The sequence below is a fragment of the Tursiops truncatus genome, chromosome 13 (genome assembly GCF_011762595.2).
Source record: "Tursiops truncatus isolate mTurTru1 chromosome 13, mTurTru1.mat.Y, whole genome shotgun sequence".
Lineage (NCBI taxonomy): Eukaryota > Metazoa > Chordata > Mammalia > Artiodactyla > Delphinidae > Tursiops > Tursiops truncatus.
This window is the reverse complement of record NC_047046.1, coordinates 1664090-2240805: the sequence shown is the minus strand read 5'-3', so window position 1 is coordinate 2240805 and position 576716 is coordinate 1664090. Positions and strand designations below refer to the sequence as shown.

The following is a 576716-nucleotide window of genomic DNA, read 5'->3' as shown; positions in this document are numbered from 1 at the left end:
GCGCCCGCCCACCTCCCACCCTCAACGCCGCAGCATCCCGCGGGTCTGCAGCCCAGGAGGGAGCAGTCGGGCAAATCACTGGCCAAATAATATAAATACCCGACGAGCGAATGACTTCCTATAATAAATAAACCCAGCCGCCCAGAAGAAATCAGCAGCCCTGCCTGGCGCGAGGCCCCTCAACTCCGCGGCGCTGTCGGGGGCGCGGGTCCCTCTGCTACACGCCAAGCCCCCCACGGCCCGAGGCGGCGGGGGGGGACCTAAAGAGCCCCAGGAAGCTGCCCGCCCCTCCCCCTCCTCCTCCCCCTCCCCGCCTTCTCCGCGGAGACCGCGGAGGAGCGGTCCTAAAATCTGGATTCCCAGAGCCCTTCCCCCCCGGCCCTTAGCTCTACTCTTTGAAATTTCAAAGAGACCCCTCCCCGGAGCCGGAGACCCGACGCAGGCCTGGTAACTCCGCAGCCTCGGGAAGATGCGAGCAGGTTTACAAGCTAAGGGGCCACTTTATGGCCGAGGCCATAAAACGCAAATCCCACCTCGCTTTGAAAGCGCCCTCCGCCCAGGACCCACCATAAAAACCAGGGGCGACGCGCCCCCAGCCTCGGCCGCGGACCAGCCCGCCCCTCCTCCGGCCAGGCTCCGAACTCCCAGTCACCCCGGCGTCCTTGGGCTGCGGGGGACGAGGCCGGGGGCTCCCCGGGAAAGGGGGCGCAGGCGGGGAGGCGGCGGGAGGCCAAGTTGGAGGCCGGCGCAGAGGGCGAAGGAGCGGCGGGAGGGACGCACGGGAGGGCGGCGGCGCGGGGCCGGGGGCCGGGGGCCGGGGGGCGGCGGCGGGAGCGGGCGGCCCGGAGCTGCGCTTTCTCATGCAAAGCAGCGGCGGGGCGGGGCGGGGCGCGCGGCCCGGGGGCGGGGCCTGTCACCGCTCGGCTGTTTCCCCCTTTGCCTTTTCGCTCGGCGGCTCCGGCCGGGACCAGATCTCCGAAAGGCTGCGGGCCGGGCCGGGCAGAGGCCGGCGCGGGGAGGGCGGAGCCGCCGCCAGCCGCCGGCCCCCGTGCGCCCGCGCCGCCCGCCCTCTCCGCGCGCTCCCACGAGAGGCCAAAGTTGGCGGCGGCGGCGGCGGCCCGCGCGCCGAGAGCTCCGGGGGTCCTGTCGCTTCCCGGTATTGTTCGCAAACTTTGCTTGTCTCCTCCGCGGCCTCACCTCGGCGGAGGCTGCGCGCGGAGAGCGGGGCCGGGGGCGCTCCGTGCGCATCGCTCGGGTTGAGCTGGGCGGGCATGGGCGGGGGCCCGAGCGGGGACGAGGAGCCGGAGCCGGCAGCCCGAGCCCCGGAGCGGCGGCTCTGAGGGCGGCCGACCTCCCCGCGGGGACACCTCCGACGCCACCATGCAGCGCCCGGGCCCCCGCCTGTGGCTGGTCCTTCAGGTGATGGGCTCGTGCGCCGCCATCAGCTCCATGGACATGGAGCGTCCGGGCGACGGCAGGTGCCAGCCCATCGAGATCCCGATGTGCAAGGACATTGGCTACAACATGACCCGCATGCCCAACCTGATGGGCCACGAGAACCAGCGCGAGGCCGCCATCCAGCTGCACGAGTTCGCGCCGCTGGTGGAGTACGGCTGCCACGGCCACCTCCGCTTCTTCCTGTGCTCCCTGTACGCGCCCATGTGCACCGAGCAAGTCTCCACCCCCATCCCCGCCTGCCGGGTCATGTGCGAGCAGGCCCGGCTCAAGTGCTCCCCGATCATGGAACAGTTCAACTTCAAGTGGCCCGACTCGCTGGACTGCAGCAAACTCCCCAACAAGAACGACCCCAATTACCTGTGCATGGAGGCGCCCAACAACGGCTCGGACGAGCCCGCGCGGGGCTCGGGCATGTTCCCGCCGCTCTTCCGGCCGCAGCGGCCGCACAGCGCGCAGGAGAACCAGCTGAAGGACGGGGGACCCGGGCGCGCCGGCTGCGACAACCCGGGCAAGTTCCGCCACGTGGAGAAGAGCGCGTCGTGCGCGCCGCTCTGCACGCCGGGCGTGGACGTCTACTGGAGCCGCGACGACAAGCACTTCGCCGTGGTCTGGCTGGCCGTCTGGTCCGTGCTCTGCTTCTTCTCCAGCGCCTTCACCGTGCTCACCTTCCTCATCGACCCGGCGCGCTTCAGGTACCCCGAGCGCCCCATCATCTTCCTCTCCATGTGCTACTGCGTCTACTCGGTGGGCTACATCATCCGCCTCTTCGCGGGCGCCGAGAGCGTCGCCTGCGACCGGGACAGCGGGCAGCTGTACGTCATCCAGGAGGGGCTTGAGAGCACGGGCTGCACCCTGGTCTTCCTGGTCCTCTACTACTTCGGCATGGCCAGTTCCCTGTGGTGGGTGATTCTCACGCTCACCTGGTTTCTGGCTGCGGGCAAGAAGTGGGGCCACGAGGCCATCGAGGCCAACAGCAGCTACTTCCACCTGGCCGCCTGGGCCATCCCGGCCGTGAAGACCATCCTAATCCTGGTCATGCGCAGGGTCGCGGGGGACGAGCTGACCGGCGTCTGCTACGTGGGGAGCATGGACGTCAACGCCCTCACCGGCTTCGTCCTCATCCCGCTGGCCTGTTACCTCATCATCGGCACTTCCTTTATCCTCTCGGGCTTCGTGGCCCTTTTCCACATCCGGAGGGTGATGAAAACGGGTGGGGAGAACACGGACAAACTGGAAAAGCTCATGGTGAGGATAGGGGTCTTCTCCGTGCTCTACACGGTGCCGGCCACCTGTGTGATTGCCTGTTACTTTTACGAACGCCTCAACGTGGAGTATTGGAAAATCCTGGCCACGCAGCACAAGTGCAAAATGAACAACCAGACTAAAAACCTGGACTGTCTGTTGGCCGCCTCCATCCCCGCGGTGGAGATCTTCATGGTGAAGATTTTCATGCTGTTGGTGGTGGGCATCACCAGTGGCATGTGGGTCTGGACATCCAAGACTCTGCAGTCCTGGCAGAACGTTTGCAGCCGCAGGTTCAAGAAAAAGAGCCGAAGAAAACCGGCCAGCGTGATCACCAGCAGTGGAATTTACAAAAAAGCCCAGCATCCCCCAAAAACCCATCTCGGGAAATATGAAATCCCTGCCCAGCCTCCCACCTGCGTGTGAATGGAGGGAAGGCCGGCGCGGAAAACTTTCCCAGGGAGGATGCAGTGGCAGAGTCAGAGCCAAACATGGTGCTTTTCTCCGTCGGTTGGTTGCTTGCTTGTTTTGTTCTGTTTTTTCTTTTTTTCTTTTTAAATAAAAGTAAAAGGAAAAAAATAAAAAGCTTTTACCCTGAAATTCAGGATGCTGTGATAACACTGAAAGTCAAAATGTACTTAAAGGGGTTTGTTTTGTTTTTGTTTTCAGTGAAGGAGAACCCTCCCAGTTAAGTAGCCTCTTGTGTAACTAATTTGTGGTAACATAGTTGATTCAGGCCCCCAGAAGAAAACTTTTGTTTAGAACCTTCCATAAATATACATCTGTGTGTTTGAGTTGGCTTTGCTATCCATTTACAAATCAGAGAAGAGATAACTTCTTTGCAAATTAAAGAGCCTCTGCTGAGTTTCAAAAAGGGAGAGAGAGAGAGAGTCACTGTCCGGCAGGGGAGCCCAGGGCCACCCTCAGGAAGGCTGCGTGTAGACAGCAACTTCTGTGCCAACAGGAAGAAAGAGAAAGCCTGACAACTCAGTACCCTCCAGTGGATTTGGAGTCACTTAAAAGAGACTCCAGCCTCCACAAATGGTCTTTCTCCGACATAGAAACTTCCACCAAACCTCATATTGGTCAATGCCAACGATGTGCAATACATTTTTTTTTCTCTTTACGTGAAAATCAAAAGAGAAAAAGTATTTTGCTGTACATAAAGACAACAAAAGAAATCTCCTAACAAAAGAACTAAGAGGCCCAGCCCTCAGAACCCCTTTAGTTTTACAGTTCGTGGCTTTTTAATGGAAACCAAGCCAATGTGACACACGTTTGGACTGATTCGCGGAAGGGTGGGTGGAGAGGGGGGAAGGATCCTTCAAAAGTGCCCAAAGGGCTCATTGACTCTTTCTATTGTTAAACAAATGGTCTCCATGAATAGACGCGGGAAGCCATCTACCAACCTTGGAGTTTATTCTCCTCACCAGGAAACGCCAGGAAAGAGTGGTCCTGCTGGTGTCTATCTGTAATATATGATATTTTTCATGCTTCACTATTTTATTAAAAATAAAAGATGTTCTTTAGTTTGGCGCTGCTCCCTTGTGCGTTGTTAGGTGACCCTTCTCAGTGCGTGGAGAGAACAGAGAAAACTTTCTCCTTCTGTTTGCTTTTCAAGCAAATCCTGCGTGTGCATCTCTGTCTAGAGGTCATTGGTTATCTATGTGAAATGGCAAATGGACGGATTCCAAAGTGGGCACAGGATGATTTAATTTCAGGCTTCCTCCATGCAGGAAGCGGCTGTGGTTGGAAGTTGTCTCTTGAGCGGCAGGATGCAAGGGCTCGGTTATAGCACAGTTCATTAAGGAGCAGCTTGGGTACCAAGCGGGGATACACTCGTGCCCCTGCACTAGGGTCTGGAGAATGGAGCCAGCCAATTAGGAGAAGTAAATCAGAGTAGGGCTCAGTTGACCTGCTGGGGTCAAATTGTACTGAGATAGAATGGTATACAGCCGTCCAAAGGATGCTGGCTTTACAGCAACTCCTGGACGCGTTTACAAAACAGACTGTAGGTCTGGACAGGATAAACTATCTGCTAAGAGTGCTGAGTCATCAAGGAGAAGTTCGTCTACTTTGCACACCCTCGTACTCGCTTCTCCTCCCGTGTTTGCTGTCTGAGTTGTGTGCTGTAGACCTGAAGTGGGCCTGGGTTCCTCTTGTCAGAGGCACCGCTAAACTCAAGTTCGAACCCAAGGGCACCGTTCAGACCAACTGCCCTGGGGATCTGGTAGCACAAGCCCAGCCATCTGTGGGTCATCCTGATGCCAAGGTCCAGGTTGAACAAAGAGCTCTTAAGCATTTTGAGCATTGATTAAACACTTATCAAGGATGGACAGAAGCCTGAAGGACAGGGCAGCCTGTTTCCTGCAGATGGTGTTTAGGAATTAAGCCTGAGGACCCAGGCCACCCTTGCATCAATGACACTAGAATTGAACAATGGTATCAATCTTTTTTTTTTTTTTTTAGGGGGGCTCGGAGGGGGGTTTGCTGTAGCATATACAGGAGCAGGGAACTTGGATGATTTGAGAAACAGCAACTAGGTAGGTCAGGTAATTTAAGGTTAAATCCAGAATAGCCTTCAGTGCATTAAAAAAGAAAAAACGTTTAAAACAAAAATGCCCACAAAGAGAAACCTATTTGTCGACTGTTCCCATGTAGCTCCCGAAAAGACTAAAGATATTTACGTACGTGTGTAAGTATGTCACGTACCCTTTCTGTAACTCCGAGGAAAAATAAAAAGGACATTTGGGGAGCTCGGAGAAGTCGAGGAAGGTAACTGTCAGAGCACTGCGGTGAGAGTCCAAGCTGGGTACGAGCTTAAAATACTCAGTTCTGAAATCATTAGACTAATTGGCGGTTTCGGGTCTGCCCGTGTTCAGGTACGTAGGCTTTTGACGGTGGGTCCAAGGGAAGTCAAGGCATCCATGAGAGCCTTTGCTGTTGTTTAGAACAGCGGTCCCCAACCTTTTTGGCACCAGGGACCGGTTTTGTGGAAGACAATTTTCCACGCACGGGGTAGGGGGCGGGGGCACGCTTCAGGCGGTCATGCGTGTGAGTGACGGGGAGCCGCTCACCTCCTGCTGTGTGGCCCGGTTCCTAACAGGCCACGGAGCCCTGGTTTAGAATGTGCAGGATTTCCAAAAGGACTGTTGACTTCCTTCGTTTGGAGACCTCCCCGCACCAAAGGCTGCGTGCGGCCTTTAGCTCCAGGAAAATGGAAACCTGCCTTGGGTGACAGATCGGAGGGGTGAGGTCCTGGTAAGAAGAAGCTCAAAGAAGGTGATGGGCCAAGGTCACGCTGCTGGCCACAGCTGTCCGCTCATTCTTTGATTCATTCCGTTATCCACACGCAGGTATCCACCACCCAGTGTATATGCCAGGGCCCGGGAAACAGAGAAGCAGGCTTTGGCTTCAAGAAGGTCACAGCCTGGTAGAGGAAACCTGCGTAGCTATAACGGGCGCTTGGGCACGACGCATCTTATATGTACTTATATTCTGAGTCAGGGACGCATCCCAGGGGTGGCTCGAAATTCACAGAAGGCAAAAGACTCCACTCGTATAATTTCACTGCAGGGTGAAATTGAAGCTACGTGTTGATGGTTGAGTTACACACAGGGAATAGAAAACTGCATGAGGACCTAGACTATGCCCGGCACCTCAGAGTCGTAATAATAACTACAACAGTAACAATGATAGTCACAGTGTAGCAGACCTTTCAGAACACTTCCTGTGTGCTGAGTGCTTGACAGTGTTGTGTCATTTAATTATCAGGACAATCCTTTCAGGTAGGTACTCTTATCAGCCCCACTTCATATATGGAGACCCGGAAGCACAGAGAGGTTACGTAAACTCCCAGCGTCATACAGCAAGCAATCAGAGCCGAAACAGGAACCTGGTAGTATGATAATAGATCGCAGTTCCGTACGTAATTGTTGAATGGAATGATAGCTTAGCCCTTTTTTTTTTTAGCTTAGCACTTTGTACCAGCTACTACGCGAAGCACTTTACATGCACTCATTCAATTCTCTAGCAAATTTTGGTAGAGCTATTCTTATCCCCCGTATTATAGATGAGGAAATTAGAGCACAGAGAAGTCAAGTCACTTGCCCAAGGCCACAGGGTAGCAGGCAGGGAGCCCAGAATGGGAACCCTGGCTTTGTGCCTCCAAACCTGCCCCTCTGACCACTAGGCCCTCCTGCCTCTCTCGGTGGTTCTGAGGACTTGACGTGGATCAAATCATTTCGTCTTCACAGCAGCCCTCCGTGCCTTTGCTGCAGGCAAAAGAGGCCCAGGATCACGTTGGCGAAGTACAAAGCTCCCTTCGCCAGCATGGGAGGATGGAAAAGCAGGGGGTGTGACAAGCCGCCTCTCTGCACTAGTCCTGAAAGTGAGCTGAGGACATAGCAGCGGGGATGAGGAGAGGGTAGATCGAGAGGCACTTAGAAGGGAGACGCAGCAGGGCTTCACTTTACGCAGAGAAGGAGCAAGAGGAAGTGGATGGTCAGGGAGGACCGTGTTTCTGACGTGGGTGGTCAGGGGACCAGCGTGAATGTCCCCGGGACAGGAGGAGATAAACAGAAGAGAATGGAGCGAGGCGTGTGATGAAGGAGGAAAGATGAATGCGGTGTAGACACTTGGAGCGTATCTGATACCTCCATGTGGACAAGGCTGTGATGGGGGTGTCACACAGGTGGGTGTCCAGAGATGGTCTGGGCTGCAGGGGAGAATAGTCAGGCGGGTGGGGGTCTCTCCAGGGACAGAGGAGGGAGGAGGACAGAGTGCAGTCAAGCCTTGACTTAACCCCTCAGGCTCCAATTCATTTTTATAGTAAAAGGATCGTAGGAGATGATGGAAATGGTCTCATCCAGAGTCAGCATATGTGATCCAGATAGAGATAAGGGGGAGTTAGGGGGCTGAAGGCCTGAGACCCCTCCTCTCTTACCCGCCCATGCCTGGGGCACTGCCTCTTTCTCTTTAACCCTTGGGCCACCCGAGCAAAATGGACGTGAGCCCCACAGGCTGGCATTCTTTAATCGTCGCACCTACTGAGCTGCTCCAAGACGGAAAACCAGAAAACAAAAATCAAGAAGTATTATCGAGACAATAGATATGATGCTATTGACCATATGATTTTTTAGAAGAGAGAGAGAGAAACGCAGCAAGGAATAACAGATCGGAGTGCAAACTGGCATCTTACACTTAAAGGACGTGGGGCTATAACACAGTTTAGGATTGAACAGTATCTGGCTCCAGCTATGCCCTGGTGTCCAGTCTGACGCAGCCCCTTGGGAAGTTGCTTTGCCCAAATGGAGGTGATAGTGGACCCCCTCCCTGGGCTGTCACTCCCTAGGTGCCCAGTGGTTTTAATAGCTCTCTATGCATTAATCTGTCCATTCCTCACCACAGTCCAGGAGATATGAGATTCAATAAAATCATATGTGTAAAGTGCTTCGAAGATTGTCGGCATTGAGTTCGTCTCAATAAACACTATTATGATGTTTATTTCCCCTCCCCCAGAAAGTTCAACCCGGCGCGCTAATAAGTAATGATCTTTAAAGAGAATGAGTTTTTGTTTTGTTTTTCTTAGAGAAACACTTTTTCCAATGCCCGTGTTCAGGTTCCACAGAATACCCCGCTGATCTTTCAAGTTTAAAAGGCAGGCACAGTGCCTCTGCAGCGGTGGAAAATATTCTCTGTCTTTCTCTTTGAACACATTCACATCATAGCCGACTTCCCAGGAAATCAGACCTCACGCGCGGACGACGCCTCTGTACGCAAATGGATAAGATGGCTGTAATGTGGAGATGGAGAAAAACGGCCAGACTTCAGGGAAACTCGCTGAACACACTCTGGCAACATAGTGTGGAGTGTTTTTTAATGTTTTATTAAGAGTGTGAAGGCCAAGCTGGAGGGAGGAGGGAAGGAGATGCGTTTGAAATCTGCAAAGAATAAGTTTCAGTTGCCGAGGTTGTAATTGGGGACTTAAACAGTCCCACCCCTACGAAGATGATGCTGTTAGATCCTGCACAATGGCCACAGCCCAGTCGGACTTTTCCAAAGTCACTGAGTTTCACTTTGTTATTTTAAGACATTTTTGGGGGGGGGGGGCGGGGTACCAGGCTGGCATTCAGGGGGCTTCGGTTTATAGGAAGGGATTCATTAAAATCCATGCTTGGAACACACCCACCTCCATCCCACCCAAAGGAAGTTTTGCAGTCGGTGGCTTCAGGGGTTCTGTAATGGTGGGAGAGGATGTTCTCAGGGGGTCTCTGACGACAGGTGGTGTCTCGAAACAGATGTCCCCAAAGGGAGCAATTTGTGGCATTTTAGGGACTATTTGCACTAAAAAAACAAAAACAAAACCCTTAAAAACCTATTCTAACAAAGTTTTCAATAGTTTAGGCAGAACTACAAAGTCATCAACCTGACAGATGATAAATCAGTGTCTGCTTTGGAAGGTGGGAGCCGGTGATTATGAGGTGCAGGTGCCGACTTTGATCAGAAGTGACAAGCCCTGGGGTTGGGGCCACTCTTCTCCCCTTCTCACCCCAGGGCAGAACAGCCCCTGTGTACCTTCCAGGGCCACCCCTCTCCTAAAACAGTTGGATTTTGTTGGCTTTGAGTAAGATACTTCATTTGCAAGGTGATTTTCTTCCTGCAGCTCATCTGAAGCCATATTCCTGAAGCTGTGTCAATATCATGTAGGTTTCATTGGCTTCCAGGCTCATAGCAGATGGCTTCAATTTGAACTAAATTCAGAAATAGTTTTGGCCAACTGAAATGTTGTTGTTGTTGTTGTTTCTGAAAGGGACTTTATTTAAAAATTGAGAAAATAAAATCCGCACACGGCATAAAGAGAACATGAGAGATTTGTGAGGGGTTTGTACTTCTGATTTTGCTATAATGGTGACACAGGTCGATGCGGACCAAACAAAAACAATATGGAGGATAGAAAAAACCAATTATAAAGTTTGCCATTCTTTTATGGGTGTCATGATTGCAACCCTTTTTTCAGTCAGCAAAACCCAATATGCAGCAATGCTCAGAGTATTGGGTCACATCTCTTGGGTAAACAGAGGATATTAGAAAAAACAGGAGAGCATCAAACAAAGTTAGATGTGTCATTTTTACTTTCAACCCACCTCTCCCTTCTAAAGGTTTTATTCTTACCAAGGCAAAATTTTCCCACGTATCCCAGGGGATGAACCAAAATTATCAATACTAAATCAGGTAAAATAATCCCACTGGATTAGGGGTGTGCATGTCACTCAGACCAGTAAGTGAGATGTAAGATAAGTTCTCCTGGTGGGATAGAAGAATGGGAATGTGCAGGTGGAAGTCAGGGAAGATTCAAGGAAAGATTCTCCTAGATGATAAAAAGACAGATGTTGAGGAAGCCTGTCGTTTTCCTCACAGAATGTGGAGTGTGAAAGCCGTATGTGGAGCTACTGCAATCATTTTGTGACCATGAGGCAATAAACTCAATATTCAAGCCCACACTCCAAGGACGGTAGGTGCAAAACAAGAGCCAACTTTGTGATGACTCACTGAGCTACTGCACTTCCAGGCTTCTTGTTATTCAAGGTAATTAACTGCCTATATTCTCTGAATGTCAGCAAGTTTGGTGTTCTGTGACTTGCAGGAAAATATATCTGTTAGAACCAAATAGTCCAGTGCTTCCCAAACCTTAATGTGCATACAAATCACCTGGAGCTTTCACTAAAATGCAGATCCTGATTCCATAGGTCTGGGTGGGACCCAAGATTCTGCACGTGTAATAAGCTCCCAGGTGAGGCTGACGTCGCTGACTTTCCTGACCCTACTATGATCTACTAATAACCACCACTTGGGTGTCCTATCTTGGACTAGCTCTCAGTTTTGTTTTGTTTTTTAAATGGCAGTGCCACACTTTTTTTAAAAAAAAATTAATTTATTTTTGCCTGCATTGGGTCTTTGTTGCTGCACGCGGGCTCTCTCTAGTTGCAGCCAGTGGGGGCTACTCTTCGTTGAGGTGCGCAGGCTTCTCACTGCGGTGGCTTCTCTTGTTGCAGAGCACGGGCTCTAGGCACATGGGCTTCAGTAGTTGTGGCTCGCGGGCTCTAGAACTCAGGCTCAGTACTTGTGGCGCACGGGCTTAGTTGCTCCGCGGCATGTGGGAACTTCCCAGAGCAGGGCTCGAACCCATGTCTCCTGCATTGGCAGGCGGATTCTTAACCACTGCACCACGAGGGAAGCCCTAGCTCTCAGTTTTAAGGCATGTCTTATATTGAGTCAAAATCTGCTTCCTTATGACTATTTCCTACTAGTTCTACTTTTATGACAGTGGTCCTCCTATAACACATCTGATGCATTTTCCATATGAAAGCACCTTATGTCTTTGAAGTTGGGTGTTATGTGCTCTCTGCATCTATTTTGATTCTTAAAACTGCTGCCCAAATAACTTGGTTCTCCCTTTGCTGACTGTCCTCAGAGTGTGCTTACCTTGGTCTAAGCCCTTGCTAAGGAAGATGCCCACAAGTGGATGCAATTCTCCAGGAATTGTTTGACAAGGATACGATAGAGTGGGATCATTGGACACCCACAGCAAATATTATACATAATAATGGGGCACTAGACGCATTTTCATCAAAGCTGGAACCGAACAGGGCTGTCAACTATGATTCGATGTTACCCTGGCCATGCTAGACCATGCAGTAAGGCAAGAAGTGGTGAGACAAGGTAAAATCATTGGAAAGCGATTGAAAGGAGAATTAGCCAAAAGTGGAATGGATGAGAATTGATAAGGAGACTTAGACAAAACAGATCTACAAAAATCAGTAGCTTCCTTGTATACCATCAGTAGCCAGTTGAAAATAGAAACAAAATAAAAGACCACCTTTACAATAGCTACAAAAACCATAGGTACTATATATAAAATAGGTAACCAACAAAGACCTATTGTATAGCACAGGGAACTATACTCAATATTCTGTAAGAACCTATAAGGGAAAAGAATCTGAAAAAAATATATATATATTTCACTTTGCTGTACACCTGAAACTAACACGAAATTGTAAATCAACACTTAAATTTTTGAAAAAAGTGTAGGCAGACTACCTAGAAATAAACTTAACAACATGCAAACTTTTTGAAAAACATGTTGCTATCTTACTAAAAAGCATAAGTAATTGGAAAAATTATGCCATGTACCTGGTAATATGTCAATTATCTGCCAAATTAATTCCTAAATATAATGCAATTCCAATTTTAAAAGCTGTAATTTTTGGAACTCTACAAAATGGTAGGAAATCCATCATATTTGAACAAATACCCAAGGGGGGGGAAAAACTGTAAAAGTGATGAGCAAGGGCAAAATCTATTAGATAGTGAAATGCACTGTAAACCTACAGTAACTAAAAGAGCATGGGACAGGCATTAAAACAGACAAATTAATGGAACAAAATATGGTGACCAGAAAGAATTGCAACTGAATTTGGAACTTTATTTCAAATAAGAAAGAATGGATTATTCAATCACTAGTGTTGAGGCTTGTTTTAGATTTGGGGATATTTTTATATTAAACCTTTACCTCATGCCTTTTATCAAAATACATTTTGGATTGTTAAAAGAGTTACATTTATAAGATTTAAATGTAAAAATAAGACTACCAGTAGGGGGGAAAAAAGTTCTCTAAAATCTTCATTCAGTAGAAAGGAAAGGCAGGTGAATACTTTTATAAACTTATCAAGAAGCAGTTTTCTGGGCTTCCCTCGTGGCGCAGTGGTTGAGAGTCGATGCGGGTTCGTGCCCCGGTCCGCGAGGATCCCGCATGCCGCGGAGCGGCTCAGCCCGTGAGCCATGGCCGCTGAGCCTGCGTGTCCGGAGCCTGTGCTCCGCAACGGGAGAGGCCACAACAGTGAGAAGCCCGCGTACCGAAAAAAAAAAAAAAAAAAAAGAAGCAGTTTTCCTAGCATGACATCATAGCCAAAACTATTTTTAAAAGTCATGATTTGGCTACATAAAAATATTAAAATTCTGTATGACAAAAAGTTAATAAATAAAAAATTTAAAGATGCAAAACCTCCATTACAAAAAAAGCAAAAACTGTAGTTTCCTGTCTGGGTCTGTGCATCACCAATTCAAATTACAAGAAATACTACTCACCCATAAATCTGCAGAAAGATATTTAACCTCACTCACGATAATCACAGGATACATGTGTAAAAACAAGATTTTTGCCTAACAGATTGGTACTTTTTTTAAAGGCTGTTAATACGTAGATTTGGCTTGGGTGTGGAGAAACGGGCTCCTCATACCATGCTAGTGGGAATATAAAATGGATCATCCTTTCTAGAGAGCAAATGCAACATGTAGCCAACATTTAAAAAATATATATGTATCTTCCGACCCAGCAATTCTACTTCTATTAAATGTGTTGAAAATCAGGAACAGCCTAAATGTACCCCAGCAGGCTGACTGTTCAATTACAGTAAATTCTTAGAAAACTGTGTAGTCATTGAAGTAATTATGTAGAACCATGTTATTAACATGGGAAAACGGCGACCACATTTTACTGAGGCTGCTAACGTCAGCCAGGACGGACCAGCACAGCCCGCTGGCTGTTTACGTTTGGCATGTTTTCGGATTTGTTCATATCTCTGCCATATCAGTGGTTAAACATTTTGAATATTATCCCTGTTATAAGTTGACAAAGCAGGTTATATAATGCATTCTGTGTAGCAGCATTTCAGTTTTTGGAAAATGTGTGTATGTACCTGGACAGGCATAAAACGTTTACAAAGGATGTTTGGTGCAATTCATGGATAATCTTTACCTTCTTCTTTATACTTTCTCAATTTCAGTTTTTGTCAATAAACATGTATTAGATAGATAGGTAGATAGGTGATAGACAGATAGATAGATATAGTAGATAGATTAGATAGCTAGATAGATAGAATGTTAGATGAGAGATGGATGGATGGAGAGAAAGATGAGAGAGAGATTGCAGAGCATTAAAAAATAGTGGAATAGGGCTTCCCTGGTGGCGCAGTGGTTGAGAGTCCGCCTGCCGATATAGGGGACCCGGGTTCGTGCCCGGGTCCAGGAAGATCCCACGTGCCGCGGAGCGGCTGCGCCCGTGAGCCATGGCCGCTGGGCCTGCGCGTCCGGAGCCTGTGCTCTGCAACGGGAGAGGCCACGGCAGTGAGAGGCCCGCATACCGCAAAAAAAAAAAAAAAAAAATAGTGGAATAACAAGGTACGACTGTATAGCACAGGGAACTATATTCAATATCCTGTGATAAACAATAATGGAAAAGAATATTTGAAAAAAGAATGTATATAAATATATATATATATCTGAATCGCTTTGCTGTACACCAGAAATTAACACAACATTGTAAATCAAATATACTTCAATAAAATAAATTTTAAAAAATAAATAATATTTTTGATGCAAAAAAGTGGGATAATCACCTACTTTCTTCTAGATCAGGGGATGCAAATTAAAATATCTATAGGGGCTATAGGAAGACAGTGCGTGAAACAGTATCAGACAATAGACAAGGAGTGTTATAGGGACTATGGGATCTATGTCTAAAAGGGAACCTACAGCTAAGTTCCAGACCATTGTTGCCATTGAAGATTTGAGAGCTTGGTGTTAATAGAAATTCCGATTTTTCTTTTTTTTTTTTCTTTTTTTTTTATTTACGGTACGCGGGCTTCTCACTGTCGTGGCCTCTCCCGTTGCGGAGCACAGGCTCCGGACGCGCAGGCTCAGCGGCCATGGCTCACGGGCCCAGCCGCTCCGCGGCACGTGGGACTTTCGCGGACCGGGCCACGAACCCGTGTCTCCTGCATCGGCAGGCGGACTCTCAACCATTGCGCCACCAGGGAAACCCTAGCATGCTAATTTTTAACTCAAGGTTTTATCCTTGAAAGAGGCAGCTTAGGAGCGATTTTGTCAACCGTGCTGACAGGTTTGGACTCCGGGTCTGTTCACCAGGCCGGTGAGGGACATTTTTTGTGGGCTGAGTTTGTTTACTTCTGGAAAAACTTGGCTTCCTGTTTCTAAGGGGGAACAGGTTTAAAAGGCCTCATAAAGAAGGGCTCTGAGCCTCTAACCATCCAATGGCTCTTAGAGAGCAACACTTGATGAGTTAAGTGTAAAGGAATCAGCAACATAAGGGTTGAATTTCCTCGCAGATACACAAAGGTTATAAATTAAGGGGGGAAGAGTCATGTCAAAACATGTTCCAGCTCGGAGCCAGAACTGAAAACATTTGGAAATTGATTTGGAGATGGTGGAGGGACCCGTGTCCTATCTCAGGACATCCTTCCTGGTTTGTAAGATTTATTTATTTTTTACAGAAACGGCACAGGAGTTTCAGACACAGGGGCGGTTCTCGTGTAAATCACCAAGGTTTTTTGTTTTGTTTTGTTTTTTCTTCCTGAAAGATGGTCCTGCACGGGGGCGCTAAGCATTCTTGATTCGTGTTGGTTTTAACTGAGGTTTCAAACAAAGGACTGTAGCTTTGGTAGCTTTCAGTGTGTTTCTTATTTCGATGAAGACCTCAGGAAGCATAAGGCTCGTTAAATTCAGGGCTCTATCGGAGTGACTACGTGGCCTTTCTTTCACCTGTTGTCAGATTTATTCATCGACAACCTTTACATTTGATTGTGGGTAGAGGAGATTCTCTCACTTGGCACGTGAACGAAGAAGAAGTAGAAACCCCAAGACTGAGGGGGCAGATGCCCATGAAAAGAGAGATGTGGGAACTTCTGCTTGAGACGATATTCCTGGGAAATGGTTAATGATCTAGGACTGCAAAGACATGAACACATTATTTTTTTCTTTTAAGATTTTTATTTAAAAAAAAAGCTTTGAAAATCTCACTGTTATGAAAAATGGATATGCTACTGCTGTCCAAAGTGGACTTTTTAAGCACATACATGTCTAGCGTGCTTACATAATTTCTTGAATTCATTTACAAAGGGTGGTGTGAGCTCTGAGCAGATTGAAAACAAAGCCAGGATACCAAGGGGTCCACACCAGAGACATTTGTTTCCCTCCCATCTTTAAAAAATAAAATTGGCAAGAAGAATGTTTTCCTAAGCCACTCCACCTACTAATTATGTCGCACCACCAGCTCCGCTCAGCAGAGACCAGAAAGACTGGTCACCAGGACCTGAAAAACAGCATAGACTTGTCCTCCTAAACCACCTTCGGCCAAGGTGCTGGCCGGTAAGATGCTCGCGATTCCTAGAACTGCCTGTTAGTTCCTGTTCACAGGGATGCCTAGCAGGGATGACACAGGGCACAGACGTCGTCACGAGTGCAGCTGAGTTCCTTAAAGTGGCAGGTAATTATTTGTCACCGGCTGGATACCTTTGTCCATGCTTGGTGCTGTAAATATAAGAAGACTAGGGACTTCCCTGCCAGTCCAGTGGTTAAGGCAGTGCACTTGCACTGCAGGGGGCATAGGTTCAATCCCTGGTCGGGGAAATAAGATCCTGCATGCCTCGTAGCACAGCCAAAAAAACACACACAAAAACACAAAAACCAAGAAGAATGGAAGGAACCACAGATGATGTAGGCATCCATCACTAACTCTATCTGGGTTATTTGGGAAGGTCCAAGTCCCTCTAAGGACCCCCCCCCCCACACACACACACACATTCTCTGCTGCTTCTCCATTTGCTCCTTCAGATTCACTCTCCTCCCTCTCTGTTCCCTGGGAGGCTGACCCCTGCTCTCTGTGTCTCCCAAGGCTCCTTGACCTCTGGGTTGGGTCACTTTTGGCCAATGGGAGAGCAGAGGATGGGAGAAGGGTGTGCCCAGGTCCAGCGTATTTCCTCTTCATCCTGGCAGTGGAGGGATTCCTTGCCCTACAGCCCCACTCCTGTCTGGCTGCGGGTCCTCTTCAGGGCTCCATCCATTGCAGGGTGCCCTTGCTCACCTCTCCTCTGCCCCATCAGACCAGAGGCTTCATGGAACCCCTCTTGGCGGTTCTCTCAGGGCCCTGCCATTCACTTTTGGTTCTTTTAAGCGTTGCCACACTTCCATCAAGAATCCCTCCTTGGGCTTCCCTGGTGGCGAGGTGGTTGAGAGTCTGCCTGCCGAGGCAGGGGACATGGGTTCGTGCCCCGGTCCGGGAAGATCCCATATACCGTGGAGCAGCTGGGCCCGTGAGCCATGGTCGCTGAGCCTGCGTGTCCGGAGTCTGTGCTCCGCAATGGGAGAGGCCACAACAGTGAGAGGCCCGCGTGCTGCAAAAAAAAAAGAATCCCTCCTTTAAACTCTCCCCAGGTAAACCCTCTCTTAGCTCAGGCTGCTATAACAAAATACCATAAATTGGCTGGCTTCAACCACAGACATTTATTTCTCACAGTTCTGGAGGCTGGAAGTCCATGGTCAGGATGCCAGTGGATTTAGGTGCAGGTGACGACGCTCTTCCTGGCTTACGGATGGCTGCCCTCTGGCTGTATCCTCACACAGCCTTTCCTCTGTGTGTGCAGAAATCTCTCTGTTTTCTCTTCTCATAAAGGCACTAATCCCATCCTGGGGGCTCCACCTTCATGACCTCATCTCAACTGAATCACCTCCCAAAGGGCCCTCCTCCAAATACCATCACATTGGGGATTAGGGCTTTAACATGTGTATTTTGGGGCGACACGAACGTTCAGCACATAACATCCTCTGAGTGCCATCCGTCTTCTTCAGAAGCTTTACTGAACCGCGTCTCCTTGCCATGTAAGAATTTAATTCATTTCCACATTCATTGAATGTCTATCTGTGGGTAGGCATGGGAGAAAAAAGGCAAAGCTTACAACTGAATGTGCGTTAGGGTTATAAAGTGTTTGAAAGACGTGATCTCCTTCCGTTCCCACAGAGATATGGTGTTATCCCCATTTTACAGGAGGGGAAAATGAGGATTCAAGAAAAGAAGGAGAAAGAAAGGACACAAATAACAGAGCAGTCACTGGTTGCCTAAGAGCTCCTGGCATGGGCTAGATCGGCTCAGTCAATACGCAGAATGTTTTGAGACAGCAAATACACGGTAGAAAACGGTGAGTGGCGAGAACTGGGGAGCCCTTCCCAGAAGTCAAGAGAGAACAAGCATTTGGTTCAGGCAGTAAACGGATCTGCAGTGTCATCTCCTAAATATAGCGCCGGCAGCCAGTTGCACTGGGGCTGCTTGCAGTTTGCAACCTGATGATTTCAAGGCTTTTGCCCTGGAGGTGGAGACAGTACTCCTGCCAGGAGGGGTCTGTGTTTCCCCTGAGGTGTCACCTGTCAGAGCGGTCTGCAGCCATCCGCACCTGCCCTGCAGAGCCCCAGGTACGTGACTGCAGAGGTCAGGCTCTCCCCAGCTCTGCAGCTCGGGGGGGACACCTGGTCACCATGGTGGTCGCGTTGACGGATCTCCTGGAATTCCTGGGTGACCCGATTGGTCCCACTGCACACTTGCTTCCCTCCCTGCTTCACTTTTAGGTGGATTTTTCTTTAAATAATTATTGAGGTGAAAGTCACATAACAGAAAATGAAGCATTGGAAGTGTACACATCAGTGGCACGTAGGGCATTCACTGCGTTGTCCAGCCAGCACCTCTATCAAGTTCCAAAGCATTTCCGTCACCCCCCAAAGAAAAGCCTTTCTATTTAGCAGTTGCCCCCATTCCTCCCCACCACCCCCACCTCCTGGCAGCCAGCCATCTACTTCCTGTCTCTGTGGTTTCATCAGTCCCCGATATTTCACATAAGTGTAATCGTATAACATGGGGCCTTTTGTGCCTGGCTTCTTTCTTAGCATTATGTTTCCAAGGTTCATCCATGGCGATCAGAATTTCCTTCCTTTTCAAGGCTGAATAATGTTCCAAGTACGGACGGGCCACCTTTGTGTATCCACTCACCAGTTGGTGGACCCTTGGGTTGTTTCCACTTTGGGGATACTGCGAATAGTGCGGCTGTGAGCATTTGCGTACGAGTTTCTGTGTGGACGTGTGTTTTCATTTCTTGTTAGGTTGATATTTTAATCCAGTTGGATGGTAGGTTTGTTTCGTGTAGAGATTAGATGGTTCCAGGGAGAAAGTTTGCAAAGAGGAGGGAAGCATTTCTCTTACTTTAGGACAGATGGGCTATAATAGAAAACCACGCTCTCCCACGCTGGCTGGGCCCCTTCTGCTCCTCTGGGGTCTTTCTAGCCCCTCTGATTGGCAGCCCCGTGTCATGGAGTGTCATCCTCCCCAGACCCTGAGCTCCACCGGGTGCTCACACGCTCATCAAGACCAGCCACACTCCTCCCTGCAAAGCTCGAGGGCATGAGGCCGCCGTGGATCCCAATACGTGACAACTGTCATCACCCTTCTCTCACTCCTGCCTTAAACCCAAGTCTGTGCCCTTGCCTAAGGTGGATCCCCCATGTGTTCCCTCGTTCCCAGCCCCTCCTGTGTTTCTCACGGTTCATTTCTTTCATTTCCCCGTCCCAAACGGAATGAATAAACTCCCCTGGAGGGTTTTGAATTGGGTCCTTCAGAAGACACGTCTGAGTCCTGACCTCTGGTTCTGGGAATGTGGCCTTATTGAGAAGAAAAAGGTCTTCTCAGATGTAATCAAGTTAAGGATCTTGGGATGTGATCATTCTGAATTTAAGATGTGCGCTTAGTCCAATGACAGGCGTCTTTATAGGAGAAAGGAGGGGACTTCCCGGGCGGTCCAGTGGTTAGGACTCTGCGCTCTCACCGCCGAGGTTCCTGGTTTGATCCCTGGTCGGGGAACTAAGATCCCGCAAGCCACCCCCCCGCCAAAAAAAGAAAGGAGTGGGAGATTTGAGACGCAGAAACACGGGGCAGAGGACCAGGTGAAGATGGAGGCTGAGATTGGAGTGATGTGGACACCAGCCGAGGAGCCTGGCATCACCAGGAGCTGGAGGAGGGAGGAAGGAGGTCCGTGGACAGAGCACAGCCCCGCCCACACCTTGGCCTCACACTTCTGGGCCCCTGAACAGTAAGAGAACAAACTTCTGTTATTTTAAGCCATCGACTTGGCGCTCATTTGTTACGGTAGCCCCGGGAGGCGGAAAAACAAAGTATGTTTAACGAGTGGCTGTGACGACACAGATGCTCGAGTCGCCCGGGCTGAGTCCAGACCCCGCCTCCTGGTATCCACGGGCTGCATGGCCTCGGGCGAGTCATCGCACGTTCGCCGGGCTCACTGGAAAATGAGGACCCGTGGCCGTGCTTCTCGGGGCAGTGAGGACCGCAGTCCGTGCACCTGTCCAGAGCATCGCCTGTGACTCAGGGCCAGGGAGACTGGCAGCTGCGGTCCACCCCTGCCGTCTCAATCCGTGAATAGCACATCCTTATCCAAACCCAAACCCTTGGCCACCATTTTTAAAATGCGAGTATCATTGATTTACAATGTTGTGTTAATTTCTGCTGTACAGCAAAGCGATTCTGTTATACATACATACATATATGTATATATATTCTTTTTCGTATTCTTTTCCATGATGGTCTATCACAGGATATTGAATGTAGTTCTCGATGCTCTACAGTAGCACCTTGTTGTTCACCCATCCTATATATAATAGTTTGTATCTGCTGACCCCAACCTCCCACTCCATCCCTCCCCTAACCTCCTCCCCCTTGGCAACCGCCGGTCTGTTCTCTATGTCTGTGAGTCTGTTTCTGTTTCATAGACAGGTTCATTTGTGTCCTATTTTAGATTCCACATATAGCTGATAACACATGGTATTTGTCTTCCTCTGTCTGACTTACTTCGCTTAGTATGATCATCTCTAGGTCCATCCATGTTGCTGCACGTGGCATTGTTTCATTCTTTTTTATGGCTGAGTAGTGTTCCATTGTACACACGTACCACATCTTCTTGATCCTTGGCACCATCTTGAATCCCTCCTTCCCTGTCCCTGTATCCAAGGAATATCTGTTCTGCACTGGTCTGTAAGAGCGCTCTCCTGCTCTGCTTTTCCGTGAGCCACGAGCCGATTTTTCAACCCCCACCCACCATCTGGACCAGTGTACTTGCCTCCAGATTGGTCTGGTTGCCAGCATTCTCTCCCGCCCCAGTGCGTGCAATGGAATTTGCCCCTCAGGGATTTTTGGAAAGGCAGTGAGTGTGGCCTTCTCCCAAGTCCTGCTCCCATGGGAGGCACGACCCCATGTATTTTTTTGGCTTAAGAAATGTGAAATCTGGGCTTCCTTGGTGGCGCAGTGGTTGAGAGTCCGCCTGCCGATGCAGGAGACGCGGGTTCGTGTCCCGGTCCGGGAAGATCCCACATGCCGCGGAACGGCTGGGCCTGTGAGCCATGGCCGCTGGGCCTGCGCGTCCGGAGCCTGTGCTCCGCAACGGGAAAGGCCACAACAGTGAGAGGCCCGCGTACCGCAAAAAAAAAAAAAGAAATGTGAAATCTGTGGGTACAATGATCTGAACAGGGTGAAGAGTGGGGCTCAGAGAAGCACCCTGGGGTGGGCACAGAGCCTCCAGGTGGTACCCAGTGCACCTGGGATGGTCCCAGGGGACATCTTTCCTGTCTTCCCCCCCCAGCCCTCCCAATGGCAAGTCACTCTGGGGACGAAGGGCTTTCGCTGTGTCAGCCAGTTGTAGCCACTTCAGAGACACAGCAGAAGCAGGACAGCATCAGGAGGTAATGGGTGATGATGACCTGCTCCCAGGCCGGCCACCCTAAACCCTCTCTCCACGCCGCAGTCCCTCTGGGAGCAGAGCGTGGAGTCTTGTCACGTGACATCAAACAAAACAGTCACCAGGGTCCTGTGGCTTCAGGATTTAGGCTCTGAAATGCAGGGCATGTACCGCCATGTGCCGCCTGTGTTTGTCTCGGGGTTATCACGTGTCTGCATCTTCTGGAGAGATCGCAGGGGGCTCTGCCTGCCTGGTCCCGCCCTGGCTGTCTGCAGTCTGGGGGGGCGGGGGCTAGAGGGGGGGCTGCACCTGCTGAGGGTCCGTTGATGGATGTGGTCCACCCCGCGCCTCCCTTTTTCCTGGACACGGGGCAACCTGATGATTGAAGGCACGGAACACGGAGGTTCGGTTGCTCCAGAATCAAGGAGGCAGAGCTGTTTCTCCAGTGACGTCATCTTCCCACGGACTGCGACCCGAATTCCAGATGAAACGCAGCAGACAGAGCCGGGCCCTTCCCCCTCCCCACCCCGGCCACACCTCGTGCTGACTCAGGCGTTTGGGGACAAGCAGGCAGAAACAACTGCCCCCGGGCCTGGAGTGAAGCGCCGGCTTCAAAAGTCTCAACAGCTGTTTGCCGGGACCTGGCTGCTCGACCCCACCCCCCTCCGAGCTCGTCCAGGGTCGTCCCGGCCAATGCCTGGCCCGCTGGCCGCGGAGCAGAGTCTGGGGGACATCTGACCATCCTGCGTCCAGGAAAGCAGAGACGGCGACCTTAGGTCATTTGTCATGATTTTCAAAAATCCCATTCTGCTGGCCAAGCCTACCCGGCTGCCATCCCCAGGCTGAGCCGGGTCAGAAAGGACAGGAAGCTCTTTGGGCTTCTGTAGTGGGGAGTAGGTCTCCAAGACAAGCTCTCAAGAAGGCTGAGGGATGCTTTCTTAGGAAAAGAGGGCTGGATGGTGGTAACCCCTCCCCACGAGAGGGCAAACCTCAGCGGTGCGGCACAGCGCATCCTGGGAGACACCCAGGAGGGCAGTAAGTAAGCGTGGGCTGGCCCTAACTGGGCCACGGTGGTATTTTCCTCTCTCTGTGATGCCGGGCTCCACCTGAGAAGCCCTATATGATCCAGGCGTCTATGGGTGTCTCCCCTCCCCCTCCACACCTCCCCTGCCTGGCCTGCCTTCAGGGGTCTCTGCAGAGGGCAGCCCAAGTTCACGCAGCTGGGGCTTGGGGTGGGTCCGTATCTGGTAAGAGACGGGGCCTCGACACAGGCTGGCCTTACATCCTGGGAATAGGCAAGCCAGTCCCCTAAGAGAGCGATGGGAGCCCTCTCCCCTGCTCCGGCTCAGACTGCAGCCCAGCAAAAGACACCAACCTGGGGACTCTGACCTTGACGCGGCCTTCCCAAGTGCAGGAAGCCGGGCACCAGACACCCGATCCAGCTTCAGGCGGATAAACAATGCTACGTCCTGAGCACGCGCTTTTCTCCCCGGCGGCATAAGTCACCGCAGAGATTTCCTCTCTGACCGGTGCCGGGATACCTAATAGGTCGACTAATGACGTGTCTGAGATGCCAAAAAAGTGGGGCCGCCAAAAATGCAACTTTAAGAGTCTGATATTTCAAAGGGAGCATTAAAGACCAGTCTGCATGGGAAATCCTGGACATTCGCTGGACCTTTACTTACCTTTTGTTTTGAACTGTGTCCAGGGGCAGGGGGTTACTGTAATGTTTCCCAGCGGTAGACATCTCTGAAAACCTATCCAGCCCGGCTCACCAAGAGAAGGGCCAGTGAGACTTCACAGCGTGACACTTGAAGCTGATAACAAACTTCTTCTGTTCTCCCCTCGTTGGGGCAAAATTAGAAATTACTTTGTTGTGGTTCTTTGCTTTCCGCGGGTGAAAATTCATTTGGCTAAGTTTCCACTGATGTTTAGTTTTCCTGCAGCTGAGACCGTCCGCTGACTTAGACCCCTGGTTCTCAAAGTGTGGTCGCTGGGCTGGCAGCATCAGCATCGCCCAGGGAATTGGGTGCACGTAGAGAACAAGCCTCACCCCAGACCCGCCAAATCAAAGACTTGGGAATCACTGACTTACGTAAAATAAATCGAGAAATTTATACACCACTGTTTATACACCACTGTATAAATGTATAAATGTATAAATGTATACATTTATACACCACTGTATCTCACAAGGATAGCATTCCTCCAGTCCACACAGGCCACTCACTTCTTCCTAGGAGGATCCCAGCCACCCTGGAAGAGGGGCTGGTAAAAGAGGAAGCCGATAATAATTGCATGGAAAGTTTTTATTAAAATGCGTTACTTTTTAATGAATTTGGCTAGTACTGAGAGCTTTACTTTATTCTTCCTGAAGAACCTGTACATTTATTGAGGTCCTTTTTAGATGAGCCTCAGAAAAATATTTTAGTTTTCTTCCTGGTTTTATACGTTATTCCTGGAAAACAAAATAAGAACAACAAATATATAAAGGGTGTGTATGTGTTGTGTATTTTTAAGTATATTTAGAAAATGTTTGGGTTTCTTTTATCATCGATTTGTTTCTTTTACTTCGATTTATTTCACCTTTTTACTTTAATTATTTTTCATATTTGCATTTATTCCTCATTTTATTGTATTATATTCCTTGGAGAAATATGTGTGTATATAAATCACTTTGATATATTATTTGTTACCTTTGTTAGATTCTTGATTTAAATGGGTGTCTCTGTTTTGCTCTTTTTCTCTGAAGTATTCTTTCTTTTTTAAAATATTGAACTAATTGGGGATTAGTAAAACTTCCCGTGAGATCAGCTTTGGACATATCCAATACGTTTTAATATTTCATGTTTTTGTCATTATTCTTCTTATGTCTCTAATTGAAACCCTGTTTCCTCTACTCCTCAAGAGACTTTTAGAAGGTACATTTTTATTGTTAGAAAACTGGGTTTCTTATTTAAACCTTTATAATTCCTCTCGCATTCTGGTCAGAAAACATGGCCAATGTCAACACTTTCTGAATGTATTAAAGCTTCTTTGTACCCAGTTGTTGTTTCGTCACTGGTCCACAGGTACATGAGTGAAGGTCTATTTCCTGGGGGGCAGAGAGTTATGGCAGTGAGTTGTGGTCAGTCTTAGTGTTGGATGTTTCCTCTTTTCCCCGTCTTCTAGAATTTAATTGGGAAGTCTGGGGGAGTCACAGGGGGTTGCTGCCAGTGCTGTTTTGAACAAGAGGGTCAGCAGAAGGAAGACGAGGGGCCTTGCTGCTGGGATGGGTTGATGCATCTAAACAACACCTTAACTGGAAAATGGGGAGAGGAGGAACAAAATAGTATTAATAGTCACATGTTTTTCTCATCAGTGTAGCTATTGTTACTTAAATACCTACAGCCATGCCATGTTGTCATCTGAGGCAGTGACTTTATGTACTAGGTGGGCAGGAACTGTCTTCATTCAAGGAGGCATTTCACGGGGAAGCTGCGGGCAGAGAAATCTCCACCTGCTCTAAAGGAGAAAGTCAGACACGACTGATCGTGTGTGTGTGCGCGTGTGTGGGTTGTGTATGTGTATACGTGGGCTGTGATACAGTGAACAGAGAAAAGCAAATCCAAGGTGTTTCTGGAGACGCTTGACTGACAGTAACACTTCTCAAACTTTGGGTCTCAAGACCTGTTTATACACTTAATAATTACTGAGGACCCCAGAGAGCTTTTGTGCATGTAGGCTATATTGTATACCTTGTTGGAAATTAAAACTGACAGTTGTTAAAATAATTATTTATTCATTTAAAAATAACAATAATAAAACCATTGCATGCTAACAAAAATAACATTTTGTGTTACAAAAAACATTTTTTTACAAAAAATGTCATGTCAACCCTTCTCTGCCATGTGTGTGTCGTGAACACATTGTGTGGTTTCAGAAATAAAGCAAGACGCGGCCAGAGGCCCCAGATCATATGCATCCAACCAACAAGTGCCTGCTGACTATACTTTCCTGGGAGTAAAGCAGAATTATCCAGGGCCGTTCTTAGTTTTTTCTATATTTTAGTTAGGATGCAGGCAAAGCTGCAATAAGAGGCAGAAGTATACTGACTGATGAACATTTAATTTATTTCTGCCACTTGTAGAGTCACAGAGGTGGGTGGCCCAGGGTGGGCAGGTCTGTCTGCTCCACGAGCTTATCCAGTGACCCAGGTTCCTTCCGTCTCATGGCTCTTCCAATCCCTAGAGCCTCACCCACATCTGCCGGGTAGCAGCTGTTTCACCAGCACCCCATGGACGCTCAGCCCGCCGGAAGGGGAAGAGGCATAAAGGATGAGCAGTTAGAGCCCTTCCTCAATACCGGATGGCTCCAGAGCTGCACACGTCACCCCATGTGCAGACTCTCCCTAAGTGTTCACTTCAAACCCAGGAGGATCTATTTCTACAAAGAAATAGGGAATCGGGGAAGAACGGATTCTTGGGAGCCTCTGCCACATCCTGAGGCCTTTGCAATTTTAGTCATTCTGCCTTTGGCCTTTTGCCCTGGGTCCCAGGAACCCATCCCAGTGGTAGGCAAGGTTTAATCAATATGGTCATTTGTTTCTGAGAGAGGCAACTCATTTACTGAGTGCCTTAGTGGGTTCAGGCTGCTACAACTAATTACCATGGGCTGTGTAGGTTAAACTAGAAATATTTATTTCTCACAGTTCTAGAGTCTGGGAGCCCAAGATCAGGGTGCCGGTACCGTCAGGTTCTGGGTGACAGCCACGCCTCACTGTGTCCTCACTTGACAGAGAAAGCAAGCTGGCTCTTCTTTTAGGGCACTAATCCCATTCATGGGGGCTCCACCCACATGACCTGATCATCTCCTGAAGGACCCTCCTCCTAATACCATCTCACTGGGGATTAGATTTCAACACTGAGTGTTGGGGGGACACAAAGCTGTGCTTAGCAACATTCCTCTTGAGGTGACTTTCTTGATCAAGAAAGGTGGCTTCTGGTGGAACAAGGCTCTTTTAGAAGATTTTCCCCATTTGGTCTGGTTTGGTTGGACTTTTTTTGGTTTCCATATTTGGTCTCTGAGACCTTTGACCTGCCGTGCCTAAAATCTCCATTCTCGTGTGGTCGCCTCCTTGTGAACCAACACAATATGCCATCTCCAAACAGGGCAAAGCAAAAACAGAACAAGACAATAACCCAACCCCTGCATAATCACGTCGGAGAACACCGAGCGTGGTCTCGGTCAGCTCACGTTCTGATTTGTCGTGTGGCCTAACCAGTATTTCATTGCCAGGAGCCGCCTCAGAGTGTCTGAATGGACAGGCAGCTGCACACAATGAAAGCGGCTCCTTAGAGCTATTTTTGTCACAAGGAGTCTGCAGGAGGCAGCAGTGCGTTCATCCTGACCCACTTCCCTCGGTCCCCTCCCAGGTGCACGCACAGCCAGAAGACATCATTGGAAAGGATTTCCCATCAGCACCTCACCGGCTTCCCCTCTTCCCCTGACTGCCTGGGATGGAGAGGCTGCCTGGCTCCTATTAGACTTTCAGGTTATTAGACAGCCTTCCTAAAAGTAAGGAACGGGACGTAGGGACACTGGGTGCTTCACAGTCTTGCTAACCCTGCTGGCTCCTGCAGACGTATATCTCCATTTACGTCTCAATCACGTTTCCCCGTCTCACATCTATGACCTCAGCTCAACACCTTCACTGAAAGGCTAGTTTCAGGAAGGAAGATGCAGAATAATTTTGGGCAATGAGTTGAAGTGCTGAGAAGGAGGGAAGAGGAGAGAAGAGCATGAGAAGAAAGAAATAGTGCTCAGGAAATAGTTCCACACTCTTCTAGAAACAGAGGCCACCTCAGAGGATTTAGAGCATGAAACAGGCATGCAGCACAAAAACTAACAATCTCTTAGAAAATCCGTTGTTTAGGAAGTCGGATAAAGTACAGAGCCTCCGAAAACCAAAGGAGCATTAAGATGTTACATAGCCCATGCCGCCGTCTTTGAACAAAAACTTGTCCCTCCTCGAAATACAGCTGCTTCCAGGAAATACTCCAAGGGCAGGAGTCTATAACTTATCTCGGTCAGGTGCTCATTTCTTGAGACCATATTGTTGATAAGCTCTTCCAAATGTATATTTCCCCTGTTCTGATTATAGTTTGTGATGATAACAGAGGACCACTCCTAATCCGTTATTTCACCAGCTTTAAGGTGGTTAATTAGGTCTCCAGACCCACCCTGTTAGATACTTCCCAAACTCTTCCAATCAAAGGGCTACTTTATAGTACAGCAAAAGATGCCTCCCTGCCTCACGCTGCCATAAAATAATAATCATTAATTGGAAAACTATTGCTCTTGATAAATGAGTACTTTATTAAATATCATAAATTTGATATGACATTTATTAGAAATTATAAATAAAATGTTATTTCATGCCAGCACTGGAGTGTAGAAATTACTGTAAACATTATCTTGTCAAAGGAGCTAACATAGTAAGATGATACATTGGGTTGATTCGCACTCCATCTGAAGGACTGTCACGCTGCTGTGTCACCCACGCCTTTAGTTATCCCATTGGAAATTTTAACTCAGAACCACACTCCAACCCCTTCATAATCATGTCAGAGAACACCGAGCATGGTCTCAGCAGTAATTCCTAGAAAACCGTTCTCCAAAAGTACTTGCATAAGGGCACATAGGTGTGAGGACAAAGAGGTTCCTTGCATTATTTTTGTAATTGCAAATAAAATAAAATAAAAAGGAAGCCAGATGTTCACACGTGGTTAACGAACGTATTTCATATTTCGGATGAGTATGGAGCCATTAAAAGAACAGCTAAGGTTTACAGAAGCTCACAGAAAAGTCTCCAAGACGTATATTTAGTGGAAAAAAGCACGGAGCCGACAAGCAAGCAAATCACGATCGTACTAGTACAAAAATAGACGCGTGTGTTCATTTACTCGCGCGAATATTGGGTTGAGGAAATGGCGGCACACACGGAAATCTTAATAATGGTAACTTTATGGCACAGGGAGTGACAGTGAATCTGTGTGGGCGTAAGCTGTGTAAAGAGGGGCTTTTGGTCTTTTCCTCTGTATTTTCTTCTGTTTTTGTTTTTGGTTTCATATTAATGATACAAAAATACAAATTTATAAATGGTGGGAAAACCAACAGTCTTTAACAACAACAAAAAAACCTTCAGCAATAATTGAGGAAATTGAACACAGTCTGGGTATTATATTAATGAATTACTGATCATTTTGTTGAATATGACAGTGGTATTGTGGTATATTTCAAAAAAATGCTTATCTGTTAGAAATACATAAGTATGTGCAGATAAAGTGGTACATGTGGCTTTAAAAACTCTCTCTGAAAAGGAGCCCTCCTCCTACACTGTTGGTGGGCATGTAAACTGGTGCAGCCACTGTGGAGAACAGTATGGAGGTTCCTCAAAAAACAAAAAATAGAGCTACCACAGGATCCAGCAATCCCACTCCTGGGCATGTATTCAGAGAAAACTATAATTCAAAAAGATACATGCACCCCTGTGTTCACTGCAGCTCTATTCACAATAGCCAAGACATGGAAGCAACATGAATGTCCATTGACAGATGGACAAGAATGAAATAATGCCGTTTGCAGCAACATGGATGGACCTAGAGGTTACATACTAAGTGAAGTAAGTCAGACAGAGAAAGATAAATATCATATACTGTTTATATGTAGAATCTAAAAAAAAAAGATACAAATGAACTTATATACAAAATGGAAAGAGACTCACAGACATAGAAAACAAACTTACGGTCACCAAAGGGGAAAGGGGGGAGGGATAAGTTAGGAGTTTGGGATTAACAGATACACACGGCTATATATAAAAGAGATAAAAAACAAGGACTTACTGTATAGCACAGGGAACTCGGCTCAATATTCTGTGATAACCTATATGAGAAAAGAAGCTGAAAAAGAATATATATGTATAACTGAATCACTTTGCTGCACACCTGAAACTAACACAACACTGTAAATCAACTATACTTAAAAAAAGTAAAAAAACATAAAAACTCTCTCTCTATATATACGTACATATATACATGCGTAACATGTATATAATCTACAAAAAGTAAATAAAATTATATTATATAAAATTTGCAACTATTAAATAAGTATTTTCAAGATGACCAAATAAAGAAACAAACAAAATGCTATGCAGTTTTATCCTGAGAAGGGGCAGAATTACAAGAGCCTCCAGGAGCCAGGCAGGTGATGACAAAGAGGAACTATCAGGTATGAGGTCACAGCGGGTGGAGGGGTCCCCGCTCCATTTCCAGGGCCAGGTCCACCTCAGAGCCAGCCTCCGGGTCCACGTGAGGATTCTGGCCCCATGTGGTCAAACCTTCTGAGTTCTCAAAAGAAAGTCGACGTCCAGACACTGGGGTCTGACTCAGGGGAGGCTGCGAGGGGCTTGGGCTGCCAAACTGAAGGCGGCATCACTCTGGGGGCTACCCCACCCTCGCAGACCTCAGACTGAGCCCCACTCAATGATGTTCCAGGCTTCCGCTTGCCCCCAAATCAGGCCCTGTCCAGGCAGGGTATTTACATCCTAATACGTAAATACTGAAGATGAATACAATTCTGTGTGTGTGTGTGTATGTGAGTCTGTATATGTGTGTGTGTATATGCGTGCATGCCTGTGTATGTATATGTGTGCGTATGCGTGTATATGTGTGCATGTGTATATGTGTGCATATATGTGTGTGTATATTTACATGCGTGTGTCTGTGTATGTGCGTGTATATGTATATGTGTGTGTATCTGTGTGTGTATGTGTGTATATGTATGTGTGTGTGTGACTTGTGTGGTGAAGGAGACCGTCTCTGAGGGCAGTAGAAGACCAGAGTGACTTCTCAGCTAAAAGAGTCCCTGTGAAGGGGCCCTTCCCTCCCACAGGGAATGAGACCCAGCAGCAAGTGGCTGGGTACTCAGGACCAAGCAGGTGGTTAAAATTTTGCCCAGAGCTCCTATAACCAGTGGCCAGAGGGAAAGGTCACTTCCGACCACTTCAAGGTTGGTCTGCACTCATCTCGTCTCTCTAAATGTGTCCTTTGCAAATATTCTGTTCAACAGAAGCGTTTCTTACCCCAGAGACAGCTACCCCATCCAAGTCACTCATGTTTGAACCCCCTTACTGGGTATAAATGCCTTTATAATTTTTTTTTAATATAAACTGGGGACATGGTCCCAACACTTGAAACGCTTTCTGTTACCTCTTCTACAATCTGAAACCTGAACATCTAGGCCTTGTCGGATAAACCTCAGGGGAGAAAGACACCTTCAGTTTGGAAAGAGACGTGGCCTTCGAGTGGACCCAGTGGGAAATTACAACCCAGGATGAGTGCAGGCATGTGGGGCTGTGGGCCCTGCGGGGGACAGAGGTGCACTGGGACCATGATACAGGAATACCACATCCCATGCTGGCCAAGGGGCTGGTTTGCCATCGTTCAAGACTCAGTTTCCTGAGTGCACGGGACAGGCACCGTTCTAGGCACGGAAGATGCCACTGTGAACAAGACAGAAAAGGTTGTCCTTTTTATCATGGGGATTTTAATCTAATAGGGCTGCAGAAAATACACGTGGAAAATACAAGTCCACAAGGAGATAAGCTAGATCATCCCAGGAGGCACTCAAAGAAACTGAAACAGTCTCGTGTGAGGGGAAGTGATGAAAGGCTGGACCCAGGGCAGAGTCAGAGATCTGGGGGTGGAGGGGAGAAACGGTCCGGTGCTCTGCCCTTCTTAGTAACTCCAGGCTGAATCCCCTCTCATCTGGGTCACTGCCACGTATGCCATCGACAAGGAAAGTTTCTCTAGTGCACGGGGTGCAGGATCCGTAACAAAAATCCCTTTGCACTCACCCCTTCTTCCCTTTGCTCTCTGATTTTTTATTTCCACCCTCATTTCTCTCCTTAACTTGCTCAGCTAACTGGCTTCCGTGCTTGTCTTCTGCATGAAAAAGATTCGGGCTTATGTTGCTTGCTGTGTTTGGGGCAAAGCGGTGAGAACAACGTACCTTGGGATGGATGTCCACGTAAGTTGAGCAGGTGATTGTGTTCGATTCTGTGACACTGGAGCAATAAAAAAATCTGCCTCATGCAAAACGAAGGGGCTTTTTAGACGCGCAAGCAGGTGGCTTCCCTTTTTCTTTAACTTTAGGCTTGGAAAATGCTGGGGGAGGGGCGCCTTTGGAAAGGTGGGGAAGCCTTTTACCTCAGGTTTGCCTGAGTAAGAGGTTCCCGTGGAGACACTTGAAAGCCCGACAGACACGTCTGAATTTATAATACACCCTTGAAGTGTTCATTCATAATCCTGAAGGGATTTTCAAAGCCATGAAGAGGATGGATGACTTTTGACCGGCTCACGTGTTGGGGAGTGTGTCTACGAGGCTCTCAGTGCAATGGTATTAAACAGATTTGGGGGAAAACGGCAGCCCTAGCTATGAATACTGAAAACTCCCTGGCACTTCATTTGATTCAGATACTTAGTGTGTGCTGTCTGTGGAGTACAGATTTAAAGAGGGCAAGAAATACTCCGAGGTGCATGTGACTCAGTTCCTTATCTGAGTTGGAAGGAGCATCGGATAATCTTTCCATTCTCTCTGTATGTGTATGTGGTCCCTGCTACGTCCAGAGCTCTCTGCTGAGCGCTGGTGTCCAAGAGCTTCCCACCCGGGGAGTGGAGAGGAAGATGCGTACTAGTAAGAATGCTGATAACTGCTTCTTACAAGGGCTGCCATGTGGCAGGCTCCGCTGGCGGTGGCTTACTTACGTTACGTCATATAAACAGATCATTACAAAAGAACAAGGTGTGTGAATGGTAGGAATATGAGTGAGGTATTATGGAAACATCAAAGAGGAATTCCAGGGCTTCCCTGGTGGCGCAGTGGTCGAGAGTCTGCCTGCCGATGCAGGGGTCGCGGGGTCGTGCCCCGGTCCGGGAAGATCCCACATGCTGCGGGGTGGCTGGACCCGTGAGCCATCGCCACTGAGCCTGCGCGTCCGGAGCCTGTGCTGCGCAACGGGAGAGGCCACAGCAGTGAGAGGCCCGCGTACTGCCAAAAAAAAAGAGGAATTCCAGGTTGGGGTGAGTGTGGGCTGGGCTGGGGTCAGGGAAGGCTGCTTGGAGGAGCCGATTCTTGTGGGAAAAGGCAAAGGACTGAAAGAAGTAAGTAATGCTAAGAGGAAATTCATTCCACAAACACTCACTCAAAAGGTTATTGAGCCTCTATTATGTGCCATGTGCAGTTGTAGACCCTGGGGATAAATGAGTGAACAAAACCTGCTATCATGAAGCTTACATTTGTGGACGGGTGGCATCGATGACCAGATTGTATGTAAGCTACAGAATTTGTTACTGATGAGTGCTAAAATGACAAGGAAAAAACAGGACAAACAAGGCTGGGGTGTCCCCTTTTTAAATAAGGTTGCAAGGAAAGTTGTCACTGAGCAGGTGGGATTGGAGTCAAACCCTAGAGGAGGTGATGAGGTGAATCGTAGGAATGTCAGGGAGAGGAGTGCTGCAGATAGCAGACCAGATAGTGCAAAGGTCCTGAGGCAGGGACTGCCTATCCAACAAAAACAGGCAAGAATGCAGAATGAACGTGGGAAGAGGGATGGAAGAGGAAGTTATAGACGGGATGGGGGATCCACCATACTGAGCTGTAGTGACCACTGAAAATTCTTTGGTCTGCTTTGAGGGAGGTGGGAATTGTTGAGGTTCTATGAGCAGATATTCCTGGCGGGATTGGCTGGCCAATTAGATGTGGGATTTGAGAGAATGAGAGATGTGGAGAATGATTCCAGGGTTTGCGGGGGGGTGAGCCAACAGAAGGCTGGGATTGCCTTATGTTGCCATGGGGGAGACTGAAGGAGTGACGGGTCTGAGGCTCAGGGCAGGCACTTCAGAGAGTTCATTCCGTACAGACGAAGCCACGGGGATAAAGCAAAGCAGCCAGGATCATGCAGTCATGTGCGTGGAGGGCCACAGCCCCTGGAAATCACAAGAGCAGCCGTGGGCTGGGTGAGGTCAGAGGTGCCATTCCATCCACCCCAGCTTGGAGTGTTGCTGGGCAGGTCTGGCAGGCAAGGGCCATGCAAGGACTCAGGGATGCTCCTGAGAATCTGTGTGTCATCCCATCTACGACGGCATCAGTGGTAAGACCTGTCACTATTTTAGGTTCCTTTAAGAAAGAAATGATGCCAACACTTCAATTGTGGTCTGAATACTGTGTTATCACGTAGAATGTGCATTTTGTGCATAATACATGCATATTAAAGGCACTCTTTCAGACTTATTTACATGTAGAGATTCATATCATCTCTCTCCATGTGCATATGCAGAAAAGGAAAACACAAAGTTGGCGAGGGTGTTTGCGCACTTCGTCACATTCAGAGTTCAGCTCCACTTCGTCACATTCAGAGTTCAGCTCCACCGAAACGTTTTGAGACCAAATCATCAATTTCCAGGTTTTCCCACACACCTGGTAACCACGTGTGATTGGGGGCAGTGGGTGAGGCTGCCTTTCTGGAAAGAGTTCTCGACGATGGTCTCTGCTTTTTCCCCAAACCACTGATAGCCATCCTGCAAGTGTTAAAGCTTTGTAAGTACTTGCTTCTCTAGGACAGATCAGGAAGAGCAAATACATCACTGTTGCAGCTGGACACAATCAACTGTAAGATATCCTGAGATCAGAGATGTTAAAATACAAAAAGTACACATTATGGAACCAATGGCATATGGTTGGAACCAATGGCATATGGTTGGAACCAATGGCATATGGTTGGATCCAATGCCTGATGAGAGGGTCCAGACTAGGAAGGGGAAAAACAGAACTCAGAAGAAATGGATGTAATGAAGCAGGTCTTGAAGTTGTGATCCGGCTAAGTGCAGTAACGTGCAGCCACAGACCTTCGCAAATCCCGGTGACCAGCAAGCGTCTGTGGCTCACACATCTGGGGTGGTCCGTGGCCAAGTGACTCTGGGGGATTCTGCCAGGCTGGCTCACGTGGGTGGGCTGGGTGTTGGCTGATGTGGGCTGGCCTTGGTTCCACGTGTTTTTCACTGTCCGGCAGCATAGCTCAGGCTTGTGCCCTCATGGTCAGGACCACCAGGGAGACCCAGTGGAGACGCACAAGGTCTCCTGAGGCTTGGGAGTAACACACTATCACTTGTACCACATTCTATGGTCCAAAGCAAGTCCTGGGGCCAGCCTAGACTCAAGAGGCAGAGAAATCGACTCTGCCTATCTCATGAGAGGCACTGAACACTCACATGACAAAGGGAGTGGATACAAAGCTGAAGAAGATTGGGAGTCATCATTCCCATATGTCACTATAAGGTTGAAGAGAACTTGTACTTGGAATAACATTGTGACAAGTGCAGGGTAGAAGGACGCGGTCAGACTCAACAAGGTTCTGGGGTGAGATTATTCCAGGTGCTGCTAAGATGAGGGTGTGTCCCTTGGTGTGGGTGACTGAAGCAAAGTGGACTTAAAGGGGAGTCAAAAATCTCTAGCTGTGACTGTTGGAAGGGTTGTCTTCCTGGAAGGTTAAGTCTCCTGGGATTGTGGTAGGATACAGGATGGAGAGGGTATTAGTGTATTAGTTTCCTGCAGCTGCTGTAACAAAGTACCCCATGCTGGGTGGCTTAGAACAAGAGAAATTTATTCTCTCACAGTTCTGGAGCCCAGAAGTCCCAAATCAAGGCTTCAGCAGTGCCCTGCTTCCTCTGAAGGCTCACAGAAAGGGTCTGTTCTGTGCCTTTCTCCTGGCTTTTGGTGGTGGCCGGAAATCCTTGCCTTGTAGGTGTATCACTCTAATCTCTGTCTCCATCTTTACATGCTGTTATCCTCTCTGTGTCGTGGTGCCTCTGTCCTCTTCTCATAAGGACACCTGTCACACTGAATTTAGGTCCCGCCCTCATGCACTAACTCATCATCACAAATTATATCTGCAAAACATTATTTCCAAATAAGACTGCATTCTAAGGTTCTGGCTGGACGTGAATTGGGCGGGGGGGACATTATCCAACCCAGTGCAGAGAGGAAGACTGAGTCGGTTCTCCAAGTCATCAGTGAGAGGGAGGGATGGAACAGGAGGTTGGTAGATGACAGAGATGTGAGAGGAAGAAGTAGTACGAAGAAGTAGTAGTGCAGGCCGGATGCTAGGGGGCCTCGGGCTTGGTGATGTCACAGATCCCCTCTAGTCACTGGCTCAGCCTGAACATCCAATTAAAATGCTCCATTCCCTCCATCCCATCACCTTGGTGAGCTCAAGATGCTCCAGGGCACTGGGGCTGGCTGGCTCTCTGCTGCCACCCCTCCGTGTCCACTCCAATCCTTGCTCTCCGAACACTCAGAGGATCGGTGCTTCTGACCTTCCCTTGATTCCTGGACCATCCTTGCCCAGATACAGGCTCTAGCCCAGCATCCCTTGGCAGAGCTCCAGGCACACTTACTGCTCAGGAGAGAATATTACACATCAAAGGAGTATGAAATTTCACACGAGAGGAGAGGAGAAATGGTCCGGAATTGACGATGGAGACCAGGGAGATGTTCATTCCCAGCTGTCCCTGGATCGAGAGTCGGAACAAATGATGACATCTGAGGACACAGCTCCCTCATCTGTGAATGCTACGGTCTGGTTTAGAAGACCGACCATTAAGGGTACCTTTATAGCTAACATTCTATCAGTTTAAAAGCAGGAGTGGGCAAGCGAGGCATTGGACAGGCATTTCTGATTCCTTGTCTGTCTTTACAAAGAGTATTTTTCCCGCGACGGCTTTAATTACTCACCTCTTCTGTGGAAGTAGCTCTCAAATCTACAATCTGCAGGCAGTAACTCGGTTTAATGAATTCTACAGGAAAGAGAAAACAGCTAGTATAGCATAGATGTTTTAAATTCCTCTGTAATTCAGTTTCCATTTTATTGGCACGCTAGTATCACTAGTTTTGTATATACAGGTTGTGGGCAGGATAATGAAATTATGGCCCCCTCCCAAAGATGTCCATGTCTTAACCACAGAACCTGTGGATATGTTAGGTTATGTGACAAAGGGGAATTATGGTAGCAGATGGAATTAAGGTAGAAAGCATCTGACCTGAAATAGAGCATTCTGTATTCTCCAGGTGAGACCAGTGTGATCACTCAGGGCCAATCTGACTCTATGTACACCTCCATCCACTTTCCCTGACCCTTTACTCTTTTATTCATAAGTATTTCAGAGCGTATCTCTAAAAGATAAGGATCCTTTCTTTGACATAACCATGATACCACTGTCTTAAGATAACAATAAGTCCTTGATATCATCAAAAATCCACTCAGTGTTCAAATCTCCACCTGCCTCCCCTACATCATGCGTCATCCAACCACATCTCTATGATTTTATTTTTTAATATTATGTGTTTGGTTTGAATTAGCAGCTGAAATATCTCCTCACATGGCTGCTGGTTCCAGTATCTCTAAAGTGTCTTTTAATCCCTACAGCCTCCCTCCATCTTTTTTTTTCCTTTAATATTTATGGAAAAACTATTTTGTTCCTTTTTATGGCTGAGTAATATTCCATTGTATATATGTGCCACATCTTCTTTATCCATTCATCTGCTGATGGACACTTAGGTTGCTTCCATGTCCTGGCTATTGTAAATAGAGCTGCAATGAACATTGTGGTACATGACTCTTTTTGAATTATGGTTTTCTCAGGGTATATGCCCAGTTGAGTTATTTGTAGTGAGGTGGATGGACCTAGAGTCTGTCATACAGAGTGAAGTAAGTCAGAAAGAGAAAAACAAATACCGTATGCTAACACATTTATATGGAATCCAAGAAAAAAAAAAAGGTCATGAAGAACCTAGGGGTAAGACGGGAACAAAGACACAAACCTACTAGAGAATGGACTTGAGGACACGGGGAGGGGGAAGGGTAAGCTGTGACAAAGTGAGAGAGTGGCATGGACATATATACACTACCTAACGTAAAATAGATAGCTAGTGGGAAGCAGCCGCATAGCACAGGGAGATCAGCTTGGTGCTTTGTGACCACCTAGAGGGGTGGGATAGGGAGGGTGGGAGGGAGGGAGACGCAAGAGGGAACAGATATGGGAACATATGTATATGTATAGCTGATTCACTTTGTTATGAAGCAGAAACTAACACACCATTGTAAAGCAATTATACTCCAATAAAGATGCTAAAAAAAAAAAGATAAACTAGTTTCTTTCATCCCACAGTGCTTCCTAGTTTGGCTTTTACCAATTACGTCTTCGTGGTACCCGTTTAATAATTTTCTCTGTCTTTTGTGTTTTCTGTAAACTGGGAGTCAGATCGACAGGTTTGATCAGTTCTGATTTGAATTTTTGGCAAGAAAACGACCCAGGGCATGTTGTTCCAGCAGGAGATCAAAGTCCAGCTGTCCTTCCTTGAATGATGTCAGGAGACACCGTGTGCGATGCCGGGTCCATTATTTCAACAGGGGTTGCGGAATGTTAATAATCTGTTCTTTCTTCTTCCTCTGTTTGGCAGAATAACTCTACAAAGAGAAGATTCCCTTCAACTGCTCTTTGGTTATTCATGGCCAACCTTCTTAGAGTTGTTTTTTCATGAACAAACATCACCAACAAACTTAAGGTTTGCTCTATGTGTGGAGCCTGAGGGCTCCATGTGTTGAAGACTCATAGCTCTGGCTCCCTGACGAATTCCAATACATCACTCATCGTCATTGGGTCATTGGTTGGGGACTGGGAGATAGCGGATAAGGGGATGACCACTGTCCCTTTGAAAGGTCCTCTGCCTCCAGAGTTTTTCTTCCTTAAGACTCCTCAACTTTTCCATCTTGGCTTGTGTTGAAGTGTGTCCCTCCTCCCCCCAAATTCATGTGTTGAAGTCCTGCCAGATGAGGTCACATGGGTGAGCCTTAATCCAATATGTCTGTCCTCCTTATGAAGAGGAGACATTTGGACACAGACACACACATGAGGAAGGTCACGTGACAGGAAGGCAGAGTTTGGAATGATGTATCTACAAGCCAAGGAATGCCAAAGATTGCCAGCAACCACCTGGAGCTGTGACAAAGGCAAGGGACAGATTCTCCCTCAGAGTCCTAAGGGACCGGACCCCAGCACAGTTAATTCATGGCAGTGTTTATGGACAAGATAAGCTATACCTACATCTCTCTGCCCACTTCTCCTCACGCACCCTTGTTGCATCTCCTGCTTATATAGCATTTTGCATCTACACAGCATTCACTCAACAATATTAATCCAACAAATATTTATGGAGATCTTAGGTGATGCTACTGAATGATGAAATCAAGCATGTCCCCTGCCTCCATGCTGCTCACAGAATGCTTGGGAAAATAGGCACATAAATAAATATACGCCACGGTCACTCGTGACTCCTGCATTTTCATGTGAGCGTGAGGAAAGGACGATGCGCCGGGTCTGGGAGGCAGGGTTTGGAGATTTGAATGGGGGAAGGCTGAGAAGAGGGAGGGGGTGAGACTCCAGGGTCTGCAGCCCAGGTGCTTGGAGACACAGAGGTACCAGCCCCCAAGATGGAACTACAAGAGGAAGAGGGGTTCAGATTCAGACTTGTTGGGCTGTAGTGCCTGAAGGATATCCAGGTGGAGAGCTCTAGCAGACACCTCCATAAATGAATCCGCAACTCCAGGGAACAGGCTGGGTGAAGCTCTGGAATGAGGCCCCTTGAGCCAAGGATGGAACCCTGGGGACAAAAACCTCTTAAGAGCATTCTTTTAACTTCAGAATATATTAAGGCCGGGGGTGGGGGGATGGTATTCAGATGATTCAAAGACTTCCCTGTGGTTTCATGTGTCAACTTGTAATCCGTTAAGGGAGAGAATATTAAGTAAAACCCCTGTAGTCTCAACAGAGCTCCTGAAATTGGAAGAGGAGCCAGGCATGATTACTTTTCCTGCATGAGCTGCCTAGTTTTGCTTTTTGTTTCTCCCGTATTCCTTTCCAATACTGGGATAGGAGTAAATTTGGTAGCAGCCGTGGGCACGCCACCAAGCCAAAACCACCAGCAGGAGAGCAGCGGAGGAAGAAAGAACATGGGCTTTGCAAGTAAACAGGGCTGAATTATCATTCCATTCCCATCACTTACGAGCTCAGTTTCCACATTTGCAAACTGGAAATAATCACAGGGACTTCATGGTCTCATAAAGAGCGTTACATTAGACTAGGTTATGCCTAGCTCCAAATCATTCCTTCTTCTCCTATTTATATAACCACCCTTACCACATTACATATATTTTTTTCCTTTACCAAAATTGGGAATAAGAACACAAGGGTCTGTGAAGACGAAAAGTGGTCTGAGGTATTTGCTGACGTCCAAAATACCAAGCTCCCAAATGAAAGAGCGAAAGGGACCCTCTTCATCTTGTGTCAATCAGAAAAAAAAACACTAAATTTTCATCAGAGGACATCATCTTGCTTTGTGGCTCAGAAGTCCCAGATTGTGTGGACGGCGTTTGTGTCCATATCGTAGTTTCTAGATCCACTTAGAAATGCTTCAGATAAAGTTCTCAGGAAGCAAGGAAAGTGGAGGCGTAGTTTCTGTTCTCACAGCTAAATATATTGTGCCTAATAGGAGAAATATGTTTAACATATGCGAGCTGAAGCACGGCTCCCCATTTGTCCACGTAGCTCTTTTGCGGAAATCCCTGAATTCTCGCAAATTCTCCAGGAAAGACTGGTCATGGTGGAGGAGAAAGCACGTTCCTGGCTTTGGGTTTTTGTGGGGGATTTTTTGGTGGTGGCAGAACGAGACGTGTTGGAGAAACACAGCACACGTGAGTGTGTAACAGGGAAGAACAGCTCTGACTCCATATTAGATCTGCTCTGTTGCCTGTGCTGAGTCGTGCTGGCTCCGCCCCTTTTGTAAAAGAATGTTGCCTTTAGCCCGAAATATACAGGAGAGCCCATTCTCAGGGCTCTGACCTTTAAGAGTTGATTCATATAGAGATAAAAAGTTGCAGAACAGAGAAGAATACTTGTTTTATTGGAGGTTTACAGGAACATCATGACCTGACCTACGTGCACAGCTGAGAGAACAAAGGATTCCCAACACCAAGAAGTTAGCAGCAACCAGCCACAGCCCTGCCCTCACCTGGCCTTGAAAAGTGTTTTGCTGAAACCCTTCGAGGAATTTGAGATTTTTTTAGGCATGAGCCACCGGTCTCCTTGCAGGGCCCTGCAATAAACCTTTCTCTGCTCCAAACTCTGACATTTCGGTTTGTTAGGCCTCGCTGTGTGCCGGGCACACGAACTTGGGTTTGTTGACAAGCGTAGTTGGGAGAAGGGATGAAAGGGCTGAGATGGCCCGGGCAGCACAGCTTGGTTGACAGGAAGGTAAAAGGCCCCGTAAAAGTCCAGTTGCCTGAAAATAGTTGATAAAACTCTGTAGTACGTGATGTCATGCTGTAAACACGCAGACCTCTGTAAACATTCAACACGGACAGGAGAAAAGCCCAACGTTTTGTTTGGAGCCTGCTAATTACATTTAACCCTCCTTCAGGACTGGAATATGTGGGAGGGGTCCTGCTTTGTCAGAATCAAAGCAGGTGTCCCGAGTGTGAAGGCTGTCTCTGCTTCCTGCACACTTGCAGTGATGGGCAGGCAGTGAGGCTCTTGATGGAGTCCAGGGAGGATATACTGAGTAGAACATCCCACAGCTGGTAAATAGAGCATCTGAAGAGAGGTGCAGTCTGGGGCTGGCCCAGTGGGCCCGTGGCTGCCGGGAGGGACACGGGGAGAGAATTCTGTGGGCAGAGTCTGCATATATTGGACGTCCCTTCCAGACTCCAAGCATTCAGCTGGCTGAACCCTCTCTGGGAAGGACTCCTTCCAAGGTGGGAACCACAGGGCTGTATCAGAAATGGTGCCTGTTTAAAATAAAATGCAACCTCCACCAGGGGTTCCTACCTGAGCTGGCATGTGCAGCGAGGGTGGCCATTCACCCTGGTTTGCCTGGAACACGGGTCCTTTGGTACCCGAACCTGGCAAGTCACCCTACCTGGGACCACCTCTCCTGTGCACTGCCCTCACACACTGGGGGCTTTGGGCATGTTTCTGGAACACTGGCCCTTGCTCCTCCCTCTGTCTAGAACACTCTCGCCCCCTAGTCTTCGAGTAGCAACCTGACTGTTGTCATCCAGGTCTCAGTCCAAAAGTCACCTCCTCTGTGAAGCCCTCCTGGATGCCCCCACCCCCTCCTCACTCTGCTTTACTTTTATCATAGCAGTTGGTTATCTCTACCGGGAACGACTTCATTTAGGTGTTTGTTTACTTGTTTAATGTCTCTGTAATCCTCTAGGAGGTGAGCTCTTTGAATATTCAATGAATGAATGAAAAGAATAAATGAAAACATAAATCGGAAGTAGTATTTTGGCTGGTATTGAAGTGAGGGGAAGGGACGAGGGGAAGAAAGAATCGAAGAAACCCCAAGCCCTCAAAAGCACAGGTTTCCTTCGTCCCCACTGGTACCCTGCACACGCAGGCACGCCCACAAGTGTAATTGCACAAAAGCGGGCTGGCAGTCACGCATGGGGGGTGGGGGGATGGTGTTTTTAAGTGTTTGCATTTCCTGTTTGTGCCAGGGCAGCTCTTCTTCTGACTGCAGGCTCTCGGTTTACAGTTTCACCGTCCTCCTAGCTCTTAATGCTATTACATCTTTATTTCCCAACTGGGCTTTTTGAGATTTATATCCACCCGATGGCATTTTTAACCACCACCACCATCCCCTTTCTGTTCTGCTCCCTCCTGCTGGCAAACCCATCCCTGCCCCCCCCCCCCCCGGTCTCTCCCACTCTGCCCATCCGACCCATCACCTCTTCATTTGCTCGATTTCCTCCTTTTCTCCAAAGATAACTTGGGCTCTAAAATGTAGGTCTCAGACCCAAAATTTGCTTAGGTTTAAAAAATTTTATCAGTATTTCTTTTTCCTTTTTAAATAGGCTTTTTTTTTTTTAAGAGCAGTTTTAGGTTCACAGCGAAATTGAAGGGAGGATCCACAGATTTCCCGTATCCTCCCTGCCCCACCCATGCACAGCCTCCCATTATCAACATCCCCACTGGAGTGGTGTTTGTTACCACTGATGAGCCTACAGTGATACATCATCATGGCCCAGAGCCGTAGTTTACATCAGAGCTCACACTTGGTGTTGGTTGCTCTGTGGGCTTCGAAAAACTGTGTAATGACACGTATCCACCATTATAATATCACACAGAGTAGTTTCACTGCCCTAAGAACCCACTCCTCTCTGCCTATTCATTCCTCCCCTCTAACCCCCGGCAACCACAGATGTTTCTACTGTCTCCGTAGCTCTGCCTTTCCCAGCATGTTGTATAGTTGGAATCATACAGTACATAGTAGTCTTTTCAGATTGGCTTCTCACACTTTGTAACATGCATTTAAGGATTCCCCATGGTTTTTCATGGATTGGTCCTTTCTTTTCTGTTTTTTTTTTTTTTTTTTTTTTTTCGGTACGCGGGCCTCTCACTGTTGTGGCCTCTCCCGTTGCGGAGCACAGGCTCCGGACGCACAGGCCCAGTGGCCATGGCTCACGGGCCCAGCCGCTCCGCGGCATGTGGGATCTTCCCGGACCGGGGCACGAACCCGTGTCCCCTGCCTCAGCAGGCGGACTCTCAACCACTGCGCCACCAGGGAAGCCGGATTGGTCCTTTTTGATTTTCTCCCTATACCGTTTGTCCTCTCATAGAGCATCTAGATAACTCAGCAACCCGGATGGGGTACAGACAGACTGCTCAATCCAGTGCAGTCTCAATCCAAGGAAGTGAAGGAAGAATCCTGGAGCTTCAGAGTCTGAACCAAAAGGATGTTTTGGGAACTTCCATCCTCTCGCAGGTCCTCACTGGATGAGCCTCCGTCCCCAGATTCTCGTCTCACTCACAGTCACCCCCCAGCAACCCATCAAGTCCCATAAAAATACCAAACGAGAAAGTAAAATTTCTCTCCGTTTTTCAAAAGCAAATCTTTAACGAAGGGTCTTTGATCCACAAATGTAATTAGCATTAGAATTGGAGATGGAAAGGATATTTGTCTAAAAGCATTAATTTAATTCCTGGCCCAGTTTTTTTGCTTTTTTGTCTTATCAGTGCTCTAATTCTAGCAGCGCCTGTGGCAGAATCAGAAATCAGAGGGAAAGGACAAGTGGGTCTTCACACAGCAAGAACACAAATAGAAATTACATTGAAAATATTTTCCAAATCAAGACAGATGGGGGGACCCAGGGAAGTGAGTTGATCTTGCATATTGTCAACCCCAACTTGCTCCCAACATATGAGTGACTGAGCCGTGTAACTGTCTTCATACTCCCTGCTCATATTCAACAAGTTCGAAAATAGAGCAAGGAGGATGCTAAGGACAGAAGCTTCAAGCTATTGTCCGTTGGCCCCCAAACCCATGTGCCCCCAGGTTTCTTTGGCTGGAATTTTAGGAGTCACTTTGATTTATCATCTAGAGTTTACAGGCCATTATCTTACAGCCCAGGTTGTAAAGTTCCAACGAGGATTGGGGGGATGGAAGATGCTTTTTATTATTTAAAGTGGAAATACATGTGAATTTAAAATTCAATTCTTCTAGCCACCTGCTGTATCACAAAATATCACAGACATTTATTTTTTATTTTTGGCTGCGTTGGGTCTTCGTTGCTGCGCGCAGGCTTTCTCTAGTTGCGGCGAGCGGGGGCTCCTCTTCGTTGCGGTGCGCGGGCTTCTCATTGCAGTGGCTTCTCTTGTTGTGGAGCACGGGCTCTAGGCGCTCGGCTTCAGTAGTTGTGGCTCACGGGCTCTAGAGCGCAGCAGGCTCAGTAGTTGTGGTGCACAGTTGCTCCATGGCATGTGGGAATCTTCCCAGACCAGGGCTCGAACCCGTGTCCCCTGCATCGGCAGGTGGATTCTTAACCACTGCACCACCAGGGAAGTCCTCACAGACATTTATTGTCTCACAGTTCTAGGAAGTCCAAGGTCGAGGTGTGGGCAGGGCTGTTTCCTCTGAGGCCTCTCCCCTGCGCTTGCGTGGCAGCCTTCTTGCTGTGTCCTCCCATGGTGATTCCTCTGTGATCACCCACCCCTCCTGCCTCCCCCTCTCATAGGGACACCAAGGGCATTGGATTAGGGTCCAGCCTAACAACCTCCTTTTAACTTAATCACCTCTTTAGAAAACCTCTCTCCAAATACGGCTGCATTCTGGGCTCCTGGGGGTTGGGACAAATGAATGTTCAGCCCATAACATCCGCTCAGACGAGCATCCTTCAAGGCCCAAGTACGCGTCTCACCAGCAGGAAACCCATTTCTGTCTCTAACTCATGAGTCCTCTCTGTGAACCTAAGTTCATACAGTACAGGGGGAAATGCAGAGTGTTCACAGCCAGCAGAGAAGCCAGAAGCCGCCCCAATTAAGCCACCCATCCTCTGCCCATCTCAGATAACCGACCGCTCCCTAGAAGCTGGAGTATGTGAACTATCCCACGTATTTACACCCAGTTTTCCTTTGCTCCTTAGAACGTACTGCAAAGCCTGCAGTTCAGCCCTCATCACCCTGATGTCTCTCTCCTTCGGCTAGAGGATTAACGGTTTTTTAAAGGTTAATAACTTGTAGGTGTTTCTCCACTCCCTTGATGGTGTTGTGTCATCTTCCATCTTTTTTCATTTCCTAAGGAGGAAAATAACTTTGGCGGAACAAAGGCTGAGTGACTGAGCCAAAGGCGGCCCTCAGAACTGTATCAAAGCCCCACCGAGTGGGAATAATTACTCGGGCTCAGCTGGGGGTGCCAGTGACACCATCTGAGCACGAGGATCTCTCACGCCTTTCAACGAGGAGAAATTAAAAAGAAAACACAGGAGAGATTCTGGGGAGCGGCCAGCTATTCAGAGACAACCGAGGCTGCTGGTGGTCACCCTCCCCCGAGAGCGCCCCACGGGCCCTGTCGCATCAGCTCTAAATGGTGTTTTTTAAAAATTGTAATATGAGAAAGAAAAAGGACAAAATCTTCCTTTATCTTCCATCTTGAAATCAGAAAATCCAAAAGGTTGACTGGTGAGGACATTGTGGGTTAGTTGGAAAACTTTCCCTTCTTTAATAATTGGTCAGGCAGCTCTTCAGAAAAGTCGGCTCTGATTCCACTTTTATTTCAAAAAATGTATAAACTTGTGTAAGAGGACAGCTTGAAGCCCTCTCTGGAAGTCATGGGGTCCACCTCCAGCCCCCAGCTAGACCCTGTATTAATTTGCCAGCACTTCGACCAGAGGATGGGTTATGTAAGTCCCCACATCAGGTCGTGCTCGAAGGCAAATGATGTCACATCCCTCCATCCTTTGAAATCTCTGTCCGAGGGGCTGCACCCCCAGAAGAGCACGAGATGTGAGCAGGGACCCTTAGATAGAGACCTGGGGTGTCACACTGGGTGAGGGCGAGGGCCAGAGTGTCTGTGCATGAGTGAGAGTGTTTGTATGAGCGAGTGAGTGTGTGCACGTGTGCACACAGTGTGTGGGAGTGAATGTGTGCGGGTGTGTGCGTGTGTGTATGAGTAAAGTGTGCGTGTATGTGTCTGAGCGTGTGCACACGTGTGTGCATGTGTGAACATGCATGTGTCTGAGAGGGTGGCACACATGCATATATGTGTGTCTGAGAGTGTATGCACACACATGTGTGTCTGAGAGTGTTGCATGCATGCATCTATATGTGTGTCTGAGAGTGTATGCACACATGTGTGTATATGCATGTGTGTGTGAGAGAGCGTGTGCATGTAAGTGTGCACAGGCATGTGTGTGAGAGAGTGTGTGTGTACGGTGTGCCTTCCACCTCCACAATCACTCTGGACCTGACGGTCTCAGCGCGGGTAGACCCGACGGCCTTGTCCGCGGTGACAGCTCCTCTCCTCTTCCGGGGCTGGTGACGAGCAGCCAGCGAGCAGAGGCCGGTCTCTCTTCCTCGTGCTTTGTTCGTGTGGATAATGACCCTACCGCTCATGGAAATGAGTCCCACCCGCCTCTCGGATTCCCACTCCTCTGGAGATCAAAAGCCCCGCGTAGTGGGCTGCACAAAATGGCAGGGGAACTGGGATGAAAGTCACAGGGAAGAACCTGGGAAACGGCTGGACGGTGGACCTGCTCTGGGGCAGCGACGTAACCACTTGCTAAAGGGGTCCCTGGTCACTACCCTTAGAGATCTGGTCAAACAGCCGACTGCCAGCATGACGAGAGAGAGAGGGCTCGCAAGCTTGAAGGGTGGACGGTCTGACCTGCATGCAGAGAGAGGGAAAGGCGTTTCCCTCCCAGGAGGAGGCACCCCGTTCTGCAGGAGGGGCGGCCCCTGGGGTTGCGCATCCCCAACCTGGGGGCCACGCAGTCGCCAACGTCCAGCATCTCCATTCAAAGCTGAGCAGCGAGCGCCCTCTATCGCACGGCTATCTGAACTGCTAGAATACAAAAAGATCTCTGGCTATTTCGTAATCCCTAAAGAATAACAAAATACGGTCCTCGTTCTGATAAAGACAGGCGAGGGGCAGTCAGGGAATACGTGGAACGAAGCATCTTTTCCTTTTCACACGCAGCCTTTGTAGCCAATGTAGACAAACCCAAGGCAACTAGAGAAATGGTGGATTACGTGGGCAGGAGAAAATGAAGCGAGAGTTCCTTCAACCAACGCTTCTAGCCTTTGCCTACTTGTGGAAGGCGCTGGATGAGCCCCTGTGGCCCATCCTAGGTTCTGCTTTCTGTCTTTTGAAGTGATCTAACGGCAAGGCTCACCGCACGAAGGCAGGTCTCAGGTGGTACTTCAGAAGGGGGCTTCCTGCGGAGGTCGGGGTCGTGATAAAGAGCAAAGCCCACGCAATTGTGAGCTTGGGACGTGCGCGGGATGAAGACTTCCTTTCTGGAATAAACAAGTTGATGGCTCTCCTCCCGCGTCCCCTCGGCTGCCAGTCTGCTTAGATTTTCTGTAACAGAAATAGTCCGTGCAGGGCACGTGTTCGGGAAGGCTGGTAGAACCGTTTTCCAAATGAGTTGAGTACCAGGGGGAAAAGTGCTCTCCATTGTCGAAAAGAAATGGTTGGTAGGGCTTTCATTTTTTTTTTTTTTTTTTTTCCCTTCAAAAAAAGCAGTAGCTACTTTCAAAGTCAGGAGAGGCAATTTTTTTTTTAACACAAAGAAAGAAATAGTCACAGCGGGGTGTTGCCTCACTCTGTCCCTTTAACATTCCAGCTGCAGGAGATGCTATTAATTTTCTCCTTTCTCTTCTGGCATGAGGTTGTGAAAAAGGCCCGTGGTGCTTGCAAATCTCCAGGCAAATTATCTTAAGAGGGCTTCCCACGCTGCATAGGGAAGGGGGAGGAATTCCTTCACCAGCTGCCCCCTGCCCCAGGCGCTGGGCACCCCAGTTCCACCCCAGGGGTGACTGGTGACCACATGGCCCGAATCCTGCTGACTCCCCCTTACAAGAGCAAATGATAAGTTCTGTGTCCGCTTTGCCCCAAGAGGCAGGGATGTGTCACGCGGAAGCAGGTCAAAGTGCCAAACATCAATAACCACCATCCCGCCTAGCTACCCACCCTCTGCCAGGAATGTAAACTGCTGCAGTGCGCTGCTCACCTTTGCCCCCTGCCAGCCTCATGGCTCCTCCCTTCAAAGGATGCTCTTCACGGGGAAAACGCTTTATGGAGAAAACAATGGCCATCGCTACACCATTATTTTAGAAGCTCGACATTGTATTTTAACGGAGGGCAGACGGCCTGGCTGAAGTCTGGAGGGCTTTCAAGATTGAGATCTAAATCCCGAGGTTCAGAAATACGCAGGTCAGAAGTACAATCAGCCCAACGTAGGAAGCCTATTCTTTGCTCCTTGAAATATATTAAATTAAAGACTGAGTCGCGGTTTGACAACTCACCTCACCGTTTTCAAATAAAGAGGACAAAATCCCAGTGCTAATGAAGGCTTTTTTTTTTTTTTGAGAGTTGGATTACACTGATGATTATTTTACAGCTCTTCGAGCCTTCCAACAACAGGCACTTTGAAATGTCGGCTGTGCCGGGAGAGGAGGCTGTTGACCTCTCTGTACGGGGATTTCTCTTCTGGATTTCACAGCCTAACCCTTTCCTTGGTGAAGTATAATATGAAGATGCTACATGTCAGCTTTGCAAAGAGGAACATGGAGGACAGCCCAGAGCAGAGAAAGTGAACGGCGCAGAATCAAAGGTACCGGTGGGCTCAGTCCCGACATCACCTGAAGCTCAAACACGTCATTGGGGAAAATGTTAATTCAACAGGAGGGTTACAACAGTAACCACAGTAGCACGCCGTACAAAATGGGATCCCACAACTCAAAGAACCCACCTGTCACCTAAAAGAAAGCATCCAAGGGAAGCCTCCAAAGAGAGATTTTGAATGATTGAGTAAAAGAACGAAGGAAGGCATAGAAAACACAAGCGAAACCAGGGATCTTCTCCCGTGAAGCCAGCAAGAAGCACATTTTAGATCAAGCCTTTTGAAGGATTTTGCTCTCCCAGTTCTATTTTAAAAGATTATCTATAGAAGTTGGAACAAATGCTTCTTTTTCTCTTAAAAATTTCCATCAGGATTCTGGAATGGGAAGTGGCATGGCACTGTTTTTAACTCTCAGAAGTTCCTCGCGAAAATATACAGAGAGATAGGAAAACCAAAGGCTCATGGTAAAATCTACAATAAAACCGATGATGAGAAAAGCCCCACGAACCTCAGAAGACACACGGGAAGCACGCATGGGAGGGGGCAGACCACCAAGAACTACCATACGTGTCAGCAGCCGTGCAGGAGACAGAGAAAGAATGGAACATCTGATGGACCTGAGGGTTTCCAAAGAAACTGGAAATCTTGGAGGACTAACGAAGACAAGACGCTGAAACAGAGGGATTTTGCTCCAAGAGGAGGTGAGTTCAAGGGGTCTAAGTGTTACCGAACTCAGGTCCGGCTGCTAACTGCTCAAAAGCCAATCATCTGAGGGCTTCCCTGGTGGCGCAGTGGTTGAGAGTCCGCCTGCCGATGCAGGGGGCACGGGTTCGTGCCCCGGTCCGGGAAGATCCCACATGCCGCGGAGCGGCTGGGCCCGTGAGCCATGGCCGCTGAGCCTGCGTGTCCGGACCCTGTGCTCCGCAACGGGAGAGGCCACAGCAGTGAGAGGCGCGCGTACCGCAAAAAAAAAAAAAAAAAAAAAAAAAAAAAAAAAAAAAAAAAAAAAAAAAGGAAAACGGGAGGAAAATCTCAGGGAATCGTAGAGGCAGGAGGGTGGGTTCTGCATCCTATTCTGTTGTGTGCAGATTGGCTGACTCTTCAGATGTTATTTTGCCCACGTGATCCCCTGCAGGATTGCCAAGGGAACTGCTGGGGGTAGAGGGCTAGTCTTGTTTAACTACTTAATTCTTCATTCTGACTTCTTTTAATCTAGGAAAAGAATCAACAGGTTAGGCAAGGCATGAGTGCATTCAGGAGAGAGCACGTCAGAGTTCAGTTAAATTGCCTAGTGATCTCTTTCCTATAATTAGGTTCTTTTAAGGTCAGAGGGGAACAGAAATGTACAGACAGGAAAGAGGCAAACGTGCTGCCTTTACAAGGAAGGTCGGAAGGGACAGAATCACACTGGACCCCACGAACTCTTGAAACTTAGAACTCCCCTACAGGGCAAAGCTTTACACCAAGAAGAAACTTCTGGAAATAGAATCCAAACTGGGGGCACTGGGACACTACAGAGAAAATGAAGAGGGGTCCGTCAAAAAGTGTGCTGGAGAACAGGAGACATGTCATCTCAGAAAGTAGGTTGCCGTATAGTTAAAAACAGAAGAGAGAGCTCGATAACTTGGCGCTCAGAAGAGGGCCTCTAAGACATGCCTCCTTCTCAAATTTTAAGAAAACTATGTTCCCATGACACTGAGCAATAGAAGGGATTGGGATTAAATCCTATAAACCGTTAATATAAACGAAGACAGAAGAGGCAGAAAAGTAACCCTACGGACAGTGAAAGCACAGTGTAAGTCAGAAGAGAATGTGGCTCTTTTAAAATCAAATGACACAAGACTTTTAAAAAAGAACAGTATAACTCAGAAATGAGATGAGAGAATTTAGGAAAGAATTATAAATAAAAGGCAATATTATTTTAGTAATGAAAACCGTACTAGAAGGAACACAGAGTGAATAAATACATCAGGATGCCTTAACGGATATGGAAGTGGAAAGGAGGACATTTTTGAAAATTAAAACGGAATGAAAGAATATTTAAGAAAAAATATTTTCGAGAAAGTGACAAATTTAGAAGACAGGTAAAGCAGATGCAATCAACATAAAATTTAAGTCCCCAAAGAAGAAAATCCAAGCAAGCGAAGAGGGTCAACACTAAAATCATGAGGCAACAAAAACATTCATGAGATAAAAAATAAATAAATGAAGTGATGTATGGAGAGCACACATCCCTTATTTGAGAAATTTGCCCCAGAACATGAAGTCACTTGTAAAGAAAAGTTAAATTGTCATCAAATTTTTAAATGCCAACATTCCTTATTCAAGAAGAGGAAATGTAATCCAAGGGTTTTAGATCTCCCCCGTCGACTTTTCAGGAATAAAGGTTGCCGTCAAATTGTTGTCACCCGGTAAGAACTCAGGCAATATCACTCTGCTGAGTCCTTCTTGAGAATCTGTAAGAGTACAGCTTCAGACGACCAAAATGGTTAGAGAGATGTCAGTATAACTGGTGTGACCTATGAATATGTGTTTATTTGTAGGTGAGACTAATTAAGGGTCATAAGAAAGTATAGTACGTAATCACTGCACGTGCTGACAAAGTTAACAGAGGACACCCGTGCAAATCAGGAAGTGGACGGGAGAGCAAAGACAAAAGGGTTTTACTCTCTTCAGCGGAGGGGGTGTTTGCTTCGTGTTTCTGAGACTCATGTGTGTGATGTGGGATAAAACAAATAAATAATTACGTGATACACTTATCTGGGATTGAGAACCAGGGTCATCTCTGTGGAAGGTACGTGAGACAATGTAAAATAGAACATGTTAAGTTAAAAACCTACAGTCCTGAATTTGAACTGGACGGATCAGTATGAACGCGGGAGAGAGTTTTTTTCTTTGCAGAGCTAGATATGGAAACATACAGTTCCTAACTCTGTCCATTGAAAAGGCCTAGAATTAATGAACAGACTCATAGAAATGAGCCTAGAATTAATGAACAAACTCATAGAGATGAGCACCCTTCGTGTCCAGATTGTGGTTTCCAGGACGGGGGCAAGATAAGTAAGGATGAGCCTGGAAGGTCTTGCCATGCTAGTCGGCAGTGAAGGTGTGAAAGTCTTCTAGAGTTAAGTAAAAATATCTCAAAAACCAACGTGAAGAAATCCCCACTAACTAAAGGTGAGAGAAGTTGAACATTAATAAGAAAAATAAGTGCAATGAATTGAAACCTATGACGCATGTTTAAATCCATGAGTTCATAACGATGCTCTGAAAATAGAATTGGTTGTCTTTGAACGTTAAATTAACTCATTATTTTGAAAATAAGTAGCAAAAGAGGAAGAAGACAGTACTATATGAATTGTCCTGTAGGAGACGTATCACTAGATAATCCAATAATAGATGAGGGAAATTGCCTTCTTATGAAATGATTCCTGCTAATAAAGAAAAAATAATAGAATTAAAATAGCATCATTGTGCTACTTCTAATAAATGAATGGTTCTCGGCACCGAGGATCCATGTCTGCTGACATCAAAACAAGGAGACAATCCGTTATCATGTCTCCTGATGGAGAACCACCATGCCACCTCTGAAGTAGTCTTACTGGAAAAAAAAAAAAATTGAACCAGAACCTTATTAAGTTTATGTATTCCACTACTCACTTACAGGAAATACAAAGAACAGAAGAACGTGTTAGATCACACCACAGGGGTGCTTTCAGGAATATTCCAACCATGGGAGTAAAGCATGTCAAACAACTTGGTTTCTTCAACAGATAAATTACATCGAAAAGAAATAAAAGAGAAATCTATAGGTTTTTTTAAAAAGACTTAAAAGACATATTAAAGCGGACAAAACCAAACTACGGTGTTTAGAGATGCACACTAGAGTGATAAAATTATAAAGGGAAGTCAGGAAGCGATTATCACGTGATCAAGGTGGTGGTGATTTCCAGAGTGGAAGAAAGGGCTGTGAGTGGGCCAGTGTGTACAGACCCTCGTGGGATGGGTGGGGGACAGGGGAAGGGGGAGGCAGCAAAGTTCTATTTCTTGTCCTGCACGGTAGCTACAAGGTTTCAGTTATAATATTTTATTAGGCTACATGTTTTCTTCATGTAATGTTCTGTGTCTATTCTATATTGTATACTACACCGTAGACAATAAAAAGAAAAAAATTTCACATAACAAACAAACATGTTCAAATTTATTCTGCAAATTCTAAAGCTGCACTTGAAAAACATCCTGTGATTCTCTATTGATAACACCCTTAGGATGTGTTTAAAAAGAGACCATTTTGCTAGTGAAGATGGTGAAAAAGGAAATCTAAATGAAGAAATATAGTGTGAATAGTGCTGTAAGTTGTGAAATGGTAAAAGGTAAGGAGTGAGTGTGTGCGTGTGTGTGTGTGTGTGTGTGTGTGTGTGTGTGTGTGAGATCAGTCTGGTGAAAACTCCCAGTAAGAAAGAACAATTAACTACTCTGCTGCACGTATGTCTAGTCTCAAGGCAATTTATTTATTTAAGGTGTTTTGTCTTCATCAGAAGTATTATCGCAGGAGCATATCTGATGAGCCTGGCTTCCTGATGTACAGGGCAAGAGCTGTTATTGTCAAATACAAATGTAAAGGTTGGGCGGCTTCATTCACTAAAGGAAGAACTCTTTATTTAAGTCAATATATAAACAGCTTTGGGAATAAAAGTATAAATAAAATCTGTGAATGTAGATGAATAAGAGTGAATAAGTGCTATGAATATTAATCAGGGCATTTCCAAGACTAGCTATGGGACCTTCAGCCAGTTTTTTCCTTCGTCTTAGCTGTAAAACGGGACAAGAGTACCAACTGTGAAAGGACATTTTGAGCATTCAGTGAGACGATACATTTCCAGATGCATGGTAGATATTCTTTGAAAAAGCCTCCTAGTGATTCTGATGCAAGTTACTGGAAAAAAAGATGAGCTGGAGGGAAAATAAATTTCTACCTGGAGATAGATTCAGGGCTGTTGTATCAGTGCAGGCAACAGAGTGGTCCAGGTGCAGGAGGTGAAAGAGACAAGACTTGACATCCAAGCGGATAGGATTGGGAGTCACTGACATCAAAAATGACCCAAGAGGAATCAGACTTGGGTCATGGGAGAGTGAATTTAATAGTAGACTTGTTACATTTGACATACCTAGATACCACTTAGAATGTGACATTCAGGAAGCACTTGGGAAATAGCATTGGCTCAGAAGACAGGCTGGGGTGCAGTAACAGAGTTCACAGTGTGGTAGCAACTCCAGGAGCAGATGCGATGCTCAGGAATGGTCTGCAGAAGAAAGAGGCAGCAGACTGACCAAGAATGGGACTCAGGGCAAATGTGTCTGGGGACAGGAGGGATGGAAAAGGAGTAGCAGCCAGATGGGCAGAAGGATAATCCCCCAGAAATCAAAGAGAGGAAGAATTTTAAGAGTTGGATCATCACAGTGTCAAAAGCTCCTAGGAAATCCAATAGGATGAGAACTGAAGTTACACATGGCACCTGATCATCAGAAGGTCAAAGGGGACCTTCACAACATCCATTTAAGAAAACTCTAATTTGAAAGGATACAGGCGCCCCTAAATTCACAGCAGCACTATTTACAATAGCCAAGACATGGAAGCAACCTAAATGTCCATCGACAGATGAATGATAAAGAAGATGTGGTGTATATATATACAATGGAATAGTACTCAGCCATAAAAAAGAACAAAACATTGCCATTTGCAGCAACATGGATGGACCTAGAGATGATCATACTAAGTGAAGTAAATCAGACAGAGGAAGACGAATACCATACGATATCACTTACATGTGGAATCTAAAATACGACGCAAATGAACTTAGTTACAAAACAGAAACAGACTCACAGACATAGAAAAACTATGGTTACCAAAGGCAGGTGGGGAAATAAATTAGGAGTTTGGGATTAGCAGACACAAACTACTATATATAAAATAGATAAACCACAAGGTCCTGCTGTATAGACAGGGAGCTATATTCAATATCTTGTAATAAACTATAATGAAAAAGAATATATATATGTACACCTGAATCACTTTGCTGTATACCAGAAACGAACACAACATTGTAAATCAACTCTACTTCAATAAAAAATTAAAAAGTCCTGCAAAATCTCAAAAAGAAAAAAAAACCCACATCAATTTAATTAGAGGACACTGGGAATGGAAACCAGGCTCGTCACGGGTTGAGGAGTGAACAGGAGAATGGGCGTTTGGGCTGCCCTAGGTGGAGGGTAGTACCCGCTTGACAGGAAGCAGCAAACAGGGAAGAGTTTATTTAGCTCAGAAGCAGGTGGAGGTACATTCGGTGCCTGAAGGGAAGCAAGGGCGTAACCATAAGAGCATCAGTGGGGGGATAACATGAGGAAAGAAGAGGTATTTTGTTTTTCTCCGAAGAAGAGATTGGGTACCACTGTAGAAGTGTTTATAACCAGAGGATGCGGAAGTAGGGGGGCATTTTGGCTTGAGGACCTGTATTTTCCCTGCGAAGGAGAAAGTCGAAATAATGGATTTTGTGGGTGGCCAATTTGTACAAATTGGGGGCAGCCACCCCGAAACACACAGAGAAATGGTGTCTTATGAATCCATCTTTAGGGTGAGCTATATGTGTTCTTTCTTAGAAGATGGGGGTGGGTATTTTGGCCCCTGAGGTCCATTTTTACCTGCTGATTTGGGGAAATGCCTTTTAAGAACTCTGGAGAAAACAGGATTAAAGAAAATGGGGCTGGTACTGTGAGGGCCTATGGCCCTGGGGTGTTTGGTGCTTTATGGACGTAACTAAAAATTCCACTTCTGAAAATATGCCAACGCTAAACTCAGGAAAAAGAAAACGCATTTGTTGACAAAACTGACTGTTAGACACTTTAATTTGGAAAATATTTTGGAGTAGGGATTTCCTTTCTGGTCCCTTAAGAGGTAATAGAGACAGATCTGAAACATCTTCCCCCATGTTCTGAAACAAGGCTGAAATGCTTTCATCGTTAATTGGATTGTGGTTGGGTTAACAAAGAATGCATTTTGGTTTTCTCTCTCTCTCTCTCTCTCTCTCACACTGTGTGTGTGTGTGTGTGTGTGTGTGTGTGTGTGTGTGTGTGTTTGCGCGCATGCGCACACACGCTTGCTTCTCTCTTCTCTCTCTTTAGAAAAGGCATATGCCCCAACTTTATTATTCATTAGACATTTTGCTTCATCCATTAAATTTGCTCATAAAATGTTTCTGAGATTCTAAAATGAGACGAACACATGCATTCTCCCCATTCCCCTCCCCTACCTCCTTTTCTTCCTTTCCGGGATCACAGCTTCCTTTCACTTCAGTCCTGTTTGCAATCCTTCCTCCTTTTGACACTGCACATCTTTGCAGCTACGGTGTCTAGAAAAGGGAAAGCATTCCAAGCTGAATTCAACTCAGCCTACAGATTTTAGCATTTAACCGCTTCTGGAAAAGCAAAAAAAAGAGTCAGGAGAGGTTAAAAGATGAGTGAGATGAGAAATAGATGGGTCCCACAGCAAAGAGGAGAAGGAAGGTTGAAGGAGGACCGTACTCCGGTTTTGACTCTTTTCTGCTGGAGAAACAGGTGGGTCTAAGGGCCAGAGACAAACACCTACTACGTTCTGGGGGAATCTAAATAGGGCAGGTGGAGGAGGTGGCAGAAACAGAGTCGTGAAGGTGATGAGCTTTTTCATTTCAGAGCACTAAGCAGAAAAGAACCATTCAGACAGGTAACATCCACCTATGAAGATATCTTATGAATAGAATTGTCCTGGGGAGATGCGAAAGGACAGGTCATTCCCACCAAACCTGAAGGCTATTATGAAATCAGGACTCTTCCAGTCCAGGCTGTGGTCTGGCCATATTTTATATTTCATCTGCACCAAATCATCTTTGTGTGTATAGAATTTCTGCCCCCAAAACATTCCCATGAAAACCTAGAGGTCAGACCGAATCAAGTGACAAAGTGTAAAGTGAAAGTCACCTGCCCAGCCAGTTCTCACCTTGGTGCCTTTATTTCTACTCCCTGGTGGTCACTCCTCTGAACAGATTGCACATATCTTTCCAGAAACTTCCTAGGCATGTGCGAGCATGTATATAATATGGATATCCTTTCTTTTTTTAAATTGAAGTGTAGTTGATTTACAATATTGTGTTAATTTCTGCTGTACAGCAAAGTGACTCAGTTATACATATGTATGTATAACTGATCCACTTGGGAGTTATTATCAAGAGTCCAGAAGAAAAAGAAAATAATATATTATTTTAAATTACAAAGTTTTACCTACATATGTAGGTATCCAATATCCATCCATCCATCGACACGTCTATCAATCATCTGTCTATCTATCCGTCCATCCATCCGTCCATCCATCAATCAGTCAGTCATCTATTCGGCCATCCGTCCATCAACACATCTATCAATCATCTATCTATCCATCCATCCATCCATCAATCAATCACCTATCTATATAATTGAAATGACATAGAATTCAACAGTGCTCACTTCCACTGCCACCCACTGGTCCAGACTGCCTTTATCTCTCACCTGAATTATCACAGAAACTCTCTGACTGGTTTCGCTGCTTCTGCTCTTACTAACTCCCTCAGTTTATTGCCCATACAGCAGCCAGAGTGACCCCATAAAAGCCAAAGTCATCACTCCTCTCCTCTGACCCTTCTAGGAATTTTCCACCTCACTGGGAGTAGAAGCTGAAGTCCCTAACACTTCTCCGAGGCCTTTTGTGGTCCTGGTCCTCTTACCTCTTCAACTTCATCTCCTGCTCTAGTCTCCACACATCTTCAATGGTCCATGTTTGCCCTACCTCGGAGCCTTTGAATTTGCTGTTCCCTCAGCCTGGGATGCTCTTCCTTCTGATAGCCACTTAGCTCCTTCCCTTTCCTCCTAAACTCTCTGCTCAAAGGCACTAGGTCTCTTCTGGAATCACTGTCCAAAGTTGCAGCCTGTAAGCCCGGCACTCCCTACCTTCCTTCATTGCTTTATTCTTTCCACACCCTTGTCACCATCTAACACACTGTATACGTTAACTATTGATCTTATTTAACCCCTGTGTCCACCCACTAGAAGGTTAGCTCAGGAAGGCAGCCCTTTTTGGTGTGTCTTGTTCACCACTGTGTCCTCAGCATTGGCAACAGTGTTGGCACATAGTAGGTGCACAGTAAATATTTTTTGCATGAAATGAATGGATGAAATTATAATTTATAAATTGGGTTTATAAACAAAGTGAAGTCATGATAATAGATGAGAAGTTTCTCTTTTAGGATAAAATAAAGATGGTGCATTCAATGGACTTTTGTGAGCTTAGCACCCCAGGGTGCTGAAAAACCAAATAAAGAAATGTCCTGTTCCTTTACGTACCGTCTCCTTTTAAAATATCATCAAGAATCCTGTTATTTGGGGAAGCTGGAAAGTTCAGACACTTTGATCGTGATCCGTTCATTGATTTTTCAGGAAGAACTTTAGGTGGGATTTTGACTGTGTTTTATGTACCTGATTAGAAAGTGAAGGCTCTCCCACCTAAATTTCTGTTTTAAAAGCCTAGATCTCTATGTAGATGCTCACAGAGGTGTATGCTGCAGACTTCAGTGGGTTCATCCAAGGATCAGGTTTTGTTCATTTGGAAGGGAACAGCATCTAAAGGATTTTGAGATTCACTCCCACTTCTTGGCTAAATTAATTTTAGAGTCAGCCCTCTCTAGTCTTGAAGGTGGGAGATGTCTTCCTGCATCTTGACTTAGAGCTATTCTTAGCTGGGGCATAGTATGGGTACCTTTGAGCAGAATCCTATATTTTTCACTCTGCAGATTGCTGTGGTCATGGGGTAATGACCCAGGTTTTCTCATCCTCTTTGGGCTCTTTCCTCTTCCTGGGAAATTGTCAAACAATCCCTGAGAGTCAATTACTATTATTATTCCCAACCTACAGATAAAGACAATAAAGTTCAGGGAGTGTAAGTAACATGCACAAGGTCATATGCTAAAAAGCACTGGAGATATTGAGGTTTTTTTAACGCATAGTCATATTTTAAAAGAAACTGGCGAAATCACCATTTGGCAAACTGCAGTAATGATCGTTTCAGACAAGAATCATCAACGGATGCTAAAATTAGTGGGTGAAAGTTTGATGAGAAACAGCATTATTCATGTAGTTTCAAAGTACCCTCCTCATAAGATACTTATTACTTACAAAGGGAAGAATAGTAACTTTACAGGAGAGAAATCTGGTCGACCCCATCTTACAGTTGCATTATTCATTCATCCAGCATTTACTCCCTGCCTCAGAGGATGTAAAGTTGAATAAACCGCTATCCTCGACTGAGAAGTCACCGAGAGTAACAGTCGATCATCTCTATCTTTCTTCTGCTGTAAAGGATGTTTGAGGTCAAGGCAACTTTTATTACTTGTTGAAAAGATTAAAAGAGTAAGTGTGAAGGGTGGGGGCCAATGCTTATAGGATGAGGTTGTATAATGAACATGTTGTATGTCTCTACTCCCACCAGGCACAAGTCAGTAACCTGGAGAGAAAATCCAGTAAAGTCGTGTTTATGTCAAGTCCTTCTTCTGTGAAGAGTTAAGCAAACAATGAACTGTCCTTTCACAGAATGCACACATTCACAGAGAATTCCATGTTTCTCCCACCTATAAAATGTGAAGATTAATAACAAGGACTACATTTTAATTATCTCTGTGTCTTGACGAAATGGCACATGGTATTTGGTGTCCTATAGACTCCATGACTATTTTTGAATGAATTGATTGATAAAATCATAGGTGTTCCCTTAATTTTGAATCTCAGCTTCTTAATAACGACTCTTGTTGTGGGAATGTAGATATCAGCCATTATTTAGGATAATAAAATGATGTAGTAAAGTTGAATCCAAGTAATCGATTTTTATTTAAAAATGCACAGAAAGGGGCTTCCTTATACTAGATCGTTAAAATAGAGCAAGACGCTTTTCAACTGTGTTCTATGAAACCAAAAGGTGTTTTGGAGGACACCAAGTCATCCTGTCTGGGTATTTCACTAGTGGAATGAAGTCTCCATACTTTAAGTGTTTTGAAAGCCTAGTTTCCAGCCCAGTTTCTTCCCGCCTTCTATCTTCAGGTTACCTTCTCAGGCTTAGATTGTCTCCTCTGCAGCATTCATTTGTAAACACCTCCTAAGCGCTGACTCACTTATTTATTGAGTTAATGCTTACTGAATGCCCACTCTGCCTCAGGCGTGTACTGGGCTCTGTGGGAAACCTTAGTAAAACCAGGTGAACCTGCTCACGGGAAGCTTAAAGTCAAGAGGAGGAAACAGACGTTGGATAAGCGATGGCAAATGTGAGGCATTGGGCCAGGCAGGAGGCACAGGAAACGCCTGGGGAGACATCCAGTCGCTGCTCCCCAAGGGACTCAGGGATTCCTCCTGGGTAAAGAAAGGAACAATAATCATGACACTAGGAGGAGACACCCAGCTATATGCCATTTACAAGCGACACATTATAGATATAAAATGTGTGAAAATAAAAGAATATAGTAAGAGTGTAATATTAATATTAGACAAGTAAATTCTCAGGGAGAGTCCAGAGAAGAAAACGGTAACCTTAGATTATCAAAGGTATAATGAGTAAGAAAATGTGACAACCATAAAATCTTAAGCCCCAGAAGTTATGGGCCAATCTTGCACGTGAATATAAACACAAATTTCCTAGATAAGTGTTAGCATCCCGGGTCAGCAACACATTAAAAGGGTAACACGTCGTGCCAAAGTTGAGTTTATCCCAGGAGTCTTTAAAATGGTGAAAGAAATAAAAGAAGGAACGAGAAAACCAGAAACGAATAGGACACTTTTTGTTTGTTTGTTTTTTAGAAAAGTATAGATTTGCAAAAGAAGCCCATAGAGATTCCAAGGTGAAAAAATACAGTGATTGAACCAAAACACTTCATGGATGGATTGAAGAGCAGATCGGATTCAGCTGAAGAAGGAATTATGGAACTGGAAGATAAAGCTGAGGACATACCCACAATACACCATGGAGATAAAGGGATGGGAAATGTAAGAGAGAAGTAGAGTTGTAGGATCTGCAGGCACATATACAAGTCTGGTCCTTAGTCTGATGTGACTTTCCGTTCTTTTATATTGCTCTGATCTCCCATCTGCCCTTTTTCTCATTCCAACCTCTTTGCACCTCATAGCTTTCTATGTGCTGTTCCCTGTGCCTGGGTCTCTTTTCTCCTGACTCTTCACAGCAATCATTTCCATTTTGCAGGCGTCTGCTCAAATACCACTTAATTCACCCAAAAAATATCTGCTCTGTACCTACTGTGGTCCAGGCACTATGGATACAGATCCAGAGAGCGTCCTTGTTCTCATGAAGCTTGCATTGAAGATCTGGAGGTGAGGTGGGGAACAGATAATGCACAGAATGTAAATTAGGAAGTACAGTTTAATTTGTGATGAGTGAATGAAGCAAATAAAACAGGGCCTTTTCAGGGAGGCTTTCCTTGCCCATCTGATCTAATGTGGCCCCACTACTCTCTAAAACATTAGCCAATTTACTACATCTATTGAATAATATCTTAATACCTGATAATTCAGCTCCCTGAGAGCAGAGACCTCAGCACTCTGTCCATGGCTGTATCCCCAGTACTAAGAATGCACTATGTGCTGGTCCAACAAAGGAACTTTCAAACCAGTAAATGACTTTCTGGCTCTCAGATGCAAGTGCTGGCTTCACGTGGCTACATTTTAGCCCAAGCACCTCTTGAGTCATCCATCTCCCACCACCGGCCCCCAACATGGCCAGTGTGGTGCTGGTAAATGTTTAACAACCAACTCTTCAGAGAAACAAAGCAACAGCAAAAATAAGTACATTTTAAAATAACCTTGATTTACAACGTTTGCCAATTTCCATGGTTTAAACACTCCCACCTTGGTCAATTTCAAGACACCAACAGGACATCACCAATTAGAGCTAGAAAGAGATACACTGCAGCCCTGCATCAGGTAGCACTCCCTCCCTAGGGATAAACCAGACGTAATTAACCTCAAGAACATAGGTCATAGTAAAATACAGCAAAATAATTAGGAACTGATAAACGTTGAGGATTTACCACCTTTGTTTCTAATACACTTTACATAATTGTAAATATAAAATTAAGTTTTTAATAATGGCTACATTTAACAACTGGCTTACAAAATTCCTGAAAAGTAACAATCAGTTCTCACGAGCCAGCATGAACTGATTCCATCACACCACTGCCTAATGCTGAGAATTGCCAGAAATTTAAGAGAGTTGAAGAGAAGAAGCCAGGCTGTTAACCCTCGTATGGCTTAATATCAAACCACACGAAGCATCTTCATTCACTGACACAATGAAGGGCAAAGACACGTTTTAGTACAGAGGAGGGGTGCAATATGCCATTTGATTGTATTAATGGAACCCAAATGGAACCCAATGGAACCCAAAACCTCCTTTTGTGAGCCCCATTCTTGCAGAATCTGAAATAAATGGGTTCCGTCCTCCAGAATCCCAGCTAATTCAGCTAATAGGAATGCAAACATTGATCTAAACTGAGGCCCAAGAATGGTCTCTTACATCTTCCTCGCCCCGGGGGGGATGAATGGGAAAGATTACTTGCGGATTATAATTGCTTAAAATAGGTCGTGATGTAAAAATCTAATCCCGTCTCCTCTTCAGTAGTAAAGTTCTACAGACAGAGAAATTATGCTTAATGCCAGTGTCTTGAAGGTAAAAAGAAAATTCTGTTCTCCCTCTGGGGGATGAGAAAGGACATCTTTTTAGAGCTGTCAGAATTCACAAGCCATAATAAATTATTCTTTTTCATTACTGATTTATTAAGCAGGCTGCTTGGTGTAAAGGCAGAAAATTTCTGTTTAATTTTCAGAGTATTAGACTACTGTGATTCCTGATCTGAAATCAGCTTGAGTTATTAAAATAAGGGAATGTACTTAACATGATGCGTTAGGGTTTGTCTTTACTAAATTCTTCCAAGTGCAGGGTTTAAGCATTTATGTAATACGGTCATTGTTTGGCTGGACGCAAGGCATCAGCCGTGTTCTTGGGACAGTCTCCATCAGGTGTGAACACCTCAAGACTCTGCTCTTACAGTGACTGGCAGGTAGATCACCTATAAAATACTAAAAGTGTGTCTGGAAATCCCAAGGCAAAGAGTCCTAGGAGCCAAAGAATTCTCATTTTCACTGGAATTAGAATTGTTTTTAATGACAAGCGATCGACGACAACGTTAGAATCATGTAGCTAGAATTTGGGTAAGTGTAGGATGTTTCAGAAAACTTTCAAATGCATACATAAAATTATAATTATGTGAGCAATGTGTGAAACCATGAGAATCAAAATTTATTCTGTTTCCCTGTATACATCGCCTCTGCTGATGAGATGGTCTCAGACTGAATTTTCTTCCTTCCACTCACAGATCTTCTATAAAACAGCATTCACCAAGCTCTTACTAAGGAATGCTCCAGCCCACCAGGAGGTTTTGAAATATCCTGGGGAAGACGGCTGTGTATAGGAGGTCCAGATGACATACGAGCTGTACAGGGCAGGTGTGGGGAGGCGTTGAGGAATCAGTGACCCATACCCCCTGGGAGGATCTGCTGATTCTCACTCACCAGGTGCATCGCAGCTGTCTTTATGGATTTTGTGGAATTTACCTGAAATGGAAATTATAAATAAATCTGGTAGCTTATTGCCTTTTTTTTTTTTTTTATTGCGGTACATGGGCCTCTCACTGTTGCAGCCTCTCCCATTGCGGAGCACAGGCTCCGGACGTGCAGGCTCAGCGGCCATGGCTCACGGGCCCAGCCGCTCCGCGGCATGTGGGATCTTCCTGAACCGGGGCACGAACCCGTGTCCCCTGCATCGGCAGGCAGACTCTCAACCACTGCGCCACCAGGGAAGCTCTGGTAGCTTATTGCCTTTTACAATGAGACATAACTATATTTTACTGAACTGGCAGAATGACTGAGTAAAAGGGTACTATCCTATTCCAGATAGTATAATTTCTAGATTGTTCTACCAGGGCTCATTTTGTAATCCACCTCTAAATTTGCAGAAACTGGTCAGGTATAAACTAAGCGTATGATTGTATCCAACTGAATGAACTTGGGACTTTTAACCACATTTTAAATATTGCCTTTGGGTATGCACGAGAATATTCACCTTTTTCTGATTTAGTTGGCCAAATGGTAGAGACCGTTCCTGGCATCCTCTATGGTGCTCTGCTCTTGAAACAAACTTTAAACATGATGCTCTTAAAAATTGAAGTATAGGGCTTCCCTGGTGGTGCAGTGGTTGAGAGTCCGCCTGCCCATGCAGGGGACACGGGTTCGTGCCCCGGTCTGGGAAGATCCCACGTGCCACGGAGCAGCTGGGCCTGTGAGCCACGGCCACTGAGCCTGTGCGTCCGGAGCCTGTGCTCTGCAACAGGGGAGGCCGCAACAGTGAGAGGCCCGCGTACCGCAAAAAAAAAAAAAAAAAAAAATTGAAGTATAGTTGATTTACAATGTTGTGTTAATTTCTGCTATACAATAAAGTGATTCTGTTATATGATCAAGAAGATGTGGTGTATATATATATATATATATATATATATATATATACAATGGAATACTACTCAGCCATAAAAAAGAATGAAATTTGCAGCAACATGGGTGGAACCAAATGATGCTTTTTTATTACTAGGGCCACACTGAGGACAAATACCACTCATTCTCTATGAACAGGGGGACTCTGTCTCAATCACTGTGGATCACTCACCACCTAGAAGCATGCCTGGCACACAGGGAACATTCAAGAAGTAAACACTGGGCTTCCCTGGTGGCGCAGTGGTTAAGAATCCGTCTGCCAATACAGGGGACACAGTTTCGATCCCTGGTCCGGAAAGATCCCACATGCCGCAGAGCAACTAAGCCTGTGCGCCACAACTACTGAGGCTGTGTGTCACAACTACTGAAGCCCGTGTGCCTAGAGCCCGTGCTCCGCAACAAGAGAAGCCACCGCAATGAGAAGCCCGCGCACTGCAATGAAGAGTAGCCCCCGCTCGCTGCAACTAGAGACACCCCGCGCGCAGCAACGAAGACCCAACACAGCCCAAAAATTAAAAAAAAGTAAACACCGAGTGAACAATACCATCTGGGCGCCCAGTTTCCTGCAACGTGCGCTCAGCGGAAGGAATTGGCTCACCCACAAATAAGTTAATTCAGGTAAAGGTAAATGCTTTGAAAAGAATAAAATGAAGAGATAGAGAGGAACATCGTGCCAGACGATTGGGTGAGGGAGGAGGTGCGTACATGGATCCGTGAGGGCTGCGCTTGGCCGAGGCCCAGCTGAACAAAAGGGCCGGTCTTTGAAGAGGGATAGAGACAGCAACCAACATGGCGCCCGGCGGAGAGGGTTGGCCGAGCAGAGTGCGTGAGAGCTGGGCAGGCGCCAGGCCATGCAGGGCTCTGCAGCCACCCACTAAGGAGTCTGGATTTCCTTCTAAGAGAAGTAAGGAGCCACTGAGGGTTTAAGCAAGACAGTGATGTGAGCTTCATTTTAGAAGGATCCCACCGGCGGCAGAGTTAGGAGGGCCAGAGGATAGGAAAGGGAAGGCAGGAGACCCTGAGACTCAGGTTGTCCTCCAGGCATGAGATGAGCCAGCCAGGACTTGAGCGGGAGTGGACAGGAATAGAAGTGGTGTCCTTGGGACATATTTTGGGGGTTGAAACAACACATCTTCCCGACTGGCTGGATATGGGTGAGAGGGAGGGGAAGAGTTAGTGTCAAGAATGACCCCTACATTTTGGGGACATGACACTGGTGGATGGACTTGCCGTGACATCGCATGAGGAAGACAGAGAAAAGAGCAAGGTTTGGGAAGGGGTGGATAAGGACGGAGGAATCCCCTGCCTGTGGGATGATTCTGTGCTTGTACTTTTCTGCCTCTGACCAGCACGATCCCCTGGGCCCGGGACGTGTAACCACCGCATCGGTCCGTGGCCGGTCTCCCAAGATGGTGCCAAGAAACACAACAGTGAATCTTCAAGGAAAGAGAGACGTTCCCTGCCAAGGAATTCCAGGCCGTTTCAGAGGAGGTGAGGTTTGTTTGAATAAAACCCAGTCCTCCTGGGTTGCCACCATCTGTCTCTTCCCCAGGAGCTCCGCCTCCGTGGACACCTGGATGCTTTGGTCTTGGGGTAGGTGGTCGAGTTTGCAGATGGCGGAGAAGGGGTAGGAGTTGTATTCACAAAACCCAGCGATCCAGAAAACCATTGTGAGGCAGGATTTTCAGTTTCAACAAGGGTGGGGGGGAGAAGAAGCAGAAACAAAAATAACAAGGCCATTAATCTTTCATTAAGTTAAAGGGATGAAAAGGAACTCCTTTAAAGTATCATTCTTCCCTTGCACCACAAGCATGTTGCCCCCTGCTGACTTCAAAGGCCCTGACGAGAAGTTGGTTAATGTTGTTGGCACAGTATCAGGCCGTGGTTTACTTTTGCTTAAGTATGATCTTTTTTTTTTTTCCTTTTCAACAAAGAAAGCGTCAGGGTCGGGCACTCTGATGGGAGGAGGCCCACCACGGAAAAGATGCCTTTGTGCTGCGTGCAGAGGCCTTCCGAGGTTGGCCCTGCCGACACGTGCTGTTTGCACACTGTCTGTCACAGACCCGAAAAACTGCCACACACATACACACAAAGGCCTACCAGAAAGAGCACAGAGAATAAGACCATTGTCCTCGTTCACTCTCCGCTTCCTGCCTCTGGAGAGTCAGGCCTGTTCCCCAGCTCGGCATCTGGGCTCCTGGTGGCCTTGATGGAGATGCAGTCTGCAAGAAAGCAAGCCAGCAACCCCACTGCTTCTCAGCCCAGCATCTCTCACCTGTGCGGGGGCAGCGGGGAGGGACCTTTGCTGCTTTGGGAGGCTGTATTTTTCTCCAGGGTAGCGCTGTTTGTACTGAAAGCGAAGCTAATTGGCGGTGAGTGGCAGGGTTCCGTGGTCAGGCCCTGGCTCTGTGCTGCCAGTTGCTGAGCGTTTAGGGCAAGCTGTCCTACCTGGCAAGTGCAAATGCCCTGGAGCAGCAAGAGGATGAGGAGGGGGTGTCGGGAGGGTCTGTGACCTGCTTGAAGACTCCATTGCTGGAAGCCCACCAGAGGGCTCCTGCGATGTGAGGAAGTTGTTTCCAGGCCCTTTTCTTTTTGTTTTCATGAGAAAGGCAGGGAGAGCATGAAGGAAACCAGTTGCTTGTCTTTTTTTTTTTTTTTTTTTTTTTTGCGGTACGCGGGCCTCTCACTGTTGTGGCCTCTCCCGTTGCGGAGCACAGGCTCCGGACGCGCAGGCTCAGCGGCCATGGCTCACGGGCCCAGCCGCTCCGCGGCATGTGGGATCTTCCCGGACCAGGGCACGAACCCGTGTCCCCTGCATCGGCAGGCGGACTCTCAACCACTGCGCCACCAGGGAAGCCCTTTTTTTTGTTGTTGTTGTTGGCTTGTCTTTTAAGAAAGATTCTGCAAATTTGATTCGCTAAGTGCAATGTTTGTTGGGTGCCATTGCAGGTAAGCGTTAAGTCTTTCAGTCCCAGAGAGGGAGAGGTGACCAGTGGTCCCAGTTTTCCCAGAACTGTCTGGAATACACAGAATTAACAGTCTCTGCAATCCTCGACTTTCGCTTTTTGAAGCACCTTCCCCCGGAGTCAGATTAAGCCGGGTGGGATCCCGGCTCTGTCCTCACTCCTTGTGAGATGCCGAGAAGGCTCCCCACACTCCAGCCCTGCTCTCCACTTGGTAAAGGGACAGTAACTGTCCCCAGGGTGACCGTGAGGACCGATGGGGACAGAGTGCGTGAAAACAGCCGGCACCTACACGGGGTTCAGTGAGTGTGGCTGGTTCCCGCCATCATCACAAACATCGACTGCCCCTGCTGAATGCCCGTGCGAAAGGGCACAGCCCGTGTTAACTCTGCCCCCAAATATTGACTTTAGAAAAGGGAGGGAGGGTATGGTTTGTTCTTTAAAAATACCACACGTAGAGGCTTAAATAGGATATCATGACAGCTCCCCTCTGCACAGAGAACCAAAGAGGGCACCGTGGGGAAGCAGAAATAAGCTATGGGGGAAGGGAGGGGTGGAACAAAGGTCGATCCCACCGCGCGGGCTAGGGATGCAGCATCGGAGCCCGCAGCCACTTGGGAACCACACGCGGCAGGCTCCTCCCAGGGCTTTTGTGAACAGAGGCCAGGGCGCCTGCGCCCAGCACCACTCAGGGTGAGCGGTTCACGTCATCAGCACTTTTAATAAGGGAGCTGACCCAGCTCAGGCCCTTTGGAGCAGAGAGCTCCTAATTTGGAGTTCTACGGGAGGTCTGGATTATTACCATTTAAAAAAATTTAAAAACTTTTTTAATGTAAATTTTTTTTAATTTTAAAAAAAATTTTAAAAATTGTAAACTTTTTATTGGGGGGATTATTAACAGCAGCACGGTGAGGAGTCCTGTTCTGCTAGGTCCCTTTTTTCCCGCTGGAATCCCCGACCAGCGTATCCTCACATGTACGGCTTTGCCGTTGGGATTTTCAGGGCAGAATCAGAAGCTGAATGGGGGTCTCTCTGCCCCGGTGAATTCTGACCTGCTGCTAACTTTCTGCACCGGGTCGAGCCCTGGTTGACCTTTAAAGGCGCTCCAGCTGTCCTTGTGTCTTTGCCTGGTGTCTTCCTCCTTCAGCTGTGTCCGCGTGCCGTGTCCTCACCTGGATCGGATGGTCAGTAAACATTTGATCCATCGGGCTTCAGCAGGACAGTCTACCTGGGGCCGAATGGAAACAACCAACACCGATAGGCAGGTGGGTAGGCAAATGGGTATGGGCGTGGGTATGGGCATTGGCATGAGTATAGATATGGGTATAGATATGAGTACGGGTATTGATATGGTTATGGGTGTAGATATGGGTCCGTCTACAGATATGGGTATGTGTATCGATAAGGGTATGTGTATTGGGTACGTGCATGAGTATGGATGTCGATACAGATATATAGATATAGGCATAGGTACAGATACAGATATATGGATAGAGATATAGATACAGATGTAGATATAGCATGTTTTTTTCAAAACAGGCCACTGGTGGAGAGTCAATAGCCTTCCAAGGCTCGGGGGATGCTGACAAGAGAGGCATTTGGAAAGCACTGAGCATTTGAGAATTTTATAAATAAGCGATTCCAACGCTGCTAGTAAAATAGGCATTTTTTTAAAAACCAACTTTCTTAACTGCCGGTTAACTTCTCTTCCTTTCAGTTTGGAGAATGGAAGTATTTCCCAGCCCAGAGTGTCTGTAAGATAATCACCGAAATACCGAATTCCCCACCCCTAATCCCGGACGCTATAATTCAACCATGAGCATCTAGATCTATATTCACATCTGTGTGTCTGTCGGGATAGGCTAGGTCAATTGCACTGATAAACAACTGCAAGACCAAAGTGATGAAAGAAACCAGGTTTCTGTGTCGCTCAGGCTCTGAGCCCATCATGGATCTCTGGGGGTCCTGCTTGTCTCGTCCCCAGTCGGGGTGCAGCTGAAGCATCCACCACACAGAAAAAAGCGATGTGAGGAGACCTGAAGGTGACCCGGGGCCTGGGAATGACCCACACTGTTTCTATTCAACACTCAAAGGTCAGAACTAGACACGGTTCCACCCAGCTGCCGGGGTGGGGGTGGGGTCAGGAAGTGCAGTCATACCCGTATGTAGCATCCGGTGTACCAGCCTCAAGATTCGGAATACTACCGATACCCAAACACCACCAGCACTCCTAAATTCATCCAAAGTCATTTCTCCAGGCTGAACCTCTTCCCCGAACTCCAGACTCACATATCCAACTGCCTTCTTAACATCTCCATTTGGATATCTTCAGGGTAGCGCTGTTTGTACTGAAAACGAAGCTAATTGGCGGTGAGTGGCAGGGCGGTGAGTGGCAGGGTTCAAAGATCTCAAGGGTAACATTCCAAAACCCAAACCTCTGGTATTTCTCTCCAAACATGCTCCTCCCACAATGTTCCTCAATTCAGCGGATGGTAATTCTATTCTTCTAGTTAGTTGTTCAGACCAAAACTCTTCAGCTCATCCTTGACACAACCCTTTCTCTCAAAACTCACACCTAAACGATCAGCAAATCCTGTAAGCTGTCTCCTCAAAATACCCAGGACCTGGCCTTCCACTGCCCCTGGCCTGCTCTGAGACACCATCTCTCTTGCCCAGATTATTGCAATAGCCTCCAAACCAATCTCTCTGTCTCCATCCTTGTAAATCTTCAGTCTAATTCCTGACATGGCAACAAGATGGTCCCTTAAAAGATAAGTCAGTCCAACACCTCTGCTCCAGCCTGCCAAAGGCTTCCCATGATAAATCAGAGTGAAGGGTTTTGTGTTGACAATGACCTTCGAGGCTCTCCATGTTCTGGTCGCCTGTTACCTTCATAACATTATGTGCTCTGTCCCCCACCACTCACTCCTCTGAAGCCACACTCTTCTTTACACCCAGCAGGCACTCGTCCACCCAGAGGCTCTGCGTGTCCTGTTTCCTTTGCCTGGTGTCTTCCTCCTTCAGCTGTGTCTGAGTGCTGTGTCCTCACCTAGATCAGATGGTCAGTAAACATTTGATGAATCCAAGAATGAATGAATGAGCGAAGGTTTATGTTCACTGGTAGTTGAAGCCTGGGCCATAGAAGGTGCAATTTAAGAGTCAGCGTTAAAACTACTAAATCTTTCGAGAAGCAGTATGTATTCGCCACCGTCCCCTAGAAGGGGGACAAGCGATTGTGCCACATGAGGGCAAACTCTGATGGAGAGGAAATGAGTGAGCTTGACACACAGTGTGGAGCACAGGTGACTCAGGGGCTGTGCACAGACTGCTAAACGATTTTATCCCCAACTATCCCCCAGTTTTACGTGGGCACGTGACCACCCACCTAGAGACGCTATTCTGTGGCTCTTCCTGCAGCTTCGTGTGGCCAGAAGCTAAATTCAGATCGATGGATGTGAGCAGAAGAGGTGGAGGCAATTTCCGGGTTCTAACCTTCCAAGGAGAGCCGGCGGACGGGAGGCTAGTGCAACCAGCTTGGCCCCGGGATAGAAGGCATGTGTCCAGGTCAGCAGAGCCCCGTCCACCCCAGACTGCCTCTCTGCACTGAATGGTGAGAGAAAGAAGCTTTGTTCTTGTCTCGTTTGAACCGGTCTATCTTGCGGTCCCTTTGTGATTTTGCAGTTAAACCTATATACCCTTAACCGTATTAATACAGAGCTAGGGGCAGGGCCAGGGTTGGCCTTTCAGTGACAGTGGCGGATAAAGAATGAGGGTCACCAAGGGGGAAATCATGGCCTAGGAAAGTGGACATTGTCCCCTAAAGTGTGCTGAGAGATATTTTATCAAGCACACATATTTTCAGAACAATTAAGAGACCACGGTCTTTATGTCAGCAGAAAATAAGAAGAGGCAATACATTGAAATTTGGGGGAAGATAACCTTCTAAGAGTTTTAGCACAAGCTTTCCTTCACCTAGTTTCCTCGACTGGCCTCAGGTTTTACATGAGAAAGGCCTTTGGAAGGCAGAACAAAGGAACTGTATGCCTTTAACCTGTGCATTTACGTATCTATATACTTACACATTTTCCCCTTTACCCCGTAGCCCATGTTACTAACTTCAGATGTTTGTCCATTTCAGAATTTCATAGATCTGAAAATTGAAGATCCTACATATCTTTGTTTCCTGGTCTGGTCACTCTATTCTAGAATAATATCTTCCCCGTTATCGAAAAAGCATTTCTTTGAAACTGTCTCCTTAGAGAGTTGGCTTACACATGAAGAACTGTGCGCATACCTACCGGGCTGGGAAAGGCATTAGGGTACAGAAGTGATATTGCATTAAAGTAGCACAGGAGAGTGGGGTGTCTTGAAAATCACAGAATCAAAGGAAAATGAGCCAATATTTCAAACAAAATCACGTCTCGTGTATTTCTGCTCCATTACAATAGGGTAAGTTAGATCTAGTCTTACAGAGGCTGCTATCTTAGACGTGGAACTCTGTAAGTGCTTGAAATGTCTTCTATTTTATTACATATACAAAGGAGCTCTTTAATACAGCCACTGTCTGTGACACGGAAGTCATATCTCAATTTTCTTTTTCAACTAAAACCACTCTAAACTGGAAAGCTATCCCACTACTGAAGAAGTTATCTCCCCAGTATTCCCCACAGGCGAATAGGCAATACACCTTACCCTTTCTTAAAAAGGAAACTGTTCATTGGCTGAATTATCCAAATAGTCATATGTGAGTTGCATATTTTTATGAGTTTTAATATCTTCAAAATATTTTTTGGTCAAAACTTAAATCTGCAAAGTAAGCGTTTTCTCTAAAATTAAAAAGGAAGCCCTTTGTAATTATAAATAGTTTTTCCCCTCTCTTTGTTAAGCTTTGAAGAAACTTAAATGCTTAATGGTTTTAGAAAGTAAACTTTCGGGGATGTAATTACTTTTTCATAATTTATCCATAAGCAGACCGTCATAAAGGCTCACTGTCTGCTCCATAAAAACAAATCTAAAGTTAATGAACTAAAAAAATGTTGCAAATCTAAGACCAAGTTTATGAGACGCATGACACATGTATCCTTATAAATGACTAGGTTTATGCCCACACTCTGACGATCATGGCTTTGGTCGTCCTCAAATATATCAATACAGGAAGTAACATGCAGCAGCTTTCGAGAGCTGGCTATAAAAACGTGGTGTGGAATCTCAGTCTTTTCATATTCATTCAACGTATGCTTATTGAGAATCTGCTATGTGTTGGCAATAACACTGTCTCTGTTCTCATGAAATCAACCATCAAATGAGACCGACCACGAATAAACATGTGTAAGAGATCTGACGGTCCTGCACTAGATCCCTTTTTACTGGAGGAAGCACAGAGCATCATGGGACTGTATAAAAGGGTACCTTGATTGTGATGTTGGGAAGATTTACCACAGAAATGACATCTAAACAGATTCCTGAAGAAGACGTATGAATTTTCCAAACTAAAAGTAGAAGTTACTTTCACCACACTGAGCAGAGGAAATAGCTTGAGAAGCAAGAGAGAAGAGCAATTTCCAGGGACTGAAAAAATTTCGGTGTGGCTGGAGTGTAGGCCATGAGCCAGGGATGATGTTAGAGAAACAAGCAGGGGACAGGCGATAAAAAACTGAGCACGCCCGTGGGGATGGAGGAGCGACTGCTGTGAGAGGTATTTGGGTGTTGGGATAGATAGAACTAGATGCTTGGTTAGACAGACGGGGGGTTGGGGAAGAACGGAGAATGACACAGATTTCTGGATGGACAAAGACAGGGAACCCAGGGGAGGGAGGGAGAAAGTGAGTTCCAGTTTGGATCTGTTGAGTGAAGGTGTCTGGAGATCTCTAAGAGAAGATAGACAGTTCCCAACTGGGCACGTGACTCTATAGCTCAGAGACCTAAAAGTCAGTGAACTGAGTACCATCACCAGATGGGATGGTGCCCGATGTGATGAGAGACAGGCTTGCTTCATGTGCTAACCAGGGAACCCAAGAGGATCCTTTGTCATCTCATCATTTAAAGGCTCAAAAGATTCTGAGATGGGAGACTGTAAAATAAGACAAGACGAAAGTGATGGAACCACGAGGGTAGACAACCTCTAGCAGATGCGCAAAGAAAAATGAGTCAGCAAAAGGGACTTGGAAGGTAACCAAAATCTAGGAAGCGGCATCTAGAAAGAAGGGATAGATTGGACACCAGGGAGCAGGAGGAACAGGGACCAAGGGTCATCCATCAGGTAAGAACAGGGACAGGACAGCAGGGAGGAAGGAAAGCAGGTGGGATGAAAAAGGAGGAGGAAAATCTACCCTGCTTCTCGAGGAGTTTGCTGTGTGGGGAGAAGAGATTGTGCAAAAGGGAAACTGTATCGCAGGAGTGTTTTGTTTTCTATTGCTTTGTTTCATTGTGTTTTAAGACGGGAGGGACTGTAAGTCTTTCAACTCACGTCTGTGAGATTCCACAGGTGAAGGTATTTTACACATGCATTTCCTGTTCACTGCATTTTAGATCCTAGTTACTCTACAGAGCCCCCCAGTGAACTTACACGTCTCAGTATGGAAACTCACCTTTAACCATCCAGGTTAAGTTACTACAAAACCCTACCCAGGAATATCCAGGCAGACAAGGCATCAACTCACTCACCCTCGTCCCTGTGCCTGTTGCCGCTGTTTCACTTTTTCTTGCTTTTTAACTGTATTTTGTTAGACACAGGCTTTGTCGACTCCCCATTAGAACCATAGAAAACAAGCTTTGTAAGAAATCTTGAAAGTTAATCTTCTCCAACATGTATATCCTTCATGTAACCCCATCAAGGAGCCCCCCAACCTCAGCCTGAAAATCTCTGGCGACTAGCTAGTCACAATTTCCAGAAGCAGCCTGGTCTGTCTTGGAGCACGTATGACTTCCAGAAAGTTCTCCGTTACATGGAGTTCAGACTGGTCTCCTGACAAGTTTCTTCTGCTTGGGAATGATGAGTAGAAACTTTCACGTCAAACTTGATAGTTTCCAATTCCTGCTCTGCCAGTAACGGGTCATGTGACTTGGGCAAGAAACTTGACGTCAGCTGCCTCAGTGCATTCATCTGTAGAATGGGCGTGAATGTCAGAACCAGCGTCACAGGGCTTTTGCTCAGAGGAATCCAGGTGGTCCACGCAAAGAGTCTGGACCTGAGCTCAATAAATGTTAACCATTTAACATTTGGTTTAAATGTTAATTAAAATTTTTTTAAAAAATCCAATAGCCTTGATATGCCCTAACCTTTGAATTACTTCAAGGAGACTTCTGTCAACTCTGCATGTTTCACTTTTAAATTCCATGAGTTTCTTCACATCTTCTCATCTGACACAGCTTGACATGCCTTCACCATCCTGCTGCCTTTCCTCTGGACACTGGTTTATTTATAGCCCCTAAATCCAGTTTATTTATACCCCTCCCCTCAGAGAGAGCAAGGGCCTGGAATAGGATCAAATACTCCAGGATGGTATGTCCTGAGCAAAATGGAGAGAGCTTATCACTTCCTGTTTTCTTTATGCTGAAGTGCTATGAAGGGCACCCGAGGTGCCCTTAGCTTTTGTTGTTGTTATGGTCACGACACACAGCTGATGCCTGTGGGACTCGGTACTGAGTCCACTGTAATCCCCGAGCATTCGCACACGTGCTGTGCCTGTCCCAGGTGCAATACAGAGCAAACTGGGGCAAGTCCTAGCTCCGTCCCACCAGCTGTGTGCTGGTGAGCGCACTTTCTGTGCCTTAATTTCATCATGTATAAAATGGTATAATTATAGTTTTCTCCGTATATAGGCCCAGGAGTGGGATTTCAGGATCATATGGTAAGTCTATGATGATGCAATCCCACTCCTGGGCATATATCCAGAGAAAACTATAATTCAAAACGATGCATGCACCCCAATGTTCATTGCAGCACTATTTACAGTAGCCAGGACATGGAAGCAACCTAAACGCCCATCGACAGATGAATGAATAAAGATGTGGTACATATATACACCATGGAATATTACTCGGCCATAAAAAAGAATGAAATAAAAATAATGCCATTTGCAGCAACAGGGATGGACCCAGAGATGATCATACTGAGTGAAGTAAGCCAGAAAGAGAAAGACAGATACCGTATGATATCACTTACATGTGGAATCTAAAATATGATACAAATAAACTTCTTTACAAAACAGAATGAGACTCACAGACACAGAAAACAAACTATGATTACTAAAGGGGGGTGAGCAGATAAACTAGGAGTTTCAGATTAGCAGATACACACTACTATCTATAAGACAGGTAGACAACAAGGACCTACTCGATAGCACAGGGAACTCTACTCAATATGTTGTGATAACCTATAAGGGAAAAGAATCTGAAAAAGAATTTATGTATATAAATATATACACGCTGTACACCTGAAACTAGCACGACATTGTAAATCAACTCTACTTCAATAAAACTTTTTTTAAATGGCACGATGATAACTACACCGACATCACAGAGGCCGTTGAGATCGAGAAGGGCTAATACATGCCAGTTCTTGGCAGTGTGCCCAGCAGACAGTAAGCCCGGCACAAATGTTAGCTATTATTATTGCCCTTTAAATTAGGTTTTCTATCCCACGTGTAGGATGTTACAGAATTCTGCCCTAACGCGTGTTTCAAAAATACAAATTTGTTCCCGCGCAACTGGTGTATTAGGGGACGATTTGAACATAACACGGAACTCGTATTTGCTCAGGGGCGATCTCGTCTTTGAGAAATGCTAGGGGAACACAGAAAACTGCAGGCAGCTGAATCAGGCATGGAGAAGACACACAACGCACACACGCACACACATCAAACACCCACCGGCGACCCCAGCTCTCTGAGGTTTCGTGAGGCACTCCTGACCTACCGGCTGACATCTCTTCCTTCGATTTCAGGGAACCCTTTCCACCATTTCATGGTAACTCACCAGTTACCACGCTTCCGAGGCCACAGGCAAACGTCAGTTCTTTTCCCAGGTAGAGTGCCACAGTCATTGTAGTATTGATGTGTTTTTTAACCATTTAACATGCATAAAAGCATGCTGGCATTTTTACTCTGTTCTTATTTTTTTTAAGCGTCACTGACGAAGTTTCTGAGTGCTGTGTCCCAACCCCATTTTTCTAGTAAACCGTGAGATTTTTCATAGCACCGTGGTTTCTCGCTAGGCATATGACCCGTTACAGCAGAGCTGCCTATAATTCTCTCTGCTAAGATTTGCAAACTCTCAAAATCTTTAGATCCTGATTTTGCTATTTCCAGTCTTCGTGTTATGCATGAATTTGATGTGACTATAACACCAAATATCTGTAAATCATCGAAGGGAGAGGCTATGTGCTGGGGGAGAATCTGACAAAAAAATGAAACAGGCATTTCCTGCGGGAGAAAGTATTTTCAGGATAATAATGAAGCTTAAAGAGTGTTATCAAGCACATAAGCTATTCTCCAATTTAGCTTGAAGAAGGAAAATCTGAAAACCTCAAGCCCTGTGGGACTGGACTCTGGATGGCTCATGAGGAAACATCTAGTCCAAATCTCTTTGCTCGAGGTGAGTCAGCGTGGCTCTGGGAAACGAACGCCTTGCTAAGTTCGCCCAACTTTACTGGTGGTGATGGAGCCAAGTTTCACGGCTGTTCTTACGATCCCAGGCTGACTCCCAGTTACATGTTGTACAACTTTATATCCTTGTAATAACACGACAGCTTATCCCAAACCAGACCTACCCATTACCGCAAGGATGGTTTCGTACAGTAGGCAGCTTCTCAGACTGTACGGGGAGCAAGAGAGGTGACAGCCTTCAGAAGAGGACAGACAGCCTGATGCTGCTAACTGGGCAGCCATATCCCTGCCCACGCCATCTGCCGGGGGTGGGGCAGTCGCCCCAAGACGGAGCAAATGCTGGCATTAGAACCTCAAACCTATAAAATGAGGACAAACCCAGCTCCTCCAAGTAAATCTCTTCAATTTCTTCCCCTGTAAATCGGGTTCGTCCTTTTTTTTTATGAATTTTTTTTTTTTTTTTTTTTTTGCGGTACTCGGGCCTCTCACTGTTGTGGCCTCTCCCGCTGTGGAGCACAAGCTCCGGACGCGCGGGCTCAGCGGCCACGGCTCACGGGCCCAGCCGCTCCGCGGCATGTGGGATCTTCCCGGACCGGGGCACGAACCCGGTCCCCTGCATCGGCAGGCGGACTCTCAACCACTGCGCCACCAGGGAAGCCCTGGGTTCGTTCTTTTCGAATCACTGGCTTGAATTGTTCATTCATTCGCTTGTTTGTTTGCTTAGAAGAGGTAATGCCTGCACAAGGCACAGATTTTAAAGGTATTAAAGCATATACAAGGAAAAACAGATTACCTTTCATTTGTCAGCTGGAAAAAAGAGAGTACGCATGCTCTATTGGTGTTGCTTATAAAATGGTAGAATAAAATCAGACGCAATGACCTCAGTCACTTTCTATAAGCATACCCTTGTTTTTACTGGAATAATTCGGATTAATGCTATGTTTATACCATCAGAGTTAGTTAAGTGATTAATCTCTTTATAAATCTATTAATAGAACTTGTAGGGGGCCTCAGCAGAATATCTTAGCCATTCATGTACTTGTTTACTGATTCATTAATTTAGCTCTTCACTATCTCTGGGAAAGCTCCTGGCGTGAATTATCCATTCATTCATTCGTTTGTTTGATTACAAGAGGTAGTGTGCACACAAGGCATATGATTTAAAAGGCATTAAAGGGTGCACAGGGCATAAGGGGTCAGTTTTCCTCCCCTGTTTCCCCTTCATACTTTCTACCAGATGAGAATTTTGTGTTCCTTTCAGGATGGTTCCTGCATTCACAGTTGTGTGTGTGTGTGTGTGTGTGTGTATGTGTGTGTGTGTGTGTGTGTATGTGTGTGTGTGTGTGTGTGTATGTGTGTGTGTGTGTGTGTGTGTGTGTGTATGTGTGTGTGTGTGTGTGTGTGTGTGTTAGAGAGAGAGAGAGATGCAATATACTATATATACATGTCCCAGTGGTCTCACCTGGGGTGGCTCTGCCTCTCAGTGACATTTGACAATGTGTGGAGACATTGTTCATTGTCACAACAGTAAGTGGGCTGTCGTTGGCATCTGACGGGTAAGAGACCCGGACGATGCTCGGCACCTACAATGCACAGGACTCCCCCCAACAAAGGATGGTCTGACCCAACGTGGCAGGAGTGCTGAGGTTAAGAATATCCCGCTTTTCTCACACCGGTCAGAATGGCCATCATCAAAAAATCTACAAACAGTAAAGGCTGGAGAGGATGTGGAGACAAGGGAACCCTCTTGCACTGTTGGTGGGAATGTAAATTGATACAGCCACTATGGAGAACTGTATGGAGGTTCCTTAAGAAACTAAAAATAGAACTACCATATGACCCGGAAATCCCACTACTGGGCATATACCCTGAGGAAACCATAATTCAGAAAGAGTCATGTACCAAAATGTTCATTGCAGCTCTATTTAAAATAGCCAGGACGTGGAATCGACCTAAGTACTTAGTCTATCAACAGATGAATGGATAAAGAAGATGTGGCACATATATACTATGGAATATTACTCCGCCACCAAAAGGAATGAAACGGAGTTATCTGTAGTGAGGTGGATGGACCTAGAGACTGTCATACAGAGTGAAGTAAGTCAGAAAGAGAAAAACAAATACCGTGTGCTAACACATATATATGGAATCTAAAACAAAAAAGAAAAGAAAAGAAATGGTCAGAAGAACCTAGAAGCAGGACGGGAATAAAGACACAGACCTACTAGAGAACGGACTTGAGGATATGGGGAGGGGGAAGGGTAAGCTGGGACAAAGTGAGAGAGTGGCAGGGACATATATACACTACCAAACGTAAAATAGATAGCTAGTGGGAAGCAGGCGCATAGCACAGGGAGATCAGCTCGGTGCTCTGTGACCACCTAGAGGGGTGGGATAGGGAGGGTGGGAGGGAGACGCAAGACGGAAAAGATATGGGGACGTATGTATATGCATAGCTGATTCACTTTGTTATAAAGCAGAAACTAACACACCATTGTAAAGCAATTATACTCCAATGAAGATGTTAAAAAAGAAAGAATATCCAGCTTTTATTATTATTTTTACTTCTCAAGCTATTTTGACTACTGTTCCTCTAACAATTTAGCCACAGTTTTCCTCGGAGTGTGGAGAGAAGCAAGTTTTAAAGTCGCTGGAGAAGAGAAGCTTAATTTCGTTTTTGGACCCCCAGCATCTGGCGGAGAGCTCGGCTGTCAGTGAGTATACTTTGAATGCATAGATGATTAATTCGTTGTGGGTGGAGACCTTTGAAATAAAATAAAATAAAATAAAAAAATAAAATATCCCGTAAACTGTGCTTTCTTCAAATCTGAAATACCCACTTGCTCCGGAGCATTGATTAGAATTTGACTCAAGTGCCGCAGAGGACGTTGCAGCTCTAGAATATTCTTTGGACCCTGAGAAAACAGTGTGGGTTCCAAAGGAAAGTTTCTATTTTGGAAACAAAGTTTGGAGAAATTAGCTGCCTCATCGAAGCCCCCCGTTCCTTCCCCTGTCCTCATTTACAAAGACAAGTTATTAAAATAAACAGAAAGCTTGCCTGACTTTTTAAATGACGAGGCCAGCCAGCCTCCCTAAAAACGTTAGAACATACATCGCTGAGAAGGCAGAAGGTGCTTCAACTTCATCAAAAGCCTTGAAAAGGAGGACATCTTTTGTATCTGTGCTTTCGAAAGTTTTTCAGGGCTGATATTTATTTTAAATCAGAACCACTTACAAAGCGAACCTCCTTCACAAACGGCGTTGGATGGAGTCATCCTCGAGATGACCTCTATCATTCGAGGCTGGACGGAAATATTATTTTTATAGAAAAAAAGAAGGATCTCTTTAATCAGCTTTAAAAAAACATTGTGAACAGTCACTTCTCTTATTTAAAAGTTTAACTTTACTTTCATCAATTTATAATCAGAGTTCCTCTGGTATGTTTGATTCCTGACAAACAAGGATAAAAGTCTTGTGCCCCCATTGCTAATGAGATGATAAAACAGCAGGGATCAAGTTTTTAATTACTACAGGCAATGCACTGGAGAGGTACCGATGATATTTTCTATTGCATGTCTAAGTTGTAACTTCAGGCTTATGACAGTCCTGCTGTGCTCCACTGCCTTTGATGATCACTCGTTTTTGTCTCCTGAGAGCACACAAAAATTTCTGAGCTAGGATCCTGGGGGGCTGGTAATTATTGGCGTAACCTGGTGCAGGTTCCCCTCTTCAACCAGGATGTTCAGTAAGGATCCAGGATCTTAATGCAGGCCTTTATCCCAAAAGGGAAATTGGACATTTGAAATATCTGTGAACTTTCCTACTCAAATGATACCCATTCTCATTCTACCAGCATGGGCTTCCCATTAATAATAAAATGTTTAATTGAATTGGGAGATTTCTAGTACGTACATTTTCCTTTCTTTTCAAAGTCATGCTTGAAATTTTTTCAAAAACCTTATTTTCATACACTTTTGTAGACGTGTATTTGTCACTGTAAGCTCTTTCAACACATTTCTGACAATGTTCTCTTTGTTACTGCAGACAGTTGATAATTGACATTTTTAATGGTGTCATTTGCGATCAAGTGTGTGTCACACCAAGGTCACATGCTCTTATCCTGATGGAAATGGATTCCATTAATTCTCAGTTTCACAAGACACACACACACACACGCACACGCACACACACACACATCCCTCTGAATGGCCATAGTATTGACAAATAAAGCTTGCTTTATTTTTAGCTATAAAAACTAGAGCAGAGAATTAATCTGACTTGGGGATAATCACTAACCCAATCTGAATCCAACTAACCAGCTTATCAATCAGCTACTCAGAGGGTCAAATAACTAATCTCTGATCACTCAAGTCATTTCTAAATCGTAAAGTAAGATTGAGTGTCAGAATCACAAGCACTGACTGAATCTACCAAGTGGTTTAAACTTCTAAGATTTTGAACCGTAAAGATAAACATGCGGCCTCAGCTCCTACATTGGGAAAAGCCCACAAATGAAAAGAGATTTCCAAATAATAAAAGTAAATGGACCTTCTTTTGGGCCAACACCTCTCAGAATCAAAATGAACCCTATCCATTAGAATTCCTATTTTTATCAATATGACTTACTTTGGCCTTTAAAACTATCATATATGTGAAATGTAAAGGCCAGATACTTGCAGTTTATTTTCTTCTCAACAAAGAGCAGTTTAAAATGTTCTGATTGTGTAATTTATATGGAATACAGGATTCATCTTCCTTGTATGAGTCAGGATGGACCAAGTGTTGAAATGAACAGTGCAGAGCCTCAGGGGCTGAACACAGTAGATGTTTGTTTGTTTCTCTTTTTTCCCGGAGTTTGTAATTTAAAAATTTTTATTGGAATATAGTTGATTTACAATGTTGTGTTAGCTTCAGGTGTACAGCAAAGTGAATCAGTTGTACATATGCATATATCCGCTCTTTTTAAAATTCTTTTCCCATATAGGTCATTCCAGAGGACTGAGTAGAGTTCCCTGTATTATACATTAGGTCCTTATTAGTTATCTATTTTATATATAGTAGTGTGTCTATGTCAATCCCAATCTCCCAATTTATCCCTCCTCCTCTTTCCCCCTGGTAACCATAGATTGTTTTCTACTTCTGTGACTCTCTGCTTTGTAAATAACTCATTTGTACCCTTTTTTTAGATTCCACATATAAGCGATATCCTACGATCTTTGTCCTTCTCTGTCTGACTTACTTAGTACGACAATCTCTAGTATGACAGCCGTCCATGTTGCTGCAGATGGCATTATTGTGTTCTTTTTTATGGCTGAGTAATCTTTCATCATCTTGCTTCTTGTTTGTGGACGTCCATGTGGATGGGCCTGGCTGGGCAGTGTTCCTGGGCTGTGGTCCCCAGGACCAGTTCCTCCCATGCAGTAACGTTCCCGTCTTCTCAGAGGGCAGAGCGCGATGCTGGAATCGTTGTACTGACTGGCAACAGAGGAGGGGCCGGTTTGAAGACGTCCCGTGGGCTTTAGGAGCCATGCCGAGAAGTGGTGGTTTTCCTTTGCCTCCCTTCCATGGATCGGAAGGGGTAGCAAGGTGTCCCTCAGGTGGAAATGGGCCCAGCAAGAAAATGAATTGGTTTGGCAAGCAAACTTAAGGGACTTTTCTGCATTAATTATGGTGATACATTACCTGTAGTAGGATGCTTCCTAGCTGTTGATAGTTTGATGCTAACTCATTTTATCTTCAGAGTCTTGGAAACTAGCCTTGGAAATTATCTATTACTACTTACAGATAAGAAAACTGAGGTTCAAAAATATTCATTTTCTTGCTAGAGGTCAGACAGCTGCTAAGAGTTAGAACCAAATGCTGGTTTTCTTATTTCTCTTCTCCTTTGATATTTGGTATAACATTTGCTCACCTTGATTTAGGAAGTCTATTGTTCTTTAGAAATAGTTATTATAAGGCTATCAGAGATTCAGATAAACAGTATCAAAAGACATTTAATCCTCTGCATAACATAGCTTGTTGTGAAATTGACCATAAAATTCTAGTAATCTAAGCTACAGGAATCATTCTCGTTTTTAATGTTCTACCCATTCACGTAATATGAAGACTACAAAATTTGGTAAAATGTGTACACAGAGAAAATAAGTAACCCCAGCTATCGAAGTGATGTATCTTGAAATTTTGTTTACAGATCTTACGCTATTTAGGACCATATCAGTCTTAACTAGTGCGTGGCTAACCTTGGCATAATTCTAGTGACTGTGGTGTAGTTAAACCTTCATATTCCTTTCATGATGTTAGGCGGACCAGAGAACAAGGGATAGATATTTAAAGTAAAACAATGATCTAACATAATGGTCGGATTATTCATACAGCTGACTAAGGTGGTAAAAACATGAGTGGAGACTCTTTCTGAGAAGTTTTTCCTTTGGAAACACATAGGTCAGAGCCCTGTAATTAGTCAAACTGCTCAGCTATGACAGTATTTTTAGCAAAACCGTTTATGAAGCAATTTAGCTTTGGGGCAGGTAGGAAGGTTAAAGCAGATCATTGCTGGGATAGTTCAAAACCGGGGTTGAAACCGTGAATGCCCCAGGGTGTAGCGGTGATGCCAATAATCGTAGACATTGACTGACTCCTGCAGAACGCCAGCCACCGTACTCAGAATCCCATGCACGTTATCTCGAGAACATACAACAAAAAGGCAAGGTAATAGTATTATTCCTCTCCTCTTTCTTTGCATCAAAGCCACACGAAGGGAAAATGATAGGTAGAGCCTTATTTCAGGTCAGATCTGGCTGGTTCCAAAGGCTGTACTGGGCTTATCGAAATTTACAGTACAACTCTCAGCAGGAGAGACAACCCTGCCACGTGTCTCTGCTGCAGAGTGGCCGTACAGCCCAGTGGTTAGGGGTGTGGGCAATGGTGCCAGACCTCTGGGTTCAATTCCCCCCCGCCTCCTGGCCAGATGACTTAACTCTTCAGTGTGTCAGTTTGCCTGTTTGCAGAGTGGGGGTGATAATATCTCGTTGTGTGGATTAAATGGGGAAGATGCACATGCCAGGTACAGAGGAACCAGGCTGGCTCTTACTATTATGCCTCCCGGCTCGCCAAAGTTCACCAGGAGATCATGAGTCACTTCAGGGGCGTGTTCAAAGCACCACCACCAGCTTGCACATCGGTCCTTGGAAATCCGAGGAAATCGCATCATCATTTATGGACTCACATTTTCAGCAGCCGGCAGTGTCCTCATCCGTCCTCCAAATAAAGATCAACTTTGTTCACAGCGACAGATATAAGCAGTCCACTCCTATCGAGATGTCGGTCGGGACCAAAGTCGACCTATGACGTCAGAAAGGAAAGCTCTTCCCAGTAGGGTTCACATTCACTTAACTGGGCAGGTTCTCTTGAGCCCCTTCCTGTGTACCAGACCCGGTACTCGTCATCAGGAGCCTGGTGACCTCACACCCAGCAGAGATGGCAGAAGCAATTGGAAGTATGTCTGCCTCACATGCGTGGATTTGGGTAGAAGCTCACTTCGTATACAGTTGGCGCCGAGACACCCATACCTGGTCCCTGTCACCCTTCTGTGCATTTAATCCACGCAGGGCTCGATTTGAACAGGAGTGAATTCAGGGCAATGGTTCTGAACTTGCCGAATTTGAGGCACGGGAGAGAATCACATCCTTGGTGTAATTTCCTGATTCCCTCTCCCCACCCTGACTATAAAGGTTGCTGTCTGGCCCACATGCTAAGTCCCCTCCTCTATCACCCACCTCCATCCCCTCCACTGGAAGGTGGATGAGGCTGTAACATGGGACTTGGGCATGAAACCATTTCCAAGCCAGGAGGCCATCGGTTTAAAAATGTTAAAAAGTACTGATTTCCATGAAATATAAGCTATGAAATTGAAGGTATCAATAAGCCGCCTAGTACATAAAAATTACTATACCTGGCTACATTATAAAGTTCTCTACCATCTCTAAGGATGACAGGAAAACATCTTCTTTATTTGATTTCTTTTTGTAATACAAAGTTGACTAAGTAGGTACTCCCAACAATCATATTTGTCCCTAATATTATAGATTCAAGAGGAAACCACTTAAAATATCTTTGAAATATCTTCTATGGTGTGATGGCTAATGTTGCCAGCCAGTTGGCTGGGCTAAAGGATGCCCAGAGAGCTGATAAAACATTATTTCTGAATGTGTCTGAGAAGTGTTTTTGGAAGACATTAGCAGTTGAGTGGTAGACTGAGTAAAGAGGTCCCTAACCCACATGGGCAGGCATCATCCAATCCTTTGGGGGCTTGAATAGAACACCCCGCCCCCCCAAAAAAAAGGCGAAGGAAAGATGAATTCTTGCTCTCACTTCTTGAGCTGGGATGTCCATCTTCTCCTGCCCTTGAACTTCGGAGTTCCTGGGTCTTGGGCCTTGGACTCTAGGACTTAAACCAGCATCCCTCCACCCGCCCCCAACCGGCTTCTCAGGTCTTCATTCTCAGACTGGAAGAGACACCATAGGCTCCTCTTATCCCCAGGTCTTTGGACTCAGACTGAATAATACCACCAGATTTCCTGGGTCTCCAGCTTGCAGACAGCTAACTGTGGGACTTCTCAGCCTCCATAACCACATAAGCCATTTCCTACTTTATATATACCTCCTATCAGTTCTGTTTCTCTGGAAAAACCTGACTAACGTTTATGGTTTACAACATATCCAGCCCAACGTCCTACATTTGGTCAGAGCTGCATTATGCCTCACGGGTGCTAAGTACTTTTGCCTTCATGGCCTCTTTCTTCCATTAAAAAACTGATAATATTTGTGATTGTACTGGTTTAAAGACTAATGTAATCCAGACCAGATTATATTCATTTTTTCCTTCTGATTTTAAAAGAAATTAAAATATTTCTGTGGGTTTCTAAAGGAGTCAGGGGTCTTGTGCCTACTGTACATATGGCTCAGTCCACTCTGTATCTGGCCCTTAAATATTAGATAGCAAACACTGTCACTGAAAGTAATAGCCCTCCAGAATTAGAATGTTTAATAGTTAAAGACCTGAGTTATTCATTACCTGCATGTAATAAAATAAATGCTTTTCTAGAGCTTACTGGGTGCCAGGCATTTTTCTAAGTGCTTTTATATTTGCAAAGTCTTTTAATGGTTGGAGCTACGTTATGAGGTGGTTGCCATCAGCATCATGATCACCATCACCACCACCAGGCTCACCACTGCCACCATCTCCACCATCATCATCACCACCTCGGCGATCGTCACCATCTCCACCATCATCATCATGATCATTATCATCATCATCATGATCAGCATCACCACCATCAGCATCATCACCATCACCATCATCACCATCATCATCATCACCACCATCATCACCATCACCACCATCACCACCATCATCACCATCACCATCATCACCATCAGCATCACCATCACCACCATCACCACCATCACCATCATCACCATCAGCATCACCATCATCACCATCATCACCATCACCATCAGCATCACCATCACCACCATCACCACCATCACCATCATCACCATCAGCATCACCATCATCACCACCATCAGCATCACCACCATCATCATCATCACCATCATCATCATCACCATCATCAGCATCATCACCACCATCACCACCATCACCACCATCATCATCATCACCATCAGCATCACCATCATCACCACCATCAGCATCACCACCATCACCATCATCACCATCAGCATCACCATCATCACCATCACCACCATCACCATCAGCATCACCATCATCACCATCATGATCATCACCATCATCACCATCATCACCACCATCACCACCATCAGCATCACCATCAGCATCACCATCATCACCATCACCACCATCACCATCAGCATCACCACCATCATCACCATCATCACCATCATCACCATCATCACCACCATCACCACCATCAGCATCACCATCAGCATCACCATCATCACCATCATCACCATCATCACTATCATCATTATCACCATCATCACCACCATCATCATCACCACCATCAGCATCACCACCAACACCATCATCTTCATTTCTGTCGTCATCTCCATTTTACAGGGACGTAGAGTGACTTGTCCAGGGTCACACACCCATTAGTGGCAATGAGGTGGTTTAAGCACAGGCCACGTGACTGCAAAGTTCACACTTTGAACCTCTCTGCCACACCACCTCTCATTCGCATACTACTTGGTAGAAACAGCCAAAGTAGACTTATTATTAATATCTTCCTACTGTAAAGTGTGAATATTTAACAGAAAGACATTGCATGCAAAAATAAACAAGGAAAATACTTCAGTCATTGGGTTATGATCAAGAATTTTTCACTTTAATGAGAAGTTTAAGATATATGCAGAACATTTTGTAGAAAATATTATTTTAATAAATATCAACTTTATCTGTGTTCTCTTTTTGTACTATCTTGTTAGACTTACAGCAAAATATAGACATAATTTTTCCTGCTTTTTACTCCTTAATGTTACTTTTATGCAGTGTTCTCCTATAATAATATAGCTGCTCTACAAGAAAATCTGAATATTTATATCGTTTTCAATCTTTTAAAACTATTTTATTGAAGCATAGTTGCTTTACAATGTTGTGTTAATTACTGCTGTACAGCAAAGTGATTCAGTTGTGCATATATATTCTTTTTCATGTTCTTTTCCGTTGTGGTTTATCACAGGATATTGAATAGAGTTCCCTGTGCTCCACAGTAGGACCTTGTTGTTCATATTCAATCGTATTGATAAGTGATAATTTCCCTGAACTTTCCCCAGTTCTTTTCCAATTGATCACCGTTATAAATACTCAGGCTATAAATACTCTGGATAAAATATTTTGAGATGAGTGGTTTCCTGGGTTATATTCCACAGAGTGGGATTTTTAGGTCAAACGTTTTTGGGTCAGGTTTTTAGCTGCTTTTACATATCTCCTTCTGAGGGTGTTGATTTAAGTTTTCTAGCATATGGAATATACAATTTAAAATGACTTTTACAATGTAATTATATCAGTTAGGATGCCTTCAGCTACAAGTAACAGAAGACTATTCAAGATGACTTAACAAGACATTTGAAGGAAAAAATAGTATCAGATATCCGTTGGAACCCCAATTTTTCCCACCTCTCCCTCTGCCATCCTTTATATGATGGTTTGTCCTTTTAAACTGACTCTCATCGGGGTCCCAAGATGGCTGCCAGAGATCCAGAAGCAGAGCAAGGGGTTGGAGGGGAAGCATGGCATCTGGTTGTCATCACCAGCAGCCTCTATAGCAACAGTTTAGGTGAAAGATCGTTGGTGCTCAGGCCAGAGTGGGAGCAGTGAAGAAGTAGTCAAATTCCAGAAATTTTGTTTTTTTGACCACACCGCGCAGCATGCGGGATCTTAGTTCCCCGACCAGGGATGGAACCCGCGCCCCCTGCAGTGGAAGCGTGGAGTCCTAACCACTGGACCACCAGGGAATTCCCTCTAGAAATATTTTGCAGACAAAACGGAGAGAATTTTCTGATGGTTGGATGTGGGTTTTACGGGGGAGGCATTGAGTAGGATTCCGAGATGGAGGTGGTCCACCCGGGCCCCCAAGGAAAGACCAGCAGGGAAGATTGTTACATGAGAAAACAAAAGTCCCAGACAGCACCTCTCTATGGTTGTGTTCACACAGATCTAGGCAAATAGATAGAAACAAATATGGAGGCAGATGACAGAGCAATGACTGCCATTACCCTTGGGAAGAAAAGTTGGACGTGGGTGTGGGAGGAGGGAGGGAGATGAAGGACTTAGAGTTTTTACACGGTATATTTTGCTCACATGTTTTGCTGCAAACATTAATTCCTCTACTACCTACGTAATGTTTTAAAATGTTTGAAACGATTTCCAGAAATTAAAATTTCAGAGTATGCATAATAAAAAAATAGAGAGCAATTCTAGGGTGAAGATGAGCTTATACTATGATGCTATTGGAGTATTTTTTTAAAGGACACATCTGCAGAGACAGACAGATGGCCAGAGATGATCTCTGGGAAAGCCCAGAAGAAACTGGTAAGAGGACAGCCTCAAGGCAGGGGAAGCGGAAAGTTCCAGGTCTGGGGTGAAATGAAAACTTCCTTATACTTGGTACCATTTGAATGTGCACATATTAGCTATTTAAAGTTAATTACTTAAATGTTAGAATAAAAGATAGAAAAATGTACATGCCCAAGTAATAAATTAACACACATAAAACAAAAATGAAACCATCCCAAGAAAGGTTAAGTTCCTGTGGTCAATATCATTTCTTGAGATTGGTGAAGTCTGAGTGAAAAGGTGAATAGAATAGGTAGTTGGGGAAAGTTTCCATGAGCCTAAGATATTCTATAATCTCTCTCTTTTTTTTTTTTTTTTTTTAAGCTGCACACAGGCCTTTCACTATTGTGGCCTCTCCTGTTGCAGAGCACAGGCTCTGGACGCGCAGGCCCAGCGGCCATGGCTCACGGGACCAGCTGCTCTGCGGCATGTGGGATCTTCCCAGACCGGGGCATGAACCCGTGTCCCCTGCATTGGCAGGCGGACTGTCAAACACTGCGCCACCAGGGAAGCCCTATAATCTCTCATTTTAAGGCATGGTAGAAATTGATTTGGATAGCTCAATTCCTAAGTTAAAAGAGGAAATGGACTAATTCAAAAAGCATCCAATCAACAAAGATCAGTACATATTTACTGAGCTATGGCGCTGAGTTAGGCATTTGATTGCTTTCTAAGGGGAAAGATGTAACACTAAGTTATTTTGGTCGAAAATAGAAAGAAAACACTTCAAGTAACAACAGTGACAACAAAAACACCAATGGTTTCCATAACTTGGAAAACAATTTGTGTTGTTCAGGATACAACTCTTTGCCTACAAAAGGACAGCAGAGGATCTAGTAATCGCTATTACCTGGTGGGCTTGTAATTTCTGAATATGTTTAAATGTTTGCCTCTTTGGTTAGAAGCGCTACCGTCGGTCTACTTGCATTTGGTTTCTCTTCTTATGAAATCACAGATTAATCCTCCCGTTTCCCTTCAGCATTACTGAGAGCAGCTATGTAAGAGATGAGAAGGAAAACTATGGTTTGGTAAGAATTGCCACAAAACTACGGTGGTGCTGGTGAATGAAGGAATCGGGGCGAACACCAAATGATTCACATTTCAACAGTCTGAGATCCTTTAGAAGCAAACTTGTGTGCCAACGGCCCAAAAGCAAACACGGAAAAATCCATCTCACGATAAGGGGAGGGAAAGGGTTAAGCTGTTGACAAGATCTTGGCTTTCCTTCCAGATTGGACTGCGGTTTGTATGACATCAACACCTTCTGAATGGCAGATTAGTCAACAATTTCAAAAAAATATTAAATTATCTAGTTAGCAAAAGGTCTGGTGTACAGACACGGGTCAATCTACCCCAGGGCTAGGAAGATGAAAGCGCTTTTCCCAGCCATTTGCAGTGGAGTTAGCACATTACTCCTGTCTCTCCATACCCGCCCGATATTCACACACAGTGATGCTCTGGAGACAAACGCGAAGCCGTGTGATTTCCCCCTGCTATGTTAAAAATGCTTTTCTATTTTTTCAAGCGTGCTTCCGTGAAAGAGGGCACATCTGTTTTAAGTCCTCTTTTATGAAAATTACTAAGCTTCCTCAGTGTGCTTATCTTTTAATTTTGAAATTCTTTGTAGCAATAACTTGAGAAAATAACCAACCATATTTCTGGTCCCTTTACAAAATAAAGGGTTGGAGGCGGGAAGGAAAAAAAGAAAGCACGAACGAGCCATTTTAGAGCTTTGAACTCCCTCTTCTAATCCTTCCCCTTTAGGCCTGGGTGGAAAGGGCCCCCCTCATCTGCGTTTAGAATGGCTGAGTCCCGCCTTGATGGCTGTCGGCTCGGTCCCCCAGCCAGACCCAGGCTTATTCATCAACTCCCCGGCAGGGGGGAGCGCTTCTCACGCCAGCGCTTAGCCGCCAAAGTTCAGCTTCCCTTTATAAGCTTCTTTATTCCTCCCTTCGTCCACCCAAAACCGTTTTTTACAAAGTTTCTCACCCTTTCCCTCCCTCCGGAGGGGTTCCTTGAATGGACAGGACGCTGGGTCACTGTTTAATACCTCAGCCTCCCACCCCCAGCATTTTTGTTTTGAATAGCACATAATAGACAGGGGTTTATTGGCCATATGGCTTTCTGCTTTTAAACTGGGGTTTAAGGCTCAGACATAATCAGCGATGGAGCAGAGAGTTGGATCCAAAACCTTGAGATTCCTCCTCTGGACTTCAGGTACCAATTCTTTTCCTTGCTTTTGCTCTAAGCAGTGATTCAAGGAGAGGTTGGAGCGCACGGTGGGAAATAGGACAGGACGTGAGTCAGGCAATTAAAGAAGAGATGGGGCATCCTGTAGGTGTCTGTTCTGTGGCTGACCCACTTCTCGGCTTCAGTTTGATGCCTCTCTGCAAGACGCACAGTGAAATTCTCGGTTTTCCTCCCTGTCAGGTGAGGCTGATGACATGATAATACATCCAACAGTCTTATAACAGTCTTATCATCCAAAGCAAGGGATTCCTGAACAGCCAGAAAGTTTTCCTGCGTGCTCTGTTGAGAGGCTGAAGATTAAACAAGAGGAAATAAGAGGTAATTGAGCGCTTCTTGTCCGCCCACTTAGCGAGCCCAAACACCTCCGTCCCGGAAGCCCTGGATCGCGTTGCAATATTCACGTCCACGACATTGACTTGGAAGTTTCCCGGCTCCTTGACCACATAAGGCAGGAGATGTTGGTCCCATTTAGAGAAATTCTATGGCGTTTGATGTTTTCCTCCTCCCGTACAATGTCAGGGTCTTTCCATCCTTATCTTGGAGGAAAGGGTCAAAAATAGAAATGAAATCTAAAATTATTAGTTCTGCTAGGTGAGCAGCTCTGATGACCAGTATTTGAACGCGACTGGTGGTAACTTGTGGCTTCCGCTCACAGCACTTACTTTGCTTCATCATAGGATGTCGGATGTTAAATTTATACACTATTTAGAAAATGAACTGAGTCAAAAAACCTTGCTCACCATAAATAGCTATTTATTGTGCACCTACTATATACAAGAAACCTCTAGGCTAGGCACTCAGGAGAAATGCAAACCAATAGAGAGATGGTTTCTGAAGACTCCAAATCTAACAACAAGGACCTACTGTAGAGCACAGGGGACTCTGTTCAATATCTTGTAATAACCTATCATGGAAAAGAATCTGAAGAAGAATACGTATATAACCAAATCACTCTGCTGTACGCCTAAAACGCTGTAAATCAACTATACTTCAATGAAAAGAGACTCCAAATCTAGTTGGAGAGAGGAGGTCTGTAAAAAGAAAAAGTACAAGCCCTAATTCAGGATATTATTTGATCAATGTCAAAAAGAGGTTCAGGAGGGCTTCCCTGGTGGCGCAGTGGTTGAGAGTCCGCCTGCCGATGGAGGGGATGTGGGTTCGTGCCCCGGTCCGGGAGGATCCCACACGCCGCAGAGTGGCCGGGCCCGTGAGCCATGGCCGCTGAGCCTGCGCGTCTGGAGCCTGTACTCCACAACGGGAGAGGCCACAACAGTGAGAGGCCCGCGTACCGCAAAAAAATAAAAAATAAAAAAAATAAAAAGAGGTTCAGGAGCATTTATTCGGAAAATAATGCACAATGTTATTCTTGGTTCTGGGAATATAATAATAAATAAGACATGCAACATTTCTGGTGTCATGCAGGCTACATACTAACTGGGGAGGAGGGTGAGGATAGACAGTAAACATGCAAATAAATAAAACAATAATTTCAGATAGGGATACAAGGGATGAAAGAAATAGAGCGGTGTCATGAGCTGGGGGGTGGTAAGTGATACTGCCGCCACTTCCGGGAAGGTAACACTGAAGCTGGGGTCAACCAGATGAGGAAGCAGAGCCAGCAAGGTAGGAAAGTCAGTCAGCCAGGTGAGGAAGGTAAAGCTGGGAACAAGCTAGAAGAAGAGAAGAGGCAAGGAGGTTGGAGAGAGGCAAGGGCTGGATCATCTAATGCTGGGTTTTGCATGCTTTGCTGTGCCTATGAATCGCTTGGAGACCTTGGCCAAATGTGGATCCTGATTCAGGAGACGTGTGTTTCAGGGAGGGTGAGATTCTGCATTTCTAGTGAAGTGATGTGATGTTCCCCTCCAACCACACTCAGAGTAGCAAGGACCAGAGCCTTGGTCTTCCACCTGGAGAGAGAGAGAGAGAGAGACAGAGAGAGACAGAGAGAGAGAGAGGGAGTGTTCACAAGACACAGGTGACTGTGATGAGCATCCCGGCTGGGCTAAGTGTGAGGGTTGTATTGTCTCTGCCACTGGAAGGGCTAAGAGCCACCCACTGGCCTCCAGAGAAGGTTTTCAGCGGTAGACCAGAAGTCTAGTTTGAGCTAGACCATGACAGGTATCACGTTCAAAGATGTCCATTTGAAATGGATAAAATGCATAACCAGGTTTCTCAACTTATGCATTATTAACATTTTGGACCACATGAGGCTTTGCCTTGGGGGCTATCTTTGTATGGTAGGATGTTCTCAGCATCCCTGACCTCTACCCACTAGATGCTAGTAGAACATCCCCTCTAGTCCAGAAATAACTAGAAATGTCTCCAGACATCGCCAAATGTCCCCTGGTGGGGAGGTAGACCCCAGTTGAGACTGGCATGAACAAAGATGAAGAGTCAAAGGTACACCCATCATCTGACCGACGTTCAATAAATATTTGTGGTTAATTGTTCTGGAAAGCAGTGAGCTTTGGGAGTAAGTCCCTCTCTCTGAAGCCAGATGAAACACATGTTTAGGGCATCAGCAAAAGCAAAAAATTTTAAAAGAAAAAAAATTGACATTGAAAAAGGAAAAAAGGCTCCCAAGTAGACAATGTGGGAAGAATCAGAATTCTGCTAGTCTTCTTTATACTGACTTTATGCTTTCATAGTTCCTTATTTGAAAGAATGAGCTACACGCAACAACGTGGGTTCATTCAACAATGTTGAGGCCAGACACAGAAGTAAATCATATTTGAATCCATGTACGTGAAGTTGGAGAACAGGCAAAAGCAATGTGGGGTTTTTGAAGTCAGATTTGTGATTCCCCTGGTGGGGTTGGGGTACTGACTGGGATGGGGCCCAAGGGAGTCTTCTGGGTGCTGGAAATATTTGCTGTCTGGAGCTGGGTGGAGGTTATACAAAAGCATACGGATGTAAAATTCACTGAGTTGAATCCTTGAGATCTGTGCCCGTGATGTATGGTATATGTACATAGAAGACCTCCTTTTTACTGAGCTTAGAGCTCCTCAAGGTATTTCCCAGTCTGACCCAGGGAACGCCTGGTTTATTTCTGGCTGGATGAAAAGAGCTACACCATATGGTTGTTAGCTGGGTGCAGAGCTTGGTGGAGGAAGCTTATGATGAAAAGGCCAGTGTCAAGACGGGCAACACTGTCCAACCCATGAGGGTGGCTGGACTTCTGCTGGGGAAATACAATGCACTCTTCCAGCCACTGGGATGTCTTACCCCAAACAGGCTCGAAGGAGATATGTCTTCAAATCCTCTCCCTGGCAGAGAGCAGCTGACAGCAAAAATTAGGTTCTTGGCATCAAAAAATAGAGATGGATTGATGGATAAATAGAGACATGGAAAGACAGGGAGATTGAGGATTTTGCAGATCTATCCTCAATGTAGCACCTAGGACGTAGGCACTGGGTGTCCCCTCTACAATTCTTCCCATTATTCTACATGTTTGAAACATTTCATAATGAAATCTTGGAGAAAAAAATCAGACCCCTTGTCTTTCTGTTTCTGCCAAGCGAAAACAGCCTGAGAGCTTATATAATGGAGCAAATATCATTTTAAGACTCCATTATCGTTTTTAAACCGTTGTTAAAATCACTAGCAATGAGGTGATTTAGGGACGTAATCTAAAACAGAATATCCAAATACATTTCTGGAAATACATTTCTTTTTTCATGTGGAGATGCTTTCTCAAGAAAAGACTTTTGCTATCTCCTTGGGGGCAATATATATAATTCTTTGAATTCAGTTGTCTGGAAGAAAATGCCCAGAGTCTCCTTCCTAAAGATGCCCAATTAAGGATGAAATGAATTGCTGTTTTCTTTCCTTGCACAACTTTGTTATAAATAGCTGAGTTGGGATGAGACCCCTGTGCTGGAGCCGCTGGGAGCCTGTGAGGTCATTGGTGAGAGTGAAAAGAATCTGACTGCCCTCAGGTGTTGGGGGACTCTGTCCTCTTGGGAGGGGGATTTAACAAAGGAATACATTTCAAAGGAGACACTGTGTTTTCCACTCTTTTTCTGAAGTGTTTTCAAACACATTCCCAGCTCAAAATTCTTAGAAGTAAGAAAAGGAGGCAGCTATCAGACGACCCCTGAAGCAGCTGACAATTCAGAGAGAAAGAAATAGGGTCAGATTTGAGAGACGAGAATCCCAGTACATTCCCACCGTAGGAGGGCTTGATTTATTTTTGCTCCACCCACTGGGGTCTCAACTTTGAAATGCTCAGTACAAAAGATTTTTACTAATGCCCTACTTGCATGCATTCTCTTCTAAAATGTGACACGTCTTACTTCCATCTTATCCCAAGCCGGCGCACAGCATCTTTATTATAAAAAGATGTTGCATCCGCTTAAACTCACACACCTCTGGAAGGTGACAGAGAAGGTAAATTATAAAACAGGTTTGTTTCTTGTTCCATGGGTGTGTGTGACGTGTAAAGCAGTACACACATCTCTATTAAAAGAAATCAAATCAAACATTTTTAAGGTAAAACGTAAGATTTCCCCCACCTCTGATCTTTTCTCCCTTCTGTCTCTTTCTCTGGAGATAGCGGTTGGGTGTGAATATTTTCGGATGTGTAGGAAGAGAAATTAGCTAAACTGGATTTTATGCATGTGCATGTGACTATTTTAAAAGAAAGTTTATAGGGCTAATGTAATGGAAAGCATTTTTTAAATTTTATTTATTTATTTTTTGCTGCTTTGGGTCTTCATTGCTGTGTGCGGGCTTTCTCTAGTTGTGGTGGGTGGGCGCTACTCTTCGTTGCGGTGCGCGGGCCTCTCATTGCGGTGGCTTCTCTCCTTGCAGAGCACAGGCTCTAGGCACGCAGCCTTGCGTAGTTTTAGCACGCGGGCTCAGTAGTTGTGGCTCGCGGGCTCTAGAGCGCAGGCTCAGTAGTTGCGGCACATGGGCTTAGTTGCTCCGTGGCATGTGGGATCTTCCTGGACCAGGGCTCAAACCTGTGTCGCCTGCATTGGCAGGCGGATTCTTAACCACTGCACCACCATTGAAGTCCCAGTGTAATGGACAGCATTTAAATTAGGTTTTGGCATGAAAAATACCTCTTGTTCATGATTCATCCTCAGACTCCTGGGTCTTACAAAGGGGTAGAGATGATGCCTGATAGGTTTTCAATTTAACTGGTCTTTACTCGCTTACATTTTGGTAATCAGTTAAATTTTTCATAATTTAAATATATTTAAATCTTGCTTTCATTTATAATATTTAAAATCATATGTACAGTTTATACAATCTATATAATATAGGTTTTACATGGTATAGTATGTAACATTAATCTATACTATATATAAGAGTACTATTATATTATTAAATAATCTATTATTATATACAGTAAAGATGATTTGTGATGTTACTAACATTATCAAGCCAAAAAATAACCTAAAATATTCAGACTTAGGATTTCGAATTACCGATGTTTATAGCCACCAAGGTAAGGCAATCGTTTCTGACAATGAGATGGTCTCAAGCTTTTATTTTGAAAAAACCCAAATAATATTCCTCCAGTGATAAACTTTTTGCATCAGCAAGATGTCAACTTGCAGGACAGGTGTAACTCGGTCACTAGTGTTTCCCAAACACCACCACGCAGTGTGGTTGCCCATTTTCCTAGAATAATTGGAACAGAGACTTATGCTTGACCCGGCGCCTTGAATTTCCACCAAGTGTCCAAAGCCTCCACCCCAGTATGTCGGTCGTGGGAGCTCGGACTTCATTTCTGGAAATTCTCTGTCAGAGAATCAGACGTTCCGATTAGCAGTAGTGTGAAAGCCCGCATCCCCTGTTACCCTTTCTGTTGTCCTGGAGAAAACTGAAACGGAATAGTTTTGATTCTTGCATGGTGTTTGGCTGAGATAGGAAGCACACTGCCAGGAAGATGAACGCTGACATGCATGAGTTACATTTTATTAAAAAAATCTACCTAGTTTGATGCTCCCTATGTTTCTGTATTTTTCCACTAGTCCACTCCAGCTAGCATTTCCGTGGCATTCACTATACGGCTGTGCTTGACATGGATGGTACCTTGACCCTTCTCCAAACTCCTTAGATATGTTTTGAAACTGGGGTTTTGAAACTGGGGTATGTTTTGAAACTGGGGTAGCATATTGTAATAACTGTTTTGAAACTGGGGTAGCATATTGTAATATGTTTTGAAACTGGGGTTTTGAAACTGGGGTATGTTTTGAAACTGGGGTAGCATATTGTAATATGTTTTGAAACTGGGGTTTTGAAACTGGGGTATGTTTTGAAACTGGGGTAGCATATTGTAATAACAGTAATATCTCTACTGTGGCATTGTGTGTGTTCACACTGTGTAATATCCTGTGTAAGGCTATAGAGAGCCTCAGTTCTTGTTGCCAAATGTAGGGTTTCTCTTTGGATTTAGGCAAAGAGAGAATTATGGGTTTGGATTAACTCATTTAACTCTCAGAACAGCCCTATGCAATAGATACCATTTCCACTCAGTGGATAAAGAAATTGAGGCACTAAGAGAGTAAGTTATTTGCCTGAGGACACATGGCTGATGAGTGGTGAGGCTGGGATGTGAACCCAGGCGGCCAGTTCCAGGCTACATGGTCTTCACCACTATACCACACCACCCGGCACTTTACATATATTGTTATCTGTGCAAAAACCAGAAAACAAAAAAACCAGAGAATTACCATATGACCCAACAATCCCACTCCTGGGCATATATCTGGACAAAACTATAATTCAAGAAGATACATGCACCCCTGTGTTCACAGCAGCACTATTCACAACAGCCAAGACATGGCAACAACCTAAATGTCCATCAACAGATGAATGGATAAAGAAGATGTGGTACATATATACAGTGGAATACTACTCAGCCACAGAAAAGAATGAAATAATGCTATTTGTAGCAATATAGATGCAACTAGAGATTGTCATACTAAGTCAGACAGAGAAAGACAAATATCATATGATATCACTTGTATGTAGAATCTAAAATGTGACACAAATGAACCTATCTATGAAAGAGGAACAGACTCACAGACCTAGAGAACAGACTTGTGGTTGCCAAGGCGGAGGGGGTTGGGGGAGGGATGGAGTGGGAGTTTGGGGTTACCAGATGCAAACTATTACATGTAGAATGGATAAGCAACAAGGTCCTACCGTATAGCACAGGGAACTATATTCAATATCCTGTGATAAACCACAATGGAAAAGAATATGAAAAAAATATATACATACACAACATTGTAAATCAACTATACTTCAATAAAAAAAAATAACCAATGCACAACAACAACAAAATACCCCCTGCGTCTTCAGGTCTTTATTTTAATGAGCATCACATTATATTGTTCTGTGCAGTTTTTGTCAAGCTGTCACATTCACCCAGACATATATGAATGTAAATGTCATGTGATGTGAATATAGTGGAAAGAAAAATTTGATGGCAAAATGACATATTAGACTTTAGAATCTCTCACCTCAATGTGTATGAACGTCAATCAATTTGTCCTTTGAATTCAAAAGTACATTCATGGCAGTGTTGTTGTAGATGTGTTACAGACACTCCTGGGCTACAACCTTGTCCGGGTAACTAAAAGTATTTTGTAACACACACACACACATGCACACGCACACGCACACACACACACACATGCCCACACAAACTATTCTCTGCAGATTCCTAAAAGAGACAGCCTGGGTCCAAATTCTGCTCTAATGTGAACCCACATGTTCTTGAGTTATCTATACAGTATTTCTATGCCTCAGTTTTCTCATCTGTGAAATTGGACTAGTACCTGTATCTAGATCATTGTTATAATAATCACACAGCGTTTTCTCCATGGCTTTGACGTCTGCACCTCAGCCACTTTCGGAGAATTGACTACAGCCGTATGCCTGGCTTCATGGGAATGTGCCTTCCTCCAGTTTATTCAACCCTGGAAGCAGGACCATGGGAAGTGAGACAGAGATTTCCTGTCCAGGTGCAGGCTGCCCTTTCACCTCCAAGCTCACACTGCCAGACCACAGCCAGTGGGCAGTCAAGGACCCCTCCTGCCATCCTCTCATTGTTTCTTTTTGTCCTTCTCTCTTGAGATAAGGACTCTGGGGGCATAGGAAACATGCCACATTCGAGGGTAAATGAGGAAATTCTGTAAACCTCCCCAGGACCCTAATGATGAATCCTAAACCAATAATCTGCTTTTAAAAGGGTTCCCCTAAGAGCAAACAATGCCTGACCTGTATGAGCCAGGTCACTGCCAGCAGACTAGCCGACAACACTATCACCCAGTTCAGACAGACAAGTTGCGTTCCACGAACTTGGAGCAAGTTCTTACTGAAAACAGTTTAACAATTTCAAAATCTTCTGCTTTCTAAATTGGGGAGGAGGGTCATTAAAATACTATTATTACTGCTCCTGCTAACACTCATATTGGACACTGAATTAATCATTTGGAATAAGTAGAAATGACATTGCTCAACTAACATTTCTTTACCAGGAAAAGCTTATTTTTAGCAGTTTTCTGTACCACTGGAAGCTTACACTATTCATTTGTGATTCCTTTGGGCTCCTGTATCAGTCAGGATGGTCTAGGTTATGCTGCAGTAACAAATAAGCCCCGATTCTTAGTGCCATAAAAGAACAAGAGTTTATGTCTTATTCTTGTTGTGAGTCCATTGGGAGTTGGCTGCAGCCACACCAGAACCTGGTAGCGCAGCCCTCATTTGCGTTGGAGACGGGTCTCTAAAGCAGAGAGGAAGAGGAGAAACACAGGGGACCAAGCCTGATTTGAACGCCCTCTGCAGGAAGTTTCATGTGTCTCTTCCACACTTCCTTGATGAAAGCCTGTCACAGGGCTGCTCTCGATCTCTAAGGAGTGAAGAAGTACCTCCTACCACATGCAGAAGAAGGAACGTGAAAGCGTGGGGTGAATAGCACAGATCATCACATAGTTATCCCGCATCTTCAGAACCCCTGGCTGAGGTCTGAGGAATACCCCACTCGATGCAGCAAGGACCCACCTCCCACTACGGATGCCAACAATGGCAGATACACGTGTCCTCAGACTCTCCTGCAGGTAGGTGACCCAGGCTCTGACAATCAGGGACATCCACCAGAGATTTGGGATCTGCTGCTAGCGTCGCAGAGAAGGAGAGATTGCATGCAAGCCACACTGACAGAGAGGGACGGGGCAGCAGTGGGATGCAGCCTCCAGAGGCCGTACTGGTGATGATATCATCAGGACACACTGCGGCATCCACGCCTAGTGATGGCTTCAGCTCTGCAGTGGAACCTGCACTGCACCCCTGCCCGTGGACCTCTAAGCCTCATGCTTTGGCTGTCCTAGAAATTCTAGTTGCTATCAATATCCTTTTTAAAAAACTGGGGTAAGATACAAATAACATATACCATCGAAACCACTCAATGGCATTTAGTACATTCACATTGTCATGCAACTGTCACCCCCATCCATCTCCAGAACTCTTTTCACCTTGCAAAACTCCATACCTCTGAAGCAATGACTCTCCATTCTCCATTCCTCCAGCCCCTGGCAACCACCATTCTCCTTTCTCTCTCTGTGGATTTGTCAATATCCTTTTAGTAAATCCCTTTTCTGCTTAAATTATCCCGAGTGGCTTCCGGTGCTTAGAGTGAAGAACTGGAGTGGTGTTGACTGTAAGTGCCCAGAGGGCAGTGGTTATATCCCTGTCCTGTTTGTTTCCTCGCTGCCTGGTAGACAATTGTTGAGCTGAACAGTTGAAATGATTAGAAGCCCATCATTTCAAAATGAGGCTGCTCGAACAGGACGCTGAATAATCCACTTCAATGCTGAACACATAGCTTTTATGTTCTGCCTGTAGGATTAAAAAGAAAAATCCTTTTTTTTTTAATCAAGAAAGGCAAAGTGAACAGTTAATAAGCATTTGGCTTTCTGAAGAGATGATACATGAGAAATAGAGAATATATGTCCTTGTGATGTATTGATGCTTTTAAGGGACTTCAAAATAAATCTATTTGGCATAATAATCAGGAATGTGGGTATGAACAGCTGGTGTATTGCCTCATTCGAGCTATTGCTGTCAGATTCCGCACTGGCTTCACAACTATTGAATCTGCAGGGAAATGTCATTTGATCTGAGATGCATTCTTTTTTAAAGAGGTTCAAACATCCAATAGAATCAATCCAACAACTAAAGAAAAAATGGGAAGGAATACTGAATGTGCCATTCAACAGAAATCCCTAAAAAGAAAGAGGGAGAGAGAAAGAACCTGCTGTAGATTGAAATATGTCCCCCCAAATTCAGATGTTGAAGCCCTACTTCCCAACGTGATGGTATTTAGAGTTGGGGTCTTTGGGAAGTAATTAGGGTTGGATTAGGTCATGAGGGTGGGGCCCTCATGATGGGATTAATGCCCTTGGAAGAAGAAGAAACACCAGAGAACTTGCTCACTCTCTCTCTCCACCATGTGAAGAACCAGCAAGAAACTGGCCATCTGCAAGCTAGGAAGAGAGTTCTCACCAGAAACTGACCATGCTGGCACCTTGGTCTTGGACTTCCAGCTTCCAGAACTATTGTTTACAACCCCCAGCCTCTCGTATTTTGTTATGGCAGCTTGAGCTGAGAACCTTTATATGTATCTTTTCTGATAATGGATCAGAAGCCTAACCATGGGGGCCATACATGACACTGAAGGAGTTCTACACCTTGGTCTATTGATACCTTGGGCAGGACAGTTGGTGGCCATGGACGAGAGTCAACCCAACCTGTAGACTAGCTCTTGTCCAGGGAGTGTCTCAGAACAACGTAGCTGTTGGAGGATTTCTTTCCTTGCTGATCACCTGAGCAGGTGGCATTTTTCTCATAGGTGGAAATCATTTGTCCATTCAAGATACATTTATTGTGCCAGGCATTGCCCTAAGGGCTAGGCATGTAGCAGCGAACAAGTCAAAGCAGGTTCCTACTCAGGAAGCTTGCACGTATGTATTTGGGTTGCCCAAAAAGTGCCTTTGGTTTTTAAGTAAAAATAAAAGACACATTTTTCATTTTCACCAAGAACTTTATTGAAAAACATATTCACCCTTTTGTTCCACTACCTTCTGACATTTTTCAGGCAACTTCATAATTCCATCTTCCCAAAACTTTTTATCTTTTTGAGCAAAGAACTGTTCCAGGCGCCTTTTACAGTCTTCCAGCGAATTGAAAAATTTTCCATTAAGAGAATTTTATAAAGATCTAAATAAATGGAAATCCAAAGGTGCAATGTCTGGTGAATACAGCAGATGAATCAGAACTTCCCGGCCAAGCTGTAACTGTTTTTACCTGGTCATCAAAGAAACATGCGGTCTTGTGTTATCCTGATGGAAGATTATGCGTTTTCTGTTGATTAATTCCGGATGCTTTTCACCGAGTGCTGCTTTCAGTTGGTCTAATTGGAAGCAGTACTTGTTGGAATTAACCGTTTGGTTTTCTGGAAGGAGCTCATGATAGAGGCCTCCCTTCCAATCCCACCATATACACAACATGACCTTCTTTGGTTGAAGACCGGCCTTTGGTGTGGGGCCTGTTGGTTCATTTCGCTTGCCCCACGATCTCTTCCATTCCACATTATTGTACAGAATCCACTTTTCATTGCCTGTCCCCATTTGTTTTAAAATGGAATGTTTTCATTACATTTAAGTAGATAATCACATGCAGAAATATGGTCAAGAAGGTTCTTTTTTGCTTAAATTATGTGGAACCCAAACATCAAAGTGACGAACGTAACCAAGCTGGTGCAAATGATTTTCAATGCTTGATTTGGACATTTTGAGTATGTCGGCATCTCCCGCGTGGTATAACGTTGATTGTTCTCAATTAATGTCGCAATTTGATCGCTATCAACTTCAACTTGTCTACCCGATCGTGGAGCATCGTCCAGTGAGAAATCTCCAACACGAAACTACACAAACCACTTTTGACACATTCGCTCAGTCACGGCACCTTCTCCATACACTGCACAAATCTTTTTTTTGCAATTCGGTTGTGTTTTTGCCTTTCTTGAAATAATAAAGCATCATATGCCAAAAATGTTGCTTTTTTTCCTTCCATCTTCAATATTAAAATGGCTACAAAAAATTCACCAATTTTGATAAGTCTTTTATTAAATGCACGCTGACATGACAGCTGTCACATACAACCTAATAAAATTGCTTCGAATTGGACTTCCCTGGTGGCGCAGTGGTTAAGAATATGCCTGCCAATGCAGGGGACAAGGGTTCGATCCCTGATCTGGGAAGATCCCACGTGCCGCCCGTTCACCACAACTACTGAGCCTGCGCTTTGCAGCCCGCGAGCCACAACTACTGAAGCCAAGTGCCTAGAGCCTGTGCTCTGCAACAAAGAGTAGTCCCCACTTGGCTGCAACTAGGGAAAGCCTGCGTGCAGCAACGAAGACCCAATGCGGCCAAAAATAAATAAATAAACATTGCTTCAAATGAAGTTAAAGACAACTGAGTGCTATTAGAGCATTATTACGGACAAAACCGCATGAACCTTTTGGCCAATCCAAGTGGAAAGTCGAGGTACGTGTTATGGAAAATATTTAGCTGCGAGGGGAAAGAGAAGGACAGAAGGACGTTATTTTAACTGGGCCGTCAGGGAGGCCACTCTGTGGAGGCATCACTTGAGTGATGTATCAGTGTAGGTCCAGTCAAGCCACAGAAACTGCAGCAGACACTTCCACAGGTGGGATTCGATACAGGAAATGGGTAACATAGCAGGGGTTGGGGGCTGACAAAAGTCAAAGGCACATGGAGGAACCCAGCAGTTGCAACTGCAGAAGCCACTGCCATGCTAGGACTGGGGACCGAGAGAGCAAGGTTGGGGTGATCAGTACCCAGAAACTCAGAAGAGGGGGCGCTGCCCAGCTGGTGCAGGTATATCAGAGCCTGCAGGAGGGACTCTGCTGCTGGAACACGTGGGGCCGCCTCTGGGAGTACAGAAGAATTTCCGGTAAACCAACTGCTTCTGTGGGGATGAAGGGTCCCCAGCTGGATGCAGTGCCATGGCTGGGGGAGTCTGACCATGACAGCAAGCAAGCAGGGAGGAACAGGCTCGTCTTCCTCCTGGCCACCTCCCTCTAGCGCTGACCCCCTCCCCCTCACTGGCTGAACCAGCCAGCAAAGGAGAAACACACTCGAAAGGGTCCCAGCCCTGGCATCACTGGGCAGAGCGTGGCAGGAGTGTTTGCAGCTGATTGAGGATGGCTCCGTAACCAGCATGAGCAGAGATCCAGATGAAGTGAGAGAATGGACCATGTTGATGCCTGGGGATAAAATATTTCAGACGGTGCAAGACCCAGAGAGGGGAGTACACCTGGTACCTTCAAGGAATGGCTCATGTGGCGTGACCAGGGGTTACTTCTCTATTTTCCTTATATGATGGCTCACGTTTGCCAGGTAGAAATGCAAAGTCATATTTCCTTCTTTATTCCCCAAGTAAATTAGCTGAGTCCCGCTATTGTCTGATTCTCTAAAGAGTTTCTTAGAACCTGTCATTAAGCAATGATTATACTAGTCGCCTACATTTTATGGCCCTCCTGAAGATGCTAAACACTAGGTGTGGGTTATTATTTTTTTTAATGTCAAAAAGTTATAGAGACTGATACTGCCATAAGCGCTCAGTTTCTAATTTATCTCTCATCTGGGATCTTCTTTCTCTCTCCTGCCTGGTACAGATGCAAGTCCAGACCATTGGCAGCCATCTTGCAACCATGAGGTAACCATGGAGATGAAAGTCACTCTCTAAGGATGAAGGAGCCGGAAGATGAACAAAGGCTCAGGAACAAGTTAAATCATGGAGTGAAGCATCGCCTTGGCTTTCCTCTCTCTCGACTTCTTGCTATCTGACCAAATAGATGATTGTTGATATTTTAACTCAGTAAAGTTTGAAACTGGTTTGTTAGCTACTAAGAAAGAAAAGTCCTGCCAGATAAAGTAAGGCACAAAGAGTTCATGATAACCTCCTGTGACACATGAAATGGTTGTATCATCTCCTCTTGGCTGTGAAACTCCTGTCATCTCTTCAGACAGATTTGCAATCCCTTTTGCCATGAGCTGCACTGCTTGGCGTGTGGTAGCCAAGCCTTTTGCTCTTATCTCCGCTTCATCTCTGTGTGGGTGTCTTCTTTACTTGGATCCCTGAAAGCACTCGGATGTTGCTTGGGAAGAAAAATGTGGACCTGGAGTCCTTCCTCTAAGACAAATATTTGTGATATCATATCTAGTCTCACTTTCCAAAGCCAAATCACAGTGTCGTTTTGTCGATAACATTTCTACCACCGCTAAACTCAACACAGGGAGAGTGCTGACAACGTGCGGTAGTCAATGCAGTAGTAAAAGGGTGAACAGCTGCAACCAACTTTGAGCCCAGGCAGGAATAATGACAACTATGTCACAACTGCCATCTGCCCCCCTCCCCTCCCCTCAACTCCAAGACACCCTTGAGCACAGAGCAAGTGTAGATTTCATGGATGACAAATGTGTCTTAGAATCAATGAAATACAGACTAAGTCCTTAATGAAGGTTGCTCTAACCATTGAAATTGTTATTTTACCACCACTGAGGGCAGTTGTGTGACTATTTCATGACTGAATTTGAGATATGCTTGAAAAGGAAAAACCAAGAGTGGGTCTTTAAAAATCTGTTAGACTAATTTGGTTTTTTTCTTTGTAGAGGTACTTTGTTATTTTTTTCAACTGAAGTATAGTTGATTTACAATGTTGTGTTAGTTTCAGGTGTACAGCAAAGTGAATCAGTTATATATGTATTCTTTTTCAGATTCTTTTCCCTTATAGGTTATTACAAAATACTGAGTAGAGTTCCCTGTGCTATACAGTAGGTCCTTTTTATTTCTCTATTTTATAGATAGTAGTGTGTGTATGTTGATCCCAAACTCCTAATTTATCCCTCCCTCCCTTTTCCCTGTGGTAACCATAAGTTTGTTTTCTTTTTTTTATATAAAGCTATTTTTTATTGGAGTATAGTTGATTTACAATGTTGTGTTAGTTTCTCCTGTCCAGCAAAGTGAATCAGTTATACATACACATATATCCACTCTTTTTTAGAATTTTCCCATATAGGTTATTACAGAGTATTGAGTACAGTTCCCTGTGCTATACAGTAGGTCCTCATAAGTCTGTTTTCTATGTCTGTGGGTCTAATTCATTTTAAATTAGCATTCATACCCCCAAAATTGGGCGGGGGGGTATTTGAGTAGGGTAAACAACCTAACCATGGGTAAACCAGTCAATGAAATTACCAAACGCATGAGAAAACATTTCAGCTGGTTACATGGATTCTGTGGAATTTGGTTTTGAGGACAGGGCCAGGGCCACCTGCATCTCCGTCCTATGACCTTGTCACTCATCTCTTGTTCACTTCTGCCCCCGCGTGCTCAGCGACCAATTCTGAGGTCCCTCCGCCGAGACCCTGACTGTCCATCCAGGCTTTCCTTCCTGTCCCCCTCCTTTGCGTTGCTGCCCAGGTCTTCCTCCATCCATGTCGTCTTCCCTGAATCACACACCCTGCGTGGCTCTGTCTGCTGCTCCCAGCACCACCACTCCACACCCATGTGGGATGAGCAGTTCGACCCTGCCCAGCACCCCCACTGTATCCTGGCCCCCCCGCTCTGGGCCCTGCCCATCTGCCTCCCTCTAGCTCCTCCGTGGACTGTGGCCCGTCCTCTCCCATACGTGCGGTGCCCTCGGGGGACCTGCGCTGCTTCTCCCCCTCCCCCTGGGGCCATGCTTATTCATCCTCGAAATCAGCGTTTTTCAAACATTTCTGACCACAGGTTTTGGTCAGAGAAGCACTTGATGTCATAATTGTATAGCATTTGACCTATACATATATCACTCTGACATGCCCTCTGATATTATGATATTTTTCATTCTGTTTTATTTATCTTGATAAAAATGTATTAATTAAAAAAAAAGACTTCTGGGAGGACGGCTGACTACGGCATGGAGTCAGCATGAGAGGTTTTTTGAACCCACTGGATACTGGTCCAAGCCACCTGCAATCCCCACCTGGACAGTAACAATGGCCTCCCCTCCTGACTGGCCTCCCTGCCTCCCTGCCCTCCCCCCAACCCTCACTCACTCTCTTCTCAGTACAGTGGCCCTCTGTGTTCTTGCTTTCACTCAGCTTCGGAGCCAAAGTCCCCACTCAGCCGCAAGGCCCTGCCGGCTCTGTCTTCCCCTTCTGAGGGCAGCACCCACACTCCCTCGTCCCCTCCACTTATCCGCAGTGCCTCCTGGGGGGGGCTCCGAACCCACTTCTGCCTGGAGTTTTTTGCATTTGCTCTGCCCTCTGGCAACCGCGTGGCTGGATTTGAAAGCTATTTAAGGAGGTTAGTAGCTAGGACTTGGCTATGAGTGAGAGTGAAAAGCTGCTCCGCCCCACGCGTGGGGTGGAGGGTGCAGGGCCATTTTCTGCAGTGGCACCACTGGACGAGGCCCAGGCTGGGCGGGGTGAGACCGTGACTTCAGTTCTGAACGTGTTGAAGTTGAGATACCTGTGAGTCATCCAAAAAGAGACAGCAAGGAAGCAGACAGATATTCAACGACATGACAATCAGAGGAGAGGTCCGGAGGAGAGATGTGAATTCACATCTGTTTACTTACGTGACCTCCATGCGGGCGTTAAGTGAAGCCAGGTGGGTGGATGAGATGAGAAATAGTGTAGTGAGGTGGCCAAGGACCAGCCTTGAAGAACTGCGAGAGAGTGACCTTGAAGAACAGGATGAGCTTACAGAGGAGAGGGGGAGAGAGGCCCGGCGCGGGGTGCCGAATCAGAGCGGAGGGTGGATGAAGGAGGACGTGGCCAGTGGGGAGGGAAGCAGCAGACCTGTTTCACAAGCTTCCCCATCTTAGGTGGAGATGGACAGTGCCCACTTTCTAAGGTTGTCTCGGGAAGTCAATGAAACATGACATACGCTAAGGGTCAGCATCACGTGTGGCACATATCAGAGGCTCTTACATGGAGATGGCTCTTCTGATGGGCGTGTTCCCTAGGACTAGTGTAGCTATTCATCCCAGTTTGCCCAGAACGGTCCTGGCTGACACCTGCGGTCCTGGTGTCATTGCGAACAGTACCAAAGATCCCCATTTGGCCTGTAAATGATATGTTCGCCCCACCTATGATGTGGACCATTAGAAGCACAGGGATAGCACAGCTTAGATGAGTTACAAAATAACCCCCAACAGGAGGATCCCATAGAGAGCCTGCTTCAGGACCAAGAGTATCAAGCCAGGCTCCCAAATGAGACATTCCCAGTTATCCACGCAATAAAATAAATAAAATCCAATGTCAAGGTTTTAAAAACAGATGACATTTTTTAGCCTAAAACCACCTACAGATATTTTCACATTTAAATAGCCTTGTAAATGAAATTCCATTGTGAAATGCAGCTTTAATAGTCTAGCCTTGGAGAAAAAATATCCTATCTTGGAGATTTCTTTCCACTCGTAAATGAGACATGCATTTATGGAGCATGCAGACTTTTTATTTTTAATTTATATTCCTTTGATAAATAGCTATCTATGGTGACGAATATTCTATCCCTTTCTCCAGAGCCTCAGAGATCACATCCTTTTCACAGGATGCGATGTTATAGATCATCTTACACGGATTGATTAATTCTCAACCAGACGTATTAAAAAAGATTTATAGTATGTGAGAAGCATAAAATTGTTTAAAAAGAGCCTTTGATGTTTACAAACAAAAATACTTTATTTCATCGCTGAGAGGTAATTTTTTTTAAAGTTGAGATACTAGGACATGTTTAAAAGAGGAGAGAAAACGAAGATGAGAGTGACAGCATTATTCATTTAAAAATAATTTGTTACATTTTTTAAAGAAATTTGACCATTGTGCAAAAAAAGGAGACATCTCCCCCGCTGAGGACACCCCACCGGAAAATAAACACAACTGACCCGACTTAGAAGGATATAAATTGTGTGGTAAAGTGACAGTAATATGGGTTGATTCTCAAGGGAAATTCCAAGACGGCCAAATAATTTTGTTAAAATATAGATTTTTTGTTTTACAAAGATCTTGGCAAGATCTGAAGAAAATAAACTATTCTCGAGGATCTCGAATCTTAAAAATAAATTTATTGAGCTGTCACTCACAGGCAATAAAATTCAGCCTTTTTAAGTTTACGATTCAGTGGGGTTTAGTATTTTCACAGAGTTGGGCAACCATCACCACTATCTAATTTTAGAACATTTTCATCAGCACCGAGAGAATTCATATAACCATTAGCAGCCACACGCCCTTCTATGTCTCCCCAGGCCTAGGTATCCATTAACTTACTTTCCGTCTTTGTGGTTTTGCCTATTCAAGACATTTCATATAAGTGGAATCATATACTATGTGGTCTTTTACTCCTGGCTTCTTTCACTTAGTGGAATATTTTCAAGGTTCGTCCATATTGTAACAGGTATCAGTATTCTATTCCTTTTTTTTTTTTTTTTTAGTTTTGTGTAGTTTATCTCTTTCATATCATGTCTTAACTTTCAAAACTTAAAGAGACAATACTTTAAAGAATATTCTTTGATTTAATTATTTTTTTGAATTTCATTTTATTTTTTATGCAGCAGGTTCTTATTAGTTATCTATTTTATACATATTAGTGTATACATGTTAATCCCAATCTCCCAATTCATCTTCCCCCCCACCCCCGGTTTCCCGCCTTGGCGTCCATATGTTTGTTCTCTACATCTGTGTCTCTATTTCTGCCTTGAAAACCGGGTCATCTGTACCATTCTTCTAGATTCCATATATGTGCGTTAATATATGATATTTGTTTTTCTCTTTCTGAGTTACTTCACTCTGTATGACAGTCTCTAGGTCCATCCACATTTCTACAAATGACCCATTTTCGTTCCTTTTTATGGCTGAGTAATATTCCATTGTACATATGGGCCACATCTTCTTTATCCATTCATCTGTTGATGGGTATTTAGGTTGTTTCCATGACCTGGCTATTGTAAATAGTGCTGTGATGAACATAGGGGTGTATGTGTCTTTTTGAATTATGGTTTTCTCAGGGTATATGCCCAGTAGTGGGATTGCTGGGTCATATGGTAATTCTGTTTTTAGATTTTTTTTTTTTTTTTTTTTTTTTTTTTTTTTGCAGTACGCAGGCCCCTCACTGCCATGGCCTCTCCTGCCGCAGAGCACAGGCTCCAGAAGCGCAGGCCCAACGGCCACAGCTCACAGGCCCAGCCGCTCCGTGGCACATGCGATCCTCCCAGACCGGGGCATGAACCCGCGTCCCCTGCATCGGCAGGCGGACCCCCAAAAACTGTGCCACCAGGGAAGCCCTAATTTTAGTTTTTTAAGGAACCTCCTTACTGTTCTCCATAGTGGCTGTATCGATTTATATTCCCACCAACAGTGCAAGAGGGTTCCCTTTGTTTATAGATTTTCTGATGATGCCATTATGTTGAGGTAGTTTCCCTCTATGCACATAAATGGGTGTTGAATTTTGTCAAAAGCTTTTTCTGCATCTATTGAGATGATCATATGGTTTTTATTCTTCAGTTTGTTAACAAGGTTTATCACATTGATTGATTTGCATATATTGAAGAATCCTTGCGTCCCTGGGATAAATCTCACTTGATCGTGGTCCATGATCCTTTTAATGTGATGTTGGATTCTGTTTGCTAGTATTTTGTTGAGGATTTTTGCATCTATATTCATCAGTGATAGTGGTCTGTAATTTTCTGTTTTTTGTAGTATCTTTGTCTGGTTTTGGTATCAGGGTGATGGTGGCCTTGTAGAATGAGTTTGGGAGTATTCCTTCCTCTGCAGTTTTTTGGAAGAGTTTGAGAAGGTGTTAGCTCTTCTGTAAACGTTTGATAGAATTCACCTGTGAAGCCATCTGGTCCTGGAATTTTGTTTGTTGGAAGATTTTTAATCAGTTTCAATTTCATTACTTGTGGTTCATCTGTTCATATCTTCTATTTCTTCCTGGTTCAGTCTTGGAAGGTTAGACCTTTCTAAGAATTTGTTCATTTCTTCCAGGTTGTCCATTTTATTGGCATAGGGTTGCTTGTAGTAGTCTCTGAGAATGCTTTGTATTTCTGTGGTGTCCATTGTAACTTCTTTCTCATTTCTAATTTTATTGATTTGAGTCCTCTCTCCCTCTTTTTCTTGATGAGTCTGGCTAATGGTTTATCAATTTTGTTTATCTTCTCAAAGAGCCAGTTTTTAGTTTTATTGACCTTTGCTATTGTTTTCTTGGTTTCTATTTCATTTATTTCTGCTCTGATCTTAATGATTTCTTTCCTTCTACTAACTTTGGGTTTTCTTTATTCTTTCTCTAGATCCTTTAGGTGTAAGGTTAGATTGAGATTTTTCTTATTTCTTGAGGTAGGATTGTATTGCTATAAACTTGCCTCTTAGAACTGCTTTTGCTATATTGCATAGGTTTTGGATCTTCGTGTTTTCCTTATCATTTGTCTCTAGGTATTTTATGATTTCCTCTTTGATTTCTTCAGTGATCTCTTGGTTACTTAGTAACGTATTGTCTAGCCTCCATGTGTTTGTGTTTTTTATGGTTTTTTCCCTGTAACTGATTTCTAATCTCATAGTCTTGTGGTCAGAAAAGATGCTTGATATGCTTTCAATTTTCTTAAATTTACCAAGGCTTGATTTAGGACCCATGATGTGATCTATCCTGGAGAATGTTCTGTGTGCACTTGAAAAGAAAGCGTAATCTGCTGTTTTCGGATGGAATGTCCTATAAATATCAATTAAATCTATCTGGTCTGTTGTGTCATTTAAAGCTTCTGTTTCCTTATTTATTTTCATTTTGGATGATCTGTCCATTGGTGTAAGTGAGGTGTTAAAGTCCCCCACTATTATTGTCTTACTGTGGATTTCCTCTTTTATAGCTGTTAGCAGTTGCCTGATGTCTTGAGGTGCTCCTATGTTGGGTGTATATATATTTATAATTGTTATATCTTCTTCTTGGATTGATCCCTTGATCATTATGTAGTGTCCTTCCTTGTCTCTTGTAATATTCTTTAATTTAAAGTCTATTTTATCTGACATGAGTATTGCTACTCCAGCTTTCTTTTGATTTCCATTTGCATGGAATATCTTTTTCCACCCCCTCACTTTCAGTCTGTATGTGTCCCTAGGTCTGAAGTGGGTCTCTATTAGACAGCATATATAAGGGTCTTGTTTTTGTATCCATTCAGCCATCATCTTCACTATCATTATGCTGAATTCATTTTCTGGGAGGTTGTCTATCTCCACTTCATTTAGTTGTTTTTCTGGGGTTTTATCTTGTTCCTTCATCTGGTACATAGCCCTCTGCCTTTTAATTTTGTCTATCTTTCTGTGAATGTGGTTTTTGTTCCACAGGCTGCAGGACTGTAGTTCTTCTTGCTTCTGCTGTCTGCCCTCTGGTGGATCTCCCTTCCTTTTAATGACTGAGTAATACTCCATTTTATAGGCATACCACATTTTGTTTATTCATTTGTCCACTGATGAACATTTCGGTTGTTTCCACTTTTGGGCTATTTGGTACAAGTTTTGAACTGAACATAAATTTTCAATTCTCTTTCAGAATGTATCCTCTCACAATTCAGGAGTCCGGAAGTCTGAAATCAAGGTGTCGGCAGGGCCAGGGTCCCTCCAGAGGCTCTAGGGGAGGACCCTTCCTTGCCTTTTCCAGAGGCTGGTGGCCACCAGCATCCTGTGTTCCTTGGCTCCTGACTGTATCCCTCCCTGCCTCTCTCTTCCCACAGCTTTTCTTTCTGTGTGTCTCTTTGTTCTCTCTTCCTGTGATAAGGACACCAGTCATTGGATTTTGCCCCACCACCACCCCCAAATCGAGGATGATTTCATCTCAAGATCTTCAACTGTGTAGATCTGCAAAGACTCTATTTCCAAATAAGGTCACATTCTGAGATTGTGTGTGGATACGAATTGTGGTGGGGGGGGGCGGATATTACTTGATCCGCTGGGTGGCATCACCCAGGCCTCCTGTCTGACTGCTTTTGAGTTGGGTTCAGTCAATGGGGCACCGGCCAGAAACCAGCGGGCAGGAGGAGATTAGGGTGTGGTGTTCCTTTCTACAGCCTCTCGTCTCTGCATCCTAGGGGTTTGGCAGTGGCTGTGTCCCCGCCCATCTGCACTTCCTCCGACCAAGCCCACCTCAAAGGCTCTAGGCCCCAGTGGACCCTGCCTCTCTCCCCCTCTTGCCCCTGAAGGTCTGGGGTGGTAACACTCTGTACTGTTTTGTGCCCCTCGGTGGCCCCCTCTCTTCTGCTGTTTCCCTTAACCCTAGGAACCTTTGTAGGAACTCCCTTTGCTAAAATATCCTCCAATGAACATCTGAACCAAAGAAATTCTTTTCCTGCTGAGACCCTGACTGATACAAACATTATATTTACTTACTTTTCCCAGAGGAAGAGATAAAGATCATCCTTACTGGGATGAGTGACTTTTTTCACTTTATCTACAAAATAGCAAAACGTGAGTGTGCTGTGCTCAGCTCTGCACTCTAGCAATACTTCTAAATTAGAGTTAGCTCTAAAAAAGGGGAGTCTTTTTTAAATTTTTATTTTATATTGGAGTATAGTTGATTAAAAATGTTGTGTTCATTTCAGGTGTACAGCAAAGTGATTCCGTTATACATATACATGTATCTATTCTTTTTCACATTTTTTCCCATTTAGGTTAACACAGAATATTCAGCAGAGTTCCCTGTGCTATACAATAGGTCCTTATTGATTATCCACTTTAAATATAGCAGTGTGTATATGTCAATCCCAAACTCCCAATCTATCCCTCCACCCACCATTCCCCCCGATAACCATAAGTTTGTTCTCTATGTCTGTGAGTTTGTTTCATTTGTATATTTTTAGATTCCACGTATAAGTGATATCATATGATATTTGTTTTTCTCTGTCTGACTTACTTCACTTAGCATGATCATCTCCAGGTCCATCGATGTTGCTGCAAATGGCATTATTTCATTCTTTTTTATGGCTGAGTAGTATTCCATTGTGTATCTGCACCACATCTTCTTTATCCATTCCTCTGTCAATGGATGCTTAGGTTGCTTCCATGTCTTGGCTATTGTAAATAGAGCTGCAATGAACACTGGGGTGCATGTATATTTTCAAACCATGTTTTTCTCTGGGTATATGCCCAAGAGTGGGATCGCTGGATCATATGGTAGCTCTATTTTCAGTTTTTTTAAGGAACCTCCATACGATTCTCCATCATGGCTACACCAATTTACATTCCCACCAACAGTGTAGGCGCATTCTAAAGAAAGGGGTCTTAAAGGACAGATGTTTTAGTTAAATCAGCTATGATTTTCACTCTCTTCCCAAGCTGTTTAGTTCTTCGGTGTCTCTCCCATCCTGGGCACTATCTTCCCCATCAATCCTTTTGGTTTGCTTACCAAGCACTGTTGGTGTCCTGTTTGGTAATATCCCTCTGAGGAACCAATCCTACAAACCGTCCCTTTGCTGCCACTTTCTGCCATGCTCACTGGGCCTGGAAAAGGGAAGGAGCTCTATGATTCCAGTTGTGAGGCCTGGCTGCCAGAGACCGGAGCACACCCATCTGGGAGACACGGATTCATTTCTGAAGGAAGAGGGTCTTATATTTATAACCCCCTACGGAAGTTAAGTGAGGGAATAACCGTGCCTGAACCAAGAGACCGACAGATACCGTCTCTCCCAGAAAAGTCATTTCAGAAAGACACAGCTGAGAACGAGGACCTCTAGAAAGGGGGCTGTTCATTACCTGTTGACAGTATGATACTGGCCAGACAGTTCCTCAGAATGATTGGGTAAATCATTCATATGTATGCTGTTTGCTCTTATATGTCACTTTTTTTTTCATTAAAAATGTACTCTGACCTTTTGACAAGCCATGAAGGATCCTTTTGTGACTTATAGATAATTATTGCACAGATTTCCATTCAATGTCTTTTATTAATTAGCCAGTCACTTCTCATTGGGCATCTGACTTGTTTGCAGATTTTCAATACTATGGGTAGTGCTGTAACATCTTTGTTACCTGTACATTTTTGAGCTTATTTTTGGCTGTTTCCTTAAGCCGAGTTTCTCATGGTAGAATTCATATGTGAAAGGTTTGCATGCTTTTCATTTTGATATACTTTGCCTAAATGCCCTCCGGAAATATTGTGCTAATGTAGATACTCACTAATGGGTTATTATCTTTCTAGACTTTGCAGTGTGATGAGTATAAAATGAAATACCTTTGTTCTTGCATTTCTTTGATTACTAGTGAAAGTTACTATTTTTTTTTATATTATTATTAGGCATCTGAGTGAATATCTATTCTTTTTTTTTTTTTTTTTTTGTGGTACGCGGGCGTCTCACTGTTGTGACCTCTCCCGCTGCGGAGCACAGGCTCCGGATGCGCAGGCTCAGCGGCCATGGCTCACGGGCGCAGCCGCTCTGCGGCATGTGGGATCTTCCCGGACCGGGGCACGAACCCGTGTCCCCTGCATCGGCAGGCGGACTCTCAACCACTGCGCCACCAGGGAAGCCCTGAGTGAATAGCTACTCTTTACCCGCCTTTTCTATCGGGTATATCAGCTATACTTTGTTGATTAATAAGAAGTGTTTATATTTTCAAAATTTTAAACCTTGATCAGAAATATTTTTCCTTGTGAGTCATTTGAGTTTTCAGGTTGCTCTTAAAATTCTTTAATTTTATGGAAAAGTTTAAATGTTTATGTGATCATGTCTATCAATTTTTTCTTGATATCCTTTGAGAGAATTGCCTTTTTTATCCTTGGAAAAGTATTCTTCCCCATGGAAACACAGATATATTCATGTACTATTGTGTCCTAGTATTTCCTCGGTTTCATTTTTTACATTTAAATATTCAGACCATCTAAACTGTATTTAGAGAAAGTTATAAATTGGGGGTTTCCATGAATTAATGTTGTTCTAAATGGTTATCTAATTGTGCCAAAACAAGTTATTAAGTAATTCACCCCTTACCTCTGATTTGAAATGCTATCTTTATCCTTATTTGGTCTTGGTCTTGTGCTTAACTTTGTATCCTGTTCCAATGACTGTTCAAAACCTTGCCAGTCCCCCTCTATCTTAGTTACTAAAATTAAAAAAAAAACTCTATCTCTATCTATCTACCTACCTATCTATCTATCTATAAAATCAGTGATGTAAGTTCTTCCTTGTTATTCTTGTGCAAAACACACTTAACTTTGTAACAGTCTGTAAGTAATATGGACCTACTGTACAGCACAGGGAACTCTACTCAATACTCTGTAATGGCCTGTAAGGGAAAAGAATCTAAAAAAAGAGTGGGTATATGTATATGTATAATTGATTCACTTCACGGTACACCTGAAACTAACACAGCATTGTAAATCAACTATACTCCAATAAAAATTAAAAGAAATAGAATAAATAAATAATTTTGTATCAGTCTGGGTATAATCAGGAGACAGAAACTGCACCATGATTTAAAGAAGGAAAGTTTAATATGAAGAATCATGTAATTATGATAAAAGATTGACTCTAAGATACAGAGTACCTTAGCACTGCAAGAGAAAGGGCAAGGAAGGACCCATCAGAGGGCCCCTCCTTAGCCTGGGCTCAGACCTCACTGGAGAGAGTGCAGGGGGAGCTCTTTGGATGACAGAGAGGTTGCCTGGTTTGCAGAAGTTGCGAGGCCAGTCACTGGGGTGGCAGGAAGCCCCCTGCTGAGGCACAGGTGAGTCCCAGCCGGTGCCCAGGTACACGGCATGCAGAGAGAGGGAGATGCCAGTACAGGCAGGAGACTGGAGCCCACAGTGTCTATGCCAATGGTTGTGGGAGCTGATTGCTAGGTTGGGCCAGGGTTCAAGGGTACTGAGGAACCGTGTTCTGGGGGCATGGCCGAAGCAGGATGTCACTACCCATTACGCCTTGTGCCATGTTATTCTTCTATATGCAGGTTAGAATCATTTTTATCTAGTCCCAAAATTTATCCCATTGAAATTGAATTAAATATTTTCATTATTTTAGAGAAATTGATGTCCCTGTAATTCTCAGTATTCTTGTCCCAGAATACATATTTCTCTCCATTATTTTTATAGCCATCAGCAAAAATTCAGGGTTTCTTCTTGTATATTGTTTATTCCTTTTAGTCTCTTCCTTTTTGCTACTTATAGCTCATTTCTATTTCTTGTCTTCTTGCATTAGCTAAAGCATGATCAAATATGAATAGTGATATTTAAAATCTTTGATTCTGATCCTATGGGAATGTCTTCACCTTAGTTTAAGGTTAATATTCATTATCATGTCAAGGCCGTATCTCGCTGTTCCTATAGCTTCCTCTGTGTTCTATCAAATGCCTCTCTAGCATTTATCGGGCTGATCAAGTGGTTTTCCTTCTTTTACCCATTTCATGTGATGAATTACATTAATAAGTTTCTAAATAATGAGCTATCCTTGTTCCATCAAATTCAGACTTAATCGGCCATGCGGCATGATCTTTCAGCTTAGTACTGATTTTGATTTTCTAATATTTTGTTTGGGATTTAGAGATCTTTCCCTGTAAAGGGGAATAATCTCTATTTTCTTTCCTGAACTGTTAGGTTTGGGAATTGGGATTAGGCTGGTTTGTGAAACAATCTGGGAAGGAGTCCATCTTTTTCTACGTGTATAAACGAATGAGTTTTCAAGTTTTGGAATCTGAACTCAACAGTCTTTCCTATCATTCCCTCTTCCCAATCCCTGTGCACCCTCCTGCTTCTGGTCCATGCCACCTCAGATTCCTAAGCAGTGTCTCTCAGCCTCCAGTCTCTGCCCCTGCAAAGCTCACTGTAGGCGTTACGCTTCAAAACCTGGCCCCAGACCCATGCCTTCAGTCACCAACCTGCACGAGGATCCCGTGTCCAACAGTGAGTTTCAACTGCCTGACCACAAACCCTGGCCCTACCACTTGCTGTGTGACCAAAAGCAAGTTGCATAACCTCTCTGTGCCTCTTTCCCGATTTGTAAAAGAGAATCATAGTAGCCCCTTTGTGTTCATTTCCTGTGGGTTTATTGCGGAGAGATGAACACAGAAATTACAAGTAAGCATTACAAGTAAGCATCACTGCTGTTGGACAGTGTTGCTTGCTGACTCTAATTTTTTAAATTGAGCTTGTATTTTGTATATCTTTGTTTTTCCCATTTCACTTTTCTGGGAATTTATTTTTATCCTGTTTTACAAAAGCAGCAGTCTGTTGCACATTGGAAGTAAACACTTACACAACGTTCCCCCACTATTGATAGTGTGGGAAGACTACTTTAAAGAGCCTGGGCAGTTCACCTCTCCGGAAACTCCAGAGTCCTGCGGCTCACGCTTGAGACAAAGTCAAGACCAGCAGGGCTGTGCTTACACTGCTCGCCCATCGTATGTGAAATACGTCACATTTAAAGGATCTTGTTAGGTATCCAACATCCTCAACGCCAAACTGAGGCTTAGACATGTATTTGCATAAATCACATGAGGGCTCAGATCTGCGAAGCAGCAGAGACAATTCAAACGTGGAGCTCTCAAGTGCTGAAACACACACTCTTGCCATGTGACTGGTGAACTTGGCGGGGGGCAGCGGAGGAGGGACAGGAAACAGGGTGGAGATGGGAGATGATCTGTCTTGATGACTGACGAGCAGATGCCGCTCTCTCCATCGCCAGCCTTCTTCTCCGGGCACAATTAGATGGACTCCTCATCTAGGCACAGTGAACCCACAAGCGCCCTTTTTTTACAAAACCAGGGCACTATCTCAAATATTAAGTAAGAATCAAGAGGTGTTGAGCCATTCCGTCAGCCCACAACCAAAGCACCAGAATGATGGTAGTTAGAAAAAGCAACCTTTCAAACCTTATCCAGGGTGCCAGTCATCTTTTTATTTTTTTAAAAAAAAAAATGACAAAATGTAGCTCCAAGATCCAATATTTCAGATGCTCCGATTCATCCTGAGCTGCAAGACAATATTTTCTCCAGCATAAGCCTGTCTGCGGATTAAAGGCAAACATTTCAAAAATTATTCTGTAGCTTAAGAAAACATACTTCAACAATTACTGTTTCCTTTTCCATGTAACCAAATTCACTGTACATTACAACTTTAAAGCTGAGATCTAAGGTTTTGATCAGCCCTTTAATCCTGCCTGTGGCTTCGAGTCCTTCCTGCTCTTTATGAGAAGGGCTCCAGGCCAGCAGCTGTCTGTGAACTAAAAAAAAAAAAAAAAAAAAAAAAGGAGAAAAAGAGGGGAAAAAAAGAGGAAGAACTTAGCTGACTGGGAACAAATTTCTAAGGCATTAAAAAAGGTTAAGCCATGGCATTTAAAAATCTGACACTTGAAGAAGACGTAACTTAATGACATGACTCCACCTCTGTGCTCTTCAGAGAGCTTTAGGTCAAATGAAATCACGGAAGAGAGAAGTGGCATTGAATCTCCTTCTTGTCCAGTAAGTTGAAAACATTTTCCATACCAGGACCACCTAACATCGTTTTCAGAAATTGAATCTGCGTTTGTCTTTATTTGGTATGCCACGTTCCAGATTTACCCAACTTTTCTTCTTTTTCTTCATTCATTGCTCTTCCTCTAGGTCAGCTTAGTTTCACTCCTGTGTATTAAGACGATGCCATCATGGGGGGCGGGGCGGGGGATGGAACCCAACAAGATTGCTGAAATCGTAGCTCATGATTCAATGCAGATGCTTCATAAAACACGGATTCGTGCACAGGCATTTGAATTACGACTCATAACTTACTAGTACGTGACCTTGAGCAAGTTGATTTATCTCTCTGGGCTCTCCACGCTACCATCAGTAAACTGGTCCCAGGAATATCTACCTTGCAGGATGACTAGGGAAACGAAGTGAGATGAGAAAGGTCCAGTGCCTACACCACCACCTAGCACTCAGGTTTTGCTCATGACACGTGTTGTATAGACCAGGGCTCCATGCTTCAAAGTGCAGCCGCCAAGTTTATTGCCACTCAGGCAAAAATTTGCCTTAGAAGCTCCATAGAGAAGGAGACTTACAGAGCCAGACCCTCTTAGAAAAAGAGAAAATGCCCTGATTCTACATCTGTCCCTCAAAATCTACCTTAGGGAGTCAGGAGACTTTAGTGTCAATTGTACCAGCTGAAAGAGGAAGTTCAGGTTCAAGGGTGTCCTGAGAAGTCTCTCCCTTTCCTTTTCCTTATTCCCCTCCCACTTTCACACCATTTGCATATTCATCAGAAATGTTGATTTCCTGCTCAGGATGTTCGAGAATGGATTTAACACAAAATCTGAGACCATGCTGTCTCCCAATAAAAATCAAGTGAGTAACAAGATTACGGTTCTGAAACAACTCCTGACATCCTAATGCCAGCCTGGTCCTGTTATATGTTCCAGATTTTCTTAAACAGGTCCAGGCCGTGTCAAAACACGGCAACATGTAAAGATTCTCAAATGAAGGTCAACCCGACCCTTAGCAGCTTGGGAAGGTCTTCCATTCCTGCGCCTTCAGCTCAAGTCATCATATCTTACAAATCACACAAAGAGGTGGTGTTCAGACCTGTTCAAAAGTCCATTTCTATTTACCTGAGCTAACGCCTCCTGGGAAATCTGAATAAACCAGATGCTCGCTGGATTCTGCTAATATAGATGTAACTTAAAATAGAAAAAAGAAAAGGCAGAGTTTTCCTCTCACCCTCTCCTGCCCTGTAAGTCCTTCCTGTACAAATCCACTGACGGCCCCATCTCCCCAGAGCTCCCGACTACACGCGTTAACAGCTGTCTACCCAAGCTATTCCGGTCTCCCCAGGCATCTCTTTTCCTGTTTATACTTGTACATCAAATGTGCCTTTGGAAAATTCCCTGATTTCTTTTGTCCTGTTTTCTTTGTTCTGTTTCCATTTGGAAATGACATGTAAGGGAAATGGTTTATTTCAACAACTGGAGATGATGGAAAAAGCCATAAGAGTAGGCAAAAGAAAACGCACACACACACACACATACACACACACACACACACACACACACACATACACATACACACACACATACATACACACACATACATACATACACACATACATACATACACACACACACATACATACATACACACACATACAGACGTACAAACACATACACACACGCACACGGAGGCTATGAGAAAGCAAATCTCCAATTCAAGCCTTCCTAAGTAAGCACTGTCTGCTGCTCCTTACATAGGATCAGGTATGATAAGGTGTGGACTCCTTTCGGAGGAAGTTTGTACAAAATGACATAAGAGCACAAGCTTCTCTGGAACTTTCAGCTTCAAAACTACTTTGTTTCTGCAGATAAACAAGGTCCTACTTTATAGCACAGGGAACTACATTCCCTGTGATTACAGGGATTGTGACGTGATTACAGAATATTGAGCCTAAATGGGAAAAGAAATTGAAAAACAATAGATGCATGTGTATGTATAACTGAATCACTTTGTTGTACACCTGAAACGAACACAACTTTGTTAATCAACTGTACTCCAATATAAAACATAAATTAAAAAAATAAAAGGTGAAAGAAACATTTAAAAAATCCTGTAATGGAAAAGAATATGAAAACGAATATATATGTATATATAACTAAAGCACTTTGCTGTATACCAGAAACTAACACAACCTTGTAAGTCAACAATACTTCAATCAATCAATCAATCAATAAAAATAACCGCAGTTAATTATTTAGCATTTAACCTTTAAGACCTTAATATCTTAACAATGTTTTACCCTTATAAAAATATACCCTTTTGTTTTGTAAAAAAAAACTAGTTTGTTTCTGATTATCACCAGGCGAACCTAAATACCAGGCTGTTGGATGCTTCCAGATACCCCTTGACTTCCGGTCTCTTTGTCCCACAAGAAGACCTGGGTTCACAGCGTGCAGACAGCCGTGATGCTAAAAGATGAACGACTTGGCAGTGGAGGGAGGGGTTCATCCTCTTCAAAGTCACCCCAGGGACTTCCCTGGTGGCGCAGTGATTAAGACTCCGTGCTCCCAAAGCAGCGGGCCTGGCTGGGTTCGATCCCCGGTCAGGGAACTCGATCCTGCATGCATTCCACAACCAAGAGTTCACATGCCACAACTAAGGAGCCCGCATGTGGCAACTAAGGAGCCCGTCTGCTGCAGCTAAGAGAGGGCGCAACCAAATAAACAAATAAATAGATAAATATTTTTAAAGAAAAAGTCACCCCAAATGAGCATTAACACTGAAGTTTTTACTTTTTAGGGCTTTTGCTTCCTATGCACGGGGGCAGCCCCGCTGCCCCCAAACACATGGTCATCCCTGATCGAAAGGAAAACGGGGAGCTGTCACCTTTTGCTCCAGCGCTGTGACAGTTGAAATCCCTAAGAACATTCGCAGACATTTATTTTACTTGGTAGAGTTGAACAGATTAGGGAGCGGCCAGGAGAAGACAACCTGGAACACTTCCAAACTAAAGATAATCCATGTTGTAAATGTAACTTTGGAGAGTGGCGTTTAAAACCCTTAATATTTCATGGAAGTGATACTGGTGCTTACAGGTTTGGTTTTGATTAAACTTCCCAGCCCTGCACCTCTCTTCCCTCTCCCGTGGCAGGGCACTTAAAGAATATTGTAAAGAAGGCTTTGATAATCTTCCTGTTTATCTTTGCAACAGAGCTGAGCTCAGATGATTCACAAATCATATTTCTGCGGCTTTAGCCCCCTGACCCCCCGCGAGAGCTCGGCAGGCTGCCATATAATAAAATTCCCCACTGTGAGGAGAAGAGCCCAGTGCAAGTTCAGCGCTAATCAGGAGAGGGCATGCCTTGCATAACTGTGCTCTGTTTTGATGAAATATTCATCTATATTGATATCGAAGCAATAAAAATTAGGGTTGAAAAGTTCCATAACCTCTTTGTGAGCTCAGTCCCGACATGTGAAATGTCATCCTTTCCAAGGGTCACCGAGATCGTGATTTGGTGCGATCCGTTCCTGACCTTGACAATGAAAACTAACCCACAATTGAACCCTTTTGAGCCGCTAGGGTAACGTCAGTTGCATATACGGTCTGATTTTCTTTTTAATGGAAAGAAGCTGCTGTTTTTATCATTTTCAAAGGAATGTATGTCCACAAAAACTCAAGAAAATGTGTGTGGTAGGAAATAAAAATGGTGTATGCTGTCAGCATCCAGGAGATCTAACCTTCCAGACTTAGAGACTCACATGCAACACACACACACACACACACACACACACACACACACACACACACACTCACAGGATGTAGTTCTAAACGTATGGAGAGAAAGAGAAAGAGATAAAGGAGAGTCAAGAGCAGAAGGGAGATATACTAAAGAGAGGTCATCTTGCACGGAACTAGCTTTTACCAGTAACGATGAATTGTGTACGTTTTTTGCATGCCAGGGAACATGGGCCTGCACATAATTTTTAACAACTCTGTAGATACCCTCCATGCCGTAACTTATTCAAGCATCTTCCACTAAAGGCCATTTCTGTTAGTTGTCGCTTGTTCTCTGGAGCCTGCATTTCAGGACGTTTGTTCTTTATGGTTTTTAGGTAGAGGTGGTTCACACCAAACTCTTCTTGGAGCGCATGAGGAAAAGTCATGTTTGAACAGAACGATCAGTTATCTCATTCTCAGCTGTTACCAGCTTAGTGTGTAGGAATCGTTCCCTTAGTTTTTTAGGTCAGATCGCCTCAAGGAACCAAAAGGATTGGCATAGAGAAGACATGAGCCTGATCTAAAAGAGAAGAATAACGACAAGAATGAATGAGGCCGGATTTGGGAACCACTCTCAGAGCCTAACAGGAGTTGTATATATAAGTACTGTAAATATATCGATAGAATGTACATCTATAAAATGGGTGTATTTTGTATATGTTAATAACATTGTCAACCGTCTTCTTCATTACGGTCTCATATACCTCGAAAGTGTTTCATTTTTTAAAACTGTGCCAAGCCCCCAATCCAGCCATTTGTCTTGAGAAGCAAGGAGCACACAAGCAACATTAATTACTTTATGTGAATCTACAAATATCTTTTCTTTGTATTAATAGAATCATGCAGAACTTGATGCCCATCAACTATTACACTGAGAATTGTGTCAACATGGTTGTAATGTCTTGATGTGCTGTGCACTGAAATATGCGTGTATTTATTTAAGCAGATAAATACAAACACATGTTCGAGCTCTTTGTGCTCAAAAGGATGTATCCCTCAGCCATTGAGAGCATGCGCTTTAGGCGCAAAGAGACACAGACTCAAACATCTCCAGCTGCTAAATATGTGTCTTTGGACAAATTATTTCTTGGTCTGTAAAGCAGAGATAGTAACACTGCTTACCTGGCAGAGGAGTGCTGAGAAGTAAATGAATAATGTTCTTAAACCACTTAGCATAGTGCCTGATGCAAAGCAAACATTCAATAAAAAATACCATACGGTAGGGCTTCCCCGGTGGCGCAGTAGTTGAGTGTCCGCCTGCCAATGCAGGGGACGCGGGTTCGTGCCCCGGTCCGGGGGGATCCCACATGCCGCGGAGCGGCTGGGCCCGTGAGCCATGGCTGCTGAGCCTGTGCATCCGGAGCCTGTGCTCCGCAACGGGAGAGGCCACGGCAGTGAGAGGCCCGCGTACCGCAAAAAAAACCCAAAACAAAACCAAAGAAATACCATATGATCATGATGGTGATGATGAAAACGATGAAAGCATATTTTAAGTGGAAGCCAATGATAATAAATTCTGGACACGCTGAAAGATTTTCAGGTGAGCAGTGACATGGTCCATCATGTATGATCTAAATGAACTGAAGTAAAACATGTATTGGAGTGCCACGTCCTTCTTTCAGATGGAAAAATTAAACCTTATAAAGATGTCAGTTTCCCCCAAATGAGCATGTAGGTTTCTTCCATCACCAATCACAATAGGACTTTTCCAGGAGCTTGATGGTGGTAGTAGCATCTTTACTAGTCATGGCTGTCCTTTAATGAGAGTTCAGGATATACCAGATACTGTACATTTCTCTACATTATCTCATTTTATCTCCACCACAGCTTTGTTGGGGTGCCATACAATTTGCCCATTTAAAGTGTAAAATTCAATGGTTTTTAGTGTATTCAGAGTTGCAAGATCCCCACAAGTTTAGAACATTTTCATTATCCCCAAAACGAACCTTGCATACATTAATGGTCGCCCCCAATTTTACCTCGACCTATTGAGCCCTAATAGATAATCTCCTTTCTGTCTCTATAGATTTGCATATTCTGGACATTCATATAAATAGAATCCTATAATTCGTTGTCCTTTGTGATTGACTTCCTTCATTTAGCATCATGTTTTCAAGGCACATCCACAAAGTAACATGTGTCTACGCTTCATTCTTCATATTCCCAGATAATATTACATTGTCTGGATAGACCGCATTTTGTTTATCCATGCGTCAATGGATGGACATTTAGGTTGTTTCCACTTTTTGAGTTTTGTAAATAATGCTGTTATGAGTATTCCCATACATGTTTTTGTGGGATATTTTTTTATTTCTCCTAGGTTTAAATCTAAGAGTAGGATTGCTGGGCCATGGATCCCTCCATGTTTGGCCTATTGAGGGAATTTCAGACTCTCCCAAAGCAGCTGCACAGTTTACATTCCTGTCAGCAGTGTATGAGGGGACCTGTCTCTTCACATCCTCATGAACACTTGTCTTGTCTATTATAATCATCCCAGCGACTGTGAAGTGGTATCTATATCTCATTGTGAATTTGATTTGAATTTTCTTGATGACTAGTAATACTATCTTTCATATGCTTATTGGCCATTTCTAAGTGTTTTCTCTGTATCTTCTTTGTCCATTTTTAATTAGATTATTTGTCTTTTTATTACTGAGTTGTAGGAGTTCTTTATATATTCTAGATACCACTCTTTTATCAAAAATACAATTTATAAATATTTTCTTTCATTCTGTGAGCTGTTTTTTTTTAACTTTCTTGATGGTGTCCTTTTTTTACATAAATTAATTTTATTTATTTATTTTTGGCTGCATTGGGTCTTCGTTGCTGCACACGGGCTGTCTCTAGTTGTGGCAAGCAGGGGCTACTCTTCGTTGCAGTGCACGGGCTTCTCATTGCGGTGCCTTCTCTTGTTGTGGAGCACGGGCTGTAGGTATATGGGCTTCAGTAGTTGTGGCTCGTGGGCTCTAGAGCGCAGGCTCAGAAGTTGTGGTGCACAGGCTTAGCTGCTCCGCAGCATGTGGGATCTTTCTGGACCAGGGCTCGAACCTGTGTCCCCTGCATTGGCAGGTGGATTCTTAACCACTGTGCCACCAGGGAAGCCCTTGATGGTGTCCTCTGAAGCGCAATTTTTAAAAAAATTTTGATGAAATTCAATTTATCTATTTTTAATTGTGTTTGTGTTTTTGGTGTCATAGCTAAGAAACCACGGCTTACTCCAAAGTCAGGAAGATTTACTCCTATGTTTTTTCTTAGATTTTATAGTTTTAGCTCTTACATTTAGGTCTTCAATCCAATTTGAGTTAACTTTTGTAAGCTGTGTGAGATAGGGGTCTAATTTCATTCTTTTGCATGTGGCTATCCAATTATCCTAGCATCATTTGTTGAAAAAACTATGCTTTCCTCATTGTATTGTCTTGTTAACCTTCTCAAAAATCAGCTGACTATATATGTAAGCGTTTATTGCTGAATTCTCCATTCTATTTAATTGTCAATGTCTATCCTAACATCAGTAAAAAAACAATGTCTTGATTAGTGGAGCTTTGTAGTAAAATTCGAAATCAGGAATTATAAGTCCACCAACTTCGTTCTACATTCTCAAGACTGTTTTGCCTATTTGGGGTCTCTTGCATTTTCATGTAAGTTTTAGGGTTAGCTCGTCAATTTGTGCAAAGAAGACAGTTGGGATCTTAATGGGGATGGTGTTGAATCTGTAGATCGATCGGGGGGTATTTTCATCTTAACAATATAAGTCTTCTGATCCATGAACATTGCACGCCCTTCCATTTTTTTTTAGATCTTCTTTCAAAAACTATAATACTTTTTAGTTTTCAGAGTATGTATTTTGTACTTCTTTTGTTAAGTTATTCCTAATTATTTTACCCTTTTTGATGCTGGTGTAAACAGAATTGTTTTTTAAATTTCATTTTTGGTTTGTTCATTGCTGGGATATAGACATAAACTGTTTTTTTGTATATTGATATTGTATCCCATCACTGTGCTGAACTTGTTTACTAGTTCTAATAGTTTTTGCGGGATTCCTTAGGATTTTCTATGTACAAGATCATGTCATTTGCAAATAGAGATAGTCTTACTACTTTCTTTCCAATCTGGAGCCTTTTGTTTCCTTTTATTGCCTCATTACCCTGACTAGAACTTCTACTACATCGCTGAACAGAAATCGTGAGAGCAGAATTCCTATCTTGTTCCTGATCCTGGAAGGAAAGCAGTCTTTCACCATTAAATCTCATATTAGCTGTGGGTTTTTCATAGATACCTTTTATCAGATGAAAGAAGTTCCTTTCCATTGCTAGCTTGCTGAGTGTTCTATCATGAAAGAATACTGAATTCTGTCAAATGCTTTTTCTCCATATATTAAGATGACCCTGTGTTTTTGGTTCTTTAATCTATGGATGTGGTATATGACATTAATTGATTTGTGGATGTTAAATCTACCTTGCATCCCTGGAATAAATCCCACTTGGTTGTGGCATATAATCTTTTTTATATGCCCTGGATTCAGTTTGCTAGTATTGAGGATTTTTGCACCTATTTCATAAAGAATGTTGGTCTATATTTTTCTTGTGATAGCTTTGATTGATTTTGCTATCAAGGTAATGCTGGCTTCATTAAACACACACACACACACACACACACACACACACACACACACACACACACAAACCTCGGCAAATGTTCCTTCCTATTTTGTTTCAAGTTTGTGAAGAATTTATATTAATTCTTCTTTAGGTGTGTGGTTAAATTAACCAGTAAGGAAAATAAAGCAAGTGGGTAAAACGTTTCATCAGATATTAAAATACATTAGAAAACAATAGTAATTAAAACAGTTTAGAACTGACACAGTTTTATATACAGTTTATTGGAAGAGATTCAATAACCTGGAATACACGCTGACATATATTTATTAATATATGATTGTAGTGGTTGGAGCAGATATTGTCCCTGGCCTAACCAGCATCCCCAATACCCTTTTCCCCCTGCCTAACAGAACCTGAATTTGTTCAAGACTGTACCCACCTCCACCCCACCCGCATTGGGCTATGGACCTCAGACTGGCCTGATCTTAGGGAAATGTCACATCCTTGCTAACAATTGGTTCATAAAAGCATGTGTCACACATTTCTGGCCGATGAGACATGAAGAAAGGTTGCCACTACCTCTGAACCAATGGGTCTTCAAGATTACACAACCACTGTGTCTCAAGACCTCCTTGAATTATCATCCTGGAATTTCCCTAAACTATTATCCTATCTGGAACTTTCTCTTTCTTGGTTCATCCCTTTATTGTTTTGGTGAAACGCATTCTGCAGTGGCTTCCTGAGAAAGGGAAGTAAATTATTAATTCCCTGCATTTCTCAAATGTCTTCATTTTATCCTTAAACTTGATCCATGGAGAGAGTTAGTAGAACATTCTAGGTTGGAAATCACTCTCCCTTGGGATGTGGAAGACATTCTTCCCTGACTTCTAGCTTTCAGTGTTGCTATTAAATAGTCTGATGTTATTTTGATAAAAGCAGTTCTTGATTTGTGATCTCTTTTTCTTCCCTATAGATACTTTCTTTTTATCCCTGATGTTACTGTCTTTTGCATCTTACTACTTGAGAGATTTAACATCTTATTGGCCATTTTAATGCTCCTTCCTGAAATATCTATTCATATCCTTTTCTTGCTGTTCTAATGGATTGACGAGTTCTTCATATGTTATAGCTGTGAACACTTTGTCATCTGTGTTCCAGATTGTTGTCCCCAAATGTCATTTGTTCATGTGCTTTATTCATGGTACCCTTTGCTGTACAAAATCTTACATTCTTAAATATATATATATATATATACACACACACACACACACACACGCATACTTATACATACATAGTTTCTGGGTTTTCTAAGTTATAAAGACCTCCTTAACCCATAGGCTGTAACTTGCAGTCTCCCAAGTTTTCTTCAAATATTTGTATTGTTTATTTTTTACGTGTAAATCTTTAGTCCATCAGTAATTTGATTTTGTATACACTGTAAGCTAGAAATGCAATGGGGTTTCCTCTAGAATCTGTGTTGGTTGTGTCAGCCATTTATTAAAAACCCTTTTTCTTACCAAATTAAAAAATCACCTTTGCTCTCTCAAATTCCATTTATACTGGGATCTATTTCTTATCACCCATTATTCTCACTGGTCTATTTGTCAATTCCAATGTCAATACCATATTGTTTGGAATCAAGTCTTCATACTTGGTAAGAAAAGCTACTGCCTTGTCATTATTTTCCTTTTTTATGAGAGCTATTCTAATTTATCCTCCCATACAAATAATAAGACCATTTAAAAAATCTCCCCAATACAAGCTTTAATTTGAATACTTTCAATTTATAAATTAATTTAGAGGAAATGACATTTTAAATTTTCTTCCCATCCTAGAACGTGATGTGGCCTTCTATCTATTCAGATCTTTTTTTTTATGCCCTTCAATGTGACTTTATAGTTTCTGCATGTAGATCCTACATTTTTTGCTGAATGATAAAACCCAGCACTGGAGAGGATGCAGTGAAACTTCCATCTACTTGGCTAGTGGCAATGAAAAGTAGCCCAATCAACTCTTTTTGAAAAGCAATTTTACAATATACAAAGGGCCCTAAAAAAAACGAACATTTGATTGGGAGAGAATACATGGATTAGAGAATTTATCCTAAAGGTATTTCTAAAAGAAAGAAAAAACTACATGTGGGGTGAGACATTGTTTACAATGTTGGAAATTTAGAATCAATATAAAAATGAAGTCAAAAGGAGATAGTTTTTCAACTTATGACAAGCCCACCTAATAGCATGTCATTAAAATGGCATGTGAAATTTACATTTCGTTATAGGATAAGAGGGAAATGGGATATAAAATTCAATGCATAGCTACAACTGAAAGAAACATACATATAATCATAGGGGAAAGCACAGATTAGAACACACCAAAATGTTAAACGCATTATTGGTTTCTTGAGATGATAGATGAGCTTTTCCTACTATTTTCCAAACTTTCAAAACATTTTATTTTTAAAAACATTAAGTGTTACAAATCAGGATTAAATGGAAGAGTAACAGGTTTGATTGGAGGGGGGAAGGAGTTTTGGAATGTTTTCTTTAAAAGGCAATTTGACTAATTTTAAACATACATAGCAACAAGGATAAACTGCTAACGATGAGTTTACAAATAGAGGTTCACCTCAAACAGATAAAAGTAATGTACTAGAAGCAGTTTATATGCAATACATGATGCAGTTTGAGAACAGTTTTCTCTCTTAAGCAGGTTAAATCTGCCTCTGTAACCTTGCTCACACCACTGCTTTGCATCTGACACCCTCCTTGAAGTTCAAAGATAAACTTCAACCCAATTAAGACTACCTTATCCCTGGTTCTTATTAACAAAATTTAACATAGCAAAAATTTCTCATGCATCATCACTTATCACATGAATAAGGTTTTGTGTTCATTAAAGTAAAACCAAAGTACTGTAACTTTGTCTACCTGTAACTCTGATTTCTAGGTCCCCATTCTCAGCCCAGCACTAAGATCTATTGTGCACCTGCACTATATGAGGAATGGTTTTAGGCGTTTTAAGTATATTATCTCATTTAATTTTCATGATGATCCTATGAGGCTGGAATTGTTTGTTCTAATATAATAATGAGACACTGGGTATCAGAGAGCTGTGATTTTCCCAGGGTCACACACCCGTAGATATGTATTCCATCATTTATTCATTCAACAGATGTAAACTGAGCCACTATTATTTTTTAATTGAAGTATAATTGATTTACAATGTTGTGTTAGTTTCAGGTATACAGCAAAGTGATTCAGTTATACATATATATATATATATATATATATATATATATATATACATATATCTTCATCAGATTAATTTCCATTATAGGTTATTACAAATACTGGATATAGTTCCCTGGCTATACAGTTGGTCCTTCTTTTTTAATCTTTTTTACATAGAGTAGTGTGTATCTATTAATTCCTAATTTATCCCTCCTCTCTCCATTTCCCCTTGGTAACCATAAGTTTGTTTTCTACTTCTGTGAGTCTATTTCCGTTTTGTAAATAAGCTCATTTGCGTCATTTGTTTTAGATTCCACATATCAGTGATATCATATATTTGTCTTTCTCTGTCTGACTTACTTCACTTAGTATGTTAATCTCTATGTCCATCCATGTTACTGCAAATGGCATGATTTCATTCTTTTTTATTGAACCACTAGTTTTGTGAGGTTCTAACAGTGGCAGCAAATGGTGGCGGTAAGGGAGGGCTTAGCTACCCCCATAATCTATCAACCATGACCCAAGCCAGCTCGTGTACATCTAAAACTTAGTCGCAGCAGTGTGCTTGCCATGCAGACGAGCTTCCAGACGAGGGCCCCAGTCCCCTTCCCCTCCCATTGCCCCTCCTAAATAGAAATGCTATTGGTGTCACTAGTACAGGCTGGGCACTTAGGATGCAAAAATACCCAGTGTATTTGGGCTTCCCTGGTGGCACAGTGGTTGGGAGTCCGCTTGCTGATGCAGGGGACACGGGTTCGTGCCCCGGTCCGGGAAGATCCCACATGCCACGGAGCGGCTGGGCCCGTGAGCCATGGCCGCTGAGCCTGTGCGTCCGGAGCCTGTGCTCTGCAACGGGAGAGGCCACAACAGTGAGAGCCCCGCGTACCTCAAAAAAAAAAAAAATACCCAGTGTGGTCAGCCTAGCCCACAGCCAGAGTAGAGCTAGGGATTCATTAGGGTCCAAAACATCCTGAAAATGTGTGGGAAATTGCATGCACATTCACGTATATACATGTGAGTTTCTAAAACCAGGTCCACAGCTTCCAGAGTTCCAAAGGTTTGCAACCACTGATATCATATACTCAAAGCAAGGTCTGTCTACTGCTAAAGTCCAAGCTCTGCTCACCGTATGGTACAAATCGCCCCAAACTTACACTTTCAGTGTAATTCTCTATGACCCTTCTGACCAATGTAAGAAGAAATCCTCACCACGTGCATTTCTTCACAATAGATCAGTGATGCCTCAGGTCACAGAGCTCAAGCTAACCGATCATAATTTTGTAGCAAGCAAAACTGTAAGGGTTTGGTTTTTGCTCTTTGAATTGAAGAGAAGACGGATGAAATGAAGAGAAGATGGATGAAATTTCAAAGGGACCAATATGTAAATAATTAATAGTATAGATTGGGTTGACCCATCATGACCCAAATCATTCCTGCCTCTGCTACTGGTCGGTTCATATGCTAGAGAGAGAGACGTATTTATACTAGTTAGAAAGAGAGACGTATTTATACTAGTTAGAAACCCAGAGTAACTATACTATTAAACATAGGGAGAACCTGAAATTTCTACCAACAAATTTAATTATGTGTATGTAATTTTATTATTGTTATTCAAGACAACCTGAACCTTTTTCTGAATGATATTTTTCAAAGTATTCTCTCACACGTGGGCTCCACATACTACAGATGCTGAAACGTGACAATTTTTACTAACATACAAAGTAACTTGGATATCAGTGGAGGTAGACGTTCAGCTTTATTCGGAATAGAGATTAATGAGCAATGGATGAATATAACAAGAGCATATATTTTAGGGTCGTTGTTTACTTCAAAATAGTCACCCTTGAAGTTTACCAAGATAGGCAACATGTTTGTCAAAATGGGATGTTTTCCCAACTAAATTCTAAATTTCATTTCTGCTTCAAAATTTACTCAAAAACATAACTTGGATCCCAGAATTTGATCTTATCTACTGACATGAGAATCAATTAGAAAGCCTTCTAAAATTTGAAATCCCTGCAATCTACAGGCGCAGTTCAATTCTATAGGATCATTGTTCAGGCTTGGAGCTGGGACTGCTCACATGCAAGTTCCTTGGGAGCAATGACCCACGTTTTGGGGTGGGAACATCTTGACTTAGGGTGTCTTGGGCGGCAAGATCAGCTTGACATCCTTGATTCAACTGGCTTCAGCCCTGAAGAAGAGCTCTCTCGCGTTATGTTGCTTGGACCAGCAGCTCTGGACATCATCTACTTCAAAGTCTGGAGCCAGGATGGATCATCTCTTTGTTATGCCTTCTTTTTATTTCTTTTTTTTAGTGACCCCAGCTGACAGCCTCTCATGGGTCTTTGGCCAGAGTTGTTTCACATGCCAATGTCCAAAAGCATTCACTGGCAAAGGTTTGGGAGTCATCATAAGTAGTTGAGACTAATATAAAACGAAACCCAAGTTGCTGGGGGCGGGGTTATGAGAGCAAGGAGGTGGGAAATGGCCCTTGGGAGTCCCAGGTATGAGGAAATTGCACTTAATCTAATTTGAGAGTAACACAGCCAGTTGTTACTGCCACTTCCAAACAAAACAGCACAGCCCAAAACAAAAAACCCACAGCTATTAGCAAAAGGAAAAAAAAAAATGTTCAGAGAGAAGGACACGTTATTTGAAGGAGAAATAAACACACGTGTTAGAGAACTTAGAAGCCAACAGTAAGTGACTTAGACCCTCCGGCTGACTTCTGAAAGGCACATGAGAATGGAAATGAGTAAGGTGCCTAAAGGCTTTCAGTAAAGCCAAACATTGCCAGCTGGGCTCATTTATTCAAGAAACATTTCCTGAGTTCCTACGCTTGCGGGAACTGGGCGACGTGAAGTTGAGTGACTCGGGGATTCTGTCATCAGTGAGAGTTCAAAATAATGAAGGAAACTAACATCCATGCACTTCATTGACAGTACAGAGTGGTGAGCGTGATCCTGGATACATCACAGAGACGAAGGGCTCCGGATAGGAAGATGCTAATCCAGCGGAGAAAAATTAGGAAGACACCTGGGAGGCGCGCCTCGGAGCTGTTTTGAAGTTCATTGCCACAGGAAGTCAGAGCTGGGTCGTGGGAGAGCAGTGGGAAGGGACAGAGCTGCACAAGCAGCCAGAGGGCAGGTACACCAGGCTGCAGATGTGGACCTCAGCTTGCAGCCCAGTGGCCTCCAAACACGCACCCATAACAGCAAAACTTGGAGCATGTGTTTATTTATAATACACCATTACACATGTTTACAATATACCACTACGTTAGGCACATGATAAAATACACTCCAAAATAAAGATCAAAAATTAAAATCTGGATAAAATATACTCCGAAATAAAGATCACCTTTCATCTTAAAGATGAAATTTTTATTTAATAAAAGCTTTTTATCACTGAAATAATTATTATTAATAATAATATTTGTCAGGAGAGCAATGTGATTGTCAAATCTGAAGAATTCAGCATTTAGGACTGCCAAGAGCTTTGCACCATGAATAGAAGTATTAGCTCTACGACGCTTTTGTTGTTCCCTTATGTTTGCATTTTTTTTTCTATTGTTGTTTTTGGCTTCTTTTATTCAACATCATTTTTTTAAACAACTTTATTGGAGTATAATTGCTTTACAATGGTGTGTTCGTTTCTGCTTTATAAGATAGTGAATCAGCTATACATATACATATATCCCCATATCTCCTCCCTCTTGCTTCTCCCTCCCACCCTCCCTATCCCACCCCTCTAGGTGGTCACAAAGCACCGAGCTGATCTCCCTGTGCTATGCGGCTGCTTCCCACTAGCTATCTGTTTTACATTTGGTAGTGTATATATGTCAATACCACTCTCTCACTTCTTCCCAGCTTACCCATCCCCCTCCCTGTGTCCTCAAGTCCATTCTCTACATCTGCATCTTTATTCCTGTCCTGCCCCTAGGTTCATCAGAACATTTTTCTTTGTTTTTTTAGATTCCATATATATGTGTTAGCATACGGTATTTGTTTTTCTCTTTCTGACTTACCTCACTCTGCATGACAGGCTCTAGGTCCATCCACCTCACTACAAATAACTCAATTTCATTTCTTTTTATGGCAGAGTAATATTCCATTGTATATATGTGCCACATCTTCTTTATCCATTCATCTGTCAATAGACACTTAGGATGCTCCCATGTCCTGGCTATTGTAAATAGAGCTGCAATGAACATTTTGGTACATGACTCTTTTTGAATTATGGTTTTCTCAGGGTATATGCCCAGTAGTGGGATTGCTGGGTCATATGGTAGTTCTAGTTTTAGTTTTTTAAGGCACCTCCATACTGTTCTCCATAGTGGCTGTATCAATTTACATTCCCACCAACAGTGCAAGTGGGTTCCCTTTTCTCCACACCCTCTCCAGCATTTATTGTTTGTAGACTTTTTGATGATGGCCATTCTGACTGGTGTGAGGTGATACCTCATTGTGGTTTTGATTTGCATTTCTCTAATGATTAGTGATGTTGAGCATCCTTTCATGTGTGTGTTGGCAATGTGTATGTCTTCTTTGGAGAAATGTCTATTTAGGTCTTCTGCCCATTTTTGGATTGGGTTTTATGTTTCTTTGATATTGAGCTGCATGAGCTGCTTGTATATTTTGGAAATTAATCCTTTGTCAGCTGCTTCATTTTCAAATATCTTCTCCCATTCTGAGGGCTGTCTTTTCATCTTTTTTATGGTTTCCTTTGCTGTGCAAAAGCTTTTAAGTGTCATTAGGTCCCACTTGTTTATTTTTGTTTTTATTTCCATTTCTCTAGGAAGTGGGTCTAAAAGGATCTTGCTGTGATTTATGTCATGGAGTGTTCTGCCTGCTTTCTTTCTTTGTGATATCTTTGGTTTTGGTATCAGGGTGATGGTGGCCTCGTAGAATGAGTTTGGGAGTGTTCCCCCCTCTGCTATATTTTGGAAGAGTTTGAGAAGGATAGGTGTTAGCTCTTCTCTAAATGTTTGATAGAATTTGCCTGTGAAGCCATCTGGTCCTGGGCTTTTGTTTGTTGGAAGATTTTTAATCACAGTCTCAATTTCAGTGTTTGTAATTGGTCTGTTTATATTTTCTATTTCTTCCTGGTTCAGTCTCGGAAGGTTGTGCTTTTCTAAGAATTTTTCCGTTTCTTCCAGGTTTCCATTTTATTGGCATATAGTTTTCCTCTAAGAGTTTGATAGTGTCTGGCCTTACACTTAGGTCTTTAATCCATTTTGAGGTTATTTTTGTGTATGGTGTTAGGGAGTGTTCTAATTTCATTCTTTTACATGTAGCTGTCCAGTTTTCCCAGCACCACTTATTGAAGAGGCTGTCTTTTCTGCATTGTATATTCTTGCCTCCTTTATCTAAAATGAGGTGACCATATGTGCATGGGTTTATCTCTGGGCTTTCTATCCTGTTCCATTGATCTATATTTCTGTTTTTGTGTCAGTACCATACTGTCTTGATTACTGTAGCTTTGTAGTATAGTCTGAAGTCAGGGAGCCTGATTCCTCCAGCTCCATTTTTCGTTCTCAAGATTGCTTTGGCTATTTGGGGTCTTTTGTGTTTCCATACAAATTGTGAAATTTTTTGTTCTAGTTCTGTGAAAAATGCCATTGGTAGTTTGATACGGATTGCATCGAATCTGTAGATTGCTTTAGGTAGTAGAGTCATTTTCACAATGTTGATTCTTCCAATCCAAGAACATGGTATATCTCTCCATCTGTTTGCATCATCTTTAAGTTCTTTCATCAGTGTCTTACAGTTTTCTGCATACAGGTCTTTTGTCTCCTTAGATAGGCTTATTCCTAGGTATTTTATAATTTTTGTTGCAGTGGTAAATGGAAGTGTTTCTTTAATTTCTCTTTCAGGTTTTTCATCAGTAGTGTATAGGAATGTAAGAGATTTCTGTGCATTAATTTTGTATCCTGCTACTTTAACAAATTTATTGATTAGCTCTAGTAGTTTTCTGGTAGCATCTTTAGGATTCTCTATGTATAGTATCATGTCATCTGCAAACAGTGACAGCTTTACTTCTTCTTTTCTGATTTGGATTCCTTTTATTTCCTTTTCTTCTCTGATTGCCGTGGCTAAAACTTCCAAAACTCTGTTGAATAAGAGTGGTAAGAGTGGGCAACCTTGTCTTGTTCCTGATCTTAGTGGAAATGCTTTCCGTTTTTCACCATTGAGGACAATGTTGGCTGTGGGTTTGTCATATATGGCCTTTATTATGTTGAGATAAGTTCCCTCTATGCCTACTTTCTGGAGGGTTTTTATCATAAATGGGTGTTGAATTTTGTCGAAAGATTTTTCTGCATCTATTGAGATGATCATATGGTTTTTCTCCTTCAATTTGTTAATATGGTGTACCACATTGATTGATTTTCGTATATTGAAGAATCCTTGCATTCCTGGGTTAAACCCCACTCGATCATGGTGTGTGATCTTTTTAATGTGCTATTGGATTCTGTTTGCTGGTATTTTGTTGAGGATGTTTGCATCTGTTCATCAGTGATATTGGCCTATAGTTTTCTTTCTTTGTGACATCCTTGTCTGGTTTTGGTATCAGGGTGGTGGTGGCCTCGTAGAATGAGTTTGGGAGTGTTCCTCCCTCTGCTATTTTTTGGAAGAGTTTGAGAAGGATAGGTGTTAGCTCTTCTCTAAATGTTTGATAGAATTCGCCTGTGAAGCCATCTGGTGCTGAGCTTTTGTTTTTTGGAAGATTTTAAATCACAGTCTCAAGTTCAGTGCTTGTGATTGGTCTCTTTATATTTTCTATTTCTTGCTGGTTCAGTCTCGGAAGGTTGGGCTTCTCTAAGAATGTGTCCATTTCTTCCAGGTTGTCCATTTTATTGGCATAGAGTTGCTTATAGTAATCTCTCATGATCCTTCATGTTTGCATTTTTCATTGGGTTTTTTTTTTTTACCACCCATGGTTTCTTTGCAGTAATCTTTTCAAGCTGCTTTTGCAATTCGTGAGGGTTGGTTCAGAGAGAGTTGGAAAATGTAACCCGAGCCGCTGCCCGCCGGGCCACACACAAGCTGCAGCCCATCAAAATAGTCTGACAACAGGCGGGAGATGGGATGTCTGTCACCCCCTGCATATGGTGCCTCACGTAGAGATACAGGCACCCCAGAGGGCACCAGTGTCATCTACATCTTAAACATTATTAAAGTTTAATTTCTCTTTTTATTAAAAAAAATTAGTTATAAGTAGAAGCTCTTTCCTTACCTCCTACAGCTGTCCTGCAAATCCTGCTTACAAGACCACTGCCAAAGCAACTGAAGACAGGATTAGTTCAGACAGAGTAACTGCTACTAGAATATACTAATACAAAGCTCAGGGGCTGAACACAGGCTTGACACAGACTTCATGAAGCTGAAGAGATCATTTGATGTCATGGTACCCCAAAAGAGTGAGACACCCCAAAAGACTGAGAAAGGTGGTAAGCTTAACCCCTTAGCCCACTGGTCAGTCCAGTGGTTCTCAAACTATGTGGTGAATTGGAATCAACTGGAAGCCTGGTTAAACATAAATTTCTGGCCCCCCACCCAGCGTTCCTGATTCAACAGATGTAGGGTGAGATCCAAGAACTTGCATTTCTAACAGGTTCCAGGTGAGGCTGATACTGCTGACCTGGGGGCCATATATTGAGAACCTTGGTCCTCATTGATATTTAGGAGACGGGCAGAAGAAGAAACTCGCATGAATCATACAAAGAAAGACCAGCCAGGGCTTCCCTGGTGGCGTAGTGCTTAAGAATCTGCCTGCCAACACAGGAGACACAGGTTCGAGCCCTGGTCCGGGAAGATCGCACAAGCCGTGGAACAACTAAGCCCGTGCGCCACAAGTACTGAGCCTGTGCTCTAGAGCCTGCGAGCCACAACTACCGAGCCCGCGTGCCACAACTACTGAAGCCCACGCGCCTAAAGCCCGTGCTCCGCAACAAGAGAAGCCACCGCAATGAGAAGCCCGCGCACCGCAACGAAGAGTAGCCCCCGCTCGCCATAACTAGAGAAAGCCCGCACGCAGCCACGAAGACCCAACGTAGCCAAAAATAAAATAAAAAATAAATAAATTTATTTAAAAAAAAAAAAAAGAAAGACCAGCCAGAGTGGAGGAAGAGAACCCAGATCAGAGGAGGCAAGGTGGGATGTTGTCAGGATAGACGGAGCCAGCATCCCTCTCAAAAGGTACCGAGAAGACAGGTTGGTCCGACAGGTGTCCACTGGATTTGGAAACAAGGTCTCTTAGAGAAGCTAAATCATACTGTGGGAGGGTAAGAAGTGGACGGGAGGCGATGGGCCAGAAAGAACAGTTCTTTCAAGGAGTCGGACTAGGAAAAGGGGAAAGAGAAAGGAGCAGCGATAAGGGTTTCTTTTCTTTTGTTTTGTTTTGTTTTTTTTTTTTTTTTTTGCGGTACGCGGGCCTCTCACTGTTGTGGCCTCTCCCGTTGCGGAGCACAGGCTCCGGATGCGCAGGCTCAGCGGCCATGGCTCACGGGCCCAGCCGCTCCACAGCATGTGGGATCTTCCCGGACCGGGGCCCGAACCCGTGTCCCCTGCATCAGCAGGCGGACTCTCAACCACTGCGCCACCAGGGAAGCCCTGTTTTGCTTTGCTTTTAAGATGAGGAAGACTCACGCCAAGGAGAAAGCCCCAGTAGAGAGGAGAGCTGAGGATAAAAGTGAGGACTTGTGATAGAGAGAAATCGTGGAGGCAGCAGGAAGGGGGACCCAGAGCACAGACGAAAGGGTTCAGCTGGATGAGGCTGAGGGAAGTCTGACACTCAGCTCTCATGGCCCTGACCTCACCTTCCTTGGAGCAGTAGAAAGGCCAGTGGGGTAAGGACTGTGGGGGGGGCTTGTGGAGACTGTGAAGGTTCGTGACAGCCCAGAGTGGGGAGGCAGGTGGAATTAGCCAGGAGGAAGGGGAACACGATGGTCAGTGACGATGCCGAGCTGAAATCCCTACTGTTGGAAGAAGGACCACAGAGCGGAGATGCTGAGGGCACGGGGGCAACAGTGGGAGGAGTGATTGCACCAGGGTCTGGCTACTGTTGGAGTAAAGGGCGGGACTGTGGATTGAACTCATTCATTCATTTATTCATTCATTCATTATTTCGTTAACGGAGATTCTTACAAAGCTTGTTGGGTGCTAAGCACCGCTGTGGAAACTGGGAATATCCGTGTGGATGCAGCCCATTCCCTGATCTCATGGAGATTTTATTCTATCAGGCTAGACAATAATAAATAAGCCGGTAATGTCAGGTAACAAATGACCTTGACAACCAATAGAGCAGGATGTAGTGGGTAGGATAGTGTGTCCTAAAAATCCGTGGCCATCAGGAACCTCAGAATGTGACCTTATTTGGAAGTAGTATCTTTAATTAATTTGTTAAGCATCTCGAGATGAAATCATCCTGGATTTAGGGTGAGCTCTAAATCCAGTGACTGGTATCCTTCTAACAAGAGGAGAGGACACAGGGACACAATCAAGGAAGTCAAATGAAGACAGAGAGCAGAGACTGGAGCAAGGTAGCCAGAAGCCAGGGAGCATGTGGGGCCACCAGATGCTGGAAGAGGCAAAGACGGATTCCTCCCTAGAGCCTTCAGAGAGCATGGCCCTGACAACCGACACCTTGATTTCAGACTTATGGCCTCCAGAACTGGGAGACAATAAATTTCTCTGTTTTTAAGCCACCAAGTCCGTGGTAATTTGTTACAGAGTCCTAGGACCTGATATGCAGCGTGAGGGTTAGGGTGATGGGAGGTGGGTAGAGGGACACTCAGGGAAGGGCCCTGGGAGCAGGGGACATTTGTATGGAAAGCAGTGACAATCTAGGGGAGAGAGCTTCCAAACAGAGAAATGGGAAGTGCAAAGGCCCTGTGGTAGCAGATGAAGGAATGGACTGGAGAGTGACTATGTGGGGAGGGGGGCCCTGTGGATGGGTGTTCAGGGAAGGGCCCTCTGAGGATGGGGCATGTGAACAAAGACCTGGATGAGAGAGGAAGCCAGTCCCTCCTGGAGGCAGGTGCCCCTAACAGAAGGAAGAACCAGGTTAGAGCCCCAAGCAAGACTGAGCTTGGCATGTCTGGCCCCAAAGGCCAGTGTGGCTGGGTGAGGTTGTTTGCAGAGGTGAGTGGGGGACGTCTTGTGGGCTGGGGGCTACTGGTACTGACTCTGACCGAGAAACTTGCTGGGGTTTAAAGCTGGGCAGTTAGAAAATTTTTAACCACTTGGGGGAGCCTGGAAGCAAAGATGAGACCACCGAGGGCACTGTTCCCACGCCAGCACCTCTCAGCCGTAAGTGGCAACAGAATCACGAGGAAGGCTTATTAATGCAGAGCCCCGGGCACCGTCCCAAGGATCCCGTTCAGCAGGTCTGTGCAGGGCGCGCCTGAAAATCTGCATTTTGTACAAACTCACAGGTGGAGCTGCTAGTCCACAGACGGCACTGTGAGAAGTGCTGGTCCAGGCCAACGCCCCCTTTTCTAGAGTGGAGGAAACTCAGAGAGCTTAAGTGGTGCCCAGGGCCACTCCTTACAACAGAATCGGGCCAGTTTTGTAGACCCAGGTCAGTGCTCTCTTTTCCCGACCCCAAAACATCCCACCTGTGGCCAGACTGTGATATTCATTAAAAATTTGAATTTAGAAAACAGATAAACTCTGGCCTCACCCATCGCCCTCCCTTACAGTAAATATCCCCAGGTATTCAGTGTGTGTGTGTGTGTGTGTGTGTGTGTGCGCGCGCGCACGTGTGTGCATGCTTGTGCTTGTGTGTGTGCGTATGTGCTTGTGTGCGCTGTGTGTACATGTGTGTGTGTGCACGTGTGTGTGTGTACCTTGGGGCACACACCCACCTTTCCATTCTGCTCCTCTGGGTAGGTCAGGTACCTAAGGAGGTGAGAAGCTGGACAGTTCTGTAATTCAACAGAACCAGATCAGAACCAAGATAAATATGAAGGGAGGGGACAATTGCTTTAGAAAATTACGGTTGAAGAATTCACGGTAACTTGCTCTGAGTTTTTTTTCTTTTTCAAAGGCTTCATCTACCACTTTACCTAAAAAGTCTGGATTATGATTTTAAAGAGGTTTTGCCATCTTGGAATGAAAGGAACTAGGTCAAAAAGTGCTCTGATTATGTGGTTTTCGGCTTTAAAAATTTCAGAAGCTGATGGGTTACAGAATACGGTCGACAAAACTCCTGCATGTGGCGCTTGGGACTCACAATGACTGACCAACTTTCTTTTCCAGCCAGCAGTTTCTGACGTACCTGCCACCATCAACCAAGACCATATTTACCAATTTGTACCTAAACTAACTTGGGATTTTTCTGTCTGTTTCTCTCATTGTGTTTCCTTCTACTGGAAAGCTCTTCAGAGCAGCTGTCATGAACTTAATGGCCGTGGGCTGAACAGGAATCCACAAAGGTTCCTGCTTCTCTGTAAAAACATTAGACCCATCCTTTGGTGGATGAATGGATAAACAAAAGGTGGTCTATCTGTACCATGTAATATTATTCAGCCATAAAAAGGAATGAAGCGCTGACACGTTCTACTACATGGATGAACCTTGAAAACATGATGCTGAGTGAAAGAAGCCAGACACGAAAGGACCACATGTGATTCCATTTATATGGAATGAACTGGCTGGATGAATCCATAGAGACGGTAAGTAGATTCATGCTGGCCAGGGGCTGGAAAGGTGCGGGGCGTGGGATGGGGAGTGACGATGTAATAGGAACAGGGTTTTATTTTGGGGTGATGAGAATGCTCTGGAACTAGATAGAGGTGTGGTTGCCCAGCACTGCAAATGTACTAAATGCCAATGAATTCTTCACTGTGAAATGGTTAATGTTATGTTATGTGAATTTCCCCTCAACGGAACAAAACAAACAACCACAATGAAATCTCATTAGACCCAGCAAATCTGGTACCTCATTCCTCTTGGTAAGGATGGCCTGGGACCCAGAAGTCACTGACCTTTTCAGGTACTGTTGTTTAGGCTCTCGTTTGCTACAGCTGCTGCTTCTCCTCCTATTCGGCGACCGGCCCACCTCTGATGTGTATTCCAGATGGTCTGGCCTTAGCATCATCAACAAGAAGACAGAGTGTATTTTATTCACAGCAGCTAGCAGGGTGCACCCAGCAGTCAGGATGTTCCGTTTTTGTTACTCACCTTCTAGAACCTGGTCTGTCCCTTCAGTGGCATCACCTGTCACATCACCATCACATGTCCCATCACTCCTGCTGGACCAACTGCAATTCCCTAACCACACTCTGTCCGTACTTTCCCCATGGCTCCCTGCAAACCCCATTCAAGACTTTAACAGCATCGTTTCCACGAAGCATCTTCCAACCCACCCTCCCTCCAAGCACTCAGAACATTTTTTGTACTCTGCTCACTTTCGGTGTTGATTCGCCCCCTTGACCCAGCTCCTGGGAGGAGAACCTACATCCGTTCCGTTTCCAGTTTCCAGAAGCAGACACATACATCGCTGTTCCCCAAACTGATGCCACTGGGGTCCTGGTCGTGCTGTCAACATAGAAACCTAAAAGAAACAAAATTTCCCAACCCTTCTCTCTCTGAGCTTTTCTTTTTAAGTTTTAGGTGAGCTTTGTGAGATGTGATGTTTGCAGCATCAGAAGAATGATGGGCTTTGCCTCCATCTGCTGTCTCACTTCTTTAGAAAACAGTTTCATACATTGCACACACCAAGACGCTCAGTGGTATTTCAGACAAGCACTGTATCTTCAGCAGTTCCAAGAAGTATCAGGCATATAGAGAAAATAAACAGAGGGAAAAGTGTCACTTCTACCCTCTAATGTCCATTGGCGATATTTTTCTCCCCTACTTTGAGTTGAGGCTGTAAAGATGTATTTCTTGTTCTACTGCGCCATCTGCTGGCAAAACGTCACAGAACATCTTTCTACTAAGATTTTACGTCCTCCCTGGGAAAGTTAAAGTTCATATTGTATTCCAAATTGAGCCCTTAAAAAAAAAAAAAGGTGAAAACCTTTGTGAGGCCATTTCTCCCTCCAAACTACTCCTCGCTTCAAGTGTCTTGCCTTTTCTCATGAATTCTTTTTTTTTTACATCTTTATTGGAGTATAATTGCTTTACAATGGTGTGTTCGTTTCTGCTTTATAACAAAGTGAATCAGTTATACATATACATATATCCCCATATCACCTCCCTCTTGCGTCTCCCTCCCACCCTCCCTATCCCACCCCTCTAGGTGGTCATAAAGCACCGAGCTGATCTCCCTGTGCTATGCGGCTGCTTCCCACTAGCTAGCTATTTTACGTTTGGTAGTGTATATATGTCCACGCCTCTCTCTCACTTTGTCCCAGCTTCCCCTTCCCCCTCCCCATTCTTTAAGCATCGGAGATGTCAGGATCACAGAGCTTGCCCCACATTTCTCAAACTTCTCTGAGCATAAGAATCACTTGGTGTTACTTGTTGAAAGAAAATTCCTTGCTGCCAGCCCGAACTTACAGAATCAGGGTTACCTGGGAATGTGTGTGTTTTCAGAAGTTCCCCCAGTGGATTTTTTAATAATCAAGCTACTGTGGGAAACACTGAAATCCAGCCTGTTCCTTTCAGCTCACGGATGAGACTGCAGCCCTCTCCAACCCCCGCCTCCGCCGAAGTATACCCTCTTAATGAATAAGAAACAATATTTTTGCTGTATAAACGCCCCATTAAAGCCAGTCCCTAGACGCACTACCCCTACCCCCCATTATAAAGAAGTTATTGAATTATTACTGGACTTCACTAGTCACCTGGTCACCAACCGTCCCACTTCCCAGCCTGACAAATAATTCCGTTCTATTTTACAATATTTACAGCAGCTTTAACTGTGTTGATTTTTGCCCAGTGAGGAAATGAACTCCTGTTAAGGGCATCTAGCCTGCTCAGTGCCTCTGCTATCAGCGCAGACGCTGGACCACCTGCATCAGCATTTTCTGCAGTTTGTCAGAGATGCAAATTAGTGGGTCCCACCTGTGGAACCTGCTGACTCAGAGTCTCTAGCGGAGGCAGCGGCGCGATCTGTGGTTTAACCAGCCCTCCAGGTGACCCTGATGCAGGGCAAGTTTGAGAACCACTGTCATCCACAGGAACACCATGCCCTCAGCACCCAAATGTGTTGACGTGGGAAGTTAAATGCGTAGGTACACACCCGCTGGCATTCTGGCTCTAGAATGCAGTTTTACTTCTTTGGGGGCAAAATTCAAATCTCATTTTCTTATTTGGTAAATGAAGTACCTTATCTTTTAAGGGGTCAGCCCAAAATTGAGTCCTTTTTTTTTTTTTTTAAACAGTAGGCCTCAAAACACACACTTGGTCACAATTTCACGGTTTACCGAGGGCGTGCTGAGTGCATAGACCTGCTCCACGAGCAGGAACGAGCCGAGCACACCTCAATCCTCGTCCACACCTTGTCACAGATGCTCCAGGTACAACGGGAGGCTCGGGCAAGGAGTGGGCGGGGTCTGGCGAGGCAGGGGCGGAGCCTGGGCGGGGCTCATCTGGCCCTGCCTCTGCCTGTGCCCCACTGAAACCGCCATCCGCGCAGCAGCCAATCAGCGCGCAGCGCGGGCCGCCACCCGCCTCGCCGTTAGCTGGGCGTCACGTGCGGGGCAGTTTACCCCTTGAAGTCAGTGTCCATCCGCCCAGAAAAAGAGGATCCCGCCCATTTCCGTCGGCTCCCGCGCCCCGCAATCGCCCACAGCGGACGGCGAGGTGAGAGCGGGCGGCGCGGCTCCGTGGTGCCGAGAGGCACCGGGGTCCGTTTGGTCCCGTGTCGGGGCGCCAAGTCTCAAGTCCCGGCGCGGAGGGATCCGGCGTGAGATAACCGTTGGCAGCGCGGCGACAACTGTTAGTGCGGCTGGGGCGTTGGCGAGGCGGAGGGTCCTGTGAGGGCGTTGCTGCGGACTGGCACGGCGGTTCCTCTCCCGCTCCAGCCTGTGGGCCTGGTGAGGCCGCGGACCTGCGGAGGGGTGGCCTCCACCGTGCGGTCGCTCAGCCCATCGGCGGCCGGGACTGCGGTGGCCTCTGCCCTCCTTGGGCCTGGGTGGGGGCGGGGTGGCCGGGCGGGCTGGGGGGCAGCGGCGAGCGGCTGCGCTTTTGGGGTGGACGCTAGTGTCCTTGCCCCCGGGGAGGACGTCGACTTGACCCAGACGTCCTTTGTAGCTGGTGCGGTACCTTTGAGCACCAGCTGGGTTTCTCACTTCCAGGTGGTGGGGTAGCTTGTGGTCCAGCCTGGGGGATGCTGAAGTGGGGAGGACGCAGCTGAGCCCCGCACCTGTGCAGCGGGTGGCATGGGGTGGTCCTGCCCGCCCCGGCTTTGATGCCGTGGGTAGCGTCCTCCGGGGTCCTCGGGCTCAGCGATCATCAGAAGCCCCTGCAGCCTGCTGAGCACGGGCTTCTGGCTCAGGGCGGGGCGTGGGACCCCCGTCCCGTTCGCGTTGGCATCCCGTTCCAGGTGTTGCCCGTCAGGGATCACGCTTTGAGAACACTGCTGCACTGGTTAGAAAGAACTCGCTCTTGGGGCGGCAGATGAGCTCATTACTGGGTTTTTCACACACACCCAGTCACTGCTGGGTTGCCCGCTCTGGGCTTAGGTGCGAGGGGCTGCACTGATGAGCCGCCAGGTGTGGAGGAGCTCTTGAAGTGTGTGTGAGGGAGGGAGGGAGGGGGAGGCTGATCTCCCGTGCCGTGCGGTTGGTGTCATCCGCGTGCACCCAGCTTGGTCCTTAAAGGATAAGCTGGGTTCTTCCATTTTAGAGAGGAGGGTGAGGCGCTTCAGCAAAGGATGTGCGGGGGGGACAAAGTGAACCGTGGAATTTATCATGGCTGCTGAGTGGAGGAAAGCCACGTTTGCTAGCGTCTCAGGCAGAGGCCTCCGACTTTGATTCTGTCCCCCAGTAAGAGACCGGCATGTATGCCAGTGTGCTCAGCGTGTAAGTTACGTATGTATAGCCGCGGTCATGGTCTACGTAGTACAAATACAGAATACTTTATAATGGTATGAAAAACTCGAATATGCTGGTGCCTCCGCAGGTCATATCGTGGAACCTTCTTGGGGAGTTGCTTGACTTGGGTTGGTTTTTACAGTGCGGTGAGCTAATGTATTTTTAGTCCTTTAGAACATGCTAGGAAGTCAGAGAGGTCTTTGAAGAGACAAAGTGGAGAGTGTCGTTAGATTTGTCTTTCTAGGAAGCTTGCCGTGGAACAAAAACTTTCAGAAGCTGAGAAAACAGACAAAAAAGATACCCTGACTTAAAGCAGAGTGATCTCAACTGTAAATAATGTCATAATCTGCCCCTGTTTGGAAGCTGCAGTAGTCTCACCTTGAATTGAACATCAAATCCAAGCTCATTACACTTCAGTCACACTAGGCATCTTTCCTTTCTGCAGACAAGCCGAGCTGTCAGCACTTAGTCACGGGTTGTCCCCTCTTGTCCGAAGAATGGAACCACCTACCTTCCGGTTCCTAGTCCTCCAGTGTTAGCTTCATCGCAGACAGGCCTCTTCAGTGTGTAACTTAGCTTCTGCTTTCCTCTTTGTAAGAACATGCTTCTTAGTTCCTTTGTTAGACTTAAGAATTTGTAGTTTATCTGCCTTTTCCACCGGGGCTCACATGGGTGGAATTCTCATGGTGTGCCAGGTATTTTGTGAGCTGAGCCTTTATGTGTGTTCTCATTGAGCCGCACAGTTGACCTGTGTGGTATAGGTTGTTACAACTGTTTTACAAATAAAGACGTGAGTTTTGGGTTATGTGATTTGCTCAAGGTCACTTACATGAAGGAGTAGCGTTCAGACAGTCTAGCTCTGAGGTCTCTCCTGGTGATAACCTGATGATACTGCTTTCTGCCCTGTGGTTGGGGGTGACTGGGTGGGGAACCTCTATACATAGTACTAACAACATATTTGATGCCTGACACAGATCCTGGCTCACATTAGGTACTCACTCATTACACATGGTGGTGTTGGGTGTTGAAGAAATGGAGAGAATTGTTGATCAGATGCGGTAGGCGGAGTAAAGGAGTAGTCTAGAGACGAATGACTCAGTCGATTTTCTTTAGAGACGAAGTGGATGCCCCTCACCAAGAATGAAATTATGGGACATAAATGATGTGGTAGAAAAGATTAAGCTACACATGGAATTGTGGGAAGATCCTGGAAGATACAGTAACGTATGTATAAGAATTATGTAAAGAGCCTGGCATAAAACTTGCCATTGGTGCCCTCTTTCATAGTAGGTTACACATCCAGATGTGAAAGAAAGAACTAGTCACCAGCACCTTCAGTCTCTTAACAGTTTTATCCTCCTAAATCTCTTTATAATAAATAATCCAATTGAAAAATGAAATAGCGTAGTAGGTCTTCCACTTCAGTGCCACCACCTAGCACAGGAGCACTTAAGTTTATCGAAGGTGGGGATATTGCCTTTGACTGTATGTTAAGAGGTTAGAAAAGTATGGGATTACCCGGGAGCTTATTTTAGAATCTCAACCAAATCCGTTTAAAGGTAACGTTGTAGAAACACTCAAATATAACAGTGAACACTGAGTATTGTCTTCATGATTATTTCCTCTCAAGAAAAAGAAGAATGACTGGGAGAGCCAGAGCGAGAGCAAGAGGAAGGGCTCGTGGTCAGGAGGCGGTGCAATGCGTGGGCGCCGCTGCAGTGAGTGCTTTCCCCTGTCCTAACTGCGGAGGCGTCTTAGACACAGTGTTCTTAATCCTTCATCAGCTTGCACTGGCAAAAAGGAGGTTAAGAACCGTGTCCTGTGAAGGGATAAGGGCTGAACCAGGAAGCTGACGTTCTGTGTCCTGTGGATATTGGAAGCTGGGGCTTGCCTTCAGTTGGCGACCCTTCTTGAAGAAATTTTTTTCTGAGGATAAAATATTTGATTACTAATTTAGATCGGTTTTGGTTAAATGCCCTGGACTTGTTTGAGTAGTTATTGCCTCTGATACCTGTAACCTTTTGACGTGAAAAGAATGCTGTTCTTCATTTGCATATAACTGCAGAGTCAGCAGCCTGGTTATATTCAGCCTAGACTGCAGCCGCCACCAGACGAGGGGGAGTTAGTTGGCCGCGGACGACAGAGAGGAACAGTAGGAGCGACAGCCAAGCCACAAGGTGAAGGGAGAGTGAAGGGGCTGCGTGCGTGCATGCGTGTGTGTGTGCGCGCGCGCGTGCGCACTGGCAGCGTTAGATGTGCATGGCGACCAAAGCTCTGTATAAGGAGAAAGGACCCCCAGCAGTCCTTGAAAGTGTAGCCGCATCTCCCGCAAACCGTGCAGCCTGCCCCTGAGTGCAGGGCCACAGGATTGCTTTCCTCCTTGGAAATGAACTCCAGCCTACCAGAGCCCCACACTGGCTGTTCCAAAGCAAATTCTAAACTGATTACAATTTGCTTATTATGCATTAATCATTTTAGAACATTCTCTTGGCATCTTTAGTGACTTCATCAAAGCTGTACCAACTTTTACATTTGTACCTTTGACTTAGAAAACATATTTTCACATGTGTTGGTTCTGTTCATCCTGTTTCTCAGTTGCAAAAACTGAGGTCAAAGTTGTGACAGCCAGTAGAGTCAGAACACCGGTTCTGATTCCAAAACTTGTGCTTTTTCACTGCATTGTTGCGAAAACTAATTAATTGGATGCTTGGTGTAAGATTCTGCTACAGTTACTAAGTTTGGTTTTGGTATAGGAAAAGCAGACCCATGTAGACATAGGGAGAATTAATATAGTCACATTGGCTTTTAAACCCTGGGATGGGCGTGGGAAATGGGCAATAAAATAGTGTTGACGCAAAGGGAAAACTAGAAAACAAACCTGGTTCCTTGCTTTATGCGTTCCATGTACTCTGAATATTTAGTCATAACCAATGAAATCCATAAAATTAGAAGAAAACATGAATGACTCTAAAATGAACTTGAAGTGGTGTGAATCAAGCTATGACAAATAACGTCAGTGTCAGAAGACAACCTGGGAACTTAACTGAAATGATGGAAGAGCTCATTTCTCTGATACACAGAGCAGTCTTATGAATCTGTGATATTAACAAGCTGCTGGCCAAGTGGACAAAGGAAAGGGCAAAGCAGTGAAAGATACAAAGGCCAGTAAAATGTTAAGCCTTATCATTAAGTTTAAATTAAACTGAAACATTTTTTTAAAAAGAATAAACATCTGTTTATTCTCCATTTTACTTTTTGCCAATGTTGGCAACTGTGAAACTGGAATTTGTGCTCCCCGTGGGATTGTGCTAACGTTTGGATGGCGTTTTGTAATGTGTAGCAGCAGTACGCTTCTATTAGCAGTACATTCAGGGTAGTGCACCCAGACCCTGGAAACCCCTACCCAATAAGGGTAAAACCCGCTGTGCTTTAACAATAGAGTACCCTTTAGCCATTTTCAAGAATGTAAAAACTTGACTGAAATGAAAGCAGCTTGTAAAACAGCTTTGTGTTTTTAGTAAATACGTGTTATGTGTGTGTATATATTTTCTGTATAGAAAATTTTGGGGAAGAATACATCAGTGGTTAATAGTGCTTCATTTGAAGAATCTATTAGAAGACAAGGGGCCTTTTATTTGTTGCTTTATGTATCTAATTACGTCTGTTGCTTTTGTGGTACTACAGGATGTTTCAGACTTCAAAGTGCCTGATGACAATTCTTTTATGGGAATTAATCTCCTTAAATTTATAGGGTTTTATCCAGTCACTTTGTCTAGATGCCTCAGTTCTTTCTTTTTTAAATTACCCATTGAATCCAAAAAGTGAACAGGGGGGTACAATCTGTTCTATTAGAATAAATATATCACAGTAAATTACAAATGTTTCTAATATTAGAAACTTGCATGCGTTTTAAATATACAAGCCAAGTGAGAATTCTGTATCCAGCATTATAGCAGGCTAGATATCCTCCAACTAAATACCTTTAATGTGCTAAATATTAAAATAACTTTTTAAAATTCATCTGATGTGGCTAGAGAGTTGGAAAATCTTCAGAGGCCAGAAATGACAAGAATAAATCCAGAGTGGGAGTCAAGTGCTGAAACCAGTGACTCCAAAACTCACCTCTAGGTCACTTGCTTTTATTATTTTTACCCAGTTTTATTGAGGAAATAATTGACACACATCACTGTCTAAGTTTAAGGCATACAGCATGATGGTCTGATTTACATGTATTGTGAAATGATTACCACATTAGGTTCACCTAACACCCACCTTCTGATAAAGATACCATCAAAAGAAAAGAGGAAAAAATGTTCTCCTTGTATGAGAACTCTTTGGATTCACTCCCATAATAAGTTTCCTGTATGTCATTACAGCAGTGTTAGCTATAGTCATCATGTTGTGTATTATATCTCTAGTACTTATTTATCTGATAACTGCAATTTTGTACTTTCAGACACTTTCCTCCAACTCTCCCTTCCCTTTCCTCTGCCTCTGGTAACAAGTCTGATCTCTGTTTCTATGAGTTTGGTTTGGGGTTGTTTTTTGTTTGTTTGTTTTTAGATTCCACATATAAGCAAGATCATACAGTAATTTGTCTTTCTCTGTCTGACTGGTTTCACTTAGGATAATGCCCTCAGGGCCCATCCATGTTGTCACAAGTGGTCGGGTTTCCTGTTTTTATTATTTCCTGAATAATAATCCATTATATATATGCACCACAAACTCTTTTATCCATTCATCCGTCAATGGACAACTGAAGTTGTTTCCATGTCCTGGCTATTGTCAGTAATGCTGCTACCAACATGGGGGTGCAGATATCTTTTTGAGTGAGTATTTTCATTTCCTTTGGATATATTTCCAGAAGTGGGATTGCTGGATCATATGGTGGTCCTATTTTTAATTTTTTAAGGAGCCTCCGTACTGTTTTCCATAGTGGCTGCACCAATTTAAAATGCCACCAGCAGTGCACAGGGATTCTCTTTTCTCCTCATCCACGCCAGCCTTTGTTATGTTGTCCTTTTGATGGTGGCCATTCCGACAGGCGTGAGGTGACAGCGCATTGTGGGTTTAATTTGCATTTCCCTAATGACTAGTGCTGTTGAGCATCTTTTCATGTGCCTGTTAGTCTTTCATATGTCGTCTTTGGAGAAATGTCTGTTCAGGTCTTTTGCCTGTTTTTTAAATTGGCTTATTTGGTTTTTTGCTATTGAGTTGTATGAGTTCTTCATATATTTTGGATATTAACCCCTTATCATGTGTAAAGTTTGCAGATATTTTTCCCATCCTGCAGGTTGTATTTTCACCTTGTTGATGGCTTCTTTTGCTGTCCAGAAGTTTTTTATAGTCCCACCTGTTTGTAGTCCCACCTGTTTATAGTCCCACCTGTTTGTAGTCCCACCTGTTTATAGTCCCACCTGTTTATAGTCCCACCTGTTTATCAACTATTCTGTTGCTTGTGCTTTAGGTGTCATGTCTTAAAAAAAAAAAAAATCATTACCAAGATGCCGTGTCAAGGAGCTTTTCGTTTTGTTTGTTTTGTTCTAGGAGTTTAATGGTTTCAGGTCTTACATTTAAGTCTTTAATGTATTTCAAGTTAATTTTTGTAAGTGGTGTAAGATAGGGGTCCAGTTTCATTCTTTTACATGTGAATATCCAATTATCCCAGCACCGTTTATTGAAGAGACTGTCTTTTTCTTTTAACATCTTTATTGGAGTATAATTGCTTTACAGTGTTGTGTTAGTTTCTGCTCTGCAACAAAGTGAATCAGCTATACATATACATATATCCCCATATCCCCATATCCCCTCCCTCTTGCGTCACCCTCCCTCACACCAGTCAGGATGGTCATCATCAAAAAATCTACAAACAGTAAATGCTGGAGAGGGTGTAGAGAAAAGGGAACCCTCTTGCACTGTTGGTGGGAATGTAAATTGATATAGACACTATGGAGAAAAGTATGGAGGTTCCTTAAAAAACTAAAAATTGAACTACCATATAACCCAGCAATCCCACTCCTGGGCATATACCCTGAGAAAACCATAATTCAAAGAGACTGTCGTCTTTTTTTCCATTGAATATTATTGGTTCCTTTGTCAGATATGAGTTGACCATGTATTCCTGGGTTTATTTCTGGGCTCTTGATTCTGTTCCATTGGTCTGTGTGTCTGTTTTTGTGCCGGTATCATACTGTTTTGATTACTGCACCTTTATAGTATAGCTTGAAATCAGGAAGTGTGATGCCTCTTGCTTTGTTCTTCACAGTTCTTTTGAAACTTAGAATATTTGACATGTTCAGCAGTGTTCAACAGAGCAAAATTTCATTGAATTAAAACTCTGGGCAAAAGGATGCGCTGAAGCTGTTTTTTAAAAAACATATCCTTATTATTGTAGCATTAAAATGCAAATAAAATTTCTGGAAACACTTAAATCTAAACATTCTTTGTATTGATCTTCACTAATACTTTTTTTAACAGTTCTTATGAATTTAAATTTAATTCTGTGAAACTTAGTTCCCTACCTATGAAAAGGTATATATTGCATCTTTATAGCTGAGGACCACTGTGAAGATCAAGTGATACTCAGGGTCACAAATACAAGGCCTGACTTTACCGCCTTTCACTGGTCTTGTAAGTATCATATCTGAGAAGTGCTTCTCACAGTAAATGTTCAAGTATCTACTATGTTTTAGAGCCCGTTAATGAGCCCTTGTTTGAGACCTCGACTTTTCACTCTGTGAAGGGGGACAGGGCTCCATTGCAGGACTCTTGAATGGAACAGCAGCGTGATCGATGGGATCCGTGTTTTTAGTAAAGCGCTCTGGCAGCTGCCTGGAAGGGGAATTAGCAAGGTTTCCAGTTGTATCCATTTTGAAATGTGTCATGTTTCTAGATTGACAGTTAATCAAGTTTTGGCTAAAATGTTAATAATAGCGGTGCTATATGTAGAGAGGGGAGCAAACTTCATCATTGTTTATATTCAGAAACTTGCAATCAGGTTTTCACATCCAGAACTGATACTTTTTTAAGAGAAACTCAATACCTGACCTTTGCTAGTGTAATTAATCCATGGATACCTTAAGCTGAAAGACTTCGGGATAAAAAGTTCACTAAGGGAGACAAATACAAACAGTTGCATATTAAAAGGCTTAAAACAGAGCCCCTGAAAATCAGGAGGCACCAGAACCAACCCATTTAACAGGACCTTTAAAGCGCCTTATAAACGGAGTTCTCGTTTAAAACTTACTACATCCTGTAAAATTTATTATAATCAATTTTTCAGGTGAAGAAATTGAAGCTCACATTAAACTAACATATGTTTTGTTTAAGCTGTGTTACTTCTCCTCCAGAAGCTGGCAGTTCTGGGCTAGTTCTGGCATTTGTTGTCAGAAGAGAACTGGGCTCTCATCTTTTTGTTCTCTCCTGCCAAGTCCATGACCTCCGTCATTAAGACTTAGGTTTTGTTCAGAATGTCTGCTTGAGCTCCCTCCTGCCATCACATCCAGATTCCAGGCAAGATTGGCAGCTAGGGGCCTGGACAACAGAAAAGCCAGCTATTGACTCCCCTGTGGCGCTTTCCCTGACATTTCATCCGGTAATTTCTGCATAAGTCTCTTAGGCCCTCCTTACCTGCAAGGAAGGTGGAAATTCTAGTCTTTTAGCTGTATTACTCCCCAAATAAACTTTTAAAATAAGAATGAAAGATTGGTTATTGGGTAGTCAGTAGTCTCTGCTACACAAGACAACATGCCTATTAACTAAAAGCTAGAACTTAACACTTGACTACAAAGCCCATGTTCATTCTTTGGCCCACAGCATACTATTGATATGAGATACTTCATAATATATTTCATGCAAATTAAAGGACTTAATAATTTAGGATATTTTAGCCACAGCTTTTACAAGTAAGCATGAACTGATGGTTAACCTATCCCAGTAGATGTGTGTCATGACCACAGGATATACACAGGCCCATCCCATCTGCTCTGCTGGTCCGTAAGGGAAATTAGTGAGGAAATTACATTTTAGACTTAACGTTTTCTAATCCAGGTTGCACATTTAAATCATATGAACTACCAATTCCTACAGCTATAATTACATCATAAAAATTGTGAAAAATACTGATATTAAGGCCCACAGGTGGTTATCAGACCTAGAGACAGAAAAATAATTACCCAGTCAATACACATGTGCTCCTAAGTTCTTGAATCACTCCAGTTGTCTTGATCTTGTAGAGGTATACATGTCTTGTGAAGGAGCTGAGTTTGCCTAGGGCAGTGACAAGAAGGGCTTCACGGAAGAGGTATGGCTGAGAAGCTGTTCTCCTTTGGCTGGCAGTTACCTGGAACATTCGGATGGGATTGTTACACTCTGTCTTTAGCACCTCAGGAGCCTTTGGGTTTCAGGTAGTAGAGTACTTTGGGAATCGTCATGCTTTATTTCATGCTGCATATTACTTAGATGTATAATTTTTTTCTTTTTTTCCTTTTTTTTTTTTTAAGAACTCCAGATATCTGCTGGATTTCACGAGTTATCATTAGCAGACAGAGGAGGTCGTCGTAGAGACTTTCATGATCTTGGTGTGAATACAAGACAGAACCTAGATCATGTTAAAGAATCAAAAACAGGTAGGTTAATTACTAAGAGGACAGTTTTCAAGTGCACAGGACAGTGAATTGAGGCACTTTAATTTCGGTATTTATTTGTACGATGCATTACTAGGGTGAAGGAGCACATTTGGTCAAGGATTTTGCATGGATGGCTTTTGCATTTTCCTCTCTCCCTTTTGGTTTTGAAATAGGTTATAGATGTCGTTAGCTGCACTGAAATGTTGTTTTATTACATAGATCACTTTTTTCTTTTAAAGCTCTTTGCTGTAAAGAGATTTCATTGGTTCGGTTGTAAATTACTCAGTCTAGGGAGGATTTATTTCTAAATGGATGCTTTTAGTAATTTACCTAAGTGGAACAGTCTCCAGCGTCAGATGTCTGAGGACTTTTGTGTTGTCTGCTGCTTTTAACCCCTTGCTTACAGAACTGTGTCTGCCTTGTCATGGCAGTGAAGATTTCAAGGAGGAATAAACTTGCTATTTCACTAATTGAATGTGACTGACTTTTACAGGTTCTTCAGGTACTATAGTAAGGCTGAGCACTAACCATTTTCGATTGACATCCCGTCCCCAATGGGCCTTATATCAGTATCACGTTGACTATAACCCGTTGATGGAAGCCAGAAGACTCCGCTCAGCTCTTCTTTTTCAACATGAAGATTTAATTGGAAGGTGTCATGCTTTTGATGGAACGATATTATTTTTACCTAAAAGACTACAGCACAAGGTTATTTCAGTTGTCGGGTTGGGGAGAGGGAGATGGGGAGTTCTACCTCAAAGCTAAACTGCCACAGTCTGGGGTAGCTTTAGAGAAACCCCAGTGGTCTCCTGTCTCTTAGGACTTGTAATACACCCATGGGTGTATTTGGCATTATTATACCATCCTCAGATCCACCTGAGTGACTTAACGATTACAGTCAAGTAATAAGAAGGCACTTGATTGCTCTTTTCTCACGCCCATTCTCTTACTCTTTTCTCATAGGCATTCTTTTTTTTTTTAATCTAAAACTTTTCCATACTTTTCACTGTTGCCTTATTCAACAGGCTTATGTGATTGGCCCTATTTTAACAAAATTAAAAGTTTGGTTTTCCACCACTCTGGCTTCAGGTTACCGAAGTTTTTAGTCAGACCCGAAATGGAGAGCATGTGAGGATAACTGTCACCTTGACAAATGAGCTCCCGCCCACATCACCAACTTGTTTGCAGTTCTACAATATTATTTTCAGGAGGTATGTTGGCATTTTTAAACATTGTATTAAGAAATCTTAAACATAATCAGAAGTTGAAAGACATGTACAATAAGTACCTGTATACTTAGTACCTAGATTTTACAATGGTTGGCTAGGATCACTGGGTTACCCTGAGTTTTAATCGTTTTTAGGTGCAGTGTACTGGTGTAAGTCTCATTTATTTGCTTCAAGCGAGCGTCATGTCTTTCACTTCCCTGTTTGTGTTGAGATTAGATCTTTCAGATCCCATCTGAGCTTATGTTAAGAGCACACGTTCTCTCAGCACTTTAACTTTATATTCCTTCTGTCCCACAGGGGGTGCCAGTTCAGAAAGCAGGGCAGGGTTTAGGTCCGTTCCGATTTACTTCTTCCATCGTAGGACACGTACAGTGCGTGCTCCACGATTGGCCTTCAGTGTGGGTGCTGTGTTTTCCAAACCCAAAGTTGTTGGGCACAAGTTCCGTGAAGGCCCCCCGCCCCTGCCGTCCCCCTGCTGAGTGGGAAGCAATCTGGATGAGCCTGAGCTTGGCGTGAGCATAGTGAGACGTAATTCTTGGATTTGTAATTTACCTAAGTTGGTCATGAGATAACTTGTCACTGACCCATTTTGGTGGATACTTGTTTGAATTAATGTAATGGAAGATTTATTTTTCTGTAAATGATGGGTTGGCAAACTTTTTTTTGCAAAGGACCAGATAGTAAACATGTTAGGTTTTGCAGGCCATGTGGTCTGTGTCTCAGCTATTCAACTCTGCTGTTGGATCACAGAAACAGTCATTGGACATATATGATCATGGCTGTGTTCCAATAAAGCTTTACTGATGGACACTGAAATTTGAATTTCACATAATTCATGCATCGTTAATCTTTTGATTTTTTTTCCAGACCTTTAAAAAAATGTAAAAAGAAAAAATAGTTCCTAGGCCATACAGCAGGTAGGCTGGATGTGGCCCCCTATGAGCCATAGTTGGCCAACTCCTGCCCTAAACAACATGCCATTGTGACTGTAGTGTCAGAGACACTTACCAATATTCATTTCTCTATTCTGACCTTTCAAATTCTAGGCTTTTAAAGATGATGAATTTGCAGCAGATTGGACGGAATTATTATAACCCAAGTGACCCGATTGATATTCCAAATCATAGGTTTGTATGAAGTGGAAAGTTTCTGTTCCTTAGGTTTAATCACAAACTTTGATAGTGATGCTCTGTTTTGAAATGATCAGATTTACTCTGGCCGCTAGTGGTACCCATCACATTAAGTGGACATTTAACCTGGCTTAAATAATGAAGGAGACATCCCAGAATTTTTGGATTTTAAAAAATCATGTGATATTTATTTGTCATGGGGGAAAAGCATAAAGACTTATCCAACACAAAGTTTGTATTTGCTCTCAGGTAACAAAATTCATCAGCTAGTGACGATTGCTTCAAAAGTTACTGCAGTGTATCAGGATTGCAGCTCAAGTGGTTTAGGTTTATTATAATAAATGTAGATGCTTTCAATTAGAGTTTTCAAGTCTTAGATCAATATAAGTAATAAAATTTAATAAAGTTAGTATATTAAATTTAAAATGGAACCTATAAAGTTATTATATTATTATAAACATTCATTGTTGAAGATCTTAAAAAGATCAGTCTTTATCTGGAACCCTGTAAAACCTGAAGCTAAGTAAATGTACTCAAAGACTTGTACTTTGACCCAGTTAATAATGTGAAAACCATAACTTGATACATACAAAGCACGTTTGGATATTCATAGAGGTCACTTCATGGCATTCATCGTCTTTGACAGGTTGGTGATTTGGCCTGGCTTCACTACTTCTATTCTTCAGTATGAAAATAACATCATGCTTTGCACTGATGTCAGTCATAAAGTCCTTCGAAGTGAAACTGTTTTAGATTTCATGTTCAACTTGTTTCATCAAACTGAAGAACATAAATTTCAAGAACAAGTTGCTAAAGAGCTGATAGGTTTAATTGTTCTCACCAAGTAAGGCTTTTAATAATGCAAAATAATTTTACAAGTCTGAAGATATTGAGGCTTTCTAGTCCTATAATGTTAGATGGAGAGAAAGTAGGGTTTAAGTTGAGAGGTGGGAATAGCACAAAAACGGGAGGGATATTTATAACCTTTTTCTCAAGAGCAAAAGTTTTGGGGGAATATACTCATCTTAAAAGGAGAAATAGCCAATGATTTCTATTCTTTTTAGTTTTAACTTTATTTTCTAATAGTTCAGTTAACTTCCCCATCCATCTAGTGTATAGCATAGTCTTTAAGAAATTATTTTCCCTTTATCTTTCCATAATATTGTATATTACCAAATGACTTGAAATTTTATTTTTTAGAGAGTACATAGTGTCTAGCCCCTCTTTTTAATAACATTTCTACATATTTTAATCAAATACCAATAAAATCTCAACTCCATAGGTATAACAATAAAACATACAGAATAGACGATATTGACTGGGACCAGAATCCAAAGAGCACCTTCAGGAAAGCCGACGGCTCTGAAGTCAGCTTCTTAGAGTACTACAGGAAGGTAAGGTGCTACTGTGCACTCTTATCTTCGTACTGGGAAGGGCTGAGACCTTAGGAGAAATCTCTACAGGAAGGTGAGGTGCTACTGTGCACTCTTATCTTCGTACTGGGAAGGGCTGAGACCTTAGGAGAAATCTGAAGCATCTTCAGTAGAATTTTCTAACAGGTGTGCATATGGAACACGTTGCCTTTGAAGCTGTCTATAAATGTTACTAAGGCGGTCACGGCATAGTTAGCTCGTTAGCAAATGAGCTGTGCCCGGTCCTGGTTCCTTTTCTGCAGTAGAATACAAGGTTACATTTGAACTTCGGCACGTGGAGGGCCAGTAGGAAAACAGTGCAAGTTAACAGTTTAGCATATACTGTGTCTTACTCTGTAGCCAGCACTTCTTTTAAACTTCATCTGGCGGCGTGGGCTAGAGATCTTTGAACCCTTAGCATCCGTTGTGATAAATCTGCAGATGGGTTAACTCTTACTTTTGTTTTACATGCTGACAGAGTGAGACAGACTTGTCTCATGTGGGCTAGATCAGGTTATTGGGTGGCCCCCAGCCCCAGTTTTATAAAGATGATTCTTGCTGTTTGGCACAGTGATCACTAAACTGACAAAGACACGAGAGACAAATAGCAAGAAAGAGCAGCCACTGACTAGAAGAGAATAAAATGTTTCTCCAGGAAGGCATCGGAACATTGCTGTAGCGTTCAGAGAGAAGCAGATCTGCCCCTATATCCTTAGAAGGTCTCATCCCATTTGATGTGCTCTGTTAAACGTGCAGGAAAAGTATTTAAAGAAAACACATTAATTAAAATCTTAAAACCTGTCTTTGAAGGGCTAAAATTTATTTCATTTTTTCCTACTTTCTCTAGATTATTTCCTTTTTCTAAAAAGTGGAGTAAATGAACTATTATGTGTTTATATTTTGTGTCAAAAGTACACATCCGACTAGTGACCTTTGAAATGTCTTTTTCCTGAATATCTACTGTTGCCTGATCTTCAGCTGCTCTCCTGTGAGTGAGAAGATCAGATACCACTCTGGAGGAAAAGGATTCTCTGAGAAGTCCCATTAAGAACTGGTCTTACTCTGGGCAAAAGGAAAACAGGCCAAGGGTCATTTCAGCTTGATTTCCCTACTGCTGTTTTCAGCCTCTGAAAACTCCTTGAGGAATCCAACCATGTTTGACCTAGATTCTTCTGGGTGTCAGAGGTTTCTATGAGAAATGAATTTTGGCATTTTTCTGTAGTTCATTTTAATAATCATGATCAGAGATGGGAATAATTGGTATATACCAACAGCAGATATAAAGAGGACACAGTTGAAAGTTTGATTTAAACCTGAAGCGAAGTCAGGGAAGATTCTCCCCTCCTCTGACCAGTATTGAACCTCACATGCCTGCTTATTCTCCCTTAAGGGACCTTCTAAGTGCTGGCATACTTAAGGGTTCTGCGTCAGCTCCCCAGTTACTGTACATGTACACTCTCCAGGTGATCTCCAGTCTATGTGAAGACTTCACACATGACGTGTTAGCAAGTCTCAGGCTTCTATCTCTAGCCCTAGGCATGCCTCAACCTACTTGTTCCGAATACTTGGATGTCTCAGAGATGCCTTACCTGTGACCAGCACTGAACATGTGATATCCCCCTAACCTGGCCCTGTGCGGCGCTCTTCATCAGAGCAGGGAACACCACTTCCACCAAGTCAGGGACTTTATAGTTTATATACGCCCCAGTGCCTAAGTAGGCACTCAGGTATTTGCATGAACAGGTGAATGATGGATAATTCAAACCTCAGATCACCATGCTTTGTATAACTTACCTTGTATAACTAATTGTCAGACCCTATCACCCTACCTTGCTTATCTGAAGTACCTTCGTTTTCCTCCTTTTCTAAGTGACTGCCACCTCCTGTCTAGGCCCCATTTCTCTCTCTCACTCAGCTGGTCTCGTAGTTTTCATTTCTTATACTTCTGATCCATTTCAAAACTCATACAAATCTGATGTTACACTTTCTACCCAAAGTAATTAAGTGGCTTCCTGTTGCTCCTGTGTCTTGTTAGGAAGCACATTTTTCCTTATCCGGTGAAACCCTGAATGATGTAGCCGCTATGTGTCCTCATCTTGTCACTTGCCCAGCCGCCTTATCCAGCCACGGGGCTCCCTCTGCCTGCCAGCGCTGGCTCTGCACGCTTGACTCTTAGGGTGACATCTCAGCTTAGGTTAACTTCCTCAGGGAAGATGTCTGTCACAACCAGGTGTCTAGTAGGTGTCTAGTAGACCTAATTAATCCAAAGGGGTGGGCTTGAAATATTTGAAAGAATCAAGGTATTCTTAGAACTTCCTAGCAGAAATGGAGTTCGAGTAGTAAGTGATGGCTTAGTTCTTGTGTATTGAAGATAATGTCTAGGAAGCACTCAGTGGGAGAGAAGGGCCTTTGGAAGGGAAGACCATGGTCCATCACTTTTAAAAAGAAAAGGTTTAACAGTAGTATTGAACAAATGAAAGTGCTAGTTTTTCATACGTAGGGGAAAATGTTAAAAGAACTGGCGGGAAATCCCACAGCTCTGTAATTAAGAACTGCATTGAAAGCCCTTTGGTGAAGCAGAGAATAGGAACGCTTTGAAGTTACTACCACGTTTCTACCTGTGTATGTGCCCAAGTGAATGACGTGTAAGCAGGGTGACCGTTAATAGACCCGTAATAAAGTAGTGGGACAGATAAGTGGAGCAGAGGTCAGATACGCATGTTCTACTTGGAATTTTCTTGTCTGAAATGAAAGCGTTTCTGTGGGTGGTTGGTAAAGAGTTGAATGTAGGACAAAGTCAGTGACAAGCTAGAATTCATGGTCTCTTAATTCATGATGATAGATGGCCAGGACCTTGACTGTACGATAGGAATAAGGAACGGTCAGGTACCGTAGTCTCTTGAGAGACCGGGACTCATGAAATGGCCATGATGGTATTACTGTCCTGTATGCTTAGTGGAGATGTGGTTGTTTTAAAGATAAAAAGTTAGAACTAAATTAACCAGGTTAGTAAAAGATGGTAGGGGAGGATACAAGAGATGATGGAAACAGGGTCTTTAAGACACAGGGCCAGGAGCTCTAGGGAAGACAACTTGTGACAAGTCTGCGCGGTCTCGAATTGCAGAGCTGAACTGGAGGCGGGAGAGCCGGTCTCGCACGTTTGTTAGACTCTAAGCGTCAACATTTTTGGTCTCTTTACGGGTTGTAAAAACTTACCCTAGATGGTGATTACATGTGGGGAATCTTAATAGCACTAAATGGAAGTTCAGCTTCAAAGGAGAAACTTTCCCTAATGAAAAATGTCCCGTAGTGTGCAAACCCCCTCCTTCCACCGTTTATTCTCATAGTGAGGCGACTTTCACAAGCTAGTCCTCGCTATAATAAGAGTAGTTTTAGAGGAATTACACCGTGGTGAAGACTTGGAGTTACACAGACTGCTGTTTCTAAACCAAGAAGTCAAAACATGAAGTAAATAGAACTGTGACTGAAAGTCAAAACTTAGAGCCTTACTGTCCTTGACCATCTAAGTTTTTAGGAGAAAAGATGAGGTACTCAGCAGAGCATATAAATCACAACCGGGTTTAGTAGGATTAAAAAGACAATTTTTATACTTGGAAACTGATACTAGCCTTGCTGTTGGCATCAGTTCTTAATTAAAAAAAAAAAAACTTTTATCGTCCATTACAAAATGACGTGTGACTAAAGGCATTTACTGTGAACAGTGATACTTTCTTCCCTTGAATAGCAATATAACCAAGAAATCACCGACTTGAAGCAACCAGTTTTGGTCAGTCAGCCGAAGAGAAGGAGAGGCCCCGGAGGCACGTCACCAGGCCCTGCGTTGCTTATCCCTGAGCTCTGCTACCTCACAGGTACTGCTGACTTTTCTTTACTGGAATGAAACCACAAAGCTTATTTTCCCCGTCTGTTCTAGAAGTCACTAAACATTCCTTCACACCCTCCGTCCCCTCAAAAGCCCTTAAAGCTGCTTTGTCTCCTCAGAATTCTTTCACTCACCACCACCTGACACTCCAGATACTTAGACACGATTCTTGTTTCTTTAACCGTATCCCTTTAAACATTTTGTTTAAAGGTCTAACTGATAAAATGCGTAATGATTTTAATGTGATGAAAGACTTGGCTGTTCATACAAGACTAACTCCAGAACAAAGGCAGCGTGAAGTAGGAAGACTGATTGATTACATTCATAAGTAAGTCATCTCTGCTCCACTGGGATGCGGCTTCAGTTCAGTTCTTTATTTTCGGGGGTTTGGAGGAGTGACAGAAGGTAACTTTGTTTCGCTCTGTATTTGCAGTATTCGGGGTGGGTTCTTCATGTTTCTAAGTGAGGCTGCTGTTTGTCAGGGAATAATTCAACCTTGTAGCCTGTGGTATTTCTAATTCTTCCGTTAGAAAAAGAATAGAAGAGAAGGCAGAATTGTTTGGGACAAGTCTGTGTTTCTCTTTGTTATAACGTTTTGTTTACTTTGAGGAGGAGATAGTTTGGGCATCAGGAATTTTACATGAAAGGATATCATGAAGGGAAACATAGCTGGGAGGAGAGAAAAATAGATTGTACGTCTGGGTTTCCTAGCGTTCTCGGCGGGGTTTTAGTCCTGAGAGAAATCTGTTGTAGGTTGCAGCGGGTCTCTGTTTGCTTGTGTGCGCTAGTTTTCCTTCTCTCTCTTTACACTTAGAGGCATATGTAAATATGTTAAATTCACAGAGATGATAACGTGCAGAGGGAGCTTCGAGACTGGGGTCTGAGCTTCGACTCCAGCTTACTGACCTTCTCAGGAAGAATTCTGCAAGCAGAGAAGATCCATCAGGGTGGAAGAACAGTAAGGCAGTTCTTAACGTTGTCCGTCCATCAGATTTGGGTTAGACTCCCAGCAGAGCGAGCAGGAGTGCACACCCTAGTTCATGCCAGGGCAGCCCTCTCCTCCCCCGCACCTCCACGGTCCACTGACGTGAGCACAGAGGGGGTGAAGCCTGCAGCTTGGTCCTCAGGCCGTCCGTGAGGCTTAGCTAAAAGGTGGCTTAATTTTTTAGAATGAGCTAAGTTACTTAAATTAAGGTACAGTAGAAGTCTAAGTATCTGAATGGGTTGGTATTTCGTCTGCCACTAAAGTGATCTTTTTACAGGGAAAGCTCCCAATTTATTTGGCTTCATTTTTGCATGGACCGCTTGTTTGTTAGGGATCTATATTAAATATTGTGATGGCTTTTATATTCTGTCTTCAGAAAAGGAAGGCAAGTATTCAAAAAATATGTTTTGGTGTCACTGAAGCACTACAAGTACCCAAATTGTAAAAAGCTGTGCTCTTCTGTCTTCTAAATGTTCTCTGAATAACAACCTAATCATGTAGCTTAATACTTTAATTGCAATTGTTTTTATTACCCTTTGTAGTTAATATATATTCCTGTATAAGGGGTGTTGCGGAGGTGAGTAGGACATGTAAAAAGCACTGGGTTTTTTCCTCTATGGTCAATATTTCTAGGGTCACTGTGCTTTGAGTCTGTGAGCTTTCTGCCTTGCCGTCAGATGTTTTCACAGCGTGCTTTCGGTATCCGACACCTCAGTCATAAAGTTGCTTAGCTTATAAGGCCTCATTTTTTAATATCTTTATCATGAGGGAAATAACACTTATCCTTGTAAGAGTGTAGAAAGGTTAAGAAGACCGCAGCTTGAGATACTTAGAGTAGTTGGTGCAGGCAGGTAGGCACTTGAGTGGCAGCTGTTAATATGAATGTAGTTTAAATAAAGTTGACATAACCCTTTGAGTACATTTTTGTATCTTTTTTCCCCTCACTAAGGGCATTTCGTCTGTCACTGCAGTTCAAATTTAAGAGTAGTACTCCGAGGTTTAGACTATGCCACGGTAGAATTGTTGAAGACTTTCTGGCTTTATCACCGAGAACTTACAATGGAATTTACAGTGTCTCTGAACTTTCTTCTAGTTTGATTACAGTCCACAGTTTGCAGATTGGTCAAAGGAAACAAGAGGTGCACCATTAATTAGTGTTAAGCCACTAGATAACTGGCTATTGATCTATACTCGAAGAAATTATGAAGCAGCCAATGCGTTGATACAAAATCTATTTAAAGTTACACCAGCCATGGGCATACAAATGAAAAAAGCAGTAATGTAAGTTTATCAAGTCATTTCTACTCTGAAAATTGATTAGCAGTCATTTGGAGGGTGTGGGAACTCAAACTGTTACTAAAGCTATCAGAAACATGAGATGATCTTAGAGGTCTGATACAGCTCCCTGTAAGGTGGACGCAGAACCGTACCTGAGTCACTGAGGGTGGAGGGAGGATGGGCCGGACTGTCGCTCAGACTCGCGCTCCTGCGAGTTAGAAGCAGCCTTTTGACTGCACGGCTGCGCCTGGTGTTTTATTTCACGTTTTATACAGAAGTGTTTTGTGTGTTATAATCTGTAGGAACCTTTACCACACAGTACGGTTTTTGTTTCTTTCTGAATGTTGATCACGTATTTCCATTCCAGGATTGAAGTGGACGATAGAACTGAGGCCTATTTAAGAGTCTTACAGCAGAAGGTCACGTCAGACACCCAGATAGTAAGTAGCTACGTGATGCGGAGGCAGTTGACCTGGAATCAGTTGTTGTAAGTCTTAGAACTTGAGTCCGTTGTTGTAAATGTGATAATTAGGTTCCCAAACCGGTCAGGAAATACGTGCTTGACCTAAGATGGCTGAGTTAATGCGGCTCTACCTGTGCGCCTAGGAGCTGTTGTTGTGCACTGTGAACAGTGAGCAGGGGGTGGAGAACAGCAAAGCCATCTCGAATTTACCGGGACTCAGACGCTTCAATTATTCTAGAAAATCTGGGGGGAGAAAAGGCACAAGAGTGAAAAACAGTACCTAGCTGTTCAGCACACACAGTATAGTTAGGGTATCTGTGGTTACACTTAAGTATAATGAATGAGGTGGCAAAGACAAATTTAATGATAAACAGCATATCTGTGTTACTTTAAACCCAAGAAATGAATTGGCTTCTTCTAATGGATTCCTTTTAGTCCTTTATCTCATACTTAAACGCCACAGGCAAATTGCTGTCAGGTTGTCTGGAATAAGAGAGACACCTAGGGTAGGAAAGTGATTTTATTGGGGGCCATGGAAAGAAAGATAAGAATCTGAGAATATAAATTGGAGAAGACAGCAATGAGTTAAAGAGCTGGATTCAGCTCCAAAACGTAAACTTGAATCCTCAGAATTTGGGCAGGTGTGGGTGGCTTGGTTGGTTGGTTGGTTGGTTGATTTTCCAGCTGTTTTGCGATGTACTTGACATGTAACATTGTGTGAGTTTTAAGTGTACAGCGTGATGACTTGATACGTGTACGTATTGTGAAATGATGACCACACAGGGTTAGTTAACACCTCCATCACCTCACATAATTACAGTTCTTTTTGTGTATGTGGTGGTAACAGTCAAGATCCACTTTCTTAGCAACCTTCAAGTATATAATACAGTACTGTTAACTGTGGTCACCATGCTGTATGTAGAGTAGATGCTCAGAGCTTAGCGTTTAGCTGGAAGCTTGTGCCCTTTGACCAACACCTTCCCGTTTGGGGCAGGGGTCTGCTTAGGTCAGGTGCTTCAGCTTCCCCAGCAGTGCCCATGGACTTCCTAGGAAGTTTCATAGTTTGATCATATTCTCAAGCCAGAGCTTTAAAAGTTTAAAAGCCGTGATTCTCGGTGGGTCATGAGTAAGAAAATCGTGAGCATTTTAGGAAATCTTTTATTTGTCCACCTACAGGCTACCACTAACTTGTTTTGCCCTATTCCCTCCCCCTGCAGTGTTCCAAGCTGGCAGTAGAGCATTTTTAACTAAGTTCTCCAGTTTTGAATGATTGGCTTAACGTGCTTTCTTTATTAGTATCTATCACCTAGTTGAACGTGATGGGCATTAGCTAAAAGTTAATGTCATACTTACTAGCTACATGGCAGAGATGAATAGTAAAGTCAGTGATTTTGTGGGTTTGGTTTCCTGTCTTCTTCCTTGAACTTAATTATCAGTTTCCTAATTCTTTGTAATGAGGGCGTTTTGTTCATGTTTAGGTGGTTTGCCTGCTGTCAAGCAGTCGGAAGGACAAATATGATGCTATTAAGAAGTACTTATGTACAGATTGCCCTACTCCAAGTCAGTGTGTGGTGGCCCGAACCTTAGGCAGACAACAGACTGTCATGGCCATTGCTACAAAGATCGCCCTGCAGATGAACTGCAAGATGGGAGGAGAGCTTTGGAGCGTTGATATGCCTGTAAGTTTGATTTAATTGGTGGATAAAAGTTTTCATTGTTATTTAAGAAAAGTGGATTTTTTAAATACTGCTGGTATTCTGTTGTATCTAACATTACGATGTTTTTGTTGAAGCTGAAGCTCGCCATGATAGTTGGCATTGATTGTTACCATGACACCGCAGCTGGACGGAGGTCAATTGCGGGCTTTGTAGCAAGCATCAATGAAGGGATGACCCGGTGAGTGGGCTTTGGTAGCCGCAGATTAACTGTAGACATACGCAACACAGCCCACGAGTCCAGGGGCCAGTGTCTGGGGAGGACAGGGGTTGTGTTAATTCTTTACCCTGATTTCTCTTACGTTAGATCCAGTAAAAGAGAAAAGTTAGAAAAGGAAACCAGTTATTAGCTACCCTACCATTTTTAATGTCTTTCACTGGCCCTTAACCTGATGTAGCGGTCAGATTGCGTTTCAGGTTATTTTATTATTTGTATTTGCGGGGAGGATGCATCTCTTTAAATGTGACTGTCTCTAAAAACTTCTTTAATAATTTTATTGACCACTGAATGTAATTTCAAGTTGTCATGTTAACTTTATTTTGGAAAACCCACTTGAGTTTACCCAGTCACTTGTATTTCAACATAGTGAAATTATTTTTCAGTGCTTTTCTTAGAACTAATAGAATTGCCAAGAATAGGAAGAATGAAACTTGAAGCATTGATGTGTTAGCGTTACTAATGGGCATATTTCAAGGTGTTTTATCTTTTAGAAAAGTATCTTTTATCAAGAGTATAGTAGTAAGAGTGTGCTTCTGTGTTTTTTTTTTATAATATTCTTTTTTTTTTTAAACCCCACATTTGTTTATTTATTTATTTTTGGCTGTGTTGGGTCTTCGTTTCTGTGCAGGGGCTTTCTCTAGTTGTGGCGAGCGGGGACCACTCTTCATCGCGGTGCGCGGGCCTCTCACTATCGCGGCCTCTCTTGTTGCGGAGCACAGGCTCCGACGCGCAGGCTCAGTAGTTGTGGCTCACGGGCCTAGTTGCTCTGCGGCATGTGGGATCCTCCCAGACCAGGGCTCGAACCCGTGTCCCCTGCAGTAGCAGGCAGACCCTCAACCACTGTGCCACCAGGGAAGCCTGTTCTGTGTGTTTTGAGGTGTAAACTTAGGAGGCAGCTCTGGCTTAAATTTTATTTTCTTCTCAGTGATGGAATTATGGGACTGATTTATAATGAAAGAAAGCTTTATGAAGATTTCCTGTATCTTGTAACCCTTCTGCTTAAGATTTCAAAAAGGAAGTTAAAGAACATGAATGGCTAAGGGTAACATAGATATAGCATGATTCAAAAGTGAAGAACTTCTAGACAGTTGCATTCTCACCACGGCCATGTTTTTTCTCTGAATAGCTGGTTCTCTCGCTGTGTATTTCAAGATAGAGGGCAAGAGCTAGTAGATGGGCTCAAAGTCTGCTTGCAAGGTGAGTCTCCTGTTGTGGTTTCCGTCTGCCCTGTGAATTAGAGTCTTCAAGAGATTGTCTTAAAGCTATGTTTCCGATAAAATCCTGTGCCCAGAATTTGGTAGAAGCACATTTTTGTTCTGTGTTATTGTAGTTAACACTTGTCTGGCTTTCTTTCAGCTGCTCTGAGGGCTTGGAATAGCTGCAATGAATACATGCCTAGTCGGATTATCGTGTATCGGGATGGCGTAGGAGACGGTCAGCTTAAAACGTTGGTGAACTATGAAGTACCACAGTTTCTGGATTGCCTAAGATCTGTTGGTAGAGGTTACAAGTAAGCATGCAAAATGTAATCATTTTCTCTTTATAAAATTACTCTTTCGTATCTTTGAAAATAATGTCACAGGGTAAACCGGTGAGAATCTAACCTTACAGGTGCGGTCAGGCTTGAGGTAATGGAAGAGGTTTGGGTTGGGGGGGTGTCTTGTGGAGAATTTTTCGTGGAGGAGGGGCAGGCTGGAAATGTAGAGCGGGAGCTCCTTCAAGGAATGACGCATGGAGATGCCTTACCGATCGTCTGCCGCCGCCTTTTCTCTCCTAGAGCCTTGAAGTACGAGGGTCTGACTATCCCAGTACAGCCGTAGGCATCCACAGAATTGGTTACTGGAATATGTATTCCAGATAGTCTTAACTTTGTTTCTACCTCATTGTACCATGAACGCTTGTTTGATTTCTGTGTGAACTCAGCTGGACTGGTGCTTGGTGGGTAAGATGTTGGGCGTGTGTTTGGTGTCACAGGGGAGATGGTTCCACTTCGCCCTGTTAGGCGGCCTGCAGAACCCAGGGCAGCTAGTGCTCCTCGTACCTGAGCGCTGCCCGTGTCCTCCTTTGAAAGCGGTACTGGGCTTCGCCTTCCTCTGCTCTCCTACAGAGGTCATTGCTCGTGCTATTTGGCAGTAAACTGCATACCATCTCAAGACAGCTGTTTTAATAAGTTACGTTGTTTAACTTTTGCTGTTTTCTTTATCAGATTGTAAGGAAGTCCAGATCAGGGACTGTTTAGTAAGAGCTGAGCGCATAACGTATTAAAGATTTGTGGATTTGATTTTTAAGGATACTTAGAAAATCCAGGAGACCTGTTTATATGTGCTTGCACGTGCATGTTTAAACACTGATTATTTTTGCCAGACTTTTTCAGCCGGTATTTGTTATCATTATAAAAAATGAGGGATTTTGAAAGTCATTTGGCTGTACTTGGGCTCGCTGTGATTTATAGGCCCATGGGAGGAGCATAAGAGCTTGTTTCTAGCTGAATTGCAGAGTGCTTCCAAGTCTTCTCTGGCCAGATTCTGAAAGGCCCCTTCTAAGTGTTGATTCTCCACGTTTCTCAAAATGAGATCGTTATGCCAGTAAGTTCTCAGAGCATGTCGGGGGTGTTTTTTATCTCTTGTGAAGTAATTGTGTTTCAGATTAAAATGCTAATAGGCATTTTTTAATACTTTGTAAATGAAGGTTAATGTTCTTTCCTGTCATCTTAAAATCCCTAGTGCTTGTATTTTCTCATTAAAATAATGGTATTTATTTTATTTTGGTTTTTGAAGTTTTATAAGCCTTAAATTGTGTTTTTTCCCTTAGATTTTCTGTCCTTCTGGGGAGGGGTGATGTGGTGGAAGGGAGTAGAGGAAGGGCTCAGATGGACCACTGCTTTCTTAGGTATTTTTTTAGTTGTTTACTACTTTAGCACTCAGAATTTTCTAGTCTTAGCTGCTTTTTTTCTCATATCTAGAGAAAAAGAAAATTTCAAGAAGTGAAGAGTAGAGGTAATAGTGCAAGTTCATCTTATTTCCTTAGGCTGAATATTTGGGATACTGGGAACATAACACTGTTGTCCCTGCTGGGGCCTGCATCTCTGGTTCTTTGAGTCTTTTGAGCCCTTTGGGTTGGGTCCCAGAAGGACTGGCAGCAATAGTTCTCAAAGAGGAGACTCTAGCCCTATAAGTGAGTATCTGTGAACAGGGTCCTCCTCTACAGGGGGGTGGAACTGGGCCTGAGGAGGCTGGGATTTCCTGCTCAGCTTCCCTTTAGCGAATAGGAACCCACGTTGCAGGGAAGGAGGGTTTAGATCGATCGCTTGGACTAGTGTGTAACAGACGGTTGCACGAAGTAGGTTTCACGGTGTGCATCGCGCCGTTGTTTGGCGGCTGCAGAGATCAGTGGTCAGGAGCCGTATGTCTGAAATCAGTCGGGTTAATCCCAGCTTTGCCTTCACCTGTGAAACGGGCGGCAGCTTAACCAAGGTTGATGAAAGGAGTAAGTCAGGGTGTTTAATGTACTTCACACAGTGCCCAGTAAGCGCTCAGTAAGCAGTAGGTGATGCATCTAGAAACAAGTTTGGAGCTGTCTGCAAAGTAAAACAATACCCAGGAATTGCTCCTCACTTCGAAGAGATGCAGAGTTTGGGCTGTAATGTTTGTAGTTACCTTTTTGTTTTTTATCCTTTCTGTTTTGTCCTATTTGTTTTTTAATTGAAATGTTGATGTTAACTTTTTATAAAGATGCGTCATGGATTAGTTGATTTAGAATGTTTGGTATAGGAGCAAATCAAAGAGTCACTTTAGTATACTTTGACTTTTTTTCTTTTTTTTTTTTTCGGCTGTGTTGGGTTTTTGTTGCTGCGCGCGGGCTTTCTCTAGTTGCGGTGAGCGGGGGCTACTCTTCGCTGCGGTGTGCGGGCTTCTCATTGCGGTGGCTTTTGTTGCGGAGCACGGGCTCCAGGCACGCGGGCTCAGTAGTTGTGGCGCACGGGCTTAGTTGCTCCGCAGCATGTGGGATCTGCCCACAGCAGGGCTCGAACCCGTGTCCCCTGCATTGGCAGGCGGATTCTCAACCACTGCACCACCAGGGAAGCCCCACTTTGTCTTTTGATTCCTGAGACTGTGGCTCTGTTATACCCAGATGTGCTGTAGCTGGGCAGTGAGAGGTCTATTGTACATGGAGATGGTGATATTCCTAAAAACTTCTTCCATTTACTTAAGTAGAATCGCCTTCCTGCCCCTTGTATATTTGGTTACTTCTACCGTGAAGGAGCACATTAAGTTTATGACTGAACAGAAGTTCCCATCTGGGGATCTTTCAGACCATCAGTCCAGACAGTGTGTTGTGAACGACCTACCCAAGTCAGACATTACCAGCCAGGTCCATACCGCATGTGAAGCCCTCTGCTTCCCAGGGTTAGAATACAGTATATTTATGCTCTTAAGGAACTAATGTTCTAGCTGGAAAAAGAGCACCGGAAACTTGAGGTGCTGAAAATCATAATAGTCGAGGCTTATTACGTGCCAGCACCGAGCGAAGTGCTTAACGTGTTCTAATTCAGTTACTCCCAAGTGGATGTGTGTATACAGTGTGACTGTGTCAGACAGTGAACTTGAAATGAACCTTTAAGAGATGGATAGGAAGGGTATTCAGGCTGAATGCATACTGGCAGTTACAGGGCTGCCCTCAGGAGAGTCAAAAGGCTTGTAGAGGCAGTGGATCGAACGTGACACAGAGCTGAAAGCTCCCTAGGCCAGAGGAGTTCAGTCTTGACATGGGAAACCACCTGCAGAATTGGGCTGGGGAGGGAGGGGGGAAACGGCAGTATTCTGGTACTGCTGTGTGGCGGGCTGAGGAGTGGCTGAGCCGGGAGAGACAAGAGATCCCCGATATGTTGTCAGCCAGTCATTTTGAAAGGCAGGAAATTAGGCTTTGAGACTGCTCAAATTAGCTTACCTGTCAAAGATTTGAGAGTTAATATCTTACTTTCTACATAGAAGAAAATGCCCACCGAAAAGGCTTTCAAACTGTTAACTTTAAAAACATGCTGGGTTTAACATTTTCGTGAGACAGGTATGTCATATGCTTGGTTTAATGATGAAACATCTACATGACCTTGAGTCACAGGGCCCAAATATGCCATTTTATTTTCTACTCACAGTATTTTCCTGGCCGTAACTCCACGCCCTTACAAGTTGTGGAATCTTCCTTCACAACTGGGATAGCTAGTATGCCCCAAGAGGGATGTGCGTTTCCTTTTAAATGGAGTGTATGAATGTATGAATGCTTCAGTGCCCTGAAAATATGACTGACTAAATGCAGTTACATTCATCACCGTCTTAAGCCCAAGACTAACGGTCATTGTGGTGAAGAAACGAGTGAACGCCAGATTTTTTGCTCAGTCTGGAGGAAGACTTCAAAATCCACTTCCTGGAACAGTTATTGATGTAGAGGTTACCAGACCAGAATGGTAAGTTCTGTATTAGATGAAGATTGGTTTCTGTTTTGTTCTTTAGCATAGCCTCTGTACTTTATCACCTTTAACACATTTACTTGATAGTTCTTATATTTTATTTCTTATAAATACTAAAGTCTTTCATTAGTTTGATCTAATAATGCCCATGATTTACTTAGTCTCTGAAATGGTGAACAGAGGTTTCTGTGCCATCTCTCTCTGGGGGAAGCGGGTTATTGTTTGTGGTATTAGTTATACAGCCTGAGTTTAAGAACAGCTGCTCTAGATTGCTTTTGCATTTTTTTTTTTTTTTACATATGTAACCTCATCCATAGATGGTTGTTTTCCAATCAAAATTTTTAGATCTGTAATGCACTTAGTTACCCACAGGTCAGAAAGTGTCATCTGAAACACAGTTGCAGGTAGAAAAGTGGCTTCTGAGCAAACACTTTTTATGTAACCGGGAGCTGCACTCTGCTGTAAGAAAGCCAGCTAGAACCTTCAGGGGCACACGGTAATGATCTTATTAGCACACGAGGGTTCAACTGTAAACTCACGAAATTTGGTTCCTCGAAAACCCCTTTGTGGGGAATGGAGTACAAGGCAGCAAGTCATGTTCACGAAGGCAAGTCATTGGTCAGTCCACATGAACGCCCTCTTCATGAGAGTGAACAGCTGTGGTGCTTTTGTCTTCATATATACATTTTTGGAGCTCTTTTTAAAAAGGGCAACTTTAATCAGGGTAAAGTGTCAGCCTAGGTGCAAAGTTTAAATGTGGAATGCTTCTCCTGTATGAACCTTAGGTAGATGAGGCGTTACTGTACTAAATTTATGTAGACAAATGATAATACAGATTTTGGTTCTGTTTAGTCCTGTTATCTGACAATGTATAGACATTTTTATTTCAAGATGCATTATCTTGGATTGTGTCTTTCTCTCAGGCAGGTGTTAGTTATCAGAAGGATTCTAACCTGTTGGGGAAAATCGTTGAAGGAGGAAGACAGAATGGCTAAGATAGTAACTAAGATATTACAATTTCATTTCCTGTAGGATCTCTTTAATGATTCAGAGTGGCCTCATGATACTTCTAACATTACTACTACTCTGATAACCAAAGCTCAGGTGTAACATTGACCTAAAGACATAATTTTTTTTTAACAATTTGGGTAAAATCCAAGTTGAACTATAAAGTATGAAAAAATTTGATTACTTTTTACTAGATTTTTTTTTTTTTTTTTTTTTTTTTTTTGGTGATACGCGGGCCTCTCACTGCCGTGGCCTCTCCCGTTGCGGAACACAGGCTACGGACGCGCAGGCTCAGTGGCCATGGCTCACGGGCCCAGCCGCTCCGCGGCATGTGGGATCCCCCCGGACTGGGGCACGAACCCGTGTCCCCCGCATCGGCAGGCGGACTCTCAACCACTGCACCACCAGGGAAGCCCTAGATGTTCTTTAAAACTTAACAGCTGCCGTTACTACTCAGATACTTGGCGAAGCCCACTTTGAACGATAATAACGTGCTTAAACTGGGAACAGGTTTTGATTCTAGCTCTTTTGTGATTTGTCTGTTCTTTTGGGCAAGTCATTTAACATTTCTGAAACCCTCATTTTGCTAAATAACCGTAATCTGTTGTAGATCAATTCTGATTTTAAAATTTGTCTAGTTTCAATGGACATAATAAATTACAGTTAATTTCTTAATATCTGTATCAGGTCAGATTACAATATCTCTGGATTGATGTTTAATTGGTACCAAAAAAATGAAAAAACAAAACAAACAAACAAAAACCCTGATGTTCCTTTACGTTTGCACTACTTGGTTCTTGATTCTAGAGCCTGTTGCTGTGCAGTCGTCTCCCCCAGATGTGGAGTGGAAACAGTGACCCGGCACAGTGGCACCGTCATAGTTAGCAGCCGTGTCAAATGTTTGTTAATGCCCCGAGGCATCAATGATAGATATTTAAAAATATAAATAATAGTAGTATCTTAAACCTCTTTCACACACAAGCATTCCAAAATGGTTCATGAATAACAAGTTCTGAATTCAAGGAAGCATATTATGTTTTGAGAAGATTAGGTCACATTTTAGTATACCGGATCTTTTCACTGTAAGAAACTTGAATCATCTTAATTTTAGCTTTCAAAAAGATGAGCCTTACACCCGTGTGTTTCTTTCTTTTGTAATTTCCAGGTATGATTTCTTTATCGTGAGCCAGGCAGTGAGAAGCGGCAGTGTTGCTCCCACACATTACAACGTCATCTATGACAGCAGTGGCCTGAAGCCAGACCACATACAGAGGTTAACTTACAAGCTATGTCATATCTATTATAACTGGCCAGTAAGTATTTTTTTAATCAATGTTTATTCACGTCAATGAGATTCATTTTTCAAAATGGAATTGCTATGTTGTCTAAGGCTTTTACAGTTTAATACCGAGGTTTCAGTTTAGAGAGCTAGATTCAGAGTAACAGAACCTTTTCTTTTCCCGCTGAAGGGCATCATCCGTGTTCCTGCCCCTTGCCAGTATGCCCACAAACTGGCTTTCCTCGTTGGCCAGAGCGTTCACAGAGAGCCCAGCCTGTCACTGTCAAATCACCTTTACTACCTCTAACCTACAGGAAGAAGACAAGATGTAGCGGTTTGTTTTCTTTGTGAAATTATAACTTTGGGATTTTTTGAAGCTTTTATTTTTTAACTGTTATCTTTCCAGGTGAAACTTGGGAAGGAAATTAGGAGATCTAGAGTCTTATTTCTAACAGTGCTATTAACTGACTTATTTTTATTTTATAGGTAAAAATTAGGATTTTATATTTTATCTTGTTTGATTCTCATAAATAGGTTGTGAGGATTTTTTGTTTTGAAAAAAAATGTGGATAAGATGCTTTGTATTATTAACAGACTCTTAAAATATTGGAAAAGTTGGGATTTACTTGAAATTGCTTTCAGGAGTGAGCAAGTCCTACTTGTAAGGCTATATTAACCTTATTTTTGAAATATTTATTTTGAATTTAAAGGAGAGAAAAGGCATAAAGTGGAGGCTCAGTACAATCGTACGGTAGGATTTTATTTGAGCGTCTGATGATCTCATTTTAAAGAAGAAGCTGCCATTAAATAACCTATACAAGGTATAGGGAAGGCGTGAGACTGTGGAGAAATAGGCTTATTTTTATTTCATTTTTGGGGCTAGGTGTTATGGGGGTTAAAAAAGAAGATAGTTGAGGGCTTCCCTGGTGGCGCAGTGGTTGAGAGTCTGCCTGCCGATGCAGGGGACACGGGTTCGTGCCCCGGTCCGGGAAGATCCCACATGCCGCAGAGCGGCTGGGCCCGTGAGCCATGGCCGCTGAGCCTGCGCGTCCGGAGCCTGTGCTCTGCAACGGGAGAGGCCACGATAGTGAGAGGCCCGCGTACCACAAAAAAAAAAAAAAAAAAAAAAAAAGAAGGTAGTTGAAAGTTTTAAATTTCTGTCCAAAGATACATTTTAAGACTCCTTAATGAAAGAGGCCAGTAGTCTATATAAACGTTACTTTTTGTTTTGCAACTGGGACATCACGCCATTTGTTATAAAATAAAATTGCAGTGATTGTCATCTTATTTGAATATAACAGTGAGTTTTTGTTTTTACTGAAAGCATATGCGTTTTCTTTCCATTTATTATATTTTTTAAAACTGCTGGAGAGTACACTCAGAGGACACAATTCCATTTATAAAAGCTAAATTTGGGTTACTTACGAACTTCAGAGTAAAACTGTCAGGAAATGCTGCAACCTCAAAATTAACAGTATAAGACTGGAAATCCTTAACTTGTAAGAAAATGCAGACTAAGAAGTCTGTGTTTTTGTGAAGTTGATAATTGTAATAATTCACATCTACACAATTGTAGGACTTTTCAGGGAATTTTGCAAAGAGCAGGCTCGAAGTTAATGAGTGATTGTATGCCATGAGAACACCTTTACACGTTGCTTGCAAGCGTGATGAGTGTAAACCTTAGTGATCATACACGAGCTACAGGAACTATGATTTCAAGTGATGCCATTCAGTAAAGTTACTTGTCTTACCATTATTGTGCTTGTTCTTATCAAACAACTGCCTTTGGATTTAGCCTTATTAACATATTATGAGTGAAAACCATTTCATTTTCCCTTTAGTTCTTTGAGCTAATAACTGTTGTTAACATTGTTTTTGGCTATTAGCCGAAGTTCCTTAACCTATTTGATTTCTAGACGTTAGAAGGAATGAAACACAGGAGATTGTGACGTTTCAGAAGAATGCCAAATAAAGACAATAAAATCGATGACAGTTGCCAAATGTTGTCACAGTATTAAGGAACGTAAGGAAGTCTAATTATACAACTGTAAAAGGTTGATTTGGGGCATCTTTTATTTATGGATTTTTAGGGCTAGTCAGTAACTTAAGTCATTAAAGTCTCATACTTGGCAGGTTTTAAACTATCCTTTAAAGTTGAAAGGCTTTAATATCTTTAAAACTATGAAAAAATGATAAAGGTGGTAATTCCGGGAAAGGTGCAGTATTCAAAAGACCCTCATTATATCATAAAGACTTTGGTCTGCAAGGGGCCGAAACAGCCTCAAATTAACTTCAGCCAAAAAGGGCTATTGACTGGCTTTCTCAAGTCATCCTAGGCAGTGGTTCCCAAACGGAATGTTACACGTGACCTTCTTTGCTTTGAAATAACATAGACCACTGGGCTCCAGACCAGATCCAGGAATCAGAACTTGTAGGGGAGAGGCCAGGTGAACTACTAAACGCATCCCAGGTGGTTTGTCCGGGAATTTGGGCAAATGCCGGTTGAGAAGGTGTATAGAACCTATAGCTGATGGAATGCTATCGGGGATCTGTCACTCGCTCTGCTTCCTTCTGGGTTGGTTCTAATCAGATAGGATTACAAAGATGGTCAGAAAGCCTAGGTTTATGTCTCAGCCCCACTGCAATGAAAGGAACACCTCGTCCACAATGGTTGCAGCAAAACTCAGGCTGTCTACACATCCTTGAACCTGAGGGACACACTGCCCTGATGGGGACTTAATAATAGCTGTTGGGTCAGATGAGGCCCATCTAGGAGTGGGTAGAGGAATGGTTCCCCGAAGGAAAACTTAGGTGCTAAAACCAGAAGATGGAACAGACAAGTGAACACAGTGGATGCCGACTGGGTGTCTGCTTGTTTAACAGCAAGTCAGCTTGTGACGGAAGTCGGAGTTGCCCTGGTCGCTAGAGGGACAATTACAACCGAGCACCTGTACGGGAATTGATTGCAGTGCTTCCAAAGAACACAGCCAAAACTCTGAAATCCAGGTTTCTCCTTAAAAGAGCAACATGCACACCCGAGTGCTACTTCTGAAGGCCTCAGCATTAGGGACGCTTCAGGTTCTCCCTTCTCAGTGCCTGGTCTGACCCATCCAACCTGGCCGTTCCTCAGGTGATGAAGCAGTTTGTTGGGGGTGGTCCCTCAAGTGCATTACGACGGGTAATCTGCCCAGTTTTTTCTGGGTACACGGGCTTTCTTTCCCCTCAAAACTCCAAAAACGTGCCCCTCATTGAAGCTTTCTGTTAGTTTTACGTGCTGTTCCTTAGAGCTCATAGAAATCTTGTTTGAGGATTCCAGAATTTCTGTCGGGAAATAGTGTCTTTGTTGTCTCTGGGTTGAATAGAAAGTCTGTTTCAAATTCAATTTCAGCCTGATGCTATGATATGAATCTTCAGAAGTTTGTGGATTTTTGAGGTGTAATTCTTTCATGTAGCCATAATATTGTCATTCAGATACAGTATTTCAAGGGCTTGGTTTAGGTCTGTTTGCATTCATCATTCCAACCCAGTTAAATCGTTTAAAAATCCAGGGTGAAAAAGAGAAATGTTAAAATTCGGAAGTGGTGAAGTCAGTGGAGAGGCCACGTGCCGCTGCCTTGTAGCACGGTGGTGGCTCCCTGGGCCGCAGCGCCTCTGCTCCAGGTCACGCTGCCCCTCCCAGCACCCTGTGCTGCCTGCGGCCGAAGTCCCGTGGGAGCTCCAGCCCGCAGCCTCTGTCTGAGACCCCCCCCCGCTGCCTCCCGGGGTTCTCAGTCTCTCGCTGGTTCTTCCTGGTCTCCCTAACTTGAGAATGTTGGAGTGCCTCCAGGCTCAGAAGCAGGGTCTCTGAGAAGCAGGAAGAAAAGAGTTTCTTTCTACTCCTCCTCCCTCGGGAATTCCATTCAGTCTCATAACTCATTTCTGTCAAAATGCTGCCAATTCACATCTCCAGCCCTGGCCTCCTACAGTCAGATGTGTCCGAGTGTCTGATACAGTGGCTCTCAAGCTCTTTGGTCTAAGGACTTCCTTACCCTCTTAACTTGCTGAGGACCCGGAGAGGTTTTGTTTATGTGGGTTATATTTATTAATTGTATATTAGAAATTGTATTTTAAAAACGATACAGAAACCCACATTCCATTAACTGTTAGACTGATGCTGTCGTCATGTCATGAAGCCTCTAGAAAATACTGTACACTCGTGAGAGAACACGAATGAAAAAGGCAGATGGCCTCAGTGTTAACAAATCAGGTCCTGTGGTCCCCTACTCTGGTCCTAGCCCAGCCAAGACCCTCTGCCTTGGCAGGGAAGGTGCTTTTCCATTAGGGTTCACACAGCCAAAACCAAAACTGAACCTGAGATCGGTGCAATGCAAGCTTTATTCAGTGGCCAAAGAATGGAGAAGTGGGAATTTAGTTCACAGGTCAACCTCTCACTCACGCTCACGTGGCGAGGGGGATTGGACTGTAAAGAATAAGGACGGTGCGGGGAGGAGCGAGGCTGATGGTGGGGAGGCATTTGCATTGTTCTTCTGGGGGAGGGGCGGGGTTTCCCTGAAATGGGATGCCACCCTTTTTCTGTCCTTTTTTGGTCGGCAACTTCCGGTCATGGCCGCTGGTAGGTATGTCACTTAGTAGCTGATGCAGTAAAAACAACGTAGATGAGACTCCGGGTCTGTTGAAGGTCACATTCGTTGCCATCTTGGTTCTAGCTGGTTCTCGCTGGGTTTTGTTTTTCTCTTCATGTCGCTTCGTTACTTTGTTTGGGACCCTGTGACTCAAAGAGACATGTTAGTTCCTGTTCAAGGGAGGGGTTGGCAGCCTTTGGGCAAGAATCTGGAGTCAGCTCTGGCCACAGCAGGAAAAGAGTTTTGACCACAGAACCCTGGAGGAGTCGCAGAGTACCCCAGGGGTCCCCTGGCCACACTGTGAGAACCTCTGGTTGAATCATTCAGTATGCCTGGAACTGAACTGTGATTTCTCTCAGACCTGCCCCAGTTCAGTTAATTGGAGCTCCGTTTTCCCAGATGTTCAGACCAAAACCCTTGGCATCTTTCCTTGAGTCCTGTCTTTCTCGTGTCACACTTTGGGTTCCTCGGTAAGTGTTACAAGCTCTGCCTTCAAAAGATCATGAATATCCAGCCACTGTTCCTGTCCCCTCTTCCAGGCCACCACTGTCTCTGAATCACTACCACAGCCTCCTAAAGTGGTCCTTTTGCAACAAAGTGATCAAGTCGCACACCTGCTCGTCGTGCGGTGGGTTCCCACCTCGGGAAGACAGTCGTTGCCAGGGTGTGGCGTCGTGCCGCCCAGGTGCCCGCGTCCTGCCCCGGGACCTCTGCTGCTGCTCCGGGCCCAGACTTCCACATGCTCCTTCAGGTCAGCTAAGATGTCACCAGCAGAGGGACCACTTTCTAAATTTTCAGCATCCCACAGGCAGAGACATAGCCTTTCTGCTCTCTCCAGCTTTGCTGGTATCAGTAGCATATTACTTGTTGTGCTTTTTCTACTCTGCTCCCCCACTAGAATGCAAATGATTCCAGGAATCCAGGAGGGCAGGAATCTTTGTGTCTTGTCCACTGTTGTCTCCGAGCGTCTTGATCAATGTCTGGCACGTAACAGGCTCTCAGATATTTATTGAAAGGACAAATAACTAATGTAACTTAACTCAGTCAGCCAGCCCCTGTACTTCTTATGCATGTTAATGTCAAGGGAGCCCTGTATACTCCGCAGTGGTTCTCGTCCTGGGCTGTGTGTTCTGGTCACCAGAGGGCTTTAAAAGCTCCTAATGGCAAGCCCCCACCCGGTTCTCATAAGTGAGACTCTTGGCCTGGGACTTGGACATAGGAGCACTCAGCAGTCTTAGCAACAGCTGGAGTAATACTATACGAGGCAAAGAAGCGAAATCATCCATGTGGGTAGCAACCAGTCAGGCTTCCGAGAAACCTGGATCCTAAGTCCCAGCTCCTGGCCGCACCTCAGGACCAGATGTTCTGCCACTGGATTCTTCTCTTCGTGGGTGCCTGGAAAAGGAGGTCCTGCCCAGTCCCTCTTTGCCCATATGCTCCCTGTGCGAGGCCTGGTCAGGTGTGGCAGGAGGGAGCCCTTTGGAGGGGGCATGGCCTCAGCTGTGGTGCGGCAGGGCTGCCCTAGCACAGGCAGGCACTTGGCTCCTGGCCCTGCGGTGAGCAGAGACTGCACCTGCCCAGGAAGCAGCCAGCCCGTAGGGGATCATTCCTGGGCTACGAGGCACCTGACTGAGGAGTTGCATGCTTTCACCCTTTCTGTTGGGGGTCAGCCTCTTCCCGTCTGGCCTCAGGGGCCTGTGAGGCTGGGGGATAGGGGTGGTATAGATACCTTCTTTCTGGACGACACACGAGCCTTTGAGCACTCGAATCCTGTTTCCTCCTATCCAGCTTACATGCCATTGTTCTAAATCAACTTTATTGTGATTTACATGTAAGTGAATGCAACTTGATGAGCTTTTGACCATTTTATACACTCCAGTGTCTCTGCCACCATCGAGATTTAGAAAAATGTCCATTCCCTCCCACAGAAGGTTCCTTCTTGCTTCTTTGCAAACAGCCCTTCCCACCTTTCCCCCAAGCAGCCACGGTCTGCCTTTGACCTCCTCTGGTCTCGTGTGAACGGAATCCTACGGTGCGTGAACTCCTCTGCGCCTGGCTGCTTCTGCTCTGAGGGCTTCAGCAGTTAACCTGTTTAATTGTCTGGTTGGTTGGTTTGCTTAAGCAGGGTTCCACTGTAAGGTCGTACTTCACATTGTTGATTCACTGTGGACGGATGGGTATTTTGGATGCTTCCTATTTGGGGCTATTATAAACTCTAGAAAAATTCTGTTCAGGCCTTTGTATGGACACAGTTTTTCTTTCTTTTGGGTAAATACATAGAAGTAGAATTGCTGGATCTGCATGCTAAGTGTCTCTGATTTTATAATTAGCTGACAAGCTGACAAGTGACTGGACGCTTTTCTGTTCTCCCCTCCAGTGCATGAGAGTTCCAGTTGCTCCACATCCTCGCCAATCTTTGATGATGTCAGTCTTTCCATTTTAGTGGGTGTGTAATGTTATCTCACTTGGATTATTAATTGCATTTCCCTGCTGACTAATGATACTGAGCATTGTGTGTGTGCATATTAGCCATTCTTCTAGCTTCTATGAAGTAGCTGTTCAGACCTTTTGCATATTACCTTTTAAACTGGTTGGTCTTATTGAATTGTAAAATTTCTTTGTGTATTCTGGGTAAAAGCCTTTTGTCAGATATATGCACTATGAATGTTTCCTCTCTGTTGCTGGCTTCTTGTTTTGCTTTCTTAAGTATCAAAGAGAAGATATTTTTAAATTCGATGGAGTCCAGTTATCAGGGGTTTTTTCTCTTATAATTTGTGCTTTTCGTGTCCTGTATAAGACATCTTTCTAGCCAAATTTCTCCTGTGTTTTCTTCTAGAAGTCTTATAGTTTTAACATTTTCATTTAGGGCTGTGTTCTGAGTTAAATTTTGTGTATCATATGAGGTAAGAGTCAGTTCTCCCTCCTATGAATCCCCCTTCTTTCTGCAGAATTTCTGGAAAATACCATATTTCCCCTGTTGAATTGCTTTGGCACCTTTGTTGAAAATGAACTTACTGTATATGTAAGCATCTGTTTGTTCCACTGATTTATATGTATCTTTATTTCTATATAGCTGTGTTTTACATGCAAACACCACTGCCTTGATTACTGTGGCTTTACAGTAAGTCTCAAAATTAGGCAACGTTAGTCTTTCCCCCTTGTCCATCTTTTTCAAAATGGGTTTGACTATTCTAGGTCGTTTGCATTTCTGTATAATTTTTTATTCAGTTTATCAATTTCTGGAATAAGCCTGCTGGAATCTTGACTGCCATTTCACAGAATCAGTAGATTTACCGGGAGGAAACTGGCATTTAACAATACGAATCTTCCAAGCCATTAACATCTCTTATATCTCTATTTAGGAGCTTTTTCATAGTCTTAGGCAATGTTTTACATTCTTCAGTATATAAATCTTGTATGTATTTTGTTAAATTTGTCCCTAAGAATTTCATGTTTTTGATGCTACTATAACTGCTTATGTTGATTTCTTCCTTTATTTTATATCAGTTATATCTATATTTTAACTTCTGTCTAATTGTTCCCTGCTGGGGAGAGTGATACAAAATATGCAGTTTATACAGAAATACAATTGACTTTTGTATGTCGACCTTGTACCCTGTCACCTTGCCAAATCCACATATTAGTACTAACCGCGTTTTGTAGATACCCCTTAACATTTTCTGCATAAAGTCATGTCATCTGCAAATAAAGACTGTTTTACTTCTTCCTTTCAAAAGTGTATGACTTTTCTTGCCTTATTGCAAGGCTAGAAACTCCAGTATAGTGTTGAATACAAGTAGTCAAGTGGACGTCCTTGTCTTGTTTTTGACAGAAAGGGCAAGTGGTCAGTCTTTCATCGTTATGTGTGTTGACTGTTAACTTTACCAAGTTGAGGTAAATTCCTTTCTTTTCCTGGTTTCCTGAACAGTTGTTGATTGTGTCCAGTGCTTTCCTTGCATTTATTGAAATGACTGGGTAGCTTTTCTCTTTTGTTCTGTTAATACAGTAAAACACATTGATTTTTCTTCAGCGTGTTCAACCAACCTTCATTCCTGGGTTGAACCACAGTTAAATATAGTGTATCATCCTTATATATTGTTGGATTCAATCTGCTAATGTTTGGTCAAGGATTTTTTTTTTTAATCTACATTCATGATGCTATTGGTCTGTAGTTTTCTTACAATGTCTTTGCCTAGTTTTGGTATCAGGATAATGCTGGCCTCATGAGTTTGGGCATTTTTCTTTCTTCTCTCTTCTCTGGAAGAATTTGTGTACAGTGGGCCGTATGTATTCCGTAAATGTTTCATAGTATTCACCAAAGCTAATAAGTCCAGTTCATGATCACTTTGGGCTTGCCTACATTTTCATATTTTAGGAAATTTGTAAATGTGTTCAAAACATTCAATCCTGGCTACTTTTACTGGTTTTACTTTATTTTATGTTTTTGGAGGAGCTGTCATGAATTGCTTTTTCCTGTGGTAAAGTGTATGTAACATGAAGCTTCACCATCTCAACCATGTTCAAGTGTGTAGTTGCGCTAAGTACATCCACACTGTCGTGTGGACTTTAATTTCTTATACTGGTATTTCTTAAGCTGGAATATTTTTAAATTAAAGACATTCCATTTAATCTAGCATTTCAGCTTTTTTTTTTTTTAACTTAAGATCTCCAGAATTGATACCATCTTGTGTAACTTAAACTTTGTGCCCTTTGACCCACATCTCCCCATTTCCCCCACCCTCAGCCCCTGGCAACCACCATCCTACCCTCTGCTTCTAAGTGTTTTTGACTGTTTTGGGTTCCACGTGTGAGTGAGATCATGCAGTATTTCTCCGTCATCAATTATTCAAACATAACCTTTTTTGTAAATGCGTTAGGGGAAAACATAGTTCGCCGTGAATGACGTTATGATAGCAGTCATTTTATGTGCTTGCATACAGTTCATAAAGTTATGCGTTTGAATTATATTTTCACCTTGCACGTTGGTTTTACCTCTTAATGATAACAAACCCTATTATTGGGAGAATTTTAAAATAATTAAGGATTTCAGGAAAATGCTTTGTATTTGAAAAATTAAGTTGTGTCTTATTATATTTAGCTGGTGTAGCTCTTTACTCAGATCATTTGAATTCTGGAGTTGCCAAAGGGAGATGTTGTGAATATGGTTTGAACTCACTCTCGACATCTTTGCTGCACGTGAGCATTTCACAAGAAACACTCGGGCGCAGCACCTTTCTTTTGCCACTGAGTGGATCGTCACCAACAATGCGAGAGCGACGGCACTTTGTAAATGACTCCCAGGTCAGAATTGCTTTAGAACAAAAGTACTGCCAGAAAAGGTAACGTTATAGAGTTTTTCTTGTACGTATAGGAGAAAGGAATTCAGTTATGCTGCTATGATTTAAAAAAAAAAAGCGTTCAAAACACAGAATAAATGGCGTTGTATAAAATAAGAAATTTTATTTCTATAAAATATTTTACACTAGCTGTACACATGCACACACCCACACAGAACTTAACCACACACTGGGTAATTTCCTTTTAATAAATCTACCACATACTATTATATTACAATTTACAATATAGTTTTTGAAGACACAATGGGGAAAGCGTCATCATTCATTTATAAACCTCCCATAAATTACAAAAGAAAGGCAGTCTGAAAAGTATGTATAAAGAGTAAAAACAATTTACAAGTGGACAAGAATTACAAAATAGTAACCATCAAATACATCTGCCAGCAACTCTGTAAATCTTTGTTGTTGTTGTTCGGGTGCCAATGGTGAAGACTGGTGTGGAGTCATTTTGAACAGACTTAAAGTTAGTATGTTTTCGGTGTGGCTTATGTGGATTGCTTTACGTGTAGGCTGTTCATTGTTGATTATCTGTGTATGGCATTTTGACAAATGATGAAAGTAACGTAAGTCCATATGCCACAAAGTGTAACACTGAAAGCAATGAATATTACCAGCTTTTTGGCAGGTTGGAGTAGTGGTACTTTACCAAAGTTACTTCCTCTCCTCTTTTTTAAATGATTTGAATAAGTAAACATCTCCTGTGTGTCGCCTGGCTTGCTTCGAAAGACAGAAAACCAGGATCTTATCATTGCACAGCCTGTGCAACTTGGTCTCAAAGCACTGTGTCTGTGAGGGTGGAGGGCACTGAATGCACAACACATACAACGTGTACACCGTAGCTTTTATTGGACAGTACAGATCACTGTGCATGTATAAGGCAGGACATCAAGGCGGTTAAACTAGGAATTTCAAGACCAGAGTTCAAGTGAGAGTTATGCGTCATGAGGCAAGCATTTCTGAAAAGGGAGCGAGGTTGGAATCATTCCTTCAAGGGCAGATGACAAATGCACAAAGGCTGGGGCCCCAGGTAGGGAGTGAGCTATAAAGAGCTACTGGCCGCCCTGTGTGCTCACGAGACAGCCCAGCTCCCGCCAGGGCCCGGCAATAACAAGAGCGATGGGCGCGGAGGCCCGGCGGGAGTACCAGCAGCTCTGTGTCCTGGCGCTGGGTTTAAAGTGGACGGTAGTGCAAAGAGCATTTCTCTACTGGTGTCAGGGGAGAAGATTGGTTTTTTAGGAAGTACTTGAGTCATGAAAGCCCTAGTTTGGAATTAAAGAAAATTACATAGATTTGGAAGTTGTCCGGAAGCACGTGAATCATTTCACTGCACCCAGCTTTTTCAGCAGTTTCTTGCCTTTGGAAAGCAGCCCCTTTTTCTTTCTCGAGGACATTTCCCTGCCTCTCCCAGGACTACCAGTACCCATAGATGACGTAGGTGGCCCAGAATGGAGATGGGCTGTGGGAGATGGTACTCTCCTGGCTGTACCTGAACCCTCAGGAGGAACCTAGTAGGCACATTGGTACAGGTCACTGAGTGCGCGAGCGCCGGCAGCACCCCTCCGCTCGCCGCGCGGCATCAGTGACGCCACACGGCCCCGCTTCCCACCAGGCAAGGTGAGCGTGGTTCGTTTCTTCTCTGAAGGGTTGAAGTATCCCGTGAGAGGCACACGGCCCTCCCACGGCATAGCTCAGAGGGGGCGGGTCTGAGGGCCCCCAGACAGAGGGCCAGCAGTGTGGGGTTTTCGGTTTCTTTGTGTTCGGGGGAGGGAGTGGCCATTGCTCTGGCAACACAGAGCTGGGTAATCATTGACTTTGTAACTTAAGACCAGAAGCAGGAAGGAGGAGTCATTTTGAATTAGGTTGAGAGTAAGACTGGCTGAGTACCGGTCAGTAATCTTAAAAGCAAAAGTTCTTAAGGGGAATTTCGAATTTGAAAACTACTTGGGCATGTGAGATCCTGACGTTGAGTACATTCCTGGGTTAGTATACTAGAGAGATACTGGAGATGGCGCACCGGTTGAAAGAAAAATAAATAAAAAAAATAAAATGAACCTTAATTTCAATCAAAGAAAGCTTAAAGGCCCTTATTGTACGCTCTCATCATTTCCAAGGTATTAAAGGTGCGTTTTTGTCGATACAGAGCACATGGTAGGGTTTCCGTGCACTGGAGTGCTCCCCGGTGCCTCGCAGGAGCGGAACTGTATTCTAACGCGGGCATGATGACGTGGGCTCACCCGCGTTTACGGTCTCATGCATGCCTGCGATTACATAACACCACCTTTCCTCTTGCTCCCCTACCCCACCAGAGCAAAGCTCTTTCTAATACGAGGACTCGTTATTCATCAGGCAGACAGGAGCCCAGGGGCTTCAAGCTTCCTTGGATTTAAAATCAGGGTCTAATTCTAATGGAGAACACCTACTAAATCATCCCAAAGTACACCTGAAGATACCATCTATTCCATCTAATGCAATCATTTGAGCTGCATGTTTCATTAAACTTGGTATTGCATTGGTATACCAACAAAGCAGTCTTCCAGCCAAACGCCTGCGTGTTCAGGACACTTGCTTGTGCTTTGAGGAGACGCATCAGCTCTCCCGTAAGGTAGAGGGACGGTCACTTAAGAAAAAGCTGCCTGCCATTCCAGGCAGCATGGGGAGCGTTCAGAGGCAACTCTAGATCACCTCGTGTTCACTACTCATCCGCTCGATCTTGAGTTGCGGGGTTTTTTTTAGGTAAAATTTCCAGAGGAAACATTTTATTAGGTTGTGCTTTTCCCAAGAGTGGCTAACAATGCAATATGCAGCTTGAATTATGACTAGACATTGGAACACTGTGTAAACAAACAATTAGCCTGTTAAGAAATATGTTCCCAATGTTGGCCTCTTCCAAATATTCTTAACGTAAATCGTAGGAAATGATTATCAAAGCTGATTTATTTCTCTACAAATTCAGTTGCTTTACAACTGAGACCAATAACACTTTAGGTCCAGTGAGTTTTTGAGACATATTTCTTCTTTTTTTTAGCCCCCCAGTGAAGCCTTAAGTCTACCGCATTGGTCCACTGCAGGTAGCTTAGGTTGCTATGTTTACAGGTATCTTCAGTTGCTCACTTACGTGAAGGCTACATTGCCTGATTAAGGGGTGAAATGCACACTCTTCTTCTGTTTCCAAGCAGATGAGCAAAGAAATAAAATATATATAAAAATATAATATATAAAAACTCGCAGTGATGAAATAAAATAAAAATGAGACACCAAACAAATGTAATCTGACAGTTATATATGGCTGAGAAGTTCTTTGACCTTTGTTGAGAAGATCTGTTAAAACCCTGACAGGGCAAATAACCATTACTGCCCACCGAGTCTAAGGACTATCGCCATCCCCGTTTCACTCTTAAACTGGACTGTGCGTCTGTGACGTAGGATGGCAAGTTCCTTTGTGAGCAGAGCAGACTGATTAGATTGAAAGGGGCATTTTGGTGAAACAAGTAAACTTGATTTGGAATTAGGAATTTTCAGGCACAACCCCCATGGGAGGGCAGAGGAAAAATTCAGGGTATCTGCTTTTCGACCTAAGACATAAAAAGCAATGCAGAGACTGCAGTAGACCGTCTGTGGCGGAGTGGGACAGGGGTTAAAAGTGCTGAACACACGTGCTTACCCTTTTCGTCTTCGAGCGCGTCGGCGTGTCCTGCGGGTAGTGGGGCGGCGCGTCAGAAAGATAGACTTCTACGTCATCGGGTACTTCTTCTAGGAAGTTGGAGGGTACGAGGCCTTTCTGCCCATTAAGCTCCCCCTAAAAACACAGGGGTGAGAAGCACAATTGACTCTCTTTTTCCAGAAACCTGCTTCTTGCTTCAGGTAAAGGAGTACAGCTCAGAGCAGCGAGTTTCTTCTGGCTCAGAAGTGGCAGACAGACCGGGACGCCAGTGCTCCCGGACTCCCCCGACCACAAGAGTGAGCTCGGCCACGTGCTCGAAGCGCAGGGTCCCGGCGCCTGCCCTGAGGTCTCGAGCTGGCCTGTCTGGAGCGGAGCTGAGGACCTGTTTTGGCCAAGGGGCCTGGGTGGTTCTCAGGGTCAGGCACGCTTAGGAACAGTCCTGGGGAGCACCTCACTTAGAGGTCCTCAGCCCTGACCAACCTCTGAGTCCCACGGGAGCTTGCACAAATAGCGTTGCCTGGGTGCACTGAGAGAGGGGAGTGGGGGGCGGGTGTCACATGCGGGGGCAGGATTGAGGGGGCCGACCGGTTCCACCTGGTATCTTTCATCCCGTGCGTCGCTACAGCCTCGCTGTAAGAATGCACCCAAGAGGGGAAGGTGAAGGCGTTGGCACCTCCTCGAGGTGACTGCTTCAGGTCGGTATATATCCTTCCGGACCTGTCTACGCAGTCACGTGTCCGTGCATGGAACACAGTTCCAACTGCCCACTGGACGTCAGTCCCGAGCAGCTCACAGCCCACCACATCAACCCCCCCAGTGCCACCTTGCCCCACAGAACCCAAAACCAAGCTCAAAACTGGCCCCAGACAACCTGGGAGTGTGTTTCTCTGTCCAGTAGGTGTAGGAGACGGTGGCAACTTGAAAGAGACAGCCTACAGTATCAAAATGAAAAACTGTGCATCCAGGAACGTGATGAACAGAGTGAATGGGAGAAAATGCTTGCAAGTCATATATCTAGTAAGGGGTTATAAAGGATATATAAAGAACTTCTACAACTTAACAAAATAAACAACCCAATCAAAAAGTGGGCGAAGGACTTGAACAGATAATTTCTCAAAAAAAAAAAAAAAAAAGACAGATGGCTAAGTAGCACATACAAGATGCTCAGCATCACTACTCATCAGGGAAACGTAAACCAAAACCTCAAGACACCACCTCACATCCATTAGGATGGCTACTATAAACGTATTTTAGTGTTGGTGTAGATGCGGAAGAATTGGAGCCCTCGTGCACTGTTGGTGGGACTGTGAAACGGTACAGCCACTATGGAGGAAACAGTACGGTGGTTCCTCAAAAAATTAAAAATAGAATTACCATATGATATGATCCAACAATTCCACTTCTGGGTGTTTACCCAGAAGAACTGAAAGCAGAATTTTGAAGAGAGAATTGTGTACCTATATTCATAGCAGCATTCTTCACAATAGCCAAAGGATGGAAGCAACCTAGCTGTGCATCGGCGGGTGAATGGATAAACAAAATGTGGTACAGTGGAGGGTTATTCAGCCTTAAGAAAGGAAGGATATTCTGACCTATGCTACAACAGAGACGAACCTTGAGGACACTATGCTAAGTGAAGGGTCACAAGCAGACGTATACTGCGTGATTCCACTTACATGGGTCCGGAGAGCAGTCAGAGTCTAGAGACAGAAAGGAGAAGGGTGGGCGCCAGCGGGAGGGGACAGTGGGGACTTGGTGTTTGATGGGGACAGAGTTAACCTTGCAAGATGGAAAGAGTTCTGGAGATGGATGGTGGTGGCGGTTGCACGACAGTGAGTGTACTTAACGCTGTTGAACTGTACACTTAGAAGTGATTAAGATGGTAAATTATGTGTATTTTCTCACAATTAAAATTAATTCTTTTAAAAGAGGCAGGTCCAGGTACCCCCCACGCCTTCCTGTGCGATAATCCCTCCTGAGCCCGACAGCCACGTGCCCAGTCGCCCACCAGCTCCTTCTGCCTAGACCCTGAAGATCCCGCCCTCCTGTTTACCTGTGGCCGCTTCAACCCTTCTTCCTCAGGCTCCACTGTTAGCTTGTCTTTCTCCGTTGGTGTTACTTGGGCACTCTTTCTAGGACAGCTTTGCTTTTTGCTGTACATGTCTCCCTGGTGATTTCTTCCACACCAGCGCTTGCAGACAACATGTATATATGCGAAGGCGCTGGAACGTCTGTCCAGTCCAGACCTCTCAGTAGGTCCACCAGCCAGATTTTCCCTCCAGCACCAGAGGTAAGCACCAGACGGAGCAGCTGGCTCGTGGTGGGGGCTACATTCTATGAAAAGGCACAGCTTTACACACACATCCCCATCAGCACCGTGTTCACATCTCAAGAGGCACCTGTGTGAACCACGACCGCCAGGGGCCTGCGTGTTCAGGCTCCCGGGCTGAGCCCTGCCCTGGGCTCCCCGATACAGCGGTGGAGGGAACTGCCTGTGCTCTTCATTGTCTCCTCTCTTCTCTCGAGCCTCCCAGCACAGTTCTGCTAAATCACACGTCAAAAGTGCACACGACACGACTTCACTGTTGGCGTCCACCGCCACGTACCCCGGCACAGGACGTGGTCGCTAGAATCATGCTCCTGCGTGAGTCCCCCTCCACGTTGGAGAGGCTCTGTAGCCCCAAGCTCAATAGTTTCCAAGCCGTGTTTTCCTCGCTACCGTGTCCTCATTTCTGTGTTCCCAAGGGCACCCATCGGCTGCGGCAGAATCTGCAGACCCTCCTGGAAGATGTCACAGCTACAGATCTGAGCCCTGCGCGGCCTCGAGCCTATCTCTGTCAGCCTCCCCCGTCACCGTCTCAGTGCAGGCCCTTGCCCGTCACCTGGGCCGTTCCATCGCCCGTCGCCTGGCCTCTTGGGACTCGCACCTCCCTTACACGGTCCACTTGCGAAGCCCTTGACCATAATAACATCTCCCCCACTTGCAGACCCTTCACCGTCTGATCTCTGCTCCTCCTCAAGCCTCACTTCTACCGCTTTTGTGTTTGAGGCCAGATATGAACCGTGTGAAGACCTTACAGTTCAAACAGAATTGGAATCCGCTGGGCTGGGCTGAGCGGCAGAAAACGTTACAGTCTACCCGGCCCCTTCTTCCCCATGCCCAGTCAGCACGAGGCCCCATCACGCTCACACACTTCTCCTCCTTTGCTTCCTTTAATACTTTAGAATGCTACTGTACGGCCTGCTTCCCTCTGACCTATCGAAGTAGATGATCTAAGAGTTTGGGTGTTGAAACACTGGGCGGTGCAAGCGTCTGGCTAACACAGCGTGAGGGTTAAAGCACTGTGGGGTGCTGGGAGTCTCAAATGACTGGAGACAAGGCAGGGACTTCACTGGGGATGCCGTGAGTTGTGGAGGGGAAGGCCCAGGTAGACAGCAGAGGCCCCTCTGTCTACACTCTGTTCACTATGGGAGGTGGTGGAACCGAGGAGAGACTAGAAGACATGACAGGACGAGGTCCCATGAAAGAGCTGCAAGTCAGCTCTCGAGAGCTTTTAAGACTGCACGTGATGTCAGACAACGCAAGTGTGGCGAAATTTAAGATGTTTGATATTAAGTTAGGTATCCGCGGTTCTTGTTTACCAAATAAAAAATAACTGCACTGGGCAGTCTACTCAGCAAATTTGACCAACAAAATAATACTAAAGCCATCTGGTGGAAAGAACTAAAACGTGTGCAGATCAATTTAGATCTGATTCCTACTATCATATAAACCTTAGGCAGGCTGTTCAAGAAAATAAAGTAGATAAAACAGTGTAGGAATGGGAACATGCAGATCATATTAGAAAAATATGTTTAAATTACCAGAAAATACTATGTCCAGTTTTGTCTATATGTTTGAAAATCTAAATGAAAGGCATGGCTTTCTAAATATATATAAAGTATTAAAAATTGACTCAATAAGAAGATAATTATTTCAGCAAGTGAAAACTTTTGTACAACTGCATCCTAAAAAGACACTGAACCTATAAGATTTTTAGGTAGGTTATAATAACCTTCATGTAATTGTAGGACCTTAACTATGTCCTTTAATCTGTTCGGAGCATGAAAAATACTGGAAGCTTACCAGTTCATTCATAATTCTAGCATAATCCTGATACCAAAAGCCACAAAAAAAGATACTCCAATAAATATAAATCAATATAATTTCTGGAATATAAACATAACTTCTGAATAAAATGGTAGCAAATCAAATCCAGTGCTTTAAAAATAATTGTAAAAAAAATAGTTGTACACCATGGTCAGTAATTTACTGACAAAAAAAAAGGTAAGTTCAGCAAATGAGAAACAGGATGCTTAACATGATAAAGACCACCTATCTTTATCGATAATCTAGCCTAACACATAACAGTGTAAAGATTAGTGATATTCCTACTAAAATACAGACTGTCAGGGATCCCCTGTCCCTGTCATTCAGAATTGTTTTCAATGATGCAATAATAAGACAATAAAAAGAGATGACTGATAGATACTGAAGAAAAGACAAAATGTCATGATTTGGGGAACCCGAGAGAACCAACTGATGACAATGGATATAAATGCATTCAGAAAAAAGATTTGCAGGGGATCATAAACACACATGCACATAAATAGGCACACAGTGCATACATATGCATGCATGCAAACATGCACAAACATACATACACACACGTGCACATACATAGGCACATGATATATACACATACACCCACATGCATACGCACACACACGTGCACGTGCATAGGCACGATATATACACACACATGCACATGCATACGCACACACACGTGCACATACATAGGCACACGATATATACACATACATGCACATAAATAGGCACACAGCACACACACACATGCACACACATGCATACTCGCGCACATACATAAACACACATGCACATAAATGGGCACACAGTGCACACACATGAACATGCACACGCACACACATGCGTGCACACGCAATATACACGTGCACATACGATTCATGTACACGTGTACATATGCATGTACACATGCGCACACACGTGTACGTTGCACACATACACACATACATACACACATACACACACACACATTTCCAACATATTCTCTAAATAACCAGTAAAATATATACCAGAAAAAAATCATAACAGCAAGAACATAAGAATGAACTTTGAAAGATATATAAAAGGATGTGCAAGAAGAAATTCATGAACCTTCTGACAGATGAAAGGGAAAACTTAAAAAATGTCAGACACACCATGTGTCCAAATCAGAAGACAATATTATGTCAAGTTCCCCCCAGTTTAACCTAAAAGCTAAACGCACCTCTGAACAAAATACTATGGGTTTGCTGTAGGCAGGCTCTTTACAAAAACGGTTCCTCCCAAATATGAAAATGAATTATAAAAATACAATAATTGAGATAGTGTCAAGTAGCATTGAAGTCCAGAAACACTCTAGGTAGGACTGCAGTTCATAGGAGAAAGATGGGATCTTTAACCAGCGGAGAAAGGTCGGATTATTTAGTAAGTGGTGTGGGGACATTAGTTTCTCCAATTAGAAATCAAAAATAAAGTTAAACACTTGAGATTTACATGTGAAAATGAAGCTATAAAAGTGAAGAACCAAAGTAAGATAACTTCTATCAGTCGCCTTGAAGGACTTTTTAAGCATGACTCCCAGGGGCAGACGAAACTGACTACGGACGCATTTAGAACTCCTGCTTCAGAAAGGAAAACAACGTTAACAAAACTACACACACACAAGGAAAAGCTACAAAGCAGACAATGACCTAGAAAAGAACGATCTGCAACATACGGGACAAAGTATCGAGACAGGCTGGGACCTGGGACCTGGGACCCTTTGCTGCAGGGCTTGTACCTGGACAGATGTCATCTCCTCAAGCAACAAAATACAAAGAAACTATAAGGGACTAAGAATAACCGCTTGCATGCACAGTTGGGGCAAATTATGGACAAGGTACAAAAAGACCAAAAAAAAAACAACCCAACTGCCCCTTCTCAAGAGCTGGGAGCAAAAACAGGGTGTCAGGAGCAAAAGCAGGGCACTGCGCATGCCCCCCGCACTCAGCACCACCAAAGGGGTGGGCAGACCTCCTAAGCCACGCCTCCAGCCCGACCCCTGGACCCACCCCTACCCTCACCCCATAGAAGGAACAAGCTCGCAGCCCCTCAGGGAGCGATCAAGGGAACCTGTTACTGGTTCTCGCTCCCCCTGCTGCAGCAGGGGCCCCAGTAAAGCCTTGCCTGAACTTCTTGTCTGGCCTCTGATCAATATCTATTGATTAAGGGGGCCGAGAACCCTGGTCGGTAACGGTATGAATAGTCTCACTAAAAACTATACTCTTAAAACTCAGAAACTGCGCAGAGGAGAGAGCTTTGAAAGGCCACGTGGGCCTGAGTTTGTAAAATCCCTTTGACCCCAAGGGAAACCTGCCATAGAGTTTCTCAGCTACTTTGATTATTTTAGAAAAAGAAAAGAAAAAGGAGGAAGGTTGGACTCTGATGCAAGACGGTGACCCCACTCCCAAGGCAGGGGACAGCGGTGGGTGTCTGGCCGGGCAGGAGCCGCCAAGATGACCACCTTCTCTTCCTCGGGGATTATCGGGAGACCGGCTCCTCCACGGGAAGGGGAATGAGAAGGAAGGAGGCTGGCGCCGGCGTAGAGCCAGGACTGCCCCCCAGAGGCTGGGTCCACAGGGCTGCGCGAAGGAGGTCGGCGAGGAGGCTTTTAGTTAATTAATTATGCTGCTTTGTATCTCTCCCTTTTCCTATTTGAAAATGTATTTATGACCTACGCAGTAAGTCATCCAGAACATTACACTGTTTGGTAAAGGTCTGGATGGAGGAAATTTTAAGTGTAAACATGTGAATACCCTCCCTTTGCTGACAGCTTGTATACGTCAAAAATACCCCGATTAGAAAAGAAGGAACCGTGACGATTGCACGACTGCCGTCCTGTAGTGTATGTCCTCCGGAGGGGAGACAAGCCAATTAGCCAACCCGCCAGCAAGCCATGCAAAGTTCATACGTGATTTCAGGGAAGACAACAGACAAACAAAATTATATATATATATACTCGACGCTTCAAAACTTACATAATAAAATCCATCTTCATCAATTTCACCAAAAACAGTAATAATATCTCCAGTGCAAAATGTAAGTTCAGCCTGTAGAGATAGAACATAAAGTTAAAAGTGTTCTCCTGGAGACAGAAGCTGCTTTTTAAAAAAAAAAAAAAAAGTTCTTCATGATTTCTGGTATGATTTCTCTTTTTCTCTTATTATTTTGGTATGAACCTATTCTTTCAGTCAAATAAGGAGGAAAGGTACAAATCTGATGAATGCCTCTGTCCCTAGCCTCTTAGAAAGTAAGGATATGTCATGATGACTCCAGCCTACAAGAAAAGGGCTGCCGGGCTCTGATTCTCGGCCAGAATTCAAGGTCGTCCCCATGTTCTGACGGCGGCACATCTTTAGAACCAAATAGTCAACTTAAAAAACCCGGAGCCTCAAGGAGATGTTCTCTGCAGCGTAGGGACCATTGCACAAACAGCCTTTCAGTGAGTGTAAAAAAAAAATCAGTAATTAAATGTCTATCTATTAAGTGTCTACTCTATGCCAGGCTCCAGGCTAGAGGTGGGTGCATAGAATCCAGCAGAGGATACCAGAAAAAACTGCATTTTTATCTCTCGACGCGGAAAGAGGGACTAAAGTTCACACGTAAGAGCCATCAGGCATCTACGCGCATCGAGCCTGTAGAGATGTGAATACACCTGAGCTCTGAATCGGAGCCATGAGCTGCTCGCCCGTCAGGCGGAACAGAAATACTGAGGACCAGGGATCGGTACACAGCTCGCCATCTAAGAAAGCGGCCCCACGGACTGGAAACCTAATCGTTCATTTCTGAAGGCAAATCCTTTTCAGTTTTCACAAAGTTCCTAGGACCCCAAAACTACATGCACGGAGAACACCCATCCTTTCTTCTCTATCTTCCTTGAATGTGTGTGTGGCGGCCATGAGGGTCAGCGGCCACATGCAGGGGACTTTGCTTTCTCTCTCCAGGACGACCCATCACCACCAGGTGTGGGTCACAGGGCTTGCCCGGCGCTGGTCCAGGGAAACCCAATGTCAGTGGCTGCCATGTCCTGAGCGTGTCACCAGGCTCACGACCTCTCTCCTGCCTGCCTGGGTCCCTATTTACTGGTCGGGTAGCCCTGCCCTCGGACGGGTCCAGAGAAGGCAGGGAGGCAGCAGTGCTGTCAGCAGAGGTGTGGGGCGCTTGGCCGGTACCTCGACATCGATGTTGGGCGAGCTCTCCCTCGGGTCGTAGTCGTACAGGGCAACCATCCTCCGCGTCGCCACCGAGGGCTGCCTGATGCTCCTTCTGTTTCTCTCTGTTCCCGTCACAGGAGAAGAAGAAAGACACCATGAAGTGATTTCAGAGCTGGGTCACAGATGGCCAGTGTGGCCGAGGCGACCCCTGGGCACTAGTGCCAGCAAAGCCAGGGCAGCTCCCACCCCTTTCTCCAGCACATCCGTGAACAAGGGACACTTAGACTGATCCTCTGCAACAGTCGATCTAAACCGTTCTGGCCGGCACCGGGTGGGTGCAGCACGGGCAGGACCACCGGGCTGGCTGGAGGTTGGCAGCTCGCTCGCAGGAAGCCCCGCAAACGCCGGGTCAAAACTGCTGCCCGTGTAGCTGCCGTGAAGCCACAGAATCAAGTCATTCTCGCTCAGACCAGAGGCACGGCCACCGGCCTGGCATCAAGAGAAGCAAGAGTCCATAGAAAGGGGCACCCTCTCTACCCATCGCAAGGGTCCCTCCCACCGCTTTCCCCTCCAGCGCCCTGCCACTGTGCTTTCAACAGCTGCCCCCGAAACGATGCCGCCTGTGGGGAAGGCTCTGGGGAGGCCCCTCCCCTTGCCTGGCTGTGATCTGCCACAGACGGAGCCCCAGGGCACTATCCCAGCACACACGGCAGCACAAGCCGGGAGGGGAGAGGAAACCCCGAGCAGAGCAGAGGCGAAAACTCTGAAAACAGCCGTTTATAAGAAGGGTCCGTGGAGAACCGTGGGATCTGGCCCAGACTGTCGAACTCCCTGGCAAACCCGCTGTTGTTTGCAGTTCTAAATGGTATTTCTCCTGGAAAAAGCCGGCATTGAAGCATTTCTTCTAAACACAGCTGCTTTTCACCTACAATGAATTTTTGGAATTCAAAACATAGAAATGAAAACTCTCAAAGGCAGGTGTTTTGAAAGCAACTAACGTTAGTTACGTGGCTTTGCAGTGGCTTGTGGCAGGGATAGGGCCTGCAGTGGGTGTGCAAAATTCAACCCTCAGCTCCTGGTCAAGAATCACTGCTTTCGGGGCTTCCCTGGTGGCGCAGTGGTTGAGAGTCCGCCTGCCGATGCAGGGGACATGGGTTCGCGCCCCGGTCCGGGAAGGTCCCACATGCCGCGGAGCAGCTGGGCCCGTGAGCCATGGCCGCTGAGCCTGCGCGTCCGGAGCCTGTGCTCCGCAACAAGAGAGGCCGCGATAGCGAGAGGCCCGCGCACTGCGATGAAGAGTGGCCCCCGCTTGCCACAACTAGAGAAAGCCCTTGCACAGAAACGAAGACCCAACACAGCCCAAAATAAATAAATAAATTTAAAAAAACACAGAAGAATCACTGCTTTCATTTAAAATAAGCAAGCACACCTTTGCAGGACCTGCAGGACATATGTTTCCTTGAAGCAAAGTATAGTGGTAACCAGAGGTTAAGTACAGTGCTGCTAAATATTGCGGATTTCACGGGGGATGTTTTCTGCAGGGATGAATTTCTGAAGGGGGCAATAACAATATGCATGTTCTGTACTGAGGCGTAGTTTACATACAATACGATTCACTCTTTCTAGTGCCCACTTCAGCAAGTTTTGATAAGCTCACGCGGTCTTATAACCACCACAGCCGTCAAGATATTGAAGCTCCGTCACCCCCCAAAATTCCTTTATGCCCCCTTGTTGTCACCTCCAGCCTGGGTAACCACTGGCCTGTTTTCTGTCCCAACAGTTTTGCCTTTTTCAGAATATCGTTTAAATGTCATCACACAGATGTAGCTTTTGGAGACTGGCTTCTCTCCTTTGGACAATGCATCTGAGATCCATTCATGTTACTGCACGGATCAATAGTTTGTTCTACTTTTAGCGGTGAGTAGTATCCCGTTGTATGGAGGCACCATAGTTGTTTTATCCATTTACCAGCTGGAAGACATTTGAGTTGTTTCCCCTTATCAGTGATTATTAGTCAAACCACCATAAATACTCACGTACAGCCTTTTGTGTGAACGTGTTTTCATGCCTCTTGGGTAAGTATACGGGAGTGGATAGGATTGGATTGTAAGTGTAGGTTTAACTTTAGAGGAACCCACACCTGTTTTGCAAAGTGGTTGTAGCATCTTACACTCCAGGGAAACCGAGCAGAACCCTACAGGGCCTTCCTGGGGACAGACCCCACCCCCTGCCACACGGTGTCCCCTGCCTCTTGTTTGTAGAAAAGCTATAGCCTCCTAGGCCTTCCCCAAGTTCCAAAGAGCAAATGTAATCAGAAATGCGAGAAAATGTGGAAACAAGGGAAAAAGGTCAAGCAACACAAAATAACAATAGTTTAGCCAGAAAACAATGTCAAGGATCCTTAGTTCCTCCTCAAGGTTATAGGTACTATTCTGAGAGCTGTTTTACAGATACTAAAACCTCCACCAGGTGGAAGTAGTTAACTGCAGACCACCAGCACGGACCCCAGACTGGTTGGAACCAGAAGATTGATGATGTTGATTCCCAATTACCTCACCACCAACCCATCAGAAGACGGTCCACAAGCTGACCAGGCACCCTGAAGCCCCCTCCCTCACCTTGCTTCAGAGACCCTTCCCTGAAAGCCACTGGGAGTTTGGTTCATTTGAGCATGAGTTGCCTGTTCCCCTCGCTTGGCACCTGCAATAAATGCTGTACTTTCCTTCACCACAACCTGATGTCAATAAATCGTCTTTGCTGCACATCAGGTGAGTGGACCCAAGTCTGGTTCAGTAACACCGCAAGCAAACGAGAGTTCCAGTTGCTCCACGCTTGCCAACACTTGGTATGAGCAGTCGTTTTCATTTTAGCCATTCTAGTGGGTGTGTTGGTTTCTCATCATGGCTTTATTCACTAATGATGTTAAGCATTTTTCCATATGTTTATGTACCATCCAAATATCTTCTTTGGTAAGGGATCTCTTCAGATCTTTTGTTAACATTTTTACTGGGCTATTTTTTTATTTGTTAATTGATGGTTTTATTTATTTTTTATGATAAAATTTTTTTTAAAATTTTTATTGGGGTATTAGTTGATTTACAACGTTGCATTATTTTCATGTGTACAGCAAAGTGAATCAGTTAGACATATACATATATCCACCCTTTTTTTTTTTTTTTAGATTCTTTTCCCATGTAGGCCATTGCAGAGTATTGAGCAGAGTTCCCTGTGCTCTACGGCAGGTCCTTATTAGTCATCTGTTTTGTATATAGTAGTGTGTCTATGTCAGTCCCAATCTCCCGATTTGTCCCTCTCTCCCCATCCCCTGGTGACCATGAGTTTGTTTTCTACATCCGTGACTCGACTTCTGTGTATTGGGTTTCTTTTTATTGTCAAGTTTTGGAAGTTTTCTCTGTATTCTAAATATAAATCGCTTTCTGCCGAGTTGCTCGCAAATATCTTCTGCCAGCTTGTGGCTTCTCTTTTCATCCTCTTAACGGTGTCTTTCTAAGCTGAGAAGTATTTGATTTTGATGGCGTCTAACACAATTTTAAAGATACATCATATCAAAGAAATGGTTGCCCTATCATCACAGGTTTTCTACGTTTTCTTCTAGAAGTTTTACAGTCTTTGTTTTCATATTTAAGACAGTGCTCCGTCTTAAGTTTTTTAATATGGTGAGACTATGGCTTGCGATTGATTTTTGGCCCGTGGATGTCCAACAATCCCAGCACCTATTATTGAACAGACTCTCCTTTCTCCACTGAACTGCATTTTTGCCTTTGTTGAAAATCAACTGACCGTGTATGTGTTGATCTGTTTCTGGGCTCCATTCTGTTCTGTTGATCTGTGTGTCTGCCGTTCTCCAATACCACATGGTCTTGATCAGTTTGCCTTTATAGTGAGTCTTAAAGTCAAGTTACGTTGAGTCTTCCACTTCTGTTCTTCTAAAAAACTGTTTGAGCGATTTTAGTTCCTTTGACTTTTCATGAAAGATTTAGCTTATGGATTCTACACAAACCTTTGCGCAGACCTTCATGCAGTTGCGATGAAATCTATAGGTCAGTTTGGGGATATCTGACAACTTAATATCTTAGCAGTATTAAGTCTATGAGCATTCTGTCTCTATTCACTCAGGGACTCTTTGATTTCTTTCATCAGTGTTTTATAGTTTTCAGCATACAGATCCTGCACGTATTTTGTTAGATTTAACCGTAAGTATTTCACATCTGCATTGTGTTACTGTTAAGCGGTATTACTTTTAAAATTTAAATCTCAAATTTTTCATTGCTAACCTGTGGAAATACCATTGCTTTTGTATCCATTGGCCTTGCTAATCTCACTTGTGAGTTCTAGGAGCATTATTTATAGATATGTGAGATTTTTAAAGTAAAGTTTCATGTCACCTTTTCCTTCTGTGTACCACTGCTTCCTGGCTCTCCCCGTACTGCACGCTCTGCGTGATGCTGGAAGGAAGAGGTGAGGGCAGACATCGCAGCCTTACTCCCAGTCTTGGGAGGAAAGCGCTCTGTCTTTCACCATGAAGAAGGCTATTTCCTAATAATAGAGGGACAAGCAGATATCTCAGCGTGGTTCCCTCAACTAGTCATATTTAGAAAACTAGAATGGAATAAAAAGACATTTAATCTAACTGATCACGTAAATCAAGTTTCTGTTTTTTAGCAGATCACTCCTAGGCTCCCTGGGTCTGTGGTGCGCAGAGCCCGCTCCCTCTATGAACACTCACTGTCCACTTCAGGAAAGAAGACAGCAGTGCAAGGGAGTGGATGGTGTGAGGGGCTCAGAGAGCTGCAGTCTCGTGGATTTAATCTGGGCAATTTAATCATATGAAACCTCGACTATTCGACGTGGATCGTAACTTGAGACCATGAGCTCATTAATACCAAAAAGTCTGAGGCGTTTTATTTGATTTTGTGTTTATCCTTAAAACCATGCATATTCTTTAACCACTGAATTTTGTCTTTGGAGTGTCATTTAGAAGTGAATCTAACGTTTTGAAGTATTAAAACTTTAAATATGAATGACACAAAACAGGTGTATCTGTCTACAGCTATTTAGAAAAAGTAGAGGCCTTTTGAATGAGGAGATTTTCCTTGCACAGGGGAAAATTTAAAGATCGTAAGTGTAATGTTGCTGAAAACAGTTTTGCTCTTGGTTGGCTCACTGGTGCTGCAGAGTGGTTCAAGATAAACGAAGGCATTTAATATCCAAATTAAAGGGTAAAAATCTTTTATGCCTTTTGGATAAGCAAAATTCACCTGAAGAATGGAAGGCATAACACTACCCCATCATCCTTTGAAATTTATCATAGATACGCAACGTTCAAAGTATATTACCAGTGTCTTAGTCCATTCAGGCTGATATAACAAAGTGCCACAGACTGGGTGGCTTAGACAACAAATATCTATTTCTCACAGTCCTGGAGGCTGGGGGTCCAAGACCAAGGTGCTGGCTGACTTGGTGTCTGGTGAGGACCTTCTTCCCGCCTTCCTGGCATACAGACGGCTTACTTCTCACAGTGTCCCCACATGAGGGAAGGGGTGAGGGGCCTCTCTGCGGTCTCTTCTATAAGGGCACTAATCCCATCCGGGGGGCTCCACCCTCATGACCTCATCACTCCCAAAGGCCGCACCTCCTAATCACACTGGGGGTCAGGATTTCAATGAATGAATTTTGGGGGGACACAGTCAGTCCAGAACAACCCAAAAGCAGTTGTTTATTTTCTAGATGTGATAGACCTTTAGTAAGCAAGGCTGTACTTCATCTTCCCTGAGAAGACCATCTGTGGTTTCATAAATACTTAGATGCCTATACGTCCGTATCGCAGCAAGACTATTACAAGCCTGGTTTACCGAGTGGGTTTTGCCCAAGAAAAGCCAATGGTTAACACTCGGATTTCCCTTGACACATTCAGACGGTGCAGGTGGGATCCTGCGCAGCGCGGTCTCCTGCTCTGAGCTGGTGTTTTTGCTATGAAACCCTCAGGAGGGCAGGAGCCTCGCAGCCTACAGGTTCATGGGTGAGCCAGGGGTTGCCTCTTACCTATTTTCTCCACAGGTGTGTTCAGGGGGAGGAAGCCTTGTCTGAGGAGCTGCTCCATCACCTCTTCATCGTCTGCCTGGATTTCAGAGACCATGTTACAAGGAATAAGGCCAAGCCGGGCGCAGGTTTCCCCGCGGTAGAATCCATCAGCGTCTTTATCGCCGTAGACCTGGAGCCATGGGAAGAAGTTAAGGCATTGGGATGGGCTGGTTCAGAAATACATCAGCTCTACTCACGGTAGAGTCACACCTGTCAGAACCAGACTTGAAGGACACGGCACGCGGGTGTAAACGTGTACACGTAGCGCTCGCCCTACACATCTCTACCTCAAGAACCTGTTTCTCCTCCAAGGTGTGGACAGCCCCTGGGCCTCCCATCAAGGAGGGGGGCTGCTAGCTGAGGCCAGGTGATGAGACCCCACCCCACTTAGAAGTGCAAATGGTTCTTCCATAAGAAGACAGTGCCTCTGTCGGATATTCTAGAAGTGAAAAAAATCTCAACAGAGATTCTGCGGGTACCATTCTGTGGGGTAAGCATCACCATCCTTTAAAGGCCCCGTTTTATCAGACAAACATTAGGACCATTTTCAAAGGCGAGTTGTCAGTGCCCTTTTGGAAATTTGCAAACTTAGGACTCAAGGCTCTTTCCCCTCTCCTGGGGAGCATCCTGCTTCTTCGTTCCGACTGCAGACTCAGGCCCCCCTCCTCTGCTGAGAGGAAGGCTGAACGTCGAATGCAAAAGAAAGCAGCTTGTCGTGTGATGTGTGAAGGAACTTGGGTCTGGCGAGAGCCCCTCCCCATCCTTCCCCCTTACTCCCCCCCCACCGTGCCCTCCCCATCACCCCCAGCCATGCCCCCACCTTGATGATCTGCCCTTCTTTAAAGGGAAGCTCCTCTTCCGCAGCATCTGGGTTCGGGGACATGGTGAGGGGATCGTAGTCGAAAAGAGCCACGAAGATCCGAGGTGGGAGCTCCTCCGCCCCAGGGTCCGTCTCCGACTCTTCGTAGAAGTCTGGAGAAAGCCGGTTCCGCCCACCGTACTCATCTGGGAGCGTGTGGGATAAAGGACAGGGTGCTAAGTAATTCCCGCGGCCACCCCCCAGCTTTACCCAGAAACATGAGCTGTTACAGGAAGTGTGGTTTTAGAAACGCCCACACTTTGGGAGGCTGTGGCACCTTAACTTTTGTCTTTTTAAAAACATGGGTAGCTTGGTATGCAGGCAGAAGTGGATCATCTCAACAGAGATGGGTTTGACAAGCAAATAACTAGCACACAACACAGGCACCAGCATGACCCTAGGTGTGCTGCGTGTGAAGACGGGGAGAGAGATAAAGGACTTTGTGTCAAAGACCTCCCTGCAGGGCAGGCCTGAGCGCCAGGGGCGGCAGGTGGGCGAGCCCTTGGGATTAGGACGCGGCCGCACAGGCCTGTTCAGGGGCCAGAGACCCGGAGCCCCTCTGTGTGTTTCCGTAACAGCCGAGCCAGAGTACCTGGACGCTGAAAGGCATCTGTGTATTAGTCCAAGTTTGATATAGGTGACCAAGCTGCTCACTTAGCCCCAAATAGCTAACTGGCAACAAATGCATTACAGCAAATTAATGACTTCCTAGCGGGACTGAGTTTCAAGTCTACCTACCATTGAGCTTCTAAAGAGAATTCTTTTTGAAATCCTTATATGCACACGTATTATTAGATATCATCATACATGTGCACATATCTCACTACATATGCACACGTTTAAATAGATATATAGAGAATGAACACCTGCTGGTAAATTATACTGTTCTGGCCACACAACAGGGCTCAGAACACCAGCGTCTCTCCATGAGTGGCTGTGATGTCGCTGCACTGTTTCCTCCAGAGAACGTATACTAGAGGCTGTACGAGAATCAGACCTCATGGGGAGAGAACAGTGGCCTCCGTGGAATGTGTCCATGGAAACCTGTCTTCTCAGGGACCAAAGTGGGCGACCGAGAGGTCCTTCTCTTTCTTGGTGGCAGGCTAGACTCAAGGAAGAACTTATCTCCAGCTGATGGTCTGACCTGGGAGTGGGCGCTCCTCCCTCTGCCCCGATGTGGAATGTCCTGGCCCGGGGTGGGAGGGGGTCTTTGTCAGGAAGGAGGAAGGGTCCGCACGCCACGTGCAAAGCCGGGGCTCGTGACTGGCCCCTGTCGGCTCCCGAGGCCACCTGTGCTGCAAATAAACATCGTCCTTTACAGGTGAACTGCTTCCCTCACTACCCGACCAAGGGCACTGCTTCCACTGTCACTTCTACGGAGGGAAAGGGGGTCACCTATGGAACATACTTTACAGCTGTTCATCTTCTCCTTGCAGGGAAACCAGGGAGAAGAGTCTCCTTTCTAGAGGGCCAAGTTTTGTTTCTTTAGTTATTCATTTTTCTCATCTGGACACAGAGAAAATGCGTTCCATTTCCTTCTGCTCTACAAGGTCAGTAGCCAAAATAACTGGGGAAAATGGGGCGGGGGGGGGGGGGTGGAGACCTGCACAGTCGGTCAGCAAGAACAGAGTCCTCCTGTTTAGAATGGTATATACCCTCGGGCCTTTTCACCTGACAGGTAAATAACTAGATAAATGCAAAGACGAAACATGGTAGAGGAAGAAACCAAACCCAGTGAAATCCTCCTTTGGGGTCATTGATCAAGGTTATGAGGCCTTCCTTATGCTAATTACATGATTTAGAATTTATTAGATGTGGAGCTATGTAATTTTTATCTTTTTAAATCAGAAGGGGCATTGTTTTCTTAATTTAGGAAACCCGGGGTATATTAAAAGTATGGTATATTTTAACTGTGACTGCACTGCTTATTAAAAATATACTTAGGAAGCATATGGTCTATAGACTTCAGTTCCTCTGAAAAAGAAAACGGATGCTCTTGGAGTACGGCAGGTTTCTAAAGTATTAATCGCTGACATTTGCACAAGAAAAATATAACTGAACAGGTGAAACAGAGCAGGGCCCTATGGTCCTTGCCCGCCCCGCCATGTCCTCCGCCTGCCTTCTGTCTGCGGAAAAGCTTTAGCAAAGAAGAAGTTTAATCAGAGAAGTGAGAAAATGCGGAAACAAAGGAAAACAAAGGAGACCAAATAATAATAGTTCAGTCATTAAGCATAATCAGGGACCTTCAGTTCCTCCTCAAGAGCTATAGATCATATCCTGAGCCGTGTCCTGGGAGCTGTCTTGTAGACTCGGAAACCCACACCAGGTGGAGAAGTGAACTACACGATGACCAGGCTGTAGCCATGACATGAGCTGCCACAATTCCGAGAACTGGCCTCAAGGAAATGGGAACAAACGGACCCTGGAACTGAAGACTCACTGTACCTAAAACCATCAAGATGACGCTGGTCAGACGACCGATGACCAAGTTCAAGATGCCTGTCGGGGCTGCCTGTGCTGGTTCTGCACGGAGCCCCCTCCCTCCGTCTATAAAAGCACTTGCCCCCGACTGTCGGGGGAGGGGGGAGTCGGCCTTTGGACAGGTGTCCCCCGCCACCACCTGGTTGCCAGCTTCCAAAATAAAGCAAACTTTCCTTTCCACCAACCTGGCCTCTTTATTGGCTTTTGAGCAGCGAGCGGCTGGACCCCACTGCCGGTTACACAGGGACTAGATCTAGGAAAATAGTCTGTTCACACGTCACTGACTGTTCACTTCCTAGGGTTTGGGGCATGATTCTCTTCTTTTCTGGTAGCTGCTGAACACGATTCACTTTTGTTTTTTTTAAATAAATAAATTAATTTATTTTTGGCTGCGTTAGGTCTTCATTGCTGGGCGCGGGCTTTCTCTAGTTGCGGCGAGCAGGGGCTACTCTTCGTTGCGGAGCGCAGGCTTCTCATTGCGGTGGCTTCCCTTGTTGTGGAACACGGGCTCTAGGCGTGCAGGCTTCAGTAGCTGTGGCTCGCGGGCTCAGTAGTTGTGGCTCGCGGGCTCTAGAGCGCAGGCTCAGTAGTTGTGGCGCACGGGCTTAGTTGCTCCGCGGCATGTGGGATCTTCCCGGACCAGGGCTCGAACCCGTGTCCCCTGCACTGGCAGGCAGATTCCTAACCACTGCACCACCAGGGAAGCCCCACGATTCACTTTTGTCTTCTGAAATTATAATAGGTTCTTCAATCTGTGTATGTATATATGTGTATGAATATATAAAGTATTTGATATTAATTACGCCTTTTACATGATTTCTTGCATTTCTCCATGATGAGAAATCAGGTACAATGAAAGCAACTGTATCACGGATTTATTTAACATGTTTTGAATTCTATTATTAACAGACCTTTTGGTTAAGCTGTTACCACAGCACTACTCTGTTTTTGCCAACGTAGCTAGTGTGTTACCGAAATTAAGACACGTGTGCAGCCTTCTGCATTCTCTACCTTAAGACAACACTGACTGAGTGAGTGTTAGAGACTCCGATGGGGAGGCGGTGGGTCCGCCGAGGTTTTCCTTGACGCCCCTGCCCAGCTGGGAATTTGCAGCACCGTTATTTTCAGTCCTGTAGACTCTCCTTCTCCATCCTAGGAGACCGGAGTAGGAGACCCACGGGACGTCCTGCAGAGCACACCCCTGCCTGGTGCCGCGGCATTGATCTGCAGCCACGGGAAGGGTGGCAGCTCACATGATGAGCATTCACTCGTTAAAGTCACAGTCGAACGAGGACTCAGGAACCAAGCTAAACAGGAAGAACAGTCTTGAACTGGTCCCCACCTCGTTCCTCAAGACAGTCAGTCTGGACAAGTCATTTACCTTGCAAGCCAGGAGCACCTACCTGACCTCTGTAATTGCTACGGGGGAATTATACACACATCAGATGAAGTTCTGAGCGACGTGGCCGCAGCTTACAACACTCGAAACCAGAGTGAGCTCAGTACACACAGAACGCTGCTAGTGCGTCTGCAGTAAGTGAAACCGGCGTTTTCCATCTGATTTTGTTTATATTTCGGCTTATTTTGCTATTTTTCAGCTAAATGAATACGCTCCGTGTTTTCAAAGGTCGGTTAACAGTCTGAAATTTTTTACTGATAAAAATAAAAACATTCTAGGGCTTCCCTGGTGGCGCAGTGGTTGAGAGTCCACCTGCCGATGCAGGGGGCACGGGTTCGTGCCCCGGTCCAGGAAGATCCCACATGCCGTGGAGCGGCTCGGCCCGTGAGCCATGGCCGCTGAGCCTGCCCGTCCGGAGCCTGTGCTCCGCAACGGGAGAGGCCACAACAGTGAGAGGGCCGCGTACCGCAAAAAAAAAAAAAGAAAAAAAAAAAACAAAAGAAAAACATTCTAAAAACTGTAAAGATGGAAAAGGAAACTTTTGTTTCCCTATTGTTTGGACTCCATGAGAAAGAAACGCCTGAAAGAAGGACGAAACTTCAGGGGATCTGTATTGCTGTATAAAGTCTTTAATTATTTTTGGCTGATGTGAACGATGGTCTTTTAAACCTTAGCTATTTAAATGTGATTGGGGCTGTGTTTTCAGGTGTCTGGACCTCCATGGGTGGCTTTCCTTGAGCCTTGTCTCGCCAGATCAAGATGTTTTGCTCTCATCTACTTCTGTTCCATGAGTGGGTCTCTTGCTTTGTTTCGTGTGTGTGTGTGTGTGTGTGTGTGTGTGTGTGTGTGTGTGTGTTTTCACACAAAGCTAGTTTATTTGTGCTGATTACCAGATTCCATTATCTTGTGCATAATACTTTTTAGAATTGTTTTGCCGGGGTTCATTCCAGTAGTAGAAAGATTCCCATCTGACCTTCAGCCACGTTCCCCTCTTAGCGGACTGATCAGAATGACTACAATGACAGCTTTCAGCACGGCTGGCTGAATTCCAAAAAGTAATTAAGAGAATGGAATTGGATGCCAGAGGATGACTCATGCACAAGGAGGTGACCAGATGGACGGGGTCAACACACAGGTCAGGGCACACATTCAGGCCTCCTGGCGTTTTTCATAACTTTCAACCCCAGTTGTCCAAGGGTTTCACGCATACAGATAACCCTCCTTTGACTCAGGGCTTGTTTAGATATCTGGAGTTCGGCCACCATCCCCGCCTCTGCTGCTTTGACCATGAGCAACTCACGAGAGCATGACCTAGGAGGTGGGGAGGTGGCCCGTCACCATCTCTTCAGTGCCTACCATGGCAGCCTCTGCAGTGAAAAAAGAAAAACTGGTAGGGAGAAGATTGCTGTCAAAAGTCAATATATTTTGAGAATACTTGAATTTCGGTTATATTTATCTTGTGCTGTTTCTGCCTTCTTCTGCCATAAATAACCGAGGGTGTTCTGTATTTAGTTGAAAATGCTATTCCTAATGACTTTTTTTTTTTTTTTTTGGCAGTACGCGGGCCTCTCACCGTTGTGGCCTCTCCCGTTGCGGAGCACAGGCTCCAGACGCGCAGGCTCAGCGGCCATGGCCCACGGGCCCAGCCGCTCGGCGGCAGGTGGGATCCTCCCGGACAGGGGCACGAACCCGTGTCCCCTGCATCGGCAGGCGGACTCTCAACCATTGCGCCACTAATGACTTTTTAAAACTATTTATATGGAGGACCAAGCAGCCACGTGCTCTGTGCTTAAAAGAAAGAGGGAGGCCTCCATCAGGCCCACTAACCGGCAGACGGGACCATCATTGGCCGGGACCTGTGGCGGCTGGCACTGCCGTGGGGAAACCTCCGGCCCACGTGATCCACCCGATCAGCCCGTCCAGCAGTCACCGGGTTTCCTAAAATCTAAAGACAAAACAACAACACAGTCATGAGGCTTGCCAGCCGCGGGAAGGAAAGAATTGTCAGCCAAATCAGTTCAACTTAGAAGCAGAAGCTCTAAAGGCAACTAAACTTAGCTTTTAACTGAAAGGTTAGCTGAATAACCTGGAAGAGGAAAAAGGGCTCACCCCAGGCACCCCGTCTTCTACAGCACACGGGTAGGGGCGAGAGAGCGTCCCTCGGGAGGCACCTTTCTGTTGCTGCTACTGCCGCTGACGCCAAATCTTTTGAACCACAGTGAGAGTGGCTCACAGACGACTCATCACACCTTCAGCCCCTCTTTCCTAGTCTCAGCACAGCCCCTCCAGAGACCACAAAAGCGGGGGAAACACTGCGTTTCCAGATGTCCCGCCTGGGCAAAGTTGCATGTGAGGTTACCGAAAACTCAAAGACAGAAGTTTCTGTGTGTAATCAGCTTGGAAGCTCATGGCAACGTCTTGGCCCTAATGCAAAGACACCAATCCCATTCCAGGGCTAACCTGAACGGCCCTCCTTTACGGGTAAGTCGGCCTCTGATTCACACTACAGGTTTGCATCGCATCATGTATGAGAATCAAAGCAAAGCCTCCAGCTCACTGGTAATTTGAGTCAGGAAGTTTTCAGGGACACAGGGAAGGAACCGGGGTTGGGAGTGACGGAAATTAGTCTGTTACAGGCGGGGAACAGGGAGCGAGCTGCAGTTTGCTGGTGTCAGTGGGCTGTGGATCGGCGCCCTCTAGTGGACATATCACAAACTGCACCGGCTCAGACCCAGGGCCTGGAGCCCCGGGATGTCTCACCTGTGTTTTCATGGAAAAGTTCAGCATGACAGGAGCAAGTGTTCTGAAAAGAGGACACAATATAGAGATGAATGAAGCCTTGAAGGAATCCCTACTCTTGAAAACCACTCACAAGCCTGGAAGACAAGGCAGGGGGATGGGTCTAGAGCTGATGATGGAAAAGTCATTCTGAAAACTGGTCGCAGGAAAGAAACCGGGGGAAAAAAAGAAAAAGAAAACCTTTGGAAACAGATGCAAAAACGGATCTCTTCAATCATTGTTCCCTATTTTTTTTCAGTTATAGGTGAAGGCCAAAACCAACCACAACCAAAAACCAAAACCACAACGAGAGAAAAACTTTCAGTAATACCAGTAAGTCATAAGTAAGTCCCCACGGTTCGCTTTGCAAAGTATGTGTTGCCAAACTTTTGGAGAATCGTAGTTCAGCTAACCCTTAATTAAAATTTAGATTCAGTTGTCCTTTAATTAAAGCAGCCACACTCATCACTGATTTGGGGGTAGGCGGTCATCATTCTAAAGCAAAGTAAAGAAATCATCAGCGTGCTCCAGACTGGGAAGCTGCATAGATCAAAGATGCATGGAAAATGCAAGAGAGCCAGCAGAGAGCGTGCCCGGGATGGACACCAAAATAAAAGAAGGTGAAAAAATGAAAACGGATTGGTTTGGCAAGCGGATGTGAGCGGGAGGTTTACTTCACACACCAAAGGACCGTCTGCAACCCGGGGAGGAGGCTGGGCGTGTCGGGCACTGGCCCTACTGTCGGACATTTTTATGCTTTTCTTCCAGACATCCCGGAAGTCCTCCTGGCCCGCGGGCTCGCCCCAGCTGCACTTGCTGGGGGTGGACCGCTCCGGGCTCGGGCGGGCCTCACTGCTGCTGACGACATGGCCGGGCTCCGCTGGCTCCCCGACATCTTCTTCGACGCTGCTCTGCCGGGTCAGCGTCCGGCGCCGGGCCAGCAGGGGCCTCAGGCTCCTCCTACAGGGACAGTGCCCGGGGCCGGGGCTGCACTGGGCAGCGGGGCTTCTGAAACTAAACCGTATCTCCTCCTCTTCGCTCCCACAGTCCAGGCCGCTGTCCGGGCTCCTGGTGGCCGAGCGGCTGAACCGACAGCCTCTGTCTTCGAACACGAGGTCCTCGGCCTGGGGGCCCCTGGGTCTGGCAGGGACCCGGGAGCCAAGCGGGGCCTCGTGCCCCTTGCAGGGCCTGGCGGGCTTGGGCTCTCTGGCCAGCCGGGTCCGGGCCCTGAAGCCCTGCTTGTACAAGAGCTCACAGGGCTCTCCATCCTCCTCGGCTACTTCAGGGATACTGAAAAGCTTCTTACTGTGCTGGGTCTGCTGGGGATTCTCGGGCAGCTCCAAGAAAGCACGTTCAGTGGTCCTATTCTTAGAGCACTCCTTAAGGGGGTGGTGTGTTAGAACAGGTGCCGGGAGTCAGTGTGTGATCAGATATGAAGTGGGGCAGAGGGAAGGAAAGAAAATACAGACAGAATTAGTCTCCGAGGCCATGAGGGACAGAAAGCATGCTTGTAGTCGTGGCGGGAGGGGAGCGGAGGGGAGGGCGGATGGCATGCTCTGGCCGGGGCTCTGGAATAAGAACAGAATGGGTTAGACGGATGGGGCCGGAGCAGGGTGGGGTGGGCAGAGCACACGCAGAGCGGCCTGACACCCTCAGGACCAGCCATGCAGCCCCAACAAGGGAAGAGTGGCAGCTGGGCCGCGGGTGCAGGGAGGATGGTGGCAGGAGGCCTCACGCTGACCGAGGCGCTAGGATCTGTGACACGGCTACACCCAGAGGCAGGGACGTCTGAGTCCGCTGGCTGCACCTTCAGAAACTCGGAAGGCAGCTGCCGTGGGCCGCCGGCAACTGGAGATGATTCACAAAACGGGGACCCCAACCCGGCCACGCCACTGGACTCCGCACGTCCCTCTAAGCTCTCAGCACTCTCTGAAATCCATCCTCATGCGCAGTAACCTATGGCCTCTCTCCCTGGCTCAGATCTCAGGCTGTGAACGTGGGGACCTTGGAACCGGGCGCCCCAAAGTCACGGCTCTGGGGACGGTCTTGCTCTGTCCGTATCTGCAAAGGCTGCCTGTCTCTCCGCCAGACCCCGGACCTCGAGGCCCCCAGCGAGGAGCCGCGTCCCCGCCAGTATGGTGGCTGGCCCACTCAGAGGGGCCTAATGGACATCGAGGGGCGGACACCCCACGGCCACCGTCCCGGATGTCGGTGTCTCTCCGGATTTGCCCTCAGCCCCCTCCTCTGGTCCCGCTGAACCGGCCCGCTGGGCGCCCCTCCCGGGACACTCCAGCGACTCCACGAAGCCGTAAGCCCACCGTTTGCCCTGCCACGGGCCTCCAGGGGTGCACGTTAAAGACGCCTCCGCGGGGGAGCACCGGATTTGCTTCCCTGCCCCCAGCCCACCGGCCTGTGCGCCCCTCGCGCACGGGGACCTAGCGGGGTCGACTCAGGGCCACGTCTGCCGCAGGTCTGGAGCCCACGAGGGCCAGGCGAGGAGGGCGTGGCACACGCTTCGCTCATTTGCTCACAAGCGCCCCACGGAGGCCGTCTACTCCGGGGAACACGGAGGTGGAGAGGGAGAGCGAGGAAGCAGCGACCCAGCCCCGGGCGCCAAGCGGGGCGCACGTGAGCCAACAGGGCTGCCACGTGGGAAGGTGAGCCCGCGGGCCGGATCCCCAAGCTAAGTCTTGGAATTTCTGAAAAGAAACTAGGAGTCCAGATCGCTGAACTTGCCCTCTAGGCCTTCTCCCCGGGAGCCATGGTGACCTTTGGTTTCTCTGCTAACGCGGCGCAGGAAGTACCATCCCAGAAGCGTCATGGGGGAGGGGAGGGGAAGGGAAGCAGATGCGCTTCGCCGGCCCAGCTCGTGGGGAAGCATGGGGAGCGGGTCAGGCTGGACCGCGGGCAGCTTGGGACCTTCCTCCAACAAGAAAGGTCACGGTGAATCCTGCTGGACGGCGGCCCAGGGCGGGGAGGAGGGGGGCCGGTGGGGGGAGTAGGAGCTGCAGCCGTGCGGGGTTTGCACAGGCATCTGCAGGTTCTCCAGCGACAGCGTCTCCGGGGCCCTGCGGGGGGCCTCTGCGGGGAGCTCGTCAGGCAGCCTAGTCTATGCAAGCGGGCACTGAGCGGGTAGTCAGATCTGGGAGTTGCCTTCCGTCCACCATTCAAAATGCGTGGCTCTGTGTTCCCAGAGGAAGGCCGGGGTCGGGCGGGGTTTTTCTCTCCGAGGCCTTTTTCACGTGAAAACCCCACAGCGGCCCGACCAGCTCTCCAGCCCTTTGTGTGTCTCCCGCGCTGGGCTGGGAGCAGCTGGAGGTCGGAGGTCATGTCCATCCTCATACCCCAGCCTGGCGGAGGGCCTGGCGCACAGGGGCGACCAGCTCGTGCCGAGTGAACAGATGCTCAGCTGGAACGGGCAGCGGCAGCAGCAGGACGGCTCCTGGTGCGTCCCGGGGCCTGGAGCGCGATCTTGGTCAAGGTGACCCCGCGTCAAAACCTTGGCTGACGGCTACGCCAGAGGCGGAAGCAGAGGATGCCGGGGCCCCGGGTGGGAGGTGTCTGAGAAGGGGCTGGTGTGTGGACGCCGCTGTCCTCCAGGAGGGAGGACCCTCCTCTGACCTCCTCTGACAGCCCCTCTCCCTGGCCCTCCTGCGGTCCAGCAGCATCCACCGCGGTTGAGAATCTTTGCGCAACTCGCTCCCAGTCTCCAGTCTGCCTCGGAGGCGGACTCGCGCCCTCCCAGGCCCTGCCCGTCTGCGGATGGCCACGGAAGCCAGGGCGTTGGCAGGGTGGGAATCTTCTTTGTTCTATTCTTTCCGATTCAGTTCTTGATGCAGAGGTGGGTGCCCCTGGGGGTGCCCAGTGGATTCTCCCAGACTCCTTCACCCAGAATTTGGGGAAAGAGGAGGGACAGGAGACCCCGAGCGCAGACTCAACAGTGAGCGAAGCCCGTGCGAACCTGTGGACTCTGCTTGCAGGACCAGGTGCTGCCTCTGGAGCCGGCCTCGTGGCCTGGCAAAGGGACAGGGATGGGGCGGCTGTGGGGACGGCGGGGAGGGGCCTGGTGCCCCGGCACTGACCTTGAGGGCACTGCGGGCCGCGCCGCCGGGCCGCCTCCGGGCCGCGTCCTCCAGCTGCATCTCCGAGCACAGTTCTTCCTCGTCTTCCTCCATGATGTCCGAGAGGTCGGACCCCCGGCTGCTCTCCGTGTGGTACTCGTCTCCATGGCAACAGTGTGGCTGGGCAGGAGAAGGGGATGCAGATGGAGGGGCAGCTCCAGCACGCGGGAGTACCCGGGGCCCCTCCTGGCTGGCCTCCCCTGCTCTGCCCACTTCTGAGCTCAGAGTCGTGTCTCGGTGTCTGGGTGAGGTGCTCACCCCAGAGGTGAGGGAAACACAGTCCCCAAGCCTGCGGCAAGCTGGGATGGCAGACAGAGGACCAGCCCAGGCCTCCCAACTCTAAATCCAGACGGGCCCAGGCAGAGACCCCTTGGGCTCTTGGCAGGACAGAATGCCAGGGGGCTCACAAGACACACAGGAAAACATCGCTTTTCTGGGTACCGTCAGCCTCTCCAACTTAGTGGCTGGACAAAGGCTCAAGCGACAGGTCGTAAACTCAGGTGGCAGCATGACTCGAGGCCCCCCGTGAGCGTGCAGGTTGCATCTAGGGGCAGGGAGCAGAGAGTGCTGGGTGGCAGGGGTGCAAATGCACCATTAAGGGCGCCTAAGAGTTTTAAGAAAACCATGCAGTCTGAAATTCACACACGTGCACACACTGGGTTGTCAAAGAACAGCCCGGTCCGGGCAGGGTGGGACCCCCCACTGTGTGGTGTGCCCACTGTGTGCCCAGTTTGGTCACTGACACCAGAGAAGGCCCGCTGCTGGGGGTGCTTGGGGAGGAGTCTGGGGACGGCGGAAAAGGGTCAACAGAAAAGCAAGGAAAAGTAGCTTGCTAACATGTAAACTGAACCACCAGCAGCCCTGATGGGGTCTGGGGATTTGGGGGCTGGTCCAATTCAGCGGTCCCGTCCCCACCCTCGAAGCAAGCGCCCATTATTCAGCGTCTCGAGTATTTGCAGCAACTCAAACTGCACACCCTACGAGCTCAGACTTATGAGCCCCAAACATGCATAAAGCTGTTTTGTTTCTGCTGGATGGTGTCCATTAAGAGCAATTTCTTTATTCTCCTGGTGGGCGACCAGACAAGTGCCTTTAATAGCATCTCGAGACATGCTTATTAAAAATACCCCAGTTTCAATCACTCCTCTAGATAAAGACATGTCAGCACCTGAGTGGCACTAAGTTCCTGGCCCGCTGATGGGAAGGCAGCGTGAGTGCCCAGGCTGGGGGTCCCGACCCAGCTGAGCCCTCAGAGAAGTGGCCCAGATGCTCTCAGCCTGGGAAGTCTGTGTGTCAGCATTTGAGCTGCTCCAGCCCTAATTCTTTCTATCAGGCACTGCAGAGAAGACGTAAAGGTGAACTGATTTTAAATGAATAAACAAAGATCAGGTTGGTTTGAAAGAGGTCTCCCCAAGGCAAATGGGAAGGAACTCTCCTCGAGAACACAATCTCACTGGATTCAAACCCAATGATGAGTTAGTAATAAACCCGTGGGATGGAAGGAGGTGTCTGCTGTTTGCCAAATACATCATGGATAAGCCATTCATAGGACTCCTATTCCTCTCTTCTGCCCAGTGAGATGTCACGGGGAGTCTTGATGGAGCTTCTGGAAAAGATTTTTCTACCAGTTAAAAGAGATGTGCCTGAGAAGAAAGCCCCCCTCCTTTTTCCCTTCCCTCCCTCCCTCCCTCCCTCCCTTCATTCCTTCCTTCCTTCCTTCCTTCTTGGGGTGCTGTCATATGAAAGTGTGACGACTGGCGCAATGGCAGCCACCTTGTAACCATGAGAGAAAGGCTAAAAGAATGGAAGATTCAGAACCTAGAGCCAGGACACCACTGAGCAGCTGAATCAACCTTGCAGCCTCCTACCTGAGACTTCCTGCGATGTGGGAGAATGAAATGTCTTTGTTATCTTAGTCATTATTAGTTGGGCATTCTATTTCTTGTGTTTAAATGAATGCAGATAGACTTACTTTAATCTTTTAGATAAAGAACCTGATGGTTGGAGAAGCTGAGTCACTTGCCTCCTACTAGCAGTGACAGAGCCAGGAAATGAGTCCAAGTCTGTGAGATTCCAAGGCCTCCTCCTGGCTAGGCTGTGGCACTGCCTTGCTGCAGAGCTGTGTGTTGAGGGGCTGGAGGATCTGACATCTGAGGGGTCTTCAAGCTCTGACACCTCAAGATCTCAGGACTCTCCAGGCCCCACTCTTCCTGTTGCCCAGACTTAGGTCTTGACACCATTAAAGAACATTCCCATTAGAATACGCATAATCAGAAATTGGAGACCAAACCCACATTGGATGGATTTGTCACTTGTGAGCCCGGTCTGGGACAAGAAGCCCTGACATTTTTGTCCCTCCAAGGGTGGGATGCTGACCGTTTAATTTCTGAATCTCCCATGATGCTTAGCACTTAGCAGACGCTCATCACACATCTGCCTGATGAACGAAAGTAAAGAAACGAACGGTAGGTTTTGCCTAAACTGAGACCAGGCGGTTACCTGGAGACTCACCTGAAACACAAAATCAGCCCATGAACGGATACTCATACAGGGCAGTCAGGGAGGGCAAAAACCTCACATTCTGACTTTTGAAACTGTCCCCCGTGAGGTCACAAATACGCAGGCACTGTGCAATCTAAACTTTCCAATGGACTGTGACTGCTGTCACCCGGGCCTTGGGGCCATGCACCCAGGAGCTGCACTCACCGGCTTGCCTAGCTCCGAGCCTTTCAGAAACTCGTCCACCGACGCGCCCCTCCTCTTGGCGTCGGGGGACTCGTAGCTGTCTTCCTCGTCCGAGTTTGCGTACTGCCCACTGCTCCTGTCCAGGAAGACGCTCCTTTTCTCTAGCTTGGAAGAGAAGAGGGGAGGTGTCAGGGCAGAGGCCGCCTGGCCCTGGGGATGGGCACAGGGGCAGGCGGCTTCCAGGCCCGACAGGGCTCCATCCTTTCCTCTGCCTCCTCGGAGCCACTGTGCGAAGGGACTTGGGGTGAGTGACCCGCACAGGCTGGCGGGCGTTTTCTGATGCTGCCCTGGGTGCCCGCCGCCCCTCCCATGCCCACCAGAACTCGCTCCTGCCTTTGCAGGAGGTAACGCGTGGGTGCTGAGGAAAGGCTCCTCTCCCTCTGTTTGCCACCCTGGCCCGGCTGTTAACGTGACCAGTTAACCTTTTCTTGAATATGGAAGCTCAGAGCTTTGCTTTCTCTCCACACCTTCTAAAAGCGGAAGGCAGGCCGGGGGGAGGTGGGGAGGTGGCGACTGTCCCAGGCATTCCTGGGCCCAGCCTCTGGCTCCAGCCTGCTCTCGGGGGTCCTGTCTGGGAGCTCAGGGTGGTGGGATGCGTGGCTGCTACCTGAGAGGGCGGGGGGGGGGGGGGCGGTGTGCAGAGCTCCCCGCCCCCCAGCCCCTTCCTACACCAAAGCACCTGGGCTTCTGCTTTGCGGGAAATCAGGGCGGAGTGCCAGGGTGCCCGTAATAAAGGTGCACATTCTGCGGCATGTCCTTTAGTCAAGGGTACAAACTGCTGTGTAACTATTAACAAATCGGGAGATTCCACAGAAAGCCTGGATTTCCAGTTTCTCAACAGGCACTGAAGTGCTGTCACGGTACCTCTTACCCCTCCCGGTTGCCTGGCCGTGGCCCGCCCACCTCAGCTCTGACCTCTAGGGGTCTGGCCTCTCCTCAAGTTCCTGACCCGGCCTCCAGCCCGGAGGGGGCCTGGCCTGGGCCCGGGGATGCCCAGGAGGTGAGGGTCTCCCGGCACCGACATGGATGTCTCCACCTGCATCTCAGAGAAGGCACTGCCAGGGGCTGCCGTCCAGGAGAGACCCCCATGGGCTGGCTGGGCAGAGCTGAGAAGACCACTGACCACCACTGTCCCCTCTGCCAGGGCCCTGACCTCGGGCTTGCAGCAGACAAGCTGGGCGCCCTGGTAGACAAGCGCACCCAAGGGAGAAAGATGGGGGTTTGGCCCAGGCAGGGAGGGGCCCGCGGCCTAGCCCAGGTCCACACCCTCCTCTCCGGCATCACTTCACGGCTGCTTCTTACACTGTCTCGGCTCATTGCACATTTCCTCTGGGCAGTGGCCACACGGTCATGCGAGTACTCATCCCCACGGTCCAGGCGATTTCTAGCAATGGGCATGCAAATATACTGATGTGCGTGCATTTCTACGCGTAGGTATCTATGTATACATATGTGTATATAAATGTGTGCGTGCATGTATGTACACGTACGTACATGTCTATCCGTGTGTACACACACACACAGGCACATAGCCACATGCGCAAACACACACACACAGCTAGAAGTCTGAAGTGAGCCAGCCAGGAGGTGACCCTCGTTTAGGAAGATGTGCCCCAAGCCCACTCCCAGGCGGCACCTCTCAGATCCCCGGACACAGGCCAGAGCCTGGTTAGCGGGCTGTTAGCTCGTCTGCTAAGCCAGGCTGGTGGATAACCCTTTCCTCTGGTTATCTGGGTCTGTATCTACGCAATGGAAACACACGTTGATTCCGACAGGCTCAGGCCTGGAATGCCCTGGAATGCAGCCCTAGGGGAAAACTGGCGGATGACACGGCATCCTTCTCCCCACGTCAACGCCGCCACTCTGGGTGCTGAGAGTTCGGGGCGCGTCTCCCCGCCGACTCGGGGTGCCGTGGAAGGTCCCATCCCCGCTGGGCTGCAGGGACGGACCGCACGGCACGGGCAGCGGTACCGGCGAGGAAACGCCCAGCCTTACCCTGCTGCTCTCGGCCACCCTCTGCGCGGCTTCCCGGGCCATGGCCTTGGCGACGGAGGTGGAGACCGGGGCGCCCTGCGGCTGCGGAAGGATGCGGCTGGGCGAGGGCGACCGCCGCCCCGGGCCCGAGCCCTGCAGGCCGGGCGGCTCCAGCAGGTGCCCGTGGGCCGGAGCAGGCGCCCGGCCGAGCTCCCAGGCCTCATGCGCCGCGGCGTGCGGACCCAGGTGTTCATCTTTGGTATCGGGGGCTCCAGCATTTGCTAATGGCTTCGGTGTGGGAGCAGTTCTCAGGTGGGGGGCAGGAGGCACCAGGAGGTCGGGGGGGATGGCAGCGGTGGCAGAGTCTACGGACTCGCCCTGGGCGGAGAGGGTCCGCACGGTCACACCCTTGGCTTCGAGGCTCCGCAGCCGCACCAGCTCCACGGCCGTGCTGTCCGCCGTGGGAGAGATGATCTCAGCCACCTGCGCGCAGAGAGAGCGGGGTCAGGGGTCAGGGGTCAGGGGTCGCCCGGGCGCCTCTCCAGCAGCCAGGGCCCTGGGCCCCGCCTACATCCCCCTCAAACCACACCCCCCGGCCCGGAAACCTGGCTAGGCGGCAGCCCCGCCTCCCGCCCGCCGCTGGAGGCCTGCGGGCGCCGCTGAGCACACCCTCTTCTTCCGCGTCCACAGCCAATCCGGGAGCAGCCGCGGGGGCGTAGAGCAATCAGAATGCCGGGCGTGTCACTGCCAAAGCGTGGCCCCGGGGCAGTGCCGGCGGAGGCCAAAACGGGCTTCCGGCCGTGGGGGACACGTGACTGCGGCCCCTCCGGGCCCTGCCTGCGGGGCTTCTGCGGGGAGCTGGGAGGAGAGAGGGCCGTGCAGCGGCCGCTCTCACGGGGCGAGCTGGGACACCGCCCCGCGTCTGATGCAGCAGCCCTGGCCCTGGGGCTGCGGGGAACACGGTGGGCAGTGGAGAGCAGGCAGAAGCTTGCTCCAGCCCCGCCTCCCAAGGGCAGCCGTGTCTGTCTCCTGTGCCCGGACCGGCTGGGGCTTGAGATTGCGGGCTCCCCCACAGCGGGCATTAACACTTCCCTGCAGCGTTTCCGGGGCATTTGGACTACCGTCTCGCCAAGAATCGTTTTGGTGGAATCTACTGAGTGGGCCCTGATATCGTGGGGCTCGAAAGATGTGAATTTTTGGTACCCAGGGGAGAACAAGAAAGGTCCGGGGCAGGACAGGTAGTCACTGCGGGAGGAGAGCAGAGAGCACTCTGGGCAGGAGGACGGCGCAAAAAGGATGGAATTCTCCGTGTCCTGCAGCCGAGCCCGGGATGGCGGCGCAGGGGGTGCTTAAGTAGCTGCTGGTGGGTCTTGGGGGCTGAGAGGGAGAGTCGCGCGTCACTGAGCGGAGAGTGCTGGGGTCTCTGGGGCGAACACTGCCCCCGCAAGGACTCACCCTCTGTCCTTTGGCATACACGCCGTAGCCGGTGACGTTGGCTCCATTGGACAGCCCCGTGGCCGTCAGCGCGGGCGGCTTCCAGGAGACCTGGACAGTGGCTGGGGTGGCCGCGGCCTGCACGGCAATGTCCTGGGGAGGGGCGGGAGGACCTGGGGGACAGAGCAGAGGGGCTTTCAGGACGCGGCCCTCTGGCAGAAGAGCTGCTACCACGCCCGGCTGGGGGCGCCCGGAAACGAGATCTTCTGTCAAAGCCTCCAGGGGTCGCGGGCAGAACATGAAGCGTGAAAGCAGGGCAGGAGGGTGAGGAGGTGGCAGCTACCGGACACGCGCGGTGCCCTCCTGGAACCCCGCTCACGGGTGCCCCGTCCCCAGGGGAGCCCGTGACCCGGGCCAGGCCAGCCGGCCACGAGGACCCAGCGTTTGGCAGAGGAAAGAAATCCCTGCCGCCTCTCCATCCTCTTCCGCGCCCCTCCTCCCTCCCTCTGTCCCTCCGTCTCTCTCTTCATCAGACTTGGGGGCAGTGAGCTGGACCGCACATTCCCCATCTCACCGCCTTGCGGGACAGGACAGAACCGGAAGCTGGAGAGAGACGGTTCTGATGAAGCCACCCGGCCCTGGACACCGGCTCTGCACACACACTGCCCGGCTGACCAGCTGGGCCGCTTCCTTTGCCCCCGAACCGTTTGAATCGCGCTCACCATGGAAGTCTTGAGTAGCTACTTCAACCAACAAGGAGGCCAGGGTCATGTCGCTGGTCCTTCCAGGTGGCCCTTGGGGACAGCAGGACCACCTGTCTGCCCTGTAACCCACAGGCAGCTCCTTTCCCCCCGGGTCTGTCTGGTGCAAAACCCCCATAACTAGCGTTCTATTTGGAAAGGAACGTGTAGCTTTCCGGAGGAAGGTATGCGCTTCATCCTCCAAGACGCGGCTCCGGCCCGTGCATTTCTGGGGGGGGGGGGGGGCAGTGGCTGTTTGCTGAGGATTTTGTCTGTGCAGCTCATTCTGCTACTCACTTTGGACTCTTTACATCACTTGATCCGCACAACAGTCCTGTGAATTCAGCGCATCCTTGTTTTGCAAATGAGGAAGGTAAGGTTCGAGGGAAGCTGCTGGGCTATTGTGTGTTGGAGGCGCCGGCGGCGTGCAGCTCAGTGCAGCTCATGAGAAGGGCTGATGCAAGCCACCCTCAACACACTGCAATATGGGGCTTCTGAACTTCCCTACAACCGGCTTCAGAAGTTAAATTCTACCGGGACGGTCCATTCAAACATGACAGATGGGTTATTCTTCTTAAGGGCGAAGGTCAAGAACTGAAACTGGCTTGGGAGTTTGCTGGGTGCCCACTTCTACCACAAGACCAATGACAGCGGAGGGCCGGGGTTTTGTGGGTGCGGAAGACTTGTGTAGCTGTGACCTGCCAGCTCCAGCCCATCCCTCCAGTGGCTGAGAGGTGAGGGGGTCGCACTGACGTCCATCACGTGGGGACACCTGGTCCAGCCACGTGCCTGATGACGCGCTCACGCTGAACGAGGTTCAGGGGCTGCCCTCCCCACGCCTCTCACTTGTGACATTTCCACAGTCCAAATCCTCCTCTGCCTGGACAGGCAAAGGCACTAGTCTGCTGTGGACTGCATGTTTGCGTCCCCCCAAATTCGTATCTTGCAATCCTAACCCCCAAGGGGATGGTGCTTGGAGGAGGGGCCCGTGGGAGGTGGTCAGGTCGTGAGGGGGGAGCCCCCATGAGCGGGATTCGTGCCCTTATCAACAAGGCTCCAGAGAGCTCCCTCACCCCGTCCTCCAGGTGAGGACACAGTGTCTTCACCGTCTAGGAGGCAGGAAGTGGGCCTCGCCAGACACTGGGTCTGCCCACGCCTTATCTCGGACCTCCAGCCTCCAGGACTGTGAGAAATAAGCGCGTGTTGTTCATAGGCCACTCAGTTTACGGCATTTCGTTACATCAGCCGAGCTGACTAAGACAGCCAGGAATTGGGCGTGAACCCATGGGAACAGGCCCCCCCTGGGCTCAGCATCTTCTCCTGGTCCCTCTCCATCTCGACCTGAGCTTCTCCACAAAGACTCTCCCGGCTGTCCCAACGTATGTGCTCTTGCCTCTCCTCGGAGGCCCTGGGGTCTCTGGGTTTGGTGTCTCTGGTTTCTTCACCCCCCAGCACTGACCACAAGACTTCCCACCAGGAACCAATGAAAAGCTCAAGTCCTCACTCGCCCAATATCCACGATCTGACATCCCGATAGGCAGGCAGGAAACCCAGCATCACCTTACAAGATGAATGAACTGACCCTTCATAAATGAGTTCCTACTCAGACCTGCTTCCTCCTCGAAGTAGCGTCTGTCCCGCCTGCCCCTGACCTTGCTGCTTTGTAGGTCAGACTCTAGTTGATGATGGAGTTCAAAAAGACGGGAGAGCACCATGGAATTAAAAGCAAATCCAGTTAGCCGGAGATGGAAGGCTTTCGGCAGTTAGTAGAAATGATCCTGGAGAACCACTGGATTATTTGTCAACCTGCTGACAAATGAGGTTGGGCAGAGCTGGATTAATTAATCACAGAAGACAAATCCGAGGAGAGTGACAGGCATTCTGAGGGAATTCTGTGAACATCACAGGACTAAAATAAGCCCTCGAGGTATCAGAATATGCCCTCACACATCTTTGCAGACACAACCTTTGCTCCAGGAAGGCTGCTCTTCCCCAGGTGTTCGGGCTCCCATCCTGCGCACAGCTGCCTTCCTCGGAAGGGCTGCCCTGTACGCGAGCCCCAGGCGAGATCAGCATGACGGAACCTCGTGGAGACGGCGGTGACGGCTGCCCCGTGGATAAATCAGAGGATGTCCATCTCAACCCATGTCTTTACAGTTTCCTGGGAGAGAGTGGGGGGGGGATGGGAGAGGGGTGCATTCCTCCTCCTGTTACAGCTGGGAGTGCAGGGAAGGAAGCCAAGATAGCGTCCACAATGGAACTTCACGTCTTCGCAGATTCACCCGCATGTGTGAGATATATACGCGTATGTGTATGTACAGCAAAAGCAGACATGAGAAGAGAGAACAATTCTGCGAGTGCTGTGGGCGCCCCTCCATGTTCCCCTCTGTGAGCGCACGGCCAGGAGTGGGTGACACGGGGGAGACGGAACCCTCCAATGGCCCAGGGTGCTCTCATTTCCTCCGGTTTTCTGTAGGACGAGCCTCTTACAGACGCAAGCGTTAAATATTTCCGACAACACGGCCCCTGAACAGAATCCAAGCTTTCTCTTTCCCTCTCACACACACAGAGGCGTGCGTGGGTGTATTCCGTGGTCCCCGGCTGATGGAAGGATGCTCCGGGACGGCGCCGGCTGTCGGCAGCGGCTCCCCTTCCGCTCCCCCCGCCCCTCCCCTTGCACAGGGCGACATCCCGGCATCCCCTCCCTTGGGGACTACCTCCTCCCCGACCCCCCACCCCGGGAGGACAGCTCACCTGCCGGCAGCGTGGAGAACTCCACGAAGGCCTCCTTCCTCTCCCTCTGCTCCAGGGGCAGTTGCCAGGGCACCTGGTGGGGCTTGGCCAGGACCTTCACTTTGTAAGCCGCGTTGGGCCTGAGGTTGCAGAACTGGTACTTGTAGCTGGTGGCCCGGACGACGTCCAGCTCCTGCTCGTTGAGGAAGATGACATGGCTGTAGTTGCTGTTGGTGGGCATCCAGGAGAGCTGGGCGGAGACCTGCGTGATGTTGTCCACACGCAGGTGGGATGGTGCCACCACCACGTCCTTGCCCACCAGCAGCGTGCAGCGCAGCCCGTCCGAGCTGCCCCGGCTGGTGGCGCACTGCACGGAGATGCGGTAGGTGCAGGCTGCCGTGTCCAGCTTCTCCACCAGGGCCTTGGTCCTGCCACCCAGCGCCAGGCTCAGGCGCGTCTCTGCGTCCACCAGCACATTGTAGGTGCCCACAGTCCCCCAGCCCGGGGGCACCGCCGGGGGCTCCCAGCCCACAATGACACTTTTGGCAAGTTGTTTGATGAGGGTGATTTTCCGAGGGTAAGGCACGATGTCTTCTCCGATGTCATCGATGTTCATGTCCAGCGTCCCCGCCCCGTGGTCGGAGGGGCCAGAGTCCGTGTGCGTCGGGGAGTGGAGGTCCAGGATGCGCTCCCCGTCCGAGCCGATGCCGGCATGGTTGATGAAGTTCTGATCCTGGTCTTTCCCCAGAGTGCTTGCCAGTCGAGACTCGTCCTGGACAAAATCCACGAAGTTGGAGGGCACCAGGCCCCTCTGCCCGTCCAGGAGCTCGCCTGTGGGGTACGAGGACAGGGTTACCGCCCAACTGTCCCATGGGGGCCCGAGGGCCTGCAGTGGAGTCTGCGCCTCCCCACAAGGGGACTGCTGTACGGAAAGCAGCAGGGTCACAGTGGATTCCTCAGCCCTTTACAGGAATCACTCCAGCATCACCTCTTCGGGACCCCCGCCCCTGCGTCAGCACCCCGCAACCTGCCATCTGCCACCCCACCAGTGAGGCTGGCTTCCCCCCTAGCGCCCAGCACACCACGGCCAGCCACCCGCGTATGTGTGTCAACGCCCCCCTTCCAACGGGGACGAAGCTCTGGGAGGACAGGAACTCTGTTCCCTGCTAGACCTACAGGCACACCTGGCACAGAGGAGGTGCTCAGTAAGAGTGTGTCAGAAGGACAAACAACATGCAAACTGCGCGGGTTTGGAGGCTAAAAAAATTACACACCTTACTCTGATTCTTGATTAGGCGATCACACAAACAGGAATTAAAAGGTGAATTTCCTCCCCCCGCCCCTTGCAGAGCAATGTGTCTGTCTTAGCGAAATTCCCGACATGTGTCCGTTTGGTGAGAAACGATCAGTTTGGTCCCAGAACCACCTGGAGGCTGAGTGGCCCGAAGAACGCCACCAAACTAGCTCTCGTGGCTGCGGGCAGTCACAGCGGGGACCACTTTTTATTTCATGAAATAGATCTCGTGGCTGCGGGCAGTCACGGCGGGGACCGCTTTTTATTTCATGAAATGGCTCTTGTGGCTGCGGGCAGTCACGGCGGGGACCGCTTTTTATTTCATGAAATGGCTCTCGTGGCTGCGGGCAGTCACGGCGGGGACCGCTTTTTATTTCATGAAATGGCTCTCGTGGCTGCGGGCAGTCACGGCGGGGACCGCTTTTTATTTCATGAAATAGCTCTCGTGGCTGCGGGCAGTCACGGCGGGGACCGCTTTTTATTTCATGAAATGGCTCTCGTGGCTGCGGGCAGTCACGGCGGGGACCGTTTTTTATTTCATGAAATGGTCTAATTTCTTCGCGTTCTCTTTACTCGTGGGGCTCGGAAGCTGCTGAGAGCAGAGCCGTGGAAAACTGAGAAGCGCTCGGAGGAGCTTCAGAGATGACACCGTTTGGGTGATCTCGCGACACCAGCGGGAAAGGGCTGTTTCCCCTGGCGCGTCGCAGAAAGGGCTTGACTGGGGGTCCGGGGACCCGGGAGGCTGGGCAGCGTGGAACGAAGGGTGGGGTCTGCTCCCAGTAGACACACGCACACGTCAAGGGACGTGCGACGGGCCCGGGCGACAGGGATGCTGACCACTGAGTCAGTCCCGAGTCTCCCAGGATCAGTGAGGATCTGTTTCTGCTCCTGTCCCCAGGGGCCGGGTCTTGAGACGTCAGTCTTTGCCTCGAGGATGCTCGGAAAACAGCGTCATTTGACACAGGGAACGCCGAGAAGGAGGAGGGTGGGAGTGACAGCAAGTCCTGTGTACCAGGCCGCGTCCTCAGACCCCACGTCTGCTTCCTCATTTATCGCCACAGCCGCCCCTTAAGGTGGCCACCGCGGCCGTCTGCATAGCGAGGGGAGGTGAGCTTGCCACTGTCACGTGGACAACGGAACGCTGAGCTCTGCCGCCTGCCTTCCATCCGGCCTCTGGAAAGTCTATGTGAGCACAGTGCCTGGCGCAAATACTCTAGAGAACTCCAACAAGGGTTACCTGGCAGCCGCCTTGGGCACACAGTTCTCCCCTGGTGCGCACGTGGGTGACGGCAATGTGGATTTGTGTTAAGAGTTCCAGCAGCTTCGCCACCAGTTGTGGTGAAATTTCTCGGGGGGCCTCTACCCACAGCTGTGCCACTGTTTTTCCAGTAACTAATGGAAACCAAGAATTTCAATGACCCCAGGCTCTGGCACCTTCAGAAAAAGAGCCCAGGCTGGGCTGCCGCTCACCGACCTCAGCGGAGGCCACCTGATCTCGGAGCCCATCAACCCCAGGACAAGAGTCAAGAGTGTGGCCATCAGCTCCAGGGAAACTCCAGGAGGTCACGCTAGTTTAGCAAGAAACAATTTTTTTCTGCTCAGAGGGACAGGAGGAAACCGAGACCCTTCTGTTAGGGCAATGGGAGAGTTTAGGGAACCGAGGAATCTGGATTTATGAAGCTCCTGGGGATGTCCCATGTTCATCCTCTAGCTACAAAAGTGACCAAGGTTATGAGTTTTGGGCAGAGGAATTCCCATTTCCTGATCTCACACTGCGCAAGGTGCAGGAAGTGGTCAGGCAGGACACGGGGCTGGACCACCCTAGGTTAACAACAGAGGCTGAAGGTCAATGGGATCGCTGTGAACCAGACGAGGTCCCCTGAAAGGGTCCCCGGCCCTGCCTCGGAGAAGGTGCTGGGCTGCAAGAGAGGCGGGGAGGAGAGACCCTCATCTGTCAGCCCCACGTATCTGCGGGAGCTCCTGGGAAGCTCTGTGAACGTGAACATGAGAAGGTATCCACCCCGTGTCAGAGGGCTGCTTGGGGCTAAAAATAGGAAACCCCACTCAATCAGACAAAAGGGGAACAAACACCTCGTAACTCCCGAGGGCAGGAGGGTCAGAGCAGAGGCTGGGGCGGCCGGGAGTGATGGGCGGCCCGGCCCTGGCCTGGCCTGTGTGCGCCACCTGCCCACCACGCTCTCACTGACCTTCATAGAAGCCATCCTCGTCCATGTCTCCATAGACGTAGAGGTACTTCCCCGCCGTGAGGGGCAGCTCAGCCTCTGGGTTCTCATTTGGCCCGTCAAAGGGGTTGTAACTAGAGAGAGAGAGAAAACCCATTCAGTGATGCTCTGGATGGAGACCGACCCCAGCCCGTCCCTTGCAGAGCTCGGGGCCTCCTCCCTGCTGTCGCCAGGACGTTTTAGACCCACGCGATGGTTCGGTGCTCGTGGATGGTCAACGCACTGAAAACTCAGGCCATCGGCAGCTCGACTCACACAGATTCCATGCTCAATGGCAGTTCTGGAAGCAAGCTCTACACTGAGTCCTTTGTATCAGATGACATTTAAATGACTCCAAATTATATTTTTAAATAAATTTCCAAATCAGCAAGCAAATGAAAAAGGAATTAATCCTATCATTGTTCAAGATATATTATTGATCACAGGTAGAATCATATGACGTATATGCTTCAGTCACCTGCTTACTTTTTACACTTTGCAATATGACATGATTATGTTTCCCCTCATGAAATATTCTATCATATCCTTTTTGATGGCTGTATAATACTCCACTGAAGAGATTAACATACTTTATTTAACCAATTTCCTATGTTGGGCATTGATATTTCTTCAAACTTTTGGCTGATATAATCAGTGCTGCCTCCAGTATCTTTATCAACGTATGCTGCACACCTGCCCACTTTCTTCCTAAAGATAAGTCCCCAGGTGGTATATTTGTTTGGTCAAAGACCTGCACGTTTTAGAGGCTTAGGTGTGTGCAGCCAGAATGTCCTAAAAATGGACGTACGTTTTATCTTCCCCTCCCCACTAGGACTGTAAAATGCCCGCTCCTCAAATCCTCCAAATATTGGAATTAACATTTTTTTTAAAGTCATGTCCAACTTGCAGATAAAACATGTGAGATGAATTTTTGATTTTCTAGTTAAAGGGTCAATTAATTTAAAATAACAGGAAAGGACTCAACAAGAAAATCCAAGTGACATCAGTGATCGTGGGAGATGATCACGTAAACAAAAAGAACAAAGGGTGTCACTCAGTGTCCTGTCACACAAAGGGTGAAGCGGCAGCAGTTCCCCTGGGGGCCAGCAGCCCCGTGAGGTACCAGCACTTTCCTCTGTGTGTTTTATCTGATCCCCACCGAGGCTCAGTGAGGAGAGCAGAGATGATATTATTTTCATTCCCAATTCTCACGGCCAGCTGAAGTGCAGTGACTTGTCCAAAGCCACACGCTCATTAGGAGGTGTGGGTGGGAGCAGAACGAAGGTCTGCTGACCCTCACCCTGCGTGGGTTTAACCACACCGCGTCGCCCTGTCCCTCGGGGTCCAGAGGTCCAGGGACACCATCCAGCGCCCTGAGGGTTTTACTGAGTCAGTGACTGCTGGGGCATCTGCATCGGGATGGAAGGCCAAGCAGACGGATGTACGATGTGAAAGCCCAGCGGCTGGAGTGAAGCCAAACGTGGTTTCTGGCAGAGGGAATGGCACGTGCAAAGGCCAGGAGGATGGGAGCGGGGTCCCCTCAGCTGCTGGAGAAGGACGGGTGAGGGTGGGAGCGCTGGGGGCCGTGGGTCGGAGGGGCCACATCAGTGTGGATTTAACCTCCAGAGCTAACAGCCATCGGGAAGGAGGCGTCACCTACGGAGTGACGTGATCGCATTTGCATTTTGCAGAGGGGTCCCTCTGATGCCGTGTGGATGGGGTCTAGCTGGGCAGGGAGTGTCCTTAGAGGAGATGGAAGGGGGGCTGCCTGGGTATGAGGGCAGGGGTGCAGGGTCCCGGCGGACTCGAAGCTTTCTGGCCTCATGAGGTGCAGATGTGTGTGCAATTACTGGGCAGGGGCTGGCGGGAGCGGGGCTGGATGCGGGGAGACGGGAGGCCCAGGGTCCAGTTCCAGGCGCCTTACGCTGCCTAGGCTCAGAGAGGCTGTGGCTGCAGGTGGAGCCTGGAGTGGTCCACGTGCAGAAGAGGTTGCCCAAGCGGGGAGGATGGAGCAGGAAGACAGGGGACGGGGCCCAGGCTTCAGGAGGCCGCACATCACTCTCAGGAAGAGAAGTCTCAGCTGGTGGGAAAGAGGGTGGAAGAGGCCAGCATGGGGAGGGGACCGTGGGCACCAAGGGGAACTGTGCACCGACGACAGGGTCCACATCCATTGGGGGTTGATGGATAAAATGCAGTCTCCCCGGGCTTCCCTGGTGGCGCAGTGGTTGAGAGTCCGCCTGCCGATGCAGGGGACGCAGGTTCGTGCCCCGGTCCGGGAGGATCCCACGTGCCGCGCAGCGGCTGGGCCCGTGAGCCATGGCCGCTGAGCCTGCGCGTCTGGAGCCTGTGCTCCGCAACGGGAGAGGCCACAACAGTGAGAGGCCCGCGTACCGCAAAACAAACAAACAAACAAACAAAAAATGCCATCTCCCCGAAGTCCGCTGTGATCCGGGTATAGAAGGGGACAGAGCTGCAGCGGGTGAGCCTTGATGACACAATGCTAAGATGGGAAGGAAATGTCCAGAACGGGGAACCCACAGCGACTGAAAGGTTAGTGGTTATTTGCGGTGGGGATGGAGCGGATGGGCTGACACCTGAAAGGGACGGGGGTCTTGGTGAGCGGACAGGAATGTTCTCAACTTGACAGTGGCAAGGATGGCACGTACTGTGCGTTGCATCTAGAGACCGTCATACAGGGTGAAGTAAGCCAGAAAGAGGAAAACAAATACGGTGTCATATCGCTTATAGGCGGAATCTAGAAAAACGGTCCAGATGAACTTATTGGCAAAGCAGAAAGAGAGTCACAGACGTAGAGAACAAACTGACGTTGACCAAGGGGGGTCGGGGGGTGGGACGAACTGGGAGATTGGGATGGACACAGACACACTACGTAAAACAGAGAACTATCAAGGAGCTACTGCAGAGCACGGGGAACTCTGCTCAGTACTCTGTAATGGTCTAATGGGAGAAGATTCTAAAAAAGAGTGGGTACATGTATATGTACAACAGATGCACTTCGCTGGGCAGCAGAAACTAACACAGCATCGCAAATCAACTGTACTCCAATTTAGAAAAATGGGGGGACTGTAAGGTATGTGACCGACCCCTCAATAAAGCTGTTTAAAAGGAAGGGTGCGGGAGGCCTGCATCGGGTGCCTGCAGAACTTCTGGAAAGGGGCCCCCTGGAGCCTCAGCGGGGCTCGTCCTGCTGTTGGGGGAGGGGACTCCGGGCTGAAGAGGGAGCAAGAGATGGGGAAGCAAGGCCGCTCCACAGGCGGCTCCTAGAGCAGAGGTGGGAGGAGGGGACGGGGCCACGGGGAGCAGGGCTTCTCCTGTTTCGAGTTTGGGGAAACTTCGAAGCAGGGTGCTGAGTAAGGACAGTGTTTAGCTCCGGGGGGGAACACCCCCAAACTCCCCTTACCTTCGAGCCACTCCTCCAGGGATCCGCAGGGTGTTTGGGGAACTCAGATCCGCGCGACTCTGTCTGGGACTATTGTCTGCGCTGCTCACCATGTGGTTTGATGTGGCTGGGCGTCAGGTGGAAAACACCCAGAGCGCCAGTGGAGGATGGAGGTGGGGCTCACCGAGCGCCCTGGCTGGGGACCGCGCTGTCGGCCATACACCGGCTGACCGCCCAGGCTTTCCCTCTGCCTGCTTTCACGCTGGCTGTGGATCCAGCCTCTGGGTGCCTCCGCTCTTGGGCACCTTCCCCAGAATAAGGTCTCGTCTCCCCAGGAGAGCGGAGGGAGGGCGTGCCCAGGGAGCAGGGGGCCACCGCAGCCTCGAGGGACCAGGCTCATCGCTGGGAAGGGCCCAGCTGGCGAGGGAGACAAACCTGGAAGGCAGATCGGCGTCCCGGCCGCGGCCCCAACTGGCCGGCCCGGAGGGCTCTGCCTGAACAGCTGTGCCAGCCCAGCTCCACACACACAGAGGCGGAACCGCCCTCCCAAGAGACATGGGGGGGGCTGAGGCCTCCTTCCTGGGCCCCAGGACTGGCGTCCTCAACGCTCTCTCCAGTGATGTGGCGATGTCCCCATGGACCCTATGCAGGCGGGGGCATGGGGGGGGCCCTCCTCAGGGCCGGCTGGCGTCCTCATCCAACACGCCCCAGCCCAGGGCGGCTACTCCACGGGCTTCCATTATCTGGACGTCAGAAGTGGGTTTGCATTGGTGAAATTAGTGGATCAGCGGAAAATAATCCACGGACAGGCAGCATAGTTATTAGAAACGGTTCTCACTGGAGAAGGCACACGGCACTGAAGGTGCGCAGACGGGCTCAAAGGAAGCTCACCCCACCTCCTCCACGCGGACAGATTCTAAGGAGCTAGTGAGGGAGGCATCCACCCTCGGTGACGGCTCCTGAGGTCTGATTCCTCAACAGCTCTGTGCACAGTCCAGTCCCCTCACGGGGGACTCTGGTTGCCCGTCGCCCACTAAGAGGGCAGTGGCGTCTGCCCCCAGAACACTGCCCTTCCTGCCCGGCCAACCCAGGAGGCAAAGGGTCACTGGAGCATCTGGAAACACAAGAGCCCAGGTCCTCACTGAGCATAAAATACAGGAGGTCTGACTGTTTTATGTCTGCTTTTGGTGACTATTCGATTCATCCGTGTCTGCACACCCGGCAAACTCTGGGCATTATAACGCCTGTCGCATTATAACCAGGCAGGGAAGTTGCAGGGAGGCGGCTACCTTCATCCACCTCAAAGTGTTCAGTGGTAACACAAAGAATCTGCGGGCCGTGCGTGAGCAGCCCGGCTCACGGTGGTGGACACAGACACCCAGGTCCTCCAACGGGAGCTCAGCTCTGCAGCTGTAACAGCTACGTGACGTGGCCCAGGCACCGGGCGGACAGGGACGAGGCCGGAAAGGCACCGAGCAGGGGGCTCTGGGCAAGGGGCCCCTCTTTGAGTTTCAGCTTGCCGCCTGTCGTGGGGTGAACTGTGTCCCCCCAAAGAGACGTTCAGGTCCTGGCCCCCGTGGAGGTGAGCTTATTTGGAAATAGGGTCTTTGCAGGTGGGATCACGTTAAGATGAGGTCATACTGGAGTAGGGCGGGCCCTAATCCAGGGACAGGGGTCCTTATAAAAAGAAGAGGGAACACACAGAGACCCACAGAGAAGAAGGGCACGTGAAGACGGAAGCAGAGATTGGAGCGGCGAGTCTACAGCTGCGGGACGTCAGGGACGCTGACAGTCAGAAGCTGGTCGTCCCCACACCCTGATTTCCCACTCCGGCCTTCCAGAGCCGGGAGAGCACGGGTTTCTGCTGCTTTTAAGCAACCCAGTTGGTGACAGTTTTGAATGGCAGCCCTGGGAAACTAACACGCTATCCAAACGCTTGCTATCAGAACAGACAAACCCTTGCCACCCTCCAAAGCCCGGATGAACTGGCCGCTTTCTCTCGGCACCTGGGAAGGGTCCCCTCAGCTCACGGAGCGTTCCCACCCCCATCACCCCACTGCCCAGAGGCTGCCCGTGCTTCCGGATCTCAGAGGATGTGGAGGGGACCGTCGCTCTTACCTATAGCGGGCGACACACAAGTGGACCTTCCCCGAGTATCTCTGCTTGGCGGTACTGGAATTCCATTCATTATCCATCTATTGGAGACACAATGGACGTGCAGGTCACTGAAGCTGTAGGCGTCACATTTCATGCCGGAAGCACGCAGGAGATCCCTTCCACGGTCCCCCTGGGCTTTTCAGCCTCAGATGGTGGGACCCCCGTGAGATGCGGCCACACCCGGGTTCTTGGTCTTGGGTGTGACCCAGAGATGGGGGCGGGGTCCTTCCCTTCGGGCTTCTTGGTCTCACAGAGGACAGTTATAAAGAACTTGTCTCCCCCAATACCGTATGATCTCACTTCTATGTGGAGTCTAAAAAATAATACAAATGAAGGTATGTGCACCACAGAAACAGACTCACTGACATAGACGACAATTTTGTGGTGACCAGAATGGGGGAGGCGTTAGGAGTATGGGATCAGCAGCTACAAGCTACTCTCTATAAAACAGATCCGCAACAGGGAACTACAGCCACTGCCTTGTCATAACTTACAATGGAGTGTAATCTGCAAAAATACCGCATCACTATGCTGACACTGACACAGTACTGTAAGTCAACTATACTTCAATCAAAATTGATGAATTAATTAAAAGCTACTTTTAAAAAGACCTCATCTTCCCACACCCAGATTGGACTCAAGGTAAGGACCATCCCCCAACATAATTTAAGGCCTGAGATGTCACTGCCCCAGACCCTGCCAGGCTCCTCGGAGGACACATCTAGGTAATGCTTTGTGCCCTCAGCCCTCAAGGGCTCCGTGCAGGGAGGGGAGCACGCGTGGATGGTGCCCGGTGCCCCCGGGAATCCTGATCAGGAAAAGGGACACGGGGGCTGCTTCCTCCCGATACGCCCCCGCCCCGCCCCGCTCCTCTCTGCTGCCCGAGTCTGCCGGGCACCGGGACGCTGCCTATAGGGGTTTCCTTACACCGGCTACAACTGTCTTGGGGTCGGGGAAGGGAGGAAAGGGCACCAGGGGAGGGTGGGAGTGACCATGAACCCCGCCCACCCCGGGAGAAGGCCGGGTCCCTCCTGACACTCCCGCACCGGGGAGAGGGCTCTCCTGGGGGTCACAGCACGGCACTCCCCGTCTCAGGGCCTTCAGTGGTTCCCCCTGAACTTGGACCAAAAGTCGAGAGCTTCCCTGAGGCCTCAAGCCCCCTCCCCAGCTCCCAGCTCCTCTCCAGCCCCAGCGGGCTTCCCCTGGGCTCCTTCTCACAGATAAACAGACCACGAGTGGCCAAGAAGGGCCGCCCTGTCCTTCACCCCGTCCCTCCGGGTCACCGGCTTGTTGGGTTCATGACATTCGCTGTTACCCGACTTTTAGGTGTTGACTTACTTATGGTCATTCAGCCCATGAGAGCAGGGACTCCCCCCACCCCCATCTGTAAAACTGGGGCCACACGTCCTGGCACATAGTAGGTGCTCAATGAACGGGGGTGAAGGCAAGAAAAAGGGGGGCTGGGGAGAGAGGGGAGGGCCGCCAACACCCACAGCGCGCATCACGCGCTGGGGCAGCTGCCTCAGCCAGCACAGGACTCACGTCGGCTTCAAATCTGCATCTTGGGCCACCAGGTCTCGACAGAAAGGGGGGCTTGATGGGCAGAGGTTCTGGCTTGTCACCTGGGAGCGGGAGGGGCCGGATAGATTCACCGATCACAGTGCGGCTTCCAGCGGAGCTCTCCTGACCTGTACACCAACATCGGAGCAATTTGAGAGAAGACACGAAGGAAATAATCAAAGTGCACTGGTCACTTGCCTTCCCTGTGGGTCTTTCCCTGTCTTTGGCATCAGTCCTGGACTTTTATTTTGGGACCCACCCATCTCCCACTCTTAATCTACACCCCCGGCTCTGGGCTGTCCATCCGGCAGAGTCCACGCCTGGCTACACCAATTGTTTGGTGGAGGTGGTGGTGTTGCACATGAGATGGGAAGGTCCAATCAGAGAGAACTTCGTGGGAGTCATGGGCAAAGAGGCTCTCTTTTTCTCTGGCTTAAAATGGAGAGGAGATGAGACTCAGTGATACTGCAGCCACATTGCCACCAGGAGGAGGAAAGTCCATCTGAGAATGGAGACTGCTCATAGAAGGAGGAGCTGAGACGGAGAGGGAGGAACTGGACCCCAGTGGCATGGCTGGAGCCCCTGAATCCAGCTGTACCTGAGGCTAAACCCAGGCTCTTCACCTACTCTATGGGATAAACAAATTCCTTTTTGCTCGCACCAGTTTAGGCCGGCTTTGCTGTCACTTATGACTGAAAGAGACCTGATTTATACACAAAGTGGCCAAATGGTCAGGTTTATGGCTAAAAATTATTCTTGAGACTCACTAGGACCAGAGCAGATCTGCCCACCCTGTCCTCATGGGGCTGCTGAGCCCCAGCCCAGTGACATGTGGCAGGGCGGGGAGAACTGAGCACCTTGACCAGTGCTGGCCCGGACTGTCGGGTTAAGTCAGGCGTGTTTCCTTAGGACCGGATGTGAATTACAGAAGCAACCATTTCCCTTCCCCACGTTCTCACTGCCTGGTGGCCTGCGGATGCTCCTTTCTGGCTCTGTCTAGTCTCTGGCTGGCTGTGGCTCTCCCATCACAGGGACAGCTCCACTGAGGAAGACGACGCGCTGAGCCCAAATCAGGAAAAACATACAGGGTGAGAAGTGCTCCCACAAAGGCTGTGTAGAAGTCACCCCCAGAGAACCCCCACTCCCCTAGCTGATTAAGAGAACTGAGAACCTTGGGGGACCATCACTGCAACAAAGAATTGATGCTGCAGTGGACCCGGGGTCCCCGCTAGGAGGCCACATCTCAGAGCGCAGCGGCCTGGCTCTGGTCACTGCCCAGGACCCCTAATGACCACAGCAGCCAGTGCTTGGCATAGAGCAGGTGCAAAGTCAATATCTACTGAATTAATTGACTCCCTCTGAAAGCCGGCGGAGGGCGTGGCCTGGCTGCAGGGTGCTTCAGTGCTGCAGGGGAGGTGTTTCACCCCGACACAGGACTCGCCCAGGCCAACGAACTGTGAGTGGAAGAGACGTGTCCTGCTTTGGGGCAGAAGCCTTTTTGAGCCAGTGTCTCATTTGTTATGCTTCCTTTCCCTTGCGATGGAACATTCCAGATGGGAAAGGCTCAGCATTCCCCAGTGAAGAGAGTGTGGAACCCACTCCCTGAGCCAACCTGAGATGGATGTGCAGTGTGATCGAGAACAAGACTTGTTCTCTTTCGAGCCCCTGAGATTTGGGGATGTTTGTTACTGCAGCTGAACCTAGCCCATCTTGACTGATACACTGCTGCCGGGAATAGCAGGGGGCGACACCACCAGCAAAGGTGAAATGAGCATAGTAGAGTCATCTCATATTCACATTTTAACTTAAACAAATCCAGTTGTCTAGACAAAAATATTTTGTTGCATGTGGCATTTTACCTGCCCTTCTGCTCTCTGAGTGGATGTGAGATTAGAGACAAAATCATGCAGTGCCCTCAGCGGCACGCCCCTTCATGCTCCGCGTGTTTCAAGATATGCATTTTCTGGAAAATATGGCCACTAAGGTCAAATCAATGACTTTATCCAGTGTTTCACCAAAACCCAGCTCCAATACTGGAAGGAAACTGGCTGTGTAGGGGCAGCCCTGGGAGATGACATGCCCCCTTCCTAGGAGATTTCTGGGGATGATTCTGTCCCTGTGTGATTTCTGCCTTGCTGGTTGCAGATGTGACTACTGCACAGAAGGCGAGTCCCTTAGGGACTCACGGTCAAGCGGTCCTTGTCTTCCTCAACCTTGGGCGGACCCAGCCTCAGGCAGGAGGCCCCCAGGGGATGCACGGCACACCTGCCGGGTCCTGCTCTGACCCTGCACTGGCCCTGCTTGCTCCTCTGCCCGCCCCACCCTCCCCTCCTGCGTAAGGAGGAGAGGCCAGCCCAGCGGCGAGTTCCCTGTCACTCTCACCCTTAAAGAGGCCCCTGCCATCTGCCGTCAAGGAATGGCTTTGAGGGGGGCTTCAGGCCTACCAGGCACTCCTCCCACGGCCAAGCGATGCTAGCACAGCAAGGATGCGGCAAGGAGGCGGCCAAGCCTGTCTGGCTTTGCCAGCAGGGGGCCCCCGTGGGCGAGGTAGCGCTTATCAAATGAGCTGGTCTGTTATCACGATGGCTCTTCCACGGGGCTGAACGGAAGCCTCGGTGCAAACCTATTCTTCTGCCGGGATCGGAGACAGCGTCCTGTTTGGGTTTTGTTGGTTTTGTTCTCAGCATCCATCTTCCTCCGTCGTGAATTAGATCCTTTTTTCCAGATCATCGCAACACCGACTGAACCAGGTCACTCACTGCTCTCCTCCCCACCCCCACTGACCCACGAGCTCGCCCTGGACTAACACATTCTCACGCTGTGCTGCAAGGAATCTGCGTAGGGGGCCCCTGGCTGCCACTTTTAGAAGGGCCCGCTTGCAAGCTGGGCTGGGCTGTATCCGGGAACACAGCTTCTGAAGTGTTCCTGCACCAATAGGAAAGGCTCCCTAAGTGACGGGGTGCTTCCCTGTAACCAGCCTGTTTGCGCCGCCTGGTGTGTGCCGGGCGCCTGCCTCGCTCTGGGGGGCCTGGGGTTCCGGTGTGTGCCGGGCAGAGGTGCCCACGTGACCAGCCCCCAGTGCACCCTGGAGGCTGCATCTCTACTGGGCGTCCCTGGGCCTCACCACCGCACGGGGTGGTGCTCGTGGGGCGCTCTGGGTGGTCCTCCCAGAGGAAAAAGGTACCGACTGTCTGCACGTGGATCCCCCCGGACGCCCGTCTCTGCGGGCCCACCGTGTGTCTGTCCTGTGCCGCCGGAACAGTTCTGAGCCAGGAGGACACGACGTTATGCTGAGTCCCGGGACTTACCGACTGCTTGCGACCCGGGGACCCTGAAAAACGTGCATGGCCGAGATCACGTGAACCGGCAGCCCCAAAGCTTCTCACCCCGTGGGAGCTGGAGAAATGGTCTTCTTTCTGGGAGGCAACCTTCTCTGACCACCCCGTCTAAGTGGCCCTGGGTCACTTGCTCTCTTGTCACCTGACCTCCCGCGTCTGTCTGAGTGGGAAGCTGCCCAGTCACTCATCTGTCTCCTTGTGCTCCCCCCACCCAGAGGGGCTCCACCCAGGGCCTGGCCATCTGCTCAGCATCGCGGCCTGGGGGGGTACCCTGTGCTCAGAACTTGTCTGTTGGATGGGGTTGTCCCGACCCCCCTCTCCTCCTGTCTTGTGTTTCGTGGCCACTTAGCATTCTCCTACCGCATGAGCAGCGCGGGAAGGGAGCAGGAAGCCAGGAAACATGATTTATCAAGACACAGGCAGCATCACCTTGTTTTCAAAATGAAAAGCGTCCAGAGAACTTACCCTACGTTCTGACAAGACCCAGGAGAGATGTGGGAATTCTCTCTCTTTTATGGAATTCCAGAGTGAATATCTGACATTCGTCTCCAGTAAACTTGAAAACATCGACTGTTTTACAGGAGGATAAAACTGGGCCTGCGACCCGTTCCACCTTCAGTGGAGAGAAAGTTCCCTGACTGAGCAGGGTATTCTGTTGCCTACACTGGGAACCTTCCATGACGTTAAATTCAATGCCTCTGGGATCAACATTCCCCTCAACCACGCAAATTCAAACCTCCCTGCCCCCCACCTCTGCATCCTACACACAAATGTGATGGGAGGGCATTGAAATGCACCGCTGTTAGTACCGCGGCCTTTGTCAGAAGGGAAGTTCCAAGTACATCACAATGTCAACGAGAGGCCACTGGATGAAAAGAGGGGAAACGAGGGAAGCTGAGAAGCCCACCTGGCAGATCCCAGCGTAGACCCCAGAGCCAGACCCCTGGGGCCGAGCCCCGGCTCACCGCCCGGCTGGGCGACCCACTAAGCCCCTCCACCCGTGTTGTCTGTAGAACGGGGCTCAGAAGGTGTGCGGAGCCACGCTGGTCGGCACCGTCAAGGGCTGAGGACGAGGTCTGGAGCGTGGGGTGGACGTGGGAGACGCCGGCTGGCCTGTACCGCCCCAAGGCCTGCTAGGCTGGTCACCGCCCCAGATGTGGTGAGATGCTCTGTCACACACCTCCACCCCCGACCCTTGCCAGCGCCCCTTCTCCATCCCGGCTGCCGTGCGAGGGAGGGAGGGAGGGAGAGAGGGAGGTCGGTCGGTCCAGGCGCTTACCTTTGCCAATGGAGGGAGCCAGTCCGTTCATGAAGCTCCGGAAGGGCTTGCCGGGGGACGAGGGGACGTCCAGGGAGCTGCCTCCCTGCAGGTCGATCTCGCCCGCGTGCTCCCGGAGCCGACCCAGGTCCCGGGACAGCAGGCTGAACTGCTCACTCTGCGCGCGGCATTTCTCCTCTAGCTCCCGTGCCCTGCGCTGCGCGCGGAGACCCGGACCCGCGGTCAGCAGGCGGCCTGGCCTGCTGGGGCCCCGCGTGTCTGCGCACAGGTGTGCGTCTGTGCGTGTGTGTGCACGCGTGTGCACAAGAATGCATGCCACGTGTGCATGGGGGGATGACAGTGCGTGTGCGTGTGTACTGTGTGCATGTGTGTTGCATGGGTGTGCACAGGACTGAGTGCCGTGTGTGCATGTGTTAATGACAGTGTGTGTGTGTGTGTGTGTGTGTGTGTGTGTGTGTCTGTGTGTGCAGGAGGGCTGCCTCTTTCCTCCACGCGAGAACGGTGTCTGAACAAACTAAGCTTCCTGTGCACCCTGGCCGTCGGCCAGGTTTCCTCTCAGGGCGAACGTGGGAAAGCACAGGAGCCGAGAAACCTTGCAAACACTCAGATCCCAGCAGCCAACTGCGGGTTGTTCCGGGCTCTGTGTACAGCCCAGGCACTTTGCGGTTGGCACGCCTCACTGTAGCTGCTTGAAATTTGGAGCGTGAGGCGGTGACACAGCCCAGCTTTGCGGACAGCTCAGTTGCTAACCCCTGGATGCAGTTTTCTTGTAAGCTGCAGAACCCCAAAGCACCCCGCTTTGGCATTAAAGGGAAGTGCTGTTTGCTGGACTGGCTTAGCAACATCGCTGCCATTTGCAGACATCGGAGACATCTCGGGAGCACCAGGGAGCTGGGAGCGTCCCCTGGGCACACGCGGCAGGGAAGGGTGCCCTGGGCAGCTCCCCCCATTAACCCCCAGGGAGCTGGGAGCGTCCCCTGGGCACACGCGGCAGGGAAGGGTGCCCTGGGCAGCTCCCCCCATTAACCCTCATCTCTGCCTGCTCTGGGTTCTCAGCTGGGCAGGTGTGACCCAGCCACTCTCCTCTCCCTGGGGAACCATGGTGCACACTCCCTACACCTCCTCCCCTGGCGCCCTTTCTCCTGCTGTCAGAACTCCCTGCCCTGGGCCACCGGAGGAGGGGCACAGGGAGGGTCCGCTCTGCCCCCTCCCCTGCAAGCTCCCTTCCTGGCACATTCCAGTAGCTCCCTGATTACTTCTCGTCTGCCTCCGTGACTAGATCATTTATGCGCCAAGCTTGTGCTTTCTGGTTCCCTGAGACACCCACGACGCGCTGCATAGCACTGGCACGTGGCAGGTGCTCCGTAACTGTTTGCTGAGGCAGAGAAGAGGGGACCCCCTGACTTGCAGGCATCACGTTCCTAGAGGCAGCAGCTTCTTTCATCTGCATGGAGGTCCTGCCTTGTCTCCCTTCCTCAGTCTGTGGTAAGTGGAAAATCCCATCTGCTGTATTATTAACCGTGGGCACCGTCTGGCTTCCTCCACTAAAATGTCAACTCCACGAGGGCAGGAATTTTTGTCCGCTTCTCTACCGCTGTGTCCCCAGCACTCGGACTAGAGCTTGGTACCAAGTCGGGGCTTGAGAGATGTTTGGTCTCATGGCGGTGTGCACGCAGGGATGCAGGACAGTGGTAGACCGATGCTCTCTTCCTCTTCCCGTCCCCCCCTCTTCCCTGTCCCTCCTCCACTGGTGTTAAGCTTTTCAGCTCCTTAGGCCAGAATGAAGTGCTGTTTATGTCTGAGATCATGGAATTCTAAAAATAGATCTAACAAATCCCAAACCAATAATTAATTTCTTCAATGCATTTAACAAAATCAGCAGGATTCTTCTCTTAAAAGGCTGAATGAGCTTGGCTACGATTGCTGTCACCACCGAGGAAGGCACAGAAGTGACGCTGGGCGCCCGTGGGCACAGGTGGGGACGTGGCGAGATCCGCCTCCTGCCCGGGCACCCCCCATCGGGGAGACGCGGCACCCGCCCAGGAGCAGCGGTGACCCCAGGATGGCGGCATCAGATGCCTCAAGGCCGAGGGTTCTGGCTCTCCCTGCTCAGCCCTGAAGACGAAATGTTTGCTCCAGGGCTGAGCGACAGGTCCTCAGGCAGGGAACAGTCGCCAACAACCCAGCCTCAGGCAGGAAGGGCATCAGAAGAGCCCTGAGCTCACCCGTTCATCCAGGTGTGCCGCCAGGTGCCCTGGTGGCGTGTGTGGGAGGGTGTCAGGTGAACGTGGAAGAACACAAATGCCACTTAGATGGCCACATCCTCATTGTAATGTGCACAAGAAAAAGACAACTGGTAATCAGGTCCTTCATGTCACGCGGTGTGTGAAAAGTGAACCAACCCAAAAAGCAGACAGATTTTTCATTGATGTAACATTCGTGAAATGACGAGACTAAAGCAGTGGAGAGCTGATCAATGGTTGTCAGGGTCTGGGGTTGGGGGGAAGGTCCGAGTACTAGGAATTAAGATGAGGGCGTGTCTTTGGGGGTGGAGCCATCTGTATTCCCGGTTGCGGTTCATGAATCTATATGTACCATCAGATTCCACAGAACTAAGCGCCAAAGGAAGGGCAAAGAGTGAGTCTCTGTGGTTTGGTTACTGATAACTGTGCCTGCGTCAGCTTCCTGGTTTCAACAATGTACTCTGGTCACCTACGACGCTGTCCTTGGGGAGGTGGGTGAAGGTACACAGCGACCATCTGTGCTTTCGTAACTTCTCGGGAGTCTCAAAATTATTTCAAAATAGAGAGTTCTAGAAAGTGAATGGATTTAAAGAAAATACGAAATAATCATGGAGAAAATCTCCAAGGCGGTACATGAAAAGCTGGCGTTGTGGGAACATCAGATCAGGAGCCTTGAGCGTTAGAGCGGCCGAGGTCTCAGGAGCCCACGTGGAGGTCGGGCATCCGAGGCGCCTGGAAACAGGCCCCTGGCGGGAGCTCCTGATTTACTGGGGCCAGGCGCGGGCGGCACAGAGAGGGAGGAGGGCAGGCTGTGTGCTCCCAGCAGGCCCTGTGGGACTCAGACCAAAGCAGAGAGAAAGGTCGGGGCTCACGCAGGGGTGCTGAACCGCTGCACGTTTTAGGTGCTACGGTGAACCCCACCTCCTGGGCGCCACTGCCGGCCCGCCAGGACCCCAGCTCTTGGAGCGCCTCCTTCCAGGGACCGTTTCTTTGTTCAGGGTCCCCTTCACTGATGGGGACTGTGGCAGGCGGTTCTCCCCGGCAGCTGGCACAGGACGTGCCTGTAGAAAGGGGGCCGGCTCTGACGTGAGTGATGAGGGGAGGGTCCTGGAAGTAGGTGGATCGGAGCTGGCGTCAAACCGTCTTTAAATTGAACATCCCCGGAGGTGGTGGGAGATGCCCACGAGAGGAGGAGCGAGGCAAACCCCCAGGATCTTGGGGACCAGGGGGCTGGTGGAGGAGGCTCCTAAGGGGCAGGGAAGAGGGATGTGCCTTCTCGTCAACAAGCGTTTCGTGACACACGTCTGCACACGTGCGACAACTGGGCTTGAGACTTGCTTCCATTGTGACCCGGGAGCGAAGGGGCAGGGCCAAGCCTCTCCCACCCGGCATTTCTACCCCAAAGATTCTACGAGTCCTGCGTGATCACACCTAATTCTTTGCCCCTCTCTTATCAATTCCTTGCTTTGTTTCTCCTCTGGGTATCCGAGGACACGGCTTCAAGACAGCAGGAGGACGATTCCCCAAAGTCAGGCAGCTTCCAGATGCCTCTTCTCACTAATTTCAGGGGGGAAACGGTCTGAACAACTAGGAGATGAGGCGTAGGGACCCGTTAAACCGGAAGAACATCCCACAGGTGAGCGCTCCCTCTGGAAAGTTCACCAAGCTTCCCTGCTGTTGCCCCCTTCCAGGAAGGAAGCAGGTGTCCCTTCCAGAGCCTCCACAGACACCCTCTCCGGGCCTGGCTGCAGCTGGCGGCGGCTGGGTCTCTGATGCTGAGCCCGGCCGCTGGGGCTAAGTGCCTCCGATGGTCCCCAAGCTGCTACCAGAAGGAACTGCTTCCAAGTGATGCAGAAAGCAAACAGCAAGCTCACTGCTGGGTCCGGCCGGCTTACTGGGGTGCCAGGATTGATTTCAGGATTCAGGGCACCATCAGCTCCTGGCTGGGTGGCGACACCGGTGGGGCAGAACCACGCCCGCTTGAATTAACCAGTCTGCTTGAGTGTCGCCATCCCGGTTTGTCCCGGCCCCGCTTCTCCTCACCCTGACCCGCCACCTGAGCATCGAGAGCGGAGGGCGGCTGCACTCTGACCGCAGCGGGGACAGACGGCACCGTCACCCGGCAAGTAAACCCCGACTGGAATCAACAGCAGAGACTTGCAGATGTGGCTGCGGGCATTTATAAAGACGAAGAAAACACGTTCAAAGATGCACCTGCCAGCATTCCCAAGGTCCTCCACTCTGTATGTTTCATCTGCTTTTGTTTTTGTTTTGTGGTGCGCGGGCCTCTCACTGCTGTGGCCTCTCCCGTTGCGGAGCACAGGCTCCGGACGCGCAGGCTCAGCGGCCATGGCTCACGGGCCCAGCTGCTCCGCGGCACGTGGGATCCTCCCGGACCGGGGCACGAACCCGTGTCCCCTGCATCGGCAGGTGGACTCTCAACCACTGCGCCACCAGGGAAGCCCTGTATGTTTCATCTGACTTCCAGGCTTCATAAAGGGGAGCAGATGAGTACTGTGCCCTGTAATTAGTGTCCAAGCCAGGACAATTTTGAGGGTCCAGGGATGCTGTGAACACTCACGCTAGCACAGCCAAGCCAGGGGCGTCCTAGGCAGTGCAGGAGGGATTTGGAGTAAGTTGTTCTGTGCGGTGTCTTTAGGGGTAAACAAGATTTGTGGTGCTATTTATTGCTTAGTGAGTACCTACTGTGTGCCAGGGCCTGCCAGGGGCTCTCTACGCACGAGCGCTGATGGCCAGAGAGACTCCCTGGGGTAAGTTGGTGTGAGCCCGTTGCATGGCTGAGGAAGACCAGGCCAGATGGACTAAAGACCAAGGTCACACACCCAGTAAGTGGCAGGACACACCCAATCCTCTCTGACTCCAGGCTCTGGGCTGTGTCTAGATCCCAGACCCCCGCCCCCACTCTCTCACTCACTCAGAGGGCGTGGAGGAAAGTCACATAAGCTCACTGGGCCTCAGTTTCTTCATCTATAAAATGGGAGAGAAGCTTCCTTCCAGAACTCTGGAAAATTGTAAGTCCAGACTCTGGCGGGCATGGTAGGGGCCCCATGAGCAGAAACTAAGATCTTTTGTCCTCTGCGGGCAACGGACAGCGCCAGAGGGATGGCTAACTAGTGAGCCAATCACCCTCGCCTCTCAGACGGCCGAACTTCTGCTTTCAGCAAAGGTGATGGTGCATTTCAGCCCATGCAGGTAGATTAGAATCTCCCCACTTTTTATCATCAGCGGGAGACACGGAGAGTCTCTCCATACTCTTTTACGGTGATTCCCAGTTAAGAATTAGCCTCCACTGCCAGGTTAATACCCACACCCGCGCCCAGCTCTTGCCTGCAACTGTAATGTACACAGAAAAACCCCATCAGTTCATCTGAACCGGCTCTGAATTCCAGGATCTTGACAAATAATTGCTCTGAATCTTTACAGGACAATGCCATCCTGATACTAAAATGTAACAAAGTAATAACCAAGGGGAGACTTGGGCGAAGGTGACTTTTTACTTAATGTTTCGCATCCTTTAATGTGTGTGGAGTCAGCACTATTAAAACACAAGTGTCGTAAACGTTTGCTTTGGTTCACACGATTAATGCCTTTATCGAATTGTCCAACCAAAGCACAGTGAGTTCTGCTGCTGGTGGGTCTGGGTCGTTTGAGTCTTCTGTTTCTGTGTAGACGAGCATTAGTCGCAGAGGCGCCCTGTGCGCAGATAGACGCCCTTCACGGATGAGACGTCAAACCCTGGGGCTTCCCGTTGACCGCAGCTTTCGTCCTCCCAACGGCGGTCGGGAAGGGGAGCGTTAGGGAGATAAAGCTGGAGCAGAGGTAGTCCTGGGTGGCTGAACCCCCAGACACCTGCCCCAGTTCCTTTGTCCCTAACAACCTCGTCCTCCAGCTAAGACTCATGGGCGCAGGGTAGCCAAGTCTACCCTAGGGAGGCAGAGACCCCATCCCCACAATTCCCGGAGGACAGAGAATTCTTAAGAGATTTAAAGGCAGAGCATTAAGTATAAACTTCTTTATCTGTGCACGTCTCAGATTCTCGACTTAGCTAATATTCTGTCTGTCCACTTTAGTATCAAAACTGCATTGCTCTGTGAAGATTCGAGAATTCAGACGTGGCAGAGCCATGCCACCAGGCCCCCACCCAGGGAGACTGCACTTCCCAGCCTCCCCTGCAGCGAGGCGGGGCTGGGTCACTAGCTCTGGCCAGCGGCCTGTAAGCAGAGGTGACACCCGTGCCTTCTGTAGCTGAGACATGGAAGAGGTCTCCCTGCCGTGGTGACCAGGAAGCCGTACGCTCCGGATGACACAGCCTCAAGATGCAGGGAGCCTGGATCCCTGAGTCACCATGTGGAGTGGAGCTTCGTGGAGTGTTCCTATATCTGCACTGGCAAGAAATGAACCTTTGTGCGTTGAGTGTGAGACTTCGGTGTTTGTTACTGCAGCACACCCTGGCCTACCCGAACACATGCACCAGAGACCAAGTTCATCTGTTTGATGGGACCAAACATACTCATTTACTCACAAGCACGCTCCCTTGCCAGATGGTCACTGAGCATCTTAACACAAGCCAGGCAGCAGAGGGTACCTGAGGCCTTGTTTAGGGACCCACAGAAATGGTTTCATTTTAATTTCCTTTAAACTCAGAGGAAAACTGAATATAACAATAATGAATCCAACCTGGATTATATTCGTCTTTGCACCTAAGCAGATGTAAAATATAATTTTTATGTTTTTATGGAAGAAGGGACCCATGAAAGCAAAAGGAGCCTGGGGACCAGGAGAGTCACCGTGCAACTCAGATGCTGGACCCTTGCCTCCAGATGAGCCCTGTCTCCTTTCGAATGAGACTCAGGGATGAATGGAGCCTGTTCAGGCTCGTCCTGGCATCGCCCGCAGGTGGATGCCTTGGTCCAGGAGGACGGCAACAAGTGCTGGGAGTGAGGCCATAAATACCTAGGAAGGAGCCCTGGAGAATCAGCCACAAAGCATGTGAGACGCACATGCGAAGCACTCAGCACTGACACGCTGGCGGGAAGCAGCTCACCATGGGCGAAAGTCCCCTGGCAACGGACCCCAGAACTCGCTGCCTCCTACCCAACAGGATTTAGGGTTCACGGGCCCCACAGTCACGGGCCATCTCTTCTCTGCACACTCTTTTCTCAGTGACTTGCGATGGTGTTACCCGTGGACCCTCAGGGCCTAGGCTCTGCTCTTAGAAGCTGTGTGTCCTCGGCAGGTGGCTCAGCGTCTCTGTGCCTTGGTTTTTGATCAGCGAAATGAGGAGGTTGATACCAACCTCCCTGGGTGGTATTAAAAGGATGAAATTCCATCACTCTTGTCACTTGTGGCCGCGTGGCGTGCGTTCCTGTCTCTGCTGCTGCTGGGGAAGGGCAGCTGGGCTGCTCGGCCAGCGTTTCCAAGCCTGGCTGCTGCGGGAGCTGATCCACCTTTTGGTACAGGTTTGCTGGCAGGAGACCTGACCCCACCTCGCAGGGAGGTCAGGATTCCGAGATCAGAAGATGCTGCCGTGCAGTGGTGGAGGGTTTGGATTCTGACGCCAAACTCCTGGGGCTTTCGCTCCTGATTCTGCTCCTGACTAGCTCCGAGGCTTTGCGGAAGTCATTTCTCCTGCCTCGGTTCCCCTGGTTGTCATGGAGACTGAGAGGGACAATACGTCCGTTATCTCCTAGGTAACCCGCAGATGCACCCTTAGAACAGTGCCCGGCTCAGAGAAGGGTTCAATAAACATTGCTGTTGGCACCGTTGCTGTTGTTATAACTATTTTCTTTTGCTTCTTTGTCTTAAACTCACTCCCTCATAAAGTGCCAAGGAAGCTATGTAGCTAGTACCTGCTCTTAGGCTGTTAGGTCTGCAAACAGCAAACCTGGATTCTGATTCCGGATTCTGAAAAGCTCTGTTCTATTTTCAGTTGACTCCTGACCCCTGTCTTTGCTCAGCCCCCAAGCCAGCCCGGATCGGTCCTTGGGTGTCCTGACCAGGAATAAAGACACCCCACCCCCCCATCTCCAAACATCCTGGCCAATCGTTCATCAGCAAACAGCACTGAGAAACATCCACAGAACCGGATGTGCGCGTGTAGGTGTTTTGAGGGGTTCACCTAACACGTCTTCCGGGGCAGCCCTTCTCCGTCACTGCATTCTCTCTAGCTGCGCAAGGAGGTGGGTTGTTCTGCTCGGTAGAATATCTGACTAAAGGAAGTCACCAGCCTGCCAAGTAGGAGACACAGAGAACGAGAACTTCCAAACGAAGACTACACTGCCCCCTAGGGATGCTCGGAGGATCGGCGGGCGGGGTCGCACTCGGGTTATTCTTGGTCAACAATTCTGGTTCCTAAGGTGCTGAACCAGGATTGGCCAAGAGTCCCAGGGGGCTTACCCCTCCAGATATAGTTCTTCCTGTAACCAGCCTGGCACTCTCCAAACAACGCTTCTCGAAGTACCCGGAGGGCTGGTTAAAACTCAGATTTCGGTCCCCCACTCCGGGTTTCTGACTCAGTGGGTCTGACAAGCTCCCCAGTGATGCCGATACTGCGGGTCCCAGAACCCCGCTTTGGAAACCACCCAAGAGTGAGAAAAGTCCTTGGTTCTACAAATTCACGGCCAAACTCAGAGTTTTGGAAAAGGCTCAAAACCCTGTTTGGAGGGACAGCTCATTTCTCTTCTTCCCCAGGCGGACGCCTGTGAGAACAAGCAAGGGTCCCCAGCTGCTGGGAGGGTCGCTGCCCTCACTCGACACAGAATGGGAATGGGACCGCTCAGGTGCAAGGCTTGAATTCCGATGACGGACCCACCAAATTCTGGGCTCTTGGCCGGGCTCGAAAGCACGTGGCTGACCCAAGGGTAGAATCATCCCGACAATTCTCCTCCCCGAGGTCATCTGAATTCACAGAACGTTCTTCCAGCCTGAGAATGGAAGCCGGCTTTGCTGGCCCCGCTCATCACTTCAGAGGACAGAGCCCTGGGCCTCAATGCCCAGAATAAAGCATCTCCCTGGGGTGGAGCCCCCAGGGGCAGCTCCTCGGCTGCCCTGGCCCCAGGGAGCCCCAGGCACCCAGGACCGACCGCATCAGAAAGCTGCCCATTTTCGGAAGAAGGGGCGGATGGAGCGGGCCCAGGGGTGCGCGGCTGGTCCACGAACGGGGAAGCAACACCAAACACACGGGGAGGGGGAGGGGCAGACATCACTCCCTAAAATACCTGCATGCTCTCCAGCGTGTTCTGGGTGAAAAGCAAAGCGAGACACAACGACAGGAAGATGTTGTGAATAAAAGAAGACACAGATTCTCAGTGCATCTGCACTGCCTTTTCCGTTTTTCCAACCGAAGCACGTTACGCCCATCCCCACGTGCCGGGGCACGCACGGCCGCCAGCGCCGGGGGACATGACCTCTGCGGGGCTGTCACAGAGCGGCAGCTCAGAAGGCGGATAAAAACAACACGGACGATCAGATCGATGGGCTTGGGGTGATGGGAAAAGAGAAACTGCACTTCCAGCCAGGAGACTATGTAAATCAAAGTGCGGTGAGTGATGCTGGCGGGGGAATGAAGTGATTTTTCAGGGAGATGTACGGCCCTTTGGAGGCCTGTTCCCAGTCTCCTGGGTTATATATTTCCCACTCTGCAATTTATTACTCTCAGCTCTCCAGATATTCATTAGCTAATGGACGCTTTCAAAAAATCAATTTTAATACCTATGACCGCAATGATGAAACCTTTTCCTGGGGGAGGAATAGATTTTAAAAAGCAACGCAAGAGATGAATATATTCTGTTTTAAGTGGCCGCTGGTCCCCTGGGGACGAGAGACAAGGTCATCTTTAAGAGGACAGGTGCTTCCCATGTGCGGCGGTGGCAGCCCGGCGGAAAGGCCCTTTTGGCCTTTCCTGATGGGACGGAACTAGGGGAGGAGGCCTCGTGGGGCCACCCCAGCTGTGCAGACACAGCCCGCTGCCGTGTCTGTAGTGAGGAGTCAGGAACTGGGTGACCTCTGTCTTCGGCAGGGACACTCCTTACGTCCATTTATCATATGCATGAGGAACGCAGACGGCAAAGGCCCCGGGGTGATCCCAGGAGTTCCCCCTGCTCCCGAGGATGCTGGCAGCAGGCCATCAGCCAGGGACAGAAGAGTGGTCCAGACATGCCCCCCACTTCCGGCCAAGCCCCCACCACCAGGGCCAGTGAGAAAGGCCTCTGGGCAGCTGGGGAGGGTCGCTCCCGCTGTGCTCACGGGGACGGTGCCCGTGGCAGCACCTTGACCGTGTTCACTGCTGTGATTCCTGCCAACGCCCCCCTCAGATGCCAAGTGCTTCCTTGGGCTTAGTGCTGTCACTTACAACTCCCCCATTCATCTGTCACCCATAGGAATGGCCCATCCCCCGACCTTTCTCCTCGAGGAAATCACGCCCCCCAAGTGAGCGGGCTCACCCTCCTTGCTTTCCATCCAGGAGGAGCCAGCAGAGGAGAGCAGACCACCTCTGAGACCCACAGTTCTGATGCTGGCTGTGTGGCCACAGGAAAATTGCTTAACTTCTCTGTGCCTCACTTCCTCACGTGTAAAATGGGAACCATAATGGCGCCTATCATATAGGCTGCTTGAGTAACCGGTACCCAGCGGGCACTCAGTAAAGGTTAGCTATTGCTTCCATGAGGCATTAACGCAATATCCCCTGACCTCGCCCACCCCCAGGAAGAAAGCCGTCATGGCCGGTTCGCTTACCTCTAGCAGCTGCACTGCGCCTTCGTGTTCTTTCTTAGCTTCAACCTGAGCCTTTTTTGATGATAAAAAAACAGAAGAGTGAACGTTTAAAGGGAGAAAAAGAGAATTAAAGATTAATGTCTAAATTATCCGGGAGTGTGGGTCATTGCTTTTTATTCCTCTAATAAACCCCTAAATTCTAAGGGTCTAAAGCAGTTCTCATTTGTCTCTCCCTTTGGGCAAGAGGAATGGATTCGGGTTTGATGCTCTTTGTAAAAACTGGAAAGCGCCCCTGATGTGGCAGAGAACAGGGAGGCAGGTGGGATGCAGCTGGTGCAGGAGGGGAGGAGCCGGGTTCTATTCTTGAGAAGGGGCCACACACACGGTCAGAGGCTGAACCCAGACGGCAGGATCATTCTTCCCAAAGCCTCAGGGAGCACCATAATTTTCTCAAATGTCCTTAACTGCTTGAGAAATAAAACACAATCATGCGAACTTGACCCCTAGATAAACGAAGGTCTGCTGAAATCCCACCAGGTCCTGAGAAGGAGCTGCCCGGGTGGTCCTGAGCGCCCAGGCTCTCAGCTGTAGCAGGGGGGCTGCCTTCTTCAAATTATCTGACACAAAGCCATCAGCTCCACAGAGTAAGAAATTGTACAAGTTTCACCAAAGAAATTTCTCAGGACGGCTGCTGCCCAGGCCACACGGTAAGTTCACGCAAACCTGAGATGCAACATCATTATTTCCTGTCCTCACGGACCCTGAAGTTCTAATACTGTGATGACAGTAAATATCTGTCGTGTTTACCTGCCTGGAACTATGTCCTGGGAAGAGGTCCTGACTTTGCTGGGGATGCACTGAGTACATGAGCAGGGTTCTAGACTCACAGTGATGGGTTAGTGGGTGAGTGCATGATCCAGTTACAACAAAGAGACTCTGCCTGGGAATGCTGGGAGGAAGGGAGGCCCCTCGCCTTTGGAACTTGAGGCCGAGTGGAGGAGAGTCTGGAGCAGCTGCAGCCACCTTGCCACCATGAGGGGCAACCTTGGAGCAGCCAGGGGCCTTGACGTGGAGACCAGAAATGAAGCCAAGGGAGAGCAGAGGCAGGAGAGCCACGGAGGTCTGAAGGGATTCGGGAGGTGCTGGGTTCAACCATGCCTGAAGCCAGCTTGATCTGGGCCCTGGACCCAACCGCACCTGAAGCTAGATTTTCAGTTGCGTGTACAACCGAAATTCTCTTTTTGTGTTTTTTTGTCACTTGAAACCAGGAGTCCTAATGAGCACAACTGTCAATTGCCGAAGGCACGACACTCCCCGTTTTAAAGTTGGAGACACCAAAATTTAGTGAGAGGGTGCGGGTGTCGTAAGACGGAGGAGGAAGGCCTGTCCCCACATCACCACCTTGATGCCTCCCATCAGACTGGTCTCCCAGGTCTCACAAACGTTTAGAGATGCTCTCCTGGCGCTGTAGGGTAGCTGCCTCTGAACACTGAGCACTAAGGGAGAGTCCGTATTTCAAACTGAGACTCACAGTTAGAATTCTCATTTCTGGGGGTATACTTTTCTCCAGGTGCCTGGAGAATAATGAGGAGAAGAGGTCACATCATAAATAAGCCAGTGAGCGCTATCTTAACAGCTTCTGCTTCTCACTTGAAAACTTCCGTGAGTCGGAAAGAGGGAAGGGCTTGGCTTCTCCAGCACAGACTAAAAGCGAAAAGTAGCCTGAGATTTCCATAGAGTTCATTCATATGCATTTCATTCTCACATATTTCCAATGAGGCTGTTAAGAGCTGGGGAAGTGAACAGAACCCAGCAAATTAACTAGACCATTCTTGAATTCAGCTCCGTCTTCAAAGGCTCAAAATTATTCCTTTCAAAGCAAAAACAACAAGAGGGACAATAAATCACGAAATAGGAAAAAAAGACAAACAACCAGAGAACGTACAAGGATTATATAAATAACACCATCATTGAGCCACTTGAGTCAAAGATAGTTTTCAAATGGCAGAATGAAAAACAACTAAAAACGCCATCGCAGGCTGTTAAGACAGAGCCAAGCTGGCAGTGACAACTTCGTTTCTGGCTTCAAGTGAAAGTCAGGAGTTCGTTTTTGTAGGCTACTTGCAAGCTGGCCATTTGGGCATCAGAATAGATGGTTAAAATTAACAGTTAAAACTGGCAGCACTGAATCCTTGCAGGATCTAAGCAACAGCCTAAGCAAGGCTCACTTCGGGGGCCACTGCCAGCGCACAGGGGAAGCTGAGATCTTCACGCAGACACGGTTTCCTACGGAACACGGTGAATTTGAGAGGGACCATGACTCCTAGGGAGGCCCGCAGTCCTGCTGTCAGAAGAAGGGGCCCGTCATCCAGGGGACCAAATGTCCAGGGGGTGGGTTGACACCGCAGCGCGCACATTTGTTTCAGGGGAGGCATAGCTGTGTAGAGGGGATGTAGCTTTCCCGCTGCCAAAGCTCTGGACATGCGGCTCAGACAGACTGGACACGTAATACTCAGAATAATAAGGACCCAAGCACCTTGGTGATGGGGTTGGGAGTGTGCATGCTGGTTGGTATGAGCAGGGGGACGGTCATTTTTGGGTCCTGTTAATCTCAGCTCCACAGAAAAGTGAACACGATTCATGGACTCCAGACTGAGGGCTATACAGACCCTCAACTCAGGTCCCTGAGTTCCACAGAGCTGAGGAAGCCATGAACCAATATTCCAGGCATGTGTCATAGGAGAAAACAAGAACTGAATGAACTCGGAGGGTCAGCCTGCGATCCCCCCTCCCACCATCCACGTACAACGACTAAATCCAACACATCCAAGGGGAGCACTTGCCATGGAGGCAAAGCGCTCTTACGGGATGTGGGGGGAGTCTGGCTTCTTTTAGCAACCCACGTGTCAGTAATGGCCTTAAACCTGGAGCCTTCATTTCCCACATGGGAGGAATTTGAAAGGACAGTCACACTGATCAAATCTGCAGACGAATTTTAAATGTGGAAAAACTCTTTTGCTCATACATCTGGATTATTATAGCTGCTAATTGTAATAAGACAAAGACGTAACCCGCACGAGAAACTGGAAATCCAAAGCAGCTAAAGCAGCTGGACTCCGGTCGCCGTTTCCCTAGAGACATCGGGGTCGGAGTCAGGCCTCCAGGTCCTGCATGTAAGGGGACCCGCATCCCACAGGTTCCGGGTGACGGCTGACCGCTGCCACCACTCATGCATTCAACAGACATTCATAGAGGATTGCCTAGAACTTAACCGTCAGTTATCCTGGTAATTTCATATGACCATGAACTACATCAGTGGATGGAATCTTACTAGGTCTCCCATTCGTTCATCCACTCATTCATCCAAAGTTCCCAAGCATCTCCATTTATTCACTCATTCATTCCCCCAGTAATTCATCCATCCATTCATTCATTCATTCAAAGTTGCTAAGCATCTCCATTTATTCATTCATTCATTCCCCCACTAATTCATCCATTCATTCGTTCAAAGTTCCCAAGCATCTTCATTTATTCATTCATTCATTCCCCCAGTAATTCATCCATTCATTCAAAGTTCCCAAGCATCTCCATTTATTCACTCATTCGTTCCCCCAGTAATTCATCCATTCATTCATTCAAAGTTGCCGAGCATCCCCATTTATTCATTCATTCATTCCCACAGTAATTCATCCATTCATTCATCCATTCATTCAGTTCCCAAGCATCACTTGTCGAGTACCTGCTCTGTGGCAGGCAATGTTCTGTGAGCGCAGGCAATAGGCAAACAGGTACATCAGAGAGCAAGTGGCATCACTACACGGGCTGAGGCGGCAGAGAGCGGCAGCGCTGGCGGGAGGCCAGGTGGAGACCTCAGTGACAGCAGTAAGCCAGCTCTGCCGTTATCTGGGGACCAGGCATTCTGGGTGGAGAGTGACACAGGACAGGAGGAGACAGAGGCAGGCGGGGACTTCAAGATGGTGACACGTGCATTCCAGGTACTGGGCCCAGAGCGTGCTGCACTGAGAGCAGATGTTCACGGCGTAGCTTTTCGTATTACCGCCATGGTGCACGGCCTACGTGCGCAGCCTCGCGCACGCTCACGGCTGTGCCTTAGCCCCTATGTGGCTGACACAGGATGCTCAGGCGCTCTTTCTGAATGAATGGAAGTGAGGATGCTTGCCTCAGCCCCTGGCACCCCGATCTCCACGAGCAGGCGTCCCGTGGAGAAGTCCTCGTAGATGGGACTCGCTCTGCTTGGACTTTGAATTTTTAAGCTATGCCTCCACCAGCTACCAGAGATAAGGGGTGGCTGATGGCCCTATCTTACCCTGATTCCCATTAGAATAGCCGCGGGCAGTTTGATCATTCGTTCATTCTTTAACCGAACAAGTGTTTCCACTTGCACATTCCTTCACCTGCTTCTGCCAACCACCGTATTGAGCGGAGGGATGAGCTGAGCCTCCGGGGGGAGAGGCTCCCTGGGGAAGGTTCCGGGCGCCTGACCTTCCAGCTGGCTGAATGCCCAGACCTTCCTTAGGGTGGCCAGGTCCAGAGGTGAGGCTGAAACCACAAAGGGATCTCCAAGGAGTGTAAAATGTCAAAAAATCCACCTACATTTCGTGGGAAAACAGCTTCCTTAGACACATCCTGTATATCAAGAAAAAAATATATTATGGGATCCAGGAAGCAGCGGATCCAACAACGTACGGAAAGGCGTGAAGGGAATTCCCAAGGTGACGGCGAAGGGCATTTCCAGGCCCAGCTCGCATTTGGCCTCCGGAGCCACCAGCCTGCACAGGAGGAAGAGGCCGGGCTCCAGGCAGGACGTCTCAGGGGAAATGGAATTAAAACGTCCCCTGGAGCAGGACATGTCGAGAGGAATTCTACAGCTTTGGCGGAAGGTTTAGGAACAGGGGAGTGATGGGTACACAGAGGACTGAGCAAACACACAGAAGGAGGCAATTCACTCCAGGGAAAAGGAAAAGCGGTACAAAAAGGAAATGCTGCCCTTTGCAGAGCCTGACAGGTCGTGTGCGGAGCACGCGTTGCGGAGGATGGAACAGAATTCAACTGGGGACATGACGCTTGAGATCGTCCAAGCTGGATGTCTAGCTGGACAAAAGAAGTGGGGTTCAGAGGCAGAATGTGACTTGGAGAACCGAATCTGGCGGCTGGCACACAGGTGGCATTCAAACCCACGGGGACCTAGCGAGTGTAGGTCAAGAAGAGACGTGGTTGCGGACTGATTCTTGGGGATGTTCAGAGGGCGTCTGTGGGGAAGGAGGAAAGCTGGAAGAGGGTGGGGCCCTGGAAGCCTGGGGGGTGGGGAGGTGGACCCCCTCAAACTGTGCCTCTGGATCAAAGAGGATGAGGGCAGGGCACTAACCACTGAGCAGGACGTCCCGGGTGACTGAACAAGAGCCACGGCACTGGGGAGATGAAGGTGGGGCCCATGGGAGTGGGTTCAAGAAATATGGGGATTTTCAACAGCACGGATGCAACTACAGGTGATCATACTAAGTGAAGCAAGTCAGACAGAGAAAGACAAACACCGTAGGACATCACTTACACGTGGAATCTAAAATACGACACAGATGAACGTATCTGCACAACAGAAATGGACTCACAGACCTACAGAACAGACTGGCGGTTGCCAAGGGGGAGGGCGTTGGGGAGGGATGGAGTGGGAGGCTGGGATTAGCAGAGGCAGGCTCATCTATGGCGTGGGTGAACAACAAGGTCCTACTGTAGAGCACAGAGAACTATATCCAGTATCCTATGATAAACCATAGTGGGAAAGAATATTAAGAAAAAGAATGTGCGTGTGTGTAGCTGAATCACTTTGCTGTGCAACAGAAATTAACACAACGATGTATATCAACTATACTTCAATTCAAAAAAAAAAGAAATAATGGGAGTTGTAGTCAGAGAGAATAGGCGGCCCCTTGGAGATATCTCACACTGTGGTCTCATGAGAATCAAATTGGAACTCAGAGAGCTCTGGTGACTTTTACTGAGGTGGGGGGACAAGGGCTAGACTGTCCTTCCATACGACGTGAGCACTTGCATAACGGGTGTCAGCCACACATTTCAACTTCACCCCATCTAAAGCCGTTGCCCTCATCAGTCTCTCACTTCATTCATTCTCTCATTCATGGGTTTTCCTTCATGCATTTTCTTGATCTGAACTTATTGAATTCTTCATGTACTTGTTCACTTACTCTCACTCTGTAAGGCAGAGGTCTTGTCCTACCCTGAAGGAAGGAAGGAAGGAAGGAAGGAAAGAAGGAAGGAAGGAAGGAGGGAAGGAAGGAAGGAAGGAAGGAAGGAAAGAGGGAAGGAAGGAAAGAAGGAAGGAAGGAAGGAGGGAAGGAAGGAGGGAAGGAAGGAGGGATCAGGGCAGCAGGTGCAACACGAGGGCCATCCGTGCTGTAAATCAAACGGACGCGCAAACGCTGGAGAGAACTCATCGGTCTTTGCTCCATTCAAGTCTCAACCTTTCTCTTCTAACACTTTTTTTAAAAAGAAAATCAGAGCTCTAAGAAATTACGAAGTTGACACATTCATCCTTCATTAGTTTTTCTTCCTGTGCTCCCCCACTGATGAAGCATCCGAGTGTCCAAAATAGAGACAAGGATGAACACAGGGGGAAAATGAAGCACAAGAAGCTGGACGGTGCTCAGGGGACACTGGGAGCTGAATGACGGACCTGGCTCTAGTGCACTGTCCCCGGCATCAAGTGCTTCGTAAATAAAACTCCAAGCTCGTGGAAAATGATGCTCTGCTGAGAAAATTCGACCTGTCTCCCTTGCTGGACAATACTTGTATTTCTGTCGGAGTATTGTCTGTCCTAGAAATTCCCAGCCTGGGGGCATGGCTTCTGGGGAGGCAGTGAAGGAGCGCGCATACCAGGCAGGTCTCTCCAGGCACCGAAAGGTCCCTCACACGTGGCGGGAGAAGGTAAGAGTAACATCACTGTCTGCATCTCCCAGCAATACCCTTTCTGGATAGCATCTAATGAAACACTGCTGCTCAGCGGGCCAGCCAACTCGCTATGACAGGTCACAAGGACTGCAACTGTGTCCATCGCACCGGCCCGATGAAATCTATCCTTAGTGCGAGGTCTCCGTAAATGATAACAGAAACAGCATCAGAAGTTACCTGCCCGATGCCACACGCTCCGCTAATGAACTCGGGAGCAGAAAAACCACTCTGACAGATAGGGGTCACCACCCAGGCAGGGTAAGCCATCGTGTCCTTTATTTGAGATCAAAGACCTGGAGGGACTGTCGGGGGATGGAAGGACCCACCGACTGGAGGAAGAGGTGTCTGCTGCGCATCCCATCTGGCGCCGGGTGGCGTCTGGGACCAGCACCTGTGCCAACGGTCACACTGTGCCCTGGCTGGAAAGACCGGCTGCCCTCCCACGGGTGGGGGGCACCGGGCTTTGGGAAAGAAACGTAGTGAGAGATAGACACAGGGACCCAAGACCCATGGCTCTGAAAGAGGAATCCTCAGACGCATTTGGAGAGGGCCAAGAGGACCGAGGCCTGTGACTAAGGATGGGGCAGGAAGGAACTTTCCTGGTCCCCAAACCATCACAAGTGACATGGGGATACACATTCTGAACCGCTCAGTGCCCCAATCCCCTCCCCGCCTCCCTCCCTCTGGTTTCTGTTCTTTCGTCTTCCTCCCCTCTTCTCTCTCCTTATTTCTCTCCTTTTCTTTCTTCTTTCTGTGTTACCTGTCTCTCTCTTTCTCTCCTTGTCTCTCTCTCTCTCCCTGTCTCTCTCTCTCTCCCTGTCTCTCTCTTTCTCTCCCTGTCTCTTTCTCTCTCCCCGTCTCTCTCTCTCTCTCCTCGTCTCTCTCTCTCTCTCCCCGTCTCTCTCTCTCTCTCCCCGTCTCTCTCTCTCTCTCCCCGTCTCTCTCTCTCTCTCCCCGTCTCTCTCTCTCTCCCCGTCTCTCTCTCTCTCTCCCTGTCTCTCTCTTTCTCTCCCTGTCTCTTTCTCTCTCCCCGTCTCTCTCTCTCTCTCCCCGTCTCTCTCTCTCTCTCCCCGTCTCTCTCTTTCTCTCCCCGTCTCTCTCTCTCTCTCCCCGTCTCTCCCTCTCTCTCCCCGTCTCTCTCTCTCTCTCCCTCTTGTCCTTCGTTCATGAGATCATGCTGCACATATTTCTCTGAAATTTGATTTGCTCACTTAGCAGACTGTGATGTAAACCTCCCCAAGAGAGCAGCTGCAAACCAAAATGATTCCTCCCAAGGCTGTCGCGCCGCTCTGTGGCATGGATGCCCCGCGATTCACACAACCACACCCTGGGGTGAGCATTCGATTTAACCCCGTTACCTGTGCCCACACTGCAGGACTGCAGACCAAACCAAACCATCATTGTGAACGGGTTCCTGTGTCTCTTACAGGGCATATTCGGCATATCCCCAGAATGGAAGGTTGCAGGGTCAAAATAGACCTGTGTTTTTAGCTTTCATTGACGCTGTCAGGTTGCTTGCCCCCAGAGCTGAAGCAATTCATACCCTTTTCCATAATCCACAGGCGTGCCATTTTCCCTACAATTTCGCCAGCATCGACTGTTAGAGCTTTTCCTTTGATTTTTTTGCAGTTTAGAACATAATCGCAAGTCAACCTGGGAGCAACTAGAGAGCACGGGGACTCGTTCCGCGCCAGGAAGGAGAGGCAGGCGCTCCCTAGCCTGCGAGCAAGGGCTCAGGAGAGCAGCCAGCCACCCGCACCCAGGCCCCCTCCGCCGCCCGCGTCCTCCCAGCCGCCAGCCTCAGCCCGGCTCACCTTCTGCAGGAGGTCGATTTCCTGCTGCTTGGCGCTGAGGACGGCCAGGGCTTGTTCATGCTCCAACTGCAGCTGCTGCCGCCGTTCCGCGGCCTCTCGCATGTGCTGCGTTGGGGGGAGGGCAGGTCAGGTCAGCCCAGCGCCCGGCAGGGAGCTGCGTCCTGGGTCCCCACGGCCGGCTCCCCACTCTGACTCACCGCCTGCATCCCCGGCTTCTCCCGAGGGCAGCAGGGACCAGCCGGGGAAACCCTCACACCCACAAGCCTCCCTCCCCCGTTTTCACATTTTCTAGTTTACATGCCAGGAGCACGTGAGCAGAGCTGCAGGTTCCCGTGCTGTGGAGGTGAAGCTCTCTTCTTCCTGTTTGGAAAAAATCCTCCCTTCTCTCCGTGTTTTCCCCCCAGGTCTTCTGCAAATACCAGCCAAGACCTATGGACTTTTCCCTACATAGGGGTACTGTTCCAAGCTGTTTACTACCATTTAACTCATGTCATCCACAATAATCGTAGGAGGGAGGTACTGTAACTAGCCCCATTCTACAGATGGGAAAACTGACACACCAAGTTTTCCTTGTTTGTCACACATGGTGAGTGGCCGTTTGGGATTCAAATCGGACGCCTCCGTGGAGCCTCTGAATCTCAGGGTTTGGTCCTGTCCGCTCGCCCTGGGGAAGCGGGGTGCTCAGCCCCAGCAAGTCCAAATGCCCCCTCATTTGTCCCTCTGCAAAGGTCCCACCGAGGCAGGGAGTCCCAGGGCTGGACCCTTCCTCTGATCGGAGCATCTTCTCCCCACCTCTGATGATTTCTTGTCACCCAAAGTCATCCCCCAGGAGAACCCACCAGCAAGCATCCCAGGACACCGGGACCTCCCCGGCCCTAACAGCGACCACCTGTGAACCCTGGTGGGGAGGAAATATGAGAAATGACACCATGTAGAAAAAAGGCGTGGGTGGGATAGACTTTCACACAGGCAGAATCACAGGGAATGCACAACATTTGGATTCAGCTTCCTCCCCTCCCTCCCTCCCTCCCTCCTTCCCTCCCTCCCTCCCTCTCTTCTTCTTTCTTTCCTATTTCTTTTTTATAACGAGATCTATGCCAAAGATGGCTTAGCAATCAACATTTTAAAAATCTGGATCTTTTCCCAAAAGTTTTAGCGATGTGTCCCACCCGGAAGGGCTGGCAGAGGCTGAGTCAGAGCTGTTCCCTTCCCGAGCACACGCCTCCTTTTTGCCGCTGTCCCTGCAGACCCAGTCTCACCTTCCTGTGACCTGACATCTGAGGGCATGACCCCTGTTATACAGACAGGAGATACCTTGATATAATGGGGAAGGGACCCTAACATACCTTCTTCCTTAGGTTGAATTTGTTGATGACTTCTTATTATTACTTCTAAATTTTGTTTTAATTCTTTTACTTATTTTTATCCCCCAGGCTGGGGAAGGGGTCTCGGAGAGATAAGGGCAGAGAGGCAAATTTATTCTCTTCACCATTTTTCCCAAGTCCATCCCACCCACTGCCACCAAAAGCTCTTTCCTTCCGGGAAAGATCTTGGCACTCAACACTTTTAACCACAGATGGGGAAGCTTTGCAGGTTCACATCCCAAAGTTCTACTTTTTTTTTTTTTTTTGCATTAAAAAGTGAAGTCTTCCTGCAGCCCGTGTTGCACGTGTTACATGCGTGGCGACATCACGCTCTGGCTTTGTCTCCAGTTTGGGGCTAAACAACCTTGCAGCCCCTCTGCTGTCTCACTTCCCTGGGAAGTTGCAATTTCTTAGCCCCTCGGTGGACGAGTGCTGGTTTCACTGTTGCTATGGAAACTCTCACCAGAACCCAGGATCCTGGAAAGTTAGAACCCCTCAAACATGAACCAAATCCCCTGAAAAGGTGGAAATGGGTGTGTTTGTCAGTGACTATAACCTGCCCCGAGCTGGGACTGGAATGGGCCATTTGTGTCTGTATGTGGGCGGGAGGAGAAACAGCACACATGCAACTTCTTGCGTCTGCTCCAGTCTCCAGCCTTCCTGGTCTGACTGCGCCTCGCCTTCCTGGACAGGAGAGGGGTTATTGCTACGTAGCTTCCCAAGAGCCAGTCTTGAACACAGCTCTCCCGGCCCTGCGGAGCTCTGATTACCAACTTGGGCCTAGCAATTTCTAATGACCTCTTGTGGCAGATTCGACTCCCCCCTGCCGACCACCAACCCACCCTGATTCCCCGACCGGTGGCCCAAGGCACCAGGCATTTTCAGGAACACTAAGACGAACCCCCAGAGCCTTTAAACATGTCAGGAATTCTCTGAGCTTCCAAGAAGCTTTGGAAATTCTTCCACAAACACTTCTCACCGACTCAGAGGGATATTACTTTTGTCTGGTATTGGGTTTCTTCTTAAGGGCACTAGAGTTCATTAGTACTTATCCTCCACCAACTTTCATGGGGTTGTCAGAGGGTCGATGGGACCGTGTGTGTGAGGCTTCTCGCTCTAGAGAGGAGTATTTCTGTTCCATTCCTTCATTCATTTACTTCTGTATATTTATTCATTCAACCAACATTTACCGGGTACCTGTCATGTGCCACGACGCTGGGCATCAAGAACAACAGGGTCCTGCCTCCACGGATGGACATTCTAATTGAGCGAGCGGGTAAGAAAGGACATAGCAAAGCAAATAAACAAGGAAATGTCAATTGCAACAAGAAGCGTTAGGCTGAACCACTGAAGTTGATATGCAATCATTCTGACCTATAAGACTGGCTATTTCACATAGCCTAATCCTGTGATGAAATGCCAATCCAATACTATAATGAAGATTCACTCGCTCACTCATTCATTCATTCAACAAACAATTACCAAGTACTTGTCATGTGTCAGTCACCACCCTGGGTTCTGAAGGTGACGGCAGTGAAGACAAACACACACAAAACCAAGTCTCTTGGAGTTTACACTCGAGAGGGAGAGACAGACCCTACCCACGTATATTAAACAATGTGGAGTGTGTCAGGTGGTCCTAAGTGTTAAGGAGAAAAATACGGCGTGGGACGGGGGGCTACGGAGCTGCAGGTGTAGCAGAGGCTGGCAGTATTCACTGAAGTGGCCGGAGCCTCCCCAAGAAGAAGCGGAGACCAGAGGCTGGTGACGGAGCTCCGCCCCGCTCCCCGAGGAAGGGCTGTGGGTGGAGTCCAGGCGTGGGAACAGCATGGCGCCTGGATGCCGCCCATTCCCACCGAGCCGAGGCACTGAGCCAGGCTGCTAACAGGACTGTGGAGCACGGAGGCTGCACTGAGCTCCTAGGAAGCTTCCAGAAGGTTCCCTGCTCCAGACACCGCTCTCTGGTGCGGACAATGTCCCACAGGAGGGAAAGGGAGCCTTTAATCCTCCATCACTTCAAGGAGGAACGTCTTTCCAGAGTGTGCCTGACGATTTCCCCTTTGGTCTTTTTGGCCCAAACTGGCCAGATGCCCACCCTGAGGCCAACCCCTGGCCGCCACAGGCTGAGGGGTCTTTGCACCCAGAAGGTGGGTCGTGCCCCTCCTCTGCTCAGAGCCCCTCAGTGGTCCTCATGACACAGAGTAAGACCGCAGTGCTGCTGTGGCGGTGAGGCTGCACTCTGCCCGCCTCTCCCGCTCTGCTACACACACCCGGGCTTTCCTACTCTTTCCAAAGACCAGGCAAACTTCCACCTCAGGGCCTTTGCACATGCTGTTCCCTCTGCCGGTCACACTCTTCCCCCATCCCCAATACTGGAAGCGCTTGTTCTCTCAAAGTCCAGGCTTTGCCCAAATACCACCTTCTTGGTGAAGCCATATTTAAAACTATAACCAACCCCCCTGCAGCATCCTTTTCTCCACCCTGCTTTATTTCACTCCAGAGCACTTCTCACCATCTAATATATTTCACACTTTACTAGCCTACTGTCTGCTTCCCCTCCCTAGGATGTAAACAGGCTCCTGTCTCAGGCTGTGGTCCCTGCCCTGGACAGGTCACTCAGTAAATAAGCCATCCGTTGTGATCTTCCCTCATGACTCCTTGGACTCAGCTCTGACCACCCAGTCTGTTCCAGCCACACTGGCCTCGGCCCAGCTCCGGGAATTTTCTGAACATTCCCCAGCAGGTGCTTGCAGGGACAGTGATGGTGGAGGTGTGTTTCCGGTATCTCAGGTCAATAAAAGTGCAGGGTGAGGTGATCAAGAACCAGACTGCCTGGGTTCAAATCCCAGCTCTGCTGCCTCTAGCTAGTGACTTAACCTCTCTGGGCTTCATTTCCTTCTTCGGGATGAACTGTTTATTAGCATATGGATCAACTTTTCGATGGGTAGTTAACAATGTTGATTAGTTAATTAGGAATGAACACCTGCTTCGAAAAGGGGTTCTGAATATGACATGACTTAGGGTAGTACCTGGCATCTATGAAGCCTATTACCTTTCACTCTGAATATAAGAAAACCCCTTCCCATGGACCTCATGCAGTATCATGTAAGGCAGGACCCTGTAATGCAGCTTCGTGTAATAAAGTGTCATGTGATACAGTACCATGTGGTAGAGCATGATGTAATTTGGCATCGTGTAACAGAGCATCACGTTATGAAGTATCACGCAATTCAGCATCACGTAACGCAGCATCATGTAATGCAGCATCATGTAACGCAGCATCATGTAACGCAGCATCATGTAACGCAGCATCATGTAACGCAGCATCATGTTATGAAGTATCACGTGATGCCACTTCAGTATAAAACTCAAGGTGCACGGGGCAGGGGGGTCGGGGTAGAAGGTATTCGGTGACCAGGGACTCTACCAGCAAGGCAGTGAGTGACTAGGATGATGGCATTGGTAAGATGGTGCAGTTAAACAAAATGTGCTACCATTCAGTAAGCACTTACTGAGTACCAGGCCCTGTCTCACCCAGTGCTGAGAGCTGTGTGCTGTGCTCACCGTTACAACAGGCCACAGACTCAGGGAAGCTGAGCGCCTTGCTTAAGGCCACACAGGGTGCTGCTGCAGAGCCTGGAAGCCATCCCAAGAACGGCAAACCACAGAGCCAGGGTCCGCCCAACCACTGACCCTTTGCTGGCCTCAGGCCACTTCTCCTCCATGGCCATCTTCACCGTGAAACTCTACCAGGGGCAGATCCACTTTTTCAGGCTCCCAAAGAGCGAACCTGGCTGGGATGGACAGTTAGGCAGCCGTTCCAGCTAATCTTTGCGCTTCTGTTTATTCCGGAAGTGGTCAGTGCCAAACGCAGCCTGTGTAATCTTTATTTAGCTTTGAGGGAAGTTATTAGTGGAAAGAAGGAAACCATCTTCCTTACGAGGATTCATTAGAAAGACGAACTGAATACAAAATTGCTCCAGGTGTGCGGTCCCAGGCATCGGGGTCACTGAAGGACAGAGGGGCCACAGGCACTTAGCGGGCTCCTTGCTTAGAGGCAAGAGGGAGACGGGGGTGTGTAGGTCAGGTGCATGGGAACAGCTGGGATGGAAATAGCTGTCCTCGGGCTGAGGGACCAAGTCAATATAAAGTAGTTTTCAGGAAAGGAAAGTGTGTAAAGATCTATGCCCCTCGGGGGTGTTACAGGTCAGGGTTCTCGGCGCTCCTTAATTAACAGAAATTGATAGAAGGCCCGACGAGAAATTCCCGCAAGGCTCTAGTGGGGCCTCTGCTGCAGCAGCGGGGAGCGAAAAACGAACAACAGGTTCCCTTGCCGGCTCCTTATCTGGGCGAGGGTAGGCGTGGGTCCAGGCGGCTGGGCAGAGGATAGCTTAGGTGGTGTTGAGGGCGGGGGCCCTGCGCAGTGCCCTGCCTTTGCTCCTGACACCCTGTTTTTCCTCCAGGCTCTTCAGAAGCAGCAGCTGGATTTTGGGGGGTCTTTTTGTACCTTGTTGTCCATAACTTGCGCCAACTGCAGACGCGCGCAGTTATTCTTAGTCCCTTACGGCTTCTTTGTATTTTATTGCTTGAGGAGACATTTGTCCAGGCACAGGCACTGCAGCAGAGGGTCCAGGTCTCAGCCTGTCTCAGAGGGACATGGTGTTCGAGGTTAATTATGATGGGCGTCGCAGCTCGGGGGACAAGATTAGCTGGGAACTTTTTTAGTTTCTTTTGCATCTTCCCACATCCTACCTGTCCCTTCAAAGCCATGTTCCCCTCCAGCGGCTGCCCATGTATCTGCTTCTTTTCTCAACACACTGCTTACGGGGTGTCTCTCTACTCACTGTCTCCACGACCTCACACCCCACTCGCCCTTCAAAGCTTCTTCACCTTGGCTCCCCTACCACCACTCAGCCGGCAGCCTCCTGCCAAGATGACCAAGGGGCTCCCTGCTGTCCAAGCCAGCGGTCACTTCTCTGCCCAGGGACCCCATGTCTCAGCAGCATGTAACATGTAACATGGCGGAGGGTCATGAAACACCCTCCGCTCCTGGCCCGGGGATCTCCACGCTGGCCCGGTGTCCCCTCTTCCTCTCCACTCCTGTCTGATCTCTGAACACTGGAGTGGCCGCTGCTCTGTTGACATTCTTTCTTTACGGGATCTTATCCCACATCACAGTTTAACTGCTGTTTACAAACTCACGCTGCCAAATGAAATGTTTCTCTCTACACTCATATCCAACTGTCCACCCCTCACCTCCACGTGGACGTACAGGAGGAAGCTCAGACTCAGCCTGTCCAAAATAGACTTTGACCTTCTTTCTCCAGCCACCTGTGTCCCCAGCTGCCCCGTTCCAGCAAGGACCCCACCAGCCACTCAGTTCCTACAGCCCAAAGCCAGGAGTCACTCTTGCCCCCTTCCCTCCTTTGCTCGGCGTCCAAGGCTTTAGAAAATCTTGCATTTGCACCAAAACCCTTCCTGGATTGGCTCCTTTCTCCGTGTCCACTGCCGTCACTGCCCGACCGGCCGCTATCACCCCTCGGCCGGACCATAAGCAGACTTGGAGTTGGTCTTCCTGCCATCGGTCCTGCTACCTGACAGGTCCTCAAGAGAGGCCAGGGTGCTCTCTCCCAACCACGGCCATCTGTGATGGCTAATTCTCTGTCAACTCACCTGGGCTGAAGGATGCCCGGAGAGCTGGGAAAGCATGACCTCTGGGTGTGGCTGGGAGGGTGCTTCTGGAAGAGACTAGCATTTGAATTGGGGAACTGAGGACAGCAGATGGTCCCCACCCCACCCCCGTGTGAGAGGACACCATCCCATCTGCCTAGGACCCGAACGGAATGAGAGGCAGAGGGAAGGAGGGATTCACGCTCTCTGCTTGAGCCAGGACATCTATTTCTCCTGCCCTAGGACATCAGCCTCCTGAATCTCATGCTTTGGGGGTCAGACTGGGACTTACGGCATCAGCCCCTGAATTCTCAGGCCTCTGAACTCGGACTGAATTTACACCACCAGCTTTCCCGGTTCTCCAGCCTGCAGCTGGCAGGCAGATCGTGGGATTTCTCGGCCTCCATCATTGCACGAGCCGATTCCTAGAATAAAGCTCCTCTTGTATCTCCATGTCTCTCTCTGTATATGCGACTGGTTCTGTTTCTGGAGAACCCTGACTAATACACTGTCTTCTGCTTCCAGCACTCAATGACTGCCACTGCACTTAGAACAACGTTCAAAATCTTCGCTGCAGCTGATGGGTTCCTCTGTGATGGGGCTGCTTCTCTGCCTAATCCCTTCACTACGCCTTAGCCATGCTGGCCTCTGGTCAGCTCCACTGTCACGTCAAGATCATCCCCACCCCCATGTCTTAGCATATGCCATTCCACCGCCTGAAATGCTGGTCCCTGCATCTTCACATGGCTGGCCCTTCACAGCATGTATCCCCTCCAGAGATTATCTTGTTTATTTATATGTTTATTTATTCTATGTCTTCCCTCCCCCTGCTAATCTGTGAGATCCACGAGGTTAGAGAACTCATCTCCATCTGCTGATACGCCCCAGGGTCTAACACAGTCTCTGGCACACAGTGGGATGGCATAAATGACAGGACAGTGAAGTCCCTTATGCAGAACATTTCCCCGTGGCTCCAGCCCACCCTCACCTCTGGTCTCTCCATCACTGATGGTAGCTATCGTTATTCTGCATGTAACAGATGTACTGTCATTATTATTATTCTGCATATAATGTACGCATTATTATTATATAGGCACTATTATTCTTCTTCTGCATATAGACTATAATCGGCTTTGCTCTGTTCTGAGTTATTTTGTGTAACTCTCACTTTCTCAGTTGGACTCTGAATGTCTCTTCCATGCCCACACTCCACAGGCGGTAGAAGCCGGATTCACGTTTGCCAAATGGAATTCAACCAATGCTTATGGATGGAAGATCCACCCTGAGGCTGTCAGGAAACTAGATTCTGCCTTTGGAGAGACTAGAGGAGATACAATTCTCACCACATTTTCACCAAACTGTGAACCAGATACATCAACTAACTCTCCCGGAGGGAAACCATGCCGGTAGGGTGAGTGTCACCCATTTGTCCAATGTCCTCTAGGAGGTGGGCTTTGAAGACTGAGGAAGAGTAGAGTTAAATGGATGGTGAGAAAAAGTGTAAACTCAAAATAAGAGAGAGATTGGTTTTTAAGGCTGAAATCTGTGGAGTTAGGTGGACGGTGGAGAGAAAAAATTAACTCAGGCGACGGATGGGGTTGGACCTGCGAGCTGAACATTAGTAAGATCTGTGAACCAGCTAAAGCGGAGAAACAGACAAGCCTCAAAAACACACGCACGCACTCAACATACTCATATGTCCTGGCATAAGGATATGCTATTGCTTCGTCCAGTACAGCACTGACTTTCCAAATAGAGCCAGCAGATATGCCTACGTTGAAACACACATAGAAAACCACAGCGTTACAAGGTTCATATTTTTGAGATATTAATATTTCTTTCTGTCTCTCCTTCTATTTCTCCTCCACTCCTCCCCCACGTCCCAACCAGATGGCAGGTCCATTCTGCACTCATTGCCTCAGGGAGGGTGCACAGGGTGAAGGGCAGAAAAAAGGACCCTCCCGGGCTTTGGTGCACAAGCCCTACACCGATGAACTACTTGTGAGAACGACCTGAGACTAGAACGTCCCTCCTCACCCGCAGAAAAACAGTGCTTCATCGGAGGTTGACAGACAGGCTCACACGTGCATAGACACTGGTGAATTCCGGAGAGAAGGGCTTTGGCTCTGCTTTCTGGAAAGTTCCAGAGAGGTGAGACCCTAGAGAAGTTATGGCTAACAGGTGAGTCCAGAAAACAAAGCTTTGAGCCACCCGGCAGAGGTTTCTGCACTACACTGGCATAACCAAGAGTCAATATGAACTCATACGACTGAACAAGTGATCTTTAGTCCTTTTGTTAATTATACCTTGCAAGTTGCTAAGAGAGTAGATCTTAAAAGTTCTCATCACAAGAAAAATAATTCTGTAACTATAGGTACAGTGATGGATGTTAACTAGACTTACGGCAGTGATCGTTTTGCAACATAGACAAATATCAAATCATAATGTTACACCTGAAACTGATACAATCCTTTGGTCTCGTATTTTACAATGATGTCATGTAACTTTAAGCCTTGTCTCCAAAATGATGGGAAAAAACTGTTAGACTGTGGCTTGTGGATTTTTAAAGCCTATATGTAAATAATAAGAACTGGACAGAATGGTGGAAATCTCAGCATATGCATGCATGGGTGGGTGGGAGATGAAATCCTCCACCTTTTGGTATCATGTGGCCCCAACCCCAACTTAGGTGTAACCCTGGTGTGTGCCGGTAAACTGTCCTAATGCTCTCAGATCCACTCCTCCCCCTTCCCTGCTTTGCTCACAGAGAACTACATTTCCCAGACGGCCCTGCCCCTGCTTCTTGGGGACTGGCCAATTGGAGGCACCAGAAGGTGGGAAGAAGCGAGAAGCCAGGTATTTCTCCCTCTCTCTGCTTCCCGTGTTGTCTCCAGAGGTGGCTCTTCCTCCCCTGGGGCTCTAGCTCCTGCTGGGCAGCCCTCACCCATGGCTTCAGCCTCCGGCCCTTGGGAAGACCATCACCCCGCCCCCATCTCCGCAGCCTTAGAGGTGATATATCTCCAAGTGCATATTTGACTTCTCAGCTCTTCTACTGCCTGTGTAACTAATCCTCTGCGTTAAAGTCCCTCCACCTGAAGACACCTAGATTGCCGTCTGCCTTTCAACTGAAATCTGGCTGAGAGACTGAAGGAAAAGGATGAAGCCAACTCCAAATTGACATTACATTTCTAGCAGTCTTTCAAAATGAGCGTCTTAAGGGAATTAAGTAACTTTGGGGGGAAATGTTATATTTCTTTCACTTGAGTTTTTACAATTAGATTCAAATCTGCTTTATAGATTTACTGTGACAACTGGAAGAAAAAAATGAAAACCCACTGAAATCTGAACTCTGCTGACACCCTGCAAAGTAAAGATTCATCAGTCCCGGAACATTTACAGCCTGAGAATGGCTTCATTTACTTACCCACAATTTCACTGGTTTGTTTTAATATCCCTTCGTTACTTTGCTTGAAACTTTTCCTACCAAAAAAAAAAAGAAAGATGGTTTTGATGCTTCTTCCCAACTAGGAAAAGTTGTTCCTTTCATTCTCAGTGTAGTTGATCTTGGACTGAGAGCTGCTTTAATGAGTCTGTATTATCTCCTCCCCTGGAAGGTAGGGCACAGACGTGCAGTCTCAGTGAGCCCTGAAGCCTGGGGCTTATGCAGAGGGGTGGAAAAAGTTCAAGGATGACAATCCCTGGGTCCAGGCCCCAGCCTTCTGTCTAGGAAGTCTTCTTGCCCAAACACCAAAGGCTGAAAGCCCAGCGGGCTGAGAGCTTACTAGAAATGGGACAAGACACAAACACCTTTCCATTTTATTTCTGACATACACCCATCTGCTGAATACTGGAAACCTTAGAAATGATGAAAAATGGAAACAAATACATCCTTCTGTCTCATTTTTCACCTTCCCTTCACAGTTACTGTGAAGATGTCCAGTGGATGGATGGATGGATAGATGGACGGATGGACGGATCGATGGAAGGATGGATGGATGGATGGATGGACGGATGGACGGACGGATCGATGGACGGATGGATGGGTGGCTGAGTGACTTTGACACCTGTAGCTGTCCCCACTTCCCTCACTGTCCAAGCTTGCCAATCAGCCCCTTGGCAGGCCACCAAGTACCCCAGGGTTGGGCTAGCTTTCATGTCCCAGTAACGTTTCAAGGTCATTTCTGCCTCCCTGACTTCAATTAGGAGGTTCCCTCTTCCCTTAATGGCCTGATTTTCTCCTAAATATTCACGAATCCCCCTGTGCCCCAAGCCTAACTCAAACTTCACTTTCTCCAATTTGTCCCAATTACTCTCATCCTATTGACTTCCTGTTCTGCAATGGACAGCTGCTAATCTTCTCTGCCCCGCATGTATTTCCTGTTCAAATGAGAGCAGTATCCTGAATTATCCCAAGGACATCAGCCTTTCCCTACTCTCAGCCTCACGTTTTTCAGGGAGTAACCCCAACCCTTGGCTCCGGGGTTTGCATGTGATCTACACTCTTCTAGGCACATGAGCCCAAAGCCAGACCAAAGGGACAAATTTTGGTTTCATGAGACATTTACTGGAAATATTAGGAAAGAAAGAGACATCCTCTTCCGTGGTGACTAAATTGGTAGGATGCAAGCCAGGAGATGTTGGGTACCATCTTTGACGTGACTTGGTGAGAGCCTGCCTGTGAACTGGACTGACAGGAAAAAGCAGAGATAAAAGATGAAGCGAGACTGTTCTTGGTGACATCACCTGGGCACCTTGATTCAACCTTGCCTGAAGCCTAACCTCGCTCATATTTCCCACTTTATAAACCAATTATTTCTTTCTCTTAAAACCATTTGACATAGGTTTGCATGAACTTGATCCCAAATGGTCCTCACTAAAATATTTTTCAACAGCATTTACGACTGCCACAAAACTTACTTAATTCTATAATGTCTCATTTTTATGCACTGAACCTTCATAACTTTTTAGTCTTGTTTCTCAAAATAAAGAGACAGCTGGTGGATCGTGACAGTTTTGGAGTCCTTTCAATTCCCTGTTTTGGGGAAGAAGCAGCCAGAGACCCAAAGGAGCTTTCCAGAAGTAGAATGACAACTTCTCAGCAGCAGAAAGAGGATAAACTGGGGTGCAAGGGCACGGGGGTGGAGTGGGGTGCAATGAGGTGGGGCTGGGGCAGGTGCTGGGTACCATGTCTCTCCTGGGGCCAGGAAACAAAGTCCTAAGATCAAAGTCACTGGCAGCAAGTTTCGCTATTCAAGGAGATCACTCTTATCCACAGGGTACCTGTGGTGTGTAGAGGTTGAAACCCATGAGTCCAGCATCTGAACCACCCAAGGGGGTTCCAGTGAAACTCTGGGCTGGATGGTGGCCAGGCCAGAGGATTGAAACAGAGACCACATTTAAACCCGCACTGGAGCTCTGCCACCCTGGGAAAGGGTTCGGGTGGAAGGAGGGAGAGACGTGGGCAGCCGTGAGCCTTCACGGGAGCTCCTGATACCGTGTGTGTGGCCCCCGCGGTCAAAGCCTCCTTGGTGTTTATTGCAGGTGGTACACCTGGTGGACATCGACGTCCTTCTTGTTTCTATAAGCAGACTGCTGGCATGCCTTTCCCAGAGTGTCCTGCCCGAGGTCCTAGCCCCAGGCAGCACCATCTTCCTTCTCGTCTAAGCGTGTAACCTTTACTAAGTTCTCGAGTACTGTTGTGCTAAGTATTTAACACATATAACATATTGAATCTTCACAACAACACTTGAAGCAGGAAATATTTTATTCCCATTTACAGCGAAGGAAACCGAGGCCCAGAGAGGTTAAGTAACTTGCCCAAGGTTGCCCAGCTAGTAAATGATGAGGCCGTATTTGAACACAGATCTGTGCTCACATTCTCTCCACTCATCTGTCTGCTCTACGGGAGATTTCCGGCAGGACCCCACCCTTATTTGTGGGATGTGCTGACATCCAGCAGACTTGGCAAGAAAGTCAACGCAAGAACATTTCCTGGAGTTCCTTCAGGTCCCTCTGGGGTTCTCAGGCCACTGAAGACACGCTGCCCTTGGCCACGTGACCAGTGCGCAGAGCACTCGGCGTTTCTCCAGGGAGGAAATTTACATCATCATCACTGGTATCAATTCCACAAGCCGTCATGATCCAGGCTGTCCCTGGGAGCACAAGGGGCCCATGGGTCCTTGCAGAGAGTCTGGAAATGCCCCGCTTTCATTCCAAGACAAACTCCCACCAAATTCCTAAGGTTTGGCTTCTGCTTCCTTTTACAAACCTCTTCCCAATTCCAAGGGCACAGGCCACGTTCCACGGGAACATTTCACATCAGAAGTCCTGAAGATCGTGCGCCCCAGCGAGAAGTGCCCGTTTGATATGCTTTGCCTGTGGCAGGATGTATTTTTAAAGCGGTGATATTTATAGCCGGATGTCGGCATTAACACGAGTGCTTAAGTAGCCTCCAAGTGTCAAGATGCTGCTTCCCCGGGAAAGCTCAGATGTGACACGGTGGGAACGAGTGTGGAGCAAACGGAGTCATCTCAGCCGCGTTAGAGCAAAGGGGGTTTGTCTTCTGCTTTGGCTCCTGCCCTGCCTGGTAACGAAATTCAGGAAAGGCTCACTTCCCTCAACAGGAGTTAACAGCGATGCTCCTAACGTCACATTCATGGGATCTGGTACTCCTGGTGGAAGTAATGAAGCATTTCCGTGCCCACGATTCCCTTCCCGGTGGGAAGAACACAGCTCTTACTGAGTTCATGTCTTCAAAACCAAGGAAGAAGGCATTTAAAGCCGTGTGTTTTCTATGCCTTATGACTCCCTGTCCCGTCTGTGGAAGTCAGACTCATTCCTAATGAGGATCGGTGTGGGAAAGAGCCATGGAAGCCAAAATATATTTTAGCCGAAGTATCTTCGTTTCTCAAACTGGAAAAAATTAGGAAGTCAGGAGCCCCCTTATCAAACACTGGAGCTCTCCTGATTCCTGATCGTCCTTAAGCCTCCAGACAAGCCTCTCTCCTGCGCATCTGACCCTGACGGATTCTGGAGACATGGGGACAGTGGCACTCAGGGTTATTAAGATCACCTTTCCAAAGCACGGTTTTCGTCATGTGCCAGTGGTCCCTGCCTGCCAGGCCTGGGGATTGAGGCCAGCCAGGTGCTGGGCATAAGGTCAGCCAGCCCTGCCTTCAAATGTCGTTTCGACCCCTTATAAACTGTGTGCTCGGAGGTGAGGTGTGTACCTCTTTGAGCCTCAGTTTCTTCACTTATCGAGTGAAGGAGAAGAATCCAACCTTCCCAAGGTCATTGCAAGGACCAGATGAGATATGAGCTTCAAAGTGACCTGCACAGTAATGACCTTTGATGCAATTATGGGTCAGTGTTGATTTCGGTTTTCCCTTTTTTTTTGTTTTCTGTTTGTTCCCTCTGCTTTCATCGCTGTTTCGCCTTTCCTGCTTTCTTTCCAATGATCTGAATGCTTTGTAGTATATCCCATTTCAGGTATTTATTGGGTGACTATATATTTTTATATACCTCTTAGTGGTCGTTCCAGGGGTCTCGATATACGTGTTTAAATTAAAATAATCTATTCAGAATTACACTGTGCCACTCCAGGTGGACTGCAGAGGCGCTGCCCCTGCCTCAGCACCTTCACTCTCTCTCTCTGTCACTGTCTTCCCATGGATTACTACATCCAAACACAGAGAAAACCCTCAGGGTTATAATTTTTCTTTGAACTGTCATACATATTTTAAAGGACCTAAGAGGAGAAAAATAGGCTATTTACGTCTCCCCAGCTACTTACCATTTCTGTTTCTCTCATCCACCCGGGACTTATTGAGCGCCAAGTATGTGACAAGTGCTAGCAACACCGTAAAGACAAAAACGGAAGTGGTCCTGGCTTGTGTGGAATTCACCTTCTAGTGGTAAGGATAAGGGTTAATCAAATAAGGCTATAAAACTGCAAACTTGTGACAAGTGTCATGAAAGAGAAGTGCTGAATGCTGAGAGTCTTCCATCACTAAAAGATGAGCCCTGGGGACGTCAGCTTCCCTGGGGAGGTGACAGACGAGTGGATTTTTGAGGATGCATAGGAGTTGGTTAGAAGAGGGAAGAGCAAAGCGTTCTATGTAGAGGGAGCAGTATGTGCAAAGGCCCTGTGGCAGAAGGGATCAAAGCCAGGTCAAGGGTGAAGGAAGGCTGGTGTGACTGGCATGGGGGGAGAGATGCAGAATGTTGGAGGGGAAGCCAAGGGGGCCGACAGGGACCAGACCATCAGGGCCTTGAAGGAATGTCATCCTCATTCTCAGAGCGATGGGCAGCCAGGCAAGGATGCAAGGATGTGGATCAGGGTATAACATGAGGGGATCTGTGTTTGCAAAGACTGTGGTATGGAGAAAAGATCAGAGGGGAGCCAGAGTAGAGGAGAGGAAGAGGCAGGAAGTTAGGGAACATTTAATAGAACCTGAGCAAGCTGTGTGCTCTCAGGCAGCAGGAGTATAAATTGAGGACAGTCAGGTTGGCTCAGGAGGTTTCTGGATGGCTTGCTTTAAATCTATAGGACTTTCCATGAACTGCACGGCCAGTACGAGGGACAGGGAATTGCACACCTCCGGCTGGAGCAGCTGGGCAGATGGTGAGACAGGGAAACAGAATCCGATTGGGCTTCTTATTTCAGGGCCTGTGGGTTTGTGCTGAAATGGAGTTTACCTCCTGGACACGTGCTTTCGTTCATGCAAAAATAATTAATAATTATTAAATTATTAATTATTTAATAATTGTGAAATTATTCTTTTAATAATTATTACATTAGTAAAAATAACAATCTAACTCTAACCCTAGCTGAACACTTAACTCTGTGCCAGATACTCGATGTCTGGGATAGAATAACGAGTAAGTCAAAGGTCATCTCTGTTCTTATGAAGTTTACATTCTGCTGGGGAAGGGTATGCAGAAACTAAACAAGGAAGCTGGCAAGTAATAAGAATTTCAGAGATTGATAGAGGAGAGAAAGCGAGGTGACGTGCAGGGGAGAGAGGCAGGTGTACCGATTCTACTCAAGCCGGTCAGGGAGGTGACATTTTAGCTGAGACCTACATGACGGCAAGCAACGTTTTGAGGAAAGCTCTGGAGGCAAGAGCCAGCTTGGCGTGTGTCCACTGGCTGCAGGGTTGCGAGGGGCTGGGGGTGGTGAGAGGTGAGGCAGAGGGGCAGATCTGGGAACAGATGAGGTGATCGCCCTGCTGTGGGTTCAGTTCTGGACAGTTCTGGACAGCTGTGGGTCCAAATGGACGTGTTGAAGCCCTCACTTGACTACATGTCTTGGTCACTAGATACGGACGTGACTCACTTTTAAATTATTGCCTGAACGGTCTGCTTTTGGTGAACATCACGGTTGCATGGCTAATGCTACAATAAAGATCTGGGGCACACAGTGGGAGCTTTATGTCTCTGTACGCTCCCAGAAGGGAGACTGAGGGAGAAGAGTATGCTGAAGCTGAACATGGACAGTTCCAGAAGCCAGAAAGACTTCACCTTCGGCCGGCATCGTGTAAGCATGCCTGCTCCCCACTCCTCGCTGGCCCTGGGCACTGTCACTCCTAAGAGTTTCTTCATCTGATGAAGAGATCGGCATCTCGCTGTCGTTTTAATTTGCATTTTCCTGATGATCAGTGAAGTTGAACACTTCATATGCTGAGTAGCTCAGAATTTTGAAGCGCTGGGTGGGGATCCCAGCAGAGGACAAAGAACTGGGCTGCCTGCTGCACGGAGAAAATCGTCAACTCCATGGTGGGGTCCAGTGGGGGGGGGGGGGTCCGAGCCTCAGAATGAGATCTCGTCCCATCCTTTTGCTGGATGCAAAGAAGGCACGTGTGTGTCCCACAGCACTAGCCGATGAACTGGCGGTGCCTCTTACCTAAATCTCTCCCGATGGAGACAGGAGCAGAGAACGAAGATCAATACATTTCCTGCTTCTCGCCCGTCTCTGAACATCCAGATAAAGCTATCATCTATTCACATCAAGGGTTTTGCTGGAGACGGAGCCCTAAACATTATTCTCATGTTCAGAGAACGCTGGAGGGTTTTATTGGCATTTGAGTATCAGCACATAGAAAATGAACTCCAAAACCTTAATTAAACCTGACAATGACCGCAGGCAGGTTTGTGTTCGTAGGTATAAGGATGAATCTCCGTGCACAGATGCAAAGTAATGGGAGGGGAAGAGGGAAGGAGCTGGAGATAAGGGAAGACTGTCACCTCGAGAGTTACTTATTCATCCCAGATAATCAGTTGTTCATTAACACAAAATAAGCGTCAGATTATCGTCACTGAAATTGACTAATCTGTTGATTGTGAGAACAAAATCTGGTCCAGAATACTTTTTCCCTTGTCTTTGAATCATAAACTATAATGGATTAAGTTTAATTAATCAAAAATATTTTTACAGCCCTGGGTCAGATTTCTAGAATTTGCACTGCGTGCTGGTCAGATAACCGGAAAGGGGGCTGCAAAGGTTCCCTTGTAAACCTGCTGCCAGCACGGCCGGTCGACAAAGTGCTCAGGGGTCCTTGAAGTCAAGGAAAAGGATGGTCCTGATTAACTCATGGTTTTTTAAAATTAAGTGAAAGTCAGCCTTGAAATACCTCACTCCACGGTCTTACTGGAGATGTCCAAATACTTAAATGATTTGGGGCTTCCCAGTGGATCAGTAGGGATGGGACGGAATAACACACACTCTCTCTCTCCAGGAACTTTTTTCCGAAAAAGGTGACACTCACAGCTTCTGGGTGGATGTGAATTTGGGGGACGCTCTTCATCCCCACACAAAGCCGTCCAGTAGCTTCTCCGTGACTGCGGTTCCCACTGAGCTCCAGGAACTGCCCGCAGGCCCAGGGAAGGGGGGGACAGCTGCCCGCTCTGCTGGTCTCTCTCTGCCTTCCCACCCCTGTCGGTTCCCCCGGCCCACGCCTCTCGAAACGGTCTCTGTGTTGACCTCTCTTGTGTAAGTTAGACACTTGGAGTGTGGCATTGTTCCCTGCCAGGATGCTAATGCTGTCCTAAAATAGAGACACACGTCTCTGTTGCATCTGACAAATGCAGCCATCTTTCGGGTCCTGAGTAAGAAGACGCAGGGAAGAGAGGCAGGATGCACTCCGATCAAACACAAAACCCGGAGCTTCGCACGTTCCTCTTCCATTTCCGTGGAGCTGGTAAGATGCTAAGGGTCTAGACGATCCGAAATATCCGGCAACAGGAAATTTACATGAAAACACCAGCTTTTTTTTTTTTTTTTTTTTTTTCAGAATCCTTGAGTCCAAGAAGCTTGGTTTACTCCGTTCATCACAAGGGCAGACACTTGTGCCGAGACCTAACCCAGGGGCTGCTGGGCTTGAAGGTGGGGAGCTCCGTGGGGGGACACCCTTGCCAGACAGTCACCCGGCCTGGGCCGAGCAGGGGCTGGAAATCACCAACTCTCCTGTGGTTTGTCCTCTTGGAGAATCTCAGTCTCTGCCAGAAAGAGGCTGCGCTTGATTTGTGGCTGCATTTTTACAGAAGCACTTGTAAGCCCCAAAGAAGTGACCCTTCTAGACAAGCTTCCTCGACCACAAGCCTTCACCTGCTCCATTACTCTCCACGATGGCAGAAGGTGTCTGCAGTAACAGGCCATGTCAGTATCATGCGGTCTCTCGCTCACACGTTCACTCATTCACTCATTCATTCATTTACTAATTTAATCAATCAATCAATATTTACCAAGTGCCTTCTAGATGTCAGATTTTGTCCTATGAACTGAAACAAAGTCTCTCTCAAAGAGGCTACATTTTGGTAGGAGAAAACAAACAATATACAGATAATTAAAACCAGCAAGATAAGTTTTCTTGGAAGAAAATGAATTGGAGGATGTGATAGCAACTTCTTATCACAGATAAGGTGGCCAAGAAAGTCATTGCCAAGTAAGTGACATGAAACCAAGACCTAATTAATTGACCCAGAGTCAGAAACACAAAGTGCTGAGGGAAACAGCCTTCCAGGTGGAAGAAGCAGTAAGTGCAAAGGCCCTGGGGTGGACGTGAGTGCAGTAAGTTCCAGAAGGACAGGGATGGCCACTGTAGCCGGCTCCAGGCTGTAAGGGGTCATGGTAGGATGAGGGCTGAAGGATTACGTGGGGGCCACAGAGCACAGGGTCCTGCGGGAAAGAGTCTAGATGTTCATCTCTGTGCAGTAAGAAGCAATTGGTGGGGCGGTAAGCAGTGGGAACATGACGCAGTTTCTGTTTTATCAACGTGGCTGTGGCTCGACACCAGGGGATAGCCCATCTTAGGAAGGGCATATATGCCTGAAGGCTTTGCAAAGCGGAGGGCTCACCTCTTGGCTATTGTAAGCAAGGCAGACTTGAGACTATCCTACCTCCCTCTCTCATTCGTTCAGCCCACAAACATTTATTGTACGGTTTTTCTACGCCAGGCTGGGCACTGAGGATACAACGATAAGCAAAAAAGACATGGAACTTGCCCATATTGTGCTTCTCCTGGAGGGTAACCAGGACAAAAGCAAGCCAGACAGCAGACACAGCAAGTGCAAAGGCCCTGCGGTGGCTGGGGCACCCCAGGAAAAGACCGGAAAGGAGGTAGTGTGTCTGAGAGTGAGGAGGGGGCTTGGCCTTCCACACCTCAAGTTATTTGTCTCCCTGGCCTCCTCTTTTAACCTTCTATCCCCCTTTTCATTCTATTTCTGCAACTCTGGCCTCTGCTCTGTTCCTCAGACATGGCAGGCCCTCTGTCTCAACCCTTTGTATCTGCTCTTCCCTCTGCAGGAACATCCTTTCCCCAGACTTCTCACAACTGTCTTCTTCCCTTCACCCAGGTCTCCGCCCACATGTCACATAATCAGTGAGACCTTCCCAACCACTGAATATAAAGTAGCACTTTCATCTTCATCACCCTCTAACCCCTTGTGTTTGTCACCCCTGATACGTACATCAATCTGTCTATCAACTCTCTGCCAGAAGCAAGGACAGCACCTAGGAAGTGTTTGCCACATATTAGGTGCTCAATAAATACCTGTTGCATGAATGTGTCTTTTTTTTTTTTTAATATTTATGTGGTTGCGCTGGGTCTTAGTTGTGGCATGGGGGCTCCTTAGTTGTGGAACGTAAACTCTTAGTTTCAGCATGCATGTTGGGATCCAGTTCCCTGACCAGGGATCAAACCCGGGCCCCCTGCATTGCGAGCACAGAGGCTTAACCACTGGACCATCAGGGAAGTCCTGAGTACATCTTTATGTGTGGGTTTTCATCAGGGCTATTACACTGGAAGGTCTGCAGGAAACCAGTGTCTGAGGCATCTGGGACCCATTTCCTCTGAATATCACCATATCTGGTCCTACTTTTCTGGCTGTTCAAGTGCAAAGTTATTTGGCGGCCCCCCTGATAGAGCAGAAAAGGACGCTGAAAAAAAAATTAACATATCGATGTGCTGCTGCACTCCTGCTTTACATAACCCATTACAGACCTTAAGGCGCACGTTGTCTTTTGCTAAATTGAATTATCAGTATGAAGACACGGGGCCCATCAGTGATATTTGGAAACAAAAAAGCCGACATATGGACGCGATCAGTGGAGTAATTATCAGCTCAGACAGACGCGTAACGCGTGTTGGCCCAACTCCAGAGCTGTGTGACTCCACATCAACATAAAATGCACGCTCTTCCTTTACCGAATGGCATGTCCTCTCTGCCCCCATCACTCTGAGAACCTGGAAGAAGACGGTGTCAGGCACAAGGCAGCACAATTTAGTTGACTGTGACCACCAGATGTTCAAAGGACAGGACGCCGTGGTCGCCTTCAGAGCTTCACACTTTAACCCCAATGAATTGTTCCTGCCTTTCACGACACCTGATAACTGAATGAAGCCGCTTCCTGAGGATTAGCAGGGTGGTCCCCAGCGTGAGGACGGAGGTTCTCCCGCACCAAGGATCCCCTGCTCACGGTGCACTCCGTCTCCAACACAAGGGGGTTCCCTGACCCCCAGTCCAAGCCCCTAATGATCTGCGTCACAGCCAACGGCTCCGTCCCTCACCCAAACACACCTCCGAGCCCTTGGCATCATCCTGGGCCCTTCCCTATCATACCCCACGGCCAAGCTGTCAGCAAATCCTGTTGATTTCACCTTGAAAATATACACAAACTTGACCGCTTCTCTGTCCCCTCTGCTCCTGCCTTGGGGGAGGCACCCACATCCCGTGTCTGGAGAATCCCTCCTAACCCACCCCCTGGCTCCCACCCCTGCTCCCCGGCTTCTTCTCTCGGTGCGGCCACTGCAGTGACCCTCGACAGATGAAAAGCGGATGCGGTCCATCAGCTCTCCAGCACCCCGCCCCGGGAGCATCGATCCCCTCGCCGCGTGTATCCACTGGCTTGGTAAGGGGACGTCACACCTGTTCCTGCATCTCGTGAAACCAGGCCGGCCTGAAAGTTGCTTTGGCCGATGGGAGAGAGGGAGGGAGGGACTTGCACCCTTCCGGCCTGGTCCTCCCGCGCCCTCCCGCGCACCCCTCTCCTTCGTGGCCCGTTATGCCGCTCTTAGAAGCCTTAGTTAGCCTGCTGGGGGCTGGGACAGCAGGGAACCAAGCCAGTCACCCTGACCCAGACCGTCCGGCGTCAACAACAGCCGGCCAGGTCCAGCCAAGACGACAGCACCGGGCAGCCAAGCCATGGCCTCGGGGACCGTACGAACCGTTCTTGTTTGGAGCCACGGGCTTTGGGCTGGTTTCTTACGCAGCAGTTTGTGACAAAGGTGTCTGACGACACTTAGAGCAAATTCCAAAACCCCTGGATTTCTACTCGGGCTCATAAGACTGCCAGACCTCACCCCAATCTCAGCTTCATCTGCACCCCCCGCCCCTCGGTCCCTGTCCACCAGCCACCTGGCTGATACGCGGACAAGTCGAAAACCTGCCCATCTCAGCTCCTTGCACTGTCCACCTGCCCGGGGTTCCTCCCCTGAACGTGGACAAGCCCCCTGCACCCCCTTCACTGAGAGGCACTCACTCTGCTCAGCTGATGTGTCTGGGAGAAGCCCCCTCCCAACCATTCTTTATTTTATTAAAGTGTACTTGATTTACAGGTTGTGTTCATTTCTGCTGTACAGCACAGTGACTCAGTTATACATAGACAGACCTTCTTTTTCTTATTATTTCCCATTATGGTTTATCGTAAGATATTAAATATCGTTTCCTGTGCTGTAGAGTAGGACCTTGTTGTTTCCAGCTACTTTTAATTAATTAATTTATTATTATTATTTTTTTTTTGCGGTACACGGGCCTCTCACTGCCGTGGCCTCTCCCGCTGCGGAGCACAGGCTCCGGACGCGCAGGCTCAGCGGCCATGGCTCACGGGCCCAGCCGCTCCGCGGCATGTGGGATCCTCCCGGACCGGGGCACGAACCCGCATCCCCTGCATCGGCAGGCGGACTCTCAACCACTGTGCCACCAGGGGAGCCCTCCATCTACTTTTTAAAAGGGTCACTACATCACTTCCTACTGCCTCGCCCTAATGTATTGTCCTTCAAAGCGCTTACCACTGCCTGACACCACGTTACAAATGTGTGTCTTCTTCTGCACGGCGTCTCCTCATTGACTCTGCTTTGCTAATTACAACGCTCCTGCTGCCGGGAACCGGGCCTGGTACACAGGCAGTGCTCAGTCGACATGTATGAGTGAGTGAGTGAGTGAATGAATGAATGAATGGTCATGTAATAAACACTGTGGGCCAGGGACACCACTGTTTGTCCTGACTACGCAGACCCCTGTTGAGATGCACGGGTACATCCCCTTCTCTTGGTAAGGCCGCTGGGTGTAGGGTGATTCCCAACCAGATAAGGTGGACAGGCGAAGGGGAGCCTTCTTATCCCATCTTTGCTCAAACTCTGATGTTTTCCATCTCTTGCTATTTTTAATTCCGAAGAACAGGAATGGGTCCAGGAACATTACTTTTCCTATTCTTCAATTCCCACCACGAAGAACTCTTCCTGGGTTCTTCCTAGGTGTGGGAAATCTGGCTTTAATGATTCCTCCCAATTTTCCTTGCTAATAGCTCAGGAAAACGGCCTTTAGGTCTGCTTGCCCAAAGAAACCCCCAAGAAAGACACATGGGAAAATTGCTCCTCAGTAGCTATGAAGGTGCTGCTGAAGACATCTCCTACTACATTGTCCTGCATCCCCCTCTGAGGTATCATTCCAAGTAAGAAAATCACATTTAGTCCTCCATGCTTCGTTTTCCTGGGGAAACAGTAGGTTCCCCTCTCTTAGGGAGTGAGAATTACGTAATTGCCTATATTTCCTTTTATATCCAGGCTGCATGGAAACACAGGCCAAATTAGAATCTTAGAGTAACTGTGTCTAACCTCCAGGCTGGCATAGTTGAATGCTCCTTTCTCTTTATCTGAATGTTTCACTTCCATTCAGAGCATCTGAGCATGTTCCATTACATGTGACAGTTTCGGTGATTTGACGACATTCTTGGAAAGAAGCATGATAAAAACATATACATAGATAATGAGTTCATCAATTATTATTTTTAAAAGTATAAAAATCAGGATGAATTCACATCAGGTTAACTATTTTTGGTTTGGTTCGTGCAGGGGGTATTATTCTCATTGGATTGTCTTAGAAAACAGCCCCAAAACCTGTCTTCTCTGTTTTAGGAATAGTTTTTGTATTTTGAAGGAAAACAGACATTCCATTCACAATCTGGTAAAAACCAGTGACAGTGTGATTCTGCGGGCCACTCACCAGTCCCTACCCCAAACTAGCTGCTCAGCATTTTTGCTTCTCCCAGATGAGGGTGGGGGGTCAGCCAGCCCGTCCAGGCTCGGCGGCAGACAGGTTGAGACTGGAATCATGCACCACCCAACCTCCCCCTCACGTGGCCCCCGAGCCTGGGGAAGTTCTCTTTGGTTCTCAGCAAATCATGCTGATCGACACTGGTTTGGGGATCAAATTCCATTCAAATCAATGACAACTAGAGACCATACATCACACTCCGGGAGTTCTGGGGATGTCCAGGCAACTTCTGGAAATGCAAGGTCATCATTTTGCCCAAGTTTACAACAACGCCAGGATTTTCTAAGCCAAGTCAGCTGCATCTCCGCCCAGCATGGCAATCACCTCCTCCCTTCCCCATCGCCCACTGATGGGCTTTGCCGCTCAAGAAAAAAAGAGGCTTCCCTGGTGGCGCAGTGGTTGAGAGTCCGCCTGCCGATGCAGGGGACACGGGTTCGTGCCCCGGTCCGGGAAGATCCCACATGCCGCGGAGCGGCTGGGCCCGTGGGCCATGGCCGCTGAGCCTGCGCGTCCGGAGCCTGTGCTCCGCAACGGGAGAGGCCACAGCAGTGAGAGGCCCGCGTACCACAAAAAAAAAAAAAAAAAAAGAAAGGCTAAGGTGGAGTGGGGAGGGATGGATTGGGAGTTTGGGGTTAGCAGATGCAAACGATTACACTTAGAATGGATAAACAACAAGGTCCTACTGTAGGGCACAGGGAGCTATATTCAATTGCAAAACAGAAAGAAGGTTGATCTTGAATAGCCCTCTTATTATCATGACCAAAGTATCAGAAGGAGAACATGGAAATCGCTGTGCTTTCAATCGGTCCAAACTGAGGCGACGCTGATACAACATGCAGCTACCGCGCTTGGGGGGTTCTCTGAAAGCAGCAAAGTTCGGCAGGTTCTGTCCGGAGCCCAGCGAGTTCAGCCACTGTAGTGGAATCATCACCTCCCCGACCTCTCCCTCCTTGCTCTCAGCCCCACAGGCTCTCAGTGCTGGGTGTGGGAAAGGGCAGATCACACAGGGTTTTGCACATTTTCAGGGCATGCGCTTTCCTTCGCCCGCCATGGAATCAACCCCTTGCAAAGGACATGCCTCTCCTCACCTCCGGGTCTTCTTTCTCTCCCTTTATTGCACAGAGCAAAACTCTTTTGAGAAAGCGCTCCGTTTGCTCCCAACAAGGCCCCTGCCCCAGGCCAGCCTGGCTCCATCGTCAGTCGCTCACTGAAATGGTACTGAGAAGAACTTTATGGAGAAGGTGCTCAGGGCCTGGCTTTGCTCCGGGATCGGAGCCAGGAAAGGGGCGGGGCAATGGGGGCGGATGGAGTCAGGGCGGGAGGGGAGGACAGGGCTCCCCAGAGGCGAGGGCAGCTGCAGGCTGCAGGGCTGTGGCCAGGGAGGCGCCAGGCTGTGGGTGAGTGAGCTGGGCTGGCGGGTCCTGCGGAGGGTTTGCGGGTGGTGCTGGGACCTGACTTCGGTTTGGACGGTACTGCTCTGGCCAGCCCGTGAAGAACAGACTAGAACAGCACCGTGTGGGGCGGTGACCAAGAGAAGGCGAGGGCCAGAACCCCGGCCCTGTGACGCTGCCACTTGTCCCTTTGGGCCCCTCACGGCCTCCAACCTCTCCCCCCCTTGCTGCTTTCCTGGTGACGAACATGACCGTGTCCCCTGATGACTGCTCACAGCCTGCCCATCAGCTACCCAATTCCACCCTTAGAAAGGGGGCCAGAGGAACACGCCCATCCAGAGCCCACACGCTCCCCTCTGGACCACAGTCCAGCTCCCCGGACCCTGGAATGCCCCCGCCTCAAAGCCCCCAAGCTCCCCCGCCAGCTCCTGCACAGGCCCCCTCCCTAGCCTGCCCCCCAGAAGGGCAGGTGACACCCCTGGGGTGTACCCCCTGGACAGGGTGGGCAGCCGAGGAGAGGGCTGTTTGCAGGGCGCCATGGGCAGAACCTGGACGTGAACTCGGGGTGTCTCCACGCGTGCAAGGCCCTGGTGATGAGGCTCAAACCCCAGGTCAGAAGGAAGGATGGCGGGCCCCACGAGGCCAGTGAGAATGCACAGCCCTTCACCCACTCCAGGTAGCAGGAGAGACTGGCCTGAAGCCCGGCAGGCAGGAGACAAAGACGGGAATTTCACGCCCCGAAATTATAAACAGGGCCTCCTCTACCCACAGGTAGCATCAGTGCTATTGGTCGCCTCCTTCAAATACTCTAGAAGTGGGGCAGGCTGAATAATGTTCCCCAAAGATGTCCACCTCCCAGTCCCTGGGGCCTGTGACTACGTCACCTTACACGACAAAGGGACCCTGCAGATGTGATGAAGTTAAGGACGTTGAGATGTGGAAATCATCCAAGTGGACACCGTGTAATCACAGGGTCCTTATAAGAGGGAGGCAGGAGGTCGGAGAGGAGAGAAGATGCTCATTGCTGGCTCTGCAATTAGCAACTTCTAATAACAGGGAGGGGCTGGGAGCCACCAGAAGGTGGGGAAGGCAGGGAAGGTCTCCCCAAACCCTTCCGAAAGGCAGGCAGCTCTGCTGACACCCTGATTTTAGCCCCGTGTGACTCATCTTGGATCTGACCTCCTGAACTGTAAGAGAATACATTTGTTTTATTTCACGTGGGGACAATTTGTTACGGCAACAGTAACAAACTAATTCACAGAGCTTCTCACCCTCGGCGCCAGTGCCATGTTGGGCCACTCATTTCTTTGCCGCGGAGGCGGCCCTGTGCATCGCAGGAGACTTGACAGCAGCCCCGGCCTCTGCACACGCGATGCTAATAGCCCGCTCCCCGGTCCCAGCCAGCAAAAATGTCTCCAGATTGTCAAATATCTCCTGGGGGCATAGTCACGTACACTGTCCTTCATGCTGACTTTACTCCAACAGACCCTCAGCAAAGCCCCCAGGTGCACCTGGATTCCCAGTCCATCCGCCACTGAATTCACCAAACCCTGACTTTCACCAAACCCAAGCTTTACAGGTAGAGAGCTGAATGAAACACGGTCGTTGCCTCAGAGAACCTGCAGTCAGTGGTCGCGGCAGCTGCTGAAATGAATAATTACATGGTGGAATCTCATCCTTTATGGCTGTTCTAAACTCAGAGCAAATGGTAAACAGCAGCATGGTCAGGGTTAGCCTTGGCCCTTCCTCCAGAGAGTGTCAGGTGGACACACGGGGGCATCTTACATGCCACCAGCACTGGGTACAGATCTGCCACCTCCTGAGAGCCACACGAGGGGCGTGGTTCCCAGCAGTGAGAGAACAGGGCAGGGCAGGGCCAGCAGTGAGAGAACAGGGCATCTTCCCTCTTAAATTGAGATGTAATTCACATCCCATAACATTCACCCTTTGAAAGTGTACATTTCAGAGGTGCTGGTACATTCACAAGGTTGTGTAGTCATCACACTAATTCCAGAACATTTTCATCACCCCCAGAAGAAACCCCGTATCCACTTCCCCCCTCACCAAATAGTCCCAGCCAACCACTGATCTGCGTCCCCTCAGAGTTCTAGAAGTTTCCCCCAAATAAGCTATAGATGCAGTTAAAATCACTTCCTGATGCAAGACGGTGGGTGGGTGCAGCATAGCTCTGTTCCATGCGTGTGAGATACAAAGGCTTAATCTAGGTACTAGATTGTAGGATTGCAGGTGATGATTATTTTATTCTTTTATGTTTAAATATTTTTTCCCACTATGAGAATCCAATAAAATTTTAACACTCAAAAAAAAAAAAAAAAGCCAAAGAATTCATTCAGCTTAACTCAGTAACGTCAATAACAAATCAACCCACCCATTAAATATTGAAGGAGATCCCAGCTCATCAAGAATGCATGAAGCTATCCAATTACCTGTACCCTGATAAAGCAATTTTCTGACTTAGCTATTCCCTTTATGACAAAGGTCGTTAACCATCTGAAGAACAGCTTAAAATTCATGAAGTTTGAAAAACCAAAGGTAGACACCTCTGGTCTTCAACATAAGCCCAATTTCCATTCCGGAGCGCTGCCTACCATCTCTTGTTCAGCAGTGTTTGACATTCCTAAGAAATGGAAACGCATAATCGGTTTTACAGGATCGCTTCCAGAAACATTCACATTTTCTTATTTATTGCTTCGTATGCCACAGGGAGGGTAAAAGCGGCGCCAAGAGCCCTGAATTCTGATGATTTTGAAACTCAGAAGGAGTTTCAACCACTTTCTGCTTTGGAAGTCCGCAGCCCCTCCTTCTTCACGCTCACGCTCAGGAAAGCGGAAGTGAAGCCCATCCTACCTTTAGGACCTGTTCTAGGTTCTCCAGCTTGGCTTGGAGTTGGTGTTTCTCCTTCACGGCCAAATCGCGTTCTCTGGTCACTACGGTGAGCGTGTGTTTAAGTCGAGCATACTCTGCTTTCACCTACAAGTAGCAAGGATGGAGAGAAGGGGCTGTTTACAACATGCATAGGAGCTGCGGTGGGTATTTGTCCCCAGCTGTCATCTGTCACCTCCCCTTTTTGGAGACTCTTCCCCTCTGTCATCCTCAGTCATGGACTTCATGGTGGGTCCACTCCTGCTGGGGTGAATACGTGTGACCAAAGGCTGGCCAGTCAGCACATAGCCTCCCTCTTCATCCCGCCCATCCTCGCCACGGCCACAGTGATTGGCTCGGGACTGGGAATGTGACCCAGGTCTGGCCAATCAGTGTAATCCCATGCCCTGGATATGGTGACTGGTTGGGGCAGGGCACAGGACCCAGGCGCATCCGCAGAGAATGAGATATTGGCCTTGTGTAGGAATCCGGGAAGAGACTCTCTCTTTTGCCCTCTGGACTTGGAAAGTTCAGGACAAAGGCTGGAGCTACTGTGCCATCATGAGGGAAGAACTCAGCTGAGAATAGAGCCAAGAGAGGCCGAGGGAGAAGTAGGGTCCTGATGACATCACTTGAGCACCTAGATCAAGCTGTGCCTGAAGCTAGCATTTTCCTTTCCTGTTACTTGGGCCAATAGATTCCCTTGGTTTGCTTGTACCAATTTGAATTGTCTTCTGTCCCTCTGAACTGAAAGTCCTAACAGACAAAATGTTACCCAAATTGTCAAGCCATACTAATTTCTGTCATCTAAAATTTTCACCCCTGTCTTAAAAGTGGACAAAAGGGGCAGCAAGGCTCCACATGGATTAGAACGGTAGGTGTTCCAATAACCTCAGAAATCACGTCCACCCTAAGCCCACAACCCCCAGGACCACATTTAGAACTCATCTGGGAGGCTCCACCGATTCTCCATCTCTCCTCTAGCTTCTTTGAAACAGATAAGGGCAGCCATTGACGAAGAAGTTATCTGATTTATTTTCCTTTATTTTAATTGTGCAGCGTATTTTAACCCAGCCACAGGATTTTAATTTCTCTCCCTCCTCCCCAAACATTACAACATGAATTATGTCTTCAATAACAGACTGTCACAAAGTCACTTTTTTTTTTTTTTTTTTTTTAGCTACAAAAGTCCTGCTTCAAACGCTTTAGGTACAGAGTGTTCGTTTAACCTTACAATTTCTGTGGCATAGAAAGAAAGGAAGGCGCCCACTTGGCATTCCTAAATGGAACAGGGTTACGTGGAAGCTGTTATTAAGAGGTCGTAGAGGGATCTGATTCCCAGAGGTATTTTCACGGCATTTTGCTACAGCATGATGCATCAGGCAATGAACGTGGGGAAAAATTCACACGCTCCCTTGTGAAAATGTCATGACCTATAGGAATTAAGCAGTACCCGCACTTGAACCTCAACACTGGGTTTGCTGGAAAGCCATCACTTCTCATGTTCTGGCTAATCAAGGAAACTAGACTTGGGACTGGTGTTCGACTACCCCAGGTCCAGTCTCACACAGTAGCCAGCACTAGCTCTCCGGAATAAAAAGCAGATCTTGCTGCTTCCTGACTGAAACCTCCCAGGCTGCCATGGAGATCAGAATAAAATCCAGACTCCTGGTGTGGCCCCAAAGTCCTGTAGCATCTTGCCCACCCACCTCTCTGATCTGACCCGCAACCATTCACCATGCTCAGCCACCCTGGCCTCTTTTTTTCCCTTGAACAAGCCAAGCTTATTCCCGCCCCAGGGCCTTTGCACGGCTCTTCCCATTGTGGCACATCCCTACCCAGCTCCCACTCCACCCCCCCCGTCTCTGCCAGTCTGGCTCCTTCTCATCAATTATGTCACTCCTCAGACAAGCCCTCGGGTACCAAAATCCTCCCCACCTGTCTGCCTCCTTTCCCCTCACTGCTTTGCCCTGCTTTATTTTCCACGGGCGTTTATCACTATGTGAAATTATCCTGTGAGCTGTTTACGTTTTTCTTGGGGTTTCTCCTCATTAGAATGTAAGCTCCGATGGGAAAGGAGTTTTCTTTTGTGATCCGATTCCCTGTCGTCAGAGAGGAGAAGCAGAGTGAACAGCCAAAGTCCACATAAGTCAGATGTTTCCAAGAAACTCAGATTCACGCGTTGTAGGGAATCCCCCGACTTGGGTTTCAGGCTCCGTTTGCTGACCTCATTTATTTCCGTACATTTAGTTTTTATCCAGTCCCTTATAAGAGCACCGGGCAGTCAGGAATCACCCTCCCGAGGGCACTGACCAGGCCTTTGGCCAAGAATAGCCAATCCCCAACCTGCAGACAGACCACAGCCCAGATGTGAATCTGCTAACTGACTGGCAGGCATCAGACCTGCTCTCCCACAGGGATGTTGCCAGCGTGGTTAGGACAGACGTTAGAGGGTCAGGCCCACCCATAAATCCCGCTTACCCCACATGGAGCTAAAGTGCTGTGCTTTTGTTGTGGGAAATACTGTGTTCGTTGTATATAGTAACTTAACAGAAAGCAATACTCTTGGGGGAAAGAAACAAGCTTTATTTGTCTTGAAGACAACGCTTTAAAGGACAGCAGCTGTGGACGAGGAAGAATCTACCAGAGGACTTCTGGGCAGCTAAAAGCCTCCGCAAGTCGTTGGCATTTGCACTTTAATACATCTGATACACGTCATCTCATGCCAAGATTGTGGTTTTGCATTTCTTTGACTTAAAATTTTCCATTGTGTCCCCTTTATGTTTATCGGAATGATTGAGGTCACTTCCCCGGTTTGCAGCAATGGAAAGAAAGTCTGCTGGTAAGGAGACAAAAGGACAGATTTGGGGAGAGACTGAGGTAGGCTGAATAGAGACCCCACAAGGACGTGCACATCCTAACCCTGGAGCCTGTGAACGTTACCTTACGTGGCAAAAATGACCTGGAAGGGGTGATTAAGATAAGGATCTTGAGATGGGGAGACTGTCCTGGATTATCCTGGTGGGTCCAGTGTAGCAATGGCAAGGGTCCTGATGAGAGGAAGGCGGAGAATCGGGTCGGAAAAGAGATTTTAAAGATGCTGCACTGCCGGGTTTGGACAGGGAGGAAGGGGCCACGAGTCCAGGAATGCGGGTGCCTCTAGGGGCTGGAAGAGGTGAGAACGCGATTCTCCCCTGGAGCCTCCAGAAGGGATGAGCCCTGCCGACCCCTTGATTCTAGGACTTCTGACACCGACCAGTCTGGTTCCAGTGACTCCACAATTAAGAAAGGAAAGGAAAAAGAAAGTGTTGGAAACATGAGGTTAAATTGGTCTTGGAAATCTCAAGGACTAATCTCTCACATGAAAAAAATACCTGTTTGTGAACATCTCTGCTCTTTCCCAAGAAATGAAAATTCTCCACTGTCACTGGTCACGTCACCCTCCAGCTCAGCTCCCTTAACTCACCCACACCCACCTAAATGGCCCTTAGTAACGCTCCCCATTGCTTTTCGAGGTGCGTCATCTCTTTCCGGCAGGGACCCAGACTGAGATGCCGTGTGACCCCATTCTCCGTGACAGGCCAGAGGGAATCTCTGGGGGGCAATGACCCCACGTGAACACGATGCTTTATAAGAAAGGCTGGGCTGCTCCAGCTGCAGCGAGGACGGGACCCTCAGCAATGCTGCAGTGACCACAAGAGCCGCGGTCCCCACAGGACGACGCTGCAGGGGCGCAGGAGCCTGTGTCCCCGTGCGTCTCCAGCAGGTGCCTCTGCCCTGGGCTCTGGGAACTTCTGGTCGCATGAGAACAAGAATGCCCCCTGGGTGTTTACATCACCCAGCCTGGGTCCCTGCTACCTGCAGCTGAAAGAACCGCCGCTGACTCTCGCAGAGAAGGGGGCTCTCTCTGACCTGGTAACAGCCGATCCCGTCTGGAAACAGGACCGAGGCTCCAAACGAAAAACACTCTAAATGTCGGCTCAACGGGCTGCTTGCAGCGCTGGAGTCTCAGGACCTCACGCCACTGCCCAGCCGGCCTTTCCAGCCCCGCCCGTCCCGGGAGCCTTGGAAGAGAGGCCCATCGGCTTACAAGTCCCTGGTCCCCGGCTGCCCAGTGTCCGGAGCTCAAAGCCGGTCACTTTCATGACCAGAGAACCCCATAGAGGCAAACCTATGTCCTGGCAGCTGGACTAGAACATTCTCCTGGGAATCAGCCAGGTTATCTACTGAAGGAGAAGGAAGTCTCGGACTAGCAGAAAGGATGGGAAGAGATTTTCACTAAGACCTATAAACTCCCCTCCTCCACAAAAAGGAAAAAAAAGTTCTCAGATGTTCAAGCTTAAAAGCCCAGACAATTCCTCCTAAGGTGGAAAGCTATGAACAGTGGACCCGTACAAGATTTTGTTTTTTAATAAAGGAAAAATAGATAATGATACTCAGGTGTGCCCGCTGGGCTTTTCCAGCCAAAGGTGTGTGGCTCCACGAATCCCAAACGTCCACGTGTGGCATCCGACAGATGCCCAGTTTTCTCAGTAATGCGATGAAGAAGAGAGACCACCAGCTAGGGAGTGGCATGACCACTGTCCATACCAGTCATTTGTAACCGAACCCGGAATTCCAGCCAACCTCAGATTTCTGGCCAGCAGGTAAAAAGAGTTCACAGGTCATAGGTTCACAGGTCATGAACTTAACACCCCACACTGTACCTGGCTTCAGAACATGGGTGCCACCGTGTCCTGCTTGCTGCCCGGGACCTCCCACCGCACACAGGCACAGTGGCGCACTCCTGACTCAGGCACCAGATCCCGCCACTCGACTCGTCTCTGTATCAAAATACAGATTTCGGGGGCAGCTGCGGTAGCACCAGGCGGGAAAGTAGCCTGGTGTGTTAGTTTCTGCTTTATAACAAAGCGAATCAACTATACATATACATATATCCCCATATCTCCTCCCTCTTGGGAGTCTTTTAATGCTGAAGGGAGCTCATTTTCTGGGCCTTGAAGCTTTGTTTAAAAGGCCACGGTGGGGCTTCCCCGGTGGCGCAGTGGTTAGGAATCCACCTGCCAATGCAGGGGACATGGGTTCGAGCCCTGAGCTGGGAAGATCCCACATGCTGCGGAACAACTAAGCCCATGAGCCACAAGTACTGAAGCCCGCGCTCCTAGAGCCCGAGCTCTGCAACAAGAGAAGCCACCACAATGAGAAGCCTGCGCACTGCAACGAAGAGTTGCCCCCGCTCGCTGCAGCTAGAGAAAGCCCGTGCGCAGCAACGAAGACCCAACGCAGCCAAAAATAAATAAATAAATTTATAAAAGGCCACAGTGTGGAGGTAGCAGGGGAACACGTTTCAAATCTTAAAGTGAAAAAATAATGTCGGATTTGGTGAGAGTTCTATGGGAGCAGGGGAGCCCCTCAGGGTAGCTAGAGACAGGTCCGGGAATGAGACGGTGGTGGACCCACCACCTGGATCTGCTCTACGAGAACCACACTCCGGGTGCAGGAACCCAGCTTAGGAGCGGACAGACGCGCACATGGAGTGAACTGAGCGAAAGAGAGAAGCCGGAAAGAAAAGGAAAAAGAGAAGGAGAGAGAAAGCCAGGACCAACCCTTCCTCTGGCCAGCGTGCCCAGCCCTGTCGTCAGCCCGCCTCCGATGCCGAAAGCACCACCATTTTTTTTCATCTTTGTTCCTGTTTAAATACAAAGACTCTTGGGCTGAGAAGGTCACTGAGCCTCATTATGGATTCACACTTCAGCGTGAGTGAGTTTATCAGAGACTTTCCTGTTTGGAAGGAAAAAGGACAGAGGACACAGGGCCTGGCAGGAATAGGAGGCAAAAGGGGAACTAAAGGGAGAGTTGGGGGCGTAGAAAAAACACATCTTTTTTTTTAATCGTGGTAAAATACTCATGACATAAAATTTAACGTCTTAACCATTTTTAAGTGTACAGCTCAGTGACATGAAGTACGGTCACATAGCTGTGCAGTCATCACCACCAGAACTTTCTCATCTTCCCAAACTGAAACTCTGTCCCCATTGGACACTAACTGCCCATCCCCCCCTCCAGCCCTGGCACCCACCATCCTGCTTTCTGTCTCTAGGAATCTGACTGCTCTAGGGACTTTATATAAGTGGGATCCTACAGTGTTTGTCCTTCTGTGACTGGCTTTTTTCACTGAGCGTAATGTCCTCAAGGTTCACCCGTTGCAGCACCGCTGTCAGAACTTCCTTCCTTTAAAGGCTGAGTAACAGTCCATTGTACGTATATACCACCTTTTGTTATCCATTCATTTGTAGATGGACACGGGGGCTTCCACATTTTGGCTATTATGAATAATGCTGCTATGAACAGGGGTGGACAAATACTGCTTCTCAGTCCTGCTTTTAATTCTTTTGGGTGTATCCCCAGAAGTGGAGTTGCTGGTTCATGGTGTGACTGCATTTTTAATTTGCTAAGGATCTGCTATCCTGTTCTCGGTGGTCCCTGCACCATTTTACATTCCCACCAACACCTGCTATTTTCTGAAAAGCACAACTTTTGTGGGGGGGGGGAAGAAAAAAAAAAGGCCAAACAGGAAGGCAGGAAAGTAAGTGTGTAATCAAGAAAGCTCTAATTTTTATAGTAACTGAAATACGCTTTAGTACATCTGTGAAATTAGCGACTCCAAACCACCAACCAATCGTTAACTAATATCTACTCTGAGCACCCACGATGTGTCCCGTTAGATCAGGTGCTGGCGATACAGTGATGGATATGAAGGCAAAGACCTCTGCTACCTGGGAGGTGACATTCTTATGGGGGGGTGGGGACAGACACACACATTAGTGAAGACACATGACCGACCAAGTAATAAGAGACACAAGAAGACAAAAGCCAGGTGAAGCCACATGGTTAGAAGGAGGAGGAAGGAGGGACGCAGGTGGGAAGCAGGGAAGGTCTAGCTGAGGACGTGACTCTTAGGCTGACATATGAAGAGCGAGAAGCTGACGGCCATCGGAAAAGAAGGGAGTAGAGCTCTAAGCAGGGAAAGTCATGGCCTGCCCAGGCAGGCCTGGTGGTCAGAGGAGCAAAAAGAAGTTCAGGGTGGACAGAACTTCAGGAATCAAAGGTCGAGAGGCAGGTGACAAGGCTGAGCAAGGTGGCGGCCGTGGGGAAGAGACGCGTTCCTATTTGGGAGGAAGTGTACTCAGAGGAGCAACACCGCCTGGCTTGAATCACCAGATCACTCTTGATCCTGCCGGAAAATGACTGTCAGGTGTCAGGAAGGGTGGTAAGCAGGCCGTGTCAGCATCTGGGCCAGAGAAATGGCGGCCTGCATTGGTGGGACACAGTGGGGATGGGCTGTTCAGAGTGAGGTGCAGGGGTGAGGAAAGGAAGAATCCTGGACGGCTCTCAGCGTCTTGGCCTGAGCAGCTGGGCGATGGCCAGTCACTGGGATGAGAAAACCAGGACAGGCAATGGTTTGGGGATCGGACATGGGAAGTTTTGCTGCGGCCCCGATGTGACCGAGTAGACGTCTAAGTAGGGATACCTAGCAGACAGCAAACGAGACGTTTCCCAAGTGCTTCGGGCAGTGGCCGCATGATGAAATAGAAGAGGCGGGACCCAGCGTCCCGGCCACCCTCCTTTGGGTGGGCTGCAGTGAGTCTCCCTCTTCGCCTTCCCCAGGTCCCTGCCTGACGGCCCCCCTCCCGGTGGCCCATCAATAGTGGCTGTCGGTTACCTTGTCCAGCTGCCGGGCCCTTGCGGGAAGGCCTGCATGATGGGGTCTCAGGCGATGGTCTCCCTGGGCAGCATCCTTCAGTGCATTTTCCTAGAACAAAAGGAAAGGGCACGGTGAGATGAAGCCCCAGCCTCCAGAGACACGTGGAACAGTGGTGAAGGGTTCTGATTCGAAATCAGACGTGGGTTGGGTGTGGTTCTGCGATTTACAAGGCTTGTGGTATTGGACCGGTTTCTTCTCTTCTTTCCGGACCATGAGTTTCCTACTCCATAAAACGGGAGGAATGACACTTCACGACGATGTTACAAGCAGATGATAAAATAGTATCTATAAAGCCTGTAGTGAAGTGTGAGAAGGTAATTCACATCCGATCCACGGCGTGCTGACCTGCATTACACGTTCGTGTCCTGAAGCGGCAACAGAACCGCTCTCCAACTGCAGTTTATCTCAAGCTTTGACCCGCCCCCTCTCCTCACAAACACTGCTCCAAGCACATTGCCGTAATGAACGGTAGACAACCGTCTTGCTCCAAAAGAAGATAAAAATCTACGAGGACTGTGGATGGCTGGAACACGTGTGGTGGTGGAACTCCCAGGACCCGCCAGACTCTGAGTCCAGAAATGGGCAGAGAGAATGAGGACCCCAATTTTTCTTGCTACGCAGGACTGGAGGCGTCCCATTTGAGGCTAGAGGCCTGAGCAAAGGTCACCACCTGACCCGAGACGGAGGTCAAGTCCCCAACCCCAGAGCTCTAGCTCACATAAGGGAATTCCCTGGAGAGGCAGAGGGACCAGACCCCCTGGCTCAGTGATATCACCTGTGCAGGAAATCTGAGCTACCAGTAGTAAAACTGGGAGCGTCCACAGGGTGGGACAGGACTACAAAGAAGTAAGATGAGCACAGAAAGAGACAGATCGGGGGTAAAAATGTCCCATGAAAGGTGAGTCTGAAAATAGAAATTCCAAAACCCAGAAAGAAAACTCACACTACTAAAGAGATTTAACAAAATTGGTAACCAGGGTGAATTGACTCCAGAAGAAATAAAAATGACAAAGCAACCTGCCAATGACATCAGTGAGCAAAGTTGAGGGTCCTCGCAAAGGTAAAGGAAGGGATGACGTCCACTCAGAAAGCATAAGGAAGCAGCAACAGGGACGATTAGTGGCCCGCTGTGGAAGGGGACGGCAACGGCCACCAGTAGTCAGGTCTGCAGTTTTCTTGTTTGCTTGAAAACAAGTGTGTTCTCTGTTCACCTCCTAAGTGAGTTACTCTCCGGGGAGCACCCACGTCTGAACTGACCCGGGAATCTGCTCTGCAATACTTCGAGAGTTCTGAATTTGGGCTCATTCACACTCGCGATAGGAAAGGGGCAGGAATCACACGGTTCTGAACACCTCCCACAGGAAGAAAGGCTCCTCCTGGCTGTTTTCAGGTCCCGTATTTCAGTCAAGCCCCCTCCCCCTCGGCCACCGTCGTTACCATCTCCTCCTCTCCATGGCATCTCCCAGGTTTCCATGGTGATGAAGCACATGGAAGCAATTCCCACGCGCCTCGCCCGCGGGGTCTGGTTCTGGAAAACGATGGTCCCCAACCCGTGGGAAAGCGCCTCGCTCCTCTGAGATGCCCCAGCGGCGTAAATGCATGGTTGTCTTTCTTAAGTCAAGCAGTTACAGTGGAGTCCCCTGCCAGCTCCTTGAAGGACCTGGAGACATTCTGAGATGTGCCACGTGTGAGAGTCACCAGCAATCACAGGGATGGGTGCACTGATCCAGACACCTGACGCCTGGCCTGGGAGGGCTTGGATGCCCCAAGGTGAACTACGGTGGCCGTGTCTCAGGGAGTTACAGGAGCAACTTTAAACAGGGTTAGGATGTCAGTTCTGCGGTCAAACTGGCTCAATACAAACTCTAGCTCCTCTGTGTGTTGTCCTGTGACCTCCGGCAGGTTGTCCGATATCTCTACACTCTCTAAGACGGAAGGATGTAGAAGTGTCCACCCAAGCGGCCTTTGGGAGGATTAAAGGAGATGGTTCTCGCAGAGCACCAAGCGCTTCCCTGCGCACGACGGCAGCTCAAGCAGGGGTCCCCTTCCCCACCGGAGGTACCACTGTCACTGTCCACACCTTCCGCATTCTGCCATGCCCGCCATCACCCCCCTCTGCAACTCCCCTAGAAAAGTGGATTGCAAGAAGGGGACGTCGGGAAGAGGAGCAGTGCTAACCCTTTCATCCGGTTTTACGGTGGTTGTAGAAAAGTTACATTCATCTGTTTTACCTATATTCCATCTCAGTGATCAAGGTCAGCTGCTTCACCTGATAAAATCAATCTTCACAAGAAAAAAAGCCCAGGATCTAACTCCAGTCCGGGAAGCACCGATCCACAGTGTCACCAGGCAAAAGGGAGGACACGTGGCCATCGCTTCCCCAAATCAGTCCAAGCATGAATCGGCAACTGGGGTACAGCTTACTGTACTGGTTCCCCAGCCGAGAGGAGCTGGGAACAGAAAGAGCTGCTGAAAAGCAAACTCATCCCCAGACGAACAACCCTGCACCCCACAGAAAACTCCTCAGCAGAAGGCAAAGCCCCTCACACAGTGATGCTGAAAGAACCCATCCAGCAATCAACACGCCCAGGTAAAAGCCCGAAGAAGGGTGAAGATGCCACGTAAGCCACGCAGACTACGCGATTTCTTTGCCCGATTATAGCATCTCATTTATCCAGACTTGCCGATCACCACTGAAGAAGCCGAGAGGCGAGCATGGGGCAGGGGACACATGTGGTCTCGCCCTCAGTGTTGCGGTGACGGCAGACGTCGGTCCTCCCGCCCTTTGGAGTAACAGAGCACGGACGCCCCTCAGACATGCATGCATCTTGCGTTGCTCGGGGGAAAATTCAGAAAAAGCCTACGGCTCACGCTTCCAGTCCTATTGAGATGCTGAGGAGCAGCAAGACTTACCCTGGAAGCTTTCATCACTGACACCGTGCAGGACCAGAGCTGCCCACCTGGGGAAGCTGTCACCTAGCCCTTCTGGATTAATCAGCGCCACCAAAGCAGGGCTGTCAAGCAGGAGACGGAACACCTCACGTACTGGCCGCATGCTTGAGACCAGAAGGCCCCCCAAAGATGTGGGCTTTCAGTTGCAACACGACAAAATGAGACTCGCCAACAGGCGCGGGTGCACAAGCTATGACAATTCACTGGAGGAGGGGGACGGCGAGGACTTAATATAATCTGACACTCCTGCTGAGTGACGAGGTTCCTCACAGCCTGGGGTAAGGCAGCCGGCCACACCAGCGCCCAGATCACAGGTGTGCACACACACCTCCCCCCGCCACAGTGTGATCTGCGCCACGCTGGCTTCCCCTGTGCTGGGGGTTTGACACTGTTGACTACTGACCACATCTGAGGGCCCAGGAATTGAATCTGACAGCCCACGCCCACCGCCTGGAGATGCAAAGCCAGTGACTCATGCATCACCAGGACTGTGATAACAAAGAACTTTCCGAACACCAGCTGTATGAAATCACCCTTTAAGCTCCGTCTTCCCGACCTGAAATAACGATTGTTAAGAGAGAAAAACCAGCCTCTGTGTATCTGTTCGCTTCCTCGGAAACGGTGCAGCTTTCCTGTCCTTGGGAGACTCTCAGCGTCGTGATGGGAGCAGACTGAGTCTCGGATACTTTACATTTGAAGCCGTCCAAGTAAGAGGGTTTAGGGTTCACAAACAGTGGGTGCCCGAGACAGGCTCTACCCTGGAGGAATCAAAACACACAGTTTGTCGAATCTAGTTGTCTGCAGCCACAGAGAGAAAAGGGCACAGTCCTTTTTTCCACTTTGTAGATGAACGTTTGGAGGTTAGGACCAGCTCCCAGAAGGCTGATCAGGAGCTCCGGTACTGAGTTGAGGACACCTGGGACCAGTTACCCCTGAAGCCTGAGTCCCGGGAGTGAGTGCCATCTGCCAGTGAGACTAAAGGGAGGACCCCGGACAGAGTGAGAGAAACACAGATACTACAACGGGCAGAAGAGGCTCCTGCAGAGGGCTGGGCGGGAGTGATGGGAACAAGGAGTGTGACGTCCTATAAGCTAAGGAAGCACAAACTTGAGGATGAGGGTCCACAGCATCAGATGCTGCCCAAGCCAGGTGAGGACCAGAGGATAGACGTGGTCTTAGTGGGTGCAGCATTGAAGACGTCCCCCATGACCTTCAAGAGAGGTGCTGAGAGAGAACCCTCCTACGATCTTGATGGGAATGTAAATTGGTGCAGCCACTATGGAGAACAGTATGGAGGTTCCTCAAAAAACTAAAACTAGAACTACCATATGGTCCAGCAATCCTACTCCTGGGCATGTATCTGGAGAAAACTCTAAGTCAAAAAGATACAGGCATCCCAGTGTTCATAGCAGCACTATTCACAATAGCCAAGACATGGAAGCAACCTAAATGTCCATCGACAGATGAATGGATAAAGAAGATGCGGCACATATGTATAATGGAATATTACTCAGCCACAGAAAAGAATGAAATAATGCCATTTGCAGTTACATGGATGGACCTAGACATGATCATACTAAGTGAAGTAAGTCAGACAGAGAAAGACAAATACCATATGATAGCACTTATGTGTGGAATCTATAAAAAAAGTGATACGAGTGAACTTATTTACAAAACAGAAATAGACTTACAGACATAGAGGACAGACTTATGGTTACCAAAGGGGAAGCGGGGGAGTGATAAATTAGGAATTTGGGATTAGCAGATACACACTACTATACAGGTAAAACAGATAAATAACAAGGGTCTACTGTGTGGCACAGGGAACCATACTCAGTATCTTATAATAACCTATAATGGAAAAGAATCTGAAAAAGGATATATAAATATATATGCATAACTGAATCACTTTGCTGTACACCTGAAACATTGTAAATCAACTCTACTTCAACAAAAAAAATAGAAAGTTTTAAAAAGTTTTCAAAAATAAAATAAAAATACAAAGACAGGTGCTGAGGATGGAATAGCAGAGGTCACCGTGTGACAGACGGGAGAGGTCCAGAAACCGAGAGTCGAGAGTTCTTGGAAGAATACTGAGTTGAACAGGAGGAGCGAGCCCAAGATGAGCCTCCGAGGGACGTGCGTGGCGCGGGAAGGCGGAGGAGATGCAGGCTGGGCAGCAGCAGTGGTAGGTAACAAGACCCAGTGGCTCCACCCTCCTCCTGCAGGTAAGTGGCTGTTGGCGGGTGATGGAAACAGGGACACTCGCGGGAAATCCAGTTAAGGCCGCAGGTGGTGACGCTCACGCGAGCGGCAGGCCACACTGGGAAGGAGCGATGGCAGGAGAGAAGCACAAAGCACTTCGGGGATGAGACCACGTGAGGGGAGACGAATGCACATTCAATTACATCACGGCCGCAATGCACACAGCTCCTACTCTGAGCCAGGAGCTGATCTAAGCTCGTTGCTTCCTTGTTTTTCTTTTTAAAAGCTCATCCAATTCTCACAACATCTCCGTGAGGTGGACACTACTATCCCCACTTGGTATACGAGGAAACCAAGGCACCAGGGGTTAAGTAACCTGAACAGGTAACCTCCACGTAGCAGGTGGGGCAGCTCCCGAGCATTGGACCAGGCTGCTCCCTGCACCCCCGTCGCCCCCAACTCTCTTTCTGAAGAGCAAAAGGTCCTGCAGCTTTCCTGGTCCCGGGAGCTGCCAATGGGCTCAGAAGTGCCTCCAGCTGGGAGGAGTGGGTGTCCTGGGAGACCTGGGACAGCGTTCCTCAGGCTGGGGGCTGAAGATACAGTCTTGGGGGGTGGTCTATGAAAATAAAATGTTGGTATTTTTTATTTCCATGAAATCTAAAAGGAATAAATATAAGCATATCCCTTGCCTCCTTACCACTCTACTGAATTTCAGTGCTTGTGTGTGTGTGTGTGTGTGTGTGTGTGTGTGTGTGTGTGTGTGTCTGCACCGGCTTGAAGAATTACCATCTTGACTGCCCCAAGGTAATGAAAAGATAACAAAGGCTAACGTAAATGGTGCTTTCATACCAAGTGCGAGCCACATGCCTTCACATGTGCTTAAGAATCAAAGATTTTGCAGGAGTTTGAAAGAGATCAACGGTAGGAATGTTGAATCAACTTTCAGGCAGCTGTCACCATCTGCCTAAGCAAAGTTACGTAAAGGGCACCATCTTTACTTACAGAGGAAAATTCAGTTTAAATAAAATAATATCATCCGACACATTAAATTACAATAAGTTTGAATTTTGAACTTTATTGGCTTCTCTCATTTGTTTCTTTCTAACCTGTTCATTTGTGGCGGCTGTATGGTTTAGAAAAGCTGTAAAAATTTTATAAACCAGTTTTATCACTGTGCACATGTAATTACATTATGAATTATAAATATATAATCACACTATGTTTAAATATAATAAAGACTCTGTTGTTATAACGTGCAAGTCTAGTAGGATCATATTGTGCAAGAGTGATATAATTACCAATGATAATAATATATAGTAAAAATTATGAAAGTCAACACTGGGATGTGCTTGATAATATTTTCCTTCCTGAAAAGTCTTCCCGGGTGGCTCTAGCCTAAAGGCATGGGCGGGGAGGATGGAGTAGCGCAGGAGAGAAAGGAAGGGGGAATAACAGGATGGCGTGGAGCGCCTGGGGTGAGAGAGCCGGAAGGAAGGGGGAGGAGCTTGCTTTGTTCCTGTCCAGGGTCCTGACCAGGGCTGAGCCCCACTCCTGCCTCTTGTGGTCAAGGCCCAGGACAGCGTCTAAGTCATCACATGCTTTGGAGAAATACTGGGACTCAGGAGACCTGGGTTTGAGACCTAATTCTAACATTTACCAAGTGTGATTCTGGGTGAATTCTTTAACCCTCTGAGCATTCCTGGCAATTTAAATGAGATAATGCACACAAGCACACTTGGCAATCTGTAAAGGGCAACTTGAATGTGAAAGACTGTTATGTAAATAAAGGGACTGCCTCTGTTTTCCTGTAATGCTCTGGGGGTCGGGGCAGGGAGAGAGAAATCCAAATCTCTAAGTCCCCGTCTGTATTCAGAAAAACCCATAAATGTGCACTCGGAATACTCGCTATTCCTTGACCTGTTTGATATTCAGCCATCGTACATATGCCAATAATGCAATTACGGAGAAGCACACCGTGCTATTTAAAAGCTATTTTTCTAATATAGGTTAAAGACGAACTGAAATGGAAAAATGTAACACACCAAGCAGGCTGTAATGCTAAGCTCATGACCCAGACAGACACTTGTATTTTAAAGAAAGCGTCTCTCAGTGATTGTATTTCATCAGTTTACATGTACTTACTATGTGTGCTTGGTCCTTCTAATGGTTAAATATAAGCACAGTGAAATTTATGCTTGGTTCCCATTGGTCACTATCGTCAGTACACAGGCTGGCCCCAAAGACAGCTCTTCTCTACCAAAAACGGTGGGACTGGACCTAGGAGAGTTATTCGACACGGGATTAACAAGGGTAGGGGAGCACGGGGAGAGGAAGAGAGGACAGTTAAAACGTAGAAGAGTTGGAACTTTCCTACATTGCTGGTGGGGACATAAAACGGTGCAGCCGCTGTGGAAAAGAACTGGATGTTTCCTCCAAAGGGTTAAACAGAATTACCTTATGACCCCGTGATTCCACTCTTAGATATATACCCAAAAGAACTGAAAAAAAGGGGTCCAAACAAATCCTTGTACGTAAATGTTCACAGCAGCACTATTCACAATGGCCAAAATGTGCAAAAAACCCAGATAGGTGTCCATCAGCTGAGGGACGCATAAACAAAGCGTGGTCTCTCCATGCAACGGCATGTCATTCAGCCATAAAAAGGAATGGAGCACTGACACACGCTACAAGGTGAACCTTGAACACATCAAGCTAAGTGAAAGAAGCCGGACGCGAAATGTTACATACTGTGTATATTTGGTATGAAATACAAAAAATAGGTAAATCCAGAAAGCACGCTTCTGGTTGCCAGCGACTGGGGGGAGCGGGGGGAGCGGGAGTGATTGCTCAATGGATACGGGGTTTCCCTTTGGGGTGATGAAAATGTTTTAGAACCGGATAGAGGTGGTGGTTGTACGACGCTGTGAACATGCTTAAATGCCACTGAATTGTTTACTATAAAACTGTTAATTTTATGTTGTATGAATTTAACCTCAGTTTTTGAAAATTGTCATCAGTTCCTCCAGCAACAGAGCCTGAAGTGCTGTGAGACAAGAAAGGTTATTCCCCAACTGTTTCTCCACAAGCTCTTCCCGTTGGAAGTAGCTCCCGCATTGAGACCCACTTGGGACAACTGGTCTCCTAGATGCAACCACCACTGCATCTGGTCCTCAACCAATAAGCAGCAGTCCCCCCCAGCGCTAGAGGGAAAAGCTGAGACCTGTTAGGTTCGTCTCCAATATGGCTCCTGCCAAAGGGACCTTCAGGAACCCGTTTTCTGTATATGACTTCGGCATAACCTGCTGGCTTTGGAACTGAATGCTGGCATAAAGTGCAACTCTTCCATAGGCTTGCTCGGCACACACAACGCGTAAGAATTTTAAAACCATCTTCCACCTACTCTCCGAAAAGAATTTAAAGATGCCTGTAATGAAATATTTATGCAATAGGGTGGTTAAGAATTTTAAAAAAAAGAGAGAGAGTACAATATATAGAAAAATGTATAACCAGGGAATCACATAGAGGATTCTACCCATTGACTGAACATCACATTGGAGCACGGAGCTTGCCAGCTACGAACTGGAAGGACAAGTGATCAGATAGAAATTTGTTCATGGAAAGGATAAGCCTCCTAGGATCCTTCCGCAAATAACACGGCGATAAAAAAATACTTAAGTGCCTTTTAAAAAAGTGTTTGCTTTTTCAAGAGAGAGTTTATCAGTAACCACATTGTTACAACGTTGTTACACAGTGGTACCGCTCCGTTAAGAGCTTCAGCGTCTTACACTCCTGCCAACCTAGGGGCTTTCTTGCCTTCACCACATTCCAAATTCTTGATCGTGGAAACTTGGAGTTATACAAGCAAGTGGAAACAGTCGTGCTGCAAACTGGCCCAGCCAGGCAGAGTCAGGCTGTAACCCTGGGCAAACTGAGCAGCCACTCACTCAGTAACACCAAGTGTCTCCCCCTAAGACCCATCACTCCGACTGATTAGTGACCGGATTTGCCTTACGACTCAGAGACCTCCAGGTGTTGGAAAAGACATATTTGAGTTTAGGTCCAAATCTGTCTTCTGTCCACATCGTGGTACGTCAAACGTCATAGAAAACAGACCAAATTCCTTTCCTACCTGGACGTTTCAGATATTTTTTGTTTTTGGCTGTGCCACACGGCACGCAAGATGCAGAATCTTAGTTCCCCGACCAGGGATTGAACCCGTGTCCCCTGCAGTGGAAGCGTGGAGTCTTAACCACGGGACCGCCAGGGAAGTCCCTGGATGTTTCAGGTATTTTTAAGATAACTTTTTGTTTTGTTTTGTTTTTATTGAGTTATAATTAACATGCAATATTATATTAGTTTCAGATGTATAGCATAGTGATTTGATATTTTTATACATAATGAAATAATCACTGCAATAGGACGAGTTACCATCGTCACCATACAAAGTTCTCACAGTATTACTGACTCTATTCCTTATGTGTACATTACATCCTTGTGACATCTTTCTCTTATACCGGATGTTTGTACCTCTTAATCTCCCTCACCTACTTCATCTGACCCCCCAAACCACCTCCCTTCTGGCATCCACCTGTTTGTTCTCTGTATCTATGAGTCTGTTTCTGTTTTGTTGGTTTCATCTGTTTTGCTTTTTAGATTCTACATATAAGTGATACCGTATGGTACTTGTCTTTCCCTGTCTGACTTATTTCACTTAGCATAATACCCTCCGGGTCCGTCCATGTTGCCACAGATGGGAAGGTTTCATTCTTTTTACAGCTGAGTAATACTCCATTGTACACACACTGCATCTTCTTTATCCATCCATCTATTGATGGGTACTTCATTAACTTTTTTATTTAAAAATTTTTTTCTTTATTTAAAAGTTTTTTTCTTTGTTTGTTTCTTTATTTTTTTGGCTGCATTGGATCTTAGCTGCAGTATGCCGGATATCTGTTGAGGCACGCGGGATCTTTCACTGCGGCATGGGCTCTTCGTTGGGGTGTGCGAACTTCTCTCTATTTGCGGCACGCAGACTTTCTCCCTCTAGTTGTGGCCCGTGGGCTCCAGGGCAGGTGGGCTCTGTAGTTTGCGGCATGTGGGCTCTCTCACTGAGGCGCGCGGGCTCAGTAGTTGTGGTGCGAGGGCCTAGCTGCCCCGCGGCATGTGGGATCTTAGTTCCCCAACCAGGGGTCTAACCCGTGTCCCCTGCATTCGAAGGCAGATTCTTCACCACTGGATCACCAGGGAAGTCCCTCATTAACTTTTTAGATTGAAGTAAAAAACACATACACAAAAGTGTACAAATCATAGGCATACAGCTCTGTTAACTTTCAGAAGTGCACACGTCAGCACAATCACAGCCCAGGTCACAACACAGAACCTTTCAGTAGCCCCCAGATTCCTCTCCTGTCTCCTTCCTGGTCAAGATTCTCCCAAAAGGTAACCCCTAATTGTTCTGCCTCCTTTCTAACTCTATGTAAATAGAATAAAAATAATTGACAGAGGTAGGGGTGCATGTGAGCCAGAGAGAGAGGGAGAAGTGGGGAGGGGAGGAGAGGGGAGACAGCGGGACTGGCTCGTGGAGCTGGAGGGAGGTTCTCACCCACAGACATTATGTTTGGTCAAATAAATATCATCCCGTGGTTACTGCCTTCTGAAATGCAGGTGATCCTAGAATAGGTTGACACTTTTAGTCCCTAGACTTAATAATGATTGACTCAATTTATCCCCAGATAGAAGCTCAAAAAGGAAAACCAAACTCTTTGTTGATTTTATGAATCCTCCTCTGGGAGCGGTTCCCGAAAGGGCTTGAGAATCCTTTTTAGGCATCAAAAAATTCACAACCAAGGGAACCTTCCTACACTGTTGATAAGAATGTAAATTGGTACAGTCACTGTGGAAAATGGTACGGATGTTCCTCAAAAAACTTAAAATAGAATTGCCATATGATCCAGCCACCCCACTCCTGGGCATAGATCCAGACAAAACTCTAATCCAAAAAGATACAGGCACCCCAGTGTTCACAGCAGCACTATTTACAACAGCCAAGACATGGAAGCAACCTAAGTGTCCATCGACAGATGAATGGATAAAGATGATGTGGTACATATATACAATGGAATACTACTCAGCCATAAAAAGAACAAAATAATGCCATTTGCAGCAACGTGGATGGACCTACAGATGATCATACTAAGTGAAGTAAAGAGAAAGACAAATACCATATGATATCACTTACGTGTGGAATCTAAAATACAACACAAATCAACATACCTACAAAACAAAAACAGACTTACAGACATAGAGAACAGACTTGTGGTTGCCAAGGCAGTGGGGAGGGGAGGGAAGGATTGGGAGTTTGGGATTAGCAGAGGCAAACTATTATATATAGGATGGATATAAAAGAAGTTCCTATTGTAGAGCACAGGGAACTGTATTTGAAATCCTGTGACAAACCATAATGGAAAAGAATATGAAAAAGAACATACATATATACATATATATATATATAACTGATTCACTTTGCTGTACAGAACAAATTAACACAACACTGTAAATCAACTATGCTTCAACAAAATTGTTTAAACATTCAAAACCAACACTCCAATTACATGATTGCATCCGGACGTTCATTTATTTGGGGCATTTATGGATTGGCTGACTTTGGCAATAAGCTACCCCCCAGCCCACCTCCACTACTGGAGTCCAATATGGTAGCCACCAGACACATCTGGTTGTTTAATTTTAAAGTTCACTAAAATCAAGTAGAATTCCAGTATAGAGCTTAATTACCCTCCTCTTGAGTATGGACTGGACTTAGCAACCTGCTTCCAGAGACCAGAATATGTTTAGAGAAGAACAGCAACTTCACAGTGGAGAAACCTGGCCGACACCAGCTTAACCAGGCGATCAAGGTCAACGTCACCCGTGAGAACATCATCATCACATTGACATCATATGATGGGAGGAGATGAGAAGGGTACTTCACCTCTGTGGTACTTTCTCCAAAAACCTATAACCCCAGTCTAATCATGAGAAACCCCCAAACTGGGGATGTTCTAAGCTTCTGAGAAACTCTCAGAAATCTGAGTAGACTACGGAGGCAGGATGACTAAAGGCCATGTCGGGTCCTGAGTGGAATCCTGGAACAGAACACTGGGACACCACCAAGGCGACCTGGGCCCTTGTACCTAGACACGATGTCAGCTGTAGCTGCATATTTGCAAACGCTGGAATTGGTCCATGGAATACTCCTGGGCAGACAGGAGAACCACCTGACTTTGCCCCCAAAGTTTGCCTCTGCCTCTGTTAGCTGACATTTCTGAGTAGACTTATCTTCCATGAATCCCGTTTTGCCACTGGCGATGCAGGATGGAGGGTGCTGGGCTGGGAAGAAGGTATCAGGTCCCAAGTATGAGGTTGGTGGAGATTCAGAAAAAGCAGATTGAGACTCGACCTTGGAGGGCCCCCAGCTCACCCAGTGGCCAGCTGCGTTGCTGTCAGCAAATTACTTAACTTCTCTACTTCTCCCTCCCTTCACCTATAGAAATGGGCATCACAACCATACCCTCGCAAGGTCATTGGGAAGACTGAAATAAACAGTCTACACACTAGAAAGAAAGCAAATGTAAGTTTCTAGTGTCCCCGTGCAGGATTCTCAACCCAGGCTGCACAGCGCATCTCAAATTGCAAAGGAAAATCTTCCCCTATCACAAATTCCTCGGCCTCGGGGAACAGGAAGCGTCCTGATCTCTTTTGATGGAGGAAATGAGACTCTGCCTCTCTTTCTGGCATGGAGATGTCATTAGAGGGTCCATGTCAGTGCTTAGAGCTAAATCCAGATCACTTTTTAAAACTTCCCCTTTTGCTGAGGCTGGACCCACGGTGAGAGCCTCGCTAGTTTCAAGCACGTTTGCTCTTACTCTGTCTCTCTCTGGATGGGACTGTCAACAGATCTGCCGTCTCCATTTTCATTCACGCAGGGTCACTTGACTCCAAGAGCTGACGGAAGCAAAATGTATGCCTGTAGAGTCCTTCAATGTGGAGGGAAAAGGGCTAAAAATTTCTCAGTGTTTTACAAGGAAGGTTATTCAAAATGGCAACATATGACTGGATTTGCCCCACCATGGTTTACGTGGCCCAAGTTATCTAAAGAGTCATCAACATTTTAAAATAGAACATTTATTATTACTAAAAAAGGAAGATTTACACTTTCCGGTGAAAAATCAGAAAATTTGGCGAACGTGGGTCTGCATTTCCACATGGTCACAATTAGCCATAAACCCCGACGCTTCTTCATCTTTGGTCCTAAGTGTCCTTACTCATCCCTGAGCTCCTCAGGGAGCTGCAGCTCAGAGAGGGCAGACGACGTAAGGAAGCTCACACAGCTGACCCGTGCCAGAGGCTGAAGCTGTATCCACGCCCTCAGCACCCCTCCTCCGCACCTGCCTCCCGCCCCCCCTCGCCGAAGACTGAGCCCGCGCTCACGTCAGCACACGCTGCTGTGAAAGCGTCCCCTCCGTGCTGCCCTGCGGCCAGAGTCTACACACTTGAGCTCTGCGACGTCTGCGCACGTTTCCTAAGATAGAGTTTACAGGATCTGCAGTAGACTGAGTCACGAGCATCGCAGGTCCACTGCCGGGCCAGCCAAGAACTCAACCGACTTCACGTGCTTAAGTCAAGGGGGTGACGAACTTGGCTTCTCCCTCCCATCCTTCTTCTATCCCGTTGCCAGGCGGTCATGTTTTGGGGTGGGGGGACCACGATGTAGTACCAAGTAAGGAGGGAGGGGGCTGGGCAGGGTGAGCCCAAGCGTGATAGAAGGGCAGGACGTGCCTATGGCTCTGCAGACCCTCTGGGGCTGGTCGTCAGTTACTTTCGGTGCCTTCCTAGACCAGGCATCAGCAAGCCACGGCCCACAAGCCAAACCCAGCTTGCCTCCTGTTTTTGTGAATAAAGTTTTACTGGAACACAGTCATGCCAATTCATTTACAAAGTGAACTTTTTTCAGAAGCGATTCAATCACGCAGTGCAGGACATGGTGATCTGTGGCTCAGAGATGCTGCCATGTCCGGGGAGAGAGGCCCAGGACACCAGAGGCTCATAAACAGTGAGCAGAAGGTATATATATATATTATCGCCACAGCTCTATAATGATAGAGACTTTTGTAAATATATACACGCTTATTTGTTGCTTGCTCGCTTCCTTCTTATTTCTCTAGGCTGTTGACCCTTAAACAACACCGGGGGTAGGGACGCCGACCCTCCGTGCCATGGAAAATCCACACGTAACTTGTAGTTGTTCCTCCTCACGCGTGGTCCCTCCATAGCCACACGGTTCAAACTCATGTTGTTCAAGGGTCAACGAATTGTACAGCATTCGCTTATGCTATGAACACTACATAGGGAGATAAAGAAGGAAACAAATAAAGAGATTTCTAGAAAAATGCAATCAGGGCAAGTGGCTCTGAGAAGGGGGCATCTAAGCAGAGACCGAAAAGCAATGAGGGAGCGAGGTGGACATCTCGGGGAAGGACGTCCAGAGCAGAGGTGATGAAACAGAGCAGGACCCTGTGCGGCTCCTGGGCTCCAAAGCCTTTCAAACTGTTGCTAATCAGGGAAGGGAGGGGATGCAGAGACAAGGGGGAAGCAGTCAGGACACAATAGTGCAGGCTTGGGGCAGGTCCTGGTTCCGCCTCAAGGGATACACAGAACAATAGCTTTGAGCTCTTTTAAAGAACTAAAACCCCCAACAAATGGAAGTTGTCAGCATTCTTCGTTCCAGAGAAGATCACAGTTTGATCACCTTGAGAAGCTCATCAAGAAACCCCTGAGCTCCGATGAAAGGAGCGCAGGCCCTGCACACACCCTGACTCTCATCAGCAACCCCGCCCTTGAACCACTGCTATAAAACTCCTCACCAAATTCTCCTGGGTTGGGACACACAGTTTTTGAGGGTCACAAGCCTGCTGTGGCCCCCGTTTGCCTGGCAAAGCTATAAAGCTATTCTTTTCTACTTCACCCAAAACTCTGTCTCCGAGATTTGATTCCACACCTGCACAGAAAGGCCAAGTTTTCGGCATCAGTGACAGCAAGTGCAGAGTCCCCAAGCGCAGCACCGGGACAGAGAGTAGAGAACGTGTAGACGGCCAGGCAGCCAGGTGTAGACTATGGCAGGAGCTGGGGTTTTATTCGAAGGGTGATGGAAAGCCCTGAAGGGTTGAGAGCTGGGGAGCTGCAAGATATAGCACAGGTCTTGGAAGGATCACCTAGAAGAGGATGAACAGGGAAAAATGGGTTGTGGAGGGATAAGGAAGGGACCAGGCAGACCTGCTGGAGGCTGGTGCAGCTGGCCAGAGAGAAGAGGGTGGGCTGGGTTAGGGATGATGAGAGAGGAAGTGACCAGGGGCTGGAGGATGGGTGGGGACCTCAGTATACGCACATTTGCCGTGAAGCAAAGTCTCTAAACTTCAAACCAACTCCACCAATTCTCTACCTGAACCTGACATCAATTTTTATCACAGGGTATCGGTTTAATCCCTTGCTTTTGAAAACACACATAATGATGTTGCAGAAAAAGAAAACAGCAAATGGAATTTGAGAAAAGAGGGTGTTGGATGAAGAAGAGTTTCTGAACTCCATGGTCTCAAAGAATCACTAAAGAAATAACCCTGTTGTCAGAAAGGATTCACTCTGTATGACAATCATATTCTAAAACCCGCAGTCAGAGGTAGGGGAACACCAGGCACCAGTCCCAGCTAGACACCTGCTCTCCGTAGCTTCCTTGTGACGACAGAGCATAATCTCACTTGACTAATGCTATCTGGTCTCAGAAACAATGAGTTTCCTCCACTGGGACCCCAGGTTTCCAATGGGACTTTTTAATTGTAAAAGGGGAAAATAGCCTTGCTCTCGTAAGCAGGAGCAAAACTGATTTAAAACGATGCTTTAGAAGAATGGAAAACCATGGTCTGCCTGGCCATTATTCTTCACTGACCCATTAAAGCAACACCCCTGTGGAGCTGGGGACTTGGTGTTTGGACCTTGAGCCATCACATATCTGGGGGAGGGCGTGGACGCATCACTCCTTCACACGTAAAATGGAGCTGATCCCATCTCTCGGGGTTTTGACGATGAAATGAGAATATGTCTGGCTGTCTTCCTACACAGTCTCTGGACCCCATGCTTAGTCTTCAGTACTCTGCCCCGCGTAACACTGTAAGGCTCGGGCTGGAAGGCGGAAACCACGTTTCCCAGACTCCCCGGCTGGAACTGGCAGGAAGTGGCAGGTGGGAGTAGGGTAGGGTCGGGGGAGGGGGAGGGGAGGGGGCTCTTTCTGCTTCCTATCTCCACGTTCCTTCCAGCAACAGCAGCGGCAATTCCAGCATCTTAACATTCCCAGCTGGGCAACATTCCCTAGAAAATCTGAGCACTGGCTCCACCGCACCACCCTGGTGGTCCCAGCACAGTAGCAGCCCACGTTCTAGGGGGCCGGATGCTGAGACAGCCCCTCCTCCACGCTCCTAGTGACCCCACCGCCTTCCTTTTGTCCCCCAGGCTCAGGAGTGCTGGCTGCTTCCTGCAGCCGCTAATCTGTGGGTTAACTCAGCTCTCCTTTTCGGTTCTTCTAGCTTTGCAACATTGTATCATAAATATCCTATATGAAAACTCCTGTAGTGACACTTAGAGGCACCTGCTGGCCTGGCAGCAGCAGCAGGGGAAACCTTTGGTCTGGCCCAGGGGGCACAGTCGCTCCTCTGGAATATTAGCACAGCATCCCTAACAAAGCACTGTGGACTGGTGGCTTAAAACAACAGGAACGTATTCTCTCACAGCTCTGGACGCCGCAAGTCCAAAAGCAAGGTGTGGGCAGGACCACGCGTCCTCTGAAGGCTCCAGGGGAGAATCCTCCCCGCGTCTTCCAGCCCCCAGTGGCAATCCTTGGCGTTCAGCTGGTTCCCTCTCCGCCTCGACTGTCACGTCGTGTTTTCTCCCGTGTATCTCTGTGTCCGTTTAATAAGGACACAGTGATTGGATTAGGGCCCACCCTCACTGTAACTAATTACATCGGCAAAGACCCTAGTTCCAAATACGTAAGGTCCTATTCACAGGTTCTGGTGGACGTGAATTTTTGAGGACACCATTCAAACCAGTACACTTGGCCAAAAGACGTCAGGCAGCCTGGCCAGGGAAGGTCCTTGCTGCCAGCATGCACATCAAAGCACTGCCCCACAGGCATCAGACGAACCACACACACCAAAATAGAAAAGGCTCCGACCAAGCAACTTGTGCTGGGAACCAGCCAGCGGAAGCAGGCCAGGACCCACGTGCTAAACCTATAGAGAAAGTGATGTCTGCTCCATCACCTTCCTGTGTCTGAAACCCTCAGAGTGGTTTCCGGCCCTGAACGGTACAAGGTATGTGAAAGCATTCTGACCATGACAAAGTATGACATACACACACAGGGATGTTACTATTTGATTTAGATAAGTTCCACGTGTTTCCAAATGAAGAAATTATTTTCTTTGAAGACCTGTAGATATTAAGCTAGAGAGCAGAGGCACTGAATATACATTTTAACATATATAAATATATAATACATTAATATATTTTTGTATATTATATACAATTTTTCTTTTGAAAATAACTTCATGACAAAGGATTTATGAAATCTAGAAACTGCAGAGAAGAAAAATCAGCTGTGTTTTCAGTGGTGCTGGAGATACCACTCTTCACATTATGTTACACTTACTGTCAGCATTTTTTCTCTCAGATATCTAAATATTCATATCTTTTTTTTTTTTTTTACAAAGTTAAGACCATATTGCATGCGTTGTTTCAAAACTTCAAATGTTACAAGTATTTCCACAGGTCATAAAATATTCTCCTAAAACACAATTTGTCATATCTGCAGCCCACATCAGGCTGGCTCTGCCTGCTGGCTCCGTGGTCTGGACGGGTGACAGCAGAGACAGAACAATGGTCTGGCCAAAAAGGGCCCCTGGATCTCAGAGTCACGACATTGGCAGTGACCCGGCTGTGACCTAGTGCATCATGTCCTACCTCCTGAATGTGTATGTGTCTTGGGAACATATTTTGGGGGAAGTGTGTTTGGCAGGATAGGATTCTTGGGACTAAATTTTATCTATTAAACGTTATCTTCCAACTGTTTCATTTGTAAATTTTAAAGAAAAACAAGACTGCAAGGTCCTTAAAGGCAAAACTTCTCTTAAAGACTCTGGGACCTAAAAGCATGGTGAGCACACGAGACGCCAGTATGTCTCCGGATCACATCAGATCTTCGCTGTCTGGGGCGGTGGCCTCTAGTGGCCCATGGCTGTTGAGCATTGGGATGAGGCTGGTCCCATCTGAGATGTGCTCTGAGCTTAAAGCACATCCAGATTTTCAAGACTTAATACTGAACAAAATGTAAAATAAAGTATTAACTGTTCTATATTGATTTCATACGGAAGTGATGCTATTGAAATACGTTGGGTGAAATAAAAATATATTATTCCAATTCATTTCACCTGTTTCTTTTTACTTTCCATAATGTGGCTACTAGAAAACGTAAAACTATATTTGTGCCTCACATTCGAGGCTCCTGTTGTATTCCTATTAGACACACAGGATAGGAGAGTGTCAGGGGAAGAAGCCCGATTCAGAATAACCATCAAATGTCGCATCAGCGGCAGAAAAGGGACGTTATCATACGAAAACCCCTCCGGAAAAGCCTTCTTTTAAGCTAACGAGCCCCCGTCTCTGTATCAGCAATGAATGTCACCTCATCACCAGGGCAGGCATGTGAGAACATCGATGTTTTAATTCCTTTATACAGGTGTTAAAACGTTATGTTCTGTGCCGTCATCCTTCTTCTCTAGTTTATGATACTGTGAAAAAACAAAAAGCCACAGAATTGGGGATTCATCAAAAAGGACTTCTCAGCACAGCGCCTTGGTTGGAAGAAGCAAATTTCATCAAGCTTGTGTAAGGAAATGAATAAGCATCACAGAAGCAGGACGGCTTTGCTAGGACACCTTCTCCTGCAAGGGAGTCTACTTCCCTCCCAGGACATCCCTGAGCGCTTGTAGAGATCACTCCTTGTTTCTTTCCATCGACTTTCTTTCTTCAGCCGAAGATTAAGAAACCACGAGCATCTTTTTTATTTTGCCTCAAAGGCAACCTCCTTTGAGGGCAAAACTAAGCTGACTACGTCTATGAAAACACTGGGCAACTGGCAGCCCAGTGGCTGAATAAGGCCTGTGGATCACTTAGTCCACACAGCATTTTTTGTTTGTTTTGTTTATCTTTTGAAAAGAATTTTTATTGGAGTATAGTTGATGTACAATGTTGTGTTAGTTTCTGCTGTACAGCAAAGTGAATCAGTTATACATATACATATATCAAACCTTTTTTTAGATTCTTCCCCCATATAGGTCATTACAGAGTATTGAGTACAGTTCCCTGTGCTATACAGTAGGTCCTTATTAGTTATCTATTTTATATATAGTAGTGTGTATATGTCGATCCCAATCTCCCAGTTAATCCCTCCCCACCCCTTGTTATTTGCCAATCCTTCACAAATCAAAACAATTCACATAAAAAATCTGAATTTCTGTCTTCTCCTGAAAAATCAGAAGCGCTGGCACCTGTGGTGGATTGAAGGCGTAAGGAGGCCAGCCCTGTGAGATGGGATGCCCACCCTTCGATTTGCCCCAATTCCCACTACTCTCTACTGTCTCCCCAACCCTGAGGATGATGAGAGGACCAGTGGTTACTTATTATCACACTTGTGCTGTTATCTTTCTCATATTATGAAAACATCTCCCTGTACCCCTACTTCCACAGAGATTATGAAAATGAAATGCAGACTGGGAAGTTAGTTCCTGTGTCCGCGTAATTTTCGATTATATTCTTTGAATGAAGATGTTTCTGTTTTCCTCTTATAGAGCAAAACTCGGATGGTCAAGGCTCTTTATACTGAAGACAATTAAAATCATTTTTAAGCATGTGTACATTCCTATGTAAAGACTTCTCCAGGCCTTGAGTTTCTTTCTCATTACTTAGTATAGTTGGTTTTCCAGCCAAATAATGGGGGAAAAAAACTCTCGACCACGGTTGTGTAGACTGTTTAGAAACACCCGCCCCTGATTTATTAGTATGAACTTCAGTTGTAACACAGAGACCAAAGGCAGATGGTTTTCTCACCATCATGTTTTATTTATCATCCTGTTAGCGGCCTTAGTATGATGTTAATCAAAGGTCTACATTCCACGCTAATGCTGGCTGCAGAAATTACTTTCCAACAGTTTTCCATGGGGAGGCCTTGGGACATAATGAAACCCAACAGAAGCAATTGTGGCCTGGCAACGAGGTGTGTGAGATTACATCGCTCCCTGCTGCAGGAGGGAAATGAAAAGCCTGGTTTACTTTCTCACATCAAGCCCGAAACGGGGAGGATTCAAGATATGGCCGCATCATTAGCTGTTCTCAACCGGCTCTCACTAACTCTCCCGATGCCAGGGGGATCTCTGGGAAAACACGATCACAGAAAACTGCCCAAGCCGCTTCCTGCTCCCGAGGATTCTCCTGATTTTCTTCCCAGTGAAGACAGACAGAAGAAACTCACTCTATTTCAGAAATACCCATTTCAGTTGCTAAGCAGGAGGTTTCCACTGAGAAAGACCCAATGCCTCTCTTAGCTCTCCTTCCTTCTCCTAGATAACTGTTTATTCTGCTGTTGACGGTGCCCAGACCTTCCTGCCTGGGGCTCAGATAATCGTCTCGTGAGTAGTGGCCACTGTGGAGCACAATAACTTGCCCTGGTCAGCCTCCAATAATTGGCCATTATCCAAAAACCACTCAAGACTAAAAACCACTCTCCTTCAAAGATTGAATGGAAGCAACAGAAGAAGAGAAATCCATGACTGGTTTCACTGTGTCATGAAATGAAGAATTTGAACGTGAGTCATAGACGGGATTCTGAAACATGAAAGATACAAAGAACAAAGGAGGGGCAAAGAGCTGAGGCAGAGAGCTGAGATCCCTTCCTGACCTCCGTAATTTCTGGTTTCCTTTTCTGCCACCTCTTCCTGGTATGAACTCCTACTTTTACTCCAGAGCTGAAGCTAAGATTTTGATCTCCCGTCAATTAGATGACAGAATGTTTTCAAATGCTCTTTTTACCACTTCCATGAAACGTCCCGTAAGATTCCATCTCTGATGTTTCCTGGGAAGGATGCTGTTCACATCCATCTTACCTGTAGGACTTTGTTTGAATCAGGTTAAGACCCCTCTTGGGATACCCACTCTTGGGTGGCAGCTGTGTGGTGAGACATCTCTCAAAGGACTTTTGCAAAACTGACTTGGTACCAATGATTCTGCAAAAGTATCTCTGAGAAAACTTCTACATCTGTGCTAATAATTTCATTTCCCCTTTAATTAATTAATTAAACTATCCTAGGAAACTGGTAAGAAGTGCTGACACAGTACATTTTATTCAATGTGCTCTCCATTTGGGGGAGGACTGGCCAATTCAAACATGTCACCCTAGGCTCACAAGTATTTTGTCATTTTCTATAAATCTGAACGAACAGTCAGCATCCTCAAATCTAAATAAAAATTCCCTCTGATAGATGGACTAAGCAGACACCTGATGCCCATTCTGGGGGAATCATGTGAGAACTTGGCCTCATTTATCTATTGCTACAATGAAGAGATGAAACGGCATGCACTGGCAAGGTAATTCAAACACTCCGCAAAACCAAGTGTAGCTATAATTTACACATGGGCTAAAGTAAGAGAAAGGGGATAAGTATGCATGTTTATCTTGTGCCAGGGAGGGAATGTCTTCTGCCTCAATTGCCACTTGATATCATGCCCACATGTGTTCTGCTTCTCTGTCTCAGATTCCTAGAGACTTCCACCTCAATCCCCTGAAAGTTTCAATGTAAAAGACATGCAGAGAGAAAAGTTAAGATGTTCAGAAAGCTTCCTTCCCCCACCCCCAGAAAAAAACCAAAAACAGGGTTCTGGGAACACCGTTTGAGATGTCAATTTCCTGGTTTTGATAAGTGTTCGGTGGTTATGAATGATGTAATCATTGGAGTTAGATGGGTAAAGAGTATACAGGATGCAGCAGAAATGAACACAACATTGTAAATCAACTATACTTCAATAAAATGAATTTTTTAAAAAAGGACACAGGAACTCTCTGTACTAATTTTGCAATGTCTATATGAGTTTCAACTTGTTCCAAAATTAAAAGGTTTTAAAAATTAAACCATAAAATGCTAGACAGAACGTGGGTTGTTCTCTGCCAATTAGTCTATGATTTAACAAATAAACACCTAAGGCAAGGTATTAAGTTTGGTAGGAGATTCTAAAAGATGTACAAGAAGTAGCCTCTGTCCAGAAGAACTTTATAGTATACTTGGAAAAACAGAGTCCAGAAATACAGGAAATGTTTAAAATTGATGCTAATGGAACATAAGTGACATTACAAGGTCGCACATGACTTATTACAGAATTACTGAGCTGAAAAGCGGATGTAATATGTTCAACGGGAAAAAGCACGTGTGCACATGTTAAAACGATGGCTTGCTGTATTGTGACCTCCCAGACGGTGGTGTTTACAATGTGCCTTTCACTTCTGATTCCCACATCACCTGACACACAATAATCACTGAGTCAATTTTTATTGCATGAGCGATTGGATATGAATGAATGAAGATGCTAAGGGTTTAAATGGAATTGAATGGATCAGGAATTATAAACAGAGGATGACCTGAGTGGGACCTCCAGGTGTGGAACTCTACCTGGGAAATACAGTCTCTGCCAGTTGGCCTGGCAAGTCACATTTGTAGAGATAGTGGGAATAGGCTGGACTCAGACCAGAGAGGGGCTTCAACGCCAGAAAGAGAATTTATATGATTGTGTCATTTCCCCAGGACCCCACAAAATATTTCACATGATTTAATTAATACACAATATTTCTCACTTCATCTCTCCCATCTGTGTACATGTGTACATGTCCATAGGCACTCAGATTTTGTATGAATAAGAATTGTTAATTTAAAAAATAAATGAGTTTTGTTTACTTATTTTTAAAATAATAAAATGCAAAAAAAATGATAATTTTGTTCTTACTTGCCAATTCTTCTATTTCTTAATTATTTTTCTTCTTTTATTGCTTTGGCAAAGTCTGTTAGTCTAATGCTGAATTGTAGGAGCGATGTCAGGCCTAGTGACTATAGCTGTCTATGTCCAATTCACTGAAGTATGTATTCTTGACCAGAAGAAAAAATCATGAATATAGTCAGGGAAGAAAGGGACCAGAGAAAACCAAGCAAGAACTCCAATATGTAAGCATGCCAGTGGGTCCCTCCAGTGTTGCAAAGACCTAGAGGATGCTTCAAGTAAGATTTCCAGTTAAAGGTAATTCTTTTCCACAAAGGGACCTTCCAGTTATCCTACAGGATTTTATTCATATGTTAAACGCCCCACCAAATACCAAATGGTCTAGTAGTTTCATTTAATGTTAGCAGTAAATTATGAAATACAAGCTTAAAAGAAAAAGTTTCAAATGACAGAAGCACATCCAGTAATTTCAGATCCTACATTAATTACATGAATCATTAAACCCTTGTTAAAGGAGTTTCCAAGGCATGGGTTGAACTGGATAATGGGCTGCTTGTGCTGATAACTGCTTCAACACCTGTAAGATGTGTTCACTGGGATGATGCTAATTCATGGCAGTGACATAAAAATCAGTAACACGGCCTCTAATAAATGCAGACATAAGAACTGATTCATGTGTTTTACTGGAGAACCTACGAAGTCCACATTCTCTGAAATAGTTTTGGTTAGTGGGGATGGGGGGAGGGGGCAGTGTGCAAAGTCTCAGTTAAAAAAAATTATTTAAGTGACAATCACATATGCAGAGCTGCGTTTGACACAAAGTATCTCTTCTTTCCAAAGGGGCTTGATAAGTAAATACATTCATGAAATAAAATTAGCATATTAATATATTTTCTGAGACAATTACACAACTGCAGTAAATTAGGACAAGATCTGTGTCTAAAATGTAAGGGGAAATAATAATGGCAATAAAGATAACTAGAGTATTCTTTTCCAAAATAATACTTACTAAAATAAGACATTTTAAAAGCTGTTGGTGAGTTGATAAGGAAAAGGGCATCATTAATCCTGACACTAGGAATTAATATAGCAAGGTCATATTTTCATAACAAATCAACTTGTTGATTCTGCCTGTTTCATATAAAAGTCAGTAGACAACTCAGTGATTTAAAAGCATTAAGTTTGTCTTTGGTCTGCGCTGATCACTGCAACTGATTAGAAAACTGCCCCCCAAACTTGACGGACCCTTGGGCCCTGTCCAAGGTGCTGATTAGAAGATGGCCAAGGCCATTCCATTCTGTAACAGCAGTTATTTCTGAGTAGATTTGAGGAAAGCGCAGAGAGAAAGGACAACATATGTCTGGCTAGATCCACACCAAAGAGGCATTTGATAAAATCTAACTAGCGTTAATATGATACTGATTAACACTCACTGAATGCCTCTGTGTGTCAGCTTCTGTGCTGAATATTTTCCCAATGTTTTCTCTTTAACCCTAACGACAATCTTACAAGACAGGTATTATTAGCCCAATTTTAGTATGTGGAATTTGAATGTTAGGGGTTACATAATTTGACCAAGGTCATAAAGTTACCAAGGGGTAGTTCTGGGACCTGAACTAAAACCTGTCTCTCCCCCAAACTCTACACCAAGATGGAGAAGCTGGGAGGAAACTATACTTAAATTCACTTCATTGGTGGTGGGATCTAAGAATATTGAAAATGTATGGAATTTAAGGACTCCAGAGTTATGACATCACAGTAAAAGTTCCACGGTGGAAAGGGATCAATAATCGTTCATACGTCCAGCAAACGGTTATTGTGGACCAGCCGCGTTCCAAGTTTAGTGTATGAACAGGGGACAGTCTGTTAACTCACTGATCTTGGGGAGCAGAGAGTTGCACACAGACCAAAAAAGAGAAGACACGTGTAATGACAAAGGACAGCAGATACGGCGATCCCGGTTTCAAATCCCCACTCCACCTTCTACTTCGCTGCGCAATATTGGATCAGTCACAACTGCTGTCAGCTGTAGTTTCCTCAATTCTTACCCAACTCCTAGGCCTTTTCTGGGCCCTAAAAAATTCATAATTCCGATTCAACACTTGTTACAATGCCTAGGACATAGCAAGTGGTCAGAGAAAACACTAGAAGTTACTATCTTCCTGTTCCATCATTCAAGTATCTTTAGTGACTCTCCTGAGATTAAGAAAAAAAAAAACAACCTGGTAGAGAAAGGATATAAACTAGATATGAAATCTCACTTTTGCGGTTACGGAAAATGGATATAATACACAGTCCTCCTAACGTGACCGTATTAACATCACTCTCATGACTCAACGACAGTTCCTAGGCTGAAGAATAAAACTGGATGAGAGAAGTTGTTAGTGAAAGCACTATTGAATAGCATTCTTTTTTTAAAATTTCATTTCTACAGTATTCTTATACAGCAACAATATTAGTTTGCTAGGACTGCCATAATAAAAGTACTACAGACTGGGTGGCTTAAACAACAGAATGTATTTTCTCATAGTTCTGGAGGCTGGAAGTTCAAGATCAAGGTGTCCATAGGTTAGGTATCTTCTGAGTCCACTCTCCTTGGCTTGCAGATGGCCCCCCTTCTCCCTTGTGTCTTCACTGGTCTTTCCTCTCTGTGTATAGCATCCCTGGTGTGAACAGCATTCTTAAATATTTATTTTATTCATTGGACAAACATTCAGATTCCCTTATCGTGTGCTGTTCTGACCATTTTAGAAACACTGATTTATTCAAGGCTCATAATGGCTCTGTGAGGTAGGTGCTATCACCATGCCCATTTCGTAGAGCAAAGACTGAGGTGCAGCAGGTAAGATGGCTTTTGCCTGATGTCACAGAGAGGTGAAGGCAAAGCCGGGACCTGAACCCAAGTAGGTAATCTTGCTCCAGGGCTCGGCGCCTCACCACTACCCTGCCCTGGGTCCTCTTGGCGAGCTCCTGCCTCTGTTAAGATACATCAGGAAAGAGTCAGCATAAAGGACTCGCAGGAAAAACGAATTCCACAAGCCCATTTCAGCCTCTGGTTATGGCGGCCGTTAGGCAAAATCAGGGACAGCGAGGGCTTCACATTCTACATCCCTCGCTGGCTTGGACACAAATGACCTTTAATATTTATATTTGAGCCTCTGAAGTTTATTCCATCTAATGAACTCAAGGATCATAAATACAGCTCTGAGCACACACCACTGCATTTCATTTGATGGCAAAGACATGATCACATTACAGAGAAACACATGACGTGGCAACTAACCAAAGTGTAAATATATCTATTTCCCCAGAAAACAATGTAAATGGCTTATCATTTAACGGGGGACCTATCTTAGGGGGGTGGGGGTGGAGGGCGGACCAATATTCAATCAACAGCCTCACCACTGATTTACGGGAGGCGTTTTATGATGTTATTATGACTTTGACCTTGGAAGGATTTCTATATAAAACGGCAAAGACACAAAGCTGCCCGTGCAAGGCCACACAAACCAGAGGAGGGAGATCGTCTGAGACCTTGAAAATGATGCTCCATGTCTGGCGCAACTTAATAATCATCTGCTTCCACTGTGAGCGACATCATAAAAGGCCCCCGTGCAGCCCAGCGCCCAGAAATGCACTTCAACAAGCCAGGCTCACTGCCATGCACACAGAGGAAGCGGCGCCCACAGGCACATCCGCGGTTGCCACGGCAACCGCAAGGCACCGCAGGTGAGTTTCCGGGCCCCCTTGTCCTTTGGAAAGGAGGAGAGAAAATGAACAGAATTGACCGCGGTGTATTCGATTCTGACTAGGGTTCAAGGCCTGCTGTACTTTGGTTCCTGGCTGCAAGAGATTCTATTTTTAAAAAGCAGGGTTCTTTGGCGTGTGTGCGTGTGTGCGCGTGTGCGTGTGTGTTGTCATCACATCACAGCAGGACCGCCCTGGCGGCATATATATGTGCTCCCTTTGGCCAGATCTTCATTAAGAGTAAGAAGCAATGCAGCCACGACCTGCTCCTTTCATTGCTCGCACAGGACAGATTCACAGCCGATAGATCAAGGGGTTTCCAAGCAGCCCTGGAGACTTGTAATCCATTCTAGCTCTTTGCATCATTTTTCTTTTACCACGTGTCTAACACAAATGATGGGAACTTGGGAAGTGGTATCCATCAGGGTGCTATCTGGAAACAGACGGCTCCTCCAGCTGGGCTTTTAAACAGTTAAGGAAGGAACTGTCTAGAAGGGTGTGGGGAGGGTGGATGTCCACAAGGGAGGGGCAGGGACCCCGTGCTCAGGCACCGTGGGAGGCCACTACCAGCGCTGTGCCTGAAGGGACAAGGGGACAAGCTGGAGTCATAAGGGTAGGGTGCAGCCCGGCTGGAAATACCGCATCCAGGGAGGGAAGGGGAGGGGAAGAAACCCCTGACCTCTCTCCCACCGCCCTTCAACCTCGGGGTGGTTCTTCTCTTTGGATGAACCCACCTGGAAGGTCCAGGGCCGGGAGCCCAGGTGGGGCAGTGCACAGGATCAGTTCCTGGGGTCACGGGATGGGATGGACAGAACTGCAAGTGGGTCAGGAGGTCAGGAGGGGAGAACGCAGAGCACAAGACCGTCGGGTGTGACCCGGCATTACTGGATCTCAAGGGCCAAGGCTTAAAAGACGTATCACCTCTTTGAGTCTCAGTGTCCTGACCCAGAGGAAACGGCTTCACCCTGTTATTGTTTGAATTGTGTATCCCCAAAATCCATATGCTGAAGTCCTAGCACCCAGAAACTGAGAATGTGACCCTAGTTTTACATGGTGTCCTTGCAGATGTAATGAGTTAAGATGAGGTCATACTGGAGAAGGCTGGGCCGGATGCAATACGCCTGCCATCCTTACGAAACGGGAACCCTGAACATCGACACACACCCAGGGAGAGCGCCACGGGAACATGAGAGCAGACGGCGGGGTGACGCCTGTGAGCCAAGGATTGCCAGCCGCCCCCAGAAGCCCGGAGAAGCCCCTTCTCAACCTCCTCCGGAAGGAGCCTGCCCCACTGACAGACACCGTGGTCTCAGACTCCTGCTCTCCGGACTGTGTGAAAGGAAATTTCTGTTTAGTTCACCCTCTTCGTGGCCCTTTGTTACGGCAGCCCTAGCACACCGACACACGCACCACCAGCCTGCCTATGAACACGCAGGCAGGGAAAGTCTGTGGATCTGGGTAAAGACAGGAGAGAAGCACCAGGGACAGTAAACTGCATCGCTGAGTGTGGGCGACGCCAGATCGGCATAGAAGAATGTCTGGGCCAGAGAATATGGGACGGAATGTATTGCTCCTTAAAACAATGAAATGCCTACTTTATTATCTAACCCTCCCACAAGAGAGACAGATACATAGACAGACAGATGATGGACAGATATAAATGATAGATGACAGACAGATAGATAGACAGACAGATGATAGAATATTTTCAATGGATTCTTTCTCTCTGACTGTGTAAGAGACATCAGCTCTCCTGTCTACCCTCTGTCCAATTGGAGAAGCAGAAACAATAACTCACAAGCACTGAACCCCTAAGTAGGTGCCGTTCTAAGCCTTTTATCTGTATCTATTTTAAGTTACCAAACACCATAAGGTGGGCACTACTGTTACCCCTATTTTTTTTTTTTTTTTTTGCGGTACGCGGGCCTCTCACTGCTGTGGCCTCTCCCGTTGCGGAGCACAGGCTCCGGACGCGCAGGCTCAGCGGCCATGGCTCACGGGCCCAGCCGCTCCGCGGCATGTGGGATCCTCCCGGACCGGGGCACGAACCCGCGTCCCCTGCATCGGCAGGCGGACTCTCAACCACTGCGCCACCAGGGAAGCCCTATCCCTATTTTATGAGTGGGAAAACCAGGGCACAGGGGGAGGGTCCCTCACCCGATGTCACACGCGAGCCGCAGGTGGAGTCGGGTATAAACGGGGCAGCCTGACGCCCAGCCTGCCCTCCTAGCTGCCTCCACACAGCCGCCTGCCCAGCAAAGACTCAAGACTGCCGGCGGCGGAAAGCATCTTCTACGGCCGAGGAGTTTGGATAAGCCGATCACGAGGACACGGGAAGAAATGACCTCCCAGACTCCGCCCCTGGCTCTCCGTGTTACAGCCAGGTGCATTTTTAACTGGTCAAATGAGGACAGACTTGGTCGCCAGGAAGGCAGGATTCCTCTCAGCCCTGAGCCTGGGCCACTCAGACAGCAAAAATGTTTGTTTTCATGATTGCTCTTTTAACAGAAACCTTTCCATCCTTGTCAGCAGCCGGTCCTCCAGCGTGGTCCGGGGTGGGGTCAGTGCTGCCGGGGCGCGAGAGTTCCCTGGGTGGAGGGTGTCACGCACCCAGGCCCCAAGAGGACCAGCTGATCAGTGCTGGAAGACCCACTCTTTTCCAGCCAGAGCTGGTGGAATAAGTGGTGTCCTCCACCCAAGCCATTCCACTGCAGACTGAAGATCCTTTATAAAGTGCCTCAGAAAGAGGCGGGTCCTGAGAACGTGCGCAGTGAGGCCAGGTCTGGGCGCACAACTTAAAATCCGGGCTTAAAGTCCAAAGGTCAGAAAGCTGTGGCCCCTGCGGTGTCTCCGGCCCCACCCCCCAGCCCCACACTCATATACATCTTGCCTCAGACGCGGTGCAGCAGTCCGCACTGAACCCCCAACACCGTGGCGCCTCGGTCACCGGACCTCTTCCTTCGCGACTGCTCCCATCTTCCCGTCTGCTGGGGTCTTTAAAGTGGGAGGACGTAGCTCAGTAACTCTCTCTGGGTTTTTTGTCCAAAATTGTATCAATATTCCCCGCTTATTCACCACTCGCACTGTTGATGGCGTGCCACTTCCAAGATTAGGTCATTAAAAGACTGTAGGGCGTCTCCGGTTCTCTCTCTCGCCTTGCGTCCCTCACTCTGGGGAGAAGCAGCTGTCATGTGGCAAAAGGCTTTGTGGGGAGCCCCATGTAGACGTCTGCGACCAAGAGCCAGCACGGAGCTAAGCCTGAAGCAGCTGGGACAGTGAGCGGGGGGTGATCTCCTGACCTGCCCACGCCAGGTGAGTGAGCTGGGGGTGATCTGACCTGCCCACGCCAGGTGAGTAATAAGCTAGAAGTGATCTCCTGACCTGCCCCGGCCAGGTGAGTAATAAGCTAGAAGTGATCTCCTGACCTGCCCCCGGCCAGGTGAGTGAGCTGGGGGTGATCTCCTGACCTGCCCATGCCAGGTGAGTGAGCTGGGCAGAGAATCTCACCCCAGTGAGATGCCTGCTGCCCCAGCGGACAGCTTGACTGCAAACTCATTATAGACCCTGAGCCAGAGACCCAGCTAAGCTGAGCCTGGATTCCTGACCCTCAGAAACTGTGAGACAGTGTGTGTGGTCCCACGCCACTGACTTTGGGATGATTCATTACAGAGCAGTAGGTGACTAATACGGCTACCTTGAGAGACTGATAAAAAGCTACACTGTTAATCATGTTTTGTCCCTGGAGCTGTGTGTGGTCAGTACCGTGACCTTGCTCCACAGCTGCCCTCTCCCTGCCCATGTGGTAGCGGCTTTGAGCAATCTCTTTAGCCCCCGTAACTCCATTTCCCCCTCTGAAAAGTGCGGGTGACAATGTCACCTATGTCATGGGGTTGCTGTGACAGATAACTAAGCAAACAGGTGTAAGTATGTACCAAAGACAGAGCTCAGAACAGGGCCTGGACAGAGCACACGCTCACTGACTATTAGCCTATTGTTACTATCATTAGGTTGCCCATGATTCGATTCTGTTCACCCAGGAATGAAACAAACAAATTTACAGCACAGTCAATTTTCCTGGGGCCATTCCTGAGCGTTTTTTCAGCTGACCAAACCCACCCGAATCATTCTCTCTCATTGTCTCACGGAGAATAGCTCACTAACGACATGGGAGCCATTAGCACCCCAGATAAGTCTGAAAATAAACATCTCCACGGTTATGATCAGTTTGGACGTATGGCATCATAACGTTTTGTGATGACCGACAAACACACCTCTCTCTGCAAACAAACACAGCTGCTGGGGTGGAGCTGTGCTTTCCCACTTCCTGAGATTAAAGGCATGAATTCCCTCCCTCCCAGCGATGGTGACAGAGGGAGAGCCGCCACTGGCCACCTGCGGCCTACGGAGGTCCAGTACTCATCAAGCAGGTTTGTAGCAGAAGAGTCAGAGCTGGCTCCGGGGACCCAAGTAGAAGTATGTCCTGCCAACCTAAGGATGGAGAGTCTGAGAGAGGAGGGACAGGGCAGCGGTGAAGTCAGCCCTACCTTAACTCACTGCTCTGGGTTCAAGTGCAAGGGGCAGGTGGCCTGACAGGAGCCCTTCCCAAGTCCCAAAGGGCCACTGAGTCGCTTTGTGAAGAAGGTGGTTCTGATCTACCGGCGGTAGGAAGGAGCGGCAGGAAGGAGCCTGCGATCCGCGTTTCTGGCCACCTTCTGGGTCGACACTTTCCGTTGCTGAAATGCTGCTGTATTTTACCATCCACACTATATTTTCTCAAATAATTTATCTACGTGGTCATGATACTGAAATTGTCAAGTAAACCCAGACTTCTCTTAACAGCCACAGTTCCCACCAGCCAAGGGCAGACCGCGCACTCAGCACGGCTGTGGGATCCTGACTTACACGAGACCTTCCGTCTTCACGGCTCTGCGGGTGCAGGGGGCGGTGACCAAGGATCCCGGCTCGGAAGTCTCACCACCCTGAAACTAGCGAGGGCTTGGATTTCAACTCCACTGCTTTCTTTCCCTGGCCCCAGGTTTACTGAGATGGAATTGACATGTAACACTGTGTAAGTTTAAGGTGTACAATGATGATCTGATACATGTATAGATAAAGTGAAATGATTACTAAATAAGGTTAGTTCACACCTCCATCACCTCACATAGTTACCATCTGTGTGTGTGATGAGACCATTTAAGATCTGCTCTCTTAGCAACTTTCAAGTCTATGTAATGCAGTGCTGTTAACTCTGATCACCATGCTGTACATCAGATTCTCAGAACTGACTCGCCCTGCAGATGGAAGTTGTTCCTTGGACCACTTTCACCCATCCCCACCCCTCCAGCCCCTGACAACTGCCTTTCTTCTCTCTGTTTCTATGAATCTGGCTTTTTCACGTGCCACGCATAAGTGGTATCATACAGTATTTGTCTTTCTCTGGTTCTTTCTCTTAGCGTGATGTCCTTAAGGTCCGTTACGTTGCAGATGGCAGGATTTCCTCCTTTCTCGTGGCTGAACACTATTCCACAGTAGACATACGCCTTCTCTATCCATTTACCTGTCTATAGACACCACCAACTCCACCACCTTCCAACTGGAGGACCTTGAGCGAGCTACCTACCTGCTCTACACCTCAGGTGCTTCAGCTGTAAGATACAAAAGGACACTTGCCTCGGGGAGTTGTGCACGCGGAGTTGTTCCACACGTGGAACTAGTCATCCACGTGTGGAAATCTATGCAGAGCACTTACAGCATGGTAAACACACATGAAACGTCACCTCTTAACACGATCATTGCACCCACTTTATGGAGAGGGAAACTGAGGCTTGGAGAGGGGGGTAATTTGCTTTGGGGCAAACAGCTGGTATACACGGCAGCACGGGAACTCAGACAAAACACAGTGCAATGTCTGAGGCTTAGACTGTCTTGGGCGGCTCTAAAACCAGGGGAGATGGCCCCTGGCTGCAGGGTGGGTGCACAGACTGAGAGCATGGGAGCCACCTGGAAAGCGGTTTGGCAGGAATAAGTGGGTGGGGGGGTGGAAATGGATGTTAATAAGCAACCAGATGTCGTGTCAGTTCCGTAGGAATCGCCTGGGTCTGACAGCTTGTCAGAGTTCCACTGGGCACCTGCCAGAGTGCAGGGAATTTGAAAGGCAGAGGAAAATCGCTGGGCCAGGGGCAACTCGCTGTGCATTTAATAAAATCTAAACAGAAACCTCTGACACTGTGACTGCTGTGACTGACGGCTGGCGGAGTCCGCTCTGGACTCGGCTGATCTGATCTTTCTGTCTAACCCAGGACTGAACTAGAAGCTGTAAACCCACTCAGGCGGCACAAAAGGCATGCGTGGAAAAACTGTTACCTTGTATTCCGTTCTAAATCTAAGCGGGCTTTTCAAACACCACTTAGAAGTCTTAAGTGAAGGTGACACGAAAGGACCCACCCAGTGGATTTTGTAATATTTCCGGTGCCCTTTAAACCGGGGTACGTTTTTCCTCCACAAAGAAGTGAACTGCCAGACGCTTGGAACACGTCCCTAGGCTCCCCCCGAGGCTTTTTCTCAACAAGATATCTAGGTGACACCTCCGGCTCCACGTCCAATAACTAGCTTGAACATGAGGAAGCGGAATCGTTCAAATGCAAAACGCAAGGAAAGATCAAATGTGTGTCTCAATGTCGATGGGGTTGAATTTCCAGATCAAAAGTTAATAGGAGGGCTTTCCTGGTGGCGCAGTGGTTGGGAGTCCGCCTGCCGATGCAGGGGACACGGGTTCGTGCCCCGGTCCGGGAAGATCCCACGTGCCGCGGAGCGGCTGGGCCCGTGAGCCACGGCCGCTGAGCCTGCGCGTCCGGAGCCTGTGCTCCGCAACGGGAGAGGCCACAGCGGTGAGAGCCCCGCGTACCGCAAAGAAAAAAAAAGTTAATAGGAGAAGGTTTGGGATTCATCGCCAGTTACTAATGATGTCATTCAAAGGAATGAACAGAGGAGGTACACAGGGAACAAAATATAAAAATGGTAACATAATTGAGTCTGTGTTGCGAGCTTTTATATAAATGCTAATATCCTTTGAAAGGGTAAACCAGTACACCTTATTGCAGCCAGGGCTCTATACGAGAGCAATTTTTTTTCCATCATGTTAGTTAAACCAGGTCAGCTGCTTCAAACCCATGGCTAAATCATCCCCTATGCAAACTGAGTAGTAATTGGGGTGTATATACAACCAGCATCCCTCCTGCCTTATCGTAATACCATATCTCCCTCCACCCACACAGCTGCTAGGGCTCCTTTGAAACTGTAAGTCAGCTTACATCATTTTTCCATTCAAAACCCTGCAGTAGTTTTCCATTTCTTTCTTTCTTTTTTTTTTACATCATTGCTTTACAATGTCGTGTTTATAGTTTCTGCTTTATAACAAAGTGAGTCAGCTATACGTATACATATATCCCCATATCTCTTCCCTGTTGCGTCTCCCTCCCACCCTCCCCATCCCACCCCTCTAGGTGGTCACAAAGCACGGAGCTGATCTCCCTGTGCTATGCGGCTGCTTCCCACTAGCTATCTATTTTACGTTTGGTAGTGTATATATGTCCATGCCACTCTCTCACTTCATCCCAGCTTACCCTTCTCCACCCCTGTTTCTTCAAGTCCATTCTCTACGTCTGCATCTTTATTCCTGTCCTGCCCCTAGGTTCTTCAGAACCATTTTCTTTTAGATTCCATATATATATATGTTAGCATACGGTATTTGTCTTTCTCTTTCTGACTTACTTCACTCTGTATGACAGTCTCTAGGTCCATCCACCACATATATACACTGGAATATTACTTAGCCATAAAAAGAAATGAAATTGAGTTATTTGTAGTGAGGTTTTCCATTTAATTCTACAAAAAAAGCCAAATTCCTCCAAGGCCTACAAATGTCTGTATGATCTGAGTTCTTGGACCTCATTTCCTGCTACATCCCCCCCTCCTCCCCGCTCATTCTGCTTTAGCTGTGCCTGCTGTTCCTGAAACACGCCAGGCAGTCCCTGCCTCAGGGCCTTTGCGCTGGCTGTCCTTCCTAGCTGGGAAGCTGTTCTCCCAGAAATCTATTTGGCTGTAACTCCTCTACCCCTCCAGTCTTGGCTCATATTTTCTCTCTTTGCAGAGGCCACCCTGCCACCTTTTCAAAAATCTCCAACTTCTGGGCTTCCCTGGTGGCGCAGTGGTTGAGAGTCCGCCTGCCGATGCAAGGGACGCGGGTTCATGCCCCGGTCCGGGAAGATCCCACATGCCGCAGAGCAGCTGGGCCCGTGAGCCATGGCCGCTGAGCCTGCGCGTCCGGAGCCTGTTGCTCCGCACCAAGAGAGGCCGCAATAGTGAGAGGCCCGCGCACCGCAAAAAAAAAAAAAAAATCTCCAACTTCCTTCCAGCCAGCTCCTCCCCATCTCGTGTCCCTGGTCCCCTAAACACTATATTTTTTCCAAAACATTTCCCATTAAAGTATGCAACATCTTTGACTTCTTTTAAAGATTTTTTTAAAAACTGAGGTGAGATTCACAAAAAATAAAATTAACCCTTGTAACATAAACAACCTGGTGGCATATAGTCCAATAAACGGCCCACAAGCATCTGAGAAGATGCCCGACATCCTTAGTCATTAGAGAAATGCGAATCAAAACCACAAGGAGACACCGCTTCACACCCACTGAGATGGTTATAATAAAAAAAAAAAGGAAAATTACAAGTGTCAGTGAGAATGTGCAGAAATTGCTAGCAGGCCTGGGAAGCAGTACAGCTACTGTGGAAGAAGTCTGGAGGTTCATAAACACAGAATTATCGTATGAGCCAGCAAGTCCACTCTCTTGCTCTTTGATTACGTATTACTGTTTTCTGTCTGTCCCCAGTAGAATGGGAGTTCTGGGGGAGAGTTGTGCTTTGTTTTCAAAGGATCCCAGCACCTACAGCAGGGCCTGGAAAAGAACAGCGGCTCAATAAATTGTTGTAAATTAAATAGATAAACATGGAGATGACCGGCCTTTCTCATCTTAGAAAAGCACCAAGCCATTCCCCACTTTCTTGATATCTGTAGGATAACTCAGTGTTTCTGCTGATATCTCAGCTACAAAGCAGACCCATTTCCTCCTCTCTCTGAATTTTTTTGGCTCCAAAACATGTATGGGGCCTCACTCTGTAGATCTTTTTATTTATTGGAGCCTCACTTGTTCACACAGCAGCACAAAAGTTAACACAAGAAGAACAGTCAGGGACTTCTGTGGTGGCACAGTGGTTAAGAATCCACCTGCCAATGCAGGGGGCACGGGTTTGAGCCCTGGCCCGGGAAGATCCCACATGCCACGGAGCAGCTAAGCCCGTGTGCCGCAACTACTGAGCCTGCGCTCTAGAGCCCGTGAGCCACAACTACTGAAGCCCACGCACCCAGAGCCCGTGCTCCACAACAAGAGAAGCCGCCGCAATGAGAAGCCCGCGCACCGCAATGAAGAGTAGCCCCCGCTCGCTGCAACTAGAGAAAGCCCACGTGCAGCAGCGAAGACCCAACACAGCCAAAAGTAATTAATTAATTATTTATTTTAAAAAAAGAAGAAGAAGAGTTAATGAAATAAATAGAAACCGTGTATCTCCAGGTTGTAACCACACAACGCCCCAACTCTGCTGGACAGATGGGGAGAAGGAACCGATCCCCGGCCATATTGGATGGGCTTTTAAGTAATATTGCTTTGACTCTCAAGGAGGAGTGGGAAACAGCTGAAAACTTGTACTGGAGACAACGCACTTTGTATCCAGCAGTTTGTCAAATACAGGCACCATGCAGTGGAATCTCATCAATGAGGAGTTAAATCTGTGAACTAGCTACACCTACAACTTGGGCAGTTAGGGCGGGGTTAAGTGTACAGAACAGGAGGGAAGAGAAGACACTTTTAGGGCAGAAGGAGTTGGGAGGGGGAGTATAAAGAGACTAAAAGGAGTGAGGAAAGTTGGTATAAAGATTTGTGACCACAGACATAGAAAACCATCTTATGGTTACCAAATGGAAAAGGGGGTGGGGGGATAAATTAGGAGTTTGGGATTAACAGATGCACACTACTGTGTATAAAAGAGATAAACAACAAGGACCTACTACTGTATAGCACGGAGAACTATCTTCAATATCTTGTAATAACCTACAAATGAAAAGAATCTGAAATATACATATTCTTTTTCAGAAGCACCTTGCTGTACACCTGAAACTAACACAACATTGTAAATCAACTATACTTGAATTTTAAAAATTAAAAAATAAAAGTGTTGTGACCAGATTTAACTTGCTTATGTAAACAGGGGTTCACTTTGGAAAAGTCTGAAACACAAAATACAGTCCAGGAGTACAAAAATTCTTTATAACAAAGGGATCTTTGGAAATATCTAAACTGTTGAAAATGTTATAATGAGAATGTATTCCTATCAATATACTTACATCCTGTAGATTCATAAGACACAACAGTGATTTAAAGACACAAAAACATGTTTCTAGACCTGAGGTTTTCAGGCAGGGGGTCTGGCACACAGGTGTATGATTACAAGGCAAGGTCAACTGTCCTACAATCAATCTGTCACTACTAATAAAGTATGTGGACATTTATTAGTTTGTTTCTTTTCTTATAAATTAGGGTTTATAATGCCACTATATTACGATTGACAGTCCTGTGCATTCTGGTATCCTTGCGGGAAGGCGTGTTGTCTGGCACTCAAGCCCACGCTCTCTCCTCTGCTCCCTGTCTGACTCCGCCAGTAGGGGGTGCTAGGGAGACAGGAAGGATGGAGGAAGGAGAAGGGCATCATCTCTTAGGCTGTCCGTCACTGTTGTCCCTGCCCCGGCACTTAACTGGACACGGGCAGGTTGTTCCAAGAGCAGCAGTTGGTGCCTACTTGGAGTTCTCCCATCATCGTGTCCCCTGGGGGACCAACAACAGTCAGCAGCCCTCACTTGAGGCTCTGGGTCCCATCCACCGTGCCTCTGAATGTTCCTAATGTTAGCCACTCAGCATCCCCCTTTCTGCCTTTGTCATTCTCTAATACCCGAGTCACAGTTCTGCTTGTGTATGTGTATATACATATATAATTCTCTGTGTTGAAATAACTGGTGTGGTCTCCATCCCCTGACTCGACCCCTAGTGATACAAGTGTGTCTTTCAAATAAGCCTCAGTCCCTCTTATCCGCGCCTTGAAGCCATCTTGTCAAGATCACCTGCCATGTGTCAAAGAAGGAAAAGGAGAACTGCTGTCACAGAACTGCCGTCGATGCCATTATCAGCCAAAAGAATTCCTAATCATCTGAAATCTAACATCTCCCTCCCCTTGCACGTTAGTCAAGCTTCTTCCTTTGCAAGCAACAGAAATAGCCTCGGGCTACCGTCAGCTGGGATGGTGGGGTCTCGAAACACCCAAAGCCAAGTTCAGCAGCCAACCTTGCCAGACGACAAACCCAGGATATCTCAGGGGACCCAGCAAGAGGAGCTCAAGACCCTTCTCCCCGGAGGGCTGCTCCTTGCTTCAGCACCCCGGGACCTTCCGCTCTGAACGGTAAATTCCCAGGAGCCCAAATCTGACGGCCAGGCACGGATCCGTGGTATTTCTGATCAGATCTGCTCCAGCAAGTGGACGGGTCTCGCAGTCCCTACACCGACTCAGGGCCAGTCCCTGAGCGCGGGGAACTGTTGTAAGCTCAACCCTCCACCCTCTGATCCTAACTTTTCATACCAGGTGAAGGTGACAGGCTGCCCTGTGGGAAACTCAGAAGAACAGAGAGACGGGCTCCCGAGACCCCATCACAGTCAGAGCAGCTGTCACACTAACAGACCCTCTTGCTAACTCGATATGCACGTTTCTTCCCAGGTGCTTAAAGCTAAATGCTCTGCTTTGAAACATCTGTCGAAAACCCTTCCAGTTCCCTGACCCCACAGACACATGTCTTATGGAAGTGGCTTAACACGCTCTCTCTTCCAGCCGGATCCTCTTCTGTGGGCAGAGTTACCTGCGTGCCAAGCAGGCGTCTGCACAGGTATAAAACTATTTCTGGACAGCAGGGTGTTATCCAATGGGGAAAAACAGAGACGGTCCTGGGGTTGATTTCTAGAATGCCATCGACCCTCCTTACACAGCCAGCCCAAACCTCCAAGCCAGTTGTTGATGATGGGAACATCTATTGGCCATCTACTTCCTTTGCAAACCCTACATAGCAGCTTGGGCAGGCGTCCCTGTATTTTATAGTTGTCTCAGTTCCGCGTATAAAATATTATTCATATCAGATGAAATGATGCACTGGGAACACCGCAGAGGCGGTCAGCGCTCTGCTAGCCTAGGGTACGCCGACCCTGCGGACACCTGCCACAGTCTCACGTGGCTCTTCTCATGTCACTAGTGAGGCACAATGACCTTGATCATTACCTAAAGGGCAGGCACCTCATACCTAAAGAGACGACTGAGGGAGCCTTCAGGAGAGGAGTAAACCTCCACTGGCTTAGAGAATAAAGCGTCTCCTCCAACCACCTAACTACAGAATTCCAGGGCTCCCTCTCCTTGGTCCTTGTGCGACCCCAAAGACTCACTGCACCCCACTGATGCTCTTGCACAAGTCAGGGCTAAGCCACAGACCCTGCAGCAGGGGATCCCAACGTGGACACAAATCCAGTCTCTGGAAACTGGACATGAGCGGGCTGACGCCTGGATCAGAAGGCATCTACTGAAGGGTTTATGGCAACGATGACCTTGTTAAAAACCAGCTTTGCCACACACGAATTCGTTTTACACACAACTTTACAGGGAGAGAACACCACCACTTTGGCCTCAAAATGACATATCTCAGTCGTTTCTAAAACTCAGACGCTAAGGAAGAGGATACACAGGTTTGTTGGACACCTTATTTTTTGCCCTCGACGTGACTCATGAAAACCTGAACTTGTAGACCTCTTATTGGAATAAACATCAGGAAGGAGAAAAATGTTGATATGTCAACACCTGCAGAAACATCAAACAAAGAACGATATCATGGGATAATTAAGAGGTGGGGCCCTGGGATTCGAGAGAGGCTTGAGCGGAAGTGCGAGCTCCTACAGGCGCCCTGTGAGTGAGCGTCTAACCCGTTCACGTGCTCACCTCTCCCTGTGCTGGTTCCCACGCCACATACAGTTCTAAGTCAAGGAGACGCGTCTGGCCCGATCTGAGCACTCGTCACACTTCCATCATGATGATGATTTACTACAGGAAAGATCAACAGAAGCCCCACAATAAAAATGGCAGCAGCAATGAAACGGGAGGAGTAATGGTCAACAGTAGTCAGTGTCTGGTTTTTTTTCAGTAGGTGGAAAAAGTACTAATTAATTTAGCACATACTTCTTACTGGCACTGCTGTAGGTGTTGGGAACACAAAACTGGGGGGAAACTAGGCCAAGCGCCCGCCCTCCTGGAGCTCAGAGTTGAATATGCAGCAGAGACCGAGAGAAAAATGCCAACGGAAATAGAACTGGACCACAGTCATTGTCCACGGGCTCGGCAAGCAGCCGGAGGGGCTTTGTCTGACAACCTAGAAGTTCAATCGGAAGTACGGCAGGAGCTCGTGGTGGGACTGGGGTGGGAGGGGCATGAGAGCAAGTGGTGAGAACCCCGAAATTCCGCTGCAGAGATGTCCTGCTGCATCGACAGCAGGTGAACTGTCCACAGCAGCTGCAGCGACTCCGGCGCTCACCTTCCTCGCGGGCTGACACGAACCGCCGCCAAGCAGAGGCAGTAAAGGAGCCCAGTGCCTCCCACACAGGGCGCGAAGGGGGCAGATGCCAACGCGCAGGGGAGCAGCAGAGCGAAACTGCGGCGCTGCAGGGCGACAGCCCTGCCAGGAAAGGAAATGTGTGTATATATACGTGTGTTTTCATATCTACGTGAACAAACTCACAGAGCAGAGGGGAGATGAGAAAGCAGAACTGATGGATCAGTTATTGATTTGGGGTAGGGTCAGAGGTAAATACTTTCCTTTATCTAAAAATGTTCTTTAATAGACTCACAGACGTAGAAAACAGACTTGTGGTCGCCAAAGGGGAAAGTAGGGGAGGGATAAACTGGGAGTTTGGGATTAACAGATACACACTACTATATATAAAATAGATAAATAGAATAAATAATATAAAAATATTATATAACTAAATATTTATATATTTAAAGCAATAAATAATTATATTATTTATTATAATTATAAATAATAAATATTATTAAAATATTCTACAAATAAATAATATAAAACAGATAAATAACAAGGAAGTACTGTATAGCATGGGGAACTATATTCAATATCTTGTAATAGCCCATAATGGAAAAGAATCATATATATGAATTATATTATATATAAATCATATATATATACATATAACTGAATCACTTTGCTGTACACCTGAAACATTGTAAATCAACTATACTTCAATTCAAAATAAAATTAATTTAATTTTAAAAATAAAAATGTTCTCTATTTTTGGTATAATGATTTTAAAGATAAATCTGTGTGTGTGTGTTTGCTGAAGATCTAGGTGAGCTAATAACATGAGCCATATAAATGAATTAATTATCTGCAGGATCTGAGTCTGATCAGCCATCAGCAATGGGTCTTTTTTTTATTTGGCGGCACGCGGACCTCTCACTGCTGTGGCCTCTCCCGCTGCGCAGCACACGCTCCGGACGCGCAGGCTCAGCGGCCATGACTCACGGGCCCAGCCGCTCCGCGGCATGTGGGATCTTCCCGGACCGGGGCACGAACCCGGGTCCGCTGCATCTGCAGGCGGACTCCCAACCACTCCACCACCAGGGAAGCCCAGCAATGGGTCTTAAAATAATCTTTTCACCCTTTGCTCCCTTGCCCTTTTCTTTGAAATCTGGAGACCTGGCTCTAGCATAGGGCAGGAGGAGGGAGACTGGGCGTGTTTGCTGGGGGCAGGTGACTATTTCCGGTCCCTGGTGACGGGAAGCAGCTGAGGATGGGGACAGAGCAGCGCAGTGGAGGTGGCGCAAGCAGAGAAACGCTGCACGCAGCCCAACGCTGCTCAACTTGAGATGGGGGTAATTCTGAAACCTCTCCGGGGCTGTGCCCGGACTCAGAGCCGACTGTTCGGTGCAGAAATCCCCCTTCAGCTCAAGTCGCCCCCGGCTCTCTTTCCAGCCTCTGCCCACGACTCTGCAGGCACGGGATGGAATTCAGAAGGAAAGGAGAAAAAAGGCTTGCCATTTCTGAAGGGAATGAAAATGGCAAGCAGAGATCGAAGCTCTGCCGTCTCCTTGTGAGTTTTCATTTAAACAGATTATCACCATGCTCACGTGACGCTCCTATAATAAGGTCAAGCTTAATTGTTCTCCCTTCAAAAGGATTTCTAGGGCCTCCCTGGTGGCGTAGTGGTTGAGAGTCCGCCTGGCGATGCAGGGGACACGGGTTCGTGCCCCGGTCCGGGAGGATCCCACGTGCCGCGGAGCGGCTGGGCCCGTGAGCCATGGCCGCTGAGCCTGCGCGTCCGGAGCCTGCGCTCCGCAATGGGACATCACCAAAATGAGGGGGGAAATCCTCAAATGGATGAAGATAAAACCCCGTCATACACACCACATTGTTTCTGGTTGGAGATATATAAGGTCAAGATGCAGCATTTGGAAAACAAGGGTGAACCTCCCTGCAGGAAGAAACATCCAAGTGGATGAGCTACCAAGTCCCCAGAAACATGGACGGCGGGGAAGAACGTCCCTGCCCCTGCCAGCTGAAGAAAATCCTCACACTGGGGACTCTAATTCTCACCTCATTCTGTTCCCAAAAGAGCTAGGGGAATTCTGGGGCAAATTACTTCCTCCTAGAGCATTTCTGTCATTGCCATCGTTTTACTTCTTACATAAATAAAATCCCCACGTGTGTGCACTGCTCCACGAGCAATGTGCCTTTCCGGGTGCACCCCTCTGGGTTCAGGCTGAGGGTCTCTAAGCCCAGCCCCAGACGCAGATTTGCATTTTTGGAGTCCAGGTGAGAAGGAGGTTTCATAAGCTGCACCCTCAGTGGCACACGGGGATTCAGACTGCCGGGGACCTAGGGAAGGTGTGACAGGTGGTCTGTGACTTTCCTCCTGGACGCCACAGGGGGTACCTGGAAGCCACGAGCAGCCCCACCTTACAACCCAGTCTCCCTTCCGCTCACAGGGAAGACTGAACTTCCTGGACCCCTGTGTTGGGTGGGATCACGTGACCAGTTCTGACCAATTAGTTGTGAGTAGAAGTAACAGGTACCACTTTCTGGACCAGAGGACTCAGCAACTGGAGCCAGGTGCTCCCAGCTTGTGCGCCTCTGCAGGACAGCCAGCAACGGCTCAGACGGTGGCTGCGAGGGGCCACAGTGAGCAGAGTCCTGCCATCCCAGGACAGCCATGCAGCTTGAGCAACAAATAGGCATCCGAAGTTGGGGGATGTTTGTTACTGCAGCATGGTCGAAACTTCTCAGGCTGATACAGGATTAGATGCCAACTATGTGAATCTCTAAGCAACACACGTGAAATTTCAAACAAGGTAAAGCCAGGTCCCCTATCAATCAAAATACAAGATGTTTCCAGGGTTGTTTTTTTTTTTTTACTGTTCCGAACAATGCTACGTTATATCTATTTATGGTTAATAGTTCTTCCCCATTCCTTGAATGCCTGCAACAGTCGGGCACTGTTCTAGGCACTGTGCATCCTGCAACGAGCAAAACAGACAAAGCCCCTGTTCTCATGGAGGGAAGAGACACACAGCAAATGGACGTAGCAGGCCAGGTAGTGATGAGTACTATAGAAAGAGAGCAGCGTAAAGAAGATGGAGAATGAATGAAAGAGGAGGGATGTGTCACTCAGGTTCCCGAGACCCGAGTCTGCACACCTCCTCCCAGCTCTGTGTTCAGTGAAGTCACCCAGTAACTCGAAAACAATCCCAGTGGAAGTACTTGCACCATGGAAATGGGCAAATGCTACAAACCAGAGTTTCGGGGTGGGTGGGATTTCTTCCCCAAGGAGATGGTTTACCAGAAGCCCCCTGGATGTCTGGACGGAGACAGAATTGGGAATGAGAGGGAGTAAGGGCGGGAGTGAAATGGTTAGGAAGGGCATTGTGGGTAGAAGAGACTGCAGTGCAAAGACACTGACGTGGGGATGAGCTCCATCGGCTGGGGTGGCATGGAGCGGGGGGTGGGGGTGGGGGTGGGTGAAGTGCAGGAGGAAGGGCTGCAGGTTACACAGGGCCTTGTAGACAATGCGAGAGCTTTGAATTTTATCCTGAGTGTGGAGACATCTGACAGTCCTGTATCTTTAAATGTAGAGTTTAAAGCTATAAGACCAAAGCAAAGACAAAAAAGGGAAGGAAGGAAGGGAGGGAGGGAGGGAGGGAGGGAGGGAGGCGAAGGGAAGGAAAGGAGAAAATGCATGGTCTCATGTCCAGGGCCATGGGAGTTTCACGGAGGAAATAAGTGGCTCGCTACTGAATGTGTGAGATGCTCTGGGGTGCGGCTTCCACCCCTCATGTGTCTGAGGTCTCAGCAGGTTGGCCGCAACCCTCAGAGCCTTAAGTAACCGGCCCGCGGGAGCGGCTCAGAGGGTAGCATCCCAGCCTTGAGCAGCCCCGGAGAGGTGCCTCCTTCCCCTCTCCAGGGCGAAGAAGATGGGTCCCTGTGTGCGCTTGTTCATACCCAGGACCACAGAAGTCACCCAAAAAAGAGAATCGAACCAAACTGTTCTCGTCTCCCCAGCCAAGTGGTGGATAAATGTATGGAAACCGGAGCAAGACGGGGATTAAGACGGAGCTGGCAGGGCAGGAGGACGGTCGGGGCCCTTTAGCACCAGCTGCTGCGAGCGCCCAGGAGCCCTGCCGCGGAGCCAAGAGGCATATGCACTCTCCACATGCCATCAACTGAAGCCCGAGTCCTAAATGAATCACACCAGGAGAGAGATTGCAAAACGGCGTGTTTCCACTGCAGTCGGGCAGGTGCCTGGAAGCAAAGATCTTTGTGTCGAAAAAAGCCTGAACGAGTGGCTGAGGCTGGGCGGGCAGAGCTTTTGGACAGAGACGAGCACAGAAAGGAGCAAAGGATGGCCCAGACCCTCTCGCACCATCTCAGGAAAAGCTGGAGGAGCCCATGTGGCCGGCTCTGGCCCCGTGTTGGCCTCTCTGGGTCCATCTGGTAGGGCTGGGCCGGGCTGTACTTTCCTCTCCCGGCCTGGGAGAACCGCCCATCTCGTCTTCCACTCCAGCTGTTGCCCTGGGCATGGGTCTTGGGATCAAAAAGATGTAGCAACACTGAGCTCACAGAATTCTGAAGGGAAGACCCATCCCTGCTGTGCCTGCACCTGTACCAGTTCTGCCGCGTTTCGCCTGATTCACTCATTTCCCTCGACCCGGCCGCCTAAGCTTCAGAGCTCGCAACCCTGAGGCAATAAAGAGTGTCAGTAAGAAAAGACCAAGAAAAAATGGACCGAAGTAGAGAGTGGGAGACCGGCTAATTGTTTTTCTATTTATCGATTTCCTCAGTCTTTCTGAAATGTGTTTAAGCAGCTTAAAGTTATTTTGAAAGTCATTTTTAAAATGCCCACAAGCCCTTTCAGTGATCCGCCAGGGGATATGCAATAGAGCGTCTCTTACAAAATCACTGGGTTTCATAGCTTTGTCCAGCCCTGAGGGGAATTTGTACATTAAGATGGAGAGAGTCAGGGGGAAGTGATGTCCCTCACTTGCTGTCACACCCAGACGGCTGGCAGCTGCCCACAGCACACTTGCAGGCACGAATCATCTCTCCGCTCCTTCCCTCCCACACAAGCCTGCAGGTGTCTCCCAGGCAGAAGCTCAGCTCTCAGAACATTCCAGCACCATTCCTATCGCCAAGGCTTTGCACCCACTGTTCTCCCAGCCCCTGCCTGAAATGTCCCTCCTCCTTTCTAGCCCACCATTCCAACTCCTCGCCAATCTCCACAACCCCACTCAAGTCCCACCTCCTCCAAGAAGCCTTCCTTCCACCCCCTCCAGCCTCCAGCCCCTTCTCGAGCGCTGAGCTCCACATCAGTGTTTCCCAGCCCGCAGGCAGGCAGCTCCCCCTTCCCTATCCGTGCCATATCCCCATGCCACCGGCGCTGTTCATTTGGAAATCTTTTGTATTTAGGTCAATTCACTTTCTATTAACACTTTCTCAAATAAACTCACTTTCCAGGAGACCTGATTTCATTACACTGAAATGAAGAACAAGTAGCATTTATTCTAAATGGTAACCATGAAAATAAATACAAGAAAAACCGAACATCATCAGGTCTTAGCTAAACCCCTGGCCTGTCCCAGTCACTGCGCCCAACACCTGCCCTTCACACCAGAGCCGAAAGGAGATTGACTCTCACGGGAGAGGCGGTAATGATGCTTCAGCACCAACCCGAGACGCTGTCATTTTCAGTATCAGAAAGATTGCAGGAGACGCAAGAGGGAGTCATTCAGATACACGGGACTGATGTTACCTAAAGCATCTGGGGCCGCCTCACTTCACAGCGTGGTCATTTTGTCACCTGATTACATCTATTGTCCTGTCATCAGTTTAACATAGGAGTTTCTGCTTTCATTCCCACAGGAAATAGTGAGCTCCATGAAGTTTCCCCTAGGCGTCCACCGAGGCAACCACACAGCTGAGCTCACAGAACGTATATGCAACGTATGTTTTGATGAAAGTGGCGTCCCAAATATGATTAAAATTCTCCTTTGGTACCTGCAGGTCCTAGGGAGGTGGGATTTGCAATGGCAAAGTCGGGGATTCCTTCCGATGTTAACCTCCTCCAGGCTTTGTGTAGAGCAGCCCGGGTTAAATGCTTGGGAGCTTGGCCTTGTGTCTCTGCGAAAGTTGGTGACTGAAAGTAGATCAGACTTGCTAACCAGGAACTGAAACATCCATACTCTTATCTCCAGGACTTTCCCTTAATAATCTAGCTCCAGTCAGTAACAGCAAGGAAGCAGGGAAGACCCTCACAGGGGCCACCAACCCTACGCATCCCAGCAACGTACCGTGATCTCCTTAAATGAAAGATTCTACACACACGCACACACACTTCTTTGCTCTGTGGTGTTTTTCTCCTGCTGAGATGAGTAGAAACAGACTCACTTTTCTCAAAAGAAATATTAACAGCTCTCAGTGAAAGGCATGCATTTATGAACCCAAGGAATCACTTCTCCTTCTGCAAAAACAGCTCCACACGTCTCCAGCCAGAGTCCTCTGAAATCCCGGCTAGAGGAAGGGGTCGGCGCCTAAACCAGATGGAGAGCGTGCCTCTCTGCTCCTTCAACACAGGCAGGTAATTCCTGGTGAGTCCAGGACCCGGTCAACCCCACCTTAGCCACACAGCTCGCTGACAAACACCGCGCACGCCAGCTGGATGGGCCAGGCCCTGCCCACGAACAGGGCTGACTGACCGTCCTGGTTTGCCTGGGACTAGGGGGGGTGGACCCCGGATTCAGGGCTGAAGCTGGTAAGCCTCGGGGGGAACTGGGATGAGCTGGGCACCCACATGAACACCCCTGGCATGCCACCTGAGATGCCCTCTGCGGCATCTGCGTGGACCGGACCTCACCATCCCCCCAGGCATCCTGAAAGCCCCAGCGCACGAGCTCGCCTTCCTGTGGGTTCCTCCACCCTCAACAGGCACCCTACGTGCTGCCTTGGGCTGTGTGTAGCCTGCTATTTCATAACCCTACAGTTCATCTCTCCAGAAGCTTCTAGAAGGCAGATCCTGTGGTCTCCCCAGCTTTCCCCACAGGTGGCAGGTGGACAATGGCACGGGGCCCACCCAGCTTCTTTTCCTCCTGTTACAGGACTCCAGCATTCACTGTCCTCCCTGGAAAAGCGGCCCCGTCAATTCCTTCAGCATTCCTATAGGTTGAGGGTTTTATTCTGTGACATCAGGTCTTTAGTCCATCTGCCATTTATTTCGGGGTGAGGCCCGGGGAAAGAATCTAACTGCATATGCTCTTCAATTCAGGTTGACAGGTGCTCGAGCCCAAATCCCTTTATGGAATGGTCTTTTCTTGTGCTGCCGACTTCAAAAGAAAACAGTTTCAAATCTCAAATTCTCATGTGCAATAATAACAAACAACATTTCCTGAACACGCACCACACGCCAGGCGCTGTGGGGGGCACTGTGCACACGCTCGATACTGTCGTTAACCCCGTTTTACCGACAAGGACGCTGAAGTGTCGACAGTTTCAAGCAGCAGTTTTCAAAGTGGGGTTCCCCGACCACCACCCACAGCATCGCCGGGAACTTGCTCGAAACGCAGCTGCCCAGCCGCACCTGGACCCAGGAGTCAGAGCCTGGGATGCGGGCAGCCGCTGGGGTTTGACCGGCCCCCCAGGTGACCCCACGCACCCTCCAGTTTGAGAACCCCTGGTGGAAGGAAGCTGCCCAGTGTCACTTGGCAGGTAGGTAGAAAGAAGAATCGGACCCAAGCAGCCGTATTCCTGAACACACGGTGTCAACTCGGGGCTCATTCCTCCCTCAGAAAGGCATGTGGGTCCCCGTTTTCTGAGCGGGGTGATTGATTGCCAGGTTTACTCTGACAAGAGTGCCTCCCTTTGTATCCTCTGACGCTTTAAAACCTCTAAAACTCAGTAGCCAACCCAACCCTCCATCTCAGGACAAATATTTCTTCCTTTTTCCACATCTTTATTGGCGTATTTATTTTTTTATATCTTTATTGGACTGTAATTGTTTTACAATGTTGTGTTAGTTTCTGCTGTATAACAAAGAGAGTCAGCTATACGTATACATATATCCCCATATCCCCTCCCTCTTGCGCCTCCCTCCCACCCTCCCTTATCCCACCCCTCTAGGTGGTCACAGAGCACTGAGCTGATCTCCCTGCGCTACGTGGCTGCTTCCCACTAGCTATCTATCTTACGTTCGGTAGTGTATATACGTCCATGCCACTCTCTCACTTCGTCCCAGCTTACCCTTCCCCCTCCCTGTGTCCTCAAGTCCATTCTCTACATCTGTGTCTTCATTCCTATGACAACTATTTCTAACCAACATCATTTCCTCCACCTATAGCTATCAGCCAAGCTGGGAAGTTAGTAATAGTAATAATAAGAAGAAATAATCATGAGAAAATAACGGTAACAAAAACGAGCTACCACTCGCTAAGAGCTTACACATGTGCCAGAAGTTTCCATGCCTTACCTCGTTCACTCCTCGTAAGGACCCTACCAGGTAGGTCCAATTACTGCTCCTCTTTTCAGAGGAGAAAACTGAAGCATGGAAATTCCAAACAACAGCGTCCAGCTAACAAGGGAAACAGCCAGGACCCCAACCCCACTGGCCAGGGCACCCCTATTACCAGGGGCTCCAGGGGACCAAGGAAAATAAAAAGGGTCCTGCTGCCCGGCACCAGGGAAAGGTCTGGGTGAGAGCAACCTGGAGGATGAGGCTGGTCTGAGTGCCCCGGGTACCTCCATTCACCCCATGAAGAAATTTAGTCCCTGAGAAAACCAGGCTGCCTTCAAGCCATGGTCCCCAGCCTCACCTGCATGCTGGAATCACTGGGAGACATTTTAAAACAGCCAAAGCCTGAGCTACATCCCAGACCAGCTAAACCGCAGTCTCTGGGGAGGGATGCTGGCGTCAGTGGGTTGATGCCCTCCGGGTACAGATGTGGTTAGGGACCTCTGTTCTCAAGCATATAAAGATATAAATCTTCACAGGAAACCCATGAAAAGAGTTTTCCTGTAGAAGCCTCTACACCAGGAAGGCAACCCCCATGCCAATGGGCAAAGGGAAGCTCACCGTTAAATAAGCCAGTGAAAACTGTCTCTGTGATGAGAGTTCTCAGCGCATCACTGAATGCCCCGGAGACGGAAACCCACCCTGAAGCACGTTATCCCTACGCCCTCGTCGGAAGCTCAAGTCCACCCCCAGCTGACAACATGCTTAATTGCTCCTAATTAGCCACCATCTTCCCTGGAGAGCCGGTGAGAAAGCACTGAGGCCAGACAGCCCCAAACCAACAAGTGCCCTGCGGCTCTCACTCTCTCTCTCTCTGCTTCACCATCAGGGCCCCTGCAGGAAAAATAATTCCTGCAAAGCATCACTAAGACTTCCAGTCTCCTCCAGGGCTTTCTGCAGCCCTTGCTCACCAGGACAAAGCATGCCTATGATGGCTAGAGACAAAGCTGACAATTTTGCAACTCAAGAAGGACAGCAGTTGAAGTTAGAAGGATAAAAGGTTCACGTCTGAGTCTGTAGACGGAGCTCCTTGCATTTCTCCTGAACACAGACCTGGTGTGTGTCCCTTTGGAGACCGCCCTTGCTGGGAACAGCCAGAGAATCTCACCTTCTGGTTTGTCTCTGATACCTTTTAAGCCATGCAATTGTTAAAGATTATCCAGAAAAGGCTAGAATTGTAAAGACTCCATCTTCCATTTTACGAGCAAAGCAGTCCTCCCCCAGCTGAGGGCACACTCCGTGAACCTCTTGCGGGGAAGCAGGGGGTCACCTAGAGCAGAGCTGGGCTGGGGGAGGATGCAGCGTGGAGGCCAGCACCCAGCATTCACACACGACAGCCCACACTCCCACCTCCAGCAAGGGGATGTCCCTCGGGGGACGTGCCTGCGACTCCACTTCATTGGGCCTGCTTGTTTCTGCTCCTAAAGAAACTGATTAAGCCTAATTTTCCTGGATCCCGAGTCCAGAAGCAGGAACTCACTTTAAAAATTAGGAGGCGAACAGAAAGACAGACCACCGCCATCCGCAGACTGATTCTGCAGGCTCTCACGTGGGCAGAGTACGTGTGAGCTGGAATCAGAGAAAGTCCATTCCCCAGAGAAAGCAGGATCAGCAAAACATCTTCTGGAAAAAGCTGGAGAATGCGTATATTTTTAGGTCTTGCAAGCTGGGCTGTCTCTGGCACAAGGGCTCAGCACCACCACGGCAAAGCAAAGGCAGCAAGTGAGTGGGCGTGGCTGTGTTTCAATAAAACTTTATTAACAAGCACAGGTGGCTGGCAGGATTGGGTCCACAGTCTGCCAACTCTTCTAGAGGCTGGAAAAGTGGAGAAAAGAGAACCTCAGAGACCCCACAACCAAAGTATTTTGAAGGACGCCTGAGAATAAAAATCCCGCCATGACCCAAGATTGCTGGTCACTTCTCTGAGCGGGCCTGGGGTTGCCATAACAAATGACCCCTAACTTGGTGGCTAAAAAACCCAGCCATTTATTCTCCTACAGCCCTGGAGGCCAGGCGTGTTAGCAGGGTTGTCCTCCCTCCAGAGGCTCCGGGGGAGGATCCCTCCTCGCTTCCTCCAGCTCCTGGGCCAGTCTCTGCCTCGGTCTTCACGTGGCCTCCTCTCTGCCTCTTGAAAGGACACTTTCCATGGATACAGGGCCCGCCCAGACATTCCAAGATGATCCCGTCGAGAGCTCCATAACTTGATTACCTGCAAAGACCCTTTTTCCAAAGGTCACATTAACAGGCTCTAGGGATCAGGGCATGGACACATATTTGGGGAAGACACCATTCAACCCATTACAGATACACAAAAAATTACTGGTTATTCCGAAATTCAAACTGAACTGGGCATCCTGTTGTTTATCTGGCAACCGTACAGAGGTGTCGAGTCTCAGCCTTTCTTGGCTGTTCTGCCCCTGCTGGGCAGGTCCCCGCGGGCCAGAGCAGCAGGGAGAGGACCGTGCTTGGGGTGGAGGCCAGCAGCATCTCTGTGAACTCTCCACTGTGTCTGCAGGTGCACTTGGGGCTGGACCGAGGATGTGTGGCTGGGCGCCAACAGCATCTCTTCCGACAGACATGCAGGAATGGAAAGGTGTGGCGTGACCGCTTCACGGCCAGTGGCCAGCACATGCTAGGAACTGGCTGGGCCAGTGACCTCTTGGTTAGTAACATCCTAATCCCACCGTGCAGCTGAGTCAGAGCAAGCTTCTTTGCCCCCAATTGTTACTACCCAGCCCCGTGTGAGTTATCTGGAAACGACATTTTCCCCTGAGTCCCAGTGCCAGGGAGATTGTTAACAAAGGGCATGGAAGGCAGCAGAGTTCCCTCTGTTCTCACTCAACCTCTGCCCTCAGTCAGGGAGGGGGCACAGAACAGGGACACCGCGGCCGATGCTTGGACCCGTCGGGCTGCGTGTGTGAGAAGGATTTACGGGGCAGGAACTCAGTAAGACGGGAGCCTGCGTGCAGGTAAAACATGATGGCTGCAGTGTTGCCCGGCAACAGTGGCTTCTACTCTTTTTTTAAAATTTATTTTATTGAAATATACTTGATTTACAATGCTGTGTTAATTTCTGCTGTACAGCAAAGTGATTCAGTTATACATGTATGTACATTCTTTTTCATATTCTTTTCCATGATGGTTTATCACAGTATATTGAACATAGTTCCCTGTGCTCTACAGTAGCACCTGTTGTTTATCCATTCTGCATATACTAGTCTGCATCTGCTCATCCCAAACTCCCAATCCATCCCTCCCCCACTCCCTCCCCGCTAAGCGACCAGCAGCTTCTACTTCTGACCTCCGGTTTCATTCTTTATTTTGCAGCCATAGAGAACTCCAAACACCCAAATCACTCTGTTCTTCCGCTTAAAACCCTCCCAGGGCCCCCTCTTCGGTTAGGAAAGACTCCAAATCCTTCAAATGGTCTCAGTTCCTTGAGGGCGGCTGTTCACTCCTGTGCTATTCCTTCTTCCCGGAATATTCCTTCTGTTTCTCTTCAGATTTATCAAAGTATAATTGACGGGGGGGGGGGGGGGGGGGGAGGGATAGATTGGGAGTTTGGGATTAACACACTACTATACATAAAAGAGATAAACACAGGGAACTAGATCCACTATCTCAGAGTAACTTACAATGGGAAAGATTCTGAAAAAGAATACTTATAAATGTAGAACTGAATCACTCTGCTGTACACCTGAAACATAAATCAACTATACTTTGGCCCTGAACCAAGATGGCGGAGTAGAAGGACGCGCTCTCAGTCCCTCTTGTGAGAACACCAGAATCACAACTAGCTGCTGGACAATCATCGACAGGAAGACACTGGAACTCACCAAAACAATACCCCACATCCAAACACAAAGGAGAAGCCACAATGAGACGGTAGGAGGGGCGCAATCACAGCAAGATCAAATCCCGTAACTGCTGCGTGGGTGACTCATGAACTGGAGAACACTTATACCACAGAAGTCTACCCACTGGAGTGAAGGTTCTGAGCCCCATGTCAGGCTTCCCAACCTGGGGGTCCAGCAACGGGAGGAAGAATTCCCAGAGAATCAGACTTTGAAGGCTAGCAGGAGTTGATTGCAGGACTTCGACAGGACTGGGGGAAACAGAGACTCCACTCTTGGAGGGCACACACAAAGTAGTGTGCGCATCGGGACCCAGGGGAAGGAGCAGTGACCCCATAGGACACTGAACCAGACCTACCTGCTAGTGTAGGAGGGTCTCCTGCACAGGCAGGGGGTGGCTGTGGTTCAAGGTGGCTGTGGGGACAAGGACACTGGCAGCAGTAGTTCTGGGAAGTACTCCTTGGCGTGAGCCCTCCCAGAGTCTGTCATTAGCCCCAAGGAAGAGTCCAGGTAGGCTTCAGTGTTGGGTTGCCTCAGGCCAAACAACCAACAGGGAGGGAACCCAGGCCCACCCATCAGCAGACAAGCAGGTTAAAGTTTTACTGAGCTCTGCCCACCAGAGCAACAGCCAGCTCTACCCACCACCAGTCCCTCCCATAAAGCCTCTTAGATAGCCTCATCCACCACAGGGCAGACAGCAGAAGCAAGAAGAACTACAATCCTGCAGCCTGTGGAACAAAAACCACATTCACAGAAAGACAGACAAGATGAAAAGGCAGAGGGCTATGTACCAGATGAAGGAACAAGATAAAACCCCAGAAAAACAACTAAATGAAGTGGAGATAGGCAATCTTCCAGAAAAAGAATTCAGAATAATGATAGTGAAGATGATCCAGGACCTCGGAAAAAGAATGGAGGCAAAGATCGAGAAGATGCAAGAAATGTTTAACAAAGACCTAGAAGAATTAAAGAGCAAACAAACAGAGATGAACAATACAATAACTGAAATGAAAACTACACTAGAAGGAATCAATAGCAGAATAACTGAGGCAGAAGAACGGATAAGTGACCAGGAAGACAGAATGGTGGAATTCACTGCTGCGGAACAGAATAAAGAAAAAAGAATGAAAAGAAATGAAGACAGCCTAAGAGACCTCTGGGACAGCATTAAACGCAACAACATTCACATTATAGGGGTCCCAGAAGGAGAAGAGAGAGAGAAAGGACCAGAGAAAATATCTGAAGAGATTATAGTCAAAAACTTCCCTAACATGGGAAAGGAAATAGCCACCCAAGTGCAGGAAGCACAGTGAGTCCCATACAGGATAAACCCAAGGAGAAACACTGAGACACATAGTAATCAAATAGGCAAAAATTAAAGACAAAGAAAAATTATTGGAAGCAGCAAGGGAAAAACGGCACATAGTAATCAAATTGGCAAAAATTAAAGACAAAGAAAAATTATTGGAAGCAGCAAGGGAAAAATGGCAAATAACATACAAGGGAACTCCCATAAGGTTAACAGCTGATTTCTCAGCAGAAACTCTACAAGCCAGAAGGGAGTGGCATGATATACTTAAAGTGATGAAAGGGAAGAACCTACAACCAAGATTACTCTACCCAGCAAGGATCTCATTCAGATTCGATGGAGAAATAAAAAGCTTTACAGACAAGCAAAAGCTAAGAGAATTCAGCACCACCAGACCAGCTCCTCAACAAATGCTAAAGGAACTTCTCTAAGTGGGAAACACAAGAGAAGAAAAGGACCTACAAAAACAAACCCCCAAAAATTAAGAAAATGGTCATAGGAACATACATATCGATAATTACCTTAAACGTGAATGGATTAAATGCTCCAACCAAAAGACACAGGCTTGCTGAATGGATACAAAAACAAGACCCATCTATATGCTGTCTACAAGAGACCCACTTCAGATCTAGGGACACATACAGACTGAAAGTGAGGGGATGGAAAAAGATATTCCATGTAAATGGAAATCAAAAGAAAGCTGGAGTAGCAATACTCATGTCAGATAAAATAGACTTTAAATTAAAGAATGTTACAAGAGACAAGGAAGGATATTACATAATGATCAAGGGATCAAACCAAGAAAAAGATATAACAATTATAAATGTATATGCACCCAACATAGGAGCACCTCAATCCATAAGGCAACTGCTCACAGCTATAAAAGAGGAAATCAACAGTAACACAATAATAGTGGGGGACTTTAACACCTCACTTACACCAATGGACAGATCATCCAAACAGAAAATTAATAAGGAAACACAAGCTTTACATGACACAATAGACCAGACAGATTTAATTGATATTTATAGGACATTCCATCCAAAAACAGCAGATTACACTTTCTTCTCAAGGGCGCATGGAACGTTCTTCAGGATAGATCACATCTTGTGTCACAAATCAAGCCTCAGTAAATTTAAGAAAATTGAAAGCATATCAAGCATCTTTTCTGACCACAATGCTATGAGATTAGAAATTAATTACAGGGAAAAAAATGTAAAAAACACAAACACATGGAGGCTAAACAATATGTTACTAAATAACCAACAGATCACTGAAAAAATCAAAAAATACCTAAAGACAAATGACAATAAAATCACGATGATCCAAAACCTATGAGATGCAGCAAAAGCAGTTCTAAGAGGGAATTTTATAGCTATACAAGCCTACCTCAAGAATCAAGAAACATCTCAAATAAACAATCGAACCTTACAACTAAAGGAACTAGAGAAAGAAGAACAAACAAAACCCAAAGTTAGCAGAAGGAAAGAAATCATAAAGATCAGAGCAGAAATAAATGAAATAGAAACAAAGAAAACAATAGCACAGATCAATAAAACTAAAACCTGGCTCTTTGAGAAGATAAACAAAATTGATAAACCATTAGCCAGACTCATCAAGAAAAAGAGAGAGAGGACTCAAATCAAAATTAGAAATGAAAAACGAGAAGTTACAACAGACACCACAGAAATACAAAGCATCTTAAGAGACTACTACAAGCAACTCTACGCCAATAAAATGGACAACCTGGAAGAAATGGACAAATTCTTAGAAAGGTATAACCTTCCAAGACTGAACCAGGAAGAAATAGAAAATATGAATGGACCAGTCACAAGTAATGAAATTGAAACGGTGATTAAAAATCTTCCAACAAAAAAAAGTCCAGGTCCAGATGGCTTCACAGGTGAATTCTATCAAACATTTAGAGAAGAGCTAACACCCATCCTTCTCAAACTCTTCCAAAAAATCGTGGAGGAAGGAACACTCCCAAACTCGTTCTATGAGGCCACCATCACCCTGATACCAAAACCAGACAAAGATATTACAAAAAAAGAAAATTACAGACCAATATCAGTGATGAATATAGATGCAAAAATCCTCAACAAAATACTAGCAAACAGAATCCAACAACACATTAAAAGGATCATACACCATGATCAACTGGGATTTATCCCAGGGATGCAAGGATTCATCAATATATGCAAATCAATCAGTGTGATACACCACATTAACAAATTGAAGAATAAAAACGATATGATCATCTCAATAGATGCAGAAAAAGCTTTCAACAAAATTCAACGCCCATTTATGATAAAAAAAACTCTCCAGAAAGTGGGCATAGAGGGAAGCTACCTCAACATAATAAAGGCCATATATGGCAAACCCACAGAAAACATCATTCTCAATGGTGAAAAACTGAAAGCATTTCCTCTAAGATCAGGAACAAGACAAGGATGTCCACTCTCACCACTATTATTCAACATAGTTTTGGAAGTCCTAGCCACAGCAATCAGAGAAGAAAAAGAAATAAAAGGAATTCAAATTGGAAAAGAAGAAGTAAAACTGTCACTGTTTGCAGATGACATGATACTATACATAGAGAATCCTAAAGATGCCACCAGAAAACTACTAGAGCTAATCGATGAATCTGGTAAAGTTGCAGGATACAAAATTAATGCACAGAAATCTCCGCATTCCTACACACTAATGATGAAAAATCTGAAAGAGAAATTAAGGAAACACTCCCATTTACCATTGCAACAAAAAGAATAAAATACTTAGGAATAAACCTACCTTGGGAGACAAAAGACCTGTATGCAGAAAACTACAAGACACTGATGAAAGAAATTAAAGATGATACCAGGGTTTCCCTGGTGGTATAGTGGCTGGGAGTCCACCTGCCGATGCAGGGGACACGGGTTCATGCCCCGGTCGGGGAAGATCCCACATGCTGAGGAGCGGCTGGTCCCGTGAGCCATGGCCACTGGGCCTGCGCGCCCAGAGCCTGTGCTCCGCAATGGGAGAGGCCACAACAGTGAGAGGCCCGCGTACCGCAAGAAAAAAAAAAAAAAAAGATGATACCAACAGATGGAGAGATATACCATGTTCTTGGATTGGAAGAATCAACATTGTGAAAATGACTATATTACCCAAAGCAATCTACAGATTCAATGCAATCTCTATCAAATTACCAATGGCATTTTTTTACAGAACTAGGACAAAAAATCTTAAAATTTGTATGGAGACAGAAAAGACCCCGAATAGCCAAAGCAGTCTTGAGGGGAAAAAAAACAGAGCTGGAGCAATCACTCCCTGACTTCAGACTATGCTACAGTAATCAAGACAATATGGTACTGGCACAAAAACAGAAACATAGATCAATGGAACAAGATAGAAAGCGCAGAGATAAACCCACACACCTATGGTCAACTAATCTATGACAAAGGAGGCAAGGATATACAATGGAGAAAAGATAATCTCTTCAATAAGTGGTTCTAGGAAAACTGGACAGCTACATGTAGAAGAATGAAATTAGAACACTCCCTAACACCACACACAAAAATAAACTCAAAATGGATTAGAGACCTAAATGTAAGACCAGAGGCTACAAAACTCTTAGAGGAAAACATAGGAAGAACACTCTTTGACATAAATCACAGCAAGATCTTTTTTGATCCACCTCCTAGAGTAATGGAAATAAAAACAAAAATAAACAAATGGACCTAATGAAACTTAAAAGTCTTGCAGACCAAAGGAAACCATAAACAAGATGAAAAGACAACCCTCAGAATGGGAGAAAATATTTGCAAACGAATCAACAGGCAAAGGACTAATCTCCAAAATATGTAAACAGCTCATGCAGCTCAGTATTAAAAAAACAAACAACCCAATCCAAAAATGGGCAGAAGACCTAAATAAACATTTCTCCAAAGAGGACGCACAGATGGCCAAGAAGCACATGGAAAGCTGCTCAACATCACTCATTATTAGAGAAATGCAAATCAAAACTACAATGAGGTGTCACCTCACACCAGTTAGCATGGGCATCATCAGAATATCTACAAACAACAAATACTGGAGAGGGTGTGGAGAAAAGGGAACCCTCTTGCACTGTTGGTGGGAATGTAAATTGATACAGCCACTATGGAGAACAGTATGGAGGTTCCTTAAAAAAATACAAATAGAATTACCATATGACCCAGCAATCCCACTACTGGGCATATACCCAGAGAAAACCGTAATTCAAAAAGATACATGCACCCCAATGTTCATTGCAGCTCTATTTACAATAGTCAGGTCATGGAAGCAACCTAAATGTCCATCAACAGACGAATGAATAAAGAAGACGTGGTACATATATACAATGGAATATTAGCCATAAAAAGGAACGAAATTGGGTCATTTGTAGAGATGTGGATGGATCTAGAGACTGTCATACAGAGTGAAGTAAGTCAGAAAGAGAAAAACAAATATCGTATATTAACGTATATATGTGGAACCTAGAAAAATGGTACAGATGAACCGGTTTGCAGGGCAGCAGTTGAGACACAGATGTAGAGAACAAACGTATGGACACCAAGCGGGGAAAGCGGCGGGGTGGCGGTGGTGGTGTGATGAATTGGGCGATTGGGATTGACATATACACACTAATATGTATAAAATGGATGACTAATAAGAACCTGCTGTATAAAAACATAAAGTAAAATTCAAAAAAAGTTATAGAAATTTGTAAAAAAAACAAACTATAGTTCAATTAAAAAATTTTTAAGGTATAATTGATAATAAAAGTGTATGTAGTTAAGGTGCAGAACTGATGCTTTAATGCACATATATACTGTGAGATGATTGCAGTTGAGCTAATGAACATTCCCATCATATAGTAACCATGTGCGTTTGTGCGTGTTGAAATCACTGAACATCTCCCCTCCCTAAGAAGGTTCAAGCGGTCTCTTTACTAACTCTCACGGCAGCCTGCCCTTGTCCCTCTAACACCTTCCACATTCACACACCAGCGCTGCATCACTGCCGCGCTGCCACTGCTCAGGGGAAGATCCATGGGGACAACTGGCGCGCTTCCTTTGTCCCCCATAGCATACCTGACGGCAGGCAGAGTGCCAAGTACCCTGGAGATGCACTATAAACACATCTGCATCTCTGGGTTAAGAGACGGAGCTTATTACTCCCGGGATTGCCTAAGAACACGGTCCATGCAATAGTCCGCTTCTGCAACTTCAGGGGGGAAGAATGAAAACTTTTCCCGCCAGGAAGTGAAGCTTAGCCTGGAAGAGGCCAGGAAGTATGCCCTTGGTGAAGATGAAGAGAGGAGAGTTTAGATGCCCTGGAGGCTAGGTGGCTGCGTGACACGGATGGCTGTGTGCTCCCAGGGACAATCTACAGGGCATGTCTTGCAGGGCACATTTTCTGATTTTTCGACAGCACTTGGAAATCCTGACTTTTATGTGAGTTCTCTCAATTTTGAAATGTTAGCTATTATCTTTATCTTAAAACATTACGGGGACTTCCCTGGTGGCGCAGTGGTTAAGAATCCCCCTGCCAATGCAGAGGACACGGGTTCGGGTCCTGGTCCGGGAAGATCCCACATGCCACGGAGCAACTAAGCCCGTGTGCCACAACTACTGAGCCTGCTCTCTAGAGCCCGCGAGCCACAACTACTGAGCCCGTGAGCCAGAACTACTGAAGCCCACATGCCTAGAGCCCGTGCTCCGCAACAAGAGAAGCCACCACAATGAGAAGCCCGCGCACCGCAATGAAGAGTAGCCCCCGCTCGTCGCAACTAGAGAAAGCCCACGTGCAGCAACGAAGACCCAACACAGCCAAAAAATAAATAAATGAATTTTAAAAAGTTAAAAATTCTTTCAGATGTAGAGAACAAACGTACGAACACCCGGGGGGAAAGTCAAGTCGGGGCGGGGAGGGGGTGGTGATGGGATGAACTGGGAGATTGGGATTGACATGTATACACTTATATGTATAAAAGAGATAACTAACAAGAACCTGCTGTATAAAAAAATAATTTCATTAAATTTAAAAAAAACAATGTTGCGTTAGTTTCAGGTGTACAGCAAAGTGATTCCATGCATCTATCCTTTTCAAACTCTTTTCCCACTTAGATTATTACAGAGTATAGAGCAGAGTTCCCTGGGCTCTACAGCAGGTCCTTGTCAGTTACCTATATTAAATACAGCAGCGCGTACGTGTCATCCCCAAATCCCAATCTATCCCTCCCCCCACCCCTCCCCACATAACCACAAGTTCGTTCTTAAATCTCTGAGTCTGTTTCTGTTTTGTAAATAAGTTCATTTGTATCATTTTTAAACGACGTTTAAGGTTATAAGGGTTCTCTTATGGTAGCTTGCTTGAGAAATTTCTTCTAGCTCCACACTGTACCTCCATGATACTGCTGCTAAGATGATCTGTAACACCAGAAGGCTGTGTCTTTATCCATGAAACCCTTGACACCCATAATTTCCTTTTATTCCCGTAACATTCTGGTGGCGCAGAGTCATCTGTTGTAGATGCTCAAACAGGAGTTGCTCTGACCTTCCTTTCTTCAGCTTTCCAAGGCGGAGTGAGTCTCAGCTTACCGGAGGGTCTTGCCTAAAGTGGCAGGTTTTCTGCTGGCCAGGCTGTGCGGGGATGCCTGACCCCAATCCTAATTCACCACCATTCGACAGATCTCTCAGACGGGCCTCTTTCTAGGAAGGTGTCCTATAAAATGCGGGTCACAACTCACATCCGTTTAGTGGGTCATGACCAGTATTTTGTAAACAAAGCAGAAGAGAATAAAACAGGATGGAATGGACTAGAAGCTCCCAGACTGGACTGTACGTGGAAAGGCAGGCATGCTTTCATGAAACGTGTCTTTTAAGGGGTGTGCGTGCGTGTGTGTGTGTGTGTGTGTTGTGTGCGTGTTTGTACATGTGAATACTGCATCTCCTTGTATATTTCTTCCACAATTCACAGTCAGAAAGTCTGAAAACCCACTGTTCTAAAGTATCAAACTCCCAGAGATATTTTGGATTTAATTTTAACTTAAAATCATCTTCCACCTCAGTTTGGGATGTCCTGATAGTGTCCTGAGCAAACTACTGTCCCCAGTAAGTAAGAAAATGATATATAGCAACAACAATTACAATAATGACCGCAGCTCATGTCTATTAAACTGTATACACTGCCAGGCACTGTGTGAATGCTTTATCTGTATTATTGTTTTTGTTTTTGTTTTTGCGGTGCGCGGGCCTCTCACTGTTGTGGCCTCTCCCGTTATGGAGCACAGGCTCCGGACGTGCAGGCTCAGCGGCCATGGCTCACGGGCCCAGTCGCTCCGCGGCATGTGGGATCTTCCCGGACCGGGGCACGAACCCGCGTCCCCTGCATCGGCAGGCGGACTCTCAACCACTGCGCCACCAGGGAAGCCCTACCTGTATTATTAATACCTTTACTCCTGTAACTACCCTGTAAGATAGTCACTAGCTGGTACCACGTATGACCAACCGAAAGCACAGTGAAGTTAACATGCCCAAAGACCCACAGCTAGTTGGGGACAAAGCCCGGACTTGACCCCAGGAAGCCCGGCTCCAGAGCTGCACTCACAACCGTCACACACGGCTTCTCACAGCAAACCCTCCCCAAGCCTCATCTGCATCCTTCAGCTAAACTCAGTCTATTAACATTACATTTTTTGGCAAACACTTCCAATTGCCTTGAATAGTTAACAGCGGCAGTTGCTTTGGAAACGGCAAGAGCCTCGTCGTGTTAGGAGCAGGTGTACCTGTTCATTCACCAAAGATGAGGAAAAGGGGAAATGTCACCTCGAGATTTTGGCTGCGAGACAGGACTCCCTGGTGCCAATGAGGGCAAACCCCTGGTGGCCAGAGAGGAGAGGAAACGTCTTCGACAGGCCTGTGGAGAAGACTTCCGTTCTAGAAATAAAGTGCACAGGGGGCTTTGGAACAAAAGGACTCCACAGGCATAACACGGAAATTGGGGGCATTTACCAACACAACAGAATCTGATATTTATACCGCGTGACACCCCTTCTTTCTGAAAACCTGCTTCAGCACTCCCTTGCCTGTCTGAACACACCGTACTGGACAAAAAGTCGACTAGAAAGACCTCTGAGTCACCAGAGCAGACGTTGCAAAACTGTGTCCCTGACTTCATGCAGTTTGCTTCCTAGAAGCCCATGTCAGACCCTCACTCAGCACCTACTGACTCTTAGTTTGTACACAGTTCTAACTAGTCAGCTGGTTTATTCTTTAAATTCACAGCCACATGGAAGCAAGCAGGCAGTACAGCACTAAACAGATCTCTGCAAATCTGTTCATAAAGACGACATCCACATTTATTGAGCACTTACTGTATGCCAGTTATACCAAGGGCGTTACTTGCATTTTCTCGTGTAATACTCACAAAACCCAGTAGGGGGCATGATTAGCCCTCATTTCACAGGCGAGGAACCGGCGCAGAGAACGTTGCCCAGGGACACACAGCCCAGAAGTTCCAAGGCTGGAGTCTGAACCCAGACGGCAGGGCTCTAAAACTCACATATATGACTACTAACCATAGCATCCCCTCCCATTGTAGGCAAAACTGTGAAGAGTGAACACACCAGTGTACCAAGTGCAGAAGGCTAGAACGATTGGCTTTTCTGTTTTGTTTGCTGCTGTAGTCCCAGTGCTTCAAGCAGGGCCTGGAACGTAGTAAGTGCTCAATAAACATCTGTGAAATGAAATATGGACACACATTTTAGGAGCCCCTAGCAACACCCCTCATATTTCTGTACCATTGGGAAAATCATCATCATGTCCCCTGCTCTCTGCAACCTGACACGAATGACCAAAGTCCACTCAGGAAGAAACACATCACTTGAATACCTCTACATTTATTAAAGAAATGTAATTTGTAGTAAAAGGCTTCCCACAGAGAAAACTCCAGTCAAAGATAGTTTCACCAGGGAATTCTAACAAACATTTAAGGACAAAATAATCCCAATTCTGCACAAAGTCTTCCCAAAAAATTGAAGAGGAGGAAACACTACCCAACTCATTCTCTGAGGCCAGCATTACCCTGATACTAACCCAGACAAGGACATTACAAGAAAACTACATCTCATAAGCACAAAAATTATGAACGAAATTTTAGCAAATTGAATCCAACAATATATCTAAAAAGGGTAGCACAGACTTGGTCTCAGGAATGCAAAGTTAATTTAACAGTTAAAAATCAGTCGATGTAAGAAAATACAATAAAAAGAAAAATCATATGATCATCTCAATAGACACCCAAAAAAGCATGTGAGAAATTACAGAATCCATTTCTGACAACAACTCTTAGCAAAGTGACGATGGAAAGAAACTCCCTCCACTTTCTCGGTTGTGGTGATGATTTCATGGGTGTATAAACATGTCAACACTTCCAATTCAAATATGGACAGTTTATTGCCTCACAATTATTTTTAAGAGTAAAAGTAGTGAAATCACACCTGATTTCAAGCAAGGAATTTAAAAGTTTGGGAAATAAAAAAACTATAGGGAGTTCATTTTAACTGGAAGATGAGTAAACATTTCCTTAAAATTCATGGAAGCAGAGAAGGAGCTTGTTTTCTTACTACAGGCTTCTTAATGATGTATGTTGTAGCAATGTTATATTTTGACTGTAAATATATACATTAGACAGGAAGGACATATTTCGATGAAAATGTGTTTTTGTTCATGCCTTGCAAGCAAAGCCATCAGACTAAATAAGCACAAGGAGAAGATGCTTGAATAAAGCTTTTCACACGTGTGCTTCACGCCCACTCCACGAATTCCCTGAGTGGTTTCTATAATCTTTTGCTGCATCACGGAGAACTCCAAGACTGACCTAAGGCAGCCATCTTTTGCTCAGGATCATCTGGAAGGGCTCAGACGGTGGGTGGTTCCCCTCTGTTCCACGTGGCATCAGGAATACAGCTGGTGGGTGAAGAAGCTGCACTCCCACTCCCGTGCCCGTGCCTTGGTGGTCCTCGGTCTGTCTGTCTGTCTCTCTTCCACCTGGCTTGCACCTCTCAGCATGGTGCCCTCAGAGGAGGTGCACTGCTGACTTCCAGGAACTAGAAGCTATTGAGCTAGTTAGACACACCGCTCCCAAGTCAGCATGACCTCTCTAGTCTGTTAGGGCAGCCCCAGGATCCCCCGAGGTTCCAGGGCTGGAGACACGGACCTCAGCTCTGGGCGTGAAGGGAGTGGTCACGTTGCAAAAGAGCAGGTAGAATGGGAGATATTCTTACGACCATTTTTGGAAAATAGAACCTGCTAACGGTAATAAGGTCCTCGTTTCGCTCACGTATGTTACCTACTCTGTGGACGGCTCTCCACTCCCGTTCCGTCCTCCACCCTGCCTCGTGCCCTAGAGTGGGGGGCGGACCTCCGCGGGCTCCATCGCTCAGCTGGCTTCCTTACCCTTAGGCGTCCGTCCGTCTGGCTGATTCAGCCAGAGGCGGCACTGGCAGGCAATCAGTGGGTGGTCAGAGAGAAAGGTCAGAGGACTTATTCCTCTGAGCCTGCTCTGTTTTCCACCGTCCTGGCAATCGTCTCCCCTTTCCGTGCCCACGGCTTCTGTCGGATACCCCTGGCCTCGGCTCCAGGAGTCAGCCAGGCTGCCCCATCGCTGCCTCTCCCCCTTGGAGTTTGTGGATGATAACAGCTTCCTGCTGTCACCAGACCCTGACTGCATCACCTCTTACTGGTTATGCTAATCGTTCCCACACACCTATAAACGGTTCCCTGTAGGCTCTCCAAAACCCCAGTTGAGTGGGCCCTTCATTTCCCGCCAGACCCTGACTCAGACATCTTCTGCGATGCCACACTCCTCTCCGGGTGGGCACTCATCACACCCTTCGCTGAAATGGTGAGCCAGTTTGGGAATTGGGCTTGGGTAACCCTCTTACCGCCAAGGTTCAGTCACTATGTGATTTAACTAACTAGAAGAGCCACCAGCAATCATTAAGATCACTAGCTGAACAGAGTGAGTCCAGGTCCCCAGCATTCTTGACCTTGAGTGGGATCAAACAAGCCCTGCCAGCTGCCTGGAGCCCCAGGGCCAGCACTCACGCCAGGTTGGGAGGAGTGGGCACACTCATGGCGAATGTGATTATCTCTTTTATTTCCTGTTGGATTGGCAGCCGCTGGGTTGTGGCACATCCGTCACGCTGAAAAGTGCGTGACGTCCGTGGATTAAAAATTAATTTACCGTCCAGCCTGGCTTGCAGCTGGATTTCTTAATTGAGTTTTCTTGGGACAGTCTTGCTGGGCTCCAAGGCATCATTTAGCCCAGTCTCGAGGCCTCGGTGTTGGGAGAGAGGTTTATGAGCTCTGTAAGACAATTATCTTTGAGCACGCACAGAACGCGTGTCTTCAAAGTCACTCACGATTCATCCTGGGCTCTTTATGCCTATGGAACTAGGGATCCAGTTATGGACCTGCTTCCGCAAAGACACACTGAACAGTCTTGAGTCTCAAGGGGAAAGATCCTGTTGTTGGGAGAGCCCTTCTCTGGAGAAGCACATTAATTAATCCAGTGAAACATTTAATTGAGTGGCTACTATATGTTCAGTACGCAAATGAATGTGACATAATCCCTACAGAAGCTTACAGCGATCCTTTTAGCCAAGTACGGTATCAATGACGTGGGCTAAAGGGGCAACTCTTTATTATTGGGTAACAATAAAGTTCTCCAGAGCCTGCTTTCTTTATTTAAGAGATATTTATTACAGTGCTGGCTCTGCACCACTGGACCACCAGGGAAGTCCCTGTACTTTACTTTAAAAAAAAAAAAAAGAAAACTCCCAAATAAATAAATAAATAAATAAATAACTCTGAGAATGTTGAATTCCTGGGATGGCCACCATCTCACTATTTTTCCACCACTAACTGCCCAGAAGAGGTCGCAGAAAGGAAGCACTGAGTTTCCAGAGATGCCTAAGATGACACATGGGAAGGAATGCATTCGTCTACTTCATTTCCTAACTCCATCCAGGAAAGCAGATCTTCACGGCTGTGAGGGCACTGGGATTGGAGACACAGAGGCAAAGGGGATGCACTCCAAAAGGGATTCTGCCGCGTTATCTCTTCTTTCGTAGCAAGACTGGTGGTGGCTTTCGTCCAAACCTTATCTGAAAGTGTGCATGTCGTGAAATGAACATTTTCACAGCAAGCTATAGACTATGAACTTGAGATATTCTAGAACTTACTTCTCAGTTTCAAATTATACCTGGACAGACCTTTGTCCTGGTGCAGAAGGATGTCTTTCACTTGAGCAAAGTCAAAAATAAAAGGTTTAAAAGGCCACAAGAAAGAGTCCAACTCAAGTGACAAAGGACTCAAATTCCATAATGGAAACACGGCTCGTCCCGAGTCACCAGCCTCAGCCGCTGAGATGAGGCTCCTCAGCTGAGTTTCATTTCTCTGCGTCCATGTGGTTTACATCCCGTGACAAGCTCGTACACGGCATTCGGCCATGAACCTGAGCACCCGACAAATTCTCCTGGAGCGTCCTGCCCGTGTTCCTTCTAGAGGGAGGAAGAGCTCTCCAGATGACAGCGTGGGCTCGGATCACAGTGTGACAGCCGACCGGGATTCGATTTGATAGGCTGCGCTGTTTGGTTGACTCCCTCACACTCGCCGCACACTGCCCCAGCTAAGTGTCCCAAGCACTTGTAGATTTCTTTCACAGGATTTCTGCAACATTTCCAGACCGGGACGGTGTTGACATGAACACATTGCTTATTCATGGTGCTTTGATCGTCTCCCGTGAGTTGCTTTGCGAGAGGTATGGAAACACCAGCTCCCTAAGTCATCTTAACAGGCGACTGCTTCTCCAGGCTCAGCCTGAGTGAGTCAGACACAAACGCCTCCCGGGCAAGAGGCACACGCTGGTCAGACAGCACTGGGCAGCCGTGCAGGGGAGCCCACCAAGGCACCCACCCAGCCTGGGCTGCACTCAGCTCCCTTCTGGCCTCTTCTCTCAACTCTGACTGAAGCATCGTTATCCCAGCAGCTTAGGTTCTGTACTGGGCAAGCAACAGAAAAGAAATCAAACTGTGGCCGACCTCATCAACAAGAGAGTTTATGGGGAGGATGTGGAAACACCCAGGAAAAGAAAAACTGGAAGACAGGCTACAGGGATGTATCGTACAACACGGGGAATACAGTCAATATTTGTAACAACTGTAAATGGAGTGTAACCTTTAAAGATTGCATTTAAAGAAAAAAGAAAGGCTGGAGAACCAGACTCAGAAAGCAGAGGGCTGCCCCAGAGTTGTGGAACTGCTAGAAAGTTCCTATCCCCCAACCTGGGAACTCGCCATTGAAATAAATATTCCCCAAATGTGGACTTTTCCCCTTACTTCACTCCACAAAGATTCAGAATTCCAAACGAAAGCACCCAACTGGTCAAGCTTACATATCCAACCTCCCCCTACTTCGATACCAGGGTGGGAAAACAGAAAAATCTTGCAGGAAGAGCCTCTAGAAAACGCTGGTTTCTCCAGTGAGTGGGTGAGGTACCTAGGTAATCAACTGAATAAAGCTGTACGCAAAAGGGGAAGAGGGGAGATGCAGTGGGAACCAAGGCCCGTTAGGAGGAGAGGTTAGATGCTGGGCAGGGATGCAGGGATACAGCTCTGGCCCTTTAGGAGGAGAGGTTAGATGCTGGGCAGGGATGCAGCGATACAGCTCTGGCCCGTTAGGAGGAGAGGTTAGATGCTGGGCAGGGATGCAGCGATACAGCTCTGGCCCGTTAGGAGGAGAGGTTAGATGCTGGGCAGGGATGCAGCGATACAGCTCTGACCCTTTAGGAGGAGAGGTTAGATGCTGGGCAGGGATGCAGGGATACAGCTCTGGCCCGTTAGGAGGAGAGGTTAGATGCTGGGCAGGGATGCAGCGATACAGCTCTGACCCTTTAGGAGGAGAGGTTAGATGCTGGGCAGGGATGCAGGGATACAGCTCTGGCCCGTTAGGAGGAGAGGTTAGATGCTGGGCAGGGATGCAGCGATACAGCTGTGGCCCGTTAGGAGGAGAGGTTAGATGCTGGGCAGGGATGCAGGGATACAGCTCTGGCCCGTTAGGAGGAGAGGTTAGATGCTGGGCAGGGATGCAGGGATACAGCTCTGGCCCTTTAGGAGGAGAGGTTAGATGCTGGGCAGGGATGCAGGGATACAGCTCTGGCCCTTTAGGAGGAGAGGTTAGATGCTGGGCAGGGATGCAGGGATACAGCTCTGGCCCTTTAGGAGGAGAGGTTGGATGCTGGGCAGGGATGCAGGGATACAGCTCTGGCCCTTTAGGAGGAGAGGTTAGATGCTGGGCAGGGATGCAGGGATACAGCTCTGGAGCATCATTGCTGTGGTCCTGTGTGACCAGCCCCAACCCACCCAGCCGTTTGCAAGCAGCTCTCCGTCTATCTTGCCATCTCTGGGCGTTTCAGGAAGTTTCAACCCTGCAGCCAAAGAGGCTTTGGGTGTGGCTGGGTCCCTCTGGGGCATTCCCAAGCTTATTGGCTGGGACCCCAGCTAGAGGTGGGGGAGTGTCTCTGGGAGCAGAGAGCAGGGGAATCAGGCCCTGCGGGGGGGAGGAGCTGGGCGCCCTGGCTGGTCATCGTTGCTGGACTCCAGGTCGGTGCCCCAGCTTGGGTGTGGGGCTACGCCTGGTTCTATCAGAGGGACCCCCAGCCATCCGGGGAAGGAATGAGCCTACTCCAGCTGCCTTCTGTGGCTGGACTGGATCTGGGTCCCATCTTCCGTCGGGTGGGGAACATAAAGTGCCCTGCTGTTACCCTGCTCCTCGGTCCTGGGGTCCCTAACCAGCTCCCCTGTCTCCTCCCGACTTTCAGAGCTCTGCTGTGGTTGCCTCTGGCTTTACCTGCAGGGTTGATAGTTGTACTTAGTGGGGAGGGTCTGCATCACCTTGTGTGGACCCAAAGTTGGATAATTTTGAAAAACCTCTCCGTGCTTGTATATACTTAGATTTTTAAGTCAGTAAACACCTGTCTTTCTGATAAGCGAAAACAAGAGGGTAGGGGCTTCCCTGGTGGCGCAGTGGTTAAGAATCCCCCTGCCAATGCAGGGGACATGGGTTCGAGCCCTGGTCCGGGAAGATCCCACATGCCGCGGAGCAACTAAGCCCGTGCGCCACAACTACTGAGCCCGCGCTCTAGATCCCGTGAGCCACAACTACCGAGCCCGCGTGCCACAACTACTGAGTCTGCATGCCTGGAGCCCGTGCTCTGCAACAAGAGAAGCCACCACAATGAGAAGCCTGCGCACCTCAACGAAGAGTAGCCCCCGCTCGCCGCAACTAGAGAAAGCCCGCGCACAGCAACAAAGACCCAACGCAGCCAAAAGTAAATAAATAAATTCATTTCAAAAAAAGGGTAAAGACAAACATTTCCTAGCAACCTACAAGAGACTGTAAATAAACATTTTGTGGCTCACTAAAAAAAAAAATCTTTCCTCCTCTAAATTCAGTGCCAACCCAGCATCACTAGGATATCTATGATCAGAAACATGCATTTGTTAGAAATCCTAGTTGACCGATGACTGTCTCAGCGTTTGCTCACGTCTCACTTACAAGGTTTAACCAAAAGGGCCCTGAGGGTCATCGATCCGAACATTTCACAGGCCAGGGAACTAAGGGGCAGAGCCTACACCCAGCCTCAGGGCCAAGCCCCAGGCCCACCAGCCACAGCGGGACTCTGCCAGCATCACTGCTCAGCCCCGAGAAGTCCAGAAACGTCAGGGCTTCCTGGACTCCACCTCCTCCTGTCATCCAATGAGCATCTGCGCCGACTTCTCCCAGGATTCCAGTGTCACTGCTTGGCTTTCACGGAGCCGCTGTGTCCTCTCGGGTTCACGGTGGTGTCCGTCCCTCCGTCTCTCTGGGCTGCAGCCTGTGACGTACGATAGCAAATCACGGGGCTGTCTTCCTGGCCCATTCACCTTTCACCCCACAGGGCCCAGGGCACTTTATTTAGCATCCGTGGTTCTTCTGGTCCTTGGCTGGAAGATGCTGCCTGCCGGATACAGGCTGCAGGTAGAACTTGCAGGTAGGAACCGTGCTGGCAACGAAGGCCCCCCCACAGAATGGACTGACTGCAGCGCGAGGGCTGAGGGAAGCTCAGGAGGTTTGCAGAGCCTCGATTTAGGCGGCCCTTCGACTGCAGCTGCAATCTGACCACCGTCTCTTCCAGCCGCTCTCGTCCAGCCCCGGTACCACACGCGACAGAAAGCTGTGAACTCTTGCCTGAAATGCTGTTAACGGCACACTTCACGAAGAGCGGACGCCTGGCAAGGACACAGGAGCCTGTTCAGCCACTGCCTGTGGAGGAGATGCTCTGATGGTCACGTTCTCTGTCATGCAGGGAACTCCGCGAGATGACTCCAGACGGAAGGAAGGCTCCTTGAGTAGGAGGTCGGGGAAAACGGGGATTGGATGCCGTTGTGTACCCGAAGCCAGTCCAGTGCGTCTCTGAGAAGCCGTCTGCCGGACAGTTCAGGCCGTGGGACCTGCGGCGATCTGGGTGCTCACAGGGACAGTTTGAGAGGGTGGGGCCCGGGACACGTCACACTGCACAGCTGGCCCGCTGCACTGTCACATCTCTGGGCCAGAGAAGAGGCCTGCAGACAGGGCATCTGCTGGGGATGGCCTGTGGGTGTATCCAGGATGGAGAGCAGACTCACCTGCGGGCCTCACAGACGGCGAGGCTTGTGTGTGCCCCCAGGCATGTTCCCGAAGGCCAGGGAAAGACTTTTTTCCCACACCCCCACTTAAATACCTTTAAAAAAATTATATTGGCTTTTTCATCAGGTGCCACCTTTTTTCTCATTCTTTTCCATCTACCTGGTTTGGGCAAACCGTCGGGTCAAGGTGGGCAGGTCACGGTGCGTGAGCTACTCTCTTCTGTATGAATCCCTGATCCAAATGGTGTGACGGGGTCTCAGCGAAGGAAAGCAGCCCTGGGTCAGGGTCCCCAGGACCACCCCCGGGGGCAGACACTCACTGGCGGGAATCACAGGACACAGTCGTGCTTGGGACTCTGATTTAAGACAGCAAAGGACAGGAAGCAGAACTAGCGAAGGGAAAGGGCACGGGGCGGGATCTAGGGGACCAGGAGCAAGCGTCCAGAATCTTCTCCTGGGAGTCACGCAGGACAAACGTAATTCCCACAGCATCGAACTGTGACAGCCCGCGGAGACCAAGCGCCCAGGGCTCACCGGGAGGTGGTCACGTAGGCACCTCTGCCTGGGATGGACCAGAATCCCAGACGCCCGGGGGGAAAGCAGGTGTCCCCGTCAATGAAATCGCTTGTGCAAACAGTCTGGACACAGCAAGCCACCCTGGTCAGGTGGGGAACAGTGGGAACCCTCTCGAAATCCCAGATCCCAGACGCCAGACAAGGGCCAGCCTGGCTGGCAGACTTTGCAAAGACGGCAGCCTCAGGCCCGGGGCGGGAACCGTCCTGCCCACGCGTGGCTCCCAGAGCAGAGCGTGTTTCAGCCTCCGCTTCGCCTGCAGCCCAAGCCCACGTGCCGGGCAGGGTGAGGAGACACGGAGCCCGATCGCTGGACAGCATCGTCGGCTCGGCCAACCCAGGCCAGCTCTGGACAGTCGGGGGCCCTGTCCACGTCCGTCTTCCATGCAGTTGTTAATAAAAGCACAATCTTCTTTTAAGCGCCAACTGTCATCTTGTTTCCTACAGCAGCTAGACGGCAGAAGACACTGCAGGCCCCGCCTCGCCCCGCGATCACGGCCGGCCCCGCTCAGCTCTCACGTTCCCCTCGGCGTCCCGAGACTCTGGCCCCCAGCCCCACTTCAGCCACACGTGAGATTCTCTCTCTCTCTCTCTTTCTCTCTCCCTCTCTCTCTCTGTCTGTCTCTGTCTGTCTCTCTCCTGGTGTCACTCATTCTACCCCAAAACCTAACTGCACTTTGGAAGAAGCAGGAGGGACAGCGGCTTCCCCAGGCTACATTATGAAAAAAATGGTGTTATTAAAAGAATGTTTAAGCAGGACATTTTAGCAGGACAACTAAGACCTGATGCAAAGACTCTGAAGGAAGCAGTGCGAGTGTAGCATCAGGAGAAACGTGGGGAAGCCTGTCAGAGTGGCCGCGCTTTTCATGGATGGGCTCCCCCGGTGCCCAGCAGGGCCAGCCTCGGCCCTTCACGCCATCCGGCTGCCTCCAGGCCCAAAGCTCGGGCACCTCCCCTTCTCCCCCTCCCACCAGCCCACAACTAGCCACTTAGTCCCTGATCATTACAAGAACCTCTAACTGAGCTCTGGTCCACCGGCTCGGACCTGCTTACACACCGTGAGCGAGCTGACAAAAGGCCATTCACACGCACTGGTCCCTCGCCTTCCCCTCCTGTACGTTTTCCAGATCCCCGTGTGGGCAAAGACGATCCTGTGATTTTCTGATCAACAGGGAGACATTTCTGATCTGTAGGCAGGTTGTATCTGTCAGCATCCAGGACAAGACAGACGCCCCACTTTGGGAGTAACGGAGAGAATTTATGGGGGGACGGAGGCAGCAACGTGGGTGGGCTCGGGGCCAGGAAGGAGGACGCAGCCCCAGGGACCGGCAGCAGCATTTCCGCTGTCACCACTCGGGCTCGGGGGCCAGTGGGGCAGCAGTAAGTACCCCAGCCTCTCCAGCCTCCATCGGCGAGAACAGAGGATGCAGACTCCCAGGGCACAGGGCAGAACAGGAAGGCGGAGAGGCTGGGTCTGGGACACACCTGGAGGACACCCGTCTCGGAGCCGTCCCGTCCAGATACAAAGACAGGGTCCTGCAGAGACAGCCCTCCCCCTGCGCTTCTGCTGTCTTCACGATGCCTGAAGGCGCCGCAGCCTGGCCACGAATACAGCAGGGCACCCGGAGGCTGTGCGCTTGGAGCCCGGGCCCCCCCGCCCCGGGGTGGCTGCCTCCAGACTTGCCCCGTCCCCTTCGGGCAGTGTTGCAAGGCTCTGCTTGCATCCGGACCCGACCACTGCACCTGTCGAGTCTGCACTTGAACTTCGGAAATGCTTTGTACTTGGCGACACAGCCCCGTGTGTATCCTCTGATTTGAAGTGAGAAAAACGAATGCTGTGCCCTCTCCCTAAAGAAAGAGCTAAGGGAGTCACCCCTGAGAGGCAGCATCACGGGAATCTCCTGACACGCTGCATCGAGGTCCCCCCCACCGCCCGCCCCGCTGCTACAGCTCCCGCTGTCCCCGGCCCGCTCCAGGGCCACGTGACTCCGCCCAACTCGGAGCACACTTCCTTCCTGCCGCTCAGGCTGCCAAGACAGTCTCTCCTCCAAGTCAGGACCACTCCTTCTTGGAGGTCAAAGACTGCTAAGGTGTCCTAGAAGAGGAAAACTCAATGATTAATAAACACCTAGAGTCAGGGAGCTGTAAATTAAATGACTAACGTAAACAAACTCCGATGATGAAATACGCCATACACGTGCTAAACGACACGATGCTTCTCACACAGCAGATTTGAAAACGACATGAAAGAATGGTAACACTCAGTGCTGGTGAGTTTATAAGGAATAGGAAACTCCATCTATAACCGGTAGGAAGGTCAATTCCTAGCGTCTTTTTGGAAAACCATCTGTCAGAGGCATAAGTTAAAAGAATAGAAACATATTCTGACCCATAAATTCCTAGAAATGGATTCTTGAAAATAAAAATCATAAGAATACAGCCACAGGATCTTTATGATAGCCCTGTAGAGGCAAAAAAATGGAATGTCTTTTAATATAACAGTTGAATAAAATTGTGGTCTATAGACAACGTCCTATTTCCACGATATCTCCGTAAAGCTGGGGGAAAATTTTAATTGTGGTGTATCCATACCATGGATTACCATAGAGCAAATTCAAAATAATGAATTAGAAATGTATGTATTGGCATGAAAAATGTTCATGACGCACTTTTGAGTAAAACAAGTTACAGAAATAGATACACACAGGGCACGTTTCCATTTTTACTAAACCAACTGACAAAACACAAAAAGGCCTAAAGGTGGGCACAGAGGCATTTGTGCTTGATGCTACAGCCGGGAGAAAGGTGTGCGGGAGCCACCTTCGTTACCTGGGCAGGGGGGAGAGTGATGTGAGAAAAATCCAGAGAGGAGAGCTAAGGAGAAATAAAATCTAGAGAGGAGAGCTAAGGAGAAATAAAACTAATGAATGCAGGAAGTGCTGTTCTTCATGGACAGTGGCAGGCCTCTCCCTGCGGTGATGGGCAAAGGCTTCAACCCTCTGCCAGCATGACTGTCCGGGCCATTAGTCCGTCCAGACGAGCTGGGAGCGGAGGCCCCCGTGTGGACACCCCGGCCCCCTAGATGCCCCGGTCCTTCTGCTGCAGACAAAGGCGTTTGCTCCCTCACTTTGGACAGGCAGGAATCTTCCAGCCCAGCAGGAGGGGGAAGCAGGGGAAGCACAAGCTCCACAAACATCTTGAATTTTTAAAGGAACCTACAGACCCGGTGCTCTGTGCCCATGAGCAAAGGATGTCTACTGTTACAGACTCCGGCACTCTGTCTGCACACGGCTCACAGGCCAGGAGGGGAGCTGTCCAAGGTCTCCCGTTCCAGACCCAGACATCAAAGAGGAACCCCACCCCACCCCCCCACACACACAAGCACACTTTCTCTGGCTCTCTGGCTCTCTCTGCGTCTCCGGCTGCCCCTCTCCCTCCCTCTCCCTCTCTCCCCATTTGTCTCCCTCCCCTCACTGCCTTCAGGAGGACTCACGACTCGGGCTGGTGTACAATCACCTGGATAACAACCACAGCAGCACTTACTCACACCCTTGTCCCCAAACCTGTCTGCAAGGCGGGTACTCCTGTTAAACCCATTCGTCATCCAGGGAAACTGAGGCACAGAAACATGCAATCAACAAATGTCTGCTAAGCTCCTACGATGCACCAGGCGCTACTGCAGGAAGCAGTGACCCAGACAGACAGAGGCTAAGGAACTGCTCACCCCAGTTGACACAGGGCGGAGCTGGGGCTGGCGGGAAGCCGTGAGTGTCCTGAGACCTGGCCAGCACGGAGCCCTGGGCCCCTTCCCAAGAACAGCGCAGCTCTCCTCCCTCGCGTCTCTATCAAGCAGGGAGCTGGACTGGGCAGGAAAACGGATCCAAAGAAGCAGCAGCGAAGGAAAGGCAGCTTTATTCTCCAGCACAGAAGCCGCAGAGAGCTCGGCCAAAGCCCTCTCCACTGAGGACCGCTTGTATGGACGGCTGGTCCGCGGACACGGTGTCGGCCGCCAGCCTGAAGCTGGGGTGTCGGGACCCCATTCGTCCTCATGGAGCCCACCGCATCCCACTGCCAAGATGCTGCGTCCCATCTCCTAGTATTTTAGAACCTCCAACCTCATACCTCAGGGCCAATTGTTCTGAGCCCTTCCTGGGGACCACACCTGGCGCTCAGACCTTACCAGTCTTATTGCATTTAACCCTCACAAACAAACAGCTCCCCTGAGATAAGTGCTACAGCTCCCATCCTGGTTAAACACACGGTGATGGGTAGGTTTATGGAAATTAAAACACAGGCCCACATCCAATAGCTGGTAGGTGATGGAGCCAGGATTTAAGCCCAGGTCTGTCTGCAACCAAATGGCATAGCTGTCTTCCCTAGACTACATTTCTTTTCCCCTAGCAAACGCTGCCCTAGGACGTGAGCTGGGAGTTCCACAAGAGCTCTGGTCTACAATATATCCAGCTCTAAGCACACGCCAGTTGCTTCTCTCGGCAGAAATGACAAATAGATTTCATCTCACATCAACTTTCTTTAACGCCGTTATTTAGTGGCTTTGAGAAGGGTTTAGAGGCTGTGACCAGGCTCGGCAGGAAAGAGCACCACAGAGAACCAGCAGTATATGCTATGGGCAAGAGGCTGGGGAGTATTGTACGTGTTGGTTAGGATAACTTAGCTTTCAAAGAGCCACGAGAAGGGCTTCAGGTAGGGTTGGATCAAGTGGCCTGGATGACACAGCTCAGCTGCTTTCCAGCGTCTGGGCTGCCTTCCCCAGGGATGGCTTCAATACCTAATTCTGATTCCAGGCTAGGTGCTAATAGGTGCAGGTGTTTTAAGCATTCTTATCTGCTGGCGCGAAAAGGAGAATATCTTTATCACAGCACGGCAATCACATGCCCCAGAGGCACTCCGATTGGACTAGCTGAGGCCACACACGGGGATCTGAAAGTGGCCGGAGAGACAGAATGCACCCACCACTGGCAAGGTCCCACGCTCCAAGCCTAGAGTCAGGGGTAGAGTCAGCTTCCTCCCAGCCTCGGGAATCGAGAAACTAGAGGGAGTGATGGAAAGGGGAGTGGAGTTGGATAGGCAGTCAACAAACCTCCACTCTGCCACGTACGTATGTGACATCACTCCCCAGAGGCTCGGTCCTCCCTCCCAGGAGAGCACAGGTGTGAGCCGGAATACCTCCTTTCCCCTTTGCATGAAATGCAGACCTAGGAGGCTCCTCTCCCACTCTGGTTAGATGCTCTCTTTTTCCACGAATCCACCTCCGCAGAGATAAAGGAAGGATCTTCTAATGTCCCTCCAATAATTGATCTCTATATTAAAGACCATAACCAGGGCCCGGCCTGTGGAGCGAGATGAAACACCCTACAATACGTCCAGCTTCCATACCTTCTCTTAAAAGGGTAACTACCACGTGTAACATTTCAACCCCATTTTCTCTGAGAAGGCCTTTTTGTGTTGATTAAACCGGAGTGAATGTAATGAAGGGGAAGCATTGAGTGCCGAGTACACAGGAGGCATGAATGACTGTTTAGACAATATATGAAGCCCCATCACTGATACGGTTACGGACAAACTGCCAACTCAAGGCCTGGAGAACATCATTAACACTTATGTGCAAAATTGCTTTGGTCCTCCAGGAGCTTCTTATGAGAGTTACACTTCTGAAATATCTCAGAGCTCTTAAAAAAAACCAAAAAACCAGAAACCTGCAAATCAGTTGATTCATGCAAATTTTTCTAACCCTTGAACACCATCTCCAAGTTGCCCACACAACTAAGCTATTCCTGGTCTGCCGAAATTAATTCAGGTACCTCCTGTTAATTCAGAGCTTTGTCCATCTGAAGACCTCAGAGGACAGAGGCACTCGCTGTGAGTGTCAGAGCAGAGATACTCAATCTCCTTGCTGAAAGGGCCAGGACCCCCCTCTGTTCCTTCACTGAGCCTCCAGCTGAAACAAGAGCCAGACCACCGCCCCTGAAAGAGAGGCATCGGGAGGGAGGCTTACCCTCCATCCCCACCTGGCTGTGGAACACGACGGAACTGCCCCCTTTGAAGCCAAGAGCCCAGTTTCTTACTCAGTGCCTTTCCCCACTGGTGTAATTGCCATGAGAGGATAAAAAGAATTCCACATTGACTCTACTGAAAAGGTTAACCTTTGACCTTTTTTTTTAACATCTTTATTGGAGTATAATTGCTTTACAATGGTGTGTTAGTTTCTGCTGCATAACAAAGTGAATCAGCTATACATATACATATATCCCCATGTCCCCTCCCTCTTATGTCTCCCTCCCACCCTCCCTATCCCACCCCTCTAGGTGGTCACAGAGCACGGAGCTGATCTCCCTGTGCTACGCGGCTGCTTCCCACTAGCTATCTATTTTACGTTTGGTAGTGTATATATGTCCATGCCACTCTCTCACTTTGTCCCAGCTTACCCTTCCCCCTTCCCGTGTCCTCAAGTCCATTCTCTACGTCTGCGACTTTATTCCTGTCCTGCCCCTAGGTTCTTCAGAGCCTTTTCTTTTTAATTCCATATATATGTGTTAGCATACGGTATTTGTTTTTCTCTTTCTGACTTACTTCGCTCCGTATGACAGACTCTAGGTCCATCCACTTCACTACAAATAACTCAGTTTCATTCCTTTTTATGGCTGAGTAATATCCCATTGTATATATGTGCCACATCTTCTTTATCCATTCATCTGTTGATGGGCACTTAGGTTGCTTCCACGTCCTGGCTACTGTAAATAGTGCTGCAGTGAACATTGTGGTCCATGACTCTTTCTGAATTATTAACCTTTGACCTTTCACCTTGGATTCATTCACCTTGCCACTGCTTTCCACTCCGCCAGACCCCACACAGGATGGTCCTTCATGGAACCCATGGTGTTTTCAGGGACAGACCTGTCAGGCATTTCATTAGTCTCTGAATGATAAACCATAGAATCATAACTGTTTTAATATTCTCTCTCAGTATGTTTTTCAACGAGAAAGGCTCTGCTTGGCACTAAAATGTATCTTTCATACCTCTGTGATACTTGGTTATCTCCCTTTCGGCGTAGGTGCTACAGGCATCAAGTCTGAAGACTTAGGTAGTCCCCGGAATCCAGCTGGATTTGAACAGCAGTGCTGTTTTCCTGGTATGTGACTACTTCTAGCTTCTATTTCTAGAAGGATTTTCCACTTAATCTAGTGATATAAAGGTTTTTTCAAATAGATTTACCCAGTATATTAATTTAAAGAGATATAATATTATTATAAGTAATAGTAAAGTTCTAAAGCAGATAGGGCAAAAATCAGGAGGGTGGTGATTCTCCCAGATAAATATTTATGAAACTAACGAACACAGTTCTCTCTCTTCCAAACCCGCAGGTTTCCAACTCCCTTGTCTAATGCTCCACAATGTTTGCTCTCACCTTCTGCCTGGGCTGGCTGGCTATCACTTTCATGAGCCCACATCATCTTCTCACAATATCAGGTCCATGGAGTGGCTAGTTCACGTCTTACTCGTTCCTAAATCTCCCACAGCACACGAGCAACGGCTACGGTCTCACGAGCTGAGTCTTCCCTCTGCCTCTGTGAGTCCAGCCTCTCTCCCAGGGCTTTCGGTGTTCGTGCTCCAGAAAGCCCTCCTCGATCACCCTGGCCTGTGATGTCCTTGTCTCTATGCAGAATCTGCTTTGCTTTGCACTGCATCCATTCCCCATCCTCCTAGTTCTAACGTTCCAAGTCGTCTCCGGGAAATTATCGTTCTCTTATCCAAGCCAGAGTGGGCGCGTGATCCAGACCCGGAGAAAGTGCCTCAGCAAAGTAACTGTTAAGAGACAGATGATGCCTCAGGTGATGGCCAAGTTGGTCCCATCAGAGACAATCTTGGGACTTCTGCTGAGCTATGAGAAAGAAGCAGGACCCTTTCTTCCTGCTTAGGTAGCTAGGAAAAGAGAAGGTTAGTCTAGAGCTGCTGGTGGCCACTGTGTGGAAAGAGCCTGCTGAGGTGAAGCTGGTGTGGAAGAAGGTGGGTTGGGAAATGGAAAGAGACTAAATCCTGATGACATTGCTTCAGCCCCTGGATCCATCCTTGCCTGAAGTCCTTCTCTCAATAAATATCCTGTTCGCTTAAGCCAGACTGAGTTGACTATTCATGAACTTGAAACAAAAAAATCTGTGACTGATACACCAACATTTGAATCTCAGAAGTCCATCTTCTCTGTACTAACCATCTGAATAGAGAAAGATACTGTACCTCTGTGTCTTCACACTGCCTTCTTACAAAGATACCAAGTCACTGGATTTAGGGTTCACCCTAATCCAGTATGACCTCATCTTAACTTACATCTTCATTACATCGGCCAGGACTCTATTTCCGAATAAGGTTATATTCACAGGTAACAGGGGTTAGGATTGGAACATATCTTTTGTGGGGACTAAATTCAACCCATTACAGCTACCACCTTGCAACTCCTGAAAGGCAATTTCAAGGTAAAGGAGAGAGAGAAACGAGCTGGATATATTTGTGATAAAACATCTAGCCTCACCTCAGTCAGATTACATCTGGACTTGCCCTAAAATATCTTTTCTTATTTAAGCTAATTCAAACAGATTTTCTATTATTTTTAACAAAACACGTTGTAACTAAAACAGGTATGGAGTTTCCCAAGTAACTGATCTCATGAGGGGAGGATGGTCTCCCCAAAGCAGGACAGGTTTCTGGGCAAATTGACCAAAGGACTCAAAAATCTTCTCACCCTCTCCTATTGGTAAAGACAAAAAGATCGGTTCCTCTTCATTCTCAGGTTTTTTTTCTCCCTCCTTCAACTTTCCTGGTATGGGCTTGTTCAGCGGGCGGGGAAAGATTCCCACTCTAGCATCGCAACGGGCCGTGTCGCCTCCTTTCTACCTGGTGCTACCTGCTCCCAGGGGCCTTGCGCTTTTTCATACCGCGTGGCCACGTCTGAACAATCATGCTGGCAGCCGATGGGATTTCAAATAGAAATTCAGGCAAAATGCCTCTTCAAAAGCGTTGAGATAGGAATTTTTTTATAGCTTTGTAATGTAAATAACCTTGAAGCCAAAATTCCAGCAACAGAAGCAAATGTAAGACTGCACATGAGAAGGACGGAAAAGAGAGCTTTCAGTCATATTCAATTGTACAGTGATCTTGCTAATAATGCAAGGCGCACAGCCCATCTAGAAAGAGAAGGAGGGAGGGAAGGAGGGAAGGAGGCAAGGAGGCAAGGAGGGAAGGAGGGAAGGAGGGAAGGAGGCAAGGAGGGAAGGAGGCAAGGAGGGAAGGAGGCAAGGAGGCAAGGAGGCAAGGAGGGAAGGAGGGAAGGAGGCAAGGAGGCAAGGAGGCAAGGAGGCAAGGAGGGAAGGAAGGAAGGAAGTTAGTTTGAACCTCCAGCCCAGACTTTGATCAGAGATAGGTCTTTGTCTAAAAGCCAGAAATTAACACCTCTCTTGCCATTGAAGTGTCTGTGTTTTAAAAAAAAAAAAATTACTCTGTAAGAAATTACCTTCAAATTATGGCATCAAATTGGAAAAACTGGAAAAACTACGTTTTTCTAGCATGTTGGTGTTCATTCAGTCATTTCATGATGCATTCAATCAATTATTCAACAAATATATGTGCTTGCTGTGTGTCAGGGAAACATCCTGGGTGCCGGAACCCTGAAAAAATACGGCAAATTCCCTGCCCTCATGAAGCCTCTATTGAAGTGGGTCACACAGTCCACAGACAAGCAAATAAATAAACACGGTGTCAGGAGGTGTGGAGGCTGTAAGATAATTTCTTCACAAAACCAATGGCTGCAGCTCATTATCGAGAACTTTTCTTCCCTCATCTCTTCCAGGACGGAAATCGGGATGCCCTTTACCTGCCCTGTCATGATTGATTTCTCAGTTCCTTGGGAAACAGACCCTTCAAATTCAAAGAAAGCTAAAACTGCCCCGTTTACAGAGTGGAGCTTCTGCCTGCGAGTTACCGGCCCTAATCAAACAGGGAACTAAAGCAAGTCGAGATTTTAGAAGCCACAGTTCTGGATTAACAGCCTGGGATATTTTTATCTGAATATCCGCTACTTTCCACAGTGACTGACTCACATGTAGCCTTAATCTGACAAAGCCATGTCGTCATGGGAACCAGACCTGGTCCATGGCCACAGGTTAAAAATTAAGCTCCACCTGTGATAATGTGCCCTTCTCAATCTCCTCTCGGAACCCAAAGCCCTTCCATTTACTCCGGGCAGCTGGCCACCCTCTGTTGATAGCGTCTGCCAGTGGCAAAGGCTCTGTTGCCTGGTTACTAACTGGTGACTGGGACAAACCCTGGCTGGATCGCGGCAGGTCAAAGACGCCTGAAGGCTGGGCGTGCTGACTGGAGAGTGTCCGTGAGGATGCGGCCCTGCAGCCAGCACACTGTCCTTGGCCCTTTGTACTCGGGAGCCAACATGAGGCCACGTGGGGCAGGACCCTCGTCCCAGGAGGCTCGTGCAAGTATGAAGGATCCCACTCGCGGCCGCCCACAGCGCGGCAGTGTTTCCCTGGGCTGCGCTCCCTGGCACCACGATTCGACGCAGGAAAGAAGGAAGCAAGAGGCTCCTGGATCCGGAGAGCAGCCGGGCGCACAGGCCAGCGGAGGCTGCGCTCACGCTGCTTCCAGCCAAAGCGCCCGGCTTCACTTTGAACGTGGTCTGGTGAGAATGGCAAGCATGGCGTCCAGCCCCCTCCAGCCACAGGATGAGAGAGACCCGGACCAGAAAGTGTCCTGACTTTAAGTCTTGAGCAGAGACACCCAAACACCAAAACCAGTGTCTGCAGCAGATTCGTTCCTCTGGGGTCATTCTGAGGGATCAGCCATGGATACCCACTCCCCAGATTGCAAGTCCTCTCCTTCCTGTTGACTCTTCTAGAAGGTGCCTGGTTTTGAGACTGCCAGGATTAGGTCGTGCTGTTTGCACCCAGAGACCTTGTGTCTACTCGCCGGGGCTGCTGTAACGAAGCACCGCAAACCGGGCGGCTAAAAACACAGGCTTGTGTGTCTCACAGTTCTGGGAGCTGGAAGTCTGAGACCAAGGTGCGCCTCCTGAGGCCGCGCAAGGGGGTCTGTCCCTGCCCCTCCCCCAGGTCCTGGCTGTCCGCTGGCAGCACCCCTCGGCTTGTAGAAGCATCAGCCCACCTCTGCTTCTGCTGCACACGGTGTTCTCCCTGTGTGTGCTGTCTGTGTCCAAATTTCCCATTTTATAAGGACGTCCGTCCTACTGGATTAGGGCCCACCCTGATGACCTCCTTTTGACTTCATTACCTCTGTAAAGACCCCTTCTCAAAGAAAGCCACGTTTTCAGGTACTGGGGCTCAGACCTCTAGCATTTGGAGGGGGGAACACAATTCAACCCATAATAGATCTCTGAGTGATCCAGACTGGACCACCCCATACAGCCATGGCGAGCACGTGGGAGCCCACAAACCTGGATCCCGGGGTGAGGCCGGGACCCTGTGAGTGCTCTATGGAACAGGTATGTTAGCCACGGGCAGGTGAGCAACGTGCCTGGTGACCTGGCTGGGTGGAGAGGGCTGCCAAAGCCAAGCACACCTCTGTAGGGAGGACAAGGTGGTCTCCTGGTGAAGGATGAGTGCGTTTTGTACCCCCGTCTCCCAGGGAGCGTGGTCACGCTTATAGGGGAGGTAACCTTAGCTGAACTTGAAAACTCTTGATCCTGATCACAAGGGTTCAGGAAACGGGTCCTCGGAAACAAGAGCATCGAGCTGGTAGAATGTGGGTGGATCCTCTCCGTGAGTGAGAAGCATGGGGCCCAAGAAATGATGATACCAAGTTCTGCTGCCTTTTGAGCCTAATTGTAGAGATGCCAAGTCAATGGGGGGAAAGCCCCAGGCCTGTGAACCCTAAATGCATGGTTAAGGGACTCTGGTGAAAACTGAAGCCAACACACAGGAAGCTGGCTCAGAAACCCCAAACAGAGTCTGAGGTCCTGGATCAAGCCATTCCTGAAGTCAGAATCTACACTCTCTTCGATTAACTCCCCTCTGTGCTTAAGCTAGTTTGAGCTGGCTTTCTGTCATCTGCAAGCTAAAGGGCCCTGGCACACATGACAGCGTAGTGCGTCGCGGGCACCAAAATCCTTTCCGAGAGCACAGCCACGCCAGCAGCCGCACTTCTCTTTCTGCAGGGCAAAAGGAGCACGTCAGCTACATTCCAGGGTCTGGGTTTGCCAAGACGGCAGAGTGAAACAGACGCTATCAAGACCCGTCTACTGTAGCTGAGAGTCTGAGTTTCACAGCGTTTCGGAAACCCTTGCCAAACACCTTTGCACTCTCTTGATTTTTACTGCCCTTGCAGGCCCAGGACGGCACTAACGATCATGTGACTATAATTGGCCCTGAACTTCCACAGCAACAGAGCCCTTTCCATTTTGGCTCGCCTACTTAAAAAAAAGGAAACAAACAAAATGAAATTTAAAATACATAACTGCCTTAGTCATGAAGAGTAATTACATTAAGAGCCATTTTAACTAGACATTTCCACCCAAATGACATTACGCTGAGACAGTCTGTCCTGAGGTCCCAACCGAAAGCGAGACCCCGGAACCTGTAGGAAGTACAGTCTAGCGGTAGTCTTCAGTTTGGTCCTGGAGCCCAGGAACCCCCTGCAGCTCACAAGGTTGCATTCTCTGAGGCTGGAGGAAACTTGTTTTCCGCAAATATCACAGGTTTTGCCATTTTTGCGTCCCACCTAATAACTGCCCCTTTTTCCTTAAACAAGCATGTGTGTCTTATGGACATGATGATATTGAAAAAGGGAAATTTTATCTCATTGTGGTTTTGATCTGCATTTCCTTGATGATCAGTGATGTTGAGCATGTTTTCATGTGCCCGTTGGGCGTCTGTATGTCTTTTTTGGAAAAATGTCTATTCAGGTCCTCTGCCCAGTTTTTAAGATTGTTTTGTTACTGAGCTGCCTGAGTTCTTTATACATTTTGGATATTTACTTGCATTACATATATGATTCGCAAATACATCTTCCCATTCGGCACGCTGCCTTTCGGGCTTGAGGACGGTTTCCTTTACTGCGCAGAGGCTTTTTAGTTTGACGTAGTCCCAGTTGTTTATTCTAGTTCTTGCTGCCCTTGCCTGTGGAGTGAGGTCCACAAAAACTTCCCTAAGACTGATATTAGAGAGGGTTCCACCTGTGTTTTCTTCTAGGAATTTCATGGTTTCAGGTCTTACGTTCAAGTCTTTAATCCATTTTGAGTTAATTTTTATGTATAGAAAAAGAGACAGTGGCCTATTTTCACTCTTTTGCTCGCGGCTGTCCAGTTTCACACCTGTCGTAATGGCCATCATCAAAAAGACCAGAAATAACAAATGCTGGAGAGGATGTGGAGAAAAGGGAGCCCTTGTTCACTGTTGGTGGGAATGTAAATTGGTGCAGCCACTAGGGAAAACGGTATGGAGATTCCTCAAAAAATTAACAATAGAACTATCATATGACCCAGCTATCCCACTTCTGGGTATTTATTCAAAGAACGTGGAAACACGAATCTAAAAAGATGCACGCACCCCCATGTTCACTGCAGCATTATTTACAATAGCCAAGGTATGAAAACAACCTAAGTGTCCATCAACAGAGGAATGGATGAAAAAGATGTGGTGCATGTACACAATGGAATATTCCTCAGCCATTAAAAAAAAAGAATGAAATCCTGCCGTTTGTGGCAACATGGATGGACCTTGAGGGCATTATGCTGAGTGAAATACGTCAAATGGAGAAAGACAAACACCGTATCATTTCACTCATATGTGGGGGAAAAAAAAAAAAGAACAAACAGTAAAACAGAAACAAACTCGTAAGTACAGAGATCAGATTAGTGGTTACCAGAGGGGAAGGGGGTCTAGCGGGAGGGTGAAATGAGTGAAGAAGGGGGTCACCTATACGTTGAAGGATGGTAACTGTACTCAGTGGTGGTCACTCTGTAGTGTGTACAGCTGCCGAAATACAATGCCATACGCCTGAAACTTACATAATAAAAAAAGACTGAAAAATACATTGGTCGACTGTGAAATAATTAACCTAATAAAGATGAAAGGTACAGATTTATTTCTTGAGAAAAGAGAAACTTTATATTACTACCATGAAAACACTGGTTAATGTGCTACTTATAATTTTTTAATAAAGAATTCTATTTTTTCCCAGTAACACTATGACTGTATCTGGGCTTGGGTGACTGTGTTTGTCTATTTGGTTACCTGTAGAACACTCTGGAAATATTGGGCTGGCCGACAGATTTAGGCTATGCCTTCCCCAGGCTGACGGTCACAAAATTCTACACAGAAGCAGAGAAGACAAAATTTCTCTCTCTCTGACCCTACTCAGGGCTTGGATGGAATGTCTGTTCCATCAGCTCAGGGCACTGAGTGAACAGTCAGCCGACTCCAGGACACAGGAGGGATACAACTTATCTAAGAGGCGGAGTAAACAAACAGATGGGGTGGCCCAAGTGCCAAGTGCATGGTGGGTCCATTTCCTCCCAGCGTCAATGACCCCCGGTATCAGCAAATATTGACTGAACGCCTATAATGTACAAAGTCAGGCTGTTACACACACACACACACACACACACACACACACACACACACACACACACACACACACAGATGTGTAGGAAAAAGGTCCGGAAAGACCAAACTGACGACACTGGTGAGATTGGTGAAAGGGAGAGAGTCAAAGACGCTTGAGTTTTTACAAACTGAATATATCGATTTCCTGACTGAGTCATGGAAAATGAATTTTAGAAGTCACAGAGCAGTATGTGTAGGTACTTGGATACATATATCAATGTATACATCCCACTTTTGTATATGCACAGATAACTATATATTAAGACATTATGTCTGCATGTAGATCTGTGTGCGCATGGGAAAGGGTCTGGAAATTCTAAAAGGAAACACCTAACTGTTAATAGTGATTATTGATGGGGACCAGGGATGGGAAAGTTATACAGGAGACTTTAACCTTTTACTTTATACACCTCTTTAAGATGTGAGCTCAAGGAACATCTCTTGTCCTTGAAATATGACAAAGGAAAACGATTTTAAAGAGGTTTCCACACATTCACAACCTCTATGAAAGTGTTGTTGATGACACAATTTCTCCAACTTGGGTCTAGGAACAAACAGTTTAATGTTTTCATTACACAAAGGGGCCCTGGCCCCTGTTTAAAAGAATGGACACCATCCTACTGAAAATAATGATCACGACAGATTTAGATATGTGCTGCCCTCGGCAAACTTAAACCTCAGTGACTGATCGCCAAGGTGTGCTGAAGGAAATGTTAACGTCCTCCACACTGAAGGTGCCCTCAAGAGCCTTCTCCTCTGAGTCAAACATGCAGCGCCCTCTGAGACTCGCTGGCTAGACCTCCTGTTTCGATAAGTCACAGGGATCTGTATTCTAATTGCTTTCCCTTCGCAGTGAAATAATTCAAACATTCCATCCCCTTCCAAAGTGAGAACAAGAGCTAAATTTAAATGCAATAACGTAATGGTGCATCTGCAATTCCAAGCAGCCAACGATCTATCAAAAAAAAAGATCAGCCCGTTCCAAATATAGGAGAGATTCACACACACGCACATCACCCCTCTCTGTAGCTTCCAACCCCAGAACCACCAAATTTAAAAACCTAAAGTAATAAGCTCCCAAAATAACCTGCCTGCTACCCCTAAAAGAAGAGAGTAACTTCTAGGTCCCCCAGGCCAGGTAGAATAAATGAACTTGAAAAAATTACACACAAATAATAACCCGCATCACTCAACTGAGACGTATCCTCTTTGAACGTGTTCTTAATGACACAATTTGTCTGCTGAGGGCGTGCAGGTAAACGCCTCTTCTTATAAATGATATCCACTGAAGAAACAGGTAGTGTTAGATTGATCATGATGAAAGATGAAGGGTTTGGAATATTATCCAGGCATCTCCCCACCTCCAAGGACCCTGCCTTTACTAACTAAATGTTGGGGAGTTTTTGGCTCTATAGTGATGGGAAACGGATGGTTACCAAGTGTATATCCTACATGTGAAACAGCTTAGTCTCCCATACAGACTCTTTCTGCTTCCTGCCAGGGAAAATGAACACAGAAAATAGAACTCACAGGACTGGGTGTGAATTTAAGTCTAACAAACACATCCTGGCTGGGGCCATTCCCACCACCACCATCACCATCACCTTCGCCATCACCATGTCTAGCATCAGCACCTGTATCATCCCCACTAACCCCTACCACCGTGTTTACTGTGTTCAGACCAAGGCTCCACCCAGGAACCCTCAAACCTGAACCCCACATAAAGGAATCATCGAGCCAGCCCAGATTTCTCTCCTGCACTGTGGACCTGCCCATCTAACTGCTGCTTTCCTCCCCAATCCCCCACCTGCCCCGTGTTTAGGTGTAACTCAAACTCAAAACAGAGTTTCAGCACAAAACTGAATCTGAATGTATCTTCCCACAAATCTAATTCTCTTTCAGTCTTTCTCATCGTAGGAAATGGCTCTCCCCCTGCACTCTCTTGTCCACATCAAAGTTCTGGACGTCACGCTTGTGACCTCTCACTCTTCGTCCACCCCGGTCCATCACAATGACTGGCAGACTGTACTGCCCAAGTTCATCTGCAATGTCTCCGGTGACCTTCACTTCTGCCACCAATACCCTGATCCAAGCCACCGTGGCCACTCATTGGGCTACCCGGTGGCCTCCTAATTCTCCTTGCTACCACACTTGCTTCCATCTCCACTCAGAATTTGGGGTGATACTTTTAGGAGGCAAATGTTGATCAAATGTCACTTTCCTATGCAAAATCGGTCACTACTGGCTGGCCATTGTTCTTAAGACCTAAAACCTATACCTTTACACAGCGTATAAGGTCCTAAATGGGCTGCCCCTCTCCACCTCTTCCCCATCTGCGTCCAGACAAACACTTTTCACGCATCAAGCTCTATCTTGCCTCAGGACCTTTGCACTGCCATTCCCCCACGACACTGCTGTCTCCACAGGAGCACAGACGTTTGCTCTGGTCACTGTTCTGACCTCCCCACCTAGATGACATACAGTTGGCCTTGATAAACATGTCTTGAAGAGACCCTTAAACAATGAAAAAACGGACACAGCCCTGAATGATGCAGTGGGTAGAGCCTCAGATGGAAGAAAGGACAACTCAACACAAAGTTCCACTGCTGGGTTCCAGGTGTCAGGACACAAAGTGGGAAGTTCCCAAGTGGGCCTTCCAAAGGTTGGGTCTGAGCAAAGGTGTCTTCTGGACCCACAGGCTGCAGGTATGATGGGTCATTTCTCGACTATAGGAAGAAGGGTATATATAACCTTCTATCACAAAGAATGGCTTATGCGTGGGCTTTTCTGCCTCTTTCACCTTCCTCTGTGCCTAAGACACAGGCAGAGTCAAGGAATACGCTCTTACTTTCTAGTTCATAGTGTTGAGGGCTAAGTAAGTGACACAGCTGAGACTTAGCTCGTGGTCTTCCCAGCCTGACACTTTCCTTCCCTTCACCCAAATGTCCTGGTGTAGAATAACACAAAAATATGCACACACCCTGGCACTAAGCTTTCACGACTCTCTGAGTAGAGTTCCACATTCCTGAATGTGACAAGATAAACTGTGTGTAGGGCTAATTACCCCTCTTTGTATAATGGTGACATGCCACCAGCTGATGACAAGAGGGACAGAACGGAGACCCAAGTCAACATCCAGGCTTGCTCTATGCGTTCCCTTAACTATAGCAACGTGACGGATGCCAGAGGATTATAAGAAGTGTTACTGTAGGTCAAATTAATGAATAAAAATCAACATAAAAACCAACGAGCACGCTGCATGCAGCAAACTCTTGGGAAATTTCCATCTTTCTGCCAAATATTAAAAACAGAAATTCCCATATTTCAGCAGACCTTCAGGTTGACATAAACAATAAAAAAACAGAAGTTATTCTACTTATTTTGTTAATAAAATGTCTTTAAACTTCGTAGAACTGCAGAATAAGATGATATGTTGAATTATCTTAGGTTTCATCCAAAAGCTCGGAAGTGTCTCAGGTTCAAAGTAAGCAGCCTGGGCAAGTGGAAGAACTAACAGCAAGCTGGGCTTTAGCTTGGAATTTGGAACCAGAAAAACAGTGCATAGGACGAAAATTCAGTTTATCTCAACACAGCCAACATCTGCTGAGCACCTACGAAGGTCCTGGCGGCTGTCAGACCCAAACATCGGTAAGACTGGGTCCTTCCAGGACCCACAGTCTGACAGGGGAGGCTGGAACATGCGTGTGTGATTTGAATTCAAGCTAGACTTTAATAAGATTTAGAATGATGTGCAAAGGAGATGTGAGGGGAAGGTGTCTAGACAGGAGACTGGAGGTTTATTTCCTGGACGTAGTGAATGGCAGAGCTCAGGACGAAGAGGCAGCAGGAAGAGCTCACAGCAGTGGAGTGCTGTGAAAACAGAGAAATTAACAGAGGCTGCCTGTGGAGACCCCACCCCAGCCCCGATGCGTGGCGGAAGTAGTTGGGCATTTCCCCACACGACCCTCAAGCCGCGCAGGAGATTGGAAATATCACCCAAGGGCAAAGACCTCCATATGGTGACACTGGGAACTTCCATGACAAATGTCTGGTTCCCTGCAACTACCCTGGAGTGAGCCCACCACTGACAAGCCCCACAGACGTCCACCAGGTCGTCACGATCTTACTCTAAAACTGAACAACAAACGAAGCCATGAAAACGCAGGGTGGTCTCTATACACCATCAGGTGGGCCAAATGGAAAGCGATTCAAAGCACAGAGATCTCCAGTGAGAATCCCACCGGCAGAAGCACTGCATCTGTGTTGACCAACTCCTCTTAATGCAAATCCCCCAAGACCTTCCAACGAGGTCTCTCTAAGAGAAATGGTTAAAGATGACATAAAAAAAAAAAAAAAAGAATACAAGAAACCATGAAAACTTGCAAGTTGTGCGAATATTTCCTAATTCTGTGAAAGAGAAAAAATAAGTGGGACAATAACTCCTAGCTTCTCCATGCGTTTAGTGAATTTGGGTGCTCTCTGCATAGATTAAGCAGATTCACCTCTTCCCTTCCTTCATTTTTCTGGGCTCTGGGATCATGCATCTTCAACCACCTTTCCGCTCTCTGCCCCTTCTCCCCAGCCCACTCCTAACAGGGGCTAAGCGGCTACAACGTTGCTCCCTTTCACCAAGCTGACTGGACAGCTTGTTAATATAGCACAAAAAAACCCTCTGCGTGCTTACATGTGAAGTATGATTATTATTAATTCAAAAGTGGTCCGGCAAGATAATGCCTTTGAGGGGATGTGCAGAACCAACTCTAATGAGTCTGAAGTGAAACGATGTACGGCTCGACTATCACTTCATACAGAGTTTTAATTAACAGAACTGTTGGGGCAAATAGGGAAAGAAAAGCAATGATTTATTAATGCACAATTTACTGCTGCTATCAAATGCCAAGCAACTGAAAACACTGCTCACCTGCTTTGCCCTATAAACATGTCCATCACGGAGCACGGAATAAATCCTTCTGCCATGAGGGAAAATCCCGTTCTAGCTACTTAATGTTCAGAATACACTCCATTCATTTCATCTACCCATTTAATACCAGAGTAAATAGAAAAAATAGAATAGAATCCACTGGCCTTCTTAGAAAACAAACTTATGGTCACCAAAGGAGAAAGGTGGGGCGGGGAGAGATAAGTTAGGAATTTGGGATTAACATGTACACACTACCATAAATAAAACAGATAATCTGCAGGGACCTACTGTAGAGCACAGGGAACTCTGCTCAATACTCTGTAACAACCTATATGGAAAAAGATTTTGAAGAAGAACAGATACATGTATATGTATAACTGAATCGCTTTGCTGTACACCTGAAACTAACACGACATTGTAAACCAACTATACTTCAATATGAAATAAAAAATAAATACATACATATATACATACAATACACAGGATACACACACACACACACACACACAAAGAATCCACTAGTCTAACAGCCAGCACATGCTTCCTGACATTTTCACACATATTATTTCAACAAATATTGCACTTACATGATATAAAAATACTACAATGACATTCATTCTCTAGTTATATTCATTACCTGAAAACTTCACAGTGTCAAACCCAGTCTCACAAGCTGGGCTTAAAGAATTGGCCAATGCTGTCCCCAAACTGAACACAAAACAAAGGTAGAAACGTCCACCGGAGACACTGCAACTCGAAATACGTGCTGTTTGTAACGCCCACCGTGTGATGCTCAAATGAGCAAAAGCAAATGGTCTCCCCTGGAGCAGAGCTTCCCTGAGCAAGTGAGGTTCGGCGGACAAATAAGGAGCGCTCCACACTTCAGCAAACGGAACAGCTGTCTTTGTCCTGAGGGACAGTATATTTATTCTGAGTGTCCTGTTCACAATTTACCCAATGAACTGACCCTTGGTGCAAAGGATCCTTGCAGCCCTGACGCTGGCCTGGGGACAGATTGGGAAGTAAATGAGTACAGGGTAGCAACAGGGATCGAAGCCACAAGTAAGACCCAAAGGCTTTGAAACCGGGAAGGAGCACCGTCTCCGAGGCTGCAGAATAGCTCTACCTGGGTCTCGGAGCGGAAGGGCAGTTCTCCAGTCTTGAGCCAGCCCAATCCGGGAGGGTGACTTTCCTGCCTCTGCGAATAAGCCGTATCTCATTAACCCTGCAGACCCTTCCCCATCCCCCAAAGCGGGTACTTACAAGATGCTGGGGATCAGTGCCCCAGTGTAGCAGACGCACTAGCCTGGGCTGCCTGCCCCCCAGCCGGCACCAGCTTCCTGGCCCCCGCGGGCACCAGCCTCTCCAAGCCTCCTCCGATGTTTGTGCTCGGCATCGAACTGGAAGACTGTTTACTTATTCATGCACTGCCCGAGCCGGCCACGAACTGCTTTGTGTCAGCTGAAGAGGATGGTAATTCAATCTCCAAATGGGAACTGCTCGGCACATGGCATATCTGTCATAATGAGTCACGCAGATAAAAAAGAACATGGCTTTCAGAGCCACGGGTGAAACGTGTGTTTTGACAACGAATAGTGTTACAGGACCCTTCCTCCATCACTCTTCTCCCCTCCGAATCAGCCCACCCCAAACACATCCTCCATGAGACGCAGGACAGAGAGGGAGCCACACTTGGGGACTGGATTCTGGGGAAAGGAACGAGGATGCATCTCTGTTCTCTTGCCAGAAGCGTGCACCGTTGGAGACAGAGAGAAGGGGGAGATGTTTGGGAATCCGCAAGAAAAACTGAAGGGGCGATGAAGCCGGTGAGCAAAGAGTTCATCTCTGTCAGAAGTTTTCCACCGTGGAATGCCTTACATGCATCCGCTCAGTAACAGCGGGGGCTCCAGCACCCGGAAATAACGGCATTAATTAAGTCACAGGCTCCCGAGAATGGTCTGACGTTTAGAGCTGAGAAGACTCAAGTCAGGTGGCAGCGTGAACGACTCCTGGGCCCAGAGAACCCTAAGCAGTGGAGGTACCCTCTTAATTCTCATTCCTGCTACTGTTCCTGCCTCCTGGTAATTTTTTCTCGAGAATGTAAAACCTGTGTTTCGTCTGATTTCTTTGTTTCGGCCACAGGAAGCCCTGCTACTGCCCAGGCTCTTCCTTCTCCTCTGCCCCACCCCCCAACAAGCCCCTTCCTCTCTTCGTTTCCTTACCCACATAGCTTGGATTCTGCCCTCCAAACTACCCTCTTGTCAGTGTATCCTAAGCTTTTCTTCCCTCTGATCCCCAGGTATCAGCCTGGCGAGACCCCCAACCCCTAGGTTAACCAACAGCCCACCTTCTCTATACCTACTGGACAGGCTGCTGACAACCGCTGTAGAAAACCCACAGCCCAGGCAGGCCCATGTCCCAACTGCCTGTCCCCCAGGAGACCATAAGCCCCATGAGGGCAGGGACCTTGCCTACCATGGTCTGTGTGCTATTCCAAGCAATCCACACTGTCCAGCCAGAGAAGCTACTCAAACATTTGTTGAAACACCAACTGAATGAAGTCTTCAATGTTGCCTTGAAACATGTATCAGTCAGGATGGGCTTGGTTATGCTATGGTAACAAATAGTCCTCAAATATCAGTGGTTTCAAATGACAGAGGTTTATTGCCTACTTATACTCTGTGTCTGTGGAGGGTCAGCTATAGCCCTGCCCCACATCTGCCTCACTGTGGGACCCAGACCGATGGAGTAGGAAACAGAAAATCAAAAATAGGAAAGTGTTTGTAGTGGCATAAATAAAATATTCCATACTCCATAGCCACTGGATTTCTGCCCCGAGATGTTTTGCTGAACTGAATCTTCCATTTTTACCCACCCTGCTCCCTTTCTGTCCTCAGGTCTTGGCTCAGACATCGCTTCTCCATAGAAGCTGTCCCCTGACCATTCAGTCCAAAGCACACAGCAGCTACCCAGCCCCCACCAACATCAATGAAAAATGTTTATCTTCTGTGGCCCCATTAGAAGGTCAGGTCCCTTATCCATCTCACTCCCCACTATGGCCCCTGAGACTGGTGCCTGGAACACAGTAAATGCACAATAACCATGTGTTGAATGAATGAATGAATGAATAAAATAGCAGATTACACTGGAGAAAGCACAATATTTTGGTGTAATTAGTTACAAAATTAGTGAGTTCAAGAAGCAGTCTCATTAAAATGGAAGCAGTATAATATAGTAAGAGTAGCATAATGAAAACAGAAGATTTGGGCCACATATAAGGAAACCAGAAATTAACGAAGATGAAGGACTTGTCAAAGTATTCCCTGCATTGTTTGCTGGGAGAAAAAGACTTGTAAGACTTGATCGGAACCAGTCCTGATGAACAACAGAGTGAGATGGAGCTATAGAAGCTTGGCGTAAATATCCTCTAGCTATCTGTGTGTGTTGTTTTTATTTGTTATTCATCCAGCAACCTTCTTACCTACACTTGGATCTCTTCGTGTACAGCTCATGAGAAAAGGAAGAAAGATTGTCCAAATTACTAGTACCCTGCATCATACCAGCTCTACTGATTTTGGTTATTAAGAATTTCTTAGTTATTTGGTTATTTGGTGAATTTTGTCAGTGTTTTGGCCATTGGATAGACTGCTGAGAAAATCAGGTTTTGCAACATGTGAATTTAATGACCGTGGGTTGTAAAGACCCCCCTCCCACTTCCTTGGTGTGGCAACATCAGTAATATCTATTTGCTACAAGATGACATTAGGTGAATAACTTGTGAATTACTCAATCCACGTCCAAAAGCATAGACATCCCCCAATGTTTCACCTGCCTGATTTCTCTGGGGTCACCCTGGATCAATAGATAGGAAAGCTGTTCTATTTTGGGAATATCCACTGCTGGGATCTGAAATACCCTCCCAGGCACCCAAGATGTCCTTCAGTGGGTGACGGATAAACAAACCGCGGTCCATCCCGACAATGGGTTGATTCAACACTAAGATAAAATGAGCTATCAAGCCATGGAAGGATGTAGAAGAACCTTAAATGCATATGAGCAAGTGAAAGGAGCCCATCTGGAAGAGCTACCTGCTGTGTGATTCTAACTCTGTGACATTCCGGAAAAGGCAAAACCATGGAGAAAATGAAGAGATCAGTGGTTACTGGGGGGTGAGGTGAGGGAGGGAGGGATGAATAGGCAGAGCACAGGGAACTTTTAGGGCAGAAAAGCTGTTCTGTATGAGACCGTAATGGTGGACACATGTCATGTACATTTGTCCAGACCCACAGAACGTACGACACCAAGAGTGAACCCTCAGTAAACTCTGGACTGTAGTTAATAATAACGCATCAGCACATCAACAACGAGGTCCTGCTGTAGAGCACAGCATCCTGTGATAAACCATCATGGAAAAGAACATGAAAAAGAATGTATATGTGTAACTGAGTCATCTTTCTGTACAGCGGTAATCAACACAACATCGTAAATCAACTATACTTCAATTAAAAAAATAAAATCAAATTCATTGAGCTTATGACCATAAATAATAATAATAATCAGGTATCAACGCTGGTGCATCAACTGTGATAAATGTACCCACTGATGCAAGATGTGGGTAATATGGGCAACTGTGGGCCGGGAAGAGAGGAGGTCCGTGGGAATTCTCTACTTTCTGATCATCATTTCTGTCAGCCTAAAACTGACCTTTTGTAAAAAGTCTATTGATTTTTTAATTGACCCCAAAGGTATCCCCACCCCTTTCATTGCTGTTCTTTTGCACACAACAAGCTTCTACCCCACTCTGGGTGAGTGGATTTCTTCCTCTTCACCACGTTGAGGGCATCCGATGTGCCCAAGGAGGATACGCGCTCTCCGACGGCCAGAGCTCGGGACGACCCTGTCATGTCCCCGGTCCTCAGAATGGGCCTGGCTCACCGAAAGGGCTCTGTGACTATCTGTTGAATAAAAGATTTCATTTCTTGTGTTTCTGCTTGGCCATGAGTGACAGTACATTAACTAGTAAAAATTGAAAGCCGAGATAAAAACCTCCCCCAGGAAAAGTAGTCCGGCCGCTACATTCTCCAGAGATGTAAGTCAATAAAATAATCCTAGAGTGCCGCAGACGCGTGGACCACGCCACAAAGGATGGTGTGCGAGGGCGCGCCCAGCATCCGGCACTTCTGATCTGGGATGCTTGCCCCCGGGGCTGCTCGCTTACTTTCTCGTTGGCCCTCCTTGGTTTGAATTATTAACTCTCCCTTCAGACACACACCCTGTCTCCAGGCTGCACGAGGCGCCCCAGGGCTTGCAAACCCACTCAGTGGATTCCTCCATTTCAGCCACGAAGGAACGCGGTGAAAGACCCGCCACCTGGAAGCATCAACGTTGCTCAAAGATAAAGGCCCTGAGAACAAGAGAAAGGGGCCACCGCAGAGGACGGTGGGTACCTGAGCCTAGATCCCAGGGGCAATGCCTGCATTTAATCACACACGTTTACTGCACAAGAGCTATTTCATCTGCTTAATCATCTTACATGAAAATAAAGTTTGCTCTCCCTTTTTAAAAGCCCTGGAACAGTTGTGTGTCCACCCGTCTACCACAGATGAGGCTTTTCTTCAGCCCAATCACTTCTTTATTTTCAAACTGAAGTCCAGTGTATGGCGTTACTTTCCTTTCTTTTTTCTTTTTGTACGGCAGGTTCTTATTAGTCATCCATTTTATACACATCAATGTATACATGTCAATCCCAATCGCCCAATTCATCCCCCCAGCCCCCACCCCGCCACTTTCGCCCCTTGGTATCCATACGTTTGCTCTCTACATCTGTGTCGTTATTTCTGCCCTGCAAACCGGTTCGTCTGGTGTTACTTCTAAAATAAACTTATTTCAGGAATTTGATTTTCTGTTTTAATGTTAACTATTAGCATGAATGAGAGCAGCTACGACTGTGAGGACTTCTTATATACCAAGCACTGCTCTCAGTAAAGTGTCCCATTGAATCCTCAAAGGACCCCCGAGGTCAGTACCATGATTCTCTGCACATATTACCAGGGAAGACCCCGAGGCACAGAGAAGTTAGTCACCCTGTGGGTCACACAGCTTGGGAGGCGAGAAGTCAGGATTTGAACTTACTGTGGCAGCCTGGCTGCATGGACCGCACTCGGCCACAGGGCTTTACTGCTGCCCCGCGACGAGCAGCCCCGTAGGTCAGACGGCCAGTACAGACCGAGGGGAAAGGATAATGGCTCTCAACTGCCAATGTTTTCAAAGAAAAAAGCCTTCTCTTTCCAAACGTGAGAAACAGCCTTTGCAAATGTTGAACTGAAAACTTTAATACTAGAAAACTTGTAGGAATGTTCTAAACCAAAGACAAGAAACACCTACCCCTGTTAGAGCTGAATCAAGGCAAGACGGCAGCCCTCCCGGCACCCAGAAGGACCTCGGCGTCACCATCAATTTAAACAACTGTCACACATCTTTTGTGAGTCCAGGGCCCTGTTTATTCTGAGCCACTTAAATGTGCGACGTCGTAATTACAAAATTACCCAAGTGCCAGCGTCCTGTTCCTAGTCTGCTGTTTGCCATTTCAAGGGAGAAAGCTAAGTGATTACCCAGACCACACCACCCGACCCGAACCTCGGGGGGCAGCCCTCCAAGCGGCCGGAGGGTGACTGTTTGACAGATGACGTGTGGAACGTTAAGCTTGATCTCACACCAGCTTGTTTTGGGATTAGGACCCTCCCTGTCCTTCCCTTCTTCGGCATCAGAATTGTCCCACTCAATGCCTCTCTTCTAATCAGCCCCCTGAGCTGAGAGGCCCTCATTAGTGCCTGAGAATTGACAGGAGTTTAAAGCAGAAAAACAGATTGCGTATATGCTGGTCTCAGCCTCGTAGGGAATGAAGAGCGTGGCCCTGCTGGGTGAGCCCTGGAAAATGAGTCAGTGCCTTGAGGGCCCCTCAACTTCCCCTTACAGGTAGAGGGCAGAGAATATACCACAAGCACTGCAGGCCGTGGTCAGCACAGAGAGGGGTCGCCAAGCATTGCTGCACCGGACCTGGGCCCCTGGATGCTGGGCAACGAGCACTGAGCAGCACAAGCACGAGTCCAGCATACGTCCATCTACCCCCATTGTACAGATGAGAACACTGAGGCCCACAGAGGTCACACAACTTGCAAACAGCAGAGCCCAGGGTCGAACCCATGTCTAACCACAGCCCTCTGCAGCCTGCTACCCTCGGTGCCTGAAAACTCTTTGCATTTTTGCAAAGACTGGGGACAGTGTGGAACCATAAGGCCGAAAGCATTGCAAAACGCAGTGCCATGAAGCTTTCCCCTTCTGCTTTCTTCTGGCAGTTTTATAGTTCCAGGTCTACATTTAAATCTTTATCCGTTTTGAGTTGATTTTGGTGTATGGTGTAAGAGTCCAGTTTCATTCTTTTGCACGTGGATATCCAGTCTTCCCAGCGCCATTTGTTGCGTGGCCTTGGGCCCCAGTCAAAGACCAGCTGACTGTGTCTGTGTGGGTTTATTTCTGGACTCTCTATTCTGTTTCCCTCATCCAAGATGATTCAGTTCTAGAGACCTGCTGCAAAATGTTGTGCTTATAGTTAACGATGCTGAATTATGCACTTAAAAATTCTGTTAAGAAGGTAGATTTCACATTAAGTGTTCCTACCTCAATAAAAAACAAGTTTAAGTAAAATAAAAATAAGGAAGTTCCATGGCGGGCCAGTGGTTAGCTTTCCAAGCTTCCACTGCCAGGGGCTCGGGTTCGATCCCTGGTTGGGGAACTAAGATCTCGCAAGTCACATGGCGTGGCCAAATAAATAAATAAAATAAAAGATTGACTGAATATGATGTAACAGAAAGAGACTCACAGATACAGAGAACAAACTAGTGAGCAGCAGTGGTGGGGGAGGGGCAAGATAGGGGTGTAGGATTAGAGGTACAAACTAGCATGCATAAATAAATAAGCTACAAGGATATACTGTACGGCACAGGGAATATAGCCAATATTTTATAATAACTTTAAATGGAGGATAATCTATAAAAATATTGACTCAAAAAAAGATAAATAAGTCCTAGGGATATAATGCACAGTATGATAAATATAATTAACACTGCTGTATGTTATACATGAAAGTTATCATGAGGCTAAATCTTGAGTTCTCATCACAAGGAAAAATGTTTTTCTATTTCCTTAATTTTGTATCTATATGAGATGATGGATGTTCACTAAACTTAATGGGATCATCACCTCGTGAGGTATGTATATCAAAACATCATGCCATACACCTTACACTTGCACAGTGCTACATGCCAATTATACGCAATAAAACTGAAAGAAAACAAGATTTTTAAAAAAATTTTAAAGACTGATTGAAAGAGAGAACGTGGTTTCTCTATCCGGGATGTCCCAAAGGGTAGCCCAAACTACAGGAAGGTTCCTTGCTCTACCTGGAGCTCTGAGTTTAGTTTTAGAAGCCAGGCTGTCCCAATAAAAATAACAACTTTTGTTATTTTAACAACCAACATCAACTAACATTTATTTATCCTCTTCTAAGTACCAGGCCTTATTCACCTCATTTAATCCTTATAGAAACAAATTTATGAATCCAGTCCTCTCATTATATCCATTTCTTGGATGAGAAAACCAAGCTACATGTTCAAGATCACACAGCGAGGCAGCAAGCATTCCCTCTTAACTGAAACACGTGCTGTAACCACCGCAGCACACCGCCTCTCACTGGGAATGAGGGGTTGGTAGGAAGCCAATAGAGTCCTTCAGCTCATCGCCACCAAAGCTTTTCTCAGACCCTAGCTGATTGTACAGATTCATAGCCTCACCTGAGAGTCTTGGACCCATTCTGAAATTCCCCACTCTCCAAACACCTGATTGTCCACCTCTCACAGCTACCCTGGGGGTGCTGACTTGTGGACTGACTGACAGTCAGTCAGATGAAGCCCTTCCCCCTTTAAAAATTTGTATGGAAATACAAAAGACCCCAAATAGCCATACAATTTTGACAAAGAAGAACAGAGGTAGAGGAATCAGGGTCCCTGACTTCAGATTATACTACAAAGCTACAGTCATCAAAACAGTAGTACTAGCATTAAAAACAGACATAGAGATCAACGGAACAGGATAGAAAGCCTAGAAATAAACCCATGCACGTGTGGTCAATTAATCTACAGAAAAGGAGGCAAGAATATACAGTGGAGAAAAGACAGCCCCCTCAAAAAGTGGTGCTGGGAAAATTGCATGGCTACTGGTAAAAGAATGAAATTAGAATATTCTCTAGCACCATATACAAAAATAAAACACAAAATGGATTAAAAAGCTAAATGTTAAGAGGAAAACATAGGCATAACATTCTTTGACATAAATTGTAGCAATATTTTTTTGGATCCATTGCCTAAAGTAAAGGAAATAAAAGCAAAAATAAACAAATGGGGCTTAATTAAACTTAAAAACTTTTGCACAGCAAAGAAAACCATAAACAAAACAAAAAGACAACCTACTGAATGGGAGAAAATACTGGCAAATGATACGATCAATAAGGGATTAATATCCAAAATATAAACACTAGTATGAGCTAGTTGAGTAGCTCATACTACTCAACATCAAAAAACAACCAACCCTATTAAAAAATGGGCAAAAGAATTGAAGAGACATTTTTCCAAAAAGGAAATAAAGATGGCCAACAGGCACATGAAGATGCTCAACATCACAAATCATCAGGAAAATGCAAATCAAAACCACAATGAAATGTCACCTCACACCTGTCAGAATAGCTATCATCAAAAAGAACAGAAATAGAAGATTGGTTCAAGATGGTGGAGTAGAGAAACGTGCTCTCACTCCCTCTTGCGAGAGCACCGAAATCACAACTAACTGCTGAACAATCAACAGGAAGACACTGGAAGTCAGCAAAAAAGATACTCCACATCCAAAGAAAAAGGAGAAGCCACAGTGAGACGGTAGCAGGGGCGCAATCACAGTAAAATCAAATCCCATAACTGCTGGTGGGTGACTCACAGACTGGAGAACACTTATACCACAGAAGTCCACCCATTGGAGTGAAGGTTCTGAGCCCCACGTAAGGCTTCCAAACCTGGGGGTCCTGCAACGGGAGGAGGAATTCCTAGAGAATCAGACTTTGAAGGCTAGTGGGATTTGATTGCAGGACTTCAACAGGACTGGGGGAAACAGAGACTCCACTCTTGGAGGGCACACACAAAGTAGTGTGCGCATCGGGACCCAGGGGAAGGAGTAGAGACCGCAGGGGAGACTGAACCAGACCTACCTGCTAGTGTTGGAGGGTCTCCTGCAGAGGCGGGGGATGGCTGTGGCTCACCGTGGGGACAAAGACACTGGCAGCAGAAGTTCTGGGAAGTACTCCTTGGCATGAGCCCTCCCAGAGACCGCCATTAGCCCCACCAAAGAGCCTGGGTAGGCTTCAGTGTTGGGTTGCCTCAGGCCAAAGAACCAACAGGGAGGGAACCCAGCCCCACCCATCAACAGTCAAGTGGATTAGAGTTTTACTGAGCTCTGCCCACCAGAGCAACAGCCAGCTCTACCCACCACCAGTCCCTCCCATCAAGCCTCTTAGATAGCCTCATCCACCAGAGGGCAGACAGCAGAAGCAAGAACTACAATCCTGCAGCCTGTGGAACAAAAACCACATTCACAGAAAGACAGACAAGATGAAAAGGCAGAGATAAACCCACACACCTATGGTCAACTAATCTATGACAAAGGAGGCAAGGATATGCAATGGAAAAAAGACAGTCTCTTCAATAAGTGGTGCTGGGAAAACAGGACAGCTACATGTAAAAGAATGAAGTTAGAACACTCCCAACACCATACACAAAAATAAACTCAAAATGGATTAGAGATCTAAATGTAAGACCAGACACTATAAAACTCTTAGAGGAAAACATAGGAAGAACACTCTTTGACATAAATCACAGCAAGATCTTTTTTGATCCACCTCCTAGAGTAATGGAAATAAAAACAAAAATAAACAAATGGGACTTAATGAAACTTAAAATCTTTTGCACAGCAAAGGAAACCATAAACAAGACGAAAAGACAACCCTCAGAATGGGAGAAAATATTTGCAAACGAATCAAGGGACAAAGGATTAATCTCCAAAATATATAAACAGCTCATGTAGCTCAATATTAAAAAAACCAAACAACCCAATCCAAAAATGGGCAGAAGACCTAAACAGACATTTCTCCAAAGAAGACATACAGATGGCCAAGAGGCACATGAAAGGATGCTCAACATCACTAATTATTAGAGAAATGCAAATCAAAACTACAATGAGATATCACCTCATACCAGTCAGAATGGGCATCATCAGAAAATCTATAAACAACAAATGCTGGAGACGGTGTGGAGAAAAGGGAACCCTCTTGCACTGTTTTTGGGAATATAAATTGTTACAGCCACTATGGAGAACAGTATGGAGGTTCCTTGAAAAAGTAAAAATAGAATTACCATATGATCCAGCAATCCCACTACTGGGCATATACCCAGAGAAAACCATAATGCAAAAAGACGCATGCACCCCAATGTTCATTGCAGCTCTATTTACAGTAGCCAGGACATGGAAGCAACCTAAATGCCCATCGACAGACGAATGGATAAAGAAGATGTGGTACATATATACAATGGAGTATTACTCAGCCATAAAAAGGAACGAAATTGGGTCATTTGTAGAGACGTGGATGAATCTAGAGACTGTCATACAGAGTGAAGTAAGTCAGAAAGAGAAAAACAAATATCATACATTAACGCATGTATGTGGAACCTAGAAAAATGGTGCAGATGAACCGGTTTGCAGGGCAGAAATTGAGACACAGATGGAGAGAACAAACGTATGGACACCAAGGGAGGAAAGCGGTGGGGGGGTGGGGGGGTGGGATGAATTGGGCAATTGAGATTGACATGTATACACTGATGTGTATAAAATTCATGACTAATAAGAACCTGCTGTATAAAAAAATAAATTAAATTAAAAAAATAAAAATAAAAAAAGAACACAACAAATATTGGAGAAGATGTACAGAAAAGAGAACCTTCTTAGACTGTTGGTGGGAACCTTCCTAGCTACACCTAAATTGGTGCAGCCACTGTGGAAAACGGTATGGATGTTTCTCAAAAAACTAAAAATAGAGCTACTATATGACCCAGAAATTCCACTCCTGGGTATATCTGAAAAATACAAAAACACTAATTCGGAAAGATACATTCACCCCAGTGTTCACAGCAGCACTATTTACAATAGCCAAGATATAGGAGCAACCTAAGCACCCATCAACAGACAAATGGGCGAAGATGTGGTACCTATATACAACGGAATACTACTCAGCCATAAAAAAGATTTACGTTTTGCTATTTGCATCCTCATGGATGGACTTGGAGGGCATGATGCTAAGTGAAGTAAGTCAGACAGAGAAAGACAAATACTGCAAGATATAACTTACATATGGAATCTAAAAAATACAAAAACTAGTGAATACAACAAAAAAGAAGCAGACTCACAGAAACAGAGAACAAACTAGTGGTTGCCAGTGGGGAGGGGAAGGGAGGGCAATATAGGGGTGGGGCAGTGGGAGGTACAAACTACTGGGTATAAAATACGCTCAAGGATGTACTGTACAGCACGGGGAATAGAGCCAATATTTTGCAATAACTGTAAATGGAAAATAACCTTTAAAAATTTATAAATTTGAGTTCCCTGGTGGCCTAGTGGTTAAGATTTAGTGCTGTCACTGCAGTGGCCCGGGTTCAATCTCTGGTCAGGAAACAAGCTGTGTGGCATGGCCAAAATATAAAAAAAATAAAAAATAAATCATAATAATTTTTTTAAGTTTTTATTAAAAATTTTTTTTAAATAAAATGAAGCCCTCCCCTAAATGGCGACCTGCCATCCCACCTCGTGTTCTGAGATGACAGGGAAGCCCCTGCCTGAGCCATCCACTGTGTAAGGCACGTGCACAAGTCCTGGCCACGGTCACACAGGCCACGGAGGCTGTTGTCATCTGTGCCCTCCATGACGGGCACGCAGTTTACATCAGGAAGAGGCCAGCCACACCGACAACCAACAGGACAGACTGGGGGAGGCGGGTGGCAACTATCAAACTGGGAAGAAGAAAACAGGTTTCTCCAGAAATCACCCAGGCTGAGGGCAGGCCGCCCATATTACAGATGAGGAAGCTGAATCCCACAGGCGTGGAGGCAGAGAAAGCTCGCCCGGGGCAGGCTTCCTGGAAGTGGAGAACTACAGCTCTTCACTCACCTATTTACTCATCCATTTAAATGTGTGGCCCACCTACAGCGCAGGTGCAGCGGTGAACAAGAGGGAGAGAAAGATAAGGTCTTGGCCCCAAAGGAGTGCACATTCCAGTGGGAGAGAGAGACAACAAACATGCAAACAAGACAATCTCAGCTCACAAAACCGAGGAGGAAACAGAATAAGAACGTGTGAAAGAAAAGGGTGGGAAGTCTAAGGGCGAGCTATTTTTTTTAACCTTTGTTTTTAATTGAAGTAGAGTTGATTTACCACGTTGTGTTAGTTTCAGGTGTACAGCATCTATATATTCTTTTTCAGATTCTTTTCCCTTATAGGTTATTACAAAATACTGAGGTAGTTCCGTGTGCTATACAGCAGGTCCTTGTTGTTTACCTATTTTATATATCTTAGTGTGCACCTGTTAATCCCAAACTCTTAATTTATCCCTGCCCCACTCCCCCAAGGGGGAGCCACTTTAGAAAGTGTGGTCAGGGTGGGCCTCTCTGAGGAGGTGTCCCTCCTAGAGACTGATGAGAGAGAGTCTCAATGCTGAGACATGGAGAGAGAGAGCATCCCGGGCAGAGGGCACAGCATGTGCAAAGGTCCTGAGGCAGGCACTAGAGTCTACAGCCACTCTGTCAGAACACTGCCCTCTTCACTGAGGACTCCGCCTCTCCCTGCAAGAAAAGCTAGCTTGTGAGGTCCTGGAGTCTGTCACCCTCCTCCTTTAAGACAAAGGGGAGGAAGTGGGGAGGCAGACTAAACACTGAGGGCCTCAAATTTGCTCAAAACGATACTTGCTATGAAACTGGAAGAGGGAGGAGGTGGCAGAAGGAGACACATCATTTCCTCCATCGTGGCCTCAGATGAATTAGCTCTCACAGCCCTCTCGGCTTTTCATCTATTAAGGCAGACCTGTGTAACCTTGGTTAAGAGTGCAGGAAAACCCAGCCCTGAGATGCATGCTGCATTCAAAATACAATTGCATACTGATTCAGACTCGATCAGTGGCCTTATTCATTATCTAGTCTAGGAAGACTAACCATTAAAAAAGTCTATATCCATGGGATGGGAAAGACGAAAAGCATCGTTATTTCAAGGGGCCTCAATACCAAGGACAAATTAATTTGTGCAGGCATCACACTCGGATCCAAACTGAACAACTGCAGTGACGCATAGGGGTTACTGGAAGAGGTTTCAAGAGCAGAGGGTTCTAACCACAGGTGGCCTTCAGAGTCAGCACGGCCAGTAAACAACATCAGAAAAACCACAGGACGGACCCCCAGCTCTCGAGTCTGCACGGCCACAGTCACCACATTGCTTCCGTGCATCCTGAAGTCATCCTCTAGGAAGAAAGAGTTTCACGAAGTCCTAGGAAAGCGCCCTTTAGGAAATTCCAAGTTCTGCCTGACATCAGGTAGCTGTAGCCTGTGGGTATTGCCAACTTGGGTGGGTCAACCAGGTACAACCAGCTGCAAGTTACAGAGAAGCTCCCAACAGTGTACTGAAGCCAGAGGCCACTTTCTCCAACTGTTAAATACTCAGGAAAGTTGATGTTGAGGCAGCTGTAGCCTGAAATCAGCTCCCGTTGAAGGATTTACACCATGGAATCAGGCGAAGACTTCAAGCAGTGCTGTTTTTTCCCACAGAGCCAGGTTAGCAGGACGCCATCTCCTAAAACCCACTTCTATTATCCAGGCAAGAAGATAATCAGAATGAAGACTCAGACTCCATGTATGCTGTAGAGTCTGCCCCCGCCCTGAGCCTTCTCCAACACTGGCTCCATGTGATGCTGGGGGCTGATGTGTCTCCCCAGTGTCCATGTGTTGAAACCCTAAGCCCCCAGGTGATGGTGTTAGGAGGGGCGGGCCTTTGGGAGGTGATCAGGTCATAAGGGGCAGGCCTCATGAATGAGGTTAGTGCCCTTATCAAAGAGGCCCCGGAGAGCTGACTCGCCTCTCTGCCACACGAGGAGAAAACGGCCACCGGCAACCCAGAACAGAGCTCACACCAGAACTTGATCATGCTGGCTGGCAGCCTGATCTCAGACTCCCAGCCTCCAGAACTGTGAGAACTGAATTTCTTCTGTTATAAGTCACCCAGCATGTGGTGTCCTGTTATAGTGGTCTGAACAGACTAAGAAAACCGACCGATACGTTCCATTTCCCTAACTATGGTAGTGAGGCAGAGGTGAGCCTAGGACCTGAGCCGGTCCAAAGGGAACCTTAAGATTGGGAAGTCACGCTCTTTCCCACTGGAATTAAGCGATCAAGCTCGTAGCCTGCGGGAGCTATTAGAAGCCATCTCGTGGGACTTCCCTGGCGGTCCAGTGGTTAAGAATCCGCCTTCCAATGCAGGGGATGCGGGTTCGATCCCTGGTCGGGGAACTAAGATCCCCTGTGCCTCAGGGCAACTAAGCCCACGCACCACAGCTAGAGAGAAGCCCACATGCCGCAACTAAGACCTGATGCAGCCAAAAAATATAAATAAATAAAATTTTTTTTTAAAAAAAGAAGAAGAAGTCATCTCCTGAGCCAGGAGGAGCCAGCTTTAGCCCAAAGACAGCACAGAGAAGGATGGAAAGAAGCAAAGTCTTGGCTGACAACATTAAGTCTCTGGATCAAACCATGCCTGATGGCTTCCTGATCTACGGACTTGGAGGTTATTTGAGTCTATACTCTCCCTTTTAATATTTAAGTCTCTTGGAGATGTGTTTTCTTTTAATGGAAAGATTCCCAACCAACAGAAATCTGAAACCAAGCCTTTACATGTGGCTTCTCCTTGCCTAACTAAGTGGATTCACTAAAGCTCTTTCAAATTACTAAATCACTTAATAGCTTTGTTTGTACTGCCAAGCTTTTAAGGAGAAAAGAAGAATAACGCCACCAGTGAACCACACTTCACGTTGCACCCGAGCACTGAAATCCGTGAACGCTGAAGCACGTTCACACAGCTGAGGTGATTCATTTGGTTTTCCACGCTCTTAATGACTTTCTGTTCCCACTGCATCCTTGAGGCGTCAGTCTAAAAGATGCTTTTCTGGCACCAGTCAAGGTTGCAAAATACATGCATCTCTGGGATGGAGCAGCAGAGGACCGAGGACATAGCAGGACGTTTCAACTTCGGAGCTTTAAACAGGGGTGTTGTCAGGGGAGGGGCTGCCTCACTTAAAACATAAAATCATACAAAGCTACGGTTGGAAAAAGCCATGAGAGTCATCTACTCAAGAACAAGACGGAGAAAGCAGGCTCTGAGGCTGAGTGACTTACTGATGGTCTCACAACTCAGAGTCACAGAGCCAGGCCCTGGAGCCCGCTCTCCTGACCCCGGGGTCACAGGCAGTGAAATCTGGGCTTCGCCACTCCCCACGTGCTGGTCTAGGCGACTGGCGTTGGCCTATGGGATTCTCGTGGGACACACCTGTGCACACGTGCGCACACACACTTCATACCATATACTTCTGATTAAAGAGCATCACGAAAATTTCAGCACTGATTATCACTGAGTGCCTCTGTCACTAATTACTGTTTCCTTAATTTTTACACATCTTTATTTTCTAACTCTTCTCTAATAAATAATGACAAATGGAAACAATTTCCCCAAGGCTTTCAAGACAAGAGGAGAAGGCACACCTTGTATACTGCTAATGGGAGAGAAAGTGGACACAACCTATCTATCAAACAGATACACTATCAAATCTAAGCTGTTTGTCATGCCTTACAAACATGTCTATCTTTGGAACCAGAAATTCTGCTTGTGTAAGTTTATCTTAAAGGATAATAATGGATGTGACTGAATCATCTTATCTTTTAGAATTAAACACATAGTGTATTCATTGCTTAAAGACAGAAAATCACTAAGCATAAAGATGAAAACTACCTAGTATCCCCCCAAAATACATTCAACCCATATACATGTTCTAAATACTCCAGCAAAATAAGATTCAAGCTATAAATATCAAGTGTTATCTGTGAGGATGGAGCTGAGGTATGTTTATGGATGATTTAATTTTTTTCTAACTTATTTTCTACACTACAAAAAATTCTGCAACGAATATATATTACTCTATGAGTTAAGTAAAAGCAATCTAAAATTCTATAATTTAAGATAGACTGGGAGAGTTTGGGATTGACACGAACACAGTAACTATGTTTAAAATAGATAACAAACAAGGACCAGCTGTAGAGCACAGGGAACTCTGCTCAATATTCTGTAATAACCTAAATGAGAAAAGAATTCAAAACAGAACTGACACATGTATATGTATAAGAATCACTTTGCTGCGAACTCAACACAGCAAACAAACGAACAAAACACTGTTAATCAACTATATGCTCCAATATAAAATTTTAATTTAAAAAAAAGAAAGAGAAAGAAAGGAAGGAAGGAAGAAGGAAAGGAAGAAATGGCACGTACACAGTGCACACTGTCACAATTGTGACAACTGTCACGCAAGACGAGTTAAATAGTGTGGGATGCAAATGCTGCTTTTCCGGTTATCACAGAGCCGTGTGGACCCCATGGTTCCTGATGGACCCATAGCCTGGAGGCACCAGTAACAGCACTCCCAATTTCACGCGCTACAGGACAGGGATAAGATCAATTGGGGAGTGGGGCGGGGGGCGATAAGGGGGGGAACCGATAGACAAGGAAGTAATTGAAGAGGGTTAGGGCTAGGGTGTTAGTCAGTATAAAACTAGCCTCTTTACCGAGGGAGGCACTGAAGTGTGGGGTTTAAAGGAATATGCATTTATTCCTGCTCACGAAACCATCAATGCAGGTGGTCCTACCTGGGGGCAGCTTCCCTGCAGGCAGCAACCTGGAGACCCAGGCCCCTTCCATCTTGTGGGTCCCCTGGGGGCTCACAGGCCTCACATCCCGCCCACAGGTGGGTTACAAAGGGTTGTGCTTCTCCATCAGCTTTGCCCAGAAGCAGCACACATCACCTCCTCTCTCCTCTCATTGGCCAGAACCATCCCGTGGACCACCCAGACCTGGGGCTGCCCCAAAATGGGCTCCTTAGCTGAGAAGCAGCTGAAACACCTTAGATGAACAGCCACTTCCTATTCCATGGGGAGACAGCGTGGGCAGCAAAGGAGATCCCCCAAACAACGGGCCCCCTTCCTGTGACCAGCTCATCCTGCTTTGTCCTGGACCCTCCCAATTGGCACTGAAAGTCCCCTGCGTCCTGGGCAAACCTGGAGAGTTGATCATTCTACACCTACTCAGGAGTCTGACAAGATAACCTGACAAGGGGTGGGGGCCTGAGGCCTGGCTGCCCTGCCCAGAAGCGGACGCAGAGGCCTGGGAGCCCTGCACTCAGTGACTCTCACAATGGCAGGTGCAGAAACCTCCCCCACAGGCCTCCCGCCCATACTCTCAGCGTAATCGAAATTGGAACCTTGTCCGCAGGTCAGAGAGTAAATAGGAACAGGTGTTCCAAGGCTCTGAGAGAAGACAGGTGTACACCGAGTATACAGCTGAAGCTGAAGATGCCAGAGGTGGAGATGTACCCAGCAAGTGTGGGGTGAACTGATTTGATAACTTGCTCGGGAAGATCCAGCGGGGGCTGGACGGGGTAAAAGGAGAAAATTGCATCTGCTCCTTTGGCACCAAAACGGAGGGGCATGTCCTGGGTGGGTAGCTTGCAAGTTGTGCCATGGGGTATGTCTCTGCCCCACACGTGCCCTGTGCTCCCTGGGGGCCGACGTGCACCCCTTCTCCCAACAGCCAGCTGCCAATTCCATTCGTAAAGTCCTCCAAGGTCATGTTGAAGCACCTGCAGCAAAGTGTCGTTAGCTCCCAGTCTGGGCTCCGGATAGACCTGCTTTCAACATGACACCCGTGCTGTTTCCGCTCAGCACAGCCCTCGGCATCTCACAGCATCTTTATCTGTGGACTCTGCCAGGGAAGCCCTCCCACAGGGTGTGACCCAGGGGCAGGGTCCCTCTGTTTATGGGGGGTGCGCACTGTGCCCCATCAGGCAGTGCAATGGGCCCATATGCCCTGAGCTGGCACCTGAGGTCCATGTGGAAACATTCTGAAGATCCTGCTTGCACACACAGATACTGACCTCAACCTTTTGCCCAAGGAAGCCCAAATCTCACTTAATTGTCTGAAGTCCCTTTCACCACTTCAGTAAACAGGAAGGGTTAGGGTTGTTATCTTTTTTTTGTTAATTTTTATTGGAGTATAGTTGCTTTACAAATTTGCATAGACGTGGAAGGACCCAGAGACGACCGAGTACAGAGTAAAGTACATCAGAAAGAGAAAAACAAAAATCGTATAATATCGCTTACATGTGGACTCTAGAAAAATGATACAGATGAACTTATTTGCAAAGTAGAAATAGAGTCCCAGACATAGAGAACGGATGTATGGATACGGGGGGGGCGGGGGGGGGCAAAGAGGGGGTTGGGATGAATTGGGAGATTGGGATTGACACATATACACTACTGATACTATGTATAAAATAGATAACTAATGAGAACATACTGTATAGCTCAGGGAACTCTACTCAATACTCTGTGGTGACCTAAGTGGGAAGGAAATCCCAAAACAAGGGGATATATGTATACGCATAGGGTTGTTTTCTTAACAGATCGTTGTTTCCTGGGGGCGCGGGGAGCGACGAGGAGAGAGATTTCGCTTCAAAACAAGTGACAGCATCTAAAATTTATATTTCGCATTTTAAGCCTGTGCCCCGAAAGGAAATTGCCAGGAATAAATGCAAGCCTCCTGACCTCGGAGGCAAATATCAAAGAGATTTCAAGCAGCATTTCCTTGAACAAAAATCTGCACAACCCTGTCTTAAAAATAAATAAATAAATAAATAAACCTGCTGTGTAAATGTCACAGGAAGGATGCTAAGTGCTGGTGAGAAGGCTCCAGCAGAGAGAAGGGCCACAACCGAGTCCAGCACTGAGATTCCAGGCTCTGGGGTCTTATGAGAATCTCAACTTCCAGAGTGATGCTTTCTGGAGGGGCATTTTGGCGTTTGCATCCCACAAAGACTGACACTTTTCCATTTCACTCTGCAGAGAAACGGGGCTTCCAAACATCTCCCAGCACTGCCTCTGGAGCCCTTACCACGGGAAAGGGGGGGTAAGAGCAGGGAGCACCCCTCACTGGCCACCAGGGAGACCTTGGGGTTCTCAGGAAGACTGGCTGAAAAGAAGAAATCGTTAGAATGAGGTGCACGGCCCATGATAAGACGGGCAGTGTGATGATGGCAATAAGGATGCTGATAGACATCGTGAGTTTTTCCCGTGAGCGGGCAAGAGTTGTGCGCGTGGTATCTGGTCACCTGCCAGTGTATGAAGTCATTTAGTCCTCACTGGTTAAGCAGGTAACACTGTCATTCTCATTTTATAGATGAGAAAATTGTGAGCAACACCAAGGTTGAGTTACTCATTCACAGCCCATAGTCCGGAAGTAGAGGGGCAGGTCCAAACCCAGATGGTCCACTTCCCACGGCACCGTCCCGGCCCCAGCAGCGCCATCCTATGACCTAACAGCACGGTAGCGGCTCCAAAGGAAGAGACCCCAACTTCACCTGCGCAGAGTCTAGACTCAGCCTCTGAGCTGCGTCTGCCCAAAGAACCAGCCCTTTTGGACCAATGATCCACACACCACAGGCACCAACCCAAGTCAGGTCCTTCCCAGGAGAGACGAAAAGCTTAAGTTTACATGAGGCTGCATGTGGGCCTGGGTATTCTAATAGCTAAACCAGTGTCCCACGAGGGACCAAAGACAGAGGATACTCACTGCCTGAGAAGAGTCAAAGGCATCGATACGAGGTTTCATCCGAGGGGACGGGAGAAGCCAGCCTCACGGCGAGGGTTTCTCGGGGGCAGTGAGAGCAAATAAAGCTTTATTACACTCCTGAGTCCTTCCTGTTCGACCTCAGAGCTTTCATTCTTTCACAGAGTATGTGGTTTCCAGTCCCTGAGATTACTTTGAAGCAGCCGCCTGACTGCGTTTCTTTTTAAATGTCCCTTTTGGTATATATTCTATCTTGCTTTACATATGCATATGCTGAGAATATTCAAAATCAGAGAATAAAGGCTGGACGGGAGCCAAACCATATTCCAAACACGTGTATATTTAGGAGCAGATAGTTTCTTTCATCTGATGCTAAACCCCAAGATGCTTGACTTCCCTCCTCTCTCCACTACTGTATTTGACCTTCCCAGCACCTACAAAAGACACCCTCACTAACAATTAGCTCGTGAGAGGGGCTTGGCCACAGGAAGGAGCTTGCAGCACCTGGGGGCCCGAGGCAGCCTGGTGAGGTTGGCAGAGGCGGGGAGACCTGCATAGCCAGAGGACTTGAATTTGGACCTCCAGGTTTCTCATCCGGCTGCAACTCTCTCAGCTGACTTCACCTGCCTCCCCAGGTGCTGAAGCCAGGTGCTAACCCTACCCTGAGACATACTCCTGCAGGCAGGAACGGGAAATTTATTGTTTGCATTTAGATACATTTAGATATAAATACAAAGAGACCCCAAAACTCTTACATCTTTTCCTTTGTGCGTTGGGAGAAAATGCAGCCTATTCCACTACGAAAAAAAAAAAAGAGGAGAGACAACATTTTGGAAAAAACGAGACCAGGAGAATCATATTTCACCAAGTAAATTGACAAAAGGTCAGAAAGCTTGATCTTTGCCACTGGCGTGCTTCGTCTGAAAGCAGAGCTGCCATTTAAATATTTACAGGCAAGAGCCGTAGCTGCAGCTACACGTCCAGATCCGAGCCAGGCTGGGACCACTTTTTGAGAAATTAACCAAGTTCGCTTCGGAGGGAGATTCTGGGAAGGATTCCGCCAAGCACTCACTGCTGTCCCTGGACCCTAAAAGAACACAAGTGATGCTGCGGGGTAACAGACCAGGTGGAGGATGCAGACGTGCAGCTGAAAAGATGCTTCAAGCCTGGCTCTGCGGCACATTCACCCGACAGTCCTCCCCCTCCTCCGTCTCCCCCTCCGCAGCATTCCAGCACCCGTGCTCCTGGTCAATCATTTTAATGCCGCCTTTGAGGAAAAGACCAGAAGATCTGGACAAAGCAAGATCAAGAGAGGCGTGCGTGAAGCGGGCAGGCGTGGCCTAAGCCAGGGCCGTCCAGGAAAAAAGATAACGTGAGCTATACGCGGAATCTTACACTGGGAGTAGGGGGGACTTTTAAAAAAGTAAAAAGTAACAGATCAAATTAATTTTAACAGTACACTTTCACGCAAATACCCAAATAGATCTGTAACCAGTATAAACATTGCTAATGCTGTTTCACATTCTTCTTCTCCGAGCCTTCGAAAACCGGTGCACGTTTGGTCATTACGCGTTTCAATTCAGACTGGCCGCATTTCGAGGGCGTGACGGCCACTTCTGTGATGGGCAGGCAGGGCTGAGAGGCAGGAGAAGAGGTGGGAAGGGCGGGAGTCTGGATTGGGGAGGAGAGACTTGGGGAGGAAGGAGCGGTTGCTGGCATAAAACCCCTGAGACATCGGGACACAGGAGCGCTGGCAGTAGTGCCTGGGCTCCGTCACTGGGATTTAATTAGCCCGAAGATTTTGCCTCGTACCTCTCTCTTCTTTCCTTGTGTTCTCCTCTTCGGCATCTCACGGAAACCTCCAGTTCAGTGACTGTCTTTATACAGATGCCACGTGAGCAAGGGAGCTGAGGGAATGTGTAAGGTCCCTGAGAAGGTTCCAGTGCAAACTGCAGGGCGGGGAATCGTGGGAGCCACAGCGGGGTGAGGTGGGGGGGTGATAGAACGGACATGAATGTGAGGAGGTCTGGTCTGCACTGCGGGAAGCACAGTGAGAGTCTCCTGGCTCTGGACCAGAAGGAGTCCGCATGCAGGATTCATCTGCCTTGAACTCTGAAACCAGTGGCAGAAACGCTCTCTCGCCAAACACTGAAGTCTGCAGGAGGGGCAACTGCTTTTGTGGCCAGGAAAGCCTTCACTGGACCCTCTGCTTCCTTGGACCATTCAAGGGTAAGAGGCCAAGAGCCCGTGTACCCTCATGAGCAACTTTCAACGGCAAAGCCCACCGAGGCTCCTGGAAAGGTCACTGCCACGGATGAGAAAACACATTTCCGGGTCAGGGAGATCTTGTATTCGGACATCCCTCGCCTGCCCTCTTAGAAGCCATATGATCTCCAAAATTATATAACGGGATGGGGAAACGGCTCTTAAAACAGAATACAAACAGAAGCTAGGGAACTGAACTGTATTTCAAATGAATACGAGAGCCCGTGAAGGGCAGAGGGGGGTTCCCTAAGTAACTTATAAATGCAGTACTCGGATGTGCCCAAGACAGAAAGAGCTGTGAATACATATTAAACGCTCCTTAGCGGCACTTTTGTCTTCTAGGGTTGAGCACAGGAGTAGATATCTGGCGTAAAATGGAATCCAGGTTTCTCACTGTCAGAGAAGGGGGTAAGACACGTGGAAGGCAGGGGTGGAGGGAGACTGCAGGAAACCTGTCGAGTCAGATTGGGTTTGTTCCAGTATAATCATGAACTCATGGTTTCAGTAGAGATAAACAGATACATAGATAGACTTGGAAATAGAAACAGACACAAATACACACACTCAAACACACACACACACACACACACACCCTAGCTCTGGCTGCTGAGTGGTCCTAGAATCATGACACCCCAGTTGCAATGATCACACCTAGCACCCAGATTTTGGTTTCTAAATATCATTCTCCACCAAAAGAAACAAAGCCTCCTTCGAGAAATGGCTTCTACGCGGAATCTAAAATAAAAAAAAATGGTACAAATGAACTCATTTACAAAAGAAATAGAGTTGCAGATGTAGAAAACAATCTTATGATTACTGGGGGGAAAGGGGAGGGATAAATTGGGAGACTGGGATTGACATATGCACACTACAATATGTAAAAGAGATAACTAACAAGGACCTACTGTAGAGCACAATACCGCGTAGTGACATATATGGGAAAAGAGTCTTTAAAAGAGTGGATGTATGTATACGTATAACTGATTAGTAACACAACTATACCTCAGTAAAAAAAAAAAAGAAAGAAATGGCGAATTCCAGGACTGGAGCAGGGCAAGCAGAAGCTGAGCTGGAGCGACCTAACAAGCCAGAAAGTAAAGAAGAGCTAAAAACCGATGGTCACACATCAAAATGACACAGAAACCAGCTTGAAGGAGTTCCCAGCGCTCGTTAAGGTGAGCACTAAATACATAATGATAGTAAATGTAACCCTTGAATAAAAGAATAATCCATTCATCTAAACTGACAGAAATAAACATCAATATAAAATGGAGGGAAAGAGGCACGTGTTCCCTTACGGAGGAAAACCAACTAACAAGTACTGAAGGAATGACAGAAGAATCAGCACTTTGTAACTGTCACAAACAGTCGTTGATGTGGATGAGTCACCAACGGATGCTGAGACATGAAGAACAAATATTTACATGATCTCAGGGCACCTCCCCACAAATCACGCGCCAATTTACAAAAGGGACCAGAGCAATTCTACAGCAAAGGGGCTCAGTGGGCGGCACCTCAACCAAGTGACCAAGTCCACATCCTCAACAATACGACAAACTCACATCCCGTGTTCGCGCTGCCAGGATACACCACGACACAGGCAGCATCACCGCGGCAGTACCCCTGCCGAAATGCACAACCAGCATCTTGTCATGAGAAAACATCAGACCAACCCGAAGTGCGGGACGTTCTAGGAAATAACTGGCCTGTATTCTTCAGGGACAGTCAAAGTAAGCAGAGACCAAGAAGGGCTGAGAAACTGTTACAGAAAGGGGATTAAGGGGACAGCACAGCTGTATGTAGTGTGTGATCCTGGGCTGAATCCTGAACAGGAGAAAAGAAGAAGGAAGGGAGGGAGGGAGGGAGGGAGGGGAGGGGAGGTAAATGTCCCTGTGGGGAGAAAGCAGACTCGACACACCCTACTGCATCCTCACCTAAACTGGGTAATTTGAAGAGTTGAATAGGGGAATTGTTTACAGAGTGGTGGGCAAGGTACAGGAACCAAAGAGATGGGGAGGTCCGCCGGGCCAGTGACATCTGGAAGCCCACACCCACCCCAGAAGAGAGAAGGGGAGGAGTAATGACCACACTCCAGGGAGAGCAGAGGTGGGAGAAAGGGCCAGGGCAGGCGCTGTGGGTTTGAGGAGGGACGGAGCAGATACCTGGCTGTCCCAGCCCCAGCCCTCATGTGAGGACAAGGCAGGCCCTGGAGGTCAGCCTGCTGGGACACGCGCAGAATGCAAGCACCGCCAGGACACACGCAGCTGCTGGTGTGCAGTGAGAATCCGGCTGCCTTTGCCCCTGGTCCCAGAAGGCAGTCTCTGAACCCTTGGGATTTCCCCAGGCACAGGAGGCTGCCAGGGCCATACCTGAGCTGATGCTAACGAGGTGGGTCCTGGTGGGACCACAGGCTGTTTCAGGGCCGGGGCGGGGGTGGTCACGCAGGAAAAACCTTGTGACCAGAGGGCTGGGGCTTTGAGTGAGGTGATGTCAGCCTGACCCTCCAGGACGGGAGGGGCTGGGGATCGTGTAGAAATTTGACCGAGCTCTTTGCAACCAGCGTCAGCACCGCACTGCAACTATATACCCAAATGCTGAGCAGACGGTGACATCTGAATGCTTCCAAGGTACCAGGTGCTTTACCAACAATATAGCATTAAACCCCACGAACAGCCTGTAAGGTCGACCTTCTTTAGCATCCTCACTTTACAGACAAGGAGGCTGTGTCTCAGAGACAGCAATCTGGGATTTGAACCCACACGGCTCCACAGCACGCATGAGAGAGACGGCTGACGGTTTTGTGTCCTCCCCACACTGCGGCTGCGACAGAGGACGTGCGGGGTGGGACCCACTGAAGAGAAGAGGGAAGAACTTTCCACATGGGGAACAGCCCGAGCCTAGCTTAACAAGACAGGACATTCAGCCTTGGCCAGGGGCTTCCCTGGTGGCGCAGTGGTTGAGAGTCCGCCTGCTGATGCAAAGAACACGGGTTCGTGCCCCAGTCCGGGAGGATCCCACATGCCGCGGAGCTGCTGGGCCCGTGAGCCATGGCCGCTGAGCCTGCGCGTCCGGAGCCTGTGCTCCGCAACGGGAGAGGCCACAGCAGTGAGAGGCCTGCGTACCGCAAAAACAAAAACAAACAAACAAAAAAAGAATATATATATATGTATAACTGAGACTCTTTGCTGTACAGCAGAAATTAACAACTATATTTCAACAAAAAAATTTTTAAAAGATGTATCCACATCCTAAACCACGGAAATTGTGAAGTTATATTATTGGAAAAACTGCTGAAGTGCAATTAAAGATCTTGAGATGAGCTCATCCTGAATTATCCAGGTGGACCCTAAATCCAGTCACTGCACAAAGAAGACAGACACACATACGGAAGAGGAGAAAGCGGTATGACCACGGCGAGAGACACTCAAGTCACAGGGCCACAGGTTGAGGAGCGTCGACGGCCACCAGAAGCTGGAACAGGCAAAGGGTGGAGTCTCCCCGAGAGCCTCTGGAGACAGTGCCGTCCCACAAGCACCTGGGTTTCTGGCCACTTGATACTTCTGACAGCAGGAACTGTTGCTTCAAGCCAGTTTGTGACCCAGCTGTGACTGGTCACAAATGACCCAGTTTGTGGTCATTTGTTACAGCAGCTGCAGGAAACTCACACAGCTCCTGGGATGCTCAGAGAAGCAGATCTTCCTGGCAGCGACCATCGCGTGGGCACGTTCCTTCAGGAAATTCGTGAATAGGGTGATGGAGAATCTCATAACAGCATCAATGTTTCTCTTGCTCGTCTGGCCCCAGCCTCCAGGCCCCTACACCTTAAGATCTCAGCTCGAATGTCACACGTGCCAGCACCCTAAAGCTGGCTGACCTGACACCTATCCCCAACATCTTTCTCCCACTAGGGAGGCTAGAAAGGATAAATACTAACTTATCCAACCTTCCTGGCAGCCCTCGTTGTCATGTGGCCTAGGTCTGCCCACCGGCTCATAATAGTTTCTACTCTTCCGATAGGCGAGCTACATGGGGCTGGTGCCATTTTCCCCACTGTGTGCACAGATGTGATGCCTGGAGCTACAACAGCCGTTTTGTGACCTTGAGGGAAAAACCACGAGAGACTTACAGAGCCCCTGACCCAGTGTCAGCAGCTACCTGCTTCCAGACTCCTTATTAAGTGAGCAATTAAACCCTCATTTGTTTCAGCCATGGTATGTCACATTTTCTTATTTTAGACGATACAATTCCCAACTGATCTATTTCCTCACCCAAGTGGACTTCCATAACTACCCTAACCAACATTGTTCCCTCCAGACAGCTATCTCTACCACGTGACACTGATTCATTTCCTGTGCTGTAGGAGATAAAGTTATCTTGTTACTTTATTGCCTCTCTGACCTCCTCTACCCCACAGCCAGAGTACAAGCTCCATGAGAACAGGACTATTCTCTGTCTTATTCACCACCTTGTCCCCAGGGCCTAGAACGGTGCTTGTGAAAGAGAACACACCCAGTGGATATTAGTTTAGTATTCAACCTCAGCCCTATGGAAGTGTGGGGCTGGAGAATTATCCATTGCACAGGGCGGTCCTGTGCACTGTGGGACGTTTAACATCATCCCTGGTCTCTGTCAGCTGGCTGCCAGCAGCACACCTTCTCCTGCCCCCAAGACTATGACAAACAAAAACCTCTCCAGACATCACCAAATGTCCTCCAGGGACAAAATCTCCTGGTTGAGAACTGCTGATTTAATGAATGGATGAGTGAATGAATGAACGGCCTTCTGTAAGTGCACACAAAAATTATACCCTATGAGATGCTGGCAGAGCACAGAATCTCAGGAGAAAATGCCACTTAGAAGAAAATCATTTATCATCAGAGGAATCAAATGATACGATGGTCAACGGGCCAGCATCTGTGCTTATTTGCCCTCTGACATAATTGGAGATGGAAGGTGATACGATTTCAGGATGGAAAAGGGTTGCATTTTTCTCTCTCCCACCTCCGATGGAAGCTTAGAATTCCACAGATTCGCCAAGGTTGTTCGGCTCAATGTGTCTCCAAGTCTCTCAGTCGACGCTCTCGAGAGTTCTAAGATAATTCCAGTTAAAACCTCAAATCCCTCACTAAAACTGCACTGCTCTAATTCTAAGGAAAGTTCCACAGATGGAGACAGAAATAAATACACGCTCCTGGCCAGGTCTGATTCTCGCCATACGACTCATTAAATCAATTAATTCACTTGCTTGGCCGGATTATTTACAGAAATAAGAAATCACTTTCCATCAGCAAGTTTGAGGGTGGCTAAACGCCATGTCCAGATTGGCGGGGTGAGCTGAGCTCCTAGGCACCTCGTTTGGTTGAACCAAACCTTACGTTTCTTGACGCACCTTTAAGGTTCCCAAGCACTTTCAAATTCACCCAGGACCCCTCCCCTCCTGTAACAGCCTTGCAGTGGCTCCTCTGGAAGGTGGGAGATGGAAGAATGAGGGAGTTCAAAGGCTTGGCCAAGTTACCAACAGAGCAAGAACCGCAACCTGAGGGATTTAACAGTACATCCTATGCCAGGGGCCGAAGGCGGAAGGCAGGCAGGTAGTGGGGGTGAAAGAGGCAGGCTGGTGGGGAAATTTTAATTTAAAGAGTTGCTGCTCCCCCATGCAAGCTGACTGTGGCCACGCAGAAACTGAGAGAGCGTTGCCAGAGCCTCTGACTTTCTTCAAGAAAAGTGTCAGGAATCTGGAATATCAACGAGAAATGTTGGTGCCTTTTTTTAACATTGGCCGTGTCTTCAAAACTGAAAACACAGTGTGTTTGCAGACCTTAGCAGGGCATTTAGATCGAACCGTTGCGGTCCTCACCTTTTTTCTTCCCACACCTTCATTCCTTAAGGGGCAGTTTCGACTCACTTCCTTCTTCTCACTTAGGAATTTGTTCTGCCCTCACACACACAAGGAAGTCCCCAAGGAATGGGTAGTCTATGTCAGAGAGGAACACGAGATTCCTCAAAGGAACAGCTCTCACTTGGGAATCTAAGAATCACAGCGCCCGCTGCTGAGCCTTATAGAGAAATATACCTGGGGCTAAACTGTTAGAATAGCCACAAAACCGCTCTCTGTCTGGGTTCCCAGGAAAGCACAGGAACTACTGTCAGCAGGGGAGGTGGGCGCCCAGCCCGGAAAAGCCCATCTCAGCACAGGAGCTGGGCACTGCCTGCCTCCCCAGGTGCTAGCGTGCCAACCTGGAGAGGCATCCCTCTCTCTACCCCAGGCACAAAGAGGCCAAACGCCCATTTGGTGAAGCCCTGGACAAGAGATCCACACCCCTAATCAAACTTCAGGCTGGAACCAAGCGGCCGAGACGGTGTGGAAATGTGTCATCACTATGCTATGAACGAATTCCAACGGCTCATCGTCTCACTGGCTGGGAAAACTCAGCGCTCAGTGGGCCACTGAGGTTTGCACGGAAAACACAGGTGGGCTCGTGCATAAAGCACACGGGTCGACACAAGCCCAGCTTCCAGCCGGGAGGAAAGTGGCTAGAAACTGAACAGAGCTTTCTCTGGGATGAGGACGTGACCACACAAAGCATGGCTGCCACACAGGGGACAGAGCCAGGGCGGGTGGCTGGTAACACCCGTGCCCACCGGGGCACAGGATCCCATCGGCAACGCCGGATTAACCAGGAGTGAGGGCGGCCTGTCCCCCAGGTCATTGTACCCATCCCTAACATTTACTTGGTGGTACTTACTCCAGGAGGTTGTTTCTAAATTAAGACAAAATACACACACCATGACATTTACCATTTTAACCATTTGAAAGTGTGCAACATGGTGACATTAAGTCCATCCATAACGTGGCACACAAACGTCACCACCATCTACTTCCAAAAGTTTTCCGTCACCCCCAACAGAAGCCCCACCCCCTGTTCCCTCTCCCCCAGCCCGACATCCACTCATCTGAATTCTGTCCCTATGGATTTGCCAATTCTAGACATTTATTTTTTTAATTGAAGTGTAGTTGGTTTACAGTGTTGTGCTGATCTCTGCTGTACAGCAAAGTGACTCAGTTACACACATGTAGACATCCTTGTTTTATTTTCTTTTCCATCATGGCTTATCCCAGGAGACTGGATAGAGTTCCCTGTGCTACACAGTAGGGCCTTGTTGTTTATCCACTCTATGTACAATAGTTTGCATCTGCTAAGCCCAAACTCCCAGTCCCTCTCTCACCCCCTCTCCCTCAGCCACCACAAGTCTGATCCCTATGTCTGTGAGTCTGTTTCTGTTTCGTAGATAGGTTCATTTGTGTCATATTTTAGATTCCACATAGAGGTGATATCACATGGTATTTGCCTTTCTCTGTCTGACTTACTTCACTTAGTAAGATCATCTCTAGTTGCATCCATGTTGCTGCAGATGGCCTTATTTTGTTCTTTTTATGGCTGAGTAGTATTCTGTTGTATACATGGACCACATCTTCTTTATCCATTCATCTGTCGATGGACACTTAGGTTGCTTCCATGTCTTGGCTATTGTGAATAGCGCTGCTATGAACACAGAGGTGCATGTATCGTTCTGAATTAGTTTTGTCCAGGTATATGCCTAGCCTAGCAGTGGGATTGCTAGATTATATGGCAACTCTGTTTTTACTTTTTCAAGGAACCTCCATACTGTTTTCCACAGTGGCTGCACCAACTTACATTCCCACCAAGCGTGTAGGAGGGTCCCTTCTCTCCATACCCTCTCCAGCATTTGTTACTTGTAGACTTTTTAACGATGGCCGTTCTGACCGGTGCGAGGTGACACGTCATTGTAGCTCTGATTCGCATTTCTCTGATAATCAGTGATGCTGAGCATCTTTCCACGTGCCTACCGGCCACCTGTATGTCTTCTTTGGAGGAACAGACGTTCCATTTAAATGGACTCGTGATACGTGGCCTTCTGTGTCTGGCTTCTTTCACTCAGACAACATTTCCACGTTTCATCCACGTCATGCACGTGGCAGTGCTTCCCTCCTCTTTATGGCTGAGTAATGCTCCACTGTGTGGATGGACCACACTTTGTTTATCCCTTCACGTGTCGATGGGCGTGTGGTAGGATTTTTACATAATGTTCTCATTCACCCATTTTCATAGATCGAGATTATTATACCCATTTTAGAGATTTGATAGATAAGAAGCAAAGTTCCAGAAGAACAGATCATTGGTCCAAAGACACAAACTCTAAGCGGCAGAGCCAGGGCTGGAACCCAAGCCTCCCTGAAACACCACCCAGGTGGTGCCCGAATAGTGGTAGAAAGAAGGACGAACGTCTTGCCCCACGCTTCTCACTAGGTGGATCTGGCCGGGCAGGGACCATGGGCGCTTCTGGCTTCTGTACAGGGACAACCACCCCCAGTCCCCTCCCTCCGCCCTCATCCCCGCCAGCAGAGTGCCTCCCGGCTGAGCTGAGCTCCCTGGCGGAGGCACACTGGTCCTCACCTCCGTGCCTGTGTTCAGAGGCTCCCACATGCCCCCAGTGCCGCGCTGTCCAGGCACCCTTGGCCTTGCATGGAAGCGGGAGGGACCTTCCTCCGCACAGCCTGGCCTCTCCTCAGCCCTGCAACCTCCCCAGGCCTCCTCCCCTCTCCTTCTCCCCTCACTGAGTTCCGGACGCCTCCCATGAACCGTCACAGCTCTCCCCCGAAAGTTCGCTCTGAGAATTGCATCCCTTGGATTGGTGTCAGCGACAGATCACGGAAAATCTGTGCCCACAGATCAAGCAGAACAAAATGCCGGTTCGGGGGCTGCCTTCCCCCAGGTCCTGCCGGCACAGCCCTGCTGGGGACAGCCCGGCCAGGGATAAAACACTCGCTCACCTGCACCCAGATCTTGCTGCCTCATCCCGCTGCCCACATCCAGCATCTTCTCCTCCCAATAAAGGAAAACCCTTTCAGCCTGCCCTCGGAGCCACCTGCAGACCGATGCTCAGAGCCCCCCGACTGCAGTGGCCCCTTGCCGCTCCCCTGGGCAGCATCCTCTCAAGGGATGCCTCCTTGCAAGGCCCAGGTGTGCTTCTTATTTTATGTTCATCATCAATTCCATGTGTCGCTCGCTTCGAGACGGTGAAGAACCACCTCTGCTTCCCGTCGTCCTCTTTGGCGCAGTGAACAGTACACACTCTACACCTCTTGCGGGCTTGTTCGGAGCCCAGGACACTGAAACTGTTGCACAGACAGGATCCACGAGGCCATCGCCGCCTGCATCCCATGCGGGAAGGAGATCCACACCGGGGCCCTGAGTGTCGGAGTCACATTGCTCTGCTGGACCGATGAGCTGATCTCTGCACTTAAATCACTGCTGAGGTTAAACGCGCTCGCTGTGCCAGGAGGGGGCCGAGTCTGAGGCCAAGGTGAGGAGTTGATGATGAAGCAAATGGCTGGCACAGCGGCCCTGGCCTGGAGCCCACAGGCCTGCACACCGGCGGGGGCGTCGGGAGCTATCGGGAGCCCGGCTGCATCTTCCAACACCACTCGACAAGCCAGAGTGGCACCTGCCACGGAGGCGCCCTGGCAGCCAGGGGCTGGGGAACCAGATGGCTTTGGTGGCTCGGAGGAGAAGGGTGTGAACTGGAAATGGTGGTGGGAAGAGGTGCTGCCCAGGAGGAAGGGGGCTCAGCGACGGCGGAGACGGGCGGGGGGGGGGGGGGACGGGCCGCAGCTTTCACGATGCCATTTACACGTAACCATCCGCACACACCAGCCTGGAACGCAGATGATGCTTGTAACCCCGGCGATGCGGTGATGCGAGACCAGCTTCCAGGAGAAATCGCCCTGGACAGAGAGCGTGCATTTTCCTTTTCACTAATTCCTTAATGTTCTTACCTTTTTGAAAATGAAAATATCATTTTCACGCTAAAAATCATGCACGCACACACACATACGTGTCGTAGTCTCTGCACATTTCAGTTTGCAATTTTCTTTCGTGAACTACAGGAAATGAAAGGAAGAAAGAATATGTGTGAAAAGGTGGTTATTGTGTGTCTGTTCCATGTGGTTTTCTGGTGTTTATTTGACCAGATGTTTGTTTCTTTTACTAAAAGCTCCCAGGGGACTGGACCTTGGACAAAAGAGGTAAATAGGAAATAAAAGCAATGCTTTCTCAAAGCGAGATAATTTAGGCAAAATGGAAAGGTAAGAAGGAAGAAGGTTAAAAATTAAGAATCTCCTGTCATCGAGAGCATAAGACGTCCACTTTCTGCCCATATCCCCGTGTGGAAACACACATGGACCTTCACTGAGAAGTGTATTAACTGCCTAGTTTCATTCATTGATGGGAACGTTTATTGAACGTCTAGCATGCTTTGGGCATGTGCTTCAAAGACAGAGAGAGCGAGAGACAGTCCCCACAGCACGATAAAGACCAACAATTAGCCCCCAGCACGCACCCAGGAATGAACCAAGGTAGCACTCGAAGAAAAGCGGGATTTTACAAAATCGCCACCATGAGACCCAACAGAACAAGCCCAAAGGGCCACACGGCCTCAGCCCGCAGGTTAGATCAACTGTTCAACCCCATTCATACCGAGGGAAGAAGGGACACGCCACAGGGGTAATCAGACATCTTGTGAAATCATGCATATTCCCATCAGGCTTTGCTGCCATCCCAGACGTGGTTCCCAGCTCCCAGCCTCGTCGGGGCCATTATTCCTGCCTGGAACTTACGCCAGACCCCTGACCATCTTGCCCGGCGGGTTCTCTGCACAAGCACGCAGCCCCTTAACGCATCAGTCACGTCACGCCACTCGCTGAGGCTCTGCGCGCACAGCAGAACCCACGGTGGGTACCATGCGATCTACCCATCCCCTCCCACACCCCTCTCCCCACCTCCCAGCCTCACTGGCTTTCTCATTCTTCCGGCACATCAAGCTCGCCCTGATATCAGGGGGCACATGGAACATTCTAGAACACTCTGGAACACTCTCCCCCCCCCCCGGGGCCCCACTCACCATTCAGGTCTCCCCGTCTAAGGGCCTCACCCAGCCCATGCCGGCCACTCTCTCTCACGTCCCTGTCTTCACAGCACCTGTCACCACCTGAAACCATCCAGGTCTGGCAGGAGGCGCCTGGGACACGCTTAGGGAATGGACAGAGCACATTCCTCCTGGAGAGCGGACGCGTGACCCAGACGCCACGGCCACCGCCGGAAACTCCAGAGGAAGATAGAAAAAGGCTGAGTTTTTCCTTCCGGGAGGATGTGACCTCACGTGTCAGGAGCGCATGGGCGGGGCCGCCCCCCGCTGCTGGGACTCCTCACAGGTCGTTAGGAGATGCTTGAAGAACCCCGTGGTCCACGGGGAAGCGGGTCACAGGGATGACTTCCTCCCAAATGGGTGCTCTGTAACTCCCACGCGGTCCCCCATGAAAGGGGTGTGTTTGTTGAAGGCGGGAAGGTGTAAACGGACTTCGCTTTCCTCGGAGGTGAGCTCTTCAGACCGGCTGCCGCCCCTCCCCACAGGCTCAGGGTAAGTATAAAGCGAGAGGCCGACAGCGCCTCCAGGAGGCAGGGCTCAAGGGATCCTTGCTGTGCCTCGGCAACTCCACACAGGACCCGAAGCAGGCCTGTGATTCTGTCAACCTGCAAACGAGGTGGCTGTCCGAGCAGGCTTGCCACGGAGATGCTGGAGACGCGAGGGGGATGGGGCTCCAGGCTTCCGTGTGCAGAGCCTGCCCGCGAGCAGAGCCCCGGCCTCCGCATGCTTCCCTCCCTCCCGCTTCCCATCCAGCCTTCCTTAAAGGCCAGGACGGAGGGGGCCGGGGGGAGGGCAGCTGCCGGAGGCCCTTGCTTAAGAAGCTGAATTAGGTGGGACCCACCCCAGCTCTCAGGAGAGAAAAACAACACAGCAAGCGTGCGGTGTGCCGCACGGACGTGGTCGAAAACTATTTTTAAGTAGCGATCGGCTGAAGTTAAAGGCTCCTTCCCGGTGTGAATGGGGCTTGATTCACCGCCACCCCGCAGGTAGCTGCAGCTGTGTCTGGGGCGCGGCAGGTCGCCGATAAAGGCTTCCCGGGTGAGTGGGAGCTTGTCATTAACTGAGAGACGTGGTCTGTGGGTGCTTCAAGGGGTCTACGAAGTCAGTACCGGATGCCGCCACGATGGAAAAGGAGAATCTATTTGTTGATGGTTGCACAGAAAGAAGGACGCTGGCCATGTCTCAGACACCCACCAGCAAGAAAGGGATTCGACGGGGCACTGGCGGGGCTGATGGGCAGCTGAATGTGCCAGCGAAGGCAGCCTCCGGGGAGAGTCCTCCAGACCCGGAGACGAGGGGCGGCTTTTATTCCTGCTTCTGGAAGAAAGCCTCAGGGTTCTCAGGACAGAGCAGGAAATAAGTCGAGTTCACAGCTGGAAGCCTTAAATCCATGGCCTCCTGGGGCAGGTGGGAAGGGAGAGGGTTCCTGAACAAGGGGGATTGGGGCGACACACTCACAGGCACGGCGGCGGTCCGAGTGCCACGGGACCCACCCAGGTCCAGCTCTCACCTGCCGCCCAAACCCCCGTCTTTGCCGCGCGTCCTCTCCAAGCCCCCTCCTGCCTGCTGCCCCTCCACCCACTGCTGCTTTACGACCAAGCCTCTTATCTGTGCTGAGCAGCGGGTGTTGAACAGCGAACAACAAGAACGATTTGATGAGTCCTTTGTTCTCTGTTTTATTTATTAAATTGTGATTAAAAACCATTAAAGGCGCCCCGTCCTGATGCATAGAAATAAATCTCACAAAGACCCTGGAGGTCTCCTTCCGGGTGGGTCCCACGTCCCGAGGGCGGCCCCATCTCCTCTCTCAAGATCCCAGCCCCACCCATGCCCTATCTCGCCGCAGGACGGCCAAACGTGAGGTTCCGGAAAGGAGTTGTCCAGACGTCAAGGCATGACCGACCGATTGGATTGTGGAATCGATTTAGGAGGTCTTAACACCATTTGTTTAAATAGCATAGAAGGGGATGGGATGGGATGAAATTGAATAGACACTCACCTACAAGTTAGGAACTATTAACATCTCCATTTTACAGACAAGGAAACTGAGAGGGAAGGTCACTCCATGAGCAAGTAGTGAAGACACGATTTAAACACAGAACTGTCTCCTATAACACTCGAGCTGCCCCCCCCCCCGTATTTTTATTATAGCATTCTCAAAAGTGACACATCTGACTGCCCTTCTCCCTGTGAGCTTCATGTGATATGACTTTATATGCAATCATCGTGTACCAATTTGATTGAATGAATAAATGGATGGATGAATGAAATGTGAAGAAAATGCAAAGGGTGATCTCTAAATTCATTTGTCCACTTTTCCTTGCACCTCCGATGTTAAAACAATCAGCAATGACAGAAGCCTGCCTCCTGAAGGGACTCACGTAATTACACCTTTTCATCCCCACCCAGGAGGGCAGCTTAAAGATGAAGTCACCCAACAATAACACTCTTTTAAAAATGCGCTTCCGGACTTCCCTGGTGGCGCAGGGTTTAAGAATCCGCCTGCCAACGCAGGGGACACAGGTTCGATCCCTGATCCAGGAAGATCTCACATGCCACGGAGTAGCCAAGCCCGTGCACCACAACTACTGAGCCTGTGCTCTAGAGCCCGCGAGCCACAACTACTGAGCCTGTGTGCTACAACTACTGAAGCCCGCATGCCTAGAGCCCACGTTCTGCAGCAAGAGAAGCCACCGCAATGAGAAGCCCGCACACCGCAACGAAGAGTAGCCCCCGCTCGCCGCAACTAGAGAAAGCCCGCGCGCAGCAACAAAGACCCAATGCAGCCAAAATAAACAAACAGATAAATAAATAAATTTATTTTTAAAAATGCACTTCTTAGAACTTTCTATTTTTTTTTAAAGATTCTTTTGATGTGGACCATTTTTAGTCTTACTGAATTTGTTACACTATTGCTTTTGTTTTATGTTTTGGTTTTTTGGCCACAAGCCATGTGGGATCTTAGCTCCCTGACCAGGCATCGAACCTGCACCCCTTGCATTAGAAGGCTAAGTCTTAACCACTGGACCACCAGGGAAGTCCCAAACTTTCTTTTTAAAGATAATTTAGACAACTGGGAAAAGTCTGAGTACACACACACGCACACACACACACAAAGCCAATTCTAGCATAATGACAACCTACGATAGAGAGGATCAATCCAGTGAAATTAGGTGAACCACAAAAGTGACGGCTGTTTATCCTATGTGCTTCCCTTTAAATGCAGTGACCCTCAACGCCAATGAAACCCAAGGACTGTGTGGAGAATCCACTCGTAGGTCCGTCACCAGAGAGGCTTAAAGGCCAGAAAATAAATGTACGCTGGGTGAGGAGAGCAGGTGTTCTGAAGACCACTGGTCTACCCAGTATGCACTCACCCTTCTTCCTTCTCACAGAACTCCAGTTGTATTGCAGGCGGTCACGCCCCAGGAAATCAGCTGTTATTTCCCAGCTTCTGGTGCAATTTGGGTTGGGCACCTGGCAGGTGTGACAAATGAGAGATAAGCAGAAGCCACTGAATGGCGTCTCCAAGAACACACACGACAGGGGGTGCTTCAGCTGTCCCTCCCTTTTTCTTGCCCTCCATCCACTTCCCCTTCTTTCTGCCTGGAATGCGGACATACCGGCTGGAGCTCCAGCCACCATCCCGAGAGCATCAAGATGAGGGTCACTGTCATCAAGACGACAGAGCAGCAACCTAGGACCCTGAGTCCCCAGTGATTCCGGGAAGCCCACACACCTGGAAGCTCTGGATTCCCCACATCTGACATTTTTAAGCCACAAAAGTACAAAGCCGTATCTTGTTTGAGGCACTGCATTTTCTTTAACATGCAACTGAGCATAATCCTGAATGATGGATCTAGGACACCATGGACCAGAGGGCCATTCCATGCTGGAAGAACCGTAATCCTCGAGTGAGATTCTCCAGGAGAGCAGCCCTGACAGCCCTGCCGATCGGATGAGGAAGCCACGACTCCCGACTCAGCTCGCTCCTGTCACTCAGCCCGTTAACGCGTCCTGCCGAGGTGGCCTCCTACTAACTCTCCAATCCTTGCACTTCCTTCATGCTGCGATCCTCATCCGGGCCACCAGTAGCTCCCCCCGGATCACGTGACCAGCCCGCTCAGCGGTCTTTCTTCTAGCCACGCCTCCCTTTAATTCAAGCTCTGCCGAGAAGGCAGAACAGTCTTGGGAAAATGGACATCGGACTGTGTCATCCTCTTCCTTAAAGGACTTCAGAGGCTGCCCCTTACCTTGAGGATCAAGTGCCCAGTCCTGACTGCGGCTTGCAACCCAGCCCTGCCTCGTCTCCAACCTCAGTCCACAATCCTGACTGCGGCTTGCAATCCAGCCCTGCCTCGTCTCCAACCTCATCGTGTGGGTTCTCCAGGGAGGGGGATGGCCTGGGAGCGTGGGGTTGGCAGACGCAAACTATTACATTTAAAACAGGTAAACAACAAGGTCCCACTGTGTAGCACAGGGAACCATATCCAGTCTCCTGGGGTAAACCATAAAGGAAAAGAATATAAGAAATAAAGAATGTCTGTGTGTGTATAACTGAGTCACTCTGCTGTAGAGCAGAGATTAGCACAACACTGTAAATCAACTACACTTCAATTCAAAAAAATAATAGAAGAAATTTCTGTGGGATTTCAAAAGACAGGCAGGAAGTCATCACGGCTGGAGGCCATTGGCCAGTTTTATGGAAGGAATAACTCCGAGCTAGGCCTGGGTGGGATCAGAAGGTGGGCAGAAGGAGAGGCATGAGCCAGGCGCCTCCAGGCTCTAGGCCCCCAGTACATTGGTGCAGCCTTTCATCAGGCCATGCGGGGATGCCCGCATAGAGTCGTAAGGATGTCGGCCAACCGAGCAGGTCGTGTCCCCTCCGTCCACGCCTTGCCTGGGTCACACATTTAACTGCTCGTCTTGGCTGGATCCACTCGGGCTGCTAGCGCAAAACACCACCGAGGGAGAGAGAAATGCATTGTCTTGTAGTCCAGGAAGCTGGGTGTCCAAGATCAAGGTGTGGGCAGGGTTGGTTTCTCCTGAGGCCTCTCTCCTTGGCGTGGGGACGGCCGCCTTCTCGCTGGGTCCTCACGTGGGCTTCCTCTGTGCACGCACACAGTTCTGGTGTCTGTGTCCCCGATTTTCTCTTATAAGGACACCTGTCTTCTTGGATTAGGGCCCACCCTAGTGACCTCCTTCAGACTTAGTTCCTTGTTTCAAGGCCCCCATCTCCTTTAAAGAGCAAACAGTCATGTTCTGAGGTCCTGGGGGTCCTGGTTAGGACTTCAACATATGGATTGGGGGGGTGGGTACACAACTCAGCCCATAACACAACCCCTGAAGAAATAAGGGCTCCAAAGAACAGAGAGGAGTAACAGTAGCGAGGAGGAAGGACAGCACCTTTGGAGGGTGGAGAACACTCAAGGGAGAACTTCACAGTTGGCTTGGGGTCAGAACACAGGGCCTTGGGTTCAAGGTTCCTGAAAGGGGCACCGAGCATTGGAGCATTTTGCTAATTCCAGGCCCTGAAGGCAACAGGACCCAAATCATTCATGATGGGCAGCCGCAGAATTCATTCGTTTTTCTCCAAGATCTTTGGGCCGAATAACAGTATGTCTTTTAATAATGGATCCTTAAGTTCAGTGGGAAAAATAGGTTTACAACTGATTCTGTGACCTTAAAATCAAAGAAAGGGGGTGTGCAGCTGTTGCAGCCTGCCTCTCCCCCACCATAGCTCCCGGCCAGCGGCACTGTCCGCCGGGCACGTGCCGCTCAGCCCGGCTGGCTGTGCGTGCGACCCTCACACATGCACGTGAAGGGGGTCGGGAGCTGTAGAAAGAAGCACTGCAGGCAAAGGCGCCCTTTAATAATAGCACGGCCTAGGAGAAGCTCCCTGACAGCACTGGTTCCAGCTGATTTCAGCCAATAATCCAGTATGAGAAATTTCTAGAGTTCCAGTTAACCAAACAACTGCTCTTCTTAACAAAAGAATGGGACTGACTATTTGCATTAGAGTGGGCGAACCCTGGGGAATGATTTTAGGTGCATTCCAACATTGGCCCCACCAAACTCAGCAATGAAACAGTCAGTAATCAAGGAGCTGGAGGAGAAAACAGGTGGAAACGGGGGTGTGTGTGTGTGTGTGTGTGTGTGTGTGTGTGTGTGTGAGAGAGAGAGAGAGAGAGAGAGAGAGAGAGAGAGAGAGAGAGAGAGAGAGGGAGAGAGGGGGAGAGAGACTGTGTATTTGCCCTTCCTTTCCCCACCGGCATTTAAAGAATGTCTTCTCAGCTATTAATTTCTTCCAATAAGAAACACTGCACATTGCTTAAGAGAGAAGGCTCTGGAATCAGATGACCTAGATTAGAATCTTGCCCCCAGCCCCACCCCCAGTTACAAACTGTGTGACTTTGAACAAGTTACTTAAATTCCTGGTGCCTCATCCAAAGCCCATTCCTAAAACCGGGATTCATAACAGGGCTGTGGAAATTCAGTCAAATTAAAAACTCAGAGGGCGTCGAAGAGGACCTGGCTCTGTGTGTTAACAGCAGCATCATCATCTATCTCTCCTCCTTCTTTCCCGGGCCGAGACGATGAGACTGGGATTTCCAGCAATTCCCTCATTTCAGTAAATGCTGGTGCTTCGCTTTAGATGCCCCGAGAAGTTCATGATAATAGGATCTTCCCGGTAATGCTTGCAGGTCACTGGGTCACCTCAGCGGGCACAGGCTGGATCGTTTGTCTCGAAGCCTAAAATAATTGCTGCAGGTGCCAGCGTCGGAACCAGGATCACCGGGGCAGCCATTCGCGCCCCGGCTCATCTGCCTTTTACGGTCGCCGCTAATCATCACGCAGGGGCCCCTCACTGCCCAGCGCGCGTGCGCTTCGCTTACTGCACAGGCGGCCCGAGAATCCTTGATTCGCTAATAAGAAAATGACAGCCTAGTGTCAGTGTTTGAAAATTACCTTTAGGAGTCAGGCAGGAAGGGTATTTTTAAATGGTCATCATTTTTAAAAAGCGTAGACATGCCTTTTGCCATCCCGCATCCTCTCCCCGAGCCACCCGCCGCCCAGCCCTGGAGGCTTGGGGACGGCGGACCCCATCCTGACTCAGCGCCAGCCTGGGCTCTGCCGCCTGGCTCTGGTGGGGCGCAACGTCAGGTGCCCAGTAATCGGGATCTGAGAGGCATTAGCTCACGTGACCGGGCTGACCTCTCCTGGCCCTGATTAACTTTCCAGCCATAAGCCGCCGCCTGCAGCCTGCTCTGGGCTCACGCTGACTTTCCACATTTTGAATAAGATTCAACAAGTCTAACTGGTGGAGTATTTGTGTGTGTGTGTGTGTGTGTGTGTGTGTAGATGGAGATTCCTAGGGGAGAAGAAAGAAAAACAGAACAGCACCCCATAAGAGAACAGTGTAGGAAGTGCAGAGGCGGGGGTAGGAGGAGGGGTTGGCTTAGGAGAGAAAGATCTAGAAGCGACAGGAGGAATCACAGCCCCAGGTCACTCAGCACGAGGCAGAGGCCTGGGGCCCGACCGCTGGGGAAGGGCGTCCCTCTGGGTGCACTGGGTCTGTCACGTGCTGGGGAAGGAGACGGCTCCACTTTGGTTGTGTTTTGACGAGAGCTTCAGTGAAGTCCTCCTACAATGTCCCCGTTCTATGCCCCAAACGCCCCAGCTGAGCCCCCTCCTGGATGGAGCGGCACAGGAAGGCCCAGGGGCCTCTGGAAAGTGGGTGGGGGACCTTGTGGCCACGCTGACCCTCCCCTGGCACCAGGACCACGGGCGAGGGTGCCGAGAGGCGCCAGAAGGAGGGCTGAGCCGCCAGAGGCAGGGGTGAGGGGAAACCGCCTCTGCAGGTCCTCGGTCATGGCCAAGCCCCTCCCCGCGTGGGCTTTCAGACAGGCTGAGCTCCAGCCTCTTATCTGAAAAGCAAACAAACACACCTGCAGAAGGCAGCCTTTACACCCAGGAGCCGTCTTCTGTCGTGTGGCGCTTTCCACGTTTCGACCTGCTTCCTAAATGAGCTCCCGGTGATGAATCTGCCTGCCGGCCTCCAGTTTTCCCAAAGCGGGGAAGGCCCACCAACGAGCAGTGAGCGGCCTCGGGCAGGTCTGAGATCCCCAGACTCCGCGGTCCATCCACCCCAGTTCAAATCCCAGCTTTGCCACTTCCTGGCTGTGTGATCTCAGGCTAACTACTCCACCTCTCTGTGTCTCAGTTTCTTTGTCTACACAATGGTGATGGTAGCAATGGCTACTGTCTGAGTTTCCTCTGGCAGCAGTAACAAATTACAGCAAACTGAGTGGCTTAAAACGACAAAAATTCATTCTCCCACAGATCTGGAGGCCATAAGTCTGAAAACAAGGTCTCTGGGGCTTGGGGGGAGGGTCCTTCCTGGCTTCTTCCAGCTTCTAATGCCCCCAGGCTTTCTTTGGCTTGTGGCCGCATCCCTCCAGTCTCTGCCCCAGGGTCACAGGGCCTCCTCCGCTGTGTCTGAACGGGTGGCGGCATTCAGGGCCACCAGACCATCTAGGATAATAAGCTCCTCCTCTCAAGGTCCTTTTAACGTAATCCCATCTTTTGCCATGTAGGTAATATTCACTCTATTGCCATATAAGGCAATAGTCACAATTCCAGGGATTAGGACACAGATGCATTCAGCCTCCTACACCTACCCTGTAGGGCTGCTATGAAGACTTAACGAGCTAAAACCTGCCAAGTGTCTAGGACGTTGCTTGGCACCCAGGGAGAGCTGAATGCCTTTGTCAGCTGTCGCAGCGTTAGTTATTGTTATTATTATTATTAACCTTTTTTACCAAAACAGGGTAGGCCTCAAGGGCCGAGCCTAGGCGAGCAGGAGCAAACCTCTAGAAAACATTAGACGTCTCTTACCTTCACTATTTTCATTGTTAGGCTTATTTCATCTAAGATGATGTGAAGATTTCATTTATGGTAATCACATAGAATTGTTTCTTTTTAGCCTCCATAAATGTCTTTAAAAAGGAAAACGAGTCCATTGAAACAGATACTAAGTCAGCAATAGCATAGGCTTCAACACCGGGGGCAAAAAGAAATTCCGAAGCTGGCATTCCGGGGGGGCAGGGGGGGCATCCACCCCACTCCAGGGATAAAGGGGCAAGCAAAGCACTGCGGCAGCTCACAACACACAGGTGCACGAGGTGGGGAGAGGATGCCTGCGTGACCCCAGCTTGGGAAACACGGGCGTGAGATTACTGTCTCCACCTTGGAACCGTGGTACCAGCCTGTTCATTACAAAACAAAGACCAGAACCCAGGGCTCCTGGGGCAGCTAACCCGTGTTCTCCAGTGCGTGTTTACTGCTGGGGAGGAAGGAGTTATGTTTCCCCCATTTGTTTGTTCCAGGATTGTGAGCCACAGGACCATCCTGGGGGTGGGGTTGGCCCGGAGTGGACACAGCTGTCCCATGGGCCAGGCGCACCGATTAACCCCCCGTGGGCACCCTTGTTTCTGATGTGCTCCTCCTTGATGAAAAATCAATGAGGGCGTTTCCTGCCTTTGCTGCTGGGTTTGAGGCTCCCGCCGTTCCTCCCTCTCCCTTGCTTCTGCAGGCCTCCAGGTCACCGTGCAGGGGAGAAGGAAGGAGGCTCGGGCTCCCCCCGCTGCAGAAACGTCCTGTCTGCCCAGACCTGGGCAGGGCTCCAAACGCAAGCATGTACCCCAAGGCCCCATGCAGGAGATAGACAAAGGGAGACCGAGCCCATCACAGCTCATCCACCCAGGCAGGGCCACACGGATGTCACTCCGTGCACAGTCTCTTCCTCCCACACAGTTTAGGCAGCTCTGCTCACAAGAAAAGGAAAATAAATAAACTGCAGAAAAATCTACTAAAAAATCTAGGTTACACTGCCCAGGAGACAACAGTCAAGACAAACTTCAAAGGACCAGTGCAATTGGCACCTCTGCTCTGGGCTCTCGAAACAGATCAGAACTGCGGGGCCCGACGTCAAGCCTGATTGTGACGTGAACTAAGCCGGGGTCCGGGCTTTAAAGGAGCTGTTCCCCAGGTCAACACGGCAGCAGGCATTTCATAAAGAAGCCACACGGGAGCCCAGCCTCCCCTCCACGTGGCCGTTTCTGCAGAGTACGCGCGTCACCAAGATGTAACGTGGCTGCTTAAACATTCAAGTTGCTGAGAGCGGGGAGAATGTGACATTTTCATCCCGTGCCAGTAGAGGGCACCGCTGAGGGAGGGGCCTGTGCAGGGGCTCAGCTCTGCTGTCAGTCAGTTGAGCAGGTGCAAAGCTTACAGGGACTAACCCCCATCCAGTGCAGGGGGTGCGGGGAGAAGGCCCCCGTTAACATATCAGGTGCGATTCTGTCCTGTTGATACTATCCTACTAATTCCATTGTCATTTTACTGCCTGGTCTGTTTAGAATCCAAGAATCACAGCAGTGATGATATTAGCCAGCATGTACTGAGCCCTCACTATACGCCAGGCCCTGTCCTGAATGCTTCACATCACGTAACTCATTTAATCATCAAAACGTCCCATCTGAATGAGAATAATGGTAATAGCTAATATTTACTGAGCGCTTACTAGGTCCTGAGCACTTTTCCTGTATTAGCTCGATCCTTTGAGGAGGAGGTAGATACCATTGTTCTCCCATTTTTAGAGATGAGAAAATGAGGCACAGAGAGGTTAAGAAACACACCTGTGGTCACACAGCCAGGAGATCACAGAGCCAAGATGAGAACCAGCCAGTGTGGCTCAAGACTAACCACGGCCAATGCCATCTACTGAAGGCCATTTCGGACAGTCCCATTTGTGGAACTAACTCCCCTTGCAGGTGCCGTAGGGAGAGACGTAAGTGCAGGGGCAGGTCAGCACGCTCCTCAGTGGCAGTGTGGCAAGATGGTTAGCGCATGAGCTCTGCCCAAAGGGCCACAGTGAACCTTGGCTGCTTCACTCGCCGGCCACATGAGTTTGGGCAATTGGCTTCCCCTCCCTGGTCTCAGTCCCCACCTTGAAGGTGCGGAGAATAACAGCTCCCGCCTTAGAGCATTAGCTATTTCAGTACCGCTGTTATGACTGGACCCCAAACAGACTCATCACAACTGGAACTGTGAATCAATAATGCATTATTACTATGGTAATAATCAACAGTGGAATTATTCAGAAAACACCAACGGTCCCCAATGTGGCAGGACCGTATTCTGACAGAGTGATGGAGGCCTTCACCCCGGACCTCCTGCACCCCAGGGAAGAGGGAAAGAATATTCTGGACCAGTCCTGCTTAGGCTCAACCCTGCTGGCAGAGCTGACCCCAGCCAGCTGTATGCTCCTCCCCGCGCGGAAGAGAAGTTAACTGTGAAATCCTGAAATGCTAGCGAAAACACCGAGTAACTGAATTTATCCTCCAGTGATAAGATTAACTTTCCTGCTCTTGAGAAAAAGCGGAGCTAAAACAAGCTGAGTTACAGACAAGAAAGCAGCCTCGGGTGCCACGGACTTTCGGGAGTCACACGCCACCCACATCAGTGCAGTTGCCTTGCTTACAGCTCTGACCCTGCACACGCGCCGTCTGCACACCCAGGCCTCACCCGCCAGGGAATGCCGGGCTGGGCAGGAGGAGACACCCATGCCCGGAGGGGTCATGCACCCTCCGAACAGTGACCACCTGAAGGAAGGCCAGAGGAAGCGGCCCCCGACAAAGGACAAGGGGAGCCCGCCCCGCCCTCGAGGAGAGAGGAGGAAACAGGTTTCCTGCAGGGGGTGCGGCTGCACAGGGAACCAGGCCAGAAGAGACCAGCCCCTGGAGCCCCGAGCCGCCCCACAGTGCCCGGAGCCTTTGAGACCTGCCTTCAGGGGCCACTCAACCCTCCTGGAGTGGGTGCTCTGGGGTGCGGCACAGGTATCAGGATTTTAAAAACAGATTTATTGAGATACAGCTCACATAGCATCGAACTCATCCATTAAAAAACAAAGAAAGACACAGACCTACTAGAGCATGGGCTTGAGGACACGGGGAGGGGGAAGGGTACGCTGGGATGAAGTGAGAGAGTGGCATGGACATATATACACTACCAAACGTAAAATAGGTAGCTAGTGGGAAGCAGCCGCATAGCACAGGGAGATCAGCTCAGTGCTCTGTGACCACCTAGAGGGGTGGGATAGGGAGGGTGGGAGGGAGGGAGACGCAAGAGGGACGAGATATGGGAACATATGTATATGTATAGCTGATTTACTTTGTTATACAGCAGAAACTGGCACACCATTGTAAAGCAATTATACTCCAATGAAGATGTTAAAAAATATAATAATAAAGTGTACAATTCAGTGGTTTTTAGTCTATTCGCAGATACATGCAATCGTCAGCACGGTCCACTTCGAGACATTTTCATCCGTTTTAGAACATGTTCGTCATCTCAGAAAGAAACCTTACACCTTTATCATTTCCCAATCCCCCCCAGTCCCCGGCCCTGAGCCGCCACGAATCCACTTCCTGTCTACGGATTTCCTGTCCTGGACATTTCATGCCGGTGGAATCATACAACAGGTGGTCCTCTGTGTCTGTCTCTTTTCTCTTAGCATCATGTTCTCGAGGTTCACCCACGGTTTGGGAGGCATCAGAACGTCACTCTTTTCACAGCTGAGTAGTATTCCCGTGTGTGGACCTACCTATTTTGTTCGTCAGCAGGCATCCGTAGTTTTTAAAAGATCTGAGAACCGTTGCTGGAAACAGAGCCGTGTGTAACTCCATACTGTTTCTCCTCCCTGCTTCCTCTTCCCCCCTTAGCTGTACCCTAGATTTCTTCCCGCCGATTTGTTCCCCCTTCTTCCCTTCACATCCCGAGTCTGATCTCTTCTCACTATGGCCACTACTGTGCCCTGACCTGAGCTGAGACCCCACCGACGCACCCCCGGGTGGCTGTGTCGGCCCCTCCCACCTCCTTGTCCATGTCTGTCCTGCGGTCCACCCACACACAGCCGCCGGAGCAGCCTGCTGAAAACAGGCAGACCATGCAACCCCCTGGGGGCCTCCTGATTGCTTTTATCCTCGCCGGGAACAGATCTGAGGCCCTTCCGATCACTGCTGCGTGACCTGGACCTGCTTCCTCCCAACATGTCCTCACCCTGCGCCCACCACCTTCCAGACGTGCCGGCCAGCTTGCTCGTCCTCCCTCGAGGAAGGAAAAGGTGGGCCGCAAGGGCAGCGCCACACGGTGGGTACCCACTGGCTTCCAAGCTTGGCCGACCCAGGTTTGAAGCCTGGCCCGTCCCTGTCCAGCTGTGCGACCCTGGAAGGGTCCCTTCATTTCTCTTAGATGATTGTCTTGTCTGTACGATGGGTCTAAACTAGCACCAAGGCCCACCTCGTGAAGCCACAGTGTCGCACATGTAAAAAGTGAAGGCACGCGGAGATGTCCAGCCAGCAGCACACGTATTCCTGCATCTGCAGCTTCAAGAACTGTTCACACAAGTTCCCTTATTGAATTCTCAGCCTAAAAAATGGCCCAGAACTGGAAAGAAGGGACACCACCCAGAGCTGATGGGCTTGGGGACTGTCCAGAGCCTGGGGGTGACAAAGCCACCCAGCCCGTCCTGCTGTGTGTCAGCTGAGCGCCTACTACGTGTCAGCCACTTGCTGGCACGGGGCATTTGGCCACGGCTATGTTCAAGCAAAGTTGGGGGACTGTCTGGATGCGGGTGGGCCAGGAGAAGTCCAAAGTGACCCCCAATCCTCAAGATGGGGTGTCTGAGTGGCAGGTGGCGCTCTTCACTTTGATGTCCAGAGATTTCTTTCCAGAGGCAGTGGAGGTTTGGGAGGGAAGATGAGGTCGGTGGGCACCAGGTTTTAATCTACCTTGACAGGCAGTTTGAGCCTCTCCCGTGTGGCTGCCCCGTGCCGTGGCGGACCCTGCTGTAAAACTCAGCCCACGACCCTCCGAACGGCCAGCCCCGCGTGTTACCCAGAAGGACAGCAGATTGGGTGTGGTGACCGCCCGTTGTCTGTAATAATGAGGAAACATCGACAGCCTCGTTCAAGTACATGCAGCTACTCTAAGGTATGTTTTTTGCAGTTTTTTTATGTCATGGAAGAATGCCAACCTTATCATGTAAAATGTTTTAAAAACATAATTCAAAACAGTTAATGGAATAAAAATCCTCATAGAGAAAAGAAACGGAAAAAAATGCCAATATTAACAATGATTGTGTCTGGGTGACAGAACTGTGAGTCATAAATATTTTCTTCTTCCTGCTTTTCTTTTTTTTGATACTTTCTAACTTTCCCACAATGAACAGTCATTACTTTCAAAATAAAACTTAAAAGATGTCATTAAAAAAAACAAATTCAATTTGCAGAACCCATGCCGTGAGCTGGGGAGGGACTGTCTGTGTGGTTCTGATGTCAACAGAGGCTCCCCTGTCACCTGTCCAAGCCCCAGGCTCCAAGCTCACCGGCATCCCCACCCCGGAGCAGGTCCCAGCTAACTAGGTGGATGCACAGATCAGATCCTGGGCTCGTGAATCTGAGCCCTTTACAGACCTGGCACTAACACCCCAGACATAACTTCCTAATACTCCAGGGCTCCTTCGCTGGGGGCTGGGAGGTAGGAGGGAAACATCAGAAAAAAGCAAACAAAACCATTGCCCGATTTTTCTCTGCATCTCTGAGTCTGAAGTAACAACGGAGCGACATGATGGGGAGTGTTTCTGTGTTAGAAACAATCAGCCAACAATAAACATCCCAATGGAAACCAACTCTGCTGAACCAACTGCAGCAGACAATGCTAAATACCGTTATCACAGCATCCATGTCTTGGCAACAGGAGTATTTCATCCGAGGGAATCTCACCAAAGTCCCGCCGCCAGATCGGCAGCTACAAGCCGCCCTCTAAAGGCCTCTTTTCCAAAAGCAGGACAACTGGGTTTTCTTTGGCGGCACAGGATGGGGGGTGGGGCAGGGTGGGGACAGGAGGAAGGGAGAACCTTTGCACTTCAACAGCGGGACCCCCCCCCCCATAGCCAACTCCCTGAGGAAGGAACTGGCAAAGTACACCGCCCACTGGTTTCCAGACACTCCTGGGAACTCACAGCTCATTCTCAGTGTCCACGGGTGAAAGCTTGGGGACTCCAGACCCTTGTCATCCCACCTGCTCCAGAAACACCCTGTCAGCACTTCCTGCACAGCCATCTAAAAGGAATGAAGACACCCTTCCTTCCTGCAAATACTCAGGGTCTTTGCACTGGTATCTGTACAGTTGGATTCTTCTCGTCATTCAGGGCTCAGCTTAATGTCACCTCCTCCAAGAGTCCTTCCAGGATCATCCCACCACAGTCTCTCAAGTCAGGCTGCTGTAAACCTCTGTATGGTGTTACCTCCACTTGTTGGTTATTTATTCACCTGCTTGTTGTCAAACAAACACACACACACACACTAATGTCATCTCCATAAGAACAGGGACTTCAGCTATCTTGCTGGCTGCTCTGTGCCCAGCCCCTAAAATGCTTCTTAAATCTAAATAGACATTTCTCCAGAGAAGACATACAGATGGCCAACAAACACATGAAAGGATGCTCAACATCACTAATCATTAGAGAAATGCAAATCAAAACTACAATGAGGTATCACCTCACACCAGTCAGAATGGCCATCACCAAAAAATCTACAAACAATAAATGCTGGAGAAGGTGTGGAGAAAAGGAGACCCTCCTGCACTGTTGGTGGGAATGTATAGCCACTAAGGAGAACAGTACGGAGGTTCCTTAAAAACCATATGACCCAGCAATCCCACTACTGGGCATAAACCCTGAGAAAACCATAATTGAAAAAGATACATGTACCACAATGTTCACTGCAGCACTGTTTACAATAGCCAGGACATGGAAGCATCCTAAGTGTCCATCAACAGATGAATGCATAAAGAAGATGTGGCACATATATACAATGGAATATTACGCAGCCATAAAAAGAAACGAAACTGAGTTATTTGTAGTGAGGTGGATGGACCTAGAGTCTATCATACAGAGTAAAGTAAGTCAGAAAGAGAAAAACGAATACCGTATGCTAATGCACGTATATGGAATCTAAAAAAATGATACTGATGAAACTAGTGACAGGGAAGGAATAAAGACGCAAACGTAGAGGACGGACTTGAGGACACGGGAAGGGGGAAGGGGAAGCGGGGAGGAAGTGAGAGAGTGGCATGGACATATATACACTACCAAACGTAAAATAGATAGCTAGTGGGAAGCAGCCGCATAGCACAGGGAGATCAGCTCGGTGCTTTGTGACCACCTGGAGGGGTGGGATAGGGAGGGTGGGAGGGAGGGAGACGTAAGAGGGAGGGGACATGGGGATATATGTATATGTATAGCTGACTCACTTTGTTATACAGCAGAAACTAACACAACATTGTAAAACAATTATAGTCCAATAAAGATATAAAAAAATAAATAAATAAAATGCTACTTAATATTTAATAGGTGCTCAGATGTTTGTGGGATGAATAAGCGAATGCACTAGGCATATAAAAATAAAGGTCACAACCACTGCCTTCCAGGAACTTCATTTTAGAGGAGAGAACCGTCATGGTTCTCATGGTGAGATCTCACCCTCTCATGGTGAGGGTGAAGAGAAAAACAGTGCACAGGCAGTAACCAGATCAAGGGGAGGGGAGGGGAGGGGGGAGGGGGAGGGGGGAGGGGAGGGAGGGGAGGGGGGAGGGGAGGGAGGGGAGGGGGGAGGGGAGGGAGGGGAGGGGGGGGAGGGGAGCGGAGAGGGGAGGGGAGGGAGGGGAGGGGGAGGGGGAGGGAGGGGAGGGGGAGGGGGAGGGGGGAGGGAAGGGAGGGGGGAGGGGGAGGGGGAGGGGTGCCCACCCCACCCTGGGGCATATCCTGTAGGTCATTTCATTTCCTTCATTCATTCTTTCCAAAAAAATATTTATTGACCACCTACTCTGTGCAAAGCGCTTGCTTGGGCGGAAAAGCAGACCATAAAAATGCCAGCAGATAAGATATTTTCAGATGAATGTCCTTAGGCCACTCTGCTCCCTCCATCTCTCCGCAAGCCCTACTACCCCACATTGCCACAGACTCTGTCCCCTCACACGCCTGTGTCCCTGCATAGCCCCTCAGGCCCTGGAAGTCGTGACACCTCTTTCCCGGGTGGGTGAACATTAAGAGTAGGTTATTTGACAAGGTCCTACTGTACAGCACAAGGAACTATATTCACCATCCTGGGATAAACCGTAATAAAAAAGAATATTGAAAAGAATGTATATACGTGTATAACTGAGTCATTCTGTTGTACAGCAGAAATTAACACAGCACTGTAAATCAACTACACTTCGACTAAAAATAATAGTAAATTAAAAAAGAAAGAATAGGTTATCTGGCCTCTCAGAATCCCAGAAGAGACCCAGCTTCTCCCATTTTAGGAGCCTCGTGGCCCAGTGAAAGACTAAGAAATGTCAAGACAGGTTTAAATTGTTACTTTTCAGGTATCCATGTAATAATTAATGTATAATGTGTGGATGTATACATATAACGTATTAATAATACATTAACTATAACCCAACAAACTCTAGTACAATATGACTGACCTATGAAGAGGGATCCACACAGGTGGGTGGTCCAGCTGCTGGGAATGGTTTAAGGTCACATGAGAAATAACTTTTTCTTGGAGTCTTCTCAGTGGATCTTGGCGACTGAAACCGTAGCTTTTAACGTCAAGGGTTAATTTGAGACTCTTTGTCACTGCGAGGCTGGGCGAAAGGGTCCTCCCAGATCCCCCTGAGGACCATATCCAGTTATCAAAGAGGAAGACCCATTACCTACGGAGCCTGAGACACAGGGCAGGCCTCCTAAGACGTACGAAGAGACACAGCCCAGTTGCCTGGACATGCCCCCCCGACACCCACAGATGCTAGTTTGGAACCGTAGTGTCTGTGAATGTTCACTCCCAAACCTCCTCAGGGAGGACCGGACCTACAGGGGCTGGAAAAAGTCATTGCCAGCATTAGAAAGTCAGACAATGTGAAGTGTTGGCAAGAACTTGGGGAAAGAGGACCCACCCTGCAGAGCAAGCTGGAAGAACTTGATGAAATGAAGTCGACACGTCCCCTCTGCCCCAGCGATCCACTTCTGAGACGCACCCAGAACGATTCTCACGTGGGACCGTAAGGCACACGTGCGAGGATTCTGCCGCAGCAGCGTCTGTGCAGCAGGGCTCTGGGGCCAACCTGGTGGCCTCGATGGGGATGGGCAAGCACAACGTGGTCCATGAGCTCTATGGAATATTTCCCAGCAGTTAGAAGTAACTAACCAGAAATACACACAGCCACATGGATGGACTGTAAAGGGACAGGGCTGCATGAGAGAAGCAGGAAACAGAACAAGGTCTAGAGCACAATGGGATTTATGTTCATCAGAACACCTGCGAATACAGCAGCACTAACATCTCACATAGATGCAAATTCAAGGGTATATATCAAACATGTTGAAGGGACTGGCTGTGATGGAGAAGGTAAAGGAGGTGGGGACTGGGGTGAAAGGGAAGAGGCCAGGGAGAGACAGAGACAGAGGGTAAGAGAGGGGGAAAGGGAAAAGGAGGCCCTGTAATGACAGCACATTAAGGACCAAGGAGTGTGGTTCACCCAAGGCAGCGGCACCAACACCAACAGGCCGTTGCTTGTCAGCACGAAGCCCAGATGAGCTTGGAGCAAATGCCATAACAAGATCAGGCAGCTTTTCAAACCGATGGGCACAGGCAAGGAGAAGTTAGGGAAACACTGCTCATAGAATACAACGATCAAATTCAAAAGGAACCAGAGAAATGAAGAACAGAGTTTTCTAGAAGTCGGTGTCAGCCACTCCGGTGCACCCACCACAGACCAGTACAGCAGGTGCATCCTTCACTGGGCTCTCAGAACCACACAGGTTCCAACCTTCCAGCTACACGGAAGAGGCTGGGAAATTCCGCGGTAAAATCCTCCACGTCTCCACCACCGGCATCAGCTGCTCGAGTGGCTCTGGAAAGGTGTCTGCTCGGTACAAAGGAAGCTCCAGCATTTACGAGCCTAGACCCACCTGAGGGGCAAGGGCCGTGCCAGAGTCACACTTTATTTACATCCGCAACCAGAGTCAAGAGCGCGGAGGACGACTCCCACAGATGCTTAACCGCCGTGGGGTCACGCCCTAGCCCAGCGCTTCTCAGAATGAGGTCCCTGGGCCAGCAGCGTTAGCACCAGAGACTGAGAGACGCAAACCCTGGAGGACCCGTCCCTAGCTCTGCTAGCAGAACTGTTCCCACTGCCCGCCCTCCGATGACTCGGGTGCTCCCCCACTAATGAAAACTTCAAGCTTCGTTCCAAAACACAAAGGAGGGAGGTCTGCAAGTGGGAGCTCAGGAAAGAGCCTCCCTGCTCTGTGCCCCTCCCTCCTGCCCTTTGAGCACACGCTGTTCTCCTCCCAAACGCCAACCAGGCCCCGAGCAAGAGAAATGAGACTAAAACCCACAGTGGAGAGAATCAGCTGAATTGGTTTGCTGCCCTTTTTTTTTTTTTTTTCTTTAATTGCTAGTTCTCAGCCCAGTCTGCACAGGGCCTCATGTGGGGAAGCTTTCAGACTCCCCCTGCCTGGGATTCGGATGTGGCCGGGTCCCCGTCTTCGCAGCCTGGGTCTGCGGGGAGCTGGACACAGGCCTCTGGCTGGGGTCTGGCCCCTACGGTCCCACCATCTCCCCTGGCACACTGACAGCGCCAACCTTTCCCTGACCCACTTTGTCATCTTCTCAGAAGGGGAGGGTGGTAATATCAGCTGGCGGCCACTTCCCTGAAATAACCTCAAAATGCTTTGCTCTGTGTCCCGGGTGCAGTGCCGTAGGGCTGGCCAAGCAGCCCTAGACCCTGAGGCCCAGCCCAGTCACCAGGGCCGTCTGCCGGCCCACCTCCTACACCACAGCCCCGCGCCGGAGACACAAGCCCAGATGGCGCCCAACTGCCCGCCCCGAGGCTCCCACACCCCACTCCCAGGTACGAAGCCCCAGATACCAGGGACCAGCAGCTGGGGCCGGGACAGAAGCCAATTCCAGGAGATCCCGGAGCAGGGCTGGGGCGTCTGGGATGGAGAGGAGGGTCCTACCAGCGGGTCCCCAGCCCCCGGGACTGGCCACCTTGCAATCAGGCTGAGCCTGAAGGGCGCCCCTCCCACTGGCACCGTGTTCACTCCTGGCTCAGAAACTGGACGGGAGGAGAGCTGGTCCACGGCCCACACACTCAGAGGCTCGCAAGCCGGGACAGCCCTCCTCGCTCCAGCCCACCTTCCATTTTCAGAGCCCACCCACTCTCGTCTTCCTCGGCCTGCTCCCCCGTGGGGACATTTTCTGTCCCTTGATGAGGTGGGGCCTCGCTAGTGAAAGGTGATGATGCAGAGAGAGGTGAGGGTGGACCCCTCTCCCCAACGCCCTCCCCTCCTCCCTCAGCCGGCCATCCTAAGAACCCGGGGGCACGCAGACCCTGCCCCGCATCCCTGCATGACCCCCCGGCAGCCCCGATGCCCTGGGCCCAACGACCCGGTGCTGAGCTGCGTCCACCCAGCCCGTGGGGACACCCTGGGGACAGCAGCAAGCCTGACTCTACAAAGGCCTCAGCGTGAGGAGAACAAGCCGCACCCTGACCCCACTGGACCTCCCAAACCCAACTTCCCTCCGGGCAGGTGGTCCTGTAAACACTGGATCTCCAGGTGAAAACACGGCTTCCAGGGGGAGAGTGTGCCCCAGCAAACAGCCTGCCGTGGGCGCACACACACACACACACACACACACGCACATTCTGCCGGGAACATCTGTTTTGACAAACATATTATTCAAGTCAGTCTATGGGACATGAATTGACAAATTCTCAACGTCCAAGCTCCTGGCTCAATGCATTTCAAATCTGAGCCGAGCTGTGGATGATACAACTCTTATTTTTTAGTTGTTGGCCCCCAACCCCTTCCCCCTTCAAGCCCCACCCCCAGAAAGACCACTTCCAGAGCCCCCAGAGGCTCAGATGTGAAACAGTCCAAGCTCACACTTCTGAGTTCGAAAGGCACTGCCTGGTGTGATGTCCAACTGCGCCCAGAGGGGCTTTTCTGCAAAGCTGAGGGGTAGGGGGGCGGGAGGGGTCTCCGGGAACCCCACGGCGACAGAGAACCGTCAGCCCTGCCCTGGGAAACCAGATCCACGGGGACCAAGCCGCAGCACCCCACATCCGCGGGAGGAATCGTCTGGAAACGGTCCCCCCCTCCCCGCGGCTCTCCTGCACCCGGCGTCCATGGCAGCTCGGTACCGGGACCCCGTGCTGAAGGGCAACCTCAAACCGCTGGAAAATAAACTTTGTCGGCGCAGACAGTTTCCGGCTATCGCCCGGAGATCACCGCCGTTGCAGCGCCGGGTGCGTGCGGAGGGGTGAAAAGGGAAACGTGAAGCTATTTTTAGGAGAAAAAAATAAATCTCAGCCTACCTTAGAAGCAGCAGTGCCAAGACTGGGAGGTTCACCCAGAGACAACTGCAGTCTGCTGTGTCAGATTACAAACTGGGGCCGAGGGAGGGAGGGGAGGGAGGGGGGAGGGGAGGAGAGAGAGAGAGGGCCTTGGTGTGTCTGCGCCGCTTGGATTCGGCTAGAAATGATTCATTAGTTTTCTGCAGGCAGGCAAGCAGGCCCACAGAGAGAAAGGCGGGGGGGAGGAATCATCCGCCATGCAGCGGTACCCAGAGCCTAGGAAACGTCAGTGTTTAGACACACACACACACACACACACACACACACACACACACGCGCACACACACACCCCAAGATGGCTCTCGTCTCCCTGCCAGTGTCTTTTCCACCGAGCTGCGGCCAAAAGCTGGGACAGAAATGAAGGCGAAACAGCTCTCTTAGCCAAGCAGGGCTCGGGGTCCGGTGGGTGATGCTCCCTCCCCGGAATAACAGCACTAGCTCTCCCCTGCTGGCTGCCGGCAGTGGGGGGGGGGGGAGGGGGGGGCGGGTGGCTCCTGCAACCAACCGGCCCTCTGGGCTGCCAAGGGGAGGGAAAACCTGCCCTCGCGCGCCCCACGAAGCTCAGAAACTCAAGTGCAGCTAGGAATTAAGTGATTATGTGCAACCAACCACCCAAGCTGTTCAGGTCTGCACCCGCTGGTCTGGCTCCCCCGCTGCCCCCCAGCCTCCCGAATCCAAAGAAAATTAACATGTGCTCTCTTCATCCTCCCAGAAGTTCAGACCCTTGCACAGAGGTACCAGCTACCTAGCAACGCGGCAGAGACAGTGAGAAAATAGGAAAATGTGCGTGGACTTCACACACACACACACGGGCACACACAGTTTGTTCCCTGGGATGAAAACCCCATCATGTGTGATTTAAAGATGCTAAACAATTTAGCTCGTGGAAGGAAAGCCCCGTGTTGGGTCCCATGAACCTGGACTGTGTCTCTGAGGGGTCCCAGTGCCGCCTGCCTGGACAGGGACCGCGGGGTGGGAGGCAGGCATACACTAGCTGCAGGTCCTTTGTACAAAAACGAAAGGGTCTCCCGAGATGCTTTCTGTTGCTTCTCCTATTAACAGGCTTACCAAACGGGCATCGGGAAAATCCAACACACCCTCCACCACGGTGGTTGGGTTGTTTGCCTTATACAAACCACCATGAGCTAAAAGCTAACTGGGGAATTCCCTGGCGATCCAGTGGTTAGGACTTCGCACTTTCACTGCCGAGAGTGTGGGTTCGATCCCTGGTCGGGGAACTAAGATCTCACAAGCCTAGCGGCGTGGCCAAAAATTTAAAAATTTTTTGAACTTCTTAAAAAATAAATAAACATAGTATAAAAAATAAAAAGCTAACTGGTCAGAAGGACACTCCTTCCCCAAACGACTTCTGTGTCACCGTGGTACACAGGTGGAGTGGAAGTTTTCCTAATCAGGACCCGCTTTTGCTTCCCAAGGATGGAGAGCGCCTGAATTTGCCTGCAAGACGGAAGGCTTCCTACAGCTCCGTATACGCTAGGCCAGTCCCAGCCTCTTTCTGTTGGACCAAGAGCTCTGTGCCCCTTTCAGGAGGGGGAAGCAAACCGCCCCACCATTTCCTTTTTTTTTTAGAATGAAGTAATTTAATTATGAGGGTCAAGGTCATAAATTTGTCACCAAACTCTAAAATACCAGGCACAGAAGCAATTTGCAAATGCTGCTCTTTAATGTTATTGAATATAATTCACAGGCCATATGGCAACTTGACATTTAACTCTCTTTATGAAGCGTACACCATTCCCTTTTTCATTCTGCAGGCAGAGCCATCAGTTCCCAGTAACCACGACCAGGGAAAAGGAGGCAAACACTTGTACACCCCTGTTCACAGCAGCTCCTTTCACAGCAGCCAATGGGTGGAGACAACCCAATGCCCGCTGATGGGCAGATGGATCCGCAGAAGTGGTCTGTCCAGGCAGTGGAATACTATGCAGCCATCAAAAGGATGGAAGCACAGACACAGGCTACGGTGTGGATTAACTGAAAACATGCTGGTAAGGAAACAAGCCACCATCAAAAGGATGGAAGCACAGACACAGGCTACGGTGCGGATTAACTGAAAACATGCTGGTAAGGAAACAAGCCAGATACAAAAGACCACGTGTCGTATGATTTTATGTAGATGAAACATCCAGAATAGGCAAAGCCACAGAGACAGAAAGGAGATGAGTGGGATGGCCGCCTGGGCCTCGGGGGAGGGGGAGAGAGGGGAGGGGGAGGGGCTGCTAATGGCCACAGGGTTTCCTTTGGGGGCTGTGAAAACATTTTGGAATTAGACACAGGTGGTGGTTGCACGACATTGTGAAGGCACTAATGCCACTGAATTATTCACTTTACAATGGTTAATTTTATGTTACATGAACCTCATCTCAAATAAAAAAGTAAAAAAAAAAAAAAAAGCACATGAATTGGGAGTCACGCTGGCCAAAGTCTAAATCCCAACTCTGTGTGACCTTCAACAGGTCAGTCTGTTCCCTCAGCTACAAAAGTATCGTATCTGCTTCTTAGAGAGCATCCACCCATGGGGCTATCATGGGAGAAAAAGAACAGGGTTGACGGAAGAAAATAAAACTCTCCCCCCCTTAGAAATTTTAGAAAAGAACTCGTTCTTTGAGAAGGCCATTCAATGGTATGAATATGGCTTTCTCCCCCTCTTTTCTCAGCAGGTTGTTTTGAAGCAATCCATAGATCAGACAGGCCTAAAGTCCAAGGTTCTGAAACAATTCACCTACAAAAGCACATACTTTTAAGATGCTGAATCCTCCCCACGCCGGGCTACGGCCACTTGAACCAGCCTTGTTGAGACTCCAGAATCATTCTCCCAGTATTTCATGTCAACGGAAGTTGCTCACCCGAGGGTCTCTGTGCGAGCCCACTTAGAGGACCAGGCACGCTGAGGCCAGGAGAGGACACTGCCCCGTCCAATCAGAAAAGGAAGGCAGGTGGGAATATAAGTTTGTGTAGCCACTATGGAGAACAGTACGGAGGTTCCTCAAAAAACTAAAAATAGAACTACCATATGATCCAGCAATCCCACTCCTGGGCATATATCCAGACAAAACTCTAATGCAAAAAGATACATGCACCCCTGTGTTCATTGCAGTACTATTCACAATAGCCAAGACATGGAAGCAACCTAAGTGTCCATCAACAGATGAATGGATAAAGACGATGTGGTACATATATACAACAGAATACTACTCAGCCATAAAAAAAGGACGAAATAATGCCATTTGCAGCAACAGAGATGCAACCAGAGATTATCATACTAAGTGAAGTAAGTCAGAGAAAGACAAATACCATATGAGATCACTTATATGTGGAATCTAAACTATGACACAAATGAAGCTATCTATGAAACAGAAACACACTCATGGACACAGCGAACAGACTTGTGATTGCCAAGGGGAAGGGGTGGAGGAGGGATGGATTGGGAGTTTGGGGTTAACAGATGCAAACAATTATATATAGAATGTATGAACAACAAAGTTCTACTGTACAGCACAGGGAACTATATTCAATATCCTGTGATAAACCATAATGGAAAAGAATATATATATATATAACTGAGTCACTCTGCTGCACAGCAGAAATTAAACACAAAATTGTAAATCAACTACACTTCAATAAAATTAAAAAAAAAAAAAAAAGAAAAGAAAAGGCAGGCAGTGATTCCACCTCCGGGTACCATGTTCTAACTTCACAAAAACCAGGTGAATTCTGGGCTTAAGACACTGTTGAATGTAACAAAGCAGAGAATTTCACAGGCAGAGGCTCTTGGGTAAGTCACGATGTAGAGGAAGCCACGCTGCGTCTGTGAAGAACGAGGGCATGAAGACACAGCGGGAGAGGATCACCTAGGTCTGGAAGATGGGCTGCCAGGGCCGAGACTCGCTTCCTTGAAGAAATCAAAGAAGCTCACCCCTTCCACACTTATTGGAGGCAACTCAGAAAACAGACCCCACGAAGGCACCCCTATTAACCGGGCCTGTTCGGTTGTTAAGAGTTGCTATAAATAACGCGCCGTTTGTTTATCTGATCCCGAATGCAAAGCGTGTTTGCAAGACGACAGAGGAGCGAGCACCAGATGCAAAGCTGCATAGCTGCTGCCCAGAGCCTTCCAGTCGTATATATGGAGAAAGCACAGCTGAGCCGGAGGAAGCACATTTGGACCGGCTCTCCGAGGAAATGCCAGGTGTCGGCGGCAATGTGGTTCTGAGGGTTCAGTATTAAAGCAGCAGAATCTACGATCGTCGTGGAGCTAAGAATAGGTCCTGAACGTCAGGGTCTCAGCAGGCCCTGAGCTGCCACAAAGCACAGGGGGCTTTCCACTAGGCCAGTTCCAAGGCCAGCAGTGAGGTGTGCTCACCTAAGTCGCTTTCAAGTCGCTTTTGTAGATGCTATGATTGTCTACTGGGAAAACCCATGTGAACCAAGAAACTGTTACAAATAAGAACAGAACGGAATGGAACAGTATAGAATACAACAGAATAGGAAAATTCTTCATGTATTCCTTGATAGAATACAATCAGGTATTATTTTTGTTCCCAGAAAAAAAATTGCGTATCATTGCATTTAATATTAATAATACGTAAAAATCCATAGCTTTCCTGTATAGGAAGAACACCCAGTTAGGAAATATAATGGAAAGGGAACAAAATCCCATTTCCGGTAGCAGTCTGCAAAAGGAAACACATTCCTATGAATGATTTGCATGAGAAATATGTAAGAAATACATGAAGAAAACTGAGGAACAAAAGAGGAAAATTGAATAAAGAGAAAAGTATACCCTATGCTTGGATGGGATGCTTAGATTCTATAAAATTCTCCCTAAATCAATCTTAAAAATTAACGTCATTACACAAGCTATACAGGCAGGATGTTCTTAGACCTGTGGAAGCTGATTCTAAACTCTGTATGAAGATAAAGGCACGAAAGTATAACTTGGAAGTTTTTAGGGTAGAAAAGGGTAAGGAAAGAATACCAGCCTTACCAGACATTATATGTAAATAAAACTGTTGGTCCTGGTGCATGAACAGACTTGGATGAATAAATCCTATCACATAACAGCATTTACTACATGATAAGGTGTCATTTCTAATCAATAAGAAAAGGCTGATCATTCAGTATATGATATTCAGAAAATGGGAAAATGTTTTTAAATTCTTACACAAAAATCATTTCCAGATGAATCAAGTATCTAAACACATAAAGGAAAAATGAGACATCTTTGAAGAAATCATGAATTTTTTTCATTACTTTAAAATGAAGGAGGACTTTCTAACCAAGACAGGAAATCAGGGATGATGAAAGGAAAGGCTGATTAAATTTGACAACATGGAAATTTAAAACTTCTGCACAGTGAAAAAAAATGCCATAAATAAAATCAAACGCTAAGTTACAAACCAGGATAAAATATTTGCCACACAAATTTCAGACTCAGGTATGGGTCCAGGTTTGGGGGGACCTGGAGTTTGTTCAACTTGGGGACCCTGTTTAAGAAAAATAAAAACAAAAAACAAACCCACCAATGCAAAACGGTACAAACATGATCACATCTAAAGAATGAGAAAATAAATCACAACAAATTCCAGACTTTAAAAAGCTGACGAACCCCATAAATATCACAAAATCTAGAAAAATAACATTATGTTTGTTTAACTAAGTGCCTGAGACACCTCTATAATACTTTTTTTTCACATTTTATTAGCTGTGTAATGTTTAATGACCTCTCCATATGACAATGATTCTGTGGCATTATTCTCTTTTGAGAGAGTAAAAGAAAAATTCTTTCCCAGCATAATTCATCAAATTTGGGGTTTTTTAAAGTTTTTTTTGTAGTTTAAAAGTTTTCTTCATATGTTCCAGCAATCCCACTCCTGGGCATATATCTGGACAAAAGTATAATGCAAAAAGATCCATGCACCCCTATGTTCACAGCAGCACTATTCACAATAGCCAATGGAAACAACCTAACTGTCCGTCGACAGAGGAATGGATAAAGAAGATGTGGTGCATATACACAATGGAATATTACTCAGCCGTAGAAAAGAATGAAATAATGCCCTTTGCAGCAACATGGATGGACCTAGAGATGATCCTACTAAGTGAAGTAAGTCAGACAGAGAAAGACAAATATCAAATGATATCACTTATAGGTGTAATCTAAAATAGGACACAAATGAACCTGAACCTGTCTACAAAACAGAAACAGACCCACAGGCATAGAGAACAGACTTGTGGTTGCCAAGGGGGCGGGGGGAAGGGGATGGATGGACTGGGAGTTTGGGCTTAGTAGAGGCAAGCTATTACATTTAGGATGGATAAACAACAAGGTCCTACCGTATAGCGCAGGGAACCATAGCCTATATCCTGGGATAAAGCACAATGGAAAAGAGTATAAAAAAGGATGTATATATGTGGATGACTGAGTCACTGTGCTGTACAGCAGCGATTAACACAACACTGTAAATCAACTATTCTTCAATTAAAAAAAAATAAACTATCTAAGAATTTTTTTAAGTTTTCTTTAACAAATGTATTCCACATACAACTAACTTTAACAGTAGTTCCTGAACTACTATTCCAGGATGTGTCCAAAACGCAGAGGAATTCTGATCAACTTTATTTGATTTGATTCCCATCAAAAAAGAAAACAAAATGTACGACGGGTTATATGGGTGTTGGCTGGATTACCGACGATATTTCAGACAGGAAAACTTCCTGTTGGTCATGCGTTGGTGAGAAAGGCTTCTCTGCTTACAGCTGTACATTGAGAACTGGAAGACTTTTCCATGGACTGGCTTTCATCTCTGTACATCTCAAACCTCTTTTCTCATCCACTCCCCACATGCTTCCAGCGTCAAATGCCTAAGATACGCTCACAGTATGATACGATCTTTGGCTACACAGGGTGATGAAGGATAATTCGGCAGGGAGGGCAACAGATGTATTCCAGAAAGCCAGCACATACCATGACGGCCAGTGATCATTTATACCCAGAAATGGCAGAAACGCATTTAACATATCTCATTAAACCCCAATTAAATGTCACCTTAACTGGACTTTCTCTTAGCTAGATGTCAAAAATGCCCACAGCCTAACAAAACGAGCATGAGGGAAACTCTCAATGAAAAGATATAGTTGTCTTAAATGACTGCAGTTAAAATAACTTAGCTGAGTAAATTTTGTGAACGTGTTGCTAGGATCCTTTCAGGGTCTTGTAAGGGTTTGTACAGGTGAGGACAACTGAAGCTTAGACTTCACTGGCTTCATGTAAATCTGCCTCTTGACAAGCTAAGGACTAAGTTCCTTAATATAAAAAGAGCTCTTACAAATCAATGAGACCTACAATTCAATTGAAAACTTGGCAAAGGCTGTATATACACAGCTCAGCACCCCCCAATAAAAAAAATGATGAGGTGTTGCCACCATACAATCTCCAAAACATATTCAGTGAAGAAAGAAAACAGCAAATAGTGTGCATGCATTCTCTAGTCTGCATATAATAAAGGAACGTCTATGCGTGCACAGACTGTTCAGAAAGCTTGCAACACACGAGGGGCTGCCTCTTGAAAGACAGACGAGGGACGAAGGCTTTGAGAGTGAAGGCTCTCTTCTACTTTGATGCAGTGTGAATTGCTTACCAAGGGCAGATACGCTTTCGTTTTTACTCCAAGTGCTATTATTTACTAAAACTCAATGAACTGTAAGCCTAACATGGGTAAATTTAGCTGTATTTAAAATTAAAAATATAGGTATTTTAAAACATGATTATTAAAAAGATATTATGTAATAAATATAGAGTAAATTAATATATGTGTGTGTGTGTGTATATATATATATATATATACACACACACACACACGACCAACACACACACACACACACACACACACACACACACGGGACATAATGAAAAAAATGCCCATTATTTAACATTTGCTTTACTGTAGCTACTGGATTGAATAGGGATAGAGGTAATGCAGGGTAGTATAAAACTCTAAAACATTTACACTAGATTTGAAATGTGTTACTGTTACTCTTTGCATCAGGTTTACCCCATAATCCTGTATAAACCTAAAGACTGAACACATCAAACTACTGCAATAGAAAGACAAGCAGAAACGCAGCTAAGACAAAAATGACCCTTGGGAATCCACCAAAACAATGCTTCCCGTGTGAATAACGGAAGGTTCAAATCCATGTTAGGTCTGGACGCACCCCAGGCGTCTGGAACCCCGAACAGCCCCTCCACCCAGCCTGAGCATGGTGAAGGCCACACTCGCGTTTGCTTGGGCTTCCCGCAGACATGGCTGCCAGTCATCTCTACAGCCTAGCAGTACTTCCTGCACTAGCAAAACCAGTCCTTCAGGGCACAGTGGCCAGGCCATGGACCACGGGGCATCTACTCAGGCAGCTTCTGTGTGCGTTTGTGGAAATGCTTAGGAAGCTGCTGTCCAGCACACAGCAGATGCCTGAGTCTCCTTCTGTTGGAGAAATGGGCTCTGAGAGAGAGAAACAGACAGACAGACAGAGAAGGGGAGAGGGATGGACAACCCCTGGCTGCAGGGAGCGTTCCACCACCCTGAAACTCTGCCTGTAGCCATTAGGCCCACCACCAGCTGTTCTGAGCTGCAGAGTGAATACCCAGCTGGAGAGAATCAGTATTTCCACACCCTCAGTATGTATCTAAGGATCAGCCTGGTCTCTGTTTAAATGCATCCACTCAAGGCGTTTACTCCCTCGAGGAATCCTTTCCAGCTCTCCCTGTGCACCCTGACCTGCTCCAGGCGCTCAGAATACAGCCCAGATGAGACCCAGTCCCTGCTGTCACGGGTACATGTGTCCTCGGGACAGGGAGGGGGACGACACACAGATACAGAGAGATCAGGAACCTGGAACGTGGGTTGTGATGGGGCCACAAAGACACGTGAAGCTTGGGACTTCCCTCGTGGTCCAGTGGTTAAGACTCTGTGCTCCCAGCGCAGGGGGCCCGGGTTCAATCCCTGGTCAGGGGACTAGATCCCACACACCGCAACTAAAGAGCCCCCCTGCCACAACTAAGACCCTGCGCAGCCAAATAAACAAATACATATTTTTAAAAACCAGACACTTGAGGCAGCTACGGGGGTGGACAGAGGTGGGCTGGCGGGGTCAGCATGTCCACGCTGAGAAGGCGACAGCAGAGCACAGACCTAAGGCGAGGGAGGGAATAAGCCGCAGACGAGGGGCATCTCCAGGCGGGCACAGCCAGGGGCAAGATGAGAACACGCCTGGACTGGCGTGGGCGGGGGGCTGGGGAGCGCACAGGGCCCAGGGCTGTTGCAGGGGGCACAGGACGGCAGCTGGAGGTGGGGGGAGAGCTTTACCGTGTGCACTTTACTAGACGTGGCAAGAACTCTTATTTCTCTGAGTGAGATGCCAGCCACTGGCGGTTCTGAACACAGGCGCACAACCTGATGTCCTCTGTTTTCAGAAGGTCGCCCCAATAGTCCCCGGGTGGGAGGGCCATGCCTGGGGACCAGAAAGCCACACATCCCCTTCTCCTCCACTGACTCCAATGTTACAGAGTTTAGTAAGGGCCAAGAAAGAAGTCAGTGTAGAGAGAAGGAAACTTGGAAAGAAGCAGCAAGATTGCTGGGGCTCCCATGTCAGAAGCAACAGTGGGGGGACTTCCCTGGTGGCACAGTGGTTAGGAATCTGCCTGCCAATGCAGGGGACACAGGTTCGAGTCCTGGTCCGGGAAGATCCCACATGCCGCGGAGCAACTAAGCCCGTGCGCCACAACTACTGAGCCCGCGCTCTAGAGCCCGCGAGCCAAAACTACTGAGCCCCCGAGCCACAACTACTGAGCCCACGAGCCACAACTACTGAAGCCCGTGCGCCTAGAGCCCGTGCTCTGCAACAAGAGAAGCCCCTGCTGGCCACAACTAAAGAAAGCCCACACGCAGCAACGAACGCAGCCCAAAAAAAAGAAGTGACAGGCGGGAGGGAGGTGGTGGGTTCAGGGAGGCTGGCGTTTTCCCAGCATCACTGTCCAACCCCAGCAGAGGAGCCAAAGGACCTGCCGAGAACCCGCTGGCCTGGCCCTTCCCCAGCTCAGCCCCTGTTCTCACATCCGCTAAGACAGAATGCTCAGACCCAAAGATCCCAGCCGCAGTTTCTCCCGTTTTACCTTTCTCCTGCTCTGAGCGCGTGTTTCTCTGGAGTCCCAGTGGAGAGTGGTTTCCAGCAGCTGGAATTGCTCCAAAGGCTTACAGAGAGCGTTGCTTGACATCCCACAACACAAGGCACTGGTGGCCCCTGAAGGGGCCCGGATGGGGGATGTTTCAGGCTGTCTTAGGCAGCCATGAATCGTTTCACCTCCTCTTTGTTGGCTCCCGTGAAAAAACATTTAAGAATATCCCACGCGAGAGCAGAGGCGAGGAGTGGAGGGGGAGTTTGCGCCTGTGATTTTAGTTGGTTGGGAAACTCCCATCAGGAATTTCAAAACTGTATCTTGCCGAGCACAGAGACGGTCCAGAAAATCGGGAACCCAACAGGCTAAGACAAAATGAGCTGATCTTCCTTAGATGCTGCTTTAGTATTGACAGAAGAGCCTGAAGTTTACATCAGGGTTTGCAGAGTCAGATGCCTACAGGCAGCAAATGGACTGAGGGTGAGAAACAGCTTCCCAGCACAGATCCGTCTCGTCCGACTTTTTTATTTGATTTTATTGGAGTAGAGCTGATTTACAGTGCTGTGTTAATTTCTGCTGCACAGCAAAGTGACTCAGTTATTCATATATATTCTGTTTCATACTCTTTTCCATTCTCATTTATCCCAGGATATTGAATACTGTTCCCTGTGCTCTACAGTAGGACCTTGTTGTTTATCCATCCTATATATACTAGTTTGCATCTGCTAATCCCACACTCCCAGACCTTCCCTCCCCTCCCCCCCTCCCCCTTGGCAACCACAAGTCTGTTCTCTATGTCCGTGAGTCTGTTTCTGCTTCATAGACATGTTCATGTGTGTTGTATTTTAGATTCCACATAGAAGTGATATCATATGATATTTGTCTTTGACTTCCTTTGCTTAGTATAATAACTTCTGGGTGCATGCATGTTGCTGCAAGTGGCCTTATTTCATTCTCTTTATGGCTGAGTAGTATTCCATTGTGTGTATATATATGCACCACATCTTCTTTATCCATTCCTCAGTCGATGGACACTTAGGCTCCTACTTCTAGCAGAGACATGGGTATTTAAAATGTCACTTTCATTGTATTCTACTATAATGAAAATGATAAAAATTCTACTATAATAGAAACAATAAGAACGAGGCATAGTGTTAACAGTTAGGTATAAGTTAATAGAAGGAAAGTAGCGTCCATTGACAAATAGAGTACGCTGAGGGCATTCGTTTGCTAGGGCTGCCGTAATGGAGTACCCCAGACTGGTAGCTTAAACAACAGAAATGTACTTGTTCACCATTCTGGAAGCTGGAAGTCCTAGACGAGGGTGTCAGCAAGGCGAGGCCTCTCTCCTTGACCTGTCGGCGGCTGTCTGCCCCTGTGTTCTTCCCGTGTCTTCCCTCTGTGCGTGTCTGTGTTCTAATCTCTTCTTGTAAGGACACCAGCCAGACTGGATCACGATTCGGAGGTACTGAGGGTTAGGACTTCAACCTCTACTTTAGGGGGACACGATCCAACCCGTAACAGCGAGAGGCCGTGAGCTCAGCATCATTAGGAGTCACTGCCACGCCCAGGATGGCCTCGCCAGGCCCCTAGGACACAGCTGCTGCCCAGAGGTTGGGGCCACGAAAGGAGATAGTGTCTGGTGGGAGCTGAAGCCACAGACACACGGCCACGGCTACACGTGGGTCTCAAAGCAGGGCAGTGGGAGAAGCCGCCGGCTTCTCTCTGCTTCTGCTCCCCCGTCTCTGCCCATGCCGCCCCCCTTGGCCGAGCCCCCCAGAGCCACTTAGCAAGGATACCTGGGCGTGCAGGATGGGCTGAGGGCAACCAGGTGGGGGTCAGTGTAGGAGGGTGTTCCAGGGTCGCCCTGTGGGAACCTGATCTTCTGATTCTGCAGGACACACCGGGCATCTGCATTTCCATCTGCTGTCTTCCCATTATTTTAACTCCATGTAGGTCTCCAAGGGGCAGTTTCATTTAAAGTGACAGAGAAGACTGATACAGGGTTATTCAGACCTGAGTCACTCTGTTACTCTCCTGGCCTGGCAGCACCACGGTGGGGCAACGACTAGGGACCCCGGCGAGCCACAGGCGCTCACAGCCCCCACTGGGGTCCTGGGTAAAGGGGGCACAGGAGGACGCATCGGAGAACTCAAGGGCGAGCGTGCGCTTGAGCTGAATTCCCAAAGTTCCTAAAACGGGATCTTCAGCAAACAGCAGCAAGGATTCTGATCTCACAAGGCCACGTCCCCGGCCCACGATGGGTCAAGATGACACGACACATGACAACCGTCAAACCTGCACAACCTGAGACGGACGAGATGGGGTTTGGGTCCAGCCCACGGGGAGGGTACCAGCCAAGCTCTCAGTGGAGAAAGAATGTCAGATCCCCCAACCCCCATCACGGTCTCTGTGACCGCACCGAGGTCTCCGTTATTTGTGTTTGGTCCCTAAACTTTTTTTTTAAGATTTATGTTTTCATGTAGACCGTTTTTTTTAGAGTCTTTATTGAATTTGGTACAATGTTGCCTCTGTTTTTATGTTTGGGTTTCTTGGCCACGAGGCATGTGGGAGCCTAGCTCCCCGACTAGGGGTCGCACCTGCACCCGCTGCGCTGGAAGGCAAAGTCTTGGCCACTGGACCGCCAGGGAAGGGCCCATAAACTTTTTTCACTGAATCTGATGGCACGACTTCTTAAACCGTATGCAAATCTACGTTTCTGACTTCTGTTGAAAAACTAGGTTGACGGACAGGGACCCTGATGCCCTGAGGTCACGAGCTGACAGTGTGAGCAGCGTGTGCTCACTCTTCTCAGGCCACCAGCTCTCCTGTTCGCCTCAATCCCACCTGCCTGGCCCCGGGAGCATGTGAGTTTCTCAGCTCTGAGTCACATGACCTAAGGCCATCGACCCCTGCCAAACTTACGGGCACATCACACAGATACAGCATATTATACAACAGAGGAAGAAGGAAAACAGATGTGTCCCCGTGGGGAGGGAGACAAACCAAGGGACCCCTTTCCTCAGAGAAGACCTCATGGCAGGAGAGAGACCCCCCGCCCCGAACTTGACCTCCATCTGACCCCACCCTGTCTCTAACACTTGACTCCAGTTTGACCTTTCCTCCTAAGAAGATTCTCTTCCCTTTCTGGGTGCTCTCAGCTGTCCTGTGAAAGGAACATTCTCTTGGGATGAGAGACTCTGTAGCTGGGTTTTTTAATGGAATTAACTCAGCCTTTCCTGGACAACTCCAAAACCTCAGAGATCAAAGCCACAGGATGAAGCGTCCATTTTAACTTCTAAATCGAAGTTTCGATCCCCTTTGGAAAGGAAAAAAATCAAAGTACAGAGCGGTGGTTGAAGATGTCAATCTCTACTTCTCCCTCACCATGACCCTCCCTGTTAGATTAAAAGGGAGGTGACACCCCTGCTTGCTCCACTGGGGACCCACTCTTAGTAGAACCAGTCGGAAGGGTATTACCATTGGGGGACAGTAATCTCAGACTAGCCCCACACAGGAATCTTCCACAAACCTCCCTCCTTGAGAAATAAACCAACAGACTGTCCCCAACCAACACTCGAGCCTACTTTCCCAAGACATCGCTTACAACCATCCCCCACAAGTAGCTTTGGAACTAGAAAGCTGGGGCTCTTGAACATCCCAGAATCAGCTACCAGTACGCTACTGTGATCCAGAACTGGCCTGCCTGTTTCAGGCCGGATACCCAACCTGCAGAACCGAACAGAGCTAAACAAATCAAGTTAATAACTACATCCTTCCAAAGCGACCACATTCCTTGGAGTGAGCCTTTACCATGACGGAGGTTCTTTCCTTGGCATGTGGCTAACTGGGGCACTAAATAGAAACATCCTGATTTGGTTGATTTTCCCCCTGGGATTTCGCATTCTATGCCTACGAGAGATAGGAATTCTAGAAAGCGATTCCCTAATTGTCAACACTTCACAAAGGGGAGGAAAAGAAACATGATTTCAGGGTCACGTGAACCCATCCACGTGGGAAGTGGTAATTGGGAGAGTTCAAGCCCCACCAAAAACAATTCCAGTTAAACTTCAAAGTGTGCCAAGCAAACAAACCACGGTTCCCGGCTGGGGGCCTTCTTGACAGTTTCTAGGGGAAAACTTCTTGACAGAACTAAAGGGGAAGGACTTCTCTGGTGGTGCAGTGGCTAAGACTACAAGCTCCCAGTTCAGGGGGCCCGGGTTCAATTCCTGGTCGGGGAACTAGATCCCACATGCATGCCGCAACTAAGGAGCCCGCCTCCCACAACTAAGACAAATAAATAATAAATAAATATTTTTTTAAAAAAACGAACTAAAGGGAACTTGGCCTTTCAAACCTCAGTTGATGTCACAGCAACTTTGAGATTGTACATCAGCTGCTACATAATTTGATTCATCCTTTGAAAACCCATGCCCCAAAAATTAAGACCCTGAAGTTTCGAGGTCAGACCCTATAAAGTAAGAATATCACCCATAAGGGAAAATTCCTGGGCTTTAGGGGTAGATCACCAACGGTGGTACAAGGTACAGGCCAACAAGCTGCAGCCCACGGGCTAAATCTGGCCCACCACTTGTTCTTGTAAATAAAGTTTTATTGGAACACTGTCCTACTCATTTGTTTTCATTTGTCTATGGCTTCTTCCACGCTATAAATCACAAAGATGAGGAACTGCAATAGAGACTATACAGCCAGCAGAGCCTAAAATATTTACTGTCTGACCCTTTCCAGAAAAAGTCTGCATTCCCTGGTCAAAGGTTTTCAAACTTTTTGATCAGATATCCCTACTGATAAAAAGTATGGACCGTGCAGCCCTATTATACAGCTAAGTTATGGGATATTTATATAGCTTCAAATATCTTCCCACAGAGGACAGGCCAAAATCACGTGTGTCCTGGGATAACGCCCTAAGAGGTCACCTCAGCATCACCTGGGAAGCAATCACACCAAAAATGCAAAAGTAAATCGAATCGTGAGGAAACTCGGCAAACCTGAATCAAGGGCGAGTCTTCAGAATGATGGGCCTATCTGTCCTCTTTACACGTGTCAAGGTCACACAAGGCCGGGAGGGGCTGGGGACGGTTCCAGATTAAAGGAAACTGAAAAGACATAATGACAACATGCAATGTGTCCTGGACTGGACACGGGGCCAGGAAAGAAAGTGGCTGTTTAGGGCATTATGGGGGCAGCTGGTCAAATCTGCACAGGGGCTGTGGGTTGGACACTGCTAATGCATCAGTGTTAAGCCTGCAGATCACTGAACTGTGGTCATGTGAGAGGGTGGCCTTGCTCTTAGAAAAGCACCTGAAATACTTTAGGACCAAGGGGCAATACACCTGCAATTTACTGTCAGATAGATGGTTGTGAGGGAAAATCTCTCTCCCTCTCCCACTGTGTGTGTGTGTCTATAAACAGATGATTGGTAGATAGATGATAGATAGATGACAGATAGAGAGATAGATAAAATGATAAAGAAATGGGGGTAAAATATAAACAATTGATGAATCTGAGTAAAAGCTATAACAGCATCCTTCATGCTATTCTAGCTGCTTTTCTCTAAGTGTTAATTACGTCAAAATAAGACTTTTTAAAATGCACGACAAAAATCCCCAAAAGCACCCCCAAGGACAGAGCTCTTGTCTTTGACTCATTCCTGGCAGCTCATGCCCTCCGCGTTCATTTATTTTCAGGCCAATAGCGCAAAGTGGATTTACCCTGCGGCCCCCAGGTTGGTCCCTCGGGCTCCCCCTCTTCATGCCCCAGGTACTGATTTCTGGGTGCCTGCCCAGCCTCGCTTCCCTGGGTACCTGCTGCAGGGGCTGGGTTGCTCCGTGGAACTTATGACCTTTGGATCCAGTGGAAAGCAGCCTTTAGAGTGTGTTGTCCTTTTCCCAGATGAGACACAGCATGGGTAGTTCTCTTAAAACAAAAAAAGAGAGATGCTGAAAGTTGTACAAATTTTGCTTTGGCTGGTGTGGCCTATACTGCTGCTAATCCTTTCTAATGTCCTTCATCCCTTTTTCCTGAACTAACAAGATACCGATTTATTTAGGTGGCAATGTACTCAGGTTCTGCAGAAGTAACCTTGTTATGCTGTTCTGGCCAAGGAGCTGTGCTGATTGGGGGTCAGGAAGGAGAGTCTGGAAAAAACGTTTGCCTTCCTCATAAAGGGGAGTAGATGAGGTTACTGTTATCCCCCATTCTATTTCCTGTCCCGATTAGAGATGTGATGGCTGGAGCTGTGGCAGCGGTCTTGCAATCATGAGGGAAAGGCCAGGGGGCTCATAATGGCAGCCTTGCCATCCTTGAGCCATTGAATCATGGCCAGCAGCTGCCTACTTCTCACGTGAGAAAAAGTAAAGTCTTGTTTGTTTAAGACACTGTTAGGGGTGTATTCTATTGCTTTTGTCAAACCCATTTTTAACTGATAACACAATAAATCTTTCCCTTTTTTATCAGGCTCCAGAGAAGAGTTGTGAGAAAATATACTGCACGATATTCTCTTGGGGTCCCTTCCTGTTCTCCCTCCCACAAGAAGAGAATTTTCAGTTAAACTGTGGACTTAATTCTTCAGTCCTGATTCAGGCAAAAGTCCCACGGGGAGGGTTCTCTGCATAAAGTTGAAGATTCCTATTTTCCTTCCCCAAACCGAACATTTTCCACTTCTGTTTAATTATTAATATGCTGCAGATATATTTAAGATGCGACCCCAGCATAAAGTGTATTTAAAACTCCAGCAGGATTTCCATTACGCTGATAAATAAAGAATGAGTCGCTCCAGCCTGCCCTCCCCTCGTTGCTCAGCTGCTCCCACACGCTTCTCGCTTTGCTGGCAGCTCTTCCGCCTGGTCTGTTTGTCCAGCCCGTTGATAGGACGATCACAAGGGTCACGCTCGGAGGAGTTGGGAGCCCAGGACTCCACGGGGAAGATGGCAAATGTGAACGCCAGCCAAGAGGCTGTGTGTGAGGTTCGTGTGTCAGGACAGATCTAAAGAGGGAGACTAGTTCCAGAAACAGATTCTCTCCAGCCTGACTCAGGATGGGGCACAGAAAAGGGTCCAGCCTCTGCCTACTGCCCACCCTAGACCTCGTGCACGATCCAGAAACACTAGCAACCGGAACGCGTAGACCGGGACAGGAAAAACCAACAGATTCCTGGGAGCGGAAACAGCAAAGTGAGACTTGGGCACCAGCGGAAGCTCCAGGATGAAACATCAGTGTCAACGTGGCTCAGTCAACAGTTTATTTCCCGCAGGTCAAAAATTCTACAGCTGCTAAGTATTCATCTGGGTTGAGATACCATGATTCCACTACAGTACAACACAAATGAACCTATCTACAAAACAGAAACAGACTCACAGACATAGAGAATGGACTTGTGGTTGCCAAGGGGGAGTGGGGGTGGGGGAGGAACAGACTGGGAGTTTGGGATGAGCAGATGCAAACTAGTGTATACAGGATGGATAAACAACAAGGCCCTACTGTGTAGCACAGGGAACTGTATCTAAACTCCTGGGATAAACCATAACGGAAAAGAATATAAAACAAGAATGTACGTATCTGTATAACTGAGTCGCTTTGCTGTACGACAGAAACTAACACAACATTGTAAATCAACTATATTTCAATAAAAATTACAAAAACCAAAAAAAAAAAAAAGGATACTATGATTCCAAAATCCCCAAACAACTGGACATTTTTCTGGATAGATTACAGGGGACGGGAGACCTCAGCAGCTTTGTAGTACTTTTATAAAAGATTGCACAGAGCTGGCCATGGAGGAATGGGCAACAGAAGAGGTAACTTCTGGTAAAAGCAGAAAAAGAACCTGGTGTATCAGGTGGAGAAGGTAGCAGGGCACAGAGATTCCTGTGGCACCAGGGAATGGGCAACACTGACAGAGGTCTGGGGGCAGATGGGGGATTAAGGGAACCGGTCTCACCAAAAGAGATTTGGGGACACCAGGGGACAGGCATCACTTAGAGAGATCCTGGGGACACCAGGGGACTGGGCACCAATTTATCAGATTCTGGGGATACGAGGGGGACAGGCATAACTGACCGCAATCCTGGAAGCATCAGGAGGTATAACTGTATCAGATGTATGAAAGGTGTTTGCACAGTTAACCTTCCCCTTGTTCAGCCTCTGCTCCATCATAAGATGGCCACGCCCTTGGCAGTAGCCTCGCCTGCAGCCCGATCCCCAGAGTGAGACATTTACAGGAGACCCCACTGAACCCCGAGCCTGAAGCAGAGCCATCCATGCATGCCTGGCCCACTCTGCTGGGCTTCACTTGACCTGCACACCCTGATATGAGAAGCCAAGTGCTGTCTTCTCTGACTCAGAGACCTGGGAGTGTTTGTTACGCAGCAGTCACTGATGACTAGCTTCCCCTGCTGAAGAGGGGCTACCCATGTCATGGAGGGGAGCAGAGAAGTCTGTGATCTGTGCTCAAGAACAACAGTCAATCCATACAGCCTATTAATCCCATCTGCCTTTGGACAGAAAGAAAATCATTATATGGTAACGCAAGAGATTTTACGCTTCACGTGGGAGGTTACCCCAGGGTGTCCCATTACAATTTCATAGACTGAATATCCATGTGTATCACCAACACGTGTCTACAAATGTGAGTTAACATAATAACGAGCTGTTCGCTGGTTCATCACAACATGCATGACAGACTCCTCAGCCACCACCACCCCAGCCTGCCTTGGTTGTTTCTCAGGGCGCCTGGGGGTCTCCGTCCCACACGTGGTCCCGGTTAGTCCTTGTTTTACAGAATCAAATAGACAACCTCCAAAACACACACACAGACATGTGCGTCTTATTTCCTCTATTTGATGTCAGGGACTCAAGAATTTATTCTGTTTTTCAACTGTATCGTATGTGCCACTCCGTTGTACAAGCATCTTTCACTTCATGTCTCAACAATCCTGAAGAAAATCAGAAGCCCGGTGGGAAATTGCTTTCCAGGATCCTATTTTCTACTATTTCAAATTGCAAAAGTTATTACACGTTACACATCAACCCAAATGCCCCAACCAATTTCCTAAATGTTACTTTAAAAAAGCAGTAAAACTCCTACCTATACATAACCAACTGTCCTGGGAGCAGGTAAAAATCTTACAGCATCAATTCCTGACTATCAGACAATTCGCGGTCCCTCTGGGATATGTGAGCCGCACGGCCCTTTAGCCTTTCCAAATACCTACACTTGATTTTGAAGTTCTACCACTTGTATTTCGAGTATACGTTGAAACTTTGTCCTCTTATCATTTTGTTTAAAATGCCATCTTGAATCGTGGGATCCAAAATTTATATTTCTCTTTAAATACATATCTGAGAAGTGATATATTTATATCATATACCTTATTATATTCTACATTATATATGTAATATATGCATATACATATACATGATGAAATTTGGTATTAAAAACCAACAAGTGTACTTCCGGGAACATATTTACGGGTGAGACACTGGGTGGGGTATGATCGAAATTTCAGAGCTGGGATTCCAGATTCTCCCGGCGCTGTCTGAATCTCACATCCTCCACTACGAAGCTCTGTGTGTCCTAAAGTATGCTGTGTAAACTCCGTTTTTTCTTGCATGAAACAGAAATACTATGCTGCATACCTGAAAGTAAGGTAATATTGTAAATCAACTATACATCCATTTAAAAAGCAGAAATAATATTACCTAACAGGTAGCATTGTGAGAATTAAATGAAATTAATGCATATTTTTCACAATAACTGGCCCCCGTTCTTATGAGAGGAATGTACATGTACATCCCCTCTCTTGACCCAAGAGGGCCATGTTCTTGCTTTGGCCAATGCACTGGGAGCAGTTTGGGTGTGTGTCACTTCCGGGTAAAATGCTTTCAGCGTCTCCTCTGGTTTGCTATTTTCTCTGTTTCTCTGTTCCTCCACAGTCATGGGAACGTGCATTGAAATGGATCTCCCTTCTGCCCAGGTCCCTCAGAACTACAGTGAGCAGAGCCCCCTGGTGACTTGTAACAGGCAAAAGCATGATTCAAGAATATACATACTTTTAAACCACTGAGATTTGCAATTCGTTTGTTACAGCAGCAGAAGCTAACCCATCCTGACTGATTCTACATGGCTCATATGAAGCGTGTGATAAATCTAGCTTTGGGTAGCTTTGGAAAAGTTGTTTCATCTCTTTTTTAAATTTAATTTTTATTTTATAGTGGAGTCTAGTTGATTTACAGTGCTGTGTTAGTTTCAGGTGTACAGCAAAGTGATTCAGTTATACGTATAAATATATCCCCTCTTCTTTGGATTTCCTTCCCATTTAGGTCACCACAGAGAACTGAGTAGAGTTCCCTGTGCTATACAGTAGGTCCTTCCTTGTTGGTTATCTACTTCATTTATAGTAGTGTGTATATGTTAATCCCAATCTCCTAATTTATCCCTCCCCCCCTCCCCACCTTTCCCCTTTGGTAACCATAAATTTGTTTTCTATGTCTGTGAGTCTATTTTTGTTTTGTACATAAGTTCATTTGTATCCTTGTTTTAGATTCCACATGGCCTGATGAAAGACTGTACCAGCCTATTGGGGGCCTAGAGCCTGGAGGCGCCTGGCTCATGCCTCTCCTTCCTGCGGGAGTGACCGTCCTGCCCACCTTCTGATCCCACCCAGGCCTAGCTCGGAGTTATTCCTTCCGTAAAACTGGCCAATGGCCTCCAGCCGTGATGACTTCCTGCCTGTCTTTTGAAATCCCACAGAAAATTTTTTTAATTAAAGTGTAGTTGATTTACAATGTTGTGCTGATTTCTGCTGTACAGCAAGGTGACTCAGTTACACACACATATCGACATTCTTGTTTTATATTCTTTTCCATTATGGCTTATCCCAGGAGACTGGATATAATAGTTTCCTGTGCTATATAGTAGGACCTTGTTGTTTACCCATTCTACATGTAATAGTTTGCATCTGCTAATCCCAAACTCCCAATCCTTTCCTCCCCTACCCACCTCCCTTGGCAACCACAAGTCTGTTCTCTATGTCTGTGAGTCTGTTTCTGTTTCACAGATAGGTTCATTCATGTCATATTTTAGAGTACACCTGTAAGTGATATCATATGGTATTTGTCTTTCTCTGTCTGACTTACTTCACTTAGGATGATAACCTCTAGGTCCATCCATGTTGCTGCAAATGGCATTATTTCATTCTTTTTTATGGCTGGGTAATATTCCACTGTATATATGTACCACATCTTTATCCATTCATCTGTTGATGGACATTTAGGTTGCTTCCATGTCTTGGCTATTGTAAATAGTGCTGCAATGAATTCTGGGTGCATCTATCTTTTCGAATTATGGTTTTCTCTGGATACATGCCCAGGAGTGGGATTGCTGGATCACATGGTAGCTCTATTTTTAGTTTTTGGAGAAACCTCCATACTGTTCTCCATAGTGGTTGTACCAATTTACATTCCCGCCGACAGTGTAGGAGATGTTTCATCTCCTGAAGCTGCAGTTTCCTCGTCTGTGATACAGGAGTGATAGTATGACACCTGCCTGCTAGCACTGCAGTGGGACAGAAATGCACAGTAACACGGAAAGCCCACAGCACAGTCAGGGGCTACTATCATCGTAGTCACTATTATCATCATCTTTACCATTTCAAAGGTATTCAGTGAACACTTTTAGAATTTAGCTGAACTAGATTTACCTACTCTCATTAATGGGGAACAAAATCTATTGTATTTGCTCTGAGAGGCCCAACCCATCAATCTCTGGGCTGTGTGTCCCAGCTCACAGCGTCTTCAGCTGACTATACCGTGTAGATGATACCTATCCTGTCGTTGTCACTATTATGACTATGGTTACTCTTCACATCTCCTCTACAGGTCGGGATCTGGGCCAATAAGATCTGATTTTATCCTCCTGCTTCATCTTCTTTCTCCTCGGAAACTAAAGCCGCGCAAAATTCTTAGCGAAACTTTCCACTGTTTCTCTCTCCACCAATAACTTCTCTGGCTGTCTTGCAGATCCTCTTCTCACTGTTTCCACATGCCTGAGATGAGCTGATTTTTTTTGAAATTGTGAGTTTATTGTGGTTCTCAGTGCCTTTTTATTTTTTAATTTTGAAATAGAGAGACAAGTCAGTTTGCTTTTTTTTTAAGTACAACATTGGCTCATAAGTGATGCCTGTTCATGAACAAATCACATGTAACACTAACAGCATAAGCTGTAAAGTCTGAAAAGGCCTTCTGAGGGGTTGAAGGCTGAATTTTTCTTTTTTTAACTTTTATTTTGTATTGCAGTATACTTAATTGTTGTGTTAGTTTCAGGGGTACAGCAAAGCGATTCACGTGTCTATCCTTTTTCAAATCCTTACCCATTTAGGTTGTTACAGAATATTGAGCAGAGCTCCCGGTGCTACACAGCAGGTCCTTGTTGGTTACCTATTTTGAATATAGCAGTGTGTCCATGTCAATCCCAGCCGATTTTTAAGGGCAGGTGTTTATGAAGCCTTAGGGGCACTCGGGTGCACTGGATGGTAGTAATTCGTCCTTGTGTAGCTGGGAATTTCCCCCATTCCAGCCACAGGGAGCTGAGCCAACACAAATGCCAAAACTGCGGACGGGCCGGATGAACCTGAGGTCTCTGAGGACATGGGACTCACCTGGGCCGGCCTGGCCACAGCTTGAGGCACTTGTTGCCCTCTGGCGCCACCTACTGGTTCTCTTCCCCCTCCAGCCCAGAGCTTCCTCACGCTCAAAAACCAGAAACAAGGGACGATTTTGAGCTGGTCGCATTCTCTTTCATCAATATAACAGTTGTGGGAGTGGAGAGATGGCGTTCTGATCCCTAAAGTGGCACATCCATGCTTGCCCTTTGTAGAACATACAAAAACAGCCCAAGGATAAATCCCAGCTATAAGCAAGGCCCTCCCACCCATAAAGCGCCACTTTGAAGTAACCACCGTACTTATTTTTGGTACCAACCTTTCCAGTTTACCTTATGACATTATTTTCTTATGTGCATTATATGCATATTATATTCATTATAGGTATTTTCTCTATATATATAACATTAGGGGAAGATTAGTGTTCCTTTATTTTGTTTTTCCTAGATTTTGTTTCGTAACCTGACTGGTTCCACTTAATACACTTTCCCACAAAATAACTTTTTCTTTTAAGTCGAGGGGTCTGAACATGGTCATCATAGAAACATTCCGTCACTGTGTAATATCCGCCTCCCATTGTTTGATATTTCACTTGGTTCTGCATGATACCCTTGGATACAAACTTGCTTGCTAGGAATTTCATGGTTTCATGATTTCATAGCAATTTATTCCTAGGAACCAAATATCTGAATCCACCGACTGTAGGTTTTTATATGGCTCTGGGTTCTCACTGCCTAACTGCCACCTAGGATGTACCAATTTGCATCCCCACAAGCAGCGCCTCTTTCCCTGCATCCTCACCAACATCTGGTGTTATAATTTGCTTGGGGGGCAGTGCAGTCCAGCCGCAGACCAGCTGTGTGACCTTGGGCCAGTCACCTAACCTCTCTGTGCCTCCGTTTCCTCGACTGTACAGTGGGAATAAAGGGAGTAGTGATGCCTCCTAGGCTTGTGTGAGTCTGGAACGAGCCAATATGTGGACAGCCCCGAGGACAGCGGCCCACGCATAGGGCAGTGTAAGCGTCCCTCTCCCTGTTTCCCTCGGTTAACTAGAGAAGGGCTGCATTTCTCAGTAATCTGTTCGGTTGGGTGGGTGTCATTACCCCAAGCTCACAGCAGCTCTCTTGAAACAGTATTATTTATTTGTGAGCAACACTGGTTTCTCTGACATTTACCGTCAGGAAGATCTGATCTACATTTTACCCAGAGGAGTAGAAAAGACTTTAGGATACTAACCTGAAGGGATAACTTCCAAGTGTATGGCCTTTTAGAATTTGAAAAGCTGCTTCTGATTTAAAAATAATAATAACAAGATGTATTCAGAGATAGATAGTATGACGGGGAGGCGGATACATTTGAGCTAAAGCAAATACAGCAAAATGCTAACTGCAGAATCCAGATGGTGGGCATGCCTGTGCTCGTGACACAGCTCCTTCACGTTTTTAAGTGCTCGACAAATATCTTAAAAGTCATTAATGGGGGGAGCTGCTTTTGAGACATGATTTCATTGCTTCACTCTGAGCAAGCAGATGGCTTGGTCTCTTGAGCATATCTGTCTTCCCTGGCTGGGTTCTGAGTGCTGGGGTCATGGGGTCTTGCCTGTGACCCTTCCCCTTTGTAAATCTGCTTCCCCCAGCAAAAGACTAATGGCCCTGGGGGCTCCAGCCATCCCTCACCCACACACGTGTCTCCAGTACCCGCCCCTTCAGGGAGGGCCACCCGACACTGACAGCCACGCACAGCCCTCCCCCGACACACCGGAGCGGCACCTCAACTTCAACCAGATCAAAACCAGAGGCACCATTACCATCAAGAACCTCAAGTTCTATGTATACACAATGGAATATTACTCAGCCATAAAAAAGAATGAAATCATGCCAGTTGCGGTGACACGGATGGACCTATCGTACTAAGTGAAGTCAGTCTGACAGACAAAAACAAATATCATATGATATCTCTTATAGGTAGAATCTAAAAACTGATACAAATCAACTTTTTTACAAAACAGAAACAGAAAACAAACTTACGGTTACTAAAGGGGAAAAGAGGGGAGGGATAAATTAGGAGTTTGGAATTGGCAGATACACACTATGTAAGATAGATAAGCACCAACGATTTACTGTACAGCACAGAGAACTCTATTCAGTATCTTGTAATAACCTATAATGGAAAAGAATCTGAAAAAATGTATATATATATATATATGTATATATATACACACACACATATATATAACTGTATCACTTTGTTGTACACCTGAAACTAACACAACATTGGAAATCAACTTCAGTTAAATTGAGAAAAAAGAGCCTCAAGTTTCCCCCAATCCAGCCCCACTCCCACCCTCTCTTGCAGCTCGCAGCCCAGCGCTGGCATCGTTTGTGCTGCAGCATCCCAGGACCACCTTCCCCTCTGTCCACGAGAATAAAATAACCCCATCGCACGTCAGCACTGCAAGCACCGGGTCCGATCTCTCAGGACACGACACCCCTGAAGAATCAAGGTCCAACTCTTTCACCATCTGGTCGACCTCAGCTTCCTGAGGGAGAATTATTAACAAGACAGCGGCCGGGGCAGAGAGAGTTCACATGGCACAGGTGGTTTGTATGGTTTTGAGCTTGGGGACGCCGCAGGGGCTCAGACCACCACAGGGCCTGCGGACAAGCTCACCGCTAAATCACTGGCTCCTGCTCTGGTCACCTAGGTACCCCTTCCCTCCTTGCCCCGCTCCCCGTTTCCAATAGGATTACGAGACGCCACTAAGCATTGTGGGAAACTCCCTCCAATTCCCTTCTCAGGAGGCCTTGATTATGAAAGCCCAGGCCCGGTGTTTTATTCCACCTATTGACCAGAGAGTCCCCCGCTGTCTTGGGATCCTTCACAGGCCTGAATAGGCTCTAGTTTACAAAAGCAGTCGCTGCGGGGGAAGCTTTAGACGGTGCCGTCCTACAGGTAACCATTGTCTGCGGATTATTCATGTCCTGCTAACTTTGGAGGCCTGAAGTCGGAAGGGGCCCGCCTTCAGAAGCGATGATAAACAGCTCTTAAAGGGTCGCACAGGTCAGTGAGAAATGGGATTTGACTGACACCGATTCTATTGACCCAAGGATTTTAAGAACAGTTGTCAGGGAGAAAAAGAAGCCGCATTCCACAGCTGGGCAAAGAGCCTGGACTCAGGGACTGTGACAGAGCGCCCTCTGCTGCTCATTCAATGCTCTGCAGGCCGTGAAAGCAAATGCAGAGGAAAAACCCTCGAGACAGCAGAGGCCACGGGGACCAGCTAAACGTCCTCATAGTCCAAGCCCTGCGTTTCTTTAATGAGTTTTTTAATGCACTTTCATTAGGCTATGATTTACACCCCCTTGTAAAGGTGAGTTGGATGGTTTTTAGTACATTTCTAGCTATGCAACCGTCACCACAGTCCGGTTCTGAAATGTCCCCATCACCCGGCACCGTTTCCATCCTCAGGAAACCAGAGCTGCTTCCCGCCTCTATCGTCGTGCCCACCCTGGGAATCTCACATAAATGAAACCCTGCAGTCAGCAGGCTTTTGCATCCGCCTCCTTCACTTCATGTAATGATTCTGAAGTTCATTTATGTCGCTGCAGGGCTCAACAGTATTCCTTCTGTAGAGCACAAGGACCTCTGCTCACTACTGTGTAATGACCTCTACGGGAAAAGAATCTGAAAAAGAGTGGATACACGTATATGTAGAACTGATCCACCTTGCTGTACACCTGACACTAACGCAACATTGCAAACCCACTGTACTCCAGTACAAAATGGAAACAGATTTTAGAGAGTATTCCTCTGGATGGATTGACCACGTTTTGTGCATCCCCTCACCTGTTGGTGGACATCTGGGTTTCTGACTTTTATGAATCCTGTTACCAAGAACATTTGTAGAAAAGTCTTTGTGTGAACGTGTGTCTTCATTTCTCTCGGGTAAATACCCAGGAGTAAAATTGCTGGGTCACAGAAGACTATGCTTAGCTTTTTCAAAACCTGCCCAATTGTTTTCCAAAAGAGCTGCATCATTTTACATGCCCACCAACAAAGTAGGAGGCTTTTAGTTTCCCTGCGTCCTGGCCATCACAGCCCGGGCACGCCTGCTTCCCGCCTCTTAGGGAGGGATCCTTTTCTCTGGACCTGTTCCCCATTCTGGGGGCTCAAGTCCACTTAAGAGGTTCCCCCTCTCTCTGCCCCACATTTGACCCACAGAAGGGAGGTTCTCTACAAAACAGAAATAGAGTTACAGATGTAGAAAACAAACTTATGGTTACCAGGGGATAAGGGAGGGGAGAGATAAATTGGGAGATGGGGATTGACAATACACACTATTACACATAAAATAGATAACTAATAAGGACCTACTGAACTCTACTCAGTACTCTGGAACGGCCTATATGGGAAAAGAATCTAAAAAGGAGTGGATATATGTATACGTATAACCGATTCACTTTGCTGTACAACAGAGACTAACATAACACTGTAAATCAACTCTACTCCAATAAAAAATAATTTAAAAAATAAATACGAAAATAAAATCAGTTGCAAAATTTTTTTCTTTATTGAAGTAGAGTTGATTTACAATGTTATGCTAATTTCTGCTATACAACAAAGCGACTCATTATACACATTACATTTTTTTTATATTATCCCGTTGCTTCTTTTTATTTATTTGTTTTTGTTTTTTGTTTTTTTATAAATTTATTTATTTTTGGCTGCATTGGGTCTTCGTTGCTGCACGCGGGCTTTCTCTAGATGCAGTGAGTGGGGTCTACTCTTCGTTGAGGTGCGCGGGCTTCTCATTGCGGTGGCTTCTCTTGTTGTGGAGCACAGGCTCTAGGCACGTGGGCTTCAGTAGTTGTGGCTCGTGGGCTCAGTAGTTGTGGCTCGCAGGCTCTAGAGTGCAGGCTCAGTAGTTGTGGCGCACGGGCTTAGTTGGTCTGCGGCATGTGGGATCTTCCCGGGCCAGGGTTCGAACCCGTGTTCCCTGCATTGGCAGGTGGATTCGTAACCACTGCGCCACCAGATAAGTCCCTACATTCTTTTTAATATTCTTTTCCGTTATGGTTTATCCTAGGAGATTGGCTATAGTTCCCTGTGCTATATAGTAGGACCTTGTTGTTTATCCATTCTAAGTGTAGTAGTTTGCATCTGCTAACCCCAAACTCCCAGTCCATTCCTCTCCCTTCCCCCCTCTCTCCCTTGGCAACCACAAGTCTGTTCACTATGTCTGTGAGTCTGTTTTTGTTTTGTAGATAAGTTCATTTACAGCTGCAACATTTAAATGCCCTGGTGGTGCAGTGGTTAAGACTCTGCACTCCCAGTGCAGGGGGCCCAGGTTCAATCCCTGGTCAGGGAACTAGATCCCACATGCATGCCACAACTAAGGAGCCCGCCTGCCACAACTAAGGAGCCCACATACTGCAACTAAGGGCCCCGCCTGCTGCAACTAAGACCCGGTACAACCCAATAATAAAATGTTTTTTTTTTTTTTTTGAGGTACGTGGGCCTCTCACTGTCGTGGCCTCTCCCGTTGCGGAGCACAGGCTCCAGACGCGCAGGCCCAGCGGCCATGGCTCACGGGCCCAGCCGCTCTGCGGCATGTGGGATCTTCCCGGACCGGGATACGAACCCGTATCCCCTGCATCGGCAGGCGGACTCTCAACCACTGCGCCACCGGGGGAGCCCTGGAATGATGTTTTAATAAATAAAATAAATGCAAAGAAGTCTCACATGAAGACCCGGACGGCCAGCTTCTCCTGAAAACGTGGACGTTGCCGGCAAGCCTGCCCCGTGCTCCTGGCTGGCAGCAGTCAGCTGGCACTGGGTGGCAGCTGCTGCTTCAGATGAGCCTTGTGTCCTGGTCCCCACAGTCCACTTCCTGCTGCCTCTGCATCCCTGAGGTCAGGGCCATTGCCATGTGCCCCGCTGGGTTTTTTTAATCATATGGTTAGAATAAAATTGGGAAACTAACCAGTCCTAGAGCGTATTTGAAGAAAAAAATGGGAGAAAACAAATTTTCCCTGTGAAAGTAAAGGCCATGTCTTTGTTTCGTCCACCTGCTCGAGGTCACTCATTTGGGTCCCCCGTGATGCCAGTGGCATTTGAGCTGGTGACTCCTGGCTCTGAGCCTTGATTATTTCATTCTTCCAACAAACAGGTACTGAGTTCAAGTCCAGTAAATGGCCCCCAAAATACACATACAATGGCTCGTGAGATGCAGCCAGACTGCATCATCTGAATGTTAATTATCCATGTTGATATTAAACTTGACCAACGTTTAATCCCAGGACAGCTTCCTTCCGGTACCCACAGCCCAGGAGGTTTTCTCCTGGGATATTTCCCACCACGTCGCTCCAAATGTTTGCTTCAGCCAAAGGTAATCTAAAAGCCACACAGTGACTTTCAAAGTTTCATTGTTAATTATTCGTCCTTTATTCTTCAGCAAAAATACTCAATTCTGTGGACAAAAGTAGGTTTCAAAGTACTGTTGTGTGATGTAACACAACCCCGAATCAGGTCTGAGGTCTATGGTCTCAGAGACTTCGGCCAGTTCGACAGCATCCAAGAATCCAGGGTGGATTTTCCCACCAAAGTGCCAAGCTTTGAATAACTTTTGCAAAGGCTGGCACGTGACGGAACTGTTCCTAACAGGCTTGGCGTCGACTTCCAACGATCCATTCACTTGTCGTCCACAAGGAAATGCAGTTTCCCTCTCACGGAATGGTTCATTTTTGTCATGAATGAACAGAAGCAGGAAAATTGAATCAAACTAAGATGTGTTTCACCTGCTAGAACCGTCTCTGAACATTTAACAGATGAGAGCCTGGGAGGCAAGAAGATTTGGGGTAAATGGTGTGGGTTCCACCCACCGTCCCTGAAGCTCTCCTCCCCACCCCCCGAACCCTCCAAAGGGGCAACGGTTGCCAGATACTTAATGATTTCTCTCAGTGGTTTTTTTTTTTTTCAGTCACAAAATTTTAATCAGTTGCTAATTGGCACTGTGTTCTTACTTTTTAATTTTTATTGGAGCACAGTTGATTTACAATGTTGTGTCAGTTTCAGGTGTACAGCAAAGTGAATCAGTTATACATATATATGTATCCACTCTGTTTTAGATTCTTTTCCCATATAGGCCATTACAGAGTACTGAACAGAGTTCCCTGTGCTGTGCAGTAGGTCCTTATTAGTTATCTATTTATATACAGTAGTGCGTCTATGTCAATCCCAATCTCCCAGTTTATCCCTCCCCCCTTCTTCCTTGGTAACCGGTTTATTTTCTACATCTGTGACTCTATTTCTGTTTTGTAAACAGGTTCACTCGTACCGTTTTTTTAGATTCCACATATAAGCGACATCATATGATACTTGTCTTTGTCTCAGTGTTTTTAAGGCCACATGAGCTGTGGTTGTGTGACACCCCTGGAAGAGAAGGTCTTCTTATTCCCCAGGACACTGGGATGGGCCCGCTCCTGGGCACTGTTTTGAAATCCTGGAACGGGCCTTCCACGGGAATGCTCTGGTCAACAAGGATGATCTGCAGAAGTTGTCACGAAGCTTCAATACTGAGATGAGCAACAAATGTGGAATGTGACATGTCCTGTGATGGGCCCTCCTGTGAGGGGCAGCTCCGGTTCTCCACGGGTCCAGTCTCAGCACCCCAGAAGCTTCTCCCGACTCCTCAGGCACGGGCTAACCCAACATCCTTCTTACATATGGGGAGACCGAGGCCCAGAGAAGGCGGCCCAGAGTCAAGAAAAGATACCATCATCAAAATGACGGTGATGGGATGAAACGTGTCTCAGAATCTGTGAAAACTGATCATTCAACGATCTCAATCAAGCTTATTCATTGACGGAGCAGGCAGTGAAAAAAGCAGGTGATGTCATCTGAAATTGTGCTGTTCGAGACTCGTTTCTTTGAGGGGAAGCCTGGCATCTACCTGTTCAAATGAAAATACGTCCCCAGTAGGGTTTCAGCTCCACAACAGCCAGGCCCCATCCCAGCTTCTCCCTCAATGGAGACACCTGGTCCTTCATCCCCGGTACTTGTCTGGTCCCCTGGTTCTGCCAGCGCTTCCTTGTAAACACCCCTGTGTCTGTCCTCTCCTGCGAAGCCCACGGCTCCACCCTTGGCAAGCCCCTGCCGCAGGCTTCTGGAGACCCCCAGTTGCAGTCTCTACGGTTACAATTCGTATAGAGACCTCACGGGGAAAAGCCATCACTGAGAAGGTCAGTGGCATTGTCCGGAAGAGGGCAACGTGGACGCCCCAGCGGGAGCCGGGCTCCCGCCATGACCTGTCACCTGTGAATGTCTCAGCTCCGCCCTCTGGCTTCTGTATAAGGTGTAGGGCCAAGTGTCAAATTTAGACGGGGAGCAGGAAGAAGTGCCGTTAGAGACACTAACATAAGACGCGGCCGCATCTGCGTGCTCTCGCTCTCGACCCCGAGCAGGAAGAAGTGCCGTTAGAGACACTAACATAAGACGCGGCCCCATCTGCGTGCTCTCGCTCTCGACCCCGTTAGAGACACTAACATAAGACGCGGCCGCATCTGCGTGCTCTCGCTCTCGACCCCTCTTGGTGGTTGTCTCTCTTTATGAGTCTTGTAATTCATTATTGTTTTTTTACTTGAAGTGTAATGACTGACGATGCTGTGTTAATTACCGCTTACAGCAGTGACTCAGTGATACACATACTTACATTCTTTTCTTTATACTCTTTTCCATGATGCTTTATCTCGAGATATTGAATACAGCTCTCCGTGCCATACAGTAGGACCTTGGTGTTTGTCATGGTGTCTTTATTTGCTACTTAATGTCATGCTTCCTGGGAGATGAAGATGCTCTCGAGGTGAGAACAGACCCGCCCAGATTCTGGGGGTCCCGTCCCGTGACTCGGCACGCAGTCCACCCTCCAACAGCCACTGGACCCGGCAGGGCCACTAGACCCAGTCCCCTTCCCCAGGGACCCACTGACCCAGCCCACGTTGGATGGTAACCCCCCCCAAAAGTTGGCAACCTCCACGCCAGGATGCACTCGGTACCTGGACTGGGGCAGGTGAGGTTCCACCGGCTGAGTCACCCGCCAGCCACTGCCAGGCCCTGCCTGAGACCCCGCAGCGTGTGTGCGCCTGGCCCTGACCCCCTATGCTCAGCCCAGCCCCCGAGGAGGACGGAAGGCAGAAGGCTGCGTGTCACAGAGTGAGGGCGAACAGGGAGGGCCCGGGCGTGCAGGGTGGTGGGGTGAGGCCCGGGCGCCCGAGAACCCACCCCAGCAGGCAGAGGGGGCAGCGCCCGAGGGCACAGCCAGCCGCCCAGGGAAAAAGCTCCACTGTCCCATCGGACCACAGACACCCGCTCAGAAACAAAAGGATTAAGAATTGTAAGATGGCAAGTGTTATGGGCCAAACTGTTCCCTCCCCCCAAGCACCCAGGACCTCAGAATCTGATCTTAGTTGGAAATAGGGTCCTTGCGGATGGAATTAGTTAAGATGAGGTCATCCTGGGGTGGAGTGAGCCCCTAACCCAGCAGGATTGGTGTCTTATGAAAAAGGGGGAATTTGGACACAGACCGGAGTGCAGAAAGAAGGCTGTGAAGACACAGGGGGGCACGGGGCTGCCTGCAGGCCAAGGAGAGACGCCCGGGATGGATTCTTCCGGACGGAAGGAGCCAGCCCTGCGCCACCTGCCCTGTGAGACGATTCATTCCTGCTGGTCAAAGCCGCCTGCTCTGCAGTGCTTCGTCACGGCCGCCCCGGGACACTTACAAGACTGCAGCGCGCTGAACCCCCGGCACAGGCCCTCCTGAGTATGGGGCCTCGTGTGACCACACCGGTCTCCCCAGGAGGCCGCCTGCTGGCTTCCGCGTCCCACTAGCGGCGCCTCCTGAGCGTGCATCTCCCCTCTTCTGCTAATGGCACCCCGATTTGGGTGGGAGGCACCCCCAGCTCACCACGTGCATTCTTTGGGGGGGTGCCCCAGCTCTGGGCACCAGGCTATCCAGGTGGCCATCACCGTCCCATCTCCCCGGCCACGCTTAGCAGACACAGGAATGGGAAAATGACCCGACCTGGACAGCGCCTGGGAGTTCTGCTTGATTCGAGGGACAAACAATGAACTTGGAGATGGCCTGACCGAGAAAGAACTAACAGAGGGGAGACATTCTTAAGCTCTGACGTGTTTCAGGATCATCTCGGGGGCTGAGTGACACACATGGCTAAGCCGGTCCCCGAAGTCTGTGGGTCAGCAGTTCTGGGCTGGGACCAAGAATCCGCGTCTCCAGTGACCTCCCAGGCGATGCCGACGCTCCTGGCCCAGGAAGCCCGCTTGGAGACCCACCAACAGAGTGGAAAGCGGAGCCCAGAGTAAGGGCAGGAGGACCCGGCCATGCCTGCATCCATCCTCTCCCCGGGCTGTTATGAACGTGAGCTTCTCTCACACTCACGGGCCTGGGTGCTTTACCTCCTCCGTCAAGAGATTCTAACGGATGCCTTCTGAACGACCGGCCACCCCTCCTGCCTCATTGCACGTCCTCCCCAGGACGCTGAGGAGCTGCGCCGCTCCCTCCGAGCTCGCCTATCATCCCTCCGACAGCTGTCACATCCTCTTCTCCTGGAACCTTCTCCCCTCTTGGTCTGGCAGTCACATTCCCAGAATGTTCAAAAGCCCAGATCAAGCCATGTGACCTCAGAATTCACCAGCTCGGCTATGACTGTACCTTGATCGTCCCAGCAGAGCCGGGAAGTGCGGGGGCCTGGCTTTCTCCAACCCGAAAGGGATGTTTCTCCAAAGGTTTCCCGATGGCGGGCTGGCTCCGGGTGGCCGCTTTAGGCTGCGGGACAGGATTGCGTTTCTGAGAAGCAGCTCGGCGTCGGGGAGGGGTGTGGTGACTGAGGGCACGGGGGCCGAAGCCGAGGGCTGTGGGTTCACATCCCACCTCTGGGACGTGACTCCCACGCCTAGCTCACAAAAGGGGATGCGGCTTCTGCCTGGTGCTCCGGAGGTGCTCACTCAGATCCAGCCGCCATGCTGTGCGGAAGCCCAGGACACGTGCAAAGACCACGTGCAGGTGTTCGGCCACCACAAACCACCAGATGTGAGGGGGATGGAGCTTCCGCACCGCCCCGGGCATCGCCTGATTGCAGCTGCTGAGTGAGCAGAACGGGAACCCCCGCGGAGCCCTGTCGACCCCCAAATCACGAGAGAGGATGAAGAGATGACTGCTGTGGTCTCAGGTGCCTGGTTTGGGGGTAAACTGTTACACAGTGATAATAACAGACACACAGGAAGGAGGGCACTAGGTGACAGCAAAGGGGGCCTGTGTGGCTTTCACTGCCCGACGTCTTAGTCCATTCAGACTTCTATAACAGAGCACCACAGACGGGTGGCATTTCTACACGGTTTTCTCATGGTTCTGGAGGCTGGAAACCCAAGGTCAAGGTGCTGGCAGATCTCGTGTCTGGTGAGGACCAGCTTCCTGGTTCATAGTCTTCTCACTGTGTCCTCGCCTGGTAGAAGGGGCGAGAGCTCCCTGGGGTCTCTTTTATTTGCTTTTTTTGTTTGTTTGTTTTGTTTTTTTTTTGCGGTCCGCGGGCCTCTCACTGCCGTGGCCTCTCCCGTTGCGGAGCACAGGCTCTGGACGCGCAGGCTCAGCGGCCATGGTTCACGGGCCCAGCCGCTCTGCGGCATGTGGGATCTTCCCAGACCGGGGCACGAACCCGTGTCCCCTGCATTGGCAGGCGGACTCTCAACCACTGCGCCACCAGGAAAGCCCCCTGGGGTCTCTTTTAAAAAGGCACTCATCCCATTCACGAGGGCTCCCCCCTCATGACCTCATCACTAAAGGCCCACCTCAAAACACCACCACAGTGGGATTACGCTTCAACGTGTCAATTGGAGGGGGACACAAACATTCCTTCTTTTGCACCCAGTATCCGTTCTGCTTCCTTCTGGAAACAGCTTCCATCTTCCCTCTGAGAACCACCGCTGTCACCTTCCATCCATGAGCGCAGGGAGTGTCGACCCCATCCCCAGCTCCAGGGCTGAGCACACGACCCAGGCGGGCAGAGCAGAGTCCCTTGGCCGCGGTGCTGTGTTCAGGGGTCTAACCGGGACTGAGTCTCAGTCCCTAGAATTCAAGGTGCGAGAGGTGCCACAGTTACGGGGCGGCTCTCCCGACAGGACACTGGCCTGGAGTCATCGGTGCCCTTGGGAGGAGCTGCTGAGCACAGGGCCAACACGGGAGGGGCTGCAGGAGCGGGGGGACCCGGACGGGTTGGGGGAGAAGAAATCAGTGGCCAGAGTCGGGCCCTTCGGGGTCTGGCCATGTCTGAAACCAGGGCTCCCCTTCGGGCTTCTGTTACGTGAGCCAAAAAAAAATCCCCTTCTTTTGCTGACGCCGCTTTGACTCAACTATCTGGCCCGTGCAGAACTAAAAGGTGCCCTGAGTAACACAGACCAAATCAGGGAGAGAGAAGGTGGGCGACTGGGCGCCGTCTGGGCGACTCATCCCGCGGCATCCACACGGCATCCCGCTCGCTCTGGGTTTCCAAGACGACGGACCAGACGCCAGCTGCCCCTTCCCGTTTCTACTGCGCCCTGTCATCCTCTCCACTGGCAGGTCCAATATAAATGGAAGAGTGGCTGCAAGAGGTTTTAGGGCCACCGTTAACGAAACACCCCAAACGGGGCTTAAATCACCAGCGATGTCTTCTCTTACAGCTCTGGAAGCCACGAGCCCAAGGTCAAGGTGTCGGGTGTCCGCAGGGCAGTACCTCCTGGGGGCTCGGGGGTGGAAGTTCCCTCTTCTCTCCGGCCTCCCGGGCTGCGGCGTCCTCGGGCCCCTCAGCTTGTAGGTGCGTCACTACGGCCTCCGCCTCCACCCTCGCCCGGCCTCCTCCCCGCGTGTCTCCTCTATGCGGGCGCATCTGTGTCCAAGTTCCCCTTTCCTTTCTCTTACAAAGACACCACTCGTTGGACCAGGGCCCACCCTACTCCAGCGCGGCCTTCTCCAAACTTAACCATCTGCGAAGACCCTATTTCCAGATAAGACCACGTTCACGGCGACCAGGGGCTAAGACATAAACTTATCTTTTTAGGGGATGCAGTGAAACGTACCACACTGGCTGTGAAATGCCCACCAGTCCATTTCTTCGACTTCCATCCATGCTTCCAGAAACAGAATGCTGTCCTGACTTCTCCCTCCTCGTGCAAGTTTAAAGCTCAGCGAGGAAGACGCTCAGCTTGGACTGTGTCCAGCTCTACGGACACTAACGGCCTTCCCATGACTTCCCGTGTGAAACGGGGCCCAGGCCTGGGGTCACCAAGGTCCCAGGGGCCCCGTCTCCCGGCCCCACCATCCTTAGCATGCAACCCCGTTTCCATGGTTACAAGAGGCTACAGGAGGGAGTGTGGGAACGGTGAAGGACAGAGGACAGAGCCAGGAGCTGAGCCTGCCCTCTGCGCTCTGCCCAGACCTTCCAGAAGCCCACCTGGCATCTTCTGCTCGCCTCTCGCTGGCCAGATGCGTCAGGTGGCTGACCCTGGCAGGAAGGAAGGCAGGGACGTGGCCTGCCCCCTCCACGCAAACCAGCCCCATTAATACAAAGATGGCGAGGCTGGGGCTTCCCTGGTGGCGCAGTGGTTGGGAGTCCGTCTGCCGATGCAGGGGACATGGGTTCGTGCCCCGGTCCGGGAAGATCCCACATGCCGCGGAGCGGCTGGGCCCGTGAGCCATGGCCGCTGAGCCTGCGCGTCTGGAGCCTGTGCTCCACAACGGGAGAGGCCACAACAGTGAGAGGCCCGCGTACCACAAAAAAAAAAAAAAAAAAAAAAAAAAAAAAAAAAGACGGCGAGGCTGGATTTGGGGAAGTCGACATCTTCTCAAGGGCTTTTCTGGGTCCACAGCCCTTGTTGTCCTGCCAGCCAGCAGCTGCTCCCCAACCCCCCAGAGCGCCCCAGGTCTAATCAGCTGGTCCCACCCGGAAGACAGACTGGGCAGACAGCTCTCCTGCTTTTTCTTGCTCTCTCCCTCCTCCTGTCCCCATCCGCCCACCCAACTAGTCATCCTGGCAAAAATAGAAAATGTTTAGATGGAGACGGGAAGGGAGGAAGCCTTAGGTCTGGTGGCCCAGAAACCCCAAGACCCTGGTCCCTCAGGAGATCAGGGCGCTTCTGGGGGCCAAGGAGACAGCAGGATGGGGAGAAGCCCTCCATGTGGACAGTTGCTGAGCATTTTGTGTGTGCTTTCATTTGCTTGGCGTTTCTGCTCGCACGGGATACAGCCTCCCTTTCTGGTACCCAGCGCCCTGATTTCCCACCTGCGACCTCCCCAAACCGCCTCTGGTCCATTTGAGTGGAGTTGATACCAGCCCCACCCGAAATCGTTATTTGGTGAAAGAATGAACTAGTGAATGGCCCATCCGGGCTCTGGAGAAGTCGAGCACATCACTGCCGCCCCCCCGGCCCACGTTAAACAGAGGCACGCCCCCCCCCCCCCCCAGCTCGCTGTGGCCAGCGCCCTGCACACGCTCAGCATCTCCCCGCCCACAGCTCATCTTTGCCGCGCTGGCAGGTGTGAAGCAGGGCATCCCGGCGCCACCTCCCGCCAGCATGGTGCCTGGTGGGAAGCAGGTGGCCACAGCGCATCTGTCGGACTGCTACAGCAAGCCAGGCGCGCCCGCCCGACTAGAGACAGACCTGGAGTCCCCAGGGGGGTCTGGGGACCGGACGGGTCATTCACCCCGTTACTCGCACTTGCCTATTCATCAGCTGAGCAGTATTTCATTCACTTCACAGCTACGGAGAACCCACCAGGCACCAGGAGGTGGGGCCGGCCCAGGGACAGAAAGGTGCACAAAGGTGGCACCTGCCCCTTCCTGGGGGTCCCGGCAGCCCTTGCTGCCAGGGTGGGACTGTTCCAACGGGGCAGTCACAGCCAAACACGGCCCCTGAGCGCCTGCAGGGTGGCTGGCTCAACTGGGAAGCTGGGTTTTATTTTATTTTTATTCTAATAGCCACCTGTGGCTAGCAGCTTCCCTATTCGAGCAGATCTAGGAGGAAACAGACACAAAAACTAGAAAACGCAGTAGAGAAGTTTCAGTGCTATTTCATTCCTTCTGTCTGTCCGTCCATCACAGATATTCCAGTGAGCACCAGCCCTGTTAAGAAGTACCGTGAACGAAACAGAAACAGCGCCCACCCTGGTGGAGGTTACATTCCAGAGGGAAAGGGAAGACAAGAAACTCGTGAATGAATAAAACAACTTCCCACAGAGACGAGCGCCGTGATGACAAACCGGGTGGAAGCATCGGGGGCAGTGGCTGCTTTAGACGGGGTGGTGGGGAAGGCTGCCCTGAGGCGGTAACGTTTAAGTGAGGCCCACGTGATGAGAAAGAAGCCACTATGCAAAGACAGAAGGGAAGAGCATTGTAGGCACAGAGAACGGCAGGTGCAAAGGCCCTGAGGTCGGAGGAACAGAGGGGAGTCCTGAGTAAGGCTGATGGAGAGTGACCAGAGGGGATGACGGTGGGAAATGAGGTCTGTGAGGAAGGCCGAGGTCAGACCACCAAACTGACCAATGCACAGTCACGATGCTATTTTAAGCTCAGGCAGTGCCCGTGTGGTTGACCCAACGGATTGATGGACAGCTGCCCACTGGCCCAAAGGATGTGAAGTTCGGGGCCCAAGGCTGTGAAACTTATCTCTTCAGAGTCTGCTACACAAAGCAAGAGACAGTGCGATAAACTCCTTAAAAAGTGTTTTCAATGCTGGCCAGATATCCTCTGGCCAGGAGGTTTTAAAAAAAACTCACTGTCGGTCTATCCATACAATGGAAAATTATTCAGCCACACAAAGGGACGAGTCACGGACACATGCTACCACATGCAGGGACCTTGAGAACATTATGTTTAGGGAAAGAAGCCACACACAGAAAGACACATGTTGTATGACTTGAAACATCCAGAAGAGGCAAACCCCCAGAGACAGAAGGTAGATTCGTAGTTGCCAGGGGCTGGGTGGGGAGGTGACCACCAGTGGGTTTCCTCTTGGGGTGAGGGTGCTGTGTTGGAATTAGAGGTGTTGTAAATTACTAAATGCCACTGAATTACAGGCTTTAAATGGCTAATAAAATTACTAAAATGTTGAATTTATGTTTCTTGAGTTTCACCTCAATAAAAATAAAGATTAAAAAAAAGGCTGTGCAAGACAGAGAAGAACTCAAAGTAGAGTTGAAGACAGAACACTTATTGGGCGCCTACTGTTTGCACCCTTCAGGATGTTTCTTACTCGCAAATTCAGTCCCCACTCTGCGAGGACGGTACTGTTATCATTAGCTCTGATTCCTGAACGGGGCGGCCTGAGGAAGGTCCACACTGCGAGACTCGGGCTGGCACGGGACAGGAGAGGAACAGGTCATCAAGCTCTGCTAACACTCTTTGCTGGAAAGTTCCATTCAAATGGATTTCCTAGCAGCTGCCTGTTCTCTGCCGCTGGTCTCGTGGATTCCGCCACCAGTACTGCACCCGTTTTATGACTCTGTCGCACACAGTTCAACATTATTTATGGGAAGTCCTTCCTTATTATTCTTTTCTATCAGAAATGTCCTCTTTATTCTTCCTAGATGAATTTGAGAATCAGTGGTTGACATTTTCAAAGATACTAGAGGAAACATTTTCCTCTTAAAATATGGAGTCTTTCTACCCAGAATTATGATGTTTATCCTCATTTATTTAAACGTCCTTTTACATCCCTTGTAAGAGCTCAGTTTTCTTTAAACAAGCCACCAAACTTCTCTCCTTGCATATTAAAAAAAAAAAACCCTTGTTATAACGTCAGAATTAAAGATACTAAATTTTTAGAAATGAACAATGATGAGAATTTAGATGAAAGAAGACAATTATATCTATGAAAATCTTGAGCCCTGTTAAATACAGATTCTTAGATTAAAAGAATAAGTAAATGAATCAGTTCTGTTTATCTTACGGAAATGTATCATTTCTGATAGGTTTTTAAATATTCTGAAAAGGGTCCCTGACAATTCCCCTCCACCCCCTCCTAGACCGCAGGTGGGGACCCCTCCTCTGAGCCACCAAAACATGGGGCTCGCTGTGGCCAGCCACTAGGGCCCTCCCCTCACTTACCATCTCCCAGGCTCTTCCCCAAGGCAGCAATGGGACCCGAACCCAAGCCTGGGGCCATCGGCCATCCCCGTCGGGGCCGACACGCAGCGTGCCCTGTAAGAAACCAAGAACACGCAGGTGAAACACAAGAATCACTTTCAGGTCCTCCCAGGACCAGGAAAGGGCCCCAGAGAAGCCTCAGCATCACTCGCAGGACAGCCTTCCTCTGGGCAGGGGACGGACGCAGCATGGGAGGGGCCTGAGGCTTCCTCTGGGCAGGGGACGGATACAGCATGGGAGGGGCCTGAGGCTTCCTCTGGGCAGGGGACGGATGCAGCACGGGAGGGGCCTGAGGGACACAGACCCTAGGCATGCTGACCACTGGCACCTCTTCTGACAAAGAGTCTTTAAACGTTTGTTCTGTATTTAAGGGAAGGACGCAAGCCCATCCCCACTCCCAGCACATCCCACCCGGCAAAGTCGAGCCCTCGGCTAACGAGATCCACTTTCCTTGGCAGGGATCTGGGAGGCGGCCTTCGCTGCTTTCCCATCGCATTTCTGTGATGGCTCAAAACGTCTTTACGGGGCCAGCCCCGGCGTCCAGCAGCAACCCTGGCAGGTGAGACAGCCTTCCTGAAAGGTCTGTGACCCTGACCTGCACAAGAGAATCCCCTGGGCCATCCTTCCAAAATACACACGCTCCACCCCAACCTTCTGAGTAGGAATCCTCCGGGTCAGGTGCAGCATCTGTATTTGAAAAGCTGCCCCAAATGATTCCAACGAGCCCCACTAATAAAGAACCCAGCCCTTCCTGGGCATCAGCGTAACTTCAGCTGCAACGAAGCACGAAGCCGTCACCTCCTCGGACCCTTGGGTCTCTCACGCCAGACTGTCTGGGGGTCACGTGTAGAAAGAAGATGTGATTTTCCCTTAATCCGTTTATAGACCAACCACCCCTCGGCGAGCTCCAGACCTGGGCCTCTCTGATGGAATAATGAGACGCTTCTCGTCCTGCAAGGATAGGTGTGACTCACCCCGGAGGGTCACCTCGGTGATTTTTCAACAACTTTGGTTTGCTCGATAGCTTGATACGAAAGGAATTCCATGGGAGGAATTCACAGAACACTCAATTCCTACTACTGGAATTTCTTTCAGTATCACAGGCAAATAAGAAGTTAAAGCGAGATAAATATCTTAACTTTAAAAAACGTCGGGCCGTCATGTAAAACAGCAGAGTCTACAGTTTCCTCCTGATTAATCTGACAGAACCTTAAGTGTGAGTTTTTCATGGTGCTGATGTGTCTGGAGTGTGAACGGGGGGAGACGGGGGACCACGAATCTGCCTTCTTCCTACCAGATGAGCATCTCCGTGCCGCGCGGGCTGCAAGGCCACCGAGCTGGGGTGCGCACCCCTGGAGGTACGGGAACGAGGAATGCGGAGTGAGTGTTTAATGGGGACAGAGCCTCAGTTTGGGAAGATGGAAAGAGTTCTGGAGACGGATGGGGGTGACGGTCGCACAATAGTGCGAATGTACTTCAGGCCCCTGAGCTACACGCTTAAAAGGCTTAAGACGGGAAACTTTATGTTACGTGTATTTTACCACAGTTCTTAAAGATGCTTGGCTGCCAAAACCAGCTCTTCCCTGGGGGTCAGGATCCCCTTCCTTTTCTCTACTTTTCAGGAGTTAAAATTGATACCTAGGACTTCCCGGAGGTCCAGTGGTTAAGACTCTGCCCTTCTACTACAGGGGGCTCAGGTTCGATCCCTGGTCGGGGAACTAGATCCCACATGCCGCGCGGCACAGCCAAAAAATTTAAAAAAAAGAAGAAAAAAGAAGAAAGATCCAAGGTCACAGATTATCCATCCTCTCTGTAGCTGGGAGACAGATTATCATGATGTGGCTCTGCCCAGAGGTTCAGAACTCCTTTTGGGGACCTCCCAGGTATCACAAGGGGTGAAGAGATGAGTAGGATGTGCTCCATGGAGGAGGCTGGGGACATACAGCCCAGGGACACTGCGTGTCACGAGAGGTTCGCGTTTATTCTAATTCAGATCCTTCTTTCCTTCAGAATCCAAATATAAAGTCAGGTGTGATAAGTCTTAGAAAGAAACACATGAACTGTTCTGGGAGTCCAGAGAACGAAGAGCTTCTAGGGTAACCCATGAGGGCCCCAGGGCCCTGGCGGACCAGGCTGCACATCAGGAGATGCTCTTCGTGACGCAGGCAGAACAAGGAGCAATTCCAATCTCTGTGCTTCTAGCGAAGATTTCAGGCATCTAATTCACAGTCCATGGCCATCTTGTTAACTCTACTCTTCATTCTGGGAAGAGTTCCGGATGTGGAAACACTGGAGCCATCCCTCTGAGCATCTAACTTCCTTTGTCTCCAGTTCTCCACACCTGGAAACCTCTCACTGATTCCCCCACACTAGCCCACTTCCCCCAGAAAAATACCCTTCCTAGCACCCAGCTTCCAGGAATTTTCAGTTCCTCTTTCTTGGTTTCCCCTCTTGTTCAAGTACTGCGGCCTCTGGATCTTTTTTCTGTTTGATTTCTCTCCACTTCACCGGTTTCACCCTCGTTTTCCCAACCCCCCACCCCGTGACAGAGACTGCTAGACCCGGGTCAGCACACAAGCCCCTCCCCTCTCGTCCTCTCTTGTCTTTTCCCTTCTCGCCACCCACTGCCCTGACTCTGTCCTGCCTCGTGAACAATGGAGCCGCGAGGGAGGCAGGTGCTCATGACAGGCAGAGGAAGCTGGCTGAGTCAGGCTCTCCCCGTGGGAGGGCTGGTGGGTGGTCAGGGATGTCTGGAAGCACTCACGTCGTGCTGGGTTGTGTCTGTTCACGGAGAGCACCCGGTCTGAACAGCCCCGGAGGTGCCGACAGCTGGACAGATCATCCCGATTCCACACCATTGCTGTCCCAGGAGCCAGACGGGGAAGCGCCGCAGCGAAGTCGGACTCTGCAGGAGACCTCTCCCCGGGGCAGGGGGTGTTTGCGTGCTTGGTGTTTTCCCTGCTGACATGTTGCCCAGAATACTCCGCTCACGACTCTGCTTTCCAATCTAACTGCTGAAGGAAGGGGTTCTGACGGGCGTCAAGTGGGTGTGCAGGAGCGTGAGTCACTGTGCTTCAAACACAGCAGCTGGGGTCACAGGAGGCCATCCGCCGTGGGCACCAGCTTCCCGACTGGGGAGAGAAACCTCTCAGCCATCGCCCTTGAACCAAAAGCCTCAGAGCTGCTCTGGGTCTCCTGGGTCCCTTAGCAAGCACTTTATTTATCCAGGGATCTCCAAGCAGTTTATATCAGACATGGCTTTCCTATAAAACAACACATGCATCTAAAAGAATCCCTACTAACAGGAATTTCTCTCAAGAAGACATACAGATGGCCAACAGGCACATGAAAATGATGTTCAACTTCTCTAATTATCAGAGAAATGCAGATCAAAACTACAACGAGGTACCACCTCACGCCGGTCAGAATGGCCACCATCAAAAAGTCTACAAAGGACAACTGCTGGAGAGGGTGTGGAGAGAAGGGAACCCTCCTACACTGTTGGTGGGAAGGTAAGTTGGTGCAGCTACTATGGAGAACAGTATAGAGGTTCCTCAAGAAACTAAAAAAAGAGCTACCATATGATCCAGCAATCCCACTCCTGGGCATATACGCAGACAAAACTCTAATTCAAAACGATACACGCACCCCTATGTTCACAGCAGCACTATTCACAATAGCCAAGACATGGAAGCGACCTGAATGTCCATCGACAGATGAATGGATAAGGAAGATGTGGTACATACATACAATGGAATACTGCTCAGCCATGAAAAAACGAAATAATGACATTTGCAGCAACATGGATGGACCTAGAGATTGTCATGCGGAGTGAAGTAAGTCAGACAAAGACAAATATCATATGATATCACTTATATGTGGAATCTAAAGTATGACACAAGTCAATTTATCTACGAAACAGAAACAGACTCACAGAGAACAGACTTGTGGTTGCCAAGGGGGAGCTGGGGGGCAGGGATGGATTGGGAGTTTGGGATTAGCAAACACAAACTATTATATGTAGAATGGATCAACAACAAGGCCCTACTGTACAGCACAGGGAACTCTATTCAGTATCCTGTGAGAAACCATAATGGAAAAGAGTGTGTGTGTGTGTGTGTGTGTGTGTGTATAAAACAGAACCACTTTGCTATACAGCAGAAATTAACACAACACTGTAAATCAATGATACTTCAATAAAAATAATAAAAATAAACAATTTTAAATACGCAAATAAATAAAAGACATCCCTACTCTATTCGATAAAAGACACTTCAGCAACCTCACTGGCCTTCCTCTACCCATCCTGTCCTGCTTTAGATGTGTCTCACACAAGAGTCACGGTGGCGCCTCGAAGACACAAATCAATCTCTGTACGCGTTCTTCCGTGGCTCCCATTTTCGTCATAGTGAAAGTCAAGTTCTTACAGTGGCCGCAAGGTCCTGAGTGATCTGGTTCCCCACCCCCCCCACCCCCAACACACACGCACACACACACGCACACACGTACAGGCAGCACACACACAGGCACACGCTCTCGTCTCACCTCCCGCCACCTCCTGCCGCCAGCCTTCCACACTCCCGGCATGCACCCACCTCAGGACCTTTGCACATGCCGCTTCCACAGCCTGGAAACTCTTGGCCCAGAAATCCAAACGGCCCACACTCTGACCTGTTCCGTGTCATCACTCAGAGACCACCTTTTTTTTTTTTTTTTTTTTTTTTTTGGCGGTACGCGCGCCTCTCACTGTTGTGGCCTCTCTCGTTGCGGAGCACAGGCTCCGGACGCGCAGGCTCAGCGGCCATGGCTCGCGGTCCGCGGCATGTGGGATCTTCCTGGACCGGGGCACGAACCCGTGTCCCCTGCATCGGCAGGTGGACTCTCAACCACTGCGCCGCCAGGGAAGCTCGAGACCACCTTTTTGTCAGACCTTCTCTGGCCCTCCCACACCCCAGCACTCCTCTTGCTCTGAGATTTATTTTTCTCCAAAGCTTTTCTCACACCTGGCGTAGACTTTACCTAATCATTTTGTTTATTGCCTGTCCTCTTCCTCTAGATTTCGCCCGGGCGATTCACCGCTGTATCCCCAGCACACAGAATACTGCCTGGCATGCAGGTGTTCTACAAGTATTTGTTGAGCAAAACAGCTTCGTGTTTTGTGAAATAAAAGAGGAGGGGAGCGTGCACATTTCTTGTGGGAGGGCAGAATATTGCTGTGTGTTTCCCACGTCAAGAGAATACAGCCTAAGAGGCATGATGAAGGCAGCCATACTGGGTGGAGGATGAGGGATCTGATGAAGAGTCTGAGTTGGCAGTTCTTGTGTTAGAGGCTCAGACGCAAACACACAGGAAACTCCTGAGCAGGGACCAGGAGCAAGTCGGGGGAGTAGAGGTTTCCTACCTTCCTTCTCTGCCTGGAACAGCAGGAGCCCCGCCCGCTCTGGAAGCTAGACTCCCCCACCCCCTCCACCTGGAGCCCCCTTGCCGCCCACTCTCCCTTCTTGCAGTGGACAATTGTCCAGACACCAACTGCAGCTCAGAATCACAATGTCCCGGAATCTTCTCTCTAGAAAAGCAACTCCTAAAACTCCATCAAAGCCCGGGTAGGGTGGGAAGATGCCCAGATCCTTCCACGTGAAGAGTCTCCCTCCTGCTGCCCGTCTTGAGCCGCCAGCTCCTCGCCCTCCAGGTTGTCTCGGCATCAGCCACCAGCTCTGGGCACACTCCTTGTGGGGGGGGGGTCCCAGTCCAGTGGGTGCATCGTCCACATTCCTGGGACAACTCCTCTGAGCAGAGACATGGAAAATCCCGCCTCCCGCTGAATGGCTCTGATGCCACAGTCAGGGCAAAGCAAACAAACCCTGTGTCTTACCGACAAACGAAACAAACCACAACAATCTCCTCCTCCAGTGGGATGATGCCCAACACTGCACAGCCGCCCAGAAGCAGCCACAAAGCATCCACAGTAACTTATTTTTCTAGTCATGAAGAATCCCCTTTAGGAAAGCATCGTCGGAGGGAAGACTTTCACTTCCAGTCTTTTCATAAGCCTTTTGGTTACATACAAAGGTAAAGCCAAAAGCCTAGTCCAGATTCAGAATGTTCACAAAATCAAGGTCACGTGATAATAATGAACACGTACACGGTGTGTCAGGTGTAAATCTAAGCACTGTACATTTGCCGTTCCCTTAAGCCTTCTATCAACTCCATTTAACAGATGAGAAAGCCAAGGCACAGAGGGGCTAAGCAACTCACCCAAGATCACACAGCAAGTAAGTGGCAGAGTCTGGATTCAAACCCAGAAAATCTGGCTCCAGAGTCTGAGACCTTCACACTCAATCACCTTTCTAGTTCCATAGGGTAAAAAGATCCTCTTCCTTGTGGGAAGAATGACCTCACTGGGGGTTATTACATGTCTGGGATTGGGGCGCCTGCATTATCAGGGCCGTGGTCAAGGGCACTTCCCTTGGGAACTGTTAAACTGGTCCCTACCAGGGCTTCCCTGGTGGCGCAGTGGTTGAGAGTCCGCCTGCCGATGCAGGGGACACGGGTTCGTGCCCCGGTCCAGGAAGATTCCACATGCCGTGGAGCAGCTGGACCCGTGAGCCATGGCCGCTGAGTCTGCGCATCCGGAGCCTGTGCTCCGCAATGGGAGAGGCCACAACAGTGAGAGGCCCGCATACCGCCAAAAAAAAAAAAAAAAAAAAAAAAAAAAAACTGGTCCCTACCAAATGCCAGCACACTGGGGAACAAAGAGTAATAACCACATGAACCCAGTCACCCCATTAACACCTTCCCCCCCTAGATGGCCATGGCCAGCTCCAGCATTTGCAAAATCCAGTATTACAAGGGCTGGCAGGACATGTACCCGAGTGAAGTGGGAGAGGCGACAGGCAATAGAGAGGGGTGGAGAGTGTGGCAAACTGGAAAGTACCAACCTCCTCTGGGGCAACCATTTCTCAGCTGCCATGGTGGCTGCAGCGTGGCCACATCTTCAAGTGTGTAAAGAGGGGCAGAAATCTGGCTCTTGATGTGAAAAGCTACCATTTCAAATGTTGGGGGCCAATTATTTTGAAAATGTACACACTGACTGACAAAACAGAATACATCAAGGAGGATGCACTATGGAGGGCCCTAGTCATCCTTTGGGTATGACATCCATTTTCATTGACTGGTACCTGAGCACAGTCTGTTCTGATTGGTCAGTAACAGGTTGGCACTCATTCTGATTGGTCAGCACTAAGCTGGAACATTCTAATTGGCCGGTGCCTGTACTCAAGGCAGTCCTATTAAGTAAGTATATCTGAGCATTTTTTCCCCTAAGGAGAAGGGCCATAGCTTTCAGTAGGTTCTCCGACTTGTCTGTGGCCCCAGAGGAGCTAAGAACCATCTATTTAAACACTCTGTTTCCTTCATATGTTTTCATTTCTACTGTTTCTGAGCACTGATTATGCTTAATGCTGGCAGACCTCTTACCTGTTCCCATGCCAGCTCACTCTTGTCAGATCACAACTTTGCATCAGGAGCTGGGAGCCAGCCCCCAAGGCTCAGCTTTGCTTGATCAAGGCCAATCCTGGCCACTTCACTTCTCCTGTCCCATAACTGGCTTAGGAATGGGCCTGCCTCCCAATTCAGCTGTTGAGATACTGGGGCAAGTGGGCTGGGGGCAGAACTGGGGAGACTGGAACATTTATTTTTAAACAACACAGGAAAAATAACGCTGTATTCTTTTCTGTTCTGTAGATATTTTGCGTCCATCTACGCGTGGATCTCTGGCAGCCATTCTGCAACCACGAGGAGAACTAGCTTGAGAGATGGAAAGGTCCTTGATGGTACAGACCCAGAAAATTAACTAGATCAGGAACCGTCCTGAATCCAAATTTCTTAATATGTGGAATACTAAACTTTCCTTGCTATTTAAAGCCATTTCAACTGGGTTTTCTAGTACTGCAGCCAAGAGCATCGCCTAAACGATATACTAGTTCTAGCTATATGAATCATATATATTCTTAGACTACTAGCTATTTAGAGCATTTCAAGGGACCTTCCTGAGATTACCTGCTGTGTTATTAATCCCAATAACTGAGCTGGGGGGGACTTGGACACTTTTTTTTTTTTGGACATCACCTTTTCTAATTCCCACCTTTTCAGATGACAAGCTGGACCATGAGGTTGGAACGTACCCATGATCACCAGCCAGGCAGTGGCAAAGGCATTCTGACTTGGTCTGGGCACTTCCTCCTGGACGACCCAGTCTCAGATTTGCAAAGTGTCAGGCTCCCAACAAGGTGTGTGCGACAAAAGGAAAGATAAGTGAAAACGGTAAGTTAAAATCTAAGCTGCTGTGCCCAGCTTTTTCCCAACACATTTAAGCTAAGCCCCTGAGCCACAACTACTGAAGCCCGCGCGCCTAGAGCCTGTGCTCCGCAACAAGAGAAGCCATCTCAATGACAAGCCCGCGCACCGCAGCGAAGAGTAGCCCCTGCTCGCCGCAACTAGAGAAAGCCCGCGTGCAGCAACGAAGACCTAACGCAGCCAAAAATAAATAAATAGATAAATTTATATATAAAAAAAGAAAGCAGAGAAAGCCTCCCCTTGGAGGTGAGGCTGGTTCTTGCACATAATGTAACAACCACATGGCTCTGTGACCTGTCCGCGGTGCTGCCCCTTGTTTGTTTATGTATGTATGTATGTATGTATGTACGCGTGCATGCATGCCTCGCTGTGCAGCATGTGGAATCTTAGTTCCCCGACAACAGGTCAAACCCACGTCTCTTGCAGTGGAAGCACAGAGTCTTAACCACTGGACCGCCAGGGAGGCCCCTGTCACTTGTTTACATGATCTGCCATGCTCTGCAGTGCTGACCCCGGGGGTGGACTCACCTTTTGCTGGAGCTTGTCTAGGGAGGACAGGAGAATGCGAGGTGGGCTAGATCTCTGGGAGGAAAAGGGGAGGATTCACACCTGATGGCCTCAATTGATTCCGGGAAATAAGAGGTGAAGTCAGTCTGCGCAAAGAGCCCTGGGGAGAGCGGTGCCTGATGTAGGAACCTGTTCTTCCAAACATCACCCCACACACACCGTGAGCACTGATGCCTGCACAAGGGCTCTACTCTCCTGTCCAGCCTAGGCGCTGCCCCTGCCACTCTCCGCTTCAGCCCCGGGTCCCACACCCTGAAGGTCAAGGTCTTGGTTGCTACAATTAACCCCTCTCTCTCTTGCATATCACTTCTTCTCCCTACATTCATTTCCCATTCAACACAGAACAAAACAAAACTCCATGGGTCTACATTCCCCCCAGCTCTCCCCCAATCTCCCTGCTCTCTGCATAACGAAGCTCCACTTCCCTGAAGCCCTTCACCAGCCATGTCCATGCTCCCAAGCCCAGGGGTCTCCGCCCCCCATGCCTTCCCAGCAGCATTAACTCCCTCCTCTCGAAGCACGTTTCTCCCAGGATTCTGGGTCGTCATGCTCTTTATTCTCTCACTGTCACCCCATCTCAGTCTCCAGGGCTGAATTCTGCTCCGTGTCCAATCCTCTCACTTGGAAACACCCTAGTTTTCATCCTTGGACCACTCCTCCACACCCTCTCCCTAGATGATCTCATGCCTACAGTTTAAGTACCATCAATCCTCGGATGCCTTCCGAGTTTTAGATCACCAGCCCCTCATCTCTTGAGCTCTGGTCTCCCATATTCAACTGCCAACTTAACTCCTTGACTTCCGTGTCTAACAGGCGCCTCAAACAAGCAGCACCCTTGATTATCCGCTTCCAAACACACTGGCCTCCGAGCTCTCCTCCTTGTGGCCAACGGCCTCCCCATCCACCTGCTGTCCTGGACCGAACACCTGGCTGCCATCCTTGCCTCCTCTCTCTTCTAGCCAGGGTCCCTCCAAGAAACAGATTCATGACAGATGGTTTAAGTGAAGAGCGTTTACTGAAAGGGCTACTTTCAGAGAAAGGTTGGGGGAGATACATGAACAACGGACGCTAAGGAGGAGCCCAAAGACCTGTAAGAGGATAAAAGGAATTCTCAGAGGCCAGGAAAGCTGCATCCCTTCATGGTGAGAAGCGTAATCAGGAAACTGTAACTGAGCAGGAACCTCCCACATGTCCCCACCTCTTGTCTGTAGACAAGCTTTAGCCTCCCAGGCCTCCCCCCAGTTCCCAAGAGCAAATTTAATCAGAGAAGGAGGAAGTGCAGAAACAAACAAAAGCAATCGAGCAAGACAAAACGAAAACCGTTTGGCCATAAAACAAAATCAAGGGCCTTTAGCTCCTCCTCAAGGGCTACAGATAATATCCTGAGCCGCATCCTTGAGTTATTTCACAAACACTGAAATGCCTACCAGGATGACAGCATGCTGCCCACAAGCATGTAGACCTCAGAAAGGTTGGAACCAGAAGGCTGAGGATGTTGGCTCCCGATCACCTCCCCACTAACCAATCAGAGGTATGTGCACGAGCTGATCACGTACCCTGTGACCCTCTCCCTCACGCTGTCTTTAAAAACCCTTCCCTGACAGCCAAAGCCAAACTCAGGGGGTTTGGGTCCTTTGAATATGAGCTGCCCGCTCTCCTTGCTTGATGCCTGCAATAAACACCACATTTTCCTTCACCACCACCTGGCGCCAGTAGACTGGCTTAACTGCGCGTGGCGAGTGGACCCAAGTGTGGTTCTGTAACAAAACAACAAAGCTGCCGCTAAGGTATGAATGTCTGTGTCCCCTCAAAATGTGTATGTCGACATCCTAGTGCCCCAAGTGATGGTAGAGGGGTTTGGGAGGTGCTTAGGTCATGAGGGTGGAGCCCTCAGGGATGAGATTAGTGCCCTTATACGAGACCCCAGAGAGCTTCCAAAGGACACGGCGAGAAGTCTGTGACCTGGAAGAGGGCCTCACCCAACCTTGCAGGCACCCTGATGGTAGACCTCTAGCCCCCAACACTGAGAAATAAATTTTCGTTTGTAAGCTACCCTGTCTGTGATATTTTGTTATTGCAGCTTGAGTGGGCTGAGACAACCAAGAGAGAGGTGGTTCTGAAGAAAGGTGGGAGCAGTGAAGAAATACCCTAACCTTTTCCTCCTACTAGTGCTTCGCATTGGACAAACTAGTCAGAAATCAGAGAGTCGGAGGCTGGATGATGTGGTCCCAGGGGTCAGCCTCTGGGGGGTAGAGCAGGAGGAGGGCAGAGGAGGGACAGAGGTGGCACAGATAGAGAACAGCAGGCCCTGGTACTGACCTCAGAGGGCCCAGAAGAAAACAAAAGCCGAGGCTGACTTGAGAGCAGCCTGAACCATGAACACGCTGCCTGCTCTCCTACAGATCCATCGGCAGAAGACGAAGCCCTCCTGTAACAAGGCGGTCAATTACTGGATGACCACTAACCTATGCAGACAAAGGGACAACCCTCAGGAAAGTAGGCTTAAAATAAGGACAAGAATTAAGGAAAAAAACTGATAGCCACACACCATAGAGTGAGACCTCACAGATTCAGCCTAGGCAAGTTACTAGGCAAAGAAACAAAGAAATAAACTGAGATGCAGCAGCAACAGGCCTTAAGTGGGAGATCAGGATGCGGTTAACAGGTAAATAATGCAGAGACAATATATTATCTAAAAGGTCCAGTTTGAGACAAAAGATGATGAGATATGCAAAGAAACATTAAAATGGGACTCATACTCGGGAAAAAAGCAAGCAACAGACATCTCAGTGCCCCCAGATTTTCAATGTAGCGAAGAGTTCATAGCAACTATTATAAATCTGATCAAAGAACTGAAGGAAACTATGCTTAAAGAATTAAAAGTATGACAGTAATGAGTCAACAAATAGAGAGTCTCAAATGGACAGAAACTACATTTCTAAAAAAGACCCATTTGAAAAAATTATAGAGTTGAAAAGTAGGATAACTGAGATGAAGAAAAATATACTACAAGGGTTCCACAGTAGATTCAAGGTGGCAGAAGAAAGAATCAGTGAACCTGAAGTTACAGCAGTAGAAACTACCCAATATGAAGAACAGAAAGAAAAAATATAGTAAGTCCCCTACATACAAACCTTCAAGCTGCAAAGTTACAAAGATGCGTACGTGTGAGCCGTCAGCGTCCGGCGTGAGTGCAACTGCAGGTCGCCCTCCGTCTGCGATGGCTGAGGGTCCTTCAGCTCTACCATCTCCCACCCCCCTCCCTCCTCCAGTCAGTAACTCGTCCTGCCTGTTCACTCGATGCCAGCCCCCGTGTGCCAGCTGTTGTACGGCACTACTGTTCTCTTCAAGGTCCTGTACTGTAAGATCAAAAATGTTTTTATTTTTTGTGTTTGTTTGTTTTTTATGTATTATTTGTGTGAAAAGTATTATAAACCTATTACAGTACAGTACTATGTAGCCGACTGTGTTAGTTGGGTACCTTGGCTGACTTTGTTGGACTTAACGAATAAATTGGACTTACAAACGCACTCTTGGGACGGAGCTCATTCACATGTAGGGGACTTACTGTATTGAAGACAAATGAAGTGACCCTCAGAGACGTGGAGGAGAGCGTCAAGGACACCAATATACATGTAAGAGGAGTGCCAGGAGAAAAGAAGAGAAGGAGCTGGAGAAAATACTTGAAAAAATACTGGGCAAAAGCTCCCCAAAATATTCAGAGATCCATACCTGGACCCATCATAATCAAACTCCTGAAAGACAACAAGAAAACCCCGAAAGCAGCAAGAGAAAAATGACATCTGATACAGGGGAGCATCAATGCCATTAAAACCCAAACGATAACAGCTCAGTGAAACAACGGGGAACAGAAAGCAATGGGATGACATATTCAAGGAGCTGAAATCAGGAAAGAACTGTGAACCAACAGGTCAACGTCCAGAGAACGAGCCCTTCAGAACTGAAGGTGAAATTAAGGCATTCCCAGATAAAGGAAGACTGAGAGAATTTGCTACTAGCAAACTGTCTTACAGAAATACTAAAGGAAGTCCTTTTAGCTGAGATAAAATGATTCCAGACAGTGATTTGAATCTGCAGGGAGAAATGAAAGGCACCAGAAATGTAAATAGGTGTGTTAACATAAAAGGCGCTGCAAAGACAGCTTTCTCTTAACTTCTTTAAGTCACAAGATTGTGTGAAACAATCATTTTACCCAGAATACACAAAGAACTCTTACAACTCAAAAATAAGACAGCCCAATTTTTAAAGTGTACAAAAGATATAACGGATCTTTCACTAAAAAAGATATATGAGTGGTTAACGAACACATGAAAGGATGTGCAGCATCATTAAACGGTGGAGAAATACAAATTAAAACCACAGTGAGATAGCACTCCACACCCACAAGCATTGCTATACTAAAAAAGATAGTCGAGACCCAACGTCAGGACGCGGAGAATCTGGAATCCTTACCCATCACTGGGGCGCGTGTTAAATGGTACAGCACTGGGAAAACAGTCTGGCAGCTTCACATAAACTTCCATATGACCCAGCAATACCACACCTAGGAACCTACCCGAGAGAAATGAAAACAGATGTCCACAGATATATGCACACAAAGGTTCATAGCAGCATTCCTCGTAATAGCTAAAACGCTAAAACTGGAAATAATTCAAATGTCTGTGAACTGGGGAATGGATAAACCAAGTGTGGTCCACCATAAAAAGCAATAAAAAGGAACACACTACTGATTCAAGCTACAAAATGCATGGCCCTCCATTACATTATGCTAAGTGAAAGAACGCAGATATCAAAGACTACGTACTGTATGACTCCAAGTATTCAATACATGAAACGTCCAGAAAAGACAAATTTATAAAGAGAAAGCATGACCAGAGGCCCCTCGTGCTGGGAGCGGGAGGCAAGGATTGGCAACAAGTGGACATTTTTGATGGAAATGTTCCGAAGCTGGAAGATCGTGATGGTCACACAAGTCTACAGATTAACTAAAAATCATAGCATTATGCAGTTATGATGGATGAATTCATGGTAAATTATACCTCAGAGAGCACTTAAGGGACTTCCCTGGTGGCGCCGTGGGTAAGACCCTGCACTCCCAGTGCAGGGAGCACAGGTTCGATCCCTGGTCAGGGAACTAGATCCCACATGCGCGCTGCAGCTAAGGAGCCCACATGCTGCAACCTAAGACCCGGTGCAACCGAATAAATAAATAAATAAATGGCACTTTTAAAAAGATCAAGGTGTGGCAGGCAATACACTCCTATCACCCCAGGCCTTCGGCCTCTGCCCTTTAAGCAAATTGAGACCCTCCCCTCCCCCCCCACCCCCCGTCTCACTGTACCCAGGCCTCCAGCACAAGCCAGGGGCTCAGAGTTCCACGTCTGGGGAAGCACAGAAAGACACGGGTGCCGGGAGCTACGTGGACCAAGTCTTGGTCCTGCAAGACCCAGCCCTACGACCCAAGGCCACCCCAGCTTGCAGACGGGGACTTCTGGGGAGCTTTGAGCCCAGGGGGAGCAGATCCCCTCTGGGCACATGGGAAGCAGCTGGAGAGCTCTGTCCACACGCGGCCATTGTCCTCAGCCTCCCGCCTGCCTCCCTGGCCACACCCCATCACTCGTATCTTTGCTGCGGGGTGTCACGGTCCCCCATCTGGTCTACCCGTTACCTGTGCTCTGCACTTCAGGCAGCCTTTGCTGTCTGTCCGCCCGCCCGCCCCCCCCCCCCCACCCTGGGTACACTGGACACTGAGACCCTCAGCTGGATCTCCGTCCACAGTCTCACCCGCTGCCTGGCCACCTGGCCTCCCGCTCGGCAGGCGGGACTGTGTCTGCAGCTGCTCCTCCAGGCTGTTCACTATCACAGGCCTCCTTGCTGCTCTATCAACACCGAATCCAGTCATCTCACATCGTCCCAAATCTGCCCTTGGACGACAGGGCCTGGACCTGCCCAGGAAACTCCATGACGAGCCGGAAGCACGACTGGCACGGGGACATAGCAGCAGCGCTACCGCCGTGCCAGCCGCTGTCTCCATAGGGGTTTCTGCCCAGGAGCGTTCTCCACAGTCTCCTTCCAGAAGGACCAACTTAGGTGAGGTAACCGTAAACCTCAACTACAGTCCGGGAAGGCTCTCCAGGACTCCCACCCTCTGTTCCGCAGAGGAGGGGACCGAGGTGTGGGGAAAGAATATTGCCTGCACCCTATGTTCACAGCAGTACCATTCACAACAGGCAAGACATGGAAGCAACCTAAATGTCCATCAACAGAGGAATGGATAAAGATGCGTGTGTATACACACACACACACACACACACACACACACACACACACACACACACACACAATGGAATACTACTCAGCCATAAAAAAGAACAAAGTAATGCCATTTGCAGCAACATGGGTGCAACTAGAGACCATCATATTAAGTGAAGTGAGTCAGACAAATACCATATTTGTCATAATACTTATACGTGGAATCTAAAATATGACACAAATGAACATATCTACAAAACAGAAACAGATTCACACACATAGAGAACAGACTTGTGGTTGCCAAGGGGGAGGGGGTGGGGGAGGGAAGGATTGGGAGTTTGGAATTAGCAGAGACAAACTAGTATATATAGAATGGATCAACAACAGGGTTCTACTGTAGAGCACAGGGAACTATGTTCAATAGCCTGCTATAAACCAAACTGGAAAAGAATATTTGAAAAAGTGGACATTTATGTGTAACCGCATCACTTTGCTGCACAGCAGAAATTAACACAACACTGTAAATCAACTAGACTTCAATTAAAAATATATACATCGCCTGCCATTTCAGTAAACAGTGAATGTTGGCCACTCTCAAGCCATCACCACTGTGGCCGCCCTGACTGGGCACCCTGAGGGGATTCAGGATGGAGAAAAGCAGCACACTGGCCCTAGACAGCTAAGGTGCACATCCAAGGTATCACTTCAATGAGCCCAGACTCCTGCATCTCCCATACATAGAAAAGCACTAAAATCATTACGCTGAGATGTGTCTGTTTTTGTGATTAGCAGCAATCTCCTGATGTTCGACTACTTGTTTTGTTTTTTGATTTTTTCCAACAAAAACTCCTATACATCCTGGCTACTCGCCGACCTCTTTGGAGCGGCCCCTCGGAGCGATCCGAGAGGCCGTACCCCGGGCTTACAGCCTCAATAAAGACACCAAATAAAACATCTCCACTTTTAGGTTGTGCGTTTTTCTGCAGTCGACAGAGGTCACAGGCCCGCCGGCTGAACCTGCCGACCCACTGCCCTCGCTCGCGCGGACCACGCTGCCTTTTCTGGAACTTACCCCTTTCTCACAGGCCGGCCCTTAACCGTTTTCCTGGTTTAGAAACCTGCTCGTTCAAGGGAGGCAAGACCGGAAATGACGACCGGATGTTGCCCGAGCGGCGACGAAACGACGGCCGTCTACGGCCGTAGACGTACGTACACGGCGTCCTCTCCGGAGGCGTAGGTGCGTCTTCAGTCCGGCGGCAGCTCGGACGCGGGCCGCCTCCGCAGGGCGCGCCGTCTCGTCCACATCACACCCTGCGTCCAGTCTTAAGCAAGGCGGGCCCCGGCGCACAGCTGTGCGGCGTGCGCTGCGCTCTGGAAACCAGGCGGAGACGCCCCCAGGCCTTGCTCGGCTGCCCTCCAGAGGCCGGGCTTCGCCCTCGTCTCCCTCTGGAGTCCGTTCTCCCTGAGGCTCACCGTCATGGCCCAGGGAAACGTGCTGCGTGTTAGCTGAAACAGTAGCCTCAGTTGTCACAGGGGTTCTCGCCAAGCGCACGAGTCACAGCCAGGAGAAGATGCAGACTGACCCCCGGCCTGCCCCCCGACCCTGACCCCTGAACCCCCGGGGGCCCGGCCCCCTGACCTGGGGGTGCCACCCTTTAAACCTGCGGAAGGATGTGGGCTTCGCTTTAGGGAAGAAATTAACAACAATTCGTTGGAAGAGGTCCCGGAAAGGACGCGGCCGCTGGTTGACTCGCAAGCCAGCCCCCGCCCCGTCCCCGGATGTCCGCTCCACCCTCCGGGGCCACCGTCGACAGAGCAGGTGTGGAGACCCTGGCGCGGCGTGGGTGCCTGAACCCTGGGAAGGCGTGTCTCTCTGAGCTCTGAGATGCGGCCGGCGGGCGGTGACCTTGCCCCTCAGTGCCCCAGACAAAGCCTCCAAGGGAAGCTGAACGGCCACCTCCCACCCGGAGGGGCTGCTTCCCCGCCCTCTGGGTACCTTTCCACCCGGAAATGCCCAAGGGTGCGAACCCGAAAACTCCATTCAGGCGATAAGCTTCGTATTCTTGAAGAAGCATAGACAAAGGCACTAAATTACTGAATGTGCACATCAAGACTGCAGCTTGAAAGGAAAGTCCCTGCGAAATAGAGGAAAAGGCAGTTACAGGTCACGTGTCGGGGTCCCCCTCCATGGACTGATGTGCTCCAGGACTAGCTTATTTGTCTTTTTTTTTTTTTTTTTTTTTTTTTTGCGGTACGCGGGCCTCTCACTGTTGTGGCCTCTCCCGTTGCAGAGCACAGGGTCCGGACGCGCAGGCTCAGCGGCCATGGCTCACGGGCCCAGCTGCTCCGCGGCACGTGGGATCCTCCCGGACCGGGGCACGAACCCGCGTCCCCTGCATCGGCAGGCGGACTCTCACCCACCGCGCCACCAGGGAAGCCCCTCTTTCTTTTTTTATATTCTGGATTTTGAACATCACTTTCCAGCATGGTTAGAATTCAGTAAGCGTTATGGATTAAGGAAATTCCACCTAATAAAAACTAAAAGAGGATTAAGGAAAGTCTAGAGGCTAAATAACTCAGAATATGGGGGGAGGGGGTCGCCCTGTTAATAAATGTTCATGAGAACCTGTCAAACTGGCAAAAGCATTCAAAGCCAAAACCCCTGGATTGGCCGTTGTTGTCAACAGCAAGAATTCAGGTGGGTTCCTTAGTATGTCCTGCTGATATCTGAGACACGAACCACAGAAGCTTGTAATAATAACAATAGTAATAAATAAAACAGTCAAAAATTTATCAAAAACACCTAAAATTATTAACTCACATTATATCATTACACATAATGGCCAGAGGTGATTTTCATAGTAGAATTTATTAATGGATATGCAATAAAATATCTCCCCAAAAATCTTTACAGAAATGAACACGAGGCAGAAAGTAAATATTTCTTTTTTGGTTCTCTGAGATTTTTTTTAATGTAAACATGAAATATTTGAAGAAATGATAAAAAGTAACAAATGAACCTGTATATGTATTTTTAAAAATCTCATTTCAAATAGGTACATGAGGCTTAGACATACAAAATATGTTACCTGATGGATGACTTAAACACCTAAGTACAAATCAAAAAGCACTTCCATATCTTCAACTAGAAAACACAGATTCAGTAAGTACTTCAAATCCAGAAAGAACGTCTTGAAAAAATACAGTAAGAATTATTATGAGAGGTGGGGACTAAAAAGACTTAACTTGAAGGGAACAGTGGGACACAGGGGGAGCACAAAGTTCCTCTGCACAGGGACATAATCATACAGACAAATGTTTGGATGTACAAAAGTTACATTAATACAAGCATGATCTCTAGAAATTTAAATATCCTTCAGGACAAGTCACACCTTCAACTTAAGCACAAATCAGGGAGCGTGTCCCACTGACAGGCTTTTTAAAGATTTAAGAAATATATATGCTAGAGCCAGGATACTCCTATAGGAATTTGGACTACACAGTGATGACCAGCAAGTAAATAAAATGCATAAATACAGACTTAAGCCTAAGCTAAGCAGTTAGATGTATAAAGTATGAATGAGTGAAATTCATAATTGTACTGAATAAGGAACACAGTTTCTAAACGGTCCAATATAATTCACACAGTTTGCAGTCAAGCGTATCTATATCAGTTTTCAAGCCAATGTTAAATAGTCTTGTGCTTACACAATCACATACAGAAGTGACAAGAGTTAACTATATTCTGAGTATCCTTCACATAATTCATTTAAAATTTTGACGAGATGCTATCTTATAGATGTCCATTCACTAGTAAGATTTCATACATTTTACAGTCTAAAAATAAAGCATATTATACTAAAAATAATGAGTAATAAAAATGTTAATTATCAAAGATTCCTGTAAACTTTGGGAATTAACTTTTAAAGTTCAGCAGAAGAGTAGGTACTGAACAAGAACATTTAGGTGATCTGTACAACGGTTGAAATTTAAAAGAATTACGTAATGTCTGGGAATAATCCCCTTGAGTTTAAAATTTGGTTTTATCACCATCTTAAATTGAGACTTTATCAGTGTTAAACAGGGAATCACAAACCTTATTTTGTGATGAGTAAAAGAAGAGACCATTGTCTTTACAGTGCAGTAACTAATTTATTATCTTGGGTAATGACACAGCTAGAAATGGAGCTGAGTACAATAATTGAGCTTTTCCCGCAGGGTGCTGGGCGCATTTAAACCTTATAAATCAATTTTAACAGAAGGCACTACAAAGGCTTTTGGGGGAACCTTGCAACCAATGTCTTCTAGGCCGAGGGCAAACTTTGTAAACAACTGTGCAAAAATGGCTCTAATATCATGAACCTTCCTATTTCTTTTAAAAGGCAATAGTTAATATATAAAATTGGAGTAAATTAAGATGTTAATATATTAAACAATTTATAAGCATTTAAAATTATAGATATCTTACAAAACAGCTCTGTGATAATAAAAATAATTTTTGCAAACATAAACACAAACACAGTACAAAAACGTCTCAATCAGCATGTTAGCTGGGAGAGGGAAGAAAGTCTTAGACCTCACATCTAAGAGCTTCATAACATAAGACATTCCTAATTAAACCTCACATACATTTTTAACACTGAAATATAAAAAAAACTGAAAATTTCAATAATTCCTTATTTTAAGGCCACTGAAACCAGTTTCACATTGTTAATTTTTCGTGGTGTGTTAACTCATCACATCCATTCTGCTTTTCTCACCAAACAATACATTCTGTTGCGTTTTCTCCTTGAATTCACTAATAAAAAGTCAGCACTCAATGCCACGTGTCACAATGTCTAGGATTCATTCATGAAATGGGAGGAGGCTCATTTGCTGCAGATGTGGTCTGACTCCAAGGATAAACGGCTCTTGGGACATGGTTGCTATGACAATGTTGTTGCCAGGATAATTCCAAGGATCACAAGCAAAATAACTACGCAAATAATAATGAACATCATTTTCTGCAAGATAAAGAAAAACATTTATTAATTTGCAAGATATCAAAGGAAAGAAATCACTAACGTCATTTCCTAACAAAATTCTCCTGGAATTTGAGATGTTTAAAATACAAGCCCATCATCAAGAAAGAACCCCTACAGGTCATAGAAAAGGGAGGGGTGGGGAAGGAAAGTTCCAGAGGCAAAGCACTAAGTTATAGACACATGTATATTAAATGAATTTAATAACTTAAAATACGTATTATTAAGACAACAACTATTTACTCCTGGAGGTAAAAGGCAATGTCTACTTGACACCATGTGGGGTCTTCATGAACACGTTCTATTGATCACAAGAAAATCCCAAACAGTTATTTCTTGGATGCGTTGTACATCTTTTTAAAACTTTAAATGGATTTATTTCTCACTTGCTGAAAAAAATCTTATTTATACCTTTTTTTACATTGAGGTGTGATACAAGGAAGAAATCAACAAGCCATTAACTCGGTCTCCTGCTGCATCCGGGGCCCAGAGCAAGGCAATATTAACAGTAACTTTTTGCTGTCTATTAACAAGCCCTCGCACAGCTGAAAAGCTAAACAACCTTTGGCTTAAGAAATCTAGCCTCTCCGGGAAGCCCGTCTGGCCTGCGGGAGAACAGGAGGAATTCACGAAGATGAAAGGCACACCACGCTGTCTGACTTCCAGTTCTCTTTGTAAACAGCAGAGATTCATCATTTTAAATTACAGTTACCGAACTCATGGCACACTTTCATCTGAGAAATCACAGCTGCTCAAACCGGCCAGCTCTGCATCGGTATTAGCCTGCCAAGAGCGCCATCGATTACTGCATGAAGGGGAGCACGGCCGGGCCCCTCGGTAAACCTTCACGTCCATTATGCAGAACCCCGGGACCACTGCCTTCAGGACATCACGCCCTCAAACTTCCTGTTGCTTGTTAACATTACGGCATTTCCTGGAAAGCGAGGACGTGGTCCCGACCATGTTCGCATCGTCCTCACGTGTCTCTCGGGGAGCCTCTCTCAGCACCTTTCTAGACACACCTTTTTCCTTCAGCCTATCACCCCTCCTTTCCCACTGGCATCGCCCTTCAGCTCCAGAACCTCCTCCACATGCCCCTGTCAACCTCACTGCCCCCAACCACCTTAGAGAACCAGGAGACTCTGACTCTCACTGCCGAGTCTCTGGGTAGCACGTAAGTGCGTGCTTGCTTCCACATCTGGCTTCCAGAGGTGCTCTCCTGACTTCCACGATAGCTGAGCTCCTGCACTCTCAATGCCATAGATTTAATGACCATTCTTGCCCAATAACCTGCTCACAACTCAAGCCAAATGCCTGGACTTCTCCTTGGCCCACGCACACCCCTGGGAGTCAAGCCACCACCTACTACACGTAAATCCTGGGCCACGTGTCCTCTTAGCAGTGTCGTTGGATAGAAAACCGGGCACCCTGGCCTCGCTGCAGGGCTCCAGGGAGTAGGATTCCCTCCACACAGGCCTACAGGCCCCGAGGAGGGCTGTGCCGAACTACCTGCTGCAAGAATAGTTTTTCAAAAGTATAATTAAAGACACCAACCACTGCGTTTGTGTTTAAAAAAAAAAAAAACCTGTTGGTGTGCTGTCTGATGTGCTTCTTATTAATGAGCGTTGTTTTGTGTTCATTCGTGCTTAAAGGCATGAAGGTACACCACCGGGCCAGGCCCAGGGCACACAGCAAAGCCCAAGGCTCCCAGGGAACCCTGCTGGGAGGAGCCTGCCCTCGTTCCACCGCATCACCACAGCATCCAATCTAAAATTAAGTTTATCTTTAGTGGAAGCACATCCAACTAGCCATATTATGGCCACTAGGAAAAGCTAAGAAAATACATAGTTCATAAAAAATTATAAAAATAGTTTTTAAATACCATCATTATTAATGAAGGGAAATCACATATACCACTTTTTCAGCAGACGTAATAGGAAAGCATGGAAGGATACATGAACATCCTGCCTGATGAAAACAGAGAGCCTTCCTTCCTTCTGCCTTCTGAAAAAGTGGATCGCTAACAAACTCAACATCCCAGAGCTTCTAACGGGAACTACCTCGAGTGCAAGGTGGTGGCTCATGTGAACGCTGGGACAGTAACTGCAAGGGCCCCTCGCCTGTGGCGGGTCCTCAGTGCACAGATGCTCACGCTGAGAAACTCCTCGTCTTCTCTTTAAGAAAGTGCCAAGTGTCTACCAAGCCAGCAGTTGCTTTCACGATAAAATAATGAATTCATCGAGGACCACTTGTCACAATCTAGATATAATTTTAATCACAATGATCACGCCAAACAAACGTTTTAAGATAAATAACTGGTATGTCCAAATTTAATACACCAGGCAGCATGCTAACTTAAGAGTTAATGCAAGAAGGATGATTCCAAATGCATAAAAAAAACGGAGGAAAAACACAAAATCTACTGAAGTTTGGAGAGGGGTGATACTCACACAGAAAACAAAAATAAAGATACTCTAAATAAAGAACTGAATATCTTCTGTATTCCGAATCCTTAAGAATTAACAGGCATGCTCACTCAGCACAAGGTTTCTCTTTAATGCGGCCACATTTACAACAACCTAGACGCTGACAAATGGAAACAAGGGAGACGAAGTCTTTCAATTCCACTGAGTGTTCTTCACAGCTCTCGTTCCATTCCCTCTAATTCCACAGTAAAATGATGAGTAAATAAAGAGAGTTCACAGAGCAACTTTCGGCTGTTGCACTTATTGAAGAGTTAAAACTTAAGAGATAAATTAAACATTACAGTTTAGTTTTTTAATTAAGAATTAATCCTCACTGCTAAGGTTATTCCACTAATGAAGGGCTCCTTTAAGAAGGAAGCATCCTCCCGGACCAAAAACAGAAGACTGAAGAGTCAGGGGCTGCCGCCTGCGCCGCCGTCACATTTAGTAACAGAGGCAAACCCAGCCGAGGCTTCGAAACCACCAGGGAGACGACCCTGGTTTAGAAGTGCAGGGCCGCCTGGCCTACGCTGGCTCTCGGCACAGAAGTCAGGCAAACGCTCCGCTGGCAGCCTCTCATTGCTTTCCAGTAGTTGTTAATTGGGCAAAGTACCACCATTAGCTAATTGGGCGAGTGAACAAGCAGATTAGTTGAGTTACTTACTGCCGCGCCGGCAGGGAGGCATGCACGCTGACGTCAGCCACCACATCACGTGCCAACTGATAAGCCAATAATTAGAGCAACCACAGCCACCAGAACTAGTGACACAGCAACAATTATCCACTTTTTCTGTCAAAGAAAAGCAAGCCGATTACATCGTGGTTAATGCCACACCGCCGTGTTAGAGGACATCATTCATTTAAAATCAAAGACTCTATTGGAATTCGTTTTAAAATCTAAGTTATGGGACATCGATTAATTCTGCTTGACAACTTTCAGTTCTCATAAAGACGGGTTTTTAATTTAATGAGGTCAGACTACTTGGAGATAAACTGTTACAGAACTCGAAATATTAGGTTTCATCAATGAGAAAGCTGCATGACCACATTCTTTCAGTAAATTTCTGATGGACTGAGACATACAGCTGATTTTTTTTCACGTATACAGAGCTATGTAGCCAGGTCAGTGAACTCAGAAATCAGTTATCTATGTAATAAGCCCCTACACTCTTTTCTTTCTTGTTTGTTTGTTACTGGCCGTTAAGTCCTTCACTGCCCCTGCCACGCCGTGTAAAACAAACCACACTCCGCTAGGGCCGTCTGGTCTCTCAGGGGCTAACTCAGCTGCCCCAGGAATGGAACCAGGACACCAGGAGAGGGGAGGGACGGCCAACATCTCAACAACCACGCACCTAACAGCAGAGGGAGAAGCTGAGCAAGCTGTGTGTGGTTTCAGATGCCAGGCCTTGAGTCAGAGAGATGGTAATAATTTTTGAAACAAAACATCACGTTCTGACCAGTGGCCACTCCAGGTAGCGCACTGCTCCCAGCCACCTGCCAGAACGAGGCTTGCTCTGCCGGTTCAGGATAAGACGTATCCCCCGACCACCTTTTATCTCTGTAAAACCAGGGAACTTCTCATGGAAATTTTCGTTGGACTGACGTGCTGTTTAGGTCATGGAGAAAGGAAGGGAACTGCCCTTTTTTAATGATTTTTTTTAAGTGAAAGTCCATTTCGTGCCTGGACCAGCCAAAGCACTTCACACGCGGACCTCATCACCTCACTTTACTTTAAAGGTCAATATTTCAAAAGGTGGTAACACAGAATTATGTAAGAAACCATGTCTTACGTCTCAGAGATAATTAACACTCAGATATTCCCAAGAAAAAGCAGGGTGAGATGCTTTGCAGGCTGACATTAAAGCCCAGACGTGCATCTTATTTGAGACCGTCCATGGACCATTGTTACGGGTAAATCCGCGCTCAGAATCTGACTATGTTTCCTGAACGTTTTGAAACTCCCTCTTTACAAGGAGTTTTTGAAACTCCCTTTTTTGCCATCACATTGGAAACCTCCCCTGACTGGCACTGAGGCAGCCGTCTCCCAGCAGGTGGGAGGGTGACAGGCCCTGAAAGCACGGGTTTGGTGCTTCGTGTTGCTCCTTTCCACACTGGAGAGAAAGGGACCAAGAAGTAATGGGTGAGGTCACACAGTGAGACACAGTTTTCCAGTCCCTGAATCAGAACTTAATTCTGTGGTTTCGCTGTTTTCTTAGAAGAGCTTTCACTCACACACGACACACGTTAAGATTCAGATAAAGATACTAAAACTCATTTACAAAGCTTCAACGCGAGTGCTATGTAACGTCTTTGGTCCATGGTCTCAAATAATTCTCGTCTTTCCTCCAAACCAAAGGATTAGCAAATAACGTAAACAAAGAATAAAGTGTTCACTGCATAAGATGTGTAACCAATGGTTTTTAGAACTTCCAGTCCCATGAGTTTCGTTATGTCCCTCCACATAATGGCCCAAGACACAGAGAACTCTGGAATTGGAACCCATGCAACTGAGAAAAGCAGAGAGACCGACTTCGGCTGCAAAGGGTTTTCATTACTTAAAACCAACAGGGTTCACAGTCAACATAACTTATCTGATAAACTTCAAACGTTTTAGCAAAAAGAATTACTTCAGTTTTCAAATGAAACATTAATGTAACAAGTTTTCATTTCTTGGAATACCTGTTAAGTGGGCTTGCATCGATGTACGCACACTCAAAACCAAATCCAGAGAAAAACGCACTTTAATTCTTAAGGACCAAACTCACCCTTCTTGCTTTGCTTTGATATTTAATAGCTTTTTTCGTTTCTTCTTTAGCATGTTCTACATAGTCTGTGGCATTCATAACGTTTTTTTCTATGTTGTTGATCATTTCACCCTTAAAACAGAAAGTTTCAAACTTAGGAGATACTTTCAAATGACTTAATTGTGTATCTTAAGACAGCCACAGAGCAGCAGTAAAGTTTCCACAGGAACATAACGTGCGTGTAATGGACACCGAATTTTTTTTCACATTTACGAAAAGATGAGACCATTATTAATGTACAATATGCAGAATAATCAAAATCCAACTTATACTATAAAAAGAACAAGAAGGGATGGGCAACAATGCTGATAACTGAGGGCGTATCGTGTAGACTGAGATATGCTTTAACGTGAGAACACTCCTTAAAGATGGGCGCAGTGAACGGGACGCGGCTAGCTTTAGGCTAAGCGAATATTTACGATTATGCACGTACATATAGTGGACGAAGAATGACATCTTTTCTAATGGGTAGAAGATTGCTGCAATATCTTCAAAATACAGTAACCTCAGAATAGCTTACGGTGGCCACTAAGTTGACTAAATTAATGAGGTGCATCCAGTGAAATGTGGGGTGACAACACATTACCTGGTCTTCTGTCCACCGGCAGACACAATCTGCAGCAGTGAGTGGTAAAGCATTGAAGAATGGCGCACAGTTAACTTACTCATTCACACGTGTAAACTTACTAGTAAGCTTTGATTAAACGCACATGTTGAATTAGACGAGCCAATATAACGCGGCACTAACAGACTTCTAAAAGGAAACAATGGAACAAAGCTAAGAACACATCGATTTTTCTAATGGCGGCTAATACATCTGACATCGAATAATCCTAATTAAAAGCCCAAGGCGCTCTAAAATCTTTAGTAATAACAAAACGAATCACTGATTGTCTTATTGTCTAACTGGTTTCCTTCCTGAAAACAAGAAGCTGGTGGCAGCCAGACTCCCAGCTCTCCCCCTTCTGCACTGTGAGTGGCACACCGGCCCTCCCAGCAGAAGGGGTGAGCTTGCCCCGTCCCCGCACCGTGAGTGGCACGGGCCCTCCCAGCAGAAGGGGTGAGCTTGCCCCGTCCCCGCGCTACACTGCAAATGCACCGCACTGCAGCTCTGCACACATTTTTATGACAAGGTTCCTCAAAGTAAACACTGTTCTTCAGATGTTAGTGGCGATGTGGAGGATGAACCTGGCACCTGGATGGACTTCCCAGTGATCCTTACATAACCCAGGCAATGAGAAATAGGCCAGTCAGACTCGAACCTTCTTAGAGGACACGAGAGATCCTGAAACCAGCCTCCGCGGGAGCGAGGACGTGAGTGTGACGTGAATCCTAAGATGACTTGGTATGAATGCTCCCCCTTCACGGGGCGGTCAGCTGAACTCAATGGCCCACTGATCAGTGAGTGACCGAGGGCCGGCCTCACGCGCGTGCAAAGTCACGGAGGACCTCATTCAGCATCACGAGAGGAAGCGCAAGCACAGCCACAAACCCAACTGGAACCACCGGCTTGTGCTTCACACTGAATTTTCTGTTTTCAAAAATCTGTACCAACTTCCTCAGCTCCTCACAGGGTCTCCTCACACCCCCGTCACCCCGTGCCGGTGGTACTAGACACCGCGTGGCAAGTACAAGCTTCTAGTTACGTCACAGTGTATCCCCTTTGGGGCTTATTCTTTCATACATTTCTCCCAATTGTTACTCTAGTATATGGTCCTTACAGAAAACTTGAAAATACATATATTTTAGAGAAGAAGACTAAAATTCCCATAGTCCCACTGTTATTATAGTGCTTGGTATATTTCTTTCCTTCTGTGAGTACTGTTTCATGCAGCTGAGTTCATGCCATATATACATACACACAGGAGTAGAAGGGCGTGTGTTGTGTACATATTCACGTTTATACATACACGTGTAAGGTTTAGTATCTCCCTCTTATGTCAACTTGAAATTCTGGCACATAACGTTTACATATTTCATTCAAAGTCCTCCATGAACAAAGACGATGTTGCCCGTGGCTGCCTAACAGGCTGTCCTACGGACACACCACACATAACTCACGTAAACCAGTCCCCCACTGTTGAAAGCTGAAGCTGTTTACAGCGGTTCAGTCTCACGTGGCAAAAACACTACAACTGCTGAATTACGAGACCGCATCCAGAATACTGGCTTTCTCAGGTATACTGGAATCAAACGTAAGATTTTACAGAAAACAGCTCTCTGTCTCGGAGAAGCAGAGACGTGTGTGACTACCTGAGTCTCAACGAGCACGGCCATGTCCACGAACAGCTCGTGCAGCTCTCGGATGCTGGTCTCCAGCCTCATGATGTCTTTATGACGCGACTCAATTTCATTGAGAGCCTGTCTAGTAATCTGTGAATCCGATATAATCTTTGAAAAACAAAAACAGAAGAGAAATACTAATGAACTTACGATTGCTCTGCAAGTTAAAGGAAAAAAATCATCTGTATATATACAAACACACAAGGCCACAAAGCCACCTGCATACTCACGTCCGACGTGAAAATGGAGGGATTCCCACTTTCCAGCATCTCTTCTAGTTCATCATCAGTGGTAGTTTTTCCAGCTAAAATATTAACAATTAAAAACTCCATTCAGAATGCAGCAATATTTAAAAATGACTTTTGCACCCATAAGTTAGCAACTAAAATCTGAGTTGTTAATATTTTCAACCAATGTTTTTCTAACCTCTCCAATGTATTTTCTTAGGCAAATATTAACGATGAGAGAAATTAACATAAGCCTAAGAAGTAGGAAGAACTGGAAAACACTCATGAAAAATCTTATAATTGGAATGACTAATAAAATCCAATTATAGTCTGAATAAGGAACAACTATAAAAACGAAACTGATAATACATTCTGGCGTATCAGTTTTCCTACAAGTTTAACTCTGGCTTATAGGAAAAGGGGGTAAACTAGATCCAGCATATGTTAAAGGCACATAATAAAGACTGCAAAATTAGCATCAGAGGCTCTAATACTTTCTGTAGTTTGGGCGTTAATACTTTTCCTTGAGTTAAATGTAGTAATGCTGTGTATGAACAGGTTCACAGAAGTTTGGAAAAACCCAATTGAAACATCATCATAATTAAAATATCATTTAATGTGAATATTCACAGCAGCATTATTCATAATCACCAAAAAGTGGAAACAACCCAAATGTCCATCACCTCATGGATGGATAAACAATGTTAATGTGGTCCATCCACACAATGGAACGTGATGCAGCCGTAAAAAAGGGATAAAACACTGGTGTTTGCTGGAGTGTGGTTGAACCTTGAAAAAACTGTGCTAAGTGAAAGAGACCAGTCACAAGAGACCATATGTTGTACGAGTCCATTCATGTGGATGCCCCAAATGGGCAAAATTACAGAGACAGGAGAATAAACTGGCAGTAGCCTGGGGCTCAGGGGAGAAACGGGAAGTGCCCAACAACGGGCACCAAGCTTCCTTCTGGAGTGACTAGAACGGTCTAAAATTGATTGTGCTGATATACTAAGAACCACTGCACTGTACAAGTTGAGTATCATCCACATGGCACAGCAACTAAATCTCAATAAAGATGTTAAAATGTCATTATTTATTTTGGGGGGCTGCGTTGGGTCTTCGTTGCTGCGTGTGGGCTTTCTCTAGTTGCAGCGAGCGGCAGCCACTCTTTATTGAGGTGTGCGGGCTTCTCATCACGGTGAGAAGGCGTGTGGGCTCAGTATTTGCGGCACGCAGGCTCAGTAGTTGTGGCTCGCGGGCTCTAGAGCGCAGGCTCAGCAGTTGTGGCACACGGGCTTAGCTGCTCCGCGGCATGCGGGATCTTCCCAGACCAGGGCTCGAACCCGTGTCCCCTGCATTGGCAGGCGGATTCTTAACCACTGCGCCACCAGAGAGGTCCTAAAATGTCATTTAATGAGGTTCACGTTTACGGCTGCTCCCCCCTCCCCAAGCCGTGGGAGACGCAGAGCAGCCCCAGTGGAAGGTGCACCCACAGGGGGCTTGTGTCACAGCTGAGGAGCCCTGACCTTCCGTAGTGGGGAGTAAGCAAGGCTGCCTAACCTTTATTCAGCAAGCAAACTGCCTTCCGCCCAGAGGGAACCACGAGCCGCATCTTCTAAGGCTGCCTGTTACACAGACAGACACCCGCGGGAGAAAGCCTGGAGCAAAAAGGCAGCGAGTGTCTGCTCACCAGACATGCAGAACCGCGAGACCCACAGGGAACTGTCCCCTGAGATGGGGCAGGAAGGGTTGGGGGACACAAAAAATACAGGAAGAGATGACGGTTGAGAGTCTTCCAGGTCTCATTAACGCTCTACAAGTAATCTAAAGTCCACTCACCTAGAACTCTCTGAAGGATTTAAATGAATAATAGGTTGGTTGATTCAATGACTAGGAAGCTATGAAAGCACTTTAGGCTTACATTATTGACCAAAACAGAGATGGAATTACTTTTTTGAAGTTACATACTTTCATGTCAGACCCTAAGGAAGAAAAATATGTTTTTAACAGAAATAGCACGTTCACTGACTCACTTATTTCTAGCTGGCGCTGGATCCGGCCTTTGCTTCGCTCCCGAAATAGGGTCTGTGCTTCGTTATACGCGGTCATAGCTTCCACAAACTGTCGAGACAGCACTGAATGCTTTTAACATAAAAAAGATAGATCAATACACACTGGTCATTGCTTCTATTAAAAGTGATACATAAAAACATTACATTATAGAGATTCAAACTATCTTTCCTTCAAATGGAAAATAAGATTAACAGCAACTTACTGTATAACAGAATCTATGCTAAGAACTTTACATGCATTATCTTATTTGATTTTCACAGTAACCTTACTATACTATTACTATCCCTCATTCTATAGAAGTGAAACCGTCATTTCAAGAAGTCAATCAGTCCATAGCTACAGGCTGACTGGGTCAGGCTGGCACCCAGGCAGACTGTCCCCAGAGCCTGAGCACATAATCCCCATTTGTCAGGTAGAGTTAAGTGGACTAAATTCCACTTTGCTGCACCATAAACCTATAGACGGTGAGGATTTTACCATGAACACTAAAATGACTGAGATAATTCTTTGCTCTTCAGAACAGAATTCTGCTGTTGGGCTGAATACACTTTTTTTCTTCATAATCTAGAGAGGGAGTCTATAAATACGATGCCTTTTTTATGCAGAAATGCTGAAAGAACTAATGTGATGGTAAAGATGAAATTATTCTGAATTTGGAAGAAGTATGAAGACCTATTCTTCAGCATTGCTTCAATCCAGACACGGCCAACAATCCAACCTGGGTTCTGCGTATCCGAAGGTCCACTGACGTCCGGTTCCCGCTCTCATCCTGATCAAAACTCTGTTCAATAGCTAGAAACAAACAGGAAAGAGTTTTTTTTTTTTTTTTTTTTTGCAGTACGCGGGCCTCCCACCGCCACGGCCCCTCCCACTGGGGAGCACAGGCTCCAGACGCGCAGGCCCAGCGGCCATGGCCCACGGGCCCAGCCACTCTGCGGCATGAACCCGTGTCCCCTGCATCGGCAGGTGGACTCTCAACCACTGCGCCACCAGGGAAGCCCAAGAGTTATCTTTTAAACTAAAAAATGAAAGGTTTTCAAGCCTAACCTCAAATGTATTTTCTTATCTTTTCAACTCCTAGTAAATTTATGAGTTTTGGTAATTGTCAGTTGCTGATGATATCAGAAAATAAAACCAGATGTTACAGCTTCACATTTCAAAGCAGGCAACATGAATCTGATCAAGTTTGGAGAATTTAACTGTCAATCCACAGGAAATACAGAGCACAGTGTAACCTGTTAAGTGACATTAAAGGGGTGAAATCAGCAAAACTCTGCAACATGGCAACATATCAGCCAATCGCAGGATACGGTCCAAATAAGGAACCCAATTCAAACAAACTATTAAAAAAAATTTTAAAATAAAAAAATAAAAAGATCATTGGGGAAGTGTGAATTCTGACTGGATATTTTATAATAAATAATAGTAATTAATGTGACTTAGATATAATAGTAGTATTATAGGGCTTCCCTGGTGGCACAGTGGTTGAGAGTCTGCCTGCCGATGCAGGGGACGCGGGTTCGTGCCCTGGTCCGGGAGGATCCCACGTGCCGCGGAGCTGCTGGGCCCATGAGCCATGGCCACTGAGCCTGTGCTCCGCAATGGGAGAGGCCACAACAGTGAGAGGCCCATGTACCGCAAAAAAAAAAAAAGAAGAAGAAGAAAAAATAGTAGTATTATAGTTGTACTTGGGGGAGAAAAATCCTTCTCTTAGAAATACACACAGAAAACTATATGCTGATGAAGACCCAGATGTCTGGGATTGGTTGTGAAACCGGCTGGGTGAGGGCCACTGGGACCTGCAGAGCTCAAGGGCGTGGACACGGGGCTTGTGGTGGTGACCCCCTCCCCCGACATACGTCTGAAATTCTCCTTAATAAAGGTTCATTTTGATCTTCAGAAATATTCTTGATTTGAATGTCATTTTGTAAAAATTAAATACAGTCTGTCTTTCTACCACACAGAGAAAACCCACGTCTGTTTCGGTCCCACAGGGAAGCTGTGGACCTCCACCCAGCACCGTCAGCCGAGATGAATCTACGAAAGGTTCAAAGGAGCTCACCGAGTACGAGGGCATTCAAGAAGAACCCAGCAACTCATGTCAAAGGCTAGTCGCCTTCTCAAATATCTGCAGTTTAGCCCCAAATGTCATAAAATATAACAGATTAACAATTTATAAGCGAGTGCTAACTCCTGTTGGGCACGAATTAGTGCTTCACTCTGAAATTTAAGGGTTAACAGCCCTTAGGTTTAGCTCCTCGTTTAAGAATTCTAGAATAATGAGGAACTTAAACAAGACTTACTATTCCAAGTACATACAACTTATTTTAAAGCGGTCACAATCTTAACTTTTGAAAATGTAAAAGAATAAAAAGTTATAAAGAAGAAAATAATAATTACCCACATCCCCACCGTCAATGATTACATGTAATCACAACTTTACACTCACATTTTAACTTGGTCCGAATTTTATTAGCAGTGTTCTTGATTTCTTTGTTCAGATCTTCAAGTTCTTCTTTTATTTCTACAAAATTAAAAAAAAAAAGACATGAGTTATAATATCCAACATCAGTGTTCAACAAACTTAAACAGAACAGTATTCTTGGTAAATAGTCATTTGTTTGTTTCTTGAGAAAAACTGCTGATCACCCCAGTGGTTCTCAAAGTGTGGGTCCTGGACCAGCAGCTTCCGTTATCAGGTGGGTGTTTAGTAGAAATGAAAATTCTTGGACTCCACCCCTGACCTACTCACAGGAACTTCACTAGATGGGCCAGGACTGTGACTTAACAAGCCCTCCAGGCAGCTCTGGTGCACACCTAAGTTTCAGGGTACCTAGTTTATACCAATTAATTGATGACACAGTTCCTTGAACCCAGTGCTGACATCTAGACCTGAAAAAGGAAAGCAGAAATGTAACCATATTCTGGGAGGAAAAAAGCCTCCACGTGTTTGACTTCTTTCCTGCTGTCCTCTCTCTCATCAAAGCGGGCTCCTGGCAGGAGCGTGGGTTCCTGCACCGGGGAAGGCTGAACTCACACCCCCAGAGGCCCCGCCTCCGCGTGCGGGGAAGGAGGGTCGGGGAAGGGGTCCAAGGGGAAGTGCGCGTGGAGCAGGTCTGTGCGGGGTCCACCCAGTGAGGACACGACGCACCAGTCGGGGGACAGCCGGGGACGCTGACCAGCCGCAGACACATGACTGAGGACTGAGAGTGCGGGGGACATTCCAAGGGCTCACCTCTCTGGATAAGAGAGCCCCAGGGTTGGGGGTCACTCAGGACGGAACGCCGGGACCTGCCTGCTAACACAGGTGCGCAGGGGCTCAAGAGGCGTTGCGACGCTGAACCCTTCAGCTACAGAAGCTGGCCATGAGGCTATATTTGATAACGGCAGGATTTCAAACCTCCGAAAACAAGGGCAATATTGGGAACTAGGTCATTCCTATGAGTCCTCCTGCTGAGAATAAGCAGAAGAGCTGGACGTCATCAACCTATAAAGGCAGCAAAGAAGACTCAACAGAAGGAAACCCAGAGAAATGAGCCCAGCAAGGGAGCTGCTTGAGCCAGAGGCAGCCGAGGCCTTGAGAAGCCAAGGAAAAGCTGAGCTGAAGCTAAAGACCACATGCTGGAGAAAGGGGAGCCGCAGGCCCAGATCGCCGGTGCACACGGCCAACCAGCAGAAATGTTTAAGAATCATCTCGTAAAAAAGAAAATACTATCGAGAGCAACAGCCAGCTCTACCCACCACCAGTCGCTCCCACCAGGAAGCTTGCCCAAGCCTCTTACATAGCCTCATCCACCACAGGGCAGACAGCAGAAGCAAGAAGAACTACAATCCTGCAGCCTGTGGAACAAAACCCACATTCACAGAAAGACAGACAAGATGGAGAGGCAGAGGGCTATGTACCAGATGAAGGAACAAGATAAAACCCCAGAAAAACAACTAAATGAAGTGGAGATAGGCAACCTTCCAGAGAAAGGATTCAGAATAATGAAGATGATCCAGGACCTTGGAAAATGAATGGAGGCAAAGAGCAAGAAGATGCAAGAAATGTTTAACAAAGACCTAGAAGAATTAGAGAGCAAACAAACAGAGATGAACAATACAATAACTGAAATGAAAAATACACTAGAAGGAATCAATAGCAGAATAACGGAGGCAGAAGAAGGGGTAAGTGACCAGGAAGACAGAATGGTGGAATTCACTGCCGTGGAACACAATAAAGAAAAAAGAATGAAAAGAAAAGAAGACAGCCTAAGAGACCTCTGGGACAACATTAGATGCAACAACATTTGTTGGGAGCCAAGAAGTTTTCGCCATTAGAAGATGGCCGACACCCTGCTTCTCTTCCTGATTTATGAGATAGAAGTTCGCGCCTAAAATGAAAGCCCGCGCACGCAGCACCAATGATGATTAGCCAAGTACTTCCCTCATTCTGAATCCCGCCCCCCTTTCTCTGCAGTGTATAAATACAGCTACCGCAGCAATAAAAGTTTGAGGCTTGATCAGGATTCTGTCTTGCCTCCATTCTTTCGCGTCTCCTGCCCTTCCCCCTTTTTTCAACCCCCACAGGTTCCTCCTCGGACTCACAAGGATTTGTCCTGCTGGTCGGGACTCCCGGGGACGCCCGGGGCCGTACACAAACATTCACATTATAGGGGTCCCAGAAGGAGAAGAGAGAGAGGACCCCAGAAGATATGTGAAGAGATTATAGTCAAAAACTTCCCTAACATGGTAAAGGAAATAGCCACCCAATTCCAGGAAGCGCACAGAGTCCCAGGCAGGAAAAACCCAACGAGAAAGACGTCGAGACATATAGTAATCAAACTGACAAAAATCAAAGACGAATAAAAATTCTTGAAAGCAACAAGGGAAAAACGACAAATAACATACAAGGGAACTCTCATAAAGTTAACAGCTGATTTCTCAGAAGAAACTCTACAAGCCAGAAGGGAGTGGCACAGTATATCTAAAGTGATGAAAGGGAAGAACGTACAACCAAGATTACTCAACCCGGCAAGGATCTCATTCAGATTCGATGAAGAAATCAAAACCTTTACAGACAAGACAAAAGCTAAGAGAATTCAGCACCATCAAACCAGCTCTACAACAAATGCTAAAGTAACTTCTCTAAGTGGGAAAAACAAGAGAAGAAAAGGACCTGCAAAAACAAACCCATAACAATTAAGAAAATGGTAAAAGGAACATACATATCGATAATTACCTTAAACGTGAATGGATTAAATGCTCCAACCAAAAGACACAGGCTCGCTGAATGGATACAAAAATAAGACCCATATATATGCTGTCTACAAGAGACCCACTTCAGACCTAGGGACACATTCAGACTGAAAATGACGGGCTGGAAAAAGGTATTCCATGCAAATGGAAATCGAAAGAAAGCTGGAGTAGCAATGCTCATATCAGATAAAGTGGACTTTAAAATAAAGAATGTTACAAGAGACAAGGAAGGACACTACATAATGATCAAGGGATCAATCCAAGGAGAAGATATAACAATTATAAATGTATATGCACCCAACATAGGAGCACCTCAAGACATAAGGCAACTGCTAACAGCTCTAAAAGAGGAAATTGACAGTAACATAATAATAGTGGGGGACTTTAACACCTCACTTACACCAATGAACAGATCATCCAAACAGAAAATTAATAAGGAAACACAAGCTTTAGATGACACAACAGACCAGATAGATTTAATTAATGTTTATGGGACATTCCATCCAAAAACAGCAGATTACACTTTCTTCTCAAGTGCGCACGGAACACTCTTCAGGATAGATCACATCTTGGGTCACAAATCAAGCCTCAGTAAAGTTAAGAAAATTGCAATCATATCAAGCATCTTTTCTGACCACAATGCTATGAGATTAGAAATCAATTACAGGGAAAAAAATGTAAGAAACACAAACACATGGAGACTAAAAAATACGTTACGGAATAACCAAGGGATCACTGAAGAAATCAAGGAGGAAATCAAAAAATACCTTGAGACAAATGACAACAAAAACACGATGATCCAAAACCTATGGGATGCAGCAAAAGCAGTTCTAAGAGGAAAGTTTAGAGCAATAGAAGCCTACCTCAGGAAGCAAGAAAAATCTCAGATAAACAGTCTAACCTTACACCTAAAGGAACTAGAGAAAGAAGAACAAAAAAAAAGGCCCAAAATTAGCAGAAGGAAAGAAATCATAAAGGTCAGAGCAGAAATAAATGAAATAGAAACCAAGAAAATAATAGCAAAGGTCAATAAAACTAAAAGCTGGCTCTTTGAGAAGAATAACAAAATTGATAAACCATTAGCTAGGTTCATCAAGAAAAAGAGGGAAAGGACTCAAATCAATAAAATTAGAAATGAACAAGGAGAAGTTACAACAGACACCACAGGAATAGAAAGCAACCTAAGAGACTACTACAAGCAACTCTATGCCAATAAAATGGACAACCTGGATGAGGTGGACAAATTCTTAGAAAGGTATAACCTTCCAAGACTGAACCAGGAAGAAACAGAAAATATGAACAGACCAATCACAAGTAATGAAATTGAAACTGTGATTAAAAATCTTCCAACAAACAAAAGTTCAGAACCAGAGAGCTTCACAGGTGAATTCTATCAAACATTTAGAAAAGAGCTTACACCCATCCTTCTCAAACTCTTCTAAAGAACTGCAGAGGAAGGAACACTCCCAAACTCCTTCTATGAGGCCACCATCACCCTGATACCAAAACCAGATAAAGACACTACAAAAAAGGAAAATTACAGACCAATATCACTGATGAATATAGATGCAAAAACCCTCAACAAAATACTAGCAAACAGAATCCAACAACACCTTAATAGGATCATACACCATGATCAAGTGGGTTTTAACACAGGGATGCAAGGATTCTTCAATATATGCAAATCAATCAATGTGATACACCATATTAACAAACTGAAGAATAAAAACCATATGATCATCTGAATAGATGCAGAAAAAGCTTCTGACAAAATTCAACACCCATTTATGATAAAACCTCTCTAGAAAGTAGGCACAGAGGGAACCTACCTCAACATAATAATGGCCATATACAACAAACCCACAGCCAACATCGTCCTCAATGGTGAAAAACTGAAAGCATTTCCTCTAAGATCAGGAACGGGACAAGGATGTCCACTCTCGCCACTATTATTCAACATAGTTTTGGAAGTCCTAGCCATGGCACTCAGAGAAGAAAAAGAAATAAAAGAATACAAATTGGCAAAGAAGAAGTAAAACTGTCACTGTTTGCAGATGACATGATACTGTACATAGAGAAACCTAAAGATGCCACCAGAATACTACTAGAGCTAAGCAATGAATGTGGTAAAGTAGCAGGATGCAAAATTAACGCACAGAACTCTCCTGCATTCCTATACGCTAATGATGAAAAACCTGGAAGAGAAATTAAGGAAACACTCCCATTTACCACTGCAACAAAAAGAATAAAATACCTAGGAATAAACCTACCTAGGGAGACAAAAGACCTGTATGAAGAAAATTATAAGACAAGCCATTGATGAAAGAAATTAAAGATGATACAAACAGATGGAGAGATATACCATGTTCTTGGATTGGAAGAATCACCATTGTGAAAATGACTATACTACCCAAAGCAATCTACAGATTCAATGCAATCCCTATCAAATTACCAGTGGCATTTTTTACAGAACTAGAACAAAAAATCTTAAAATTTGTATGGAGACACAAAAGACCCCCAATAGCCAAAGCAGTCTTGAAGGAAAAAAACGGAGCTGGAGGAGTCAGACTCCCTGACTTCAGACTACACTACAAAGCTATAGTAATCAAGACAATATGGTACTGGCACAAAAACAGAAATACAGATCAATGGAACAGGATAGAAAGCCCAGAGATAAACCCACGCACCTATGGTCAACTAATCTATGACAAAGGAGGCAAGAATATATAATGGCAAAAAGACAGTCTCTTCAATAAGTGGTGCTGGGAACACTGGACAGCTACATGTAAAAGAATGAAATTAGAACACTCCCAACACCATACACAAAAATAAACTCAAAATGGATTAGAGACCTAAATGTAAGACTGGACACTATAAAACTCTTAGAGGAAAACACAGGAAGAACACTCTTTGACATAAATCACAGCAAGATCTTTTTTGATCCACCTCCCAGAGTAATGGAAATAAAAACAAAAATAAACAAATGGGACCTAATGAAACGTAAAAGCTTTTGCAAAGCAAAGGAAACTACAAAGAAGACAAAAAGACAACCCTCAGAATTGGAGAAAATATCTGCAAACGAATCAGTGGACAAAGGATTAATCTCCAAAATATATAAACAGCTCATGCAGCTCAATATTAAAAAAACAAACATCGCAATCAAAAAATGAGCAGAAGACCTAAACAGACATTTCTCCAAAGAAGATATACAGATTGCCAAGAAGCACATGAAAGGATGCTGAACATCACTAATTATTAGACAAATGCAAATCGAAACTACAATGAGGTGCCACCTCACACCAGTCAGATGGGAATCGTCAGAAAATCTACACAACAAATCCTGGAGAGGGTGTGGAGAAAAGGGAATCCTCCCGCACTGTTGGTGGGAATGTAAACTGATACAGCCACTATGGAGAACAGTATGGAGGTTCCTTAAAAAACTAAAAACAGAATAACCATATGATCCAGCAATCCTACTGGGCATATACCCAGCGAAAACCATAAAAAACCTTAAAAAACTAAAAACAGAATAACCATATGACCCAGCAATCCTACTGGGCATATACCCAGAGAAAACCATAATTCAAAAAGACACATGCACCCCAATCTTCACTGCAGCACTATTTACAATACCCAGGTCATGGAAGCAACCTAAATGCCCATCAACAGACGAATGGATAAAGAAGACGTGGTACATATATACAGTGGAATATCAGCCATAAAAACGAACGAAATTGGGTCATTTGTAGAGATGTGGATGGATCTAGGGATTGTCATACAGAGTGAAGTAAGTCAAAAAGAGAAAAACAAATATTGTATATTAACGCATACATGTGGAACATAGAAAAATGGTACAGATGAACCGGTTTGCAGGGCAGAAATAGAGACAAAGATGCAGAGAACAAACATATGGACACCAAGGGGGGAAGGCGGGTGGTGGTGGGATGAATTGGGTGACTGGGATTGACATGTATACACTGATGTGTATAAAATGGATGACTAATAAGAACCTGCTGTATAAAAACATAAATAAAATAAAATTCAAAAATTCAAAAAAAAGAAAATATTATCCTAAGACTCATACTATGGCCACAAGACTTCATATACCAAGCCCAGTTCTCAATCAAAAATAACCAGGAGGGCTTCCCTGGTGGCGCAGTGGTTGAGATTCCGCCTGCCAATGAGGGGACACGGGTTCGTGCCCCGGTCTGGGAAGATCCCACATGCCGCGGAGCGGCTGGGCCCGTGAGCCATGGCCTCTGAGCCTGTGCGTCCGGAGCCTGTGCTCCGCAGCGGGAGAGGCCACAACAGTGAGAGGCCCGTGCACAGCGAGAAAAAAAAAAAAAAAAAAAAAAATCCCACACGGAGCAACGGAGATCCCACGTGCAGGCAAATAAATAAATAAATAAACAAATAAGTAAATAAAACTAAAGGCATTTGTGTCTAGGCTTTATCTGCCTAGGTGTCTGGATCAGACCCTGGAAAGAGGGTAAAACAGCTATAAAGGCTACCAACGTGATGATTTTTGACTGAGAATATGGACTGTGGATTAGACAGCGTTTTTATCAACATCAAATGTTCTGAATTAGATAATTACAAGAGAACCTCCTCCTTAGGAGATGAACACTGGCGTACTCAGGGGCGGATGGTCACAAGGCCTGCAACTCACTCTAAAATGAGTCAGCAAAAATAACGTGTGTATGTATGCGTGTGTATATATACATGTGCAATGTGTGTGCACACATACACACACATACACGAAGAGAAAGAAATCAAACGTGGCGAAATGTTAACAACTGGTGAATCTCAGTGAAGGGAACGTGAGTTTTCACTGTACCGTAATTGCAACTTTCCCATAAATTAGAAAAGTTTCACACTAAAAATGTGAAAAGAACATTTAATGGGACGAGTCCCTTGATGTAGCACGATGTTCCCAGGAATGCTGGCCCGAGAGGTGAGCTGACAAGCACTCAAGGACACACAGGTAGGCGAGGATGCCCGGGGCGGAGTGGTCTGTAACCGTGAAACCCGGACGCTGGGTGGGCCCGCGGCTCCGCCTGGTGCTGCCTGCGGTTCAGGACAGCAGCGGGACAGCAGAGCCGGCTGAGTCCCAGGGCGCTCGAGACTCTGCACTAAATGCTCACCCTCTCCATCCCCCAACATCCTCGGCTCTCGGACACACCCGAGGGGAGCACAGGCCTCGCGAGGCCAGCACAAGGAGTGAACGGGCCTCCACCCGTCCAGTGTTCAGCCTGGTCCCTGCTGCTCTGCACAGCAGCAAGTCTAAGTTAAGAATCATATATGACACTACAACGATGCGAGGTCCCGGCAATACCCGTCACACACTGGGAGCAAGCTTTCTGTAAACAATAAAAGGCACACTGCCATCCGGCCCCAGGCCATTCTGCTCCCACAGAAACGGCCGACGATGACCACCAGGCAGCCATTAAATAAAGGGTCCTGGAACGCTCTGCTCATCAGCAAAAGAGGTACACTGTAAGGCAACAGGCACTGGGTGCTCCAAACTCTACACTTGTTTAAAGATTTCTTTTTTCTTTTGAGGTGGACCATTTTTAAAGTCTTTACTGAATTTGTTACAATTTTGCTTCTTCTTATGTGTTTTGGTTTTTCGGCTGCGAGGCATGTGGGATCCTAGCTCCCTGACCAGGGATCGAACCCGTACCCACGACACTGGAAGGCGAAGTTCTAACCATTTTACGCCAGGAAAGTCCAGTACACTTCTTTAAAAGTGTATGTTTTATACATATTTTTTGCTAGAAAAATATTTACCGAAACGTTAACGGTGTTTATCACCACGGGACAGGTTACGAGCATTGTTTTTTTTTCTTCCTTTCTGCTTTCTTCCAAAATGCCCACGATAAAGCACGTAATTAACTCTGATAACGTAAAACAGGTTAACTTTAAAAGATGAAGACGGTGAGGGCGGGGCGGGGGAGCCAGTCAGCAGGGCTGGACGCTAACGAGGGAGGACAAGGGCCAGGGCTGAGGCTGCCGGCAGGACCTGCGGCGCAGCCGGGGTGAGGGGAGGCCCGCGAGACCCCTCTCGGGAAGCAACAGCCGCCGCGGGGCGAGGCAGGGCTGCGGGCAGGCATGCTTGGACGGGCAGACGGGCGGCCTTCCGGTCCAGGAGCCCGGACGGAAGTACAGCGAGAGGTGGCTCAAGGCCACATACCACAGTTGCCCTTAAAAAGGAGACACACACCTCTCACGCGGAAGCAGGAGGAAGGATGGGATGGAAACAAGGTGATGGGGGGAAACACACTGACGACAGTAGCAGTCGGCATTTACACGGAACGGTGCGCCATCTGTCCGCGGTGAACAGTGAATTCACGGTGGAACTGGGGTTTGAACCCACCACTCACCTGAGAAGAGGCTTTCTACACTAAGTGGTGACCACACAGTTCTCAAGCGAGTCTGAAACGTGTACTCCAGCAGAAAAGCACAAAATGCACAAAGGAGGAGGATTTAGAGACGGGAGGCAACCGGATGTAATCGTCGTAGCTCAGAGACGAGAGGCCAGCCCAGGAGCGTGACAACGCAGACGGAGAAGAAGGGCAGATAAAATGTTAGCAAGAGGTTGTGTGACTGTTTAGGACGCCCATACCTAAAACATGGGATGAAAAGAAGGGCTCTGACTCCTGATTCAAAGGAACTACAAGCCGTGTTACTGATGAGTAACATCCCCTCCATTCTCTGATGGTGATGCCAGCCGCAACACTATCACCAGCAAGACCCAGAAAGCTGAATAACACACATTTCAGGCTCCCACCAGGTGGGTTCATGTTTCGGAGGGCCTGAAACTTACACATTTTCAGTGGCCCTCTTAAAAAAAGAAAGTACAGAAATGTAAAGTCAATAAAGAAAAGTGAGAGTAAAGGGGCCCTCTGCTAGCTTCTCAGGCAAATCTTTCTCTGGGATCTTGTCACTGAGGTTAATGAAACAACCTGGCCGGCCAGCCAGCCCTGCCTCTGCAGCAGAAGCCAACAGGCCAGGGCCCGGCCATGGGGTGGCGCCACCCGGTGGCCACTGTGCTCTGGAACCCCTTCTGCGGGCCCACCCAGGAGCCCAGGCAGGGAGGGCACCGGCACCGAAGAGCTGGAGCTCCACCTTGCCCCTCCCCACCCGCCAGGACGAAGGGCTGGGGGGACAGCAGCCCACTGCCCACTGCCCCACCCTGGGCACTTCCTAGGGCCCAGCATCGTGGGGCAGGAGTAACCGCGTTGCTCTTTACAGAGAGCAACTCAGGGAGCAGCGAGACATCACTTCTTACGCTCCGGTTCACACCCTGCTGTGAAACAGAGACAGCAAGCAACAGTCTTATTCAGAGCCCAAAGGGACTACTACGAAGCGTTAAGAGCCCCAACTTCACTCCAACATTGTTGAAGCTGCTGTAACTTGGCAGCAAAAGTTTTTTGGAGGTAAACTTCTCGAAAGAAAAAAATACAGTCATATGTATTCAAATTCAGCTTCCCCAAGAACTGAGCAAGATGTTAACAGGTGTTACACAAAAAGTTCTGTGAGCAAATACATTTGTGAAACACTCCACTAAGCAAAGGTTTCTTCATTGCAGGACTTCTCAGAGCCTTTATTACTCTGCAACCTTCCAAGTGGGGATATGGTGCGAAAAGGACTCCGAATGCATTTGGCCACAGAAGTCTTGTTTCACATACTAGCTACGAGATTCATGCTCCAGGAACACACTTTGGAAAATATCCTTCTAAATCCTAAGACAAGGCATCTACAGACGCCCAGAGCGTTATTTTACGAGACATGCAAAATCTTCAAAATGAGTTTTTTCAATTTAATACCAAGTTATTTTTTCAATGTAAGGCCACATCAAATAACCTAACAAAGTTGCTTTCAACTTTCCTCCAAGACTGAGAATAAGCGTGTTCCCATCACCACTTCTATTCAATGCTGTACGGAAAGTCAGTGAAATAAGTCAACTGAAAATAAAAAGCATAAGAACTGAGGGACAACTGTGATTATTCACAGGTGTCATGACTGGGTGTAGAAAAAAACCTAACAGAATCCACAAACAAATTATTAAAATTAATTAAGTAATTAGGCAAGATAACGGGATACAAGGTCCACATACAAAACCCACTGTATTTCCATATATGGAAACAAGTAGAAAACAAAATTTACAGCAGATACTGTTCACGTTAAAACCGAAACCATCACCTACCATGAAAGGTGTGTGAGACCGCTACAGAGAACCCTACAGAACATCACTGAGAGCAATTACAGAAGATGTAAGTAAGGGGACAGAGCAGTTCCACGGATTAGAAGACTTAGTATTGTGAGGATATCAATTATCCCCCCAAATGATGTATGGATTCCAATTTGCAGTCTCTAGCTTATCCAGATCCATCTTACCTTTCAAGTTTTCAAATTTTGTCACTGTAGATCTAGGAAACACTTCCTTATAACTAACAATGCCCTGATGTCCAGTTAATGTTAAATCACTTGCTCACATGCTGCCCTCAACAGACACCACGAACAGCACACTCCATACAGAAGCCTTTGCTGAAGACTTGAGATCACTTTAGTCTGTTCTTCATCTTTAAACCTGCTCTAACAAGTACTGTTTTCCAAATCAACCTCTTACTAACTTTCATCTAAGCACAAAATTCTATCACTCCTGTTTAACTGTGGACATAATACAGATCTAAGGCCCAGTCACTGACGTGACCCCAAAGTTCTGCAAGGCCACATCCATGTATGCTCGTGGATATCACACATCAGTGGTCCTCAGCCCGGCTGAACACCAGATCCCGCAGAAGCTGTAGAAAACCACACCGATGCCTTGGTTCATCCAGACCAGAGGCAGGAGAATCCCGAGGGGTGGCCCACCAGCCTCCGGCACTTTTTACAAGCTCCCAGCTCAATCTCACGTGTCTCCAGGCTAAGGCCTGTGCTGTGGACAGCAAGAGGGACAGGCACACAGATAGACAGACACACTTCTTTTTAAAACCAACAACTTACTTCCTTCTGGGTTTGGTGCAGAAAGAATGATGCTGTGGTTTTTCTTTACTTCTTCAACATACTGAGCTATTTTAGCTATACTGTTTCTGATCTCCTCAACCTAGGAGAGAGGGAGAGAAAGTCATCACCACTGCGGCAAATGCACATCTGCAACCACTTTCCATTACCCAGAAAGAGAAGGATAAAAGAGGAAGAAAATAAGTGAATAATTACCACATAAAGAAACAACAACCTTTTCCCATTCATTTAATTTAAAAAATAAAGGGAAATGCGCCATATTAAAATAGCTACCTATGGCTAAGGCAATATCAGCCACCGGGAAGACCTTGCTGGTTGTAAGAAGTTTTACAATCAAGACCCAGTATTACCACAGATGATGGCAGCCAGAGGCATCTACTACCAACGCCAGGTCTCCGTGCAGTCAAGAAGGGAGCTCACCCTGCAGCAGAGGCCGACCATCATATTCTCATGCGGGGAGGTACTGACAGCTGATAAGACCAAGCCTTCCTAGTCATGATTTTTTGCCTCTGATAGTCTAAAGTATTCACTACTTGTCTCAAAATGTAACGTATTCATTAGCAAGATCTGCCCAGATGGATTCATAACAAGTGTGGCAGGCTGAATACTGTCCCCCAAAATGTCCAGGTCCTGGCCCCTGGGACCTTGGATGGTTACCTTATATGGCAAAGGGAACTGCAGATGTGACTGAAACAAAGGGTCTTGAGATGGGGAGATACAATCCCGGAGCCCCCGGTGGGCCCTCAGTATGACCCCAAGGGTACTTGTAAGAGGGAAGTGGATGGAGATGGGACGAGAGAAGGCGGCCACGCGACACCAGTGAAGCACAATGGTCTGCTGCCGGCCTGGCAGGCGGAGGGGCACCAGGCGTGCAGCTCGAGAGGTGGGGAAGGCAGGGCAGCGGGCTCTGCCCGGAGCTCCTGGGGCGTGCGGTCCTGCTGGCAATGTGGCTTCATCCCGGCGGGACCAGCCTGGACTTCCGGCTTCCAGGGATGAAGACAGTATATCTGTGCTGTTTGCAGCCACTCAGTGTGTGCGGCCCTAGGAAACTGAGCACAACTTCTCCATCTGAACGATGAGGAAAACCCTAAAGCCCATCAGCAGGGGTCTCGTTAGGTTACATTACGGAACTCTAACAAAAGATACGAAAACACCTCCAGGATATATTACCAAGTTAAAAACACGCTGAAAAAAAAATTACCCACAAGGTGCAGGACGACACGTATACATGTTAGCAACGATGCAAGGAAGAGGTCAAAATAAGCAGAGATTAACCTGCAGATGTTAACATTTACATGAAAAAACACTGGGATGTCTAAATAAGAAACTAAGAAAAGGGTCACCTTCCGAGGGGAGAGGTGAGGAAACCAGCAGATGAAGACAGGAGTGCGGGCGAGGCTTCTCGTGCGAGTGCATCCTCTCCCACCATCCTGATTTCTGAGCAACGGGGACGCACATCCCAGTGGGGAGGTGAGATGCCAGCATGAGGAGCCCTACGGACTAGAGCAGCTCTTGTGTGTTTGGTCTCAGCGCCTCTTTAATCCTGAAAGTTACGGAAGACCCCAAAGAGTTTTGGCTCACGTAGGCTGTAGCTCGCTTCGGATAATTCCCATAGTGGAGAAACAGCTCCGACATGCGTTAATTCACTGAAGACAGTTAATTACAAGCCCACAACATGCCATGGTGGATGTCCACGTTCTCATCCTCAGAATGTCACCTACGGGGCAAAAGGCACCTCGCAGGTGTGATGAGTTAAGAGTCGAGATGGGAGATTACCCTGGATTATCTGGGTTGTTCCAGTGTAACCACAAGAGTCCTTATAAAACAGAAGCCGACAGGACCAAACTTAGAAAAAAGCGACGTGACAGGAGAAGCAGAGGCTGCGGTGAGGTGCCCGACGCTGGGGAAAAGGGCCCCGAGCCAAGGACTCAGGTGCCCCCAGAAGCTGGAGAAGGCAGGATGCAGCCTCTCCCCGCCGGCCCTGCAGGAGGGCGCGGCCCTGCCGGCACCTTGACGAGAGCCCCAGTGGCTCGTTTCAGCTTCGGACCTCTGTAGCTGTCAGGCTCTAAGTGTATGTTGGGTTTAGCCACTACGGTTGTGGTAATTTGTTACACCAGCAGTAGGAAATTAATACAGATGTTAATACCAATAACCTATTTTTATGGAAAAAGCAGAATTCCCTCCCCCCCAAATCAGTGAAAGCACGAGCACTGATCTACATTTCTCTGCAAATCTAATTTCTAGCTTAACGGAAGGCATCTTGATTCTGATACCTGCTTCTGTGTTTAGTCTGCTGCCGTATCACACACTTGATGTAGCCTCTGGGAAACTCCCCCATTGTCCATTCATGACAGAGTGAGAGGAAAGAGGTAAACATCTTGGTATTTTTATGAAAATCGTTACCAGCCACACGAACTCATTGGAAAGGCCTTGGGGACCCCAGGGACACTGGGACCAAGCCCCACAGCACATTTTGAAAACCAAAGTTTTAGAGGAGAGTTGAACACAGAATTCTACTTGCATAGAGCAGTGAACGGCTATTTCATTAGGCCTGGGTGTTATTTCCATTTATTTACAGTCAATTTGTACAGAACTTCATACACTTCACATACTTATAATTTAATTAATCATGTAAAAACAGTACACAGAATTAAAACGGCATCTTTTAAAATTTTTGCTACTTTATCATGCAGGCTTCAACACAAATGACGACTTTGGGGTTTTAGTGCACAGATCTACACTTCAACGAGGCATCATTAAAGCAGCATTTCTAAAATAAATTCAGTAGCACACATCTGTCACAAAGTAGGAGAGACACAGTTTTACCTCTTGGAGGGTTCTGCAGTACGCATGCCACTAGTATCTGTGCAGCAGAAGTCCCAGCGTGGTCCAAAAAGAAAACCGCTGGACCACCGACTCGGGACCAGGAGGGAAGCGCCACCGTCGCTGTGGCACCAGGTCCACCAGGTCCATTTGCGTCTGCGAAGCACATCACGCAGGGGTCCCCCCCCCCCCCCCCCCCGCCAACTACAAACCACCTTCGCAGAGAGGAGATTCCTGGCCGCTCATTACAGCACTATGCTAGTCTTCAGCAAACACTGGCCACGTGCAAAATTCCTACCTTTTGCAATGTTCTATGTGATATGTAAGATCTGAGTGCCATTTTCTAAGAAAAGAGTTTGTATTAACAAACATCATTTGCTTCTCTATCTAAGAAGTCATTTCACAGAAATTAACTGTAAAATAAATCAACCATTTAACAAATGAAACTGGAACTTACGTTACAATCGATGGCCCTCAAACCTCCCTAACACGAGTCACCCGTTTCTGTCTGCAGCTCTGAGACGCCCACAGCCGGAATGGGTTGGCGCTAAGTTACTACAGCTTAATGACTGAGTGATTTACATAATCCTTCTAGAAAGTACAACAACATTTAATGCTGGGAGATTCTTAAAATAAGAAATATGTTTTTCTGGAGAACTGGTACGGAAGAATTAAGCATCTAGGTACAGGGGGTAAAATCAGAGAAGTAGTGATTTTACAAAGTGCGCAGGTAAGCTCAAGACAGTAAAGAGTCTCATTTCCAAAGTGAAAGCCGGAAATCCACCGTCTTAACTCTTTTGTACCTTAAAGTAAGTTCCTGTAGCTAATGATTTAATTTCATGTTTTTTCCATTAGAGAAGAACTAACATAAATGCTTGAAACCCAATGAACAGGTTCTTACACTAGGTATTCAATAAATTCTGACTGGATCTGGAAAACTGATAACTTCTAAAGTTATCTTAGATAACTTCTAAGATATTTTTTATTAACATATTACATATTTTCGAATCCACGTATTGATAGACCGGTTTAGACTGTCAACAGATTTGAGTTAACTGAAACTTGTAGACGAGATTCAACATAATCAAAACAAGTCCTGAAAATGAAGCTTTCATCATTAAAAAATGAACCCGTTTCTTTTCTTCATATGTAACAAAGTCAAAATATTTGTTCTCTGACTCAATTTCAAAAATTTTAAATTATGCAAAATTTGATCAGCTATAACTTAGGGTTAACAATTTAAACATGACGCCAGCCTAGAAACAGCCCTGGGGGGCTAAGAGGGAGAGGGAAAGGCCTCGCAGGGAAGCCCGAAGGAACGGACAGGTGTGAGGTCAGCTCCAAGGGCGCGGGCCCACACGCAGACAGCCCAGAGAAAGGCCGTGCTGCCTGAGAGCAACGGCAGAGCAGAGCTGCCACAATCGTACCTCTGCTTACGGATCGGACCTCTCAGGACAGAAGCCCATATGACCTAGAGACCGGTATTCTGAAACGTGGAAAACTTCTCAGGAGAGGAATTTAAAATTCAATCAAAGCGTTTAGGAAATACACAACGTGAGCTCTTTGATATGCGGGACTCACTGCCATTCTGCAGGAGGAAAGCAAGGGAAGCCTCGCTGTGTGTACTGCACACCTGACCACCAGCTGAGGGGCAGCACCGCCCCCAGGCCTTCCCCTCCCCGGGACCAAACCGCCCCGAGTCTGGAGAACACCGCTGGCCATGGGTGCAGCAGCATCTCCCCGGGGCCTTCCCATGCTCTGAGGACGCGGCCCTGGAGCAGCACGCCCGCCGGGCCAGCACCCCAGCCTGCGGGCATCAGTCTCCGCATGTGCCCTCCACACCCACGATCACCATTCTCAACCCCCCCCCCCACCAAGTCCCTCACCAAGAAGAATGTTTTCCTAGCACTAAAAAGTCTAGAGAACGTTTGCAATTCAAACACCAACTTTTAAAAATATTAGTTAGGGTATTATTTCAAATATGACAAGTGCACAGTTACATTAGTTTAACTGTTTAAAGAAAACAAGTCCGTCTGGGTTTCATTAAACGGCTCTTACCTGATGGAAGAAATCATCCATAAAATGGTCCTTTTCAATAACAACAGTTGTGTCTCCATCATCATGTTTCCTACACTAAAATGGAAAAATATAAAATGTAAAATTCTGGTTTTAAAAATTTTCACATAGACACAGTGAACTGAAAGACAAGAGCAGTTCGGTACCTACAGGATCCCAATTCGCTAAGAGCACCAAAGTGTAACGACTCCGACGTGTGCCAGAGCCGCACCAGGCCACAGCCAAGGCAGGCAGACTGGGCTGCACGCCCTGAGCAGCAGCCACGTCCTGGGGAAACGATGGCGAGATCTCTCAGAACTGAGAGACGCAGAATCACCCATGCTGAGTACGTCCACTTAACACAGGCCAGGTTTATCCTCAACAAGTGAAACTGCTTACATTGCTCACTCTCTAGAAAGATTGAAAATACTGATACCACCAGCTCACTTTTCAGGACTACGTAATAATCTTCAAGGAACTATCACGTATGTTAGCTGGTGCTTACCAATTTTCCCTGCGTGAGTAACTCCCAGTCACGGCCACACTCATAATCAAGGAACACTTTACCAAGGAAAGACTCAGTAGCGAAGACCTGAGTAAGTAACACGGAGGAAGAAAGCAACTGACCGCTGGGAAGACCCAGGATAACACCGTACTTTACAAGTCATCCATAAAAGCGTCCTTTTCAGCAACAACAGTTGTGTCTCCATCATCATGTTTCCTACACTAAAATGGAAAAATATAAAACGTAAAATTCTGGTTTTAAAATTTTTCACGTAGACACAAACAGGTACCATCAGTTTAAAATAACACTGAAGAATAAAGAATGAGGAGATGTTATTCTAGACCAATGGGTCTCCAACTTGAGGGGCATCAGCTCCGCCTAGAGGGCTGAGTCTCTGACTCAGAGGGGCTGGGGTGAGGCAGTCCATGCACTCGTGACTGTCCTAGAACGTCGGGAACATCGTCACATTCTAAGTTCTAAGTGATGCTGCCGGGCTGGGTTCCCCACCCCTTGAGGGAGGCAGAAGAACCTAACGCTGGAAAGTCTCTCCTGGGAAGAAAGCGACCTCCGTCTACAGCCATGGGGGACAGGAGACAACGTCAGAACCCGGGACCTGGTACCGGAATCACAGTGTTTGTCAAGGACGTGTTACACAGCATCCACCAGCGAGAGCTGGGGACTCGGGAGGAAAAAGGAAATACACCTGCCAGAATACAGAGGAGGGAACTGTTAGGAACTGTCTCCCGAAGGACATGCAGGGTGAGTCAGCTCAGCTCAAACCCTGCGAGAGCCGAGGCGGCCAGATTTCGGGGATTCTCTCAACCCTCGTGAAATCAGAGTCTTTAACCACGGAAAGTCAGAAGTGTGGCTCTACTGATCTACAACCCAGAAATAATGTGGAAACAAAATTCCACTAAATTTATCTAGGAAAACAGCTACAAAATTTAATAAATGTGTCAAGAAAGCACAATGCAGCCTCCCCCTGCACCCACCCAGGGCCCTCACTAAGGCAAATCGATGTGGCCTAAAAATCAACAATAATCTCTCACCACCCCAGGGAAGGCTTCGGCACCTGCCTTACCCCAGGGCCTCCTCGAGGAGACAATCCAGGACGGCAAGGGAGAAGAGGCGTGCTCCTCTACGGGAGGCGCGAGCTCCCTCACACAACGGGCTTTTACGAGAGGACCGTGAACGATATCACCAGGCGACACCTCGCGCTGGGGCAGCCGTGGGGCAGTCTCGGAGGGAAAAGCAGAGACCCACCTACGCAGGACTCCGGCAGAAGCTCCCTCAGCTGCGGGCCGGAGGCCCCCCGGCACCTCTCAGAGCTGAGGGACCCTGCTCTCACAGGCGCCAGCTGCGGGGAAAGATGCCTGCAGTCAGGCAACACTGCCACTGCAAACGTCTCATGTGAGCTCTGCTAACAGGGCGAGCACTATGGGTTCAACCGTGCCCCCTAAACACAGATGTTGCAAACCCCCAGGACCTCAGCCTGGGACCCATATTTGGAAAAAGGGTCAGTGAAGATGCAGTCAGTCAAGATGAGGTCGTGCTGAAGCAGCGTGGGCCCTTAACCCAACGTGACTCGCGTCCTCATGAGAAGAGACAGAGATGCACAGGGGGAGGCGGCCCGTGATGACCGCGATGCACCTACAAGCCGAGGACCCCTGAGGACCGCCGCCCGCACGGGAAGGTGAGAGAGGCAAGGCAGGGCTCTGGCGCAGGTTCGGGGAACGTGCGGCCCCGCGACACCCTGGCTTCTGGCCTCCAGAGCCGGGAGGGCACATCTCCCTGGGTCAGGCCCCAGTCTGCGGGCCCACGGCACGAGAGCCCAAGGACGCGCACGCACCAGTACGGGCTGAAGCACGCTCACGCCATCCTTTCTCCAATCAAGCGTGCTAACCGAGACACTCCTCTCAACTCTGCAGCCCGTGAACAGCGCTGTCCGGAGGAAAAAACCCTGTACCTACCGGGAGTCGCAGATGTGGGTTCTAACCGGGCGACGAGGCGGGGACAACACCCATCCCGTCCCCGCCCCCAGAGGCGGGGCTGTGGGTTTCGGAAGGGCGTTATTTTCCCAGGGCATGCATACCCCAATAAAGGCTCTTAAAATCACTTCTGGTCCATGCTCTTAATTCCGAGCTAAAAAGCACTTAAAGACAGATCGGCAATCGGCTAACAAGCGACAGAAAGTTATGTGCAGACCCGCCCACCAACTCCGCAGTGCTTTTCTCCAGGCTCCCAAGGCACCTGAAGTGAAAGACGGCTGCTACTGGGTACCGCGCGCGCCAGGGCACGGGTCGCGCGCTGTCTCACCGGTCCTCCAGCGCCGCCCGAGGCCTGCGAGCATCCCCACTTCACGCACGCAGCACCCCATGGACGGCTGAGCACCCAGCCTCTTTGGGCACCAGGTGGGTTCGACCTCACAGATCCCACACTGCGCTCACTCCCCAACGGCAAGAGCTGCCCTCGCCTGGCTCAGTCACCGGACGACAAAACTTACCTCCCACACCCGCTCGCGCGCCACTTCACAACCCGCCCTCTGCCAGGAGGGACCGCCCTGCCCCTCTGACTCCAGCCCACGCCCTTGCTCTTAACCCCGCCCCCGCCCTCCTCCCGGAAGAAAGGGCTGCAGGAGGGTCCTCCAGGCGAAGCGGGCCTCCCAGCTCTCCTCCGAGCTCCGGGCCGGGCGGCCTCGCGCGGGCCTTTGACACCACGCGCTCCTCGAGTGGCCCCGCACGTCACTGCCTCCCCGCGCCCCACCCAGTCGCTTCTCAGCTGGGGCGCTCATAGGGCTCAAGGGACTTAGTTGTAAGTAGCCAACTCCCTGCAGATTCAACGGGGGAGGGGAGAGAGTGAACGTGAACGTGGCCTAGCAGGGCTGGGATTCCCCGGGGCCAGGGGCGCACATCTCACCCCGCTGACAGCCACTCGCGGTTCTCAGAGGCCTCGGCGTTCGGCCTGTTTCACTTTCTGCCGTGGAAAATGACAAACACGCACAAAAGTGGAAGGAATGACATACTGGGCCCTCGATGGGTCCATCGCAGGGGTTCAACGACGATCAATCCACACCTGTCTTGCTTCACCTGCACGCCCCCAGCCCCACCCCTGACCCCCGCGGCACTAGACCACCTCGAGGCGAAGCCCACACGAAGATGCCTGTTGTGTGTGTGACACGGTCGCGAACCTAAGCCCGCTACTTCACCTGCTCCGGGAGAGACACTCACTCATTTCCAGGCTCAGGAGAGACGGTTTCCAACATGACACTCTCCCTACGGGCAGTCGGTCATTTTACTATCACATCACACACAGACCACACTCCGTGCAGGAGGCGGTGAACAAACAGTTACCAAAGAAACTCAATTCTTCCTCGCCGCTGAAGCCCACGTCTCATGCGTGACCGTTATTCAGTCATTCGCTTCCTGGTAAATCATTCGTTTCTGTACCTGCAGACCAAGAGGGAGCCAATGACTTGGAATCTGTTTCCTCTAATGTCTTCTTTTTTCCTTCTCATTTTTAACCCTTTACTTATATTTCTTAGTTCTATCTGGAATTCTCAGAATTACCTGACATTAGGAAATAGACCTAGTAATACTGTCTTAGCTTTTCCATTAATGAAAAAAGAAACAAAGAAGTGACTACCAAAACAATGCTCTTTAGGGACTCCCCTGGCTGTCCAGTGGTTCAGGGCTTCTGTGCTCCCACTGCAGGGGGCCAGGGTTCGATTCCTGGTCAAGGAACTAAAATCCCACATGCCGCACGACGTGGCCAAAAAAAAAAAGAAAAAGAAGAAGAAAACAACGCTGTTTAAGCTGCTGCACAATCGCCCCGTCTTCAGTGAAGCCCACGTTCAACCTTTCTAGCGGAGACGGTGTGATCCCTGTACAGTAGCTGCTGGTTACGACAGTGTACTTATCGTCTATAACAAAACGATTTGTGGCAAAGCATTTACTATGAGCAGTGGGAATACTCTCCAACTTGATTTCTAAAGTGTCAAAGTGCAAGATAAACACCCAAATATCAGCTTTCCATTTCTGTTAAATTTTAAAGCAATTCTCCTTAAAAGCAGCAGTATATTAAAATACAATTCTCTCTGTAAAAACTGTTCTGAGGAAGAGACATCAAGTAGCTTCCATGTTTAGAGACTATTTAACAGAGATGAATCATTTGTCACTGGAATGCCGTTTAGATAATTCAGAAGCTGAATTATCACAAATTAGTAGAATCCAAAGTTGGATCAAACACTGGATTTTTCTCCAGGTTGTTCTCCAAATACACATACACTAGGGCCTTCCATGCAAATGATAATTGTGAGGCAATAATTATCTTGAAATATGTACAATGTTTGTAGTAGCTTTGCTGCTACAATACGTTAATTTCAAAATTCCATTGCTTCACTAATAGACGAATACTTGTAATTCAAAATAGGTCAAAGCTGACTGTTGGCCAGGTGGTAATTGTGCCGTCGAATGTCAGTCGCGTTTCTTTCCCATATATGTATGTAATCAGTCGTAGTTTCATGCCCTAGGTAGACTATTACACTGTTTCATGTTTTATATTTTTACTTCATATTTGTCTCCATTATTAAGATTATATAAATACTGCAGGTACTTACACTTTACATAAATAACACTGTATTGCACAAATGCTTCTGTTTTTCTCCTCTCGAAGGTATGTTTAAAGATTTCTCCTCATCTCTCATGTTTTGCTCACCACTGACAATCAAACTCACCACCTTCCTGTCCTTCACACCAACCTGTGCCCACAGCAGAGCCCTGCGGCTGGCCGTGCCTTCTGCCCAGTGCCCACCTCCCAGACCTGTGCCCGGCTGGCTCCTTCTCATTCAGATCTCAGCTCAGAGACTTCCCCCGATCAGAGACCCCTGATGGCCCAGCCCAAAACAGCCACGCCCACACCCACTCCCCCTGTTTCATTTCCTCCCCAGCAGTTACCGGGAAAGGCATTTTATTGCTCATTGACTTAGCTGTTTCTTGTCCCCTCCCCCATGACACGTTTCAGGGGAGCAAGGACTTCAAGGGTCTTGTCATAACTCACGCCTGAAACAGTGCCTGGTACGTAGCAGCCACTCAGTAGAGATCAGCTGAAGGAATGAATGAAGAGCAGAGAGATGAGACAGAGATGGGGGTGGAGCGGAGAGAAAGCACACACAGAAGGACAGAGAAACCAGGAAACAAAGACACAGACACACACAGTGAGAAGCAGCATGGCAGACGAAAGTCAAGGACAGAGGCGGGCTTGGTTGCTCACTGGCCCTGGTTCCATCTCCTCCTGAGGTCTCACGGCACAGCCCACCCTGAGTCTGAGGCCCCATTCTACCCTTTAATCAATCTCCCTTTTCTGTTTTAGCTAAGGGGTTTCTGTCCCTTGCACCCCAAAGAACCTTGAAGACAACAGAGTCCACTGTCATCTGCATCTCCCTAACCCTGTGCATTTTCAAAAGCAAACACACGACTCAATACACACCTAGCAGGTGCTTTGTGCAGAATACTGAGTCTTCAGAGCAAACCTGACAGCACACATCTGCCCTGGAAACGGTGCAGAGTCTGAGGGAGGGCGCAGGAAGAAAACAGGACCTCGTGTGTGTTCAGATGCACAGACAGGAAGATCTCTGGGGACCCAAGGGGGAAGGAGGGTGGGAAGACTTCCTGGTGGTGATGTCTGAACTGAGGCCAAAAGAAGGGGTGGGGGGGCTTCCCTGGTGGGGCGGTGGTTGGGGGTCCGCCTGCCGATGCAGGGGACACGGGTTCGTGCCCCGGTGCAGGAGGATCCCGCATGCCACAGAGCAGCTGGGCCCATGAGCCATGGCTGCTGAGCCTGTGCGTCCGGAGCCTGTGCTCCGCAACGGGACAGGCCACAACAGTGAGAGGCCCGTGTACCGCAAAGGAAAAAAAACAAAACAAAACAAAACAAAAGAAGGGGTGGGGCCGGCAGAGAAAGGGGGAGAGAGACACACACATGGAGCAGCGTGTGCAAGGGCCGGAGCGGAAGGGCACATGGGAACAACAGAGACTGGAACAAGGTGATCTGCGGGAGTGAGGGCGCTGGTTATCGCTTAGGTTCTCTATTCCTTACATTCAGAATGAATAGACTTGAAGTTAAAAACCAGAAGTAATTAACCTGTGGAAAGGTACAGGCTTTGCTCTTTTATTTTGTATACAAACGGATATTTATTATACTTCCTGGAGAAACTATATAGATTCCAACTGTGGGAACTGTCTGTATGATGATACAGGATTTAGTAAATTATGAAATTCTAAACCATAAACATTCAAAATTAGAGATATATTCATATATTAAATTATACATGTATTATGAAATTCTCAGTATTTTAAGTTTCAGCGAAGTACTTAGAAAAAAAGGTTTTTATTTTACAAATTGGAACCTGAAACTTTACTACATAACAATCTGCACTCTGCGTGCAATCTGAGCTGCCAAAAAAGAACCTTAAAAATATCTGGGCAGTTTTTCCTGCCGCTTAAAAAGTTATACTTGTGGGACTCCCCTGGTGGCGCAGTGGTTAAGAATCCGCCTGCCAGTGCAGGGGACAAGGGTTCGATCCCTGGTCTGGGAAGATCCCACATGCTGCAGAGCAACTAAGCCCATGTGCCACAACTACTGAGCCTGCGTTCTAGAGCCCGCGAGCCACAACTACTGAAGCCCGCGTGCCTACAGCCCGTGCTCCACAACAAAAGAAGCCACCGCAATGAGAAGCCCCCGCTCGCCGCAACTAGAGAAAAGCCCGCGCGCAGCAACAAAAACCCAGTGCAGCCAAAAATACATACATACATACATACATACATACATACATAAATTATACTTGCAATTCATCACCATGAACTCAGGTATTAAAAATAGTAATTTTCTACCTAGAAACAAATAACAATGGAGACACGATGACCCAAAACCTATGGGATGCAGCAAAAGCAGTTCTAAGAGGGAAGTTTATAGCAATACAATCCTACCTTAAGAAACAGGAAACATTTCAAATAAGCAACCTAACTTTGCATCTAAAGCAATTAGAGAAAGAACAAAAAAACCCCAAATTTAGCAGAAGGAAAGAAATCATAAAGATCAGATCAGAAATAAATGAAAAAGAAATGAAGGAAACGATAGCAAAGATCAATAAAACTAAAAGCTGGTTCTTTGAGAAGATAAACAAAATTGATAAACCATTAGCCAGACTCATGAAGAAAAAAAGGGAGAAGACTCAAATCAATAGAATTAGAAATGAAAAAGGAGAAGTAACAACTGACACTGCAGAAATACAAGAGATCATGAGAGATTACTACAAGCAACTCTATGCCAATAAAATAGACAACCTGGAAGAAATGGACAAATTCTTAGAAAGGCACAACCTGCCGAGACTGCACCAGGAAGAAACAGAAAATATGAACAGACCAATCACAAGCACTGAAGTTGAAACTGTGATTTAAAATCTTCCAACAAACAAAAGCCCAGGACCAGATGGCTTCACAGGCGAATTCTGTCAAACATTTAGAGAAGAGCTAACACCTATCCTTCTCAAACTCTTCCAAAATATAGCAGAGAGAGGAACACGCCCAAACTCATTCTACGAGGCCACCACCACCCTGATACCAAAACCAGACAAAGATGTCACAGAGAAAGAAAACTACAGGCAAATATCACTGATGAACATAGATGCAAACATCCTCAACAAAATACTAGCAAACAGAATCCAACAGCACATTAAAAGGATCATACACCATGATCAAGTGGGGTTTATCCCAGGAATGCAAGGATTCTTCAATGTATGCAAATCAATCAACGTGATACACCATATTAACAAATTGAAGGAGAAAAACCATATGATCATCTCAATAGATGCAGAGAAAGCTTTCGACAAAATTCAACACCCATTTATGATAAAAACCCTGCAGAAAGTAGGCATAGAGAGAACTTTCCTCAACATAATAAAGGCCATATATGACAAACCCACAGCCAACATCATCCTCAATGGTGAAAAACTGAAATCATTTCCACTAAGATCAGGAACAAGACAAGGTTGCCCACTCTCTCCACTCTTATTCAACATAGTTTTGGAAGTTCTAGCCACAGCAATCAGAGAAGAAAAAGAAAGAAAAAGAATCCAAATCGGAAAAGAAGTAAAGCTGTCACTGTTTGCAGATGACATGATACTATACATAGAGAATCCTAAAGATGCTACCAGAAAACTACTAGAGCTAATCAAAGAATTTGGTAAAGTAGCAGGATACAAAATTGATGCACAGAAATCTCTGGCATTCTTCCTTCTTTTTTTCCTGCGGTACGCAGGCCTCTCACTGTTGTGGCCTCTCCCGTTGTGGAGCACAGGCTCCGGACTTGCAGGCTCAGCGGCCATGGCTCATGAGCCTAGCCGCTCCACGGCATGTGGGATCTTCCCGGACCAGGGCACGAACCCGTGTCCCCTGCATTGGCAGGCGGACTCTCAACCACTGCGCCACCAGGGAAGCCCTCTGGCCTTCTTATACACTAATGATGAAAAATCTGAAAGTGAAATTAAGAAAACACTCCCATTTACCACTGCAACAAAAAGAATATCTAGGAATAAACCTACCTAAGGAGACAAAAGACCTGTATGCAGAAAATCATAAGACACTGATGAAAGAAATTAAAGATGATACAAATAGATGGAGAGATATACCATGTTCTTGGATTGGAAGAATCAACATTGTGAAAATGACTCTACTACCCAAAGCAATCTACAGATTCAATGCAATCCCTATCAAACTAACACTGGCATTTTTCACAGAACTAGAACAAAATATTTCACAATTTGTATGGAAACACAAAAGACCCCGAATAGCCAAAGCAATCTTGAGAACGAAAAATGGAGCTAGAGGAATCAGGCTCCCTGACTTCAGACTATACTACAAAGCTACGGTAATCAAGACAGTATGGTACTGGCACAAAAACAGAAATATAGATCAATGGAACAGGATAGAAAGCCCAGAGATAAACCCACGCACATACGGTCACCTTATCTTTGATAAAGGAGGCAAGAAAATACAGTGGAGAAAAGACAGCCTCTTCAATAAGTGGTGCTGGGAAAACTGGACAGCTACATGTAAAAGTATGAAATTAGAACACTCTCTAACACCATAGATAAAAATACACTCAAAATGGATTAAAGACCTAAATGTAAGGCCAGACACTATCAAACTCTTAGAGGAAAACATAGGCAGAACACTCCATGACATAAATCACAGCAAGATCCTTTTTGACCCACCTCCTAGAGAAATGGAAATAAAAACAAAAATAAACAAATGGGACCTAATGAAACTTAAAAGCTTTTGCACAGCAAAGGAAACCATAAACAAGACAAAAAGACAACCCTCAGAATGGGAGAAAATATTTGCAAATGAAGCAACTGACAAAGGATTAATCTCCAAAATTTACAAGCAGCTCATGCAGCTCAATAACAAAAAAACAAACAACCCAATCCAGAAATGGGCAGAAGACCTAAATAGACATTTCTCCAAAGAAGATATACAGATTGTCAACAAACACATGAAAGAATGCTCAACATCATTAATCATTAGAGAAATGCAAATCAAAACTACAATAAGATATCATCTCACACCAGTCAGAATGGCCATCATCAAAAAATCTACAAACAATAAATGCTGGAGAGGGTGTGGAGAAAAGGGAACACTCTTGCACTGTTGGTGGGAATGTAAATTGATACAGCCACTATGGAGAACAGTATGGAGTTTCCTTAAAAAACTACAAATAGAACTACCATACGACCCAGCAATCCCATTCCTGGGCATATACCCTGAGAAAACCATAATTCAAAGAGAGTCATGTACCAAAATGTTCATTGCAGCTCTATTTACAATAGCCAGGACATGGAAGCAACCTAAGTGTCCATCAACAGATGAATGGATAAAGAAGATGTGACACATATATACAATGGAATATTACTCAGCCATAAAAAGAAACGAGGGCTTCCCTGGTGGCACAGTGGTTGAGAGCCCGCCTGCCGATGCAGGGGACACGGGTTCGTGTCCCGGTCCGGGAGGATCCCACATGCCTCGGAGCGGCTAGGCCCGTGAGCCATGGCCGCTGAGCCTGCGTGGCCGGAGCCTGTGCTCCGCAACGGGAGGGGCCACAACAGTGAGAGGCCCACGTACCGCAAAAACAAACAAAAACAAAAAAACAAACAAACAAAAAGAAACGAAATTGAGTTATTTGTAGTGAGGTGGATAGACCTAGAGTCTGTCATACAGAGTGAAGTAAGTCAGAAGGAGAAAAACAAATACCGTATGCCAACACATATATATGGAATCTAAGAAAAAAAAATGTCATGAAGAACCTAGGAGTAAGAGGGGAATAAAGACACAGACCTACTAGAGAATGGACTTGAGGACATGGGGAGGGGGAAGGGTAAGCTGGGACGAAGTGAGAGAGTGGCATGGACATATATACACTACCAAACGTAAAATAGATAGCTAGTGGGAAGCAGCCGCATAGCACAGGGAGATCAGCTAGGTGCTCTGTGACCACCTAGAGGGGTGGAATAGGGAGGGTGGGAGGGAGGGAGACGCAAGAGGGAAGAGATATGGGAACATATGTATATGTATAACTGATTCACTTTGTTATAAAGCAGAAACTAATACACCATTGTAAAGCAATTATACTCCAGTAAAGATGTTAAAAAAATAGTAATTTTCTCAACAAACACCAGGGTCCTACTGTAGAGCACAGGGAACTCTATTCAACATCCTGTGATAAACCCTCATGGGAAAGAATATACATGTGTGTAACTGAGTCACCTTGCTGTACAGCAGAGATTAAACACAACATTGTAAATCAACTACACTTCAATAAAATGTTTTTGAAAGGTAATTTTCTCATACATCTACTAATGAATACCACATAGCTACTGTGTGTTTATGTTTATTACCCTGCAAATTCCCACAGTTGAAATTTGCAATTTTTCTATTTTTAACTATAATAAATATAGCCATTTGCATTTGCAAACTTTTCTTAAAGGTAATCAAAATATATTTGGGGTCATTATCTTACAGGACAGCAATTCCGTTCTGATTGACTTATTTCCTAAACAGTATTTCCTTCTGCTTCTTCACTCTTCCTTCCCCGGGCTGTGCACACCCACCGCACACACCCAGTTCATTTCTGTGTCCCCTGCACCTAGCACATTACCTCGTAGAGCACTGGCACTCAAGTGCCTGCTGAATGGGTCGTCCTTTTATTTTTTTATAATCCAGAAACATCTTTCTGGATTTAGAGTTTAGGCAATCTTGGGCAAGTCAGTTAAACTTTCGGCACCCAGATGAATTGGCTGCTCAAAAGGAGAATCACTGCTTAGAAGCAGCTAACTCTATATTTGACAAACTGTATTAGACTAACTTTTAAGTCCTTTCTGAGTAGTTATCAGTGGGAATCTTCTTCTCAGGAGGAATCCTTAGCAGCTAATAAAGAAATCTTTAGAAGGCATCACAAATATTTTGTCAATGTGGACATCACAGGCATTTTAACTACCAAAATTAAATATTAAACTTTACCTAGGAAAAAAACACCAGCCATTTAGAAGCACGGTTGTGAAAGGACAGTCAACTTCTCCAAGAACTACTTGGAGAGGACACATTTCCTGGAAAAAAAATTATCTTTTATATCTGATAATTTTCAGAGAAGTTTTTAAATATTAAAAGTTATCAAACTTTATGTCAAATTCAATTTTAACTTAATATTTTATGCCAGGGAGAAGGTTCCTTTTTATAACTTCCTGGAAACATTTTTAAAAACTAATAAATATTAAGAGCACCTGTAATTACAGACCGTTTTCTCTCTCCCACCTTCTCCCAGAGTGGCACATGCAACAGATAATTTTATGTTTCACAGCTTCTTCCATGAGAGTAGACAAGAAAGATGTTACTATCCCCACTTTATATACAGGAAAAGTGAAGTTTTGAGAGGTTTAAAAATTCTCTGCCCAAGATTCGACGACTCCAGACGTAGAAACTTCTGCTAACTCGCTCTACAGCTGCTCAGTCTTCATCTACAGCAAGATGATATTGGACCAGAAGAGGTCACTTCTTGCTCTAAAATTCTAGATCAAAACTTGTTCTTACGAACACTGTTGCCATGAGAGCTGAAATACACATACGCTGAAGAGTAATAAATAACCGTCTTCTTTATTTTTTGCTAATCAAGCCAAGAGAAGCTTGTCACATACTCCACTGACAGAGCTTTTCTACTATTGCCCAACATTCAAAAATTTGGCTGTCCTCTCATGATACATTCGTCACTTCTTAACAAATATTTGAGCTTCTAATTCTAACAAGGAAAGATACTCCCTTGAGTGAGATAACAGAACAGTAATTTGCTGTTTCACAGGATGCTGACCTGCAAAGTGCAGAGGTCAAAGTACCTGACCGTTAACAAAAAAAGGAAGGAAAGAAAAATCACTATGAAGAAACTTTCTGGGGATGACTGTAAAGGCATAATTTCCATGATCTTAAGAATGAATAATTCACTGCCTTTCTGAACTAAGATTCCTCATCTGGCGGACAGAACACAGATAATAATCTGACTATTCTCTCTACTTCCTAAGCCTGGGGCACAGCTAGATCCATTCTAGAAGCAAAGAAGAGAAGTTAATTCATGACATTCAATGGATGCCTTAGGGCAGTGGGCCTAGCGCAGGTCTGAGGCTGCCAGGGATTCTGTGCACTGGGAAACAAAATGCAAACGTTCAGCACAATTAGTACTTGTATTGAATATTTTTAAAGAAAAAGAATTAATTCTGTTGGCCTAAAATTTTTCAACTCTCCCACAGTATAAACATCCACTACAGTTTCAACGTCACCATCTCATTCACAGTATTGTCTGTGAAATGCATCAAACACTAGTCCAACGCCGAAGTGAACAAAACGCTGTTCTCTTACTAAAATAATCGGTCATCTTTTGTCGCTACTCACTGAGCACCTACACGCTCCACTAGCTGGGCTCACTGGCAGTAAACAAGCACAAAGCAAACTATTTACAGGGTTAACAAAAGGCGCCGCTCCGTACCTGCCTCGCCGCTCCCTCCCAGCATCCAGCCCTGCAAGGCCCCCCCGACGGAGGCGCGTCAGGTGCATTCACTCCCACCGCGCGGGGCCCCGTCTTAGACCCCAGCGACAAGACAGGGGGCGAGGGGACAAGTCCTGCTCCCCAGGAGCTGACACCCACTAGGGTGGGACGGACCATAATTCAGCAAGTAATTTCTGGTCGTGCTGAGTGCTGCGCAAGGATTCAAACCAGGCGACAGGATGGAGTGACTCCAGGGAACGAATCAAGCTGAAGAAGCGGCAGAGCCCAGCTCAGGAAAGGGGTTCGAGGTCCAGTCCGGCCGCTCCCCTGAGACGCCCTTTCAAAAGCTGTTTTCCCCCCCGCGCGGAAGCGAGGGCAGAACAGTGCCCGCCTCTGGGCTGTCGGGGCGTCCGGGGGACTGGGGGACGGCGACCTACGCGGGGCGCTGCGGGCTGGGGGAGCCCTGCGCCCCCGCCCCGACCCCACCCGCTAGGCCGCCCCGACGGGCCGGCGCCCCCCGACCTGGCCTCCCCTTCCCGCCCGTCCCCGCGCCCCCGCCCCCAGCCCGGCCCGCGACCCCCTCCCGCCAGGCCCCGGCCAACGCCCGCGCCCCCAGTGCTCCCGGCCCGAACCGCTATCCGCCCGCCACTCACCGCCGTCAGGTCCGGCAGCCGGTCCCGCATCCCCGCGGGCCGGGCGCCGCGCGCCGCCGCTCAGGCCTGCCCGGCGCCGCCTCCGGCCGGCCGCGACCTCTCGGTGGCCCCGCCGCCGCCTCAGCCCGCCGGTCGCCGTCCCCTCCGCCGGCGCTGCCACGGCAACCGCGCCGGCGCGCTCTGCGTACGCCCGGCCCGCGCCTCGCCCAGGCCCACGCAGACGGCGGGAGCCTTCCTGCGGGAATGCCGCGGCCCGAGGGGCGGGGCCCGCCGGGGAGGGGAGGAGCCTTGGCGGGGTGGGCGGGGACTATCGGGGAGGGAAGGGGCCGGCCAGAGAGGGGAAAGAGGCGGGGCGTCTTAGGCCGGGACAGGGACAGGACCTGGTGGGGGGAAAGGGCAGAACCTCACTGAAAGTGGAGGGGCGGGGCCTGTTGAGGAAAAGGCGGGGCTGGCCATGGAGGGGCGGGGCCCGGCCGAGCTGCGTTCTGGCGGCCTCTTAGCCTGGTCAATGAGATGCACCTTTTACCCTTCTTGATTGCTTTTGTGTTTTCGCATTCATTTTATTTATTTTAAAAATCCGTGGTAAATTTAGTGACAAATTTAGCAAGCCTATGGAGATGAGCTGGGTGCAGCTTTGCATATGCGTATTCTGAACATAGGCCTTCTCTTTAAGGCTTCATACCAGCCTTTTGTGTGAATAAAGGACAAGAGATAAAGTAAGGCCTATAATGCTTAACGAACATAACAAAGACTATAACTTAAAATGGCATGGGATGGTGATATGCAGGGACTCAGGCCTTGGGATGCAGTTCTAGTGGAGAAATAGGATACAGAAGCAGATAAATAAATAAGCAAAGAAAATAGGGGCATGCACTTGGAGGAGAGCTGAAAGAGGGCTGGCTACGTCAGAAAGGTGGGCACAAGAGGCGCCAGAGTTTAGCCCAACAAAGTTAGAGGGAACAGTCCCCAAGACCACTCTCACTTCTGACACCAACTACCAAGTTCTGGGGGTTCCCCCAACCACACTCAAGTTCAATAATTCACTGGAGGGACTCAGAATTCACTAAAAACTGCAGTGCTGACAGGGTTTATCGCGGGGGAAGGATACAGATTAACATCAGCGAAGGGCAGAGGTGCATGGGGGGAGACCGGCTGCACCAAATGGGAGGCTTCTGTTGTCTTCTCCTTGGGCAGTCAGGGCACATTACTTTCAAGCATTGATGTGTGTCAATATACACGAAGTCACCAACCAGGAAATCTCACCCAAGCCACCAAATTCTGAGTTTTTATTGGGGCTCCATTGCATAGGCATGACTGTTGATTGATGACCCTCCTGGTTGATCTAAGTCTCCAGGTTGACCTGTACCCATGTAACCCAAATCACATTGGCGCTCTCTGGCTAGTCCAAAGGCCCCCAGGCAAACACATGCTACTTCCAGGAGTGAGAGCAAAGGACAGATTGCTTTTTGGACAAGGTTAAATTCTTTACTACCTCCTTGAATAGGTGTCTTTTGTGCTATGATCTAAGGTAAAGAAAGCAGCCATAAGAAATATATCTGAGAATAGTCTAGACAGAAAAAGCAGGGAATTTGGGGTTTGGTTCTGGGCATGACTGGGTTCTTGGATTATAGTAGGGGAGCAGGGGAAGCAGAGACTAGACAGTTTAGAAACCAAAGATAGGGACTTAAACTTGGGTGGACCAGGGGCAAATTTGTCTCTTCTTCATTTATGACTTTGTTATGTTTTTCATAATTTAAATCAAAATCAATAATTTGATGGATATGGGTTGAACAAAAATCCTCCCTTTTGACTAAGCAATTAAAATGAGGTGTGAGCAGGGGGTGAGGCGGCAGCAATTGTACAGAGCTTTTCTGAGACTGGAGTTAATATAAAGGGGGTAAAACTGAGCGAGGGTAGAAAAACACCTGGTCCCGGACACAGCATTTGAGCTCCTGTGTCAAGCAGTACTTGAAACCCACATACCGCAGGACTTTCACGAGCCAATGAATTCCTTTTTCAGTTTTTTCACTTAGAATGAAGACATCCTAATACATTGCTGTGAGAATTTACAGACTAAGAGGTAAGCTACTTCTGAAATGTAAGGTCCCAGGGAATAGGGGCTTTGGTCTGTTTTGCTCACTATTGTGTCTCTGATTCCTACAAAATGTCAGGCACATTGTAGGCACTCAATACACAATTTGTAAAATAAAATAATAGATGTTCAAAAACTCTAATTCAAAAAGATACATGCACCCCAATGTTCATAGCAGCACGATTCACAATAGCCAAGACATGGAAGCAACCTAAACGTCCATCAACAGAGGAATGGATAAAGAAGATGTGGTACATATATACAGTGGAATACTACTCAGCCATTAAAAAAGAATGAAATAATGCCATTTGCAGCAACATGGTTGGACCTAGAGACTATCATACTAAGTAAAGCAAGTCAGAGAGAGAAAGACAAATACCATATGGTATCACTTGTATGTGGAATTTGAAATATGATGCAAATGAACTGATCTATGAAACAGACTCACAGATATAGAGAAGAGACTTGTGGTTGCCAAGGGGGAGGGGTGTGGCAGAGGGATGGCTTGGGAGTTTGGGATTAGCAGATGCAAACTATTGTATATAGGATTGTATATACAATTGTATACTGTATATTGTAACAAGGACCTTCTGTATAGCACAGGGAACTATATTCAATATCCTGTGATAAAGGAAAAGAATATGAAAAAGAATATATATATATATATGTAACTGAATCACCTTGCTGCACATCAGAAATTAACACATTGTAAATCAACTATACTTCAATAAAATTAAAAAAAATAATAATAATAATAGATGTCCAGTCCTGGCTTTGAATCCCAGTTCTGCTATTTACTCTCTGTGCAACTTTGGACTGTGAAAATTAATAAAGGGAAACCTCACTAAAATGGAGTCAAGAGGCCAGAGCGGGTGCTCTCACTCAATGTCAATACAGATCCCAGCAGGGAGAGATGGTACCTCACATCCCCTGTGGGAAGTGACATTACTACCACCAGCGAGAGGAAGATTTTCTCTTGGCATGGCAACAGCTCAGCCAGTGAGAGACCATCACACCTCAGCCAATGAAAGCCACTGTATTTCAAATTCCCAGTTTCTTCCAACGGACTTTTTGTTCGTAACAGCCCCTCCCAAGTTCCCCTTCTCCTCGATAAGAGTTTCCTTTCTTTTGTTCTACCAGACTTGCTTGTAGGTTGCCATAGTTGCACATCCCAAATTGAAATTCTTTGCTGCTCAGGAATAAACCCATTTTGCTGGTAAAATAACTGACTTTTATTGTTTCAGGTTAACAGGACAAAAAGACTAATTTCTCTAAGCCTCAATTTTCCTGCCTGTGAAGCGGTGAAAAGGCAGCTTTCAAGCTGAAAGGCTGTGACTTTCCCATTTTGACCCCACTATGCCTCCAGAGACTGATTCACCCTACTCATTTGCCCTCTTAATTGCAAACAATAAGTATGAATGATGTCTGTTTAATCAATTTATGCTTATTACTCTTAGAAGCAATTAACAAGTAATAGAAATCTAAACTACACATGGTAAAATGTGTTACAAATTTTAAAAACCGATTGAAAAGTTATATCTGGTTAGCAACAGCAGAAAAAATTACTCAGGAAAATTAGCCTTCGTAGAAAGAATCATTAACATAAAATTAACTTCCTAAAAATGCACACTGCAAAATTTGCTCTTTAAAAATTGATGAAAGCATCAAATCTTAACAAACCTTAGATGTGCAAGATGAAGCCTGGAGAAACTGCACACACACCAATACTTGCCAATGCCAGAAGCTGTAATAAATAAACGTTTTATACTGAAGAGCTGATTAATGAGTAAAATCTTGGCAGCGGAAAATACAGGGGTAGTGTACTGAGTAGTACACTACTCAGGTTTGAGTAGTGACTCAGACAGGCGGGTCTGATCCGGGTACTCAGGCAGCCATCAGGGCTCAGCTTTCATCCCGCAGGTGACTCCTCTTTACTGGGCTCCGGCTCTGGCGGGAGCCAGATTCAGTCCCAGGGAAAAGAAAAGAGCACCTTCTCTGGGCAGCAGGCCCAGATTCCCGAACTTCACTCTGATTGGATCAACTGGGGTCATTTGTCTACCCCCGAACCAATCACCAGTTAGGTGGCTCTGCGGCTGTGATAGGTCAAACTCGGTCATGTGACCTCCCTGGGACCGGAAATGCCTGACCCGAATTCACTGGCAGAGGGAGGTCTAATGAACAGGGCCAAACCCTGCAGAAGGACAAGGGGTTCTGCGGAGCGGAATAACCACCCCATGCCACTCCATCCCAGGGAAGATAAACTCACTAGCAAGAAATGAAAAAGGAAGACATTGTGGTCTTTCCATTGTACTGTGTAGAGCCCTAATTAAGGCCTTGAATTACCCTAACTCGGTTCCCTCTGGAAAACACTTTCTTAATGAATCCTTACTGATGTCAGAACAATTTTGACTAAATGTGTTTATCCATGAATGTTCCCTGGATTCTGAATGTGGCATCTCACTTGAAAAAATGGAGTCCCACAGTCAAAGCAATTAAAAATGATTCCAATCTTTATTAAGTTATCCCTAAGAATATTAAAAGAGGTCTCATTTGTAACCCCCAAGATCACTCTTTAAATCCTTTCTACAGTCTTCTAGTGGTTCATGTCTTTTCTACCCTACAGTTCCCAGAGTACTCTTTTTCTCACTCAGCACCCTCTAAACTTACCCACCAGGGCACTCGTACTGGGTCAGCACTTTCCGTCCATCCACCACCATCGTTAATTTCTCTCCAATAAGTATTGGCCCTACCTTTTCCTCCGCCTCCCCCCAACAGATTATTCGAAAGCCTATAATAGGGGGAGCAGTTGGATAACGTTGAATTGTCAACCAGAACTTTCTTATCCTGCCAGGGGAAGAATGAGGGTGTGATTACCACCCCCATGATGGATGGGGGTGGTTCTCGAAGAAAGGGGGTCATTGTGAGTTGGACTTAGACAAGGCCTGAAAAGGTATCCTCTCCTACAGTAGGCCACCTTAGAAAGGAGAGAAGGCAGAGAGAACGGGGGCAACGAGAAAGGCCATTAGTCATTGGGATAATGGCATTGGCATCATAATGTCCCCCTATAGATGGCCACACCCTAATCCTTAGAACCTGTGACTTTGTTACCTTATATGGCAAAAGGGGTCTTGCAGGCACTGGGACTTTCCTGGATTAGTAGGGGTGGGCCCAGTCTAGTCACCTCAGCCCTCGCAAGCAAAGAACTTTCTGCAGGTGAAAAAGGTGTGGCAGGAGGGGGCTGTCAGAGAAAGTGCAAATGTGAGGTGTCAATGCCCCATCACTGACTCTGAAATGAAGGGTCATGTGCAAGGACCCAAGAGACTTCTAGGCACTAAGGGTGGACACCAGCTGACAACCAGCAAGGAAATGGGGCCCTCTGTCCAATATCTGCAAGGAACTGGGTTCTACCAACAACCTGCGTGGGCTTGGAAGCCGATTCTTCCTTATACCTCCCTATAAGGGCCCGGGCATTGACACTTTGATTTCAGCCTTATGAAACCCAAGCAGAGAACACAGCTGGGCCACCCAGACTTCTGACCTACGGAACTGTGAGCTAATAGATATGTATTGTCTGAAGCTGCTGAGTTTTCGATAACTTGTTATGTCAATAACAGAAAACTAATATAGTCATTTACTAAAATTAGGAATTTAGCCCCTGGAAGATAGGGCATATTTCTTAATATTATGTGTCCCTTTCCAAGGAGTGTTACAAATAAATGAATGAAAGAATGAATAGGGCAAGGATGGTGACACACTGATCCTTCTATCTGTCCTCCCCACATAGCTGTGTTTTGGGTTGACATGAACTGAATAAATAAATCATACATTTAGGTGCCACAGCATGAGAAGGGCCTACACAGAGCTAGAAGAGAACCGAATGCCTCCTGAGATCACGGTGGGAATCATGGACAATTCACAGGGCAGAGACTCACAGTTAAGGGTGATGTACGCCCCAACACATTGGCTCCAGCCTTCTCTTACGCAGCCTAGAATTTTCATCTAGATCATCGGTTTTATTTTTCCCACCTGATTCATCCATCAGAAATGGTTGATTCTTCAGTACACTGAAGTGAAGCCAACGCTCTGGAGGTTACAGCACACTGATAACATGATGTGCAGATTGATGGGACCATTTATAAACCATATATATAGAAAGTATTACTCACTCAGAGTAAACACTAAAGTCCTTACAGTGGCCTGCAAGGTCCTGCCCAATCTGAACACCCTCCAAGACCTCCAGAGCCTTGTTTCCCTCTGCACTTCCCTCCACTGACTCCCAGCCAGCCATGTGCCACCTCAGGGCCTTTGCACTGGCTGTGCTTGTCTGAATGCTCTTCCCCCAGATACCTGTGTAGCTTGGTCCCTTACTTCCTTTAAGACTTTGGTCCAGTGACACCTTTTCTGCAAGGCCAGTCCTGCCGCACCCTGTTAAGAATTGCCATTTCTTCTTCACACCCTGAACGCTCTTATCTTGTTCTTTTTTCTCCTTAATACCTACACCCTCCGACCAACTATGTCCTATGTCCTCTGACCACTTATTTTGTATGCTGCTTATTATTTGTCTTTCTCCTCCGAAATGTCAACTCCATCTAGGGCAGGGATTTTCGTCCACTTTGCTCAGCAATTCTCGCCAACACCTGGAATGGGGCCCAGCACATAGGAGGTGTGTAATAAATATTTGTTGAACAACTTATGCTGCAAAATTTGCTTACTACATGTATTCATTCAAAAGTAAACTTTATTACTGTGGTGGGAAACTTAACGGCAAATTACAGGTTTGTGAATTTCTGGCCAGCTGCAGAGTTTGAATTTGAACTTAGCAAAGTTCCTACCTATTTTAAAATTTGTGACTCTAATATATTTATTTATTTTTAAAAACATCTTTATTGGAGTATAATTGCTTTACAATGGTGTGTTAGTTTCTGCTGTATAACAAAGTGAATCAGTTATATGTATACATATATCCCCATATCCCCTCCCTCTTGCATCTCCCTCCCACCCTCCTTATCCCACCCCTCTAGGTGGTCACAAAGCACTGAGCTGGTCTCCCTGTGCTATGCGGCTGCTTCCCACTAGCTATCAATTTTACATTTGGTAGTGTATATATGTCCATACCACTCTCTTACTTCATCCCAGCTTACCCTTCCCCCTCCCCATGTCCTCAAGTCCATTCTCTACGTCTGCGTCTTTAGTCCAGTCTTGCCCCTAGGTTATCAGAACATTTTTTTTTTTTTTAGATTCCATATATATGTGTTAGTATACGGTATTTGTTTTTCTCTTTCTGACTTATTTCACTCTGTATGACAGACTCTAGGTCCATCCACCTCACTACAAATAACTCAATGTCGTTTCTTTTCATCGCTGAGTAATATTCCATTGTATATATGTGCCACATCTTCTTTATCCATTCATCTGTCAATGGACACTTAGGTTGCTTCCATGTCCTGGACACTTACGTTGCTTCCATGTCCTGGCTATTGTAAAGGGTGCTGCAATAAACATTGTGGTACATGACTTTCTTTGAATTATGGTTTTCTCAGGATATATGACCAGTAGTGGGATTGCTGGGTTGTATGGTAGTTCTATTTTTAGTTTTTTAAGGCACCTCCATACTGTTCTCCATAGTGGCTGTATCAATTTACATTCCCACCAACAGTGCAAGAGGGTTCCCTTTTCTCCACACCCTCTCCAGCATTTATTGTTTGTAGATTTTTTGATGATGGCCATTCTGACTGGTGTGAGGTGATACCTCATTGTAGTTTTGATTTGCATTTCTCTAATGATTAGTGATGTTGAGCATCCTTTCATGTGTTTGTTGGCAATCTGTATATCTTCTTTGGAGAAATGTCTATTTAGGTCTTCTGCCCATTTTTGGATTGGGTTGTTTGGTTTTTTTTGTTATTGAGCTGCATGTACTACTTGTATATTTTGGAGACTAATCCTTTGTCAGTTGCTTCATTTGCAAATATTTTCTCCCATTCTGAGGGTTGTCTTTTGTCTTGTTTATGGTTTCCTTTGCTGTGCAAAAGCTTTTAAGTTTCATTAGGTCCCATTTATTTATTTTTGTTTCTATTTCCATTTCTCTAGGAGGTGGGTCAAAAAGGATCTTGCTGTGATTTATGTCATGGAGTGTTCTGCCTATGTTTTCCTCTAAGAGTTTGATAGTGTCTGGCCTTACATTTAGGTCTTTAATCCATTTTGAGTTTACTTTTGTGTATGGTGTTAGGGAATGTTCTAATTTCATTCTTTACATGTAGCTGTCCAGTTTTCCCAGCACCACTTATTGAAGAGGCTGTCTTTTTGCATTTGTATATTCTCGCCTCCTTTATCAAAGATAAGGTGACCATATGTGCATGGGTTTATCTCTGGGCTTTCTATCCTGTTCCATTGATCTATATTTCTCTTTTTGCACCAGTACCATATTGTCTTGATTACTGTAGCTTTGTAGTATAGTCTGAAGTCAGGGAGCCTGATTCCTCCAGCTCCATTTTACTTTCTCAAGATTGTTTTGGCTATTCGGGGTCTTTTGTGTTTCCACATAAACTGTGAAATTTTTGGTTCTAGTTCTGTAAAAAATGCCATTGGTAGTTTGATAGGGATTACATCGAATCTGTAGATTGCTTTGGGTAGTAGAGTCATTTTCACAATGTTGATTCTTCCAATCCAAGAACATGGTATATCTCTCCATCTGTTTGTATCATCTTTAATTTCTTTCATCAGTGTCTTATAGTTTTCTCCATACAGGTCTTTTGTCTTCTTAGGTAGGTTTATTCCTAGGTATTTTATTCTTTTTGTTGCAGTGGTAAATGGGAGTGTTTCCTTAATTTCTCTTTCAGACTTTTCATTAGGGTAAAAGAATGCAAGAGATTTCTGTGCATTAATTTTGTATCCTGCTACTTTACCAAATTAATTGATTAGCTCTAGTAGTTTTCAGGTAGCATCTTTAGGATTCTCTATGTATAGTATCATGTCATCTGCAAACAGTGACAGCTTTACTTCTTCTTTTCCAATTTGGATTCCTTTTATTTATTTATTTTTTTCTTCTCTGATTGCTGTGGCTAAAACTTCCAAACTTTGTTGAATAAAAGTGGTGAGAGTGGGCAACCTTGTCTTGTTCCTGATCTTAGGGGAAATGGTTTCAGTTTTTCACCATTGAGGACGATGTTGGCTGTGGGTTTGTCATACATGGGCTTTATTATGTTAAGGTAAGTTCCCTCTATGCCTACTTTCTGGAAGGTTTTTATCATAAATGGGTGTTGAATTTTGTCAAAAGCTTTTTTGCATCTATTGAGATGATCATATGGTTTTTATTCTTCAATTTGTTAATATGGTTTATCACATTGATTGATTTGCGTATATTGAAGAATCCTTGCATTCCTGGGATAAACCCCACTTGATCATGGTGTATGATCTTTTAATGTGCTGTTGGATTCCGTTTGCTAGTATTTTGTTGAGGATTTTTGCCTCTATGTTCCTCAGTGATATTGGCCTCTGGTTTTCTTTTCTTGTGACATCTTTGTCTGGTTTTGGTATCTGGGTGATGGTGGCCTCGTAGGATGAGTTGGGGAGTGTTCCTCCTTCTGCCATATTTTGGAAGAGTTTGAGGATAGGTGTTATCTCTTCTCTAAATGTTTGATAGAATTCACCTGTGGAGCCATCTGGTCCTGGGCTTTTGTTGTTGGAAGATTTTTAACCACAGTTTCAATTTCAGTGCTTGTAATTGGTTTGTTTATATTTTCTATTTCTTCCTGGTTCAGTCTTGGAAGGTTGTGCTTTTCTAAGAATTTGTCCATTTCTTCCAGGTTGTCCATTTTATTAGCATATAGTTGGTTGTAGTAATCTCTCATGATCCTGTGTATTTCTGCAGTGTCTGTTGTTACTTCTCCTTTTTCACTTCTAATGCTATTGATTTGAGTCTTTTTCCTTTTTTTCTTGATGAGTGTGGCTAATGGTTTATCAATTTTGTTTATCTTCTCAAAGAACCAGCTTTTAGTTTTATTGATCTTTGCTATCATTTCCTTCACTTCTTTTTCATTTATTTCTGATCTGATCTTTATGATTTCTTTCCTTCTGCTAACTTTGGGGTTTTTTTTTTTTAACATCTTTATTGGATACTTGGGTTTTTTTTATTCTTCTTTCTCTAATTGCTTTAGGTGTAAGGTTAGGTTGTTTACTTGAGATTTTTCTTGTTTCTTGAGGTAGGCTCGTATTGCTATAAACTTCCCTCTTAGAACTGCTTTTGCTGCATCCCATAGGTTTTGGGTTGTCGTGTTTTCATTGTCATTTGTTTCCAGGTATTTTTTTATTTCCTCCTTTATTTCTTCAGTGATCTCTTGGTTATTTAGTAGTGTATTGTTTAGCCTCCATGTGTTTGTATTTTTACAGTTTTTTCTCCCTGTAATTGATATCTACTCTTATAGCGTTGTGGCCGGAAAAGATACCTGATACGATTTCAATTTTCTTAAATTTACCAAGGCTTGATTTGTGACCCAAGATATGATCTATCCTGGGGAATGTTCCACGAGCACTTGAGAAGAAAGTGTATTCTGATGTTTTTGGATGGAATGTCCTATAAATATCAATTAAGTCCATCTTGTCTAATGTGTTATTTGAAGATTGTGTTTCCTTATTTATTTTCATTTGGGATGACCTGTCCATTGGTGAAAGTGGGGTGTTAAAGTCCCCTACTATTATTGTGTTACTGTCGATTTCCCCTTTTATGGCTGTTAGCGTTTGCCTTATGTACTGAGATGTTCCTATGTTGGGTGCATAAATATCTCTAATTGTTATATCTTCTTCTTGGATTGATCCCTTGGTCATTATGTAGTGTCCTTCTTTGTCTCTTGTAATAGTCTTTATTTTAAAGTCTATTTCATCTGATATGAGAATTGCTACTCCAGCTTTCTTTTGATTTCCATTTGCATGGAATATCTTTTTCCATTCCTTCACTTTCTGTCTGTATGTGTCCCTAGGTCTGAAGTGGGTCTCTTGTAGACAGCATATATATGGGTCTTATTTTCATATCCATTCAGCCAGTCTATGTCTTTTGGTTAGAGCATTTAATCCATTTACATTTAAGGTAATTATCGACATGTATGTTTCTATTACCATTTTCTTAATTGTTTAGGGTTGTTTTTTGTAGGTCTTTTCCTTCTCTCATGTTTCCCACCTAGTGAAGTTCCTTTAGCATTTGTTGTAAAGCTGTTTTGGTGGTGCTGAATTCTCTTAGCTTTTGCTCGTCTGTAAAGGTTTTAATTTCTCCATCAAATCTGAATGAGATCCTTGCTGGGTAGAGTAATCTTGGTTATGGTCTTTTCCCTATCATCACTTTAAATATGTCCTGCCACTCCCTTCTGGCTTGCAGAGCTCCTGCTGAAAGATCAGCTGTTAACCTTATGGGGATTCCCTTGCTACTTTTAATATTTTTTCTTTGTATTTAATTTTTGATAGGTTGATTAATATGTGTCTTGGCATGTTTCTCCTTGGATTTATCCTGTATGGGACTCTCTGTGCTTCCTGGACTTGATTGACTATTTCCTTTCTCATATTAGGCAAGTTTTCAACTATAATCTCTTCAAATATTTTCTCAGTCCCTTTCTTTTTCTCTTCTTCTTCTGGGGCCCCTATAATTTAAATGTTGTTGTGTTTAATATTGTCCCAGAGGTCTCTGAGACTGTCCTCAATTATTTTTATTCTTTTTTTCTTTATTCTGCTCTGCGGTAGTTATTTCCACTATTTTATCTTCCAGGTCACTTATCCATTCTTATGCCTCAGTTATTCTGCTATTGATTCCTTCCAGAGAATTTTTAATTTCATTTATTGTGTAATTCATCATTGTTTGTTTGCTCTTTAGTTCTTCTAGGTCCTCATTAAACGTTTCTTGTATTTTCTCCATTCTAATTCCAAGATTTTGTATCATCTTTACTATCATTACTCTGAATTCGTTTTCAGGTAGACTGCCTATTTCCTCTTCATTTGTTAGGTCTGGTGGGTTTTTACTTTGCTCCTTCATCTGCTACGTGTTTCTCTGGCTTCCCATTTTGCTTATCTTACTGTGTTTGGGGTCTCTTTTACACAGGCTGCAGGTTCGTAGTTCCCGTTGTTTTTGGTGGCTGCCCCCAGTGGGTAAGGTTGGTTCAGTGGGCTGTGTAGGCTTCCGGGTGGAGGGGACTGGTGCCTGTATTCTGGTGGATGAGGCTGGATCTTGTCTTTCTGGTGGGCAGGTCCACGTCTGGTGGTGTGTTTTGGGGTGTCTGTGGACTTGTTATGATTTTAGGCAGCCTCTCTGCTAGTGGGTGGGGTTGTGTTCCTGTCTTGCTAGTTGTTTGGCATAGGGCGTCCAGCACCGTAGTTGCTGGTCGTTGAGTGGAGCTGGGTGTTGGTGTTGAGATGGAGGTCTCTGGGAGGTTCTCGCCGTTTGATGTTTCGTGGGGCCGGGAGGTCTCTGGTGGTCCAGTGTCGTGAACTGGGTTCTACCACCTCCGAGGCTCAGGCCTGATGCTCGGCCGGAGCACCAAGACCCTGTGGGCCACATGGCTTTTTGCCTCTTCAACTCTTCTCCCACCTTTTGGGGTCCAGTCTTGCTCAGCTGTTCATGGCCCAGGCGGCGGGGATCTGGGGTGCTGGCCGAACCATCTCTGTCAGCCTGAGTCTCTTTTAAAAGGGAAAGATAGCAGCTGGAGTGTGGCAGACAGTCCTCCACGGCTTCCCGCACCCCAGTCTTGGGCAGTATCCGTAGCAGCAGCCGCTGCAACCACCACCTCCTAGGCCGAGAAACAATCAGTTAACTTATGTTTATTTGACTTAAGGAAATACTAGGGGACATTTAAAAAATCCATTCAAATTCAGACCTCTAAAAAATGATTGTTGGCCTTCCCTGGTGGCGCCGTGGTTGAGAATCCGCCTGCCAGTGCAGGGGACACGGGTTCGAGCCCTGGTCTGGGAAGATCCCACATGCCGCGGAGCAGCTAAGCCCGTGTGCCACAACTACTAGAGTCTGCAAGCCACAACTACTGAGCCCGCGAGCTACAGCTACTGAGCCCACGCACCTAGAGCCTGTGCTCCACACGAGAGAAGCCCCCGCAATGAGAAGCCCGCGCACCACAACAAAGAGTAGACTCCACTCGCCACAACTAGAGAAAGCCCGCATGCAGCAACAAAGATCCAACGCAGCCAAAAATAAATAAATAAACTTATATTAAAAAAAAAAAGAAGACTGTCAATTGACCACAGGATTGTTTGCTCTGACTGTCAGTTGAAGACTGTGTTAGAATTCACTTTGTCTTCTCCTGACCCAGATACAGAATGTACATTTAAATGAGGATGAATCTTTTAAGGTATTTGGAAATGCAATAGCCTTGTTTAATTTATCATTATTCAAAGTTTAGAAACAGGCTACCCTTTTTTTTTTTTTTGCGGTACGCGGGCCTCTCACTGCTGTGGCCTCTCCCGTTGCGGAGCACAGGCTCCGGACGCGCAGGCTCAGCGGCGGTGGCTCACGGGCCCAGCCGCTCCATAGCACGTGGGATCTTCCCGGACCGGGACACGAACCCGTGTCCCCTGCATCGGCAGGCGGACTCTCAACCACTGCGCCACCAGGGAAGCCCCCTAGGCTACCCTTTTAAAGATGGGACTGAATACATTATCTGGAAACAGCCTTATGATGTCACATATTGTCTTAATCTCCTACTGCTGCTATAACAAATTACCACTGTATTAGTGGCATAAAACAACACAAATTTATTATCTTACAGTCATACGGGCCAGATGTCTCACTGAGCTAAAATCAGCCTTTTCTGGAGGCTCTTCCCTTTTCCAGCTCCTAGAGGTACCCATGCTCCTTGACTCACGGCCCCTTGCTTCATCTTCAAAGCCAGCAGTGTAGCATCGTTCTGACCTTTCTTCCATTATCACATGTTTTACTCTGAAGACAGCCTGCGCTCCACTTTGCAGGACTCCTGTGATCAGACGAGGCCCATCTAGATGGCCTCTGCACTCAAGGTCCATACCATTAATCATACCTACCAAGTCCCATCTGCCATGGAAGATAACATAGTCACAACAGGCTCCTGGGACTAGAGCACGGACATCTCTGGGGGCCATTTTTCTGCCTACGACACATACTCTTGGCTTATTTTTCAGAGAATTATTTAATGTATTCGCTTATGTGACTGGAAAGGAAACAGGATGACATACTCCACAGATCATGACTCATGACTTCTGTTTTAGCATTGATATTATCCAAGAGAAAAAAAAATACTTGAAATGCTATCATCAGATCACTCCTGAGGAGACACTCTTTGAGCTACGAGGCTGAAATGGCACATGGGGATCAAAGAGATACACATATCCCTGATAATCAGGAAAAGCAAACCAAAACTACAATTCAACACTATTTTCCCAACTTCTAGGGAAAATAGAAAATTTTGACCTAGCAACTTGACCTAGCAATTTGACCTAGCAAAATCCTAGCAATTTGACCTAGCAAAATCCCTTTGACCTAGCAATTCCTCTTGAGGAATCTAAATTTCCATGACTGGAATCCCCTGGCGGTCCAGCAGTTAGGACTCTGTGCTTTCACTGCTGGGGGCCCGGGTTCGATCCTTGGTCAGGGAACTATGATCCTGCAAGCCACGAGCGTGGCCTTAATTAACTAATCAATTAAAATTCCATAACAACAACAGCCCCAGGATGTAAATAGATATGTTTAAGGATCTTAACTGCTGCATTGTTTTAGTGGGAAAAAAGCTTCAAAACAAATGACTATTGGTAGCGGAAGATCTGAACAACTTGGGATTCACCAGTATAGTGACTATTATGTAAGAAGACAGAGTCCTGCTGCTTCACCGGCCTCCATCTAAGTGAGGTGTATACATTCGGGCAGTCCCGACACGTGCTGTCAGCACTGGCAGAAGAAAGCAGTCACCACACTGCCTTAAGCTTGAACCCCAGGTCTGATCCGTTCTACCAAAGCATACTGTGAATTCATGTATTTCATAAACCCTGTGCTATGGGTTGAATTGTGTCTGCCCCAGAAAGATACACCTAACCCCTGTACCCGTGAATATGACCTTATTTGAAAATTGGGTTTTTGCAGATGTGATCAAGTTAAGAGGAGGCCGAGGACGGGTCCTCATCTTACAAGAAGAGGAGATTAGGACACAGACACACACGGAGGCAGGGACACAGGAAGAATGCTATGTGATGTCAGAGGAAGCACTGCAGTTTTATCTGCAAACGGAGGGGCCCCAAAGATGCCAGCAGACCTGCAGCTAAGAGAAGGGCCTGGAAAAGATTCTCCCCGAGAGGCTCCAGAGATCATGGCCCTGCCGTGAAGACCTTAATTTCAGACTTCCAGAACAGTGAGAGACTAAATTTATGTTATTTTAAGGCACCCAGTTGGTGGTAGTTTGTTATAGCAGCCCTAGGAAACCAGTACACCCTGGAATTATCTTATAAATAGCACAGGGATGCTATATTAGTGATTACTCTGTCTTATAAGAGTTAGTTTTGTGCAAAGGAAGTATTCAAAATGTACCACAATTTTTTGAGTTATTTGTAGTGAGGTGGACGGACCTAGAGTCTGTCACAGAGAGTGAAGTAAGTCAGAAAGAGAAAAACAAACACTGTATGCTAACACATATATATGGAATCTAAAAAAACAGTACAGATGAACCTAGTGGCAGGGCAGAAATAAAGACGCAGACGTAGAGAACGGACTTGAGGACACAGAGGGGAAAGGGGAAGCTGGGATGAAGTGAGAGAGTGGCATGGACATACACACACTACCAAATGCAAAATAGGTAGCTAGTGGGAAGCAGCCGCATAGCACAGGGAGATCAGCTCAGTGCTTTGTGACCACCTAGAGGGGTGGGATAGGGAGGGTGGGAGGGAGACGCGAGAGGGAGGGGATATGGGGATATATGTATACATATAGCTGATTCACTTTGTTATACAGCAGAAACTAACACACCATTGTAAAGCAATTATACTCCAATAAAGATATTTTTTAAAAGTACCACAATTTTTGAAATCCTGAAAAAATATACATATTGAAATTTTAGATATATATACTATTAAATCTATACTCGAAAACAAATATAGTGGAATTTTTCATACACACTTAAAATTATACACCTATATATCCACATGTATAAACATCCATCTATAGATACAGATACTGTACAGATACTATACTATGTATATATATATTACAGTTGACCCTTGAACAATGCAGAGGTTAGGAGTGCCCACCCTCCACGAAGGCAAAAATCCACGTATAACTTACATAATCCTCTGTGTCCGTGGTTCCTCCTAATCTGTGGATTGAACCAACTACAGATCATGTAGTACTGCATTTTTCTTTTATTAATTTATCTATCTTTGGCTGCGTTGGGTCTTTGTTGCTGCGCGCGAGCTTTCTCTAGTTGCAGCGAGCGAGGCTACTCTTCATTTGCGCTGCCAGGGCTTCTCATTGCGGTGGCTTCTCTTGTTGCGGAGCACGGGCTCTAGGCACATGGGCTTCAGTAGTTGTGGCTCGTGGGCTCAGTAGTTGTGGGCTCTAGAGTGCAGGCTCAGTAGTTGTGGTTCACTGGCTTAGTTGCTCCACGGCGTGTGGGATCTTCCCAGACCAGGGCTCGAACCCTTGTCCCCTGCATTGGCAGGTGGATTCTTGATTTGCAATGTTGTGTTATGTCTACTGTACAGCAAAGTGATTCAGTTATACATGTACTGAATACTGAATACTTTTTCATATCCTTTTCCAATCTGGCTTATCACAGGATATTGACTATAGTTCCATGTGTTATACAGTAGGACCTTGTGGTTTATCTATCTTATGTATAATAGTTTGCATCTGCTAACCCCAGACTCCCAATCCACCCCTCCCCCTCCCACTCCCCCTTGGCAACCACAAGTGTGTTCTCTAGGTCTGTGAGTCTGTTTCTGTTTGGTAGATATGTTCACGTGAGTCGTACTTTAGATTCCACGTATAAGTGATAACATATGGTTGCAATTTTTACTGTTGAAAAAAATTTGTGTATGAGTGGACCCACGCAGCTCAAACCCCTGTTGTCCAAGGGTCAACTGTATATAGCTACTAGGTATCTCTCTACCTATATCTGGAAGTAAATATAAATACCTAGAGATCTAGATAGATACACAGACAGATGGACAGATAGATAGATAGGTAGATAGGCCTAAAATGTCCAGGCCTGTCTCAACCTCTGAGAAGCCCTGTTATACCCTACTATATAATTCTGTTTTCTTATGGCATTTCCTAGTCTCTTTCCTCAGACTACACCCTCCTAAAGTGACCTGGGACACAGGATAAAAGCCTCTTTCACAGAGAGGGCTCTGTCCTACTGTGGACTGCCAACAGGCAGCTTTTAAAGTTCTTCTTGCTAAAAAGAAACAACCGTTGTTCCTGACACAAGAGGCCCCTTGCACTCCTGCGGAGACCCTGAGTTTACACAGAAATACAGCCAAGTGTGAGCCCCTCCTGTGCTCTCTGAGCTGGTGCCCTCCAGCTGCACGTCTCCTGGCAGCCTCGGCCTCAGTGCCTCTGCCCTGCCCTCCCCACCACCCCCTCAGCCCCGAATTCTCTTCCCTCCAACACCTGTGTGGCTCCTTCCCTCACCTGCAGGTCTCTGCTCAAATGCCACCATCTTAGGGGAGGGCTGTTGGTCACCCTGCCTCACTGTCGCCCCCTGCCTCTGGCATCTGTGTCTTCTTTACTTGCTGTGTTTCTCCCCTGAGCAATGATCACTGTGTCACTCATCTCACCTACATGGCCAGTCCATGTCTTGTTCTTCCTTCAAGGACGAAAGATCCGTGAGCCCAGGACCCTGTGGGTCTGCTTTGTTCGCTGCCCCCGTCCTCAGGGAGTGCCTGGTCCCTCGAGGTGCTCTGTAAACATCAACTGAATGAATTAATGAATCTGTATTTTTTTTTGTGTGTGTGTTCACTTATTTTAATAACATTACATTTACCATGTTATCACCATGGAAGGTAAATTCAGGTTAGACAAGAGAATTTCACAAGTACAACAAAGCATTCTGTAGTATACCAAAGTTTGTCTGACCAAACCAGCTTGCTCATAAATCTCTTCCATTACAGGCGATTTATTTAGTTTAACATTTATGATTCTTTCAGAGGAAATAAACAGACTGCACACATTTAAAAAGTATTTTTCATTTACCTTTGCATTAGCACTTAAAATACACACTTCTATTTCAAAATGCCATTTAAAAATTATTCTAATATAACAGCAGCAAACTATAGTTCTGCAATTACAAAACAGCTAAACGGGGATCTACAGTTAAGTTATTCTCATGTTTACAACTATGATTCTGAAACAGATACTACTTCAAAGCAGCTGTTACCAGCTCTTTAGGTTTGGTTTAAAAACACACACATAGTTGCTGGGAGGTTTATAATGTTGTATTCCGTGCACTGTTCTGAAAGGGTTCTTCAAGAGCCAGCCAGACCTTAAAAACAGTACTCAGTCCACAAGGCAGTCAGAAAGAGTTAAATTAACTGGGGTAAATAGGATTCCTACATTACATCAAAAGCGTATGATATTCTGCAGCAACTGGGAGCATTTTCAGGTTTGGCATGTTGTCCTCTTTACAACTAATTTTATCAGAAGAGTTTAAGAAGGTGGACACTGTACCAATATCGAGTGCATTTAAAAGTGACATGTTTTTGTGCTCATCTGACTCCCCTGAATGACTTAGCTAGTGAACTAGTCACCAGGCAAATCAAGCCTGCAAGAAAGGAAGCCAATATTCAAATTACAAAGTTATTGTCTGACCCACAGAATTTATTTTCAACATAAACATATAACCTCAATATGAGATGTCTAACTAAAGCAAGCACCACCGAGACCAAGACAGCATCTCCTCTTCTAAGGTTTAGGTTTTGCCCAGAATTCTTGATACATGGAATAGCCCATACCAAGAGTCATTGCTCCCACAACAAAGCCTTGGGCTGCCACGCGCATGTGGATCAGGTGAACAGACATTTTAGTATTGCCCCTGCTCTTCAATTTATATAATCCATATGCAACGATTGCTGCAAAACCTGCCATTCCAATGGGGACAAATGGTGCCTCTCTAGCTTTTCGGATAAGTTTAGATCCCTGACCTTCATCATATGAAGAAAGAGAAACATCTGTGTCACTTGACATGGTGATTGAAGAATCTTCAACTGCACGACGTCGCAGGTTCCTACCGGCTCCTACCAGCTCAATGAATCTGTATTTTTTTGTCACTGTGTCTCAGACTCACTCAACGAGAGGTTGTGAATTCAGACATCTCAGGGTTCAGGCAGGTCAGTGAGTAGAGCAGGCTGGGTGTCAGATGACAAGTGACCAATAGCAAATGACACCAGGTCTCAAGTCGGAGACATGATGGGGAATGTTGGGGTCCGAGGCAAATGGCAGTGTCTGCCCCAGCCGTGCGGGGCAGCGGTATTTACCTCCAGACAGCGTGGCGATGCAAGAAATCAGGTCCAGTGCTTTCCAGTCTAGATGTTCAACAGAAACCAGGTATCTGGATTTTTACAGGAAATATCCTCACTTTTTGTGTTAGTTATCTAACACTGCAGAGCAAATTACCCTAGAAGTTAATAGCTTGAAGCAACAATGCACGGTATTATCTCACACAGTTTCCAGGAATTCAGGAGTGGTTTAACTGCGGGGTTCTGACTCAGGGCTCAAGAAATTGCAGGTAAGACATAGGCCTGAGTGGGGCTGGCAGATCCACTTCCCTGATACTCCCTCACAGGCCAGCAAGCTCCTACTGGCTCTTTGCAGGGGGCATCAGCTCCTTGTTCCATGAATCTGTCCATAGGGCTGTGCCTGTCCTCACCGTATGGGGACCGGCGTCCAGAATGAGTGACCTCAGAGAGCAAGGTGGAAGCCGCAGAGCCTCAATGACTTAGATTCAGAAGTCACACTGTCCACTGTGACACCCTCCATTGGTTAGAAGTGAGTCACTACACGCAGCCCATGCTCCAGGAGAGGAGAATTAAGCTCCAGTTTTTGAGGGGAGACATATCAAAGAATTGTGGACTCATTTTAAAATCATCACTTTTTTTTTTTTTTGGCCGCGATGCGCGGCTTGTGGGATCTCAGTTCCCCTACCAGCAATTGAACCCGGGCCGTGGCAGTGAAAGCCCGGAATCCTAAGCTCTAGGCCACCAGGGAACTCCCCGAACCATCACATTTAAAAACGCCGGCAAGTAGTTCAGATATAAAGCGCGCTGCTCTTCCCCAACCAGTGTAGGACAAACGACAGCTCTGAAGGCTGGACTCGTTCATGGACCGTCAAAGCATATCGTCTGCACCATTCTGTGGGATCAAAGGGCCATACGGCAATAATATATGCAATCCTCACCCTTTTGATTTTAAGGAAGACAATTTTTGTGCTAACGCTAAGAAGTAGCACGTGATCTGTGCATCTCACCCTGAAGGGTGAGAAGGAGCTAATCACGCAAAGATGTGGAGGAAGAGCATTTTAGGCAGAAGGACCAGTAACTGCAAAGGCCCTGGGGCAGGAATGAACTTGGCCGAGGAAAGATTCAGAAAGGTTTGTGTGATTACAGCAGAATTACACGGAGAGAGACCTGAGATGGGGCAGAGAGATAGGTACAAAATAGGTCATGTAGGACCTGGCTGGCCTTGGGTTTCAGTTATCTGAGTGTGATAAATAGGAAAGCATTGCAGGGGTTAAGAGGGGAGAAGGATGGCCTGATATGTTTTCAGAAGATCACTCTGTGCCTCCCGATAAGATGCACTGAGAAGGACATAGCATCACTTCTGGGGTGTCCCGACCCAAACTGCATACGCTGAATCTAGTCCTGAGGAAATAGGAGACACGTCCAAATGGAGGGACCTTCTACAAAGCAATGGGCCTATGAAATACTCAGCAAAAGGGTCCAGGCTATGAAAGACAAAGAGGAAGGTACTGTCCTGGATTCAAAGAGGCTAGACAGAAAGAGAAAGACAAATACCATAGGATATCACTTATATACGGAATCTAAAATATGACACAAATGAACATATCTACGAAACAGAAACAGACTCACGGACATAGAGAACAGACTGGTGGTTGCCAAGCGGGAGGAGGTTGGGGGAGGGATGGAGTGGGAGGTTGGGGTCAGTAGATGTAAGCTTTTATATACAGAATGGATAAACAACAAGGTCCAACTGGGGCATTCCCTGGCAGTCCAGTGGTTAGAACTCCACACTTTCACTGCCAAGGGCCCAGGTTCGATCCCTGGTTGGGGAACTATAATTCCACAAGCCATGTGGTGCGGCCCAAAACAAATAAAAGGTCCAACTGTATAGCACAGAGAGGTCCAGTGGTTGAGGCTCTGCACTTCCACGGCAGGGAGCGCAGGTTCGACCCCTGGTTGGGGGTACTAAGATCCTGCATGCCTCGAGGCGCGGCCAGAAAAGAAAAAAAAAAGAAGAATGTATATGTGGGGCTTCCTTGGGGGCGCAGTGGTTAAGAATTCACCTGCCAATGCAGGGGACATGGGTTCGAGCCCTGGCCCGGGAAGATCCCACATGCTGCGGAGCAACTAAGCCCGTGAACCACAACTACTGAGCCTGCGCTCTAGAGCCCATGTGCTACAACTACTGAGCCCATGTGCCACAACTACTGAAGCCTGTGTGCCTAGAGCCCGTGCTCCACAACAAGAAAAGCCATCACAACGAGAAGCCCACACACAGCAACGAAGAGTAGCCCCTGCTCGCTGCAACTAGAGAAGAGCCCTCGCGCAGCAATGAAGACCCAACGCAGCCAAAAATAAATAAATATTTAAAAAGAAAAAGAATGTATATGTGTATAACTGAATCACTTTGCTGTACAGCAGAAACTAACACAACATTGTAAATAAACTATACTTCAATTAAAAAAAAAGAGTTAGGGACTAGCAGGACAGGTCAACGTAACGTGTAATCCTGGAGGATCCTGCACCAGATGAGGGCAGGAGGGAGAAAACTGCCAATTAAGTCCTGTACATTTGATAATTCGATATTCGATAACATTCGATATTCGATAACAATATGAATTTCCCAATTTTGGTAAGTGTGCCGCGATTATGTAACAGAATGTCCTGACGTTTTAAGCAGTACACACAGAGGGGTGTCCTGTTTGCTGTTTAGTCTCAAACATTGCAGTGGGAAAAAAATCATATCTATATATATGATCTACAGAAAAATGTATGTACGATATATATACTGTGACACAGCAGGCTAGGACGGTAAAGACAAATGATCAAGTAAATAATGTTAACGTTTGGGGAAATCAAAGGTAATGGATGCTGAAATTCCTTGTACGATTTTTGCAACATTTTTTTAAACTACAGGTTAAGCATCGGCTTGCAATCCACACTGGATGCCAGAGACAAGTAAGTACCTCTGTAAACTGCAAACGAACCAATCACCCAGGAGCTCTGTCTAGAACAGCTAGTACTCTTGGTTTGGTATATATCCCCTTAGCATTTTTGCCGGAAGAAAAATGCTATAAAATGCTATAGCATTTTATAGCTATAAAATGCTATAAAAATGCTATAAACGTGTTCTCACCACCCAGAATTATATAATGGTTAATAGGCTGTCATATTTGCTTCAAATCACCTTTTAGAAAAAGAGAAGCAGACATCGCAGATAAAGTTACAATCTTCGTTGACCTCTCATCGTTCCATCAGAATCCTTTTCACCATTTCTTGAAGCGACAGCCATCAGAACTCAGTCTATATACTTGCACTCAATTTTTAAAAACCTACATTCAAGGACTAATATGGTTTCTGTGTATTTGTAAAAAACATAAGCAGTGTTATACTATATGTATAACCTCTATAAAGTTATGTATAGACTGTATAAAGCTATTATCACATCTTCCTTGAACTTGCTTCTTTTTTCTCAACGTGAGCCTTTTGAGATCTACCCAACCCTGCTGATTAGATGAGCTTCATTCTTTTTAAATGCTGTACAGTAAGTCCATAGTCTAGATAATAGATTTTATTTATAAATTTCCCTGATGGACATTTATGTAAGTTTAATCTTTTGCTATTATAAATAATGTTGCAGTGATCATTGTGATATTTGTCTTCTTGGGCATATGTGTGAATTGAACTCCAGGGCATCTCCCTAGAAATGGAACTATAAAGGTCATAAGTCATGGACACTTATGTGTTTTATGTTTCTACCTTCCCAAGTGGCCAAACCAGTTTACACTCCCACCAGCGGCATCGAGGTTGGCTTGGTGTTTGCCTGAGGGTCCTTAGGGACCCTCGGACCTGAGTTCCCAGCGGGCAGGTTCTCAGATCTGTTGTGCCCAATTTGCATCACTTGGGTTCCCAGCAGACTTGTCTGCAAGTGTGCTCAGGACTAGGTAGCTAACTCCTTGTCATTTTGGGTTCTCTTTGCTCTGGGAGGACTCCCCATGGTGGCATCTTTCCCAGGGAACTTGACTCTCCTGATGGGGCCATTAGCTGTTTGCTCTTGCTGCCAGCCGTGGATGCTTGCTTGGGGAGAGGGGCCACCATATGAGTTTAAGAATCCGTGGCTGTTCAGACAAATGCCCCAAACTGGCCTTCTATATTTAGGATGTGTGTGAGTTTGGAGGACTCCCTTCGGCCAACATCTTTGCTGAAAGCCAATGAAGGATAATAACCCACACTTGTCGAGCTGGAGGTGTACCTCATTTTCCATCTTTGACAATACTGAGAGGAGGCTGTGCCCCAGGAGAATGTAAGTTCTATGCGTGAACAGTTCTTGTCTGGACCCTTGACCCTGGAACCTAAATACTCATGGATTGCATCCCTGGTTTGTCACTAAGATGAGAAGAGCTGCCACGGTTGGAAACACTAAATTTCATCATCCTGTTTGCAGAATTAGGGCCACAAAGGCTGCCGACCACTTAGATGCTCTAAGAATAAGGTGGCCATCTTTCCAGGGTGGGAAAAGCATCGGTCTCTGCTTCCTTTACTTCCCAGAAGGTCCTGACCGAGACGGAGGCGCGGGGGAAGAGCCGGAGGGAAGGGCGGGTAGGGAGGCCCGCACCCCAACATGGCGCCCGCCCCGGGCCCGCCGTGCCGTGTTTGTACACAGGGGCAGGGCCTTTGTGTGGGCCACCCCGCGAGTTTCCCGCCCAAGGGGGCCTCGGCCCTCTCCTTCCACTTCTGTTCCCGCGGTGGCAGCTGGGCGCGCCTCGTCGCCGTCGGCGCATGCGCGCGCGGGAACCCGCCCTCCGGGCTGGCGCACGTGGTCCCGCGGGCCGGCGTGCGTGCGCGCGACCGCCTAGCCTCCCGCGCCCGGCGCGCCGCGAACCTCTCCCTATGCGCCAGGCCAACGGGCACAGCCGCCGGAGCCGGGGCGGCGTGCGTGCGCGTGCGCGAGGGGTCACGTGGGAGCGACGCAGCGCCGTTGCCCCGCCCTCCCTCGGCGCGCGCCGGCGTCGGCTGCGTCTCCGGGCATTTGAATTGCGCTTCCGCCATCTTTCCAGCCCTCAGTCAGACGGGCTCGGAGACGCTTCTGGAAGGTAGTGGAGCTGGGGCGGGGGCTGCGGTGCCGGGGCGGGGGCGGGGATCGGGGCGTCCCAGCGGCGGCGGGAGGCGGCCGTGAGGCGGTGGCTGCGTGGGGACCCCGGGCTCCGGGAGGAGGACCTTCCTTCCTATCTGGCCGCGAGGGCGCCGGGACCCGAGCCGCGGTGGGCCGGGCGGGCGGCCGGGGCGGAGGGGAGGCCGGGCGGCCGGGCCGCGGGGCTGCAGGAGAGATCCGGCCGGGGCGGCCGGGCGGAGGGCCGGGGGGCGGCCGGGGCGGCCCGGGCTGGCCGCGGGCCGTGACCGGGCGCTTTCCGCGCCGGGGCCTCGGCGCCGAGCGGGCGCGAGCCGGGCCCCCGGCGGCCGGGGGAGCCGAGCCGGGGAGCAGCGCCTCGCCGCCATCGCCGTCGCGCGCCCTCGCGGCCCCCGCGCGCGCGTGTGCGTGTGTGTGTGTGTGTCGGGGTGGGGGTGGGGTGCGGGCTGCCGGGCTCCGGGGTGGAGGCCTTTGTGGGCCCGGGCACGTGGGGCGGGTCCGGCCATGCGGCCTCACTTCTTTCTCCTTTGCCCGCAGTAGCATCGCGATGGCTGCGCAAGGAGAGCCCCAAGTGCAGTTCAAGGTGGGTATCCGAGGGGGTCGGGAGGAAGGGTGGCCCTAGGAACGGGGGCCCCGCGTCCGGACGGCCTTAACGGCGGGCTCTGCTTCGTGACCGCGGCCGGGTGCCGTTGGCCCGCCTCGCCGGCCAGCGTGCTGGTGCTGCGGCAGTGCCTTCGGTCCCCTGACAACCGGGGGGGGGGAGGGGCGGGAGGAGGGGGCGAGCCCCGCCCTGCGCGCGGGGAAGCTGGGCTCGGAGCTCCGCCGGTTCGGGTCATTCGTGAGATGGGACGGGGCTGCTGTCTTAAGATGCTTTGTCTTAGGTGTGCTCAGGGGGCATGTAGGGTACTTCCCTGTGAGACGGCGGTCCAGAGCACCGGGACAGTCTCTCAGTCCCGAGGTCCTGAGACCCGTTCCGGTGTTTACTTCAAAGATGTGTTTCCCAACAGCTCGTATTGGTTGGTGACGGCGGTACTGGGAAAACTACATTTGTGAAACGCCATCTGACTGGTGAATTTGAGAAGAAGTATGTAGGTACGTGGGGGAAACGATGTGTGAAAACGTGTGGGAGACGGATGAGGTCACTGACTAACTTTCCACGCTTATGTTCCAGCCACCTTGGGCGTTGAGGTCCATCCCCTTGTGTTCCATACCAACAGAGGACCCATTAAGTTCAACGTATGGGATACAGCTGGCCAGGAGAAATTCGGTGGACTGAGAGATGGCTATTACATCCAAGGTAGGTATCTGCCTCGTAACCGGCCGCCTTTGAGAGGATTTGTAGCTTCCCGTCCAAGGCAGCTTACAGGTCATCAGGTCTGTCCTGGCAGACACGTGCCTCATGCTGACTGGCCATTGCGCGATGGGCTTCGGTTCAGGAGGTGGGCTGGCTCCTGAGAGCTGACCCTCGGTCGGAGGGGAGGAGGTCCTGTGAAGGTTGTCTGGGGCCATTTGATTGCATGCTTGCGTCACCGTAGGCACTGTTTTGAAAGAGGTGATGCGATGTATGTTGAGGCTCTTAATTTAAAAACTGGAAGCAACAGACAAGGTGTTGCTGCAGCCCCAGTATTTGAAAACTTAGGTTTGGGTATATATTTTGGTGGTAGTCGATGATCATTTCTTCTGCACTCCATTAAAAAGGTAGTAAACAGTTTGACCAGATCCTGGACCAGAGGCACTAGGCTTTCTATCTTATAAAATGTGGTATAAGACCAGCCGGTTTCTTTTTAATTTCACTAGGTCTTGCAGAATATTTTTTTCAGAGTGCTTGATTTTAAAAGTGCAAAGGAAACAAATGCTTCTCATTATACCCAGCAAAAAGATGAACAAAGAAAATGCTCAATGTAAGACTTTCTCTTCCCATGAAGATCGTTGGGAATCTTTCCATGTCTTTTGCCTTACGAGAGTGCGTACAACTGCAAAGATTTTTCCTCTCCCCTCCCCGCCCCCATTCTTTACCTAAAAATCTGTTTAATGTATCACGCATACTCAGTGGCTTACCAGCTTTATCATGGCTCTTTCTGCAGGTCAACATAGGGACTTAACTGAGCTTTTAAAAATAGGCACAGTATATCCTAGTGTGTTCAGCCATTTAAGAACGTTTTGAAAGAGTAGATTGCTAGATCCTCAGAATATGGGAGGTGAGTTCCCTGGAATGCTGATTTATCGTTGATCTACTGGATACTTTTTTGGGATGAGGCAGAACTTACGAAGTATTACAGGTAGAGAGATTTCATATGGTAAGCTGGTCTTTCATGGTTTCATGTACAGTAAAATGGACTTTTAAATAATACTGTGTATTAAAATGATTTGAGATTTTTGGAATTGGTAGAGATCTTGAAAATGAGTAGAGAAACGTGGCTGACCTGGAGTTAGGCCTGAGACTGTGAGTCCATAGTTCTTAGCATGTTTCATCCATGTAGCAGATTCTTAGGCCGACACTAATCTACTGTAAATGCTCCTTTCAGCCCAGTGTGCTATCATAATGTTTGATGTAACATCGAGGGTTACTTACAAGAACGTGCCCAACTGGCATAGAGATCTGGTACGCGTGTGTGAGAACATCCCCATCGTGCTGTGTGGCAACAAAGTGGATATTAAGGACAGAAAGGTTAAGGCAAAGTCGATCGTCTTCCACCGAAAGAAGAATCTTCAGGTATGGTTCTTAGAACTTACTGGATTTATGATCCTTAGGTAAATTATGAGTCCATTAAAGTGCTTCATCAACATCTTTGATGTGTGGGTTTTTAAAATTAATTTTACCTTTCATTTAAACAGTACTATGACATCTCCGCCAAAAGTAACTACAATTTTGAAAAGCCCTTCCTCTGGCTTGCTAGAAAACTGATCGGAGACCCTAACTTGGAGTTCGTCGCCATGCCTGCTCTCGCCCCGCCAGAGGTGGTCATGGACCCAGCGTTGGCAGCGCAGTACGAGCACGATCTAGAGGTACGGTGTGTGCGGCTCGGTAGTGAATGCTTCTAGGTTCCTAGTGGTTTTCACCTGGAGCATGACAACGTTTTCATCTCTGTGTCTAGGTTGCTCAGACAACTGCCCTCCCGGATGAAGATGATGACCTGTGAGAAAAGTGAAGCTGGAGCCCAGCGTCAGAAGTCTAGTTTTATAGGCAACTGTCCTGTGATGTCAGTGGTGCAGCGTGTTTGCCACTTTATTATATAGCTAAGCAGAACATGTGCTTAATGTTTGGTATGCTGAAGGAGATGAATGGGCTTTGGAGTGAATGTGGCAGTTAAAAAAAAAAAAAAAACTTCATTTTTTTGGACCTGCATATTTAGGTGTTTTGGAACACAGTTCTTTCCTCCTTAAGTTTCAAATATAAGACTGCTACAGTCACATCACAATATTCAGTGGTGGAATCTTGTTTGTTACTGTCATTCCCATTCCTTTTCGTTTAGAATCAGAATAAAGTTGTATTTCAAATATCTAAGCAAATGAACTCATCCCTCGTTTAAATGAGCATTTTAAAACCACTAACAGGGAAAATTGTGCCATGTTAGTATCTGAATTGCCTTTGCTATTACTACTTAATTTGAAGTCTGTTAGGTTAAATTCTTCTAATTTTCTGTACATGTGAATCATTTCACACAAATGAAATGACAGGTCAACAGTATTGTATTCGGTAAGTCGTTAAGAGGTGTAAATACTGTCAGTGCAGTCAGGCTAAAATAATACCTACCCCACCTGTCTTTCGGCCTAGGTAGTTTCACACCTAGGGAAGAGCTTGTTTGAGATTTGTGTGACCTGTCAGAATAAAAGTGGTACCTGTTTTAGACGTTTCAAATAGAGATCTTAAGAATTATAGTTGCTTTTATGGCAAAAGTAACCATGTTCTAATGTAGAGCTTCTCAAAGTCTGATGAAACCATACAGATGGTTGCGGGAACTTGAGGGACGTCTCATCTGTTAAAAATGAATATAAATTGTGCGTTTACTTGCCTTTTGTTTCAGCGTTAACATGTTTAACGTAAAGTTGGTATGCTAGGAAGATGTTCCACGTTTACCTGCTGTTGTCAAGTACTCCCAAGCTTTAAAGATGTCAAAGATTAAGGATTTCATTGGACACATCACAGCTTTGGTGGTTTTTCTCCCCACAAAGAATTTTTGTGGGCGGTGCAAGGACACAGCAGGATGCTGCAACAGAAAAGTAGGGCTTAGATTGGCTTCTCAGTGAAGTGAAACAAGACTGCCAAAGTCTCAATAGGTTAACCACTTACGTTCGTATGGTTTCCACATGTAAACATGAATTGAGTCCGTCTTGCCTGAGTTTGATCCCATCGACACCATACTGTAGCAATTAGAAGTCAAAATAAGAGCTGTTTTGCTCATGTAAGTACTACTGTACTATAGTGCAGTTTACCAAAGTTCTTTAGGTGTCCAGTTATCCTTAAATGATTACTTTCCTACCTAAAAAGGTAGGGAAGGATCACGTCAGTATGTGGAGAACTGAAATATAAAGGGTAAAATTGGATGCGTTTTAATTTGTTAAAATATTGAATAAATATTAATAGATTGACTTACAGATTTGAATTGCTGTATATGCTATGCTATATTCAGAACCAGACTTTAACAGATGTGAAGTTTCTTCCCATGATCAGGATGAGATAACTTACACGAAGGGTATGTGTGTGTAACCTCATGTAGAATGACAAATACGCTGAATCTTAAATGTAACACTTAAATCTTGCAAGCTGCTTGGAGGTGGGAGAGAATTTACGTCATTCGTCGGAAGAAAAAAATTGCCAAATACATTGCTTCTACTTTGCCTGGATTTTCTGAATCATCTGGTGTTCAGTTATCTTGCGGGGAATGCGTTTCTGTCTCTTTTATACAAATGGGGACGTTTTCCCCTCAGTTTGAAATCTGGTCTCTAACACGGGGGAACCTTCAGTTGAAAGCCAAGCTAGAAATGGCTTCTAAGAACAGAATTGGTCGGAGTAGAAGCACACAGTGATTTTGAAGACAGTCTCGTGATGTGCCCCGGCCA

At 47.4% G+C, this 576716-nt stretch overlaps 6 protein-coding genes, 1 long non-coding RNA gene and 1 other non-coding gene across 15 annotated transcripts; 4 read left to right on the top strand and 4 right to left on the bottom strand.

The window, feature by feature from the left end:
* Nucleotides 1–970: 970 nt before the first annotated feature.
* FZD10 (frizzled class receptor 10) lies at nucleotides 971–4234 on the top strand. The gene has a single exon (XM_004325176.3). It carries the CDS (start codon nucleotides 1381–1383, stop codon nucleotides 3124–3126), a length of 1746 nt encoding a protein of 581 aa, XP_004325224.1. The 5' UTR covers nucleotides 971–1380; the 3' UTR covers nucleotides 3127–4234.
* A 142906-nt stretch (nucleotides 4235–147140) lies between these two features.
* Nucleotides 147141–177138, top strand: PIWIL1 (piwi like RNA-mediated gene silencing 1). Of its 3 annotated transcripts, XM_073789921.1 has the most exons (21): nucleotides 147141–148534; nucleotides 148941–149028; nucleotides 149376–149487; nucleotides 155812–155937; nucleotides 156431–156645; nucleotides 157027–157148; nucleotides 158213–158293; nucleotides 158943–159140; nucleotides 159579–159690; nucleotides 163454–163580; nucleotides 163802–163919; nucleotides 164435–164549; nucleotides 165670–165857; nucleotides 166222–166294; nucleotides 167796–167996; nucleotides 168110–168213; nucleotides 169379–169449; nucleotides 169609–169762; nucleotides 173588–173713; nucleotides 175890–176037; nucleotides 176194–177138. In XM_073789921.1, the coding sequence occupies exons 2-21, from the start codon at nucleotides 148951–148953 to the stop codon at nucleotides 176308–176310; spliced, it is 2586 nt and encodes an 861-aa protein (XP_073646022.1). In that variant the 5' UTR covers nucleotides 147141–148534; nucleotides 148941–148950; the 3' UTR covers nucleotides 176311–177138. The 3 variants fall into 3 exon arrangements, with proteins under 3 accessions (XP_073646022.1, XP_004329683.1, XP_073646023.1); XM_004329635.4 differs by lacking the exon at nucleotides 147141–148534 and having other exon boundaries at nucleotides 148763–149028; XM_073789922.1 differs by lacking the exons at nucleotides 147141–148534; nucleotides 148941–149028; nucleotides 149376–149487 and adding an exon at nucleotides 155614–155715.
* Nucleotides 177139–185550: 8412 nt separating this feature from the next.
* RIMBP2 (RIMS binding protein 2) lies at nucleotides 185551–443564 on the bottom strand. The gene is made up of 23 exons (XM_073789923.1): nucleotides 443424–443564; nucleotides 425306–425405; nucleotides 296211–296300; nucleotides 288473–288595; nucleotides 260350–260454; nucleotides 251573–251623; nucleotides 240576–240771; nucleotides 235941–236086; nucleotides 234360–234436; nucleotides 228827–228936; nucleotides 225347–226156; nucleotides 221874–222025; nucleotides 220440–220901; nucleotides 218406–218549; nucleotides 215661–215819; nucleotides 212262–212957; nucleotides 210628–210745; nucleotides 204882–205066; nucleotides 204023–204191; nucleotides 197978–198081; nucleotides 196784–196855; nucleotides 189644–189778; nucleotides 185551–187487 (listed from the first exon to the last, which is right to left on the bottom strand). The coding sequence occupies exons 5-23, from the start codon at nucleotides 260449–260451 to the stop codon at nucleotides 187299–187301; spliced, it is 4077 nt and encodes a 1358-aa protein (XP_073646024.1). The 5' UTR covers nucleotides 260452–260454; nucleotides 288473–288595; nucleotides 296211–296300; nucleotides 425306–425405; nucleotides 443424–443564; the 3' UTR covers nucleotides 185551–187298.
* Nucleotides 280561–280633, bottom strand: TRNAA-CGC (transfer RNA alanine (anticodon CGC)). Its single transcript has one exon. It is a non-coding gene; the product is annotated as a tRNA-Ala (tRNA).
* Nucleotides 443565–501571: 58007 nt separating the features above from the next.
* STX2 (syntaxin 2) lies at nucleotides 501572–547219 on the bottom strand. 5 transcript variants are annotated; one of them, XM_073789919.1, is made up of 12 exons: nucleotides 546976–547218; nucleotides 533365–533463; nucleotides 532741–532815; nucleotides 527842–527941; nucleotides 516044–516118; nucleotides 514313–514386; nucleotides 513555–513663; nucleotides 511525–511598; nucleotides 511265–511402; nucleotides 508973–509083; nucleotides 506872–506997; nucleotides 501572–503724 (listed from the first exon to the last, which is right to left on the bottom strand). In XM_073789919.1, exons 3-11 carry the CDS (start codon nucleotides 532759–532761, stop codon nucleotides 506917–506919), a joined length of 783 nt encoding a protein of 260 aa, XP_073646020.1. In that variant the 5' UTR covers nucleotides 532762–532815; nucleotides 533365–533463; nucleotides 546976–547218; the 3' UTR covers nucleotides 501572–503724; nucleotides 506872–506916. The 5 variants fall into 5 exon arrangements, with proteins under 5 accessions (XP_073646020.1, XP_019797853.1, XP_073646021.1 ...); XM_019942294.3 differs by lacking the exon at nucleotides 533365–533463; XM_073789920.1 differs by lacking the exons at nucleotides 533365–533463; nucleotides 546976–547218 and adding an exon at nucleotides 533243–533314.
* A 5024-nt stretch (nucleotides 547220–552243) lies between these two features.
* LOC141276241 (uncharacterized) lies at nucleotides 552244–570769 on the top strand. Its single transcript, XR_012325505.1, has 3 exons — nucleotides 552244–552280; nucleotides 569444–569485; nucleotides 570686–570769. It is a non-coding gene; the product is annotated as an uncharacterized lncRNA (long non-coding RNA).
* On the bottom strand, nucleotides 565157–566308 carry LOC117307599 (HIG1 domain family member 1A, mitochondrial). Its single transcript, XM_033836707.1, has one exon. The coding sequence runs from the start codon at nucleotides 566253–566255 to the stop codon at nucleotides 565974–565976; it is 282 nt and encodes a 93-aa protein (XP_033692598.1). The 5' UTR covers nucleotides 566256–566308; the 3' UTR covers nucleotides 565157–565973.
* Nucleotides 570770–571520: 751 nt separating the features above from the next.
* RAN (RAN, member RAS oncogene family) lies at nucleotides 571521–576500 on the top strand. Of its 2 annotated transcripts, none has more exons than XM_033836705.2 (7): nucleotides 571521–571620; nucleotides 572193–572238; nucleotides 572663–572747; nucleotides 572827–572952; nucleotides 574181–574368; nucleotides 574491–574661; nucleotides 574751–576500. In XM_033836705.2, the coding sequence occupies exons 2-7, from the start codon at nucleotides 572203–572205 to the stop codon at nucleotides 574793–574795; spliced, it is 651 nt and encodes a 216-aa protein (XP_033692596.1). In that variant the 5' UTR covers nucleotides 571521–571620; nucleotides 572193–572202; the 3' UTR covers nucleotides 574796–576500. The 2 variants fall into 2 exon arrangements, with proteins under 2 accessions (XP_033692596.1, XP_033692597.1); XM_033836706.2 differs by having other exon boundaries at nucleotides 571603–571620; nucleotides 572196–572238.
* The last annotated feature ends 216 nt before the right edge of the window (nucleotides 576501–576716 follow it).

Bases quoted from the DNA above. Each gene is read 5' to 3' on its own strand.
- FZD10 (XM_004325176.3), top strand. From the start codon at position 1,381: ATGCAGCGCCCGGGCCCCCGCCTGTGGCTGGTCCTTCAGGTGATGGGC.
- RIMBP2 (XM_073789923.1), bottom strand. From the start codon at position 260,451: ATGCGAGAGGCCGCGGAACGGCGGCAGCAGCTGCAGTTGGAGCATGAA. The intron at 234,437-235,940 runs GTGAGTCCTGTG...TGTCTCCAATAG, and splicing joins GATGCAGATTTGAAGCCGAC to ATGGATAATGAATGGAATTC. The intron at 205,067-210,627 runs GTTAGTGGGCCT...ACACGCTCCCAG, and splicing joins AATGATGGTCCCGTCTGCCG to ATGAGTACGGTGGGCGGAAC.
- RAN (XM_033836705.2), top strand. From the start codon at position 572,203: ATGGCTGCGCAAGGAGAGCCCCAAGTGCAGTTCAAG. The intron at 572,239-572,662 runs GTGGGTATCCGA...GTTTCCCAACAG, and splicing joins AGCCCCAAGTGCAGTTCAAG to CTCGTATTGGTTGGTGACGG. The intron at 574,369-574,490 runs GTATGGTTCTTA...TCATTTAAACAG, and splicing joins ACCGAAAGAAGAATCTTCAG to TACTATGACATCTCCGCCAA.
- STX2 (XM_019942294.3), bottom strand. From the start codon at position 547,005: ATGCGGGACCGGCTGCCGGACCTGACGGCG. The intron at 527,942-532,740 runs GTAAGAGCCGTT...CCTCTCTCCTAG, and splicing joins TGGATGATTTCTTCCATCAG to GTTGAGGAGATCAGAAACAG. The intron at 514,387-516,043 runs GTGAGTGTAAAG...GTTTGTTTCTAG, and splicing joins AATTCGGACCAAGTTAAAAT to CTATTGAACAGAGTTTTGAT.
- LOC117307599 (XM_033836707.1), bottom strand. From the start codon at position 566,255: ATGTCAAGTGACACAGATGTTTCTCTTTCTTCATATGATGAAGGTCAG.
- PIWIL1 (XM_073789921.1), top strand. From the start codon at position 148,951: ATGACTGGGAGAGCCAGAGCGAGAGCAAGAGGAAGGGCTCGTGGTCAG. The intron at 156,646-157,026 runs GTTATTTCAGTT...CTCTGGCTTCAG, and splicing joins CTAAAAGACTACAGCACAAG to GTTACCGAAGTTTTTAGTCA. The intron at 157,149-158,212 runs GTATGTTGGCAT...TTCAAATTCTAG, and splicing joins TACAATATTATTTTCAGGAG to GCTTTTAAAGATGATGAATT.